At 45.4% G+C, this 576,716-nt stretch overlaps 2 protein-coding genes across 5 annotated transcripts; one reads left to right on the top strand and one right to left on the bottom strand.

Annotated features, from left to right (window-relative positions):
- Positions 1 to 59,590: 59,590 nt before the first annotated feature.
- KLF2 (Kruppel like factor 2) lies at positions 59,591 to 62,469 on the top strand. The gene is made up of 3 exons (XM_030219554.1): positions 59,591 to 60,004; positions 60,343 to 61,252; positions 61,525 to 62,469. Exons 1-3 carry the CDS (start codon positions 59,933 to 59,935, stop codon positions 61,698 to 61,700), a joined length of 1,158 nt encoding a protein of 385 aa, XP_030075414.1. The 5' UTR covers positions 59,591 to 59,932; the 3' UTR covers positions 61,701 to 62,469.
- Positions 62,470 to 149,242: 86,773 nt separating this feature from the next.
- On the bottom strand, positions 149,243 to 574,632 carry EPS15L1 (epidermal growth factor receptor pathway substrate 15 like 1). 4 transcript variants are annotated; one of them, XM_030218157.1, is made up of 26 exons: positions 574,564 to 574,632; positions 515,858 to 515,899; positions 499,929 to 500,018; positions 467,600 to 467,647; positions 466,698 to 466,793; positions 462,838 to 462,897; positions 456,279 to 456,404; positions 454,649 to 454,708; positions 430,925 to 431,161; positions 424,929 to 425,083; positions 407,327 to 407,483; positions 378,026 to 378,088; positions 354,438 to 354,523; positions 353,180 to 353,252; positions 352,295 to 352,456; positions 350,039 to 350,236; positions 348,611 to 348,775; positions 341,793 to 341,916; positions 341,611 to 341,664; positions 337,691 to 337,827; positions 335,999 to 336,059; positions 321,728 to 321,810; positions 283,487 to 283,619; positions 176,755 to 176,960; positions 158,632 to 158,637; positions 149,243 to 150,182 (listed from the first exon to the last, which is right to left on the bottom strand). In XM_030218157.1, exons 1-26 carry the CDS (start codon positions 574,588 to 574,590, stop codon positions 150,042 to 150,044), a joined length of 2,790 nt encoding a protein of 929 aa, XP_030074017.1. In that variant the 5' UTR covers positions 574,591 to 574,632; the 3' UTR covers positions 149,243 to 150,041. The 4 variants fall into 4 exon arrangements, with proteins under 4 accessions (XP_030074017.1, XP_030074016.1, XP_030074018.1 ...); XM_030218156.1 differs by having other exon boundaries at positions 337,691 to 337,839; positions 574,564 to 574,631; XM_030218158.1 differs by lacking the exon at positions 378,026 to 378,088 and having other exon boundaries at positions 337,691 to 337,839; positions 574,564 to 574,631.
- Positions 574,633 to 576,716: the final 2,084 nt, after the last annotated feature.

The following is a 576,716-nucleotide window of genomic DNA, read 5'->3' as shown; positions in this document are numbered from 1 at the left end:
CCTTTCCTAATCCCGAGCTCCCTAGTTTCTAACACTGTGTGAGGCAAATAGTTGGTGAGACCATGACTCCAATGGCTCACTCCATTCTGCTACCTATGGTATAATTTTGCCACTTGCATGCATGGAGATGTAGGGAGTTAATATTCAAAGTAATTTAACTGGGTAAGAAAGATTCCTGCCCAATTAAATCGCACTAGTTGGCCTAGGAGCCAAAACTCAGTGGCACTTAACTGGACAGTGCCCCTGAATATTGGCTTTGACCACTGTGGCACTCACAGGTTAATGCTGGGATGATTCAGGGTTAGGGTCAGGGATTGGGCGTAGAGAGTTGCATGGGGATAGAAATTTCATTATCCATCCCAACCCATCCCCACTGGAATCTCTTCTATCCTCGCTTATCCCCTATGCTAAAATAATCCAACTTAACAGTAGCCCATGTTGATAACTTCCCTGCTCAGTGCTTATGGGGATTTCAATGCTAATCAACTATATCCATTTTTTTAGTGCTATTATAATTGCCACGGCACAAGGAAAGGATAGGTAGGCAGGCCTGGCACTACACTTCTGCGGGAACCCCTCAGGACCTGCATCCATCCTCACAGACCTGGAGGGGATTCCTGCGGCAGTCCCGTGCAGCTCTCTATTGGGGAGGAGACATGAGTTATGTGGAGACCAGAAATATTCAGTGTCAGTGCCTGCATAGCTCTTCAGACAGGATGGCAAGAAAAGTAGTCCTAACTATGACTGGTTAGCTATAAGGATACAGCACTGAATACCAGCCATATTCACATAATTTCTGGGCAATGCTAAAAACCCGGATATTCAGTGCCAATTCCCAGATAGAGACCCGCAGTGAATATCTGGGTCTGACTTAGCCAGTAGTAGTCAGCATTTATAGAAACACTGACCCTTGATGGCTGGTATTGACGAGGTAGTTTTTATGTTTCTAAGAGAAAGCAGGATGATGACTCCATGCATAGCAGTGGGGGTAAGTTCAAAACCTGGGTTGGATCAGTGTCAGCCTCTTCATGTTGATCTGGGTGTGGTGGCAATTTTTGTAGGATTCAAATAGGTTGTTTCCTATTGGGAAATGACCAACAGGCAGATTATCAAAAGCCCCGCACTGTTCCAAACAGCGCTCTAAAATAGCGCTGGAACAGCGCAGATAATGCATGCAAATTTAAGCAGCGCAATTATCTCTGATTATGGGGTAGAAGTGCGGGAGAATTGTGCCTAAGCATGCGCTCAGCACAATCCTCCCGCACTTGTTTGACAGGTCTGGGCTGGAGACCAATGAAACGAGAAGGACGCCCATCTTTAAATCGGAAGATGGATGTCCTCAACTGCCCTGTTGCAGGGACGGCCAAATTTCAAGGGGGTGTCGGAGGTATAGCGACGGGGCAGTTGAGGACGTCCAAAATTTGGACGTTTCTGCAATGGGCAGTTAAGGAAACCCAAAATTGGATGTTTCTATGAGAAAAACGTCTTTGTCATAGAAACATCCAATTTTGGATGTCCTTAACTGCCCATTGCCGAAACATCCAAAAATTGGATGTCCTCAACTGCCCTCGCTAGCAGGTTTGCTGTAGGGGGGAATGGGGGCCTGCCAGCATGCAAATGCTCACCATTTCTCCCCAATGATCTGCAAACCCTAACACCAGCTCGGAGCTGGCGTAGGGTTTGTCGTGGCCAGTGACCCAATCTTTGGCGCGCTGGACGCTGATCATTGGGGATGAATGCGTTAAGCGCTGATTAGCATACATGGAGGGGCATAATTGAATGAAAACGTCTATCTCCATGGGCGTTTATCTCCGAGAACGGGTCCGTGAAGGGGCGGACCGAACCGTATTTTCGAAAAAAATAGACGTCCATGTTTTATTTGACAATTTGTGAGCTGGGCGTTTTTGTTTTTCAGTGATAATGGAAAATGAAAGTGCCCAGCTCAAAAACGAATAAATCCAAGGCATTTGTTCATGGGAGGGGCCAGGATTCGTAGTGCACTGGTCCCCCTCACATGCCAGGACACCAACCGGGCACCCTAGGGGGCACTTTTACAAAAACAAAAAAAAAGGTAAAAGAGCTCCCAGGTGCATAGCACCCTTCCCTTGTGTGTTGAGCCCCCCCAAATCCCCCTCAAAACCCACTGCCCACAAGTCTACACCATTACTATAGCCCTAAGGGGTGAAGGGGGGCACCTACATGTGGGTACAGTGGGTTTGGGGGGGGTTGGACGACTAAGCATTAAGCAGCACAATTGTAACAGGTAGGGGGGGGATGGGCCTGGGTCCACCTGCCTGAAGTCCACTGCACCCCCTAACAACTGCTCCAGGGACCTGCATACTGCTGCCAGGGAGATGGGTATGACATTTGAGGGTGAAAATAAAAAGTTGTGAAACATCATGTTTTGTGGTGGGAGGGGGTTAGTGACCACTGGGGGAGTCAGGGGAGGTCATCCCCGATTCCCTCTGGTGGTAATCTGGTCATTTAGGGCACTTTTTGGGGCCTTATTCGTGAAAAACCAGGGTCCAGGAAAAGTGCCCTAAATTCTAGCTACAAACGCATACTTTTTTTTCCATTATCGGCGAAAGGCGCCCATCTCTCCTTGGCCAATAACCACGCCCCAGTTCCACCTCCGACACGCCCCCGTCAACTTTGTACGCTTTCGCGATGGAGTGCAGTTGAAAACGTCCAAACTCGGCTTTCCATTATACCGATTTATTCGTTTTTGTGAGATAAACGTCTATCTCCCGATTTGGGTCGAAATCTAGGCGTTTTTCTCTTTCAATTATAAGGTGGATAGTAACATAGTAGATGACGGCAGAAAAAGACCTGCATGGTCCATCTAGTCTGCCCAAGATAAACTCATATGTGTATACCTTACCTTGAATTTGTACCTGTCTTTTTCAGGGCACAGACCATATAAGTCTGCCCAGCAGTATTTCCCGCCTCCCAACCACCAGTCCCGCCTCCCATCACCGGCTCTGGTACAGACCGTATAAGTCTGCCCTCCCCTATCCTAGCCTCCCAACCACCAAACCCTCTTCCCCCTCTTCCCCCCACCTGCTACATTTGCAGGCTACTTGCGCTATGAGCCCTGTTTAGCATGCATTTGCATGCTACTTGCGCTAAGAGCCCTCGAGCACGTTGTTTCACGCGCTCAAGAGCTCTGATCATGGGGTGGTAGCAAACGCCGGCGATAGTATGGTGCTAACAGCCTCTAGCGCCGGCGTTTGCTTTTGACCATCTGCCTGCAACTTACCAGCAAGCTTCATTATGTGCAGTAACTGAGACAGAAATCTTATGATGATTGTGTCCAATGATCTCAAGGTAGCAAAACAGTGTGACAAAATGGCGGCTAGAGACAGAAGGGTATGTGTTGGTTGTAATTGAAAGGGAAAATTTTAACAACATTTCCTGCTTTATTTTGAAAAATGAACAGGGTAAGGAATTTGATTCACACCTCTCTGAGTAGTTCAAAGCAAGTTGCATTCAGGTACAGTATTTTCCTGTCCCCAGAGGGCTTACAATTGAGTTTGTACCTGAGGCAATGGAAGGTGAAGTGACTTGGCCAAGATCGTAAGGAGCAGCACTGAGAATTGACCCTGACTTTTGCGGTTCTTAGCCTACTGCTGTATCCATGAGGCTACTCCTCTACTCCAACAGAATTCTTTCTATTTATAATTCATTTTTAAAACAATAGCCAAAAAAAAAACTGCAACGAAGTAGCCTCAGGAGCTATGTCAAGAAATATATTTTCATGGAAAAGGTGGTGGATGTCTGAAATGTCCTCCTGCAGGAGGTGGTAAAGAAATAAAAAAAAAAAAAAAAAGAGTAGGATAACAGAGGAGACCCATATAGAAAGAGGAGGGAAACCAAGCACTGATAACTTCAGTTCAAAATAGAAGTGAAACAGCATTGCACTTGTTAATAAAGCAGTTGGTGGCAGGAGGCAGAAATGACTCTAAATGAAAAGGAGGGGAAGTTAACTACAACTCTAATCACCTTAGTGTGCAGACTGGATGGGTTCAACTTGTCTTTATCTGCCATCATCTACTATAATAAAACTCACCCTCAACGTTCTGAAGACAACGTTCTGAAGTCACTCAATCAGTCCTTGAAGGGTTCGTGGATTCATGGTGGTGAAGCCACTCCACAGACCCGTGCCCCGCCCTCGCGTCAAACGTCATGACGTCGAGGACGGAAAAAAAAATACTAAACAAACGGATCGCACCCACGCAGGGGGAGGAGAAGTAGGGAAATACGCTCCGCGTGTTTCCCTACTCCTCCCCCTGCCGACCCACCCGCGGAAAGGGAAACCACCAGTGGTGTGCTGGAGCCGGCTCGCACCGGCTCGCAAGAGCTGGTTGTTACATTTTGTACCGACTTGCGAGCCGGTTGTTTCCTACTGCGAGCCGGCTCTCCTCCCGCCCGCCCAATAAATCAAATTCTTCGGCGGGGCAGGCACTCTTGCCTGCCCGCTACCAGCGCTGACTCTACCCTGCCGGTTTGCGCTTTAAAAATGGCCACCGAGACTTCCAGAGGCGGCCTCGCGAGACTTCTACTGAAGTCTCAGTGGCCATTTTGAAACGCTAAACGGCAGGGGAGAGTCAGCGCTGTTGAGAATCAGGTGCTCAACATTAAAAGTTGATATTTATTTACGGCATTTTATCGCACATTAAACATGAATTAGATTGGAATCAGAAGGGGTGGAGTCTGGAGTTAGAATCTGTGTCTCACACACACTCTCTCTCTCGCACACACACACACTCTCTCTCACGCTGTGTCTCACATACGCACTTGCACACACTCTTATTCTCACACACACACTCTTTCACAGACACACTCACACCCAGACTCAATCTCTCTCTCTCTCACACACACACACTCACACTTTCACTCTGTCTCTCACACAGTCACTCTCACATACACTCTCCCAAACATACACACTCCGAGGAAAACCTTGCTAGCGCCCGTTTCATTTGTGTCAGAAACGGGCCTTTTTTACTAGTTTACTCATATATTCCTGTAATACAGTAGACCTGGGTGCCTGCAGGGGTGGTGGAAAAGGGATGGTAATTGATCCTATACTCCCCTGAATTTTAATTAATAATTATTTTTGTAATTATTCATATATTGTTCATCTCTATTGGTTATGTTATGCCCCCCCCCCCCCCCAAACAAATAATGTCCTGCAGGCACTCATGAAAGTCTCAGTGAATCTGTCCCTGGAAGTCTTCTGAGAGTCCATAATGTCCTGGAGTGAGACGTGCAGAGCTTTGCGTTAGCCGTTTGTGTCATAACTTGGAAATGTTCTTTAGTCCAAGGTGTGGTGTAGCCCTGGCCCTGTCTCTATACTCAGGTACAGCTTGGGACAGATAAGGTTTCACTCTGCAACTGAGACACAGTCTGCCTCTCTGCTTGCTGTAGGTTTATGTGGCATCAATTATAGATGACTCACATGTTTTAGCACTGTCATTCCAACCAAGTCAAACATTACCAGTGTATTTCCCTTCCCTGACATTACGAATCGATCTTGATTAGCAGCAAATTCTGGAAGAACAACTTTGCCTGGCGCTCTGGTGTAACCCAGCTGGTTTGTTTGGCTTATGTTTGTGTGGTTTCCTTAGATTTTTATATACATACATAGCTTTCCGTCATCACTTGTAAGTTGCCTCCTTTGAAAATAACCTGGAGGATTCCTTCTCTGTGTCAGAAGTCTCAGTAGGGGAATTCCAATGAATATGAAAAATTTAAATAAATAAAAAAAAGTTTCACTTTTTGATTGCTTTACAGCCTGCATTTATCTCCAGGATTAAATCCACCTCACTAGACCACCTGCTGTAGAAACACAAAAGAAGGCCAGAACCCCAAGCCACACTCACTAACAGTGATGTCAGGAGCAATTACAAATGCACCAAAGGGTTCTTTATATGGGCCCTGGTGGATAGGTCGCCCCCATGGGGCACATTATAAGTTAAGGCCCCCTCCCATCTTCTTATCCATTTTTTTTTCCATTCAGTAATAGAAGCCTTAGAAAATTATCAAGTAAGAGCAAATCCTGAATGTGAGTAAAGTTTTACAAATCCATGCAAAGATGAGCAATATTGCAAGATTTGCGTCCTCCAAGGAAGACTCAAGCCAGCAGATGATTATTAAATAGTCATCAGGTGCTGAAAAAATGAACCGTTTCCATAAGTACTGTGTATAAGGTTGTTGTCTGTTCGATGAATTTCATGTAATATTTAACTTAGAATTTGCTTTAAATACACTCTCAGTTCATAGCCTGGTGGTGGTTGGCAGCACTGCCAAGTGGAGGAGGGCCTGGTCCTCTGCTCCCCAGACTACCAGTGGCTGGAGACTGTGCATAGGAGTAGGGGGTGGGACGTGGGAACCTCAGCCATCACTCAACAATATGTACAAATAAGCTGTAGGTGGGACCTTCTTACTGGACTAACTTAACAAACTTAGACCTGATTGGCTTTGAAGAGCTCTGCAACCTTCATTTTGTATGTCCCTAGTAAAGGGAGCAGAGTCTGAATAGCCCATATTGTCTGTGGTATAATACTTTTAGCTTGTTTAAGTTCTGAAAGAAGTGGGCGACGTCAACAGCGGATGGCTGCCTGACTACAGAGCTTCTGGTACACAACTACATAATTGCTGCTCGTCTGCCTCAATTTTTGGAATTTGTGGCAATAGCAGTTTTCACAAGGTGCTGCTTCGTACAGGAGTACAGTTCGAATGCCTGTGAAGAAGCCAAAATATTAAAACTTACTTTTCTTCCTCTCAGCGGGATCTTTGCGAAGACGTGGCTGAATCTAATATGGCGGATCCTGGCAAATTGAAAGCACCTTCATTGGATGATCGTGATACCTCAAGGGAGGATCCCGATCTAACTAGGCTAAGCGATAATCTTACTAAACCTGCGCTACAGTATATGCTTTCGGAATTGCAAATAGATCTGAAACAGGACCTTAAATTAAAACTTCAGGAAAGATGGATTCCAAGATGGCGCTGTGAATAGACGCACCTGTGTTTGCTCCTGGAGGCTGCTGTGTTTGTGAGTTTCTCTCGGTGCCTCTGTAGCCTCGTCAACGATGGGGAAGCGGAGGGGGAAGGTAAAGGAATATCCCTTGGTTCCTGTGACCTCCTCGACGATGAAACAAACAACCCTGCAATTTCCCAGGCAGCAACCGGGTCCTCAGGGAACTTCGACCCCCTCTGCAGCTCTCGGCCCTTCGGAGTCGATCGAGAGTGGAAACGGGGCTTCCTTGAGCCCTGTGGCTGTTCAAACAGAGACAGACGCCGAAGTGGCTCAGCTGGTCTTGTCTGAGGGTGTGACTGCAGCAAGGGAGATAGATTCTCAACTTCGGGAAACATTACTACAACAGGCTTCAAAGGTATTGCCTCATGCTATTGTTTCCAAGTTAGCTCGTGCTGATAGTCTATCTCAATCTCCTCCTGTGGCTAGTGGAGTGATTAGACCAGCAATTGTGACGCTGGAGTCACTATGGGACATGGTTTACAATATCCAAACCTCTAAGCAAACTACTTTAAAGCAGAATTCTTCTGATATTGAAGTTCTTTCTGAGGCTGCCCTGCTTCAAGCACAAGTGTCTGCACAGCAAACCCAGAAATTGGAACATGTGGATATCAAAATTCAAGAAATGGGATCTATAGAAACAGCTTTGGTTAAAGACAATAATTTCCTACATAAACGACTTGAATACCTGGAGAATCAGACTAAAAGACTTAACCTTAGGTTTCTTAATTTTCCCAAATCGCCGTTAATCTCTCCTTTGGAGATGGTTAAAAATATTTGGTGGACATCCTGGGAATGGACAAGGACTCCCTCCCTCCCATTACACGGGCTTATTACATCGGGAGTACTGGAGTGGTGGTAGGAAACCCCCCCGTAATAAGGGAGGGAATGACTCTTACCTCATTCTTAGAAAGCTCATTAGAAATAGTTACTCAGAGGTTAACTTTGCTTGTCACTTTTGCGTTGGAGCCTGATAGGAATGCCGTACTACGGCTTTCGTTGAGACACTTAGAAAATCTGTTCTTGGGCTCAAAGGTCCGTATCTTTCCAGATCTCTCACGGCCTACACAGATGAGACGAAGGGCCTTTTTGGAACTTCGCCCCAGGGTGGTGGCATTGGGAGCAAATTTTGTTTTGCGATTTCCTTGTTTTTGTAATGTGATGCTTGAGGGTAAACATTTTCAGTTTGTAGATCCAAACCAGTTGAAAGAGTTTATTGATGCAAGAGTTGATGTGAATATAGTAAACCTTCCCTAATTAGCAGGCTGGGGTCTGAACTAGAGGAAGCATCTATTGATTATTAATTTTTGTATTTTTTTTTTTTAATTTCCTTAATCTTGGAATCAAATTTCTTTAACTTGTGGACAAATGGGCTGTAAAGATATATACTTATCATTTTTGTTTCCTAATGTTAAATAATGCCGATTGCATATTCACTTTAAGTGGTGATATATTGGAAAACAAATAAATAATTAAAAAAAAAATTAAAACTTCACACCACCATGTCGGAACTCAAAGGCCTGCTTACAGACCTACACTTGGATTTGCAGGTAGTGGGTACTTGAGTGGAGGAGATTGAGAGTTGACTGGATAAACAACAGGGAGACCTTGAAAAGTTAGTGAATCGAATGGATCAGCTTGAGTTGCAGGTGACAACATTTCTGGAGTGTGCTGAGGAGCTGTAAAACAGGTCTCCTGGAACAGGAGGGAGACGAGGATTGCGTACAATTAGTGAAGGCTATATGTGCTTCAGTATTAGCATTTGTCTCAGATGCCGTACAAATAGCTAAATCTAATGACATTGACCGTGCACATCACGCATTGGGACTGCACAAACCTAATGTTCCCTGAGATGTAGCGGAGGAGTAGCCTAGTGGTTAGTGCAGTGGACTTTGAACCTGGGGAACTGAGTTCAATTCCCACTACAGCTCCTTGTGACTCTGGGCAAATCACTTAACCCTCCATTGCCCCTGGTACAAAATAAGTACCTGAATATATGTAAACAGCTTTGAATGTAGTTGCAAAAACCTCAGAAAGGCAGTATATCAAGTCCCATTTCCCTTTCCCTCCCTTTCTCATGTCTGCATTCCTATGCGATTAAGGATCTGGTCATTAGAAAAGCCCCAAAAATGGGCCAAATTAAGTGGAAGGATGTCTCCATTGAGGTTTATAACAACATTTCTTCTGCCACATTACAGAGACATAGAGGGGCATAATCGAAAGGGGCGGAGCTAACCGTATTATCGAAAAAGATGGCCGGCCATCTTTTCCTTCGATAATATGGTTGGCGCTGGCTAAATCTCAACATTTAGGTCATATGTTGAGATCGCTGGGTTTAGAGATGGCCAGCTTCAGTTTTTGGCCATAATGGAAACCAGGTCCAGCCATCTCAAACCCGGCGAAATGCAAGCCTTTTGGTCATGGGAGGAGCCAGTATTTGTAGTGCACTGGACCCCCTGTCATGCCAGGACACCAACTGGGCACCCTAGGGGGCACTGCAGTGGACTTCAAAAATTGGTCCCAGGTGCTGAGCCCTCAAATCCACCCCAAAACCCACTCCCCACAACTCTACACCACTACCATAGCCCTAAGGGGTGAAGGGGGGCACCTACATGTGGGTACAGTGGGTTTTGGGTTTTTTTTGAGGGCTCAATATATACCACCACAAGTGTAACAGGTGGGGGGGGATGGGCCTGGGTCCACCTGCCTGAAGTGCACTGCACCCACTAAAACTGCTCCATGGACCTGCATACTGCTGTCATGGAGCTGGGTATGACATTTGACGCTGGCATAGAGGCTGGCAAAAAAATGTTTTATTTTAATTTTTTTTGGGTGGGAGGGAATTGGTGACCACTGAGGGGAGTAAGGGGAGGTGATCCCTGATTCCCTCCAGTGGTCATCTTGTCAATTAGGGCACTTTTTTTAGACTTGGTCCTAAAAATAAATGGACCAAGTGCAGCCGGCAAAATGCTCATCAGAGCCGGCCATCTTTTCTCCATTATCAGGGGAAGCCGGCCATCTCGTAACCACACCCCTGCCCCGCCCCCTTCCCCCACCCTGCCTTCTGTACCCTGCCTTGAAGTTTGGCCGTCTCCACGACGGAAAGCAGTTGGTGCCAGCAAAATCGGCTTTCGATAATACCGATTTGGCTGGGTTCAGGAGATCGCTGGCCATCCCCGATTTGTGTCGGAAGATGGCCGTCAATCTCTTTCAAAAATGAGCTGGATAGGGAACTTTACCCTATATTGCATACATTACAAAAAGAAGCCATATTGATGACTTTTTCCTTTTGGATTACAATTTACTGTGAGACATGATATCTACAAAGCCAAGACTTAATTTATTCATTAGGTTGTGCTTATTCTATACTGAGACATACATACATTTGAATGTTACTATTTTATTTCCCTGAAGGTATTTACTGAGGAGGCGGAAGAGCTTCTTTTGCTAGAATTTTTGTATAGTTTATGTGGCAACCAAAATCTGTGCCTGGATTTTCTGTTGATGGGTTTACGAGACAATTGTCTTGTTTTTGTATTTTTGGGGTTTCCTTTTTTCTTTTCTTTTAATGGGAAGAGTTGTTATGGCTGGGCTTTGACAGGAGGGAAGGGTGGGATCTGTGAGGGTAGCATTATAACAGTTCTTCCTATTTGCAATAAAACCTGACAAGATTATCGCTTGGAATGTTGGTGGCCTAGGTTCCCCTATACAAAGAAAAATAATCCTCCCTGCTTTAAAGCATTTATATGCTGAGTTCACCCTGCTGCAGGAGATGCCTTTAAATGATATTGAACATAAGAAAAAAAAATCCCCTTCTGTTTTGGGAAGCTGGGAAGGCTATTATGAGGGGAGAGATTATTGCCTATGCCCATGCAAAAACTAAACAGCAGACCCAGGAGATTTTGGCATTGACTAGACTTCTGCATTAGACGCGACTTCAGATGGCAAATGATTTTACCCCTGCTACTCAAGAACAATTTTTAGTGACCCAGAGATTGCTTAATGAATTATTACATAAAAAAGTGCACAGCGAGCCATGTTGTACAGCAGACATAGATATTTTAGATATGGCAATAAGGCGGGCACTTGCTTAGCACAACTGGTGCAGACTTGTCAGAGTCCTCATTTTGTTCCCATTATCAAGGGCCTGGACGCAACTGTATTGAAATCTAATGAGGCTATTAATAAAGCATTTGAGTGATTACTTTAAGCAATTTTATAGTAGTATTCCTAGTAATCAGGCATTGATGCAAACTTTCCTTAGAAATTTAGGATTACCTACTGTGACAGACAGGGCCGCTGAGAGAAATAGACGGGCCTGGGGCAGAACTGGACCACCGCAAGTTGTTCTCCTCACTCATACCACCCTTCCAACTCACACCGCCACTCCTGCCCACCCACCCCCTTACCCTTCTGTGCTTGCCTTCAAGGGAGGGGGGCCCAAACCCAGGCCCAACAAACTGCTTCCTTCTCCCATGGTCTGTCCACTCCTGCTCCTGTCCATGCTGGGAGTCAGGACCCGGATGACTGCGCTAACGCTGCCCCAAAGCTTTCCCTCTCTGCTGCGGCCCATGATCCGCCTCCTCTTATGCAATTTCCTGTTTCTGCCTGGGTGGAACACGGCAGAGAGGGAAAGCTTCGAGACAGTTGGAGGCAGCTTGTGAGGATGACTGCCGCGCTGGGGCCCCTATGAGAAGGGAAATAAAATTTTTAAAGAAGATTGCAAGGTGAGGAGAAGGGAGGGAGACAGATTGTGGTAGGGAGAAGGGGAAGAGATGCCTGGACTGCATAGTAGCAATGCAGGAGGGGAGATCGGTGGAGGGGGATCAGGGGTCCCCTCCTTAATTTCTGCCCTGGGCCCCACTATGTCTAAAACCGGCCCTGAATATCAGCAGATAGCCAAACAGGAGCAATTTAACCAGGCAGGGGTCTCTCCTGCCCAGTTATATCAGTTTGAATACCGACCCCTTAACTGTTAAATTTCATACAGGAAGGGAGGGGGAGGGAAGCAGAAATGTGTGCCCACCTAACCTACCCATTGGTCCACCCAAAAATTGTCTTCTGCCTATGCCACTGCTCCAAACAAGGGCACGAAAGGGTATAACCTGCATGATGCAGCTTGTTGGGAAGACTGGATGGACCATAATGATCTTTATTTGCCATTACTATGTTACCACACGTTAGATTCCAGCACTGGTTCCAACGAGCTGTAAGTCTAAAGGAGCAGATAGAACAGCTGAATATCCAGCATAAAGATAAGCTAAGCAAACAACTCATCTGCTTATTCTCAGGTCATGACCAGACTACTGAATACTGCTCCTGACCTGTTCTCCCTGTAGCTGATATGACAAAGCAGTGAAACATGCACCTGGCAACCTGGAAAGAGAGGAAGAGCTATTTTCACAATTCTATTCATGGAAGAACACTTAACGGGAAAAGTGAACCGGAGGAGTAACCTAATGGTTACAGCATCAGGCTGAAAACCAGGAAAGCCTGGGTTTAAATCCCACTGTGGATCCTTGTGATCTTGGGCCAGTCACCTAACCCTCTATTGCCTTAGGTACAAACTTCGGGCCAAATCTCAAAACCTACTACCGGCGTTAAGGCTAGTTAGCGCTGGAATAGCACGCATATTAAACTGCGCAGAATGCTCAGAAGGCTTTAGCGCAGGAAACGTGCGTGCCAGAGATGGATGCAAATTGTATTTAAATGTAGTCAACATAGGTTAATGAGGTAATTTGTTATGCCCTCCCAATGTTCAGAGAAAAGTGTTCAAACAAACCCTGTTCCTATCGCTGGAAACCTACCACCAGCTTGGAGCTCGCATTGGGGGGTTTCAAGAGAGAATTTCTATTGATTATCAGTTTTGAATCTGACGGTTTAGATTTTTTTTTTGGAAGTGGAAGAAAGCCTGTGCAAGCCTGTAAGCGCTGGTATTGGAGAAAGAAATGTGCATGAGTAAGAGCATACCTGAAAGTGAAAGAACACACTGGCACCTTTTCTGCACTTAAAAATAAGCCTTCCAAGTAAAAAAAAAAAAAAAAATTGAAAAGCTTATATTTAAAGGAGCAGAAGAGTGGCGCCGATATGTGCTTCAGTCTTCTGCGCATGTGCCAAGCACGTTCCCTCCCCCCCCTTGCTTTTGGTTTTATAGCACACATATCTTTCTTTCTTTCTTTACTTGGTATACCGCCCATCAAAACTGTCTGAGCGGTTTACATAATCAAAATAAATCTGCATAATAAATATTGAAAAGAATTCCATTCAGATAGGAAAGATAAGCAAAAGTATAAAGCACTCCACACAGAAACATCCAGAGTAATCTGCCATGCTGACAATCTCATCCCTCCCTCCCCCACCAACTGTAAAAAGAGAGGTAGGTCAAGAAAAAGCAACTTCAAAGAAGAGGGTTTTCACGTCAGTTTTAAGTCTAGTTAGGGAATCCTGTTGACGAATATTTAAAGAGAGAGCATTCCAAAGATTGGAGGCCATTATGGAAAAAATTATTTTCCGAAAATGCCTCATAGCGAATGTGTTTAAATGTAGGTATAGTAAGTAAATGTTGGTGTTGGGACCGAAGAGCACGCAGGGGGGTATATGGAATTCAGTAACTGTGAAAGAAATGCTGGAAGATTAGTCTGAATGATCTTAAATACTAAGAGGGTAATCTTGTAAGAGATACATTGGGATAGAGGGAACCAGTGTGCTTCAGAGAAAAGTGGTGTGACATGGTTATATTTTCAGGCTCCTTTAACAAGTTTAATGTCAACATTCTGAATGATTTATAGGCGATGAATATCAGAGGCCCGAAGGCAATGGTAGAGAGCATTGCAATAATCCATTGTGCTAATGACCAATGCATGAGTCGGCGTCTCCAGCACTGTCAAAGAGAGAAGGTGTCACACTGATCAAATCTGACTAAGTTTGTTAAAACAGTGTTGTATCACAGATGAAAGTTGAGTCTGGAAAGTGAGTTTATCATCAAGTATGACGCCCAGGATTTTCAGTGAGGGTAGCAAAGGAATTGAGACACCTTTAATAAGGAAAGGAGAAACAGGTGTTGAAGAACCGTGTTTAGAAATCAAGAGGCCCTTACATTACTAGTATATAATTTGAATATCATTTCCTTTGAGCATTGCCAAGCTAGTTTTCTGAGCTGTCCTGGTGGTATGGGATGCACGCTATGGCTTTAGTGCGGGAGTTCTGAGCATCGGCCCCTCAGATCGTAAGTCCTCCAAAGAGTGAAAAAGATTTATTTATTTATTTGTTTGTTTGTTACATTTATATCCCACATTTTCCCAACTTATTTGCAGACTCAATGTGGCTTACAAGGTACCTAGAGGCGTTTGCCATTTCGGTTGATAACAAATACAAGATTGTGTTGTGCTCAAATGAGGTAGAAGTGAATCAGGCGTCATGGGGTCGAGGGTAGAGGATAGTAAATTGTCTGGTACAATCATTGATTATGTTGTGTTGCTGGGTGTGGGGATTTATGTTGGATCGGTGGGATAAGCTTTTTTGAAGAGGTGAGTTTTGATCACTAAACTTGTATTGTATAACAACAAATTTGTGAACCTAATCTGTTAAAGAACATTAGCATAACTCAGCAATTAGATGCCACCACTTAGCTTGCTCTATGGTAGGTGTAAATGGGCATGCCTAAATGCTGCAGTTATTTATTTTATTTAACACATTTATAGCCCCATCCAGCCATCTGAGCAGATTACAAAAAAACACTCATAATAACAACAGCACAACACCCCATCCCCTACACAATACAACAAATGACTCCCCTTTACAAAACAACAACATCTTCAATTGTTTCAGTTAGGCCCCTGACAGTAATGTGCGCACTTTGTGGTAGGGCTAATGTGTGGGTAGCACGCACCAAATCAACACTACCAATGTGGAAGAGTGGGCACTCGGCGGTAATTCTAAAATTGGCGTGTGCTGGTTCCCGCGGTAGAAAATAGTTTTATATTTTCTACCACTGGGACTGTTCCCGGCGGTAATCGGCAGTGCGGCCACATTTGCGCACGTTGCATGATAACCACGTGAGTAGCACATTAGCCCTTATCACTAGGTCAATGGCTTGCGGTAAGGGCTCAGATAGTAAATAGAAGCGCGCTACCTTTCATTTTAGCGAGCGGCTATGTATTACCCCATTGAAAAATGCCTTTTTTCCCAGCCGTGCTAAAAAATGGGCCAGTGCGCGCTAAAAACATGCGCCCACACTACTGTAGGCCACTTTTTACTGTGGCTTAGTAAAAGGACCCCTTAATTAGTCAGAATGCCCATGCCCCTCCCATATGAATGCCCCCTTTGCAGCTACGCTCAAGAACATTTAGGTGCCGAGTGGTGGAATTGGATTTTATTTCAAAACTGCTTTTTTTTTTTAATAACTCGTTACACCTTTCAGATAGAATTTGAAAGTGGAAAACTTTGGACTCTTACTTGTCTTCATTAGTTACTTTGACAATGTCTTCTTAGTAGCTGAACTGTACTTTTTGTATTTGTTTTGAAATGTTGTTGTGACTTTATAACTCATGCTTTTCATTATAAAACCTATAAAATATACATTTTAAAAAAAGCATAGGGGGGTCATTTTACTAAGCCGCAGCAAAAAGGTTGCCTGCGGTAGTGTGGTGCGTACCAGGCCAGTTCATACCGCATCTGGGAAAAAGGGCTTTTTCATACGATAAATTTGAAACCAGCATGCGCCTGTTTATGGCCTGAGCCTTTAATGCCACCCATTGATCTAGCAGTAAGGGCTCACGCACTACATGCATGGTGACCCGGTAACGCCAGAAACACCTCATGTGGTAGGAAATAAAAACGTATTTATACCGACGGTATGGGCGCGTGCCAAATCCAAAATTACCACCAGGAGGGTGCATTAGCCTGGCGGTAGTCTTGTTTTGGCACGTGCTGCATGTGCATAGAGCTTACCGCGCCTTTGTAAAAGGGTCCCATAGTATATCCTATATAATAATTCTCACTGCAAACGTTCTGACCTGCCTGGGACCATGGCTCATTCCGAGTTGGTCTGCTAGACTCCATAGATCAGGCTGACATCAATGTAGCCATTATGATGTCAACTTCAGAACCCGGGGGAAAAAAAACATGCCTCACAGCTCCTGATCCATGTCCAGAGGAGGGTCGCTGGACATGGGTGGCTGGAGGGGGGGCAGGGGAGAGAGGAGGGTCGCTGGACATGGGTGGCTGCAGTGGGCACAGGGGGGGAGGAGGGTCGCTGGACATGGGTGGCTGCAAGGGAGCCGAGGAAAACCTTGCTAGCGCCCGTTTCATTTGTGTCAGAAACGGGCCTTTTTTACTAGTGAGTACATAAGTAATCAGTGCTTTTTTTGTGCCGGTACACGCTGGTACAGCGTACCGGCACCTTTTTTGTAGGTCCGACGTAGTGCTGGAGCCAGCTCTCCTCCCTCCCTCCCCCGATCTAGCCTACAGGATCCCTCCGCGTACTCTGTGCTGCCAGACGACCCTTCTGCCACCCGACCCAGCCGGCACCTGACCCAGCATTTACAAAAATCTATGAAGCGGCGGCGCGGTGCCTCGCGTCTGAGAGTAAAAGAAGAAAAATCGCTTCGTCGGCCAGCTTTCCCTCACTGTGTCCCGCCCTCTGATGTAACTTCCGCAAGGGCGGGACACAGTGAGGGAAGGCTGGCCGACGAAGCGATTTTCCTTCTTTTACTCTCAGACGTGAGGCACTGCGCCGCCGCTTCGTAGATTTTTTTAAAATGCTGGGTCAGGTGCCAGCCGGGTCGGGTGGCAGAAGAGGGTCGTCTGGCGGCACGGAGCTGGTAGGCAGGTGGGGACTGGGTCAGGGAGGGGGGGCTCAGATGGATATGGGTGGCTGGAGGGAGGGGGAGCAGGGGAACAAGGCGAGTCGCTGGACATGTGTGGAGGGCAAGGGGATGGTGGGGTTGCTGGACATAAGTGGACGGCAGGGGAGGGCAGGGGGGACAGGAGGGTCACTGGACATGGGTGGATGGAGGGGAGGGCTGTTGCTGGACATGGGTGGACGAAGGGGAGGGCAGAGGAGGGTTGCTGGACATGGATGGATGGAGGGGAGGGCAGGGGACAGAGGAGGGTTGCTGGACATGGGTGGATGGAGGGGAGGGCAGGGGGCAGAGGAGGGTTGCTGGACATGGGTGGATGGAGGGGAGGGCAGAGGAGGGTTGCTGGACATGGATGGATAGAGGAGAGGGCAGGGGGCAGAGGAGGGTTGCTGGACATGGGAGGATGGAGGGGAGGGCTGCTGGACATGTGTGGATGGAGGGAGGGGAGCAGGGGAATGAGGAGAGTCGTTGGACATGGGGGGGAGGGCAGGGGGGACAGGGGGGTTGCTGGACATAGGTGGATGGAGGAGAGGACAGGGGCAGAGGAGAGTTTCTGGACATAGGTGGATGGAGGGGAAGGCAGAGGAGGGTTGCTGGACATGGGTGGATGAAGGGAGGGGGAACAGGGGAACGAGGAGAGTCGCTGGACATGGGTGGAGGGCAGGGGGGACAGGGGGATTGCTGGACACAGGTGGATGGCAGGGGAGAGCAGGGGGCAGAGGAGGGTTGCTGGACATGGGTGGATGGAGGGGAGGGCAGAGGGCAGTGGAGGGTTGCTGGACATAGGTGGATGGAGGAGAGGGCAGGGGGCAGAGGAGGGTTGCTTGCTGGACATGGGTGGGTGGCTGGAGGGGAGGGCAGGAGGGAGAGGAGGGTTGCTTGCTGGACATGGGTGGATGGAGGAGAGGGAAGGGAGAGAGAAGAAATGCTGGACATGGGTGGGTGGATGGAGGGGAGGGCAGGGGAGAGAGGAGGGTTGCTGGACATGGGTGGATGGAGGGGAGGGCAGAGGGCAGTGGAGGGTTGCTGGACATAGGTGGATGGAGGAGAGGGCAGGGGGCAGAGGAGGGTTGCTTGCTGGACATGGGTGGGTGGCTGGAGGGGAGGGCAGGAGGGAGAGGAGGGTTGCTTGCTGGACATGGGTGGATGGAGGAGAGGGAAGGGAGAGAGAAGAAATGCTGGACATGGGTGGGTGGATGGAGGGGAGGGCAGGGGAGAGAGGAGGGTTGCTGGACATGGGTGGATGGAGGGGAGGGTAGGGGAGAGGAGAGCTGCTAGACATGGGTTAATGGAGGAGAGAGAAGAAATGCTGGACATGGATGAAGGCAAGGGAAGAGTGAGGAAGGAGATGAGATGAGGGAAAAGGAAGAGAGGAGAAAAACTGCACATGGATGTAGAAAATAGGCAGAAGCTGGATCCACTGGACAGTCAAGTCTGCGGAGGACCCAGCTTTTACTTACAGATGTAGGGCAAGAAATGAAGAAGAAAGGCGGAAAGTAAAGAAATAAATGGAAAGGAAGCCCTGGAAACGGAGTTAAGAGGACAGATAGCAGCATAATCGGATACTGAGCCAGCATGATCAGAAAAACAAAGTCACCAGACAACAAAGGTAGAAAAAATCCTTTTATTTTCATTTTAGTGTCTGGAATATGGCCAATTTGAGAATTTACATCTGCTGTCTTATTTTGCACTGGGTATACTGGAGCTGTAACAGCTTACAGAAATCTCTATATATAAAAGGCACCACCAATGTTCTAAATGAAGCCTCCAGCCGGAACTGTGAAGGGGGAGAGATATCTGGTTTCCCCATGAGTGTGTGCCCCGCCCTCGCTCTCTCTGTAACACAAACAGTGAAGGAAAACACAGCAAAGCACGAAATCAAATCGCTCTCTCTGTAACAGTGAAGGACTCAGAGGGGGGAGGGGAGAGAGGGCAGAAGCCCTCACTATCTCTGTAACACAAACACAGCACAGCAGGAAACTTAACACTGAAGGACTCGACTCCGAAGGGGGAGGGGACAGAGAGCAGAGGGGACACACAGCACAGGGGAAGGGAAAGAGGGCAGGGACACACACACTCCCACATGCACACAGAAGAAAACCTTGCTAGCCCCCGTTTCATTTGCATCAGAAACGGGGCTTTTTTACTAGTTATTTATAATGAAAAAAATCACATTATTTTTTTCTCTTATACTAGTATAATATTTTCAATGATGTCTGTTTATATACGCTATGGCTGGTATAAGGGGTGTGGCTAATGTGGGTGTCATATGTGGTGACTCCGCCCACAATGAGTACGGGCACCTTTTTTTCTACAAAAAAAGCACTGTAAGTAATGCCACTGTTATGATCGTGGTCAGAACCCCTCTCAAACTTACCTTTTTCCTGATGGTCAGCTTCTTAGCTGGCTTCTGTTTCTTTTGTCTGTCCTTTCTGAGCTGGCTCTCTCTCTCTGTGCTGGCAGCTTCCAGCAGCATGGGACTAATTGTCTCACTTTACTGCAGCTGTGGGTGTTGCCTGAGTTGCTCTGCTCCCTTTCTGGGTGTACTGGCTTCAAGTGCTTCACAGGACTGCATTGGTGTGGGTTGGGTCTCTCTGGATCAGTGTGCTGTTGCCTGGGGCTAGGGAGTGTGACATCATCTGGGAGGGCCTTGATAAGGAAGTGGTGTTCTTTCCTTCAAGGCCTTTGCAATGGTTGTGTTTGCTTTAGGTAGGGTGGTGCAGTGTAGGGTTACCATATGGCTCCAGAAAAAGGAGGACGGATTGAACCAGCTGGGTTTTACTTCCATTGCTTTCCAAGCAATGGAAGTAAAACCCGGCTGGCTCAATTACTTCCATTGAAAGCAATTGCTTTCCATTGAAAGCAATGGAAGTAAAACCCGGCTGGCTCAATCCGTCCTCCTTTTTCTGGAGCCGTATGGTAACCCTAGTGCAGTGTGCACTTCTGACTTTGTGTCTAGTTTCCCTGCTTGCTTTTGCTAAGGTCCAGGTTAGTGTTAGTGCAGTGTGCACTGGTGTCTGTGTGTTTAGCTTTCCTGCTTTTCCCTCTTGGTTTTGGAAGCTTTGCTGTGTGTAGGGCTTTGGAAGCTCTGTTGCTGTTAGAAGTACTCCTGGGTTTGGTGTTGTTAGGAACACTGCAGAGTTTGCTGTTAGAAGTACTTCTGGTGTTTGTGCTATTGGGAGCATTGCATTCTTTGCTGTTTGTGTTTGGTGCTTTAGAAGCACGGTTGGGTCTGGTGCTTTGGAAGCACTTTTGGCTTATGTGTTAGCTTCCCTGCTTTTTCCTTGTGGCTCCCCTGTCTTCCCTTTTAGTGCTAGGAGCTCTTCTGGTTGTTTGGTGCATAGGAGCACCTTAGTTTAGAGTTGTAGAGCACTGCTTGTAGCTTGGTGCTTAGTAGCACCTGTGTTAGCTTTGTGTTTAGTTCCCTGCTCTGTTAGTTTAGGGCTTAGGAAGTTCCTTTGTTGAGCAGGACTTAGGAGCTCCTGTTTAGTATAGGGCTTAGGAAGTTCTTTTGTCAGTTTACTGTTAGGAACACTCCTGCTGGTTTAGGGCTTGGGAGCACTTAGATCAGTTTAGGGTTAGGAGTACTTCTATCTCCAGTCCTGGTCCCTGTGTCATCCGGTATCCGGTAAGTCCTGCCAGCCACTCAAACCCAAGGGCTCAACCCTTGGGGGGGGGTAGTGGTCAAGCGCAGGTGAAGCTGTATGGACCAGTCCAGTGTGCTCCAGTCCAGGGTGTTCCGGTCCGGTGTGTGTTCCAGTCTGGTGCGCTCCAGTCCAGTGTGTTCCGGTCCGGTGTGTGTTCCAGTCCGGGGAATTGCAGTCCAGTGTTCCAGTCCTGTGTCCTCCAGTCCGGGGGATTCCAGTCCATGTGTTCCGGTTCACTGGGCAGTGCCTGCAGTCCCTGCCGGTGTGCTTGCCCAGTGTTGGTTTGTGGGTTTTGCCTGCTGCTGTCGCTCCTCGGCAGCAGCCCAAGGGCTCACGTTTCCTCCAGAGCCCGGCCCTGTGGGCTCTGAACCTGAGAACCTGACAGCCACACTGGGAAAAGACCAAGGGTCCATCAAGCCCAGCATCCTGTCCACGACAGCAGCCAATCCAGGCCAAAGGCACCTGGCAAGCTTCCCAAACGTACAAACATTCTATACATGTTATTCCTGGAATTGTGGATTTTTCCCAAGTCCATTTAGTAGTGGTTTATGGACTTGTCCTTTAGGAAACCGTCTAACCCCTTTTTAAACTCTATAGTACCTAAGGCCCCAATGCTCAAAAGTAAATACGGGTGCTAGAGGCCATTAGCACCGTACTAGATCCTGCATTTACCAGCGCAGAATGTTCACAGGGGTCTAGTGTGGCAAACAATAAGCACGCCAGGCCTTAGTGCAGATAGCATGCAAATGTAGTCAAGCTCGTGCAAAAGAGGTCATTTTGTATTCCTCCCCAATGCTCAGAAAAGCGCATCCAAAACAAAATTGCCTTTCCGCTGTAAAAAATAATGCCAGGTCGGAGCAGGCATTAGGGTGAAGGAAGAGAGGATTTCCCATGATTCTCATGCTTGATTCTTTCTGGAAAATCTGCCGGGTTTTTTTATTGTTTTGAAAGCAGAAGGAACCCTTTGCAAGCCCTTGAGTGTTGATTGCGAGAAAGCACTCATTAGTATCTCTTTCCTAAATCTAAATTTAAAACAGCCATGCTAACAAAAATGCCCATAGCTCACACTGGCGTCTGTTTCCTGTGTCTAAATATACGCGTCCAAGCTTAACAAAATGAAAAGAATTTATATTTAGGCTGCAGAAAACAGAACGCCAGTGTGTTCTTCACGTTCAGGTTTTTACCAGGCGCATGTGCACAGGAGCTGAGCTTACTATGGAACTCTTCTGCACATACATCAAACTCCCTAATGCTAGACATTTTGAACACACCTATATTTGCATCTCATTAGCATTGCGCATTAGGACGTTGTTATTCTGTGCTGTTACTTAACGGCGGTATTTTTATTGCACTATTCGGAACAGCGCTGGAGTTTTGAGCATTAGGGCCTAAGTTTACTTGGGAGCCTAACTGCCATTTCACCCCCATTTTGGTGCTTAACTTCCATTCGAGCGCCTAACTTTTGGTGCACTAAATAGAATTTGGGGTTTATGCACCTGAATGCAACTCACATTGAGCTACAGATGAAAAAGTGCATGAGTTAAAGCCAAAATCCTTTCTCTTAAATAGGCTATAGCTGTCAAGGCATAATGTCAACACACAGAGACAAAGAGATGATCAGACATTTGCCCCAAGGTGGAATTCAGTGGTCAGAGCTCAGTAGACTATAAATAGCTGGCAAGAGGATGATGAGGACAAATACAATTGTGTGATCAACATCAGAATGTGCTTGAATGCTGGAAGGAATGTTGAGATTGCAGGTAAAGGCTTCTTAGATTCCCTGTTCAGAATACCAAGAATACCCTGAACTAGAAAGGCATACTTCACAGAGTACACAAAATTTCCAAAGGTGCTTTCTACATTAAGGTGGCTGCCTTTTCTGACACACATACATGAAAAGTATCAAACACTCAAATATGATATTTCACTCAAACAGGTTCTCAGTCTCAGACAAATGTAAGGTCATCCTCTGCTCATGACAGACATTATGTTTGTTTGATCTTAAACAAAAAAGGCAGAAAAGCTCAAATTAAAAATGAGAAATAGGGGTATGTTTACAAACCATTTATGTACTGTGAGGAACCCCTGAGGGTCAGGGAAGAAGGGATCCTGGAAAGGAGCAAGATGGGTAGGTTTCATACCCGGGATTCCAACTACAAGTCCCAGGATCCAAGGGGCTGGGAAGCCACGCCCCCACAGAGGCATAAGTTTCCCAAGAGCGGGAGAAGGGAGGAGGACTACAGTTCCCAAGAACCCCTGCAAAGCCCTGGGGCAAGCAAAGGGAGCAGCAAGGGAACTACAAGTCCCAGGATCCTAAGGGAGAGGAGGGGGATTGGCTGAGGAGGAATAATCAGGAGGGAGAGAACCAGCTGGGGACCATAAAGGGAGATGAGCCCATGGAATGGGAGGTGGAGAAAGAGGTCGGAAAGGTGATCCAAGCCCAAGATGACTGGGGAAGTGAGCCGATGGAGATTGCTGCTCTAGCTCAGGTACAAGGGAAGAAGAAAGGCTTCATAACAAACCTCAGGGGTGTATCTGCGTGGGGCCACGGGGGCCTGGGCCCCCACAGATTTCACCCTGGACCCCCCTACCGCCGTCAACTTCCCCCGCTGTGGGCTACCTTTGCTGGTGGGGGACCCCAACCCCCGCCAGCCGAGGTCCGCTTCCTCCTGCCACTGCCTTTAAAAATATTCCTTCAGCTGGCAGGGGACCCCAACCCCCGCAAGCCTAGCCAAGGTCTTTTAAGTTCTTCTTCGTCCTCCTCCTCCGTACTGTTCAAAGCTGCTGAATCCAGTTTCGGAGTCTGATGTCGCTGCACGTTGTACGTGCAGGACGTCAGACTCACAGACTCTGTTTCTGTGAGTCTGACGTCCTGCACGTACAACATGCTGCGACATCGGACTCCGAAACTGGATTCAGCAGCTTTTTTGTTTTGAACAGCATGGAGGAGGAGGACGAAGAAGAACTTAAAAGACCTCGGCTCGGCTGGCGGGGGTTGGGGTCCCCCGCCAGCTGAAGGAATATTTTTAAAGGCAGCGGCAGGAGGAAGCGGACCTCGGCTGGCGGGGATTGGGGTCCCCCGCCAGTAAAGGTAGGTGACGGCGGCAGGGGGGGGGGTCGGCAGTGGTGGCCGGGGGGGTCGGCAATGGCGGCGGCGGGGGGGGGGGGCTATAATGTGCCCCCTCACTCTAGCTCTGGCCACCCCTACCGCCGAAGTTCAGATACGCCTCTGACAAACCTTCTTTGAGGCTGGGGAAAGTTGGAGGAAAAGTTAAGCAGCTGTTCCACTCAAGGGGGAGAGAGGTGCCATGCTGTAAAGCAGTGAATGATTTCAGCTGTGGCCAGAAATCAGACCCGGCTGGAGAAACAGGTAGTTACTTAAACTGTGTCCAGGAACCTGGCCATGCTGGGGAAGCAGTGAGTGATTTAAAACTGTGTCTAGAAATCATGCCATGCTGGGGAAGCAGTGAGTGATTTAAAACTGTGTCCAGAAGTCATGCCATGCTGGGGAAGCAGTGAGTGATTTAAAACTGTGTTCAGAAACTGTGGCCGGTGGGGGGAAGGAACAAGGGGTGATATGTGCTGTAACCCAGGACTGTGTCTGGAAGAGGAAGTGTCTTGGCCTTGCTGATGGAATAAAGCGGTTTTAAGCATATTTTTGGACTCTGCTTCTGGGAGTGCTGTGTCCAGGGAAGGGCCCTTCCAGTGTCAGCTGAGTTCATAGCTGCAGGAAGGCCTGAAGGTGTTGGCCTGCTGACAGTACGTTAAAAAAGCTAACGCACCCATAGCGCACCTTAGTAAACATAGGCGATAATGTCAAATATTTGTTAAAATAAAGGAAGCTGTATCCTTTCCTCTACACTCATGTTACCTGGCACCTTTGACCTTTTCAAAGGCTAAATGAAGATATGGTAGAGTGGCGGAGAGGGATCAGCATAGGGTTACCATTCGGCCGGATTTCCCCGGACATGTCCTCTTTTTGAGGGCATGTCCGGGGCGTCCGGCGGATTTTGCCCGCATGCACGTTTGTCCGGATTTCTGGACAAACGTGGGCGCGGGTCGGCGTGCGGGCGTGTATGCGGGCGGGCGATCGGCGCCGTGGGTCTGGTCTCGTCTCCCCTCCCGTTCCCTACCATGTTCCCTGGTGGTCTAGTGACGTCTTCGGGGCAGGAAAGAGCCCCCTCTTTCCTGCCCGGAGCGCTGCCTCCCTTGTCCATCATCCTTCTCGGTCGGCTGGGGATTCAAAATGGCCACCGAGAGTTGAAGTCTCGCGAGGCCGCTTCAACTCTCGGCGGCCATTTTGAATCCTCAGCCGAGACCGAGGAGGATGCAGGCAAGGGCAGGCAGCGCTCTGGGCAGGAAAGAGGGGGCTCTTTCCTGCCCCGAAGACGTCACTAGACCACCAGGGCTAGATAGTAAGTGAGGGGGGGTATGTGATGGGCGGGGCAGGGTATGGGCGTGATGGGGGCGGGGCAGGGGGCGTGACATGTGTCCTCTTTTTCAGAGGACACAAAATGGTAACCCTAGATCAGCAACATCTTTGGACAGAGTGCTATAAGAAAATAACAGAAAAATTGTCCTAGGGAGGTTTTGCCATGTCAGACAGGTGGGAGGATCTTTCCTTCATTACCATTTTTGCCCAGCTGTGCTCCAACAGGCCTACAATGCCCAGCACCTGCAAAACTCACAAAGGCCTGCTATGCTGATCTTGCACATTGTGAGATTAGCAAACAGGCTGGCAAAATTAAAAAAAATACTCCCCGCCCCACTGTGGTGGGCACTGTAGCACAGCTGGAGTTGCCTGCCTGGGATTGCTGACCCCTGATATTAGATCAGTTTTTGGAAATGCCACTGGTCCCTTCTTCAGAATTAAGACTGTTTGGTATCAAAAGTTCACCCAGAAGAATTGTAAAAAAAAGTTATCAAAGATTCAAAGGCCTCAACTACTGCAGTTTTCTCCAGGACTGATACAGCTACTGAAACCTGCATTCACTAGCATACTGTGCTCTGTTCACAGACAGGAATTAACATTCAATTGACAGACCAAAGATATTTTCCTACATGTGTTTCTCTGTATTAAAAAATTATAGAGAAGCTGTTGACACATTTGATTTATTGAAAGGTTGAGCTATTGAGTGTAAGACTCCACTTCATCAGCTGTGTCTATCAAAGTGGATTCCTGTCCTCAAAAGCAGATGCCTCATTAAACTGGAAAGTCTCTGAGGTGCCACCAGATTCTTTTTCATTTTTGTTGCTCCAGACTAACTTGGCTAACCTTCTAGATGTTTTCTGTAAACAGCGTCTCAAAAGTACACCACAAGTAATAATAATCACCCTTTATTATTAGAGTTCTTACTGTTAAATATTTTTAAATTTTACTTTTAAGAGCCCTATCTCCACCCTGCAAACCCCATTTTGGAACCATCATAAATGACTTCATACACTGTTCTGGATCCAACTGGTTCCTGCACTGTGTGATGTCGTATGCGACATCACAACCACTATGGGCCAGTGAGATCCAGTGACTACTGCTGCTAGTCTTTCTTTCAAAAACAATTACTCAGCAGGTGCACTTTTTAAATATGCCAGTAAATCCTGACATTCTTCTGAGGTAAATGAAATAACAGTTGTATACAGTATTGACTCTGCAAAGGTGGTAAGTTGGTTCAATAATCATGGAACACTAGCTTCACACTTTCACGTACACTGGAGTTATATTTAGCAGCAATTATACAAGGAGTACATCCCAACCAAGGTGACACTGGAGGTGTGTTATTCTGCAAACACTTGCACAGTGGCATTCATCTGAGAAATATAACAGCTTCTTGGCACACATACAGTACTGTATCTGACAAGACTATCTTAGCAGCTTATCTGTGTGAATCATTAACCTCTGCATGATAGCCTTTTGCCTACTGCCCAGGCCACAATTTGTGCATAAAATACAGTTCAATATAACATTTCCTTCTGCTAAAATGCAAAAGTGCTCCATTGTGTTTAACACTCCGCACCCTCTGGGGGCAAAGGTAGCCTAAAAAAAAATCAATCTTCTACATCAGCTGCACTTGCTCCTGCTGGTACTCAGTGGCCAGCTGGTCTCCCAACTTTCTTCCACTGCTGTGTCCAGATCACCAACAGTTATAGTAGGTCCCTGATATTCACTCCTAGTCCTCAGCAATGTGTTTTTTTTTTCTAGCAAAAAAGGTGCCGGTACTCAAATGCTAGGCCACCTTTCAGGGGTGGGGTAATCACTGAGGGACCCACCCCACAATAGCCAGGCCCCCTGTAACTAGTCACAGAATCTATGACAAGGTCAAATTTGTGTGTAGAGCCTGAGCGCTTTCATTATAATTTGGGGTCCATGGGTCAATTTTAGCAGACAATGGAAAAGGTGCCAGTACTCAGTACCCCCAAGTACCCCCTCAATAAAAAAGCCCTGCTCAGGGGCTATTAATGGGCCAGGTTTTCCCTAATAAATATGCATGAGAGAGATTTGTATGCCTATTATCTCTATTGTATGCAAATCTTTCTCAGGCATACTTATTACTCTATAAATTTTGAAGATTCTCAATGTAAATTTCAACTATTTATTGCATACAAATATACTAGCATATCAAAATTATATTAAAATTTTTTAAATATAATCATTCTTATCCATCCACACATTATAAAAAAAAACACATTTATCTCAAAAGTCCACTCTCATTAACCGATGGTATTCTGCAGCAGCAACTGCTACTTCATACTTGTACATAACATTCTTCTGACAGTTCAACTGTGTTCTCCAGTACCAGCTTCAGTGATACAAAAAAATTGTTAATCTATATCTGTCATTCAGTCCTTAATGCTGTCAGTAGATATCTTCACATGAAGGTGTCACGTCTCAACACAATTTCACAGGACTCTGCAATCACCCACAGTGTCACAAGCAAGCTTAATGCTAAAGTCTCACAGCTTCATACCAATACGATCCTTCATGCCAGTGCGGTCTCAACATTGGCCGTGTTTCACTTAATACTTCCTCAGGAGACCACTCTGTTTGAAACTCCCACTGTTTCCAATATGGCGTCAGTTTCCTGTCCCTAGAGTTTACAATCTAATGGGCTGATCAGAACTCTAGTGCTGTATGGAACAGCGCTGGGAAATACCACAGGAACAGCTCAGAAAAAAACTTCCCAATGCTCAACACTAATAGTATGCAAATTATATGCACACTGTTAGCGTTGAGCATTAGGAAGGGGGAGGAATATACCTGGCCGGCACATGAGCACAAGAATTTTGTAGTAAATGCAGCTCTTGTGTGCAGGCCTGGAGAGAAGAGCTGCCGATTTCGCATGTGTTTGGAAGTGAGCAGCAGCAGTGCACATTGCTGGACAAGAAATAAATTTCTTCTTGTGAGTAATTTCTCCAGCAAATATCTGGATAGTAATAAAAGTCTGTTTCAAGAGATTCCCAGCACTGCATAAAAGGATGGAGATTTTTACTGCATATTATATCCACTCAGGCAGCGCAGAAAAGAAGACATCTCAACCCCATAACCCCCCCCCCCCCCCCCCAAATCCTCTCATCCCAGGCTGACAGATTTTAAACTGAAAAGCATCAGAAATTCTCTCTTCAAGTTCAACCCCCACAGTGCTACCTGGGAGCTGGCAGTAAGTTTCCAGCATTAGGCCAGGGTCTGTTTTGTGTGCTGTTCTTTGAGCACTGGAGAGAATAGTTATGACCTCATTAACATCCATTCAATTACATATGCATACTATTTGCGGTCATGTCCAGCATTCCTACCCACTGAACATCCTGCACACCCTAACACTGGTGCTAGTTTGGCTAGTGGAGGAGTGGCCTAGTAGTTAGAGCACTGGTCTTGCAATCCAGAGGTGGCCAGTTCAAATCCCACGGGCAGGTCACTTAACCCTCCATTGCCTCAGGTACAACCTTAGATTGTGAGGCCTCCTGGGACAGAGAAATGTCCAAAGTACCTGAATGTAACTCACCTTGAGCTACTACTGAAAAAGGTGTGAGCAAAATATCAAATAAATAAATAATAATCTCTAGCACCAGTATTGAGCATCGGCTTGTAAGCCTGTACCTGAGACAATGGACTTGCAAAGAACTGCAGTGGGATTTGAACCAGATCTTTGAAGAGTATGTGAGCAAGTTTACTGCTGGTGAAGCATTCTAGCGAAACACTGGCTCCTCCTGTTTTCTTGGATTTACCCTTCCTATCAATGCCAGAGAAGATTAGCTCAAGTACTGACAGAAAAGGTAACATTAAAAAAACTGCCATCAGTCATTGGCACCAATTTCCCTCCCTTCCCCATGTTATTTAAAAAAAATTGCCCTCAATAGGCTAGTGGCCCCCTCCCTCACTAAAAATTCCCTGGTACTCTAGTGCCCCTCCCTCTTCCAAAACATTCCCTGGTGTTTAGTAGCACCCACCAACCCACACACCCCCAACCCATCTTAACCTGAAAAAAAACCTCCCTGGAGTCCAGTGCCACTCACCCCCCCCCCCCCCCACCCTGTGACCCTTTGCCCAGGCCTTCCAGACTCCCATACTTTAAATGAGGTAGGACCAAAGCCCACTCAGCCCTGCCTTGGGCACCACCATCTTGAAAATAGTGATGCCCTACATTGTGGCATAGTCGGTCTACCAAATAAAGGGTAAAGGGCCTTTCTGTGATATAACCAAAGTGATTTACATTTATTATATGTGAGTACTTTTCCTTATTTGGTAGACAGGCCCCACTCTGGTGTATCCCAGGATGCACCATGTGGGGCAGGGCACCGCAATTTTTAAGATGATGGCACCCAAGGCAGGGGTAAATGGGCATCACTCCTGCCTCATATATGGTACAGGGGTCTGGGGGGCTTGGGCAAGAGGTCATGTGGTGAGGGCGAGTAGCACTAGACACCAGGGAAGCTTTTTCAGCTAAGTTGGGTTAGATGTGTGGGGGTGCCACTAGACACCAGGGACTTTTTTGGAAGAAGGCAGGGGGGCAACTACACTACCAGGCAAGGTTTTATTTTGTATATAGAGGGAAGGGGGGGTCACTAGATTACCAAGGTACATTTTTTTAATATCAAAGAAAAGGCGAGGTCGGGTTAGGTGGGGCTGTTGTAGAAAGCAATCCAGGGCTGGGTGATCAGGTTGGAGTGAGAAAGGAGATGCCACTAGACAGCCACTTCTCTCAACCAACCCTTCTATACAGCCCCAGACTTCGTGTACAGTTTCCCACCCACAACTTTTTTTTTATTGCATGGCTGTGGAACCTATAATTGCCGCATTATCCATACATTTTAAGGCAATCTACTTTAAATGTTTCCGTACAAGTGCAACACTCACACTGAAACCCTTCCTGAATTGCTGGGCCAGTAAAACCTGCGGTTTAACCAGGTTAATCCCGTGGTAATGTTTTCTGCATCCGCCCCTGAGAGAAGCTTATATCACATAAGAAGATAAGCACTGCCATACTGGGACAGACCAAAGGTCCATCAAGCCCAGTATCCTGTTTCCAAGTGTCCAATCCAGGTCACAAGTACCTGGCAAGATCCCAAAACAGTGCAATACATTTTATGCTAGTTATTCTAGAAATAAGCAGTGGATTTTCCTACGTCCATCTTAATAATGGCTTATGGATTTTTCTTTTAGCAAGATGTCCAAATATTTTTTAAACTCCGCTAAGCTAACTGCTTTTACCTTTAAACCCTGCTAAGCTAACTGGATCACACAACTAGCAAGAGCTGGATCTCTCCACCTCTGTAATTCTTCAGTAAATTGTCTCCCACTATCACTCTGCCAAGCTCTTCAAAGACTTTTGCATTCAAAGGACTGCTGGTATTCTTTTTAACCTGTGTTGTTGCTGACAATTAAGGTTTTCTTTTTTTTATTGACATCTGAAGAATGGACCTCTGTGATCCCAACAACAACATCATCTCTTGATCTCTGTTCTTCCAGTTGAGGTATCACAGCCTAGAAAGATTCCAGTGGTTTCTTTCCCAGCACCAAGACGGCTCCCAGACTTGTTTTTATTGTTAGGCTTTTGTGTTTTGCTAATTTTAAGGGCTAAGTAATCTTTACTAAAGCAGAAAGGGAATATGTGCAGACTGGATGAATCACATGGTCTTTATCTGCCATCACATTCATTGTTCCAATGAAAGCACTCTACTAATGTTACAGACATTCCCCTGGACAGAAACTGTTAATTTTCATCTGAGTCTACAGAGAAGTTGCTGGAATTTCATCACTTCAGAGCAGTAATAATCCTTTGGATGCTGCTTTAGGGTGTAAAGGAATATATTTTATTACGTAAACAATTGCTAACTGGTATCGCTTGAAAGTTTGCAACTAGCATAAGGCACGCCATCAAAATTCTTATGCATACATGTCAAAATAAAAGTGCATGGGATAGACTAAAGAAAATGGAACCCACAAAATATGTAAATTAAACTGAAACCTGCATAATACTATATTCAAATAACCAGTGTGAAATCAAGCAAAACCCTAAAGAGAAACAGAGAGAAAAAGACAAGATAGCAAAACTGATTTTTGAGTGCTGTGCTGAAGCGGGTTCCTTGTTAATTTGTCACAGCACAGAACCTCAGCAGGTGGAGCTTTAACTGGAGAAAGTTCTGAAAACTGGAGTACTGGGTTTTGGACTGCCAGCACTAAGACAAGAGATCTGCATCTATGAGCTGTGCAGGTGCACTGGAACATCTGAGGCAAGAGGCAAGAACATATACTCACTGCGGGGCCAATGCAGAAAACTTTCTGTGTGGTTACTGCAGGTTTAACATTGTTTTACTGCAGGTTAGCAATGCAGAAAGTGTTTCAGCAAAGGTGTTAACTCATGCGGAAACCCTGATCACACACCACATTAAAATGACTGTAAATGCAGTGAATACCCATTCAACAGCCGTGCAAGAAAAAAGATTTGGACGCATGGCTAAGACAGGAAAATTTTCACCATGTCCAAGTAGTCTAGTGGCACCTTCCCCCAAACCCAACCCCCCACCCATATTTCAAAAACCTTTCCCTGGTAGTCTAGTGGCCCCCTTCCCTCCCATAACACAACCCTTCTTTCCCCAACTAAAAAAAAAAAAAAAATCCCTACTGGCACAGTCCCACCACAACCCTTCCCACTGGCCCACCCAAGGTCACCCACTGTACCTTTAAATGAGAGGCAAGATCAATGGCCATTCACTTCTGCCTCCAGCACCATCATCTCCAAATATGGGGGCGACCTGTCTTGCGCAGGTCATCCTAGGAAACCCATTCGGTGCATCCTAGAATACTACCATTTTTAAAGATAGCAACACAGGAGGCAGGAACAAAGTGAGTTGGCCTTGGCCTACCCGTGGCTACACCACTGTCGTAAGGTCCTATGTGAAATTGCCTTTCACATCTATTATCACTGCAGTGCAAACAAGTAAATATCTTGTACAGGTAATGTAATACATAAGAACATAAGAGTAGCCATACTGGGGTCCATCTAGCCCAGTATCTGTTTTCCAAACAGTGACCAAGCCAGGTTACAAGTACCTGGCAGAAATCCAAATCATGGCAACACTCCATACTATAAATCCCAGGGCAAGCAGTTGCTTCCCATGTCTGTTTCAATAGCAGACTATGGACTTTTCCTCCAGGAATTTGTCCAAACCTTTTTTAAACCCAGATACGCTAACGCGCCAGCAAAGAGTTCCAGAGCTTAACTATTCGTTGAGTGAAAAAATATTTCCTCCTATTTGTTTTAAAAGTATTTCCATGTAATTTCCTTGAGTGTTCCCTAGTCTTTGTAATTTTGGAACAAGTACAAAATCGATTTACTTCTACTCATTCTATACCACTCAGGAAAAAAATGTTTACCGCCACATTGAGTGGCTACCATCCCCATTCACAAGCCATGTGCCACCTTGAAAATTACAGAACTTAACAAAAAAGTAATTAAAATCCAAATGCCAGACATAGCCACCATGACACAAATGCATAGCAGATGTTTTTGATGCTTGGGTCTATGTTTGGCTTCAGCATTCAAACATGCATAGGAAAAATATTCTGGAAACTTTGCTACCCACCTCTAAACCTTACCATAATTCTCCTGTAAGACTTTAAGATGCTCTGACGAGTCTAGAAAGGTAACCTCTCACACCCCACCATCCTGAAAACCATTGGTGTAGTCTGTAAAGGAGAGAAAGAAGGGAGTGTCAGCTCCCAAAAGCTAGTCCAGAAGAGGGGTATCTTATCATAGGGCACCCAAATGGCCAGGGCATATAGGTGCATGTGTGGCAGTTTGGATACCCTCCACTCCCAAGGATGACTTGTTGGGGTTGGGTATTGGGAGGGGTTTTAGAAGGGGTTATAGTTGTTTATAGTCACTGTGTCATTTACTGTATCACCATGTTTTATAGAAAAAGTTTTTCCAACAGCTCCTGAACAGTTTCATCAGTACCGAGGCAGCAATAACTTTGTGTGCACCAGTATGAATCAGCACATATGTGCATATTTACAGACATAAGTGCAGATCCAGATTCACTGCCCTGGAACAACTTGTGTATACATTGCATAAAATAGGTACTATGTTTTTTTTCTGAGTGCCTAGTTTTATGCGCATGTACCCTACATTAATTTTATAGATGCCTATCTGAGCATGTAAAACACCATTCTAGGAGGCGACGATGTGTATTTTCAAAGCACTTACACTTACAAAGTTACATAGGGGCTCATTTTCGAAAGAGATAAACATCTACAAAGTGGCATAAATCAGCATTTGGATGTTTTTATCAAAAACACATTCAAATTGGTATTTTCAAAACCTATTTTCCAGACGTTTTTCTATGCTGTTCGTCTGCAGTGCGTCCAAATCACAAAGGGGTGTGTTGTGGGTAGGATTTGCAGGCACAGAAGAGAGGGTTTTGCAGCATACAACAGAAACGTAAAAAAAAGCAACACTGGGCCTTCAAGAAAGAGATAACAGCCATCCTTTATTGTGAGAATAAAGGACAGCTGTTATCTCTTTCTTGAAGGCCCAGTGTTGCTTTTTTCGTGTTTCTGTGAGTAGGATTTGGGCATTCCTAACACTTGGATGTTTTTCAGCCATAATGAAATAAAACAAAACAAAACCATCCAGGACTAAAACTAAGACATTTTGAGCTACACCTGTTCTTATAACAAATAAGGCACAAAAAGGTGCCCTAAATTACCACTGGAGGAAATCAGGGATACCCTCGCGGAAGTTACGTTAGACAAGGGCGGGACACAGGGAGGGAAGGAGGCCCGAAGGGAGGCGATCTGCTGCTGCCTGCAGCGCGTTCACATGGAGGTGAGAGGCACTGTGATTTCAATGCAGGGTGCCCGGCCCAGTGGCAGACGGTCGACGATGAAGGGCGGGTGGGAATGCGGCGCTGGGCCCCCCTTGGAGGCCCAGGCACGGGGAATTTTGTCCCCCCTGTCTCCCCTCTCAGCGGCCCTGCCTGGGATATCTGTGTGGCCAGTCTACTAAGAATGCTGGCACCCCCCTATATCCCAATGACTTGATTATGTGCATTTTTAAATTTGAGTGTTTTTTTTAAATTAATCAAAAAGATAAATGCCAGAGCATAAAATATCTAGCAAACAGCCATTAAAAAAATAAAGATAAACATTTTACTGTTTTGAAAATGGCTATATTCCCCTTGAATTTTGGACGTTTTTAGCAAATGTTGGACTTAGATGTCATATCGAAAATGCCCCTCATAGTAATCTATGCAATTTTTGAAGTCTAATTGCTTTGAAAATGAGCCCCCTATGTTCAAAACTAATGCCAGCATTAAAAAGCAGTTAGTACCAGATTTGTGTGCATGTTATTGTTTGCCAAATACTCAAAGGGCTCGAGCATGGGTGTTAATGTGTGCACTAAAGATGGCCACAAACTGTACTGAAATGTATTTAAATGTATGTTAATGAGATCAGTAAGCATTCCTTCACAATGCTCAGCCAGAAATGTTGCAATGCACAGAAGGACCTGAACATGTATACCCTGGAGGAAAGGAGGAACAGGGGTGATATGATACAGACGTTCAAATATTTGAAAGGTATTAATCCACAAACGAACCTTTTCCAGAGATGGGAAGGCGGTAGAACGAGTGGGCATGAAATGAGATTGAAGGGGGGCAGACTCAAGAAGAATGTCAGGAAGTATTTTTTCATGGAGAGGGTGGTGGATGCTTGGAATGCCCTTCCGCGGGAGGTCGTGGAGATGAAAACGGTAACGGAATTCAAACATGCGTGGGATAAACATAAAGGAATCCTGTGCAGAAGGAAGGGATCCTCAGGAGCTTAGTCAAGATCGGGAGGCGGGGCTGGTGGTTGGGAGGCGGGGATAGTGCTGGGCAGACTTATACGGTCTGTGCCAGAGCCGGTGGTGGGAGGCGGGGTTGGTGGTTGGGAGGCAGGGATAGGGCTGGACAGACTTATATGGTCTGTGCCCTGAAGAGGACAGTACAAATAAAAAAGTAGCACATATGAATTTATCTTCTTGGGCAGACTGGATGGACCGTGCAGGTCTTTTTCTGCCTTCATCTACTATGTCCTATAATGCCAAAATGTTTTTGCCAGGTCAGGGGTAGGGTTACCATATGGCTCCAGAAAAAGGAGGACGCCTAGTCAGGGGCAGCGTTGCAGATTTTCAGGAGAGGATTTCTTGTCAATGTTTCACATTGAAATGTGGGTTTTGTCTTGTACAAGCAGAAAGAAGTTCGTGCAAGTTTTAAGTGCTGATAGTGAGAAACAAATATGTGCGCAAATTTGAGCAAAATCAAAAGTACACATCGGAGACTGTTTTCCTGAGCTTAAATATGAGCCTTTCAAAAATTAAAGTGCAAACAATTTTTGAAAGGCCCATGTATGTTTAAAAGCTTAGAACAGCGCAGATGTGTGCTTACACTTCCGTTTTTTGGGGGGATCCACACGAGAGCCACACTTACTGCAAAACTTTTGTACACATGCACCAGGCATGTTCCTCCCCTTTTGGTTTGTTAGCATAAATTAACCATGCATGTCATTTTCATAAGATTTTTGTTAGAATCACTTCACTTTTTTTCTTTTTGCTTTGCTGTTGCATTATGGGCTTTTGTGCCTGGCTTTGAGCATGGGCCTCTGTGTGCTCAAGTTGCATAAAAAGGTTAAACTGAAATGCATTAAATTAATCCCAGTCTATAGGTATATTATTTGTCTTGTGCTCTGTTATTTTCATGCAGCATCATTGGAGACATAACTCCAGCTCAGTCACCTCCCAAAATACTTCAGTCCCCCGGGGGAGGGGGGTGCTATATCAACTTTACTCGGCTCCTTGTATTTAATCTTGATTTCAAACCCAGACCGTCTCTCAGCAGGCTCAATGTGGGGGGGAAGGGGTCAAGCCCACTTTCTCGGTAATAATAATAAGCATGAGAAGAGCCCGCGTTCCTGGAAGTGCTTTGCACTTAAAACCTGCAATGCAAACTCATTAGCTCCTGTGAAAGAAATGGGCAGCCACCGCTTCGGTTAATGCCTAAAGGGGGGCTTCACTGTAAACAGACCCTTGAAGATCGAGGGCGCGCGGCCTTTCCCGCCTTCGTGGCGCGAGCGGTTATTTGCAACTGAATGGGGCAGGTATTGGCCGCCCAAGAGGCTTTTTTGTGAGGAGTCCAGGTCTGGCGCCTCCTGGCTCCGGAGCTTTGCAGATTGTCGCTGGGAGGGGGAGGAAGGCTGAGGGGAAGAAGCGAGCCTGGGGCAGTGCAAAGGCCTCTCTGTTGTACTAGGCCTTGCTACCTTGTATGTAGGCTCCTTTATGCTCGGTATTCCAGTAAGGACGTTCATACTATTATATTTATTTTTTTGGTACGTTGAGCAGCCTGCACACTGCTGAACGTTTCCTCTGCACCTTTGCTGGAAACGGTACATCATCTGCATTTACCTGCTACTATGGATGGATGGAGGGACAGGCCTTTATAAACTGTTTCCAGCCTGTCTAGCTGTCCAGCCTTTTTATGCAACTGACTGAGGCCCATGCTCAAAGCCAGGCACAAAAGCCCATAATGCAACAGCAAAGCAAAAAGAAAAAAGTGAAGTGATTCTAACAAAAGTCATATCAAAATGACATGCATGGTTAATTTATGCTAACAAACCAAAAGGGGAGGAACATGCCCTGGGCTTCTGCTCTGTCTAATATAGCACAGGTGTACATGTGGTCCAAACATAACTCCCTAGTTGGAATCCTCTTGGACCCCCCCCCCTGGCATAAGCCACAGAATTTGGTGTGAATAGGACACTAAATAGAAGAGTTATTAGAGAACAGGGTAAAAGAGACCTTCACAAAGGCATGGCAGTTTCATAAACCCTCCTCTTACAACCTCCAATATAGATTTGAAAGGTTTCTGAATTATTCAAAAGGGAAGGTTCATAGGAATTAGCCAATAAAAAGTTCATCTTTCTTTTAAAATAATTGATGTATTGCAAAAATAAATGCAAAAATAAATGAGCAAAATAAAAATATTAAAATGTGTCTTTGGGCATCTAGTAGCAAATTACCCAGTGTACCTTCATTTTAAGGGAAGGGAATTTCAGTTTAGCACATGCAGAGCTGCCAGGTTACCCATTTCTGGAGGGAGACTTTTGAGCTGGTCCAGGTTTTAAACTTACATCCCAAAGCAGTGTAGAATTTGTAGTCCGTGATTTGAAATCAGTGTTGCAAGTCCCAGGATGAGGTTTTTAGATTCAGTTGTGCATAACTGAAGGTGAGTTGCATTCAGATACAGTAGGTGTAAAACTGGCCAAGGCCTACAATCTAAAGCTTGTACCTGAAACAAGGCAGTTACCCTGTGGTATCAGCCCCAGCTCTCCCTAAAACATTTTAGTTTTACATTAAGGCTTCATTCGTATTGTGGTCCCAGAGCCAGCTCTAGGTTATCAGCCAGTCCAAGCAAACTCGTTATAGCTGCCTCTTTATGAATTTTTTTGTTTGTTTTTACTTCTGCCTAGGTTAATGCACATAAAATCAATTCTGTGTGTATGAAAAATTTTAAGGCATGTTAATGAACAAATGTGCTCATCTGTGCACATCCTTAGTCTTTATCCTTAGCTACCCCAAGCACATGCGCTGCTTTGCTGGTACCTAGACCCTGTTGCCAGGTCCATGAGTGACTTTATGGCAGTCTTAATACAATGTTTTTGTTTTTTTTAAATATAAACATGTCTTCAATAGCATTGTTTATTTGATTCATGCATTCACTTGTTGCTGTTGCTGCATCATTTATGTTAAACTTCTTAAACAGAAACTGAAATCACAGGCCAATCTTCAGAAGTACAATTTTTTATTTATTTTTGTTACATTTGTACCCCGTGCTTTCCCACTCATGGCAGGCTCAATGTGGTAGGCAACGGAAGGTTAAGTGACTTGCCCAGAGTCACAAGGAGCTGCCTGTGCCGGGAATTGAACTCATTTCCCCAGGACCAAAGTCCACCACCCTAACCACTAGGCCACTCTACTATGTATTAAGAGGTTTTAAATGTTTCTTTTATGATTTTCCCATTGATTTCCACACAATTTGTGCATTTTCTTTATATTTGTCAGAGCCATTCAAATTAGGAAATGTGATGACTAACGTATGGGACAAACCTTTTTAATTTATTGCCCTCGTTCCAAATTGACTTCAGACTTGGAACATGCTTGCTGTAGTTACTCTGCCCTAGTCCTGCTGTTGGTGAAGTGACTTGGACTATAGGAAAGGGATAAAGAGAGGTATGCATATTGTTAGAAGCCTAGTAACATATGACAGCCCAGTAGTTTACCTCAAAGAGTTGACTGTCTTCTATATCCAGATATGCCCTTGATTCAGACTGACTCCTGGTGACCACACAATAAAAGACTCCCTCCCACAGGAGGAAATAATTTTTCATCCAAGGAATAGTTAAACTCTGGAACTCTTTGTCAGAGGATGTAGTAACAGTGGTTAGCGTATTTGGGATTAAAAAAGGTTTGGACAAGTTCCTGGAAGAAAACTCCATAGTCTGCTATTGAGATAGACATGGGGAAGCTACTGCTTACCCCTGCCACTATTTGGATTTCTGTCAGGTACTTGTGACTTGGATTGGCCACTGTTGGAAACAGGATACAGGGTTAGATGGACCTTTGGTTTGACCCATTATGGATCGTTGTATGTTTCCTTGTCATGATACAGGAGTGGTTTGCCATTGCCACCTTCTGCACAGTGTGAGACACCACTATATTGGTGCTACTCATCATAGGGGGCATGACTTGGGCTGGCAATGCTGCCAGAATCTGCCCAGCATTGGCTAAATGACTTGCCCAAGGCTACATAGAGCTGCCCATGGGATTTGAAAGTGACCCAGTTCTAACCATTAGGCCACTCCTCTACATGGCTAACCTAAGAGTCCTGAAAGACCCTTAAGGAAATTAAAAAGTCATGGGATAAGAGATAATGTCCTATTGTGGATTAAAAATTGGTTAAAAGATAGAAAACAGAGTAGAGTTAAATGGTCAGCATTCTCAACAGAGAAGAGTTCATAGTGGGGTTCCCCAGAGGTCTGTGCTGGGACCACTGCTTTTTAATATATTTATAAATGTTCTAGAGATGGGAATAACTAGTGAGCTAATTCAATTTGCTGATGTTACAAAGTTATTCAAAGTTGTTAAATCGCAAGAGGATTGTGAAAAATTGGGAGACTGGGCATCCAAATAGCAAATGACGTTTAATGTGAGCAGGTATAAAGTGATGCATATGGGAAAGAGGAATCCAAACTATATGCAAGGTTCCACATTATGAGTCGCCACCTATGAGAAGGATGTAGGTGCCCTCACTGATGATACATTGAAACCCTCTGCTCAGTGTGCAGCAATGGCTAAGAAAGCAAATAGAATGTTAGGAATTATTAGGAAACAAGTGGAACATTAAAAAATGAAAATGTTATGATGCCATTGCGACTGCAGCTCGAATACTGTGTGCAGTTTTTGTCACCACATCTCAAAACAGATATAGCAGAATTAGAAAAGGTACAGTGAACTGCAATGAAAATGATAAAGGGGATTGGTTGATTTCCTCATGAGGAAAGGCTAAAGAGGCTAGGGGGCTCATTTTCAAAGTACTTAGATTTACAAAGTTCCATAGGTTACTAGAGGTTCATTTTCAAAGCATTTATTTATTTATTTAACACATTTATACCCCACATTGTCCCACTTAATTGCAGGCTCAATGTGGCTTACACAATACCGTAGAGGCAGGCTCCGGTTCGATAAAATACAAATACACAATATAGTATTGGGCATGTAAGGAATATAAATTAAAGCAACAAAGAAATAAAGAGGGGGTGGTGATAAAAGTGCAATACGGTCCATAGTTTTGCTGTGTCGCAGGAAGTAGAAAGTTAATTTGGGTCAGAGGGGTAGGCCTTCTTAAACAAGTTGGTTAGACGTTGTAAGTCTAAATGCTTTGAAAATAGGGCGCCACTTAACTTTGTAAGTCTAAGTGCTTTGAAAATACACTTCTAGGGCTCTTCAGCTTGGAAAAGAGACAGCTGAGGGGAGATATAATAGAGGTCTATAAAATACTGAGGAGTGGAACGGGTAGAGGTGAATCACTTGTTTACACTTTCCAAAAATATTAGGTGTAAGGGGGCACGCAATGAAGCTACTAAATAGTAAATGTAAAACAAACCAGAGAAAATATGTCTTCACTCAATGTGTAATTAAACTCTGGAATTAATTGCCAGAGAATGTGGTAATAGTGGATAGCTTAGCAGGGTTTAAAAAAAGGTTTGGATAATTTCCTAAAAGAAAAGTCCATTAGCCATTGTTAAGATGGACTTGGGAAAATCCACTGCTTATTTCTAGCATAAGCACATAAGTGTTGCCATACTGGGACAGACCGAAGGTCCATCAAGCCCAGTATCCTGTTTCCAACAGTGGCCAGTCCAGGTCACAAGTACCTGGCAAGATCCCAAAGCAGTACAATACATTTTATGCTGCTTATCCTTTAGAGATCTATGTTCCCTTAATACTGCATTGACCTGTAAATGGTGTATAGCTCTCACAGCAGAGGACACCAAAGATGACCCATCTAGTCCACCCAGTAAGGTAATTAGGGTTGTAACTACCATTCTGTGCAAATTACTCCCAAACCTTGGGGCCCTTTTATGAAGCGGCGGTAAGCTCAATACAGGCTTACCGCTTGCTAAAAGGGAAGTACTGCCTTTTACCCACTGTGGTAAAAGCGGGCCTTAGTGCATGTCAAAAACACATGCCGACACCAGCGCAGGCCCCCTTTTGCCACAGCTTCGTAAAAGGACCCCCTTCTGTTTAGTGTTGTAAGTGCTGTTCTTGAAACTTAGTTGGAAATGAATTAAATTTGGCCAAAAAAAAGAAGGGTACTTGATGCATAAGCAAGGACAATGTGTCCAGAACTAGGATGGAATTTAAAAATGCCTGTGACAGACATCAGAAGATGGTGGTAAAGGGCTAGATGGGGAAAGGTATGGCTAACAAAATAAATTAAAGAAGGAATAGTTTTGGAGGGCACTGGTGGGAAAAGAGTTAAGAGTCCAGGTGGGGGACATTGAGTAGAGAGCTGGAGTTGGTTTGGACCAGGGGAAGCAGCAGGAATTAATATGCTCATTCTGGAGGAAAAACAGAGAAAATATCAAATCTGGGCAGACTGAATGAGCCAGTTGTTTTAATCTGCTACCATTTGTTATGTTTGTAAGTGTAAAATAATAAATGTGTGTTAAAGGTGTCACTTATCTTAATGTAACAAGATAAAAGAAACAAAAGATTTAAAAAAGTGAAAAGTGATTACTTGGTTACTGCTAATATTTTTAGCCAGGCAGCCTCTCGGTTAGTGTCCTGGAAACTGCAACTACCTGATTAGTTACCACTGTTTTTGGACAAAATAATAGCCTTTCTCTGCCTCAGTTTATAGCTGACATCAACAGAAGTGGTTGGCCGACTTCCAGCTTTTCCCACACAATGTGGGAAGAAAAGTTTAGTAATAAACTATTCAGAAAAGGCAAGTTGCGTAAAGTTAAGAAGAAGTGGAAAAAATAGACAAGGAATCAGAATATCTTGAAATAGAAGGAAGTACAAATTGCTCATAGTTTTTTTCTGGTCTTGGTTTGGACTTGTCTCACACAGCCTTACTTTTTATCTGATCTGTCTTTGTAGTCACAATAAATTTAGGATAGAACAAAAAAAATATATATATATATATATTGTAAAGAGTATGTAGAAAGGGCTAGGGAACTAAAAGGGAAAAGGAGAGGAAGGAACTACAACTCCCAACATGCCCCAAAGGAACCCTGGGATAGGCAAGAGTACCCCCGTTACCGGCAGGCTTTCCCCAAGAAAGACCTCGAAATGAGAAACTACGACTCCCAGCAGGCCCCAAGGGAACCCGGGGATAGGAGAGAGTACGGGCATTCCGGGGAGTCACCAGAAGAGGGCCGCAGGGGAGTGAGTAAAGTCAATTCTCCAACCTGGGGGGGGGGGGGGGGATGGTGGAACAAGTGGCTGGAGAAAGAAAAGACACCAAAGAATCTTAATGAAGAAAAGGGGCAGCAGCTGGAAAGGGGGCGGGGTGCAGAGAATATGGATTGGGCTCCTGAGGAGGGAGGAGACAGAGAGGGGCCTTGCCCGATGGAGCTGACTGAACCTGAGAACTCCTTGGAAGAGCCGATGGACTGTGCAGCTCTGGCTCAGCGAAGGCCAGGGAAACCGCGGAGCCAAACAGGGTCAGCGGAAGGAGGTCAGGAGAGAGTGTGACTGACCAAGAGGGTGGGACCCTAGGCTTTGAGCCCGCGCAGAGCCATTGTGCGTAGAGAGCGAGAGAGATAGAGAGAGAGAAAAGACTGTTGCTTATTTTTCTCAAGTTAAGGAAAGACTGAACGGTGGACATTGATAACTGTGTTTTTTTCTGTGCACCAACTACTGGGACTAAAAGGAGCTCAGGGGAGTTACTATAACTCGTAGGGCGTCAGGGGTTGGGAACTAACCGGGGAGTCAGGAGCTGGCCCTGACTCTCATTGTTTTTTTTTGTTTTGGGTGATCCCAGAGCTACTTACTTTTGAAGCTTAAAAAGGCAAGAAGTTGGTTGCTGTGGTTTTTTTTTCTCGGCAACGCCCCAGGAGAAAAGAGGGAGAGGGGAAGTAGCTGCTGAAGCCTGGACTGTGTAACTGATCGGCTGGCAAAGAGGGAGAGGGGAAGTAGCTGCGGAAGCCTGGACTGTGTAACTGGCCGGCTTGAGAAGAGGGGAAGGGTGGTATGCCGTAAGAGAAACATACGGGCTGAAAGACGGAGGGTTTAACCTCCTATGCAATAAAAAGCTGTCCTGTGGATTTTTTTTTGTCAAAGTGACCGGCCCCTGAGGTTGGGGTTTTTTTTTGTTTTGGGAGCTGTACCAGATGAGAGAAGGAGGAGCAAACTTACAATTGGTGTCAGAAGTGGGATATGTTGGTGTGCCTGTCGCTCGAGGAGGCCAAGACAAGCAAAAAAAAAACCCCCAACCTCAGGGGCCGGTCACTTTGACAAAAAAAAATCCACAGGACAGCTTTTTATTGCATAGGAGGTTAAACCCTCCGTCTTTCGTATGTTTCTCTTACGGCATACCACCCTTCCCCTCTTCTCAAGCCGGCCAGTTACACAGTCCAGGCTTCCGCAGCTACTTCCCCTCTCCCTCTTTGCCAGCCGATCAGTTACACAGTCCAGGCTTCAGCAGCTACTTCCCCTCTCCCTCTTTTCTCCTGGGGCGTTGCCGAGAAGAAAAAAAACACAGCAACCAACTTCTTGCCTTTTTAAGCTTCAAAAGTAAGTAGCTCTGGGATCACCCAAAACAAAAAAAAACAATGATAGTCAGGGCCAGCTCCTGACTCCCCGGTTAGTTCCCAACCCCTGACGCCCTACGAGTTATAGTAACTCCCCTGAGCTCCTTTTAGTCCCGGTAACGGGGATACTCTTGCCTATCCCAGGGTTCCTTTGGGGCATGTTGGGAGTTGTAGTTCCTTCCTCTCCTTTTCCCTTTTAGTTCCCTAGCCCTTTCTACATACTCTTTACAATATATATATTAAGATTTGCTCTTATGAACACTTAATGCAACCCTTTATTAGCCATAAAGTTGATGTATTTAATGAAACATGAAGCCTACTTTGTTAAGCACTAATGGTTAAAGCAAGGGACTGACTACCAGGGAAGCCCAGTTCAAATCCTCCTCCTGCTCTTGGGCAAGTCACGTAACCCTCCATTGCCTCAGGTACAAACTTAGGGGCCCTTTTACTAAAGTACAAGATGGCCGCCAGGTAGGAGGCTCCGTGTTGAGCTCCGGAGGTCCTAAGATTAGGACTTACCAGCGCTGTTCAGCGCTATCCTGGACCGTCCTAGATCGAACCGGAACGGACCGAGAGGAAGCACTGCGAAGAGCTCCGCTGAGAACCGATCGAAGGGTCGGTTCCCAGTGTCTCGCAATCGCAGCGTGAACCCCAGGACAGTAGCCAAGGAGGGAATCGCTCACGGAGTCAGCGCCTCCTACTGCCTCGTGTCGCTGTACGGATCGGCGTGGCTGTATCAGCGCACAAGCAGGCAGGAGGTCGAGAGCAGCGGTGGCGGGGCAATCGAAGCTGTGCGGCCCAGGACCGCGCGTCCACGTGGCAGCCGTCTCGTTCCGCTGCCTGGCGACCGGCACAGCGTGGGAGTTTGAGGTAGGGTGGTGAGTCGGCGGAGGGCGGCCGGGACCACGCGTCCACGTGGCAGCCGTTCTCCCTAGCCCATCTGAGAGCCAGGAGACCTGGGCAGCTGGCCCTGGTGTTAATCCTGCTGACGTGGGAGCTTGGGGAGCCAGGTGTCCACAGGCAGCTGTTCCCTAGGACCTCATGTTCATGTCCCGTGGCCCTCACTGGCTCTGGTCCTGCCTGTCTGCCGCCTGCCCTCTGTCCTGGCTTGCTCTGGCCCTTCAGCCTGCTCCGACCCGGCTTGCTCCAGCCCGCTGCTCTGCTCCCTCCTGCTTCTGCTTGTCCCAATCTGTCTGTTCCAGCTTACTCGGGCCCTGCTACTCCTACTCCTGCCTGTTCCAGCTTGTTCCAGTCCATCCGTTCCAGCCCATCTGCCTGAGCCTGTTCCAGTCCATCCGCTCCAACTTGATCCAGGCCATCCGTTCCAGCTTGCTTAGTCCGTCTGTTCCGACTTGCTACAGTCCACCTGCACCTGCCTGTCCAAGTCCGGCTGTTCCTACTTGCCCCAGTACATCTGCACCTGCTTGTCCTAGCGTGTTCCAGTCCTGCGGTGCCGCTGTCTTCTGCTCCAACTTGATCCAGCTTATACCAGCCCATCTGGCCTAGCCTGTTCCAGCTTGTTCCAGCCCGTGTGCCAGCTCGTTCCTGCTCTAATGCTCCAGCTTGTTCCAGCCCATTCCAACCTGATCCAGCCCACTCCAGCTTGTTCCAGTCAATCCCTGCTTGCTCCAGTCAATCCGCCCCAACGTGTTCAAGCTTGTTCCAGTCCTCCTGATCCCAGTTTGTTCCAGTTCGCCTGACCCAGCTTCCCCCGCTTGTTCCACTCCATCGGCTCCAGCGTGTTCCAGCCCGCTTGTTCCAGTCCATTGGCTCCAGCGTATTCCAGCCCGCCTGATCCAGCCAGCGTGTTCCAGCTCGTTCCAGTTCTCCTGAGCCCAGCTTGTTCCAGCCCGCCTGATCCTTCCAGTCTATCGGCTCCAGTGTGTTCCAGTCCGCCTGATTCAGCTTCTTCCGGCTTGCCCCTGTCCACCGGATCCAGCGTGTCCAGCTAGTTTCAGCTGCCGATCCAGCCTTCCCCTTGCTGTCCATCGGCTCCAGTGTGTTTCAGCCTGCCTGACCCAGCCTCTCCTTGCTTACTCCAATTCTTCTGCTCCAGCGTGTTCCACCTCGTTCCAGTCTTCCTGATCCCAGCTCGTTCCAGTCTTCCTGATCCCAGCTTGTCCGTCTGCTCATCCTGACACAGTTCATCTGTTCCTGCTTGTTCCAGCTTGTCCATCTGTACCTGCCTGTTCCGGCTTGTTCCTGCTTGCTTCAGCTTGTTCCGGCTTGCTCCAATCCATCTGACTGTTAACACATCGAGTAACCTGCCTGCCTGCTTGCGAGCCTCTCAGCCATTGACTTACCTACCTGCCTGCTAGCTTATCAGCCATTGACTTATCTAATCGCCAACCCAAAACCTAGCTTCAAGCCCTATCTATCTGCTTAACACCTCAGTCATTACATAGTCACCCATTAACACCTGTTAACTGCTTAACACCTCAGTCACTATATTGTCACCTGTTACACCTCAGTCACCACCTATGGCCCCTGTCCATGTTCTCTTCCTTGCCCTGTCCCTTCCTAATCTCCTTTCCCCCCCACTCCCACTGTCTACCATTAGAACTACTCGCTGCCCTCCCACCCTGCCCGCCACCGCAATACCCTATTCACCTCCATCCCTCACCTTACCATCCCTCTTGTCCCCCTCCTTCCTGGCTCTCAACCTTCGGCACTTCCTTCCTGCCATTAACCCATCCCCTTTCCTCCTCAGTACACCCCGTCTTCGTCGCCTTCGTCGCCCAACCTCCCCCACCCTCCTCCGCACTCTCTTGCTCCTCCTCCTGCTATCCGCGGGAGACATTAACCCTAATCCAGGTCCCCCTCACCTGTCCCCGTCCTATCCTTGCGAACGATCCCGGGATGTCTCCAATCTCGTCTCTATTCCCCTCCTTCCCCCCTCCTCCCTCCCCTTCTCATGCGCCTTGTGGAATGCCCACTCAGTCTGCAACAAACTGCCTCTCACCCACGATCTCTTTATCTCTCGCTCCCTTCAACTGCTCGCCCTAACCGAAACCTGGCTCTCCCCGGAAGACTCTGCCTCCGTTGCAGCCCTCTGCCATGGAGGCTATCTCTTCTCCCACACGCCCCGCCCAATTGGCCGCGGCGGAGGCGTTGGGCTACTACTCTCACCCTCCTGTAGTTTCCAACCCCTCCACCTACCGCAGTCTCACTGCTTCTCATCCTTTGAAGCCCATTCCATCCGGCTATTCTACCCGCTACCACTCAGAGTGGCAGTCATTTACCGCCCCCCTGATAAATCCTTCCCTTCCTTCCTTACCGACTTTGATGCTTGGCTCTCTGTCTTTCTTGACCCCTCATCTCCGTCCCTCATTCTCGGAGACTTTAACGTACATGCTGATGACCTATCCGACCCCCATGCTTCTAAGTTCCTCACCCTAACATCCTCCTTCAACCTCCAGCTGTGCTCCACCACCCCTACTCATCGTGACGGCCATTGTCTTGACCTCGTCCTCTCCTCCTCCAGCTCACCCTCCAATTTCCACGTCTCAGCTCTTCCTCTCTCCGACCATCACCTGATCACATTCACACTTCTTCACCCCCCCCCTCCACCCCGTCCAACTTTAACCACCACCTCCAGGAACCTCCAGGCTATTGACCCCTCCACCTTATCATCTACTATCTCTAATCTCCTCCCCTCCATCATGTCCTCCGAAACTGTCGACAAAGCGGTCTCCGCCTACAATACCGCTCTCTCCTCTGCTTTGAACACCCTTGCGCCATCCATCTCCCGTCCCACAAAGCGCACCAATCCCCAGCCCTGGCTGACTCCTTGCATCCGTTACCTTCGCTCCTGCACCCGATCCGCTGAGCGCCTCTGGAGGAAATCTCGTACCCTTCCAGACTTCCTCCACTACAAATTCATGCTATCCTCCCTCCACTCCTCCCTATTCCGTGCAAAACAGGACTATTACACCCAATTGACCAATTCTCTCAGCTCCAACCCTCGTCGTCTCTTCACCACCCTTAACTCCCTCCTAAAAGTGCCCCCCGCTCCTACTCCCCCTTCTCTCTCTCCTCAATCACTGGCCGACTATTTCCGCGACAAAGTGCAAAAGATCAACCTTGAGTTCACGACCAAGCCACCACCTCCTCTTCACCCTTTAACCCTCTCCATCAACCAACCTACCCAGGTCTCTTTCTCCTCTTTTCCTGAGATCACCGAGGATGAAACTTCCCGCCTTCTTTCCTCCTCGAAATGCACCACCTGTTCCTCTGATCCCATCCCCACCAACCTACTCAACACCATCTCCCATACTGTCACCCCCGCCATCTGTCGCATCCTCAACCTCTCTTTCTCCACTGCAACTGTCCCTGACACCTTCAAGCACGCCGTTGTCACACCTCTCCTCAAAAAACCTTCACTTGACCCTACCTGCCCCTCCAACTACCGCCCCATCTCTCTTTTACCCTTCCTTTCCAAAATACTTGAGCGCGCTGTTCACAGCCGCTGCCTTGACTTTCTCTCCTCTCATGCCATCCTCGATCCACTTCAATCCGGCTTTCGCCCTCTGCACTCGACAGAAACAGCACTCTCTAAAGTTTGCAACGACCTGCTCCTGGCCAAATCCAGAGGTCACTACTCCATCCTCATCCTCCTCGATCTTTCCGCCGCGTTTGACACTGTCAACCATGATTTACTTCTTGCCATGCTGTCCTCTTTTGGGTTCCAAGGCCCTGTCCTCTCCTGGTTCTCCTCTTATCTCTCCCACCGCACCTTCAGGGTACACTCCCATGGATCTTCCTCCACTCCCATCCCACTATCTGTTGGAGTTCCCCAGGGATCTGTCCTTGGACCCCTTCTCTTCTCAATCTACACCTCTTCCCTGGGCTCGCTGATCTCGTCTCATGGTTTTCAGTATCATCTTTATGCTGATGACACCCAGCTATACCTCTCCACACCTGACATCACCGTGGAGACCCAGGCCAAGGTATCGGCCTGTTTATCCGACATTGCGGCATGGATGTCCAACCGCCACCTGAAGCTGAACATGTCCAAGACCGAGCTCCTCGTCTTTCCTCCTAAACCCACTTCTCCTCTTCCTCCACTCTCTATCTCTGTTGATAACACCCCTATCCTCCCTGTCCCATCTGCCCGCAACCTCGGAGTCATTTTCGACTCCTCCCTCTCCTTCTCTGCGCATATCCAACAGACTGCCAAAACCTGTCGCTTCTTCCTCTTCAACATCAGCAAAATTCGCCCTTTCCTCTCTGAGCACACCACCAGAACTCTCGTCCACGCTCTCATTACCTCTCGCCTTGATTACTGCAACTTACTCCTCACCGGCCTCCCACTCAGCCATCTATCCCCCCTTCATTCAGTTCAGAACGCTGCTGCACGTCTTATATTCCGCCAAAACCGATATACTCATATCACCCCTCTCCTCAAATCACTTCACTGGCTTCCGATCAGTTATCGCATACAATTCAAGCTCCTCCTCCTTACCTACAAATGCACTCAGTCCGCAGCTCCTCACTACCTCTCCACCCTCATCTCCCCCTATGTTCCCGCCCGTAACCTCCGCTCACAGGACAAAGCCCTTCTCTCAGTACCCTTCTCCACCACTGCCAACTCCAGACTCCGCCCATTCTGCCTTGCCTCACCCCATGCCTGGAACAATCTTCCTTCACCCATACGCCATGCCCCTTCCCTACCCATCTTCAAATCTCTGCTTAAAGCTCACCTCTTCAATGCTGCCTTCGGCGCCTAACCACTCGAGATATATAAAATACCCCAATCTATCCACCCTATCAGACTAACTGTTCACTCGTCCTCTAGATTGTTCACTTGTCTTTAGATTGTTTTCTTGTCTTTTAGATTGTAAGCTCTTTGAGCAGGGACTGTCCTATGTTTAAATTGTACAGCGCTGCGTAACCCTAGTAGCGCTTTAGAAATGCTAGTTAGTAGTAGTAGTAAGATTTGCTCTTATGAACACTTAATGCAACCCTTTATTAGCCATAAAGTTGATGTATTTAATGAAACATGAAGCCTACTTTGTTAAGCACTAATGGTTAAAGCAAGGGACTGACTACCAGGGAAGCCCAGTTCAAATCCTCCTCCTGCTCTTGGGCAAGTCACGTAACCCTCCATTGCCTCAGGTACAAACTTAGGGGCCCTTTTACTAAAGTACAGTAAAATTTGTTCTTAAATCATTTTAATGTAGGACTTAATCACACGCTAAGCCCAGATCTAACATGGCACTTTTTTAGGGCTCTCCCCTTTTTTTTTTAATTTGTAGGTCATGGGCTAAATTTCCCATTAGTGAGTGGTTCCTGCAAAAAGTTAACACAAGAGCATCTACCACCTCCTATTTAGCAGGCACTAAGTGTTTCTGCGTTAATTCTGCATTATCCAGTTAGTGGGTGCTAATCCTAACACACTAGCCGGATAACACTGGAACACCCAATCTCCACCCATGACACGACCCCTCCAAAAATAGTAAAAAAAAAATGCAAAGGTTAGTACATGCATACAGGCTTAATGATGGCCAGGAAGACCATACTGACACACTGGGTTACTGAGAGCCTGGAGCCCCTGCAGCACTGGAATGCAAAGGTGCTTCAGATGGCTCTCTGGGAACAGGAAAAGTCTACTCATAAGCTTATGCGCCAGGCGTATCATTTCTTTTGGCAACTTTATGTTGTACTGTGTCCAGGACCTGTGGGTGATCTGGGAGGTGGGGGGTGGGAGTCTGTAGAGTAATTAAAATTGGGCAAGATGTTCAGACAGTGATCAGCTGGGGATACTGTTCTTGTTCCTGTTATTGTTCATATTTCAATTTGTTCATTTGCTGTGAATTGTGGTTTAGGACCATATCCTTTAATTTCATTGCTTGAATTTTAATATCCTGTACTTCAATAAAGATATTCTCCAATAAAAAAAACTGAAGGGAATCCTGTCATCAGGAGCAAAGCAATATGGAGCGTTCTGTAACTCAGTACAAAAGTTGGCATTACAGCAGCAGTTCTGGAAAAAGGGAATTTTTCAAGATAATTCTGTTTAAATATAGCATCCCCTTATCATTTTGATTTTATCTGTACTTTTAAGGAGGTTATAAAGTTGCACATTTTTTTTTCAACTGATGCTGAAGGACTACGGAGCTTAGCCATTATTCATTCCAAAATAGTGTAAAAAGTCATAAAATATGTCAGGATGAAAAAGAAAGACCTGTGAATAAGAACAAACAGCCATATATAGAATCCATGGGATAATGGGGTAGCAATGGAGGAGGATCCATCAAAAGCTACATTAATGCTGTGAGAGGACAGAACAGAAGAAGCTTGAAAGGATGGAGAGCAGAATCCAAGTGAGGACAGTGTCAGGGAGAAGCTGCTGATTAAGGTGGCAAAAGAAATTGTTAGGGCAAGAAAGAAGAGAATCAAATACAAGCCCCCCCCCCCCCCCCCCCCCACCACCACCACCACCGGCTTCACTAGCACCTCACTTCAACCCAAAATGTGGCATTATAGAATTAGAACATAACATAAGAATAGCCATACTGGGTCAGACCAATGGTCTAACAAGCCCAGTATTCTGTTTCCAACACAGGCCAAACCAGGTCACAAGTACCTCGCAGAAACCCAGTAAGTAGCACTATTCCACGCTACCAATCCCAGGGCAACCAGTGGCTTCCCAATGTCTACCTGTTCAAAAGGGCATATCCTACTGACCCAACATAGATGTCTACATTTTGCAACATGGCAAACCCTACGATTGTATTGGACATTATTTAACCTTCCCTCTCTGACTCCATTGCATCTGATTCAAATGTAATTTCACCTTATATTTTTTTCTCTACCGGTCTTGGCAATCGCCTTACGGTATTATGTAAGCCACACTGAGCCTAGAAATAGGTGGGAAAATGTGGGATAAATAACAGACTATGTACTTTCCCTCCAGGAACTTGTCCAAACCCTTTTTAAAACCAGATACGTTAACCGCCATTACCACATCCTCTGGCAACAAGTTCCAGAGCTTAACTCTTCTTTGAGTGACAAAATATTTCCTCCTGTTTTAAAAGTATTTACATGCAATTTTATTGAGTCCCATGGTGTTTGTACTTTTTGAATGAGTAAAAATTTGATTTACTTCCATCCGCTCCACACCTTTCAGGATTTTGTAGACCTCAATCATATCCCCCCTCAGCCATTTCTTTTTCATTTTGGTTGCTCTTCTTTTAACCTTTTCTAATTCTGATATATATATTTTCTGAGATGCGGCGACCAGAATTGAACACAAATCTCAATGTACAGTCACACCATGGAGTGATACAGAGGCATTATAATATTTTTGGTCTTATTTTGCATCCCTCTCCTAATAATCCTGTTTGTCTTTTTGGCTGCTGCCGCACACTAGGCAGAAAATTTAAGCGTATTGTCTAAAATGATACCTAGGTCTTTTTCTTGCGTGCTGACTTCTAAAGAAGGACCTAGGATCAGATAACTATGATTCAGATTATTTTTCCCAGTGGTGCATCAAGATAGAAGATAAGAACGTAAGAGTAGCCATACTGGGTCAGACCAATGGTCCATCTAGCCCAGTATCCTGTTTTCCAAACAGTGGCCAAGCCAGGTCACAAGCACCTTGCAGAAACCCAATTAACAGCAACATTCCATGCTACCAATCCCACTCAGGATTTTGTAGACCTCAATCATATCTCCCCTTATCCGTCTCTTTTCCAAGCTTAAGAGTCCTAACCTCTTTAGCCTTTCCTCATACAAGAGGAGTTTCATCCCCTTTATCATTTTGGTTTCTCTTCTGTGAACCTTTCTTAATTCCGCTATATCTTTTTGAGATACGGTGACCAGAACTGAACACAATACTCAAGGTGCAGTCGCACCATGTAGTGATACAAAGGCATTATAGTATTTTTCATCTTATCATCTTTTTCCTAATACTGTTTGCTTTTTTGGCCGCTGCCACACACTGAGCAGATTTCAGCGTATTATCTACAACAACACCTAGATCGTTTTCTTGAGCGCTGACCCCCAAGGTGGACCCTAGCATCAGGTAACTATGATTCGGATTATTCTTTCCGATGTGCATCACCTTGCATTTGTCCACATTAAATTTAATCTGCCATTTGGATGCCCAGTCTTTCAATTTCCTAAGTTCTTCCTACAATATTTCACAGTCCACATGTGTTTTAACCACCTTGAATAGTTTTGTATCATCTGCAAATTTAATCACTTCACTCATTCCGATTTCCATGTCATTTATAAATATGTTAAATAGCACTGGTCCCAATACAAATCCCTTTGGCACTCCATTGTTTACCCTTAATTGAAAGAAGTGACCATTTAACCCTAACCTCTGTTTTATGTCCAATAACCAATTCCTAATCCACACCAGAACCTTGCCTCCTATCCTATGACTTTTTAATATTCTCAGGAGTCTCTCATGTGGAACTTTATCAAAAACTTTCTGAAAAATTAAATACACTACATCAACCAACTCACCTTTATCCACATGTTTATTCACGCATTCAAATAAATTAAGCAAATTGGTGAGTCAAAACTTCCCTTGGCTGAACCCATGCTGACTCTGTCCCATTAAACCATGTTTGTCTACATGTTCTGTAATTTTATTATTTATAATAGTTTCCACAATTTTGCACAGCACTGACGTTAGGCTTACCGGTCTGAAATTTTCCGGATCACCCCTGGAACCCTTTTGAAAAATCGGTGTCACATTGGCCACCCTCCAATCTTCAGGTACTATGGACTATTTTAACTACAGGTTACATATTACTAACAGCAGATCAGCAATTTCATGCTTGAGTTCTTTTAGTACCCTTGGATGTATGCCATCTGGTCCAGGTGATATACTACTTAATTGGTCGATTTTGCTCATTAAATCTTCCAGGTTCACTGAGATTTCAGTTCCTCCATATCATCACCTTGAAAACCATTTCTGGTACAGGCAGATCTCTTATATCTTCTTCCGTAAAGACAGAAGCTAAGAATTCATTTAGTTTCTCCGCTATGACCTTGTGCTCCTTGAGCACCCCTTTTGCTCCTTCGTGATCTAACAGTCCCATGGATTCCCTTGCAGGCTTTCTGCTTCTGATGTACCTGAAAAAGTTGTTACTGTGAGTTTTAACCTCTTTGGCAAGTTTCTCTTCATATTCTCTTTTAGCCTTCTTTATTAATGCTTTACATCTGACTCCTTGCAATATTTCATAATCTGCATGCATTTTGACAACTGTGCATAGTTTCATGTCATCTGCAAATTTAATCACCTCACTCATCGTTCTGATTTCCAGATCATTTATAAATATGTTAAATTTATTTATTTATTTATTTATTTATTCGTAGCATTTGTATCCCACCAATTTGCAGGCTCAATGTGGCTTACATTATGCCGTAATGGCGATCGCCATTTCCGGGTACAGAATTACAAATGGTATTGCATTAGGTGCATACATGCATGGTAAAGAAGAATACATTATGGTATTGCATAGAGGTTACTGAGTAATAGAGTGAATTGTAACATAAGTTAGGTCATCGACTATAGAAAGATCATTTTCGTCAGAAATAAAGTGGTAGTAAGTATTGCATAACTTTCATTAATAGCAATGAGGTTAAACGGTCAAGTGATAAGAGTTCGGTATTGTCTAGTTCATGCAGGTTTAAATATTTAGTATTTAGGATGGATCGTTATGGTATGCCTTCTTGAACAGGTCAGTTTTCAGTAGCCTTCGGAAGATTGTTAGGTCGTGCATTGTTTTTATGCCCTTCGGTAGTGCGTTCCATAGTTGCGTGCATATGTAGGAGAAGCTGGATGCATATGTGGATTTATATTTTAGTCCTTTACATCTGGGGTAATGGAGATTGAGGAATGTACGTGCTGATTTTTTTGTGTTCCTAGTAGGCAGGTCTATAAGGTCTGACACATAGGTTGGAGCTTCCCCATGAATGATTTTGTGGACTGGGCTGCAGACTTTGAATGCAATTCATTCTTTTAATGGGAGCCAGTGTAGTGTTTTTCTTAGGGGTTTGGCGCTTTCGTATTTCGTTTTCCCAAATATGAGTCTGGCTGCTGGCTGTGTTTTGCGCAGTTTGGAGCTTCTTAATGATTTGTTCTTTGCATCCGGCATAAATGGCATTGCAGTAATCTAGATGGCTTAACACCATCGATTGTACCAGGCTGCGGCATATTTCCCTTGGGAAGAAAGGTTTGATCCTAGTTTCCACATTGAGTGGAACATTTTCTTTGCTGTATTTTTTGCATGGCTTTCGAGTGTGAGGTTTCAGTCAATTGTGACTCCCAGAATTTTTAGACTGTCTGAGATCGGAAGGGTGTAGTCTGGGGTGTTTATGGTGTTGGGTTTGTTTGTGTTATATTGTGAGGACAGAATGAGATGTGGAGGGGCATAATCGAACACAAACGCCTATCTCCATGGGCGTTTATCTCCGAGAACGGGTTCGTGAAGGGGTGGGCCGAACCGTATTTTTGAAAAAATGGACGTTTTTGAGCTGGGCGTTTGTTTTTTTTAGCGATAATGGAAACTAAAAGCGCCCAGCTCAAAAACGTCCTAATCCGAGCCATTTGGTCGTTGGAGGGGCCAGGATTCGTAGTACAATCGCCCCCCGTGATATGCCAGGACACCAACTGGGCACTCTAGGTCAGTGCGGTGGACTTCAGAAAAAGCTCCCACATGCATAGCTCCCTTACCACGGGTGCTGAGCTCCCAACCCCCCTCCCCCAAAACCCACTACCCACAAATGTAGAACACTACCATAGCTCTTAGGGGTGAAGGGAGCACCTACATGTGGGTACAGTGGGTTTTGGAGGCCTCCCATTTACCAGCACAAGTGTTACAGGTGTGGGGGGGATGGGCCTGGGGCCACCTGGCTGAAGTGCACTGCGGTACCCACTAAAAGTGCTCCAGGGACCTTCATACACGCAGGCCTCTAGGACTTGTTGCTGCTGTATAACATTGGCACAGCAGTTGACACCTGAAGACTAATCTCTCCGAAAACGTCCTTTATTGGAATAACCGCGTTTACTCACAGTTAACTGCAGATCAGAGGTTGTGCCCCACTGGCAACGAGTCTCTCTGGTACTGAGATTAGCAGTAGGTCAGAGCTGGCAGAATGCTGTACAATGCCCTCTTTCAGCCACATTCAAGGTAAGAACTAAGTTCTCTAACGTGGCTAACACAGGAAAGGGAACTAAAACTGGCTTACAAAAATGGCCACTACCGCATGGACTACAACAGGAAACACAACAGGGCACACTCTGACCCAGTAGGCAGGGGGAAAAGCACCATGGGAGAAGAGCCTACCAACTACCAACATCGTGAGACTGTAACACAAGCTAATGAAATCACGGAGCCCAATACCCTACACCCACCACAATGCAATGCTGATGTGACCCTGTACTGCACCCGAGAGCCACATCTGATCCAGGGAAAGACTGTGACAGGATCGAACACATTCTGCTGTCATGGAGGTGGGTACGGCATTTGAGGCTGGCATACAGGCTGGCAAAAAAAGTTTTTAAAGTTCTTTTTTTTTTTGTGGGAGAGGGTTAGTGACCACTGGGGGAGTCAGGGGAGGTCATCCCCGATTCCCTACGGTGGTCATCTGGGCAGTTGGGGCACTTTATAGGGACTTGTTTGTGAAAAAAAGGGTCCAGAAAAAGTGACCCAAATTCTCGCTTCTGGCGCCCTTCTTTTATCCATTATCGGCCGAGCGCGCCCATCTTTCCTCGGCCGATAAACACGTCCCAGTCCCGCCTTCACCATGCCCCCGTCAACTTTGTCCGTTCCTGCGACAGACTGCAGTTGGAGGCGCCCAAAATCGGCTTTCGATTATACCGATTTGGGTGTCCATGAGAGAAAGACGCACATCTCCTGATTTGGGTCGAAATATGGGCGTCTTTCTCTTTCGAAAATAAGCCTGATGGACACTTTGCAGTTGGATTGATGATGATATGGGGCCAATATGCTTATCAAAACTTATAGATAAGCATAGCATATTGAAATCCATCTGCCACAAATTTAATTAATTTTTGAGACTGTATTAAGTTGATTGTTTTGTTTCTTTAAAAATAAATTATCCCATTTGGAGTAGCATTTTGTTTTAAGTTGGATGAGTGGAAATTTTGAAAGAGTTGCATATATGTGGATCCACCAATTCAGATAAGTGGAGCAGGGAGTTTTTCATTCTAAGTACTGGAGGACTTGAAAGGGGGTACTTGAGAGTAAAGACAGCAGAGAGAAGACAGGGGTGATGACATTAAAATATGTTCATGATCTAGAAACATGAACAAAGGAAAAATGATAGCTGAAAACTTGTAAATCGCTATCTTTGTATCAAAGATTGTTGCTATCCTACCCCCCTTCTATTTATCTCCCCCACCCTCCCTCTTCTTACCAAGTTTACCCTCTCCTCTTATATTTTCTATGCTGTCCTTCTGAGTGCATGCTCTCACCTTCCTATCAATTTTTGTAGTTCCTTTAAATGACTGTAAATCACCGAGAGCTGCCAGTTAGTCATGGCAGTATAGCAAATTTTAAATAAACCATAAACCAAAGGTGATGACGTCTGAACAGTGTCCTAACAGTTGGCAGCACCATGTCAATTAGGGAGACCAACTTTTGAATTTCATTTGGAGGGATAATTTAGGATGGGAATGAGGTCATGACAGAAATGTCCTGGATTCCATGAATTGTTTTGCAAAGCAAATCAGACACATATATGATTTTTTTAATCAAAATTATTTTCTTGTCTATCCTACTATAAGATAATTTTTACCTTATACTTATCTTTTTCTTTATCTATTACATATGTTAGCTGTTTAATTTTGTCAGTGTTATAAGTCTTCAGCTTAGACTTACAAAGTTCCATAAGATCCCACGTAATTTTGGAAGTCTAAGTGCTTTGAAAATAGTAGATGACAGCAGATAAAGACCTGTACAGTCCATCCAGTCTGCCCAACAAGATAAACCCATTACATAAAGTATGATACTTCATATGTATACTTGATCTTGATTTGTCCTTGTCATTTTCATGGCACAGATCATAGAAGTCTGCCCGGCACGGTCCTTGTTTTAAAACTTCAGAAGTCATCATTGTAGTCCTTGAAAAGCTCAACTCTAACCCATCCAAATCTATTCAGCCACGATTAGGGCACAGGCCATAGAAGTCTGTCCAGCAGTGGCCTTGTTCTCCAACTTCTGTGGCTGAATCTGTCCAGCCACAATCAGGGCACAGACTGTAGCCACCAAGTTCATACAAAGTTAATTATGTTCAGTGGAAAATAAATCTGTTGGCTCAGGCTGCCTGCTATGTGAATATTCCATTATTATTGCTACCAAGTATTACACATTAAGAGCATTTACTTTAAACTTCGTTTAAATTCATTTTTTTCAGTCCTTACATGCACATGGTTTTGCTTTTTAAATCCAAAGGTGAATCCTAAGGGTGGTTGAACAATTAGGTATAAACTGTGTTTATTCTAAATTAATTAATTGGAACGTCAGTTTTTGGAAAGGCACATCTCTGATGTTTTCCATTTTAGTTGACTTCTTGAGGATTCTAGTTCAGTTCTTTTGCCTTCATATTGATTTCTGTTCCTTTGTGATATATTTGTTGTGTCATGTGTTTTTCATGTATGACCACGGTTTGGTATTCTGCATAGAGATCTTGTGGGTTTTTTTTCATTAGGTAGTGTATTGGTGTTTTAGGGCTCAGTGTAATATTTACACTACTGCCTTTTCACACATGAGACTGTAGCTCTTCCTGTCCTGGCAGTTAGTGCTATTATGGTATGGTAATGTTCTGAGTGTGTCTTTGCCCAGGTTGGTGTATACTGTTAAAGATGTCTTAACAAGGTGTGGTTTGGATTTTAAACATGCAGTAGAGTGCTTTGATGGTGTAGTAATGTCTCATGAATAACGAACGGTGTGCAAGCTAAAGTTTGGGAAATGGAGTTTTGTGTTATCTGTGAATGCAATCTTGGACTATTTCTTTTTTGGTGGTGACAGGCAGAGGGAGAATATTGGGTTGTGTTCAGCACCCAAAATCATTTTCAAACGTTGGCTCCTATGAACACAATTCACCTTTATTACTGGAAAGGTATTAGCCAAAAGAAAAAAAATAATTTAATTGCAGGACATTCTTGGTCTACAAAACAGGTTTTTGCCTTTCCAGCTCCAGTTTGTATGGGCAGATCGTGCCCTTCCTAGCATTTCTTCAGGCAAGCCTTCAGATTGTAAGCTCTTTGAGCAGGGACTGTCTTTTTGTTTATGGTGTACAGCGCTGTGTATGCCTTGTAGCGCTATAGAAATGATAACTAGTAGTAGTAGTAGTAGCAGCAGTGAATGTTCTTATGACTGTAACCATTTTATTCAGTTTCTTTGCTTGGATTCTGCAATTGCCAAGTGTGAAAGAAAAGAGAACAAGTACAAACAACTAAGACTTACACTGTGTTTCATAATTATTCTTTCCTACCTTCTACCTGTCAGAGGGTTTTTGTTTTGTTTGCTTTCCATTATAATTATCATTTCGTTTGTTTTTTTGTTGTTGTTTTTTTTAAGGACAAAATACCTGCAAGAACTATTTGTCTGATAGAGTGCACTATTTCCCAGTAGTGTGCGTGCTTTCTGACAGACGGGCAAAATATAAGAAAAACAAATGCACAAAATATAGAGTGCAAAATCAACCTGGTTTTCTATGCAATAAAGCACTACAAATTGGTACACGCACCAAACCCACGATTGTTTACCAATGTTTTGTAAACAGAACAGTACAGCGTTCTTCTCAGGGGAGCCTCTGTTTGCGTTCACTTTCGTTTTCCGCATAAAAAGAGAGGGAAAGTAAAAAAAAAACAAACCTAAATTTCTTGCTATCGTTGCCCGATGTGGAGAAACATTTGCTGAACCGGGGGAAAAAAAAGCATAAAAAAAAGAGTTGTGAGCTAACGCTGCCAAGTGCAGCGGCAGTAGTAGCAAATGCCAAGTGATGCAACAGCACCCATGCAGCATGCACCATAGTGCACTCGGGTCCCCGGGCTCTCTCCTGCGTCATAGTGACGCGGCGCGCGCTCCCTAGAGGCGTGCTATGTGTTGCCCTTGTTGACTCGGTTACCGGGGCGACGAAGGGCTGGGGGCGGGGCCAGGCCTCTTTTAAGAGATGCCGGGAGAGGAGAGGAAGCCGCGTGCCCCCTCTCTCGTTCCCTTTTCTCAGTTCTCCGCGTGCCCCTTTGCTCGCTCGGCTTTATATACTAGGGCTAAATTTAGGCTGGCGCTCCCGTTCTGCCTCCATCCTGAACGTATTTCCTCTTGCTACTCGCAATTGGCTCCGGCGCCCCCCCCTCTCCACGCCGCCGCGCATCCCCCCGCCCCTGCCTTATAAGCTGAGCCCCCCGGCCGACCAATGGCCAAAGCTCGCGCCTGACTTTGACAGGCCGGCAGAGGAGCTCGTGCCTTGCGCCCTGCCAGCAAACTTTCGCCCGGCGGCTCCCGACAAGAAAAGCCGTTTTTTCGCAATTTGCAACCCGGGAGACTCGGAGATGGCTTTAAGGGAGAGCAGTCTGCCTTCCTTCTCCACTTTTGCAAACCCCCGTGAAAAATGCTTCCAAGAAGTAAGTATTTCTTACTACATAGTGCGGGCTCCATTCAGGAGCGCTGTCTAGCAATATGCATACGTGCAAACACTTAAACTAATTTTATACGCATTCCTAGATATTTCTATTTAAACCTACGCATTTGGAATCAGAGAACGTGCAGTTTGTGTTTAGCAATTGGGAAGTAAATTACACGAAAAAGCAATATGCGACTAACCTTCTGTATACTGAAGTGTAGTTTTTAACATTAGTGATTATTCGTTTGAATTGAATTGCAGAAGTTTCCTTGAAATAATCTTTCAAACGTTAATGTTTGTGGAGGGTATTTTTTTTAACATCTCTATTTTCTTTTTCAGAGGTGGAAATGTGACGCTGAGATAAAGTCATCTCAAAGTAGCTGCGCGATTCCTGACATGATCGCGACCTCCGACAGCATCTCTATTAAGAAAGATGACGAAGATTTGAACAGTGTATTGGATTTTATTCTTTCAATGGGCGGCGATAATCTCAGCCAGAGTTCACCGAACGGAGACTATCCCGCGGAAACCACTGAGCCCAGTCATTACTACCAGATCACACCATCTCCTGACAGCTATAGCTGTTCGGAGCAAGGGAGTCCTCCTCCATACACCTCTAGCCTCATGGCAGAACTAATCAGGGCAGACATGGACTCCAATTACTGCCACCCTAGTAATGTCCAGGGAAGGTTCTTTGTTACTTCAAACTTTGGGAGCCCAAGTTTTGTTGATGGCATCAAACCAGAGCCAAGCATGGACACTTATGGACCTGTCATGGGCATGGTACCCCAGACATGCCCCAAGATCAAACAAGAAGGCAATACAGCCTGCATGATGGCCTATGACCAGCCAAGATTGGCCAACTCTCCTCAGATACCTTGCAGTGAAACACCTCCCCTGAGCCCCGATGATCTGCTGATTAGTGAATGCCAGACACAGATGATTTGCCACCCTTTCCAGCAAAGTTATCACTCTGCCACCAGCTTCCACCACCATCAGAGCCAACTCCAGTATCGGAATGCTTCCCAGTTTAGCATGTTTGAAGAAGGTCTTGCCCTCCAATCTACAGTTTCCAGAGGCATTCTGACCCCTCCTTCATCTCCCTTGGAACTCCTAGATGCCAAACCCAAGAGAGGTCGCAGATCCTGGCCTAGGAAGCGAACTGCAACCCACACCTGCACCTATGCTGGCTGTGGGAAGACCTACACCAAGAGTTCTCATCTGAAGGCACATCTCAGAACCCATACAGGTAATGTAAATACAACACATTAGCTCTTTAAAGCAGAAAAAAAGTGTCCAAAAGTGTTAGAACTACATGGGAAATAGTAATAGGCAATTCCTATATCTATATATTTTAATGATGGATTTAATTTGCAATAGATTATTCTACTGTGAAACTTTTGAACAAATTCTGATTAAGTGGTGGAGCTGCATGGAAATGATACCACAGTGTAATTGGCCATTGCTAGTTTTAATGTGCATGCAATTAAGCCTTGTTTTTGTTTTTTGTTTCTTTTACAGGTGAAAAACCTTACCATTGTAACTGGGAAGGCTGTGGCTGGAAATTTGCTCGGTCAGATGAACTGACCAGACACTATAGGAAGCACACAGGCCACCGGCCCTTTCAATGCCACCTTTGTGACAGGGCATTTTCCAGATCTGACCACCTGGCACTGCACATGAAAAGGCATATGTAGATTTCAAAGACTGGGACTATTAAGAGCAACAAAGAGCATAGATATGGTCCAGACAAGTCAAGTCTTTTGAAGGATACTGCCTGTAGCTGGTTCTACCTGGGAGGGCGGTTGGGGAGGGGAGGAGAGAGACTGATTTGGAAACCCTTGAGCAGAAAGTGCAAAAGGTTTCACTTGACAATGAAGGTTGGACCTACTGAACTCCTAAAAGAAAACTGGAATAGCACACAACTGTATAATCTGATTACCTTCTACAACCAGAAAAAGACAGTGAATGATATATTTGTCTCTCCAGCTTCTGTGATGGCAGAAGCCACTGGCCAGCATTGTATTTTAAGACAATCAACTGTAGAGTTGTATTCTTGACTGTATACTGCCAAATACATTAGCTTCTTATAAGACAATGTTTGTATGGAAACTGCCTAAAGATAGACCCTAGTTGGGATTAAGTGAATGTTTAACTAATTTCATATCTGAAATTTTCATGGCAGAAAGAAACACATCTTTATTTTTCAGATTTTTTTTTTAAACAAATACTATACCAGAGCAAAGCAGCTTTGTCCGTTCCAGCCATGATTTACACTATAAATACAGGGCTAGATGCCTTGTAAAGAATTAACTATTTCATTCCTGAAATGTTTTATATATTTGTATATATACAAATATATGTAAATAATGTTTTGTATTTATGTAAATAGTAAGAGACAACAAATGGCATTTTGCCTTTTTCTGTTTTTTTAAAGTTATTTCTTGGCGCTGAAATAAATATTTTCACTTTTGTAAAAAAGTAAAATGCAAAGTTTTGGCTCGCTGATTTCTTTGAGAGTTGCCACTGTGGCCATCTTCAGCAATGGTGAAATTAAGACTTGGGCACAAAAGGAACTAGAAAAAAAAAACCACACACACCCCACACTCTAAAAATGATCTGGCTGCAAGCTTTAAAAATAGTAAACCTATTTTAATCTGGCACAATGTTATGACAAACATAGCCCTAACATGCTTTATAAATGAAAAGCTTTCTAAGAACAGTTGTTTACGAAATGACTTAGAAAAAAAAAATCCAACCCTCTAATTTCTGGATAAGGTTCTATGGTATACTATTTTGATAGCATCCTTAATGCTTCCCAGCTGTGCTCACTGTTGCCAATAATGTGTGGGCTTTTCCTATAAATTTAAACATTGGATTTCTGTAATTAGGGAGGGTTATTCTAAGACATTCCTCTACATAAGTAACCATTTCTCTCCAGGGCTTCAAGCAAACATCTAAAAGGGAGGTAGCCAAATTAACCCTTTTGTTCTTTTTATGAAATTTGTCTTCAAACTCTTTCCAGGCAGACTCAAAACAGAGAACTAAGGGCTCCTCTTACTAAGCTGTGGTAAAAGAGGGCCTGTGCTAGCATCGGTGTGTGTTTTTCTGACATGCGCTGATGCCCCCTTTTTACCACAGCGGGTAAAAGGCTGTCTGTTCTTTAAAACAAAAAGCCGTGTGGTTACGGCACACCCATTTCAGGGGGAAGCACATACCGCCACCCATTGAGGTAGCAGTAAGGGCTCCTGTGCCAACCTGGCAGTAACTGCACAGCACATGGCACTGCCCAATTACTGCCAGGTAAACACTGGCACTACAAAAATAGAAAATATTTGTTGCAGTGACAGTGGGAACTACCGCTGGGCTGCTGCAGTAGCCTAGTGGTAGTTCCTGTTTGGTGCATGGTAAGCCCCCAGTGGGCTCGCTGCGGCTTGTTAAAGGACCCCTATATAACCCCCTTAGGCATTTTCTGAGATTGAAAGGCTAAGGTGGACTCACAGAGAAATTGAGGGGTCCTTTTTAATAAGCTGCAATAAAAGAGGACCTGCGCTAGCATTTGAGAGTGTTTTTTGAAGCTCGCTGAGGCCCCCTTTTACCACAGTGTGTAAACGTTTTGGGGGTTTTTTTTTTTCTTAAAAATAAATATCTGTGCGATAAGTGACCCACATTTACTGTGCAGCCATTTCAGGGGGAGCACATACTACCACCCATTGAGGTGGCAGTAAGGGCTCCTGTGCTAACCGGGCAGCATTTGGTGCTGCCCGATTACCACCAGGTAGGCATTGGCGCTACACAAATAGAAAAAATATTATTGTAGTGCTGGAAATGGGGCGCACTAGGGGTTGCGGTAGCCCGACAGTAGTTCCGGATTGGCGTGCGGCAAGCCTGTAGCTGCGCACCAACCCTTTAGTAAAAGGGCCCCTGAGTTATAGCAAGGGGCATAAAATCAACGCTCTACATTAAACTGAAGAAAAGGGCTACGTTTACTATTTCCTGTTATTAAAAACGTTATAGGCAGACACAAAGTAACCAAGGACTAATAGCAGTTAATGAGAACCCACATAAAAGCAAGGTTTGTCACCTCAAAAGCATGTTCTGGTTTCTCTTCAGCTCGAAGAAACTGGAGTGTCATTCTTGGCCTCTTTTTTTTGGCTGGGATCCAAGCACAGGGTTGGCGTCAGAAGCTGAGGATGGTCCTTTAGTGGCATTTTGACTGAGATTAAGAATCTAAATAATATAAGGTGTTTTAACACCCTGACACCTGATCCCACTGGGGATACCACCATATAATCACCAGTGCTAAAGTAGCTAGATTTTTTTTTGTCACCTCAATAATATTTTATCCAAGGATATGAGGAAATGAAATTACTCAGTGCAGCCTACAGAACTGAAACCAGTTTTTTTTTAATGCCTAATCAGTTTCTAAGTGAAAGTTCTACCGCTCATGCAATTTTTTTTTTAACTGAGTACAATGGTCAGGAAAACTGATGAGAAATTATTATTTTCGCTTCTTTACAGAATTAAAGAAATTAGTTTGCGTTTAGCTGCCCAAATAGCAACATATAGGAATCAGCAATAAGAGACTGTCATTAATTGTAGTTGTAAGCTATTCAAATGATGTATTGCTCAGACCTTTTTACTTCATCAGTATGCAGAAAAATTGCTGAAATGTGAATAACCCAATTTAACTCTTAACTACCTAACACTTGTTATTATTGCAAAAGAGCATTTTACAAGAAGCATCACTTTTTTTTTTTTGGCACAGCTGTTTCATCCCGCTCCTCTGGGCTTCCAGCTCAGTTGGATCTGGTCTCTACTAGTGCTACAGTGCCAGGAGCCTTTATACATACCTAGCTGGGGGAAGGGAGGAGTGGCCTAGTGGTTAGGGTGGTGGACTTTGGTCTTGAGGAACTGAGTTCAATTCCCACTTCAAGCACAGGCAGCTCCTTGTGACTCTGGGCAAGTCACTTAACCCTCCATTGCCCCATGTAAGCCACATTGAGCCTGCCATGAGTGAGAAAGCACAGGGTACAAATGTAACAAAAAAAAAATTAACCTTCTCCCCTTTACTGTCTGGTCCAGCCTCAACTTGGGGAATCCTATATGCATGAACTCAGAATCTGCCTGCTAGGGGGGGAGGGAGGGTGAGACAGGGTATGTGTCCTCTTTTTTTTCTTAGGGCAAATATGGTAACCCTAGGCACAATGACTGGGATGAGTAGTGATTTTGTAAGAACACATTAAAAAAAAAAAGGAGCCCCCTACCTTCCACTCAGGTCACAGTGCCAAAAGGAGGTGATTTGGTACAGTTTAAAACGGTTCTAGGCCCACAACCTGGTGTGAACTAGCAGAAAATCAGAACTGACTAGATCTTTCTCAACCTTAATCACTCCTCCCCCCATTCTGTGGATAAGGATGGGGGTATTAGTGTGTGTCAGACATAGCTGATCTGCCTTCAGCCTTGTGTCCTGTCACCCCCCCCCCCCCCCCCCCCCTTCAATTGATTTTCAGCCTCTCAAATCCCCAAGCTAAGATTTTGGTTATTAAACTCAAAAACATTATCACACCAGCAGAAGCGGAGCCAGGATGAGCCAGGTTGACGGCAAGGGGGGAGCGAGAGCGGACTTCCGCCGGCGCACATTTTCAGCGCAACATGATGAGAAATAAATAGGCTCCGGCAGAACTCCGTTTGGGGGAGCAGCCGCCTCCCCTGGCGCCCCACCTTGCTACGCCACTGCACACCAGTGCAATCCTGTAAAAATACATAACTGAACATCACAGAAAAATAGATGTAGCTACATTTATTTATTATGGTTATTTTATTTATTATGGTTATTTGATATACCAGTATATGAATCAAACCATCATGGTAGTGTACAAAACCAGAAGTACAAACAGAAAGAACAGATATAGCTGTATATCTATCTATATCTACAAAAACAGATGCAACTTTCTTTAAATCAGTCACCTTACTTTCTAACTCTTCTTCCTCTTTTACCTATCTATATGTTACATCTTTGCTCTTTACCCTTCGCTATCAATTAAAATATTCTATTACATATTGTGTTGACATTGTAAGTAGTATACTATGCCATGCTTTGTATAGATTTTGAGTATTTTTACTGCTGTAATTGCCTATTGCTCATGTTTGATCTATTCTTACTATACACCACTTTGAGTAAATTCCTTCAAAAAGGCGGTAAATAAATCCTAATAAGTAAATAAAAATATACTTGATATCTATCTATATCTCTCTATAGATATACCTAAATCTCCACTACCCAAGCTGCAAAGGACTTAAATACAAATCTACCTATGCATCCAGCTTTTCATACTTAAGCACACAGTTGTGGAACGGACTACCAAACGCCGTGAAAACCACTTAAATTTCCGGAAATCACTAAAAACCAACCTGTTCAAAAAGGCCTACCCTACAGACCCAACCTAATTGCCCGGACTCTGCAACACAATGAACCTAAAGCCCGGACTCTGCAGCACAAGGAACCCAAAGCACGAAATGGACATAATATAACTCTTCCGCTCAATGACGACTTAACTGTGTTTGTTCCACTCCAATCTATAATACCCAACATTACTTTGTATTCTTTTTTTTCTCACCAGATCTATCTTTCTTACCGGACACTACTTTATATTTGTTTTCTTACCGGAATCGACAATCGCCTTTCTGGTTACATGTAAGCCACATTGAGCCTGCAAATAGGTGGGAAAATGTGGGATACAAATGTAATAAATAAATAAATATGAGGGCAATTTTCTAAAAAGTCCTTTATCTGGCCCTGAAAACTGCTGCCGTCCCCTCCCCCCCCCCCCCCCCCGTCCCCCTCCCTGCAGGTAAAAGTTGCACTGAAGGTCCTTTGAGTTTGTGGTTGTCAGGGTCTATTGTTTTGCTTTGACTGTATTGCTCTTTAGTGCCCCCTAGCAGAATCTGCCGTCCTCAGTGACCACTTAGCCTGCCTAATGGTCAAGCCATCTTAGGGACCCTTTGAATAACCTGTGGTAAAAAGTGGCCTGTGCTAGTTTGGACCTGTGACATTGTTACATGCTGGGCCTTTTTTTATCGTGGCAGGTAAAAAGGCCTTTTTTAAATGGGTCAGTAAATGGTCGTGCGCTACTATTAATAGTAGCATTGCTATTTACTGCCTGAGCCCTTACTGCCACCTATTTACTTGGCGATAAAGGCTCATGCGCTATTCATGCAGTAATCAGGCAGCATGTGGCACCGTGGCCCTGCTGCCGATTATCGCCGGGAACAAACCCCCACAGTAGAAAATAGAACATTATTTTCTATCGCGGGAAACAGCGCATGCCAATTTCGGAACTACTGCCAGGCACCTGTGCTACCCCAGCAGTAGGGTAGATTTGGTGCTTGCTACCTGTGCATTAGCCCAACCGTAGCTTACTAAAAGGGCCCCTTAAACCACTGCAAAAAAAAACAGGCTGGAACAACCCACTAAATTGTTCACAGCAGTGGCATAGACACAGGTGGGCCTGGGCGGGCCAGGGCCCACCCACTTAGGGCTCAGGCCCACCCAACAGTAGCACACGTTTAGCAGTAGCTGGTGGGGATCCCAAGCTCCGCCAGCTGAAGACATCCCCCTGAAAGTAATTAAAACGCTGCTCTCCACGATACTGGCACCTGTGCATACTCAGTTTTCAGCGCATGTGCACTGCAGACTGCCAAGGTGGAAAGAAGCATTTTCCCACCAGCTCAGATATTTTTCTGGTGGGGGTTGGGAAGAACACTTGGTGCCCACCCATTTCTTGCCTAGGCCCACCCAAAATCTGTTGTCTGGCTACGCCCCTGGTTCACAGACCCAATTCTTCTATATGTATCTTCTGTTCTTGCTAGACCAAAATTTTTACATAAGCTTATGTAGTGGAAAGAGTACATAAATACATAAGTAATGCCATACTGGGAAAAGACCAAGGGTCCATCGAGCCCAGCATTCTGTCCACGACAGCGGCCAATCCAGGCCAAGGGCACCTGGCAAGCTTCCCAAACGTACAAACATTCTATACATGTTATTCCTAGAATTGTGGATTTTTCCCAAGTCCATTTAGTAGCGGTTTATGGACTTGTCCTTTAGGAAACCGTCCAACCCCTTTTTAAACTCTGCTAAGCTAACCGCCTTCACCACTTTCTCCGGCAACGAATTCCAGAGTTTAATTATACGTTGGGTGAAGAAAAATTTTCTCCGATTTGTTTTAAATTTACTACACTGTAGTTTCATCGCATGCCCCCTAGTCCTAGTATTTTTGGAAAATGTGTTACTGCTTGTCTCTTTTGAACATTCTGGTTGGCTGTATGAACAGGAAAAGGGTAGAGGGTCATGGATTTGATATACTGCCTTTCTGTGGTACAAACAAAGCAGTTTACATTTATCATATGCACACACTTTCTCTGTCCCTAGTGAGCTCAGAAACTAAGGGGGTCTTTTACTAAAGGTTAGCTCGAGTTATTTGCACCCAAAACACACGTCTACACTACCGCAGGCCATTTTTTCAGCGCACCTTAGTAAAAGGACCCCTTAGTTAAAAAGAGTGAAAGCTTATTGGGTCTCAAGTGGGGTCTAGAGCACTAAAAATATTACCTGCTATTTTATTTTATATTGGAGACCCAGAACATCCAAATTTATCTTGTGCAAATTCATTAGGAATATATTGAAATCCCAAGTCACTGTGAGGGTCACCTGAACAGATCTGGAACACTTTTTGACATAGATCTGTGATGTCTTTGTAACTAGCATAAGGCAGCTGGAATAGTTAAAGACAACATAGGATCAGAGCAGATTCTGAAGACCTTTTACAAATACCAGTGTTGAAAATAAAGAAGTTAACTTTAACAGCGTAAAACCCATGCACTGCATCAACGCAATCCTTTGTCACATGTCATTGTTTCTCAGAAAGAGAGGAACTTAAATAAACCCATCTAATTATAGACTTGTTTTTGATCTGAAAGTTGTTTAGTCACCTAAATGACACCAAAGATAAGAGCTGCCTTATTAAAAGTGTGAGAGGACAGAATTTCTTCTGTCTCAGTAAAAGGTGTTTAAATAGTAACAGGTATTTAAATATCTGTTGTTAAGCAGCTAGATTTCTTCAAATGATCAGCTTTCTGTTTCTTGTGGGCTGATGCTCAAAACCTAACACTGGCGCTAGAAGCGATTAGCGCTGGACTAGCACCGGCATTAATGCTCCTACTCTCACCCCTTTTATCTGTCATATCCTCAATCTCTCTCTTTCCACTGTGACTGTTCCTGATGCCTTCAAACATGCTGTGGTCACACCGCTCCTGAAGAAGCCTTCACTTGACCCTACCTGTCCTTCCAACTATCGACCCATCTCCCTCCTCCCCTTCCTTTCCAAGTTACTTGAACGTGCCATTCACCGCCGCTGTCTTGACTTTCTGTCATCTCAAGCTGTTCTTCACCCACTCCAATCTGGCTTTCGCCCTCTTCATTCAACTGAAACTGCACTTACAAAAGTTTCCAATGACCTGTTCCTGGCCAAATCCAAAGGTCTCTATTCTATCTTCATCCTTCTCAACCTATCTGCCACTTTTGACACTGTTGATCACAGCCTACTCCTTGATACGCTGTCTTCATTTGGATTCCAGGGCTTTGTTCTTTCCTCCTACCTCTCGCTTCGCACCTTTAGTGTACACTCTGGTGGATCCTCTTCCACTTCTATCCCTCTACCAATTGGTGTACCTCAGGGTTCTGTTCTCGGTCCTCTCCTGTTCTCCATCTACACTTCTTCCCTTGGCTCTCTGATATTATCCCATGGCTTTCAATACCATCTCTATGCTGATGACTCCCAAATTTACCTCTCTACCCCCGAAATCTCAACCAGCATCCAGACCAATGTTTCAGCCTGCCTATCTGATATCGCTGCCTGGATGTCTCGACCTTTTCTCACATGAGCACGCAGTTTTGGAATACACTGCCGCGCAACTTAAGAACAATCAACGAGCAAGATTCCTTCCGCAGGTTATTGAAGACCCATCTTTTCGAAAAAATTTACGAAAAGAAACAAAACACATAAAGGCCACACTTAATGTTCACTAGTGCATCATACATTCACCCCTGAATTCTCATTCCCGTAATATCACATCTCTCATACCTTTACTCACAGAAAGATATATACCATATGTCCTCATGCCTTTTTATCGCCCTCCTAGCTCCCAGTGCTTCCTTCCAAAGTTTTAATGTTTATGTTCCATTGTTACATTCCCTAACGATACCTCAACTGTTTCGCATAACTCTGCACAATGTAATCCATAACCAATCTGTAACAAAATGTATTTCTAACATTTAACTCTTATTGTAAGCCACACTGAACCCGCAAAAAGGTGGGAAAATGTGGGATACAAATGCAATAAATAAATAAATAAATAAATAAAATAAATAAATAAATAAATGTCATCTGAAACTTAACATGGCCAAAACCGAGCTTCTCATCTTTCCCCCTAAACCTACCTCTCCTCTCCCCCCTTTCTCTATTTCTGTGGATGGCACTCTTATTCTCCCTGTCTCATCTGCTCGTAACCTTGGGGTCATCTTTGATGCCTCTCTCTCCTTCTCTACTCACATTCAGCAGATTGCCAAAACCTGTCGTTTCTTTCTCTATAACATCAGCAAAATCCGTCCCTTCATCTCTGAGCACTCTACCAGAACCTTTATCCATACTCTTATCACCTCTCATCTTGATTATTGTAACCTGCTTCTCACCGGCCTCCCTCTTAGCCATCTCTCTCCTCTTCAATCAGTCCAAAACTCTGCTGCGCGACTCATTTTCCACCAAAATCGTTATGCTCACAGTAGCCCTCTCCTTAAGTCACTTCACTGGCTCCCTATCCGTTTCCGCATTCAATTCAAACTTCTCTTATTGACCTATAAGTGCATTCACTCTGCCGCTCCCCAGTACCTCTCTACTCTTGTCTCTCCCTACGCCCCCCCCCCCCCCTCAGGTACTCCGTTCTGTTGATAAATTTCTCTTATCTGTCCCCTTCGCCTCTACTGTTAATTCCAGACTCCATTCCTTTTATCTTGCAGTACCTCACGCCTGGAATAGACTTCCCGAGCCTGTACGTCTAGCCCCCTCTTTGGCCGTTTTCAAGTCCAAACTTAAAGCCCACCTCTTTACCACTGCTTTTGACTCCTAACCACTGCTCACTTGCCCTGTCCTTTTATCTTCACCTCTTTATTCCCTTACCCTTAATTGTTCTGTCTGTCTACCTGTCTTATCTAGATTGTAAGCTCTTTGAGCAGGGACTGTCTTTTTTGTGTATGGTGTACAGCGCTGCGTATGCCTTGTAGCGCTATAGAAATGATAAGTAGTAGTAGTAGTAGAAGGCTCTAGCTCAGGTAACATCCATGCCAAAGATTTGCACAAATTGCATTTAAATGTAGGCAAACAGATGTAAATGAGGTCATTAGCTATTCCCTCTCTATGCTCAGGACAAATAGCACACAAGAAAACCATGCCCTAATGCTGGAAACCTACTGCCAGCTCCGAGGTAATGTAACGTTAAGGGGTTAGGAGAGAGGATTTCTCAGGATTTTCCTTTGAAAATCTGCCAGTTTTTATTTTATTTGAAGGAGGAAGGAAACCCGTACAAGCCTCTGAGCACTGGTGGGGAGGAACAAATGTGTGCGAGTCTGAGCAAAACCAAAAGTGCCTGTTTTCTGTGCTTAAAAGTACAAGCTTTTTGAAAAGTTTATATTTAAGGAGTAGAACAATGGCGCTGATATGTGTCTGCACTTCTGGGTTTGAATGGGCATATGCACAAGAGCTTTGCATACCGCAAAACTCTTTTGTGCATGCACCAGGCACGTTCCTCCTCCTTGCACAGCACACATATAATTTGCATACTATTAACACTGAGCATTGGAAAGTTATTTTTGTGTGCTGGTTCCACTGTATTTTCCAGTGCTGTTGCCTATGGCACCAGAGTTCTGAGCATTGGCCCATTGGTGTACCTTCTTCTTTGGGTCTTTTTACTACTACTACTTATCATTTCTATAGTGCTATAAGATGTATGCAAGCACTGTACACTTGAACATAAAGAGATAGCCCCTGCTTGACAGAGCTTACAAGCTACTTAGGACAGACAAACAGGACAAATAAGAGATAAGGGAATTACTAAGGTGGGAATGATAAAATATGGGTACTGAACAAGTGAGTAAGGTTTAGGAGTTAAAAGCAGCATCAAAAAGGTGGGCTTTTAGCCTAGATTTGAAGATGGTCAGAGATGGTTGCTAGGTTCTCTCAAATGTTTGTGTGCAAACACATTATATCGCACATATGTATCCTATATAATCAGGGCTTTTTTTGAGGGGGTACTTGGGGGTACTGAGTACCGGCACCTTTTCCATTGTCTGCTAAAATTGACCCATGGACCCCAAGTTTTAATGAAAGAGCTCAGGCTCTACACACCAATTTTGCCTTGTCATGGATTATGTGACTGGTTACAGGGGACCTGGCAATTGTGGAGTAGGTCCATCAGTGATCACCTCACCCCTGAAGAGTGGCCTAGCATTTGAGTACCGGCACCTCTTTTGCTAGTAAAAACACACTGTATATAATAATTCTCACCTCCAACGTTCTGTCTTGCTGCCTGTGTTCGTGGCTGAGTTGGTCTGCTAGGCTCCAAAGCCAGGCTGACGTCACCTTCCCAGTATGATGTCCACGCGGCGAGTCGGCTGCCTTCCCTTCTCTTCGCTCTTAGCTCTGCCTCCGCCCTGTAGTGACCCTCTCAACCCTCCTTCTCGCCGCCAACCCTCCCCCGCCGCTGTTGTGTTCCTGTGCTGGCGGGGGACCCCAACCCCCACCAGCCGAAGTCCTCTTCTCGGCTGTGCAGCGTTGCTTGCTGAATGATCTGATCAAGTTTCTGTGCGTGCATGTCAGACGCCCGCACAGAAACAGATTCAAACTTGATCAGATCATTCGTCGACGCCGTGCAGCCGAGAACTTTGGCTGGCGGAGGTTGGGGTCCCCCGCCAGCACAGGTATGTGATGGTGGCAAGGGAGGGTTGGTGGTGGGAAGGGGGGTCCAGAGAGGGTCGCAGCAGGGGGTCCAGGGGTCAGGAACTTGGAGGGGGGTCTTGAAGTCGGAGGGAGGGAGGCAGGGAGGTGGGGTCTGGAACTCGGAGAGCGAGAGGGAGGGGGGGTCTGGAACTCAGAGGGAGGGAGAGAGAGAGGGGGGGCCTGGAACTCAGAGGAGTGAGAGAGGGGCCTGGAACTCAGAGGAGAGAGGGAGGGAGGGAGGGAGGGGGGCCTGGAACTCGCAGGAGAGGGGGCCTGGAACTCGCTGGAGGGGGGCCTGGAACTCGCAGGAGAGAGGAGGGAGGGGGCCTGGAACTCAGAGGAGAGGGGAGGAGGGGGGGAATGCACCCCCAATCAGGCCCGTAGAGAAGACCTGGAAACTTATGGACAAAGTGGTGAGTTGCAGGGGAGAGGGGAGGGAGGACGGCCTGGAAATCGGAGGGAAGGAAAGGGGGCCGTGGGACTCGGAGGGGAGGGTGGGGGGCGTGGGACTCGGCAGGGACAGAGGGAGAGAGCAAGGGAGGGTGGGGGATAACCTTGCTAGCGCCTGTTTCATTTCATACAGAAACGGGCCTTTTGTACTAGTTTTAACATAATACATGCACCTTTTCCTATGGCACACTTCTGTTTCAAAATCTGTTCTTCACTATGCCTCTCCTCCCCCCCCCCCCCCCTTGGGTGTTCATGCTATATTGATGGTTTAACTGTATCAATATGATGCCTCCATGTAGTTAATGAGAATAATTACACCAGTAAATCTGGATTGAGCTCACATATTTCTCAGTAGCTCAAGGTGAATTACATTTGATATCTTCCTGTCCCTGTAGGGTTTACAATATAAGGGGCCCTTTTACTAAAGGGTGTTAAGCCCTAAAGTGCAATAGCACAGAAGAAAAGGCTTACTGCAAAACGTGTTTAACGTGTTACTTTGCGATAATTTCCATATTTTACAAGATAAACGTGTGTTAGCTATTTTTTAAAAATATCTTTGAGGGTGTGTGTTATGGGCGGAGAGGGGGTGTTCCTGCATAATTCAACTAGCATGGTGCTAACCAGAGAACCTGATTCATTTTTTGTAAGTCTCATGTTCTAATGTAGTGCAGGACCTGAAAAAAAGAAAAAAGCCCTAAAAAGTGATGTGTTAAATCTTAGCTTAGCATGAGTGAAAGTTTCGTGTTAAAATGCCCTGAGCCCAGATTTTACCACACTTTAGTAAAATGACCTCTAAGTTTGTACCTGAGGCAATAGAGGTTTAAACTCCGGATTCTATATATGGCCCCCAAGTTGCGCACCAAAATGTGGGTGTGCATCCAATTTAATTGATTAATGAGCCCTTAATTAGCAATAATTGGGTGCTAACAACCAATTATTGCAGTTAGGAGCCCTTTTACTAAGCTGCGTAGGTGCGTATGCATGTCCTACGTGCATCAATTTTGAACTACCACCCAGCTACTGTGGTAATTTCATTTTGTATGCACGTCCACTAGGTGCGCCGGAAAATTTCTGGCACGTGGCGCTAACCGGGAGCTAATCGGCATTGTACGCATGTAGACCATTACTGCCCAGTTAACATGTGAGACTTTACTGCCAGGTCAATGGCCTCGTTCGATTTTGGCCCACCCCCAAAAGGCCTTTTTTGCAGGTGCCCTAAAAAATGGATCTGCGCGCGTCCAATACACACGTTTACACCAACGCAGGCCATTTTTCGGGGCAGCTTAGTAAAAGGACCCGTTAATTAGCATCAGGATTTGTATGCACAACTCTCTGCGCACTGTTCTATGAGGCTTGGCACCTAACTCTCATAGAGGATCTTTTACTAAGCTGCGGTAAAAGGGGGACTGCGCTAGCATCAGCACCTGTTTTTGACGCGCACTGAGGCCCCCTTTTACCGCAGCGAGTAAAAGGCTGTCTTTTTTTCTCTACAAGAAATGGCTGTGCGGTAAGTAAACCACTTACCGAGCGGCCATTTCAGAGGGAGCACTTACCGCCACCCATTGAGGTGGCAGTAAGGGCTCCTGAGTTAACCCAGTGGTAAGCGGATTACCGCCAGGTAAGCACCAGCGCTACAAAAATTGAAAATATTTTTGTAGAGCAGAAATGGTGCTCACTTGGGGTGGGAACCACCTCCGGGCTCCTGCCAGGTGATAATTCTGGATTAGCGTCTCATGCCAACCCTTTAGTAAAAGAGCCCCACATTGTGTATCTGAAAATGGGGCACGGCCAGAGGTGTTCTGAAAAGTTGCACATGGAATTACAGAATACTGCCTAATCATGACTAATTTGGGTGCTAGCATTTACACCAGGTTTTAACAGGCATAAGTCTGGCGCTGGATTCACACTAAATGCTGTTCTATATAAGGTGCAGGCCCTTTATACAATAGCACTGAATTTTTTTCAGCACCCAAGTTTCAGTGCTGTTTATAGAATTCCCTCCTAAGTGACTTGCCCAAGATCACAAAGAATAGCAGTGGGATTTGAACTCTAGTTTTCCTGACTCTCTCTTTGCTGCTTTAACTATTCAGTTGCTTGTCCACTCCAGGACCTTGGTTTATGTGGAGGGGCATTTTTGATATGATGTCTAAATGTGACTTAGGACGTTTTGCTCAAAACATCCAAAAACTCAAGTGGTGAACATGGCCATTTTTCAAGCTGAAAAATGTCTATCTTCTTGGACCATTTTTGAAAAAAAAAAAAAGTCCAAGTGAAAAACACACAAAATCAAGTCATCGGGATATATGAGGGACTAACATTCTTAGTAGACTGGCCACACAGACATTCCAGCAGAGCAATGGTGCACCCTAGGGGGAACTGCAGTGGAATTCACATAAAAGCTCCCAGGCAGACATCTCACCCTTACCCACTTATATTGTATAGTAGTTCTCCAAAACCCACCAAAAACCTACTATACTCAACTGTGCACCACTACAATAGCACTTAGATGTGGGTACAGTAGGTTTTTGATGGGTTTTGGAGGGTTTTAGGGGGCTGACACTTTCCACTACAAGTGTAACAGAGTGGATTATAGGCCTAGGTCCCCTTCTCTACAGTGCACTGCACCAACCTCTAGGTTACTCTAATAGGACTGGCCATAACATCTGAAGCTGATATAGAGGCTAGTATGTACTGTTTCATTCACATCTTTGAGGGGTGGGAGGATTGTCAGTGACCACTGGGGGAGTAAGAGGGGGGTCATTTCTTTATTCCAGAAGTGGTCATCTAGTCATTTAGGGCACCTTTTTTGTGGCTTAGTCATTATTAAAAACCAACAAACGTGGAGAAACAAGATCCGCTACGTGGATAAAAATGGAAGAACAGCAAAAAAGTAGCGCGATCAACACATCACTTCCAAGACACTGTGGAGGCGAGTAATTGAAATGCTTTATCAAAAGAAAGTTAAAAAGACTCAACACGGAGCAGTGTTTCGGCGAAAAACGCCTGCTTCAGGAGTCTGTTTGTTGTGTAGGCCAATGAATGGAACACCATAAGCAAGGCAGCCAAATCAAGCCTTTAGAAAGGCTAATGACAGGTAAATGTGCCAAAGCATAAGCTTAAAAAGACAATTAAAACTGGTGGAAAAGTCAAACGCAGTGGTGCTAAGCAAGCAAACAGACTCTTGAAGCAGGCGTTTTTCAGTGAAACACGGCTCTGTGTCGAGTCTTTTTAACTTTCTTTTAATAAAGCATTTCAATTACTTGCCTCCACGGTGTCTTGGAAGTGTCGTGCTGATCTTGCTACTTTTTTGCTGGTCTTCCATTTTTAGTCATTATTAAAAAAGACCAACGCGTCCAACTTTTAGTCCTGGATGTTTTTGTTTTGTTCCATTATGGCACATAAATGTCCAAGTGTTAGGAACACCCAAATCCTGCCCTTAACAAGCCCCCAATATGCCCCTTTTGATCTGGACAAACTGCACATGAGTAGCATAGAAGAATGTCTAAAATATGGGTTTTGAAAATAGCAATTTAAATGTGTTTGCAAGAAAAACGTTCATCTTTCAATTTATGCCATTTTTAAAATGTTTTTTCTCTTTCAAAAATTAGCCCCTTGGTGAACTGGATTAGGAAGTGGTTGACGGACAGACACCAGAAGGTGGTGGTGAATAGAATTCGCTCAGAGGAAGGAAAGGTGAGTAGTGGAGTGCCTCAGGGATCGGTGCTGGGGCCGATTCTGTTCAATATATTTGTGAGTGACATTGCCGAAGGGTTAGAAGGTAAAGTTTGCCTATTTGCGGATGATACTAAGATCTGTAGCAGAGTGGACACCCGGGAGGGAGTGGAAAACATGAAAAAGGATCTGAGGAAGCTAGAAGAATGGTCTAAGGTTTGGCAATTAAAATTCAATGCGAAGAAATGCAAAGTGATGCACTTAGGGATTAGAAATCCACGGGAGACGTATGTGTTAGGCGGGGAGAGTCTGATAGGTACGGGCGGAGAGAGGGATCTTGGGGTGATAGTATCTGAGGATTTGAAGGCGACGAAACAGTGTGACAAGGCGGTGGCCGTAGCTAGAAGGTTGTTAGGCTGTATAGAGAGAGGTGTGACCAGCAGAAGAAAGGGGGTGTTGATGCCCCTGTATAAGTCATTGGTGAGGCCCCACCTGGACTATTGTGTTCAGTTTTGGAGGCTGTATCTTGTTAAGGATGTAAAAAGAATTGAAGCGGTGCAAAGAAAAGCTACGAGAATGGTATGGGATTTGCGTTACAAGACGTATGAGAAGAGACTTGCTGAACTAAACATGTATACTCTGGAGGAAAGGAGAAACAGGGGTGATATGATACATACGTTCAAATATTTGAAAGGTATTAATCCGCAAACGAACCTTTTCCGGAGATGGGAAGGTGGTAGAATGAGAGGACATGAAATGAGATTGAAGGGGGGCAGACTCAAGAAAAATGTCAGGAAGTATTTTTTCACGGAGAGAGTAGTGGATGCTTGGAATGCCCTCCCGCGGGAGGTGGTGGAAATGAAAACGGTAACGGAATTCAAACATGCGTGGGATAAGCATAAAGGAATCCTGTGCCGAAGGAATGGATCCTCAGGAGCTTAGTCAAGATCGGGAGGCGGGGCTGGTGGTTGGGAGGCGGGGATAGTGCTGGGCAGACTTACACGGTCTGTGCCAGAGCCGGTGGTGGGCAGCGGGACTGGTGGTTGGGAGGCAGGGATAGTGCTGGACAGACTTGTCCGGTCTGTGCCAGAGTGGTTGGGAGGAAGGGCTGGTGGTTGGGAGGTGAGGATAGTGCTGGGCAGACTTAAACGGTCTGTGCCCTGAAGAGCACAGGTACAAATCCAAGTAGGGTAAACACAAAAAGCAGCAAATATGAGTTATCTTGTTGGGCAGACTAGATGGACCGTGCAGGTCTTTTTCTGCCGTCATCTACTATGTTACTATGTTACTATGTTATATAATTGGTGAAGGCAGTTAAGGAGGTGGAGCTTTCAAAGTAATAGGAACAATAATATCTATTGAAAATTATATATAGATCAGACATAAAATGTAGGTTAAAATGAATACCTTGTAATTTTCAATAGAATAATTATCAAATATTTCTGGTATTGGAGCTTGAAATAAAATGTGGTAAACTAACCATGGCACCTGAAACTGTTTTTAATATTAATGTACTTCTTTTCAAATATTAATCAGTTAGATAATTTTTTTAAAGTTGCCTCACTGAGGATGATACCAAAATCTGCAATAGGGTAGACACCACTGATGGTGTGGATAACATGAGGAAGGATTTAGCAAAGCTTGAGGAATGGTCTAGAATTTGACAGCTTAGATTTAATGCTAAAAAATGCAGGGTCATGCATTTGGGCAGCAAAAACCCAAGGGAATGGTATAGTTTAGGGAGTGAAGAATTTTTGTGCACGAAAGAGGAGCAGCACTTGGATGTGATCATATGTAATGATCTTAAGGTGGCCAAACAGATAGACAAGGCAAAGGCAAAAGCTAGAAGGATGCTTGGGTGCATAGGGAGAGGAATGGCCAGTAGGAAAAAGGAGGTGATGATGCCCATGTATAAGAGACTCTGGTGAGCCCTCATTTAGAATACTTCATTTTATTTATTTATTCATACTTGTATCCCACAATTATCCAAAAATGAGTTTTGGCTCAATGTGGCTTAAATTTAGCAGTTGTTATAGATTAAATTGATTCAATTACATTTACAAGGTTGTATACTATGTTTTACAGAGGTTGGCAAGATAACTATTAGTACATATGGAATAGTCATTGGGTTTCTTGAGAAGATATGTCTTAATTAATGTCTTAAATGAAAAGATGCGTTACAGTTACAGGTTGTGTTGTATATTGTTGTTCCAGAATGATTAGTGTATATTTTACTCATCAAATTTCCTGAAGAGGTAGGTCTTTCCTGAACTGGAGGTAATTTGTGATGCTTCTTATGACTGTGGGAATTCCATTTTCAGCCCAAGTAGCTAAATGCTGCCGTGTAGTTTATTTTTACAGTTGGGCAAGTCAGAAGCGTAGCGAGGCCAGCTGATACCCGGGGCGGTTCGCCGCTGCGCCCCCCGGGTGCAGCGCGAATGCACCCCCCTGGAGCACGCAACCCCCCCCCCCCCGGAGCTCAGTCTTACTAAGGAGGGCGGGCGGGAGGACCGCTCCGCCCCGAGTGCAGTCGCTGGGAGCTGCGTCGGCTCCGTTGGTTCCCCTGCTCTCTCTGCCCCGGAACAGGAAGTAACCTGTTCCGGGGCAGAGAGAGCAGTGAACAAGCAGAGACGACACCCCCCCAGCGGTGTGCACTGGGGCGGACCGCCCCACCGCCCCCCCTTCCTACGCCACAGGGGCAAGTAAAGTAATAGGTAACCTCTGGTTCCTAGGTTTGCATTTCTTGGTGATAGTTTGATCATGCCTAGCATGTAATCTGGTGACATGCCAAACAGTATTTTGAAGATGATTGTGCTGGTTTTGAAAATAGTCTGGCCTTGATCAGGAGCCCATGTAGCATTATGAGTAGTGGGGATCATATGGTTAGGGATCATATTTTGACTTTTTGAATATCAATCTCGCTGCTGTGTTTGGACGATCGGCAACGATCGTAGTAGGTTTGCTTTGCAACCTACATATGCAGCATTACAGTAGTCTAGATGGGACACTATCAGTGTCTGTACTATAAGATGGAATGATTGTCTGGGGAAATAGTCTCTGATTCTTTTCAGTTTCCATAGCATTTTGAAGCTTTTTGATGTGATTGCAACAATTTGATCTTCAAGAGTCAGTTATTTGTCGAGAATGGTTCCTAGTATTTTTATTTGTGTTTCGATTGTGTAAGATTGTTGATCTATTATGAGGTTTTGGTAAGTAGTGGAATTGTGCTGGCTGGATAAAACCAGGAGTTTGGTTTTGTCTCGGTTCAGTTTAAGTTTGACAGTTGTGGCCCAATTTTCCATGAAGTCGAGCCCTTTTTTATCCTTATCCAGTATCTCTGTGATGCTGTTGTTGAAAGGTATGTAGATGGTGACATCATCTGCGTATATGAATGGGTTTAAACCCATTTCTTCCAGTTTCTTGCCAAGTGGAGCCATCAGGACATTGAATAATATTGGTGATATTGTGGAACCCTGAGGGATCCCGCATTCAGGGATCCAGGAGGCTGAAAATTCATTGGACATCTTGACAAGGTAGGATCTAGTTCTTAGAAAACCATTGAACCAGGCTGCTACTGCTCCAGTTATTCCTATGTTGTTGAGTAGGATCATTAGTATTGTGTGATCTACTAGGTCAAAGGCGCTTGATATATCGAATTATAGTAGTAGTATTGACTGGCCTTGGCTTATTATTCTTCTGAATTTTGTGATCAGGTTACAACTGTTTCAGTGCTATAGCATGGTCTGAATCCTGATTGAGAGCTGTGAAGGACTGAGTAGTATGTCACGTAGGTATTCCATTAATTGTTGTGCTACTAGTCCCTCCATTGTTTTTGTCAGCAGTGGTATTGCCACTGGTCTGTAATTAGTGAATTCACTGATCTTTCTGGTGGCGTCTTTAGGGATTGGAGTGAGTATGATGTTGCCCTTGTCAGAAGGGAAATGGCCTTTCAAGAACACATATTCTATGTGTTACATAAGTATAAGTCTAAGGTTTGGCAATTAAAATTCAATGCGAAGAAATGCAAAGTGATGCACTTAGGGAATAGAAATCCTCGGGAGACGTATGTGTTAGGTGGGGAGAATCTGATAGGTACAGATGGGGAGAGGGATCTTGGGGTGATAGTATCTGAGGATCTGAAGGCGACGAAACAGTGTGACAAGGCGGTGGCCGTAGCTAGAAGGTTGTTAGGCTGTATAGAGAGAGGTGTGACCAGCAGAAGAAAGGAGGTGTTGATGCCCCTGTATAAGTCGTTGGTGAGGCCCCACCTGGAGTATTGTGTTCAGTTTTGGAGGCCGTACCTTGCGAAGGATGTAAAAAGAATTGAAGCGGTGCAAAGAAAAGCTACGAGAATGGTAAGGGATTTGCGTTACAAGACGTATGAGCAGAGACTTGATGACCTGAATATGTATACTCTGGAAGAAAGGAGAAACAGGGGTGATATGATACAGACGATCAAATATTTGAAAAGTATTAATCCGCAAACGAACCTTTTCCGGAGGTGCGAAGGCGGTAGAACGAGAGGACATGAAATGACATTGAAGGGGGGCAGACTCAAGAAAAATGTCAGGAAGTATCTTTTCACAGAGAGAGTAGTGGATGCTTGGAATGCCCTCCCGCGGGAGGTGGTGGAAATGAAAACGGTAACAGAATTCAAACACGCGTGGGATAAACATAAAGGAATCCTGTTCAGAAGGAATGGATCCTAAGGAGCTTAGCCGAGATTGGGTGGCAGAGCCGGTGGCGGGAGGCGGGGATAGTGCTGGGCAGACTTATACGATCTGTGCCAGAGCCGGTGGTGGGAGGCGGGGCTGGTGGTTGGGAGGCGGGGATAGTGCTGGGCAGACTTACACGGTCTGTGCCCTGAAAAGGACAGGTACAAATGAAGGTAAGGTATACACAAAAAGTAGCACATATGAGTTTATCTTGTAGGGCAGACTGGATGGACCATGCAGGTCTTTTTCTGCCGTCATTTACTATGTTACTATATATGTGTTGCCATACTGGGACAGACTGAAGGTCCATCAAGCCCAGTATCCTGTTTCCAACAGTGGCCAATCCAGGTCACAAGTACCTGGCAAGTTCCCAAAACAGTACAATACATTTTATGCTGCTTATCCTAGAAATAAGCAGTGGATTTTCCTAAGTTAATTTTAATAATGGCTAACTGCTTTTACTACAATCTCTGGCAAAGAATTCCAGAGTTTAATTACATGTGGAGTGAAGAAATATTTTCTCTGATTCATTTTAAATTTACTACTTTGTAGCTTCATTTGCGTGCCCCCTAGTCTTAGTATTTTTGGAAAGAGTAAACAAGTGATTCACGTCTACCTGTTCTACTCCACTCATTATTTTATATACCTCTATCATATCTCCCCTCAGCCATCTTTTCTCCAAGCCGAAGAGCCCTAGACATTTCAGCCTTTCCTCATAAGGAAGTTGCCCCATCCCCTTTATCATTTTTGTCGCCCTTCTCTGCACCTTTTCTAATTCCACTATATCTTTTTTGAGATGCGGTGACCAGTTAAGTGTTTGATGAACCAATCTGGTGGGTTTCCATCATGAAGTTTGGGCAGCTGTGTAGTAGACAATTGGCGTGTGCATATTTTGTCAATAGGGCTTTAACTGAGCTGGTTGTTGGTATCTTAAAGGAGGACCAGATCCTGTCTGCCTTGATGTGGTCCTCGTTGATTTCACATTCGTGTAGGAAATCTATGTGTGTTGTTTATATTGCAGCTAGGTTTGATCTTATTTTTATTATTTTCTCTTCAAAATATTGTGCGAGCTCACCTGCTGTTGGTGGTTTTTCGTTTGACATTAGCAGAGCTTGTATGTTCAGTATGTTTTTCATTAGTTCATATATATTTTATGTGTTTATCTCTTCTGGGTGCCCTTATGTGCTATAGTATTCCGCTTTGGCTTTTTTTAATGCTATGTTTGTATTTGCTTAGGCTTAGGGCTTTCCTCCATGTTGTTTTGTTCATGTCTGATTTGTTTTTGGCCCATTTTGTTTCCAGTTTCCTGCACAGTTTTTTCATCTCCAATAGTTCCTCGTTGAACCAGGCGCGCGGTTGTCGTTTCCTCTTAGTTTTCATTTTGACTGATGCTATTTCATTTAGTGTGTTTCCACTTAGTTCAAATCAGTTTCTCATGAAGTGAATGTTAATGGGTATTATGTTTGTTTGGTCATTCATTACTGTTGACCAGAATCTATAGTTGTCCACTTTTCCTCTGGTTAGGTCAGTGAGTGGTGTCCTTGGTTCTCTGATTTGGCTGTTCTCTTTCCATTGAAGTGTGAAAGTGAGTTTGTTATGGCCTGACCATGGCATCTCTGCCCAGTTATGATTCTCTATTAAATGGTTGTTATTGGCTAAGAGTCTGTAGTATGTTTAATTGGTGACCTTTCACATGAGATGAGGTGGCTGGTGCCGTTTTGAAGTTTAATTGGTTCAGGAAGTTTGTTAGACGCCTGGTATTGGTGTCATGTTGCTTGTCTAGGTGTAGATTGATATCACCTAGTAGATGGACATTCGAGAAGTTTGTGCATATATTTGATATGAAGTCCATGAAGTCAACTTGGGCATTGGACCATCTTCCAGGCAGGCAGTAGAAAGTATACCTCATAATTGATTAATGTTAAGTCTGTGATTTTGCATGCCATGATTTCAATCGCATGGGATATATGTTCAGTTATGGTTTCTACTGTAAAGAAGGATTTGTATATTAAGGCGACCTCGCCTCTTTTCTTTTTAGTTCTGTTGATGTGTGTTATTGTATATCTCGTCGGGCATAAGTCAAACAGTGCTGGGTCATCTCACATTTGCTGCCACATTTCCGTTATGAATAGTATACCTAATTGCTTGGTTTCAATACAGTCTTTAATTATGGTTGACTTGCTGATCTCGCATTTATGTAACCTATAGGAATGGGTACATATGCAATGTTGATATTGGTGTACTTAACAGTCTGTAAATGTCTGTGCGTTCTTTCTTTTTTCATGTAGTGGCCATTGAGATTATTTATGCTTATCTTTTTGGTATTGGTTAGGGTGTTGATCTCTGGTTTTTATAGTTTGGTCTTTCCAGTTGGTGAGGGGGGGGGTGTCATTTTGCTGTAATAAGTACAGGGATTTGTTTGATTGAGGCAGCTTGTAATTCTGTTATCCATAGTATTATCATGCAGTAGAAAAACCATTATCTAATATTGGCCATAATGGGATATGTTGTGGGACTTGTGGTAGAGTGGTGGTAATTAGGGGTTAATTGCCGGAGCCACCAGTGGTCCACCCAAGTCGCTTAGTAAACGACTTTATTCCACAGTTTTTCTGGCGACCACACCTTCAAAAAGATATAAACAGGATGGCGTCAGTCCAGAGGGCAGCTACTAAAATGGTTAGTGATGTTCGTCATAAAGAGTATGGGGACAAACTTAAATATCTCAATATGTATACTTTGGAAGAAAGATAGGAGAGGAGAGATATGATAGAAACATTTAAATACCTATTCTGTATAAATGTACAGGAGGCAAGTTTCTTTCAATTGAAAGGAAGCTCTGGAACGAGGGGACATAGGATGAAGGTGAAAGGAGATAGACTCAGAAGTAACCTGAGGAGATACGTCTTCATAGCAAGGGTGGTAATGGTCTCCTGGTGGAATTGGTGGAGATGAAGATAGTATCTCAAATTCAAGAGAGCTTGGAACAAGTACACAGGATCTCTAAGAGAGTGATAGGAAAAGTAGATGGCATGGATAGGCAGACTAGATAGGCCATCTTTTTCCATGTTATTGTGCAGTTGGGTGATGCAGAATAGCACATCTTAAGTAAACAGAAATGCTTTTCAAAAGACTACATGACTCTGTAGGGCTGAAGTGATGGTCACTCACTAATCCCTTCCACCTAATCATATTATGCATCCACTTTCTTAATCAGCCCAGGGAAGAGAGAGGGGCCACACAGAAGGATGCACATTAACAAGCAGTTTACACACTTGTTATGGGCTGCATGGTGCAGAAAGGGGTTTAGCAATGAAATTAGCTCACATGGTAGACATCAATGCACACTATGTCAAAATGCAAGGTAAATAGGCTATTAGCTAATCTGTAGCCATGGAGAGGGGGAAAAAAAGTCTGTATGCTGATGCCTGCAGTGCGAGAAATGTACCTCCAGGTCTGAGGCAGCTATAAAGTTTAGGGGAATCCCCCAGCCTGAACACCCTAACTCTGGTAGCTTTCTACATTATTCTTTGGTAGTCTAATGCCACCCCCTCCACCTCTGAACCGATCTGAACCCCTTCTGTCTCTCCCCAATATAACAAAATGCCCTGGTGGTCTAGTAGCCCTCCCCCTCCAACCGTCCATTCCACCAACCCTGTCCTCTGCCTCCCAACATTACACATCCCTGGTAGTCTAATGGTCCCCCTCCCTTCTCTTTTGAGGTACAGGTCTGGGGGGCTTGAAGGAGGCTTGGGGAGGGGTCAGGGTGCTGCTAGACATTAGGGATTTTTTTTTCTAAATGGAGAACAGGGAAGTCAGGCTGGGAGAAGGGAGGAAGGGGCACTATGCCTCTAGGGAAGTATAACGTTGGGGGACAGAGAGGGAGAGAGGGGGCCACTAGACTACTGGGGCTTTTTGTTTAAATTTAGGGGCAGTGATGTTGGGTCAGGAGAGGAGGGAGATTGCAGCTGAGTGCAGACCCACCAGTAATTTTTTTTAATGTCACCCTTCCTTTGAGTGCCTGAGCCAATTACTGCTCAGGCGCTGACAGGAAGGGTAATATTTTGCAATGAGCTACATTTTTAATACAGCAGTAATTTGCATGCTCATTGCATATATCATAGTAGCGGGATTTTTTTTTTTAGTTAATTGTGTGGTAGAACTGGCACACTGAGCCAGCTTGACCGCAGGTCTTTCTTCATGGGCCCCTGAGGAAGCTGTAATGATTGGCCTCATGTTAACACCCGCATGGTTCTGATCTACAGCCACAAAATTCAGTGGTGCTATTTAAATGGTACAAGCCGGCTAATGTATTTTTGTCAGCTTAGCTTAGAATTATTTTTGGGCAGTAACTAGCTTCACAATAATAACTTCATGAGAGACCTCTAGTCGAAGTTCCCCTTCTAATTTTTGTTCTTTGAGGATCTGCTGGATGAAATTAAAGCCTGTATAGCTGTATTCAGAGGCTTATTTTGCAAAACACATGTTAATGTAATAAGAGGTTATTGTTCAATTTGTATCCATAAAGGAGCCAACTGATTTTTAATATTATGCTATTCTTAGGGTTGCTGATTTTGGGTTTAAACTGATAAACTTTGATAAAAACACTAAAGCAAAAAAAAAAAAAACCCCACCAAAAAAACCAAACCAAATAAACACCACCACCAAATAAAAAGCTTACTGGACAAACACCACTTCCCCTATTATTCTCTCAACCCTTTCCTGGCTTGTCTTGTATCTTCAACTCAGATTTTGTGCCTTTTCTGTGCTGGCAATACCTAAATGACATAAACATACATAACTCCACCAAAAAAGTACTCAGCAATAGTACCTGTGATACAAAGACACCAATAAACACTGATACTTGATATCATTAATACCCCCTAAATAACTGGAAAATAAACACCTACATTTACCACCAGAGCGTGCAAGCGGGAAGGTGGGCCGCTTTTCATGCGCATAGGCGCCGTTTTTTTGAGAAATCGATTTAGGAGAGCGACCGCTCCCCCTGCGCCCCACCTAGCTACGCCACTGCTGGTACTCTCACTCAATTCAACGGTCTGGTCACCCAGCCAAAGAAATTATCTGTCTGACAAGATCTACCTCTAGTAAAATGGTGCTATCCTGTATTCCATTTGATTCCAGAAACCTTATTCTCTGTTTTTAGAAAAATTTCCATTAATTTACCCAGCACAGAGGTCAGACTAATTGGCCTGTATTTTTCAACCACTTTTGTGGAGAGGAACCATATCTGCCCTTCTCCAGTCCTCCAGGGACCACTCCAGATTCTAAAGAAGCATTGAAAAGGTCAGAATCACCAGAACTTTCCTAAGTTCCTTCAATAATCTTGGATGTATTACATCTGGACCCATTGTTCTGTCTACCTTTAATCAGTGGCGTAGCCAGAAGGCAATTTGGGCCAACAGGTTGGATGGATGGGCACCTGATATGCCCTGCCCACGCCCTTACTCCTACCACAAACCTACCCCACTCCCAATAACTTACAAATCTGTGAGTGAATAACTACTTCAAATAGGCACAGTTTTCATGCTCTCTTAAAAGTAGCTAAAGCCCCAGGAGAAAAAAAAACCCACCCACACAACACACGATAAGCCAAAATAAGTCACCATAATAAAATACAATGCTGCCTCATTATTCTTCAGTAACAAGTCACTTTTCCTTTGCAGCTGTTTTCAGCAAAAACATAAAGGTAACCATACTGGGTCAGAGTTGCCATCCTGGATGCAGAAAGTATAAAACAAATAAAACACAAACCCCCACCACCAGCAAAACTAAAACAAATCAACTTTTACTTGTAGAAAGGTTTGCTTTTTTCGTTCCTCGGCAGCGCTGCAATTCACACAGGCACTCCACTCCCCTTTGCTGCATCTATATGGCCCTCTCTGATGTACTTCCTGTTTACGCAGGGCCAGATGGACGCAGTGGGGGGAGCGGAGCTGCCTGTGTGAATGGCAGCAGAGCGCTGCTGGCGAAAGGCGAAAAAAACACCCCCTCCTCTGTATGAAAATAATATTTTTAATAATAATCCACGACTCACACAACAAAGGTGTACCTACGAAAACAACCAAAATACAGAAGAACACCTAGGAAAAGGCAGCATCTTAAACGTTGCAGTGAGCACTAGAACATCAAAACACCAATTGTAAAACTACACAAGACATTAGTAAAAATGATCCTGCCAACACAAAACCATGTCCAGATACATCCTCACCAAGTATAGAATAAGTAACCACAAACTAAAAACAGAAATATGTAGGCAAAAGTTAAACTGAACCCCCAATAAGTCAGATTCTGCATACAATGCAACACCACAGAAACAGTGATGCATGTCCCCTAGTACTGTGCAATATAAAGATAGCACATGTAAATGTGAAAAAAACTGACAAATACCAATCACCACTTTACAAATTAACAATCAGAAATAAAACAAAAAAATGGAAAATAAGATGATACCATGTTATTGGACTAATACATTTTTCAATTAGCTTTCAGACAGAGGCCAAAACCTCCTTCCTCAGGTCAGTACAGTGTACTGCTATTATGTTATGTTATCCTGTCCTGACCTGAGGATGGGTTTTTGGTCTCTGAAAGTTGGTCAATAATGTATTAAAGTAGTCTAATAGAAAGATCACCTTCTATTCATTTTCTATTTATCACCACAACTGTAATACTACTTTATCCTAAAGCAAAAAATAAAATATAATAATAATAATAATAATAATACATCTTTTTTCTACCTTTGTTGTCTCTGGTTTCTGCTTTCCTCATCTTCTCTTCACTCTCTCCCTTCTATCCAGAATCTGCTCCCTCGCTTCAATCCAGCATTTGACCGCTTTCTCTGCCCCTTCCACCTAGCGTCTACCCTCTTTCTCGCTCCCTTCCATCCAGCGTCTGCCCTCTTTCTTTCTTTCTTTCTTTCTTTCTTTCTTTCTCCCTTCCATCCAGCATTTGCCTGCTTTCTCTGCCCCGTCCATCCACTGTTGCCCTCTCTTCTATCCTGTGTCTGCCATATCCCCCTTTCCACGTGGTGTCTGCCTGCTTTCTCTGCCCTTCCATCCACTGCCTGCCCTTTCCTTCAGCCTGTGCCCCCTCTCCTTTTTACATGATGCACTCCAGCATCTCCCCCTCTCTCCATCTTTATCTCTCCTCTCCCCATCCCCATCCATCTTCTGCTTTCCAGTATCTCCTGAATATTTTACTTTTCTCCTTCCCCTGTGGTCTGGTATCACTTTCCCTCCTCTTTCCACCCTTATTTCCCCTTCCCCTGAGGTCTGGGATCGCTCTCTGCCTCTCCACTCCCTCTTCCCCTTCGGTCCGGCATTGCTTTTCCTTCTCTCTCCACCCTCCTTTTCCATTCCCCTGAGGTCTGGCATTGCTCTTCCTCTTCTTTCCACCCCTTCTTCCCCTTCAAACTCGCCAGGTGATCTTCCTCCTCTCTTCACTCCCCCGTATCCTTTCCGTGCGGTCAGGTTGACTTGGCATCGCGCTTCTACCTTGGCTCTCTCCACCCCTACCACGCTCTGCAGACCTCCAAGGTTTCCAGGCCCAACGGCAGCATCAGCGATGTAAAAGCTGCCTTTAGCCTGCCCCGGAAGTGTTCTCTGTACAGCTTCCCACGTAGGCTTCCGGGGTTGGCCAAAGGCAGCGCTTGTATTGCTGATGTACACTCCCGGTGGTCTGGAAGTTAAAGGCCTGCAGAGCGAGGAGCGAGAGCAGAGCGGGGCGGGCGGGCGAAGGTGGACCGAAAAGGGAGAGTGATACATCCCACTAGTTGGAGGGAGAGGACGCCCGCCGGAACAGAACCTTCATTGCCGCACCAGCACCGAGGGATGTTGGGTGGGTGGGCCTGGAGGGAAAGTGGGTGGGTCCAGGCCCATCCAGGCCCACCCATGGCTACGCCCCTGCCTTTAATTTACCTTACTCACAAATACAGACTTATGAAAATCATTCAAGGTTTATCACACTTCCATTCCTATTTGTGTTTGTCTTTTGAGGTCCTATTCCTGGTCCTTCATTTCACAGAATATAAATATTTGTTAAGCAATTCTGCTTATCAACTTCTACAAATTCCTCCCCTTCACCCTTGAGTCTCACAATGCCACTTGTACACTTCCTCCTGTCACTAACCACTAACATATCTTTAAAAAAAAAGTATCCCCCCACCCAATTGACTGATTGAATTGTTTTCAGAAGACTGTGTGAGAAGCTAGCTGTTGTTTTTCTCATGCACCAATACATGTCACAACTCAGTCTCCATTCCTGCCCTGTCCTCAGCTTGTTGTCATCTTCCTCAGCTTGTTGTCATCTTCCCCATGCACCAATACATCGTCATGCCTCAGAATCCATTCCTGCCCCGTGCTCAGCTTGCTGCCTGTGGTCTAACACATCTCCATCAGCTGCATCCTGTCCTGTGATAGCTAGCTTCTCACACAGTCTTCTGAAAATCAGTCAATTGTGGGGGGGGGGGAGATATTTTTTAAAGATATGTTAGTGGTTGGTGACAGGAGGAAGTGTACAAGTGGCATTGTGAGACTCAAGGGGTGAAGGGGAGGAATTTGTAGAAGCAAAGGCAGAATTGCTTAACAAACATCTCATGTGCTACTCTTTGCATTCTTTGAGAAAATGAGTTTTCAGTGCAGGGAGCTCCATCTACGTTATTGCACCTGTAGGATAATCAGTCTAGATTTTAGATTAATAGAGTGGGAAGATGCTGTTTTGGGGATGAAGACAAATTGTCTGTTGGTTGTGGCCTTATCTTGTTGCCTTTCTCTAGATTGTCATTAAGGAACAGCCAGAGAGGCAGCTGAGGACAATGGAATATGACTGATACCTCTCCAGAATCTAATCTGCATGAATTGTGTTAATCTTGTATTGCAACTCATCGGCAGTGGAACAACATTTTGCTTTAGACAGTAAAACTCTGCCCCTGCCTCCTCTCCTCCCTGTCTGCTGATGCTGTGTAAGGAGAAATTTTGGTAGGCCTGTGGCCCACTCCATTGTGCTGCCTAAGTTCTAACTTCATGTCACATGGTCAGAATTTTTTTCCCTCATTTTACTTCCATTGCATCTATGGATTTGTTATCCTGCTTTTATTGGAAACAATGGAGAAATAAGGGTCAACAAATAATGTGTCGGTGATACCTTTTTACTGGAGTAACTCAATATATCTGACTAGAGTTTGAGACTCTCCTGTGCTTTATCTTCACTCACCTGATGAAAGGTGCATACTTCTCAAATGCTCATAAGCTAGTCAAGTGAAAAGGTCTCACCTATCAATGCTTGTTGACCCTTATTTCTAAAGATTCAAGTGCACTATCATGGCAAACACAGCATTTTGCTAAAGTTTAAAAGTTGGAGCAGAGAACCAAGGGTGAACCATCTCAGAATGAGACTTTTCAGGTGGTGTATCCAGGGTAAAAATCGAGAAAGATTTAAGTGCAGTATTGCATTGCAAATGAAATAACAAAGTTTCCAAGTTACTCATTTCTAGGAGGCAGACGTTTTGGCCAGTTGTGGTTTTAAACCTACATCCCAGAGGAAAGTGGGATGTGTAGTCCTTAATTCTACCCATTAAAATCAGTACAGCAGGTTCCATAACACATCATAGAAACATGATGGCAGATAAGGGCCGTATGGCCTGCCCAGTCTGCCCATCCTCAGCAACCACTAACTCTTCCTTTCCTAAGAGATCCTACGTGTCTGTCCCACACCTTCTTAACTCTGACTCAGTCTTTGTCTCCACGTCCTCCACTGGGAGGCCATTCCACACTTCCACCACCCTTTCCATGAAAGAGTGTTTCCTCAGATTTGTCCTAAGCCTATTTCATCTTAACTTTATCTTATGCCCTCTCATTCCAGAGGTTTCCTTCATTTGAAAAAGGCTCACCTCCTGTACATTAACGCCACTGAGATTATTGAAACATCTCTATCATATCCCCTCTCTCCCGCCTCTCTTCTAGCATATACATGTTGAGGTTCATGAGCCTGTCCCTATATGTTTTATGACCGAGACCGCTGACCAGTTTTGTAGCTGCCCTCTGAATTGACTCCATCCTGTTTATATCTTTCTGTAAGTGCGGTCTCCAGATTTGCAAACAGTATTCTAAATGGGGCCTCACCAGAGACTCGTACAAGGGCACTATCACCTCTTTGTTCCGCTGGTCATCCCTCTCCTTATGCGCCCGAGCATCCTTCTGGCTTTGAGTGCCGCCTTTTCTACCTGTTTGGCCACATTAATGGTTGTCAGAAACCCAGGACTGACCCAAAAGCTCTTCTTGGAACTCGGTAATTTGTGAGCTCTGTACCAAGCAACATAAAATGATTCTTGTACAAAAGAGCAGTAATGGATGTAGCGTGTGCTAATGATTATTGTGTGCTAAATGCTAAGAAGCCCATTTTATACCTATGGGTTTCTTAGCATTTAACGCACGCCAATGGTTAATGCACGCTAAATCTATTAGCGCACTTTTGTAAAGGGAGCCCAAAGTATCTGCTTTTCTTTGGAGCTTCTGAGAGGATACAGAATGGAGACAACAGAGGTAAATTCTCAGTGGCTAAATGTACACAGGTAACTTTCAGAGCACATAAATGTATTCTAAATCATTTGAAGCATTGCAATGTTTTGTATGCCTCATGTACACAAAACTTTATTTTAAATTACAACTATTGCAGAATACGGCAACCAAACTCATATTAAGTCTGAAAAGATTTCATAGTTCAAAAGCTGCTTTAGCTGCTTTACATTGGCTTCCGATTTGGTTCAGAGTTAGGTTTAAATTGTCATGTTTAATTTTTAAAATGTTTGACGGCTCTGCCCCAGAAGATTTTTTAAAATTTATCTCTTTTCCTTGTGCTCGTGGACTATCAAACGTTAGATCTATTTCACCTTTTATTGCCTTCCTTCACTGGTACCAAATTTAAACAGGTTTTGGAATTGTACTTTTTTCCATTCAGGCATCTCAATTCTGGCTCTCGCTACCGCAGGCTTTACGTAGATCTAGTAGTTATTTTTCTTTTAGTAAACAGTGAAACCTATTTATTTAAACGATTTATGTCTTTTTTTTTTGCTTATTTTTTTCTAGGTCTTTTTTTTCCCTTTGTTAAAACACTTTGAACTTCTATGTTAGAGGGAGTTAGTGGTATACAAGAAAAATATCACATCATATCACAAAAGGATTGAGGCAGGGGAAGGCAGTATGAAGGAAGGTGTGCTCTGATTTCTTCCTTCTGGTGTGGCCACTTGGTTTTTCTTCTCTTAGGCTTGACACTCAAGGGAGCAGTGATCAGGACTGGTACACTGGCACTGAGGCTCTGAGTAAGAGACAGGATTTGGAGTGTGACACACTTCTGATAACTGAGACTTGGCATCTCTCAGCAGGGTAAATCTAGAGGTGGTTAATAAATGAATACAGGAACAGAATTAGGGTTATCCATTAATCGCTTGTAATCTGACTGTAACTTGCCTTGAACTTCTACTGAAAAAGTGTGAGCTAAATCCCTAGAAATGCTGTATGCAGCAGCTTGCCAGCACCTCAGAGAAAGAAAACATTGAATCCTAGCAATCTCATCTGACCTGTTGATTTCAGACAAAGGCCAGCTGAAGATTACAATTAGAATTAGTACTTCTCATTGCTTCTTCATCTACAGAGCTGGAAAGATTGTAATGGAGAACTAACAATGGATGAGAAAGGCACAGATAAGAACTTATCAACATCAGGGGGTTTTCAACCCAGTCCTCAGGGCACACCCAGCCAGTTGGCTGTGCCCCGACTGACTGGGTGTGCACCAAGGACTGGCTTGAAAACCTAAAGGCACTGGCAGAAGATAAGTTGGGCAGGTGAACTTTGGACAGACTATAGTGGAAAAAGACTTAAGTGGTAGGTTTGTGAGAAGCAGTGTCCACTCCAATATAGAGCTGATGTCCAAGGCCTGATTTCTGTCCAGTGGATTCAGAAGGTGCTGGTGTAACCTCCTCTCCATTACCAGATTGTTATGGGCCACTAAAAGGAACTACAGCCTAAAGAAGTTACTTCTTTCTCCAGGACCGACCCTGTGACCAGATCTCTGCAGCATTGACACTGCAAGAGATTCAGAGACGAGACCAGGACTGTACTGAGCTAGAATTGTGCCCTGTGCAACATGCCCCCTAGTATCCGTTGCCACTGTGCTATGGCCAAGAAGAGGAGACATTGGATGGGGAGGAATTTCCCCCCCCCCCTCTTTTGTGACCTGTGCAGCTACATCAGTCACATAGCCCTGCATAAAACAGACAGGCCATGGAAAGAGAAGAGACTTCAGCTGAGGTCATGCATAAAGAATGCTGGAGCAATTAATTATGTTTAAATGATCTTTATTGTTCCATTCCAAACACCAAAACATGTACAAAAGAGCTTCCATTATTGGAACTACCATTGACAGATATAACAACAGATAAACAGTAAGAAAATCACCCCCCCCCCCCCCACCAACCCACACACCCAGTCCCGTGTCCTGCACACACACTGGGCCAACCCTCAGCAGGGAAAATATATAGTTAATGTAGGCTGTTTCAGAGATTCAATAAGCAACTGCGTGCCTGTGTGGGCAACGACAGCAGGAAAGGCTCGCAAGTTCTTTGAACCGCTGTCTGGGGAGGTCCAGAAGCAGAGCCAGGTTGACGGCGCGGGGGGAGTGAAAGCGGCGCAAGAGCAGACTTCCGCCGGCACACATTCTCAATGCAACACGTTGAGAAAAAAGTAGGCACCGGCAGAACTCCATTTGGGGGAGCGTCCGCTCCCCTGGCGCCCCCCCTAGCTACGCCACTGGGGAGGTCATCTAAAATATGGATCCCCTGACGCTCCACCCACATTTGGCTGATTAACAACGAGCGACATCGCTGTAACCTAAGACCCAAGGGTATCATCCAGCATAATAGAATCATCTTGACCCCAACGAGAACTACCTTCTGGAAAAAGAGTTTAAAACCAGTTGGCACAGGGTCAGTGCACACATATTGCCCAAAGAGTAGTTAGGGGGTCATAGGTGACGAAGCAGTCCCAATAAGGCATTCAATAGAGTTCTCCAAAAGTACGTGATGACAGCACATTGCCAAAACATATGCACCAACATCGCAGGGGCCCTCCCACATTTGTAACAAGTGTTTTGCTGAATTAATTAGCTTGAAATGCTTGGTGTAGAGAAATATGTAACCGCAGGGCAAATTTATACAAAAGTTCTCACAGCAGCAGCATAGATTCTGCATTTTATGTATCCCCAAAACAAAACATTGGAACTGCTCTGATGTGAGGTCACAATGGAGATCTTGAGACCACTTCACAGCCAGGGAACTATAGTCCAAATCAGGGGTGGTGTCTTTCAGGTACTGGTGATAAAAGGTGAGAGGCACTGTTTGCTGTGACCCAAAGGTATAAGCCTCAGATATAGTCTCTTGGACATCTTCTGTAAGATCTGTCCACTGCAGTGACAAAATATAATGTTTGAGTTGCAAATAAGCAAAAAAAAGAGAGGCTGGAATCTGATAGTCTCTTTGTAAGTCCTCAAAAGATTTGAGTTTCACCTCCTTGGTGACTACGTGAGCAATATACAAGAGACCCTTTCAGGCCCAACTCGTAATGAGACTGTAGCAGAAAAGTGATGTTTATGACAGACCCATTGCCAGATCTCCCTAGAAGCTTTAAGTAATGGGTACTGCTCGAAGGCACCTGGTGGCAACCTACTGGACTTGTGTAAAATCTGGCTGAAGTGCACTCCAGGAAGCAGATGTGTCTCGAGGGAGGTAACAGAAAATGGTTAGTTCCCCGGTACCAATCACTAATATGTCGCATACCGCTGGCCACTATCAGATATTTGATGCTCAGCATGCCCATACCACCATGGGTCTAGGGAGTCTATACCAGAGCCAGCTGCAAATGAGGTTTCTTCCCCAACCATACAGTGGTGGAAATAAGTATTTGATCCCTTGCTGATTTTGTAAGTTTGCCCACTGACAAAGACATGAGCAGCCCATAATTGAAGGGTAGGTTATTGGTAACAGTGAGAGATAGCACATCACAAATTAAATCCGGAAAATCACATTGTGGAAAGTATATGAATTTATTTGCATTCTGCAGAGGGAAATAAGTATTTAATCCCTCTGGCAAACAAGACCTAATACTTGGTGGCAAAACCCTTGTTGGCAAGCACAGCGGTCAGACGTCTTCTGTAGTTGATGATGAGGTTTGCACACATGTCAGGAGGAATTTTGGTCCACTCCTCTTTGCAGATCATCTCTAAATCATTAAGAGTTCTGGGCTGTCGCTTGGCAACTCGCAGCTTCAGCTCCCTCCATAAGTTTTCAATGGGATTAAGGTCTGGTGACTGGCTAGGCCACTCCATGACCCTAATGTGCTTCTTCCTGAGCCACTCCTTTGTTGCCTTGGCTGTATGTTTTGGGTCATTGTCGTGCTGGAAGACCCAGCCACGACCCATTTTTAAGGCCCTGGCGGAGGGAAGGAGGTTGTCACTCAGAATTGTACGGTACATGGCCCCATCCATTCTCCCATTGATGCGGTGAAGTAGTCCTGTGCCCTTAGCAGAGAACACCCCCAAAACATAACATTTCCACCTCCATGCTTGACAGTGGGGACGGTGTTCTTTGGGTCATAGGCAGCATTTCTCTTCCTCCAAACACGGCGAGTTGAGTTCATGCCAAAGAGCTCAATTTTTGTCTCATCTGACCACAGCACCTTCTCCCAATCACTCTCGGCATCATCCAGGTGTTCACTGGCAAACTTCAGACGGGCCGTCACATGTGCCTTCCGGAGCAGGGGGACCTTGCGGGCACTGCAGGATTGCAATCCGTTATGTCGTAATGTGTTACCAATGGTTTTCGTGGTGACAGTGGTCCCAGCTGCCTTGAGATCATTGACAAGTTCCCCCCTTGTAGTTGTAGGCTGATTTCTAACCTTCCTCATGATCAAGGATACCCCACGAGGTGAGATTTTGCGTGGAGCCCCAGATCTTTGTCGATTGACAGTCATTTTGTACTTCTTCCATTTTCTTACTATGGCACCAACAGTTGTCCTCCTTCTCACCCAGCGTCTTACTGATGGTTTTGTAGCCCATTCCAGCCTTGTGCAGGTGTATGATCTTGTCCCTGACATCCTTAGACAGCTCCTTGCTCTTGGCCATTTTGTAGAGGTTAGAGTCTGACTGATTCACTGAGTCTGTGGACAGGTGTCTTTCATACAGGTGACCATTGCCGACAGCTGTCTGTCATGCAGGTAACGAGTTGATTTGGAGCATCTACCTGGTCTGTAGGGGCCAGATCTCTTACTGGTTGGTGGGGGATCAAATACTTATTTCCCTCTGCAGAATGCAAATAAATTCATATACTTTCCACAATGTGATTTTCCGGATTTAATTTGTGATGTGCTATCTCTCACTGTTACCAATAACCTACCCTTCAATTATGGGCTGCTCATGTCTTTGTCAGTGGGCAAACTTACAAAATCAGCAAGGGATCAAATACTTATTTCCACCACTGTAAGTACTCAGATCCCCAGATAACATGATGTCCCTCAAACCTGCATCCTCCCAGGTAAGGAGGAAAAGCCCCACCCATTGTTGGCAAACTCTGAAAGGTATAGACAATGCCTTAGATTTGGTATAATTGAGTGAAAACCCAGAAAAGCTGCCAAAATGGTCTATCAAGGTTAGTAAGGAAGGGAGGGCTTCTTGAGGACTATTAAAAAAATACCATAATGTCATCCGCATAGGCTAACACTTTAATCTGATGGCCATGCAGATCTAACCCATGTATTTGTGATGTTGTGTTAAGCACTCTAATGAGCAGTTAAAGGGACAATACAAATAGGAGACAAAGGGCATCCTTTCTGAGTACTGTGGCCTATAGAGAAGGGTCTGGTACAGTCCCCATTAATCATCATTTGTGCCTGGGAGGAGTGATACAGTGCATGAATGGCTTGTAAAAACCACCCTCGGAGTCCAACATGTTCCAACATCTGGAAGAGATGTTGCCAATTTACATGACTGAAGGCTTTCACCGCGTCAAGACTCACCAGCATAGCTGGGATATCATATGTCTGACAGTGAGACATGGCTAGGAGGACTTGCCACACATTAAGTACATAGGCCCTAACAAAACCAACCTGAGCTGAACTAATTAAGGTGGAAGGGTAGGCTGCCAGGCATGTTGCCAGCACTTTTGCCAGGAGCTTAACATCTACATTGAGTAATGGGATAGGGCGATAAGAATCTGCTTCCTCACGGGGCTTGCTGGGTTTGGGGATTAACGTAATGATAGCCACATTATTGTGGAGGGGAAAGGTGCCGTTCTCTACCATCGTTTGATGATAAGCTAATAAGAGACCTAAAATTTACTGTTGCAATAATTTATAATATTCTCCCAAGAAAACGTCAGCCCATGGGGCTGGGCAAGGCTTCAACTTTTTAATGGTTTGCTGCAGTTCCTTGGCTTGCAAGGTGCATTCAGGGCTTGACGATCCTCCTCTGAAAACCATGGGAGGCCTGCCTGATCAAGAAAGTCTGTTATAAGTTGGGGGTCTGCTAGAGGCTGCTTTGCATTTAGAGCTTGAAAATGATTGTAAAAATCAGTGAAATTTGGTCATGCTTATTTACTATCGTTCCTGTAGAATCTTTCAACAATGTGATTGCTCAAGTTCCGCTCCCCCCTCCTCAAATGTTAACTATGTAGAATAACATTTTGCCAGTTCTGTTGCCATATTTATGAAAGGGTATTTTTGATAGATCAGGCTCTGATGAGTTTGTTCATGAATAAGTGTATTTAATGCTACCTGAATGGATAGGAATATTTCCTTAGTCTGTGGAGAAGGTATCCTCATATAAGCCTTTTTAGCCCGGTGAAGCTGCACCTCCACATTGCAGATACTCGCTTCTAGCTTTCCACGCTGTGAAAAGCATGTGTGTGCTATGATATCTCCTCACAACACTGCCTTTGTGGTGTTCCAAAAAAAGTTCTGGTTGGTCTAAATGTTGAGATTTATAAACAAGGCCCTAAAAATGCAACAAATATGGAAACTTATGGATTGGTATTTATCTAAGGAGGTCGCCCCTTGACACACGAGAACATTATTTTTGAATGTTAATGTCATTCTTAAATTATTCTTACATTACAGTAAGAAGCTCCCCGCCTATAGCTTTTGTTTACACTTTTCACTAAGTTCATACTGAAGCTGTACATTTGATAAATTAGTTTGTTTTGTTTTTGATTTATTGAAAAGAATAAAATGGTTGAACTAAAAAAACTATGTACAGTGTTAAAAAAGTATTTTAATTGTATGCTTAGATATTCCATCACTATTATGCTTACATCGTATTATATCTCTGTTATTTGAATTTCAGTGCTGTTAAATGTGTATCTTTTTGATCCTGTTTCATGGTAGTCCTGTTGTTAGGTTTTAATTTGCTGTTTTTAAGTTTACTTAATTTATTGTATTTATGTTTATACTTGGTCATTTTGCTATTGTTATGCTGTTAACAAAATTGTAAGTTTTATGTTAAACTGCATCTGCTGTACACCGCTTTGGATGAATCTTTTCATAAGGGCGGTTAATAAATCCCAATAAATAAATCCCAATAAATAAATAAATTAAATAAATAAATAAACTTAATATTAATGACTCCCACTGTGGAACATAAATAAATTGAATAATGAATTCAATTGAATAATGGAGGGAAAAGACCTTGGGGATTAAACCACGGGGATTAAATTCACAGATTGAGTGCACTGCGTTTCTCTAGGCTGCTTTTCAAAATATGTACGTCATTCACACAGATAAAAACACTGGTGAAAGTCAATTTATTTTTAAGGATATGTGAACAATAAGTGATGCTATCTTAGTTCCCGCTTCTGGTTTGTATAAAGCAGTTGGCTTGTGCAGTTGCCCAGCGCCATTTTCAAGATCAGTGCATTGGAGGTGATTACTAAGTGATATATTCCATTGGGGTTTACGTTGAAAGTGTATTCTACCTACAGATCCTAGAAGCACTTAGTCCCCTGATGAAGCTTTACATAGAATGCAACGGAGAGCCCTGTTGGGAAAACACACACTAAGTGATTTATTTCATATATATACATACCTTGTTTCCCCATGAAGTATATGAAGAAACTACGGTGTTGGTTTTCCTAAAATGTAAACATTAGAAGATTTAAGAAAGAATAATAATTTAAAAATAGAATTAAAATAGCAATCACACTATTCGATGAATCAGAACTTCTGGAGGTTTTTTGACCAAAGACTGGAGTCTGTATTGTGCCGGCACTAAGAGATTTACTTACTGCCAAGCCATGACTTTTGAGGTCTTTTTCCTCCATTATTCAACTTATTTATGTTCCACAGTGGGAGTTATTAATATTATCTCAGCTTTGGGTGTTGTTGGCATAAGGGACTTTCACTGAGTGAGTGTCTTAGTGATTTTTTGGTCTAAATGTTGGCCATTATGAGTCAGAAAGGAGTAATATTTAGATACCAAATAAGCTTGAAAGTCCTTACTGCGTGCGAGGTAAGTGGGGGTCAACCCAAGATTACATGAAGTGTGCTTGTGCCTCTAGGTTGATCCACACCACGGAATGATTCAAGACAGCCTCAGGACCCACAACTGCCTCCGTTACAGAACAGATTAACAGAGGTAAATATGTAATCTAGCCGTGAGATAGTGTCATGGGCCCTGGACCGGTGAGTATAATCCAATTCCATTGAGTGGAGCAACCACCAAACATCCACCAGGTCCAGGGTTGTACAAAAGAACTGAAGCACCGGTACCCCTCATACTATGCCCTGCATCCTACTAAGATTTAAAATGGATCCCTCTCTTGTCGGTTCCTGGACCTGTTGCTCCAAGAAGCAGTCATTTATTATGTCTAGGGATTTCACCTCCCTAGCACTCCCTGATGTAACATTTATCTAGTCAATTTGGGGGTAATTGAAATCACCAATTATTATACTGTTGCCCAATTTGCCAGCTTTCCTGATTTCTGCAAACATTTCTTCTTTATCTGTCCGCTTATTCTGTCCTGGCAGACGATAGTACAGCACTACAAGAATACTCCTTACCGTCACACATGGAATTTCTATCCACAAGGATTCCACGCTGCTATCTGTTTCATGTACAATTTGCATTTTGTTTGACTCAATTTCCTCTTTAACACATAGCGCTTTTATTTGAAGGCGTAAATAAACATGTGCCCACCTGGGCAGCAGTGATCATCAAACAAGTTTGGTTTGATATAACAGCTGAAGTGGAGGGCAGCCACTCAAAACTCAAAGTCCTGGATTTCAATCATGCTGACTTTAGTAAAATGGGGAAATACCCGAGGAAGGAGCTGATGAGCTGGGAGGACATAAGAGAAGTGGAAGGGCAGTGGTCCAGGCTGAAAGAAGCTATAAATATGGCCACAAACCTTTATGCAAGGAGAGTAAACAAAAGCAAGAGAAAAAGGAAACCGATATGGTTCTCCAAGCAAGTGGCTAAGAAAATAAAGGTTAAAGAGTTGGCGTTCATGAAATACAGAAAAATTCAAGAAGAGGAACACGGAGAGGAATACCGGATGAAACTGAAAGAAGCCAAGAGAGAGATACGTTTGGCAAAAGCGCAAGCGGAAGAACAAATGGCTAGAAATGAAAAGAGGGGCAACAAAAATGTCTTCAGGTATATTAGTGAAAGGAAGAAGACTAAAAATGGAATTGTGAGACTGAAAGATACTGCGAATTGCTATTTGGATAATGATGAAGAAAAAGCAAATTTGCTAAACAAATACTTTTGTTCTGTTTTCACTGAAGAAAATCCTGGAGAAGGACCAGAATTGACTCGCAAAAGTACATATGAGAATGGAGTGGATATAGCACCGTTCACAGAACAGAGTGTATATGAACAACTTGAAAATCTAACAGTGGACAAAGCCATGGGAACTGACGGGATCCACCCCAGGATATTGAGGGAGCTCAGAAAGGTTCTGGCTGGTCCTCTTAAAAATTTGTTTAATAAATCCTTGGAGATGGGAGAGGTTCCATGGGATTGGAGAACAGCGGATGTGGTCCCTCCTCACAAAAGTGGTGATAGGGAAAAAGCTGGAAACTACAGGCCGGTAAGTCTCTCTTCAGTTATTGGAAAAGTAATGGAAGTGATGCTGAAGAAAAGGATAGTAAATTTCATGGAAGCCAATAAGTTGCAAGATCCAAGACAATATGGTTTTACCAAAGGTAAATCGTGCCAAACGAATCTAATTGAATTCTTTGACTGGGTGACCAGAGAATTGAATCAAGGACGTGCTATAGATGTAATCTACTTAGACTTTAGCAAAGCTTCCGACACGATTCCCCACAGGAGGCTCTTGAATAAACTTGACAGGCTGAAGATAGGACCCAACGTGGTGAACTGGATTAGGAACTGGTTGATGGACAGACGCCAAAGGGTGGTGGTTAATGGAATTCACTTGGATGAGGGAAAGGTGAGTAGTGGAGTGCCTCAGGGATCGGTGCTGGGGCCAATTCTGTTCAATATATTTATGAGTAACATTGCCAAAGGGTTAGAAGGTAAAGTTTGCCTTTTTGCGGATGATACCAAGATTTGTAACAGAATGGACACCCCGGAGGGAGTGGAAAACATGAAAAAGGATCTGCAGAAGCTAAAAGAATGGTCTAATGTTTGGCAATTAAAATTCAATGCGAAGAAATGCAAAGTGATGCACTAAGGGAGTAGAAATCCACGGGAGACATATGTGTTAGGCGGTGAGAGTCTGATATGTACAGGCAGGGAGAGGGACCTTGGGGTGATAGTATCTGAGGATCTGAAGGCGATGAAACAGTGTGACAAGGTGGTGGCCATAGCCAGAAGGTTGCTAGGCTGTATAGAGAGAGGTGTGACCAGCAGAAGAAAGGAGGTATTGATGCCCTTGTACATGTCATTGGTGAGGTCCCACCTGGAGTATCATGTTCAGTTTTGGAGGCCGTATCTTGCTAAGGATGTAAAAAGAATTGAAGCGGTGCAAAGAAAAGCTACAAAAATGGTATGGGATTTGCGTTACAAGACGAATGAGGAAAGGCTTGCTGACCTGAACATGTATACCCTGGAGGAAAGGAGAAACAGGGGTGATATGATACAGACGTTCAAATATTTGAAAGGTATTAATCCGCAAATGAACCTTTTCTGGAGATGGGAAGGCGATAGAACTAGAGGACATGAAATGAGGTTGAAGGGGGGCAGACTCAAGAAAAATACCAGGAAGTATTTTTTCACGGAGAGAGTGGTGGATACTTGGAATGCCCTCCCGCAGGAGGTGGTGGAGATGAAAACGGTAACAGAATTTTAAAAAGTGTGGGATAAACGTAAAGGAATCCTGTTCAGAAGAAATGGATCTTCAGAAGCTTAGCAGAGATTGGGTGGCAGAGCCAGTGGTTAGGAGGCAGGGCTAGTGGTTGGGAGGCGGGGCTAGTGCTGGGCAGACTTTTACGGTCTGTGCCCTGAAAATGGCAGATACAAATCAAGGTCAGGTATACATATAAAGTAGCGCATATGAGTTTACCTTGTTGGGCAGACTGGATGGACAGTACAGATCTTTTTCTGCCGTCATTTACTATGTTACTATGTGGATAAAGGTGAGCTGGTTGATGTAGTGTATCTGGATTTTCAGAAAGCTTTTAACAAATTTCCTCATGAGGGACTCCTGAGAAAATTAAAAAGTCAGGGGATAGGAGGCAATGTCCTTCTGTGGATTAGGAATTGGTTATTGGACAGAAAACAGAGGGTAGGGTTAAATGGATATTTTTCTCAATGGAGGAGGGTGAATAGTGGAATGCCGCAGGGATTTGTACTAGGACTGGTGCAATTTAATATATTTATGTTTAACTCGTTTTTATTAGTATAGAATACAAACGTACAATATAGGTCTTAATGTCTTTTACACAACAGGAAATTCCGTCAACAAATCATAGAGACCCATACATTACCAATTTAAGTCTGTCCTTTTCTTTATCTACCCCCCATATATCCCAACACCCACTTCCCACCCTCTCCCCCCCGGTACCCCCCCCCCCCCCCCAAATCTCCCCTGCCCGTCCTTACTAATGTTTTTCCAACGCCATACATATGTACTTCAACACTGTTCCATTTCTTAATATTATCTATTCAGAAGGCGACTACGCGCCACCGAGGTCAAGGTGTTTAGAAATGAGCTCCAGCATTGCAACCAACTCTCTCCTGTCTTTGATGTAAAGTTTTGGATTCCCATCCGTTCTGTCCGCATCAGGGTAATCATACGTAATCTCCAATCTTGTAAAGTAGGACATCTATTTGTAATCCATTCAGTCATTATACATTGTTTAGCTGTTATAACTGTCTTCTTCAAAAAGGCTTTCAGTCCTTTCATTTTACACATTGGGGTTGAATAATAGTCAAACAACAGCCGAGCATCTAATTGCAATTTAATATATTTATAAATGATCTGGAAATCAGAACGAGTGAGATGATTACATTTGCAGATGACACTACTCTTTAATTTGTCAATTTGGCTCAGTACGTCTTCCAAGTTCACCAGCATCATCATCCTTGAAAACCATTTGTGGTACAGGTAGATCTCTTACATCTTCTTCTGTAAAGACTGAAGCAAAGAATTAATTCAGTCTCTCCGCTATGGCCTTGTCCTCCCTTAGTGCCCCTTTTGCTCTTTCATGATCTAATGGTCCCACGGACAGCTTCTGATGTACCTGAAAAAGTTGTTACTGTGAGTTTTTGCCTCTGTGGCAAGTTTCCCTTCATATTCTTTGCTCACAACTAACTTGCCGGTGCTTATATAGCTTATTTTCTTAATTTGGGTCCTTTTTCTATTCTTTGAAGGATGTTTCTTTGGCTCTAATAGCCTCTTTCACTTCATCTTTTAACCATGCTGTCATTTGCTCTTCTTTCCACTTTTATTAATATACGGTATACATTTGGTCTGGGCTTCCAAAATGCTTAATTTAGAGTCATAACCTTTGAAGCTAAGCCTTCCAGTTTTTTTTAACCATTTTCCTCATTTTATCATAGTTACCCTTTCAAAAATTAAATGCTGCTAAAGTAGATTTCCTTAGTGACTGCACTCCAGTTATTAAGTCAAATTTGATCATATTATGATCACTGTTTCCCAGTGGACATAACACCATTACCTCTTGTGCCAAGTCCTGCATTCTACCAAGAACTAGATCAAAAATAGCTCCCCCTCTTGTCGGTTCCTGAACCAAGTGCTGCAAGAAGCAGGCATTTATTATGTCTAGGAATTTTGCCGCCTTCTTAGTACTCCCCTGATCTGGCATTTAACCAGTCAATCTTGGGATAATTGAAATCACCCATTATTATACTGTTGCCAAATTTGCTATCATTTCTAATTTCTGTTAAAACATATCTTCATCTGTCTGATCACTCTGGCCTGGCGGATGGTACAATAGCCCTACGCATATATTCTTTTCCCTTCAAACATGACATTTCTATCCATAAGGATTCCAAGTTGCTGTCTGTTTTTATGTTTGAATCTGTTTATTAAGATTTTTCCAAATAATTAACATGTACATAACCAAAGGCAACCATAAGACACAGAGAGGCGAGTTGCGTATATCCTCGAACACATCTACAGAACATTGCACCACGGGCCTTGACTCTTATGGCCCCTGGCACACCTACCACACCTCTGCCTTACACACAGTCACCAAGAATTACGAACCCCTCCCAGTGTCTCATGAAATGCCCCGTACAAACTGTACGTGTAAAACTGTTAAGGAAAGATCCTCCTGCCTTAGTAAATGACATGACTTCTTATTTTGCTTGAATTAATCCCCCCTCCAATTTGATCCACCTTACCATTTCAATATAATTTATACCCTGGCAACACAGTGTCCCATTGATTCTCCTCCTTCCACCAGGTCTCTGAGATACCTATTATATCTATCTCTTCATTTAGTGCTATATGCTGCACACCGTTTGCGTGAATTTCTTCAAAAAGGAGTTACATAAATCCTAATAAATAAATAAATATACTCTAACTCTCCCATCTTATTTTTTAGGCTTCTAGCACTTATATAGACATTTCAAAGTGTGTTTTTTTCCTTACATCAACAAGCTGCTTAGAAGTTGACAGGGATAATTTGCAACCTTTGCTCTGTTCTACCCTTAAACACTCCTGGCTTTCTTTCACCTTTGTTGAAATCTCTCTATTGGAATTCCCTAAATGTCCTAATAGTACCTTCAAGGATACATCATTCTGAACCATGCAGAGTAAATGCTTATGCCAGTAGCCTGGTTTCATCCTGGTTAAGATGGAGTCCATCTTTTCTGAACAGGCTCCCCCTTATGTTGCCCTGTTCCTAACAAATCTAAATCAACACGTTGAGACTTTGGGGCTCTGCCTGCCTCTTGAGTCATAAGAACATTAGTGTTGCTATACTGAACAGACCGAAGATCCATCAAGCCCAGCATCCTGTCTCCAACAGTGGCCAATCCAGGTTACAAGCACCAGGCAGGATCCCAAAACAGTATAATACGTTTTATGCTGCTTATCCTATAAATAAGCAGTGGATTTTCCCAAGTTCATCTTAATAATGGCTTATGGACTTTTCTTTCAGGAAGCTATCCAAACCATTTTTAAACCCCGCTAAGCTAACTGCTTTTACTACATTCTCTGGCAACAAATTCTAGAGTTTAATTACACATTGAGTGAAGAAATATTTTCTCTGATTCATTTTAAATTTACTACTTTGTAACTACATTGCGTGTCCCTTAGTCCTAGTATTTTGGAAAGATTAAACAAGCGATTCATATCTACCTGTTCCAGTCCACGCATATTTTTAGACCTCTATCATATCTCTGCTCAGTCATCTTTTCTCCAAGCTGAAGAGCCCTAGCCAGTTTAGCCTTTCCTCATAGGGAAGTCGTCCCATCCTCTTTATCATTTTCATTGCCCTTCTCTATACCTTTTTAAATTCCACTATATCCTTTTGTGATGTGGTGACTAGAACTGCACACAGTATTTGAGGTGCAGTCGTAACACAAAGGCATTATAATGTCCTCATTTTTGTTTTCCATTCCTTTCCTAATAATACAACATTCTATTTGCTTTCTTAGCCACCTCCACACACTGAGTATAGGGTTTCAATATATCATCAACGATGAGAGCTAGATCTCTTTCTTGGTTGGTGACTCCTAATCTAGAACCTTGCATCATGTAACTATATTTCAGATTCCTTTTTCCCACATGCATCACTTTGCACTTGCTCACATTAAATGTCATCTGCCATTTGGATGCCCAGTCTCATAAGGTCCTCTTGTAATTTTTCACAATCCTCTTGCGATTTAACAACTTTTAATAACTTTGTGTCGTCAGCAAATTATTTACCTCACTAGTTACTCCCATCTCTAGATCATTTATAAATATGTTAAAAAGCAGCAGTCCCAGCACAAAACCCCAGGAAATCCCACTATCTACCCTTCTCTATTGAGAATACTGACCATTTAACCCTACTCTCTGTTATCTATCTTTTAACCAGTTTTTAATCCACAATAGAACACTACCTCCTATCCCATGGAATGGGGAGAACTTCTGAAAATGCTACTCTGAAGATCGGGATTTTAGCTTTCTACCTAAGAGCCTAAATTTGGCTTCCAGAACCTCCCTCCATTTTTCTATGTTGTTGGTACCCACATGTACCAAGACATCTGGTTCCTCCCCAGCACTGTCTAAAATCTTATCTAGGTGACGTGTAAAGTCCACCACCTTCGCATCTGGCAGGCAAGTAACCAAGCGATCCTCAGGTTCACCAGACAACCATCTACATGCCTAATGATTGAATCTCCAACTAATTTGCATGCATTGCCTCAAATTTTATGCAAGTCTATCCATGCATATTCATTATGGACATGTGTCCCAAAGACTGGGTTAAGTACTCCTGGCCTAGTGCCAGACTTATATGTACACGTTTATTTATATATTTAGCACATTTGATATACTGCTGAGGTCTTCACATAGGCATAAAATTTTCTATACAGGTACTAGTACTGTCCCTAATGGTAAGTAGTATATATTGTACCTGGGGCAAAACTGGGCTGACTTGCCCAGGGTCACACGGAGCTGCCAAGGGAATTGGGCCTGGTTCCCCAGGATTTCAACCCACTGCCAACCACTAGGCAGCAGTGGGAATTAAATCCAGTTCCCCAGGTCCACAACCCACTGCACTAACAATTAGGCCACATGGTGAAATGCAAAACCCCCCTCATGGCATACCACTCTCTCTAAAAATACTAAAACTCTGCTAATTTTCACAATTTCTGGGCCAGCTCTGTAAGGCTCATGCTGCACAAGGTTAGCAGATTTATTCAGCAAATTCTGAGAATGTAGTGCCAACGTTAGAGTGAGTGGCCCAAGAACAACACACTGGGCGACTGGAAAACAAAAGATTTCAACAGTCCACTTTTCCTTGATGTTGGTATGACAAGACGGGAGTCAACATGTCAACATCTCTTTGAGATGACACCTTGCCAAGTCTGATTTACAATCATGCTACCTAGGGACTGGCAGCACCCTTATACCAACAAAAACAAGAGCACTATAGGGCCTCCAGAACTGGAACAATGGTACAATCTTTATTGAAAGTGACCCGACATGGGCTGTGTTTCGGCGCTCAACAGCCTCAGGGGTCGAGATGAATATTCCTTAAAGATTGTACCATCATTCCAGTTCTGGAGGCCCTTTTGTGCTCTGGTTTTTGTTGCTATATTTTGTGTACTTTTTGGACCCTCTCTTTCTTGCTGTCTAGCACCCTTATACCAAACAGCCTTTAGAAATCATATACTTCAAGGTGTGCAATAGCTGTGTTGTGTTTGCCTCGTTAATCGACTTAGGTGGAAATAAAGGCCAGCAAACTAGTAAAGCGCTTGTCAATGGAATCACTTAACTCCTTCCAGGATAATTTCTATAACAGGGTGTTTAGGCAGAGAAAGCACATGCATGCAGTATCTTGCACCTATTATATAAATGCAGTGGATATGCCTATGCAATGTTAGAAAACAGCCCACCCAAAAGCTCCTGCACAAAGTGACACCTGCTCTTGAATCGTGGAGTAGCCATGGGGGGGGGGGGGGGTCCTCAGGGCCTGGGGCTCTATCCATTATCGGGCAATTTTTTAGGCATTTTGTGATGGGACTTTTTTTTTTCAGTTCGATGTAATTTTGAATATGCCCCTCTTTATTTTCATGCATCCTTTTCATAAAAATCACACGGGTCTGCTTTCCCTGCAAACATCTAATTTCCAACAGTTAGAGCTAAGTATTTGTTTGATGGAGGAGCTTCTATAATTTTAGAGAGGTTGAGCAATCATAGTGTCATCAGGAAACATCTGTTAAGTTCTGATTAGGAACTGGTGGTGGCATAACACTCTTCCAGGAACATGCAAATACTTTTTTTTTTGTTGTTGTTAAGTGAAATTAGTGCTTGTGCAAGGTGTCAGACTGACAGCTGTAGAAAGTTAACATACATAGATATATACATACATTTATTTATTACAAATTCTTGATATACCACATTATGGCAAAAAGTTGTCGATTCCAAAAGCTACACAATCTTAAGTCCCCCACTCTGAGCCCTCCACTTCTGGAGATAACACTCTATGCTATATCCCCTGAGCCCTCAAGTTGTAAAAGTAACAGGCTGTGCCCGTTCCTTTTTATAATCTCCTCTCCCTTGTGCCTGCTATTTTTCTTCCTTCTCTTCATCTCCATCCCATCTATGTAAATTTCAATCTCCTATGCAGGGTCTCTGGATTTAAACCCCTTTTATTCAGTGTCAGTGTGGACTTTGGAGGCAGGGGAGCCAAGTCTGCGCTAGTTTGACTCATGCTTTCCAAGAGGTAAGGCAACACAGTGGAGAAGACAACACAGCAAATCATGGAAACTTAAACATTCTTTATTGCCATTTGAGCTGCTGGAGATTTGCTTTGATTCCTTTGCGGTAGTTATCGAAAGATCAGAACGTTTGCTTTTGGTTTGTTATCTAATTCTGTTTATGCACTGACTGCCTCAATTTGAATTCAGCCTTTGTACTTTTGGACTCCTGATGCAGGCACTTTAGCTGAAACACAGCTGTGTAGAGTCATATCAAATTGTTACCACGATTTGCTATATTGTCTTCTCCACTTTGTTGGCTTGTTTCATATGATTTGTGGCGACAAGGGGCTCATTTTCAAAGCACTTACACTTACAAAGTTCCATAGTTATTGTGAAACTTTGTAAGTCTAAGTGCTTTGAAAATATGCCTCGTTCTGTGTTTTGCTTGGTTGCTTTCCAAGAGGTGACAAAGGCTCTGTTCCAGTGCTATTCCCAAACCAGCAAAGCATCAGCACATCTGTCAAGCAACAGATCTTTTTAAGAAACCATTTTAGAAGTATATGACATTTTTATAGTGAAAATAAAATGTAAGTTGCAATGAATACGTGATGTCCAATACTGAGAGATCCCTCAAACAGGGACACAGGAGTTAGAAGTTTTTGCTCTGGACTATTGGCTTTCCTTAGAATCTCATGACAGGATGTCAACTTTCATAATTCAGACACAAGATGTAAAGGGAAAGATATCACCCTTGCCAATGTTGAAGGTCAATGCAAAGGAAGAAGACTAGCAATGCAATGGATTGATACAATAGCAGCAGCTATGGATGCCCCTCTATGAACACAGTTTAGGACAACTATCGATAGGGTTGTCAGGAGTCAACACCAACTCAATGGCACATAACAGTTGGTAATATTTTTGGTAATATTAACAATATATTAAGGATGTACTGTAGTACCTGTAAATGAATATATTGAATATGGCAACATGTAGATGGTTGAGTTCAACTGATATTTCCTCATCTATTCAGGCAAGAATCTGACGGTGGATTTTGTGCCCTCCTACAGCTCGGAGACAGCAGGAACAACAAAGCAGCTCTGCTCTTCTCTTTGCAGCAGGAACATGTCACTTGAAGAAAGATTTTGACAAATCCCAGAAGGAAGCCAGGAAGGATTTAAGTATAATATTTAGAATCAATGGAGAATGAAGGGTAGCATGCAGTCCTCTCCAACTCTTAGATAAAATGCTCTCTATCAGAATTAGATGCTTTGTTTTAGGAATGTTCTTCCCAGAAGGCATGAGCAGCAAATCTGTCTCTGTACATACCCCTGTGCACACCTCTTGCAGTGGTGGGATAGTCAATGCTTTTGCTCTTGAATGTGTTAGGCCTCACTCTCCAGGTCAGCTCTGAGTTGCAGAAATGGAATAGGGTTGCCAGCTGGTTCCACATTCACCCAACAGGGTTAACCCAGTCCTTGGGTTTACTCCTTTGTATGCAGGGACTTGTGCATTCCCTAAGAAAAGCAGGATCATAAGTTCCTGCATGCAATGGTGTCACCCCAGGACTGGATCAACACAGTCAGGCAGTTGCCAATCCTACAATAGAGGTTTTAACTTCACTTTTCATTTCCCCGTTAGACATTGGCAACTGCTGGTTACTCTTCCAGCAAGCTATGCGCCATTGGTCAACTGTTGCTGGAAATGGTTGATGGTGACAGGCTAAAATAATTAAATTTTCTTTAATGGACCCAAACCAGTGCAGTCACTTGACTAAATAACCCAAGTGAGGCTGGTTGTTAGTGTCCCCTTCATTTTTGGGATCACAGACTAACTCAAAATGACAGCATGGCATCACCCCTAACCCCAACTTAATAGCTGAGGTGGTCACCTTGCTTGCCCACTCCTTGTGACATTTCTGATCGCAATGTTCTAGTTCCTTAGAAAGGGCCATATCAGCACCTTGAAAGGATCCTTTTACAAAATTAATCATCAAAATTTAAAACTATTTTAGACTGATTTTCTGAGTTAATGTAATGCACTCAATGCAGCGTTCAAATTGGAAAAGTACACTTCCAGCAGAACACAATCTTCTTGTGCCTCAGTATTTTTATGGTTTATTAAATAAGCTACAAAAATACTGGATACTGAGTGGGAGGAGCAGCAGAGCGCAAGTTTGAGCAGTACCATATATTGTGAGAGCATGGCCCTTGGTTGAGAGGGAGGGGCCAGCATTGTGACAGCAGCAAGATGGAAGTAGTCTTGAAGGTAAAGGCTCATTTTAGATACATTTCCTGAAAGGGTTGCAATTTGATTTTCCTACTGGTTTTGTTTGTTTTTTTCCTAAAATCAAAATGGGTGCAAATCTGTCAAAGCAGGTCACCGCAGGGAGGCAACTATATGAAACACATCTAAAAATGGGAATTTAAAGTGGGTTCATTTTCTGTCTTTAGCTTCTCATTTTAATCAGAAAGTACCTGCATATAACGTATCTAAACTGCTTTGGAATGTACCACAGAAAAACAGTATATCAAACCCATGACCCTTTACCTTTTAGAGTAGATGCAGCTTATTAAGCTGTCATTTCAGCTCTTATTAAGTGCTGCTTTTCTGTTTTCTCCTTCTTCCCACCATTTTAGGTAGTCAACAAAATGAAAAGGTTTTTACTGATTTTCTAATCTGGATTATCTAACGGTACTATCTAGACTAAGTTATTGATGGCAGGGATTTTGGTAAATGAATTCTAAGAATGATGTGAAATGCCATTATGAATCATTTGGGAAGGTAGGATTAAAAAAAACCCCACTTTACTGCATGTAACTAGAAAACAGTGGGCAACGCCAACAGGAATAGGCCAACACTGCCAGCAGGGGGTGCTCTCTTGCTACTATGTTTTTTTTTCTTGGGCAGCTGCTGTCAAAGGTGCTCTTAGCTAACAGCAAAGGACCAAAGCAGAAAAAAAAAAAGGAAGGAAACAGTAACACATCCTGTCACATCCAGATTTCAGCCTGCATGAAAACTGATTAAAAAAAAAAAGAAAAGAAAAATTAAATAATTACAAAATACCTAATTACAGCTGGGAAATAAATAACCTCTTGCACAGGATGAGATTGTTGATACAAATCAAGGAAATTTGGCAACAGTGTCTTTCCATCAGCAAAGCAGGTGAGGTAAAGCTGGTGTGTAGCATGAGACAGCAAAAGTCAGTTTGTTCTGCAGAAAGAGCTGCTGCTAAAAGCTAAGCAAACTTCTGTGCCAAAGGGCAACTGGCTCTCCTCTGAAGTAATGAAAAAGACAGCAGTTGAAAGGGACTATTGACCAATGTTTTGCTCCGTTATTCTGTCCACAGTGTAAGAATACAGCCTAGCTGTCAGGCACAGTGTGGTCGCATACTAATTCTCTCTCCTTATCCATCAAATTGTTTTTGTCTTCCTCCACTCTATTCCACCATGTTGGGTAGATGAATAAGCACCCCATTTAGCTCATTTCCACACCCATTTTTCTCTTGTCTAACCACAAAGGACTGTAATAATCTAAACAGATGACAATACTAAAATGGATGTTAACTGTCTATACATCCTCCCTAGGTCCTGAATTTAGAAATAGACAGCAGTCCGTCCAGGGCACCAAATATCTGGGTTAAACAGAAGCCAGATTCTGCTTGCATTAGGACTATGCTCTACAATCTCTGGAGGAGGAAGCTCCTCTCCCCATCACTCTCCAGTTCTGTTTCTCCTTGTGATACTGGACAAGTCACTTAACCCTCCATTGCCACAGGTATAAAACTTTGATTCTGAGTCCACTAGGGATAGAGAAAGTACCTGCATATAAGAAATATAATCTGCTTTGGTTGTACCACAAAAAGGCAGTAAATCAAATCCATGACCCTTTACCCCCTTTATGTGAACCCAGCCTAGATCCCCTGAATAACGTAGTAGGTGATGGCAAAAAGACCTGTACGGTCCATCCAGTCAGGGCCGTGCCAACACGGTAAGCGAGGTAAGCATGGCAGGGGGGCGCTTCCCTCTGGGGGGCGCTGCTGCACCATGCTCACCTCGCTCGCCCTCCCCCCAACATCCTTTTTCTTTTTTTTTAAATGTACCTCCGTGGCGGTTCCGGCAGCGCAGCATCAGTGAAGTAGGCGGCGCTCCCGACGTCGCTAGCCTTCCCTTTGCTGTGTTCCGCCTTCTTCTGACGTCGCTAGCCTTCCCTTCGCTGTGTTCCGCCTTCTTCTGATGTCATTTCCTTGACGTCAGAAGAAGACGGAACACAGCAAAGGGAAGGCTAGTGACGTCGGGAGCGCCGCCTCCTTCACTGACGTTGCGCTGCCAGAACCGCCACGGAGGTACATTTAAAAAGAAAAGGGATGTTGGGGGGAGAGAAGAGGGCGGGCAGTTGAACAATGGGAGTGGGAGGGCAGGGGAGAGACGAGAGCATGGATGTGAGGGGGGGGGTCACGGAAGGGAGAGAGGGGAATTGCTGGAAAAGGATGAATGGAGGGGGCAGGGGACAGAGGAGCATGGATGGGCATGGATTGGGAGGGCAGGGCTCAGGGAGAGAGGGGAATTGCTGGATAGGGATGAATGGAGGGGGCAGGGGACAGAGGAGTATGGATGGGCATGGATTGGGAGGGCAGGGCTCAGGGAGAGAGGGGAATTGCTGGAAAGGGATGAATGGAGGGGGCAGGGGACAGAGGAGCATGGATGGGCATGGATTGGGAGGGCAGGGCTCAGGGAGAGAGGGGAATTGCTGGATAGGGATGAATGGAGGGGACAGATGGGCATGGATGGATATGGATTGCAGGGCAGGGCTCAGGGAGAGAGGGGAATTGCTGGATAGGGATGAATGGAGGGGGCAGGTGACAGAGGAGCATGGATGGGCATGGATTGGGAGGGCAGGGCTCAGGGAGAGAGGGGAATTGCTGGAAAGGGATGAATGGAGGGGGCAAGGGACAGAGGAACATGGATGGGCATGGATTGGGAGGGCAGGGCTCAGGGAGAGAGGGGATTTGCTGGAAAGGGATGAATGGAGGGGGCAGGGGACAGAGGAGCATGGATGGGCATGGATTGGGAGGGCAGGGCTCAGGGAGAGAGGGGAATTGCTGGAAAAGGATGAATGGAGGGGGCAGGGGACAGAGGAGCATGGATGGGCATGGATTGGGAGGGCAGGGCTCAGGGAGAGAGGAGAAAATGCTGGACATAGAGGGGAGGGAAGAGAGATGAAGGAGATGAAATGAGGGAAAAGGAAGAGAGGAGAAAAACTTCACATGGGTGAAGAAAATAGGCAGAAGCTGAGGACCAGAAATGAAGAAGAAAGGAGGAAAGGAAAGAAATAAATGGAAAGGAAGCCCTGGAAACGGAGTTAAGAGGACAGATAGCAGCAGAATCAGATACTGGGCCAGCATGATCAGAAAAAGAAAGTCACCAGACAACAAAGGTAGAAAAAAAAATCATTTTATTTTCATTTTAGTGTTTGGAATATGTCCACTTTGAGAATTTACATCTGCTATCTTATTTTGCAATGTATAGCAATTTGTTTCTAAGAATATTGCTGACAATTCCTGTCAATGTGGCAAGTGGTGAGCAATCATTTTCACGGGGGGGGGGGGGGGGGGGGCGGCGCCGCCGCCAACTGATAGTCTGCAGGGGGGCGCCACAGACCCTAGGCACAGCCCTGCATCCAGTCTGTCCAAACAAGATAAACTCATATCATAAGGTATGATGCAACACTACATACGCATATTTGAGGTTGATTTGTCCTTGCCATTTTCAGGGCACAGACCGTAGAAGTCTGCCCGTCACTGGCCTTGTTCTCCAACTACTAAAGTTGTCATCAAAGCCCCACTCCAGCCCAGATCCAAATCTGTCCAGCCATAATCAGGGCACAGACCACAGAAGTCTGCCCAATACTGGCGTTGCTTCTTAATAACTGGAGATAACATCTAAGCACCACTAAGTTTGTTCGGTTCCATTCTCTTTCCATACAGGATTCCTTTATGTAGTCTGCCAGACAGACCCAGATATGGGCGTAACTGTGTTTTGGTAGTTTTCTAGTTATCTCTGTTCCTGAAGCCTGCATGGACTCAGCTACTACAGTAGGTTCTTTCTATATTGATAGCCTGCTCAAAGAGCTATCATTACTAGTGAGGTGACCTGATTTTTCTCTGAATTCTCATGAAAGCTGTAAAAAAAAAAAATTGTACATTTTAGTCAGAGCTGGAATAATGCTGCAAAAGTTCCAGAGCACATCTGAAGTTGATGCATCCTCCATATCTCCCAATCTCCCTCTGTACAGCATACCAAACATATAGAGTTGCCACACACTTTGAGGTGACAGGTTAAAATCAAAGAGAATAAATGAGGATAGTGGCCCTCTAAAAATTGTACAAAACCAAATGGTAAGCACCAGTGCTTTTTTTGTAGAAAAAAAGGTGCCGGTACTCATTATGGGTGGGGTCACCACATGGCTCCACCCCTATGATAGCCACACCCACATTAGCCACCCCCCTTATTCCAGCCATGGCGCATATAAACAGACATCATTGAAAATATTATACTAGTATAGGAGAAAAAGCGAATGATACATACCTGTAGCAGGTGTTCTCCGAGGACAGCAGGCTGATTGTTCTCACGACTGGGTTGACGTCCACGGCAGCCCACACCAACTGGAACAAAACGTTGCGGGCGGTCCCGCACGCAGGGTACGCCCACCGCGCATGCGCGGCCGTCTTCCCGCCCGTGCGCGACCATTCTCGCTCAGTTGAATGACAAGCAAAAATGAGTAAAAACGCAACTCCAAAGGGGAGGAGGGAGGGTAGGTGAGAACAATCAGCCTGCTGTCCTCGGAGAACACCTGCTACAGGTATGTATCATTCGCTTTCTCCGAGGACAAGCAGGCTGCTTGTTCTCACGACTGGGGTATCCCTAGCTCCCAGGCTCACTCAAAACAAGAACCCAGGTCAATTGAACCTCGCAACGGCGAGGGCATAACAGAAATTGACCTACGAAGAACAACTAACTGAGAGTGCAGCCTGACCAGAATAAATTCGGGTCCTGGAGGGTGGAGTTGGATTTAAACCCCAAACAGATTCTGCAGCACCAACTGCCCGAACCGACTGTCGCATCGGGTATCCTGCTGCAGGCAGTAATGTGATGTGAATGTGTGGACAGATGACCACGTCGCAGCCTTGCAAATCTCTTCAATAGTGGCTGACTTCAAGTGGGCCACCGACACTGCCATGGCTCTGACACTATGAGCCGTGACATGACCCTCAACAGCCAGCCCAGCCTGGGCGTAAGTGAAGGAAATGCAATCTGCTAGCCAATTGGAGATGGTGCGTTTCCTGACAGCGACCCCTTTCCTATTGGGGTCGAAAGAAACAAACAATTGGGCGGACTGTCTGTGGGGCTGTGTCCGCTCCAAGTAGAAGGCCAATGCTCTTTTGCAGTCCAATGTGTGCAACTGACGTTCAGCAGGGCGGGTATGCGGTCTGGGAAAGAATGTTGGCAAGACAATTGACTGGTTAAGATGGAACTCTGACACCACCTTTGGCAGGAACTTAGGGTGAGTACGGAGCACTACTCTGTTATGATGAAATTTAGTATACGGAGCATGAGCTACCAGGGCTTGAAGCTCACTGACCCTACGAGCTGAAGTAACTGCCACCAAGAAAATGACCTTCCAGGTCAAGTACTTCAGATGGCAGGAATTCAGTGGCTCAAAAGGAGGTTTCATCAGCTGGGTGAGGACGACGTTGAGATCCCATGACACTGCTGGAGGCTTGACAGGGGGCCTTGACAAAAGCAAGCCTCTCATGAATCGAACGACTAAAGGCTCTCCAGAGATGGCTTTACCCTCCACACGATAATGGTAAGCACTAATCGCACTAAGGTGATTCCTTACTGAGTTGGTCTTGAGGCCAGACTCTGATAAGTGCAAAAGGTATTCAAGCAGGTTCTGTGCAGGACAAGAACGAGGCTCTAGGGCCTTGCTCTCACACCAAACGACAAACCTCCTCCACTTGAAAAAGTAACTCTTTTTAGTGGAATCCTTCCTAGAGGCAAGCAAGACACGGGAGACACCCTCAGACAGACCCAACAAAGCGAAGTCTACGCCCTCAACATCCAGGCCGTGAGAGCCAGAGACTGAAGGTTGGGGTGCAGAAGTGCTCCATCGTTCTTTGAAATGAGAGTCGGAAAACACTCCAATCTCCACGGTTCTTCGGAGGACAACTCCAGAAGAAGAGGGAACCAGATCTGGCGGGGCCAAAAAGGCGCTATCTGAATCATGGTGCCGTGGTCTTGCTTGAGCTTCAGTAAGGTCTTCCCCACCAAAGGTATGGGAGGATAAGCATACAGGAGGCCGGTCCCCCAATGGAGGAGAAAGGCATCCGACGCTAGCCTGCCGTGTGCCTGTAGTCTGGAACAGAACAGAGGCAGCTTGTGGTTGGTCTGAGAGGCGAAAAGGTCCACCGAGGGGGTGCCCCACTCTCGGAAGATCTTGCGTACCACTCTGGAATGGAGCGACCACTCGTGCGGTTGCATGACTCTGCTCAGTCTGTCGGCCAGACTGTTGTTTACACCTGCCAGGTATGTGGCTTGGAGAAGCATGCCGAACTGGCAAGCCCAATGCCACATCCCGACGGCTTCATGACACAGGGGGCGAGATCCGGTGCCCCCCTGCTTGTTGATGTAATACATTGCAACCTGATTGTCTGTCCGAATTTGGATAATTTGAAAGGACAGACGAACTCTGAAAGCCTTCAGTGCGTTCCAGACCGCTCGGAGCTCCAGGAGGTTGATCTGAAGATCTTGTTCCTGGAGGGACCACAATCCCTGGGTGTGAAGCCCATCGACATGAGCTCCCCACCCCAGGAGAGACGCATCCGTCGTTAGCACTTTCGTGGGCTGTGGAATTTGGAATGGGCGTCCCAAGGTCAAATTGGTCCGAATGGTCCACCAGTGCAGTGAAGTGCGGCAACTGGTGGAGAGGCGGACGACATCTTCTAGATACCCGGTGGCTTGGCACCACTGGGAAGCTAGGGTCCATTGAGCAGATCTCATGTGAAGACGAGCCATGGGAGTCACATGAACTGTGGAGGCCATATGACCTAGGAGTCTCAACATCTGCCGAGCTGTGACCTGCTGAGACGCTCTGGTCTGGGAAGCCAGGGACAGGAGATTGTTGGCCCTCGCTTTGGGAAGGAAGGCCTGAGCCGTCTGAGTATTCAGCAGAGCTTCTATGAATTCCAGAGATTTGGCTGGCTGGAGATGGGACTTTGGGTAATTTATCACAAACCCCAGCAGCTCCAGGAGGTGAATAGTGCACTGCATGGACCGGAGAGCTCCTGCCTCCGAGGTGTTCTTGACCAGCCAATCGTCGAGATATGGGAACACGTGCACTCCCAGCTTGCGTAGATACGCCGCGACCACCACAAGGCACTTCGTGAACACCCATGGGGCAGAGGCGAGCCCAAAGGGCAGCACACAATACTGAAAGTGCCGTGTGCCCAGGCGGAATCTGAGATACCGTCTGTGAGCTGGCAGTATCGGGATGTGAGTGTATGCGTCCTTTAAATCCAGGGAACATAGCCAATCATTTTTCTGAATCATTGGCAGAAGGGTGCCCAAGGAAAGCATCCTGAACTTCTCTTTGACCAGGTATTTGTTCAGGCCTCTCAGGTCTAGGATGGGGCGCATCCCCCCTGTTTTCTTTTCCACAAGGAAGTACCTGGAATAGAATCCCTGCCCTTCCTGCCCGGGTGGTACGGGCTCGACCGCATTGGCGCTGAGAAGTGCGGAGAGTTCCTCTGCAAGTACCTGCTTGTGATGGGAGCTGAAGGATTGGGCTCCCGGAGGACAATTTGGTGGAGGGGAGGCCAAATTCAGGGCATATCCGCACCGCACTATTAGGAGAACCCACTGGTCGGAGGTTATAAGAGGCCACCTTTGGTGAAAAAGTTTTAACCTCCCCCCAACTGGCAGATCGTCCGGTACGGACACTTTGATGGCGGCTATGTTCCCATGGATCCAGTCAAAAGCCCGTTCCCGGTTTTTGCTGTGGAGGCGCAGGGGGCTGCTTAGGCGCACGCTGTTGACGGGAACGAGCGCGCTGGGACTGTCCCCGTGCCTGATGAGGCCTTCGGGCCGGCTGGGTGTACCTACGCTTGTTATAGGCGTAGGACGCAGCCTGCCTGGCCCGGGAAAAACGTCCACCTGCTGAGGTGGATGCTGAAGGCGCCCGGTGGGAGAGCTTGTCGAGGGCGGTTTTCCGCTGATGCAGTTGGTCCACCAACTGCTCGACCTTCTCACCAAAAATATTATCCCCCCGGCAAGGGACATCGGCCAGTTTCTGCTGGGTGCGGTTGTCCAGGTCAGAGGCACGCAGCCATGAGAGCCTGCGCATCACTATACCTTGGGCCGCAGCACGAGATGCCACGTCACAGGTGTCATATATACCCCTGGACAGGAACTTTCTGCACGCCTTCAGCTGCCTGACCACCTCCTGAAAAGGCCTGGACTGCTCCGGGGGGAGCTTGTCGACCAGGTCCGCCAGTTGCTTCACATTATTCCGCATGTGTATGCTCGTGTAGAGCTGGTAAGACTGGATGCGGGTCACGAGCATGGAAGATTGGTAGGCCTTCCTCCCAAACGAGTCCAGAGTGCGAGACTCCCGCCCCGGGGGCGCCGAAGTGGTATCCCTCGAACTCCGTGCCCTCTTGAGAGCAGAGTCCATGACTGCCGAGTCATGAGGCAATTGAGGCCGCATTAACTCTGGGTCCGAGTGGATCCTGTATTGGGACTCCGCTTTTTTGGGGATGGTGGGATTAGATAATGGTCTCAACCAGTTCCGAAGCAGTGTCTCTTTGAGGAGATTGTGCAACGGCACCGTGGAGGACTCTCTAGGTGGTGATGGATAGTCGAGGACCTCGAGCATCTCAGCCCTCGGCTCATCCACAGAGACCACGGGGAAGGGAATGCAAATAGACATATCCCTGACGAAGGAGGCAAAGAAGAGGCTCTCAGGTGGCGAGAGCTTTCTCTCTGGTGAAGGAGTGGGGTCGGAGGGAAGGCCCACAGACTCCTCTGAGGAGAAATATCTGGGGTCCTCCTCCTCCCCCCACGAGGCCTCTTCCTCGGTGTCGGACATGAGCTCCTGCAGCTCAGTCCTCAACCGGGCCCGGCTCGACGTCGAGGCACCGAGGCCTCGGTGGCTTCGTTGAGCGGTGGACTCCCGCGCCGGCGGGGATGAAGCTCCCTCCATCGACGTCGACGGGGACTCCACCTGCGTGGCGGTCGAGACCGGCGCCGCAAGCGGCGTCGGCGTCGAAGGCCTCGGCACCGGGTTAGAGCACGCCGGCGCCTCCATCAACGGCGCCGAGGGCGCAAGCACCCCCGGCGCCGGCACAGTCTGGCGCATCAGCCCTTCCAGGATCCCCGGAAGGATGGCTCGGAGGCACTCGTCTAGGCCCGCAGTCGGGAAAGGCGAGGGGGCCAGTAGAGGTGTCGGTGCCGGAAGCTGGTCGGGACCAGGAGACGGCACCGAAGTGCTGGCACTCTGGCGTGACGATACCTCTACCACAGCTTCCTCGGCGTCGAATCATCCCTGGCGCCGGGAGCCAGATGCGCCGTGGGCGACCGATGACGGTGCTTCTTTGCCTTTTTTCGGTGCCTGTCATCGGCGCTTGGTGGAATAGAAGAGGAGGAAGTAGATCCCCCTCGGCCTCGAGGGATTGGGTCCGACAGGGTTCGGTCCCGAGGGCCCTGGGTAGAGGGAGTGACCGGGGCCGATTGCCCATGCGGCCTCTCACCCCTGCCATCTCCGGAAGACCGGCGGGCCGACGGGACCTGTGCTCCTGGGGTCGGTGCCGATTTCGTGGACATCGGTACCGGTACCGAAGATCCAGCCGTCGACACCGATGCCGTCGAAGTCGACGTCGAGGGGCCAGCGCAAGTTCCAAAAAGATGGTCCCGTAGAACTTGCCTCGCTACCTGTGTCCGTTTCTGGAGACCGAGACACAAGGTGCACATCTTGGTATCGTGCTCCGGCCCGAGGCACTGGAGATATGCCGGCCGCACCGACCACACTTTTTAAATCCACTCGGGACCTTCGATGACATCGACGGAAAAATCGCGTCGGCGAAGTCAAAGTCGTCGATGGTGGCGGTAAAATTCACGCCTCGAAAAATAACTCGACCGCGCGGCCACAAGGCCGCAACGAGACGTCCCCTCTAAAAAGACGAGGGAAAACAAAGTTCTCTCTTTTTTTTTTTTATAAACAAAATAAAACAGAAAAAACGAAGAAAATAGAACGAAGAAAAGCTTGCGGCGAACGCGTGATCTGGTTTCCGGGGCTGACAGAGAGAGACGAACGCGGCTCTCTCCAGCGCGGAAAAGAAAAGACTGAGCGGGAACGGTCGCGCACGGGCGGGAAGATGGCCGCGCATGTGCGGTGGGCGTACCCTGCGTGCGGGACCGCCCGTAAAGTTTTGTTCCGGTTGGTGGGGGCTGCCGTGGATGTCAACCCAGTCGTGAGAACAAGCAGCCTGCTTGTCCTCGGAGAAAAATAACGTGATTTTTTTCATTATAAATCACCAGTAAAAAAGCCCCGTTTCTGATGCAAATGAAACGGGGGCTAGCAAGGTTTTCTTCTGTGTGCATGTGGGAGTGTGTGTGTCCCTGCCCTCTGCCCTCTCTCCCTTCCCCTGTGCTGTCTGTCCTCTCTGTCCCCTCCCCCCTCGGAGTTGAGTCCTTCAGTGTTAAGTTTCCTGCTGTGCTGTGTTGTGTTTATGTTACAGAGATAGTGAGGGCTTCTGCCCTCTCTCCCCTCCCCCCTCCGAGTCCTTCACTGTTACAGAGAGAGCGATTTGATTTCATGCTTTGCTGTGTTTTCCTTCACTGTTTGTGTTACAGAGAGAGCGAGGACGGGGCAGACCCTCATGGGGAAACCGGATATCTCTCCCCCTTCACACTTCCGGCTGGTGGCTTCATTTAGAACGTTGGTGGTGTCTTTTATATAGAGAGATTTCTGTAAGCTGTTACAGCTCCAGTATACCCAGTGCAAAATAAGACAGCAGATGTAAATTCTCAAATTGGATATATTTCAAACACTAAAATGAAAATAAAATGATTTTTTCTACCTTTGTTGTCTGGTGACTTTGTTTTTCTATCCATATTGGTCCCAGTCTCTGATTCTGCTGCTCTCTATCTGTTCCCTTAACTCCGTTTCCAGGGCTTCCTTTCCATTTATTTCTTTACTTTCCTCCTTTCTTCTTCATTTCTTGCCATACATCCATAACTAAAAGCTGGGTCCTCCTCCATGGAATTGAATGGAGGAGGTATAACGTGGTTCCAGCTTTTGCCTATTTTCTCCATCCATGTGCAGTTTTTCTCCTCTCTTCTCTTTCCCTCATCTCCATCCATGTGCATCTTCTTCTTTTTTCTTTCCTCCCCTCCATCCATGTCCAGCACTTCTCCTCTCTCCTCCCCTTCATCGATGTCCAGCATTTCTCCTCTCTTCCCTTCCCTGTATCCATATAAAGCAATAATTCTTTCTCCCCTCTCCTCCATCCAAGTCCAGCATTTCTCCTCTCTTCCCGCCAACCCCTCCATCCATCCATGTCCAGCAATTCTCATCTATCTCCTGCTCTCCTCGCCATCCATTTCCAGCATTTCTTCTCTCTTCCCTGCCCTCCCATCCATGTGCATCTCCTTCCTCGCTTTCCTCCCTTCCATCCATGCCCAGCATGTCTCCTCTCTCCCCTGCCCTCTCCTCCCATGTCCAGCGATTCTTCTGTCCCATCCTCCCCTGCCATCCATGTCCAGCGATTCTCCTCTCTCCCTGCCCTCCCCTTCCATCCATGTCCAGCGAATCTCTCTTCCCTGACCTTCTTCCATCCATGTCCAGTATGTCTCCTCCTTCCCCTGCCCTCCCGTCCCATCCATGTAAAGTGATTCTTCTCTGCCCTGTCCTCCCCTCCCATCCATGTCCAGTGATTCTTCTCTGCCCCGTCCTCCCCTGCCATCCATGTCCAGCAATTTTCTCTTCCATGCCCTCCCCTCCCATCCATGTCCAGCAATTCTCTCTTCCCTGCCCTCCCCTCCCATCCATGTCCAGCGATTCTCCTCTCCCCTGCCCTCCCATCGATGTCCAGCAATTCTCCTCTCTCCCCTGCCCCATCAATGTCCAGTGATTCTCCTCTCTCCCCTGCCCTCCTATCTCCCATGTCCAGCGATTCTTCTTCCCCCAGTCCGTCTTCCTTCTCCACTGCCTGCCAGCGAAGCAATAGAAAGGCTGCCAGCGTCAAACTCAGCAGCGTGCAGCAATTGAGAGAGGCTGGCAGTGTCGGAGCTTCCCTCTGCGAGGTCCATCTATGCGGAAACAGGAAGTTGAAACAACATAGGTGGGACTCACAGAGGGAAGCTCTGACGCTGCCAGCCTCTCTCAATCGCTGCCTGCACTGTTCGCGCTGCTGAGTCCGACGTAGTAGTAAGTAGGGGAGTGAGAGGAAGGGTGCAGGACTCGCTGGGGGGGGGGGGGGGGGGGGGAAGGTGCCAGTATGCTGTACCGGTGTGTACCGGCACAAAAAAAGCACTGGTAAACACATAACCCAGAGATGCCAAGTTACCCAGTTCCAGGCTGAAGATTTTGGGATGGTCCACCCCATCCTCGTGCATTATGGGATTTGAAGAACTGATTTCAGAGGGTAAGATCAGGCAGTACAAATTCCACACTGCTTTGGAATGCAAGTTCAAAACTAGCACTGGACAAAATGTCTTCAGCTTGGAACTGGGTAACTTGGCATCTATGCATAAACCTGCACTGAGGAACAGCAGCAGATTTGCACAGGGAACCAGAAAGCGTAACTGGAAGCTCAGATGACTTGCAGGACATTATCATTTTGTCCTCCATTCCCCCAAAACAATTTTGAAGATGTCTTCAAATGGTGCTTTGCCCTATTATTTTCTCAGTGTTCATCATGGCAACATTATTCAATCCAACGAAGCTCCTAAGCTAGGGCTTTCCAAACTTGTCTTGGAGCTCAACCAACCAATCAATACATGCAGATTTACCCCATGCATATTCATAGTGACAATCTTGAAAACTCCCAGGACAGGTTTGAGAAGTCCTATCCTAGACTGTTTCTTCCAAGACAAAGCATATCTGAAGTGGGGCAGAAAGAGTGCACGCATGGAATGAATGGGTAGAATCAGTACTAACTGCAAATGAGACTAAGAGAACTGACACTGGAACCTGAACTCCTCCATCCAATGCTAAAGAGCAAGGTGAGATAGCACTGCTTAAAGGCAGGGATGGATCCCTGCATGGGTCTACTGGGCCCAGGCCTAGAGACCCAAAGGTCAGGGGGTGGGGGCGATTCTCATTATCAAGGCGAGCTTTGTGTAGCAGCCTACCTGTACAGTCCAGTGGTTGTATTTTTCAGGAATGTGATGAACTGAAAATCAATTGTAAGTGAATTGTTAAAAATATATCTTTAAAAAATATTTCATAGTAAAAAATATATTCATATGGAAACAGCCAAAAAGTGCTCAATAATTATGTCACAAAATGTAATGTATTTGTTTTCCTTCTGCACAAATGTGGCACCCAAGAATATGGATTAAATAGCAGAGAGGTGAACTCAAATTTATGTGGTGTATCATGTGCCTTGTGGACAGCAGAACATTCAGCTTTGTCCACCTCTCTTGTGAAGTACCTCTCTGATGTCTCACCCAATATTAAGGATATGTCATATAAAAACAGTCTGAAGGGTTGGCCATAAAACAAATATCTCCTTGTCAAAAAGTTGTACATAACATCGTGTATGAGAAGTGTTCCGTTTCTCATTTTATTTAAAAGTCAATTTCATTTGCAGACCGGAGGTAACCATAAACCAGCATATCGATCTAACACAGATTCTTCACGTCTAACATCAGTCCCCTTGAAGGTGGGCAGCAATTAATTTTATGATGTTTACTGGACATATATAGCACATGACACACCACTTAAATTAAGAAGCAGACTTAAACTTATTATACAACACACAATCCATATTCTTGGGTGCGATATTTATGCAGATCTACTTCCTATAAACTCCAGTTGAGTGCTGCAGAATATCTGCTCCTATTACTACTAATCATTTCTATAGCGCTACTAGACGTACGAACAGTGTAGCTTCCTTCCTAAAAGTTTCATTCTTTTTCTCTTTTCCTCTCATCTCTCTATAATTCTTTTTCCTTGTTCAAATGTGACATTTTTCTTATAACTCTCATAGGGGCCCTTTTACTAAGGTGTGCCGAAAAATGTGCTTTGGGCGCACGCAGATCCATTTTCCAGCGCACCTGTTCCGAAAATGGACATGCAGCAAAATAAAAATTGGAACGCATCCATTTTGGGTCTGAGATCTTACCGCCGGCCATTGACATAGCGATAAGGTCTCATGCGTTAACTGTGCGGTAATCGTCTAGGTATGTAGAATGATGATTACCGCCCGGTTTGTGGCGTGCATAGCGGATGCACATCAAAAATGAAATTACTGCAAGGGCCATGCAGTAGCCGGGCAGTAACTGCAAATTGATGCACATTGGGCACACATAGAGGGGCATTTTCGAAAGGGATGTCCACGTTTCGATTTGGACGTCCTTGCAAAACATCCCGATCCAGGGGCGGGGAAACCCGTATTTTTGAAACAAGATGGACATCCATCTTTCGTTTCGAAAATACCATCAGGGATGTCCAAATCCTTAAATTTGGTTATCCTTAGAGATGGACGTCCCTAGACACGGTCGTTTCTGATTTTCAGCGATTTTCAAAACCAAGGATGTCTATCTCAGAAACGACCAAATGCAAGCCATTTGGTCGTGGAAGGAGCCAGCATTTGTAGTGCACTGGTCCCCCTCATATGCCAGGACACCAACTGGGCACCCTAGGGGGCACTGCAGTGGACTTCATAAATTGCTCCCAGGTACATAGCTCCCTTACCTTGTGTGCTGAGCCCCCCCAAACACCCAACTGTACACCACTACCATAGCCCTTACGGGTGAAGAGGGGCACCTAGATGTGGACAGTGGGTTTGTGTTGGGTTTTGGAGGTCTCGCTGTTTCCTCCACAAACGTAACAGGTGGGGGGGTATGGGCCTGTGTCCGCCTGTCTGGTGCACTCACCTACTAAAACTGCTCCAGGGACCTGCATACTGCTGTCATGGACCTGAATATGACATTTGAGGCTGGCATAGAGGCTGGCAAGAAATATTTTTAAAGCTGTTTTTTGAGGGTGGGAGGGGGTTAGTGACTACTGGGGGAGTAACGGGAGGTGATCCCCGATTCTCTCCAGTGGTCATCTGATCATTTTGGGCACCTTTTTGTGCCTTAGTCGTAAGAAAATCAGGTCCGGGTGAAAACGTCCAAGTGTTCGTCAGGGACATCCTTCTTTTTTTCGATTATGGGTCAAGGACGTCCAAGTGTAAGGCACGCCCAAGTCCCGCCTTTGCTATGCCTCCGACATGCCCCCTTGAACTTTGGCCGTCCCTGTGACGAAGTGCAGTTGGGGACATCCAAAATCGGCTTTCAATTATACCGATTTGGACGCCCCTTGGGGAAGGACGCCCATCTTACGATTTATGTCGAAAGATGGGCGTCCTTCTCTTTCAAAAATGAGCCCAATGAGCACCTACATGACTTAGTAAAAGGGCCCCTCATAGTCTCTCCTTCCTAGTCATCCTTTCTATAATCTCCTCTCCCTTCAGTCTCCTAATTTTTCTTCCTCCACATTTCCATCCCATTCATTCAAATTTTAATTTCTTGTGATGTCTGTATTGCACCTTATAAAGGCACAAAACTATCTCCAAATTTGGAGTTATAAAGCCTAGAGCCCATGCTGTAGTGAAGAAGGAGCTCTGAATTTAAATCTCTTTTATGTCAGTCCTGAAGGCAGGAAAGTAAAGTTTGCAGCCGGTGTGGTTTGTGCATTCTGTGTCCTGATGCATCCTGTCTCTAAGGATAAGGCACTGGTGTTAGATATTCACTGAAGAATTTTCTTTCCAGCTCTTGGTTAGCTGAAAATATTGCCTAGAAAAATAAAAGTAATTTAAAATAACACTTTCAGATCAATATTCAGCCAAGGCAGTTAGCGGGATTTTTAAAATGCTGTCCACAGTATTTAAAAAGCATGCACATTCAGCAGCACTGAATATATGTGTGAACTGCTGACTGCCAGCTGCTCCACATATAAAGGAGATAGTCAGCCACTATATATACAGTTTAAGCAATTTAATTTAGGAAAGTCTTTTTGCTGAACTAAATTAAATCGCTTAGCTTTATTTATTTATTTATTGAAAAATTTATAGCCCGCTCTATCTTAAAAATTCTAGGCTGGGTACAGGAAAAACATACACAATAAAAATAAACAGACAAAATATAAAACATCATCAAATAACATCAACAACACTTCAGTTTAGCTTGCAATTAGTGTTACTGTCATCCATCTAGAAAAGAAAGAATATTAAGGATCTCATTTTCAAAGCACTTAGAGCAAAGTACCATAGAGCAAAGATACTTACCTGTAGCTGGTGTTCTCCGAAGACAGCAGGCCAACTATTCTCACATGTGGGTGACATCATCCCAACAGAGCCCAGTGTGGACACTGACCAGCTTAGAGAGTAGAATTTTCTAGCAGCGTCCCACTGCGCATGCCCTGGTGCTTTCCTGCATGGCACCCGAGAGCGGGTCCTCCAGTCTGGTGAAAAAGCAAAAAAGCCCAAACTAAAGACAACTCCTAGGGAAGGTGGGAGCGTATGTGAGAATAGTTGGCCTGCTGTCCTCAGAGAACTCCAGCTACAGGTAAGTATCTTTGCTTTCTCCAAGGACAAGCAGGCCTTCCTATTCTCAAACGCGGGACTCCCTAGTTGCCAGGCTCACCGAAAACAAGAAAGCTAAGATAATTGAGTATTGAAACGTTGAGACTAAAACTTTAATCAACCTGAAACTACATACCAGTTGTGGAGGTGCAGCCTGGAACAGAATAAAACAGGGTGGGTGAAGTTGGATTCTAGACACCGAACAGATTCTGCAGAACTGTCTGAACCAACTGTCGCATCGGGTATCCTGATTCAGTGGGATGTGAATGTGTGGACTGAAGACCATGTCACAACTCTGCAAAACTCCTGTATGGAGGCTGATCTCAAGTAGGCTACTGATGCTGCCATGGCTCTGACTTTGTGAGCCGTGACATGACCCTCAAGAGTCAGCTCAGCCTGGGTATAAGCAAAGGAGATGCAGTCTACTATTCAATTTGAAAGTGTGCATTTGCCGATGGCTATCTCCAATCTGTTGGGGTCAAAAGAAACAAAAAGCTGGGTGGACTGTCTATGGGCTTTAGTCCGCTCCAGATAGAAGGCTAAGGCTCGCTTGCAATCTAAGGTATGCAGTATATTTTCACCAGGATGGGCATGAGGTCTTGGGAAAAATGTTGAAGAAACAACTGACTGGTTAAAATGGAATTCTGACATTACCTTAGGAAGAAACTTAGGGTGTGTGCAGAGGACTACTCTGTTGTGATGAAACTTAACATATGGTGGATGAGCTACCAGGACCTGGAGCAAACTGACTCTGCGAGCTGAAGTGACCGCCACCAGAAACACAATTTTCCAGGCCAAAAACTTCAGGTGGCAGGTATCCAGAGGCTCAAAAGGAGCTTTTGTCAGTTGGGTGAGGACTATGTTGCGATCCCATGACACACAACAGGAGGTTTGGTAGGGGGTTTTGTCAACAACACACCTCTCATGAATCGAACAACTAAAGGCTTTACAGAGATGGACTTGCCCCCCTACAGGATGATGATAAGCACCAACTGCACTAAGATGAACCCTTACAGAGTTGGTTTTTAACCCAGACTCGGAAAGATGCAGGAGTTTATGTGTAGGGCAAGAAAAGGGATCTAAGGCCTTGACCTCACACCGGATGCAATCCTTCTCCATTTAAAATGGTAATACCTCTTAGTGGAATCTTTCCTGGAAGCCAGAAAAGTATGGGAGACACCCTCAGGCAGTCAGAAGGACCCAAATTCTACAATCTCAACATCCAAGCCATGAGGGCCAGAAATTGGAGGTTGGGATGTAGAAGGGACCCCTCATTCTGCCTGATGAAGGTTGGAAAATAGTCCAATCTCCACTGACTCCAGAAGAAGAGGGAACCAAATCTGACGCAGCCAGTAGGGAGCGATCAGACTCGTGGTACCCCGACCTTGACTGAGTTTCAGTAAAGTCTTTTCTATGAGAGGAATGGGAGGATAGGCATACAGAAGACCCTGCCCCACTGCAGGAGAAAGGCATCTGATGATAGTCTACTGTCCTGCTTATAATCGAAAGAGAAAAACGCCTATATTCCGACCTAAATCGGGACATGGACGTCTTTCTCACGCGGGTGCCCAAATCGGTATAATCGAAAGCCGATTTTGGGCGTTTCCAACTGCACTCTCTTGCGGGAACGAATAAAGTTGATGGGGGCGTGTCAGAGGCTTGGTGAAGGCGGGACTGAGGCGTGGTTATCGGCTGAGCAGAGATGTACGTGCTCGGCTGATAATGGAAAAAAGAAAGGCGTTTTTAGAGAGAATTTAGGTCACTTTTGTTTAGGTCACGAACAGGTCCCAAAAAAGTGCCCTAAATGACCAGATGACCACTGGAGGGAACCGGGAATGACCTCCCGACTCCACCAGTGGTCACTAACCCCCTCCCACCAAAAAAACACCGAAAGTTAAACACTTTTTTTCCAACTTGTAAGCCAGCCTCAAATGTCATCCCCAGCTCCATGACAGCAGTATGCAGGTCCCCGAAGTAATTTTAGTTTAGTTGGTGCTGCACGGGACCCATGCAGAGAGGAAAAATCGGAAGGAAAAAAAAAAAAACAAGCAAGTGCAGTCAGGGACGTCTAAATTACCACGATAGTAAAATGGGGATTTGAACCAGCAACCTTCAGATTACAAGCTCAGTGCTTTAGCCAGTGCACCATATTATTCAGTTGCTTAGACCTCCTTCCCTTTCCATTAAGTCCCTCCAAGTTTCTGTCAGCCAATCACAGCTGTTTCGCTGACACCGATGTCAGCTAAACGAGCTGTGATTGGCTGACACTTGGAGGGACTTAATGGAAAGGGAAGGACATCTAAGCAACTGAATAACATGGTGCACTGGCTAGAGCACTGTGCTTGTAATCAGAAGGTTGCTGGTTCAATTCCCCCTTTTACTATGGGTTTAATTTGGACGTCCCTGACTGCACTTGCTTGCTTGTTTTTTTTTCTTCCGATTTTTCCTCTCTGCATGGGTTCCACGCAGCACCAACTAAACTAAAATTTCTCTGGGGACCTGCATACTGCTGTCATGGAGCTAGGTATGATATTTGAGGCTGGCATAGAGGCATCTTAGGGGGACCAGTGCACTACGAATGCTGGCCTCTCCCACAACCAAATGCCTTGGATTTGGTCGTTTTTGAGCTGGGCCGCTTCGGTTTCGATTATCGCTAAAAAACAAAAACGCCCAGCTCAAAAAACGCCTTAATCCAATGTATTTTCGAAAAAAAAGATGGACGTCCATTTTTTTCGAAAATACATTTCGGCCCGCCCCTTCACAGACCCGTTCTCAGAGATGGACGTTCTTACACATAGGCGTTCGCGTTTGATTATGCCCCTCTGTGTGACCCAAGCCTGGAGCAGAACTGAGGGACCTTATTGTTGATATGAGCGGCGAAAAGATCCATCAAGGGGGTGTCCCACTCTCAGAAGATCTTCCAAGCTATGCCCTTGTTGAGAGACCATTCATGTGGTTGCAATATCCTGCTCAGTCTGTCCACCAGGCAGTTGTTCTTTCCAGGCAGGTAAGTGGCACGGAGGTCCATCCACATAACTACCACTTCCTGACACAAGAGGTAGGATCCCGTACCACCCCCCCCCCCCCCCCCGCTTCAATCTGATTGTCTGTTTGAATTTGAAAAATTTGATTCTGGAGTTGATTTCTGAAAGCTTTTAAAATGTTCCAAATGGCCCTGTGTGCAAGGAGACTGATGTGGAATTGAACCTCCTGAACAAACCACTGGCCTTGAGTGTGAAGCCCATCCACATGAGCTCCCCAACCCCAACATGAGGCAGTGAAATTTGGAATGGAAGTCCCAGAGTCAAACTGAACCTGATTGTCCACCAGAGGAGGGCATGAACCAGCTCTGGTGGAATGTGAATGACATCCATTAGGTTCCCTGTCGCCTGAGACCACTGGGAAGCTGAGGATCACTGGGCTACTCTCAAATGGAGCCATGCTATGGGTGTGACATGCACTGTTGAGGACATGTGGACAATCAATCTCAACATTTGCCAAGCTGAAACCTGCTGGCTGCTGCGGATCTCCGTTACCAAAGCATCCGCTCTTGCTTGAGGAAGGAAGGTGCGAGCCTGCACTGTATATACCAGGGCTCATATGTACTCCAAATGGCGAACTGGTTGAAGATGGGACTTGGGATAATTTATGACAAACTCCAGCAGCTCTAGCAAATGAGTAGTCATCCACATTGACTCTTTTGCTCCTTCCTCAGATGTGCTCTTGACCAACTGTCACGAGCAATTATTTTGGCCCATTGAAATGTGGGTATAGACACCCTTTAAGTCCAGAGAGCACAGCCAATCATTTTCCTGTATTAGAGGGAGTAGGATACCTAGGGAAATCATCTTGAACTTTTCATTTACCAAAAAATTTGTTCAGGGCCCTCAGGTCTAGGATGTGCCAGAATCCCCCATTTTCTTAGTCACAAGAAAATACCTGGAATAGAATCCCTTCCCTTTTTCCCCTGGCAGAATGGGTTCAATTGCTCAGGCCTGTAGAAGGGCAGAGATTTTCTCTATAAGTACCTGCTTGTGCTGAGAGCTGATAAAAGACGCTCTCGGTAGGCAATTTTGAGATCACCGACGCCAATTCAGAGCATACCTGCGACAGACTATTTGAAGAACCTACTGGTCGGAGGTTACAAGGCACCATCTGTGTTGGAAAAAAGTGTGCCTTTCTCTGACTGGTAAGCCATCCGGGATGGATACTCTTTGATCGGCAATGCTCTGCTGGAACAGTCAAAAGCCTGTGCCTTGCTTTGACTGGGGAGTCAGCTAGGGATGGGGCTGGCAAGGCCTAGGATGTTGGCCCTGAGTTACCTAAGCAAACCGAGCAGGAGGCTGGTACCTATGCCTTTCAGCGTAGTAGGGCCGACACCTCCACCCGGTCGATAATCTTCTTGATGATGATGCAGATGGAGGATGCCGAGAAAGAGTGTGGATTGTGTCTGCATGCTTCTTAATGAGATCAGCAACCTCCTTCACTTTCTCTCCAAAAATGTTGTCCCCTCAGCACGGCACGGCCACTAGTCTCTTCTAACAGCCTGTTCAAGGTCTGAGACAAGCATCCAAGAGGATCTGTGCATCCTCAAAACCATTCCAGAGAGCCTGGACGCAACATCAAAAGTATCATAGGTGCCACTGCCCAGGTAATTCCTGCACTCCATCTGCTTGTTTGCCAACTGGCAAAGTTTAGCGGCCTGCTCCAAAGGGACAGAGTCCGCCAGACTAAGTGTACTGTTTGTCAGAGGCTCCAAGTAGAAGCTTGTATAGAGCTGGTAGGACTGGATGTAGGCAACGAGCATTGAAGTCAGAAAAGTCTTCCTCCCAAATGAACCCAAAGTTCTGGCTTCTCACCCTGGGGGCACCGAGGAATGAGATACAGAACTCTTGGCTCATCTGAGAGCAGATTCGACTACCATGGAGTGGTGAGACAGCTGGTTCCTCTCAAATCCGTGATCCTTCTGGATACAATGCTGCGCATCCACCTTCTTGGGCACAACCTGCACTGTGAGGGGAGATTCCCAGTTCTTCAACAGTGCACCCTTAACGATAGGGTGCAATGGCAGAGTGACCCATTCCTTAGGAGGAGACTTATAGTACAGAACAGATAGCATCTCTGCCCTGGGCTCCTCCTCTGTCTTCAACTTAAATGGGATGGCTGTAGTCATCTCCCTTGCAAAACTGGTGAAAGAGAACGCCTCTAAAGGAGATCTTTGTTTCTCTTTAGGTGGTGAGGGTTCAGATTGGATTCCATATGATGACTCCTCTTCTGAGAAGTAATGTGGATCTTCATCTGATGACTCCTCTTCTGAGAAGTAATGTGGATCCTCATCTGATTCCCAAGAGCTGTTCCAATCTGACTCTTCCTCATACTGAGGATGAGGGGATTGATTCTGTACCAGCCTTGACCTAGTGGAATGATGTCCACGCTCCAAAGAACCTCGAGGTGCAGTCCTTCCCTCAGACTCCAGGGAAGCTTGCTCCCCCACTGTAGGAGGGGGAACCGCATACCCAGACCTCAACTCCGACACTTTGCTAGACGTTGTCATGGAGGATCTGGGTGCCAGCATCGATGAGGGCTTGGGGCTGTTCCACTGAGGGCAAGGCGCTCTCAATGCCAAGACAGACATTGGCAAAGGCATGGGAACTGGGGCAGAGACAGTCTGAGAAGGTGACAATGCTGAACCAGTAGTGGGGACCTGGCCACTCGATGAAAGGCATACTGGCACCACTTCCACAGAGGAGAAATGGTCCTCCCAATGCCAACACTTCTTGGGTATAGGACAGTCCGATGCTTCTGTGCTCCTGGTACCATGTGCAGAGGAAGACTGATGCCTATCTTTCTTGTGCTTCCATGTTGCACAGAACTTTGGTCCCCCAGTGCCAATGAGGCTGCCGCCGCCGAATCCAAGTGTCTCCTCAGTATCGAGTCCAATTTTGACCGCTGCCGCCGAATCCAAGTGTCTCCTCAGTATCGAGTCCAATTTTGACCGGTCCCACGGCTCACTATCAGCATCCAGTGTTGAGGAAGGTGGAGACCCACTCAATGCCGGTGCACTCCCAGTTGATAGTGATGTCGGAGCAGCCATGGAGGTCGATGCTGCTGGTGCCAAAGACAATGGTCTGGCCTTTGAAGAGCCAAAAGATACTCCATTTGAGCCAGTTGCATCCTCTGGGTTCTCACCTGCATATGCAAACAGAGGTCACAAACAGAGGGGTCATGATTGGCCCAAGGCACCAATTGTGTAGGTCCGTGACAGAAATCACGTTCACTGGGGGTCTTCTTGGATATCGAAAAAAAGAATCTTGGCTAAATTAAACTTCTCAATCTTGAATCGCAAAAAAAGAAAACGCATTCAAATTGAGGTCGGAGTTGTGGCCTAACTGTGCTTTCATTCATGAAAAATAAAGGAAACTTAAAAATGCTGAAAACGAACTAAAAAATAACAGGAAGGGGAAAAGCATGAAATAAAGAGAAAAAGAATACCCGCATGGGAAGACACTCACTTGAATATGTAGCACAGCACGAGGGAGAAAAAACAGAATGCATCCTCTCAGATCCGTGGAAAAATGAAGACTGGAGGACCCACGCTTGCGTGTCAGACTGGAAGGCACCAGCACATGCGCAGTGGGACGCAGCTAGAAAATTCTACTCTGTAAGCTAGTCAGCACCCGCACTGGGCTCCGTCAGGATTACATCACCCACATGTGAGAATAGGAAGGCCTGCTTGTTCTTGCAGATTTAATTTAGTTTATTGACATTTAAAAGAGCAAAAGCGGAAAGAAAGAGAGGAATTACAGAAAAAGGTAAGAAAAAAAGCTGTGGAGACACCAATGCTATTGCCCAAGGGATGCCTCTGACCAGAGCACCACTTAGCCTACACCACGAAAGTTAACCATAAAAAGCTATGGAAAACAGATGGGTCTTCAGAAATATCATAAAACGTGAATATGATTCTTTGGTGCGAAGTGAAAAAGAAAGAGGATTCCAAAGAAATGTGCCAGGGAAAAAGGAGGCTGAGCGTCAAGTCAGTTGAAGTCTTCTATGTGCAAGAACAAGAATAGTAAGTTGTTGGCTAGCAGAGGAGAGCAAGGTACGAGATGGGGTACCTGTGAAGTACGAGTCTTGTGAATTAGAGAATTTTATATTGTGTCTGAGAAGGGGTGTGATATGATCAAACTGATGGGTCCCAGTGAGGAGACAAATTGCAGTGTTTTGAACAGATTGTAATTTCTTAATAAGAGGAGATGAAAGACCAGCATAAGAAATGTTACAGTAATCTAATTTGGATATAACCAGAGCATGGAGAAGAGTGCCACAAGCATTGGAGTCAAGAAAAGGACAAATAGTACGAATGGAGCAGAGTGAGGAAAAACAAGATCTTACTACAGCAGAAACTTGGGGTGAAAAGGAAAGTTGGGAATATGATACTTAAATATTTAAAGGTTACTATGGTGCTTTGTGTGTCTAAGTGCTTTGAAAATGAGCCCCTAAATATCTTCAAATGCTTGCTGAAATAAGAATGTTTTAACGGATTTCTTAAAAACCTCTAGACTTTTAATTGATTTACTATTAGCAAGTATGGATATGGATAGTGGATAAATATTCTGTCTGAATCTAGGCAGATCACATTTTATACATACACAATTATAAAATACATCACTATAAAAATTACTAAAATAAAATAAGACAAATCTAACATACTAAAATCAATAATAATAATACAAATATAACAGCATCACCAATAACTAAATATAAACCATATCTTTCTAGCCATGCAATAAGTAACAAATTCATGCCTTCTAATAGTGCGCTATTTTAATATTATACATTTAGGAATAGATTCTGTAAATAGTGCCCAAATTTGGGTGCCAAAAAACGTATACCAAGCGCTATTCTATAAATGTAACTCTGAGTTGGGCGCCATTTATAGAATAGTGAGTAGCACCAGGATCCACGATCAACTTTTAGGCATGAGGATTTACACCAACTGAAACCAGGCGTAATTCCTCGCGTGTAAATTAGGCACAGATCTGTGTGTAATACTGTGCTCATCTTTAGTGAAACGCCCCAGACCCACCCCTGCCCCTCCCATGGCCATACCCCCATTTCAGTTACATACTAAAAGATTTGTGCACTCATCTTTATAGAATAGCGCATAGCAAGATATGCGCAAATACAAATTGTTGCCAATTAATGTCAATAGTGGTCAATTACTGGTGCTAATTTGCTTGTTACTCAATTAAATTGTATGCACAAATTGGATGTATGCCCAAGTTTGCACTTGCAATTTTTATATACAGAATCCAGGGGATAGTGGTGGCCGCTAAGCATAAAATTATCTTTGAATAATGACTTATTTGTTTTTAAAGATTACTGTCCATTAAAACTTACCTGGCCTGATAGTGCTGGGCATTTCTTGCTTCTGAGCTGTTCTACTTCTAAAGCTTGGGCATTTTTTCTGAGTTTGTCTACCAAAACTTTTTAAATAAAGTCTGGACTAGGATTTAACAATTTTTAAGATTTTTTTTTTTTTTTAAATCTTGGAAGAATATCAACTTTTTCCTTTTTCCTATGAAGCCACACATAGAATACCTGAGACATGATGCCACCAAGGAGTGGGAGAGATTTCTGCTGCTTGTCCAGGGTTAAGTTTTTATAAAGATGAAGCTGGCACACAACAGTGCACAGACAAACTTCTGTCCAGGATGGGAGAAAGTAGATTTAGAGGAACTCCACAGCACATCAACAAAACATACACCCACACAATACAAGCAAACCACAAAACACCTCATAGTACTCCACAGCTCCAAAAAAAGTAACATTTCTTTTATTATAGTCAAACAATAACATTTCTCTTATATTAAACAATAAACACATAGAATGGGTTAAAATTCAAATTGCTCCCCCACCCTACCATCTGAGTTATACATTTTGAGGATAAATATACCTACAATAATATACACATTTGGGTACAGTAGTGAATTTCACAGAAAACTGCAGTACCCATGCGCTTTCGGTGCCCCTCCACAGTCTGCTACATATCACAAAAGGAACAGCTGTCCTTTTCAGGGACATTTAATAAATTTTTCAGGGACATTTAATAAATACAAAAGAAAAACTCCCACAGAGTAGAACCTGCATTGCTGCTAACTTCCAGGATGACCTGGCATACAGCCTCACCTTTTGCAAATGTTTATGCATATCCAATCCAGATCACACAGCACAGGAATTAATCACCAAAGTCAAACGAGCAGCCCACTGCCAGTTCTGCTCTTAACAAGCTATTCCAAGCTTCCTACCTGGGAGTTATTGCTTTTTGATTACTACCAGGTGCCCCTTCCCCCCTACCAATGGGCATAACGCCCTTCTTCCATATTTTACACATTCATACAATAATAAGGTGACCAAATATTTCCAATCTACACTGGAATACTGTTGTCTGTGATTTATAATTATTCTTGCTAAGTAAATAATTTTCATCCCAAAGCATTCTGGGACTTGTGGTCTTATTACATTCTTACATTGAAAAAAAGACTATAAATCCTAGAATTCTTGTGATGGGTGTTTAAACAGCACTTAAGGAAAACAGTTCAAAAATGTCCAAGTGTCCATGATGCCATCTGGCCATCTCTCTTTAACAGCAATATTGCCACTGGAATGAACACTAAAAAGACACACCAGGTTGGAACAGGCTTGCCTATAATATTTCATAAGGAAAAGAAAAGCAGTTAAAAAAAAGAACCCATAATAAAAAATGTTTCATTAAAATTCCTGTTTTTATGGTTTTAGGCATTTACACTGGCTTATTCAAACAGTTTTCATGCGATGATAGCAAGTCACTATTGAGAGAACACAAATATAGATCAAAGAATCAGAAACAGGACCAGATTTGTTCATCCATTCAAAAAAAATCTGTAGATTTTAAGTTTTTAAAAAAAGTGTATCTAGTGAGATTGGAAAGACTGGGGATAGTGGATTTTAATTCCAAAGCTGGATTACAGTTTCAAGATGTATGGAGCCTATTTCTCAACACGTTGACCCCGACAGCTAGGAGTAGACTTTTGAACTATTAGTGGTACCCTGTAGATTATGCATGAATGGGTAGGGGAGGGGGGAGGGTAAGTGGGAGGAGGGAATAGGGGGAGGGAAAGGGGTTGGTTGGGGGGGATGTTAATACAAAGCAGGTTGTGGTTACTGCGTTTCTGTAACAATGTGTTTCTCTTCTATTGGCAATAAAAATGATTTAACATAAAAAAAGTGTATTTTTTAAAATGTTTTTTTGCTTTCACACATGAGACTGTCAGGACACATTTGGTCATGAGTAGTTTGGTATTTGATGAGAAAAGCTTTTGAGTGCATTATATGGATGTACAGTGCAAGAACTACTGCATGGTTTCTTGAAACACAGAGTCATTCATCTAGGAAAGAGAAGGCCAGTGTGGTCATAGTCCTACAACAGATCAAAAACCAAGAGGACTTTTTAAAATGGCCTCACAATTCATCACAGCTTTTACCAATGCTTTGGTGTTCAAACTTCACTTGCAAATCAAAAGGTAGAATGAGTGGGGAAGCATGACAGGAAAACCCAAAGTAAGAGCCAGAGAAAAATCCTACGTAGATAGCAGAAGTCCAAAACAGGAAAGAAAGTAGGTCTGGACAATGGCAAATCCACAAGGAGTCAAAAGGGAGGTCCAAAACAAGAGGATAAAGCACCACAGCTGAACAGACCCAACAGGAGCCATGTTTAGGTTCATTTGTGATGCTTTATCAATAAACCTCTTGTTCTGGATCTCCCTTTTGGCTCCTTGTGGATTTGCCATTGTCCTGCCCTACTTTCTTTCTTTTTGGAAGCATGGGTGGATGCATCTTTATGGGACTGCCACAGGATGGACATGCTGAGCTGCCTTAGCAGGTGAGATGGAGTGGGATGATTTTGTGGAATGGAAAGGTCAAAGGAGATGAAAAACCAGAGTTATATTGAGGATTTCCAATTATTTTGCTCTTAAATCCAGCTTCTTTGTTTGAATCTAAATATAGAGAGCTTGGGGATTTTGCATTCTGTATTTAACTACCTGCCTTTCACAAGGTGGGTTATATTTCAGTGCAGTATTTCCCTTCTCCAGAGCGCCTACAATCTAACAGCTTCATTTATTAAACCTGCATTAGTGTGTGTTAATGCATATTATTTATATGCATTTACGTGCATATTAAACATAAGCCCCACTATTATCAATGGGGACCTATTTTTTATAACTAAATTTCTGCATGTGAAGCTTGTTTTGCAAACAGAAATAGGATCTTCTAAAACTGCACAGGGGTATTACATGGTTAAAAAGTGCCCCGAAACAGTAGGCCAGATTCAGTAAATGATGCTCAAATTTAGAAAAAATTCACGCTAACCCCCAGGGGTAGCCAACAGTAATTCTCAAAAGCCACAAGTCAATTGGGTTTTCAGGTTATTTCAAATGAACATACATGACATATATTTGCATACGATGAGGCAGAATTTTCATATCTCTCTCATGTGTATAAAGGCCGGGCAGCCTGAAAACTCGACTGGTTTGCAGCCCTGCGCTTTGAGAATTATAGTTTCATACCAGTGTCTTAAAACTCACCTTCTACCAATATTTTCTAAATAGTATAAGCTTTCTATGCGCCCCCAATGAAGCTACAGTATTGTTTTTTACATTCAAACTGTGCTGTGATGTCATTGGCATGCAACATTTTTGCTTCTTTTCTTTGGGGTAGGGGGAAGAGGAATCTAGAGCTTGACAGTGTCATCCATTTTCCCCAAGTTCACATATGTATGGAGCTTTGGATATTTACAAGAAAACCACAACTGTAATGACTACAGAGGAACCTGATGCTTCTGGGAAGACATCTCTGCTCCACCTGATCCAGGAGGGAGTCTGGGAACCAGAAGTAGGAGGAGCATCCCTGTCCATGAAATAGGCTAGAGCACTTTTTAAATACATAAAAGTGATAGACACATCCAACCCAATGAATGTAACAATCTCCCTGGTAAACAGATGTCCTTTTAGTCACCACCATGTATGGATGAGGGACTATGAAGTAATGGACTCTGGGGCTCCATGATCGCAAATGTTAAGAGTTAAAGGGGGAGAGTAGGAGGGGAGGAAAAGGGAATCCTAAGTTCTACAATACAAATCTCAAACACACTAAAGTGCTCATGTTACCTTTTGATAGAAAAGGGTCACACCTTCTTCCTACTGTCTGCCCAACAGGACATAGTATCAAAGAAGATTAGAGGGCCTTTGGAAGAAAATATCTTGGTGCTTCTGCCTCTAAATAGTACTACCACCTGTTATCTAAGCATATGGGCAGGGAAACATTCACAGCTGTTTACCCTGTGGGAAAAACCTCAGAAAAAAACACCTCACTCTCACGGCAGCAAAAAGTAGTACTAATGTCAAAAAAGCGCTGGGGAAGTATTATATATACTTTTAAAAATTAAATATGCAACATTCCACTCTTTTTCAAACCTTCAGTGGAGGATGTACTAATTTTTCTTCTCTTCTACAAGGATTGCAAAATCCATTTCAGGGAAGTAGTTCCAGTAAGATGTACCTGATGCACACAGACACTAAACTGGCTGATGACTGTCTTTACAAGTCTTTTTATACTGCTATGCCAGAAGGAACGACTCTGTTTCAGCGATAGTTATATTGTTGTCTACTGTCAACAGCTAAATTAACACTGCTGACCAGTGGCGTTCCTAGGGGGGCTGGCACCCGGGGCGGATCGCCGATATGCCGCTCCCCTGGGTGCAGCGCCCCCCGATGCAGCGCGGACCCCCCCACTGGGTGCATGCCACCGGAGGGGGGGGGGGGCGCGCGCGCCTGTCCTCCGTTGTTCCATGCTTCTTCTCTGCCCCGGAACAGGAAGTAACCTGTTCCAGGGCAGAGAAGAAGCATGGAACAACGGAGGACAGGCGCGCGCGGCACCCCCCCCCCCCCAGCGGCGTGCACCCGGGGCGGACCGCACCCACCGCCCCCCCTTAGGAACGCCACTGCTGCTGACTGCCTGATGCAAGTCAACATATAAAGGAAGCCATTTGGAGGCTGTCCTGCTGGCTCATGCACAGGACCTGGATTTAATTGCTAACTCAGGTCTTCTGTTCCAAGGTTATGGCCGGGGGTAATGCAGAGGCAGTGCTCACAGCAGTACCTACTAGCTGGATTTAGGGCCCTTAGTTGTTTGCCAAAGGAGGCCTGGTATGTAGCCGACTAGGAATAAAGCTCATAAACAAAGGAACCAGTCAACCAAACTTAAATCCCTCCATACTTGCAGTGTTTATAAATAATTTTCCAATTACATGGACACTCTTGAGACAGCTGCTTGCCCTGGGATTGGTAGCATGGAATGTTGCTAATAATTGGATTTCTGCCAGGTACTTGTGACCTGGTTTGGCCACTGTTTGGAAACAGGATACTGGGCTAGATGGACCATTGGTCTGACCCAGTATGGGTACTCTTATGTTGTTATGCAGGGATAACCAATGAATAACAATACCAATAATCCCAGCAATACTAATCTTAACATAAGCCTTTAATATGTCATTATACAATCATTCTTCTTATTACTTCTTATTCTTATTCATGTTACTTAAACTATTCCAGAACACACCATAAAAAAACTTTTGGACCTTCAGAAACTGGCAGGACTTAAAGCATCTCAGTTTCTTAATGCAATAGCTGCCCAATCGTCATTGGTCTCAATTTTTAGAATTTTTATTCACCAGCTTATTTAAATTCACATACCTCAAAACCTTGTACTTAGCTTTTGTTATTGTTGCTATCCATCGGACCTGCTGCCGACATGGCCAGGTTTCATATTCTTCTTCAGGGTAGCGGTCCGAACACTGCACTTGCAACACTATCAACATGGCTGCTTGTGAAGAATGTTGCAAATGCAATGTTCAGATTACTACCATGAAGAAGAAAACGAAATCTGGCCTTGTTGGCAGCAGTAACACAAGCTAAATACAATGTTTTCAGTTACACAAATTTAAATGAGCTGGTGAAGAAAAATTCTAAAAATTGAGACCGATGATGATTGCGCAGCTAGTGCATTAAGAAACTGAGATGCTTTAAGTCCTGCCAGTTTCTGAAGGTCCAAAGAAATCTTTATTGTGTTCTGAAATAGTTTAAGTTACATAAACAAGTAATAAGAAGAATGATTGCATAGTGACATATTAAAATCTACATATTAAGATTAGTATTGCTGGGGTTATTGGTGTTGTTATAAATAATTTTCTGCATGGAAAGCATGTTTTACATACAGAAAAAGGATCTTCTAAAACTGCACATGGTCACAGTGACTATCTTGACAAACAAACTACTAATAAAATGGCCTGAAGTGCATGGAGTCTATAGAATTTAGTCTTTGGGTGGCCAAATCCCATATCTGGAAGGCATCTTAGTAAATGAAGCGCTTATTTCCAAAACCCTCTAAGTCCAATGTAACTAATATGGTCTTAGAGGGTTTTGGAAATAAACCCTTCAATTACCCCTGGAAAGTGTTCCGGTGCCTTTAGCTTCATGTTATATCTATAGGAAAAGTACAAATCCAATATTTGGAATAAACTTAAAAGTACAACAAACTCAAATAGCACAGAAGGTCTTGCTGCTCAAGTTTATTAAAACTTCTTATACTGCCTATTCCAAGGGCAACAAGGGTCTAGGTGGTGTACAAGAAAACACTAAACACTTAAAACAGAAAAGAAAAAGAATGCCAATGGTACATGGGAGAGAAGACATCACACAAGAGAACATCATACAATATTTACACAGGTTCAGGAAGCTAACTCCAGGCCAACGCACACTCCTCAACCAAATGCCTGTTGGAAGAACTAGGTTTCAAAAGGGACTTGAATTTGATAAATAATTCTTCACTACGAATGTTCTTGGCAGATTGTTCCAAAGTACAAGAGCTAAGTAGAAGAATGTGGAATGACGTGTGGATTCGTAATGGATCTGTCTGGGGAACAGAACTATAAGACAGTTGGCATCCAAAGAGTGAAGGCAACTTGAAGGGGTATAAGGGCTAACTAAGGATAAGTGGGTTCGTTAGTGAAATAGGCTTTGTGGGCAAGTACAAGGATATTGAAAGAGACTTGATATTTTACAGGAAGCCAGTGCAAACGGTAAAACTGTGGTAAGACATGATCAAACTTTTTCATGTGACAAAGGAAGTGGGAAGCACAATTCTGGGTTAAGGAAAGGCCTGCGTAGACAATGTTGCAATAGTCTAGACGGGAGGTAAATAAGACATGAGTGGCGGTATGAAGAGACGCGAAATCCAAAGATTAGTGAACTGGCGAGGTGTGAAGAATAAAGAAACCATGCCTGGAAACTTCAGAAATTTGTTGAAGTCATCTGGTTGTCTTATCATTATTCACTCTAAGTTTGTATTTATTTATTTCAACATTTGTTATACTGTCCTATCACCAAAGACGTCATGGTGTTTACAAGGAAACACATATATATTAAGAGTCACATATATTAAGAGTCATAAACACAATAAAGATGTAAACGGGATAACCAAGAGAGAACAGAAACAAAAGGGTCAGGCAAGAAAGCAGCACAACATTAATTTCCAATAACAACATTGTGATACAGACAGAGAAACACAAGTGTGCCAGAGAAGAAGATCAACTAGTTATCAGAGTACAAGGAGAAGGCTTGCTTGAAGAACCAGGTCTTAAGAGCTGCTCTGAATTTAGGAAAAGGTGATTTCAAATCGGAGATCAGAGGGTAACAAATTCCACAGAGAAAGAACCAAACAGCTGAATTCTATGCTCCTGGAAGAGTCAAGCTGAAGTCTGGAAGCAGAGGAAATTATAAGCAGATTGGAGATGGAAGATCTAAGTGAGTGTGTTGACTGGTAAGGAATCAAGGCAGAGGACAGGTAAACTTGAATACCAGAATAAAAAAGCACAATGAGCAAGAATGATTACTTTAAAATGAACCCTGTAAGAAACAGGAAGCTAGTGTTGTTCAAATAACAGAGAGGTAACATGATCAGATCTTTTGCACTATAGATGTGCTTTACTGCAGTATTTTGGATGAGCTGTAACTGACAAAACTGATAAGAGGGAAGATCAACAAGAAGCAAATTATAATAATCAAGTCAATTTAATATTAATGCATAAAGCAAGGTTTTTAAGGCTCTGATGTCCAGATAGGGTTTCAGCAATCTTATTTTTTCTGATGGAAAAAAAGGACTTTTGCGTTAATTTTGTATTCCCTTTGCCTCAGCAGTTACTGCTTATCATCTCTTCCATTTATAATTTATACTGATTTAAATGGACCACATTTTACAACAGGAGGGTTTCTTTCCCCTCTGGTTAGGTTGCAGAGTTTAGACTAACCGATGCCAGAGCAGGTTATTTTCTACATGGCTTTTGCTGCTTGTGTATTGTCTAAGGCCACAGAAATACAACATCGAAAGGAAATGGGAGATGCAGTAATCGGTAATAATCATCTCAGTTGCCTGACTTTCATTAAACAAAGAAAGAAAAGGTTGCTAAAAGTATTTCAAAAACTCCTCTTACCACTCAGACACATTCTAAAAAAGAAAACCCAAGGAAGTGTCCCAAAATGTCTTCGCTTTTATAATCTGACAGTCCCTCCTCCTAGCAATGTAGCCAAGCTCCATCTGTAAGACAATCAACCAGCACAAAATTTAGTGCTTGACCAAACAGAGTTGAACAGTGGCTAGCTTGGAGGCAATGCTCCAGAATTTATGTAATGTTATCCATCCTAATAACAAATGACCTAGGGTGCTTAACACTATTCAGTATGTCCTTTCCAGAATGAAAAGCAAATACGAAATTATTGAGTGCTATATTGTGGAAGGGGTGTGGATAGAACAAATTATTTCAATGTGCTTCCTGCATCATGGTCATAAAGGGTCAAAATGAATGTGCGTATAAAGCCTGTGTCTACATTTTTTTTTAAAGTGTGCTAAGGTGAAGGGTGCAGGTGTATTTTGGAGATGATGAGATGCTAGACATAAGCAAGGAGCAGAGAAAAAGAGACATTGGAGCCATGGCTCAAGGTTTGAACAGCAGCATCTGGTGATAGAGAATAGCAGAATCCCCGCTGTCCAGTCGGGAACACTGTTAACATCTGCATAGTCACATAATCACTGTTATAAATATATCTAGCCTGAATACAACTAGAAAATAGTATGGTTAGATATTGCCTCCAAGAATGGATTAGAACTCATTTCTGCAGCTGTCAAGAAGCTTTGATGGGGCTGAATTAAAACATTTCAGGGTCTTCACTTCTAAAGCACTGATTCCCAAAACTGAATCATGTTATCCTTCAATAGGTCTGGTATTCACGGTAACCAAAATAGCTGTTTAGCCTAGTTATGAGATCAGATGTGTGCAAACATGGCTCATGGATATTCATCATGGATATCTGTTTAATCAGACTTATTGGGCTCTTGACGACTTGTTCACATTTTCCATTTCTGGACTCATGATAAAATCTACGTGGAGTAGATAAGGATCACTGGGTCCATTGAGTCTGACCAATTTCACTCCTGGTGCAATGCCAAGGAGCCCAGTTGACCTCTGGCTTTTCCCTCACTTCTTGGCAACTAAAGCCTGCAATAAGCTTTCTTGAATCGTTGTACTGTATGGCCTCTCCTGTGAGGCTGTCTTATATGTCCATCACCCTTTCTGTGAAGAAATATTTCTGGAAGCGACTACTTAGTCTGACCTTTGTGAACTTCACATCTTTACAACTTTTTACAGATTTTACCCCTTCCATTGAAACATGCCTGCTTCTTACCTTATGTTTGATAACTCTTACACGTAGAAAAATAACTAGCTACCATAAACTTGTTCTCTACCCAGGCTGCAGACACATATCAGACAGAAGAAACAACCGTATGTAATCAGTCAACATACAATATGATGGCCCTAATATCAGAAAGCAAAAAATAGATGTCACACTATTTAACATTTTATACTGTTGCTGAATGTAGATAGCACCATACCACAATGGCTAAGTATTCAGGTACAATCAATTCCTGCCACAAAGAACTCATACACATGCAAATTATTTTGCAAACCTTCAAATTTGCAAGCATAAAAGGCTCTATGAAAAGGGCTATAAAAGAAGGAACATATGCTCTTGATTTTCCACAAATATCACAGAGTTAAAACTTTAACCATTCTTCCCTCATATCAAGCCCTTCAATTGCCCCCTTCAATCACTAATCTGTCACTTTCCACAGTGACTCGTACTTTCCTACCAGGGCACTCTTTATTTTACAGACTGTGTCATACCTTTTATTAACAGACCTCTCTCTCCTGAATGCCCATGCTATAAATCACTCCCCCTGAATGGCACTTGTTGCTTCTGGAAAAGTTGATTTCTTTAGATTGGCACATGCAAGGAATTAGATGTTGCCATATGAGTTGCAAGAACTTGGTTATAATGGCTTGTTGAGCAATGATGAATGTCTCTGGGTATGCTAACCACTGCCCATGGAAAGACCCACCAACTCCAAAAGGACAGCCTATGTTTTGCTTGCTGGCATGATCATGGCACTATGCTATTTCTGAACAGACCTCTATTAGTTTATTTGTAAATGAAAGAACAAAGAAAATGAAGTGGGATTTTTTTTTCCAAACTCAGGGGTATCCTCTTTTTCCTTTGGGATTCTAACTCAATCAGAACCAGGGCTGTGATCTGGTTCTGAGCGCCTTCATTCACAACTACTCAAGGATTCTTCCCCCCTATTTAAATATCCTCTTCTAAATTACATAGTGCAGTGGTACTTGAACCAAAAGCCATGCACTGGAGCTCCGTCTGGTCATTTGAAATCATGGCCATCAGGTGTGATCATTGCACAATGACCAGGACTCCCTTTTCCACTGCGGGCTGTAAACACTACCTCTGCAGCAAACATCCTCAGCCCCAGATGATCTGGAAAGCAGAAGACTCAAACAAGCACATGAAGTGGCAGGGCTTACTTCTTTGTCAGGGAGGATGGTTTGGGAAGAAAAGTACCAACCACAAAAGATACAGTTAAAGATGAAACAGAGTTGGAGGAAGTGAAGGCAAATAGCTAAAAGGAAGGAAAAGAGTCGACCTCAATACTCTTCCAGTCCCACAGATGTCCTACAATCCTCAGTAATTTACATATATTGTAAGGCTCTCATATCACTGCAAGCAGAGGAGCTAGTTCTAAACTTAGCATAGAACCCTCTCCTATACATCTATGATGCTGGTCCAGATTACAAACATTTGAAAGCAAGTGAAGTTGTTAAAGGAAAAGTGACACTAACCCACAAGGTTGACAGAGGCAGGTGGCACCTTACAGACAATTTATTGAAGCATGAGTTTTCAAGGACATGACTACCCATTTAAAAGGTTTTTTCAACTCAAATGGTGATCATGTGGGCTTGTGGAAAGGCACTAGCATAAGGCCATGCAATTAAACCAAAGATAACTTCCATATCAATACTCTATTGTCATCTTTCAGCACATCATTTAGCCAGCACAAAGACAGATAATTACTTCAGCAGAGATATCAGGGATAACATACACTAGGACCCTCTGAGACAGTGGCATCTCACTCTTCACTCCAGTTCACATTGACTGCTCTGAACTATAATTAGCTGTATATGTGCAGAGAATTTAGGTAAAAATTTGCGGGACCTACTGCTGAAGTGAACTGATGATGTCACCATTTAACAAAATGTCTTCTTCTGTGTTAGCTGATCTGTAGATTAAAAGGTTACATAAAATTCTGAAAATAATAACTTGAGTACACAGTTGTGTTAGAATGTAAGAACTAGGTCAGACCAAATGTCCATCAAGCACAGTATCTTGTTTCCAATAGTAGCCAATCCAGGTCACAAATGCCTGCAAGATCCACGAAAAAGCTAATTATACATTGTAAAAGGATTGTTCTGGGAAGGGAGATGTTAGCGCAATTATGACTGTTGAGTTTAATTTTCAAAATCTCAAAGGGAAGCCTGGGAAATTGAAGTGCTGGTTAGTCTGGTTACTGTTAGAGGGGTATAATAAACAATAAATACAAATAATTGGGAGAAGGGGGATGGAAGGCTGGAAGGTTCACCCAGAGCACAGATCTCCACTGTTATTCAAGTGGGGGCCAGTTTGTCAAAAGAAAGCTCAATATGAGAGCCAAGATAAAGCGGCAGATACCCTGTCAACTAGTGGCGTAGCCACAGGTGGGCTTGGGTGGGCCAGGGCCCACCCACTTAGGGCTCAGGCCCACCCAACAGTAGCATACATTTAGTGGTAGCTGGTGGGGATCCCAAGCTCTGCCAGCTGAAGGCTTCCCCCGATGGTAACAAAAACACTACTCTCCACGATACCGGCACCTGCACATGCTCAGTTTTCAGCGCATGTCTGCTGCAGACTGCCAATGTGGAAAGAAGCGTTTTCTCATCAGCTGAGATATTTTTTTTTGGGGGGGGGGGGGGGGGGGAGAACACTTGGTGCCCACCCAGTTCTTGCCTAGGCCCACCCAAAATCTGTTTTCTGGCTACGCCCCTGCTGTCAACCTTTAGCATCCCTTACATTTTTTTCTGTATACCAGCAAGACATGTTTAAGTGGTTCAGATGCAGCTTAAAGAACTCTCATACCTTGTTTACATCTACTCAAAAATGAAATTGTCTGGTTAGAAAGACTCATTCTCCCATCCACTTCTTTAAACACAGATGTGGAGACTGTGCTTTTTAGCCAAGAACTACTGATGGCTTGGATAAAAATTGCAAGCTTTAAAACTCCCCAAATATTAGTGGCTCAAAATATTGTGCAGGTGCCTGAAAATGTTAATTTCTTATATTAAGTAAAAACAGCCAGGTCAAACAGCATCTTGCAGAAGACCTCTCCTGGTTCTCAGCCCCCCCATTCATTAATATCCAATGATTTGAGATGGAAGTGTGATGAAAACAAGCAATGAATGAGTGCAGGAGAGAAATCCATCCTGGTTATTGAAGTTTTTAAATTGAAAAACAGAAGTCCAATTTATCTACATACATCTTACTTTTGCAGTGTCTCAGAATATGCCAGTGTAGCTGCCAAAAGAAGCCTAATTCACTCACCGGAGCAGGTGATGTAGTACATACATTAAAAAGAAGATTTGTTCTAAGTAATTTAAAATCATGTTAAGATTTCTTACAAATTGGCAAGGTGTAGTACCACACTTTCTTCAACAGTGCATTCTGGTATCTGCAGAGCTTCCCCTGTTTGATACAACCTGGCAGGCCTTGTAATGCTCAAGTTTTATGGGTTGCTATTACTTCACAACATAAAATGAGAATTTTAGTTATTACATAAAAAATAGCTAGATGTCAATATATTAGATTTGTATTACGAGCTGGGCATTTCAGCCTTGCTGAGTGCAATGGCCAGTTCAAGGTCTTCCTGTTCTTGTCTTCGCAACCGAGCTAGCCTCTCCTGTTCTGCTTTTTCACTCTCACGTTTTGCCCACGCCAGCTGCTGTCTCTCATTCCAACTAAAACAATACACACAAGAAAAAGAAAAAAACAAAACAAAACAAAAAAAAATCAAAATAAATTTTTTTTTGTTTGAAGGGCTTACAGGTTACACCTAATGCCAAGAAGACGCGCGTGCAAGAGAAGCTACAATTATAATCACAGAATAGTATCCTTCAAAAATCAACTTAAGCTATAAAACAAAAAGCAAGGTCTTTACAAGTAGTTCCCTTCCATTCAATAATACCCATTTATGTTGCATGAATGAGATTGTTGGCTTGCAAACTTTGGGGCCTTTTTACTAAGCTGAGCTAAAAAGGGGCCTGCGGTAGCCCCAGTGCAGGGTTTTCCCGTGCACTGAGGCCACTTTTGGCACAGCAGTAAAATAGCCCCATTTTCCATATTAATGGCAATGCACTAATTTTCCCATTAGCGCCTGAGCTCTTGCCGACACCTATTTTCTATGTGATAAGGGCTCATGCACGAATCCTATCCTAATCAGTTAGCATGCGGCAATGTAGCTGCACTAACTGATTAGCACAGAACACACCTACTCTCTTGCCCACAGTGCTAAAAAATAAAATCTATTTTTTAGCAGAAGGGAAATGTGCGCCGATCCCGAAACTATTGCAGGATGCCTGAGCACAGCTCACGGTAGTGTTTTTTAACCTGCATTACTCACACATTAGTGCTTACCGCAGCTTAGTAAAGAGTCCCTTTAGCTACTTCAGGAGGCTTATACAGATAAGAATATAAACTACACTATTAAAATGGAAATAGATGGGAGCAATGAAATATGCCTTAGTAGTTGTATATTTGTAACACGTTATTTTGATTTTTTTAATTTCATTTTATATTCTGTATTTGTATTGTGAACCACTAAGAAATATATGACTGGTGGTACAGAAAAGTTCTGAACGAAGCCTAAGCTATTGTCAGTGTAGACAGGGAAAATTGCTTATAAACACATTTCCCTGCACTTTCCACCTGCAACCACTTTGAGGGTTTTGCTGGAAAACTGATGAAACTTTAGCAGATTTAGGAGACCTTTTACTAACGTGCATTAAGCACAGATTCAGTGAATAGTGCCAAAAATTAGGTGCCGAGAAAATCCGTGCTCAGTTTTAATCTGAGAAGTTCTGAGAGAAGAGGACATTTCTCTGGTAAGTGAACATTATTTTGCTTTGTGCTTTGGGAACTTAAAGATTGGGGTTTAAAGGAGGAATTGTAGGTTAGTGATAGGCAAGATAAAAAATATAAAAAAGCAAATTTTATCAACTAATCTCCACAGTCTTTTCCCCTTAGTTTTAAAAACTTGAACTTTATACCACAGCATTAAAGACTCTAGCAGGCACTGCAGGATCTAGTTTAGTATTAAGGGGGAATAAAAAGAGAGAGAGATAGAGAGGGAAAAGCAAGCAGGATCTAGTTTAATATTAAGGGGGGCAATAAAGAGAGAGACAGAAAAGCAAGCGTTATTAACTAGTTGCCTTAGTGTACAACCCTTTTCCTATAGTTTTAAACTGAAAATTTCTCTAGAAATAGGCATTTTCCCATAGTTTTAAACTGAAACCTTTTCTAGCGGTAGAAACTTAGCAAAAAACTCTTGTTCTAAAAGGCAGTTATTTTCTGTTCTTTGGCTGCTGAAGAAGTAGCACGTCCAGCGACCTCAATTAGGTGTTAACTAAGGTGTGGGGAAGTAGAATATTTGCATAGGCTACTGAGTTATTTCAAAGAGCCTGTTTAAAAAAGGCCCCCCTTAGATTCAAAACTATATAAAGAGGAAAGGTCCCACTGAACTTTTTTTCTGAGAAGTTCTAAGAGGACAAAATAAAAATATAAAAGAGCAAATTTTATCAACTAATCTCCATAGTCTTTTCCCCTTAGTTTTATCAATAGAAATCAAACAAAATAAAACATGGAAAAGAAAATAAGATGATACCTTTTTTATTGGACATAACTTAATACATTTCTTGATTAGCTTTCGAAGGTTGCCCTTCTTGAACTTTGTACCACTGCATTAACAGATAGACTCTAGCAGGCACTGCAGGATCTAGTTTAGTCTGCTTAGTACATCTGGCCCAAAATAAGACATGGAATAAAAAAAGTTGGTGTCACCATAAAATCTTTAAAAAGAAAAAAGAATCCAATAGAAAATATCTGTCATAAGCTACCTTCACTGAAATGTACCTGTGTGCTATCCACTCCTTTCCATAAAATAAACTAAAGAGAGTGGGAAGTAGCAGCCTAGTGGCTACAACAGTGAGCTGAAAACCAGAGAAACCACAATTCAACTCCCACTTCTCCTGATCATTCTCCTTGTAACAATAAAGTACTTCTTCACAATAGCTCCAGTGTTGGATTCGTCTTTTGGTCAGCCTCTACTTCTTCTTGCCAGGTCATTTCACCTTCCATTTCCTCATATAAAAACTTAGGCTCTCATTTACTAAGATATGTTAATGTTTTAATGCTTGTTAATTTGAGTTAGGCACACAATAAGTAAATAGGCCTATTGATAATAATTGGGCTTGAGTTATTTGGGGGGGGGGGGGGGTGGTAATTCTATTTGGAGAAGTCTAGTTGTTGGTGGCAAAATGGTGTGTAAATGGTGGTATTCCAGCCACTTGCAAATAGAGTTGAATACCTGTAACGGATGTTCTCTGTAGACAGCTGAATAGTGGCTACGCCACCGGGTGACAGCACCAAACCGGAGAGGATTCGAAGCAGTAAAGTCTCTAGAAATGACAAACATATGCACAGGAATTCCCGCCCAGTGTAACCAGTACTGTACATTCTACTGTACTGCATACTCCTCAGTTACTTTAGCATGGTTCAACTCGGGGTTGGGAGGGAGGGAGCGTGTGGTTGAAATATCCAGTTGTTTATGGCACTGTTCCCTCTAAGCTGAGTGGGTGTCCTCCAACTGCACTGCTGCCAGTGGGTGGTGCTTCAATACTGTATTTTCCATCACTAGGGACAGGCAGGTTCCCTAGAGTCCTGCAGAATTTGCCTATCCCTCACTATTGAAAACGTGATAGTGAAACAGCACCCCCTACTGGCAAGACTGTAGGTGGAGGACTCCCGCTCAGCTTAGCGGGAACAGTGGTCCACAGAGAACACTTCTTACAGGTATGCAACTCTATTTTCTCCATAGACAGCCTGTATATTTCAGCCACACAAGTGGTGACTCCCAAGCTAAAGGTTGCTCTTAATAAATGTGTTAGTAATATGTGAGAAAAAGCATAAAGAGTGACCTGAAAAATTTTGGCAGTGGTGGTGAGTTTGAAGAGTTTACATGGAAGAGTTCACTACCGCCTGTCCTAACACAGAGTTCGAAAAGCTTGGATGTTTCTAACTGTAATGGTTCATTAAAGGAAGTACTGCCGACCATGTAGCTGCCTTGCAAATATGATGAGCAGAAGCACTATGAAGATATGGCTCGCTGCTGCCCTTGATCAAAGGTTGTGAGCTGTAAGTCATAACAGAAGGTGATAGAGTAAGCAATCGACGAGGGCATGGTTTTCTTGGATACTGGAGTTTAATCATTTCTTGAATAATCAAATCTGAAAATTGAGAAAGACACTGCCTGCTTGCTATTCTTTGAAGATATTCTTACAGCACTCTAGTGCAGTCTAGAGTGTGCAACTGTTCCTCTGTTGGAGACTGATGTGGAGGAGGGTAGTAAAGTGGTAATACTAGGACTTGATTCAGATGGAAATGTGAGATCAATTTCGGCAAAAACCTTGCATGTATTCCGAGTAAGAGTTTTGAATCACAAATTAATATACGTGGTGGATAAAAAATTAAGGTCTGACTGATTATTCTGCTTATTTTCGAAAGGAGAAAAACGCCCACTGTTCGGGAGATGGGCTGTCCGTTTCCCGTGGGCGGCCAAATCGGTATAATCAAAAGTCCGATTTTGGTCGTCTTCAACTGCACGTCCGACTCCGCGGGGAACGAATAAAGTTGACGGGTGGGGTGTCGGAGGCGTGAAGGCGGGACTAGGGCGTGGTTATCGGCCGAGCAGAGATGGGCGTGCTCGGCCGATAATGGAAAAAAGGAAATGCGTTTTTAGCGAGAATTTAGGACACTTTTTTTTGGACCCTTTTTCTCACGAAACAGGTCCCTAAAAAAGTGCCCTAAATGACCAGATGACCACCGGAGGGAATCGGGAATCACCTCCCCTGACTCCCCCAGTGGTTACTACCCCCTCCCACCAAAAAAAACCCCCACTTGCAAAAACCTATTTCCCAGCCTCTATGCCACCCTCAAATTCCGTACCCACCTCCATGACAGCGAATGTGTTTGATCCTCTCACAGCCTTTTCTCTGGGTCAGATGTGGCTCTCGGGTGCACTGCAGGGTCACATCGGCATTGCATTGTGGTGGGTGTAGGGTATTGGGCTCCGTGATTTCACTAGCTTGTGTTACAAGTCTCACGATGTGGTAGTTGGTAGGCTCTTCTCCCATGGTGCTTTTCCCTCTGCTTACTGGGTCAGAGTGTGCCCTGTTGTTTCCGGTAGTCCACGAGGTAGTGGCCATTTTTGTAAGTCCGTTTTAGATCCCTTCGTGTGTTAGTCACGTTACAGAACTTAGTTCTTACCTTGAATGTTGCTGAAAGAGGGCATTGTACACCATTCTGCCAGCTCTGACCTAATGCTAATCTTAGTCCAGGGAGACTCGTTGCCAGTGGGGCACAACCTCTGATCTGCAGTTAAACTGTGCGTAAATTGTGGTATTGAATAAAGGACGTTTTCAGCGAGATTAGTCTTACGGTGTGAACTGCTATGCCAAGTTACACAGCAGCAACAAGGTCCTGTCCCTGGAGCAGTTTTAGTGGGTACATGCAGTGCACTTCAGCCAGGCGGACCCAGGCCCTCCTCCCCTACCTGTACCACTTGTGGGTGGTAAATGGGAGCCCTCTAACCCCCCCTCAAACTCAATGTACCCACATGTAGGTGCCCCCCTTCACCATTAAGTGCTATGGTAATGGTGTTGAGTTGTGGGGAGTGGGTTTTGGGGGGGATTTGAGGGTCTCAGCACCCAAGGTAAAGGAGCTATGCACCTGGGAGGTAATTTAATGTGTTTTCCTATTTTTTAAAAAGTGCCCCCTAGGTGCCCCAGTTGGTGTCCTGGCATGTGAGGGGGACCAGTGCACTACGAATCCTGGCCTCTCCCACGACCCAAGCCTTGGATTTGGTCGTTTTTGAGCTGGGACGCTTTGGTTTTGATTATCGCTGAAAAACGAAAACGCCCAGCTCAAATGCCCACATCTCAAAAAACGCCCCATCCAATGCATTTGCCTGGCACAAACCGTATTTCGAAACTAAAGATAAAACATCCATCTTTTTCGAAAATACGATTCGGCCCACCCCTTCACAACCCGTTCTCGGAGATGGACGTTCTTACACTTGGGCGTTTGCATTCGATTATGCCCCTCCACGTGTGCCATGTGATTGTTATCAGAAAAAAAATATTTTGCAAGTAAGGAACTTCCATGGGAGTAGGGGCCAATGGCTCGAATGCAAGTCAGGTAAATTGCTGAAGAAACAAGTTGAAATCCCACGCCGGTGTGGGAGGACATCTCGGTGGGTTCCAGTTCATGAATCCTGTCATGAAACATTTTGTAACTGGATATTTGGATATTTCTGTATTATTTATAAATTTGTGACATACTGCCAGTGCAGCTAAATGTGATCTCATTGAAGAATTGCAAGGCTAGTATTAGAAAGGTAAAGTAAACAGTCTAGTATTGTAGATAGTGAATAATTCTCAAGACATAAATGGTGAGCAGATATATTATTGGAAGAAAGATTTTCTATTTATTGGCATAGACTTTCTCTGTAGAATACATTTTTGGAAGCTGATGAGACATGTAAAACTTCCAGAGAAAAATATCATTATATATTGGGGTCTTAGAAGTAATTAAGTTGTGAGACAAGAGGATGTAAACTCAAGTGGACAAGCAAACTGTTGTCTTGGGTAAATAGGTTTGTGTGCTAGTGAAGTCATACTGGGAGGTGCATGGACATTTCTTGCAGGTAAGGCCAACCAAACTGACTTGGCTAATCTGTAGCTAGGAGGATAAGCTTTGGTTTGTGGATCTGAATCTTTTGCATCATTCTGGATATGAGGGAAATGATGGGAATGGATATAGGAATGTTTAATTCCACAGGATGGGAAATGCGTATGAAAGTAGCCTGGTTGGGGCTGGGATATAGGAGCAAAACAGGGTACACTTTGCATTGAGTAGGGAGGCAAACAGAAGTATGCTCAGGACACCCCAGTTTTAATGAGGAATTGAATGGTGGTGTTCTATAAGGCCCACTGGTGCAGGTGTAGCTGTCAACTCAGGCTTTGTTCCAGATGTGATAGTCTCTTGATGCAGATGTTTGGACCCTGTCCCAACTTGTATGTTTAAATAAAACATTGCCACCTGAATTCAAACAGACAATCTTGAAGCAGATGACTTGAAATTCTGGAAGATGTTTCTGATTGCTCTTAGTTCTAATGAATTTATGTGGCAAAAACTGTTTCCAGGATGTCCACTGCCCCAGGTTTGGTGATCCTTATGTGAACTCCTTGACCATGTCATTGACGCATCTCTAGTCATATTTATAATTGGAATGGTTGGGTGGCAAAACTTCCCTACTGTGAAATTGATGCCATTGAGCCACCAAAGAAGGGGGTTCTTCAGTCTGTGAGATAACTGAATGTGCATTGATTAAGGTTGTGTGTGTTGGTTCTAAAAACCTTTGAAAAAGCATTATAAAGGTCTCACGTATAGATGAGTTGTATGTAGTACTTATAATGTCACGGCCAAACAATATAAAAAAGATGTTTTGGCAGTTGTTATTCTGAGTGATAAGAAAATTGAAACTATGTCCCTAATTGATGATGCTCAGTTTGTTGGAAGGGTGGCAATTGCGACAGCTGTTTGTATTCATCAACTGATTTTTGATAATTGATGAGAAAAGCAAGGTTAGAAATGTTTCATTCAACCATAACCTTCTAATCATAAGACATTGTGTGGCAATAGAGTTAAGATGAGCCAATAGTCGAAGCAGGGAAAGATCAAAAATTTCTTGTTCCCTGAGATGAGCAGTGGAAGTAGACACCCCTGATGCCTACTGACAGTAACCAGCTGTTTTGTGGGATAAGGCTCAAGAATGTTTGGAGACCTGTTGTTTGCAAATATATTGGTTAAGTTGAGGAAGGGCCAAAAAGGGTGTAATTGCCTTGAGTTCTGGGGTAATAAAGTATTTTGAATAAACCCCGGGGTGTTGAATGATTGAAATAATGTCTTCTATGGCCTGAGGCTCATGAAGTATGGTCACCTCCTCCTTTAATGTAGGCAACTGAGATATAGGACTCTGAATGGTAAAAGAGAATTTGAGAGGAGATAGGGGGAGAAAATTGAGGTGGTAGCCATAATAGTAATGGGATTAAAAAAAAATAATATGTTTTCTTGGAGGAAATGTAGAGATGATAAATACAATAATTCACAAGTGCAAAATATTTCAGTTTTCTTTAATAAAGTGTAATATCTGTTTAGCCTTTAGCCTAAAGTATTACCTGTCCATATGCGTTGAAGATGCATCTGAACTGTGCTCCCAGCAACAATAATAATGTTTGGATTTGATTGGGAGCAGGATTTAATAAAACCCTATGTTGAGTGGTCAAATTTCAATGCCTCTACCTTCTATACATGTATAAGATTCTAGACTCTGAGTCAATGGCAGAAGCCATGACTAAAAACGCTGCAAAATCATTAACTTGATTCTACAGGATTTTGAAGACTGTTCTAAAAACATATGTGCAGTTTATGACACGTATGAAACAGGAGTTTGGGGGGGGGGGGTGGCTTGGTTTAAAAGCCTCCACATTGCAAGAGAATATCCGTGAAAAGATTGCAGATGCCATCTGTTTGTGTAAGGCCAAATCAACCTCCATGGCGGTGAGATAGTGGTGAAGCTGTTCTAAACCCACTGATAAATCCACCTTGTATGTCATCCATAGTCTGTTATTGTCCTAGAACTGGGGAAAGTCACTGCTGTCCATGGGATTGGTAGCATGGAATCTTGCTATTTGGGATGCTGCCAAGTACTTGTGATCTGGATTGGTCACTGTTGGAAGCAGGATACTGGGTTGATGGACCATCGGGCTGCCCTACTATGGCTACATGTATATCTAGATGTATAAAGTGTAACCCAACCGTTCTGATATTACTCTACAATGACCTCATGTAAAGGTAGTGCAAAAATTTCTTTTGGTGTATCCAGATACTGGAGTACACCAATATACTTTGCTCTAGGATCAGGATTGGGTTGAGAGGATAAATTTAAATCCTTCACAATCTCTTGCAAGAATTTCAAATATGCTGTATCCTCAGATTGAGAAGTTTTATTTGCTCAGGAGATGTTCTACGGATAGCGAATGAGAGATAAAGGTCTGGTACTTATTGACTCCAAACTGTTTGGTGAGAAGGAAAAATTGGAGTCAGAAAGCACGGCAGCTAGAAGAGCAATCAGAAAATCAGCAGTGCTACCTTCAGTAAAAAGGAGAACTAACTCTCCTTCCAGGCATAGAAAGAACAGTGAAGTTAGACAACTATGTCCCGGTCCTTCACCTCTATCACTCCCTAGCAATAGAAATAGAAGGTTTTTTTTTTTTTTTAAATAATGGAAAAATTATTAAATATGAGCGAACCAAAGAGAGGAGTACCTCTCACAGTTGTAACCATTCCACAGAAAAAAAAGAAACTGAGGAGTATGCAGACGGTACAGTATTCGTTACAGTGGGCGGGAATCTTTTCTAGAGACTTCATTCCGGTTCAGCACCATCACTTGGTGACGTAGCCACAACTTGTATAGCTGAAATATACAGGCTGTCCATGGAGAACATGTAAGTAACCTCTTATAGAATACTGACTAGCAGAAAAGTGTGCACCACGATTTGATGGCACATACAATGCTGGCAGGCATGCATCTGGGAAAGGTTTGGGCATATGTACCAGGGCACACAAGGATATGTGTAAATTATAGAATTCTATTATTTATATGCGTATATGCTAACATCCAGGCGAGGGCATTTACACCAGCCATAGGGCTGCTCTAAGTGATCATGCCTTACTGAATGTGTGTTTTCGACCATTTATTTATTTAATTAATTTAAAACAACTTGTATACCACCTAATTAACTAAGTGGTTTGTGCTAGTATTCTATAAGGAGAAGTAGCACCTACTTTTCTTTACAAAATAAGCTTAAAACGGATGCCATAAGTAGCACCTCTAATGGGCACTCTTAATACATATGTGAAAGGTAATTCTATAACAATCACATTAACACAGTTTAGTAAATGAGGGCCATAAATTGTAAGCCTTCTTGGGTAGGGCCATACCTACTATATCTGTTTATAATTCACCTTCAGTTACGCTTTGGAAAGGCAAGTAATTAAATCCAAATTAACATAGTATTTTCCATCTAACCAGGATGCTGTGTTTTGCTTGCACTGCATTTTTAGAGATATGTGAGGGGATCTGTGGTAACTGCAGATACACATTGGCTTATAAACTGCTTCCAAAAGAAAGAATAAAACTTTTATTATCATTAACCAGCTACAGCAGAGAATAGTCATAGATGTACAGACCAGTTGCCCAATGGAGGTGGCTGAGAGAAGGAGTAATGGAATTCAAGAAAGCATGAGATAGGCAGAGATCATCCTTATTCAAGGAGAGGCAAGGATAAAGATGAAGCTCTAATGCAGTGGTTCCCAAACTGTTCCAAGGGACTCCCAGCCACTCAGGTTTTCAGGATATCCACAATAAATATGCATGACAGAAATCAGCATGCAAGCCTCTCTCGTGAATATTCACTTTGAATATCCTGAAAATCTGACTGGATGAGGGTCCCCCAGGACAGGTTTGGTGACCACTGGTTTAGCAGTATTGTGACAGGGAGGAAAAATGGTGTTGTGGTCTTTATCTGCCCTCAATTTATCTGTTCTACATTACCATGAATAAGCAGAATCACTCTAGATAAGATGACATTTGTCAATGAGAAAAACTTTACGTCAGTGTGGTCTAGCAGTTACAACAGTAGAAGTTACAACAGTACTTGGCTATAACTCAGAACATGAGTTTGAGGCCCCCCCCCCCCCCCCCCCTCCATCCTTTCGCCATTTCTTCTATACAAGTTTGGCAACTCACTCCCTCTGGACTTAATTCATCCTACTGTAACTGGGTAATGACATTGTTCAATAAAGGAAAATGGAAAAGAATGTCTTTCCACACCCCCTCCCCCTTTTAGGATACTGACACGCAGCCGAGACACTAGAAGGCTGCTATCAGGTCATCCACCCCAGCAGTGTCTATGTGTATGCTCCCAAAATGCTAAAACAAATAAAGTATGTTGTAATTCCATTGAGATGAAAAGTGCTAGACAAATCCATGCTGTTATTACCATCTGATTTCTAATGCTCTGGTAATTGGGTGATAGGACAGACTGAGTTATCTCAGCTCAAAACATATTTGACTCTCAAGTCCACCACTTTAGCAGAAGCAGCAGCCAGTTTGACTGTACACAATGCCAGATTAATATTTAATAGCAAAAGAGTAAAGAACAGATATGTTAATAGGTAAGATCCAGTGCAGTGACCTGCTGATTCCTTTCATTTCAAAATGTAATATTCTATAAGCATAAATTAAAACAAATCACATAGGGAAGTATTTCAAATGGTGCTTTTCAGAAAGGGTGTACTGTAATCAATGGGAACCCTCCTGACCAGGGAAGGCCCACAAAGGTAACTAGCTATCCCCCCCCCCCCCCCCCCCCCCCCCCCCCAATATTGAGCATGTGGCTCCCAGTGAATTTAAAAGCACTGAATGCTGCTGGCTGAATCTGACCCGAATAGTCAATGCTAGGCCTAATACGGGCAGTGGCATTGAATATCCGGGTTTTCAACAGCCTCTGGAAATTATCTGGGTGCAGCCAATATTCATATCAGTGCCCAGATAACTGGCCAGATAAAGTTAGGAAAACCTTTCTGCTGTCCTCGGCAGTCAGAGCACATATTAGCGCTATACAAATGTTAATAATAATAATAATAAAATTAGACAGAATTAGCCTATTAGGGGAGACATTATCAATGCTGGCTTCCTTTAAGAAGTGTTATTTTACTATTAACTTCTGTTAACTAGGACTCATTGCATCAATTGGGACCTCTGCTACAATAGTAAGCGTTGGTGGCAAAATAACACAGCTGGCTGGCCCCCAGAGCACATGTTCATCAGCACTTAATGGCACAATTATCAATAAGGGTTAGCGTCAAGATAACAGAATTTAATTGGGTAGCAGCCTTCCTACCTGGTTAAATCATTTTGAATATCTACCCCTTAATATTTGAGTTTAGTAAGTAACTGAGTGCCAAACAACTTAGGTACACATAGTAATAGGTTTCTACCTAAAATTTCCATGTCAATAGCTCTTACACGGAAACACAGAAAATGATGGCAGATAAAGACCATATGGCCTATGAGGTCTGCCCAGCCATACCAACTACTACACCCTTTCCTCTCCCTTTGAGATCCTCTGTGCTTGCACAATGCTTTCTTGTCTCCATCACCTCCGCTGAGGCAGCCATTCCATTCGTCCACCACCCTTTCTATAAAGAAATTTTTCCACAGATTACTGCTAAGTCTATCTGTACCTCTTTTCACCTTCATCCTATGCTCCTTCATTTCAGAGCTTCCTTTCAACTGAAAGAAGCTCACCTCCTGTGCATTTAAGAACAGAGGTATTTAAATGTCTCTATATTTCCCTTCTCCTACCTTTCTTCCAAAGTATACATATTGAGATTTTTAAGTCTGCCCACATATGCTTGTGCCCTTATTTTAGAAGCTCTATTCATGTTCACGACGTCTGAAAACTGGCATTTAGACATTCAAATCCCGATTTCATACAGCCAAGTTATGGACATCTATAACTGCAGTATGTCCTTATGGCAAGGGGGCGTAGTCTGGGCATGTTTGGGGCGGAACTAGGGAGGGGCCAAAATATAGACAACCAATTCTGAATTTCAAAAGAGAAGGAATGTCTGTGTCCAAAAAGATAAACACTGTTACTTGGACCTGATGTTCAGCACATCCAGGTTACAGAAAGGTGCTCTGATTGAGCAGTTCTGCACTGGAGGAATTAAGGAAAGGCACCTTCTTAATCTCCCAGTAAGCTGCTATCTCCCCTCCTCCTCCAAATTTGAAACTGGGCAAGGATACTGGGGTTTGAGGCAGCTTCAGGAACTATTGACATTCATGGTACTAAAATCTTTTTATAATTAACTTCTTAATAGACCTGCATGCTGAGCTGATGAATAGCCTAATGTTCAGTGCAGGGGCTGAGAACTAGGAGACCCTGGTTCAAATTTCACTTTAGCTGTGATTTTTTTTTTTTAATGTTCAGCTCTCCAGGGACATGCTGTACCTGAATGTACACCACTTCAACAGCCTTCAGGCTTGCAGATGGTATATAAGAAGTCTGCAAGTCTGAAAGCTATTGACATGGTATACATTCAGATATAGTAGGTCTTTTTTTGTCCCTGAAGGGTTCACAATTAAAAAAAAAAAATCCACAAATAGCTAAAGTAAGATTTGAACCTTGGTCCCCTGGTTCTTAGCTTGCTGCTCTACTCTACTTCTCTACTCCCCATGGATATCTATGTGGTCATTTTATAACATGGATGTTCCACGTCCCTTGCTTTGCCTTGTTCATAGTATGGACATTTTAGTTTGTAAAATAGATGTCTGTAATGGATGTCACCAGCACATGGATGTTAATTTTTCATGTATTTTAGAACACGCTGTATGTTGGCAGATCCTGTTCTAAAATACTAACACTAACAGCGACATACTGACTTGGATGTCCTTATTCTGAGTTGGATGTGCTTTCTAAAATGTCGTTCCACAGGTCAAAGATTGCTATTTTAGTAGCTGCCTTCTGGACTGACTCCATTCTGTTTATATCTTTTTGAAGATGGGATCTCCAGAACTGCATATAGTGCTCTAAATGAGGTCTCACCAGAGACTTATACAGAGGCACGATCCTTTTTCCTTCTGGCCATTCTTCTCCCTATGCACCTAAGCATCCTTCTGACTTTTGCTGTCAACTTTTCTACCTGTTTAGCCACCTTAGAATTATTGGATCTAATCATCTCCCGGTCTTGCTCTTCTTTCATGTATAGTGGTATTTCACCCCCTATACTGTACTGATCCCTTGGGTTTTTGCATACCAAATGCAAGACTCTGCTTTTTTAACATTGAATCTGAACTGCGAAATTCTAGACCATTCTTCTAGTTTCACTAGATCCCTCCTTGTGTATCCATACTTTCCAGGATGTCTACCATTTGCAGATTTTGGTATTAATCACAAAGGGGCAAACCTTATCTGTCAGCCCTTCTGCAATATTGCTTTTGTAAATAATTATTCACTTATACTTAATCACCACCTGAGGACTGTATGGCTTTGTAGCCTGTAAAGGGCCCAAAAATGGACAGGATAAACTGTGTTAGGTATCTTTCTTGACTCTCTGACAGAGTATATGCAAGCGTAATATAAATGCCTGTCAAGTACAAAGACCAGGGGACACTCAATGAAATTACATGAAAATACTTTTAAAACAAATAGGAGGAAATATTTTTTCACTCAAAGAATAGTTAAGCTCTGGAACTCGCTGCAGGAGGATGTGGTAACAGCAGTTAGTGCATCTGGGTTTAAAAAAGGTTTGGACAAGTTCCTGGAGATAAAGTCCATAGTCTGTTGCTGAGATGGACATGGGGGAAGCCACTGCTTGCCCCAGGATTGGTAGCATGGAATGTTGTTACTAATTGGGTTTCTGCCAGGTATTGTGACGTGGATTGGCCTCTGTTGGCAGCAGGATACTGGGCTAGATGGACCATTGGTCTGACCCAGTATGGCTATTCTTATGTTCTTATGGTGTGTTCAGGGGAGAAGTACTACTTCTACTACTACTACTTAACATTTCTAAAGCGCTACTAGGGTTACGCAGCGCTGTACAATTTAACATAAAGGACAGTCCCTGCTCAAAGAGCTTACAATCTAAAGGACAAGTGAACAGTCAGTCCGATAGGGGCAGTCAAATTGGGACATGCTGTCAGACACTATGGGACAGAATGCATCGGTTTGCTCAGCTTTAGAGCTATATAGTGCACTATTCCTGGTGAACCTATGGCATATCTGGATGTTTTGCTATATGAAATGACTAGACAACTTCAATGTCAGAGGAGGGCAAGGTATGGCAGCAATGAGGGTGGGCCTGTGTTTAAAAGCCCCACACTGGTGCCAAGTTTGTTTTCAACTTTGGCCTGGGTCCGGGAAAGGTAGGGCAGTGGCAAGATACACTGGACATGGGACTGGGGGTTAGGGAAGGGGAGAGAAGAAGCTGAATGGGGGAGAGGGAGTAGAAAGGGGGATGCTGGACACTTGTGGGGGTGGGTAGGGCAGGGAAGAGATGAGATGAGGAGTAGACCAATTAATTTATTAGCATTTAGCTCATACCTGCTTCAGATGTAGCTCAAGACAAGTTACAATCCAGTACAATAGGTATTTTCCTGTCCGTGGAGGGCTCACAAACTAAGTTTGTATCTGAGTAAATGGGTTAAATGACTTTTCAAAGGTCACATGCAGATGCAATGCGATTTGAACCAAGGTTCCCTGGTTCTCAGCCCACTTCTCTAACCATTAGGCTACTTCTCCATTCTGGACTATGGGGGTATTAAGGAAGAAAAGCGGGAGGAGGGGAATGGGAGGAAGGATAGATGCTGGATACGGATGCTCATCCAACTGATACAGGGATCTCTCTTGCTTTTAGTTGATGCTTTCTATGGGCTCTGTAAACTTTAGGATGGAAATGTGAGTGTTTGACATTAGGGGAGCCTCAGGAAGCGGCACTAACAGTGAGAGATCATTTGTCTTCAGTAGGGAGCAGGGGCGTATCTGCGTGGGGCCACAGGGGCCTGGGCCCCCGCAGATTTTGCCCTGGCCCCCCTCCCCGCCGTCAACCCTCCCCCGCTGCTTACTTTTGCTGGCGGGGGGCCCCAACCCCCGCCAGCCTAGGTCCGACCCGCAATCTCCATATTTCGTCTTCCTCCGTGGCCATGTGCTTCAAGGAAGTAACGCCGCAGTGCTGATTCGTTGAATCCAGTTCGGCGTCTGACGTCGCACGTCAGACGCCGAACTGGATTCAACGAATCAGCACTGCGGCGTTACTTCCTTGAAGCACATGGCCACGGAGGAAGACGAAATATGGAGATTGCGGGTCGGACCTCGGCTGGCGGGGGTTGGGGCCCCCCGCCAGCAAAAGTAAGCAGCGGGGGAGGGTTGACGGCGTGGAGGGGGTGGAGAGAGGCGGCGGCGGCGGGGGGGGGGGGGGGAGAGAGGCAAAAATGTGCCCCCCCTCTCTGGCTCTGGCCCCCCCTACCGCCGGATTCCAGATACGCCCCTGGTAGGGAGTAAAAAAAATTAAGATCACATTAAAGCCTTGTATATACAAAATAATCAACCAAATTCTTCTTTTCTTATTTGACTATCAATAGTAAAGTCCAAGCCATAGTTCCTTTCCTTAAAGAAGACACCACTAAGGTGCCGATCAAAAGTAAACGCAGGCGCTAAAGGCCATTAGCGCCGTACTAGCGCCCGCGTTTACCAGCACAGAATGATCAGAGGGATCTAGCACAGCAAACGAGCACACCAGGCCTTAGCGTAGATAGAATGCAAATGTAGTTAAGCTCACTTAAATGAGGTCATTTTGTATTCCTCCACAATGATCAGAAAAGAGCGCCCGAAACAAAGGTGCCTTACCGCTGTAAAAAATAACACCGGGTAATTAATAAAGGTTAAAATGCTAATATAAATAAAATTAAGGATAGTGGACAACCTCACCTAGTGCCATGGGTTTGAGGAAAATAACTGGTTAATGAGTTAATAAAAAGTGAACCCACACACACGCAAAATATAATGCCAAGTCGGAGCAGGCATTAGGGTGTTGGAAGAGAGGATTTCCCATGATTTTCATGCTTCTCTCATGCAAAATCTACTGGTTTTGGTTGCTTTTGGAAGCAGAAGGAAGCCCGTTCTTCCCTTGAGCACTGGTTGTGAGAAACATCAATCCTGAACATGAAGCACACATTGGCGTTCTTATCCTGCTTATAAATTTAAAGCAGCCATGCTTTAAAATAAACCCCAAAGCACACACTGGCGTCTGTTACTTGCATCTAAATATAAACATCCAGAAAAAAAATTTAAAATTCTTATATTTAGGCTGCAGAAAACAAAACATACAAACAAAAAAAAAAAAAAGAAAAAAAGCAACACTGCAGAAAACAGAGACCAATTTGTGCTTCATGTTCAGGTTTTACCAGAAGAGGCACAGAGCTTACTGCTGAACTCTTCTGCGCATGCGCCAATCATAATCCCCTTGCCGAACTCCCTAATGCTCAAAGCTATGAGCACGCCTATATTACAGTTACAGTTATTTCTTATAGTCTGCTAATTCCATTTGCATAGTTCAAAGCGGATTACTAGGATGTAACAAGTATAGAATAACCCAACAGAGCTAACGCCCATTATTTCTCAGTCACATATTCTTTAGAACCTTCTTAATCATATCAAGGGAAGATAAAAACCGTAAATTACTGGATAAAGATTTCCAGAACTTGGATGCCTGATACACAAACAGACATAAAATATCTCTTCAAAATAATAATCACAAGGCTCGGAAAATCAAACGGGAGAGAATTTTGAGTGTTATGCAATTTTCCACCTGACGTATAGTGCGTTGTTCTTCTGCGCTATTCTTACAATATTTTTATAGCGCTATTCAGAATAGTGCTGGAATTATGATCATTGGCACCTGAGTAAGCCACATGCACTCCAAAAACGAGTTTTGCTGTGCTTGTTTGCATACATGCTAATCAGCAAAGCAGAGGGAGCACATGAGAACCACAAAGAATGCTTTTGGAATTTTATATAGTCCAGAAGAATAGAGCTTTCCATATAACACAGAACCCAATCTTACAATACAGAGACTGTCTGAGGGTAAGATAGTGTGCAAGGAGACAAATGTTTTATGTAAAAAGATGCACAAACAGAAAGGCAAAGCGGGGTTCATGCTCTCCACAGCAATCGAACACAACAAGGAAATGGGGTGGAGAGGGCCCAATATCAAGAGATCAGTCACCACATACAAGGGTAAGATGCTCCAAAAAAACCTTTATTGGGACCCAACACGGTCTGTGTTTTGGCTATATCAGCCTTCTTCAGGGGTCAATCGATGAATATATGGTGATATATCGATTGATGGAGCATTTAATAATCATTAATAAGAATCACAGAAACCTTGACAAGCACTTCATGTAACGCACTTACCCTTGTATGTGGTGACTGATCTCTTGATATTGGGCCCTCTCCACCCCATTTCCTTGTTATGTAAAAAGATAAACACACTAGAGATGTGCATTCATTTCAAATGGAGTGGAGGAATGGCCTAGTGGTTAGGGTGGTGGACTTTGGTCCTGAGAAACTGAGTTTGATTCCCACTTCAGGCACAGGCAGCTCCTTGTGACTCTGGGTAAGTCACTTAACCCTCCATTGCCACATTGAGCCTGCCATGAGTGGGAAAGCACAGGGTACAAATGTAACAAAAAAAAAAAAGACATTTTTCATGTCATCTGCAAACAAAAGTGAGTTGAAAAATACAAAATTTCATGTTGTTTTTGTTTGCTGTCAACAGTACGCATGCTCTTTCAAAGGAGCGTGCACTATTTACAAAGAGTGAGTGCTATTCAAGTCCTGATAGTGTGCGCATGTGCAAATGATTGAGTATGTGGGAATAATGGGCCCCTTTTACTAAGCAGTGGTAACCCAACGTGGGCTTATTGCTCTCTAAACAGGAAGTACCGCTGGGCTATCGCAGCAGCCCTAGCGCACTGTCATATCCGGCACTACAAAAAACTAAAAAAATATATTTATTTTTGTAGCGCTGGGATGTACCCGGCAGTAACTGGGCAGTGCTGCAAGCTGGGTTAGTGTGGGAGCCCTTACCGCCACCTCAATGGTTGGCGGTAAGGGCTCCCCAGAAATGGCTGCGCGGCAAGTGCTTTACTTGCCGCACAGCCATTTCATGCAGGAAAGAAAGACCTCCCTTTTACCTGCTATGGTAAAAGGGAGCCTCGGCATGTGTGAAAAACATGCGCCAACGCCAGCGCAGGCCCCCTTTTGCTGCTACAAACTCTTTGTGACTACTGCATACTCTTTCCAAAGAAAGCATGCTCTTAACGATACTACTCTCGTGACAATGTAATGACCCCCCCCCCCCCCTCCAAGAGCAAAACAAACGTTCCTAGAAATGATGTGAAACAAACATTTTGTGGATGCACACCCCTAAAACACACCAGAGAAAGGCTCAACCTTAGAGCATGATCCCTTGTGGGAATAAAAAAACTTTCATTGCACAAGCTCCAGTTCAGTACTGGCTTAATAGGAATGTGCTAAAATGATTTAACTCACACTAACCTATAAATTAAGACACATAAATGGGTCCTTTTACTGAACTGCAGTAAGCACTAGTGCACATTTACAGCAGTTTAAAATCTCAATGTGTGTGCACAAACCACGCACTAAAAAAAATTTCCTAAGTTTTTCTCAGAGGGCCGTATCTGGGGGTGGAGAGCGAGCGTTACATCATGAATCAGTTAGCACAGCCACATTACTGCGCGCTGATTAGCACCGGTTTAGAGCATGAGCACTTACCACCTTCAAAATTCTTGTTAATAGCCGTGCAAGTAACAGCAACCACATAAATGCATTAAAGGGTTGTGCAGTAGTTTTGCTTGTTACCGTGCATCAAACCACACATTACTGCATTATTCTTGGAAAGAATGTGGCATGGATGGAGAGTGGGCATGGAAGCATTAGCCAACTAGCACATTATACTTAGTGTGTGCTAACTGGCTAACACAGAGTTAACACAAGAGCATTTAGCACCTCCCAAATAGTAAGTGATTCCATGATAACTTCCTGCAGGTACTGCATGCTAATGGGAACATTATGAGCCTTCAAATAGGTGGGAAAATGTGGCATACAAATGCAGCAAATAAAATTAATGTATGGCCTGAATAAAAAATACTATAAATGCGGAGGAAGTGATGTCACTCGGCCAGATGGCAGCCTGATTGTTTCGCTCCCCTCCACTCGATATCGCCATCCATCGTTGCGCATCTGAAGTAATTCGGTGGATATTGTGACCAAACGCTTGCTGAGTACAGTCGTGATGAGTAAACCGCAGAATCTTGGGTCTAAGAAAGTAGAGAGGAGCTCCTCTCAGCCCTCGGGAAAAACTGCGCTCTCGGTGGCAGGCTCTGCGGAGGAGCCAGGGGAGACATCTGGAGGTGTTCGGCAGCTGCGTAATTGGCTGGCAGAGATCAAGGAGGAGATTAAGGCCTCCCGCGAGGATATAGTGGAACGCATCGAGACCCTCAGTGCGGATATGAGGGATCTGGGCAACCGGGTCACGGAGCTGGAAGCGAAAGAGCACGAGGAACAGTTTGCGACGACTCAGTCGCGGGTGGCGCAGCTGGGTGAGCAATATCATGAACTTTTGTATAAGATCGATGATTTAGAAAACCGTGGCCGCAGGAAGAATCTGTGGATCCGCGGGGTTCCAGAAGGAGGGGACACGGAGGAGGTCCCAGTAATAGTGCAGGCAGTATGCAGTCAGTTGCTGGCGGAGGGTGGCGAGTATGTGCCTATTCCACTTGAAAGAGCTCATCGAGCCTTGGACAGACCTAAGGAAAACATTCCACGGGACATTGTGGTGCGCTTTGTACGCTTCAAAGAGCGCGTTTTGCTGAGAGCCCGACAAGAGCCAACTGTTATGTACAACGAAGCTCGGATTGCGATTTACCAAGATGTGTCTGCATATACCTTGCAACATCGCAAAGCCATGAAACCGGCTCTAGACATACCCGTCACAGAAAAAATTAAATATAGATGGCTTTTTCCTTTAGCTTCACTGTAGGAGGGAGGATGCATCATGTGCGAGAATTAGCAGAGGCATGGAAAATTCTACATGAGGTAGGACTTGCTCCCATGGCTCTCCCCCCATCGCTAGTGGCTCCTGCCACGAGAGAAAAGTTGCAGCGGTGGAGGAGGGTAGAGAAGGGCCGAACGAAAAAGTGAATTGTTTGTTAAGTGGACTTCCTGATTTTGCCTGCTAAATATGAGATTTTGAGGATGTGTGATGAGAGTGAATAAGGGCTTAGTATGAATGAATGTTATGGTGTTTTGAAGGGTGGATGGTATTTAGCAAATTTGAAGGGAGGGTAATGATTTGAAGAATGTGTGGAGTGGGGGGGGGGGGGGGCGAGGGTTGTGTCTGGCTGGGGGTTATGCCCTCTTTTTGCCCACCAAGTGGCTCTCTCGCTGATTTGGAGAGCTATGGGTTGGTGGAGGTGTCTAGTAAGGGGGATGTGCGTGTGTGTGTGTGTGTGTGTGGGGGGGGGGGGGGGTTCAGGGTATGGAGGGAAAGGGGTAGGGTGGGGGGAGGGTTTGGGGATGAGGATAACCTGGAATTAGGGTGCTGTGTTAATAGGTTGACACTTTATTGGGTCACAAAGTTTGTCACATTGTTGAATGTCGGCACTTAAGTTAATGAGTTATGCCAAAGGTCTAAATTCCTCTTATAAACGTTCTGCTCTTTTTAGGGAACTGTCAAAGGTTCAACCACACATAGTATGTTTATAGGAAACACATTTTACAAAACAGAATGAGAAGTTTTTGAGAAATGCTCGATATCCAAACATCTACTTTGCTTCTGATGTGCATGGAGAGAAGAAGATGGGTGTGACCATATTATTTCATGCCTCTTTATCTGTTCAGTTGATCAGTGTCAAGAGGGATCCTGGTGGTCATTTTCTTTTATTGCATGTCTTGCTTGACCAGATGGCTGTGACTGTTGCCTCCATATATGCTCCTATTTTGTTGAGCTTTGTACAGGGTAGGCTTCTTTTGCTGGGTGACTTTAATGCGACCATGCAACCTGCCCTGGACAAGACGGGTTCTTCATCACCGGTGGACTTGAGGCTGGCAAAGGCTATGCAGGCTATGATTGATTCCTTGGGCCTGTATGATGTCTGGCCCATCAATTATTTCCACTTTTCATTACTGGGACTCAGTTTTTCATGCCCAGAGCTATCCTATCAAAGCATACGCCTATTGTGGACAACCCTAAGTTCCCTCCTGGGGTGGGTGGAAGCGTTTTTTCTAGATGGGTGCGCTTGGGTTTGTGTACATGGGGTCAGCTCTTTGAGGAGGATAAGTGTAAACCCTTTGCATCCTTAGCTACAGAGTTTCAGCTCCCACTCTCTGATCAGTATACTTATATGCAGCTGAAGTATTTCTTGGGTGCTCCGGGTGTTAAAGCATCTATAGTTAGAGATGATACTTATTTGGAGGATTTATGTGAGGATTCGTGGAGCATTAAGGGCCTCATTACCTGTTTATATCAATATCTAAGTACACTAGTTCCAGTGTCCACATTGCATAGGGAGAGTTGGGACAGGGAATTGCAAGTATATATATATTCGCAGGACTGGCTCACTATGGAAAGGGCGGTGTTGAAGTCCACTGTTGCTGTTTCTGTTAAGGAGAATGCAGTTAAGGTGCTGTATCGGCGGTATCTCACCCCAGCTAGGCTTCACTATATGTTCACTGGAGTTTGCCTAACTGCTGACGGGGTTGTATGAAAAAGGGGACTATGGGTCACTTGTGGTGGACCTGCCCTAAGGCCAGGGCGTACTGGAGGGCAATTCAGGCACGTTTGCAAGGCTGGCTGGGTGGGAAGATTCAGTGGCATCCTGCTGTATACTTATTTGTCAAGAGGCCGGTGGGGCTCTCTTGGAACCAGTCAAGTTTGGTATGCTTTGCTTGTCAAGCTGCGCGTTTAAATCTGGCTAGACACTGGAAGACGAAGTCTGTGTCCCCCTTGGTGGGTTGGATTTCTAAATTATGGTACATTTGTAACATGGAGAGACTGACTGCAGTTAGGAGACGAACTCATGTGAGATGGGAAGGTATATGGGCCCCTTTTATACAAGCGTACTCTGTATAATGTATAATGTGTAGAATAACTACCTAATAGTATATTTATAAAAATAAAGGGGGGGAATCGACTCAGGTTGACATGAGACTGTTGGTTGATGGGTATCCTCATCCTAGGGGGTAGGAGGGGGGGCAGGAGGGGGGTGTTGTGTTTGTTTTAAAAAGTTAAGAGGAGTGTCTCATTGTAAGGTGTTTTTATCTCAAACAAAAATATGGAAGAATGGACTTTTGCAATTCAGTTGGTTGGAGTGGTCAAACAGTAAGTTCTGCTTGTGCTAACCATATGTTTAATGTTTTTGCTGAACAAAGATGTACTGACTTCTCAATAAACTTCTACAAATTAAAAAAAATACTATAAATGCCTCCACTGTCATGTTAGATTTGCAGCTAATGCACAGTAAAATCCTGCATTAAAAAGCATTTACTGCAAATCTTAGCACACTGTGGTAAAAGGACCCCTCAGTGATGAGCACTCTTGGTAGACTAACCCAATATTTTAATCTTCCAGTCTCACATACTACCAACATAGACTCCCCAGTGACATCAAAGGCGACCATGCTGTTTCCAGAGAGCCAACAGATCGAGAGGGTGTGTGTGTGTTCATTTTAATAAGAAAAGTAAGGTAAGACTTGAAAACTACAGATCTTCACAAATAAATTGTCCAAAGGTTCACCAAGCCTAGTATCCTGTTTCTAATAGTGGCCAATACATGACATAAAAACCTGGCAGGATTCCATGTTATCTCAGAGGTAAACAGTGGCTTTTTCCAAGTCCAACAATAATGGTGTATGGACTTTTCTTCCAGGAACTCATCCAAACCTTTTTATGCTGGCTACACTAACAGCTTTTACCACATGCTCTAGCAATGAATTCCAGAGCTTATTTATTCATTGAGTAAAATATTTGCTCTGATTTATTTTAAATGTACTATTCACTTAACCCTCCATTGCCCCAGGTACAAATAAAGTACCTGTATATACTATGTAAACTGCTTTGATTGTAACCACAAAAAGGTGGTATAGTAAATCTTGTCCCGTCCCCTTTCCTTTCCCTTTAGTAAATTGATTGTGTATCCCTTAGTCTTTGTACTGTTTGAGAATAAACAATTGATCTGAGGTTTACCATTTCACTCCGCTCCTCATTTTTGAAACCTGTGACATTGCTTTTAGAGAGTTATTTTTAAGGTACTAGTGTGCAAATGTTTAGAAAATGAAAGGCACACATTGTCTTTGAAACCAAAAGTCATTTATTGACAATATTTGCCAAGTTTCAAGAAGGGCTGCTAAGGTAAAGACAATAAAACATAATTTTGTAGTTTATCAGTCCTGTGTTAAATACGTCAATACTACACATGCAAATCTGGTAGAAACTCTGTCAAGATGCCTGTGCATTTTTCTACACACTTCTGTAAAGGAGGACTTTGAATGACTGGCTTAAAAGTCAGCCTGAAATGATTCCCGTGGACATAAAAGTATTAAGATGCAGAGCTACACACCTCCAGAAGCAGAACAAATGATCTCCAGAAAAGTTATTCAGGCTAAATTTCTGGAGCATTCATCTGTCCTTTAAACCTCTCTGTTGCACATGTCAGGAAGACACTGTTGGATCACTCTACTGGCATACATCAGAATACAGAGATGACGAATTTATTCAGAGGGCAACTCCTCCTTCTTTGGCACACAGCATCACATACCTGCAGGCTTACTTCACCCAAGCTGCCATACACCTATTCTTTAAAGCCTCTCTGCCCATTAAATAAATACACCAGGAAGAGCACTGAACTTAAACAAGGAATCAGTTTGCTGTGCACTCTGAGTAGGTGTTTAAGATACCTCTCTGCATATTTACAAAATTGTCATATTCTAAACACTGCACCCATCAATGAGTGGAAACAATGATTCAAGCTTGACAAATCTAGGGTTGAAAAGGCACTTGATTTTTTTTACCCTCTAATCTATATCAGTTCGAGGTATATACTGATAATGTTGTACAATACAGATACAGTAAGCTAACAATGTCATGTAATGCAGATTATCTGTTGATATTAAACAGTAATATATAAATAGTTCCCATATCTAATGTACCGGTATACTGCCATGGGAATGGCATACACACTGATAATACAATATATAACATGGATTTATTACTTCACTTAACATATATTAATAATTCTAATATCAAATGATAGCCCAGTAACGCCTTGCAAAACAAATAGACAATGTCAGTATTTACAGGTTTGTATTTAAAAACATTTCCAAGAAGTTTGAATAATTTTTTCCTCTGGTTTCCAGAGGTTTTTTTTTTCTTTTGAATTCACATAATTAAGACCGAAAAGCTAAAACAGGAAAGGAGGATATTCAAGAAAAGCTATGTTCTCCTGAAAGGAGAAACAACTGAGAACTAATCTAACTGGTAATCTTCAGGAGTGCTATACGGTGGTCTTCATTTTACAAGTCACAAAGGTCAGTGCCTGCATCTTGATTACAAAGTACAGACTGTGACCTCATGTACCACAACTTCTGTGTATTTCCTTCAGAATTCCACTTAAAAAATACAACTAAACAAATCTTCATAATTTTCAAGAAAATTGTTTTCCTCACCAAGGCTGAACTATGTTTTCCTAAAAAATGTTATCAGCATCTTTATTTCCTACCCATTTATCAACAATTTTTATTTAAATCTGAAGTGTTACTTCAGCTCTCCTAAGATGATAACATATTACATGATAGCTATGCTAACAATTCTGTACAATATGATTGTTATACCACTATTGCCATTCAATACTGATGATAATCTGTGCCACTACATCACAGACTATTACACAGATAATGTATAACATGGCTGATGCACCAAACATGCCAGACAATATATGTGAGTAACATACAACTAAAGTTCTATCATCATTACATATCAATAATAATAAAACACTTTGGTTGGTACACTAATTACAATATAAAACATAGATGGCACAATGCAACATATAACAGACCAAATACAAATTCTGTATTGGTGTTTTGGTACTGGCAGAGGAAATGGATGATAACCTAATCTATCAGGCTGCTCACTTTAATGAATGCTATCCATAATCACCTTGAATCCCAGGAGCCTGGAGGTACCCCATTATTTAGAATTTACATTTTCAATCCAATTCAGAGGCAACTGGTGGGTCAAAAAATAAATAGCTGGAATAACAACTGTTGTCATTCTCTCCCTCTATCCAACTCCCCCTCCCGACCCCTAACCTACATCCCTCCACCTCACTGTTTCACACCCTACCTTTTATCTTTCTCCATCTCCTTTCTGTGTTTTTGGTCTTAATTTTAGTGTCTTGATTAACGGCCACACAAATCATCACCAGTGTTATTACTGTAGTTTTACAATTTACACACCACACCATTCAGAACTCAGCCTCAAGAAGATTATGTTCACACACAGTGAATAACTTATAAAACTGATGAATATGGCAAAATTTCTTTGTGAATTCTTCAGTGATGCTTTTGGAATGGCATTAAACAAACCAGCCGTCAAGAAGTTAGCTGCAAATCAGATTTTAGGCAACAAAAACATTATTGAACACTTTTTAAAAAATCTAGACTGCTCATTCTACAGAGCCTCACAGAGGTGGCAGATCATAAGTACATAAGTATTGCCATACTGGGAAAGACCAAAGGTCCATCAAGCCCAGCATCCTGTTTCCAACAGTGGCCAATCCAGGTCACAAATAGCTGGCAAGATCCCCAAAAAGTACAAAACATTTTATACTGCTTATCCCAGAAATAGTGGATTTCCCCAAGTCCATTTAATAATGGTCTATGGACTTTTCCTTTAGGAAGACGTCCAGACCTTTTTTTTAAACCCCGCTAAGCTAACCACCTTTACCACATTCTCTGGCAACGAATTCCAGAGTTTAATTAAACGTTGAGTGAAGAAAAACTTTCTCTGATTCGTTTTAAATTTATTACATTGTAGCTTCATTGCATGCCCCCTAGTCCTAGTATTTTTGGAAAGCCTAAACAGATGCTTCATATCTACCCATTCCACTCCACTCATTATTTTATAGACCTCTATCATATCTCCCCTCAGCTGCCTTTTCTCCAAGCTGAAACTGGTTGAATAACACAGTGGCGTAGCAAGGTGGAGCGCTAAGGAAGCGGCCGCTCCCCCAAATGGAGTTCTGCCGGTGCCTATCATGTTGCATAGAAAATGTGTGCCGGCACCGCCGGAAGTCCACTCTCGCGCCACTTTCTCCCCCCCCCCCCCCCCCTCCCCACACCGTCAACCTGGCTCCGCTTCTGGAATAACATGCAGCTGGTCTTGGTTTATTGAGAGAGAGCAATACACTGTGAAATGCAGCAAAAGGAAAACAAAGAAAGAAAATACAAGCAGAAAGGAGGCTGCATAGAGACAATAAACTCAACTTACAGAGGTGAAGTCTGCAAACCCCGTAGAAGAGTCTTTAGAAGTTTTAGTTGAAGAAGAGGGAGCAAATGGATCTTTGCCACTAAACGGATCACCGAACCCCTTCTTATTTTGGAATGGGTCACTGCCATCTGTTCCAAAAGGTTGGAAAGGATCATGGGACTTGGAAAAATCAGCTGACCCCAGCTGACTTACAGGCGTATTCTTACCTGGAAAATTAGAAAAGAAGGTGTGGGGGGGGGGGGGGGGGGGGGGGGGAAAGAAACAGGTTATGACCAAAGGACAAAGCTAGGGAATTCATGAACTGAACTAAAAATCTGTTTTATTTATATATTTATTGCTTATAAATGAAATAGATGCATGGGGAAGGTGCTGAAGATTCAGGGAGCTGGTGTTTTGCACCTGACTCAAGACCCTGTCTTTGAGCTGATTGTGCTTCTTTCTTGGAGATATAAGGGAGCATTTTGGGAAATCTAATAAAAAGCGCAATTCAGGAGGTTCTGCTCTGTACTGAATTGAATTTCAAAGACTTTTATTGCATCTTAAATTGGCAGTTTCCACAAAGTAACACCCTGATACATTTTTGTTTTGCATGTGGTTTGTAAAATTGTGGCTGGGGGACACGTGTTCCAATGCCACACACATTACATTTCTCAAGACCCCTACAGGCTATCGGAGCACAACAGAATTTTCAGGCTTATAAGCTGGCAAATGATTCCAAAACCTAAGGAAAGGCAATTGCATTAACAGAATTGATTCATAAAACTGCTTTTTGTCAGTGATTATGGATTATTTGAGGACAATTCTGTTGACATAGATCCTCTAACAGATGAAGGGCAGCTACTTAAAGATGCTCAGCAACAATTTAAACATTATTAGGTCAGTATTCAGCCAGTGGCAGTCAGTTTTTTTATGCATTGACCATTGCTGGTTGAATTAGAGCCGGTTATTCAATGTCATGACATACCCAGGCACTGGCACTGAATATCTGGGTCTGATTGGGCCTCAGTTAGTGTCATTATTTATGTGGGTTCTGGCCAATATTCAGCCAGGACCAGAATAAGACACTTATGCCAGTCCGAGCTGATATATCATCAGCCAGGACCCAGAATGCCAGTTGGATGTCTCCAATCTGTCAAATTCATCCCCCTGATCCTCGTAGTATGCACCTGGCTTCTGGTTACCCCTCTCTTTCCAATCTCCATTCAAGTTCCCCCACTGCTCCACTGCAGCAAGCTTCCTGTCTGATCCACCAGATTCCTGAAGCATGCCCTACCTCTGATCCTTGACCTTAGAAGGAAGGTTTATGCACAGCAGCAGTACTGCGAGACTATCGCTAGGGGTCAGTGCTTCCACTTGGACACCCAGAGTTGATGGGCAGAAGCACAAACGAGATTGCTCAAGCCCCATCCAACTATACACCAAGGAACTGTCCAGGGTAAGTTCCAAGGGTGAAGGGAAGGATAGGCTTCCATTTTGGGGTGGTATCAGAGGGGTGTTGGATTAGAGGGGTCAAGATTGGAGTGGGCATGCTTTGGGGGTCGGGGAAGGGGGCAGAAATCAAGTGGGGAGCTTGCTACAGTAGAGCAGTAGGAGATGCTTCTCCTGCTTTAGACTTAGTCCCGCCCACCCTACCCCTCTACCCACCCACCCCTAGAGTGACATGTCTTATATAACCTCCCCATCAACCCACTCATTACTTTTACCTCACCCATTTCTATTCTTCTATCACCTTCTCCCACTACTCCAACCAGAGTTACACCTAATCACACTGACCACCCTTCAACATCTTCAGTCCTTCTGTGACTGTTCTCTTGTGCTTGACTGCTTAAATATTAAATGCTTTACTTTTTGTCTATTTAGATTGTAAGCTCTTTGAGCAGGGACTGTCTTTCTTCTGTGTTTGTACAGCGCTGCGTACACTTTGTAGCGCTCTAGAAATGTTAAATAGTAGTAGTAGTAGATGAGTAGGATGGCATTGAAAAGGGGAGGGTCATCAGAGTAGTGATCTGGAAGTTATGTGGTTGCCAGTTGATATTGTGTCAGCACCTGCATAGCTACGCGCTCAAAGATGGGACAGCCTTTTGCGCAGTCCTGTTGGGGCGCTTAGCTATGCAGGTACCAGCACTGAATATCGTCAGCACCCACATAACTCTTGGATTCTCCTTGACTCTGCCCCCAGACTGTCCAGCACTGGCTGGATTTTGATTCTGCATAGCTGATATTCATTGTCACTGCCCAATTAAGTGCCATTGAATATTGGTGGCTGGCCTGCTGAGCACTATTTAAGTAGGCAGGAGTTTCTCCTGTCCACTTAAATCACTTTGAATATTGGACCCTCTGTTTTAAGTTCAGATTGTGTATTACCACTAACTGGGTAAACTTTGGATGAAATAAGTACCTTGGATCCCAAACTAAATAAACGATAATGTAGAGCATTGTTATTCTGAACACATTTTTTTTTATTCCTTAAACATCTTTTCATTTATTTTGACACTGCAGTTTCCAGTTTTTGTTTTTTTTAACATAGCCCCTCCATCCTAGTCCTCCCACTGTAGGGTCAGTCCTTGCCTAGGGCCACAGACATAACTCTTTGAAACCTGGAAAATATGAACCCAGAATTCAGCCAGCAGATGTTAACACCCAACAATGGGTGACATTACTCTGTAGCATCCCCAATCCTGGCCAACCCAGGATTGGGGATGACCTGGCCCGGCAAATGTCATGGCTGGTAAAATAGGATGGCTAACACAGAACCATGGTGCAAGATGCAGAGATATGTAAATTGAAGTAACAGCAACTCAGCTGCCGTGCATCAGGATAGATCAATATCATTGTTCCACTCTGCATTATCCATACAGTTGATCCATACAGGGCAATGAAAGAAAAACAGAAATATGCACAGAGGCTTAGCTCAGACAGTTAGTCAAATTAAAGTTTTTATGCAGACTGGATTACTTTTGCAAATGTGTTGCATTTTTTTTAATGGATAGCCGGGATCTCTATAACCACACAGGTAGTGACATCATTAAGACACAGCCAGTCGGATTTAACTTCCCAGAGCTCAGAAACTCTAGAAAACTTTTCTGAGTGTGTGTAGCATTCCCACGTTCCCCCTGTTGACAGTCCCCTTCAGTCAGTTTTTAACCGGTCATGGTTAGTCAGGTTATACTCCCATCATTACCTGAGTTGCAACAAGCAAGTTTCACAAGCAAAATTGAGTTAAACTTTTAAGAAGTGGTATTTACAATGCCAGAGGAAAGAACAGGGTTTAAATGTTGCCCAAAGTGTGACCAGAAAATGTCCAAAATGAAGAAGAAATAAAAATGCATCCATAAAAAAAGAATGGAGATGAGCCAAAGGTTTTGAACAATCCTGTATGTGGTCCTCTCATAAAGTACAGGACTACTCTAAATGTGTCTGATAGTTGCCTAGGGCTTGCAAGACAAGATAGATGAAAATAAGAGAATTCTTAGACAAAAAGCAAAAGCACCCAATCATTCAAAACTGGAGAAAGTATCAGAAACAACCAAGCACAAGAAATGATCTTCCACAAGCTCCAGTTCTGTATCACAACACAGAAAAACTGTAGAGGATGAAATCCCTACTTAAATCTTCGTAACTAGGACCAAGTTGGGGGCCTGCAGAAATACTTTAGCAGCTCTGATTAGGCTTAGGAGATTCTCTGTTTTATTGGAGAATTTTCCCTGTTATGTAAAGGGGAAACGGAAAGGTACTTCCAAGACTTACCCTTTGGTCCAGAGAGGGAAATCAGCAATGAAACAGCAGACCCTTGATTCCTTTTAGGGCTGCATTGATTCCTGAAGCTGCTTCAACTTCAGTTGTGCCCGATGGTTTGGGCAGCAGCATGGAAGGGGCGTTGCTTAGCCCCGTGGAAAACCCAATCCCACCTCAACCCAGAAGTGCAGTTTGCTTTGAACTGCTAGTTAGCAAAGGTGGTACAGTAAATGTTAATAAACTATAAACTTTGCATGGAGCAGCAACAAGCCTGGGATGCCATTTTGTTTCGGATACTGACTCTGCTGCAAGAAGGGAAACCTGTGGCCACATCTTGACCGGCGACGGAGACGATAGGAAGCAGGTACCAAGTGGAACTGCAGAATTCGCCTTCTGCTGAGAGTGGAGGTATTGTTCCAACTTTGCAATCCAGTGTGGTAGTGATAATAAAACAAGCAGTAGGACTTTGGACTCTCATTGAGAAGCTATCCAGAATGTAAATGCATATCTTTCAATGCAGGTTAACAAGTTGATGGATGATTGTTCTCTCAAGGGTTGGAAGATCAGGTACAAAAGCTGGAAATGCAAGCTACTAGAATTGACAATAAAAGTCGTGGCCTTACAAGAAGTTAGTCTGCCAAGGTTAAGAACAAAGATTTTTTTTTTTTACATCGTACATTGGACTATGTAGAGGGGCATTTTTGATATGACGTCTAAGTTCAACTTTAGACATTTTGCAAAAAAAATGTCCAAAATCTGAAGAGGAAAGAAGTTCATTTTCAAAAAAGAAAAACATCTATCTTTTGTTTTCAAAAATACTGTTGCTAACAAGGTTTTGTGCTTTGGACATTTGTTTTTTTGGTCCATTAAAAAAAAAAAAGTCCAAGTGAAAAATGTAGAAAATCAATCAATTGGGATGTAGGAAGGGCCAGCATTTTTAATAGACGGGTCTCCCAGACATCCCAGGAGATAAATGGGGCACCCTAGGGTGCACTGCAGTGGACAAAAACATGCTCCCACGTATACATCTCACTACTGCTCACTTAGCTTGTCTGCTAAGCCCCCCCAAAACCCACTGCCCATAACTGTACACCACTACAATAGCCCTTATGGGTGAAGGGGGCACCTATATGTGGGTACAGTGGGTTTCTAGTGAGTTTTGGAGGGCTCACAGTTTCCCCCACAAATGTGACAGGTAGAGGAAGATAGGGACCACAGTCCCCCACTCCATGGTGCACTGCACTGACCACTACACTACTCCAGGGACCCGCATGCTGCTCTAATAGACCTGGCTCTAACATCTGAGGCTGTCATACAGGCTGCTAAATCATATTTTTATTCACATTTGTAGGGGGTGGGGAGTCAGTAACCACTGGGGGGTATTGGGGGGTCATCCCTGATTCCCTCCAGTGGTCATCTGGTCATTTAGGGCACTCTTTTGTGCCTTACTCATTATAAAAACAGGTCTAGCTCAAAACATCTTAGTTTTAGTCCTGGACACTTGTTTTGTTCTATTATGGCTGAAAAATGTCCAAGTGTTAGGAACACCCAGATTCTGCCCTTAACACGCCCGACACGCCCCCTTGTGATTTGAACGCACTTCTGATGGACTTCATAGAAAAACGTCTAAAAATTGGCTTTGAAAATACCAATCTGGATGTTTTGTGAGAAAAACATCCAAATGCAAATTTATGCCACTTTTTGGACGTTTTTCTCTTTTGAAAATGAGCTCCATAGAGAACCAACTAAGAAGGGATAATCTATGTTTCTTGAATTTCCCTAAATCTCCTATTTAGTCATCAATTGATATAGTACATTAATATTTTAAGGAAGTTCTGGGAACGACTGATGAGACTTCCATTCCAAATTCCACCACCTCAGAAGGTGTTGACTACAGTTGCATCCAACATGGGTTGGGGAGCTCGTGTGGATGGGCTTCACACTCAGGGACAGTGGTCTGCTTAGTAGGTTCAGTGAGCTCCAGGCCCTGGTAGGTCATCCATTGAGTATTAAGTTCCATTACAACAGAGTAGTCCTCCGCATTCACCCTGTGTTCCTTCTTAAATTGGTGTCTTAATTCCATCTTAACCAGTCAGTTGTTCTTCCAACATTTTTACTGAGACCTCAGACACCTTCTGAGGTGGTGGAATTTGGAATGGATGTCCCAGAGTCAAATTAGACCAGATTGTCCAACAGAGAACAGTGTGAGCCAGCTCTGGTGGAATGCGAATAACATTTCTTAGGTTCCCTGTTGCCCAAGACCATTGGGAAGCTAGGGTTCACTGGGCTGGTTTCAAATGGAAACATGCCATGGGTGTGATAACTGTGGAGGCCATGTGGCCCATCAATCTCAACATTTGCCGAGGTGACACCTGCTGGCTGTTGTGGATCTGTGAGGCAAGTGTCACCAAGATATCTGATCTCGCCTGAGGAAGGAAGGTCCAAGCCTGAGCTGTATTTAGCAGGGCTCCTAAGTACTCCAATTGGTGAACTGGTTGAAGATGGGACATGGGATAATTTATGACAAACCTCAGTAGCTCTAGTACATGAATAGTCATCTGCATTGACTCCTCTGCTCCCTCCCGAGATGAGCTCTTGACCAACTAATCATTCGGGTAGGGAAATACATACAATCTCAGTCTGCATAGATACATTGCAACTACCGCCAGACACTTGGTGGAAACTGAGTGCAGACCATATGGCAGAACGCGATACTGGTAGTGGTGTTTCCCCACTCAAAATCTGAGATACTTCCTGTGACTTGGACGTAACGGAATGCGGGTATAGGCATCCTTTAAATCCAGAGAGCATAGCCAATCATTTTCCTGAATTGGAGTAGTGTGTCCAGGGAAATCATCCTGAATTTTTCATTTACCAAAAATTTGTTCAGGGCCCTTAGGTCTAGGATGGGCTGGAATCCCCCCATTTTCTTGATCACAAAAAAGTACCTGGTCAAAAATCCATTCCCTTCTTCCCCTGATGCTATGGGTTCGACCACTCGGGCCTGCAGAAGGGCAGAGATTTCCTCTACAAGTACCCGCTTGTGCTGAGAGCTGATGTAAGACGCTCTCAGTGGGCAACTTGGAGGTCATTTATGCCAATTCAGAGCGTATCCACGATGGACTATTTGAAGAACTCACTGGTCAGAGACTATGTGAAGAACCCACTGGTCGGAGGTTAGAAGGGGCTATCTATGCTGGAAAAAAGTAAGCCTCCCTTCGACCAATAAGCCATCCGGAATGGATACTCTTTGAGCAGCTATGTTCTGCTGGAGCCAGTCAAAAGCCAGTGTCCTGCTTTGACTGGGAAGCCGGTTGGAACTTCTGGGGACAGAGCTGGTGAGGCCTGGGACACGGGCCTGAGCTAAGCAAGGAGACTGGTACTTACACCTTGAGAGTAGTAGGACCAATGCCTCTGCCCAGTCGAAACTCTTCTTGTTGAAGAAAATGCAGATGGAGGATGCTGAGAAAGTGTGTGGATTGTGTCTGTATGCTTCTTAATGAGGTCAGCAACCTCCTCCACTTTCTCTCCAAACAAGTTGTCCCCTTGGCACGGCCTCTAGTCTCTTTTGAACAGCCTGTTCTAGGTCAGAGACATGCACCAAGATACACACAGCCAAGAGAGTCTGCGCATCCCCACACCCATAGCAGAGAGCCTGGATGCAACATCAAGGCACCCCTGGCCAGGGAATGCCTGCATTCCATCTGCTTGCTGGCCAACTGGCAGGGGATTGAGGTGTCGTGTCTTAATTTCTCCAATGGACAGTTGCTCAGTCAGAGCACCTTTCTGTAACCTGGACACAAATACCGGTCTAAATAACAGCATCCATTTTTACTTTTTAAAGACATAGATATCCCGTCCCCTTGAGTGATCTGAGCTGGACATCCATATTTTGGGCCTTCCCTAGTCCTGCCCAAAACACTCCCAAATCACACCACACCATACCCCACCCCACCCCCTTGCCATATGGATGTACTGGATATGGATATCTTTGTAAAATTAGGATTTGGATGTCTAAATGCCAGTTTTCAGACATCCAAAACAAAAATAGGGCTTCTAAAATAACCACCATAGTGCCTAGCTGCAAGGGGTGCATACACATGGACAGAGTATGGATAGGCTAAGGCTGTCTCCCAGTTACATGCATAGTTTGTAGAACACTATAAACTGTGTGTGCCACTTGGAACACCTAGGCATGCCAACTTACACCTGCCATCAATAAGGTGTAAGAGAGTGCATCTACACATTATTACACCAATGCCAACCTTATGCTAGTATTCTATAACAGAATCTTGGTGCCAAGATGCCATTATAGAATTGGCACTAAGCGTATGGCAATTGGGTGCCTAGACCGAGTCCCCTATAGAATTGCCCTTTACATGCATACTAGTCTTTTTTCTCAGTATGCCACTGTGTATTTCTGAGTTCAAGACTACCAAAGGTACAGAGGTGCATGTGCAAGCTTACCTTCCATACTTTGTCATGAATGGAGTGCCTATGATCTATGAAGTCTGAATGCATTATAAAAATGCCTCCTGTGACTTAGGTAGCTCTAGCTTTTTGTACACCCTCCAGAGGCCATTCTTATCACTTTTTATATTGTTCTTTAAGAATTAGCCATTGGTGGACACAGCACATTACCTGTCAGTTAATACATTTAGACACCCTTTTATCAAGCTGCGGTACGGCTACCGAAGCAATGGCACACAGCAAATCAGCACTACCACCAGGCTCGCTCAGGAGGCCGGTGGTAATTCTGGCTTCTGCCACACACCATTTCCAGTGCTAGGAACATTTTTTTAAATTTTTCTAGCAACGGGGCCTTACCTGGCAGTAATTGGGAAGTACCACATAAGTACAGGAGCCCTTACTGCCTCCTAAATATCTTTATGTGAAATACGGTCACTCCCTCTCTCCCTCCCTCGGTCTGAACTAGAGCTCTACCAAATAGCATATTTTACTATTCACCAAATACAAATAATGAAAAATATTATTTAGCCTAATACAAATAGGCATCGAGCTTTAACAAAACAAATAATTTATTTGTTACATTTATACCCCACATTTTCCCACCTATTTGCAGGCTCAATGTGGCTTACAAGTAACCGTAAGGCATTTGCCGTTACGATTGGTAACAAATACAAGATTGTGTTGTGGTCAGATGAGGTAGTTGTGATTCAGGCGTCATTGGGTTGAGGGGAATGATGATAGTAGGTTGTGCAGTACGATCCTTGATTATGTTGTGTTGCTGGGTGTGGGGAGTTATGTTGGATCGGAGGGATAGGCTATTTTGGTGAGTTTTTAATGATTTCCTGAAGTTTAGATGGTCATGTATTGTTCTCACACCATGCGGGAGTCCATTCCACAGTTGTGCGCTCATGTAGGAGAAGCTAGATGCAAATGTTGTTTTGTATTTTAGCCCTTTGCAGTTGGGATAGTGTAGGTTTAAGTATGATCGCGCTGATCTGGATCTGTTTCTTGTTGGTAGATTTTTGAGGTCTATCATGTATCCTGGGACTACGCCGTAGATGATTTTATGGACCAAGGTGCAGATTTTGAAGGAGATCCGTTCTTTGATTGGGAGCCAGTGCAGCTTTTCACGGAGGAGTTTAGTGCTTACGAATCGTGTTTTACCATATATCAATCTGGCTGCTGTGTTTTGGGCAGTTTGAAGTTTTTTTGCGAGTTGTTCTTTGCATCCCGCGTAGATTCCGTTGCAGTAATCTGCCTGTCGGCGTACCTCAGGGTTCTGTTCTTGGTCCCCTCCTCTTTTCTATCTACACTTCTTCCCTTGGTTCATTAATCTCATCCCATGGCTTTTCCTACCATCTCTATGCTGATGACTCCCAAATTTACCTTTCTACCCCTGATATCTCACCTTGCATCCAAACCAAAGTTTCAGCGTGCTTATCTGACATTGCTGTCTGGATGTCTCAACGCCACCTGAAATTAAACATGACCAAAACCGAGCTTCTCATTTTCCCCCCCAAACCCACCTCCCTACAACCCCGGTTTTCTATTTCTGTTGATGGCTCTCTCATTCCGTCTCCTCAGCTCGAAACCTTGGGTTCATCTTTGACTCTTCTCTCTCCTTCTCTGCTCATATCCAGCAGATCGCCAAGACCTGTCGTTTCTTTCTTTACAACATCCGTAAAATCCGCCCCTTTCTTTCCGAGCACTCTACCAAAACCTTCATCCACACCCTTGTCACCTCTCGTTTAGACTACTGCAATCTGCTTCTTGCTGGCCTCCCACTTAGTCACCTCTCCCCTCTCCAATCGGTTCAAAACTCTGCTGCCCGTCTTGTCTTCCGCCAGGGTCACTTTACTCATACTACCCCTCTCCTCAAGTCGCTTCACTGGCTCCCTATCCGTTTTCGCATCCTGTTCAAACTTCTACTAACCTATAAATGTACTCACTGCTGCTCCCCAGTATCTCTCCACACTCGTCCTTCCCTACACCCCTTCCCGTGCACTCCGCTCCATGGATAAATCCTTCTTATCTGTTCCCTTCTCCACTACTGCCAACTCCAGACTTCGCGCCTTCTGTCTCGCTGCACCCTACGCCTGGAATAAACTTCCTGAGCCCCTACGTCTTGCCCCATCCTTGGCCACTTTTAAATCTTGACTGAAAGCCCACCTCTTTAACATTGCTTTTGACTCGTAACCACTTGTAACCACTCGCCTCCACCTACCCTCCTCTCCTCCTTCCTGTACACATTAATTGATTTGATTTGCTTACTTTATTTTTTGTCTATTAGATTGTAAGCTCTTTGAGCAGGGACTGTCTTTCTTCTATGTTTGTGCAGCACTGCGTACGCCTTGTAGAGCTATAGAAATGCTAAATAGTAGTAGTAGTAGTAGTAATGGCTTAGGACCATTGATTGTACTAAGTTTCGGAAAATTTCTTTTGGCAATAATAATAAAAGAAGCAACGTGACATCAGAGATCAAATGTTTATTTCAGTAGGATTAAACACAGTAGAGCCCTGCATTATTCATATTTAAATCAATATTCGGGGCCAAATCAAATACGAATATTCGGTACAGCCCTAGTCTAAACAAAGAAGTGGAATGGTCAGGATTATAATCTAAGTACACTCAATAACACTTTGGGATAATTCCTATCACTATTCTTCTATGACTTGTACCAAAAACTTACTAAGAATAGATTTTTTGACTTTTATTATATATTATACAAACACTCTAAAACAACTGAGTAACTAATTAACATATCATTGATCAGATGTCTCTGATCAACCAACAGCCCTTCCCAATCAGTCTCTGTATTGGCAACTGCTATGTTCATCAAAGTCCTTTTAAACGTTCTTCAATAACCGTAAGTTCTCAAAATATGGGGACCCACTGTCCCTGGTGTTATGATGTTATGATATCCATTGTTACAATACCAGCACTCCCAAATCTTCTGTCTCTTCTAGCAATTTTAAATACTGTTTTGTCTTGTGTCTTTCATCCTGCTACAGATAACTCTTCAAACTGCTACAAACAGCTCCACACATAGCTTGTGTTTCGCCACTGGCGTCTTCAGGAGCTAACTCATACTTTCAAATCATTTTGGTTATTCTATCAATTTCAATGAAAACATTATCGTAAGTGACAATACAGAGATCAAACAGACTATACAAATACTAACTTTTTCTCAAACAATTCCTTTCAACATTTACATTTCATCAGTAGTTTCAGTCTCAAAATTATGCCTGGAGTAGCACTTTCGAATTGGAACAAGCGGACCATCCACCACTTCTATTGATGACTATACCATAGGGGAGTCCTTAAATATAAGGATTCCACCTCTACCAGACCTACGTCATTACTAGCTTCCAATGTTTCTTCTAATTAATCCATTACATCAGCGCTGCGTATGCCTTGTAGTGCTATAGAAATGATAAATAGTAGTAGTAGTAGTAGTACATCAGTTCAACCCATTCCACTTCCTTATTAAGGCCATAAGGGTGATAGGTCTACACGTGAATATTATACGTTGCTCTATTCTTAATAGTTGTTGCGAAAAATTGCTCCCCTACCCTTATCCAGTTGTAACAGTATCGAAAATCTTAAATCCTGCTCTGTGTGTTGTATCTCCATCCAATGTGACACCAGGGGGGCTTCTGTACATTGCCTGCGAATATTACTAAGGTGCTCTCCAATTCTTAGTTTCACTTTCCTACTTTGTCCCACATACCATTTCCTAGATGGACACACTATTACATAAATTACTCCCTCCGATAAACAAGGGCGACTAAAATGATAGCGGGGATGGGACGACTTCCCTATGAAGAAAGACTAAGGAGGCTAGGGCTATACAGCTTGGAGAAGAGACGGCTGAGGGGAGACATGATAGAGGTATATAAAATAATGAGTGGAGTGGAACAGGTGGATGTAAAGCGTCTGTTCACGCTTTCCAAAAATACTAGGACTAGGGGGCATGCGATGAAACTACAGTGTAGTAAATTTAAAACAAATTGGAGAAAATTTTTCTTCACCCAACGTGTAATTAAACTCTGGAATTCGTTGCCGGAGAAAGTGGTGAAGGCGGTTAGCTTAGCAGAGTTTAAAAAGGGGTTGGACGGTTTCCTAAAGGACAAGTCCATAAACCGCTACTAAACGGATTTGGAAAACTCCAAAATTCCAGGAATAACATGTATAGAATGTTTGTACGTTTGGGAAGCTTGCCAGGTGCCCTTGGCCTGGATTGGCCGCTGTCGTGGACAGGATGCTGGGCTCGATGGACCCTTGGTCTTTTCCCAGTATGGCATTACTTATGTACTTATGTATGTTGATTGTATACAGAATTTCCTATAATCGCATATTTACAATAACTACAAGTTGAACATGCTGTAAACCCACCCCCCGATTTACAGTTCTATCTAGTGTCTTCCTATCGACTGACGTCAATTCAGCCAAATTTTGACCACTTCTGAATGCTATTTTAGGTTTTTCTTTAAAGGCCATATGTACCTGTAAAATTTCCCAATATTTATATATAGCCTTACGAATTTCCACAGCATGAGAGGGGTACGGTAAAATGCACACCATGGATGATTGTGATTTGGATTTCTGAGTAGTACGAAACAGCCACTCCCGATGCGCATATTTCGCTCTCTTATACGCCCTTCATATTGTCACTTACGATAATGTTTTCATTGAAATTGATAGAATAACCGAAATGATTTGAAGGTATAAGTTAACGGCTCCTGAAGACGCCAGTGGTGAAACACAAGCTATGCGTAGAGCTGTTTGTAGCAGTTTGAAGAGTTATCTGTAGCAAGATGAAAGACACAAGACGAAACAGTATTTAAGACTGCTAGAAGAGACTGAAGATTGGGAGTGCTGGTATTGTAACAATGAACATCATAACACCAGGGACACCAGTGGATCCCCATATTTTGATAACTTACAGTTATTGAAGAAAGTTTAAAAGGACTTTGATGAACATAGCAGTTGCCAATACAGAGACTGATTGGGAAGGGCTGTTGGTTGATCAGAGACATCTGATCAACGATATGTTAATTAGTTACTCAGTTGTTTTAGAGTGTTTGTATAATATATAATAAAACTCAAAAAATCTGTTCTTAGTAAGTTTTTGGTACAGGATTATAATCTGACATATGTATGCATGGTGCTAGTATCATCAATTTAAAATGACGCTCAGCATTCTACTACTACTACTACTACTACTACTACTACTACTACTATTTAACATTTCTAGAGCGCTACAAAGTGTACGCAGCGCTGTACAAACACAGAAGAAAGACAGTCCCTGCTCAAAGAGCTTACAATCTAATAGACAAAAAGTAAAGCATTTAAATTTAAAATATTTAAGCAGTCAAGCACAAGAGAAGTCACAGAAGGACTGAAGATGTTGAAGGGTGGTCAGTGTGATTAGGTGTAACTCTGGTTGGAGTAGTGGGAGAAGGTGATAGAAGAATAGAAATGGGTGAGGTAAAGTAATGAGTGGGTTGATAGGGAGGTTATATAAGACATGTCACTCTAGGGGTGGGTGGGTAGTTGGTGATGCTCCATTTTGAGCTGGGGTAGTGTCGTGCCTGTGAGCCCCTTCTTTTATTTATTTTTGTGTTATTTATTTTTATAATAGGAATTATTTTCATAAGAAATATTTTCACATTTTTTGAGCAGTTTTCAACAGATGTCCCCCTGAAGAAATCGATCAGGTGAAACATGGACCCATGTTGGGGTGTGAAGGCACTGTACCTATCATGCCATTGGAAGAACTAGTGTTGGATATTCACCTGCAATTGAAATTTGTTAATAAAGAGACTGAACATTAGAATATGAATATTATGGGCATGTGACCAGACCACATAATTGGGACTGCAGATACTGCTTTTTGATGATATGGTGAACACTGAATTTGAAAGAAATATCCATAACATAAAAATATAATACTATCACCTATAGTATTATATGCTGATCTTGTGGATGAATTGTGCTTCACCTCCTTCAAGTTTATAGTAGTTTGAAAGAAATATACCATATGCAACTTGGAGCAATATATCAATACATATGTACGATAATAAATATTCAGTGGCTTGAATTTTGATGAATTCAATAGGCACTTTAAATTTCTGAGCACATCCATCACAATTATTAAACCTAATTTTGAGGATTTGATTGTTTGGTGAATTTTGTTGATTATAGATGATCATTATTTTTTTCACTTGGACTAATGTTTGTTATTTGTATATATGGCTAGACTACTGTAATGCCCTATACATTGGCTCTACCAAGAAAGAGTATGTACTAGCTCCAACTAATTCAGAATGCTACAGCACAACTGATAGAGCAGAGGTTCCCAAATCTGGTCCTGGAGGCACCCCAGACAATCAGGTTTTTCAGCATATGATATCCACAATGAATATTCATGAGAAAGATTTGCATGAAGTGGAGGCAGAGCATGCAAATCTTTCTCATGAATAATCATTGTGGATATTCTGAAAACCTGACTGGCTGGGGTGCCTCCAGGACCAGGTTTTGGAACCACTGTGATCGAGGGTTGCAAGCAGTGTGATCACATCACAACCTTACTGGAAAACTACACTGGCTACCAGTATCCCACAGGACCAAAATAAAACTCAATGTTTCATTTTCAATGCCCTTGGAGAAAATTGGCCAGAATACCTTTACAATACGTTAGACCTCTATACATCATTGAGGCCTCTAAGGTCCTCTCAAGGAGCTCAATATCTGTACCCTCATCAAAGGCAACTGTATGATATGAGACCAGGCAGGGGACCTTTTCAAGAGTAGCCCCCCATACATTGGAAACTCCTGCTCAGAGGGACTATGCTGATGTCAACATTACCTCTAATTCAGGAAGCAGGTGAAAGCCTGACTTCTCCCAGACCTTCAATATATATTACAACTGACTATCCACTCAATTGGCATCTGGACTAGTTTGCTGTACACTTGTACCTAAGACCAGTTCCATATAACTTATTCACCCTATGGGTAGGCGGGTATGTATATCTATATAACTATATCTGTAAAATTTGGCTTCAATGTAGATACTCATTTATCCCAATATCTTTATCTTACCAATCTGGTCTGTCTATATGTCTCAACTGCACTTGCCCTCTCAGATGCCCATTACAATGTTCTGTTGAACTATACTGAGGGTTGTGAGCATATCTAGAGTTACTTGAATATTCTAGTATATGCCTACTAAGACTTTTTATTTGTATTGTGATAAAATCATGAATATCATATTAACATTATAAGAATGTACCTCGATGTTGCTTATTTATATTTCACCAATATGTTCTACTATGCTACTTTAACATGTATCTGGGTCAACATTGAAGCAGTGGCAGTGAGTACTTTTTTTTTTCAAATGCTGAAGGCTGCCAGCTAATTTAGACCCAGATATTTAATACCAGGCAGTGGTATTGAAAATCTGGATCAGTAGCAGTACACAGCAGTTATGCAGGTAGGCTCAACATTCAATACTATTGAGCAAAGTTAGGACTATTTAACTGAACCTACTTACCTGGTTAACTGTACAGCCACCAGCACTGAATATTGCCAGTACCTGCATAATTTCTAGGACCACACTCCAGACAATACCAGCAGAGGGGATATTTGGGGGCACTACCTGGTTAAGGGCTGCTAAATATACCCACCTGACCCACTGAATGGGCAAAGTGAAAGGAGCTCTTGTAAGAGCAAAGATGCAAATGGAAGGAAAAATAGCCGATACAGTAAAAGGGGGGACAAGACATTTTTTTAGATATGTTAGTGATAGGAGGAAGTGCAAAAGTGGCATTCTGAGACTCAAAGGTGAAAGGGAAGAATTATGTAGAAGCTGAAAAAGATAAGGCAAAATTGCTTAACAAATATTTTTGTTCTGTGTTCACAGCTGAAGTGGAGGGTGCAAGACCACAGAAGACATAAATAGGAATGAAAGGATAGTAATCTCTAAACGATTTTCAGAGGTCTGTTTTCATGAGGAGCTGGCTAAACTAAAGGTGGACAAAGTGATGGAGCCACATGGCATACATCCAAGGGTACTGAAGGAATTCAGAAATACTAGCAGCTCCGCTGGTTCACCTTTTCAATGCTTCTCTAGAGTAAGGAGTGGGCCCGGAGGACAGAAGAAGATCAGATGTGGTCTCTCTCCACAAAAGCGGACATAAGGAAGAAGTTGAGAACTACAGGCCGATAAGTCTGACTTTGTGGTAAGCAAATTAACAGAAATGCTTTTAAAAGAGAATAGTAAACCTTATGGAATCCAATGGATTACAGGACCCGAGGCAACATGGTTTCACTAGAGACAGATCCTGTCAGGCAAATCTGATTACTTTCTTTAACTGGGTGACCAGAGATTTGGATTGAGGGAGAGCGCTAGATGGGGTGTATTCAGATTTTTGCAAAGCCTTTAACACTATTCCGCATAGACAACTAATAAACTGAGTGCCCTCAGTATGGGCCCTAAAGTGACTGACTGGGTTGGGAGTTAGTTGAGTGGAAGGCGACAGTGGTAAATGGAGCTCATTCTGAGAAAAAGGATGTTACCAATGGCGTGCCGCAAGGTTTGAAACTTGGGCCGGTTCTTTTTAACATTTTTGTAAGCGATATTGTTGAAGTGCTATCTGGTAAGGTTTGCCTCTACACAGATGATACCAAAAGTTGCAATAGCGTAGACACCACTGATGGTGTGGATAACATGAAGAAGGACTTAGTGAAGCTAGAGGAATGGTCTGGAATTTGGCAGCTTAGATTTAATGCTAAAAAAAATGCAGGGTCATGCAGTTGGGCTGCAAAAACTCAAGATAATAATACAGTTTAGGGGGTGAAGAACTTTTGTGCATGAAAGAGGAGCACACTTGGGTGTGATCATATGTGATGATCAAAACAGGCAGAAAAGGCGACAGCAAAAGCTAGAAGGATGCTTGGGTGCATAGTGAGAGGAATGGCCAGTAGGAAAAAGGAGGTGATGATGCTGGTGAGATCTCATTTAGAATACTGTGTACAATTCTGGCAACCACACCTTCAAAAATATATAAACAGGATGGAGTCAGTCCAGAGGGTGGCTATTAAAAAGGTCAGTAGTCTTATCATAAAGCATATGGGGACATACATAAAAGTCTCAATATGTATACTTTGGAATAAAGGCGGGGACATATGATAGAAATATTTAAATACCTATGAAGCATAAATGCACAAGAGGTGAAGCTCTTTCAACTGAAAGGAAGCTCTGGAATGAGGAGGCGTAGGATGAAGATGAAAAGGGCCAGATTTAGAAGTAACCTGAGGAAATACTTCTTCACAGAAAGGGTGGTGAATTCATGGAACAGCCTCCCAGTGGTGGAGACAAAAACAGTATCTGAATTCAAGAGAGTTTGGCACAAGTACATAGGATGTCTAAGAGAGTGATAGGGAGAGTAGATGGCATGGATGGGAAGACTGGATAGGCCATATGGTCTTTATCTGCCTACAATTTTCTATGTTTCTATTATTGAACCAGGCAGGAGCCTCTCCTGCTTGGTTAAATCATTTTGAATATCATAAGAAGAATAGGTTCAGAGAACAAGATGGTGTCTTGAAGAGAACGCTGTAAGGCAGCTCTTCACCTGATTTCCTCCATTATTGAATTTTTTAACCTGTTCCCATGCCAAAGCGGAGGGGCAAGCAGCATGTGAGCCCCGCTACACCTGCGAGATCATTGGGTCCGATGGACCGCTTTTACAGTGCCAGGAAGTTGTTCGGGGCTAGGTGCCTCGCTGCTGGAAGGAGCGGTGGGAGGTGCTTCGCTCCCCCAGCTTGAGGCTGAGATCATGTTCAGCCCCGATGAGTGGAGGCCTCCAACAATGCCGGCGTTGGAGCTGCAACAGGGGCAGGAAACCTCTAGTGTCACTGACCGAGAGCTTCCTGCTGCGGGGACGGTTTGCAGCTTGGATTCGCTGGATATTGTTGCTCAAGAAAAGATAGTGGAGAGAGTCAGTGTTTTGGCAGACTCTAGTGCAGAAGGAGGAAGGCAACCATCTGGGGAAACTATTGCTGAACTAACTTCAATCAGTAAGTCTCTTTTGCCTAAAAAACCAGCAATTATAACCCTAGACTCAATATGGGAGGCTCTTATGGGTTTAGAAAACTCTTTTTCCCAGAAATTGTTACTGGTGACCCAGGCCTCAAAATTACCTTTGGAGAAGATTGCAAATTTGAAAACAAAAACACTTAATATTGAGAAAACAATGCAGCTGAATAATGATAGTAGAAAATCTTTTCAGCAGATACAGTTTAACCTGATTAAGGAAAATGCATTATTACACTTTAAAACTGAAAATTTGGAAAACCAGATAAGAGCTAAAACTCTTAGGTTGATTAATTTTCCAAAAATTACATCAGTGGCTCCTTTAATAACTTTCAAGAAATATTTATCTGAAATTTTGAAGATTCCTGAACAGGCTTACCCACCACCCGCCTCAAAAATATATTATTTACCACCACACAAGAAGAAAAAAAAAGAAAATAATAACCAAACTGAACAAGGAGCAGAAGCTTCATTTGATATATTTAACACAGATAATTCAAGAAGATGAGATGGGGACACCAACAACTTTAATAGTGACTTTTGTATTGGAACCTGATCGAGACTGGATTCTGAAACTCTTTATGAATAGTAAGATTAGAGTATTTCCTGATATTGCAAGAGTAACCCAAAAGAGACATCAATTATTTCTAAAATTACATCCCAGGGTCCTACAGTTGGGCGGTTTATTTTGGCTAAATTTCCCATGTAAATGTGTATTGAAAGTTAATTCAGTTAAATATATTTTTATGATCCAACTCATAGCACCATTATCTACATCTACTCCGTAATTATCGTTGATTTGGCACCTTAAGTTTCTCTTCAAATTTCTTAGTTTAAATTAGTCGAAAATATATTTCATGGAATATTACCTTGTTCTCTTTCACTCTTCTGGACTTGAAATGGAAGAAATTGTATTGCTTATTTCTTTCCATTTTTTTCATATCAAGAGTTTTCTTGACATATTGTTAATACTTACAAAAAAAAAAAAAAGAAGATAAGAATAGCCATACTGGCTCAAACCAACGGTCCATCTAGCACAGTATCCTGCTTCCAGCAGTGGCCAATTCAGGTCACAAGTGCCTAGCAGAAACTTAATCAGTGGCACCATTTCAAGCTACCAATCCCAGGGCAAGCAGTGGCTTCTCTATGCCCCCTTTCTTTCTGATAGTGTATCATGTCATTGCTATTATTAGGATTTAATTTGCCTATCTCCAAGTTTACCTCATTGATTGTATTTTAAGCTTATATTTGGCCACTTTACTATTGTTAACCCATTAAGGGGCTCTTTTATTAAACTGTATTAAGCACTCCGCTAATGCAGAGCCACATTAAGGGACTTTGCGGTAATTGAGCAGTTACTGTACCATAAACACTTAAGGGCTTTTGTTTCAAGGGGCATGGCAACTTTAGCCAGCTAGGACATTACACTTACAGCATGTTAACTGCTTAGGAGAAGCACTTACTGCTTTCCTAAAGAGGCGGTAAGTACTCCAGAATTAATACATGGTGACCTGGCTGCAGTTAACTGCGACTTTAACACAGGACCAGAATTTGAAAATGCTGGTTCCACTCACACTCGTTGCATGTAAAATTTGCAGCTACCACGCAGTATATTCCCAATTTAAGCTGTAGTAACTACAGTGGGGGAAATAAGTATTTGATCCCTTGCTGATTTTGTAAGTTTGCCCACTGACAAAGACATGAGCAGCCCATAATTGAAGGGTAGGTTATTGGTAACAGTGAGAGATAGCACATCACAAATTAAATCCGGAAAATCACATTGTGGAAAGTATATGAATTTATTTGCATTCTGCAGAGGGAAATAAGTATTTGATCCCCCACCAACCAGTAAGAGATCTGGCCCCTACAGACCAGGTAGATGCTCCAAATCAACTCGTTACCTGCATGACAGACAGCTGTCGGCAATGGTCACCTGTATGAAAGACACCTGTCCACAGACTCAGTGAATCAGTCAGACTCTAACCTCTACAAAATGGCCAAGAGCAAGGAGCTGTCTAAGGATGTCAGGGACAAGATCATATACCTGCACAAGGCTGGAATGGGCTACAAAACCATCAGTAAGACGCTGGGCGAGAAGGAGACAACTGTTGGTGCCATAGTAAGAAAATGGAAGAAGTACAAAATGACTGTCAATCGACAAAGATCTGGGGCTCCACGCAAAATCTCACCTCGTGGGGTATCCTTGATCATGAGGAAGGTTAGAAATCAGCCTACAACTACAAGGGGGGAACTTGTCAATGATCTCAAGGCAGCTGGGACCACTGTCACCACGAAAACCATTGGTAACACATTACGACATAACGGATTGCAATCCTGCAGTGCCCGCAAGGTCCCCCTGCTCCGGAAGGCACATGTGATGGCCCGTCTGAAGTTTGCCAGTGAACACCTGGATGATGCCGAGAGTGATTGGGAGAAGGTGCTGTGGTCAGATGAGACAAAAATTGAGCTCTTTGGCATGAACTCAACTCGCCGTGTTTGGAGGAAGAGAAATGCTGCCTATGACCCAAAGAACACCGTCCCCACTGTCAAGCATGGAGGTGGAAATGTTATGTTTTGGGGGTGTTTCTCTGCTAAGGGCATAGGACTACTTCACCGCATCAATGGGAGAATGGATGGGGCCATGTACCGTACAATTCAGAGTGACAACCTCCTTCCCTCCGCCAGGGCCTTAAAAATGGGTCGTGGCTGGGTCTTCCAGCACGACAATGACCCAAAACATACAGCCAAGGCAACAAAGGAGTGGCTCAGGAAGAAGCACATTAGGGTCATGGAGTGGCCTAGCCAGTCACCAGACCTTAATCCCATTGAAAACTTATGGAGGGAGCTGAAGCTGCGAGTTGCCAAGCGACAGCCCAGAACTCTTAATGATTTAGAGATGATCTGCAAAGAGGAGTGGACCAAAATTCCTCCTGACATGTGTGCAAACCTCATCATCAACTACAGAAGACGTCTGACCGCTGTGCTTGCCAACAAGGGTTTTGCCACCAAGTATTAGGTCTTGTTTGCCAGAGGGATTAAATACTTATTTCCCTCTGCAGAATGCAAATAAATTCATATACTTTCCACAATGTGATTTTCCGGATTTAATTTGTGATGTGCTATCTCTCACTGTTACCAATAACCTACCCTTCAATTATGGGCTGCTCATGTCTTTGTCAGTGGGCAAACTTACAAAATCAGCAAGGGATCAAATACTTATTTCCCCCACTGTACATATTTGACCATGCTTTAGTAAAAGGCCTCTAAGTTATTTATGGCAAGCTATACCTGTTATACACCACCTTAAGCAAATCTCTTTATAAAGGCAGTTAATAAATCCCAATAAATAAAATAAATGCTTGTGTAAAATATAAGCACACAGAACAGCAGAATTAACTTTTATATGAGACTAGTAAAAGAGGCCCGTTTCCAACAGACAGATTCCAGGGCCCCCTCCCCACTCCTCCTCCTTCCGACCCCCCCCCCCCATCATCACCCCCCTCCCGACCCCCTCCTCCTCCTCCCCCAGGACCCCCCACCCTCTCTCATCTGAGGACCCCCACCCCCCTCTCGTCTCAGGAACCCCCCTCATCTCAGGACCCCCCTCTCTGAATTCCGCCGCCCAGCACCTCCTTCCCTCTGTCTCTGTGGCCTTCGAGTGCAAGGAGGACGTGTGCGAGTGCCCCAGCCCTTCGTACGTGGCAGCTCAATTCCTGTTTGCGAAGGGCGGGACCATAGGAACAGCGAACCACAGCCTGCTGAAGCAGCATCTGTACTTGGTGGACTTGAGTGTTGCCGGCCGAGCAGGAGGTAAAACTTTTTAAACAGCAGCTGCCATGTACGAAGAGCTGGGGCACTCGCACACATCCTCCTTGCACTCAGAGGCCAGAGACAGAGAGAGGGGGGTGGCATATGGGGGAGGCCGGACTGCTGAACTGGGAGGGGATGGAGATGGTGGTGCGAACTTGTAGCGCCCGTGCTTGAGTAACGTCGCGGTTTCCCAGGCAACACGGTGACGTCACCCGAAGGCTTCAGACATTACGAACCGGGCTTCAACTTCCTGGCAGTCAGCTTCAGAACGTTAGAGGTGCAAATTATTATAGTAGATATGTGCGAGTTTTCCCAGGAGGCACGGTGTGGGCAGAACAGGGGTAGTGCTGTGATATTTATTTTATATCTTTATACTGTATATTGCCTGCAAGCTTGAAGGCTATTGAAATAGTGTACATATGTGGGTACAGTGGGTATTTCTCTGTCCCATGAGGGCTCACAATCTAAGTTTGTATCTGAGGAAATAGAGTATTAAGGGATGTGCCCAGGATCACAAGGAGCAGCAGAGAGATTTGAACTAGGTTCCCCTGCTTAGGAGCTTGTTACATTAACCATTAGACTACTCCTCCATTCCATACATGAATACTTTATAAAACAAAAACATATTTCCACCTGCCTCAGAGCAAGTATAAATTGGGGAGAGCATTCATGCACTACCAGGACATTTGTGATTTTGCTATTTTACAGGTAAGCATCTTTGTTGTGTTACTTTTATAAGACAAAGGATAAAATGGGCATGTTTTTGAACATTTTTCTGGGTGCCCTGTTAAATAAACTACCACCCTCCTAGTGAGTTCAAGAAGCTGAGGCAGAGGCCTGGATTTACATACAGGTCTACTAAGCCTGTGACTAAGGTGGCAAAATGTTAGAGGTAACAAATTTTCTGACCCCCCCCCCCCCCCCCCCCGAATCCTGTAAACACCTTCTGAAACTACTCCTTCCTTGGTTATCCTATTCTAATAATGTGATCCTCAGATTAAGGCAAGAATTTTCCGCCCCCTCCTCTGACCAGCCCTGCTCCAGACTTCTGAAACCATCTCCACCCTGGCTACTCCAGTCTAGTAAGAATCATAAGATTATGGCAGTTGTGGGGAGTAAGTCTTTATTTACAGGTACCACCAAGGTCCTGTGAGTGTAAGCTCGCAAACCGTGCTTGGTGCAATATGAGGAACATGTTGTTAGAGAACAGGTCTGCTGAGGTTTGTTGGAGGGTGGTAATGCATAACACTGGCAATGACTGCATTTTGGGCAGAGTGTTACTGCTAAGACAAAACTTTACCAGTCTATCAGTGTAAGAGTGACTGAAATTCCCAAAGTCTTCTTGACCTGTGTTGTCTTGCTCATACTGTAAACATTATAGGCAAGGATTGTTTTCTATATATACTGGTACAGTGCTGCTTATGTTGAATAGCTCTACAGAAGTGATAAGCAGTTGTGGTTTGTTATTGAGGTTGAAACCTGAGTGACTCAACCTTCCATGAAGTTCTACAATGGCTATCCTATAAGCTACAGTGGATTATTCCTACCACCAATATCATTTTTCATTTTATTCACTTTTAAGCTTTGAGATATCATTGCAATGTAACTTGGAGATTTTACAACTTCAGTACGACATCAGAAAAGCAGTTCCATCAACATCCAGGACCGAAAACAACATGTTTAAAATTATTATTAACCAAACCTATGATGTGACTTTATAATATTCTTTAATTCACTTGCTGTAAACCACTTTAGTGTATATAACAAAAGGCATAATATAAAATAAATAAATATCCTCTACCCAGGCGAAAGAGCGGTCAAGTAAAATTTGGCTGTTATAGCAGGTATTTGCTGAAGATTAACAGCTATTGCATCCGTCTCTTCTGTAAGCATTTTAGGTCCATATGGAAAGAAAAGTATTCAGAAACACTTCAGAGCCTAGGATTTCAGATTTTATTTAACCCTTTGCTGACTGAAGACACTGGTCCCCAGCTTGCATAAATATAAATAGTATGGCTGCAAAACCTTAGGCTTCCAGCACGAAGGTGAACAAACACAGCAAGCCATGACCGATGACACTTGAAGAAAATACTTGTTGAGATTGGATCATACTGTGCTTACTCCTAAAGGAACAGCTCTACCTCCCTTTTACATTCTCCTTCATTTTCTGTTATAGGTCATCTTTTACAGGTGTATCCAGTCTCTGCCCCTGTTATGATCTTCAGAGTCTAACATGCAAATGAGAATTTCTCTATTATCAGGAGAATTTGGGGGCTCTAAATGGCTCCACATTTTCAGTTAGGGTGGATGGTTTTGCAAAGCCATCATTCCAACCTGTGGTGGCAGTCAAAGGCAAAGAGAATGTCAGGAGTGACTAGGCATAGGAGGTGAAAAGAAAATATAAAACACCATTCCGGCATGATATGTCCACATCTTGAATACTGTATACAGTTCTCATAACCTCCATCTTAGAAAGGGTTGAATAGACCTGGAAAAGGTAAAGAGAAGGGTCACAAAGATAATCAAGGTCTTGAAACAGCTTCCATACAAGAACTCTTCAAGAATAGGACTCTTCAGCTTGAAAAAGAGATGAATGAGGAAAGATATAACAGAGGTATTTAAATAATGAACTATTAAGAACCATTTCAGAAAACAAGAATTAAGGGCATTTGAAGAAACTATTTAGAATCAGGTTTAAAACCAAAAGATGACCTTCTTTAACAATAAGCAATTTGTGGAACTCATTGCCACAATGATCTAAAAATAAATTGGGATCTAAAAGGGATTAGAAAACTTTATGAAGGATAGTTTGATCATGGGCTACTCAATACAATAGCTGAAGATGTCATCATGGATGCAGTGCATTTCTAAACCAGGACTTTGGAAACTAGGAGGGTGTGAAAAGGGATGATCACTTTGCACACCTTGTTTCTTAAGCATATTCTCTGAGAATCTATAGCTTGCCACCACTGCAGGATACTAGACTAGACAGAAATTTTCTGACCCAGTGTGGCAGTTTTTATATTCTTCTTACATGCTTTTACTTCAGCCACCTATAGACAAGGAAACTCTAAGGCTAAACGAAACATGGAGTGCATGATTCAAGCCTTAGTCATTCCAGATGTTCCATGACCTCATGTCCTAATCATTTTGCCATGCTCAAAGTTCTGGTTTTGCCAATTTACTGCCTCAGATCACTGATTTAAATTAAGTGTGACTACAGCTAATGGCAAACAACAATGCTTTAACCACCAAACCACTCTTCCTCTATAGGGAACAGTTCAGTAAGAGATTACTTCAAAAGTGTTCTAGTTTCTATCATACACATCAGGGGTGCAGTTCAGCATGAAAGTATGAGCACACCTCTGTAAGCCAGGATGTACAGATTCAAATGCTCTCTTAAACAATTGCCAAGTTACCAAAAACTCAAAAAGTGCATAGTTCATTCACCTGTAAGTCCAGCAGTGCGTTATATCTCAGCCTCACCAAAGATAAATGCCCAGCAAGAAGTATGTAGAAGGGCCTGTTGCAATGGAGTAGACTTCCATCCTTACAAAACCCATCCAACAACCTGAATGATAACAAAACTGTGGAACAGCATATCTTCTAATCCTGCACTCAGTCACCAAATCATTTGCAACTGTCCTTGAAGGTAACTTTAAAAACAATCTGGAAAGACACATAGGCACTAAATATACTCATCTTCTAGGCTGAAAAATATTAGACCCAAACAAACCCTTGGATTCATGATTCATCACAATAGTAGACCATAACATTTTCTCATAGGTGCAGTTTGTCTACATAGTTTGTGGAGAAAAGGGGTAGGGAAGTCATATTGGCAGTGGGGGAAGGAGCCAATTCAGCACCAGTACCTGCAGTATTTGTGGTGGGGAAGCACTACCCCCCATTGTCCTCCAAACTACACCTATATACCTTTCTGCTTACAGTTTTGATGAACCAAAAATCAAACACAACAAATCCCTTATTTCTCTGGTAGACATAAATGTGTTAAACTAGGAACCAGGAAAACATACTGGTACAAAAATCACTCTCAATAAAGCAAGAAGGGCTCCCTCAGAAAAATAAACACCCACATGGTAGTCATGCTAGACCACTAACGGGTGAAACATACTACTTCATTCATTGGAAGGGAAAGGGTATGGGACTTGATATACCGCCTTTCTGTGGTTTTTCCAACTACATTCAAAGCGGTTACATGGTATATACAGGTACTTATTTGTACCTGGAGCAATGGAGGTTTTAAGTGACTTGCCCAGAGTCACAAGGAGCTGCATTGGGAATTGAACCCAGTTCTCCAAGATCAAAGTCTGCTGCACTAACCATTAGGCTACTCCTCCACTCCACTCTCCTTGTGATTTTGTATCAAGGTGCTATTAGTGCTTGTGCTGTTGTGCACTTTATCGTAAACTGAATGCACAGCAATGTCTCATAAACCAGCTTCAAAAACCATCTAAATCCTAATATTCAGGGGAGAGCAATCTTTCAGCACGAGTATGAATATATAGCGACTATCTTCACAGAGCCCTCAGTGTTTGATTATGCTGAGCTCATAAGATATGTGCATAGCTTCTTCATTCCAGCTCATAAATTTTGATTGGTTTTTGAAGCTGGTTTATGTGACAAATTGCTGTGCATTTGGTTTAAGATAGATTAAGGGCACAACAGCACAAGCACTAATAGCACCTTGATACAAAATCACAAGGAGAGTGAGCTACCCAATGTATGAAGTGAAATGTTTCACCCGATAGTGGTCTAGCATGACTATCACATGGGTGTTTATTTTTCTAAGGGAGCTCCTCTTACTTTATTGAAAGTGATTTTCGTACCAGTAAGTGTTCCTGGTTCTTAGTTTATTACAGTTTTGATGAAGCATTCACAATATTTCTAAAATGTTCAAGGATCAAACTTCCTCTAGTTTGTGCTAATCCCTTCACCACTTCACACCAGGGGTGTAGCCAGAAGTTCATTCTTGGGAATTCCCAAAGGAGGACTGAGGGGGCCCAGTATTCTCTCACCCCACCACTACAATAAAATATTACCTTTGCTGAACCGAGCATGTGCAGGAGAGCACCAAGGTGCACCTGCTGAAGTGCTTGCTGCTCGTTCAGCACTGTGCAGGAGACATCTTCAGCTGGCAGGGTTTGGCATCTCTGCCAGCCATGAACTTCCTAAAAGCCCTTTTTATGAGAATTTCTGTCCCACACCACTATTTTATGCTTCCTTCCTTCTTGCAGTGACACAAAGAAAGGATCTCTGTTTTCTACGAAGCCCATGTACATCACCTCTGGATAATTCTCATGCTGGTCCAAAGAAAGCTTTGCACCCTGCAAAGAATCCATTCTTTCTACCACTACTAAAATGGGATTACCCCTGCACTCAGTCATTCAGCTTTGCTGATCTCAAATGGAGACTGCAACCATGTGAACTATTTTGAGCAGAACAAGGACTATAATTTATTTATGCACTACTTTCTTTTTCTTCTTTTTAAATAAATTCACCCAAGGCTGTGTCCAGAAAAAAAAAGGTAGACATGGCCAGACATGGACAACAGACACTTTCAGAGGTACAAATATTTAAATAGAACATAGACTTACATATTTCCACAACTCCAGCTTCCACCTTTCACACACACAAAAGTTATACACAGCAAAACCATGCAATAGCACCATACCTGATCTGACCCAAGAAATGGAGATAAACACCTCAAAATCCTGACAGAAGACAACACTTTACAAAACCAGAACACTGTATTAATGATCTTATGTTAAGAATACTAAAAGGAAATTTTAAGACAATCCAGGAACATAAGACTGTTGAAGTCAAAATTATGAAATATTTTGACACCCAAACAAAACATAAAAATGGAACTCACCAAAAACTCAAATGTTCAAGACTGTGTACAAAAAGTCAAAAGGCTAAAAGGATGTCCATCATTTATTCATCCATAAAGCAAAGATACTTACCTGTAGCGGGTATTCTCCAAGGACAGCAGGCTTCTTATTCTCACAAGTGGGTAGATGCCATCACGTGTCACCCGGTTCAGCAAAATTGCCAGAGGAAAAAATCTAGAGCTTTCAGGAGTCCAAGCCACGCTCTAGTACACATGCGCGAGTGCCTTCCTACCCGCCCTTCAGTTTAATACAAAAGCAAAATAACAATAAAGAAAGATAAAAAGGACAACTCCAAGGGGAAGAAGGCAGGACTGTGAGAATAAGAAGCCTGCTGTCCTTGGAGAATACCTGCTACAGGTAAGTATCTTCGCTTTCTCCGAGGACAAAGTAGATGAGAGTGCAGCCTGGAACAGAATAAAATGGGCCTAGGAGGGTGGAGTTGGATTCTAGATCAAAAACAGATTCTGCAGCACCGACTGCCCAAACCGACTATCACATCGGGTGTCCTGCTCAAGGCAGTAGTGAGATGTGAATGTGTGGACTGAAGACCACGTCGCAGACTTGCAAATCTCTTTAATGGAAGCTGACTTCAAGTGTGCTACCAACGCAGCCATGGCTCTGACATTATGAGCCGTGACATAACCCTCCAAAGTCAGCCCAGCCTGAGCATAAGCGAAGGAAATGCAATCTGCTAGCCAATCGGATATGGTGCGTTTCCCGATGGCGACCCCCATCCTGTTGGGATCAAAAGAAACAAAAAGCTGAGTGGACTGTCTGAAGGGCTTCGTCCGACCACGTAAAAGGCCAATGCTCTCTTGCAGTCCAAGGTGTGCAAGCAACTTTTGCCAGGATGGGCATGAGGTCGGGGAAAGAATGTTGGCAAGACAATCGACTGGTTCAGATGGAACTCCAACACCACCTTCGGCAGGAACTTAGGGTGAGTGCAGAGGACTATGCTGTTGTGATGAAACTTAGTATAAGATGCATCCACTACTAAGGCTTGAAAGCTCACTGACCCTACAAGATGAAGTAACAGCAACCAAGAAAATGACCTTCCAGGTCAAGTACTTCAGATGGCAGGAATTCAGTGGCTTAAAAGGAGCTTTCATCAGCTGGGTGAGAATGATGTTGAGATCCCATGGTGGAGGTTTGACAGGGGGCTTTGACAAAAGCAAACCTCTCATGAAGCGAACTAAAGGCTGTCCAGATATAGGTTTACGTTCTACACGCTGATAAGCACTAATTGCACTAAGGTGAACCCTTGTGTCTTGAGACCAGACTCTGACAAGTGTAGAAGGTATTAAAGCAGGGTCTGTGCAGGACAAAAAAGGGGATCTATGGCCTTGCTGTCACACCAGACAGCAAACCTCCTCCATTTAAAAGAGTAACACCTCTTAGTGGAATCTTTCCTGGAAGTCAGCAAGACCCGTGAGACACCCTCCAAAAGATCTAAGGAAACAAATTCTAGGCTCTCAACATCCAGTCCATGAGAGCCAGAGACTGGAGGCTGGGATATAGAAGCGACCCCTCATTCTGTGTGATGAGGGTCGGAAAACACTCCAATCTCCACGGTTCTGCGGAGGACAATTCCATAAGAAGAGGGAACCATATCTGTCGCAGCCAGTAGGGCACGATCAGAATCATGGTTCCGTGGTCTTGTTTGAGTTTCAATAAAGTCTTTCCCACCAGAGGTATCAGAGAACACGCATACAGAAGGCCTGTCCCCCAATGTAGAAGGAAGGCATCTGACGCTACTCTGTAGTGGGCCTGAAGCCTGGAATAGAACTGAGGAACCTTGTGGTTGATCTGAGTGGCAATTTATCTTCCGACGAAGTGCCCCACGCTCGGAAGATCTTGCAAGCTACGCCCATATTTAGAGACCACTCATGTTGTTGCATTATCCTGCTCAGCCTGTCGGCCAGGTCATTGTTTATGCCTGCCGGATAAGTGGCTTGAAGAAACATGCCATGTTGGCGAGCTTCCTAACACAGAGGGCGAGATCTGGTGCCCCCCTGCTTGTTGGTGTAATACATTGCAACCTGATTGTCTGTTTGGATTAGAATAATTTGATGGGACAGCCGATCTCTGAAAGGCTTTAGAGCGTTCCAGATCGCTCGAAGCTCCAGGAGATTGATCTGAAGACTTGTTTCCTGGGAAGGACCAAGCTCCTTGAGTGTGAAGCCCATCTAAATGAGCACCCCATCCCAGAAGAGATGCATCCGTCGTCAGTACTTTTTGCGGCTGAGGAATTTGGAATGGAAGTCTCAAGGTCAAATTGGGCCAAATTGTCTACCACTGAAGAGAGCATACAAACTCCAGGGCACTCAGATGACACCCTCTAGGTCCCCCGTGGCTTGATATCACGGAGAAGCTAGGACTCATTGAGCAGATCTCATGTGCAGGTGTGCCATGGGTGTAATGTACATTGTGGAAACCATGTGGTCCAACAATCTCAACATCTGCCAAGCTGTGACCTGCTGCAATGCCCAAACCTTGGATGCTAGGGAGACAAGATTGTCTGCCCATGTCTCCGGGAGGTAGGCTCGAACACTCCTCGTGTCTGTCGAGCAGGGCTCCTATGAATTCCAATTGTTGATGGAGATGGGTCTTGGGGTAGTTTATAACGAACCCCAGTAGCTCCAGCCCCTGATTAGTCATTCGCATGGATTCCTGAGCACCATCCTCCAAGGTGCTCTTCACCAACCAATCGTCGAGATAAAGGAACAAATGAACTCCAAGTCTGCTTAGCAACACTGCGACTACCGCTAGACACTTGGTAAAGACTCTGGGAGCTGACATGAGGCCAAAAGGCAACACGTGGTGGTACTGAAATTGATGTGTTCTCAGTCGAAACCGAAGATGTGTGTATATGCATCCTTCAAGTCCAAAGAGCATAGACAATCGTTTTCCTGAATCATGGGAAGAAGGGTGCTCAGGGAAACCATCCTGAACTTTTCTTGGACTAGGAATTTGTTCAGGGCCCTTAGGTCTAGGATGGGACGCATTCTCCCTGTCTTCTTCTGCACAAGGAAGTACCTGGAATAGAATCCCTGCCCTTCTCCCCTGGTGGAACGGATTCAACCACATTGGCCTTGAGAAGGGAGGAGAGTTCCTCTGCAAGTACCTGCTTGTGTTGAAAGAATGGGCTCTCGGTGGACAATTTGGAGGTTTGGAAAGCAAATTGAGGGTGTACTCAAGCCGGACTATTTGAATAGCTCACCAGTCAGACGTTATGAGAGTCCACCTTTGGTGAAAAAACTTTAACCTCCTCCCAACCAGCAAGTCGTTCGGGATGGACACTTGGACTGTGACTATGCTCTACTGGAGCCGGTCAAAAGCTCGCCCCTTACTTTTGCTTGGGAGCAGCAGGGGCCTTGGGTGCACACTGTTGACGTGAACGAGCTTGTTGTAGAGCCTGAGCAGGCTGGCCAGCCACAGGAGTGTACCTACACCTATAGTAGTAATAGGGAGCAATCTGCGACTTGTCAAAATACCTCCTGGTTGAGGAGGCAGATGCAGAAGACGCCCGGCGGGAGAGAGAAGACATAGCATCTGTATGCTTCTTGATTTGGTCAGTGACCTCCTCAACCTTCTCTTCAAAAAGATTATTCCCCCCGGCAAGGGGCATCCGCCAACCTCTGATAAACAAAATGGTCCAGGTCAGAAACTTGCAGCCAGGAGAGTCTGCGCATTGCTATACCTTGGGCAGAGATCCTGGATGCCACATCAAAAGTGTCATAAATGCCCCTGGCCAAGAACTTGTGACACGCATTTTGCTGCTTGACCAACTGGTGAAAAGGCTCAGCCTGCTCCGGAGGGAGTGCATCGACCAAGTCTGACAGCTGCCACACCGAGTTCCGCAAGTACATGCTCGTGAAAAGCTGGTATGACCGGATACAGACGATGAGCAGAGAGTCCTAGCTTCTCTGCCTGGGGGAGCTGAGGCTTAGTCCCTAGTACTTCTGGCTCTCTTGAGAGCGGAGTCCACCACCATGGAGTCGTGGGGTAACTGAGACCTCACCATTCCAGGTTACCCATGGATCCGATACTGGGTGTCCATTTTCTTTGGAACCACAGGGACAGAGGGGATACCCAGTTCCTAACGAGGACCGACGATAGTACCTCCTTAGGCCCTGGGTTCATCCTTCACGTCTACGGGGAATGGAATGACATCAGCCATTTCCCATACAAAAGAGGTGAAAGAGAGGCTCTCAGGTGGACAGTCTCCTCTCAGGTTGTGGGGAGCGATCAGAAGGAATCCCATAGGACTCATCAGAGGAAAAGTACCTGGGATCCTCTTCTGATTCCCATGAGCGCTCCTCCTAGGTGTCGGAGAGCATCTCATTCAGGGATGTCCGAGACTGGGCCCGCCTCAATTCCAACCTCAAATGGATGCCAGGACCTCCTGCAGTAGCAGTCATTTTGGCTGAAGAACCAGTAGGGGCAAGAGTGACTGGGGATCACTCTTGTCTGGAAAAGGACACTAGACCACCAGAATAAGGGTGGGCTTGGGGGGACCCACTCTTTCCAGGAAAGAGGGGTGGCAGCCAGCCTTGGGAGGACTTGCTCTGGCGGTGTGGGGATAGGGGCAGGCAGAGTGGTTATGAGGGGAGTTTTGGTTTCAACCAAAAATGCATTTACATTTTAGGCTGAAAACGAGGTATGACCCAACTAGGATTTGGGATCAGTTTCAGTGCCAAAACAAATTCAGTTGGCCTCTAAAAATAAAGTACCATTTTCCATTAAAAACATGTAAAATGTAATAAATTCAACTGAAAGCTAGGATGTACTGTGACTTTTTATAGTGCTATATTCTGAGATGCGCTTTATACATCTGCAGACATTTACATCTGCTCTAGGATAGGTGTAAATGTGTATGTGCACGCATGTATTTTATAAAATATTCAATCAGCCCAAACTCTGTCCCCAAGAACACCTACACATTGACCACGTTCGATGAGGAATGATGTTGAGACACTTCAGCCTCTACCCAGTGTCCTGCATCAATCTCCCTCAGCACTGATGAAGGGGTTGAATCCTTCCTCTTCTTTGGGTAGGAACTGGACGATGACCACTCCTGGTGGGAATCTATCAATGCTTGATGTCAAGGGTGATCGACACACTTGGTGTCGATGCATCTCATGATGACCAATACTGATGTCAATAGACTGGTCTTATCCCCAAAAAGCTTCTCTCAGTTTTTGTCTACTATGAATCCCTTTTTTTTTTACGTCTGTGAAGAATAAAATGAGATGGATTATGGTTGGGTTCTAGGCATTGTAGGCACCATGAGTGGGTATCCATACTAGATATGATCCTGTAGGTCTGGGAATACCTGTTGAAGCTGCTGGAAGTCTTCTTTTGGGACAATTCTTCAGAAAAATAGCCACAACAAAATCAAATAATTTGATGGTGACAAGAATAGCCCAGCTGGGAGTTCCAGGACAAAAAAAGGGCCTACACTAAACTGACGTAAAAAACAAAACAAAACCAAAAACCTAAAACATTCAGCCAAAAACTTAAGGAACTATTGGGTAGACGTGAAAAACTCTATGACAGCAACAGGACTTAGTTCCTCTAAATTTATTTTTACATAATACCTATGAGGCAACTGCAATAGAAAAACAGATCCCGTGCAATAGTGACAGGTGGTAACGAGTGTGTATGCATAGTGAATCAGCCCAAAAGACTTCTAGAAAAAAGTTGCTCGGGTAGTTTCCCACATTAAGCTCCATCAATGACACCCCCCATGTCTGATGATTCACAGTCCTGCTTGTCCTCAGAGAACAGGCTTTACATTTCGAAAACCCTTTATAAATTACCACCTGTGAGTATAGGTTTAGGAACAATCATGATGGGGAAGGATTTAGATGTTATTTTGTTACCTATTTGTATTATGACTGTATTTATGACGACTTGATTTTAAAATGATATTTTTATGTATTTGTACATCTTTTGCATGTGCATATTTGGATGGCAAAGCTTATATTTTAACTTTTATATAATGCACTATGAGCTTGCACCAAAACAGGATACAAATGGAAAATGAATTTCTTTGGACAAAAATGGAGGACAGGTACAGTGAAGAACTAGGTAAGCTAAGCTAAGTGGGTGATACTACTGCCTTCATGCTTAGCCCAATGCATCTGATACTTTTCTTACTCAAAAGCAAGGCTACAAGTTCCAAGATGCACTGAGATGAGTTAAAGAAACAATCTGACCTAAAATCTCACTTTTAATAGAGATTATCTTTGGCTTCTGGAGCAGGGATTTTTCCACTGGCCAAAATCCAAATCCAGTCACTGACTAGACTTCTGCTTCAATATTTTACAACGCCTTATTACTGTATTTATCTGTAGTTCAAGCCCTTACACTAAATTTTAAATCCTAGTAAGTGAAAGATGCAACTAGAGCAGATACTTGCTGCTTCTTTGTGGCTCAAAGTTGCATACTGTTAGACCGCCAGTGCTGCTTTGCATAGAGCCCCGGTTTCAGAATGTGCTTCTTGCAGAAGCCCAAGAGGCTGCTTGGGAAATATGTTACAGCAGTTTGGGTTTGGTGAAAAGGAAATGTTGCTGTAAATGAGCACAGATTCAAATCTGCCCAAAATTCCTGGTGTTTTAAAATTTTTTAATCAAGTCTGATAAAAAGTCCTCCAGTTTCCAAAAGTGAACAGCTGAGCAATTTTTACCAACACTCAGCAGACTGGTAAGACTTTGTATCCACCCATGATTTTTCCCATTGCCCAACTGTATTAATAGCACCCACACACTGTAGGGTGAAGATTCTGTACACTACGACTGAATTTTCTGATTAGGGACTTGTAATATAGGGACAGAGGTAAAATGGTAAGATGGAGGGGGCATAATCGAACGGTGGTGGCCATCTATATGGCCGGAGCCGCAAACAGCGGCCCCAAACCATATTATCGAAAAAGATGGCCAGCCATCTTTCATTTCGATAATACGGTTGGGGCCGGCCAAATGTCAGAGATGGCCGGGTTTGAGATGGCTGGCATCGGTTTTTGCTGATAATGGAAACCGAGGCCGGCCATCTCAAACACGGCAAAATCCAAGGCATTTGGTCGTGGGAGGGGCCAGCATTTGTAGTGCACTGGTCCCCTGACATGCCAGGACACCAACCGGGCACCCTAGGGGGCACTGCAGTGAACTTCAAAAATTGCTCCCAGTTGCATACCTCCCTTACCTTGGGTGCTGAGCCCCCCCAAATCCCACTCCCCACAACTGTACACCACTACCATAGCTCTTAGGGGTGAAGAGGGGGCACCTACATGTGGGTACAGTGGGTTTTGGGGGGGGTTTGGAGGGCTCAACACTTACCACCACAAGTGTAACAGGTGGGGGGGGGGGGGGGGGGGGATGGACCTGGGTCCACCTGGCTGAAGTCCACTGCACCCACTAAAAACTGCTCCAGGGACCTGCATACTGCTGTCATGGAGCTAGGTATGACATTTCAGGCTGGCATAGAGGCTGGCAAAAAAATGATTTTTAATTTTTTTTGGGGTGGGAGGGGGTTGGTGACCACTGGGGGAGTAAGGGGAGGTCATCCCTGATTCCCTCCGGTGGTCATCTGCTCAGTTGGGGCACTTTTTTGAGACTTGGTCCTAAAAATAAATGGACCAAGTGAAGCCGGCGAAATGCTCCTCAGAGCTGGCCTTCTTTTTTCCATTATCGGCCAAAGCCGGCCATCTCGTAACCATGCCTCTGTCCCGCCTTCCATACCCTGCCGAAACGCCCCCTTGAACTTTGGCCAGCCCTGCGACGGAAAGCAGTTGAAGCCGGCGAAAATCGGATTTCGATTATACCAATTTCGCTGGCTTCAGGAGATGGCCGGCCATCTCCCAATTTGTGTCTGAAGATGGCCGGCCTTCTCGTTCGAAAATAAGAAGGATAGTAAATGACGGCAGAAAAAGACCTGAACAGTCCATCCAGTCTGCCAAACAAGATAAACTCATTTTACATGGTATGAAATACTTTATATGTATGAGAGAAGATCCACCAGCAAGCGGAAAACTCAAGCACCCCACGGTAAAAACAATAATTTGTAAAAAGTGGGAGTATGACCAAGGATACCAGAAACTGGAAGATGTTCTTAAATAAAAAACTTTATTAAAGGTTTGAAGACTCAACACGTCGTGTTTCGGCCGTCAGGCCTGCATCAGGAGTCTGCTGTGCAGCGCTTCTGACGAACATTTTAAATAGTCTTTCTAAAGACTACCACGTTATTTTTGAAGAATCAACCTTATTACCATTTAGCAATTCTCCGTGCAAGAGACTGCTGTAAAATCTTCAGAGGATTTCCATCGTCATTGCTCTGCAGCACTCTGCACAGCAGACTCCTGATGCCGGCCTGACGGCCGAAACACGACGTGTCGAGTCTTCAAACCTTTAATAAAGTTTTTTATTTAAGAACATCTTCCAGTTTCTGGTATCCTTGGTCGTACTCCCACTTTTTACATACTTTATATGTATACCAGAGTTTGATTTGTCCCTGCGTTTCTCAGGGCACAGACCGTAAATCTGCCCAGCACTGTTCCTGTACTAAAAGTTCTGAAGCGAACGTCAAAGCCCCTTAAAATTTACACTCCAGGCCATCCATATCTATTGTCCCAATCAGGGCACAGACTGTAGAAGTCCGCCCTGCACTGGTTTTACTCTCCAAATACCGGCGTCGCCACCCAATCTCCGCTAAGATTCTGTAGATCCATTCCTTCTAAACAAGATTCCTTTGTGTTTACCCCACGCATGTTTGAATTCCATTACCGTTTTTATCTCCACCACCTCCCACAGGAGGTCGTGCCACGTATCTACCACCCTCTCTGTGAAAAAATATTTCCTGACATTACTCCTGAGTCTGCCCCCCCCCCCCCTTCAACCTCAATTCATGTCCTCTAGTTCTACCACCTTCCCGTCTCCGGAAAGGGTTCGTTTGCGGATTAATACCTTTCAAATATTTGAACGTCTATATCATGTCACCCCTGTTTCTCCTTTCCTCTAAAGTATACATGTTCAGGTCAGCAAGTTTCTCCTCGTATGGTTTGCAACGCAAATCCCATACCATTTTCGTAGCTTTTCTTTGCACCGCTTCCAGTCTTTTTACATCTTTAGCAAGATACGGCCTCCAAAACTGAACACAGTAGGATTTTGTAAACCTTTGCATGCTCATATACATGTTTTTTGTTGTTTAGTCAATTTTGGATAATTGTAAATCGCACTGAAGTGTTTTTGAAATTTTATGCATAAACTGAACAACAAATTTATAAAAATCAAAAACACATGGCAGAAAGCAGTAGTTTTATTATATAATTGATATACATGTGGTTGTTGACACATTATAGACAATGAGGAATCCATAATGATGAGCAATTAGAATTTTTCTTATCTAACCAAGCATACGGAAGAAATTTGTGCAGATCAGAATATATGCACTATGATCGTAAACACTCAAATTTACTGCTATGCTAATGCTCACTGCAGTATTGGCATCATGCCAAAGAGAGCTTTAATTTGGAATTCAAAAGATGCAATATGTATACACAATCAATGGGAACTTTGGTCACTGAACCAAAACCAAATTTTCTTTTCCCTGTGAGTTGCAACTAGAATTTTGAGTGTCCAAAATGTTGGTTAATATGTATCATATGACAGGCAACAATACTGACATGCCAAGGATACCAGTTCTCTACTGCTGTACACAACCCTTTGCTTAGTATTCTTTAAAGGTCTCCCACTCAGATGTTCTTTTTATCAATCTTTTTCCTCCTTAATTTCAGAATCAAGTTACAGAAGCTACTGAATTTAGACTAGTGTAGATAAACTCTACAGACTATTTTCCAAATTTAACCACTTTGTGTTGGACAACCAATGTATTTGCTACCAACTTACACATGGGATTCTGAGGAATTTTCAAAAGCTGATAGGTCTCAAAGGGTTAAACTTATATTTCATTCTTGGGATGTTAAATGACCTGCTTATGGTTACTGAGAACTATAGGGCAGAGTTATCAATATCCACAATAAATATGCATAAGGAATATTTACATGCACTGCTTCCATTGTATGCAAATATCTCTCATGCATGTTCATTGTGGGTATCTTGAAAACCTGACTGGCTGCATGTTTCCTGAGGACTGGGTTGAAAACTCCTATAGTACACCATACTTGGTCAGAGACTTAGTAGGTTGTGATATTTATACAATGCTAATAATCAAACTGTATGGGGAGACTGCAGTTCTAATCTGTACCCTACAAGTACATTTTCAGAGGGACAACTCTGAAGCACTTCCCTTTCAAAGAATTAAAAAAAAACCCAAAACATGGCTGATTGGCAGTATGGGTACTTCACTACCCACAGACTTTCTACCTGCTTTACGGCACATGCAAGGTCTATACTGTAATTCCTATTTTAAAACTCACATGCTGTCCATCTGCTCATCCCTTCTGTGTACGGACAGAAGTATCCATGATGTATACATATAAGTAGTAGTATACATGCAGAAGGGAAGAGTAATTATCAGCTTCTGATTTTATCTGAGTAACTAGTTATCCAAGTAAAATGTTTTGAAAACTGCTTTCTCCGTCACCAACAACAGAAACAAAGTTGTTGGAGTACATGAACTTTTGAGACCAGACATATTATCTTGTCTGGCTATTCATCAGTCTGACTGTCTGAAAACTTGGTAAGCAGTCAAAGTATGCTAATTTTCAAATGGGAAAAAACTTTAGGTAAGGGGGGGGGGGGGGGTTATTTTCAGATATCATAGTTCTATAATCTCAGCACTAAAACAATGTCACATGGGAAGGAGTCTCAGCCACCACCTGACAGACACAAGTTTGGCTCAGGAATGCATGTTACTGGGAAGAAGAGTCTGAACTGGGATTAGATCATAGGGGTAAGCATCAAGAAGCGATGAAGAGAAACAGTGTCTTCTCAGCTTTTTATATCTCCAACTAAACATGACAACAAGAAGGGCTGGAGCAGAATTCACCTGAATGGAAAATAAGAGATTCAGGAAGACAGAGAAGAGGAGACTAGGCAAAATTTGTACTCAGCTGTTTTCAAATTTGTTGTGATCCAGCATACGAGATTCTTGCAATGTTCTGTTTTTGTACTAGCTTTGACAGGTTGTTTGTACTGTATTGTACCTGCCTTTGACTCAAAGATATTTTCCAAAAAACCAAAAATCAAATCAAATAAATCTGTTATTCAACATTTTACACAAGAAGCCCACATTTATATGCAAACATTGGGTCACCTTAGCTGCCTGGCATGGGAAGGGGGAAAATACTGAAAACTGAAGAAGATGTTTTAGCCACTGTCAAACTACATTTTACTTTGCAACTGTCTGAAAGTAAAAACAAAACACACATTTTAAAAGAAGAAAAGCAATCAAGCCCTATTTCTGCTTGGAAACCACAGCAGTGGTGTGCCGAAACCACAACGAGGGCTCGTGAGCAAAAAAAAACGATATGAATGCTATCAGCTACCATATGACAATTCACTTGATAAGCTTCTCTGTCATTGCAAGGGTTTGAATGGCTTTTGGGTAATGATGGCAGAGAGACTTGTGCTCAATGTGTGTTCATCTTCCTCAGTATTTCCCAAACTCTGCAAGCCCAAACCACACATACTTTTTCATAAATGCTGTGTAGCACATGGGAAAAAATAATATAGCCAAAAGAAAAAGGTAGGAAGCCACTAAAAGATCCACCGGAGGCTGGAAGGATGCAAACAAAGAAACTGAGAAGGGAGGAGAAGGGGCTGTGCATGATGTTTGTACTGCAAGAAGCAGGGCCTGGTTATCAATGCCCTACATTGGTGATATTCACTAGTTTTCTAGTGGGACCATGCTGGCAAAACAAATTTCAGTGTGAAAGCCAAAATCATCGCTGGACAAAGCAGCCAATACCTGGGCAGAGGAAAGCCTTCTTCTTTCAATGATACAGCTGTCCAGAAGGACTCCCCTCTGACATGGTTGGCCTAAAATAGAATCCACTCCTGCCCCCAACACTCATTTTTTCCTTCCCAAGTCCATCTCCCTCAACACATTCTCTATCCCTGTCTCTCAGCATCTCTCACCAACATATTCTCCTCCAACTCCATTCCAGCAAATCCCAATCTCCATACCCACCATTCAGCCATTACCACCCTATCTCTAATTCCAGCTCCTTCAAGCTGCCCCTCTCCCCCAGTTTTTTAAAATCCTCAGAGATTTGCTCCATAGGTTTGTTGGCAGCCTCACTTCTGAAACAGCTATTCTGTTTTCTTCTGGCACTACACGACTTTCACTAAGTTTGAGCTGCTCAGTGCCAAACATCATGCACTGCTCTTTCAATCCTATGAGAACAGTGTAGTTTAAGTAAACATGTCACTCAAACTTACAGAGCGCAGAATGGTGAAGGTAGAAAACAGAACCGATATGAAGTGCCAGCAGCAAGATTCAAGAAAGGGGGGAAGAGTCCACACGGGTTGCTACTGACCCTTGGGCCTTGCAATGAAGAACACTGCCCTACATGCTGAATGTTTATTTGTGTTCTCTGGAGCTCATGCTGTATATCTAGGAAGCAGAGAGGCATGTTTGGGCCCTTTCAGGTTTTAGATCTACTGCTGGTGTCTCTTGCTGCTGCAAGGTGCTGAAAGCAAAGTCCATGTGCTCATCTACATCTCAGCATCAGCTAGTAACAGTTTTTTTTTCCATGGGAAACATTGATCTACCTGATTAATGAGATACAGAGGTAGGGAGTGCAAAATACTGTTCAATAGATACCAGTTACACTGGTATCAATGCTCTCTGTTTTCTAGGTTACAGATGTACTGTAGAATGGGATCTAAAACTTTTTTTTTAAAAATTAGGCAAGGGCCAATATTTGAAAACACTTGTATGGTCAGCTGAAGCTGGTTTCAAAAGTCTCATCCAGCTCTGAAATCTACTAGGCCTAGAGTACACATTTTGGCCATATAACTCAATATATGTCCAAAATTCACCCATGCACTGGGAAGAAGCAGCAGAAGTAGGGCCTAAAGTAATCAGATGGTGTCAATACTCAGCTTCTGTAACAGATCTGTTCAACTCAGACCACAGAAAATATAGTGCTAACTTACTGTACAAATAAAGTATCTGTTTAAAAGTATGTCAGCATATTCAGTGACCTAACCATCTATCTTTTATGCATAAAGATAGATGGCTAATTTAAATGTATAACTTTATACTTTTCACATCCAATTCAATGTTGCCTTTACAGTTTTTTGGGAAGTGTTCATTCAGCTAAACATATTTTTCTGAATTGTACTTGACCTAAATGAATGAGGAATTTTGTTTAGTGACAGACTGATCCCCAGTTAGGAATCTGAACTCAAACCAGTTTTCTGTGTATCTGTGACAACAATCAAACAAATAAATCTCAAAGTTTGCTTTCATGTGGTTCCACTGAAGTGTTCTTTTAGGACTGCTCTCTCACTGCACACCTGGAGGGTGGTGGTGGTGGTGGGGGATTCTCCTTCACCAGGGGAAATGAAAGCTGTTCACATTGCTGATATGAATAATGAGATAGGCAAGACAAGTGATAGAAGGAAGGGGAAGGTAGGAATAGTAACATGGCTCCACACAGAATGCTGTCCCTGCAGGCATCCCTGTTCCTTACGGTTTAAGAAAACTTACCGTATTTTTCGGACTATAAGACGCACCGGACCATAGGACGCACCTAGGTTTTAGAGGAGGAAAATAGGAAAAAATTTTTTGAAGCAAAACGTGTGGCGGAGATCTGCTGGAGGACCACAGGTTGTGCAACTCTCTTGTATGGGGACAGAAGTTTTGCACAACCTGTGTGGCTCTGCAGTGGAATTTGTCCTCTCCTGCCATCCATGTCCAACGATTCTCCTCTCTCTCCCCTGCCCTCCCCTCCATGTCCACCAATTCTCCTCTCCTCCCCATGCCCAGCAATTCGTTCAAACCCCCACCCACCTGCCTGTCCGCCCTCAGCTCCCCGACTTTCCGTTTGTGCAACCATGCTCCCTGCCTTGAAATCTTTAATTTACATACCCGAAGTCGCGGCGAATCAGCAGTAAGTAAAAGCAGCAGGCAGGCAGGCTCACCTCCTCGTCGCTTCCCTTCCCTCTCAGCGTGTCCCGCCCTCGCGGAAAGGAAGTTACATTAGAGGAAGGCGGGACGCGCTGAGAGGGAAGGGAAGCGACGAGGAGGCGAGCGCCTGCCTGCTGCTTTTACTTACTGCTGGTTCGCCGTGACTTCGGGTAAATTAAAGATTTCAAAACAGGGAGCACGGGTGCACGAACGGAAGGGAGCGGGCAGGTGAGCCAGACCTCACAAAAAAAGCACTGGGTGTAGTTAAGGCGCACCGCGCGGGGCCCCTTTGAGTACAAGGCCCTATGCGGTCGCAACACTCGCCTCGGCCTAAGACCGGCCCTGGCCGCCCCCCTCCCACAGCGAGCAGGTACGCTACATTCAGACTATAAGACGCACCCACATTTTCCTCCCAAATTTGGGGTGAAAAAAAGTGCGTCTTATAGTCCGAAAAATACGGTATTTTCAATTTAAATCATATGTGACTTTTCATAATGTTTAAAATTACCTAACACTTCATCTTAAATAATTTAGTCCTTTCAGCATGCACTTTTTGTTTTTAGCTTTTAAATGTGCATGTCTATAATTTGCTGTGATATGTATATGTTTAAGTTTATTTAAAATGTGATATACTGCTCATCTTTTCCAGAACAAAGCAATTTTGCAATATAAAATCCATTAAGACAAAAAAATAACTCCATAAAAATGATAGGACAGATCTAACGCATACATCCCGATGCAGCATTCACTCTTCCATAATATTAACAGATCTAAAAGAAAGTAGGTCTCTCATATGCACTATTTGGTATGTGTTTTTTCAGGTGGAGAGGGCTTTCACTAGAAAAGGAAAATGCAGTTCCTGGAATTAATATAAAATCAAATGATCACTTGAAATTAAGATCTTGTAGGAAACAGAGGACGCATATCAGGTCGACATTAAACACATGAAGTTAAGATGACAAGTGCCATCCAGTTGGCCAATTCACATCCTCATACAATACCAAAAACACCAACTGATCTTTTGATTACACCATATTTCACACATAGGGGATCTAGTGAATTCACAAATTCTGTTATAATTTTTGCATCATGCGTCCACAGCTTTTTTAGTGAATATTCTTTAATGTTGCTTCCGAGTCTTCCATTCCCTTCTACTGTTAAATAATTGCTTCCTGCAAATTATATCTTTGAGGTTTCTGAATATCTCTTTCATATCCCCTTTCCATATCTCCTCCCTAGGGTATATTTAGGTTCTTCAGGAGCATCTCCTAGAGCTTTTAATATAGAGATTGCATCACTATCGGTTCCACTGTGGACTGCCTCAATTCTGGGCATAAAAATACTTCAGATAAGGAGATTTTGCTAACAACTTGTACACAGAGAGAGATATTTTGGAAGATGTTCTAGGCTAAAATCTTTCATTCTGAGATCATATTGAAGGGCATGCTATGTATGGTATGAAGCAGAGGGAGAAATGTTAATTATTTCCAACTGTATGTTCAAGCTATTAGATAACTCACCAAAAATTAAGGATCACCAGAAAACCCAAGAAGGCCTAATGCTACGTATTTTCTCTATTATTACTTAGAAATTAATGAAAGTACAATAATGGCCTAGTAACTTATGAAATTATTAATTTATTTACACTTGGCATAAAACCACTGCGACTAGACCCTTATAAATCTGACTCACTTAAAGGTGACTCTATAGTTCACTCTTTCTGTATTGTGTTTTGTCAGCGTCTCATCTGCACTGTCAGATTTTAGTGCAGACTTGGGTTTCTGACTCTCTTCCAAGAGCACAGTGGCGCCTCTAAGTCCTGATTCTTTATGGAAAACCCAAACCACAAAGACGAGGGTGGAATGAGAATGAAGTTCGGAAACCAGGGCAGAATTAAAAAAAAAATCTTCTAGCACAGAGTTAGGCTGATGAAGATGATTAGCACAAAAGACGTTGTGCAACCCTAATGAATTCTTGCACTCTACTGTGACCCAGACTCTTTCAAATGAGGATGACTCAACATGTAGTACAACACAAGAACTGATGGCCAGACATGTGAGCAGAAAGGGGGTACTTAGTAAAGTACCTGGACAAAAAAGTTAGAGGAGCCTAAGTTTGTGCTCCAAATTACTATTTCTGTTCACCCATGTTCCCCACAGCAGCCATCTTCCTTTCATATCCATATTTAGTATCCCTGCAATAATCTTAACTAGATATATTAAGTCTTAGCATCCATATCCTTATCCTTGATATACCAGTCTACTTAGAACAAACAATATTGCAGGAGGTAGAAGGTTGAAAGGGCAACACAGTAGGGGAGGTAGAAGGTTGAAAGGGCAACAGAGTGAGAGAGGTTAATTCTTACAATTAGAAACAGGTTGATAATCTTTCACTGTTGTCCTAAGTTTTGGAAAAAGTGGTGTTAGTTCAATTATCCTGGTTTTGGAGGAAAGTAAGTTGTTGCATTGTTGTCAATCAGGTCATAAACAACATCAAGGTAGAGAATCTGTATTGCTTGCTCTCACTGACAGCATTTTAGTTAAAGCAGATCAAGGGTAGGATGCATTATGGATACAGCTTGATTTAACAGCTGAATTCGATACCGTTTCACATTCGTTATTGTTAGATCAATTACACAGGACTGATATTAGAGTTAAGGTGCTTCAATGATTTACTTCACATTTGTGTAACTGAGCCCACAGCATTTTCTGAAATTACCACCTTTCCTCTCCAAAGGTTTACAAAGAAGTGTTACAGACTGTTATTATAACTCTCTATATCAAAAGCTGACTAAAAATTGCCTGAAAAGGCTTCGGCTAATTCAGAACACTGCAGCCAGGTAGGTTGATTACTGGGAAAAAGAAATTTGGTCATGTGATCCCAGTTCTTAAGAGGTTACATTGGTTTCAAATTACTACAGGAATTTCTCTCAAACTGTTATGCCTAGTCTTCAAGGCTCTCTATATGGGTGCCCCTACATATCTTTTGGATAAACTTAGAGTATACACCCTTTAGAAATTTGCGTTCATCATAGAAATCTTTGTTTCAGTTGCCTTCATTGAGTGTGGGGTTTCACTGTGTTCTGTGTGGCTTTTACATTAAGACTTATTTACCAAAATCCTGTCAAAAAATATATATGTTGATCCTGGGATATAACTTGTCATATTGGGGGTCAGAAAGAATTTTTATTCTTCTGCACACTTAGCAACGAACACAGAGTTCTTACCTTTTCCTGACCTTAAAGAGAGAGGTGCTTGGTTAATAGTAGACAAATGGACTTCATGAAGCTGTGGTCTTTGTTGATCATAACCAAATCATTTAACTAGAATAGTTTATATCAGAGCCTTGACGGTCACAGATCAGGTTTTCAGGATCTCTCTAATGAGCACGCATATCACAGTGCATACAATGGAGGTAGTAGGAATGAAAATCTCTCATAAGAATATTCATTAGTGATATCCTGAAAATCTGACCTGCTGGCAGCCTTTGAAGACTGGGAGTGAAGATCAATGTATTAGGGGGTCAGCAATGATTTGGCTATAGTGCCAAAACCCTCTACGACATTTGCTTTCAAGATGTTAGTACAACAGGCAAGGGGGCAGGGAGAGGAAGGGAGTTAGGAGAGAGACTTGGTGGCAAGTGGGTTTGGAGGGACAGAGATATGGCTATCAAGTAAGGGAGGAAGATGGCTTGGGCAAGTGACAAATTTACCATCCAAACAAGAGAAATTCATAACCCATAATTTGCTCTGTCCCACACTAAGCATCCAAAGCTCACTGCCCTTCTTTCTAGAACATCCTATCCCCTTTCCCACAATCTCTAGTGCAAACCCCTCTGTTTTCCAAGCCTCTCCTACTTCTCATAATTCTGAATGATATTTTTACTGTTTCTGGAATGCTACAGCTGCAAACATGCTGCTTAAATTACTCAAACACATGGATTAGTGATGGCATTTCCCTTTAAGCAACACCCATAGATACAGTGGTCTCTCTGTGTACTAAATGGGCCAGCAGCCAACATTTTTGTTATACAAAGGATAGGTTGTGCTGTAGTAGAATCTGACTGCTATATAAGCAGTGCACATAGATTGCTTTGATGGGCAGAATTCAGTTTACTATAAAGAGAAGCCACTCTACCATCCAATAAATTTAACACAGCTATATGCATTCCATATGTATTTTTCTCCAATGGAAAATAGTATCCAAGTTATTGTACATAAGACAGCATTCCATATGCACATTTATAACAGTCTAAATATTCTATAATTCTTGTTGTATATGTAGTTTCTTTGTAAACTACTTAGATCAGTTTTTTGCTGGATATGTGGTCTGTAAGTTTGTACAAAAAAAATTATAAATAAACTGAGTGCCCTTGGTATGGGCCCTAAAGTGACCAAGTGGGTTTGAAATTGTTTAAGTATGAAGCATCAAAGGGTAGTGCTCTGGTTCTTGGTCTAGATCTTTTCAACAATTTTGTAAGCAATATAGCACATTTGGAAAGGTTTGCCTCTTTGTGGGCAATACCAAAATTAGCAACAGGATAGACACCCTGGAAGTGAGCAGGAATCTAGTGATGCATAAGGAATGATCAAGAGTTTAAAATGCAAGACCAAGCACTTGGCTGCAAATACCCAAGGAAGGGTTACAGGACAGGGGGGTGACATAAGAATAGCCATACTGGGTCAGACCAATGGCCCATCTAGCCCAGTATCCTGCTTCCAGCAGTGGCCAATTCAGGTCATAAGAACCTGACAGAATCCCAAATATTAGCAAGATTCATGCTACTGATCCCACAAAAAAGAGCAGGCTATGGGGATGATCATATCTGACAAAGTGACAGCAAAAGACAGGTTACTTGGGTGCCCAGGGAGAGAAATGGCCAGCAGGAAAAAAGGAGGTAATAGTACCTCTGTGTAAGCCTCTGGTGAGACTTCATTTAGAGTACTGTATGTAATTCTGCAGACCACAACTTCAAAGGGATATAAATTGGGTGGAATCTGTCATGAGGTTTGCTAATAAAATGGTCAGTTGTCATCATCACAAAGTATATGGTACCTAACAAAGATACACATATATATACCCTGGAAGAAAGGTGGGATAGGGGTGATATACTACACAAATACCCTCATGGTATAAATGTACAGGAGGTGGGCCTCATAGGATAGACAAGAATAATCTAAGGACTTTTTTCCAGAAAGGATGGTAGATGCATGAACAGCTTCCTAGTGGTGCTGGTGGACACAAGGACAGTATGTGAATTCAAGAAAGCATGGGAAAAGCACAGATGATCTCTGAGGGAAACGAACTGCAAAGATAAACAATTTGGTGCAGAAAGGCAGACTCAATGGACCACATGGTCTTTAAAGACTACAATATTTCACAGAGTGTCTGGTAGTGGAAGGAGTTAGTGTAGTTACTGAGGTAAACAGTCAAAGGCACCTTTTTAAAACAGGAACGTTCCCAACCACCAATGAAACAACACTTCTCCTCCTCATTTATTTGTGACATTTATATCCCACACTATCCCAAAAAGTCTTGAATTCAATATGGTTTACAATATAGGCTGAATGAATATAGAGAATGAAAAATGACATTGGTCATAATTTGTTGGATTGACAAGGAATAACAGAAGTGTTATAATGTACAATATGATAACGCAGAAGATAAGGTTACTGACCAGTTTAATTAGATTTAAAAAACTAAAGGCTCTGTTTACTAAGCGCGCGCTAAAAATTAGCATGTGCTAATGCTAGAGACACCCATTATATTCCTATGGGTGTCTCTAGCATTAGTGTGTGCTAAAAGGTTTGCGCACCTACAGCGCAGGTTAGTAAGCAGGGTCCTTAAACTAGTGTGAAGAAATTTGAAATGAATCTGTAAAGAGATGAGTTTTTAATGTCTTTCAAAATTGCATATAATTAGAATGGAATCTAACGTTTAGTTCTGATGTAGAAGAAACCTGAGTTAAGCACTGATCTGTAGCAGACATTTTTAAAATTTGGCAAGCGGAGTCTGAGAAAATCTCTGGCTCCAAGGCAGGCATTACGTGAAGGTAGTTCAATTAGATGGTGTATATAATCTGAAGCTAGTCCGTATATTATTAATCCCTCATTAAAGGCTTATGTTGGACCATCAGAGGTGTTTCTCAGAGACAGCAAAATTCTACTGAGATCTGTACACTACAATCGTCATAGGTCTCAATCTTAGCACCTTCTTAAATTTTGAATTGTAATTTTTTAAACATTTTTATATTAAATATTTAAAAAGATCTTTTCAATTATGAGAATGTACTCATCTGTTTCATAGAAGTCGGTATGGAAGACTTAATTCTCCCTCTTAAGGAAATAGTGTTGTTTCATTGTTGTTACTGAGGTGACACTAGAATGTAAATACTTTCTGTATGATGAGGTGTAAGGGGAAAATCCTCTTAGTTCTGTTCTGCACCCACTGCTGAATCCTGTAGATGCAAAGTATGCTTACAGAACTAGAGGTGTACAGTTCGTATTCTGTCCCATCTTGTACAGGCCCAAGACTTCCTTATTGTTATCTGGACTTCCTGAGTGTAGGAGGGAGGGGCAAAGACATCAGTGTCAGTTGTTGCTGCCAACCCCTCCATGCCCACAAAAAAGAGCCAATTGTTGTTACCCCCCCAAAAAAGAAGAGGGACCCCCCCCCCCCCAAGAAGAGGGCTGGACAGCCACCCAACCCCTATCCCCTCCACACTCCCACCACCAAATGGCATTCCCCAGGCCTACCTTTGCTTTAAATGGCCTGGTGATCTAGTGGCATATTCCAGGCAACAGCGATTGCTGGTCACTCTTGCCCCCGCAGGTTCCTCAGACAAAATGGCTACTGAGACTGCTGCTGCAGGTCTAGGCATGCCATTTTGGGATTGGAAGCAACATAAGCAGCAGCAATCTCCATATAGTTACAGGGTATTTAGAGAATTTTCAGTGACCCTATCCATATAGTGCTGCTAAAAATCCATGGAAAGGAGACACATATATTTAGTAGTGGCAGCTGAATATGTAAGTCCCTTTGAATATCAGGCCCAATGTCTTCTCCCGTTATAAAAGAAAAAATAAAAAAAGAAAAGAAAGAAAAAAACTGTCCATTAAACTTTACATTTAATTCTGCATCTATTAATGGCGAGGATAGTATTTGTGATGGGGCATATTAATAAAGGAAGGCACACAAGAACAAGGTTAAATTAGAGAAAGACTTCCTACTAACTCATTTATGAGAACTGCTCCAACAGCTCTGCTCTGGAATCTCTGGGCTTGGAATCAAACAGATGCAGGGCTATTTCCTAAGGGGTTCTTTTACTAAGTTGTGGTAAAAAAAAGTGTGTGTGTGTGGGGGGGGGGGGGGGGGGGGGGGCCTGTGCTACCACATGTTTTTAACACGCACTGAGGGTTCCCTTTTACTGCAGTGGGTAAAAGGCTGGCCATTTTGGGGGAAAATGAAACGGCTGTGTGGTAAGTGAACCACTTACCGCAGGGTCATTTCAGTGGGGAGCCCTTACTGCCACCCATTGAGATGGCAGTAAGGGCTCCAGCACTAACCCAGCAGAACTGGGAGCGCACAGCGCTGCCCGATTACCGACAGTTAAGTCCTGGAGCTACAAAACTCTAAAACTTTACTGCAGCGCCGGAATGGTATGCGGTGGGGGTGGTAACTACTGCTGGGCTCCTGTGGTAGCCCGGTGGTAGTTCTGAATTGGCAAGTAGCCAACCCTTTAGTACAACGACCTCTAAGTGTTCAGCTGGAAAATAGGGCTGTAAACAGTAAGCAGAAAACCTTCACATTTTATTACTTTCATAGAAAGCTGAAAACGTAAACAGGATCTGTTCAAGGGTTACAATTTATGATGAGGTTTGTTTTTTTTTTTGTAGTGCTGATGTGCGCATTGCATGTAATTTTTGGTTATGAGGTTGTCCATAGCTTTGGATAGTTTTTAATGAGGTTTAAAAAGTTTGAGATAAATACAGGTACAATAAGGAATGGCATTCCTCTGCCTCATAGAGCATACCATCTGAGCCCAACACTAAGACAGACCTTTAAATAAGTGGCCTGGGAAAATATTCTTTTAACATCTAAAAGCCTTTAGAGGTTGGTAAGTTTAATAGGTCAGAAAATGCATCAGATTGAAAAAGCGTGGGAACATAGCAAAGTCCTATACTTAAAAGTCTGAGGTGTTAACCACTTTACCAGTTCTAGTGCCATGTAATAATATCTTCAGTAGCAAACTGCATCTTCCCATACCAAGATGGGCCAATAATGAGTTACAAGATGCGCTATTTTCAGATCTGCAAATAGATAACAGTTCTGCGGTTTCTGGTATTTACCTAGGTCTTAAGTTCTGTTTCAAAAAGGAGTTTCTTGTATGCCAGGAAATCTTTTAAAGTAATAATTAAAAAAACAAAAAGTGAAAGAGGTCTGTTTGACCCAGTAGTTTCCTCCTGCTCTGGTGGGGCTTGGGGATGGGATCTATGGCGGTATATTTTATAACAAGTTTTCTAAGGAAGAGAGATGGTGGCATCAAGGACAGTATCAGAAAGCACTGGATAGGCACCAATGATCTCAAGAGGGAAAAGAAGGCATTGTACAGCCTAGTCTGTTGGTTTGGACAGGCAGAGTGGATAAGCCATATGGTCTCTTTCTGTTGTAATGTTTTAGGTAGCCTGGTGTTTTTACTTTTCCACTGCATCATTCTCCTGTACATTTGGAATCAGATAATCTGGTTGTGTTATCTACCACTGGAGGCCTTTCCAACATAGGTACTGAAGGAGGAGTGCCATGATAATTTGTTTTCCCATCCAGAAAGAATGATGCCCAGTCCTTATCACCCTTTCCTTATTTACAGAAAGACCGAACAACCCTAGGGATTATGCCAGGGAAGGGATGATATATTTTGCAAGAAATTGAAAACTTATTTTCTGTAGCACAGACTTGAATTTTATTTCAGAATCTGTTTTTATTCAATAATAAGAAAACTGAACAGAACAGTAGCAAATCCACATAAATTGAATTGAATGAAGAATAGACAATGGCAATAATACAAAGATGGGAGGAAAAAAACACAACCCTCCCCCCAACCCATCCGCCCAAACCCAGTACCTAGCCAAGAAAACCCTCCCACCATATCATAGGTTAGAGACTTGGATTCACAGCCCCCAAGGTAACAATCAGATCTAGGAAAAAAACCCAAACCCTTCCCTTATAACTCCCCTCCCTTTTTCGGTATCAAACCCTCCCCTCCTCACCTTGGAAACTGTTCAAAAACATAACTATGATCTCTGTGGGAAATCAAGTTTAAGTAAGGCTCCCAAATAATTTTGTCATTTAAGATGGTACCATGTCCTATATGATTCTCACACCAATAACTCATGACGTTTGTTATACCACCACCAGAAACTTGATGACTGGTCACTAAGCCAATATTTAAGTATGCATTTTTCCCCCATGAATGTAAGCCTTACTCATGAACAATTTTTCTCCCCGCCTCTGGGCCCCTAAAGAGACTGAGTTGTTAAAAATGATCCCCTCAAATGAAAATGGAAGGGAATGACAAATAGAGATTGAATATAATGAATAAGGGATAGACAAAACACTTTAATTTGTTGGCACTGCCACAGCCCATGAGCCAGCTAATGCTGGAATGACATTTGGAATGCTGCACATCCTCTTGGCTGCGGATTCTTCTGAATGCTGCACATCCAGCATAAAATGTCTGCTTCTGGGAAAAGTATGCCCTATGGGATATATGAAATTGACATTACTGCAACTCCACACTATGCACCACTTGGGGTAACCCACTGACTAGCTCCTTGAGGGATGCGACCCTAAGAGGTATTCCAAGCTCTTTGGACCAGGTCTCCAAAAACTGCATGTAAATTTTAGGTTTTTGCTGATTGCTCTATTTCTTATGAAGCCAAGAAATCGAAACTTGACCCAAAGCATCCCCTCCAAGAACACTCTAATCTGCTGCCCAACACTGAGTTTCAATCTTTGGGAGGACCTAGTACGCAAGTAATGAGCCAATTGTAAGTAACTGTAATGATCTGCCACATCAAGTGAAAAATGCTGGCATAACTCATCAAACACCAACAGCGAGCCATCTAATTGAAGTAGATGCTCCACCAAAGTTATCCCGTGAGAAGTGCACCGATGAAAAGCGATACATTATCTAAGCCAGGAAGGAAATCCACGTTACCTGTTATCAGCAGAAGAACTGTACATGTAGGGTCCAAAGTTCAACTGGTAAGCAATTCCCTTCCAAGTAAACCAGAGAGTTTCAATACGATACTGGCCTTAACCACTGCAGGCAAATTACACAGTCTAGCATGGAGAAGGTACTTAAGATGACAAGGATGAAAATAGTCTGTGAACTGACTATAGTCCAAAACCCAATCTCTCAAATGTCTCAAAATCAGTGGCGTAGCAAGGAGGGCTGCCACCCGGGGCGGTTCGCTGTTGCACCCCCCCCCCCCCCCGGATGCAGCACGATGACACCCCCCCCCCTCAGCGCATCAACACCCCCCCCCCGACCCAGTGCCTACCCTCCTCTGCTCCCTACAACCAGCTGAGCACCCTACCTTTAAAGAAATTTTGGAAGCCGTGGAGAGGCGAGGCGCAGCGCCTCCCACCTGCAAGTAAAAGAAGCGAGGATCATCATCGGGCCTTCCCTCAAGCTGTCTGTCCCGCCCTTGCGGAAATAGGAAGTTGCGTCAGCGGAGGGCGGGACAGACAGCGTGAGGGAAGGCCCGATGACGATCCTCGCTTCTTTTACTTGCAGGCGTGCACGGCTTCCGAAATTTCTAAGGTAGGGTGCTCAGCTGGTTGGAGGGAGCTGAGGAGGGTAGGCACTGGGTCGGGGGGGGGGGGAGCTGGCAGGGAGCACCCCCCCCCCCGAGCTGACACCCGAGGCGGACCGCCCCTCCCCCCTTGCTATGCCACTGCTCAAAACACAAGCCTAGTTATACAGTTTAGAGATCTGGCATGCCCAACCCTCTGTGCCTCCAACTACCTAATAGATAATGCTAGCACATTTTAGCTTTCCAATTACCCCAACAGAATTTCCCCAAAAGCTTCCATAGAGACTATAGGTCCTTATGCAACAAACGAATGGAAAGAGTCTGAAGAACCAACCAACACGGGAAAAAAACCATACGGAATAAACAAATTCTACCCATCAGGGTCAACGGGAGAGCACTTAGTATTGTTATTTGAACATTTTTACTGCTGTAATTGCGTATTGTTCATGTTTGATCTATTCTTATTGTACACTGCCTTGAGTGAATTCCTTCAAAAAGGCAGTAAATAAATCCTAGTTATAATAATAAATGAATAAAATGTAAAGTTTCTCCACATTAATTCTGTATATGGAGGTAGTGTCCATGGATAACAGTATATCCAAGTAACCGACAGAACCAGACATCCACTGCAGCAGAAAGGATGCCCTCCATGTAGTCCATAATAAAGCAGGACTTGGCATAGTTCAGCTGGAATCCCCAAAAATCCCTGTATTCCCTAAAGCTGTCAAGAAGGACAGTGAAGGCGGCAATTTTAAAAGTGGAGGAGCCGGTTCTAAAATCTTTACTTTCTGAGTTGGATAAAATGTCCCTTATAAGGGGGTCCAGAGTTAATACGAACAATAAAGGCAAAAGGGGGCATCTGAATCTCAAAAGGTCTGAACACCTCCCATTAGCACACACTTGGGCCTTGAGGTGAAAATACAACACTTCCCCTGCTCTAAGGAAATAATCCCCAAGTCCATACGCCCAAATAGTTCCATATAGGAAACCCCACACCACTCTGTCAAAAGCCTTTTCAGCATCAAAGCTGATGAGTGTTCCCGAACTGAGAAGATTCTAAGGCTGCCAATATTTTCCTCATATTTTTAGAAATAACCTGACAACTTACAAAAAACCAACTTGCGGCTTCGCTATCAAAGAAGGCAACATCAGGACAGATGGTTAGCCAGAATATTAGCCAGTAACTTAGCTTTATAGTAGGGTTCTCGCCTTTCCTGGTCTTTCCCTGGCTTCAAAAGAACAATAATTTGTGCCATGTTAAGCATATCTGGCAAGGAGCCCTGGTTAACAATGGCATTGAAAACAGAAGTCAAGGTGGGCACTATATCGTCTTTTAAAAGTTTATAAAATTCATCATGAAACCCATCGGGGCCCAGGGCCTTCCCCAGGGGACTCTGTCTTATCGTCCCCTTCACCTCCACATGGCTGACATGAGTGTTTAACATCTGAACCTCTGACTCCGATGCCTGGGGCGAATCCATGCTAGACAGATAAATGTCACTATCCATAAGTGGGTCCGCAGGTGCAGAGTACAAAGAGGCATAAATGTAAGCAATCACCTCGCCCCTCAATACTGACTTTGCAGCCTCCCAATAGAGAATAGAAGTAATACTATGTGCCTGGTTGGTTTCTGCATATAGCTTCCACATAGATGACAAAAATGATAAAAATTTTGCATCCTGGTATAATCTAACTGGGAACGTCTACTGTGGATCTAAGACAGGTGAGTTACCAAAACATAACTGCACTTCCACCCAAGCATGGTCAGATATTACTATGGGCCCAATGATGGTGGTAAACACATTAAGAAAGGCCTCTTTCATGAGGAAGAGGTAATCTATTTTAGACATGGTGGAGTGGGCTCGGTACAGATGTGTATAATGTCTCTCCGTGGGATGCAATGTTTTCCACACATCCACCATGTCCAAAGAGTCGCAAAGCAATGAGACACCTCACTGCTGTCTAGACAAGTTCCATCCCTTAGGGTGCGACCTGTCCAGAAACAGGTCAAGATTATCATTGAAATCGCTCTAGACCAGTACAGGCACTTGATCAAACTTAAGCAAATGATTAAGTAATCTATAAAATTTCTTATCAAAGATATTTGGAGCATACATGTTACATAACAGGAGTTTCTGCCCATTCAAAGTTGCTAAGGCCAAGACAAATATTCCCTTATCTGAAATTATTGTACGAGTCACCACATGAATACCTTTCTGAATCAGTATAATCACTCCTGCTTTCTTTCCCACTGTGTCCGAAGCACATGTAGTCCCCACCCACCATCTGCAGAGATTTACATGCTCCTGGGCAGTTAAGTGTGTTTCTTGTAGGAAAGCTGTGGAGGCAGAATTTTCTGTCTCTTAATAGGTGAATGTATACCTCCCATGTTCCATGCTAGTACATTAAGTGACATCTTCAGTGTGCATTGTGAATATCAGCCCAACCGGTGATGCATCCGAGCCTCCATCCCCCCCCCCCGGGCCAACAGAAAGAAAGAACCAGCAATGCAGAAGTCCCATCATTTATCCTGCAAAATAGCAATTGAATACACCCAGGCCTACCTCAACTCTCCCCCAAGCTCCCTACTATCCGCCCACCTACCATCCGCCCCGAGAAAGGACAGGTCACTAACAACGCTGTGCCCTAAAACTGCCATCCCGTACAGCAGAATACATATTTAAAAAAAAAAAAAACATTTTTGTATTGTTCTCTCTTCCTTGGGTGCTTGTCCTCTTCCCTGTCTGTTACCAGTACCAGCAGGACCCCATACACCAAGTCCATTGTCTCTCAGAATGAAAAATAGTGTCCACAGGCAGGAATATTAGGCCCTCAATGCTGATAAATTCCAAAGATCAAACCTCACCTCCTAAAGAAGTCACTATAGCCATCAGAAAACAGAAACCAAAATCAGTGGCACATGGGAAGATTGCCCACTTGTTGGTACAGTGAGGTCTAATTATTGGTTGATCCCACACAGTGAGGTCTAATTGTTGTTTGATTCCAAAGGTTAAATTTCACCTCCAGAGAGTCACCAGCCTCCAGAAGAAGTCACTATATCCATCAAGCAACAGGAACCAGATGCAATGGCACACAGGAAGAATGCCCACTTGCTGGAATGATAAGGTCTAATTGCTGGTTGATCCCAAAGGTTAAGTTTCACCTCCAGAAAGAGTCACCAGCCTCCATCGCAGAAATCGAAGACAGAAAACAGGAAAAACAAAAATTAATTGCTGAAATTCACCCTCTATGTGCTGCTGCACAAACAAGGCCATACAAAAATGACCCAAGCCTACTGTGTAAGAATCAAAAATCAGTCCCACCAGAATACCAACAGGTAGGCAAAAGGAGTTTACATGTGCACCTCAGCACCTGTTGGAGGGGTCTGGACTGAAAGATAAAAGGCCCCGCCAATGTCCGCGCATGCACTCAGTGCTCCCAGTGCCAATCCAGGCCAAGCAACTGCAAAGGTCCACCGCTGTTAATGAGCAAGGCCCGATAAATGGGTGCACCATTCCAAATAAGGCTTAATTATTGCCCTTGGTTCACCAAAATACCTTATGTCACATGAAAAGTCCAAAAGAAAACAAAAACCCACATCCAATGCTGTCAGATGCATCAAAAGAAACAGCACTGGTTCAGACGATCATGTAGTCACTGATTCTCCCGCCAAACTATCCAAGAACTCCTGGGCAGAAGGTACTGTGTCAAAGTTTTAAATGATCATTATGCATGACTCGTAGCCTCTCAAGGCAATATAAGGTGAACTTGATTTGCTTGCTATGAAGAGCCAAGCATACAGGAGCAAAGGCTTTGCACTGAAATTCAAACAATGTTGAATAATCGTAGAAGCACAATATCTTTTCCCCCATTATGGATAAGCTCCTTCCTTGATCTCAGTGACTTCAGTTTAGCCTGCTTGTGTGCATAGTTAAGCACTTTAAATATAATGGCTCATGGGCGATCAACTACACGGCGCCTAGATTCCAATTTGTGGGCTCTCTACCCGAAAGGGCCCCAAGTGCTCACCAAGCTGTAGATACTACTACTATTACTTATCATTTCTATAGTGCTACTAAATATACACAGCGCTAGATATTGTGGTAACCAGATTTCTAGAAAGGTCCGCAGGTCCCTCTCCAGAAAAGACTCAGGAAGGTCCACGAGATGTAGATTATTGTGCCGCAATCTATTATTGAGGTTGATCACCTTCTGTTCTAGTTCAGCTATGTTTTGGCAGCTTGCCTTGGGTCAGGGTAAGTGAGTGAGCCTGGTCTTCCAAGTCTTCTATAGCTGCATGTCTAATTCTAAACGGAACACATCCCAACACTCATGAACTTTTTCTGCTCTGTCGTAAATCTGCTGGAGTTTTTTTTTATCCAAGGCAACTTCAAACACCGCTGTGACTTTGGCTGTGATCTCAGAGGACCAGGCCAAACTGATAGTGGAACTTGGTAGAGAATGCAGAGCTGCCATCTTGCTCTCCTGGAAACACTGCTTGTCCCAATCTTTTTTTTTTTTAAGATTTAGAAGCTATGAGAGATTGGTTCAGCTCTGCTTTAGAAGGCGAGTTGGCACTGTCTAGCTAGCTTTCCTCAACTCAGATAAAATTTTTCTGCCAAGAAAGTGCAGATTAATAGCGAGAGGAAGCAGGGCAGGGAGGAGCCTCACTTTTCAGCTACCGCTCTCTCTCATTGTGTCACGTGACCTCAAGGCCATAGGCTCATCAGGCAAGGGCTGGCAGTAGACACATTGTCAGCAACAGAGTGGGAATTCAGGCAACCACTTTGACACTTTAGTCACTCTTCTCCTACATCTCTCTTTTTAGAAATGCTTAAAGATTAGATGCAATTTTTTATTTTAATAATTTGAATTTTTAAAGCACTGACAGACAAATGATCAAAAACCCCGCACTGTTTCAAACAGTGATGTGAAATTAGCACCAGAATAGCATGGGGCAATAGAGTCCCTATGGCATGCTAATTGCATACAAATTTATGCACACTATTAGCTTCGATCATCAGGGTACTTCTGCTGGAGGACTGTGGCTGGGCATGCGCAGAAGTTGTGTGATAGGTCCTGGCTGTCAAAAAAAAAAAAAAAAAAGGCTGGACCTGTCAAACATACCGGTGCGGAGACCTCCAGACCCCCCCCCCCCCCCCGACAGAGGCCCTGGTTGTCTAGTGCCCCCCCATCAGAGGATCCGACCCCTAACCCCCAACAGAAGAGAGGACCTCCAGCCCCTACCCGATGGTCTAGCATGCCCCCGGTGGTCTAGCCGCCCCAACCCACCCCCCGCACTTCAAGATGACAGAGAAGAGAGTAGCACTCCCTCCTCCTTCCAGTACCACCTCCAATGTGCGCAGAATGCTCAGAAGGCTCTAGCACAGGAAACAACATGCATGCCAAGCATTTAAAGGTAGGCAAATGGATATAAATGAGGCAGTTAGATAATTTCCTCCCAATGCTCAAAGAAATAGTGCAGAAAAAAACGGGCCCTAATATTGGAAGTTTACCACCAGCTCAGAGTCACATTCAGGGGTTAGAAGAGATTTCTCATGATTTTCCTTTTAAAATCTGCCAGTTTTTATTTTATTTGAAAGAGGAAAAGAGCCCGTGCAAGTCTCTAAGTGAGGCACAAATGTGTGATAGTCCAAGCAAAACTGAACATGGAAGCACACCTTGATGTCTGTTTTCTGCGCTTGAATATAATTTGCATGCTGTTAATAGTGAGCACTGGGAAGTAATGTTTATGCACTATTTCTGCAGTATTTTCTGGCGCTGTTTCCTATAGCACTTGAGTTCTGAGCATCAGCCCATTAGATTGTAAGCGCTTAAGGACAGGGATACATTGTACTTGAATAGTTATCAGCAAATGAGAAAATTCCTCCCCCCCCAATGAACTAGACAAAATAGACTTCTGAGGGAAAAGAGGGACAAGTTTAAAACATTTTCTTCATTTCAACATGCCAACACTCTGTTTAAAGGTCTTTCTGGATAACTCATTCTGTAGGGATGCAACAGGGGTTTCATCACTGTCCTCAGTACCTGTTTTGTTTTTGTGCTGCCTAGTCAGGAATTACCATGCTAAGATTTGTTGCCATTGCTAGGTTACCTTTTGATTATGTTCTTTCATAAAGCAGATATGGCATTTGATAGCCAACCCAAAAACATGATTTTTTAAAAGGTTTTTGCGAGACAGATTAATTTTAGTGTCCAATGTTCCCCCAATAAGCCATATGGGAACATATTGATGGGAACATTGGGCACTAAAGGGTTATTAATACATCTGTTGATTACAGAAACACCTGAAGGATTTCTGCTTTATTTATGTATTAAAAAAAAACTTCCTTCACCTTACAGCCTATGTAGAACCTGCTTATGCTACCTCTCAGATATCATCCACAAAGTGGCATACCCACAATAAAGTTCAATCCCTAGCCACCCTGTCCTATAATTAACCATGCTATCTGCAAAAAGGTACAGTGCCTGCTGAGGCAGAACTGCAAATGCATCACAGCAGTACCAATGATGTGCTTTCATCCAAACTGCTAGAAAACAAAACCCTTACAGTTAAAAAAAAAAATACACTAGCTTTATTAAAGTTTTCTTAAATGTCTATAAAAAGTGCTCGTCTTTTAGTCTCTTGAGCTTAGAAAGAAATAAACTGCTAATCACTGTCTGCTGATGTTTCAGAGAAGAAAAAAAGTGGTCAAAGCGCAAAACTAAAAAGTCTGAGCCGCATCTTTTAACCGTCTCTGTATGACTTTGAGTGCATCATTTCACCTTCACTTCCTGTGTTCTCCTCTTTGCCTAAGTATAACTGGCTGCTGTAGGCTATATTCTTCCTTTCTTCTCAGTTCAGGATCTGTAGCTGCATGTGTGCATTATCAACGGAAAACGCAGAGATCTAAATTTTAGTATGTTATCAGTATGAGTGAAATGTGAAACTTGTATTAACGTTCACATTACAATACAACACGCTCAGGATACATTACACTTGATGATCCCACAAGTCAGCTGGGTTTTTAGGCTATCAAACATATAAATGGCAAGAGGCGTACTCACTCGCAAATGCGTAGTAGAGACCCTCTCTGTCCCGCCCCCGCGTCAAAACGTGATGACGGGGGCGTGACCCAGAGGGAACCTGCGCACCTGCGAGTGAGGGAACCGCCGTCGCCACCGCTCCCCCCCCCAGAGTTGCCGCTACCGCTCCCCCCACCCACCAGAGTCGCCGCCGCCACCCACCCTCCACCCGGCCCGGGTACCTGGCTTCACTATTCAAACCGCCGGAATGCAGCACACAGCTCATCTGAGCTGCCGTTGGCCTTCCTTACCTGCCTGTGTCCCGCCCTTGCCGACGTTACGTCACACGAGGGCGGAACACACGCAGAGAAGAAGGAAGGCCAACGGCAGCTCAGATGAGCTATGTGCTGCGTTCCGGCGGTTTGAATAGTGAAGCCAGGTACCCGGCCCGGGTGGAGGGGTGGCAGAGGGGACGGCGACCTATCCGGGGGGGGGGGGGGGCTTTCAACCCCCCCCCCTCCTTTACTAGCCCATTTTTACAGGCTCAACGGCTAGTCCATGATAAATGGTGCATAGATTACATTTGAATACATAGGAGGCCTGATATATACAGATTTACTAAATGCATATTTAATGTAGATAACCCAACAGCCTAACTGCAAAATTACAATAAATTTAGAAAGCCCCATTTAGCTCTTTACAGCACAAGCACTGCAGCTCAGAGGAGGGGAGAGGAAATCATTGTCTGTTCCATAGGTAGGGCTACTTAATTGTATTAGTATTAAGGGAGAATGACCACAACTACAATTATTCTATGACAACTAGGCAGACTAATATAAAAAGATAAAGCACTGAGGCACAGCATTACAGAAAAGCATGGAGTCCTCAAACTCGATGTCAATCGTGTGATTAAGCAGGTTAAATTCATGAATAAAGCTGCAAACATGGAGACAAAGGTTTGACTCCTTAAATCCACCTTGTCCTGATGCTCAGTTTCTCGGTACTCAATATTGAAAGCCCTCCAAAGCATTGTGACAACTGTGAATTAAACTGGAATACCACTGATGGTTATATCACTATTATTGTTATTATAGAAAATGAGCTACAGTTTAGAAGACTTAAGTGGTCCTTCAATTGGTAACCAAGATTTTTTTTTCAAGCATTTGCTCACCAATGCATGCAAAAAAAATGAAATTGATGCTTAGCTAACATGGATGTTTTAGTTATTTATTTAGTGGTACTACATGTGCAGCAAGAGAGCTAAGAAACAGCTGCACCTGCTACCACTGAAATCACCTTCTCAGCTGCTCTTAGTTTGGTATATGCCTTTCAACAGGTCAAGGCTCTTCAAACCATTCAAGGTTAAAAGGTTAGTGCCTTGCACATGGCAGTAAACAACTAGCACACTCAAGGTTATACCTTGGTCAGTGGTATGGGCTCTTCCAATACAAGTTACCCGTTAACAGTGCTGTTGAAACCACAGTGTGGAACGTGTATACTGCATTTAAAGGAAGTGGGTAAGGGTGGGGCAGAATACTGCTAAGTCTCATTATCAGTCTACAAGAGGACTCAACTCAAGTCACAAACCAATCACTGACACCCACACAGTGGCTTCCTGTACTAAAAAAAAATCTGTTTCTCTCTTTTAGTAATCAACAACTTTTACCTAGAAACTAGTTAGTGGTGAACTTTGACTGATTTCAATCTGAAGTTCGTTGCTCAAAACATACTGCTGTTTTAAATACGCAAACAGTAATTGTGCTGAATTTAACGGACAGGTTTCGGTCAAGTAGAGTTGAGAACAGTATACTAAACGAACCATCTGCAGATGTACAGCCTTTTAGCCCTATGCAACATGAAAAGCTCAGTATGTCCTGAATCTTAACAACATTCAGCATTACAATGAATTAGAACATATACCTTATGGCTATACTCTAGAGGTCCACTTTGAATAAGAAAGCCAAGCCTAGCTCAGCATGTCACTTTTGAGATGGAGCTACATGCTCTTCCTGTAGTGGTCAAACCTTTGGCCCCCATGCAGAATTTCAGTTTAAGCAACTTATTTAACGCTTCCTGTGTGACTTTACACCATTACTTCACTTTTCATAACTGAAAATAATAAAAACATTTGGGTGGGGATATTTCAACATGGGCTACTATTAAGACAGGTTATTTTAGCACAGGGTCCTATTTTATACAATGAGACCTGTGCTAGAATAGCAAGACTTGTGGTAAAATAACCCATCTGAACAGTAACTCACATTGATAACTTCCTCCCTTAGATTGCAAATGCACTAAGACTAGTGCATATTACCGCAGTACCAGCTTGGATGGTGGTGGTCATAATGGGAAAAATTACACACAAAGAATTGGCTACAAACCAAACAGCAGTATCAAGACTGCATAAAGGCTTTGAGAAAGCACCAGAGCAGAGATTATGACCCTAACAGCGGTGGTATGGTTGCATTGGGGTAACTTGAATGGAATAACTCATTTATTTCAACCTATGTACCATCTTTCTCAAAACAAACTCAAGATTTACAATACTAAGCAAAACAAAAGTAATTAAAAATACAATTCATACCTCCATTTTCGTACAAGACCTATAACATACCTCTAAACTCAATGGAAATCATTACAAACAAGGCTAACAACCAAGTCTTCAAAGCATGTCCAACATTCAACATATCTGAATTAAGGGAATATCTAACTACTACTACTATTTAGCATTTCTATAGCGCTACAAGGCGTATGCAGCGCTGCACAAACATAGAAGGACAGTCCCTGCTCAAAGAGCTTACAATCTAATATCTTCTGGGAGCTAGCTCTGTAACATGATGAAGGTGTCTGACGAACACTGATGACTGACCATGATTCAAAGCCACACTCAGTGAACATGGGGAAGCCAGATGTCTTCAACAATGCCTTTGCTAGTTTTGTATAGATAACTGAACGAGCCTGTACTGAATATGACTAAAACAGAGGTGTTCATTGAAAGGAGACAGCTAAGAATAAATCAATATGATCCAGTTCATTTTTCAGGAGTGATTTTGCCCATATGGGACCAACTGGTGAGTCTGGGAGTAGTGTTAGATGCACAGTTAACAATGCCATTTCAAATTTCAAAAGTAATTCAAGTTTTGATTTGTTTTTTTTTAATCAACTCAAGGAGTTGAGTAGATTAGTCTATGCTTCCACTGGCAGATTTTAGATCTGTTGTACAAAGTATGGTGTTATCGAAATTGGATTATTGTAATACTTTATATGCAGGTATTACCCTGTCTAGGAGCAAAGCTTTTCAAGTAACTATCATATGGGCCAGCTGCATTCTGCACTACTTGAAAAGACATTTTCTCAGCAACTAAATATGGCTGTCTATAGTGTTTCCTATCCCTTTCCTGGAGACATCTATCCAGTTGGGTATTCAGGATTGCCACAGGGCTCAGCCTTATCAAACTTGCTGCTTAATATTTCTATGATATCATTGGGTGAGGTTTTTTGAGTCTTTAGGGGTTCGTTACCTCATGTATGTGAATGTCTAGTTCATTTTTCCAACAGCATCTTGGAAGGATAGTTCGATTTTCACAGTTGAAATGGGTTAGATTCTATATATCACGCTCAAAAAAAGTTGGCGCCGAAAAAAATATGCCTAGGCATATTCTATAACCTATGCCTAAAGTTAGGCAAGGTTTATTGAATATGCCTAAATCTAGACACAGTTAATAGAATACACCCAGCACCCACTATCTGTGACTATATTTAGTTACAGCCATTTACGCCAATGAAAACCTGGTGTAAATGCCGTTGCCTAAATTGCACGTGGAACAAGCATATTCTATAACACTGCATGTAAATTCAAGGAATGCCCATGACCCTCCCATGGCCACACCCCCTTTTCAGATTAGAATTTACACGCATCACTTTACAGAATATACTTAGACAGTTATGCGTGTAAATTCTAATTAATGCCAATTAGTGTCAATAATTGCTTGTTAAATGCAACTATCAGCGCTGATTGGATTGTTAAGTTGCACACACAAATCCAGAATATGACAGGATTTGTGTACGCAACTTAAATCGCACTATATATAATCTGGAGGAATATGGCTAAGGTTAGTGAGTGGATATTTGAGAATGGGTTTATTTTTAATCTATCCAAAAGTGAAGTTATGATTGTTGGAAGATCTATGGAAAAAGACTGACCGGAATATATTGATGTTAATAATGCACATTTTCCAGTTCAGAAATAGATTAAGTTATTAGGTGTGGTACTTGATTAGAAACTTACCATGAAAGATCAAATTGTTAAGGTTATTCAATCTTCTTTTTCACAGCTCTACCTTTTGCACAAGTTAAAACCTATGTTATCGATGTTTGATTTTCAGAGTGTAGTGCAGAGTATGGTTCTGTCAAAATTAGATTATTGTAATGCGTTATATATAAGAATATCTAATTCCCAGAGTAAGGTGCTTCAAACTGTGCAGAATGCAGCTGCTAGATTAGTTAACAGTTTCAAATTGTACTCATATCACCAGTTTTAAAACAACTTCACTGCTCACCAGTGAATCATAGGTTCAATATAAGGTTTTATTACTTGTACATCAGGCTTTATACTCACCTACGCTGCTATATCTCAAGGCGGCTTTGTGTGTTTATCACCCCAAAAGAATGCTAAGATCAGAAAATATCATGCGGCTATCATTGGATTTAGTGGTAAGGTCACATTATGCTGAAACGAGAGCCTCAACCTTTTCAGTGGCAGAGGTTTTGATGTGGAATGCAGTTCCAGGTCTGATACGTTTGTGTGCTCGTGTGCCACAGTTTAAGTTTTTGAAGACACGGTTTTTTGTAACAGCTTTCTTTAATGTTGAATGTCTGTTTTGATTTGGGAAGACGGAGTAGTACTGATTTACTTTAGATGTGAATGTATAATTGGTTACAATTTTATTGTTTTTATTATGTACATTCAATTAAAAACTGCCTAGAAGGTAGATGGTGTATACATTTTTATAATTAAATAAATAAGCAAGCATGAGATAGATTTGCACACATTGGAGACCCAGTGTATGCAAATTCTGGATATGCTGAAAACTAGATTGATTATATGTACCTCCAGGACAGGGTTAGGAAAGGGTGGCCTAGTGAAAGCTGGTGGTTATTTTTAGTTGCTCTCAACTCTCTTATCTAACTATCTAACTCTGTGGTTAGGCAGCACATTTTTCTGAAAATTATTCTTAATAAGGTTCTCTGTAGACCGCATAAAGACATATGGATTAGATACCCATATACTGGATTTTGAGCCAAGACATTTGTCCATGTCAGACCACTGAATATGCTAGTATAACTTTATACAGATTTTTACAGTGTGTCTTGGGTGGATAATTTACAGGGACAGTTGAATATCACTACTATTTGGGTAATGTCTGGTCCCATCCCTCAAATGCCCTTGTGCCCTTCTCAACACATTTGGATAAATGTTGGCCATTTATCAAATTATACGGCCAAAATTTATCTATATATTGGCCAGCATTTTTCTTTAAATAAAAACAATTATGCTGTGTATAGACTTTTAAATATTGCCCCTAAATATTATAGTACGCATTTGAATGCTTAGATGGTGTTACAATACTGCAATATTCAACACCTTAACTGACAAACTCAAAGTAAATAATTAAATCTGGGATGGGTTGATTTTTGGACCTTGATGATACAACAAAGCACTGCTAGACTCAGATATTGCTGGACATTACTTTTGTAACAAGAAACGGCCCTAATATATTGTCTGCGGAAGTGGTAAGGTAGGGAGGGTCAGTTATCTATTTATTTTTATTGCAAAATAGTATATATAAAAAAAATCTTAGATCACAAAATTAGGGAATATCTATATCACACTCTCCCCCCTTGGATTCCAACTGTCAAAATTATAACTGCTGCTTTTACATGTTTATTTATAGCACACGGTGGATCTCAATATGTTTATAAAATGCTGGAATATACAAGTATGCATGCCATACTCTACTGTGACAGCACAATAAGCTTGATGACACCAGGCCTAAAACTGTAGTTACAGTCTTTAGTATTAGTGTCATCATGTGAAATTCTTTATCATCATCCCATACTAATCTATTTTCCCTCTTCATCTTTTACCAGCAAAGCTACAGGTTTCTCTGGGCACTCTGTCTCTTGCTACCTCTGCTGAAGCTTTGAACTTCAGAACCTTAAATACATCGTTAGCTTTCAATGGCATCTTACAACAGTCAAACTTTGGTCTTATGTCAAAGCAATTAACAGACATTTATACAGTAGCTTAAACCAAACTTCTAACATTAAGCTTGATTCATGATCTACTGCAACTACAGCATAATGGTTCAAACAATTACATTACATGTAAGGCAATGAGTATGTTATTAAACTCATGTAGATTTTCTTATGAAGCTAGCTTGCTTTTGACCGATTGTTTTAAAGCACTGTGCTTTTGAAGACTGTTCATCTCATCTTCATACACAGCATTCCCATTACCTTTCCCAACCCAGAATCCTGAGGCAGGAGCGGTTAGTGCCGAAACACGGATCCGTGTTGAGTCTACTAGGCGTATTCCAGAATAAATCTGAGTATGATAATTTTCTGACTCCCTCATGTTTGGAAATGCCATTTTTTCCACATTACTCTCCAGTTTGCTCCTGATATGCTCTTAGTGTTCTCTGTTCCTATACCCTGGTGGTTGATTCCTACGTGCTATTAAACTAAAACCGTGCTCCACTTTCAAAAAAATGTAGGCTACACTCAAAGAATCCAGTGCTATGGATATGGAGACAGTGTTGTTTTTTTATATCAAAGAAGCCACTCATTAAATCTCCCGTTAACATAAAATCACTGATTTTACTTTTTTTTTTAGTTGTCATAACTGTTTTCAGAACCAAGGAAATATGCACTACATTAAAGTGAACATGAAGCTGCATTTTAACAGACTTATTCCACAGCAAAATTATTGTTTTCACTGGTGACGGCATGAGAAAGCAAAATGATTGTCTTCATTTTATCTGGATTGTTTAATAAAGAGAAACATAATTTTTAAAACTGGAAAATTTTAGTATGATTACATAGATATGTTTTACCGTATTCTACAATGCAAAGAATTATAGCAAATGACAGCTGAAAGATGACATCCGGCCCACTAAATATGACTAATAATTCTGTCCATATCCCAGCTGCCAATCACAGAGCAAATTTCTCCTTATCCAGGACAGTTTTTGTTTTCTTCTTTTGCATATCACCATCTTGGATAAAAGGGAACCCTAGATTTCCACTCAGTTCTCTCTGGTATGCACCTTTCCTATGCCAGCAATACCAGTGTGGCTGCTGCCTAAACATCTGCAAAGACTGCCAGATAAACTAGGTGAGTGGCTGTTTCCACTAGCACTTCTAGTTATTACACAACCTGAAGCCTACCAGGCAGACCCAGCTGCTATTTTAGTTCTGTCATCACAGTATGATCTATATAGCTACCCGTACTAGTGAGCCTTCCAGGTCCCTCCTGTAGCCTGCTAGACAGAGCTTAGTGGGTGGCATCACTCCTTTAACACCTGGTAACATAAAAGAAATCTAAATATAGAAATGCTTCATGAGACAGTGCACACTAGCTGCAATGTAAGAAAGCAAATCTACAGTGTATGTATATTCATAACTGGATCTGAACTTTAATGAACAGCAAACCTCACTGACATCACAAAGTTGTATAATTAATATTATTCTTAGCATGCATACCTCTATATAACTAGTAAGACTGAAAGTTGACCAGACGTTTGCATAGTTTAGCCTAGAGAAAGACACTAAAAGGATTTGACTCTACCTGTAACCACTCTAAAGTTAGTGATCAGCTTTGAAGTACTTTAAGCCTAATCTCATCACACTACTGACCTTTTTTCCCCTACTCACATTTGGAAGCTTGGTGCTATAATCAATACAATTTGTTAGCAGAATCTAAAATTTTACCATATTCCATGAAAAAATCCCTTCTAGTAACATAGTAAAGCATGGCAGATAAAGACCTGAATGGTCCATCCAGTCTGCCCAACAGTCACATTCAGTATCAAGATTTAAATCAACAATGAACGTGATATTATATACTTGATCATGGTCTTTCTTTGGTGTTTCTGAGACCTAGAAGTCCACCCAGCTCTGTCTTCATGTTCCAACTTCAGGAGTTGCCATCAAAGCCCACTCCAGCCTATTCAAATCTGTCTTGTCATTTGCGGGACAAAGACCGTAAAAGTCTGCCCAGCACTGTCTTCACGTTCCAAACCTCTGGAGTTTCTGTCAAAGCTCTCTCCAGTCCACCCTAAACCGGATTGCCATATGTGGAACTCAGACTGTACAAGCCAGCCCAGCACCAGCCTTAATTGATGGAGCTAGAGTCACCATCTAAGCACCACATGACATGCAAACACATATGCATCCTTTTAAGTTTTGCTTTTTATATCATTCATTTTCTAAGCAAAGATCCTGTGTGTCCATCCCACACCTTTTTGAATTCCACCACAGTTTTTATTTTCCACCACCTTCCTCAGGAGGTCATTCTAGGCATCCACCACCCTCTCCATGAAAAAGAATTTTCTGACATTATTCCTAAGTCTACCACCCTGCAACCTCAATTCATGTCCTCTAATTTTATCACTTTCCCTTCTCTGGAAAATATTTGTTTCTATATTAATACCTTTCAAGTATTTAAACATCTTTATCATATCTCCCACGTCTCTCCTCTCCTCTAGGGTATACATATTAAGGTCTTCTAGTCTCTTCTCATATGTCCTTTGCTCCAAGCCCCTTATTCTTGTCGCTTTCTTCTGGACTGCTTCAAATCTTCTTATACCTTTAGCAAGATACAGCCTCCAAAACTGAACAAAATACTTCAGGTGGGGCCTCATCAACAACTTGTACAGGGGCACCAACACCTCCTTTCTTCTGCTGGTTACACCTCTCGCTATACAGCCTAGCATCCTTCTGGCTACAGCCACCGCCTTTTTACACTGTTTCGTCGCCTTCAGATCCTCAGATACTATCATCCCAAGATCCCTTTCTCTGTCTGTGCATATCTGCATCTCACCACCTTGCAATATATGTCTCCCTTAGCATTGGATTTTAATTGCCAAACATTATACCATTCTTCTAACTTCTGCAGATCCTTTTTCATGTTCTCCACTCCCTCTGGAGTGTACACTCTGTTACACATCTATTTAAAATCTATTTTCTGAGAACCCCAGAGGATGTTCAAAATTAGGGCTAGCTCAACCATTAGGCAAGTCTAGGCAATTGTCTACAGTTGCAGCTTCCTTGGGGGGGGGGGGGGGGGGGGGGGCAGGTAGCAAAGAGCAGCTGCAGTCAAAGCAAAACAATGGATCCTGGCAGCCAAACAAGCTCAAAGAATCATCATTCATTACTGTCGCTTGCAGGAAGGTTGGGCAATTTAGTCCATTTACTCAGGCAAATGATTTTTGGAAATGATGTCCACTTAAATATATTGTGAGGTGATCATGATGATGTGCCTGAAATGTAAGTGGGGTGGAGGGGATTAGTTTAAGGCTGAAGGTTTGTCTAAGGTGACCAATACCCTTGCACCAGTCCTGTTGAGAATATAAATATATATACATAAAAAAATAATTCTGTCATGGATGTTGGTAATTATAAAATAAACCTGCTTTTAAAAGGGCTCTATACTTATGCTACTTCAAAGCAGTATTTTTGGGACAGTGAAAACACAATCAGAGAACGATGAAGTCTTTCCAAATTGTGATGCCTTTTACCCCTAAGAATGTCCAAAGGTGAGAGTGAATATAGGCATTTAAGATCAATTTGGTCATTTCTTTAGATGACCTAAGTGGTCTTAAAATCTCTACACCATCATCTCTGAAGAACTCTTACATTTGATCTAATAAGACAAATCACAATCTGCAAAGAATTCCATTTTTTTCCAGGACCATTATGGCTGCATTTGTTCTGTACAAATCAATTAACAATGCCAACTGCAAGGCTGCAGTGTGCTTTCCAAAAGTTAAGAGTGTGTATTCTTACACAGGTTGACTAGACTTCATAGGCAATAATATATACAGACAAAATACTGAGGTGGTGCCCGAGACAACTGGGACTACTGGTTTATTGGCTGTGTACAATCTTTGAGCTTAGTTGTTCTGAACATAGATTGATTTTTTTTTCTTCTTCTTCTTTTTATTAATATTATTTTTTTACCTCTAAACGATCTTCAACACCTTTACTTGTTTTTGCAAGTAAATGAGCCAACGGGCAGGGCATGAAACGGAAGCTACTGGTTTTGTAACTGCTATTTTCTGAACAGGTTTTCCTTTCTGTAGCACCCATTTGCTTCTCTTGCAAAAGCATTGTTTCCCCCCCCCCCCCCCCCCCCCAAAAAGAAAAAAAAAAAACCTACCAAGTCATTTCTCAAGCTTCTGAACAACCACTATCGGTATAAGATAGAAGGCAAGGTATTATTTGTCAGTTTCTTGTAAACACGTTTTTGAACTAGAAATCCATACTTCTGTGGTCAAAATACATGCAAACAGTAGGCCACATGCACCACGGTATCCACTGTTCAACACAAGCATCAACATGTTTTTCAGTTTACTTCTCCTGCATGTACAACCAAGAGACTCTTGGAATGAGACTTAAGAGGGGCAATGAGTAAGTCATAAAGGAAATGATTTTTTCTGTGTGATTTCAGAGGCACAGACTGCCTTGCCTGCCTCTTGAAGTGAATTTTTACACTTTTGGCTACAAAAGTGGTGGTCAATATTTTTTTTGCCAGACTTTCAGGCTTGCTTATTTCTTTATTCGAAAGACTAAGATAGGACTGAATTTATGCGGCCCAATTTATGCAGTTATCTTCTGTGGTTAAGGGCTGATTATCAGCAATTAACCACATAAGTGCCAACTCCACCCCTAGAATGACCAAAAGTTTAGTTTTGGCTCAGGCACTAATCACAAATATTCAGCAGCACTAACCAGTTAAATGTCATTGAGCATTCGCTGTTAGTTAAGGACAAGTGATTTAAATGGCCAGGAGCCTTTCCAGGACCTTTAAATTGCTTTGAAAATCAAACAGATCAAAAGCACCTTCATTTTATAGCACCAACTTACAAGTCTGAAACTTCAGATAGTCTGACATATATTTGTTGTATTTTAAAGCCTATTCTATTTTCCTGCACACTTCAGTTTTAAATCTAAACTGTTTCAATGCTCCAACATTTTTCTACATTACACTGATTGGTGGTTTATGCAACCAAACCTATTATATGCCAATGCTCCTATTTATTAAGGAGTTTCTCCTGCCTCAGAAGAGGCTGAAGGATGAAATAAAACCTTAATCAAGTACAAACTGTGATCCTTATCAAACAATAAACAAAATACATTAGAATCATAAGGTACTGTACATGCAAACAGAATGCATCACAGCGTAGTGCCTCATGCATGCAGCCACCTCCTGACAGCATGTCATGACAATTTTCAAGAAAGAATGTTATTGCTGTCATCAATTTTATCTTCATTCAGCTGTGACTGGGTAAACTGAAGCTGAGGGAAGCACGTTGCATGTTGTAGAGCAGGACTTGAACTTGTCTTCTAGGATTACACATGATTCATAGTTCTACGCTCTAGCCAACAACTCATCATTATCTACCACCTACTGATGAGTTGCAAAACTGGTTTCTGTTACCTCTATGTATCATGAGTTCAAAGCCTTGTTGATATTAAAGTACTACTGATCATCAGCCTGTGGGGGGGGGGGGGGGGGGGGGAGGGCAACATTTCATTTGAACTTGTTCCATTATTCTAACTTTGCATCACAGGGTCCTGCTGCCATAATAAATCCAGGGTGGGCTGCGAGCTGTACAAAATCACTACAGATATGTAGCAGGTCCAAACACTGCCCAGCAGCACATGATCTGTAGTGGGAGAGGGGAACACTCACTCATCTCTAGTTATGATCTCCTCATAAAAGACTGTAAAGCAAAGCAATACAGACACCTGAATTTCTGTCCCTAACATTTTGCAATTCATTATGAAGCATTCAGAATGTGTGCAAATTGGGATTATTGTGTTGTATGTGAAATTTGTGTTAGCTGATTGGGCAAATGAAATACAGAATGTATAACATCCAAAGAACATGTGACGATAACCAATACTGCCGAAAAAGAAAATCACCAGTGTATACCACCTTATATAAAACAAGACTCAAAGTTATTTGAGCACAGAAAAGCAGTAGCCTGCTGAATGTAAAGAGAGATAGACAGGAAAATCAAACCAAGAATGCCAAGCTTGTAGATCTATGCTCTAACCATTAAGCTACATGCATAGCATCCCTTTGCACTACTAGTCCAAATGTTAGTTCTACCTCACTTGGATTACTTTAACATTTTATTTCTTGGTATTGTCAATATCAGAAAAAAAAAACTGCAAATCATACAGAATACAGCTGATAGACTAACACAGATTGGATAGATATGCTAGTGTTTCAACTCATCTTAACAAACTGTACTGGCTTCCCATAGCAGAAAGACTCAGGTTCAAAGCTACTTGTTTAGTTTTTCAAATCTTACAGGGTTTCACCTTTGAACTGCTAAGACCACTTTGCTATGTTTGGTCCAGTCTAACGGACTGAAAGAACTGATCCTAATGTAACCATTTCAAAACACAATTTGAAATCAGAAGATTTTCAGCTCTCTATTCCCTGTACTTGGAGTTAAAATATGGAACTCTCTACCTATTGCCATCAGAACAGAAAAACAGCTACCTTAGCTTCAGGAAGAGGCTAAAAACCTCTCTCTTCCCAAAGACTACTTCATAACAATTCATTGACCTTCTAGTATCATCCATTATCCTTTTCTATAATGTTTTTGATCTCATGCATTACACCAATGGTCTCTAATTGTTCTCATACCTCACACTAACATTATTGGCTTTTGTCTCACCTAGAATGTAAACTGTACTAAACCCTGAAAAGGGGATATTAGCAGTATACAAGAATTGATTTGATAGTGTCTGAGCCAGGATCCTCAGTGCTGCAGTAATTAGTGATTTTGGCATGGCTTTGTCATGCATCACAAAAAGAGAATAACTGTGAGATGACTGTGAACTCCTGGCTGAGCAGTAAATTCCTGTGCAGTGATTCTATTAGAGGACTGAAGTAGGTCACTTTGTTCTTTGGCTTTTGATCAGACGCGTTCATTACGTGCCACATATAGCTGTTCAGCAGACTGCATACATAAATAGATATGGAACCCCCCACCCCCAAACTAAAAATTGTGTTAAATAGATTATGATCTGAAATATTCCCTCTGATATGGGGTTTCTTGTATCACAATATTTATCAATTCAACGGTTTCCTCCAATTCATTTGGCCTGTCACCACAATCTGAATCTGGTGCCATTTGGTCTTCCTCCCCCCTATTTTAAAGTTCTTCTCCTCTCTGCTTCCCCCTTCAAAAAACAAAATGCTTGAAGTCCTATAATTGCAATGAGTCCTCTGCTGAGGGCAACGAACCTGGGTTCCCTCAAGAACCCTATAATGATAGGCCACCAATTCAGCCATCAGATGTTGCCACTGTGCAATGAGCGTGATTCTTTCCTCTCCCCAGGGACTGTTGTGGGAGTTGTTCACATCCTCAAACCTGGCTGACCTGAGGATAAGGCAACTTGAGCTGGGAACTAAACTCAGGTGTCCCCATACAGTAGGGTGCAGGACTGCTACTGAACCACCAGTCAGGCCTTGTATCACAATCTGTGAATGTTAAATCACCATTTTCTTCTAACTTAGCAGATCAACATTTCCAGGCTCAGGAATTACTGTCTGATAAAGCCCCATCTGTGGGGTAAGCCCTAAAATTAGAAATGGGGGCTTGGAAAGAAACGTTTTTGGCTAAATAATCAACTTGAATATTTGAGTTCAAAAAGCGAGGCTACTATAGGAGACAAAACAAAAGAAATCTCCCTATTTAAATGCCAGAATCATTATCAGAGAAAAAAATAATAAACTGCTTGCAATGCAGAGTTCCTCTTCTCTCCAACCCCCCCTCCCCCACACTTTAATCAGCCACACCTATCATGTCAAGCTTGAAAGTTGTGCACACTGGTGCGTAGCACAAGATCACTGAAGAGAAAATAGAATTGTATAAAGATCATAATTTTTTCCTCTAAATTCCATTTTACTGTTTTCCTTCCTTCGGTTCTAGTGCCTCCCTAGCCTCAAATTAGCACCAAAATTCACATTTTGGTTATTCAGAAAACCAGTTCTGCATGGGGCCATCAACCCCTTCCCCAGAATCAGCTTATTATGCAGTGGTGTTTCCAAGATTCCACTGAATACGCATGACACACTCGCATACAATGGTGGTAGTGGAGTAGCAGCCTAATGGGTAGTGACGTGGCCTAAGAACCAGTGGCACCAGGTTCAATTCCCACTGCAGCTCCTTGTGGCTCTGGGCAAGTCACTTAACCCTCCACTGACCCAGGTACAAAATAAATAACTGTATATAATACATAAACCGCTTTGATTATAACCAAAGAAAAGTGGTATATCAAGTCCTTTCCCTCTTCCCTTAGTGCATGCAAACTTCTTATCCATGCTCATGGTGGATATCTTGAAAACCTATATGTCTGGGAATCCCTGAGGACAGGTTTGAGTACCCCTCTCGCTCTCTAGTGATTAGGATCGAAACAGCTCTCTCTAGAGGCAAGTTCAAGAGCTCATATACTACTATCATGCAGCGCCAGAGAGCTATATGTACTGTGACATACCTTACACCCAGGGACATTGCTACAAGTAGGCCTAGGTGGGCCATGAGCCCCCTTCACCTTAGAATTAGGCCTACCTAACCAGCTGCATCAGCACAGAGCAATGAGAGAACTAAAGGCAAAGTCAACACCATTTTGATCTGTGCATCAGAATAGGTGGTATATCAAGTGCAAATAAACTATACCAAAATGTGGGCTCTGTTTACTAAGGTGTGCTAGTGTTTTTAGCGTGCACTAAATTTTAGTCACCCATAAGTTCCTATGGGCAACTACAGCATTTAGCACGCGCTAAAAACGCTAACAAACCCTTAGCACAGCTTAATAAACAGGGTCTCTAGTGTCTCTGTTAACCTGAGGTATGACCAAAAAAAATCAGTCCTGGCTACATCTTGTCTTTAAAAAAGACGGAAGCATTAACAACTAGCATTACACACAAATACAGCATAACAATTTTTCTTTTAAAAAGCAAGCCTTAGACAATATGACAAGTAATATAACTGTCAGGTTGCTTACATGACACATAATATTCTTCTAAACTTACTGATTGCAAAAAATTACCTTCTCTTATATAAAAGGTTTGGTGCATCTTTAAAATGTATTAGATTAGTAGATTTTTTTCAAGAACTAATGCTATTGCTATTGTCCAAAGCGATCAGTTTACAGAAGAACCATTTTGGATTTCCCATTCCATTGATGCTGCTTTTTTTTTCTACCAAAGGGATGCTAAATAAGTCTTTCACCGCCTTCCTCTTCCCCAACCTACTTTTAGGCCTTTGCCCTCCCAAGACAGCATTATCCAGTGACTCAAGTTCTCTCTAGTTTAGGGCTGAAGGTTTCCTCACAAATGGACCACAGTGCCACTCTTGCACTAGTAGGAGTCACCACATCTTTCCTCCCTCTTAAGAGCTTGAGCACATTATCTCCACCCATGGCTTCTGTACCACAGTATGTACTGCAACTCTTTTTCTCTTTATAATACAACTGTATATTTTTGTAGCTTGCAAAGATTCAGGGGGTTGTTTACTAAAGCTTAGCTCGAGTTATCTGCAGCAGGGCCCATAGGAATAAAATGGGCCCTGCTGCAGATAACTCGATCTAAGCTTTAGTAAACAGGGGGGTCAGTTTGCAGATGGATTTAATTTCCTTTTCTGGTGCACAGCAAATTTATTATTTTAACAAATAATTCCTCCATCAGCTATGTAACATAAAGGGCTTCACTGAAAGTGCATTCCTTGAAGCAATATTACTGTTTGAAAAGGTATCTGCTGAAGAAAAACTCTGCACCGTTATTGCATATCAGAAGATCAGAGGACTGACTACATTACAGATAATACCAAAGAAACCTTGATAGCAATTTTTTTTCCATTCTGACAAGCTTTGAAACCGGATGAGTACAGCTTGATCTTTGCAAGATAAAGAGAGAGAGAATTCAGCAAACAGGTTGCAGGTGAGACTTGATTATCAGACTAGCCTCATTGGGCTTGCTTCATCAGATCAGACCTGTTGAGGGGACCACAGCCCACGAGCATTAACCTACACTGGTTTAGACTGGCAAAAACGTTGCAAGTGATTTCTTTGAACTCAACAGGCCACTTCCTTCTGAAAGTCTTCAATTACTGGAAACCTGAGGACTATACCATCATATTGAAAAAAATATATATTACAATTTTAATTGCCAGGTGTGTAATTTGGCTTCCAAATTCCATTAGCAAATTTAATATTGCAGCTTAATCCCAATAGGCAGAAAGGGGAATATCTGACTGTGTTTCTAAGAAACAAAAAACAATAGGTATCTCTTAACCACACAATCCACTTATAAATAACTTTGATTTCTAATAGGACTTCTGATGGATTGATGGAACATTTCATTACTTCCCATTCAAGGGGTAATAGTTTAACCCCACCTATTACTGCTCATTTATTAAGCACTGGATATGGAAAGGGGATAGGGGAGTTGTAGGGGAAAGCTAAGTTACTGACCTGTAACAGATGTTCTCCAAGGAAAGCAGGCATATATTCTCACATGTGGGTGATGTCATCGATGAAGCCCGGTGTGGATTCTGCCATAGTGAAGTCACTTTAAAAATCTGAGGCAGTGCCCCCACCGTGCATGAACAGGTGCCTTCCTGCCCAACACTCATGTGCAGAACCAGCAGTACAATACTAAAGCTAAGAAGACAACTCTAAGGGGAGGCGGGAGAGATGTGAGAATATATGCCTGCTGTCCTCAGAGAACACCAACTACAGGTAAGCAACTTAGCTTTCTTTGAGAACGAGCAAGAATGATATTCTAACATGTGGAACTCACTAGCTGCCTGCTAACAGAGTTGGTATGAACCTGTTCCTCCTTGTTTGGTCAGTAAAATACATTACAACCTGTTTATGTGCAAACGACTACTACCTGGTTAAAAATGCAGTCTTGGAACGTTTGAGGGCGTTCCAGACTGCTTGCAATTCCAGGAGACTGATATGATGTCATTTCTCTCGTGGTGAAATGGAAGACCCTGGGTGAGATTCTGGGATACCATACACCACTGTAGAGTGGCACAGCTGTGAAGTGATTCAAATCCTGTGGCTTGGAACCACTGAGAGGAGAGGATCCACTGAGGAATTCAGAAGTGGAGTTGAGTAAATGGTGTTACATGGTCTTGCATCACAAAGTTGCTTCACTTTTTTGAAGGCATGAATAAACATGTGGATAAAGATGAGCCGGTTGTTGTAGTGTACCTAGATTGTCAGACAGCTTTTGATAAAGTTCCTCATGAGTGACTCCTGAGAAAATTAAAAGAGTCATGGGATAAAAGGAAGGGTTCGCGTGTGGATTAGGAATTGGTTATTGGACAGAAAAGAGAGGTAGGGTTAAATGGTCATTTCTCTCAATGGAGGAGGGTAAACTAAGATCTGTACTATTTAACATATCCTATATAATAAAACGCACCTGCAACATTCTGAAGCTGACTGCATGGCTGAGGCATTCCTGCTCTCTGTATCCATCTCCTGAATTGACATCACGTACTTCCGGGTTCGTCACAAGCAGAAGTGACCAACCACACGAGGTTTCTCGGCTTCAGAATGTTGGAGGTGCATTCTATTAAATAGGATTGGTCAGTTCCTTGAAGCACAGCCAGAGCTCAGCGTCCTGCACAGTAACGCTCAGACACCAGAGAGAGGGGGGGGGGGGGGCCTGACACCAGAGGGGGGGAGGTATCTCTGTCACACACACACTCTCTCTCTTACACACTCTCTCTCTCACAGTCAATGTCTTTCTCTCTCTCACACACTGTCTCTCACACACTCTATGTCTCACACTGTATCACATTCACTCTCTATGTGTCACACAGTCACTCACACACTCTCTTGGTCTCATACACTCAGTCTCACAGAGAGTCTGTGTCTCACACACACTCTCTCTCGCACACATTGTATCTGTGTGAAACACACACTCTCTCTCTCACACACTATGTCTCACATACACACTTGCACACACTCTCATTCTCACACACACACTCTCTCTCTCTCACAGACACACTCGTACCCAGACTCACTCTCTCTCTTTCATACACACACTCGCACATTCACTCTCTCTCTCACACACAGTCACTCTCACATGCACTGTCTCAAACATACACACTCCGAGGAAAACCTTGCTAGCGCCCGTTTCATTTGTGTCAGAAACGGGCCTTTTTTACTAGTTTATAAATGATATGGAAATCGGAACGAGTGAGGTGATCAAATTTGCAGATGATACAAAACTATTCAAGGTTATTAAAACACGTGCAGACTATGAAATGTTGAAGGAAGACCTTAGGAAATAGGAAGACTGGGCTTCCAAATGGCAGATGAAATTTAATGTGGAAAATGCAAGATGATGCACATTGGAAAGAATAATCTGAATCATAGTTATCTGACGCTAGGGTCCAGCTTGGGGGTCAGCACTCAACAAAAAGATCTGGGTGTTGCTGTAGATAATATACTGAAATCTTCTGCTCAGTGTGCGGCGGTGGACAAAAAAGCAAACAGGATGCTAGGAAATATTAGGGATGGTGAATAAGACCAAAAATACTATAATGCCTTTGTATCGCTCCATGGTGCGTCTGCACCTTGAGTATTGTGTTCAGTTCTGATCGCCGTATCTCAAAACAGATATAGCGGAATTAGAAAAGGTTCAAAGAAGAGCAATGAAAATGATAAAGAGGATGAAACTCCTCTCTTATGAGGAAAGGCTAAAGAGGTTAGGGCTCTTCAGCTTGGAAAAGAGATGGATGAGGGGAGATATGATTGAGGGCTACAAAATCCTGAGTGGTGTAGAACGAGAAGAAGTAAATTGATTTTTTACTCATTCCAAAAGTACAAAGACTAGGGGACATTTGAGGAAGTTACATGGAAATACTTTTAAAACAAATAGGAGGAAATATTTTTTCATCAATGAACAGTTAAGCTCTGGAACTCTTTGCCAGAGGATGTGATAACAGCGATTAGAGTATCTGGGTTTAAAAAAAGTTTGGAAAAGTTCATAGTCTGCTATTGAGACAGACATGGGAAGCAACTGCTTGCCCTGGGATTTGTAGTATGACATGTTGCCACAATTTGGGTTTCTGCCAGGTACTTTGTGACCTGGCTTGACCACTGTTTGGAAAACAGAATACTTGGCTAGATGGATCACTGGTCTGACCCAGTACATGGCTACTCATGTTCTTACGGACTGTTGAAGTCATGTGACCGAGTAGGTGGAGCATCTGACAAGCAGTTACCTGGGTGGATTTGTACACCTGAGTGGAGAGATGCAGTATGTTGTTTGCTCAGCCCTGAGTTGTATTGATGACAGCCCCTAATGAACTCTAAGTTCTGTACAGGATGACAATGCGATTTGGGGTAATTAATCACGAACCTGACCAATTCTAGGAGCTGTATTGTGGATAGAATGGAGGCCTGTGCTGACTGCAGGGAAGAAGCTGCCTTGATTAACCAGTCATTGAGGTAGGGGGAGGTGTGTATTCCCCACTTGTGGAGTGCTGCAGCTACTACTATGAGGAACTTCATGAAGACTTGAGGAGCCAAAGCCAAGCCGAACGGTAAGACCTTGTATTGATGTTTAAAATCATCTTTATTGTGTTTCCAAAATACAATTGAACTGAGTAAAACAAATATCTCTAAGAGATTAGTACCACTTCCCAAACAGCAAGATCATAAGTTCAAAAGGTAGCTAGGTGCTCTTGATGGTAAAAACAACCAAAAGGGCACCCACAGTTCTTGAAATTGTCTTCCAGGCCCATCCTCAAGAGTATGACTCTCCAGATATTCCACTCTCATCTGCTGTAATTAACAAAGAATTCCAGCCACCCTGCTCCTCCAGCAAAACAAGCAGAATCGCTTTCACTCCAAACAAGATGGCTTTTCGAAAATAATGCATAAAACTAGCATGTACCGGGCCCTCATAAGTGTATTGTCCAAAAAGCAGTAGAGGATTACAAGATACTGAACAGTCCCAGTAAGATATAATGGCAGACAGTACAGATCTCCAAAATTGCAAAACATGTTGACAATGCCAAAACATATGATCCAAGAATGAAGGACCTTCCACATTTTGGGCATGTGTCCTGATGCACAATTTGTACAAAGAATGCATGATGAGGGAAAATGTGCAGTCGTGGCGCAAACCTTTAGAGTAACTCTCGCAGGGACACTGATTTGCACATTTTATAAATCCCCATTGCGGATACAGTGAAAACTTGACTGGCTGGGGTACCTCCAGGACCAGATTTGGAAATCACTGAACTAGGGAACAGTCTCCATTTACTAAGAGCTGCACCTGGGGAGAGCTACTTAAGGCCCAAGCCGCTTGCAAGAACCATCCTCCAACCCCCGTGTGATCCAACACCTAAAATAGATGCTGTCGGTGCACTTCATCAAAGGATTTTGCTGCATCAAGATTGACCAGCATGGCTGGTATATCTGACATCTGACAATATGACATAGCAAGGAGAACCATTTGCACACTGAGAACAGATTAACGAGCTTTAAAGCCAACTTGCTCTGAGCAAATCAATGTGAGAAGTTGGTCTCCCAACCTAGTTACTAGTACCTGCACCAAAAGCTTCACATCTACATTAATTAACAAGATGAAACGGTACGACTCTGCCTCTTCTCGAGGTACCATAACGTAATTAATGCGATACTACCATGGAGCGGGAAAGTGCCAGAGTCCACCACAGATTGGTGATAGAATAACAATGGGCCCATGTGGCGAAACAGTGGGTTTTCTGTGCCTATGAACCATAATGTCTTGGTGATGGTATATGTATTTCTCCTAGTTGGCCAGCAGATGGTGACTGTTTTCTTTAAAGCTGTACCAGATGTGACAGTTTGTTTTTTTCTTTTTCCCGCCTGTGAAGTAATTCTTCAGTCTCAGTTTGGAAGTAAATACCTCTCTGCTGAGTCCGTGTGATCAGTTATATTCTGTAACTGGTGAGCAGCTATATTTCTTGTACTTTCCAGGTACTATTCAGGTAGTGATAAAATGTTTAGATAGTTTATAATTAATCCTATTTCAGTTACCTGTTATTGTTCCATCTGTTTTATAGTTCACTATTCAATATTTTATCAGAATAAATGTAACTGTTTGTTCGCTCTGCTTGTCTGGACTGACTAAGAATCCTGGTGGTTTGTGGTTTGGGTGTGCTTTCTGGGAACTGTGGGACCCCTGGGAGTGGGGCCTCCAGTAACCAAGAAATCACTGGAAATAATTTAAAAGCAGGAGACCCGTCCAGAGGTGGCTGTGACCCAGTTGGTACAAGGAGGGTGCTAGTGTAGAGCACAAGCGGCAGGTGCAGGTGGACCTGAGGTGTGCAGGGTTAGCCCCAGGCAGGTGACTAGGCATTTCGTGAAAGCCCACACAGTTGTAATAACTTGCAATATTCCCCTGAAAAAACGTCCAGTCCAGGTGCCGAATATGACTTTAGCTTTTCAATGGCCTGCTGCAATTCTTTTCCTTGGAAAGGAGCACAGAACAAGTTCATCTGACAAACAGGGAAGTCCCGCTTTGGTCAAAAAGGTTTCTATTAGTGCAGGATCATGGTAGGCCATTCTGCATATAAGGCGGCAAAATGATCACAAAAGTTGAGTAATTTGATCATGTCAGACCTGTGGGTTCTTGTACCAAGTAGAGCGCTGCCGAGCCCAGTACTCGGACTAGGTTCTGCTTGGTGGCCAGACAACCCCGGATTTCACCTGTGCTGACTGCCGTTCCCCAGAGGTTGAGCCCCTAGGTGCGGGCAGCCTGCAGGGCTTATGAGATGGACCAGGAAGCGGGGTGATGAACGTGACGGCCAGACAAGCAGCAGGCAAGAGAGTGATCCAGGTACTGGCAGAGTCAGTAGGCAGGCAGCAAACACAAGAGAGTAATCCAGGTACAGGCAGAGTCAGTAGGCAGGCAGCAGCAGACACGATAGTAATCCAGATACAGGCAGAGTCAGTAGGCAGGCAGCAGACACAAGAGTAATCCAGGTACAGGCAGAGTCAGTAACGAGGAACAGAGTAGAGGAGAAGCACACTACTGAGCAAGTAACACCTACCAAAGTAGAAGCTGAGGCAAAGGTAAGTTCAGTAGAAATAGTGCTGGCGTCTGACATCAGCAGAAACCAGCAGAGAAGGGAAGCTGCCATAGGACAGGAGATAACAAGGAGACAGACAAGGGCCAATGAGAGAGAGAGCCAAAAGGGAATCCAAGACAGCCAACAGGCTGGGGATCAACAGAGGGAGGAGTCCAGTAGCCCGAATGTCAGGGTTGGCCAATCCTCAGCACAGCACAGGGCGGACCGCAGGGCGAAGCCGAGGACATGGGCAGATTAAAATGGAGGGGAGTCTTGCGCTTCTGGAGGGAACCGCTGCCGCCGAGGTGGGAGAACTTGCGCTACCGAGGGAAGTCGCGCAGCAGGCAAGGGCCGCCGAGGACGTGGTGAGGAGTGTGACAGATTATGACAGTTAACTATTTTCCCCTCACTATCACATAATGCAGCAATCGTTCTAGTGCCCCACCAGGATTTGACAATACAAGCTAACATCTTCTCCGTTTTATTCCCATAAGTATGAAATCAATATTTTTGGTAAAGCATACTACGTTGAGTTTGTTGATGGATTAATGCATTTAAGGCAGTCTGTGCAGAGAGATAATTTTTTTTATTTGTTACATTTATATCTCACATTTTCCCACCTATTTGTAGGCTCAATGTGGCTTACATAGTACCGGAGAGGGGTTACAGACTCCGGTGTAAACAAATACAAAGTGATGTTGTGGTAAGATAGAGTTCATGTGGCACAGCCACACCAGGTATGTCCACTACGTTCTTTAGTTTTGTTGTGTTGCAGAGATCAGGCATTTATGTAGGGTACGCCTTTTTAAACAGGTTAGTGTTCAGTGTTTTCAAGAAGTTAGATGGAGTGGAGTAGCCTAGTGGTTAGAACACCAGTCTTGATATCCAGAGGTGGCCGGTTCAAATCCCACTGCTGCTCCTTGTGATCTTGGGCAAGTCACTTAACCCTCCATTGCCTCCGGTACAAAATTAGATTGTGAGCCCTCCAGTGTACCTGAACATACACTCACCTTGAGAAACTACTGAAAAAGGTGTGAGCAAAATCCAAATAAATAAACCATACACAAGCACGCTTCACTCTCTGAAGCTGAGCCTCCAAATAAGACCTTGTATCACAGCCCCACAGCGGAAGCAGAGGAACCTTTTGTGTGCCTGTAGAATAGGTATGTGCATGTACCCCTCCTTGAGATCTAGAGAGCAAATCCAGTTGTTGAGCTGTATCATGGGAAGAAGTGATCCCAGGTAAACCATGCAAAATGTTTGAGCAGAAACTTAAGTCTCTCATGTCGAGAATTAGTGGAACTCCTGCTGTCTTTTTTTTTTTTTTCACAAACTGTAATCTTTATTAGCACATCAAACAAAACAGTGCAAAAAGTACAAACATAAATCCCAACATCAGGTTTTTAAGCTAGAACATATCTCATGTAAATCCCAGAAAGATGTGACTGCACAAAAGACCCCCCCCCTCCCGATTGCATATAGGATATCCTAAGATCCACTATGTCCAAAGGAGGTACTACAAATTTAGTAAAAGTAACACACATATTGAAAGTTTGATAATCAGAGGTTAAAATTTACATCCTGGAACAGGCATCCATTTGGCTTGAAATTTCTTCTTTTTGCCCTGAAGCTCAGAGTTAGCTTTTTTTCAAACTTTTGAAGTTCCATACAAACAGATAAACCCTCCCTGTGAGACCTTTTTTTTTTTTTATTTGCATGAAGTCTTTATTGAACAGGATAACAGTACAATATTACCTCATACATATCAAGCAAAATAAACTACTACTATTCTTTAAACATACAAGTGTAAGATTCCTAACTCACTCCAGTACGCCATCCATTAACACCATATATTAACCTGTGTAAACTTCAATGTTTTAAAGTACATTTTCTATAACTTTTACATATCAATAAGACCTCCATCCCCACCCTCCTCCCTGTCCCCCCAACTACCCTCCCTCCCTGACCACCCAGACCCTCCCATTCATTACCATTTCTTATTTTTTTTTGTACAGTTCACAGGTTAGACAGTTATGCTTAATCCTTGGAAAAGGTTTCCCAAATGGATTGCCATCTGTTTAATTGATGTTTTCTTTCAGCAAGCAGACGCTCCATCTCACAGATATATTTCAGCTTATTAAGCCATTTTTTAATTGAAGAGACCCCGGTCTGCTTCCAGTGGGATGCTATGACTATCTTTGCCGCCCCTACAGCCTGCCGCACCAAAATCCGCTGATGCAGTTTTAGGCCTACCATCTTTGCAGTAAACAGAAAAAACTCAGGAGACCATGGAACCGCACATCCCACCCAGTTCTGCAGCCTACTATGAACTGATTTCCAAAATGCTCGTGCTTTGACACAGCTCCACCACACGTGTCCCATAGTCCCTCGTTGACCACATCCTCTTCAGCACAAGCCCGATGTGTCTGGGAAAATGCGCTGGATACAATCCGGAGTGAGATACCACCGAAACAATACTTTCACCGCATTCTCCTTGAGGGGCACATGTAGAGACACACCTACCGCCGCTCTTTCTATTCTCTACCACTCGGTCTCCCCCAGGGCCACCCCCGCTCCCTCTCCCAGCTTGTCCTGTGCAAAGTGTAGCAGGCAATCTGCGCAATAATGCTCTTGTATATATGACCTATCAGTCCCCTTGAAGAAACAGATTTAGCACAGATCTCCTCTAACTCTAGTGTTTCCCGCTGAGAGACCTGACTGACCGCTTTTGTTTTAAGGAAATGCTTAAGTTGATGATATGCAAATTCATCTCCTTCCCCGACATTGTATCTAGCCTGCAGCATCGTAAATGACAACAATGAATCTTTCTCTACTAGTTGGCCCCAGGTCTTCAATCCCCTTTTATACCACCGTGTAAAAGGTCCAACTACAGTCCCAGGTATAAACAATGGATTGAATGCTATGGGTGACATCCGTGTTAGGACACATTGCCCCTTAAGAAATAGGCTATCCCAATAGTGGAAGGTGACACATATGGATGGACACGCCCCCTCCCCCATCTCCCGAAACTTCCTAGGCAACCACATAAACGCCCCCAATGGCGTCGATCCCAGTGAATGCTGTTCCATGGACACCCACTGCCTATCAGGGTATTCCTGGTACCATTCAATAGCTGCCTTCCCCTGGGCAGCCCTATAGTACCAAGTAAGATTTGGGACACCCAGTCCCCCTCTTTTCTTATCTTGATAGAGAAGCTTACATACTAAACGTGGACGCCTGCCCAGACGAAACGCATTATAGAGTCCTGTAAGGAAGCAAGGAAACGCCTGGGCATCATCACAGGCAGTGCTTGAAACAAGTATAGCAACCTCGGCAGCACGTTCATCTTAACTATTGCTATCCGCCCAAACCAAGAGAACTCCTGGTCCCTCCATCTTTCCAGATCTGCCTTTATCTTACTAACCAGCCCCTTGTAATTAGCTGCAAATAGCTCAGAAAGATCGGATGGTATATTAACCCCCAGATATTTGATGTGTTTAGATGCCCATCTGAAAGGAGTCGATGCTTTCAAAGAGGCCACTACGTCTATCGGGAGCGTAACATTCAACGCTTCTGACTTGGTCATATTGACTTTAAACCCCGACACAGCGGAGTACTCCTTCATAAGGTGCATTAAGGTAGGGAAGGTAGTCTCCGGGCGAGTAACATACAACAGAATGTCATCCGCAAAAAGGGCCATCTTATGCTTAGTATCCGCTATTCAGGCCCCTGAAATGCCCAGGTCTGCCCGCATTCTTGCTGCAAATGGTTCGATGACCATAGCAAACAGTAGCGGTGAGAGCAGGCACCCCTGTCTTGTCCCTCTGTGCAAAGTAAACAGGGCGGAGTTACTCCCATTCACTCTGACACACGCCCTGGGAGCTACATAGCGCCCTGGGAGCTACATAGAATGCCCGAATCCACCTCCTAAATTGATCACCAAACCCCATAGCCTCCAGAACCTTGTACATAAAAGGCCAGTGGACTCTATCAAAAGCCTTTTCAGCGTCCAGGCTAAGAAGGCACAACGGCTTTTGATTTTTCTTCGCAAAAAACATAAGGTCCAGAGTACGTCTGATGTTATCCATGGCCTTACGGTGAGCCACAAATCCCACTTGGTCTGGGTGAATGAGCGCCGGCATTATAGGTCCAAGTCTATTTGCCAGTACCTTTGCCAAAATTTTGACATCTGCATTCAGAACCGAAATTGGCCGATACGAACCACAGTCCGCAGGATCCTTGTCAGGTTTGGGCAACACCGCGATCCATGCCTCCATCATAGAGGGAGGCAAGGCCCCTCCACCTCCCACCTGATTAAAGAGATCAGCAAGTAATGGTGCCAGGTCAGAGGCGAACTTCTTATAAAATTCATTTGGAAGCCCATCTAGCCCAGGGGATTTATTTGATGGTAGGCCTCTAATGGCCTTCTGTACCTCAAGTGGCGTAACTGCCTCTTCAAGCAGATCCCTATAGCTAACTGCCAAAGGTGAAAGCGTACAATTCTCCAAATATTCCTCAATATCGTCCATGGATGGGTGGATCTCCTGGGCATATAGTGCTGTGTAGAATTCCACAAAACGATTGCGGATCTGTTCAGATGTAAATAACGCTGTGTTGTGCTTGTCACGTATTTGCTTCACCGTTCGATCTACTTTTTGCCTACGCAGTTTTATTGCAAGAAGCCGGCCTGCCTTATTGGAGAATTCGTAAGCTCCTGCCCTGTACCTTGCCCGCATCATACTGAGTTGTTCTGAGTAAATAGAGTCCAACTTCATCCGTTCCCCACTCAGCTGTTGCATAATCTGGGGTGATCGATCTACCTTATGCTGACCCTCTAGTTGATGTATGCACTCCAACCAGCGTGTTATTTGTTGCCTGCGTATCCTTGCACGCTTGCTAGCAATTTGCAAAAAGTAACCCCTAGGAACAGCTTTCAGGGCATCCCAAATGGTAGCAAAAGAGGGCCCTGAATCTATATTGAGCTCTAAGTACTCTTGCAACAGTACTCGGTAACCCGCCTCCACCACTGGCTCATGCAGTAAGCTGGTATTTAAGGTCCATCTCCTATCTTTAGTTTCGGCTCTTATGGTTGGCAATGTGACCCATACTGGAGCATGGTCTGAGATTGTCGCGCTGCCCAGACCCGCTGATGGTCCCCTCTCTACCAGCGCCACATCCACAAATATGTAATCTATGCGCGAGTATGAATCATGAACTCTTGAGTGAAATGTGTAGTCTTTATCTGCCATATGTGTCAACCTCCACAGGTCTAGGGTTCCCAGGGAATGCACCATGGATTCTAAGGCTAGCGCCTCTTTCTTCCCCCCCTCAATTTTAGGAGATCCAGATCGGTCCAGAGCAGGGTTCATAACTGCATTGAAATCACCCCCCATTATTAAAGAACCCCTTACAAACCCTGCCAGGGAGCTCTTCACCTTTGCAAAAAATTCTACCTGCCCAGAGTTAGGGGCATATACCGATGCTATCGTTAAGTCAACTTGCTGAATTTGAACATGCATAAAGATAAAGCGTCCCCCCGGGTCTTTCTTAACTTCCATTACCTGCGCCCCAACAGATGAATGAATCATAATTGCCACACCACAGGTTTTGGAAGCTTCTGTGGAAGCACAATAGACTCCAGAGTAACCCGAGCAGGAGAGAAGCTTTTCGTATCTACGCCGGAGGTGTGTCTCTTGCAAAAGGACCACGTGTGGTTTGAGCTGTTGCATTTCTTTATATACGTTTTGCCATTTTTGAAGCATATTAAGGCCCTTTACATTATAGGATAATACTTTTAAGTCCATATTCATTAGTTAACTCAAGATGAGCACGTTTCTGAAATTTTCAGCTTTAACCGTGCAATCCAAATAACTACATATTTAATCGCTGTTTTCAAAACTGTCTTCTATGTCATATCCCCACTATCCCTATCCCCTGTCAACAACTCATCCCCCTCCCCCCTCCCTGCCCTTCCGCACCACCCTCTTTCCACATCCAAACACACAATGTATACCCAGCCCCCTCCATTCCACCCCCTCCCCCTTCCAGCCACCCACCAGACAATGCCTGCCGGCACTGAATGGGATTGTAGAGAAAGTAATCCACTGGCCCAACTGACCACCCGGCATCCCCCCCCCCCCCCCGCATCAATCATACACCCACATCATCATCTATAGCACATGCTTCCAACTCATTCATCGCCCATCCACCACAGCAATAATAGTTACCACTGGTGCAGTGTCCAAAGTCCAACCTGCTTTACATGTCCCAAGGCTATAGTATTACGCAAGTGTGCAAAATCCATTGCTGCTCAAGCCAAATCAGGTCCCACGCTTTGAAGACTTCTGCCCAACTCGTTTCCACTTCTGGAGCTTTGCTTGTGTAACTGGCGCCAGTCCCGCCGGTGGGGTTGCCATTGCAGTCAACCCAGCTTCATGAAGGCTTTGCCATGCTTCCTGGACTCGGCGAAACCGGAGCTGTTTGCCTCTTAGCTCGAAGCACACCGCGAAGGGAAAGCTCCAACGGTAAGTAATCTTCTCTTTTTGCAAAATCTCAAGAACAGGCTTCATAGCCCTTCTTTGCGCCAGAGTGTAGATCGATAAGTCCTGAAAGACAGTGACCCGCGCCTCATTGTATTCCAACGTGTTATTTTTCCGGGCCTGCTGCCAAACTCACTCCTTAAAAGGGTATGAAGTGAAGCGTACCACTATGTCTCGTGGTCTGTTCCCCGGAGCCTTGCCCAAAGACCGATGTGCTCGCTCGATCTGTAGTTCGCCAGGGGCGATAGTTTCGCCCAAAATCTGCTCGCACAAGGTACGTATAATGGTAGGGACATCTTCTCCGCCTCCGCTCTCCGGTACTCCGCGGAATCTCAGGTTGTGCCGACGACCCAATTTTCGAGGTCGTCTAATTTGTACTGTAGATCCTCTGCTTGTTCCGCTAAGTGGGATACTCGCTCTTCCATCGCCACAGCTGTTTCAGCCTGTTCTTCCACTCGCTCCTCCAGAGCCTCCACGCGTCCGCCCAACTCTCTCAGGTCTAGGCTAATGGCATCCACATGCTCCAAGATCTCCAAACGCGAGGCCTTGATTTCCTCCCTAATAGCCTCCAGGCACTTCGTTAAGTCCTTTAAAGAATTTTTCTTTTTTATAGCAGTACTTCGGTGGTCAGCGTGGGAGGATGCAGTATCGGAGTCAGACGATCTCCGCGTTTCTGGGGACTCGTGGCGGGACAGGCCCTTCGCCAACTGTCGAGTGGAATGTCGCTCCCCCTCTTGCTGCTGCGACCCCGATATTTTGCTCATCTTGTTCAGCAGTGTCTACGCTACCTGCCAGTGAGTCAAACTGCAAATTTTATGTTGGATGGGCCTGGATGGCAGGTCAATGGTGCAGGACAATGCAGGAGCTAGAAATTCAGGCAGCCATCTAGCCCCGTGACGTCACTTCCCTCCTCCTGTCTTTTTTGGTATGAGAAGGTAAACTGGATTAGAACCCTTGAACCCTGTCCGGTGGAGGAACTGGCTCTACCGTATTCTTCTGGAGGAGGGCAGAGAGCTCCTCTCAAAGTAATGTGATCTGGAGAGAGTTGAAAGACTCTCTTGGTGGATGATCGGGAGGTCTTTTTTCCCCCCAACGCAGAGCATAACTGTGCTATATGATACGTAGCACCTAAAGATTAGAGGTAATGAGAGGCCACCTCTATTGAAAGTGGATGAGTCTTCCTCTCAGCGGTAGGTTGCTTGGCATGGACAACTGTATGATGGCAATGCTCTCTAGGAAAGAGTAAAACTGGGTTGCTGTTTAGACCGAGAAGGGGGTCTGAGATTTTTGACCCTGCTGCTGCCTCGGACGTGAACACTGGGCGATCATTTGAGGTGGAGGAGTAGCCGCCTAATGGTTAGTGCAGTGGCCTGAGAACTAGGGGAACTGGGCTCGATTCCCACTGTAGTTCCTTGTGACTCTGGGCAAGTCACTTAACCCTCCATTGCCCCAGGTACAAAGTAAGTACCTGTATATAGTATGTAAACTGCTTTGATTGTAACCACAGAAAGGCAGTATATCAAGTCTCATCCCTACCCCCTGAGGTGAAGGAGGAGTGGAGGGTGTAGCGACACTTAGATATACAGTAACTGGAGCGTCAAAATCCTCCTGCAAATTTTCTAGAAGAGGAGGTAGCAGAAGTCTGTGGCCTGGATAGAGTTTTTATAGTGTCTGTATGTTTTTTTAAATTAGGTCAGACAGAGGAAGTGACGTCACAGCTGGCAATAGCAGCTTAGCTCGATAGCTCCCGCTTCCCACAGCTACAAAAAGCAATAATTAGCAGCCATCAGCAATATTGGACAGCCTGCAACGCGCCCTTGGAGGTGATTTATCGTGTATCGCCATGAGCAAAGCACATACGGGGTGAAATAAAGACCCTGAGAAGTCCGCAGGAGGAGGGCCTAGCAAGACGCCGAAGCGCCACGAGGCAATGGCGCAGGCCTCGCCATCGGACTCTGACTCGGCGCTATCGTTGGCAGAATCACGGAGGCCCCCCGCCAAAAAGGACGTCTCCGGCGAGCTTCAAAAGCTCCTCTACGGTATCCAGGGCGACATTCAAAAATCTAAAGAAGAAATATTGGACCGGATGGAGGTATTGAGCTCGGACCTTCGGGAGTTGGGGGGGGGGGGGGCGAGTGGAAGACGTGGAACTGCGGCTGGAAGAGCATGCGGACTCCCTGAATGCACATGCGGTGCACTTACAGGAGCTGGATCAAAAACCGAGGGTGCTAAATTATAAATTGGACGACCTCGAAAATCGGGGTAGGAGAAACAATCTCCGATTTCGCGGTGTTCCTGAAGGTGGTGAAACGGAGGATGTCAACCAAATTGTGCAAACTCTTTGCACTAACTTACTGGGGACCGAAGTGGCAGCAACAGTGGCAATAGAGCTGGACAGGGCACACAGAGCCTTAGGTCAGCGGCAGGAGAACAGACCGCGCGATGTAATCGTCCGTTTCCACAAGTATGAAGTTAATAATTGCTTGTGCCCGGAAGAAACAGGACCTGGAATTTGGGGGAGCTAAAATAACTGTTTTCCAAGATCTTTCACAGTTCACCCTGCAACAGAGGCGTCAACTGAAACCGGCTCTGGACGTTTTAATAAAAGAGCATATCACCTACAGATGGGGTTTCCCTTTCTCAGTAAACGTCACAATTAAGGGAGCCAAGCACAGAGTTAGCTCACTTGCCGAGGCCTGGGCGTCCCTGCATGCGGCTGGATTAGTGACCTCAAAGGCACCTCCGGGAGCGATGGCACCTGCAACTAAAGCGAAGTTCCAAAAATGGCAGCGGATCCCTGAGTCCACTAAGCGAAGTAACCTGAAGCGGGGAGTAGCGGCAGAGGGAACCTGACCCAGGGCGAAGCAGTCTCGTTGGGGTCTGCAATTTGAGTACAGTGCTTCTGTGGAGATTACTGGGACAACGGACACCTTTGTGATAAACCAGGGATAACAAGTTTAGAGTACTAAAGAATCGCAATGTTGTCAGTTATCCCTGGAATGTTATGTTAGAGGAAGGTTTTTCTCTGAATGTAAAACTGTTTGGAAGAGAGGGGGAATTTGTACGGGGAGATGCTATATGATGTGAGGGTTATGCATGAGAGATGGAGGGAGGGTATAATAGGGGGTACGCGGGAACATGAGGGGAGATGGGGAGTGTTTTTGACCTGTTCCTAGGCTGATTGTGTGAAAAAGGACTTAGGGAATGGTGGTAGTGGGGAGATGGCTGGGGGGGGGGGGGGGGGGCGGGGGAGCTGGGTTGTCAGGAGCACAGTGGGGTACTTTCTCTAATTCCCATCTAGGGGGTTAACCCCCCTCTGGGTGGTGGCTGGATGTGGGGGGATGAAGGACTAGGGGAGGGTAGGGGGAGGGGGAGGGGTGTAGGGATGGAGGGGCGAGACTTGCACATTTGGGGAATAGGGGGTTGCAGACATTTGTAATGGATTGGTATGTAGTGTTCACCTTAGCTTGTATTGTTTTTGTTCTGATCACTTGAAATGAGTACGGACTTGAAGGTCTTATCCTATAATGTAAAAGGACTTAATGTGCCTCAAAAAAGGCAAAAACTCTTTAAGGAGTTTCAGCAGCTGAAACCTCATATAGTAATGTTGCAGGAGACGCACCTTCGCCGGCGGCATGAGAGACTCCTCTCCCAGCCTAACTACCCTAGGGCCTATTCTGCCTCCCCTGCAGATGGCTCTAAGAAGTGCGGGGTGGCAGTGTTGTTCCATAAGATGATATCAGTCCAAATAGTGAAAGTCAAGAGGGACCCAGGTGGGCGTTTTTTGTTTTTACATATCATTATAGATCAAGTTGACATAACAATAGCCTCTATATATGCACCAAACGACCACCAGGGGGCTTTTTACACCAAGGTAAAGAACCTTTTAGCTACATTTGCCCAGGGATCCATCATTTTGGGGGGGGGGGGGGGGGGGGGGGGAGGGAGATTTCAATGGGGTCATGGATCCAAAATTAGATAGATCTGGGTCTGCTCAGCAAGTAGGGAACAAGGATTCTTTGGCTTTAGGTTCTCTGGCTCACTCCTTGGGAACTCTTGATGTTTGGAGGCTGGGTCATGCACATGTGAGAGATTATACATTCTTCTCTGCAGTGCATGCCTCATACTCACGAATCGATTATATCTTTCTTGATGTAGCCCTAGTAGAAAGAGGTCCGAGCGCAGGTATTGGCAGTGTGACGCTATCGGACCATGCGCCGGTCTGGGTTACACTGCCCAATATTAAGGCAGAGCATAAAGATAAGAGATGGACGCTCAATGCGAATGTGCTGCAAGAAAGGGAGGTTGTGGAGGGATGTAGGAAAGTGTTAAAGGAGTATTTGGAGTTGAATATGGAGTCAGGCCCTCCCCTCAGTACAGTGTGGGACGCTATGAAGGCTGTGTCTAGAGGCTACTTTCTGCAATTGGCCAGTCAGCGAGCTAAGGCCCGTAGGCATCAATTGGCTCAATGTTTGGATAGGATTCGGAAACTAGAAGAACGGCACAAGGCGTGTGGCTCTCAGGAAGTCCTGGAGGAGCTGCGCAGCCAGCGAATCCAGCTGCATTCTATCTATTCAGAGCACTTATGCCAGCTCCAATCAAGAACGAAACTTTGTTCCTATGAATTTACTAATAAGGCAGGCCGTCTTTTGGCCATACAGCTGCGAAAACAGGTGGAGAGGGCATTAACTCAGGTCCGGGGTGGTGCGGGAGATATGCTTAACACCTCAGAGGCTATACGAAGGCGTTTTAACAAATTTTACCAGGAGCTATATGATCAGGAGATTAATTCCTCTGCAGAATCCATCACAGACTACTTAGCGCAGAGTGAGCTAGCATCCTTGACAAACCAACAGCTAGCAACTCTAGATGCGCCAGTTACCCCAATTGAAATCCAAAAGGCTATCCAGAATTTACCATCTTGTAAGTCCCCAGGGTTGGATGGGCTCCCTAACGAATTTTATAAGAAATTTATCCCGGAACTAGCTCCACTTTTGGCAGACTTGTTCAATCAAATTGGGAAGGGGGAGTCCTTACCTCCTTCTATGCTTGAGGCCTGTATAGCTGTGCTTCCAAAACCAAATAAAGACCCCCTAGAGTGTGGCTCTTATCGCCCCATATCGGTCTTAAACGCAGACGTTAGCTAAGGTTCTGGCTAACAGACTGGCCCCTCTGCTTCCCACGATCATTCATCCAGATCAAGTGGGCTTTGCTCCACACAGAAAGGCAATGGATAACACAAGGCGAGTTGTAGATATTATAAGATTTAGAAGGCCTCTGTGTTTCCTTAGTCTAGACACCGAAAAGGCTTTTGATAGGGTGCAAGTTCTGGAGACATTTGGGATTGGGCCACAGTTCCAAGGGTGGATTCAAGCATTCTATAGCTCACCAAAAGCATGCATTATAGTGAACGGGGGGAACTCTGATTTGTTTACCTCACATAGAGGTACTAGGCAGGGGTGTCCTCTCTCTCCGCTGTTGTTCGCTATGGTGATGGAACCATTTGCCTCTAGGGTCAGATCAAATCCGGGGATTACTGGCATTACGATAGCGGGGAGGGAGCATAAATTGTCTTTCTTTGCTGATGATGTGCTGCTCTTTGTCCCTCGGCCTCTGACCACATTTCCTGGGCTCTTGCGGGACATTGAGGAGTACTCGGTAGTATCAGGGTTTCGAGTGAATATGTCGAAATCTGAAGCCTTAAACGTGTCGCTTCCTATGGAAACGGTGGAAGAATTAAAGTCCTTGTACGCTTTTCGGTGGGCTAATAAGAGCCTTCGATATTTGGGGGTGAACATAACGGCCAAGCTTTCAGACCTCTTTTCAGCTAACTATAAGGGAATGGCCCGGGCGTTTACAGAGGACATGGAAAGGTGGGGAGACTTGGAACTTTCCTGGTTCGGTCGTGTAGCAGCAGTTAAGATGAATGTTCTGCCGCGTCTGCTATATTTATTTCAGGCCCTCCCAATCGAGATGCCCCGCAAGTTCTTAGCTGCACTACAAGATCGTATTGTGCACTTTATATGGGCAGGCAAGAGGCCGAGATTAGCGCGGGCCTTCTTATATCAGGCAAGGAATCGGAGAGGGCTCGGGGTCCCTAACCTGAATTGATACTATCAGGCAGTGCAGACGCGTGCGGCAGTGGACTGGTTTCAGGGCCATCCCGATAGGCATTGGGTGCATACAGAACAATTTACTGTGGGTGATAGGCCCCTAGGGGTGATTATGTGGCTTCCGAGCTCCCTCAGGTCATTGGGGGAGGGCCTGTGTCCTTCTATATATACCACTCTAGCCAACTGGGATAGTCTTTTTCCACATCGTCGGTGCACACTGTCTCACCTGTCCCCTATTGCGTACAACCCATTGTTTTACCCGGGAACAGAGAGAGGTACGTTTACTAGGTGGTACGAGGGAGGGCTGCGAATGTGGGGACAACTGTTTGAGGGGGAGTCTCTTATGTCATACCCAGAAGCCCGAGAGAAATTCTCAGTAGTGGAGACTGATGAATATGCCTACCTTCAATTGCATCATTTCCTTAAAACACGGGCAGTCCGGGAAGTGATGCTTAGGGAAAGGTCAGTACTAGAGCACCTTTGTGAGGGAACGGAAATGACCAGTGGACTGATATCATGCCTCCACAATGTTATCATACAGCAAGCACCTCGATACACTCTTCATAGGAGAAGTTGGCAGCGGGAGTTGGGCATGGAGGTGGAGGAGGTGGTATGGGAGAGGATGGAGAGGGATGCTGCGAAGGTGTCGTCTCATGTTCCTTTTAAGGAGAATGCCATTAAAGTCCTATTTAGGTGGTTTATGTCACCTGATCGCTTCCAGCGCATTTACCCAGCGTTGTAGGGGTTGTGCTGGAGGAGTTGTGGGGTTAAGGGTTCTATGGGGCATGTTTGGTGGAACTGTAGGAAAATCAGGGCTTTCTGGAAAGCGGTCCGCAGCAGATTGCAGGTGTGGCTGGGAAGCCCTGTTCCATGCCACCCCCCAGTCTTTCTCTTCTCAGCAAAAGTGGTGGGATTTTCTCCCGCTCAATATCACCTTTTACGTTATGCCACATGTGCGGCTAGAATTGTCATAGTGGCATGCTGGAAACACCCTGCAGTCCCACCATTAGCTCAGTGGCTTAAGAAACTGGGGTACGTCTGTGAGATGGAAAAGTTAATAGCTGAGAGGTGTAACCAACTCAGTAGGTGGCACTCAACCTGGGATCCTTTTCTCATAACTACAAAACCTGCAGAATGATACGAGTACTAGTTGTGCAAGTCCAACAGGGAGGGGGGTAAGGGGTGGGTTAGGGGGTTGGGTGTTGTTCTATAATGTAAAAGTTCTATAAAGATTGAAGTGTTGGAGGCTTTGTTTGTACATGTACAGTGGCAAGCCAGTATACGGGTCTGGGCTTACTGGGCTGGCAATGTGGGGTTTGTGTGTTCTGCACTGATTAGTGTGTTGCTTATGCTATGTGGTATGACATTTTATGTAACATATAAGGTCCATTCCTGTTATGTTTTGTTGGACAATTGTTCTTATTTTTTCAATAAAGACTTCATATAAATAAAAAACTTAGGTCAGACAATTCCTCAACTGTGTCACCAAACAAGTTATCAACAACACAGAAGAAACCTGTCTTCGCAAAAAACAATAGTAGTCAAAAACAGCGAAGATGACGTGAAAAAAAGGGGGAATAGGAAAAAGAGAAAAATGAACAGCAAAAACACACAACACTAAAAATGAAAAATAAAAAATAAAACAGAAGACGACACAAGAAAAAATGAAAAGAATGAAAAAAATGCAATGTAGATTTATTGAGGTGATATGACTCGACACAGCTGTGTTTCGGCCCAACTGGCCTGCGTCAGGAGTCTATTTTAAAACAGAAGTGATTTAATTTTAAAACATATCGGTTATAGACCTATCAAATTACAAAAACAAAAAACAAAATATTTTTAATACAGTAAAAGTTAAAAAATAATAACAGACAATAATCTACAATAATCTTGAACTATAAACAAAAAGTTATTTAATATATAATTAACAATAAAGATATGATATTAAGGAAAAAATTTTTTAAAAAATAAAATCTTTATATATAAACTGCAATCATTGGTCTAATGCATTCTTTAAATATAATGTAGAGAAAGATAATTTTTTAAAAAAGCAATATAAAGTAATAAAAAATGACACAATACATATTGTAAATGAACTAAACATATATTCATACAACTTATGTTTTATGAATAAACACAAGTTATATATATTTTTTACATTTTTCATGGACAAACATAAGTTGTATGAATATATGTTTAGTTCATTTACAATATGTATTGTGTCATTTTTTATTACTTTATATTGCTTTTTTAAAAAATTATCTTTCTCTACATTATATTTAAAGAATGCATTAGACCAATGATTGCAGTTTATATATAAAGATTTTATTTTTTAAAAATTTTTTTCCTTAATATCATATCTTTATTGTTAATTATATATTAAATAACTTTTTGTTTATAGTTCAAGATTATTGTAGATTATTGTCTGTTATTATTTTTTAACTTTTACTGTATTAAAAATATTTTGTTTTTTGTTTTTGTAATTTGATAGGTCTATAACCGATATGTTTTAAAATTAAATCACTTCTGTTTTAAAATAGACTCCTGACGCAGGCCAGTTGGGCCGAAACACAGCTGTGTCGAGTCATATCACCTCAATAAATCTACATTGCATTTTTTTCATTCTTTTCATTTTTTCTTGTGTCGTCTTCTGTTTTATTTTTTATTTTTCATTTTTAGTGTTGTGTGTTTTTGCTGTTCATTTTTCTCTTTTTCCTATTCCCCCTTTTTTTCACGTCATCTTCGCTGTTTTTGACTACCAAACAAGTTATCTCCATGACAAGGGACATCTTCTAGAAGCCCCTGGACAGCAAATTTGAGGTCAGAGACCCTGAACCAGGAAAGATATCGCATTGCTACTCATAAAAGGTATCAATGGATTATGACAATCTAGAAGTTTCCTGTGAAGCCTGAGGAACTCACCAGGCTTCTTGGTGGTGGTGGTGGGGGGGGGGGGGGGGGGGGGGAGGAGGAAGTCTGCAAAGGAGAGAGCACTTTGTATTAGAGATTTTAAGTAAATTGTAAGAATAAAATTAATAATCTAATATGTGATTGGTTAGCACCGGTCCTAAAATGCTCTTCTGCTAAGAGTCTAATGTTCTAGCTTGTCTGCCTAGAGGAGAAGCAGCACAAGATCTTACATTGCAAGTCATTTTAAAGCAGATTCCACAACTATGGAATGTGAGGTAACTTTTAATTTTTTTTAAACCCTGTGGCATTCCTGTATCCTGTACATTGTATCAATTTTCATTGGAACAACATGAACTGTAAGTGGATCGTCCCAGCTTTTGATTAGAGTATTTGTCATAATTGCATGAAGTGGAACAGGAGGGGAGTTATAATCTAGAACTTCAAATAGTTCTGAACAAGGTTCCTCTTCTGTCTCGAATTTGAAAGGTATGGCTTGGGAAATCTCACAACGGCAGGGAAGGATATACCTTCTGGAGCAGACTTACGTCTCTCAAGTGGCGGAGAAGGATAGGATGGAATGCCATAGAACTCCTCAGCTGAATGGTCTTGTGGGTTCTGGTCTGTCCCCCAGGAGAGGTCCGTTTCGTCAAAGTACTGGTCTTGATACGTACAAGGAAGAGAGTGCTGAACTACAGCGTCAGCTCTGTGTCAAAGTGCATGAGGCAGATGAGTCTCCAGCCTGGAGAGAGTTCCTCTGCCAGTGTCGACGCATGCATCAGGCGGATTCATGGTGCCCCTGCTAGCTGGCGGCAAGTCAGTGTGCGGAATTTCTCCTGTGACTGTCTCTTCAAGTATCAGGTTGGGCTGAGGCAAACCCTGTTAGCCTGTACAGAGGTGCATGCAGTAGTTCTTGAGAGCTCCTCTTTGAGCATAGCCCTGGATTTCCTCCTGTACAGTAGGCACTCATACTGGTTGAGAAGCCATGTGGATTGCAGCCTGAGTTATAGCCTATGCAGACCTAGGAGATATCGGAGACCTCGATAAAAATGGCTGCCGGGTAGCGGACTCAGGAGCCGTTGGCTCCTGATGCCATTGTCGCTGCAGCCCGTTGGCTGGCTGTGTTTTGACCCGATTTTCTCGGTTGTGCCATTGTTAAGAACTGGGGAGTTTTGCTTGACCTCGGTCGTTTGTTTCCCTTCTTGCTGCTGGCGTCCAGCGGAGATCTGGCGCGATTGCATCGAGGGCGTGGTGGCGGATGCAGATGGGAGCGGACCGGTACCGAATCACCCATCGGGGGCCAACGCGTTACAGAGGGCTCATTTGGCCCACCGACAACGGGCATCTCTCTGTTCCTCCACGCCACTGGCTTCTTCGGCACTGTGGTTCTTTCCCCGTCGCTGGCCTGCCGCTTGGTCAGTTGTTGGCCATTGTAGGTTGTGGCGGCGCCGTTGGGTCATCTTGGAGGGTGCTGCCCTGCCGATCCCAGCTGCGAAGGCGGCCTGATTTGAATGCTCTCGGTTTCCACTTTTCTTTCAGCAGTTTATCGTTGAAGAGGTTGGAGAGTGTGTGTGTCGCTGCGCCAGTTGCCATGGGAGCAGGAGTGGTGGTTAATGGACTCCATTTCCATCAAGCAGGGTCATCTTGGTGTGTCCAGTTGATTTACCTCTCTTCCAACCAGAAGAGGCTCAGCCTACTCCTCGGATTTAACTTATGACCTGCAGTACTTCCTACCAGCATATCTACGGACCATTTTAGACTCATTTACCCTTTCCCTATTAACTACTTTCCCTGTTTCCACTATTCTATCTAATTTGATTGTAACCATATCATCTCTGATCTGGCAATAGCCATTCAGTGCATTGTAAGCCACTTTGAGCCTGCAAAATTGTGGGAAAAACGTGGGGTATAAATGTGCAAAATAAATAAATTAGCTGGAGAGAAGGAGAGCAGTCACTGAGGTATGGACGCTTCCTGTGCATCGAGCACCATCCATGCAGGGAGGTGATGGCAGAGTGCTGATGCTTCTTAGGTTTTTTAAGCTGCAGGTCTCCCAATGCATGTGGCAACACTGGATGGAGAGTCCAATGTTATATTTTGTTGATGTTGTGTTGGTGCATCCGATGTCGATGCAAGTTCTGCATGGGCTCCACCTTAACCAGGGTGGGACCAGGCTGCTGGCGTTGGCATTTAAAAAGGAGATAGAGCAGCTTTTAAACTAGAAATGGGGGGAAGGCCGACAGTCGCTCAAAAGCGCATGGTTCGGAAAAAGGTATCTTGCAAAGATACCTCACAAACAGGGAAGATAGGGTTTCTGGATAGTGAGGTTGCACAACAGACCGTGGAAGACCAGGTGACCTTAAATACAACTAAAGATCAGACAAAAGATGTCAAATCAATAGTGTCAGGTACTAAGCATCATGCAAATAAGAACAACAAACATACTCTGAAATGTCTATATGCAAATGCTAGGAGTCTAAGAAATAAGATGGGAGAGTTGGAATATATTGCACTAAACGAAAAATTGGATATAATAGGCATTACTGAGACCTGGTGGAAGGAGGATAACCAGTGGTACACTGTCATACCGGGGTACAAAGTATATCATAGTGATAGGGTGGACCGGACTGGAGGAGGGGTAGCATTGTATATTAACAAGAGCCTTGACTCAGATAGATTACAAATTCAGCAGGACACAAATCACACCTTTGAATCATAGTGGGTTGAAATTCCATGTATAAAAGGGAAAAAAAACGGTTGATAGGAGTGTACTACCGTCCGCCTCGCCAGGATGAGCAGGTAGACACAGAAATGATAAAAGAAATCAGAGACGCGAACAAAATGGGCAATGTGATAATAATGGGTGACTTCAATTATCCAAATATAGACTGGGTAATGTAACATCGGGACACGCTACAGAGATACAATTCCTTGATGAAATCAAGGACAGCTTTATGAAGCAACTGGTGCAGGAGCCGACGACAGAAGGAAAAATTCTAGACTTGGTCCTTAGTGGAGCGCATGATCTGGTGAGGGACGTTATGGTACTGGGGCCGCTTGATAACAGTGACCATAATATGATCAGTTTTGATATCGACCTTGAAGTAACTGTACACAGAAAGTCAAATACGTTAGCTTTAACTTTAAAAAAGGAGACTATGATAAAATGAGAAGAACGGTAAAAAAAAAACTTAGGGGGGCAACTGAGAGAGTAAAAACTGTACAACAGGCGTGGACGCTGTTCAAAAATACCATCCTGGAGGCCCAGGCCATACATATTCCGCAAATTAGAAAAGAAAGACGGAACTCCAAAAGACAGCCGGCCTGGTTGAAAAGTGAGGTGAAGGAAGCTATTAGGGCTAAAAGAAACGCCTTCAGAAAATGGAAGAAGGAACCGTCTGAAAATAACAAGAAGCAGCATAAGGAGTGTCAAAGCAAATGCAAGGCGCAGATAAAGAAGGCCAAGAGGGATTACGAAAAAAGATAGCATTAGAGGCAAAAAACATAGTAAAATTTTTTTTCGGTATATTAAAGCAGGAAGCCGGCAAAGAATCGGTTGGGCCGCTGGATGACCGAGGGGTAAAAGGGGGTGATCAAGGAAGATAAAGACGTTAGCGGAGAGACCTGAATGAATTCTTTGCTTCGGTCTTCACCGAGGAAGATTTGGGTGGGATACGGTGTCGGAAATGGTATTCAAGCGGACGAGTCGGAGAAAAACTTACTGACTTCACGGTAAACCTGGAGGACGTAATGGGGCAGTTCGGCAAACTGAAGAGTAGCAAATCTCCTGGACCGGATGGTATTCATCCTAGAGTACTGATAGAACTGAAAAATGAGCTTGCGGAGCTACTGCCAGTGATATGCAACTTATCCTTAAAATTGAGCGTGGTACCGGAAGATTGGAGGGTGGCCAATGTAACGCCCATTTTTTAAAAAGGCTCCAGGGGAGATCCGGGAAATTATAGACCGGTGAGTCTGACGTCGGTGCCGGGGAAAATGGTAGAGCCTATTATTAAAACAAAATTACAGAGCACATCCAAGGACATGGATTACTGAGACCGAGTCAGCACGGCTTTTGTGTGGGGAAATCTTGCCTGACCAATTTACTTCAATTCTTTGAAGGAGTAAACAAATATGTGGACAAAGGGGAGCCGGTTGATATTGTGTATCTGGATTTTCAAAAGGCGTTTGACAAGGTACCTCATGAAAGGCTACAGAGGAAATTGGAGGGTCATGGGATAGGAGGAAAAGTCCTATTGTGGATTAAAAACTGGTTGAAGGATAGGAACAGAGAGTGGGGTTAAATGGGCAGTATTCACAATGGAGGAAGGGTAGTTAGTGGGGTTCCTCAGGGGTCTGTGCTAGGATCCGCTGCTTTTTTAATATATTTATAAATGATTTAGAGATGGGAGTAACTAGCGAGGTAATTAAATTTGCTGATGACACAAAGTTATTCAAAGTCGTTAAATCGCGACAGGATTGTGAAAAATTACAAGAGGACCTTACGAGACTGGGAGACTGGGCGGCTAAATGGCAGATGAGTTTAATGTGAGCAAGTGCAAGGTGATGCATGTGGGAAAAAGAACCCGAATTATAGCTACGTCATGCAAGGTTCCACGTTAGGAGTTACGGACCAAGAAAGGGATCTGGGTGTCGTCGTCGATAACACACTGAAACCTTCTGCTCAGTGTGCTGCTGCGGCTAAGAAAGCAAATAGAATGTTGGGTATTATTAGGAAAGGTATGGAAAACAGGTGTGAGGATGTTATAATGCCGTTGTATCGCTCCATGGTGCGACCGCACCTTGAGTATTGTGTTCAATTCTGGTCGCCGCATCTCAAGAAAGATATAGTAGAATTGGAAAAGGTGCAGCGAAGGGCGACTAAAATGATATCGGGGATGGGACGACTTCCCTATGAAGAAAGACTAAGGAGGCTAGGGCTATACAGCTTGGAGAAGAGACGGCTGAGGGGAGACATGATAGAGGTATATAAAATAATGAGTGGAGTGGAACAGGTGGATGTGAAGCGTCTGTTCACGCTTTCCAAAAATTCTAGGACTAGGGGGCATGCGATGAAACTACAGTGTAGTAAATTTAAAACAAATCGGAGAAAATTTTTCTTCACCCAACGTGTAATTAAACTCTGGAATTCGTTGCCGGAGAAAGTGGTGAAGGCGGTTAACTTAGCAGAGTTTAAAAAGGGGTTGGACGGTTTCCTAAAGGACAAGTCCATAAACCGCTATTAAACGGACTTGGAAAAATCCACAATTCCAGGAATAACATGTATAGAATGTTTGTACGTTTGGGAAGCTTGCCAGGTGCCCTTGGCCTGGATTGGCCGCTGTCGTGGACAGGATGCTGGGCTCGATGGACCCTTGGTCTTTTCCCAGTGTGGCATTACTTATGTACTTATGTACTAATTAAATTTGCTGATGACACAAAGTTATTCAAAGTCGTTAACTCGCGACAGGATTGTGAAAAATTACAAGAGGACCTTACGAGACTGGGAGACTGGGCGGCTAAATGGCAGATGACGTTTAATGTGAGCAAGTGCAAGGTGATGCATGTGGGAAAAAAGAACCCGAATTATAGCTACGTCATGCAAGGTCCACGTTAGGAGTTACGGACCAAGAAAGGGATCTGGGTGTCGTCATCGATAACACACTGAAACCTTCTGCTCAGTGTGCTGCTGCTGCGGCTAGGAAAGCGAATAGAATGTTGGGTATTATTAGGAAAGGTATGGAAAACAGGTGTGAGGATGTTATAATCCCGTTGTATCGCTCCATGGTGCGACCGCACCTTGAGTATTGTGTTCAATTCAGGTCGCCGCATCTCAAGAAAGATATAGTAGAATTGGAAAAGGTGCAGCGAAGGGCGACTAAAATGATAGCGGGGATGGGACGACTTCCCTATGAAGAAAGACTAAGGAGGCTAGGGCTATTCAGCTTGGAGAAGAGACGGCTGAGGGAAGACATGATAGAGGTATATAAAATAATGAGTGGAGTGGAACAGGTGGATGTGAAGCGTCTGTTCACGCTTTCCAAAAATACTAGGACTAGGGGGCATGCGATTAAACTACAGTGTAGTAAATTTAAAACAAATCGGAGAAAATTTTTCTTCACCCAACGTGTAATTAAACTCTGGAATTCATTGCCGGAAAATGTGGTGAAGGCGGTTAGCTTAGCAGTGTTTAAAAAGGGGTTGGACGGTTTCCTAAAGGACAAGTCCACAAACCGCTACTAAACGGACTTGGAAAAATCCAAAATCCCAGGAATAACATGTATAGAATGTTTGTACGTTTGGGAAGCTTGCCAGGTGCCCTTGGCCTGGATTGGCCGCTGTCGTGGACAAGATGCTGGGCTCGATAGACCCTTGGTCTTTTCCCAGTATGGCATTACTTATGTACTTATGAGTGCCAGTGCCAAATCTCCTGCCATGCTTGATGTCGAACCAAAAATTTTTCACTCTGGACTATGTGGATTTTAAGTGTCCTCACTCGCATGCGCAGGCAGAGGCCACACTGTATGTCCCGGTGCTACAGACCCAAGCACTGAACACACCAGTTATGGGGGTCTGTGCCTGAAATGGCCCTTATTGCATCGAGTACACTCCTTAAACCCATTCAGCACCCTTGTCGACAAGGAGGGAATAATGGCCAACATTAGCTCAAAAGGCTCAATGGCCAGGGAGCTCAAGACGTTCCATACCCAAAAATGGTTGATGCTTTCTAGGCAAAAAGAAGGACTTAGAGGCCTAAGGAGATGAAAAAGAAAAATAATTTGAAAAAAAAAAAAAAATCAATAAATTGAACAAAAATAACAAGAAAAGGAAGAATTATGAGAACAAATATCCAAAAAAAGGGAAGACACCAAAAAGATAAAGTCTGACATGCTGAGGACAGATCAGAAATCCAATCTCTCTGCTCCATGGAACACGTTAGACTGCTGGTCCCACACACGAGCGTTGGGCAGGAAGGGGGCACTGCCTCAACATTTAAAAGTGACTATGCACTATAACAGTATCCACACTGGGTACAGTGGATGTTGTCACCCCACATGTGAGAATATCATGCCTGTTTTTCCTTGGAGAATTTTTGTGTTCTACTTATAGCTGGCTTTATTGGATCACTGTTCAAGATTTGTGGAAATACATTTGTTTAGCTGAGGCTGTTACGAAAAAAGAACAGACCAGTGTACTATGTTGATTGAACCAATAACATTTTCAAATAAAAGAATAAACCCTACAGACCTGCAAACATGTTTCCTATAAAATTTGAGGCTGCTTTGGTGTCCACCCGGCACTGCAAGCATTTCAGAACCCATGGACACTGCATTTTCTTTACAACAGGTGCAAAGTTGGACCAACATATCACCTGCTACGAATTCAAAATGAAATTTCCCATGCATCACCTGCAGTTTTACCCTCCTCCTGCTCAAATACAAGAATTTTACTGGCTACCTCTCTGGGTAAAATAGTTATGACATTGTTTACCACCTCCTCCCAAACAATAAAACAAGTAACAAGTAGTAGGTTCCCATATCATAAAATTTCTTTTCTCCTATATTCTTTCAGAATAGTTTACAATTTATTAAAACTTGCTATACCGCCAAAGCTGACTCACAGAACTTGACAGTTTACTACCTAAAAAATATAAAAAAATTATTAAAGCTGGAAAGGAACTACAATAATCTGGATAGGAAAGAGATAGTACCCATACAGCGAGTCGATCAAACTGACAACAGACACAGAACATATATTTAAAAGAAACAAAGGGGGAAAGATGGGCAGTCGGAAAAAATTAAGGAAAGAGAGAGAATGGTGAAAATTGATGCAGTCCTCAACCCTCTTGGCTGTGCAGGTGTAACACTTGCCTAAAGAACCAGGACTTTAAGGCAGGTTTAAAGTTTTTAAAGGATAGTTTGGACCGAACAGGGAGAGGGAGGGAGTTCTACATGGAAGAGGCCATGAAAAAGAATGCACGGTGTCAGGTAAATTTGAGTTGGGCACTCTTTGGTGATTGTTTATAGAAAGGAGCAATCTGGCAGCAGAATAGGGCATGGTGTGAGAAGCCAAATAGTCAGGGTTGATGGATTGGTATGCTTTCAAAGTGAGAGTGAGTTGCTAAAAGATAATGCGCTGTTCAATTGGAAGCTAGTGGAATTTCTGAAGTAGATGCAAGACGTGATCATATTTCTGAGCATGACAGATAAGTGTGATAGCTATATTCTGGATCATTTGGAGTTTCTTCATTAGTGACTGGGAACAGCCAAGATACATAATATTGCAATAGTCAAGTCTAGTTGTGAGTAATGAAAGAACAAGAGTGAAACATGTCTTGATCAAAATACCTTCTTAAGGAGTGTAGTTGACAGAGAACCAGAAAATGTGTCTTACTCAACTGGGATACTTGTGGGCAGAAGGTAAACTGAGAATCCAGAATGACTCCTAGATAGCAGAAAGAATCAACGGGTTGAATTGTAGTGCCAAAAAGATTTAGGGGCGTGACTGGGATGTCAGACCACCGGAGAACCAACATGCTACAGTCTTTTGCTTATTTAGTACCTATTTGTGAGTACTAAGCCAGTTGGATACTAGAAAAAGACAATCTTGAAGTGGGCTAATTTGGGGATGGTCTCATAACTACACAACACTCTTATTTAGATAGAACACTAGATTCTCAGACAGAACCCATCAACTTCCAGGCATTCTTCCCTTAGAAACATAACCCTCCATTAATGAACCCAAATGAACAACATCGCTATAAAAAGGATGACAGAAACAACTCTACAAAACAATTTAAAAAGAGAGAATGTACTTACCACTCGGTGGTTTCGGCCGTGGAGGAACATTTCTCTTAGGGGGCAGAGCTGGAGTGTCATGTTTACTTTTGAAAGGATCATCTGAGAATCCTGTTCCACCAAAGGAAGAGGAAAAAGGGTCGGAAATGGAGGCCTGGTGGGGAGAGAAAAGAGAAAACACATAGTATGGTGCAGAAACTGTTAACACCAACAGAGGGTGATCTCTCCACAGGAGAAACGAAAGCCAACACAAACGAACAGTGGATCCAAAAAAAAGTCCTCTCACAGATGGTGTTTCCTAAACAAGGTCTTTATTTCAAATTAATAAGAGTGACCCAACAGAAACTGTTATACATGTAGTGCTAGCACCAATTATGACAGAGATAAGTCTAGGTTAGTTGGAGACAAAACTAGAGTTGGATGCTCATTTTTATACTCCTGACAATAAGAAACTGTGGCTCAGCTAAATATAAATATTTTATATTTAAACAATTTTTATTGATGAATGCACATGTTAAACACTTCTATATCAATCAGTATGAATCTGGTGATGAACAATTCAAACTTATACTAATACATCTTAATTTCTATCATCAAATTTTTTGTTTTCCAAACATTGCCCCCCCTTCCCCCCTCCTTTCTTCTAATATATTTGTTAACATATTCCTGTATATTTAGAGATTCTGTGCATAACAATAGCCAATAAACTTATATGTGAAATTCTAAGAATGTACCAGATTGCAATATATGTATTGTTCAACCAAGATCCAAATAAAATATGAACTGCGGACCAAACTCTGAAGTCGCTGTTTGTTACTGCACTGCTGCACTGAGCTCCATCTCCTCCCCACCCTGTATTATAATTCAACAAGTCAACACTTTATTGGCCGCAGAGCAGGAGAAACACATCACACAATGATAATGCCCCTGTCACTATCCTGCCCCCCTAGCTCCTCCCCTTACTGTACCTACCCCCTCTTACTTCCCTCCCTTTCCCTTCCCCAGCTGAGGTATCCTCCAGAGATTAACCAACATGTAATCTATTCCCACCCCCACCCCCTGGAATCAGAGGGAATTTAGTACCATACTTCTACCCCTTGTATGTAATGACTGAATATATGGGCCCCAAATGTCCAAGAAAGTCTTCCTCATCCTAGAAGAGCCTCGCACCCCCCAGCGTTCAAAAAGCATCAGCTCATGAAATCTATTTCTCCAGTGCCAGAAATCCGGGAGAGAACTGCCCACCCACTGACTGAGAAGTAGTCGTCTACCGACCAAACAGGCCTTACGAACCAAGTGCTTCTTGGATGTGCTCTGCAAGACAAAGATCTCATACTTATCCAGCAGTATTCCTACCGGGGAACATACAATTTTAGAGCCCAGCAACAAAGACAAATAATGCAAGACAGCGGTCCAAAAATGCTGTACCTGATAACACTCCCACAAACAATGGAATAAAGATCCAGGTAACCTCCCACACTTCTCGCACAAAGGGTTTTCCACACCGCCCATCTGAAAAAGTTGAGTTTTTGTATGCTCTGTGGAGAATTCAGTATTGACATTCACGGAGGCCCGCATTACCCGTCATCTCCGGAATCCGAGAAGTCAGTATATCAAAATCCAAGGACAGTCCCGGTCTAGCTAAATCTCGAGTCCAATGCATTCCTATCAACTCTCTGTCCTTCATAAGTGGCAGTTTAAATATAAATATTTTAAATACATTAAATAGGTAAATAAATTAAATAAGCAGCAGATACACAATAACGAATGAACAACACAAACGGATTCCACATACTACCTCACAGAATGGGATAAAAGATGCAGAAGCATACTAGACGAAATAGCACCCTTACGAACAAGAACCTCATGCAGGCATAACTCCATACCATGGTTCAACGATGAACTGAAAACACAATCCAGGAAACTCAAACATGGGAAAAAATAAAAGATAAACACACACTCAATGCATGGAAACAAATACAAAGAAAATACAAATACGCAATAAGACAGACCAAAAGGTCATACTATAAAACTAAAATAGGGCCAGATTACAAAGAACCTATGAACTCATGAACAAACTACTAGACATCACAGTGGTCACTACAACCAATACAGACATCCCATCTGCAGATAAACTGGCTAAATACTTCAATGAAAAAATTGCAAACCTATGCAACACTCTACCTCAGAACAATACCGATATCGAAAACTTCATCAATGGTTTGGACCCAACCCTTGGAGAATACCCAGCTGACCGAACTTGGTCAAACTTCGCTTTCCTCACCACCGAAACAGTTACCCAGGCGATCAAAAGGTTCTCCAACACCCACTGTAAATTGGATACCTGCCCCAGCTACCTATTAATATCCGCCCCTGACCGCTTCATAGCAGACCTCACATCCCACCTAAACTACACGCTTCAACAAGGTCTGTTCCCTAAGGAAAATGGCAACATCCTACTCACCCCAATACCAAAAGATACCAAGAAAAATACAAACAAAATCATCAACTACCGCCCAGTAGCATCTATCCCACTGGTAATCAAATTGATGGAAAGCATGGTAACCAACTTACTGATTATATAAACAAATTCTCAATATTACATGAATCACAATCAGGATTCCGCCCCCTCCACAGCACTGAAACAATACTAATTACTCTCCTAGCCAAATTCAAACAGGAAATAGCAACAGGTAAAAGCATACTTCTCCTCCAATTTGACATGTCTAGTGCATTCGACATGGTAAACCATAATATACTACTAAGACTCCTAGATTACTTCAGGATTGGAGGAATATACTTAGCTGGATCAAGGGTTTACTTACCACTAGAACATATCAAGGGAAATCAAATTCAAACATATCATCACCGTGGAAAGCAGACTGCGGAGTACCTCAGGGATCACCACTATCACCGATCCTTTTCAACCTAATGATGACCCCACTAGCCAAGTCCTTATCCGACCAAGGCCATAACACTTTCATCTATGCAACGATGTCACAATATACATTTCTTACAAACATGATCTGACAGAGATCACCAACGAAATTAAGCTCAGCTTGAACATCATGAACTCATGGGCAAATGAATTTCAACTAAAACTCAATATAGAAAAAAAACACACAGTCTCATCCTCTCATCCCAATACAACGCGAACAACCCCACAAATATAAACACCCCAGATTACACCCTCCCCATCTCAGACAGCCTGAAAATCCTCGGCGTTACAATCGACTTACACTAGAGAGCCATGTGAAATCTACAACAAAGATGATGTTCCACTCAATGTGGAAACTCAAATGCGTGAAACCATTCTTCCAGAGGGAAACATTTCGCAACCAGATACAATCAAAGGTTCTAAGCCATATAGATTACTGCAATGGAATTTATGCGGGATACAAAGAACAACTCATAAAGAAACTTCAGACCGCTCAAAACACGGCAGCCAGGCTTATATTTGGAAAAACGCGATTCGAAAGCACCAAACCCCTCCGAGAAAAATTGCACTGGTTCTCAATCAAAGAACGTATTGCTTTCAAAATCTGGTTCATAAAATTATCTACAGCGAGGCCCCAGGATACATGGCAGACATCATCGACCTACCAATCAGAAACACAACCGGATCAACAAGAACATATCTAAACCTCCACTACCCAAGCTGCAAAAGACTCAAATACAAATCAACTCATGTATTCTCGCTTTTCCTATATAAGCACACAACTATGGAACGCATTACCAAAAGCCATGAAAACAACATATAACCACCTAAACTTCTGGAAATCACTAAAAACTTACCTGTTCAAAAAGGCATACCCTACCGACCCAACTGAAATGCCTGAACCCTGCAACACTATGAAACCAAAGCACGCAATGGACATAACGTAACTCTTCCTCTATACGATTCCTTAATATGTCTGTTCCACATGAACCTCATTCTATCACAACATCATTGTGTAACTGTTTATACCAGAATTGGCGAATGCCTTTACGGTACTATGTAAGCCACATTGAGGCTGCAAATAGGTGGGGAAAATGTGGGATTCAAATGTAACAAATAAATAAATAAAAATACTTCAGTTCAGAATTGATATTTCTTTTTCTAAGTGCCAAGTGTATATCACCTTGGCCATGCTGCAAAAACATGTAAAATATGATGGTGTCCTAAAGGCAGGCTTCAGCACAGTATAGAAAAACAAAATGTACAGAACATACAAACAAAACAGAAAATAAAAAGACAGTTAACCAGCCTTTGACCGCTCTCAAAATGAATGGCATGCTAGAAGGTAAAATTATGTATAATCATACCTGATAATTTTCTTTCCATTAATCATAGCTGATCAATCCATAGACTGGTGGGTTGTGTCCATCTACCAGCAGGTGGAGATAGAGAGCAAACTTTTGCCTCCCTATATGTGGTCATGTGCTGCCGGAAACTCCTCAGTATGTCGATATCAAAGCTCCATCCGCAGGACTCAGCACTTAGAGAATTACACCCACGAAGGGACACTCTGCCCAGCTCACCACCGCCGAAACGGGGGAGGGGAATTAACCCAGCTCATCCCCACACAAGTGGGGGAGGGGAATCCGTCCAGCTCATCCCCGCGGAGCGGGGGAGGGACACCACACCCGCCGATGCAGGGGGATCTGGCTTATCCTGCAACCGCAACCGCGGGAGGAGCTGACTGGCCCTAACACCGCCGAAGCGGGAAGGGTACAAAGCTGCCCTACAGCCGCACGAAGCGGGAGGGAGTGCCGGCAGAATTTTAAGTCTCAATCCAGCCCCGTAAAACGGAGGGGAGAGGAATGCAGCAGCTCACTGTAACACAAACTCGTCTTAACTCTTGAAGAATCCAAGTGAAAAAACTTGAACACGAAGTCTTTCTGAAGTAACTGAAGACTAAACTTGAACCTGAAATGCAACCAGAATAAAAACAGTACAGATATCTGGGAGGGGCTATGGATTGATCAGCTATGATTAATGGAAAGAAAATTATCAGGTATGATTATACATAATTTTACCTTCCATATCATCAAGCTGATCAATCCATAGACTGGTGGGATGTACCGAAGCAGTACTCACCCAGGGCGGGACATTGAAATCCCTGACCTCAACACTGAAGCTCCAAACCGGGCCTCCGCCCGTGCAGCCACAGTCAAACGGTAATGCTTGGAGAATGTATGAGCCGAAGCCCAAGTTGCCGCCTTGCATATCTCTTCCAAGGAGACGGATCCGGCCTCTGCCATCGAGGCCGCCTGAGCTCTTGTGGAGTGAGCCTTCAGCTGGATAGGCGGCACCTTCCCCGCGGCCACATAAGCCGCTGCAATGGCTTCCTTGACCCATCTTGCCACTGTAGGCTTAGCAGCCTGCAGACCCTTACGAGGACCTGCACACAGGACAAACAGATGATCTGACTTCCGGAAATCATTGGTCACTTCCAAGTATTTGATGATGACTCGTCTCACATCCAGATATTTAAGAGCAGAGTACTCCTCTGGGTAGTCCTCCCTACGAAAGGAAGGGAGACAGAGCTGCTGATTCACATGGAAGCGAGAAACAATCTTGGGCAGGAAGGAAGGCATTGTGCGAATAGTCACTCCTGCCTCAGTGAACTGCAGAAAAAGCTCTCGACAAGAGAGCGCCTGGAGCTCGGAAACTCTTCTGGCTGAAGTGATAGCCACCAAAAAGACTGCTTTCAACGTCAGGTCTTTCAGAGATGCCCTCGACAAGGGTTCAAAAGGCGGCTTCTGCAATGCTCTTAGCACCAGGTTGAGATTCCACGCAGGCACCACTGAGTGCAGAGGAGGGCGCAGGTGATTAACTCCCTTGAGAAAGCGCACCACATCTGGCTGCGAAGCCAGGGAAACACCCTTCAGGCGGCCCCTGAAGCAAGCCAGAGCCGCTACCTGGACTTTAAGAGAACTGAGCGACAGGCCTTTCTCTAGACCTTCTTGCAGGAACGCCAACACTGAAGAAATTGGAGCAGTGAAGGGAGAAAGTGAGCCCGCTTCACACCACGCTGTAAAGATACGCCAAACCCTGGCGTAAGCAGTAGAAGTAGAGCGCTTCCTCGCTCTCAGCATAGTGGCGATGACCTTGTCTGAGAAGCCCTTCTTCCTCAGATGCTGCCGCTCAATAGCCAGGCCGTAAGACCAAAGGGAGAGGGATCCTCCATCACCATGGGACCCTGATGTAACAGGCCCTGCTCCACTGGCAGACGCAGAGGATCGTCGACTGAGAGCCTGATCAAGTCCGCATACCAGGGACGTCTGGGCCAATCCGGACCCACCAGGATTACCCTGCCGGGATGCTTTGCCACCCGGTCTAGCACCCTGCCCAACATGGGCCAGGGCGGGAACACATAGAGAAGCTCTTGTGTCGGCCACTGTTGGAGAAGAGCATCTACTCTCAGGGATCGAGGGTCCCGTCCTCTGCTGAAGAAGCGCGGCACTTGGCAATTGGCCGATGACGCCATCAGATCTAGGCTCGGCTGGCCCCAGCGCTTCGTGATGTCCAAGAACGCCTGAGCAGATAGCTGCCACTCTCCGGACTCCAAGGTATGGCGACTGAGAAAGTCCGCCTTGACATTCATGACTCCGGCAATGTGGGCCGCTGAAAGCTGCTCCAGGTTCGCTTCCGCCCACTGGCATAGATTCATAGCCTCCTTGGCTAGAGGGGCGCTCTTGGTACCTCCCTGGCGGTTGACATAGGCCACAGCCGTGGCATTGTCCGACAGGACCCGTACAGGCTTCCACACCAGTACCGGGATGAACTCCAAAAGCGCCAACCGAATGGCTCTGAGTTCCAGGAGGTTGATAGACCACTTTGCCTCTGCAGGAGACCAGAGCCCCTGCGCTGTCCTTCCCAAGCAGTGGGCTCCCCAGCCCGACAAAGAGGCGTCCGTCGTGACGACAATCCACTCTGGGGTCACCAGAGGCATTCCCGCAGACAATTTGTCTGTCTGCATCCACCAGCTCAGCGCCTTGCGCACTGCTGGGTCCAAGGGAAGTCGCACAGCATAATCCTCCGACATCGGAGTCCAGCGCTGCAGCAGAGAGAGTTGAAGTGGTCTCATATGAGCCCTGGCCCAGGGCACTACTTCCATCGTGGCCGTCATAGAGCCCAACAGCTGCACATAGTCCCAAGCCCGAAGAGGAGAGGCTACTAGAAACTGGTTCACCTGAGCCTGAAGCTTGACAATCCGATTGTCTGGCAGGAACACTCTGCCCACTTGGGTGTCGAATCGAACCCCCAGATACTCCAGGGACTGAGTGGGGCGCAGCTGGCTTTTCTCCCAGTTGATGATCCATCCCAGGGAGCTCAAAAGAGCAACCACCCGGTTCACAGCTTTGCCGCACTCTGCATAAGAGGGGGCTCGGATCAACCAGTCGTCCAGATAAGGATGGACTTGTACTCCTTCCTTCCTCAGGAAGGCCGCGATGACCACCATTACTTTGGAGAAGGTCCGCAGAGCAGTAGCCAACCCGAATGGGAGGGCTCTGAACTGGAAGTGTCGGCCCAGTACTGCAAAACGCAGGAAGCGTTGATGAGGAGGCCAGATGGGAATATGCAAGTACGCTTCCTTGATGTCCAAGGATGCCAGGTACTCCCCTACCTTCACTGCCGCTATAACAGAGCGGAGAGTCTCCATGCGAAAGTGCCGAACTTTCAAGGCCCGATTGACCCCCTTGAGGTCGAGGATAGGCCGGACAGAACCTCCTTTCTTTGGTACCACAAAGTAAATGGAGTAACGTCCCTTGCCAAGCTGATTTTCTGGCACCGGAACGACCGCCCCCAGGCGGATGAGATTGTCCAAGGTCTGCTGCACTGCCACAGCTTTGACCGGAGACTTGCAGGGAGAGAGTACAAACCCGTCTCTTAAGGGTCGGCAGAACTCTAGCTTGTAGCCGTCTCTGATGACTTCCAGCACCCAAGCTTCTGAAGTTATTGTGGTCCACTCGCCCAGGAACGAGGACAGCCGTCCTCCAATCTGCACTGGGGCGTGGACCAAGACCCCGTCATTGGGTACGAGACCCTGGGGGAGGACCGGAGGGAGCACCTCCGGGACGGCGGTCTCTGCGAAAGGAACGCTGCTTGGGGGAGAAGGTCCTCTTAAAGGAAGAGGAGGCAGAAGAGCCCGATCTGCCCGGGCGGTACCGACGGGCTTCCTGAAACCGTCCTCTGGAGGTACCGGGGCGAGCACTAGCTCGAGCCCTGACCTCTGGTAACTTCTTGCCCTTAGACGTGCCGAGATCGGTCACGATTTTGTCCAGCTCGACCCCAAAGAGCAGCTTGCCTTTAAAAGGCAATCTAGCCAGGCGGGATTTAGAGGCGTGGTCAGCAGACCAATGCTTCAGCCAAAGCCACCGCCGCGCAGAGATTGTCTGAGCCATGCCTTTAGCTGAGGCTCTCAAGACATCATACAGCAAGTCTGCCAAATAGGCCAAGCCCGATTCCAGGGCCGGCCAATCATCCCTCAAGGAAGAATCCGAGGGGGAAGCCCGCCGCACCATAGTCAGGCACGCCCTGGCCACATAGGAACCGCAAACTGAGGCCTGCAAATTTAAAGCAGTAGCCTCGTAGGACGACCTTAAGGCCGCCTCCAATCTTCTGTCTTGGGCGTCCTTTAGGGCCGTGCCACCTTCCACCGGCAACGCCGTTTTCTTAGTCACCGCAGTGATTAAAGAATCCACGGTAGGCCACAGATAGGCCTCACGTTCACTCACAGCCAAAGGATAGAGGCGGGACATAGCCCTAGCCACTTTAAGGCTCGCTTCTGGGACATCCCATTGAGCCGAAATTAAGGTGTGCATAGCATCATGCACGTGGAAGGTTCTAGGCGGGCGCTTCGTCCCCAGCATAATGGCAGAGCCAACAGGGGCTGAGGGAGAGACGTCCTCCGGAGAGGAAATCTTCAAAGTGTCCATGGCCTTTAGCAACAGGTTGGGCAAATCCTCTGGGCTAAAAAGCCGCGCTGCAGAGGGGTCATCCGCTCCAACCGAGCGGGGATCCGTCTCCTCCAAGGAATCCGCAAAGGACCGTTGGGAGACCTCAGACACGCTGCCCTCATCTACATCGGAGGAGACAAATTCCTCCAAGGCCTGGGAATCAACCCGAGGGCGTTTGCCTCTGGGAACCTCAACCTCTTTACCAGACGAGGGAGCAGGGGCAGCGTTGTGCATGAGGAAGGCCTGATGCAGCAGCAAAACAAACTCGGGGGAGAAACCCCCCAGACTGTGCACTTCCGCAGCCTGGGCAACAGCCCTAGACGCACCCTCAACCGGCGCTCGCAAGAGCGGGGGAGAGACATGCTGCGCATCCAAGAAGGCGTCCGGCGCGACACTCCGCGAAGGAGCCGCGCGGGAAGAACGGCTCTTAACTTTAGCCGCTTTTGTGCCGTCGCCCAAATTAAGGGCGTTCATGGCATTAATGTCTCCAACCTCAAGGGCGGCCCAAGAAGAAGCCGGCCGAGCCGCGTGGCCGGCCAAGATGGCGGAGGCGAGGAGCGGGGGATGGGCGTTTATGGCGGGAAAAACCGCCACGCCGGAGGAAGAACCGGGACATACATCGGTCACGAAACTGTCACCCAACAAGGGCGAATCAGGCTTGAAGACCCCCGCATCCCCTCTAGAAGCGCTCCAGCGATCCGGGGAGCGACCCTTTGCGCCCTCGCCCTCCGACGCCATATGCCACGAGGAGAAGAATCGGGGAACCCCCTGCCCGCTATAAAAAGGTAAAAATTACCTGCTGTCCGCTCCGAGCTGTAATGACCTGGTGTCCCAGTGAGTAGCTGCAATAGACGCTTAAATAAACGTCGAAATAAACGCCTTTAAGGACGTTCAAAATTTTTTTTTTTTTTTAACGGAGCCAGCGGGAGGGGGGAGAAAAGGAGGGACCTGGCACCACCAGGTTTGCACTTGCTCAAAAGAGCCCTCAACCCCAGGCACTCAACAAAACCTAAAAATTAGGCTTGGAGGCCTAGCCAGAGCTGCTGCTGTGTGTGACCACCACCTGCTGAGATAGAGAACATACTGAGGAGTTTCCGGCAGCACATGACCACATATAGGGAGGCAAAAGTTTGCTCTCTATCTCCACCTGCTGGTAGATGGACACAACCCACCAGTCTATGGATTGATCAGCTTGATGATATGGAAGCAGGAACTTTCTCGTGAGAAATACATATCACTTGTCTTTATCAACTTAGAAAGGCAGGACAGCCTGCAGCTCATCCTGTACAGATTGATCTTACCCATCGTTGGAAGAACAAAGCAAGAGGCCTGTGGCTGCTTCAAAGCAGTGGGTTGAAGTTATGACAACAATAAAATTACTATGAGAAGACCTGCTTAGGGCTTCTGTATAGATATGTCACAGCATTCAAAAAAATAGGGGTAGGTATTCAAAAGGATTTATCTAGATAGGAAGGGTCCTACCCAGTTAACCCTCCTGGACTGCCCCACATCCCACATTCAGTGGCACTTAATCAGCTACTGCCACTGAACATGTGCTCTGACTGAAGCAGCACTATCCAGTTATTGCCAGGGCGATGAGAGGGCAATTTTCAGTCTACCAACTAGGTAAATACCCACATAAAGTCAGAACAGCAAAAAAGCTGTCCTAACTTTATTTAGCCAGTTATCTGGACATCAGTCTGAATATTAGCCAGAACCCGGATAACTTCAGGCAGATGCCTATGACTCAGATATTCTATGCTAGTGCCTGGATTAGGCCTGGCATTGAATATGCAGGTCAGATTCAGCCCATTTCAGTCAGCACCTGCGAATTTATTAACTGCTCAATATCAGAGGGTTAGGCACTCGCTGAAGTCAGGTAAAAGCTGTCTGGCACAATTTATGCCATGAGATTAAATTAAATTCACCTTAAGCCTCAGGCCTGGACTTCTATCACATTCAGTGGTAGCAGCCACTCGTTTCCACTGAAGGACAGCTCTCTTTCCATCTAGTCATCACTAATTATTGTTCCAAGGCTTACTCTTATTTTACTGGACCACTTTTTAACGTCCCTTTAATTTACTATTTATATTCTGCATTTTTCCAAGATGGTCTCAAAGTGGCTCATGCACAAAATACAATTATTAAAACTGCTCATCTCATATAAACACCACCTATAAAATCATATACAACCCAACCAACCCTCTAACACCCTTGATACATCACCCCAATCACTCTTATTCCAACCTTTTTCTCTATCATTAGGTCTTGTACAATGCAAATTTTCCTTGCCACTGGTCAAATGAAATGCAGTCACATGCCACTTCCTTACTATATGCATTTTAGATGTTTTTCTAGACTCCATATAGTCCTAGAACCAACATGGCGTGAAGACAAGAACTGTTCTAGACCTAGTTTTCAATGAAATACAGGACTGGTGCAAGGACAGTTGTAGGACTACTTGGCAATAACGAAAATGCTATAGAACCATTTGATTTTAAAAACAAAGACAGTTACAAAAAAACAAAAAGGTAAAATCAATAACGAAAGTTAAAGTTTGCATGAGGGGTAAAGTCTGTTTAAAAATACCATTTTGAAAATGCTGATAATCTCTTTAAATGTATGAAATACATTTTAAGAGAACAACACATCTTTTTAAAAAATGGAAGGTGAGCCAAGTAAGAAAACTAGAAGAGCATAAGCACTAGCAAGTCAGGTGAAAAATTAATAAGACAACCCAAGAAAGCTTTTTTTCCCAAATTCTAATAGAACCTTATCAAAGAACCTTACTGAGACCTGGTGGAATGAGGATAACCAGTGGGACACTGTCATAACGGGGTACAAAGTATATTGTAGTGATAGGGTGGACCGGACTGGTGGATGGGTAGCATTGTATATTAACAAGAGCCTTGACTCAGATAGATTACAAATTCAGCAGGACACAAATCACACCTTTGAATCATTGTGAGTTGAAATTCCACGTATAAAAGGGAAAAGGACGGTGATAGGAGTGTACTACCGTCCGCCAAGCCAGGATGAGCAAGTAGACGCAGAAATGATAAAAGAAATCAGAGACGCAACCAAAATGGGCAATGTGATAATAATGGGTGACTTCAATTATCCAAATATAGACTGGGTAAATGTAACATCGGGACACGCTAGAGAGGTACAATTCCTTGATGAAATCAAGGACAGCTTTATGGCGCAGCTGGTGCAGGAGCAGACGAGAGAAGGAAAAATTCTAGACTTGGTCCTTAGTGGAGCGCATGATCTGGTGAGGGACGTTATGGTACTGGGGCCGCTTGATAACAGTGATCATAATATGATATCAACCTTGAAGTAACTATACACAGGAAGTCAAATATGTTAGCATTTAACTTTAAAAAAGGAGACTATGATAAAATGAGAGCGGTTAAAAAAAAACTTGGGGGGGGGGGGGGGGAACTGAGATGGTAAAAACTGTACAACAGGCATGGACACTGTTCAAAAATACCATCCTGGAGGCCCAGGCCAAACACATTCCGCATATTAGAAAAGAAAGACGGAAGTCCAAAAGACAGCCAGTGTGGTTGAAAAGTGAGGTGAAGGAAGCTATTAGGGTTAAAAGAAACGCCTTCAGAAAATGGAAGAAGGAACCGTCTGAAAATAACAAGCAGCAGCATAAGGAGTGTAAAAGCAAATGCAAGGCGCAGATAAAGAAGGCCAAGAGGGATTACGAAAAAAAGATAGCATTAGAGGCAAAAAAAAACATAGCAAAATTTTTGTTCGGTATATTAAAAGCAGGAAGCTGGCAAAAGAATCGGTTGGGCCGCTGGATGACCGAGGGGTAAAAGGAGCGATCAAGGAAGATAAAGACGTAGCGAAGAGAATGAATGAATTCTTTGCTCCGGTCTTCACCGTGGAAGATTTGGGTGGGATACCGGTGTCGTAACTGGTATTTCAAGTGGACGAGTCGGAGAAACTTACTGACTTCACGGTAAACCTGGAGGACGTAATGGGGCAGTTCAGCAAACTGAAGAGTAGCAAATCTCCTGGACCGGATGGTATTCATCCTAGAGTACTGATAGAACTGAAAAATGAGCTTGCGGAGCTACTGCTAGTGATATGCAATTTATCCTTAAAATCGAGCGTGGTACCGGAAGATTGGAGGGTGGCCAATGTAACGCCCATTTTTAAAAAAGGTTCCAGGGGAGATCCGGGAAATTATAGACCGGTGAGTCTGACATTGGTGCTGGGGAAAATGGTAGAGGCTATTATCAAAAACAAAATTACAGAGCACATCCAAGGACATGGATTACTGAGACCCAGTTAGCACGGCTTTTGTGGGGGGAAATCTTGCATGACCAATTTACTTCAATTCTTTGAAGGAGTAAACAAACATGTGGACAAAGGGGAGCTGGTTGATATTGTGTATCTGGATTTTCAAAAGGCGTTTGACAAGGTACCTCTTGAAAGGCTACAGAGGTAATTGGAGGGTCATGGGATAGGAGGAAATGTCCTATTGTGGATTAAAAACTGGTTGAAGGATAGGAAACTGAGAGTGGGGTTAAATGGGCAGCATTCACAATGGAGAAGGGTAGTTAGTGGGATTCCTCAGGGGTCTGTGCTAGGACCGCTGCTTTTTAATATATTTATAAATGATTTAGAGATGGGAGTAACTAGCGAGGTAATTAAATTTGCTGATGGCACAAAGTTATTCAAAGTCGTTAACTCGCAAGAGGATTGTGACAAATTACAGAAGGACCTTATGAGACTGGGAGACTGGGCGGCTAAATGGCAGATGGCGTTTAATGTGAGCAAGTGCAAGATGATGCATGTGGGGAAAAAAGAACCCGAATTATAGCTATGTCATGCAAGGTTCCACGTTAGGAGTTATGGATCAAGAAAGGGATCTAGGTGTCATTGTCGATAATACACTGAAACCTTCTGCTCAGTGTGCTGCTGCGGCTAGGAAAGCGAATAGAATGTTGGGTATTATTAGGAAAGGTATAGTGTGAGGATGTTATAATGCCGTTGTATCGCTCCATGGTGCGACCGCACCTTGAGTATTGTGTTCAATTCTGGTTGCCGCATCTCAAGAAAGATATAGTAGAATTGGAAAAGGTGCAGCGAAGGGTGACTAAAATGATAGCGGGGATGGGACGACTTCCCTATGAAGAAAGACTGAGGAGGCTAGGGCTTTTCAGCTTGGAGAAGAGACGGCCAAGGGGAGACATGATAGAGGTATATAAAATAATGAGTGGAGTGGAACAGGTGGATGTGAAGCGTCTGTTCACGCTTTCCAAAAATACTAGGACTAGGGGGCATGCGATGAAACTACAGTGTAGTAAATTTAAAACAAATCGGAGACAAAAGTTTCTTCACCCAACGCATAATTAAACTCTGGAATTCGTTGCCGGAGAACGTGGTGAAGGCGGTTAGCTTAGCAGAGTTTAAAAAGGGGTTAGACGGTTTCCTAAAGGACAAGTCCATAAACCACTACTAAATGGACTTGGGAAAAATCCACAATTCCAGGAATAACATGTATAGAATGTTTGTACGTTTGAGAAGCTCGCCAGGTGCCCTTGGCCTGGATTGGCCGCTGTCATGGACAGGATGCTGGGCTAGATGGTCTTTTCCCAGTGTGGCATTACTTATGTACTTAGAAGCAAAAAGCCCATGAGGAAAATTCAACTAGACCACAGGATTTCAAAGGAGGACAAAGCAATAGCAGAAAAAGTACACTAATTCTTTGCTTCTGTCTTTACTGAAAAGAATATGTTGGGGTGATACCCATGCCAGAAATGTTATTTGAAGGTACATAAGAACATAAGAATAGCCATACTAGGTTAGACCAATGATCCATCTAGCCAGTATTCCGTTTCCAACAGTGGCCAATCCAGGTCACAAGTATCTGATGATTCAGAGGAACTGAAGGAAAAGCGAATGCTACATACCTGTAGAAGGTATTCTCCGAGGACAGCAGGCTGATTGTTCTCACTGATGGGTGACGTCCACGGCAGCCCCTCCAATCGGAACACTTTACTAGCAAAGGCCTTTGCTAGTCCTCGCGCGCCCATGCGCACCGCGCATGCGCGGCCGTCTTCCCGCCCAAACCGGCTCGTGTTCGTCAGTCCCATATGTACCAAGACAAAGACAAGGGAAGACACAACTCCAAAGGGGAGGCGGGCGGGTTTGTGAGAACAATCAGCCTGCTGTCCTCGGAGAATACCTTCTACAGGTATATAGCATTCGCTTTCTCCGAGGACAAGCAGGCTGCTTGTTCTCACTGATGGGGTATCCCTAGCCCCCAGGCTCACTCAAAACAACAAACATGGTCAATTTGGCCTCGCAACGGCGAGGACATAACTGAGATTGACCTAACAATTTATCCAACTAACTGAGACTGTAGCCTGGAACAGAATAAACATGGGCCTAGGGGGGTGGAGTTGGATTCTAAACCCCGAACAGATTCTGAAGCACTGACTGCCCGAACCGACTGTCGCGTCGGGTATCCTGCTGCAGGCAGTAATGAGATGTGAATGTGTGGACAGATGACCACGTCGCAGCTTTGCAGATCTCTTCAATAGTGGCTGACTTCAAGTGGGCCACTGACGCTGCCATGGCTCTAACATTGTGAGCCGTGACATGACCCTCAAGAGCCAGCCCAGCCTGGGTGTAAGTGAAGGAAATGCAATCTGCTAGCCAATTGGATATGGTGCGTTTCCCCACAGCCACTCCCCTCCCGTTGGGATCAAAAGAAACAAACATTTGGGCGGACTGTATGTTGGGCTGTGTCTGCTCCAGATAGAAGGCCAATGCTCTTTTGCAGTCCAATGTGTGCAGCTGACGTTCAGCAGGGCAGGAATGAGGACGGGGAAAGAATGTTGGCAAGACAATTGACTGGTTCAGATGGAACTCCGACACTACTGTCGGCAAGAACTTAGGGTGAGTGCGGAGGACTACTCTGTTATGATGAAATTTAGTGTAAGAGGCCTGGGCTATCAGGGCCTGAAGCTCACTGACTCTACGAGCTGAAGTAACTGCCACCAAGAAAATGACCTTCCAGGTCAAGTACTTCAGATGGCAGGAGTTCAGTGGCTCAAAAGGAGGTTTCATCAGCTGGGTGAGAACGACATTGAGAACCCATGACACGGTAGGAGGTTTGACTGGGGGCTTTGACAAAAGCAAACCTCTCATGAAGCGAACAACTAAAGGCTGTCCTGAGATCGGCTTACCTTCCACACGGTAATGGTATGCACTGATTGCGCTAAGGTGAACCCTTACAGAGTTGGTCTTGAGACCAGACTCAGACAAGTGCAGAAGGTATTCAAGCAGGGTCTGTGTAGGACAAGAGCGAGGATCTAGGGCCTTGCTGTCACACCAGACGGCAAACCTCCTCCATAGAAAGAAGTAACTCCTCTTAGTGGAATCTTTCCTGGAAGCAAGCAAGATGCGGGAGACACCCTCTGACAGACCCAAAGAGGCAAAGTCTACGCTCTCAACATCCAGGCCGTGAGAGCCAGAGACTGGAGGCTGGGATGCAGAAGTGCCCCTTCGTCCTGTGTGATGAGGGTCGGAAACCACTCCAATCTCCACGGTTCTTCGGAGGACAACACCAGAAGAAGAGGGAACCAGATCTGACACGGCCAAAACGGAGCAATCAGAATCATGGTGCCTCGGTCTTGCTTGAGTTTCAACAAAGTCTTCCCCACCACAGGTATGGGAGGATAAGCATACAGCAGACCTTCCCCCCAGTCCAGGAGGAAGGCATCCGATGCCAGTCTGCCGTCGGCCTGAAGCCTGGAACAGAACTGAGGGACCTTGTGGTTGGCTCGAGATGCGAAGAGATCTACCAAGGGGGTGCCCCACACCTGGAAGATCTGTCGCACTACTCGGGAGTTGAGCGACCACTTGTGAGGTTGCATAATCCTGCTCAACCTGTCGGCCAGACTGTTGTTTACGCCTGCCAGATATGTGGCTTGGAGCAACATGCCATGACGGCGAGCCCAGAGCCACATGCTGACGGCTTCCTGACACAGGGGGCGAGATCCGGTGCCCCCCTGCTTGTTGATGTAATACATGGCAACCTGGTTGTCTGTCTGAATTTGGATAATTTGGTGGGACAACCGATCTCTGAAAGCCTTCAGAGCGTTCCAGACCGCTCGTAACTCCAGAAGATTGATCTGTAGATCGCGTTCCTGGAGGGACCAGCTTCCCTGGGTGTGAAGCCCTTCGACATGAGCTCCCCACCCCAGGAGAGACGCATCCGTAGTCAGTACTTTTTGTGGCTGAGGAATTTGGAAACGGCGTCCCAGAGTCAAATTGGACCAAATCGTCCACCAATACAGGGATTTGAGAAAACTCGTGGACAGGTGGATCACGTCTTCTAGGTCCCCAGCAGCCTGAAACCACTGGGAAGCTAGGGTCCATTGAGCAGATCGCATATGAAGGCGGGCCATGGGAGTCACATGAACTGTGGAGGCCATGTGGCCCAGCAATCTCAACATCTGCCGAGCTGTGATCTGCTGGGAGATAGGCACGAGCCGTCCGAGAATCCAGCAGAGCTCCTATGAATTCGAGTCTCTGTACTGGGAGAAGATGGGACTTTGGATAATTTATCACAAACCCCAGTAGCTCCAGGAGGCGAATAGTCATCTGCATGGACTGTAGAGCTCCTGCCTCGGATGTGTTCTTCACCAGCCAATCGTCGAGATAGGGGAACACGTGTACTCCCAGCCTGCGAAGCGCTGCTGCTACTACAGCCAAGCACTTCGTGAACACTCTGGGCGCAGAGGCGAGCCCAAAGGGTAGCACACAGTACTGGAAGTGACGTGTGCCCAGCTGAAATCGCAGATACTGTCTGTGAGCTGGCAGTATCGGGATGTACGTGTAGGCGTCCTTCAAGTCCAGAGAGCATAGCCAATCGTTTTCCTGAATCATGGGAAGAAGGGTGCCCAGGGAAAGCATCCTGAACTTTTCCTTGACCAGATATTTGTTCAGGGCCCTTAGGTCTAGGATGGGACGCATCCCCCCTGTTTTCTTTTCCACAAGGAAGTACCTGGAATAGAAGCCCAGCCCTTCTTGCCCGGATGGTACGGGCTCGACCGCATTGGCGCTGAGAAGGGCGGAGAGTTCCTCTGCAAGTACCTGCTTGTGCTGGAAGCTGTAAGACTGAGCTCCCGGTGGGCAATTTGGAGGTTTCGAAGCCAAATTGAGAGTGCATCTTTGCCGGACTATTTGAAGAACCCAACGGTCGGAGGTTATCAGAGGCCACCTTTGGTGAAAAACTTTCAACCTCCCCCCGACCGGCAGGTCGCCCAGCACTGACACGTTGATGTTGGCTATGCTCTGCTGGAGCCAGTCAAAAGCTCGCCCCCTGCTTTTGCTGGGGAGCCGTGGGGCCTTGCTGAGGCACACACTGCTGACGAGAGCGCGCGCGCTGGGGCTTAGCCTGGGCCGCAGGCTGTCGAGAAGGAGGATTGTACCTACGCGTACCAGAAGAGTAGGGAACAGTCTTCCTTCCCCCATAAAAACGTCTACCTGTGGAGGTAGAAGCTGAAGGCTGCCGGCGGGAAAACTTGTCGAAAGCGGTATCCCGCTGGTGGAGCTGCTCTACCACCTGTTCGACCTTCTCTCCAAAAATATTGTCCGCTCGGCAAGGCGAGTCCGCAATCCGCCGCTGGATCCTATTCTCCAGGTCGGAGGCACGCAGCCATGAGAGTCTGCGCATCACCACACCTTGAGCAGCGGCCCTGGACGCAACATCAAAGGTATCATGTACCCTCTGGCCAGGAATTTTCTGCACGCCTTCAGCTGCCTGACCACCTCCTGAAATGGCTTGGCTTGCTCAGGAGGGAGCTTGTCCACCAAGCCCGCCAACTGCCGCACATTGTTCCGCATGTGTATGCTCGTGTAGAGCTGGTAAGACTGGATTTTGGCCACGAGCATAGAAGAATGGTAGGCCTTCCTCCCAAAGGAGTCTAAGGTTCTAGAGTCTTTGCCCGGAGGCGCCGAAGCATGCTCCCTAGAACTCTTAGCCTTCTTTAGGGCCAGATCCACAACACCAGAGTCATGAGGCAACTGAGTGCGCATCAGCTCTGGGTCCCCATGGATCCAGTACTGGGACTCGATCTTCTTGGAAATGTGGGGATTACTTAGAGGCTTGGTCCAGTTCACCAGCAATGTCTTTTTTAGGACATGATGCATGGGTACTGTGGACGCTTCCTTAGGTGGAGAAGGATAGTCCAGGAGCTCAAACATTTCAGCCCTGGGCTCGTCCTCCACAACCACCGGGAAGGGGATAGCTGTAGACATCTCCCGGACAAAGGCCGCAAAAGATAGACTCTCGGGAGGAGAAAGCTGCCTTTCAGGGGAGGGAGTGGGATCAGAAGGAAGGCCATCAGACTCCTCGTCAGAGAAATATCTGATGTCCTCCTCCTCCTCCCACGAGGCCTCACCATCGGTATCAGACACAAGTTCATGAACCTGTGTCTGAAGCCGTGCCCAGCTCGACTCCGTGGAAACACGGCCACGGTGTGAGCGTCGAGAGGTAGACTCCCTCGCCAGCACCGGCGAAGCTCCCTCCGCCGACGTCGTCGGGGAGCCTTCCTGGGAGGCGGCCGCAGTCGGTACCGCAAGCGGCACCGATGTGGGAGACCTCACCCCGGGCAAGGGGCCAGCCGGCGCCTCACTCGACGGTACCGGTGGCGCAAGCACCCCCGGTACCAGAGGGGAAGGGCGCAACAGCTCTCCCAGGATCTCTGGGAGAACGGCCTGGAGACTCTCGTGCAGGGCGGCTGTGGAGAAAGACATAGAAGCCGATGCAGGCATCGAGGTCAGAGTCTGTTCCGGGCGTGGAGGCTGTTCCGGGCTGTCCAAGGTGGAGCGCATCGACACCTGCTGAACAGAGGGTGAGCGGTCCTCCCGGTGCCGATGCCTACTGGGTGCCGACTCCCTCGGCGACCCAGAGCTCTCGGTACCGATGCGGGAAGGAGACTGGTGTCGATGCTTCTTCAACTTTTTCAAACGAAGCATGTCACCGGAACTTCCCGGTACCGACGAGGAGGACGTAGAATCCAACCGTCGCTTCCTCGGGGTCGAAGGCCGAAGAAGATCGGTCTCGGGTGGGGGGGGGGCTGTACCGCAGGAGCCCTCAGGGTAGGGGGAGACCCACCCGAAGGCTCACCGCCACCAGCAGGGGAATGGACAGCCCTCACCTGCACTCCGGTTGAAGCACCACCGTCCGACGACATCAGCACTAGTGGAGGTCCCAGTACCACCGACGACAACGCAGCCTTCCGATGTCTCGGTACCGACGATGCAGAGGGTCGATGCCTCGATGCAGTCGATACAGTCGATGCCGAGGTCGGAGGTCTTGACGCTGTCGATGTCGATGCACTCGATACCCCCGGTGCTGTTGCCGACGAACAGCCCGAGAACAACACGTTCCACTGGGCCAATCTCGCTACCTGAGTCCTTTTCTGTAAAACGGCGCAAAGACTACAGGCCTGCGGGCGGTGCCCAGCCCCCAGACACTGAAGACACAACGCGTGCCTATCAGTGAGCGAGATTACCCGGGCGCACTGGGTGGACTTCTTGAAGCCGCTGGGAGACTTCGATGACATGGGTGGAAAAATCACGCCGGCGAAATCAAAACTCGTAATTGCGGTAAAGGCACCAAAAAGAGGGAGTTAAAAAACTTGAACCGAGGCCTCAAAAGGGTCTACCCCGAAAACGAAAGTAAACTTAGCGGGGCAAAAAACTAGAAGTACGGGAAGGGGAAAAAGACCGAAAAGGTCTCTCTCCAAAATCCCTTTTTTTTTTTTTAAAGCAAAAAGCTCAAAGACGCGCGAGGGTCAACTTAAGGGGCGCGAACGGCGCAAACACGACCGTCCCGAGCGCGGACTAAAGAAGACTGATGAACACGAGCCGGTTCGGTCGGGAAGACGGCCGCGCATGCGCGGTGCGCATCGGTGCGCAAGGACTAGCAAAGGCCTTTGCTAGTAAAGTGTTCCGATTGGAGGGGCTGCCGTGGACGTCACCCATCAGTGAGAACAAGCAGCCTGCTTGTCCTCGGAGAATTACTGTTAAACCAGCAGACATAAGAGTAACCTGAGAAACTAAAGAGTAACAAATCACCAGGACTTGATGGTATTCACCCCAGATTTATAGAAGAACACATGACAAAACTGCAGACTTATTTACTCTTAATCTGTAACCGATCATTAAAATTAGCCACTGTGTCTGAAAATAGGAGAGTGGCCAGTGTAATATTAATTTTTCAAAAAGGTCTTCAAGGGTGATCTGGGAAACTACAGATCAATGAGCCTGACAGGAAAAATGGCAGAAACTATTCTTAAAAAAGAAGCTCTGTCTATCCATATGTCTAGTAATTAAAGGGACATAGACCACATGGGTTTAGCAAAGGGAAGTCTTACCTTACCAATCTGTTAGATGTTTTTTTCTGAAGGTGTTAATAAGCATGTGGATAAGGATGAGTGGCAGGAGTGTAGCTACCACTGAGTGAGCCCAGTAAAAAACTCAGGGCTGCCCAATGGTAAGGATCGCCTGCTGTTGAATTAAGTGCTTGCTAATTCTTTCCTGCTCTGTCCCCCAGCATTTCTCTCCCCCCTCCCCCCACAGGCCTGGCATCTCTCTTTTTAGCTCACTTTCCATAGTTCTCAATTCACAGCAAGTTGCCAGCAGCAAAAAAAAAAAAAAAAACAGGCTGCCTCTGGCCAGCCCTGCCAGATCCTTTTCTCTGCCACATCCTGCCTTCTCTGGTGTAACTTCCTGTGAGTGGAGCTCAGCAGAGAAAAGGCTCTGATGTGGCCTGTCAGAAGTAGCCTGTTTTAATTGCTGCTGCTGGTGACCTGTGATGAAACAGTGGGTTTTCAGGCCTGTGAATAATTTCATGAAAATGTATTTCTTCTAATTGGTCAGCAGATGGCACTTGTTTTCAGTTTTAAAGCTGCTGCAGAAAAGATTACTTTCTCTTTTTCAATTTAGACTTGAGAAAGGGGAACTTGCAGTACCATTGGCCAGATAATTTCAAAGGTTGGTCTTCTGTGCTCTGATTGGTTCTGGACTTCAAATCTAGTCTGGAGGTACTGGATCTTTTTCAATCTCAGTGTGAGGGTACAGAAGAGAAACATCTCTGTCTTGAGATCCTGTTCAAGGCTTGTGAACAGTTAGGGGCCCTTTTACAAAGGTGCATAAGGGCTTATGTGCATCCAGCGCTCGCCAAATCAGCATTACCATCCAACTACTGTGTGTCCCGGACAGTAATTCTGAATTTGTCATGTGCCAAAAAGACGCAGTAGAAAATATTTTCTACCGCGTGGTACTTACCTGTCTGTAAATGGCCGTGGACGTGCGCTGCATGCCTAGTGCCCGAGTAGCAGAAGACCTTTCCGCTAAGTCAATGGGTGGCAGTAAAGTCTGGGGCCGTTTATTACCATGTAAAATGAGTTTATCTTGTTGGGCAGACTGGATGGACCGTACAGGTCTTTATCTGCCGTCATTTACTATGTACGTCCATTTTCTGGCCCCTTAAAAAAAGCCCTTTTTCCAGGACATGGCAAAAACTGGCCCAGCACGTAGCCAAAAGACGTGCTCACACTGCCGAAGGCCACCTTTTGCCGTAGATTAGTAAAAGGGCCCCTTAATTTCCTGAATTCCCCAGGTGCTACCCAGGTAGTAACAAGTGTTAGATAGTTTTAATGTTGATCCTTGTTTTGGTTATCTATTTTATCTGGTTTTTCAAATGTTCACTATTCAAATTTTTCATGATAATAAATCAATTTATTTATTAACCCTGTTTGTTCTGGTTTGTGTTTTTGGGTCGGTGGGTGATTTCTAGAAACTATAGAACCTCTGTAGTCCCAGTGTTCTAGAAATCACCGGGGAATAACATGAGAATGGGAGACTTGCACAGAGGCGAGTGGGACCCAGCTGGTGTGAGAAGGGTGCTATTATAGAGCACAAGCCCAGGTGCAGGCGAGTCTGAGCAGTGCTGGGCAGACCCATCAGGTGGCTGCAGGGCAATCCCAGGCGGGTGCTAGGCGTTTCGTGATATGACCCATCGCGGGTTTGGATGTTTCCTGATGTTTGTATTACCACTCAAGAAAGGAGGCGGCAATTTGTCTGTGCACCAAGCAGTTGATGTACTAGGTGCTACTTTTTCTTACGTTTTCCCTGTAAATGTTTGATCCAGTTTGAGAATAATGGATACATCTTTTTATCCCAAGCAGTTGAAAGCATTTCTAGAGAGTCATCAACTGGTTGTACTGCTCAGAGTTGGGATGGGGATACAGGCTGTTGTCAGACTGGATTATGGTGTAATCAGGAGTGAATGGATAGTTTAATCTATTGTTAATTTGCTTTTGATGTTTTGAAATTGTTGCTTACTTTTTCTATGGGTTTTTCTTCCTTTCTTGTGAACTTATAGGGAACTATTGTCTTATTTCTTCTTTTTATCTAACATTTTGGAGTTATTTCTAATATAGGTGATTGATTTACAGCTTATGCTTCTGAAGTTGAAAAATTTTCAATAAATAAATAAAATTAAATTTAAAAAAAGTGATGAGCATAGGAGGAGAAAATCCTAGACTACTACTTAACAAAATGATCTTGAAGTTCTTGTGGAAAATACACTGGAATCAGTTCAGTAGGGAGGATTAGAGTAGACATACTACATAGTTGTGAACCACATAGGGCAATGGTCTTCACTAGCCCCTTGTGGGGCCATGACACTGTTGAGCAGTATGTGTCAATGACATCCATCCCCACCAGCCCATCTTCAAATTTTCATTGGGGGCATCCTCAATGAGGTAGGTGTTTCCAAATGCATTCCCTTCTTCTACTGAGAAATGCCTCATCCTTCAGGCATGCAGCTATTCCCCCATCTATTTCCCCCTTTCTTTCGTGAGCTTGGTTACAGAGGCAGATAGCAGCACAATTTAAAAAAAACCAAAAAAAACCCCAGAAAAATTATGTGGGCTGCCCCAGAGGTCTCCAGGGCCTGCCACTGGCCCCAGGGCCTTGATCTGAAGAACACCGATATAGAGAGTAAAGGCGATGGTGTGTTACCTATTGTATGAGGATTGAAAATTAACGCATGGGCTCAGAGAAAAATGAAGGTTGATGTTGTCATGTGCATTATAATGCTGACGTAACCAAGCAGAAATAAATATGTTTGCTTTCAATTCAGTTTAGTATGCCACAGCGATAAAAAAAAAAATCAAATATAATTTAAGGAATTGTTTGGAAAGGAACAGAAAACAACATGGAACAGCATGCCTGATTGATCCATGGACTGCATCTTGAGTATTCTGTGTAGTTCCAGTTACCACATGTCAAAAAAGATATTAGCACTTTGAGAAAGTATAGAGAAAACTGACAAAAATGATAAAGCGGATGGAATGGCTCCCTTCTGAGTACAGGTTCAAGAGGTTAAAATTCTTCAGATTAAAAAGACTATCAAGCAAGGATACGACAAAGGTTCACAAAATTGTGTGTGGTGTAGAACATGGTGATAGGGATGGTAATTTATTTTATTTTTAAAAATACAGAGGCTTGTATTCAAAACACCGCTGTGGGAAGCAGACAAACAACTTTGTCAGGTTAAACTATCTAGACATTCAACCTGTATTACGCATAGATAAAGCTGTCCCATTAATTTAAGCCTATTATTTGGCTGACCAGAGTTACACTCAGATAAAACTGGTTCTTCAGCACTGAGAGGCAGATGATCAAAAGCAAACGCCAGCACTAGAGGCTGCTAGCGCCATACTAGCACCAGCGTTTGCTACAGCCCCATGATCAGAGCCCTCGAGTGCGTGAAACAATGCGCTCCAGGGCTCTTTGCGCAAGTAGCATGCTAATGCATGCTAAACAGGGCTTAGCACATTCATCGCCAATTATCAGTGGTCAGCGCGCCAAAATTTGGGTTGCTGGCCACGGCAAACCCTACGCCAGCTCCGAGCTGGCATTATGGTTTGCAGATCATTAGGGAGGAATGGTGAGCCCTGTCCAGCATGGCAGGCCCCCTGACGACCCCCCCCCCCCCAGGTTCAGGGAAAGCTGGAGATCCGGTGTGTCTCCAGCCCCCCCAAACCCCCGAAAAATGGTCCCCAGTGGTCCAGTGGCTGCCGGCCAAACCCCACCCCCCCCAGCGAGCAAATCCCTTATATGGTCTGTAGCCCCGTCCAGTGCATCCCAGGATGCACTGGGAGGGGCTGGGCGCCACCATTTTGCAGCGGCGTCAACCCAAGGAAGAGGAGGGAGGCAGGCTACCTCCCTCCTCCAACAAAGGTAGGGGGGCTGTGAGGGGGTTCTTTTTCACGCTGGACCACCAGGGATTTGACCAACAACGCTGGGGGGGGGGGGGGGGGGGAGCTGGGGTGGGCTGAAGATGCGCCGGATCTCCAGCCCCCCCCCCCCCGATCGCTTGTTGGGAGGGGGGGGGTTGGCCGGCGTCCACTGGACCACCAGGGATTCTGCAGACAACGCTGGGGGGGGGGGGAGTTGGGGTGGGCTGGAAGTCCGCTGGACCTCCAGCCCCCCCCCCCCCCCCCGTCGCTTGCTGGGAGGGGGAGTTTGGCTGGCAGTCACTGGACCACCAGGGACCACTTTTCGGGGGTTTGGGGGGGGCTGGAGACCCACCAGATCGCCAGCTCTCCCTGAACCTGTGGGGGGATCGTCGAAGGGACCGGAAGTCCGCCGGACCTCCAGCCCCCGTTGCTCGGGGCAGGGGTAGTCAGGGCCTGGTGGTCCCATGGACCTCCAGCCCGTGTTTGACAGGTTTGGGCTTTTGACAGCCCAGACCTGTCAAACAAGTGCGGGAGGATTGTGCCGAGCACATGCTCAGGCACAATTCGCCGCACTTCTACCCCATGATCAGAGATAATTGCGCTGCTTAAATTTGCATGCATTATCTCTGATCATAGGTCTAACAGCGCTCCGCGCTGTTCCAGTGCTATTTTTGAGCGCTGTTTGGAACAGCGCAGGGTTTTTGATCATCTGCCTGTGAATATCTGTGTTGAAAGTTCCAAGATATACCAGGACCCAGAAATGCCTCCAGGCCAATCTGTCAGTATCTTAACTAGATACAAAATTTAGCTAGATACTATTTTGTGCATGTTATGACTAGCTTGTACAAAATGGCAACAGAAAGGAGCAGTACAGATGAAGGGTACAACCAATCTTTATTAATAACATGCAAACCAAATTAGAATGCATTAGCGCTTGCTTTATCTATGGGATCCAAAGAGGAATGGAATGGATCTCCTCCTTGGGATCCCACCAGGTACTTCTGGTCACTTTTGGTCTGGCTCAGTATGGCACATCTTATGAGTATACGCTGACCTCCTCCAGGAAATATTCGTATGATCTGTAACCTACATAAAAGGATTGCATGCCAGTGTCCTCCGTTTCTCATATCTGGGACTTGGGCAGTAGTGTATACCACTGTTATCTCCAGGATGGATTCAGGATGGATTATGCAATGCCCTGTTAGAAGGGACCTGCATGCAGCTGCTCTTTTTTTATGATTATTTCAAGATTACACTGCTCTAATTATCTCCATTTCTGGCTTCCTTGAAGGAAATCTGGACAGTTTAGCTTTGAAGGCCTAAAATCTGTACTTTCTGCAAACTGCATTAGACCACTGTAGATCTTTGAATGCAAATCACTGGTTTATGCTGGCAACAGAGAACTAAAAATGATTCATGATATATGGAACCCCTTGATATCCTTTTCATGTTGTCTGAGGTCTGATGAAACGAACCTGCTGGTTGAGGCTATTATTAGACTGGTGCATACAGTTTACAAAGCTTTTTAGGTATGGAGCCCCTCTTGAGCCCCCCAACTCCCCCCCCCCCCCCCCAATAAAACACTATCAGATCATAGGAGCAAGGTTTAGGACCCTTGCATCTGCTTTGCCATATATTGAAAGCTACAGTTGCATCTGACCTATCAGCATATCCCTGAAGTTAAACAATGCACTTCTCTCAGAGAGTTAAATATTATTGCTGAAGACTGCTGCCACCTACAGGTCAAAAGTTTTACAAGCAAATCCAGTCACAAATAATGTCAAGAAGGCAGAATGTTCTAAGGGGCCAATGATTAAATCTCCAGTGCTATTCTAAATAGCATCATAAAAATAGTGCCAGAACAGCGCAGAAGTACAACGCCCTAATGCTCAAAGATAATGAGATGCAAATATAGGCGCGCTCATAGCTTTGAGCATTATAGAGGATTGTGCTTGGCACATGTGCAGATGATTTCAGCGGTAAGCTCAGCTCCTCTGTGCATGCGCTTGGTAAAACCAGAACGCGAAGCACACATTGGCGTCTGTTTTCTGCAGCCTAAATATAAGAGTTTAAAATTTTTTTTCTGGATGCTTATATTAAGATGAAAGTAACAGATGCCAATGTGGACTTTGGTTGTTTTGGGGCTTTTTTTTAAGCATTGACATTTTAAATTTTGACGCAGGACAAGACCACCAATTTGTGCTTCACATTTGGGTCAGCCATTTCTCACAACCAGTGCTCAAGGGCTTGGGATGGGATTCCTTCTGCAATCAAAACTGGTAGATGAGACAGAAAGCATCATGAAAGAAGAATGAGAGTCATAGGAAATCCTATCTTCCAACACCCTAGCACCTGCTCGGACCTGGCGTTATTTTTTACAGCGGTAAGGCACCTTTGTTTCGGGCGCTCTTTTCTGAAAGCAGTTTATTGGTTGGTTGGTTGTGATTTATTTTCCATCTTAAGTTCACAAGGCATCAAAGCCTCAAGGTGGCCAGGATTTCTCTCCCCCACCCCCTCTTTGTTCTTAGGTTAACCTTAAGGAACCAGTTTGTAGATCCTGACCTTAAAGAGCAAAAAAGGAGAATGTTGAGTGCAGGCTTTCAAGCTTAAGAAGTTACATCTGCTCTATGCCTCCTTTTTCACTGGTCTTTTAAAAGTAGAGCGATGTGAAAATTTTTCCCCTCCCTCCTGATTTCCTCTATTATTGCATATACATCACACTGAAATCTTTAAACATGTAATATTTGACAAAGAGATCCTGAGTAAATACATAATCCAATTTTTAATTAGTTAATTTAAGGAACAAATTTATCCAACACCCATATCACCCATGTGAAAAAGTACTGCTCCCTGAATTTAATAACTGGTTGCACCATCTTTAGCAGCAATAATTGCAACCAAACACTTCCTATAATTTGGTAACAATCTATCACATTGATACTGATGAATCTTAGCCCACTCTTCCTTGCAGAACTACTTTAATTCAGACACATTTTAGGTTTTCGTGCATAAACTGCTCATTTCAGGTCCTGCCACAGCATCCCTATTGGGTTAAAGTCAGGCTGGTTGAACCAATCCAAAACTTGACAAAGAAACAGAGAAAATGATGGCAGATACAGACCATATGGCCAATGCAAACTATCTACTATCCCTAAGAAATCCTACATGCTCATCCCACGCTTTCTTGAATTCAGATACAGTCTCTCTCTCCATCACCTTCACCAAGCTTTCCATAAATTTGTAACTCCTTTACTCTCGAGTCTATCCCCTTTTAATTTCATCCTACTATGCCTTCTCATTCCAGAATTTCCTTTCAGTTGAAAGAGGCTCACTTCCTTTGTATTTATGTCATAGAGATATTTAAATGTTCTGGTTGAGTAATGGTGGAGTGAGGATAGAAGTCTGAGAGCTCCAATCTCCCCTACCTTTCTTTGCAATTATCCTCCTTCATAGCTATGCTTTGGTATCGGGGTTCACATCTACTTTATTCTCTACTTTATTGAGTGGAGGAGTAGCCTAGTGGTTAGTGCAGTGGACTTTGATCCTGGGGAACTGAGTTCGAGCCCCACTGCAGCTCCTTGTGACTCTGGGCAAGTCACTTACTACTACTACTACTATTTAGCATTTCTACAGCGCTACAAGGCGTACGTAGCGCTGCACTTAACCCTCCATTGCACCTGGTACAAAATAAGTACCTGAATATATGTAAACTGCTTTGAATGTAGTTGCAAAAACCTCCGAAAGGCGGTATATCAAGTCCCATTTCCCTTTCCCCCTACTGCCCCAGCATCATCTCAGCTTAGTTGGGGGGTTTGGATGGCTGCCCGAATGACTAAAAAACAACAAGAGAAAAAACGGGCACTGGATGCTACAATGGAGGAACAGAGCAAGCCTTCACCGCCAACACCAAGCTCCGAGTGGGCAGCAGAAATAATCGCTGAAGTGAACGCTGCTTTGGAATCGTCCCTGAGTAAACAATTTCAGTGAATATTTGATAAATTAGACAATATGAATCCAGTTTTAAAAGCCTAAGACAAGCAAGTGCTTCAGCAGCGGGTTAGTAACGTTGAGGACATTCTGAGGGCTTTAGATGACCGTCGTCCTGGCGTGGATTCTAAGCTAAAGAGCCTTGAAGATAAACTAGACGAGCTAGAAAATTGTTCACGGAGAAATAACCTTTGCCTAGTTGGATTGCCCGAAAGCTCTTCTGGATTTGGAGCTGTGGACATCTTTAGAAACCTGGCTTTTGAAGTCACTTTCTCTCAGCTGTGACAACGGGGCGTTACGGGCAGAACGGGCACACCGCCTGGGATCGCGCCAGGATTCTTCTAACAAACCACAAGTAATAATCTTTAAATAACTTAATTATACTCACAAGGTGGACACTCAACAGGCGATTCGAGGTGGAAAACAACTGCTTCTAGGACTACTCCACGACTGTCTCTTTAGCGAGAAAAGTTTTTGATCAACCAAAAGATATTCTTTACCTTAGCTCATCCGGCATGACTGCAAATATTTCATAATGATGTGGCCCATCTTATGATTCTGCTTCGGAAGCTTTACACCTTGTGGATCAGCTGTCATCTTCATCAACACACAGACTTTGGCAGCAGCTTCAACGGCATGGCGAGAATGAGTAGTTGGTTTGAACTGAGAACAAGTACCTATTAATTGGAATCCAAATTTTCTACTACAGTGCAGATTGGGCTGTGTGGGATTTTCATTCCTATATTCAGTTACCCGGTGAGCTGATTTGAGGCCTTTGGTACTAGATGCTGTGAAAGATTAGGGGAGCCTGGTTCCCGGATTAGTCAGGATTATTTGGTTTTTGTTTCTTCAACAAGGAAAGCATTTGCTCCTGTGTGAACTCATTTGATCCAGCAGAAGGAATGATTTATCTTAGCTTACCCTGCTAAATTGAGACATTTCCATGATGGTGTCATCCATACATTTGACTTTGCAGTAGAAGCCATGCACTTTATGGATCTTTTGGCGCCTTCTTCTTCACATGGATCTGCCGAGCAGTGTATGCAGGGACTAGTGTTATCAGACACAGATTACCAGAGCTGACTGTATAATACTTCCTCCGCTAAGGACTTGAAAGATCTGGGAAGATCAGGGACACTAGTTTTTGTTATAGTTTGGAGCCATCACTATGCCTCTTTGCTGGTCAAGTGTTCTGTACAGAGGAGACTCTTGAGAACACTTAGTTAGGGTGTTAAAATTAGGGGTGCTTAGCTGGCTGAGAGTAGTAACAGATGGGGGAAGTACATTGTTCTTTCTTTAATTAGATAGGGAGAGGGGGGGCTCTGTGCTATATAGACGCCAGATGGGTAGTCTTGATTTCTAAGGATTGGGGACAAGTGAGGTGGCGCATTGGCATGGGGATAAGGGGTTTACTGGGTGTTAAGGGGAGGTTTTTTTTTTTTTTTCTTTTATCACTTATGTGGGGAGCTCCTCAAACTTCGGATCAGATGGTGAAGGGGATGGCCAGGGCTGGGGGGGGCGGCATTTCCTGTAGGAAACAGTTTCTTATTACCTTCTTATCACAACTCAATATAGCTTTTTGACTAAATGAGTCCTTTAGAAGTTTCTTCCTGGAATGTTGGTGGGGGGGGGGGGGGGGGGGGGGGGGGTAACCTCTTTGGTTAAAAGACAAAAAGATTTTACAATTTTTGAACAGACAGACCATTGATATTGCATTTTTGCAGAAGACCCACCTTTCCTCTGATAAACATCGAAAATTTTAGAGGTGGCGAGTAGGATCCTTACTGGAATCAATCCCCTGCATCGAGGAGGGCTGGGGTGCTTATTCTTTTTAGGAAATCCATACATGTTGAAATACACTCAGTGATTCGGGAACTGGAAGGCCGTTTTATGGTGGCCAATGTCACAATTAATAAAAAGCCCTTAACTTTATGTAATATATATACTCCAAAGTTCTATGACAAAGTTTTTTTTGATGGGTTAGTAATGACGCTTTTATCCTTTGTCACCCGAGATATAATTGTTGATGGGGATTTTAATGTGGTATTAGACCCTGCAACAGATCGCTCCCATCCCCGTGGAGATACATGGGTTCACCAGTCTAGGGGGCTGCCTGTACTCTGCGATGCCCTGAATATGGTGGACACATGGGTGGAAGTGTCGATTGTCACTCCGACAGGCTTTATGCACAGGGGTCCGAGCCCCGTGATCACGTCCCTCCAATCCGGGTGTTCACCGCCCAAACCGAACTCAGCTTTGGAGCATGTAGCTCCCTCAGGTGTATCTACACGGGCCGGGGCCAACCGTCACGTCGCCCATACTCCAGGAAGTCTGGAAGATGATTTTTTTTTAACCCTGGCATTTTACTTTCCTCCTACAGGCACCTTTTAAAGACCTCCCAAAATCACTTCATGGGAGCAATTTTCTACAACCACTGAGAGTGTTATGGAAAAATCTTTCTAAATTGTGGGGTCTACTTCCTTACCCCTCTAGATTACTTCCACTTCAGGGGAACATCCACCTCTCCCCGTGACTCACCAATGCAGTCTTTTGCAAATGGGCAACTTTTGGGATTACTCATTTGAAACATGTACTTCACACTGATGGCCCTTGTTGCCTCTGGAAACCCTGGGGGAAGGCTTTTCGGCTTCTTTGGCAGGTAAGTTTGCTGATCTTCAATTGCGCCATTATGTGGCTTCATTAGATCGTACAGCCCTGGCGGCAGATCATCATGATAAGTTAAATCTGCTTTTTGGTATAGGGCGAGAGAGATTGATTTTCGGTCTCCGCTCTTTATAAAGCTGTCCTTCAATTTTATCCCTCTAAAACGTTTTTGGTGGTGTCAGTAAGGTGGGAAGAATATTTAAATAGATCACCTCCTTTTCTCAATATTGGTAAATTAATTGCTCGTAAACTCCAGCTGTCAATAATAGCAGATTTAAGAGAATGTCAATTTAAACTTTTACGTTGTGTCTATATATCTCAGACTCAATTGTTCCACATTGGGGGGGGGGGGGGGGGGGGGATGTGGCACCCCCCCTTTGCCCAAAATGTTCTACCTGCTCCAATTCCTTTTTCCATGCTTCTTGGGGCTGGTATATTGTCCACAGATTCTGGACTCAGGTGCTCCATTACATGGAGGATTTATTAGGCATGTCTATTCCTTTATTCACTGCGGGTATTTTGTTAGATCAATATGAGGTTTTCCTCTGGGTACAGTGCGGTCCTACTCTGTTTCTTCGTAAGGCAGCTCTTTTGGGTAAGAAGTCGATTATTGTGTGTGGACAGTTTCAAATTTGCCATCTTATTGGGGTTGGAGAAATTTTCTACAAAAAAAAAAAAAAAAAGAAGTGGGCAGTGTTCTTAAACTTAAGCATACGTTTTTGGCATTTTGGGAGTCTTATATTTTTATTCTCTCCTCCAAGGCTAGGAGTTTGGTTCTTAATACTCTTTGAGAAGACCTAATGGCTGGGGCTTTGAGTCTTGGTGGTTCCCTGAGAGGAAGTAATATTTTGTTTTTCTTCTATCTTCTCTATCTTGTGTTAGTTTTGGTTTTATGGGTGTTTTGGGCTGCTGGGAAGAAGAGGGTGGGTTGATCTTTTTCAACAGATCATTGTACTTTGTAGACCTGTGGATCTAATTTTCTTCTTGGGACCTTGTTTGAGAAGAGTCTGCTTAATCAACACTATATCATTATCAAATCCTTTATTTAATAGTATGGCTTTGTTTCATTCATTCCCCAGACATATACCCTTGGAGGGTTGTATGAGTTCAGACCCCCTGTGACACTGATTTTGGTATTATAGGGAAGGTTGATGTCGAAGGGAAGGCTTTTTGGGTTGCTAACACTTTTAGCCCATAGGTTGCTATGGTTGGGTTAGCTTTGGGTTGCTTCGGTCCTTTTTCAATACAATGATTAATTCATTTAATGATTACAACTGATAAATATGGGGGGCGGGGGTAGGTGGCCTCAGAATGACATCCTATAGTATATCTCCTATCAAACTGAGCTCTCTTTTTCATCATGCACTGCCATTTCCTCCCCTCACCCTCCCCACTGACAGTTTGAACTTCGTGGGTGTGGCTTGGATCTCTTTCAGGGAGAGAAAACTAACAACTTATAGCAGCAGCTTCAGAGAGCATTTTCCATCTCACAGATAGGCTGCAGAGAATACCTTCTCCTGCTTTAGACTTAGCCTGGCCTCAGAATGACATCCTATAGTATATCTCCTATCACCTTCTCCCACTACTCCAACCAGAGTTACACCTAATCACACTGACCACCCTTCAACATCTTCTGTCCTTCTGTGACTGTTCTCTTGTGCTTGACTGCTTAAATATTTTAAATTTAAATGCTTTACTTTTTGTCTATTAGATTGTAAGCTCTTTGAGCAGGGACTGTCTTTCTTCTGTGTTTGTACAGCGCTGCGTACACTTTGTAGCGCTCTAGAAATGTTAAATAGTAGTAGTAGTAGGTTTCAGAAATGAGGGTGGGGGGTCTGATTTATAGTCATCCTTGTTAAAATCTTTGACTTTGCTCTGTAAGAATAAATCCTTTGCTGTCTGTTGTGCTCTTACGTTGGTTCAATAAAACAGAGTTAAACTTAAATATCTCAATCATGTCTCCCTTCTCCCACCTTTCTTCCAAACTATACATAATGAAGTCTAAGTCTGTACCCATACATTTTATGATGAAGATCACTGATTATTTCAGTAGCCACCTGCAGTCATTCAGATGTCTCGCTACATAACTGGAGTATGTTTCAGCTTACAGAGTTCAACTTTTGACTCGTCTGTCCTTAGAACATTCTCCAAAAAAGTTTCGAGGTCATTCAGGTGTGTTTCTGCAAATGTGAGACGAACACTGATGGTACTCTTGGATAGCAGTGGTTTCCACCTTGCTACTCTTCCATGAATCCCATTTTTGCCCTGTCGTTTTCTAGCTTTGGCTGAGGCTAGAGAGGCCAGCAGTTCTTTGGATGTTCTTCTGGGATGTTTTGTGACTTACATAGTAACAAAGTAGATGACGGCAGAAAAAGACCTGCATGGTCCATCTAGTCTGCCCAACAAGATAAACTCATATGTGCTACTTCTTGTGTATACCTTACCTTGATTTGTATCTGCCATTTTCAGGACACAGACCGTAGAAGTCTTGCCCAGAACTAGCCCCATTTACAGGACACAGACCGTAGAAGTCTTGCCCAGAACCAGCCCCGCCTCCCAATCTCGGCTAAGCTTCTGAGGATCCATTCCTTCTGCACAGGATTCCTTTATGTTTATCCCACGCATGCTTGAATTCCGTTACCGTTTTCATCTCCACCACCTCCCTCAGGAGGGCATTCCAAGTATCTACCACTCTCTCCGTGAAAAAATACTTCCTGACATTTTTCTTGAGTCTGCCCCCCTTCACTCTCATATCATGTCCTCTCGTTCTACCGCCCTCCCATCTCCAGAAAAGGTTCGTTTGCGGATTAATACCTTTCAAATATTTGAACATCTGTATCATATCACCCCTGTTTCTCCTTTCCTCCAGGGTATACATGTTCAGGTCCGCAAGTCTCTCCTCATTCGTCTTGTAACGCAAATCCCATACCATTCTCGTAGCTTTTCTTTGCACCGCTTCCATTTTTTTTTACATCCATAGCAAGGTACGGCCTCCAGAACTGAACACAATACTCCAGGTGGGGCCTCACCAACGACATATACAGGGGCATCAACACCTCTTTTCTTCTGCTGGTCACACCTCTCTCTATACAGCCTAGCAACTTTCTGGCTACGGCCACCGCCTTGTCACTCTGTTTCGTCGCCTTCAGATCCTCAGATACTATCACCCCAAGATCCCTCTCCCCGTCTGTAACTATCAGACTCTCCCCACCTAACACATACTTCTCCCGTGGATTTCTACTCCCTAAGTGCATCACTTTGCATTTCTTCGCATTGAATTTTAATTGCCAAACCTTAGACCATTCTTCTAGTTTCCGCAGATCCTTTTTCATGTTTTCCACTCCCTCCCCGATGTCCACTCTGTTACAAATCTTAGTATCGTCCGCAAAAAGGCAAACTTTACCTTCTAACCCTTCGGCAATGTCACTCACAAATATATTGAACAGAATCGGTCCCAGCACCGATCCCTGAGGCATTCCACTACTCACCTTCCCCTCCTCCGAGCGAATTCCATTCACCACCACCCTCTGGTTTCTGTCCGTCAACCAGTTCTTAATCCAGTTCATCACTTCAGGTCCTATCTTTAACCTGTCCAGTTTATTCAAGAGCCTCCTGTGGGGAACCGTGTCAAAAGCTTTGCTGAAATCTAAGTAGATTACGTCCATAGCACGTCCTTGATTCAATTCTCCAGTCACCCAGTCAAAGAATTCAATGAGATTCGTTTGACACGATTTCCCTTTGGTAAAAACATGTTGTTTCGGATCTTGCAACTTATTGGCTTATTGACTTGCTGAATGAGTTGTCACTGTGCCCTTGAAGTAACTGAGAAGTGCGTTGTCACTGTGCCCTTGAAGTAACTGAGAACTGCCCACTCCTGAGAAGATTCACTATAGTTCCAAGTCTTCTCCATTTGGACATAATGGCTCTCCACTGTGGTTCGGTAGAGTCCCAGAGCTTTAGAAATGGCTTTCCAGACTCATATTTCAGCAACTCTTTTTCTCATCTCTTCTAGAATTTCCTTTGATTATGAACAGCATTTTTGTAGAAACTTTGTGGTAACTACTTAATCTCAAGATAAGGTTCAATATATATAGTAAGATTTAGGTTCAACAGTGTAGGTGCAATCATGCCTGGATGTTCAGCTGAATCAAATCATTAATTAAATTTGGTCACTGGTTGACTAACTAAGGGGGCAGTTACTTTTTCATATGGGTAATATGGGTATTGGATAATTTTGTTACATCTTGTTTAAAGGTCAGAAACCATTCAGTGCAACATTTATGCAATAGGGGAAATCACAAGGGGGAGAAACCTGTTTCATATCAGTGGTGTAGCTAGGCCTGAATGGGCCCAAGTTGGAAAAGTTAAGATGGGCACCTATAACAATCTCTCTCCCAAGGTAGTGGTGACTGACGAGAGGGAAAAGACCCCTTCAGAGCTCTAGTAACCAAACTCTGCAAAATTCACATTCCAGACCTATCTAGAAAATCTGTCATAATAAAGCAACACTAACATCCATGACTCAAATAAAAAAAACCCTACTTATAAAAGGCAGCACCCTGGACATCACCTCAGGAAGGCCAACATACAAACCCCTCCATTGCAAAACACTATGCACAAACTTATGGTAAGGTTCTGAGTGTGTTTTTGCACACCACAACACTAACTCCCAGTACTCAAAGAGCAACAACATTGTCTGTGAAAATGCAACACTTTAAATATCACACTGTGCCCTAAAACACCAATACATCACCTAGTGTGAAAACAGAATAAACAAGACTGCTGCAAATCTCTACACAAAAACTGCATGCTAAAAAAATACCACACATGCAAAACACAGACCCTCAACACATATGTTACTGTCTGTGGTCCCTTGTTTCAGAGATGCGAAGGCAAAAAAACCAACTGGAAACCTCAAGTAGTCAGACTCTGCATATACAGCAATACTAGAGAAATGGAACCCAACATTTTCTTCTACATTTGTTGGCTGAGCATTTTATTTTTCCATTTGCTTTGATCCCAGTGTCCCTTCTCATTATCTCTGTGTCTCCTGTTTTTGCAAGATCTCCTGTTCACATGGCATTTCTTCACTCGCCATCCCTATCTGTCCTTTCCAGAATTTTCCCTCTCTCTGTCCCTATTCTCCCCCCATACTCAGCATCTCTCCTCTATATCCTTATTTAGCCCTGTATTATATCTCCGTCCAGAATCCCTTTTCTCCCACATCTCCCATCCCAGGGCCAGTCTCCCTCTCTCTCCTCTCTCTCCCCTGCCTGCCCCCCCCCCCCCAATGGTTTAACATCTGTCCCTCTTCTTCTCCCCCACCCCCAATATTTCTCTCTCTCTCTCTTCCCTCCACCTTGTTTGGTATCTCTTCTCCTCTCTTCCCCATTTCCCCTGATACAATTTCTTTCTCCTCACTCTGCAGTTCCAGCATTTCCACCCTCCCCACCTGGGTGGTTTAGCATATCTCCCTTCCCTTATTCCCCACTGGATCTCTGGCATTTCTCCCTCCCCTCATAGTCCTCTAAATTCATGTGGGTCAGCAGCAAATATGAAAACAGGCTGGCTCTACCCACAGCCTTCTCTCTGTTACGTCCCACCTACAGGAAGTTGCATCAGAAAAGGCAGGACGTAACAGAGAGAAGGTCCCATTCACCTGAGACAGCCTGTTTTCATGCCTACCGACAACCCACATGAGTTTGGAGGACTGCGAGGGACTGGAGAGATGACAGACCTGTGGGAGGGGGAGGGAGCTGCCAGATTGTGGAGGTATGGGGTACAGAGCCTGATAGGAAGGCACCGCTTCAATAGTTAAGTGCCAGTCTCACTTAATGGAAGCTACAATCCCTGCACCACAACATATAGAGACTCCAGTTTTATCCAGGACCAATATGACTACTACAATTCCCCTGAACATGAAAGTAACCTCACCAATTCTCTCAAAAATGTTATATTGTGTCCTATAAATTGTCACAGTATTTGGCCAATGGCAAATACCCACATTTTTTTAAGACCCCAAGGACTTGTAAACTGGTAATTATAACCAGTCAGCTCTTTTTTTTTCTTTTTATTTCCTATTATTTCTTACCAGTGTTGGCACTATTCATTTAATTTATGCTCAATGCAACCCACAGGCTGTCCAACAGACAATTTGGCACATGATTGCTAGATATTACAACTCGGCCTCCTCCCCCAAAAAGGTGGTAAACTGCTGCAGTCATCCCACACCTAAGTACAAAGAGCTGCTCCAGGACAGACTCCAGGATCTCCTGTGTGGCAGCAAATGACAAAGTTTCTGGGCCACTTTCATCACCTTCTAAGATGACCACGTCACTGAAAACATAGTGTCACATTTTGTAGTATTTACCTTTGACATCTGGCTAAAATCTGCAAAGCCCTCATTGCTACTGAAGGAGCTGCTACCAAAAGGGTCTGTTGTTCCAAAAGGATCTGAAACAAGTTCAAAATATTAGCAATAAGAGTTAATTCATTTATTTCACAAAAATTAACATTACTGGCAAAACTCAGTTGCTGACCTGTATCAGATTTTCCCTAAAGACAACAGGATATCAGCCACACAAGAGGGTGGCGAGCTCATTTTATAGATAAGCAATTTAGTTTTTGTCCATTAACAAGGAGGGTGATCGGCCACATAAGTGGGAATTCCTAGTTCTGTGTTGCCTTCCAACAAAAAAGAGGAGAGGAACCAAACTACCAATGGGAAGAACATATTTTTCAAAGGGGGGGGGGTGCTTTTTCTGTTTTATTTATATACTTGCTTTCTGGAGAGTGAGAAAATAAAGACAACTCAAAATAATAAAGAAGAACCCCATGGAGAATAGAGTTGGATTCTAACTCTGAGACTGGCCAAACCTACGGTGGTGGTGGGAATCAGTAATAATAATGGGACGCAAATGTGTGAATATAGGCTATGCCACAGTCTTGCAAATCTCCTCAATAGAAGCCAGATGGAGAAATGATACAGCCATGGCTCTGACATTATGAGCCTTGACCTGCCCATCCAGTGCTAGACCCATCTGCTATCCAATGGAAATCAGTTGAAATAATGATAATGAGGTTACAGATATGTGCCCGCTGCACTAAGGTGAACCCTGACTGAGTCAGTCTTTGGGCCAGGCTGAGAAAGATGTAGAAAATAGTCAAGTGGAGTTTTTGTGGAATATGGGAAAGTCTGAGAGATGATTTAGTTACATACTCTGGCTTATTCCCACACAGGAGTGATCCAGTTCCTTCCTATTTGTTCAAGTAAAACAATTGTGTCATTATCTCTCAGGACTAGGTCAATTTTTTTGGCCATCTGATCTCTTAAAGACTTTGCAGTGTTCAGTACTGCCCTGAGTTTCAGGAAACCTGGATAAGAAAAGCTCTTAAACATAAACTACTAGGCCAAGGTTGAGGCATCTACTGTTATGATGTTTTCATATAGGGGCATACGAAATAGTAAGTCTCAAATCAAATTATCATGATCTAGACACTCTACCTGACAACACAGCAGTCTCATTTAAAACCTGTATGACCTGAAGTCACTCAGACATTAGGGTTTGTTTCATAAGGAACTATGTAAAATGTGCAACATGAACTATTGCTGCTATGTAGCCCAACATGCCCCGGGCTGTCTACTGCTAATACATGACCTTGAATTTCAATTCAGCAACTAAAGCTCTTACGAATTCCAATTAAGTGGCACAGTCAAAATTGTCTTCATATAATTTATTTGCATCTGTTAATCACAACAATCTGATTACTTGAAGCAATGTACACCGGTCCATAAAATATATAAAACGAACATGTAAAACAACCAGAAATCAAAACTACAAAAGCAACACATGGCTAATGATTAATCAATACCCATCCAAGTTTATAAAAAAAAATTAATATTGTTGGACAAGCCAAGTTTTAACTCTTTCTAAATGCCAAATAATTATCCAGCAATCTAACACATTTTATTTATTACATTTGTACCCTGCGCTTTCCCCACACATGGCAGGTTCAATGCGACTTACATAGTAACAATAAAAATAACAACAAACTCTAGGGCTTCTTTTGTGCTAGTAATGGCACTTTTTTTTCTTGCCCGCCCATTACCCATATCTCCCACAGCCGCCGCCGCCGCTGCTGCTTCTCCTGATGAGGAAAGCTCCAAGGCCTTGAGCACTACATTCAGACTGTACTCAGGACAAGGGGTCAGACACATGAAACACCTCTGAAAATCAAACCACATCTAGAAAAACCACACAGGAAGCTCATTAAGTATCTGTACTTGCACAGTGCCCTTAAGGAGCAAATCACATCAACTATTTTATTTCTCCATTTCCATCTGCTGGTCGGCAGACAACACCCACAGGTTTTGGACTAGTCTGATATGGGCAATAAGGAAATAAGGTATCTGCCTAAGGCTCTCTCATCTTTCCCTTTTCCTTAGGAAAGTTCTGACACTCTATGATCTGTTTCTGGAGAATTCCATAAGAAAAACCTGAAAGGTTTCCTAATACTTTCCAAAATGGAATCTCATACTGAAGTGTAGTCCTGGACTAGGGATTTAGCAATACTCGATGACAGAAAATAAAGTAGATAGTTCTTCCCTGAAAAAGAGAAGGGCTAATATAGGAGAATCTCTCTCTCTCACTCTACCAGCAGAGTTAGAGAAGCTGCCTTAGGAATAAGAGATGTTACATACTCTGAACAGAAAGGATACCAAAGGTGGTGAATCCTAGTTATCTAGTGTATTCAAACATCTTCGCCTGTATATTGAAATATCTGTAGCTACAATGAGGGCAAAGAAAGAATTTCCCTTTAGATTCACCTGTAGGTGCTATAAGACAAGGACAAATAGTTCAGGAAAAAAATAAACTTCTGCTCACAAGCTTCTCCCAAGCAGCCAGATCTCAAAGGGATTAACCAAGAGATTTGAAGCACACACACACACACACAAAAATAAATAAATAAAAAATACTTGGAAGTCCTACAGAAAAGCCTGCTGGTTAGACTCATCCAATGTACGGCTGAAACAAATGCTTCACGGAAGGCGCACGCCATAATGGCCGTTCCCTCAGCAGATGATGATTGGGAACTGCAGGCCCGACCATCTGGAGCAAAAACCTCTAACTTGTTTAAAACCACTTTCCTGCTCGCTAGAGGGCTTCCCTTCGGTTCGCAGTACAAAAGGTTTCACTGTGGTTAAAGGTGCTGCTTTCAGAAGCATATTGCCTGTCTGCACTCTGGGTGTCACATTCAGCAGGCTCCACTGGGGCCTCCAAATTACTATGACCATGATTCTCTTCAGGTGCACTGGCCACACTAGAAATCAAAGCCGGTGTTGTGGCCTAATGCAGCTGGAAGGCATTACTTTCAAACTTCCCAAAACGAATTCATCTGGTTTCACAAGGTCCATCGGGGCTAGCAAAAGCCAAAAGGACTCACTTCTGAACCTTAGATCTGAACAGTCCATTAATAGCTTACTGCAGGTAACATAATACTCTCCAGTTCTGTCCTCAAAAATTATTTGAAATAATTTTTTATTGTAACATGACAGCAGGAGAACAATTGCACATATTTACAGGTCACAGATACCTTCTGACACCCGCTGTCCATACTGAGAGATTCCAAGAATGACTACAAACATTTTCACCCTTAAACCCACCCCTTCCCTCTCTCCCCCCACTTGTGATGCATGGAAGCCTGACTGCCTTCAATGGAATATCTGATTTCTAGCAGCAGGCTGCAGAATAGAACCAAAGCGCTCCGCTCCCAACAATGGCGAAAACGTTGCCTGAGGACGTGGAGGCCTCTGAAAAATTCTGAGCCTCCATAACCAGCAAAGAAGTCATTTGTGTCTGCAAAAATGAAAAATCAGGGGTCGAGGGCTCCCTCCACTGTTGCAAAACAGTCTTTTTTGCCATCAGCACCAGTCTCTGGAAAACGTCTAAGAGGCCCAGGGGTGTGGGTGTTGGTAATTGATAGTCTTCAAACATAACCTAGGGGCTCTTGTAGAGGGAGCATCCCCACAGTGCCTCAGACTCACGCAACACTTCTGCCCAAAAAGCCCTGTTTTCTGGGACACATCCAGAACATATGGTCCAGTGAAGCCAGGGTATTCAGGCACCGTGGGCACTCTTCCGAGTTCGCAAATCCTGCCTTGTGTGCTCATCGCGGCGAGATGTAGAGCCTCAAAAGAAATTTGTACTGTATTTCCTACAGTTGGGCATTGCAGGTGGTTCTATATATCTGGTGCAAGCAGGTTTGGATGTGCTAGCTGGACAGTTGTGTTGACAAGTCTAAGTTCCAATTCCTAGCCAGCCGTGCATAATCCAACTCTGATGAAGACTCCTGCAGATACTTGTGATGAAAGGCTAAAGGCACCAAGTTCTGAGTTCAGTGTGAGTGCTTCGCTCAGTGTCTCCTGAACATCTTCACACAAGTCTTCCCAAGGCAAACTGTTCACATAATGCTGTAGTTGAAAATGGGCAAAAGAGTCTGTGGGGGGCAGTTGATAACGAGTGCTCTGCACCTCAAAGGGTTGCAGTTTACCATCCTCCGTAAGCAGCTGGAACAGGTACTGAATCTCCAGAGTCTCCCAACGAGCAAACACCAATGAATCAGTTCCTGTAGGAAAGTCTGGGTCTGTCGATTGCCAAAAAAGGAGTTGCCGCTGCCAAGAAGTGGTGGCGTCTGCACAGCCATCTCCAGACTGCTCGTGCTGCGCGAATAAACAGGCTATAACGTAGCTGTGTTGGGGAGCGCTTCGGTACTGTGTGTATCTGCCAGGAGAAATGGGATCTGCAAAAAAGGTTAGGCTGCAGTCCAGATAAAGAAAAGTCATTTACATTTCCTGTACCAGTCATTAATATGTCTCATTGTGCAAGCTACTGTTAGGTGTCTCAAATTTAACAGGCCTAATCCCCCATGTGATTTGGGCTTCTGCAAAATTGATATGGGTAGCCGGGCCCTCTTCCCCTGCTACAGATATCCCTGCAACATTTTGTCAGTGCTTTTTCATCCCTAACCCGCAAGAACAGGACTAACATCTGAAAAACGTACAACAACTTCGGGGCCCAGATAATATTGAAGAGTGATATGCGCCCCAGCAATGAGACCAGGTAGGCTCGCCACAGGTTAAGGGTCTTCTGAAGGGAGCTCACCAAGGGACGAATGTTGCAGGCATATAGCGCGGGCAAATTGTTTGGAATAATAACACCCAGATATTTGATCCAGCCGTTCGCCCAGGAAAACAGGAAGTCCTTGTGTCACGAGCTTTGTATTGTGGGGGAAGAAGGAAGGGCCACAGACTTAGTAAAGTTCAATTTGAACCCCGAAAGAGTGCCATAGTCAGAGATCAATCGGATTAAATGAGGGATGGAGGTTTGGGGGTTTGTGAGAGTTAAAAATAAGTCATCTGCAAAGGCCATAACTTTGATCTCTTTATGTTGTATTGTGACCCCCTCCAGTGCTGCAGTGTTACATAGGGTTCCGAGAAGCGGTTCAAGCATGAGAAGGAACAATAGGGGGGAGTTACGTAGGGTTCCGAGAAGCGGTTCAAGCATGAGAAGGAACAATAGGGGGGGAAAGAGGGCACCCCTGTCTCGTACCACGAAGGATGGGAAACGAGTCAGTGCAGTGCCCATTAACTAGCAAAGCTGCTCTTGGGTCCGCATACAGCGCCGACACTGCCCTAAAGCACCAGCCCGAGACCCCTAAATAAGTGAGGGTGTCAAATAAGAATTGCCAGTGTACCCTATCAAATGCTCGCTCAGCATCCAAACTAGTCACCACCAGAGGAATCTCTTTCCATTGACAGAGGGAGAGGGCAATCAATAACTTGCAAATATTACATACAGACTGATGCCCTTTAACAAGCCAACTTGGTCCGGGTGAGCGTACTCTGGCAGCCTCTCTGCCAACCTGTTAGCCAATATCTTAGATAGCATTTTGACGACTACGTTTATAAGTGAGATTGGGCAATAGCTCCCGGGCACATCCCTGGGACGGTCTGGCTTAGGCAGGAGGCTGATTAATGCCGTGTTTTCATGTCTCAGAAATCCCTGTGTTTCAATCACCTCTTCAAGAGAGTCTACAAGGGGGCCCAGTATTTGAAGTCTGCATCATCTTATAAAACTCTCCTGTGAAACCATCTGGGCCTGGAGCAGAGTTTAATTTTAAGCCTTTAATCACTTTTTCACTTCCTTAGCAGTGAGCGGTGCATTGAGAGCGTTCACAAAGTCTCCTATAAATCTAGCCAACCCTGACCTCTCTAAGTATGCTTGGATGTCGGACAGTGCCACCCCCGTCATCTCAGGACTAGCATACAATTCCTGAAAATGGATTACAAAAGTCTCTGCCATCTCTTTCAAATTGGATATGACCCGCCCGAAGAGGTCTTTATAGCTGGTATGTGCCGGGGGCCCCCAACTCCCTGACCACCTTAGTGAACAGTGCACTCATTTTATTCCCAAATTTAAAGAATTTCCGCTTTGCTCGTAATAGCAACTGTGAGGTGTGTGCATGAATGTGAAAGTTCAAGGCTACCCTAGTGGCCTATAGAGTGTCAAAAGTAGTGACAGAGGGGCGGGCCACGTAGGACCGCTTCGCCGCCCTTAGTTTCCGCTCCGTTACTATATCATGCACTAATCGTTTTTTGCAGGCACTAACATATGCGATGAAATGGCCCCTTAGTACAGCTTTACCCATAGGCCAAAACAATATGGGGTCAGTCATATGCTCTTGATTATGCAGAACATATTCATCTCATTGTCGTTGTATGTAGGTTAGGAAGTCTCTGGAGTGATACAAATACGAGGGAAAACACCACTCCGAGTTTTGTTGCGCAGCTGGGGCCACTTCCACACCCACCCATATCAGGGCATGGTCAGAGATCTCCTCCGGGCCAATCACCACTGACACTACCTGGGGAAACAGGCCGCTACTCACAAAGAATCCAGGCGAGAAAGGGACTGGTGTGCCCGATAGATGTGCATGTAATCACGCTCCTCGGGGTGTAAAAGCCTCCATGGATCTAGCAGGCCTAAAGCCCTGCACAACCCTTGTAATTCACCTTCACCCCACCCCATTCGAGCATGTGGTACCCTAGAACGATCTAGCTCTGGGTCTAATACCATGTTCATGTCCCCCGCAACTATCAGTGGGTGGGTCGTGTATTTAAGGCATTCCTTTAGGAGGAGACTGCAAAAAGATGGTTCCCGAGGGATCGGGCCATACACCCCAACCAGCACCAGTTCCCTACCATGTAAATTTAACATTATCCCGATGTATCGGCTCTTGTCGTCTTGAAACAGTTTAGCTGTGCACTGTAGGGATTTATGTAGTAATATAGCTACACCTCCTCGCCACCCCACAGGGGGGGGAGGGAGGGGAAGAAAACCTGCCCCACCCACTGGCGTTGCAGTTTGGAATGTTCTGCCCTCGACAACCTGGTCTCCTGTAGACACAATATGCCCGCTTTATGGCATTTTAGGCCCCCAGGATTTTAGCTCTCTTTACCGGGGAAGTAATGCCCCCCACATTCCAAGATATATATCTAACGTGTCTCGTTTTCTGGGTGGCCGTCATCTAGGGGTCACAAGTCTCGACAATTTACAAAGTCCCCGTTCAACATACATCACCAGGCGCCCAGCCTCACCCAGTGGTGTCCCCGCATCCCCCACACATACACCATATATGTATCTACATTCCAATTCTACAAGATCTAGCCATAGTCCCCTCCGCTCCCATGCAGCACCCCAGTCTCCCCGTAACTCCCAATCTCCCTTACCTGTCCCACCACCCTCCTCCCTCCCATCCCCCTGTATTCCCAAAACAATTCCCACCACACGCATGTGATAAAAATAGGAGATTCACTCCGATGTTACAGGGCCCCGCACCCCAATCTGGTATAACAACAGCCTGCCAACAGTAATCTGTACATTTAGTAACTATACTTATCAGTCCAGATCCTGCCCAGATGCTCAAGTAGTGAGGGTTGCAGTCTCCCGAAAATCATTTAAACATTGTTACCTAGATTGTAAGCTTTTTGAGCAGGGACTGTCTCTCTATGTCAAATGTTCAGCGCTGCGTGCGTCTGGTAGCGCTATATAAATGCTATTAGTAGTAGTAGTTGTACTGCCTTAGGTGAATCAAATGCCTTCCACTGTCCCTGATGGAATATCTTTAACAATGCTGGGTAAAGAAGCATAAAGCGGGCTTTGAGCTCGCGTAGTTCCGTGCAAAGGAGGGGGAGAAATGGCATCTTTTCTCCTGCAACGCTACTGAGTAATCTTGATAAATCTGTACTGAAGCTCCATCATATTGGAGAGTATCTCGTTTTTGCCGAAAGCCTCGTAGGATCTCCTGTGTATACAGTTGTGCACTTTCACCACCACTGCCCGAGGCCTGTTCCCTCTTTCACGCATACGGCCCACCCGGTGCACTCTTCCCAGGCAGAGAAGGCCCATACTATCCGACAATGCAAATTCTGTGCGGAGCCACCACTCCAACAGCTCTGGAAAATTCCGGTCCGGTAGGGATTCAGATAAGCCAATCAAGCGCAAATTACTTATCCATGACCGATTCTCTAAATCGTCTATTTGAGCTTCCAAGGTTTTAACTTGTTTCTCTAGTTGCTCCACTTTTTGTCATCTCTGTCCCCGCATCTTCCGCTGCCGAAACTCTCTCCTCTAGCTCTGTGGTTCTTTTATTTGTGTCCACCAACATCGATTCTACTTTAATGAGCTGGTCAGAAAGCTTGTTCAAGCGCGGTTCTAGAGTGTGACCTACTGCTTCTGTGATTTAATGTAGCTGCGTTGTTGAGAAGGCCAAGGCCTTGGAGTGCTCAGCCGGCGCCATCTTCACAGGCCCACATTTTTCACACTCAGGCTTTTGGTTTCTCGCAGGCATTTTGCTCACAGGCGTCACCAGAAATCTGTCCATCCACTGCCTTGGGGTTTCAGCATGAAATTCTCACTGAAGACTTCTGAAGCGGCTTCTAAAAAGGATGATCGGGGTGCGGGAGCCCCAGAGAGGAATGAGCACTCGTCCGCTCCTCTCAGCACATCACGTGGACCTTGGCCTCAAAAATTATAAAAGCTTCTATCTTTTCTCTTCTTTTAAATTAAACAGAGAAAAAAAGGAAAGCAGAGATGGGAAGGGGGAGAAAGTTCAGACTCCTCTGAGCTATTCTCTATGCTCACTAGTGTATTAATTTTTTTTTTTAATATATAGGAGCTCAAGTCTCAAATCAGGCAACCCCCTGATCAACTATCAGTTCTCCAATTGGCCTAGGAGCTTATACCACTGACTAGTTCAGGAGCTGCACAGTCTGCCCATCAACATCTGCTGGAGACAGAGAAATATTGAATATCTGAGGTTGCAGGGTGCCTTTATAGGGCAGAACCCACAAGTTTTAATCTGCCTCTATCTGCTGGATGATAAGCATAACCCACAAGTTCTGGACTGGTGTGGCAAGGACACTAAGGAATTTCTGATAGAGGGTAATTAGTAGAATGCATGGCAATATGTCATTAATTTAAGTATCATGTACAGTGGTTAAAAACTGTGGGGTCAATATTCAGGTCGCAGAAGAAAGCCCAGCTAACTCCCATAGTTGAAGGACAGCCCGAATATTCAATGTCAGGCCGTTTCCGGTGACCGGCATTAAATATCCAGTTTATTTTTAGCCGTTTTAAAGTTAACCGGTTAAGCTGATATTCAAAGATAGCCAGTTAACTTTAAACCGGCTAAAGACATACTAATTATTTAAGTGGTCCAATGTGGCCGCTTACAAGAGCCGGATATGAATTGAATATTAGGGGATAGATGGCTACTTCATGGGATACAGCTGGATACTGCCTTGGATGAATCTTTCCATAAAAGCAGTTAGCAAAGCTTAGTAAATAAATTACAGGATAAGTCATCTTTACTGCTTGCCAAAAACTCTCAATGTTAACAAGCCCCCTGATATTCAAAATCATTTAACCAGCCAGGAAGGGCACCTGGTACAAATGCAATCAGATTCATCTTCTCAGAGTGTGTGCAGACAGACTTTGTAGTTACTGTAGGTGATGAAAAGCTGAGTTTATAGATTGCTTGAACTTGCAGAATCGAAGTAAGCAATGAGTCTAGCAGTATGCCAAGGTTCCTTACCTATGATTTAGCAGGGCTTTATAGTTCCAAAACGGATTCTGTCAGGTGCAAGGCTGCTTGTGTTAGGAACCAAGAGAATCTCTGTTTTACTTAAGTACATAAGTATTGCCACACTGGGACAGACCAAAGGTCGATCAAGTCCAGCATCCTGTTTCCAACAGTGGCCAATCTAGGTCACAAATACCTGGCAAGATCCCAAAAAAGCTCAATACATTTTATGCTGCTTATCCCAGAAACATTTTTAAGTCCCTTAAGCAAAATACAAATCACAACCAGGGTCTATTCACCGCTAGATAAACAATTGAAAATGTAAACAGACACTGTTAGTCCAAACACTTCTCAATTGGGGGGGGGGGAAGCCTCATAATTTCACACAGGGTTATAGTTAAGTCAACAGCAGAATGACTACCCTTTTGTGTTATTTGTAATCATAGGCAAAAAAAAAAACCCTCCTCCAAATAAATATTTTCATTAATTTTTATTTATTTATTTAGAGGAGGGGTTTTTTTTGCCTATGATTACGATTAACAAAAAAGGGTAGTCATCCCGCTGTTGACTTAACTATAACTCTGTGTGAAATTATGAGGCTCCCCCTCCCTCAACTGAGACGTGTTTCGACTAACGATGTCTATTTACATTTTCAATTGTTTATCCCAGAAATAAGCAGTGGATTGTCCCCAAATCAATTTAATAATGGTCTATGGACTTTTCCTTTAGGAAACCATCCAGACCCTTTTTAAACCCTGCTAAGCTAACCGCCTTTACCACATTCTCTGGCAACGAATTCCAGAGTTTAATTACACGTTGAGTGAAGAAACATTTTCTCTGATTCGTATTGAATTTACTACTTTGCAGCTTCATCGCATGCTCCCTAGTCCTAGTACTTTTGGAAAGAGTAAACAAATGATTCACGTCTACCCAAACCACTCCACTCATTATTTTATAGACCTCTATCATATCTCCCCCTCAGCCGTCTCTTCTCCAAGCTGAAGAGCCCTAGCTGCTTCAGCCTTTCCTCATAGGGAAGTTGTCCCATCCCTTATCATTTTTGTCGCTCTTCTCTGTACCTTTTCTAATTCCACTATATTTTTTTTGAGATGCAGCGACCAGAATTGAACACAATATTCGAGGTGCGGTTGCACCATGGAGTGATACAAAGGCATTATAACATCCTCACTTTTGTTTTCTATTCCTTTCCTAATAATACCTAACATTCTGCAGAACACTGAGCAGAGGGTTTCAATGTATCATTAACGACGACGCCGAGATCCCTTTCTTGGTTAGTGACTCCTAACATGGAACCTTGAATTACGTAGCTATAGTTTGTGTTCCTCTTTCCCACATACATCACCTTGCACTTGCTCACATTAAATGTCATCTGCCATTTAGAGGCCCAGTCTCCCAGTCTCGTAAGGTCCTCTTGTAATTTTTCACAACCCTTTTGCGATTTAATAACTTTGTGTCATCAGCAAATTTAATTACCTCACTACTTACTCCCATCTCTAGATCATTTATAAGTATGTTAAAAGCAGCGGTCCCAGCACAGACCCCTGAGGAATACCACTATCTACTCTTCTCCATTGAGAATACTGACCATTTAACCCTAATCACTGTTTTCTATCTTTTAATCAGTTTTAATCCACAATACGACACTACCTCCTAGCCCATGACTTTCCAATTTCTTCTGGAGTCTTTCATGAGGTACTTTGTCAAACGCCTTTTGAAAATCCAGATACACTATCAACTGGCTCACCTATATCCACGTTTGTTCATCCCTTTAAAGAAATGTAATAGATTAGTGAGGCAAAATTTCCCTGCACTAAATCCATTAATCCATGTTTTTGAATGTGCTCTGTAATTTTGTTCTTTATAATAGTCTCTACCATTTTGCCCGGCACCGACATCATGCTCACCGGTCTATAATTTCCTGGATCCCCTCTGGAACCTTTTTTAAATATCGGCATTACATGGGCTACCCTCCAACCTGCCGGTAACACGCTCAATTTTAAAGATAAATTACATATTACTAACAATAGTTACGCCAGTTCATTTTTCAATTCTATCAGTAGTCTGGGATGAATGCCATCTGGTCCAGGAGACTTGCTACTCTTCAATTTGTCAAATTGCCCCATTACATCCTCCAGGTTTAAAGAGATTTCATTCAGTTTCGCCGACTCGTCAGCTTTGAATACCATTTCTGGCACCGGTATCTCTCCCAAATCTTCCTCAGTGAAGACCGAAGCAAAGAAATCATTTAATCTCTCCGCTAAGGCTTTGTCCTCCCTGATTGCCCCTTTTTCCCCTTGGTCATCTAGCAGTCCAACTGATTCTTTTGCCAGCTTCTTGCTTTTAATATACCTAAAAAAAATGTTTACTATGTGTTTTTGCCTCCAACGCAATCTTTTTTTCAAAGTCCCTCTTTGCGACTTGACATTCCTTATTATTTTCAGTCGGTTCCTTCTTCCATTTTCTGAGGGACTTTCTTTTAGCTCTAATAGCTTCCTTCACCTCACTATTTAACCATGTCGGCTGTCATTTGGTCTTCCTTTCTCCTTTTTTAATACGCTGAATATATTTGGCCTTGGCTTCCAGGATGGTATTTTTGAACAGCATCCACACCTGATGTAAATTTTTGACCCTCGCAGATGCTCCTCTAAGCTTTTTTTTTCACCATTCTTCTCATTTTATCATAGTCTCCTTTTTGGAAGTTAAACGCTAACGTATTGGATTTCCTGATTATACTTGAGCTATCTGTTGTTTTTTGCCTACTTTATTTGAAAAATGGTTAGATATCACTGAACTTGCCTTTTTCTCTCTATTTTATTTTGGTGGGTTAATTTTAAAAAGGCACATTGCTTAATGTTATTTTTATAAAACTGGAGCAATATATAATCTATGTGCCTTTTAGTAGATAGACAAGAGGACATAAACCAGACTACAGGGTACAAATCTGGCTCACACAGACTATTGATCAATGCATGCTATGATCTTACTAGGATGCAGCTTTTTAATACTAACACATTCCAGCATGCTTGCCCTGATGTCTCAAGGATTTATAGTGACCTTTGCCAAATCCAACGGTCACTATTCCATCCTCCTCGACCTATCTGCCGCCTTTGACACCGTCAATCATAATTTACTTCTTGACACACTGTCCTCAATCGGGTTCCAGGGCTCCGTCCTCTCCTGGTTCTCTTCGTATCTTTCCCATCGCACCTTGAGAGTATATTCTAATGGCTCTTCTTCCACCCCCATCCCGCTCTCTGTTGGGGTTCCTCAAGGTTCTGTCCTTGGACCGCTTCTTTTCTCAATCTACACCTCTTTCCTGGGCTCGCTGATCTCATCTCATGGTTTCCAGTACCATCTCTATGCTGATGACACCCAGCTTTATCTCTCCACTCCCGACATCACGGTCGAAACCCAGGCCAAAGTTTCGGCCTGCCTTTCAGACATCGCTGCCTGGATGTCCAACCAGCATCTGAAACTGAACATGGCAAAGACTGAGCTCCTTGTCTTTCCACCCAAACCCTCTTCTCCTCTTCCTCCACTTTCCGTCTCTGTTGACAACGCCCTCATCCTCCCCGTCACTTCAGCCCGCAATCTCGGAGTCATCTTCGACTCCTCCCTCTCCTTCTCTGCCCATATCCAGCAGACAGCTAAGACCTGTCGCTTCTTCCTCTATAATACTAGCAAAATTCGCCCATTCCTCTCTGAACAGACCACCCGAACCCTCGTCCACTCGCTCGTCACCTCTCGTCTTGACTATTGCAACCTTCTTCTCACTGGCCTCCCGCTTAACCATCTATCCCCCCCCCCCCCCCCTTTCAATCAGTCCAAAACTCTGCCGCACGTCTTATCTACTGCGTGAACCGATACTCTCATATCACCCCTCTCCTCAAGTCACTTCACTGGCTCCCGATCCGCTACCGTATACAGTTCAAGCTTCTCCTTTTAACCTTCAAATGCACTCAACCTGCAGCCCCCCCATTACCTCTCTACCCTCCTCTCCCCGTATGTTCCCACCCGCAACCTCCGCGCCCAGGACAAATCACTCCTATCTGTACCCTTCTCCACCACCGCTAACTCCAGACTCCGCCCCTTCTGCCTCGCATCACCATATGCCTGGAACAGCCTCCCCGAGCCCATACGTCATGCGCCCTCCCTGCCCATCTTCAAGTCCTTACTCAAAGCCCATCTCTTCTCCCTTGCTTTTGGCGCATAACCACCTTCCCCACTCATGATACCTACACTGACTACATAGTTTGTAACCTTTAGATTGTAAGCTCTTTTGAGCAGGGACGGTCCTTCCCCATGTTAAACTTGTACAGCGCTGCGTAACCCTGGCAGCGCTATAGAAATGCTACCTAGTAGTAGTAGTAGTATTCTGTATCCTATTGCTATCCTGTTTCTAACCCACCTCTAGGCCTCAAAGCTTTCTGAGAGTCCAAATAAGAGAAAGGACTTTAAAAAAAATTCAGCTTCTCACCTGTTCCTTTTGATGTAATATTTGAGCTTGAAAAAGGATCGTTGCTCTCAAAGGGATCGGACTATATCAGAATCAATGGAAACAAAGAAGTTACTGCTTAGGCCATAACAAAAAACAACACACACAAAATATATATATATAATTTTTGTTTTTCAAACTAGTAGATAAAAGGGACAGATTATGAATATCTCCTTTCTGCCCTAACACTGAGCAGCAAATGAGCATATCTAATAATGTAAGTTCAAATTCAAAGAATCCAAGCAAAGATTTCAGAAGTTCCTAGAGCACAGGTTGCATCAGGAATTCACTGAACCTCTTTTTTACTTTGGCTCAGAGTTGTATATGTCTCTGTAAATCTGATGTTTTCAGATTGTGCTTCTCAACCACTGAATCAGGCTCAAGTATGCGCATTTTATACCACATTCACATCATATGCTAAGTGCAGGTCCTGTATATCTCAGTGAGGGAGGGGAAGACATCATGAAGTGGAACTTTGAGTGTAAAATGTTGTAATAATACTATTGGATTTTTGATTCAAAAACAATTTGATAATGAATATGACTTTTGGGCAGACTGGATGGACCATGCAGGTCTTTATCTGCTGTCATTTACTATGTTACTGTAAACCAGCTTGATGTTTTCTGAATTCTAAACAAAAATAAGAATTTGAGAAGTGTTTAGGAAAAGAGGTGCCCCTCTTCAATATACAGAGGTGCTTATACCCCCATCCTGTCCCTCCCCCCCCTCCCCCCCCCAAAAAAGTGGTCCCATCCAATCATTCCTATCCTCTCTCCAAGGGCCCTCTACTGAGATCCCTCCCTCCTTCCTACTCTCCCTTCATAGCCCATTTCTGGGTCTTCCCTCTACCTCATCTCATTTGGCTAGTACCAAGACAATTAGCAGACCTCCAGACAGAAGCAATAGTAACAGAAAAAAAAGTCTGAGACCTGTGAATCAGCTCATTCTCATGGACTCTACTGAGATTCCATCCCTCACATTGGAATTTCTTGCTAACAGGAAACCCATGTAAATGGAGAAGAGGGGCCTTGCAGAGCTTGGAAGCATGCAGTGGCTCGCAGACCCTGTGCCAGATTTCCTCAAACCACCAATAGACTGCAAACAGCCCTGATCAGCTGTTCTGGGTGGCAGGCCACTAAACTACAAATTCTCTCTTTTGGTACTACATGCTGCTAGGGAACTACGCACTGCAAGTGATGCTTAGGTGGAATTTAAGCCCTCAAAGTAGATTATAAACAAAATCTACTAAATTGAGGAAGTCAGGGAGTGGCCTGTCCACTGCTACTGGTGATGTGGTCTCTAAAAGAAAATTCATGGAGAATAGAGAAAAATAAAAAAGACAAGATTCATCCTGTACAGTAGCACACAATTTTTAACTATCCTAGAAATAAGGAAAACAGTTCTTCTACAGGAGATGTGTTAATGGCTGAGCAAGAGGCTTTCCTCCTCTTCTGTTAAAGCCAAACCAATACCCCAGTGTGTTACACAACACCACAATGACATGCCATATTTTGGGTGAAACCCAAAACTATGCCACTTTGAACACATCGGAGAAATTAGTGCCAGATCAAAGCTGAACAGGTTGTATATGGATGGATGCATTACAAATCTGAAAGGACGACTCTGAACATGTGCATGAACATTGGCACTTGCATGTATAAGTAAATCACCTACCTTTAAGGACAACGTTAATGACAGAGTAGGGTTTTTTGTAAATGGATCTGATGTAAATGGATCACCCTTTGTTTGCTTCTTAAAAAAGTCTTCGGTTGCAGAGCCTTGGAATGGGTCACTTTCTTTAAATGGGTCATCTTCAAATGGATCTAAGAACACAGTGAAGGAGACTGAACTTTATGTAGCACTGAAACCACTACAGTGTAACCAACACAGTCATTTTCAATACAGTAAATAAAAAAAGAATACAAAGGTAAGTGGCATGCACAATTTATTCCTCTTAGAGTCACCTTGCAGCCATTTGAATCCCAAGCACAATGAACTGTGATTATCAATTAAAATGTAGATTTTAGTAGCCTTGTAAATGGATGGCCTGAATTTGATCCCCAGGATGAGGGTGCTGAGGCTGCAGTGTTCATAGACCCTGTGGGGGTGAAGGAGGAAACCTCAATCATTGCTCAACAGTCAGATCTCTCACCCACTGAGGGCACCTATGTGAAAGTAAGAGGCACCTATATGAAAGTAACTAAAAGGTGCCTGATATATAACAGCAACAATAAAATTACTCTCAGTAACAGGATAATGCACAAATGCCACTGGAAAATATTATACATGTTTCTCTGCATACTGGACTATTACATAACACCAACACAGGCACCTATGTACCTTTATAAAATAAAGACTAAGATCCAGCACAAATTTACACCTGCTCCAGAGGTATAATGTGTGCATGTACTTGGTTTACATACTTATTTCTGCAAAACATGCACATACATCAGAACTCCACCCCATTCTGTCCAACTACGTCACAGGAAATGACTAGGAGAAATGTTTTCAGCACATACACTTATATGTACATAAGCAGCTATGTAGTTACATAAAAACAGGATTTGCATGTAGATTTTTTTTTTTTTAATAAAACTACTCTCTTGGTGTTCATATTAGCCATATTCTACAGCAACATTTCCAAAACTGTGGGTCATGATCCCAAATAGGGGGTCAAGAAACTCTTATTTGGGGTTGCGACCTGGGAGGGCCAAAAACACAATCATTGCCTGCAATTCCTGTCGAACTCGTGCTATAATTAGGCCTGCACAGGATACAAAGAAGGTAAGGGGATGAGAGCAGCATCAGCTGCAATGCTGCAGGAAGTCCAGAATAGCAGCATGGAGGACAAGGTAAACCTCTGGGGTCATGTGCTTTTTGTGCCCACAATAACGGGGTTACAGTCACAAAGTTTGGTAAGTGCTGTTCTAGAGGAAGCTGTGGTTTGTGGCCACTAGCTGAGGACTGTTGCTATAGTGAATTGATGGCTGTGAATGAAAGTCTATGGCACTGTAGCCCTAAAGAGGTTGGTTCTCATTGAACTGGAAGCCCAAAGGAGCAGGAAGAAACTAACTGGTACAAACACATCCAACCAGCTATTACATACTGGCCCCACTCTGTTGTGTGCTGTTTATTCATCGAATATACTACACTTATGTAGCCAAAGGATGGAGGATCTGCAAATCAACTGTATCTGAAGAAAAATAAAAACATTTGAGGAACGTCTCCCTATGTGCAAGTTCAAACCTACAAAGCAGCTTCACAGTGTACTTTATGTTAGCAGAAACACCAATCGGGCCAAACAGATCAGGCGCTCCAAAATTTCCAGCCTTACAAAGTGATTTTCAATTAACTATGTATTTAATTATTTTATTTGACTTTCTAAGCTTAGAACCTGAAAACAAAATCTTGATACAGAAACAAGGTAAATCCAAAATAATATGTTAAAGATATAAACTACAGAAGTAATCAAAAATTCCAAATCAGCCATTACCAGTCCACAATTCCAAGACACAATATCAAGAAATACAAAATTATTTAAACAAAGTAAAGCAAACACAGTAATGACAGGGCAGATCTACACCTGTAGAGAATGTAGAGGTGACGTGGGCGGCCTCAGAGGGTCCTAAAGACCACCAAACCTAGAAGTCAGAAATGCTTGTGAGCTAGCTCATACAAAATATATCATTGAGATTCCAATTTGATAAAACATTTACAGGGGAAATTTAATCAAAACAAGCCCCATTATTGCTGAATTTGAGCCCTCATCTCCAAAAACTGTTTTCTTCTCTTTTGAGTCACCTGAACTACATCCGGATAAATGAATCAAACAATCGAAAAACTTATCCTATTATGAAAAGTAATAACAAAACCCAGTCTGTTTGGTTTAAGAACAAACTTCACAACTAACGTTGCTGGAACAGTATCTTGATCATCTCCAGATATAATCTGGCCCAGAAGTTAACAGATTGATCTGTAGCTTTTTTAACCGTAGGTAGCAAATAGTATTCCTTTAGTATGAAAAAGCAAGATTTTTATTTTTTGATATCGTAAAAATACAAGAACAAAGTGTTTTAAGGGTCAATATAGGAGCCACAGAATGTACTTTGAAGAATTCACAAAACACAGGTCCTCTGATGTAAAGAAATTTTCAAGACGCCAGTCCTATGATGTATAGAGACATTGGGCTCAATATTCAGATGGCAGTGATTAGCATTTTGCTGACCACCGCCAGCATTATACCCAGAAATTCAATGCCGGGCCATGTCAAGCAAGCTCCAGCATTGAATATCCGGGTATATGGAGCCAGCAAAAACATAGCCAGTTAAGTGCGATATTCGGCACATAACCGGCTATGAACAAACACAAAGAAACCGTGCTTTATGTGGCCCTATTTATGCTATTATCTTAGCCAGTTACATGCTGGAAATAGGCAATTAAACAACTAAGTGACAACTTCACCACCGGAACACCCCCAAAATAGCTGGTTTCGGCTTGGACAATAGCCAAGCATTTTCAGCAGCACTATCCAGTTAAGTGCTGCTGAAAATGCCCGATTAGCCCCAGACAGCCGATTTAAATGGCCAGTGCCTGTCCTGGCCGTTTAATCATTTTGAATATCAGGCTCATTATTTTTAATTAAGGCAAACTGCTGATCAGGTACTTCTTTAACTTCAGTTCTTACTGTCTTCATATTTCTTTTCCAGCAAATCCACTTTCTTTTGAGATGATGTTAAAGACAAACTGAGAGGACAATAATTCAAATTTCTGAGATATAACTGGTCCAGATTAGCCAGGGCATCCCATATAATTTAAGAATACCATGCAATTTCATTCGAACTCAATGATTGCATGCTTGACTAAGAACACCAGGAAGACCAAGATGATGACACCAAGGGTACTGGCTGAATGAACATAAAACTGCCATGCAGGAATCCTAACATGATATTGAGGGATACCATAAATTTGTCTTCTAATGCTTCCAAATTAGGAACATTTTGTGTACAGGATATCAGCTCTACAGCCTATCCTTGAGCAACATTTACTGCAGAAAAAACTGACTTGGCCAAGAGAAAAGAAGAAGAATCCATGCAATAATAATACATTTTTGCTAAGCCAATTTCTGGAACCAAAGTATTCTCTTGGACCAAAACTTACCCACCACTAACCAGATGTCACAATTTTCCCAACCAGTAGAACATTCTATGCCAAAATTATTCCCCCAGTAGAGTCTCAGGTCAAACATACTCCAAGTCAAAAGCACCTCAAAAGATCCCTGCAGGATCTGAGAAAGTTTCTTTTTTTTCTTTAAGCATCATCCCATAAACCTAGCACAATATTTGGAGGTACTGAAGGAATATGCTTGATCTAGAATATGGGATTTTATTATTTCCCAGCTGTAATAGAATAACATTATCCCAAGTATAATGCATTACAAAACCCTGAATTCATAGTGCAGGGTCGTTTATTCTGGATGTCCTTGCTTTGCATGATAGGTGTTCCCACTATAGCTTCTGTCATGCTATATATTAAATAAATCAAAAACCTGTACTATCAGGCTACTAAATGCACATAAAGAAACTAAAACCTTCTACCTGATGAAGAGGTCTGCTGCTGTTCTGCAAAAGGATCATTATGGAATGGATCACCTGGTAGGAAAATGAAAATCTTGTTTTATAAAACTACTTTGAGAATCTGCTTGCTTTGTGTTGTTTTCAACAATGACCTTCAGCATTTTCAATTTCCCAATAAGAATGCAAAGATGTTGGTCACTCACTGCCTTTGAAAGGATCTGCGCCTTTAAAGGGATCTGATTTGAAAAGATCTTCTGCCTGGAATGGGTCTGCGTGCAATTCCTGGGTATCCTTGCTAAAAACTGCCTTATTCTTGAATGGATCATCCTACAAAGAAGCCAAAAGAAAAGGAACCAACATAGTCAATTGTTAAATAGCTGAAGTTGGTGGCTGGATGGCCCTATATACTGGTATGGGAAAGTGAATGCTACATACCTGTAGAAGGTATTCTCCGAGGACAGCAGGCTGATTGTTCTCACTGATGAGGTGACGTCCACGGCAGCCCCCTCCAATCGGAATCTTCACTAGCAAAGGCCTTTGCTAGCCCTCAGGCGCCGATGCGCACCGCGCATGCGCGGCCGTCTTCCCGCCCGAACCGGCTCGTGTTCGTCAGTCCCGTATGTAGCAAGACAAAGACAAGGGAAGACACAACTCCAAAGGGGAGGCGGGCGGGTTTGTGAGAACAATCAGCCTGCTGTCCTCGGAGAATACCTTCTACAGGTATGTAGCATTCGCTTTCTCCGAGGACAAGCAGGCTGCTTGTTCTCACTGATGGGGTATCCCTAGCCCCCAGGCTCACTCAAAACAACAAACATGGTCAATTGGGCCTCGCAACAGCGAGGACATAACTGAGATTGACCTAACAACTTATCCAACTAACTGAGAGTGTAGCCTGGAACAGAATAAAACATGGGCCTAGGGGGGTGGAGTTGGATTCTAAACCCCGAACAGATTCTGAAGCACTGACTGCCCGAACAGACTGTCGCGTCGGGTATCCTGCTGCAGGCAGTAATGAGATGTGAATGTGTGGACAGATGACCACGTCGCAGCTTTGCAGATCTCTTCAATAGTGGCTGACTTCAAGTGGGCCACTAACGCTGCCATGGCTCTAACATTGTGAGCCGTGACATGACCCTCAAGAGCCAGCCCAGCCTGGGTGTAAGTGAAGGAAATGCAATCTGCTAGCCAATTGGATATGGTGCGTTTCCCCACAGCCACTCCCCTCCCGTTGGGATCAAAAGAAACAAACATTTGGGCGGACTGTCTGTTGGGCTGTGTCTGCTCCAGATAGAAGGCCAATGCTCTTTTGCAGTCCAATGTGTGCAGCTGACGTTCAGCAGGGCAGGAATGAGGACGGGGGAAAAATATTGGCAAGACAATTGATTGGTTCAGATGGAACTCCGACACTACCTTCGACAAGAACTTAGGGTGAGTGCGGAGGACTACTCTATTGTGATGAAACTTGGTATAAGGAGCATGAGCTACCAGGGCCTGAAGCTCACTGACTCTACGAGCTGAAGTAACTGCCACAAGAAAATGACCTTCCAGGTCAAGTACTTCAGATGGCAGGAGTTCAGTGGCTCAAAAGGAGGTTTCATCAGCTGGGTGAGAACGACATTGAGATCCCATGACACTGTAGGAGGCTTGACGGGGGGCTTTGACAAAAGCAAACCTCTCATGAAGCGAACAACTAAAGGCTGTCCTGAGATCGGCTTACCTTCCACACGGTAATGGTATGCACTGATTGCGCTAAGGTGAACCCTTACAGAGTTGGTCTTGAGACCAGACTCAGACAAGTGCAGAAGGTATTCAAGCAGGGTCTGTGTAGGACAAGAGCGAGGATCTAGGGCCTTGCTGTCACACCAGACTGCAAACCTCCTCCATAAAAAGAAGTAACTCCTCTTAGTGGAATCTTTTCTGGAAGCAAGCAAGACACGGGAGACACCCTCCGACAGACCCAAAGAGGCAAAGTCTACGCTCTCAACTTCCAGGCCGTGAGAGCCAGAGACTGGAGGTTGGGATGCAGAAGCGCCCCTTCGTTCTGGGTGATGAGGGTCGGAAAACACTCCAATCTCCACGGTTCTTCGGAGGACAACTCCAGAAGAAGAGGGAACCAGATCTGACGCGGCCAAAACGGAGCAATCAGAATCATGGTGCCTCGGTCTTGCTTGAGTTTCAACAAAGTCTTCCCCACCAGAGGTATGGGAGGATAAGCATACAGCAGGCCTTCCCCCCAATCCAGGAGGAAGGCATCCGATGCCAGTCGGCCGTGGGCCTGAAGTCTGGAACAAAACTGAGGGACCTTGTGGTTGGCTCAAGATGCAAAGAGATCTACCAAGGGGGTGCCCCATACCTGGAAGATCCGGCGCACTACTCTGGAGTTGAGCGACCATTCGTGAGGTTGCATAATCCTGCTCAACCTGTCGGCCAGACTGTTGTTTACGCCTGCCAGATATGTGGCTTGGAGCAGCAAGCCGTAACGGCGAGCCCACAGCCACATGCTGACGGCTTCCTGACACAGGGGGCAAGATCCGGTGCCCCCCTGCTTGTTGATGTGATACATGGCAACCTGGTTGTCTGTCTGAATTTGGATAATTTGGTGGGACAGCCGATCTCTGAAAGCCTTCAGAGCGTTCCAGACCGCTCGCAACTCCAGGAGATTGATCTGTAGACCTTGTTCCTGGAGGGACCAGCTTCCCTGGGTGTGAAGCCCATCGACATGAGCTCCCCACCCCCGCAGAGACGCATCCGTAGTCAGCACTTTTTGTGGCTGAGGAATTTGGAAAGGGCGTCCCAAAGTCAAATTGGACCAAATCGTCCACCACTGCAGGGATTTGAGAAAACTCGTGGACAGGTGGATCACGTCCTCTAGATCCCCAGCAGCCTGAAACCACTGGGAAGCTAGGGTCCATTGAGCAGATCGCATGTGAAGACGGGCCATGGGAGTCACATGAACTGTGGAGGCCATGTGGCCCAGCAATCTCAACATCTGCCGAGCTGTGATCTGCTGGGACGCTCGCACCCGAGAGACGAGGGACAACAAGTTGTTGGCTCTCGTCTCTGGGAGATAGGCACGAGCCGTCCGAAAATCCAGCAGAGCTCCTATGAATTTGAGTCTTTGTACTGGGAGACGGTGGAACTTTGGATAATTTATCACAAACCCCAGTAGCTCCAGAAGGCGAATAGTCATCTGCATGGACTGTAGAGCTCCTGCCTCGGATGTGTTCTTCACCAGCCAATCGTCGAGATAGGGGAACACGTGCACTCCCAGCCTGCGAAGCGCCGCTGCTACTACAGCCAGGCACTTCGTGAACACTCTGGGCACAGAGGCGAGCCCAAAGGGTAGCACACAGTACTGGAAGTGACGTGTGCCCAGCTGAAATCACAGATACTGTCTGTGAGCTGGCAGTATCGGGGCGTGTAGGCGTCCTTCAAGTCCAGAGAGCATAGCCAATCGTTTTCCTGAATCATGGGAATAAGGGTGCCCAGGGAAAGCATCCTGAACTTTTCCTTGACCAGATATTTGTTCAGGGCCCTTAGGTCTAGGATGGGACGCATCCTCCCTGTTTTCTTTTCCACAAGGAAGTACCTGGAATAGAATCCCAGCCCTTCTTGCCCGGATGGCACGGGCTCGACCGCATTGGCGCTGAGAAAGGCGGAGAGTTCCTCTGCAAGTACCTGATTGTGCTGGAAGCTGTAGGACTGAGCTCCCGGTGGGCAATTTGGAGGCTTCGAGGCCAAACTGACGGTGTATCCGTGCCGGACTATTTGAAGAACCCACCGGTCGGAGGTTATAAGAGGCCACCTTTGGTGAAAAACTTTCAACCTCCCCCCGACCGGCAGATCGCCCGGCACGGACACGTTGATGTCGGCTATGCTCTGCTGGAGCCAGTCAAAAGCTCGTTCCCTGCTTTTGCTGGGGAGCTGTGGGGCCTTGCTGAGGCGCACGCTGCTGACGAGAGCGAGCGCGCTGGGGCTTAGCCTGGGCCGCAGGCTGTCGAGAGGGAGGATTGTACCTACGCTTACCAGAAGAGTAGGGAACAGCCCTCCTTCCCCCATAAAAACGTCTACCTGAAGAGGTAGATGCTGAAGGCTGCCGGCGGGAGAACTTGTCGAAAGCGGTATCCCGCTGGTGGAGCTGTTCTACCACCTGTTCGACTTTTTCTCCAAAAATGTTGTCCGCTCGGCAAGGAGAGTCCGTAATCCGCTGCTGGATCCTATTCTCCAGGTCGGAGGCACGCAGCCATGAGAGTCTGCGCATCACCACACCTTGAGCAGCGGCCCTGGACGCAACATCAAAAGGTATCATATACCCCTCTGGCCAGGAATTTTCTGCACGCCTTCAGCTGCCTGACCACCTCCTGAAACGGCTTGGCTTGCTCAGGAGGGAGCTTGTCCACCAAGGCCGCCAACTGCCGCACATTGTTCCGCATATGGATGCTCGTGTAGAGCTGGTAAGACTGGATTTTGGCCACGAGCATAGAGGAATGATAGGCCTTCCTCCCAAAGGAGTCTAAGGTTCTGAAGTCCTTGCCCGGGGGCGCCGAAGCATGCTCTCTAGAACTCTTAGCCTTCTTTAGGACCAGATCCACCACACCAGATTCGTGAGGCAACTGAGTGCGCATCAGCTCTGGGTCCCCATGGATCCGATACTGGGATTCGATCTTCTTGGGAATGTGGGGATTAGTTAGAGGCTTGGTCCAGTTCGCCAGCAATGTCTTTTTTAGGACATGATGCATGGGTACTGTGGACGCTTCCTTAGGTGGAGAAGGATAGTCCAAGAGCTCAAACATTTCAACCCTGGGCTCATCCTCCACAACCACCGGGAAGGGGATGGCCATAGACATCTCCCGGACAAAGGCCGCAAAAGACAGACTCTCGGGAGGAGAAAGCTGCCTTTCAGGGGAGGGAGTGGGATCAGAAGGAAGGCCATCAGACTCCTCGTCAGAGAAATAGCTGATGTCCTCCGCATCCTCCCACGAGGCCTCACCATCGGTATCAGACACAAGTTCATGAACCTGTGTCTGAAGCCGTGCCCGACTCGACTCCGTGGAAACACGGCCACGGTGGGAGCATCGAGAGGTAGACTCCCTCGCCAGCACCGGCGAAGCTCCCTCCGCCGACGTCGTAGGGTAGTCCGCCTGGGAGGCGGCCGTAGCCGGTACCACAAGCGGTACCGGTACCGGGGACCTCACCTCGGGCAAGGGGCCCACCGTCACCTCACTCGACGGTACCGGGGGCGCAAGCACCCCCGGTACCAGAGAAGGGCGCAACAGCTCTCCCAGAATCTCTGGAAGAACGGCCCGGAGACTCTCGTTCAGAGCGGCTGTGGAGAAAGGCTGGGAAGCCAATGCAGGTGTCGAGGTCAGAGTCTGTTCCGGGCGTGGAGGCGGTTCCGGGCTGTCCAAGGGGGAGCGCATCGACACCTCCTGAACAGAGGGTGAGCGGTCCTCCCGGTGCTGATGCCTACTGGGTGCCGACTGCCTCGGCGACCCAAAGCTCTCGGTACCGAGATGGGAAGGAGACCGGTGACGATGCTTCTTTGATTTCTTCAAGCGAAGCATGTCACCGGAGCTTCCCGGTACCGACAAGGAGGACGTAGAATCCAACCGTCGCTTCCTCGGGGCCGAGGTCGAAGAAGGTCGATCTCAGGGGGGCTATACCGCAGGAGCCCTCAGGGTAGGGGGAGACCCACCCAAAGGCTCACCGCCACCAGCAGGGGAATGGACAGCCCTCACCTGCACTCCAGACGAAGCACCACCGTCCGACGACATCAGCAACAGCGGAAGCCTCAGTACCACCGACGTCGACGCAGCCTTTCAATGCCTCGGTACCGACGATGCAGGAGGTCGGATCCTCGATGCAGTCGATGTCGAGGTCGATGACTTCGATGCTGTCGACGCCGATGCGCTCGGTGCGTCCTGTGCTGTTGTCGTCGAAGAGCCCAAGAACAATCCGTTCCACTGGGCCAATCTCGCTACCTGAGTCCGCTTTTTCAAAAGAGCGCAAAGACTACAGGCCTGCGGGCGGTGCCCAGCCCCGAGACACTGAAGACACGACGCGTGCCTATCAGTGAGCGAGATTACCCGGGCGTACTGGGTGCACTTCTTGAAGCTGCTGGAAGACTTCGATGACATGGGTGGAAAAATCACGTCGCGAAATCAAAATTCTCGATGATGATGGAAGGCACCAAAACGAAGGGAGAAAAAACCCGTACTGAGGCCAAAAAAGCCGGTCCTGAAAGCGAAAGGAAACTTACGCGGGGCAAAAGCTGGAAGCACGGGAAAGGGGTAAAGACCGTAAAGGTCCTTCTTTTTTTTTTTTTTTTAAGCGAAAATCGCAAAGACGCGCGAGGTCAACTTGAGGGGCACGAAACGGCGCAGAACACGACTGTCCCGAGCGCGGACAAAAGAAGGCTGACGAACATGAGCCGGTTCGGGCGGGAAGACGGCCGCGCATCGGCGCGCGAGGGCTAGCAAAGGCCTTTCCTAGTGAAGATTCCGATTGGAGGGGGCTGCCGTGGACGTCACCCCATCAGTGAGAACAAGCAGCCTGCTTGTCCTCGGAGAAAGGACTGAGGATGCTGTGCAGGCAGTGCCCACAGTCCTGGTGAGAAGGGGTTGTAGAAGGAAGTCCCAGGCATTTCATGAGCACACATCTAGTGGCCAGGTACAGGGTGAACCTGTATCAAGTTCCAAAAAGGAGCTGTAAACTGTGGCCAAGGGGATGTTACTGTAATGGTTAGGATACAGCAGGCAGGTGTTCTAAAATAAAGGCATGAGGGCATACACCAGTACACAAGGAAAAAAAAAAAGAAGACAAAACATTCCCAAAACACACACACAAAAAAAAGCCAGCCCTCAGAATCACTGCCACAATATATCAAAATTGTTGGGTGCAGTGAATATTAAAATTCAGAGCAATTTATTCTAAACAACCACCCCCCCCCCCCCCCCGAAACACAAAACCCCCCAAATCTAAGAACATGGAAATGCAGTTACTATTTTAATTCATCCCTTACTATTGATTCAGAATTGCCTTTTTGTTTCTGTGGAGCTCCATCATTCATGTCTGCCAAGTTTGTCATACTTCCACTATGAATCCCATTTAGGGTGCTGTTGTATTGTTCAATATTTTTACTGACTTCCTGCTGACTCTCTTGAAGCTGAGACAACTTGCTTCTTGCCTAAATACAGAGACAGTAACAAAAATTAACAAAACTGGAAACAGGCTCAAGAAATTAAACCAAAACAGCATAAAGGAGAATTCTCTTCTGAAGATCTAAAACTTTCCCATAGCTTTGCTTTTTCTTTCCCTTTGTCTACCCTGAGTCCATGCAGTGCTGCTTGCCTGGTACCCCCACTCATGGTGAAGCCAGGCTACCCTAACAGTTCAAGAATTTGTTACCTAGGGATACAAAGGCCCAGAAACAAAACAGATAACCTCTTTTCCTCTTTTCTCAATACAAATTTATTTTGAAGGTGGAGAAAGAGAAAGTTCAAAATGTTTTTGTATCCTATTTTTTTAGGGGGGGAGGGGGTGACAAATTGCAAAGTTTTTGCCCATCCATGCAAATCTGTAGCATTCCCTAAGTCGGCCAAACAAAACCAACATTTACTCATCTCATGTCCATTAAAGAGACACCATTATCCCCTGCCAATGTGTAACAAGAACCACCCTTCCCAATAAAAACTTTATTTTACGCCAGCATTAAGACCAGCCTCACCCCAGTGGGATTTTGCTTTGCACTGTCTAGCACATTATAGACGTTGGAGTACGTGCGATACTGCTCAGAAGGAGCTGTCCATGTGGGCAGTAAAACAGTATGCCAAGTACATAGGTTATTTAAAAGTGGTCTTGAGAATGGGTGGCTCTGGTAGAGAGACGAACATTCACGAGACTCTCCCTAGTAGGCATGACGTTGTATTCTTGTAGTTTGATATAGTTTTTCTCTTGAAGATCTCTATTTAGAGGGCAGTTGGTGATGTGTGTTATTAATGGATTCTAGGTTGTTTTATCTACACAACTTCAATGAACATTTGTACATTTGGATAGGAGTGGAGATTGGGGCGTTGGGAGTAGGGGGGAAAGCTGATAAAACGCTGATGGTGGAATTGTCATATTGCTTTTGCTTTGTTAGTTATGAGACAAATGGTTGTATACCGAATTTGCTGATTGTTCTGTATGTTGGCTTTACTACATCATCAATAAAATTGTTTAAACATAAAAGTGGTCTTGATGCTGTGCCAGGAGATGGTGATCTTGGATAAATGCTTCATTAGCAGGCATTGTAGCCTTTTAAGACTTAACCTCAAAACAGAGCTCACGTTTACTATTAGGATTTCCAGGACATACTACAGAGGTTTTCAGTATGGGACACACTTCAGTCAAGTTGATACATAAAAAATTAAAATAATAACCACCCACAATACTGAAAATTATATTGCACCTGATTAATTTCTTCTTGTGTTGATTTTAAAGATTTAATTATTGTTTCTAGTTGTACTTTTCCTGCCTGGATGCTCTGTTCTAACTGAGTTTCTTCCTGCTGTAGCCTGTTTAGTTCCAGCTTTGCTCTGTTCAGTTCATCTTCCTGAGCTTTCACATCCGATTCCTGAGACTGGATCTCTGTTTTCAATGATGAAATCTATACAAAAAAACCAAAACAAATAAAACCCACTTTCTTGTCACTGTTTTATTTATTGGGATTTATTATGAAGGAATTCACCCAAGGCGGTGTACAGCAGGTACAGTTTATCATATAACTTACAATTTTATTAACAGCATAACAATAGTAGAATAACTAAGAATAAACATAAATACAATACTACTACTACTTATCATTTCTATAGTGCTACAATAAATGAGGTAAACTTGAAAACAACAAATTGAAACCTTAACAGCATTGGAATTCAAATAGAGATATAATACAATGTTAGCATAATACTAACGATACACCTAATAAGCATGTATTAGAACATTCAACTAACATAGATAGGATGCTAAAGATTTTCTGGTAAGGGAACCGCAGGTGCGGAGGACTCTGATCCACTACGTGTAGAGGAGCAAAACAGAGTAGTAATGAGACCAGCAAGAAACCTTCAGGAAGAACAGGACGACTGAGTTATGAAAGAAAAAACTTTTATTGATAGTGCCAGACACGGCACTGTGTTTCAGCCAGATGCCTGCTTCAGGGGTCTTTGTGTTCGAAATGTATCAACTGTAAATGAATGATACACTATGTATCCTGTTCAGCAGTGATCGCAGAATACCAGTGTTTCATCCTTGCCAAATACTGAGCGTCTTTTTCAAGACACCAGTGGTTTATACAACCAAGTTGTAGTCTGGTGATTTTATTATTCCAATCATCTTGTTCCCAATCTTTGGTTCTGCTTTCTTGTCTGTACTCTTAACTTTGTTTCCAGGGCCTCCTTTCCATTTGCAATTTCTTTTCTAACTTCCTGCCCTATGTCTGTTTGGTTCTTATCTTACACATTCAGCTGTCTTCAATTTCTCTGCCTCCTTCTCAAAACTATATTGTTTTCCCTCTCTCTTCCCTTCTACATATGTGCAGCCTGTCTCCCCTTTTCCTTTCCCTCCCACACATGTGCAGCCTGTCTCCCCTTTTCCTTTCCCTCCCACACATGTGCAGCCTGTCTTCCCTCCTACAAATGCAGCCTGTCTCCCCTCTTCTCTTACACATATGTGCAGCCTGTTTCTTATCTTCCCTTCCCTCCCACATGTGCAGCCTGTCTCCCCTTTTCCCTTCCCTCCCACACATGCAGCTGTCTCCCCTCTTCCCTTACACATATGTGCAGCCTGTTTCTCATCTTCCCTTCCCTCCACATGTGCAGCCTGTCTCCCCTTTTCCCTGCCCTCCCACGTGCAGCCTCTCCTTTTCCCTTCCCTCCCACGTGCAGCCTCTCCTTTTCCCTTCCCTCCCCCACATGCAGCTTGTCTCCCCTTTTCCCTTCAACACATGTGCAGCCTGTCTCCCTTTTTCCCTTCCCTCCCACACGTGCAACCTGTCTCCCCTTTTCCCTTCCCTCCCACACGTGCAGCTCGTCTCCCCTTTTCCCTTCCACATATATGCAGCCTGTCTCTCCTTTTCCCTTCCACATATATGCAGCCTGTCTCCCCCTTTCCCTTCCACATATGTGCAACCTGTCTACTCTTTTCCCTTCCCTCCCACATATGTGCAGCCTGGCTCCCCTTTTCCCTTCCCTCCCACATGTGCAGACTGTCTCCCTTCCCTCCCACATATCTGTAGCCTGTCTCCTCTCTGTTTCGGGTCTAATCTCCTCTCCTACCTTCCTCCACCCACTCCTCAGGCCTCTCTCTCCTCTCTGCTCTGATTCTATCAAACTTTATGTTGCCAGCAGCTTAGAACATGCCTTCCTCTGGCCATCCTGAGGCATTCCCTCTGCCTTATCCCTCCTGTACAGCAAAACGGAAGTCTCGTTAGAAGAAAGGACCCCGGGGCTGGCCAGAGGAAGGCCTGTTCTAATTCCTGACAGTAACCACAAAGTTTGAAGATTGCGACAGTGGGAGGGGAAGGAGGAAGAGATCATAGGCGTCATGCGATTTGCCTGGATATCTGGAGGGGATTCCCAGACTCCCCCGCAGCACACTTAGGGAGCAGTCGCAGCACACCGGTTGAAAAATGCTGCAACAGTGGAAATGGTCCTACACATAATGCTCTCACCATCTGGGTTTCCTCCTGGCACTTCTGCCGCACATCATTCAGCATGTCTTTGAGCTTGGCCTTCTGTTGGTCCATTTCATCAAGACGATCCTGAGCATCTTGTTTCTGGGCTTCTAGTTCTTGTAAACTGTTTGTTTCCCTGTCTAGATCATTTTGCAGTTCCTAGAAAGAAAGGCCAATGCATTATTAAGTTTGAGGGCTATTTCCAAAACTACTAATACTACTACTAATCATTTCTATAGTGCTACTAGATGTACGCAGCACTGTACACATTATATGCAGGAACTTTCTCTGTACCTAGAGGGCTCACAATTGAAGTTTTTGTACCTGGGGCAATGGAGGGTAAGTGACTTGCCCAAGGTCACAAGGAGCTACAGTGGGAATCGAACTCAGATTGCCAGGATCAATGCCCGCTGCACTAACCATTAGAGTACTCCTCAAAAACCAATTTAGGCACAAGGAAGAATTTCTTGTGCAAAATTAATCACAATTGAACAAGGGCGGTGCAACTGTATTAGGTATCCAAGCCAAACCTTCAACCTTGTACCCTCTTCTCCCAATTAAGTTTTAGGTCCCTTGCCCCCCCCCCCCCCCCCAATCAAAATGATCATCCCAACACCTCAGTTCCGAGAATAATAAAGGTAAATGGGCAATTTGAAACTGCCCACTCTTCCAGCTGTTGAGCTTGTGTGATGCTAATGTTTTGCTTTGACTACAGCTGCTCTTCGACGCTCTCCAGAAACTGCTGTCCTAGGCAAGCACCTAGTCCTGCCTAATGGTTGGGCAGGCCCTGAAGCTGAGCAGCTCATGCTAGTGATGGACAAAACAATAAATAAAACTCCATCACATTCTGACATAATGGGCAGCAGTTAGAGAGACTCTTACCTGCACTTCATTGGTTTTCTGTCTAATAGATTCTTCTTTCTCTCTGATGTCCTGTTCCAGTATATACTTTTCTCTGTAAAAGAACAGTAGTATGTAGCTGTTCTCTCAGGACATTACAGTTAAGGGAAAGGAGCAATATTCAAGTTCAAAACAGTATAAAGACATCAGAAATCAAAGGAACATAGCAAATGATAGCAGACAAAAACCACTATGGCCCATCCAGTCCCAGAAAGGTGGATAGGGTTGTATCTGCTGTTTTCTGCTTACCCCCTCTCCTCTTTGATTTTAGGGTTATAAGTGCCTCAATGGGCAGGTTTCACCCCCCCCCCCCCCCCAAATGCCTTAAATGGATTTTATATGCCTAATTCTAAACAAATGTGCTTTCTGAACTGCAAGCTACTAACCTGTATTAATATATTAAGGCATGTTATTTAGCATCCATGCCATTATTCTCAGTGGGGTCTATTAACTAAGCACATAACTTGCGTTAACACAGGTCAGTAAATGAAGCCCTATTACTCCCGTAATCAGACCAGACTTGGCTCACTAAGTTTTCCCTTTGGTTGATTGCTATCCATGCCCATAGCTAGCAGGATTCTCTGTGTTGTGCTTCTATGTGCTATATGAAGACAAAGTTTAAATATTACGTTATATGTTGTGTGTGTTTTGTTTAATATTTATGTTTTATGTATATTTTATTTAGGCTTTTATTGGAATCCACCTAGATGCAGGTAGACTAGAAATGCGCTAAATGGTTGATCAGGAGTCCATCGCCTAGCTCTGGGGTTTTTTGAAATGCCAGCCCACGACATTTAGATCCCTGGCATGCTCATCCTTGCATTTTGCAATTTAAAGGTGTTTCTAGAATAGTGTGCAGGTCTCTCTCTGAAGTACCTGTATCTTGAGCAACAATTCTAAATGCCCTTACGTTGTTTATGGTTTATTGTATGAGAATCCCTGTAATCCAAATGAATCTTAACATTAGCACACATCAACTAGAAATGTCAAAAATCATTCTGACTTTCTAGACATATGATATCATTATAGTACAAAGCAATATATTTATGTGGCATTACTCTTCCTGGCATACACAAAGTTCTTATGCCATTCTTTATAAAGTAATTTCAAAAATGTAACAATGTATTAATATAATATTGTCTTCATACTGGGATAACTGTCCATATAAAGCAACTCAAACTGCACAGTACAACCAAATGTGGTTATTATGATTTACTATTAATTAGGTATTCAAACTTACCTCTGCAATTGTGCAATTTCTTGGCTAATATCATCAAGTTCTTTCACCCCTGTAAATTCCCCTGACCCCACAGAACTTGAGCTATCCTATAGAAAGTAGAAATTTTTTTTATTAGAAGTCAGCATAAATAATGAAAATTAAAGTGCAATAAAAGAAATACTCTATGAAAAGATCAGACAGGCAAAAATGTGAAAGCCAAGCGAAGCCAAGCTGCTCTACTTGCAAATGAAAAAACAAAGAATATTTATTGATTATAGTTCTAGCCTGGGTTCAACTGCATACAAATATATACAGTGGGGGAAATAAGTATTTGATCCCTTGCTGATTTTGTAAGTTTGCCCACTGACAAAGACATGAGCAGCCCATAATTGAAGGGTAGGTTATTGGTAACAGTGAGAGATAGCACATCACAAATTAAATCCGGAAAATCACATTGTGGAAAGTATATGAATTTATTTGCATTCTGCAGAGGGAAATAAGTATTTGATCCCCCACCAACCAGTAAGAGATCTGGCCCCTACAGACCAGGTAGATGCTCCAAATCAACTCGTTACCTGCATGACAGACAGCTGTCGGCAATGGTCACCTGTATGAAAGACACCTGTCCACAGACTCAGTGAATCAGTCAGACTCTAACCTCTACAAAATGGCCAAGAGCAAGGAGCTGTCTAAGGATGTCAGGGACAAGATCATACACCTGCACAAGGCTGGAATGGGCTACAAAACCATCAGTAAGACGCTGGGCGAGAAGGAGACAACTGTTGGTGCCATAGTAAGAAAATGGAAGAAGTACAAAATGACTGTCAATCGACAAAGATCTGGGGCTCCACGCAAAATCTCACCTCGTGGGGTATCCTTGATCATGAGGAAGGTTAGAAATCAGCCTACAACTACAAGGGGGGAACTTGTCAATGATCTCAAGGCAGCTGGGACCACTGTCACCACGAAAACCATTGGTAACACATTACGACATAACGGATTGCAATCCTGCAGTGCCCGCAAGGTCCCCCTGCTCTGGAAGGCACATGTGACGGCCCGTCTGAAGTTTGCCAGTGAACACCTGGATGATGCCGAGAGTGATTGGGAGAAGGTGCTGTGGTCAGATGAGACAAAAATTGAGCTCTTTGGCATGAACTCAACTCGCCGTGTTTGGAGGAAGAGAAATGCTGCCTATGACCCAAAGAACACGGTCCCCACTGTCAAGCATGGAGGTGGAAATGTTATGTTTTGGGGGTGTTTCTCTGCTAAGGGCACAGGACTACTTCACCGCATCAATGGGAGAATGGATGGGGCCATGTACCGTACAATTCTGAGTGACAACCTCCTTCCCTCCGCCAGGGCCTTAAAAATGGGTCGTGGCTGGGTCTTCCAGCACGACAATGACCCAAAACATACAGCCAAGGCAACAAAGGAGTGGCTCAGGAAGAAGCACATTAGGGTCATGGAGTGGCCTAGCCAGTCACCAGACCTTAATCCCATTGAAAACTTATGGAGGGAGCTGAAGCTGCGAGTTGCCAAGCGACAGCCCAGAACTCTTAATGATTTAGAGATGATCTGCAAAGAGGAGTGGACCAAAATTCCTCCTGACATGTGTGCAAACCTCATCATCAACTACAGAAGACGTCTGACCGCTGTGCTTGCCAACAAGGGTTTTGCCACCAAGTATTAGGTCTTGTTTGCCAGAGGGATTAAATACTTATTTCCCTCTGCAGAATGCAAATAAATTCATATACTTTCCACAATGTGATTTTCCGGATTTAATTTGTGATGTGCTATCTCTCACTGTTACCAATAACCTACCCTTCAATTATGGGCTGCTCATGTCTTTGTCAGTGGGCAAACTTACAAAATCAGCAAGGGATCAAATACTTATTTCCCCCACTGTATCATGCATATTGTAAGGAAAATGAGGGGGGTAGGGGGGAAGACAGGGCTAGAGAAAGGAGTAGATCCTATTCCCTGGAGAAGTGGAGAAAGGAAAGAGACTATAACTCCCAGCAGTCCCCGAGATGAGCATGGCCTAGAATGCGGGACCACGTTTCCCAGCAGTCCCTGATTGAGGCATACCATCGCAGCAGGGACTTCCATTCCCACCAGCCCCCGGAGGATGTTGAGAGAAGGACAAGGGCGGGAAATTGGAAAAACCTGACACAGAGAACTAGCAGAGAACTAGGCTAAGGGAAGAGGTCCTGAATCTGCCCAAGCAAGGAAAGGAGGGGCAGCTGGGAGAAGGGTGTGGGGAGGAACCCATGGACTGACAAGGGCAGAAAAGGGATAGGAAAGAGAACAGGAGGGGCCGATGGATATCTCAACTCTGGCTAAACTCAAAGGTGAGATAAAGCAGCAGCTGGGGGCTTGGTATACAGGCTGGGTGAAAAAAGGTCAAGGGTGGTTATCTCCAAAGGAGACCTGAGAAGCAGGTTTTCCCTGGCGGATCAAAGGGAGAGTGGTGGCTGGGGGATAGTGCTGGCCAAGTTGGGTGGGATTTTGAACCCTTTTTGGGGAACTGCTTTACATGAACTGTTGGGATTTTGAACCCTTTTTGGGGTACATGAAATGTTGGGATTTTGAACCCTTTTTGAGGGATCTGCTTTACAGGAACTGTTGGGGTTTGAGAAATGTTTGGGATGAACTGCTTTACAGAAACTGCTAGAAGTCTGAACCTTGTTTTGCCTTGTTGAACTACTGGGGTTGCAGATTGGCTGGGGGGTACATAAACTGATATATGGACCCTGACTGAGTTGCTGAGTCATTATTTTGAGCTTGGAGGGGGTTGCTCAAGGGATCTGAAGGGGGGGGGGGTCCGTGGTTGGGTCAGCTAGGCCCAGCATGGTGGAGCTTTCTCCCTGAGACCCTTGGCATGAAGGACCCACAACTCCTATCAGTGCGGAGAGGGTCCTAGGAGAGTGGAGCAGTGAATGAGCTTCAGCTGGATTTCCTGAAGCAGTCCCTTGACCTCAGTGGGGGAGGAGGTGTTCCCTAGGCGATCCAGAGGGAGGAGCCTTTACAATATCCATTGCAAAGATCCTGAAAACCAGACTAGCCAGGTAATCCCAGAGAATGGTTTGAAATTTAAGTGAAAGCTGAACCAAGCTGCCATAAGAAGGGTTACAACAATGAAATGCAGAAGACTAAACTACACAGTAGTATGAGCCACTACAAGTGCAATATAAAATGGTGGTTCCACTAAATCAATATTCAGTTACCCATGGACCCCATCTCTGTTCAATGTGGATCTCTTGCAGGATACGAAAACGCAACTAGACCAATGGAGTTCTTTGCCTTTATCGTTGCTAGGGAAGATAAAACGTGTATCATATGGTGCTTTTCCCACATTGGTTATATGTTCTCCAGTCTTTGCCTCTTCTACTCCTACATCGTGATCTCTATGACCTATGCAAACATTTGGTGGTCTTTCTGAGGAGGGAGAAAGCCCAAACTTCAGTAGCGTTCTCTTTTAGGCTCTTGGGGCCAGGGAGGACTAGGGGTGCAGGATCTTACAGAAATACAAACTTGTCCTTTACATCATTTCCGGGACTGGCTTTTGAGTTTGTCTACCGATTTGGCTTTGGAGAGAGCATATTTTCACCCATGGCGTCTAAATTATCTTCTCCATGCTAACTTGGAACAGATTTCAGTTCAGTTTCACAGAAGAGTGCTATTGAGGCCGCTCTGGCACTTGTGGAGAGAATTCTCTCTGTGGCAGCAGGAGCCTTCTTGTAGCATCTTCCGCCCTATACGTGGCAATGCAGAGTTTTCCCCTGGGATGACTAATGGAGCTTTCCAGCATTGGGAGCTCAAGGGTATTTTCTTATTGGAGCATCTAGTTAAAGAGGATGGGTCCTTTTGTACTTTTCAGGATCTGCGGCAGCATTACAGTCTTGACCCGTCTGATACTTTGCCTATCTTCAAAATTTCTCATTATTTGTCTTCTTTGTCTAAACTTCATTTGGCATTGAGCTTTGGTGTTCACCTTCGATTTGGGCGAGGTGGCCGGACAGTGTAAGATCTGGGTAGGCCTGTTAGGGTTGTGAGTTTATTGGCAACCAGTTGCATGATTCCTCAGCTGGTCCATAGTACAGAACTGCAGGAAATTCATTTTCAGACTGTATGTAGAGTCTATTTTTCTCAAAAACAGGCTTTGCTTGTGGGTATTGTGGATACCCCCAACTGCCCACAATGTAACCGAGCAGAGAATTCCTTTTTTCATGGTCTATGGCGATGTCAGCTGATTAAGGTCCTTCGGGATGCTATTTTCTCTTTTATCCAAACTGTTCTGGACAGCCCTGTCTGGGTCACCCTGGCTCTGTCTAGTTCAGTCAAGACTCGGGGCACGAGATCATTCAGGGAAGAGATTTTTGTGGGTAAGTCCTGTATTCTAGGGAAGAAGTGTATTCTCAGCCACCGGTTGTAGTCCTTTCCACTGTCCATCTGGTATTGGAGTAATAGGCTACATAAACTTATATTTTGGGAATCTCAAGGGGACCATTTTTCACCCAAGCGACAAAAGAGGTTTCTTGAGGTGTGGGGAGCATATCTCCAACGGCTATCTTCTAGAGCTTGTAGCCAAGTCTTAAATAAGTTTTCCATGATTTAATAGGTGGTTCCTGTGCTTTGAGGACCTCGGGCAGGGGTGGGTGGTTCAGCTGGGGGCGGGTGAGAGCATAGTTTGGTGTGGGCTTGGCGTTCTAAGGACTAAGGTTCTGGACTCAGTTCCAGCAATGTATTGACCAAATTATGGGTTTGTTTGTAGGACTGGGGAGCGGGATTGCTAAGATTGACTACTGTATGCTTACTGTTGTATTGTTATTAAGCCTCAATAAAAAGATTTCAACATAAAATGGTGGCACCGTGGCATGAAGACACAAAAGGATGTCCAAGGATCTCTAAAAATGAAACTCAAATAAGTGTTTAAAGCAGCAGTGTCTTCTACTCAAACACGTAAGTTTTATTTAAGGGAATGGAGTTAGGAGATGGGGCCCAACAATTCCTTCCTGCTCTTTTGGATTTCCAGTTCAATCAGAACTAGGGTTAGGAACTAGCACCATAAGCTTTCCTGCTTCCATAAACTTGAAGAATTTTCAATTGTAGTGACTTGGCAATAAAACTTTCTAATTAATGAAAAGGGAGCATTTATATTTGGAATAATATTTGAGACGTGCATACAGCATATACAGAGGGTACAGCTTTCTATTTGAAACTCCTGCTTAACAGGGGCAGTTTTGTCAGCGAAGTCCAAACTAAAAGGAAGTGAACATACTTTGGGGGCAGTCCACTCCTTGCTTCCTTCAGCCAAGAAATCACAATTTTTGCCAGCATCTTATATACCCATGCTATATCCACACATAAACTTTGGGACATACTTACTAAAACACGGATATTTGCATTATGATAGCACATTTAGCTTGTTATTCAGAGTAGTCAATACACCTTCTAGTGAATGGCACAGTAGAGTACTACAGTGCTAACCCTTTTAACTACACGCTTCTGGAAGTGTAGCAATGTTTCATATCATTAGTGGCATTGACAGATGGTTTAACAGAACGAAAACCACATTACATGAAAATTAGCTGATTAATATAATTTTGAGGTTGAATCAGCTTATTTAAAATACAATGTAAAATTCCATATTATTGGAAAAAAACAAAAACCCCTTTATCAGTTACATAAAAACACGTGAATTTTGCCTTAATGCAAGCTCAGCACTAAATACAGGTATTTGGTAAATAAACCCCTTAATAGCTTTTGCTATATAAACACCGCAGTGAACTTGCAAAACTCAAACTTTCTTTCTGAAGCATATAAGCACATGCATGAGACTACAATGGTACAGGGCAATCATAACAGAAGTACTAACAACCACGGTGAGGAATGCTGTTCAGCACAGAGTAATTTTATGTGAACAGATGTTTGAGAGGTTCAAGTCGGGTAAAAAAAAATCGCTGCTTGAAGTCGCTTAAGTTCAGTTAAATGTTATTCTTGAATGCTAAATTTTGAAATGAATTTGAAAGACGATTAGTAAGGAGAACATAGAAAAGTTTGAAAAAAAATTGGAAAAAATGTTACAATACATGAGATATATGGGTAGATCAACGACGATGTGAACAGCACCATGATAACATTGAGATGGTATTCCCGGATGGAGTATGTTTCAAAAACTCTGAAGATCCCTGTTTATAAACAGATTAATGTGTTGCCAATGATATAATATTACTGCTTCACTGTGGGAGTAATTACTATCTATGAATGAAATAAATTTGATAGTGTTTGGGATACTACAAAAGTTTATATAAAGGGAATCCCCACACTAAGAATTAGTTATTGTTTATTTTGTACTTGATATACATTATACTGCAAGCTGTAACCTGCCTTATTGCAATACATTTCCCATAAACAGGAACAACTAACTGTGAGACAGCCACATGGCTGCAAACTGTTTCACTTAAATTTGTTTTAATCTGCGAGATCTTCAGCACTTTGTGATGTCATAAAGCACTGTTAAAGCTGCCTTATGATTTGGTTAGTCCAGTACTGAGATGCATGAACCTTTTAGCCACACACGAGGGTGAGGTCACACATTAATAGAGCCAGCCAATGTGGATTTCTTAGCATAGAAACCTCTAGAAAGATGTTTGCGCCTGTGGAGGTATTCCTACTTACTATACCTCACCAACTGTAATAAATCCCATCAGTTACATTTTTTCCACAATTTGAAGCAAGACTATGCAGTGCATTCCCTTCGTCAGTTCAATTTTTGAGAGAAAATTAGTCATCTTCCCTCGCTGAATTTGACTTTATTAATATCTGTTTTGCCATGTCGGGCAAATATATTCATTATATGCGAGCTTCTCATGAAGTGGAGGAGTGGCCTAGTGGTTAGGGTGGTAGACTTTGGTCCTGGGGAACTGAGTTCGATTCCCACTTCAGGCACAGGCAGCTCCTTGTGACTCTGGGCAAGTCACTTAACCCTCCATTGCCCCATGTAAGCCGCATTGAGCCTGCCATGAGTGGGAAAGCGCGGAGTACAAATGTAAAAAAAAAAGAAAAAAAAATGAAGTGAGCAATTGCCCAGTTTGTGCCAGGTATCACCTCAGGTGAAAACAGAATTAAAACTCAAGAGATTTCTTCTTTAAAAAAAAAAAAAAAGATAAACTGCCTAAGAAAACTAAGACAAAATAAAATCAAAGCAACTGTGAATTGCAAGACAGATGTCAGTGATCAAACATAAGTAAATAAGCATTGCCATACTGGGATAGACCGAGACCCGTCAAGCCCAATATCCCATTTTGAACGTTGGTCGATTCAGGTCACAAGTACCTAGGAAGTTCTCAAAAGAGTAAAAAACAGATTTCATACTGCTTATCTCAGGAACAAGCAGTGGATTTTCCCAAGTCTACTTTAATAATGGTTTACGGAATCCAAACCTTTTTAAACACTGCTATGCTAACTGTTTTTACCAGTCTCTGGCACCAAATTCCAGAGTTTACACATTGAGTGAAGAAATATTTTCTCCGATTTGCCCTTAATGTTCTACATAGTAGCTTCATTGCGTGCCCCCTAGCACTTGTAATTTTAGTAAATAAGAGATTCACATCTACCCTTTCTACTCCACTCAGGATTTTATAGACCTCTATCATATCTCCCTTCAGCCTTCACTTCTCCAAGCTGAAGAGCCCTAGCCTCTTTAGCTTTTCCTCAAAGGGAAGACATCCTATCCTCTATCATTTTCGCTGACCTTCTCTGTGCCTTTTCTAATACCAGTATATCTTTTTTGAGATGAGGTAACCAGAATTGTGCACAGTATTTGAGATGCGGTTACATGGAGTGGTACAGATACAACATGGAGTGATACAGATCTCCATTCCTTTCTTAATTCCTAACAGCTGCTGCTGCACATTGAGCAGAAGGTTTCAACATATCGATGATGAAACCTAAATTCTTTTTCTGAGCAATTACATCAAACATATGAATACATTAAAATGAAGCAAATACCTACAGAAGGTGATCTCTCCACAGAAGAAATGAGAGTCAAATAAACGAACAGTGGATCTAAAAAAGAAGTCCTCTCACAAATGGTGTTTCCTAAACAAGGTCTTTATTCACATCAAATTGTTTTTATTGATTTGATGTGAATAAAGACCTTGTTTAGGAAACACCATTTGTGAGAGGAATTCTTTTTTGGACCCACTGTTCGTACATTAAAATGAAAGCATATAAAAAGTGGTGGGTTGCCAAAAAGTCCAAGTGTGCCACCACATACATTGTCCATCACACCACATATACACAACATGTTTCAGCACACTTGCTTGCTTCAGGGGCTTATTTTCAAAACTTTGGTGTAACAATGGCATCAGGGCAAAGCACCAATATCTACAGGACCAACCAAAGACACAGATGCCATGCATAACACAGTCCCCAGCACAGCCTAATATAACTAAGAATAAATCAAAATCCAGGGGAAAAAACAGCATGAAGACCAAGAAAACTGACAGAGACAGCGCAACTAATAAGTTGCTTCCTCCTGTGAATCCATCTGATGACCTGGTGCCTGTGAACCCAGTCTCTCCTCTCTCTGCCTCATTGATGCATCAACCCAATGAGCATTATGGGCAGTGCACATCATCAGTGCAGACTCACACTAAGCCACCTAAGTACTAAAGTCTGGATTATCACAGCACTAACAGTCCCTCTTGCATGATATCAGTGGTACCATAGGCCAATTGAATTTCGGTTATGGAGCTGAAACGGGCCCAAAATCCTTTTTCTGCCTGGTTTCAGTTTCAGCCAAAAGGCTACAGCCACGGTTTCAGTTCAGTGGAAGCCAAAAATTTGTGCTTTGTCCTGTTTATCTCTCCCTCTCACCTCCCATCTGAAGAGGAGTTGCCTTTCCCCCCTGCCCACCAGTAGGGGCCTACCTCAGTCTTATCTTACAATCTCTGGCATTCCATGGGTGTAGTCAGGGCAGAAGCGTTCTCCCGTCGCTGCTGCCTATGCTGGCTCTGCTCTCAAAACGGCTGTCATTACCTCTAGTGGCAATCTTGGACACTGCCGCAAGAGGTTACAGCAGCCATTTTGAGAGTAGAGCTGACATGGGTAAGAGCGACTGGGGATAATTCCTGCCCTGACTACACCACTAGACCACCAGGGATTGTAAGGTAGTCTGGTGGGGGAGGCTACTCTTTGCATTCTTTGTTTTGTGTGCGTGTAATGCAATTGTAAGTAAAGCAGTTATGATCTTGCATAGCAGTTTTATGGTAAATAGTGTGCTCCAAAATAAATGCTTTTGATACAAACGTTTAGCAGAAACTTAAGCCTGTAAATTTGGATAAACTCCTTATGAATTAGCCTCTCTGTGGAGACATGACATCAGCTGTCACTCCACCTTTTTCTTTTCCTGATTTGGATACTATTTGGCTGATCCTAAAGAATTTCCAGGCTCTGTTGGGTATGATGAAGATGCAGCATTTTAATGAAACTTGTGGCGTGCAGAAGCTAGATTCTATGAGAGAGGAATTTGTAGTGATTGTTTTCAAACACAAGTACTGGTTAGCTTATAGTGTTAGCAGGGACATGATATTACAATGAAATTATGTTTATATATTTTAAGAAATGTATTGCTCTTTATTGTAGATTTTCAGAGCATATAGTCCTCACATTCAATAATATCAATGTGCTTTTTAATTCTGGATTGTGCATCAGGCTGGTATCATGGCCGTAGTGTTTAGACCAGTGTCTGGGCTCCTTTACTGTATTTTAGTAAGAATTTATTTATTTGTTGCATTTGTATCCCACATTTTCCCACCCATTTACAGGCTCAATGTGGCTTACAATAATCCATCATGGCGAGAGCCATTCAAGAGTAAAGAAACAATTGGGTTTCTACATCATGCTTGTTCTTTAATTAAATACAAAATGGGAAACATTGCAATGCTACTTTTTCTTGTTACTGCCAGTAGTCATGATTTTTATTTATTTTTTTTACACATTCTCACAAAGGTCCTGCCTCAGAGGATATTTAACTACATCTGCACTAACTTGGGAACCTAAACATGCCAGACTTGTTGAGAAGTACCATAGTCTTACCGTGACTCTGCCGACCCGCGTTGGCAGTGCCAGCACAGTGCTGATTTCTGGAGTCAGGTCACGCTGCTGTGACAGGAGGAACTCGTTGCAAGCTCGGGGCTGCCTGACCCTCCAGCACCCTCGACATCATTTGTTCCTCCGGGACAGGAGATTTAATTCCACCAGACTTTCTCCTAGACGCTCTTACCTGCTGTGTGCGGGTCCTGAGACGCCTTTCCTGCTGCTTAAGAGAAAGGGTTCCTGCCTTGCCCTTGCATCGTTTGCAAGTGGGTTCCCGCGCAGCCGTCTGCTGCTCGTGTGAGTGGGTTCCTGCGAAGCCGTCTGCTGCTCGTGTGAGAGGGTTCCTGCGCAGCTGTTTGCTGCTTGTGTGAGTAGGTTCCCGTGCAGCTGTCTGCTGCTTGTGTGAGTTCCAGCGCAGCCGTCTGCTGCTTGTTTTGAGTGGGTTTCCCTTTTTTTTTTTTGCTTTGCCTTGTGTGAGTAGGTTCCAGTATTTGCCTTATTGCTTGTGTGAATGGGTTTCAGCCTTGTTTGCTTTGCCTCGTGTGCGTGGGTTCCTGTGCAGTTGTCCGCTGCTTGTGTGAGTTCCTGTGCAGTTGTCCGCTGCTTGAGTGAGTTCCTGTGCAGTTGTCCGCTGCTTGTGTAAGTGGGCTCCAGCCTTGTTTTGCCTTGCTTGTATGTTTGGATTTCTGTGCCGCTGTCCGCTGCTTGTGTGAGTAGGTTTCAGCCTTGTTTCACCTTGCTATTGTCTGTGTAGCTTCCAGGGCAGGATCTTGCTGCTCATGTGTGCGGGTTCCAGTACTTAGCCTTGCTTCCTATGTGCACGGGTTCCAGTTCGGCCTTTCGGCCCATCTGAGCGGGCTCCCGTTCTGTTTGATTTTCTATGTGCATGGGTTCCAGACCAGTTCGGCCTTGTGGCCCATGCATGTGGGCTTCTGTTCTGTTTGACTTTCTATGTGCATGGGTTCCAGCTTGGCTTTGTGGCCCATGTTCTGTTTGACTTCCTTGTGTCCTCGTGTTCCAGTTCCAGTGTTGCTACCTGTGGGATTAGATCCTATTGCCCTCTGGGCTTTGTCTTTGCCTGGCTGCCTGCAGCCGCCTCTTGTCTGCCTGTGAGGATTCAGTCTTTCATAGGCCTGCCTTACGTACTAAGGGCTTACTACCCAGAAAAATAGCAGAAATCTTTGATAAAACGACTCTCCCAGTCGTCAGCCTGTGCTTGCAGTTCCTGGGACTGGAGGCCTCCTGTGGGTTTAGCAGAGAGCTACCAACTGCAAGCTCTGACAATCCCCAGTGGGCCTTATCAGTTCACATTCACACAACCAAACTTTAGTTTCAGTTTCGGTCGAAACCAGGTAAGTTTCGGCAGCAGTTTCAGCAGAAAGTGGTTAGACAGTTTCGGCTGAAACAGTTTTGGTTGGCCTCTAAACAGGGGAAGCCCACAGAGTTTATCTGTACATTTAGTTCTAGTTATGACACCCAATATCTTCAGACTAGACTAAAATTTAAAATATGGAAAACTAAGTTTTAATATATTATCATTCCAGATATCACTTGGCTAGCCCAATAGCAAAAATTTTGTCTTTTCTCTGTTCAGTTTTAAAGAGTGATCTTAGATCCAATTTTCTAGAAGACTTAGACAATTTGTAATCCTAGTGGAAGTTTCATCTGGAGTTGACAATACAGGAAGAAACACTGCAATATCTGCCTAAATAAAGGTCTTATAACCTGCATTAGTTAATTTGTCACCCAGAGAATGCATCAGTAAATTGATCAGCGTGGGTGAAAGAGGTGAGCCCCAAGGCACCTCTCAGCCAGGACACCACTGGGAGGAGTGGCCTAGTGGTTAGGGTGGTGGACTTTGGTCCTGGGGAACTGAGGAACTGAGTTCGATTCCCACTTCAGGCACAGGCAGCTCCTTGTGACTCTGGTCAAGTCACTTAACCCTCCATTGCCCCATGTAAGCCGCATTGAGCCTGCCATGAGTGGGAAAGCGCGGGGTACAAATGTAACAAAAAAAAATACTCCATGAAACTTCACCTTATATGATCTTAAAGTCAAAAAAATCCACAGAGCCAGTCTGAGACCCTTCCTGAGAGCCCAATCTCACTCAGTTGAGTCTTCCATCTGCACTATCTGAACTGCTCAACATCTTCTTAAGAATACCATCTTCCAAGTGAGAATTTTCAATCACCCTTCTGCCCAGAGATCCAGGGCCCTACTATCCTCCATACACACAGATTCTGAATAAGGATTTACTTTGCACTCATCCAAAATTCTCACCCAAAGTAGTACTTGACTTTCACATAAATCAGCCTATAATCCTACCAGCTTTCTACCCTACCCTGCATGTTAACAAGGGTGACCACTGTATGCTTAACCTGGACTGCAAAAGGATATTCCAGTGTTATCTAGAGAGACCAGCTTCTACCAACAGGCTGTCTCAGTGCACTCCGCTCCATGGATAAATTCTTCTTATCTGTTCCCTTCTCCACTACTGCCAACTCCAGACTTCGCGCCTTCTGTCTCGCTGCACCCTACGCCTGGAATAAACTTCCTGAGCCCCTACGTCTTGCCCCATCCTTGGCCACCTTTAAATCTAGACTGAAAGCCCACCTCTTTAACATTGCTTTTGACTCGTAATCACTTGTAACCACTCGCCTCCACCTACCCTCCTCTCCTCCTTCCTGTACACATTAATTGATTTGATTACTTTATTTTTTGTCTATTAGATTGTAAGCTCTTTGAGCAGGGACTGTCTTTCTTCTATGTTTGTGCAGCGCTGCGTACGCCTTGTAGCGCTATAGAAATGCTAAATAGTAGTAGTAGTACAACACGAATCATCATCATCAAGCTCCAGTCACAAAACAAACTTTATCTACTTGGATTTCAGACTGCATAACCTGCTGCTATAAAGAAGCAAGCCTTTAGCCAGATAAAATTACAGCACACGGTCTTTGTTCAATGGCTACAACAAAAGCTCATTTGCAGCAAGCCTCAACACAAGACACATGTAAAGCAGCGACCTGGTCCACAATTCATACATTTGTCAAACATTACTGTCTGGATCTGCCAAGTAATTCAGATGCAATTTTTGCACAAGTGGTGTTAACCTCCTTTCCTTGAGATGCTTCAACTCTCCACCATCAATACTTTGAACTAAAAGACTAACTATATGTGATAAGTCCAGTTAAAGATATTTTATGCAACCAGAGCTTTGGAGTCTCCACTGTTGCGGAAATTTTGCAAAATGACAACTTCTTATTTAAATCAAAATACTTTACCCCCTAGTCCATCAGCAGACACTTTAGCTACTTATTTATTTTTTAGAAAAAATTGAGAGAAATACTATTTCACCTGAGCTCAATTCTACTGTTGATTTTCAAAATCAATCTAATATTGCTGTACGTCCTGCTGACAGATTTTTGGACTGACATTGCCCCTCTTACATCTCATAAAGGTAAAGGAGAAATTAGGACTTACCTTATAATTTTCTTTCCATTAGTTCTTCACACTATTCCAGGATGAGTGGTAGTTATGTCCATCGACCAGCAGGTGGAGATAAAAAATACAGAACTGAACACCACTGCACAGCTCCCTGCTAGCAGCTCAGCTCCTCAGTATCAGTCCTCAAGCAAGGAAGAAGAACCCCCAATCAGGAGCATAGTCAGCAACCAACACATCCAGCCCCAAGAAGCATTCAAAGACAAGGCCCCTGGAAAACAGGATACAAGACAGTGCATAGAGCCACCAATGAGGGTGTCCAACCATGGGAGGGCTCATGGAACAGTGTGAAGAACTAATGGAAAGAAAATTATCAGGTAAGTCCTAATTTTTCCTTCCATTACGTTCAATCCCACTATTCAAGAACGTGTGGGATGTTCAAAAGCTATCCCCACGAGGGTGGGAAGCTGAACCTGCCACACACAGAACCAACGTCCCAAATGCACCCGATGCCTGCGTGGCCCCCGCTATACCATCATGCTTACTGAAGGCAAGCAGAGAAGCCCACGCCTCTGCCCTACAAAAATCCATCGGAGAAGACAACGAAGCCTCTGCCCAAGATAGACACACGCCCAGGATTGTGTGCCTTCCAACCCGAGAATAGCCTCCCAGAATACAGGCCGAGACCACGGCCACCTTCACCCACCAGGCAAAGGAAGTCTTGGATGCCAAGAGACCCAACTGCTGTTTACCAAACTGCCCAAAAGGTCTACACGAAAGGCAGAAGATATCGAGAGCCTCGAAAAATGCAAGAGAGCCCTGCGAGAGGTATATAGCCGACTACATAAAAACCAACAAGCACTCGGGCAAGAAGGACAAAACTGCCCAAAACAAGACCCCCGCCTCAAGCACCCCAATAGCACCGAGTTCTACGCGAGATCTGTCAGGATCATCTAACATAAAATTCCATTCGGAAAAGGCATTTGAAGGGCAGCGTAAGCGACCCACACCTCTCTGAAAACTAATCACAACCATATGAGCCGCTAAAGCTCTGCCAACAACCCTGTAAGCAAGCCAGGGCTGCCACTGAAACCCACAAGGATCCCAGCGCTAGCCCTCGATACTCCCTCCTGCAAAAATACCAGGAAATGGCCCAGGGAGGAAGCAAATAACTGGCCGGCGCCAAGGAAGAAGAGCCTGCAGCAGAGAAGCCACGACTGAATCTACTAATCCTTCCTCAGCAGAGCCCTCTCAAGGGCCAGGCCGAAAGACCAAAGGGAGAAGAATCCTCCATGACCACCAGGCCCTGACAGAAGAAACCTTGAAACTGAGGTAATCGCAGTAGCTCCACAACTAGGAGCTTCATGAGATCTGCATAACACTGGAGCCATGTACAGGCTGGAGAACAGGGGAACTGTATCCCATAGGACTACCACTCTCCCCCACTCCCGGCCTAACTTCGGCAGGGGGGAAAGCGTATGGGAGTCCCTCGCTCAGACACAAACACAGCAGGGCATCTAGACCCATCTTCCCTGCGATGGCTGAAGAACCGAGGAACCGTGACATAGGAATAGGCCAAGAGAACTAAGCCCCATCAACAAATCACAAGCTGTAACGGCTGACCAACAGCTCCCACTTGCTGGAAGTCGGAGCGTGCCTGCTAAGAAGGTCGGTCCCCATGTGAGGAATCCCTCAAACAGTTGAAAGGCACAACAGGCGTCTTTGCCACGGCCAAAAACCAACTGGGCTCCCATGCCAGCCAAGTGCTAGGAGTCCCCCCCCCCTAACTAGTAGAAGAGGCCAGAGCCATAGCAATGTCCAAAAAGGCCCACACCAAAGCATTCCCAACAATGGGGCAAAAGCCTCCAGAGCTTAGAACACCACTCACAGCTCCAGAGGAAAGAGGCCAATGTGCCTCTACTGGAGACCAAGAGTCTTGTGCCAGGGGACCCCAGCCCAAGAAACTGTCCTCCATAAACCCCACTTCCCAAGGCAGGAGCGGGGACGGCCTCCCTAGGGCCAAGGACTGGGGAAGCCGCAACCACCTCAGCTCTGTCTGACCGCCAGGGGCAAGGAAGCTGAAAGCTGTAACCCTCTGAAACTGGAGACCAGTGGCTGAACAGGGCCCTATGAATTTGCCGCATCAGAGTGTAAGGTACCACTTCCAGGGCCGCTGACACAGAACTGAGGACCTGCACGAAATCCCAGGCTGGAAGCTGGGAACGAAGCAGGAGCAAAGAGTCCCATGCGGTAAGAAAGTGCCGCCCTCGTAAGAAACACTCAAGCTTACAGGGAAACCAAAAGACCACCTAAACCAGAAAGGAAAACAAAACAGGAGGCGAACCATTGTTGAAGGGGCCTCCACACAGGCTTGACAAGAGGGGGCCCGGACTAGCCAGCTGTGCAAGAGGACCCAGACTAGCCAGCTATCCAAATGCAAGAGGAAACGAAACCTCCATCTCAACAGAAAAACTGCTATGCGCACGACCTAGGAAAAAGGTTCCCGGGCCCGAGGGGAGGACAAAAGGCCGGGACCGGAACTGAAAAAGGACTGCAGAAGCAGCTTGCAGAGGGGAAGGTAATTACACCTTCCTGGTCTCAAGAGCAGAGAGAACTCTCGCTCTGAACGGATGGGAGCACACCTTGGGGTCACCATCCGAAAACAAACACCGGTGGGCCCCTTGAGATCCAGATTGGATTGCACTGCTCCCGTCTTCCTGGGAACTCCAAAATAGGAGGGGAACCGACCAGACCGCACTCAGCGGGAGGGACGGGAACAATGGCCCGAAGTGCCAGAAGCACCTCAACCGAGCTTCTGCCCTGAGCTGCCAGAACCCCCCCCCCCCCCCCCCCCCCACCACCACCACCCGACAATGAGACTGTAAGAAGACAGGAGCTACCAGCTGGGAGAACTCCAACTGGAAGCCATCACCCAGAATAACCAGCGCCAGAGCTGCAGAAAAGGTAGACCACAAGTCCCGAAAGGCCTGAAGCGGCCCCCTGTAGGGCCGGATGGACCAGCAGGCCTGGCTACATTGGGATTGCCGGGAAACAGCAGCCATGCACTCTGAGTGCCCTGCCAACTCTCCGTCCCCGGCAGAAAGATTGCCGAGCCCGAGACTGAGCCCTCTGGTCAAAGCTCTGACGATCAGACCTACACAGGGAGTCGTAATGAAACAGGGTACCTGCCGAGTCCGCAAGGCGAGCAGAGGGACAAGGAGCGTCTTCTGGAAGATGCTGGGGCCCGTTCACCCAGCTCCTGAACCAAATTGCTGGGGCCATTCCCAAAGAGAAATGTGCCTCAAAGGGGTAACCCAACCACGTAGGCCTTGGAAGTGGCAACTGCCACCCACGCCCGAAGCCAGAACTGATGCCTCGCGGAGAGCATCAATGACATGCCTGTGGCTGAACCACTAAGAATGACATACACAGTGGTCATCAGACAGGCTAAGCCCGCCTCCATCCAGGACTGAACATCTGAACTTAGCTTAGCACATGGTTTCAAGTTAAATAAGTATAAAACTAAAGTCTTATGGTTCAACCATTTAGATTCCCTTGTTGCAACCGATTTGATTCTAGCAAATAATTTGACACTGAAAGTAGACAAAGTTCCAAGAGTTATCGGGGTGCTTTTATCGGGGTCGTTCAGACCACTTTTTTCTAAGCTGCATCAATTTAGAAATACTCACTTTGTTTGTGGAAAAGCATTTTTCTATTTTAGCTCAGTCTGTAGTTCTATCTTACCTAGATTATTGCAATGGATTAAAAAAAAGATCGGATCACGACACATCTTGCTTGTTGAGCCTGCATTGGCTGCCAGTTAAGGCTTGTATTTCTTATAAATTAGCCTGCTGGGTCTATAAACCTTTTAAAGGATGCTGCCCAGAATATATAACTAAATTATTTCCATTTCCTGCTTCACCTTTGTTTTCTTGCTTCACCTTCTTCATTTTCCTTCTCGGTTAAGAATGAAATATAGAAAATTCTTTACAGTTCTCTTTTATATATCAGGTGATCAAGAACTGGAATTCATTGCCCTTAGGGATTAAAACTACGCCCACTTATTTGACTTTTCAAAAAAAGCTAAAAACTTACCTTTTTTCTGAGTTTTATCGATTTTCTTTCTAATACTGAGATTGTTTCTTTTTCTATTGTTTGTAATCCACTTTGAACCAATTTCATTAGGAGATGGTGGACTATAAATACCATGTCGTCATCATCATCGTTATATTATGAACTGATGGGATTTGTTACATTTGGTGAGGACCAGTAAGAGGGAATACATGTGCTTATTGAGAAATCTTTCTAGAGGTTTCTGTGCTAAGGGATCCACTCCAGTTGGATCCGTCAACATGTGATGCCACCCACTCACATGGCTGAAAGATCCTGTTGTCCACAGAGAACACCTATTACAGGTATGCAACTCTTGTTTTCCTAGCTTTTATGTGTAACTAGGATAACCCAGAACAAAAAGAACCAATGGGCTTCAAGATTTTCTGAGCACATTTTATGATTAAAATTTGGAATTTTCTGTGGGTAAATGGGTGTCTACTTGCAAAGAATGATTCTTTAAAAACATAGGGGGAAGGGAAGAAGGGTTGAAAATGTCCTCCCTATTTTCAAAATATTGAGCTAGTCTTGTTAAACACTGAACTATTTCTTAATATTAATATTGTATGTTAATATTGCCTTAATTGTATTTTAAAATGACAAAAAAATTTCAAGAAAAAAGTTAAAATGAAAACAACCCCCCTCCCATTGTACTATTTTAATGAGGACAGTATTCTAAGCAGCTGTACAGGTCCTAAATGGAAACTAGAGTCTCTGCAGATTGTGATGCCACTGAGGCAGTGGTGTGCTGGAGCCGGCTTGCACCGGCTCGCAAGAGCCAGTTGTTAAATTTTTTAAGATCTTGCAAGCCGGTTGTTCTGCAGGACGAGCCGGCTCCAGTAAACGAGGTAAGCATGGCAGGAGGGCGCCACAAGCCATGCTTACCCCGTTTACCTCACCTCCCACCACTGCCCTCGTTTGCCTGCACCGCCCTGGGGGGGGGGGGGGGGGCTTGAAATCGTTTTTATTACCTCCGTCGAAGCGGCCATGTCATTAAAAGCCCTGCCCGTCTCTAGCCTTCCCTTCGTGAGTTCATTCCCTCAGAGTCCCACCTTCTGACATAATTTCCTCTTTCCGTGAGGGCGGGACTCTGAGGGAACGAACTCATGAAGGGAAGGCTAGAGATGGGCTGGGCTTTCAATGACGCGGCCGCTTCGACGGAGGTAATAAAAAAAGATTTAAACCAACTGTGGCAGGAAGAAAAAGGGGGATGTTGGGGGGAGAAGAGGGCGGGTAGGTGGATATGAATGGGAGGGGAGGATGGGGGCAAAGGAGAATCGCTGGAAATGGATGGGAGCGGGAGGGGAGGGCGGGGAGAGAAGAGAATCGCTGGGTATGGATGGCTGGAGGGGGGGCAGGGGAGAGAAGAGAACTCGCTGGGTATGGATGGCTGGAGGGGGGGCAGTGGAGAGAAGAGAACTCGCTGAGTATGGATGGCTGGAGGGGGGCAGGGGAGAGAAGAGAACTCGCTGGGTATGGATGGCTGGGGGGGGGGCAGTGGAGAGAAGAGAACTCGCTGAGTATGGATGGCTGGAGGGGGGCAGGGGAGAGAAGACGCTGGGTATGGATGGCTGGGGGGGCAGGGGGGAGAAGAGAACTCGCTGGGTATGGATGGCTAGAGGGGGGGGCAGGGGGGAGAAGAGAACTTGCTGGGTATGGATGGCTGGAGGGGAGGGCAGGGGAGAGAAAAGAACTCACTGGGTAAGGATGGCTGGAGGGGGGCAGGGGAGAGAAGAGAATCAGTGGGTATGGATGGCTGGAGGGGGGCAGGGGAGAGAAGAGAATCGCTGGGTATGGATGGCTGGAGGGGGGGCAGGGGAGAGAAGAGAATCGCTGGGTATGGATGGAGGGGGGCAGGGGAGAGGAGAGTTGCTGGACATAGGTAGATGGGGACGAGGGGGCAGGAGAGTTGCTGGACATAGGTGGATGGAGGGGAGGGGGCAGGAGAGTTGCTGGACATGGGTGGATGGAGGGGAGGGAGCAGGAGAGTTGCTGGACATGGGTGGATGGAGGGGAGGGCAGGGAGTGGATGGGGGGAGGTTTGCTGGACATGGATGGATGGAGGAGGGGAGAGGAGGGTTGCTGGACATGGATGGAGGAGAGGGAAGGGAGAGAGAAGAAATGCTGGACATGGATGGAGGGGAGGGAAGAGTGAGGAAGGAGATGAGATGAGGGAAAAGGGAGAAAAACTGCACATGGATGAAGAAAACAGGCAGATGCTGCATCCACTGGACAGTCAAGTCTGCGGAGAACCCAGCTTTTACTTACGGATGTAGGGCAAGAAATTAAGAAGAAAGGCGGAAAGCAAAGAAATAAATGGAAAGGAAGCCCTGGAAATGGAGTTAAGAGGTCAGATAGCAGCAGAATCGGATACTGGGCCAGCATGATCACAAAAACAAAGTCACCAGACAACAAAGATAGAAAAAATCATTTTATTTTCATTATAGTGTTTGGAATATGTCCACTTTGAGAATCAGGTGCTCAACATTAAAAGTTTATATTTATTTATGGCATTTTATTGCACATTAAACATGAATTAGATTGGAACCTGGGATCATTTAAATTTTTTTTTCCTGGCCAGAGTAATGCATTGACCCCCCAAGGCTCTCTCCCCCTGCTATAGCCAGCTCTGCAATTTTGAGGGGGCACAGAGGTGGACGGGGGGAGGGCGCAGAGGTGGACGTGGGGGGGGGGGGGGACGCAGAGGTGGACCGGGGAGAGAGCCAGTTAAACATTTACCAGCACACCACTGCGACTGAGGCATGAGACAGCTCTTCTTGGACCTTTTGAAAGAGAACAGATCAGCTGCTAAAAATACTGAGCATTTCCTTTTCCTTCACACTTTTACGCCATTCTATCCAATCAGAAAGCAAGACTACAGGAGCCAGAGCCCCAATTCTGGACTAGCTCTCCACTTAGCTCTTTGCTTCTTTTCTAAATAAAATCATTGATCATTATGAACCACAAAGCACAGAAAGGAACTGTGATCTCCAATGCAAATTGTGATAATTATTAGAAACCACAGACCAACCCATTTATTGTGTCAAAGCAAAAAGTACAGTAGCCCTCACTCCTTTAGCTAGCTGCAAAGATGAGGCAAAAGCTAACTACTCAGCTCCTACGGTAGGGTAAAGAAAACAAGAAATTGTTACACCAGGGTTTGATTACTGCACCAACTGTTCACCAGTTTCTATAACTAACTGAAAAAATTACAAGAATACACCTTACACCAGGCAGTGTTTCCAAAATTCATGTGCAATACAAAATCCTTACTGTATGTACAAAACAAACAGCAACACACCCCAGAGAACAGCTGTTTGGAGCAAGGAGGGGAGTCACAAATGGAGAGGCATGTGTGATTCAGTGGATGAATCAGGAATAGAAACACACACACAACCTGATTTACAAACTTTTTCTCCCATTTTATGTGCTTGAAGAAAGCTTAGAGAGTAATTTTATAACCAACCACCTAATTTGTACAGGTATGTGCATAACTTATACTAATTTTCAAAGGGAAAGTATTTGTATACTTTCCTTTTGAAAACTACCCTACAAACACATACTTGCTAATTACTATGCACAAATATTTCAGAAAAATTAATGTGCACACTTTTAAAAATCTAAAAGTATTTATAAATCCAAATTCTGTCCCAACTCTGCTTTATAAGGGTATAAGTATACGTGACATGGCTATTACGCACACATTTCTTGAACCTGCATAGAACATAAGCCATTTCTAGGCATAAACCGTTTATGCTGTAATAACCTTTAAAATTGTCCTCCTAGTAAATCAGGACCATAGGATTAGGAGGTTTTGATACCTTTTAAAAACCCAAAAATCAAGATGTTGTAGCATGAGTTTGAAACCACATAGGTTCCCTTGTTCAGACATGGAAACAGAGAGAGAAGAGAAGATGGAAAAGGAGAGAGAAGGATGAAGGGGAGCTGGACGTGATCAGGAGTATGTTTTTCATTCATTTCTGACACCCCACGTAAGCACAGCTGTTCCACAGGAAGAATTACAGTGGGGGAAATAAGTATTTGATCCCTTGCTGATTTTGTAAGTTTGCCCACTGACAAAGACATGAGCAGCCCATAATTGAAGGGTAGGTTATTGGTAACAGTGAGAGATAGCACATCACAAATTAAATCCGGAAAATCACATTGTGAAAAGTATATGAATTTATTTGCATTCTGCAGAGGGAAATAAGTATTTGATCCCCCACCAACCAGTAAGAGATCTGGCCCCTACAGACCAGGTAGATGCTCCAAATCAACTCGTTACCTGCATGACAGACAGCTGTCGGCAATGGTCACCTGTATGAAAGACACCTGTCCACAGACTCAGTGAATCAGTCAGACTCTAACCTCTACAAAATGGCCAAGAGCAAGGAGCTGTCTAAGGATGTCAGGGACAAGATCATACACCTGCACAAGGCTGGAATGGGCTACAAAACCATCAGTAAGACGCTGGGCGAGAAGGAGACAACTGTTGGTGCCATAGTAAGAAAATGGAAGAAGTACAAAATGACTGTCAATCGACAAAGATCTGGGGCTCCACGCAAAATCTCACCTCGTGGGGTATCCTTGATCATGAGGAAGGTTAGAAATCAGCCTACAACTACAAGGGGGGAACTTGTCAATGATCTCAAGGCAGCTGGGACCACTGTCACCACGAAAACCATTGGTAACACATTACGACATAACGGATTGCAATCCTGCAATGCCCGCAAGGTCCCCCTGCTCCGGAAGGCACATGTGACGGCCCGTCTGAAGTTTGCCAGTGAACACCTGGATGATGCCGAGAGTGATTGGGAGAAGGTGCTGTGGTCAGATGAGACAAAAATTGAGCTCTTTGGCATGAACTCAACTCGCCGTGTTTGGAGGAAGAGAAATGCTGCCTATGACCCAAAGAACACCGTCCCCACTGTCAAGCATGGAGGTGGAAATGTTATGTTTTGGGGGTGTTTCTCTGCTAAGGGCACAGGACTACTTCACCGCATCAATGGGAGAATGGATGGGGCCATGTACCGTACAATTCTGAGTGACAACCTCCTTCCCTCCGCCAGGGCCTTAAAAATGGGTCGTGGCTGGGTCTTCCAGCACGACAATGACCCAAAACATACAGCCAAGGCAACAAAGGAGTGGCTCAGGAAGAAGCACATTAGGGTCATGGAGTGGCCTAGCCAGTCACCAGACCTTAATCCCATTGAAAACTTATGGAGGGAGCTGAAGCTGCGAGTTGCCAAGCGACAGCCCAGAACTCTTAATGATTTAGAGATGATCTGCAAAGAGGAGTGGACCAAAATTCCTCCTGACATGTGTGCAAACCTCATCATCAACTACAGAAGACGTCTGACCGCTGTGCTTGCCAACAAGGGTTTTGCCAAGAAGTATTAGGTCTTGTTTGCCAGAGGGATTAAATACTTATTTCCCTCTGCAGAATGCAAATAAATTCATATACTTTCCACAATGTGATTTTCCGGATTTAATTTGTTATGTGCTATCTCTCACTGTTACCAATAACCTACCCTTCAATTATGGGCTGCTCATGTCTTTGTCAGTGGGCAAACTTACAAAATCAGCAAGGGATCAAATACTTATTTCCCCCACTGTAAATAGTTGTAAGAAATTAACTTAATTTTTCCATTGGATGAATGATTAAGTACTATTAAATGATTTGCAAATATCTTAAAAACAGTGCATAGTATATGCTGGATAAAAATGTGGAACATTTTCCCCCGCAAGCATATAAGCTATGAAGTGAACAGCCAGAACTAGAACACTTGCAGTGATGAGATTTTGTCATTACGGTAGGCAAAAGCTACAACCCTGATGTTTGAAAAATAAAGACAAGATGCATACACAAATTTGCAAAAATTCTTGTTACACTAAATGCTGCTTTATTGCATAAAAATACCCATTAGCATTCCTGGGGAAAACTGATTACTCACACGCCGCCTTTCTGTTAGTGCTGTAATTTCACTTCCTACAGATGTTAAGTAACCCGACAGAGTCTAAGGAAACCAAAGGCAGAGCAGATAAGAGAGACTCACAATACAGAAATCCTGTAAAATCAGTTGTTTAAAAAAGTACATTCTTAAAAGGAAGCAACATGCTAGCTTTGCAGTCCTGGAGAATACTGTTTAACCACTGACTTCAAGTAAGGGTTTCTTCCATAAAATTCTAGCAAGTTGTGAAGCTGACTTTAAAAGATTTTGAACATTTTGTCCCAGTGGTGTGACGTTTGATCTGTGCATGATGTTGCTATAAATGTCAGGGGCAGATCCTTTTGATTCTTCTTTTTGTTAACATATTGTAGTGTTCACCAGAAACATCACTTTTCAAATTAAACATTGTAGATGATTGGATAGCCATATGGGCAATATTGGGGATGCAATTCCTGTAAATGCTTGAGAAAGAAGTGAGTGATTGGCAGTTGAGTAACAGATACTGTCAGTCAGGGGATTTAGCTGTTGTCCTGCAATGTCTATTAAGGAGGGATGACACACTTAGGTTTGTGGTCCACTCTTACCACAGAACACAGACTACAAAATCTTTTCTGTGGTTTTTGCAACTACATTCAATGCAGTTTATATATTATATACAGGTACTTATTTGTACCTGGGGCAATAGAGGGTTAAGTGACTTGCCCAGCCAGAGTCACAAGGAGCTGCAGTGGGAATTAAACCCAGTTCCCTACTATCAAAGTCTGCTGCACTAACCACTAAGCTACTCCTCTACTTCAAACAGGAAGACGAGCACAAAGGATGTCAAAATCAGACAAGCTACATGAACAAGAATCCCAAGCATCTGACCTTTATAGTGAATACTTTAAGACAATGATAGAGTATGATTAACATCAGTCAGTTGGAAATATGCATCATATTATGCAATACCTTTAAAATTTCCCTCAGGCTCAGAATTTGAGGCCTCCCAAGAAGCTGCAGGAACAGGGCAAAAAAGAGAAGCCACCTCCAAAGATGTGACTATCAGCTCTTCCTTCAGGAAACCCTCTCCCTTCTTAGATCTATCCCTTCTTAAAGGCACGCAGCTTGCTTCAGCGAGAAGACACCCCTAGATACATAGTCTGCCTACAGGTAAATCTGGCCCTGAATACATTATACTAGATGTCTGCCTAAAGGTAAATCCGGCCCTGTATATATTATGATACTAGATACCTTTTAATGTGTGTAAAACCTATTTTTATTGTTAATTTGTCGGGCACTGCCTGTGAAACTGGGTTTGATTCCCACTGCAGCTCCTTGTGACTGGGCAAGTCACTTAACCCTCCATTGCCCCTTGAGTACAAATAAGTATCTGTATATAATATGTAAAGTGATTTGACTGTAGTTGCAAAAAAACACAGAAAGGGGTATATCAAGTCCCATTCCCTTTCTGCATGCAGAAGACAGTGTGCAAGCTGCTCCTACAGGCAGGTTGTGAGAGGGTACCTGAAGCCAGTCGTCTGGCACAGATAATGGATGTGAGAAACATGCTGCACAGCTTCTGGCTGGATGTGGCACAGGAGGCAATTGTAATGACAAACTCAGCTTTCCAAAAGCCATTCACAACTGTAGACACTACATTCAGCATTAGAAATAGAGAAACCCCAGAGCCTGCAAAAGCACAGAGGATTTCAGCACTAGTGACTAATTCTAAACCTAAGATCTAAATTCAAATTTTATCAGACAACTTCCTTCTAGGGAACACACGGTGAGGACTGTTATATTTAAGGCTTTTGTTGAGTTTATACGCTTATGGAATTAAAGGAAGGAAGGTGGTTATGAAGACATTTACATGCAAATATGATGTGTCTAGAATTTATATATTTTGAGATGTTTTCATAAATGGACCTTGTATTTTATTTGAAAGTTGAATGTTTGTCTTTTTGTGTTTCAGGTCTATAACTATTGCAATTCAACTTGAATCCAAGGCATTTGGAAAAAGGCAGCATGCATTCCAAATTAAATTATAAAGTTTCAAATTTCAGAAGATGGTAGGCACAAGCCACAGATTCTATAAAGTTGTGTACCCAAATTTCTGACAAGCATGTAAATTTGGTCACACAAGTTATAGAATAGTACTAGTTGTGCACCTAAACTTAATTGTTAAATTAAACATCAATTAGCCTTAATCACCAACAGCCCTTAAGTGGGGTTAATTGGTGCTAATTGGAACTAATTTGTAGCTCTGCATCTAACTACACTTAAGCACTACTCTACAAACTTAGAGGCAGATGCAGCAACCAAACGTAAAAAAATCTAAATCGTTAAAGTCCCTAACGATTTTAAAATAACGAAAAATGCACCAAAAAAAAAAGGCACACATGCTGAGATCGGTATTGAAACGTACAATGTATCAAAGAATCACAATACACATCGTTAATCGGCCCCCAAATCATGCGCAGAGCAGCCAAGCGTTATGTTAGCTGCTCTGCGCATGCCACAAACAGTCAAAACACAAGCACATGGCTCCCAAATCAAAATAAAAATAGGATCGGGAGGGGGCAAGGGCGCTCATCAGGAGCGTCCTGTACGGACGGCCTTGCCCCCCCCCCCCCCCCCGCTGCTCCCCCCACCCCGAAAAAGCAAAATTCAAGCAGCCACTGCCCCCCTCCCTTCCTCACTACTCTCTCACCTCAGCTCCGCCTCCCGACATCCTCCGTCCGTGCCCCGCCCCCTTTTGGGGTCGTCGCCGCCATTCCCCTCCTCCATCGGGCCCCCCTCCCTCTTACCGGGCCCGTGCAGCGCCTCTCTCCTCTGTCCGAAGGCGCTGCACGGGCAAGAAGAAAGCCTGATGCCTGCCTTTGCCCAGCTTCGATGGCGCGTCTTTCTCCTGCTGGGCCCGCCCCTTTCTGACGTCGGTAACCTACGTAGGTTACTGACGTCAGACAGGGGCGGGCGCAGCAGGAGAAAGACGCGCCATCGCGAAGGCAGGCATCAGCTGATTCAGCTTTCTTCTTGCCCGTGCAGCGCCTTCGGACAGAGGAGAGAGGCGCTGCACGGGCCCGGTAAGAGGAAGGGGGGCCCGATGGAGGAGGGGAATGGCGGCGACGACCCCAAAAGGGGGCGGGGCACGGACGGAGGATGTCGGGAGGCGGAGCTGAGGTGAGAGAGTAGTGAGGAAGGGAGGGGGCAGGGGCTTCTAGAAGTTTGCTTTTTCGGGGTGGGGGGAGCGGCGGAAAGTGGGGAGCAGCGGGGGGGGGGGGGGCCGTCCGTACAGGACGCTCCTGATGAGCGCCCTTGCCCCCTCCCAATCCTTTTTTTATTTTATTTTTTTATGTGTTTTCTGAGGTCCTTTGGACCAATCACAGCGCTTTTAGCTCTGCTAATGCGCTGGGATTGGCTCAAAGTTTGTTTATTTTTTCACTTAACACTTTTTCCTGCCTTTTTCCTGCGTAAAGGCAATCGGAAAAGGTTAGTGCATGTCGTTTCAATGGGGTTTTCACACTAATTGCTCATCTCCATTCCGTTTTCGTTAGCTGCTACTGTCGTCGGAAAATAGGCTTAAGTGCATGGAAAGGATAGGAAATTCTTCCCTGAGGGCTCATTTAACGATGAAAAACGTTTAGTGCATCTACCTCTTAGTGCCTAAATGCTATAGCACACAACTACACAGGGGGAATGTACATGGGTAGATCAGGGACATGTTTTGCAGTAGCATACATAAATTATAGAATATCATCACTTATGCACACAACTTCCAACTTTAGTCATGACCATTTACACCAGTTTTTTACATGGCATACTTGATTGCGCCTAAAGTTAGGGATGTGCATGCCAACACAGGCAGATGGAGGCTGAGAACAAGAGACTGTGATCCTTGCCTACAAGGGTACTCTGCAGTTTTCAACTGATGGCTGCAGTCATACTCTACAGCTTCTGTGGTGCACTGGTGACAAGGGGCTCCTGGCACAGTTGGAGAGCAGTTAGACAGTGGAGCAGAGGACTCTCATTCATTTTGTCTTGAGAGCATGCCTTCACTGGGTTCAGCAAAACCATGGTCTTGTGGGAGAAGATTGGTCACAGTCTCTCGTTGACGCAGGGTGTTTAGAAGCAGGACCTGCATATGCATCAGATGCCTTATGATGAGACCTTATTAGGGTTTCAGCAAGAAATAAAGCAGTAGTTTTCCTGTGAGACATCTTCTATGGTTAAGAAATTGGTCAGCAAATTCCACCTCTAAACCTCAGATGGGCAGGCTACTCTCTCAGGAAAAACTGCTTTTCAGAGAAGATTCAGAGAAGTTAGTTAAAGACTTGTGAAATTCTAAATCTCAAAGATTGCCTGAAGACAGATACTGAGATGCTAGGTGATTTTAACCAGGTCACTCAGGCTCCTTTTAATGCTTATGTTTTCAAAGTCATCAGGCCTCCTTTTCTGGTTGACAGGAAAGGAGGTAGCCTGGAAGCTGGGGCCTCAGCTGCTTCTTTTGTTCTACCCAATGAGAGCCTGTAGTTCCACTCTTCTTCCCTTTGGATAGGCAGCTGTCTCTCCAGTTGTTTTGAGGAGTGGACCCGAATCATGTTAGACTAATGGCTCTTGGACATCATTAACAGAGGATACAAGGACCTCCTTAGAAGTGGTGCAAAAGAGACATTTATCTTCACTCTTAATAAAGCTTTGATGCTGAGAAGGCCTTTGATCATGTGTACTAGACATATCTTTTCAAAGTTCTACAGGCCTATGGTATTGGAGTTTTGTGTTTTGTTTTTGGATATGGTGCATATTCTTTACTCAAATCCTAAGGCAATTGAGTTAATGGGATATTTTCACAGCTGTTCGTGGTCTGCCAGGGTACACATCAGGGTTGCCTTTTATCTCCTCTACATTTTGTTTTGGTGTTGGACTGCCTTATTAGGGATATTTTTGTCAAATTCTGATATAAAGGGAGTAGTTGACATCAGAATTTAAAATCTCTGCATTTGCAGATGACCTCTTAGTTCATCTTTCTAACCCCAACAATCGCTTGAGGCACTTATGAAAATTTGGAGGGAATATGGTGGCCTCTTCTGGATTCTGCGTGAATCCACGGAAGTCCTTAGTGCTGGCCTCCTTGGAGCATGTTTGACGAGATTGGGTGGGTCATTTTCCATTGAGGTGGGCCGATTAGATCTTTTCGTTACTTGGGTGTTCGGTTATCCATGAAAACTCGTTCTATCATCTTAATATTTCTCATTTATTGGATGCTACCATGGAACATCTATCGAGCTGGAAACGTTCGCCTCTTGGGCTCCATGGAAGGATTCACCTATTTAAGATGGTGGAGTTTCCTAGATGGCTTTACACTCTGCAAATGCTTCCCCTGAAAGATTCTGAAAAAGGATATGCGCAAATTTCACAGACATATTTCCTATTTTTGTTGGGGTGGTAAAAAGCCAAGTCCCTATCTGAATGCATCTGGGTGACTGGCAGGCTGGGGGGTTTGGTCAGGCATTAGCAGATTGGTTTCTAAAAGAGAAGACTATACCCCCATTTGCATGGAGGTGGAGTTGTATGCTCCATAGCAATTTAAATTTTTGTTGCAGGTGCCCGGGGGAGGCGGGGGCCCTGCACTCTGGCCCAAGTGGCAGCATTTTACTGAATCCTTTAAGACAATTGTGGTGTGATCTCATGGGCCTTTGGGGAGTCTCACCCCACACTTCTGCACTACTGCCTATTCAATGGAATGGAAAATTTCTCTCAGGAAATGAGAATGGGAGCTTTTGATGTAGGAAAAGTTTGGAAATTTTGCGTTTGGCGCATGTTCTGCATCTGACTGGCAATTTGCTACGTCTTTCAGTACTGGGGGATGGATCTTTAGCTCAAATGGCCAACACCTCTGCTTAGCAACAACTGCAACATTATATTTTTACTCTTGATGTCGTGGCTCTGTCAGCGTGTCATAGTTCTAAGTTTATTCTCTCTTTTTGATCTACAAGGCAAGGACCACCTTTCAGTTTCAGGAATACATAAGACAATCTTGAAGTATTCTCCCTTGAAAACTACACCACACCTGGCTGATAGATTTTATTTTTTTTTTTGGTGGGGGGGGGGGGACCTACATAGGTCACTAACTACACTGGATATTACCAAGTTGAATGCCCAGATTCCAACCTTGACCATAGCAGCAGATTTAAGGGAATGCCAATTTCGGATACTGCATCGCACATATATTACTCAGCTATTTAGCATATGGAAGGGGGGGGGGGGTACTAATGTTTGCCAGAAGTGCACTCTCCACCATAACTCCTTTTTTCATGCTTTATGGGAATGTTCTAAGGTTTGACAATTTTGGACCCAGATTGTTCATTATTTGGAACATATTCTGGGGTCACCCATACCACTTCCACCACTGGCTTGTTGCTGGATAAATAGGCAGCATTGTTAGGTAAGAAATCAATCCTGAATGTCTGGACTACTCAGATTCTCCTTCTTTTTGAAGTTGGAAGAGTTTGTTATATCACACTATGTTGATGGAGAGACAAATGGTTGGGCTGCCTCATAAGAGACAAAAATTTCTTTTCAATTTGGGACCCCTATATTTCTTCCCTTCCTTTTAGGCTTGGAGTTTCATTAAACACGTAACTCCATGTTGGGTTTAGATGACTGCATTCTTCTGTTGCAAATGAATCCCCCCTGTGTGCGCTTTTTGGGGGGAGGGGGAGGAGAGTGGGAGTAAGGCTTATGTTAAGAGGCATTTTTGACTGGGGGAGAACTATAAGAGTGAAGGTCCCTCATTCTTCTCTTTGCCTTGTTGGGATGTTTCATGTCTTCTATTATATTGTTTTCTTGTCATATGCTTGGTACTTTATCTTCAAGAAAATTAATAAACAAAAATATTAAATAAACAGAAGCTACAAACTAGAATTTTATTTGTTACATTTGTATCCCACATTTTCCCACCTATTTGTAGGCTCAATGTGGCTTACATAGTACCGGAGAGGCCTTTGCAGGCTCCGGTGTGAACAAATACAGGGTGATGTTGTTGTAAGATCAAGTTCATGTGGCACAGCTACATTAGGGAATCAGAGAACGGAAAAGTTGTGTTATGTCCATTACGTGCTTTAGTTTGGTTGTGTTGCAGAGATTAGGCATTTAAGTTGGATTGGTAGGGTATGCCTTTTTAAACAGGTTGGTTTTTAGTGATTCCGGAAGTTTAGGTGGTCGTACGTCGTTTTCAAGGCTTTTGGTAATGTGTTCCACAGTTGTGTGCTTATGTATCCCATCCATTCTTAAATGCATTTAAGCAGTCTCTTTCTCAGGCCCAAGCCAAAGTAACTATAGTAAGCTCAACTTTCCAGAATCTTTTGGAGTTAGTAGATATGGCACCTGTTCTCGAGTCAACATAGGAAGGGGCAGATATTCCATTTACTTTGTGACTGCCAAAAAGGAAAGGATTTTTAGCCTATCTGGACCTCAGTGAGGTCAACAAGGCACTTAAAGTACGGGCGGGCAACAACTAAAAATTTCAATCGCGCAATTAAAAAAAGGCATGCATACTTTTCAATTTTCAAACGTTCACCCACATACCCTTTTTGAACAGATGTTCTGCATTTCTGACTAAAATCCTACTTTCTAATCTTCACATGTTAACCCAGACATCCTTTTTGAACAGATGCTCAGCATCGGTGATTAAAATCCTGCACATACTTTCAAGTTTCTAACGCTGACCCAGACATCCTTTTGGAAGGTGAACATATACTCAGCATGGCCAAGATTACCCAGCCTTGAATTTTTAAGGTTGACTGCACAGTTTTTAAAACCTTCATCACCATCATTCTCTGGTCTAGAAAGTTTAATATCTGATGGATGGGAGGATGGGGGCTGGAGCTGTACTGGGAGAGAGAGGGGTATGGCTGGCGCTGTGCTGGGGGGGGGGGTGGGGGGGTGGACAAAGCGCCAGGACCTTCAGGGAAAGGTTTTTTGGTTCTAATACACCACTTATGACTGTTCATGAGGTGTACTGTAACCAAAAAGTCTTTCCCTGAAGGGCCTGGTACTTCTCAAACCCCTCCCGGCACAGCTCCAGCTATACCCCTCTCCCTCCCCTTCCCTCACAGTAGCACATATCTACATCTCTTTCAATCAAAGTTTCAAAGAATGGGCAAACACATATGCTCAGCTTTCAGCCTTGTTCCCTGTCAGCTTTTGTTCTGAAATTGCAGCATCACCCCCCCCCCCCCCCCCCCAATATAATGAAGACCAGAGGTCCCTCGAGGTTACTGGCAAGAGAGAGTTGTGTATTAAATGAATATATTTTTTAGGAATTTATGGCTAGAAGTGAAGTTGATCACAATTATCTGACAAACTTTAATCATCGTCTGCCATCGATGCACAGTCTATCTCTGGGCAAATTAATATGGTCTTACATACTGCCTGAACCAAAGCATTTTGACCACACCAAGATGTGCCCCGAGAACAGAATGCAACAGTTTTGTACCTGAATTCCCATACTAGAATAGCTTGTTCTGCATTAGTAGATAGATGCTGAGCAGTGCATGGTAAATCCCCTTAATCCCTTCCCTCCTCCTAGCTGTTACCAAGTTCAAACCATACTGGTTGAAAAATTAAAGCACTCAAAATCAAACTTTGTAAGGGGGAGATGAAAAAGATTTAAAAGGCCTAATGGAACAAGCTAAGCATCTGCTCTACATGCTTTACAGTCCAGAGAACGGGCACAGCGTCTGCACACTTCCTCTCTTCTGTCAAGCTCTGCTGATGACCCAGAAGCCTTATTGGCATACAGAAGAAGTTGCATCGGGGGGAGGGAGCGAGATGAGGCAGAGGCATGTCTTCCAATTGGCAGCATGGTGATCAATGCCACTGCTCGAGAATGGAGATTAGGTAAATGCCAGCCAGTGTTAAAAAATTGTTCTGCATTAAAATTTTAAAGCGTTAATCGCCCACCCCTAACTCAAAGTGTTGCATTTCAGAATGGAAACCTTGCATTCAATAATTGCAACTGCATCGAGAGGGGAATTCTTAACTTCCTTGGACCTCAAGAAGGCAGGCCCATCTGCATATTCCTATTTGGCATCCTCATCAAAGATTCTTGAGATTTGCAATTCTGGGTCAACATTATGAATTTTATGTGATGCCTTTCAGACTTGTTACAGCTCCCAGGAATTTTTCCAACACATTGACAGGAGTGGCAGTCTTTCTGCGGAGAGAAACCATCAGAGTCAATCCGTATTTAGACAATTGATTGATTCAAATCGGTACAAGATTCTACAGTCTCTACAGACTGCTTCAGTCTCTAATACGACTAAAAATCATAGTAACCTAGTAAATGACGGCAGATAAAGACCTGTACAGTCCATTCAGTCTGCCCAACAAGATAAACTCATTTTACATGGTATGTGATATCTTAAACCAGAGTTTGATTTGTTCTTGCCATTTTCAGGGCACAGACCGTAGAAGTCTACCCAGCACTGTTCTTGTACTAAGTTCTGAAACTAACGTCGAAACCCCTTAAAATTTACACTCTTGCCCATCCATATCTATTCAGTCACGATCAGGGCATAGACCGTAGAAGTCTACCCAGCACCGGTTTTTCTTCACAATTACCGGCATTGCCACCAAATCTCTGCTAAGATTCCGTGGATCAACACCAAAAAGGGCAGAGTCTCTCTTTCACATCACAGGATGCTCAAATTGCAAACACGTGTTGTCTCCTGGAGTTGGGAGGGTCTTTGACTAAATGGCTACAACCACAGTAGTTTCTTGTGCTTGGGCGCATATTTGTCTACTCCAGAAGTTTCTGCTTACTTGGAGGTCCACACTAAGCCAGAGCTATGGTATTGCCTTCCTCGACTTGGAAAGCAAGAAAGTCTTGAGGTGGGGCTTCAGTCAATCAACACACTCAAAGCCGTGTCCCTGGAACCTCCAGATTAGGTGGTGATAATGAATGCCAGATTTTTCAGTTGGGATGCCCACTGACAATCTCAGGTGGCTCAGGGGACGTGATCCCCAACAAAGACATCATGGTTCATCAATCATTTATTTATTTCACATGCTTGATGTACCGCATGGGGCCTAATAAAGGCTTCAATGCAGTGTACAAAAAACAATTAAAAAAAAAAAAAGAAATGACAGAAGAAGAAGAAAAGAGAAAGAAGGCACACCACAGAGTGAGGAGGGGGAACAAGGGGAGTCAAAAAAAAAAGAGAAAGGCAGAAAGTCACAATAGCAGGGCAGATGGGAACAGTTATAATGCAAGGATGCTAATCTGAAAGAGGCAAAAGTGGGTTGATCTTGAACCTAACATGGGAGCTCATTCCAGAGTTTAGGGTCTAAATAGCTAAAGGCAGAATCTTGAGTGCTAGTGAGACAGATAAGAGATGGTGGTAGTAAGGACAGAAGATTATTATCAGCCAATCTAAGGCAACACAAGGAAGAGTAAGGAATAAGAACCCTGTTAAGATAAAGAGGGCAAAAGGGGACAGATTTATAAACCAACAATAGAATCCTGAACTTTATACGAGATGAAATAGGAAACCAGCATTCAGTTATCAGAAGAGGATTGACATGGTCAAAACGATGTGCACTATGAAGTAGTTTAACTGCTGTTGATTGAATGAGTTGCAAACACTTTATACTCTGTAAAGTTAGACCTGCAAAAAGAGAGTTATAATAGTCCAAACGTGATATAACCAGAGCCAGGGCCGGTCTTAGCAAGTGCAGGGCCCTATGCTGACCAATTTGATGGGGCCCCACCCTAGCCCTGCCCCCATCCTAACTCCACCCCCACCTAGCTCCACGGCCGGCCGGCCACCACTCCCCTCCGAGCTCCCGGGCCACTCCCTCCGAGCTCCAAGGCCCCCAGCTCCAGGGCTTCCCCCCCTAAGGCTCCCAGCTCCAAGGCCCCCCCTCCCTCCCGGTCATTTTTTTTAACACCACCCTCCAAAATCCAGTACTAGATTACAAAACACTCAGGACCTATAGAGCAATTCTACCATACCATAAGCAGTCATTTCTACGAATCACACATAGAAAAGGTAAACATCTTAAAACACTACACCACAGTGAGCACTAGAACATCAATTCACCTATTGTAAAATGAAACCAGACAGAATAGTACAGATCGTCGATCCTGCACAGTCAATGCCAACTGAAAGCCATATCTTTTTCACAAACACAGATACACCCTAATCCACTATAGAATAAGTAGTAATATTTAAACTTTCTATTTAGACAAAAATTAAACTGAACCCCCAAGATGCCAGACTCTGCATACAATGCAACACCACAGAAACAGAAAATGTCTCCTAGTACTGTGCAAAATATAAAGACAGCAGATGTAAATTTGAAAAAAAAAACCTAACAAATACCAATCACCACTTTACAAATTAACAAATAGAAATAAAACAAATATAGAACATAAAATAATACCATTTTATTGGACTAATACATTTAGCTTTCAGAGGCCAAAACATCCTTTCTCAGGTCAATATAGTATAGGACTGTTACAGTATCCTATCCTGACCTGAGGAAGGGGGTTTTGTTCTCCGAAAGTTAGCCAAAATGTATTAAAATTAGTCCAATAAAAAGATTACCTTGTTTACATGTTCTATTATAAACATTTATTAACACATCTACAATACTACTTTATCCTAGAGCAAAAAAATAAAAATATATATTTTATTTACAGTTTGTTGTCTCTGGTTTCTGCTTTCCTCATCTTCTTTTCACTGTCTTCCTTCCATCCAGCATCTGTCTTCGGTCTCTCTCTGCCATCCAGTGTCTGCCCTCTCTGCTGTCCCCTCCATCCAATGTCTGCCCTCTCTCCCTATTCCTTCCATCCACATCTGCCCTCTATCTCTGCCCCTTCCATGATCCATCCACCATCTGCCCCTGTCTGCCCTCTCTCTCTCCCCCATCCATTCACTGTCTGCCTGCCCTTTCTCTCTGCCCCTTCAATCCACAATTTGCCCTCCCTCTCCCATCCATCCAGGGTTTGCCCTCCCTCTCGCTCCCCCATCCAGGATCCGCCCCTCTCTCCGCCCCTTTTTTTCAGCCCCCAGTTCCAGCCCCTACTATCCCACCAGTCCCCCATTTCAGCCCCATCCCTTTTCTCCCACCAGTCCCGAGCTTCAGCCCCCCTGCCAACTTCTCCCTGTCCCCTTTTTAGCCCCTGCCCCTTTTCAGCCTCCAGTCCCAATACTAGCCCCCTTATCCCACCTACCCTCCCCTTTTCAGCCCCCAGTTCCAGCCCCCTTCATCCACATGCCTTGTATTAGGGCCCCCCTTTGCAAAACCATTCTCCCACCTGACCCACGCATGCCCCACTTTCCCACCAGCCCCAGGCATGGCCCCCATTTTCCAACCAGCCCCAGGCATGGCCCCCATTTTCCCACATGGCCCCTTCTTAGACCCCAGTGCCAGTCCCCTTCTCCCATCCGAGAACCCCCTCCCCAGTCCCCTTCTCCCATCCAAGAACCCCAGTCCCCTCCAACAATCCAAGAGCCCCCTCTCCACCCCCTTCTCCCATCCGTGAACCCCCTTCCCCACCTCAGTCCCCTTCTCCCATCCAAGAACCCTAGTCCCCTCCCCACCCGTCCCCTTCAACCATCCAACCAAGAACCCCCTCCCCACCCCCTTCTCCCATCCGTGAACCCCCTCCCTACCTGTCTCCTTCCCATTTGAGAACCCCCTCCCCTCCCCACCCCACCCCAGTCCCCTTCTCCCATCCAAGAACCCTAGTCCCCAACCGTCCCCTTCAACCATCCAACCAAGAACCCCCTCCCCTCCCCCTTCTTCCATCCGTGAACCCCCCCATCCTCACCTCAGTATCCTTCCCATTTGAGAACCCCCTCCCCACCCCACCCCCACCTGAGAACCCCCACCCCACACACCCTTCTCCCATCTGAGTCCCTCCCCCCCCCGACCCACCTACCAGCTCCGTTCTCCTGCCGCCCACCACCCTCAATGCCTTTAAAAAAACAATTTGGAAGCGCCAGAGGGACAGGCAGCGCCTCGCATCTGCCCTGCTACTAAAAATCTCTTCGACGTCGTGACATTGGGCCTTCCCACATTGAGTCTCGCCCTCCTCTGAGGTAACTTCCAATTACCGCGATGGCGGGCGGGACTCAATGTGGGAAGGCTCAACGTCGCGACGTCAAAGAGATTTTTAGTAGCAGGGCAGACGCGAGGCGCTGCCTGTCCCTCCAGCGCTTCCAAATTGTTTTTTTAAAGGCAGGACAGGGTGGGAGCAGCGGGAGTGGAGCACCCCCCACCCGCTGACATCCGGGGCGGACCGCCCCCACCACACTGCCGTCGCGCACGCGCACCGTTCGGAGGGAGGGAGGACTGGAGCTCGGGCGGTCGGGGCGGGGCAACCTCAGGCGCGCCGCGTGGGGACCCCCTGAGCGTGAGGCCCTATGCAGCCGCCTCGGTCGCCTCAAGACCGGCCCTGACCAGAGCATGTATAAGTGGATGTAAAAGTATGGCAGGAAGAATGGAGCAAACAGACCGAAGATGAAGAGCAAAAAGAAAGCACAAAGAAGCGAATATATGTGAGGTTTAAAGGTTGGAGCCGAGTCAAATGTAATGCCCAGAATCTTGACTGTATCCTTGAAAGGTAAGGTAATGCCATCTAGAGAAGGGGCTGGTGAGGTGGTGAAAAAAGAATGGTTTCATACTTAGAAGTATTCAGAAACAAAAGATTGGATTTCAGCCATGAGGAAACCTTGGAGAGAGAGTTATTAAGGATTGTGACAGGAAAAGTGTCTGTATAACAAAATGGAGTGCAAGAACAGTTCTGAATGACAGTGAGCAGTGGGGCTAGAAAAATATTAACAAGAGTTGGTGACAATATATAGCCTAAGGAACTCTACAGAGAAGAGGAAGAGAATCTGTGGATTCATTGTGAAAAGAGAGATGGTAAGAATGATTGGAAAGATAACTATTAAACCAGGAAAAGACAATATCAGGCTTATTTTCGAAAGAGAAGGGTGCCCATCTTTCGACACAAATCGGAAGATGGGCATCCTTCTCCCAGGGTCGCCCAAATCGGCATAATCCAAAGCCGATTTTGGACGTCCTCAACTGCTTTCCGTTGCAGGGGCGACCAAAGTTCATGGAGGCGTGTCAGAAGCATAGTGAAGGTGGGACTGGGGCATGCTTAACACATGGGCGTCCTCGAAAATAATGGATAAAAGAAGGGCATCCCTGATGAGCACTTGGACGACTTTACTTCGTCCATTTTTTCTTACGACCAAGCCTCAAAAAGGTGCCCGAACTGACCAGATGACATAAGTACATAAGTAATGCCACACTGGGAAAAGACCAAGGGTCCATCGAGTCCAGCATCCTATCCATGACAGCGGCCAATCCAGGCCAAGGGCACCTGGCCAGCTTCCCAAACGTATGAACATTCTATACATGTTATTCCTGGAATTGTGTATTTTTCCCAAGTCCATTTAGTAGCGGTTTATGGACTTGTCCTTTAGGAAACCGTCTAACCCCTTTGTAAACTCTGCCAAGCTAATCGCCTTCACCACGTTGGGTGAAGAAAACATTTTCTCCAATTTGTTTTAAATTTACTATACTGTAGTTTCATTGCATGCCCCCTAGTCCTAGTATTTTTGGAAAGCGTGAACAGACGCTTCACATCCACCTGTTCCACTCCACTCATTATTTTATATACCTCTATCATGTCTCCCCTCAGCCGTCTCTTCTCCAAGCTGAAAAGCCCTAGCCTCCTTAGTCTTTCTTCATAGGGAAGTCGTCCCATCCCCGCTATCATTTTAGTCGCCCTTTGCTGCACCTTTTCCAGTTCTACTATATCTTTCTTGAGATGCGGCGACCAGAATTGAACACAATACTCAAGGTGCGGTCGCACCATGGAGCGATATAATGGCATAATAACATCCTCACACCTGTTTTCCATACCTTTCCTAATAATACCCAACATTCTATTCGCTTTCTGAGCCGCAGTAGCACACTGAGCAGAAGGTTTCAGTGTATTATCGATGACGACACCCAGATCCCTTTCTTGGTCCGTAACTCCCAATGTGGAACCTTGCATGACATAGCTATAATTCGGGTTCTTTTTTCCCACATGCATCATCTTGCACTTGCTCACATTAAACGCCATCTGCCATTTAGCCGCCCAGTCTCCCAGTCTCATAAGGTCCTTCTGTAATTTGTCACAATCCTCTTGCGAGTTAACGACTTTGAATAACTTTGTGCCATCAGCAAATTTAATTACCTCGCTAGTTACTCCCATCTGTAAATCATTTATAAATATATTAAAAAGCAGCGGTCCTAGCACAGACCCCTGAGGAATCCCACTAACTACCCTTCTCCATTGTGAATGCTGCCCATTTAACCCCACTCTCAGTTTCCTATCCTTCAACCAGTTTTTAATCCACAATAGGACATTTCCTCCTATCCCATGACCCTCCAATTTCCTCTGTAGCCTTTCATGAGTTACCTTGTCAAACGCCTTTTGAAAATCCAGATACACAATATCAACCGGCTCCCCTTTGTCCACATATTTGTTTACTCCTTCAAAGAATTGAAGTAAATTGGTCAGGCACCGGAGGGAATCAGGGATGACCTCCCCTTACTCCCCCAGTGGTCACTAACTCCCTCCCACCCTAAAAAAAAAAAACTTTTTAAATATCTTTTGCCAGCCTCAAATGTCATACCCAGCTCCATCACAGCAGTATGCAGGTCCCTGGAGCAGTTTTAGTGGGTGCAGTGCACTTCAGGCAGGCGGACCCAGGCCCCCCCCCCAAACCTGTTAACATTTGTGGTGGTAAATGTGAGCCCTCCAAAACCCACCACAAACCCACTGTACCCACATGTAGGTGCCCCCCTTCACCCCTTAGGGCTATGGTAGTGTTGTACAGTTGTGGGGAGTGTTTTTTTTTTGGGGGGGGGCGGGGTTGGGGGGCTCAGCACACAAGGTAAGGGAGCTATGCACCTGGGAGCAATTTATGTAGTCCACTGCAGTGCCCTCTAGGGTGCCCTGGCATGTCAGGGGAACCAGTGCACTACGAATGCTGGCTCCTCCCACAACCAAATGGCTTGGATTTGGTCGTTTCTGAGATGGTCATCCTCGGTTTCCATTATCCCCGAAAATCGGGGATGACCATCTCTAAGGACGACCTAAATTTCAAGATTTGGGCGTCCCCGACCGTATTATCAAAACGAAAGATGGACGCCCATCTTGTTTTCATAATATGGGTTTCCCCGCCCCTTCGCTGAGACATCCTGCGAGGACGTCCTCAGGAAAACTTGGGCGCCCCTTTCGATTATGCCTCTCTAGGTGATATACCAATGGATTGCAGTCACTGAAGGAAGAGAGTGTGATAAGGTCAAAAGCTGAGAAAACATCTAAGGAAACTAATTACTGAGTGATGTTGATCTAACGAAGTACGAATAAGATCACACAAAGACAGTAGAAGGGTTTTTGTACTATGATTTGGTCTAAAGCCTGCTTGAAATGAATGAAGAATATTGCTAGATTCAATGTTGAATAAGTTGGTTGTGGACCACTTTCTCAAGTATCTCTGTAAAGAAAGGTAAATTAGAAATGGAGTGGAAACTTGATGGGATGGAAGAGTCAAGATGCAGTTTCTTGAGTAATGGACGGACAGCTGCATATTTCCATAAAGGTGGGTCAGTACCTAAAATGAGAGATGAAGAAATTAAAGGGAGAAGAAGGGGGATAATTACCAGGCCAAGACATTTGACTAGTCCTGCTGGCCATGGGTCTGCTAGGGAAGAAGATTTTAAGGAACCAAGAATACGTGCGAGAGAAAGGAGGCTGCAACTCAGAGTAGTGAGGAAGGCAATATTGGTGTCTGTGGAGCTGATAAAGAACAAAGCAGTTGGACTGTTTTCCAACAGCTGAACAATAGTAATATATATCAACAGACAAGGGAGTACAAAGACTGCAATGGCAATTCAGAAAGTTTGTCTTCTTTGATGGACAGTGATATTTTCTAGATCTCTCAGAGGGGCATAATCGAAAGGGACGCCCAAGTTTTGCTGAGGACGTCCTCGCAAAACATCCTGGTGGAAGGGAGGGGAAACCCGTATTATCCATCTTTCGTTTCAGTAATACAGTCGGGGACGCCCAAATCTTGGCATTTAGGTCGTCCCTAGACTTGGTCGTTTCTGATTTTCGGCGATAATGGAAACCAAGGACGCCCATCTCAGAAATGACCAAATGCAAGACCTTTGGTCATGGGAGGAGCCAGCATTCGTAGTGCACTGGTCCCCCTCACATGCCAGGACACCAACCGGGCACCCTAGGGGGCACTGCAGTGGACTTCACAAATTGCTCCCAGGTACATAGCTCCCTTACCTTGTGTGCTGAGCCCCCCCCCCCCCCAAACCCACTACCCACAACTGTACACCACTACCATAGCCCTTACGGGTGAAGGGGGGCACCTAGATGTGGGTACAGTGGGTTTCTGGTGGGTTTTGGAGAGCTTACATTTACCACCACAAATGTAACAGGTGGGGGGGGAGGGGGGGGGAATGGGCCTGGGTCCGCCTGCCTGAAGTGCACTGCACCCACTAAAACTGCTCCAGGTACCTGCATACTGCTGTGATGGACCTGAAGCTGGCACGACATATTTTTAAAGATGTTTTTTGAGGGTGGGAGGGGGTTAGTGACCACTGGGGGAGTAAGGGGAGGTCATCTGGTCAGTTTGGATACCTTTTTGTGCCTTGGTCATAAGAAAAACAGGACCAGGTAAAGTCATCCAAATGCTCGTGAGGGACGCCCTTTTTTTTCCATTATGGGTTGAAGACGCCCATGTGTTAGGCACGCCCAAGTCCCGCCTTCGCTACACCTCCAACACGATCCCGTGACGGAAAGCAGTTGGGAATGTCCAAAATTGGCTTTCAATTATGCCGATTTGGGCAACCCTGTGAGAAGGACACCCATCTTCCGATTTGTGTCGAAACATGGGCGTCCTTCTCTTTTGAAAATGAGCCTGTCAGTAGCTCATATCACCAGGATTCAGAATGCTGAAGTAGATTTAAGCAGAGACTCCTAGATACAGGGAAGTGGGAATTATCTGAGTTAAGCTTCACTCATTCTAAATCAGTGGGCGGCATCCCCTCATGGCCCAGATGGAGACATGGTCCAATGAAATGTTTTTTTCAATTGTCGGGAAGAGCAGGATTCAGAAGGTCTGAACACTTTAGTTCATCTCTGCCTGCAAACTGACCTCCTCTTTCACCCTCAGCCAATTCTGGGTCAGGTTTTTCAAAGGATTGCAGCTCATCTAAGTCAAGTGAACCTAGTGGTTCTGAACTGGCTCAGAAGACTGAGGTATGCAGATCTGATTAAACTCTAAGTAGGTCCTTCCCCATGAGAAGGTACTTCTAAATTCAGAAGCCAGTAGTAATTGAAGATCCTGCTCCCTTTGGTCTTACAGCTTGGCTGCTGCTGTAGTGCCAAAAATACCCAAAAGAATATTAAGGGGAGGTAAACTAAGAGTTCACACTAAAGAAAAATCCGCCCTATAAAAATACAGGATGAACATATTCTACATATTTATTTATTTGTTGCATTTGTATCCCACATTTTCCCACCTATTTGCAGGCTCAATGTGGCTTACAATGTTCCGTTATGGCATTCGCCATACCAGAGTAAAAGATATAGTTAGTGTTACATAAAGAATAGTATGACATAGTAGAAATTTAGCAGACAGGCAAATAAAGCGCTAGACAGAGTGTAAGGTATCGAGGTGATGTGTTACATTTGTACTTGTTAATCGTTGTGGTATGCTTTGTTGAAGAGATAGGTCTTCAGAGATTTACAAAAGTTGATTAGGTCAAAAATTGTTTTTAAGTTATGTGGTAATGCATTCCACAACTGCTTGTCCATGTAGGAGAAGCTGGACGCATGTGTTAGTCAGTATTTTAGTCCTTTGCAGTTGGGGAAGTATAGATTAAGGAATGTGCGGGCTGATCTTTTAGCATTCCTGGGTGGCAAGTCAACAAGGTCTAACATGTAGGCCGGGGCGTCTCCGTGAATGATTTTATGAACTAGAGTGCAAATCTTCAACTATATATAGTATGTGAGAAAAAGGAGGGGCTTCAGTAAGGATTCACCCAAGTCCAAGAACCACTAGCAACAGATGCTCAGTATTTCAAATGATAAAACAATCTGTTTTCCAGTTTGCTTAAGTTGTTATATCAATACTCATAACATATTGCTAGTTTAAATTTAAAAAAAAAACTTTGAAAAGTTTAAACTGTTAGAAAAAGCTGAATGATGAACCTGGAGACAGACTGATCCTATATATAATAAAAAGCACCTCCAACGTTCTGAAGCTGGCAGCGTGGACAAAAACATTGAAGCATTCGTGCTTCTGTATCCATCTGCTAACATGATGACGTCTCCCACTTCCAGCAGCGTCAGCAGCAAAAGTGCCCAATCAAACCATACTAGTCCAAGCAAACTCCAACACAGTAAAAAAAAAAAAAAAACACCCCACCAAAGGCTCAAAAACTTCTTCAAACAAGGAAAGGAAAGGGCCATCAACAATGCCGGTAACCACGGATTAACCCACACACACGCGAGACAACCCCCCCCCCCCCCACGCGTAAAATCCATCGCACATCCAAAGTCGCCAGAGGACCACATCAACTGGCCACAACCACCCTCACCCACCCTCCTCCCCAAAACGCACCCGCAAACCTACCTCTCTTCTCCGACCTCGGAACACCGCCCTCCACCTCCTCCCTCCCTCTCTTCAACAACTTGGGAACACTGCCCTCCACCACCTCCTCGAACGACTACCACCCGAGTCCCCATTAAAAACCACCAAAATCTCCCCCTGCCCCATCCCGTCAAGAAAAGCCTCTGCACCTAGAGGACAACACCCCTTTCCACAACAATTCAAACGTCGTCCTATATCCGTTCATCGCTACATCACTTCAAGATCCGCTCCCACCAAAACCAACAAGAACTGAAAAAACATTGCAGGCTCTGCCCTTCTGTCTCTACCTCTGCTTTGATCACGCCCTTGCTGAAAAACAACATCAGAGAGAAAAGGGCAGATGAAGCACACTTAGCTGCACTGATGCTGCAAACCGTAGCTCCCCTCCACCACACACGCAAACCCCACTCCAAACACACTACCACACACTATCAGTTAAACACCACCCTCAACTCCACCCACCACTTCATCCAAATTTGCAAGCAAGGGACATTCCCTGAACCCCCCCCCCCCCCCAACTGAAAAAAAAAACCCTAATAAAAAAAAAACACTCCAGCAACACACTACGGACAAAACCCACACAAAATATCAAACAACCACAATGACACATCCACCAACAAACACCCCGTGCGCCCAACACTCTCACCTACAGACACTCACACTATCACACACAAACAATAACAATGTGACAGACATGATCTTACACTCACTCACTCACAGACACACAACCACCACACCCCTCAACACCAAAACCAAACAAAAAAACACTCACACTCACTCTCTCTCTGTATATATATCACCCCTACAACAATAAACACCCTAACCCCCCCCCCCCCAAAAAAAAAATTTCCTGCAACTTAGCCAGCAAAAAACATCCACAAACCCCCCTCCTCACCCTCTTTAAAAAAAAAAAAAGCACATTACACAAAAAAGTCAAATATTCATTACCAACACGACACAAATATAATAAAAAACACTTTCAAAGCATTCACTGCAGAAAACAAATACCTTGCTAGCGCCCGTTTCATTCGTCTCAGAAACGGGCTTTTTTACTAGTTGTTGATAAAGAGTGAAAAAAGCAATATTTACATATAAAGTGGTTTAATAATTGGAAATATATTAAGGAGAGCCTCTAGACGGGTCTGGTGGGATTAAAGGAAACAAAATGGCAGGTAAGGCTTAATTTCTCCTTCCTCTGCATTACTAGAGTAGTCCAGAACCTGTAGGATGTATCAAAACAGTTCCCAAGATAGGTGGGACTCCTAAATAAATTCAATCCCAAACACAGTATTATAGCCACGTTTATACCTATGTTTTGTGAACGTAAGAAGGAATGACTTATTACCGGTTGCAACTGTGAATTGGAACATCACTTTCAATTTTGCTCATGAGGTCGAAACGCTTCTGGTAGAAAGTTTTCAAACCTTAGAGGAGGTTCCTTCCTTTGAAATTAAATGCAAATTTCTTCGAAACATTACCTCAGCTATCAGGCAATAATAGTTTTAGAAGCTGGTTCACTTTACCTGAATTCCAACACCAGATACACTGCTAATTTGCTAGATAATCTAATTACACCTGTAGCAGAGATTTTTTTGCAAATGAGGGAAAAAGTCTCAACTACTACGGCTATTTTTACACATTAGTGTTCATTGTATAGCACGTAGAAAAAGTCATCACTGACTCAAAAAACCCTCCATTATTTGTTTTTTTCTTTTTTTGTTTCAATTTTTAATTACAATGTCCTTAATATTCAATCATGTGAGTGTCTTAAGACTTATTTGAAATCTATTTTATTGACGATCATAGTAATACAGCCAATACGAAGACACATATACATTATCATCATAAACCCATAACATTCTTTAACTAGTTCCACAACGTCAATACCTTTTACTTTTCTCCCCCCCTCTCCGAGTATTCACAATTCCCTTCCTCTTGCCCCATTGAAAATGACACTCATATATAATTAATACATATACATCAACACTTCCATATGAGGCCTGCCTCACCCATACAAATTGCCACCTTATACAAATCGTTAACTTGGAGTACTCTTCCCCCCTCCCATTCCTTATAGGTCTCCCCCACAGAATGATCTTATACCCCGTCCCCCCCTTCCCCAATCCCCAGACTACAACGTGAGAGTATTCATCAGTAAACTACGAGCTCTGCTAGACAGGGCCTGCACATATGGTTCCCATATCTCCCAGAATCGTTGCCTACTTGTAGGACCCCGACTCGCTCTATATGCCTCCATCATCACCAGTGAGTGAAACATATTCCTCCACAGCCAGTAAGATGGCCCTGTTTCCAAAGTCCAATATTGCAATATACATTGTTTCCCAATGATTAAAGCCTTATATATTAATAGACGCTCCCCTTGCCGAGTAGCTAGCCCACTCTCATCCAGTCCCAGCACCATATTCTTGGGTGGCAGACTTATCTTCTTTTTTAACAATAGTTCACAATATTCCATGATTTTACCCCAAAACTGCCTAATTACAGGGCATTCCCATAGCATGTGAAATATAGACGCTCTCTGAAAATTGCATTTACTACAGTTTGGCTCCTGAATTCTTCCAGCATAATAGGCCTGCACCGGGGAAAAATATGCTCTCAATATGATTCTAAATTGTATCTCTCGATGTCGAACACTGGTTACTTTATGTGTTATCTCCTTCAGGTATTTAACTATGTCCCCACTTCTTATCTCCACACGCATGTCAGTAGACCATTTCTGAGCCACTACCTCATAACTTCGGGGTGGAGCAATCATTCTTAGCTGTTTATAAAGTATTGATACCGAAGTCTGTTCCCTACCTTGTGGTAGAAATAAGTTCACCAATAAATCATAGATTCCTCTATAACACTTACTTCTAATTAATTGCATAATGTAGCTATGTAGCTGATGATACTCATACCATGTCACATTCTTTGCGCCCACCATACCCTCCAGAGCCTCTCTTGCTATAACCTTCCCCGAGTCCTGCATAACATCCGCCACCAGGATCACCCCCTCCTGTGCCCAATTAGCAACCCTCTTTTGCATGTTCCCCGGGCCAAAATCTGCATTCCCCACTAATGGCAGCTGGTCGGTACAATGTGGATTCTTATTCAATTGCTTTAATATGTGTTGCCACATACTACGCATCGGATGCAATAAAATATGTTGCCTCCAACTCTTAGGCAGGTTTTTACCCTTAAGATGTAACAAATAATATGGATGGTAGGGACTGAATATTTCATACTCAGTCTTCCAATCCGTATACTCTTCCGTTTCCAATATCCAATCTGCTAAGTGTCTTGTCAAACAGGCCCAATTATATTGTTTTATATCAGGCTTCCCTAATCCTCCCTCCTCCCCTCTTCCATACATAAATTCCAGTTTAAGTTTTGCCTTCTTCCCACCCCAACAAAACCTGGACAACATTCCATTAAGTTTCTTAAGATCTGTAGTCTGTATCAGGATCGGCAACTGTCTTAGCACATAAAGCCATCTAGGGAAAAGTACCATTGCGAAGAGACCTACTCTCCCACTCACCGTCAAGGGCAATCCCTCCCATCTAGCCAATTGATATCTCGTATGCTGAAGGAGCTCATCTACATTTCGTCTATATAAACTACTCAAGTCCCTAGTTAACACAATGCCGAGATATCTAAACTCCCTTGCCGACCATCTCAATGGAAACTCACCCTTCCACTGCTCCCTTACTTTATCAGTCATAGGCAATCCCTCAGATTTTTGCATATTCAATTTAAACCCCGAGAATGTACCGTATTCTGCAAATACCTCCATCAGTACTGGTAACGACCTCTCTGGTCTATCCAGATGAACCAGGAGATCATCCGCAAAGGCTGAGATTTTAAATTCTCTGGTTCCCAATTTTATCCCTTCAATCTCGGGGTTCCCCAGTATGTCACGCACTAAAGGGTCCAATGTTAAGGCAAAGAGCAGCGGAGACAAAGGGCACCCCTGCCTAGTACCCCGATTTACCGGGAAGCTTTCAGAGAACGATCCATTAACCAGCACTCTGGCCGCTGGGTTTTTGTATAATATAGATATTGCTTGTGTAAAGTACCCCTCAAACCCATATGCCCGCAGCGTTGCAAAAAGAAATTCCCACTCAACCCTATCGAACGCCTTCTGGGCGTCGAAACTGATCAATAGCGAGTCTCCTCCTTCCCTTCGCACTCGATCCATCGTAGCTAATATCATCCTAATATTCTTCACACTCTGCCTCCCTTGAATAAACCCAACTTGAGGAGAGGCCACTATCCCAGGCAACACCCCAGCCAATCTCACTGCTAATATCTTAGCCAGCAGCTTTGCCTCGAAGCTGATGAGTGATATCAGCCTATAAGAATCTGGTATAGTCGGATGCTTCTCAGGATTCAAGCAGACCATTATATCTGCCAATCTCAAAGATGGCGGAAGTTCCCCCAAAGCCACCGAATCATTAAATGCATTGACTAATGTGTCACCAATGTCCTGTACTAAGATTTTATATAGTTCAGCCCGGAATCCATCCGGACCCGCTGCTTTATGCAGTGCACTATCTCTGATTCCTCTATGGACCTCTTCTATTTCTATCGGCTTGTTGAGCTCCTGCCGCTGATGTTCTGATATCTTAGGTAGTGCAACATTCTCAAGATACATATCTGGATCTAAATCATCTGAGTCATTCTTGGCATACAACCTGGCATAATAATCTTGGAACACCGCCTGTATCCCTGCATCCGTATGTGCCAAACCCCCTGATGACTCCCGCACTGCCAGTACTCTTCTCTGGCCTCTCGCTCTTCTCACTAATCCCGCCATCATTTTCCCTGGTTTATTGCCATACTGAAATAATCGGTATCTATAATGTTCAGCTGATTTACTTGCTCGTTGGTGCAATAACTCATTAAGTGAGACTTGTGCGGCCAACAGTTGCTCCCTAGCATGACTTGTGGAATGTTGTCCATAAGACCTCCTGAGGCGTACTAGTAGTTCCCCCATTCTAATGATCGCTTGATCTCTCCGTTTCTTCTTCCTGGCACTATACGCTAATATCTCTCCCCGCAAGACAGCCTTTCCTGCTTCCCAATATAATATCGGGGTATGTACATGTGGTGTGTTATGCATAGTATATTCTTTCCATTTCTCTCTAATATATGTCCTGAATTCTTGATCATAATATAAGTCCATGGGAAAGGCCCATCTAAATTGTCTACTTTGTACAGTCTGATCCCTCATTTTTATATATATAGCCGCATGATCTGATATGATCGTAGGATCAATATCTGCCTCGATAATACCAGAGAAACTCTCTTTTTAAGACTTAAAAAAGCTATTCAACATATCAAAAAAACATAGAACTGATTCACTTATCTTGCCAAATATTGCCAAATATTTTTTTCTCAATGCTGTGCCAATTTCCTCTTAGTAATGCGCTAGATCCAATTTCTGCTAGGTAATGCACTTGCTTGCTTCCAAGAAAGATTCCACTAAGAGGAGTTACTTCTTTCTATGGAGGAGGTTTGCCATCTGGTGTGACAGCAAGGCCCTAGATCCTCGCTCTTGTCCTACACAGACCCTGCTTGAATACCTTCTGCACTTGTCTGAGTCTGGTCTCAAGACCAACTCTGTAAGGGTTCACCTTAGTGCAATCAGTGCATACCATTACCGTGTGGAAGGTAAGCCGATCTCGGGACAGCCTTTAGTTGTTCGCTTCATGAGAGGTTTGCTTTTGTCAAAGCCCCCTGTCAAGCCTCCTACAGTGTCATGGGATCTCAATGTCGTTCTCACCCAGCTGATGAAACCTCCTTTTGAGCCACTGAATTCCTGCCATCTGAAGTACTTGACCTGGAAGGTCATTTTCTTGGTGGCAGTTACTTCAGCTCGTAGAGTCAGTGAGCTTCAGGCCCTGGTAGCCCAGGCCCCTTACACCAAATTTCATCATAACAGAGTAGTCCTCCGCACTCACCCTAAGTTCTTGCCAAAGGTCGTGTCGGAGTTCCATCTGAACCAGTCAATTGTCTTGCCAACATTCTTTCCCCGTCCTCATTCCTGCCCTGCTGAACGTCAGCTGCACACATTGGACTGCAAGAGAGCATTGGCCTTCTATCTGGAGCGGACACAGCCCAACAGACAGTCCGCCCAATTGTTTGTTTCTTTTGATCCCAATAGGAGGGGAGTGGCTGTGGGGAAACGCACCATATCCAATTAGCTAGCAGATTGCATTTCCTTCACTTACGCCCAGGCGGGGCTGGCTCTTGAGGGTCATGTCACGGCTCATAATGTTAGAGCTATGGCTGCGTCGGTAGCCCACTTGAAGTCAGCCTCTATTGAAGAAATTTGCAAAGCTGCGACGTGGTCATCTGTCCACACATTCACATCTCATTACTGCCTGCAGCAGGATACCCGACGCGACAGTCGGTTCGGGCAGTCAGTTCTTCAGAACCTGTTTGGGCTTTAGGATCCAACTCCACCCCCCGAGGGCCCTGTTTGTTCTGTTCCAGGCTCCACTCTCAGTTAGTTGGTAAATTTTTTAGGTCAATCTCAGTTATGTCCTCGCCGTTGCGAGGCCCAATTGACCATGGTTATTGTTTTGAGTGAGCCTGGGGGCTAGGGATACCCCATCAGTGAGAACAAGCAGCCTGCTTGTCCTCGGAGAAAGCGAATGCTACATACCTGTAGAAGGTGTTCTCCGAGGACAGCAGGCTGATTGTTCTCACAAACCCGCCCACCTCCCCTTTGGAGTTGTGTCTTCCCTTGTCTTTGTCTTGCTACATATGAGACTGGCCGGCTCGAGCCGGTTTCGGGCGGGAAGACGGCCGCGCATGCGCGGTGCGCGGTGCGCGCGAGGACTAGCAAAGGACTTTGCTAGTGAAGATTCCGATTGGAGGTGCTGCCGTGGACGTCACCCATCAGTGAGAACAATCAGCCTGCTGTCCTCGGAGAATACCTTCTACAGGTATGTAGCATTCGCTCCATAAGAAAACTGTGGTGGAATGAGAGAAACACACAGATACATGACTCGCTGGAGCACCCAACCTAACAAGAAACTATATAGCACATCCTGACACTTATTAATCTACTAATTCCTCAAATCTTCTAAGAGTGCTGTGCCCGGGACCTACTGGATCCAGCATGTGCAAGCATCAGAACATAAGAATATCCATACTAGGTCAGAACAATGGTCCATCTAGCCCAGTATCCTGTTTCCAACAGTGACCAACCAGGTCACAAGCACCTGGCAGAAACCCAAATGGTGGCAACATTCCATGCTACCAATCCCAGGGCAAGCAGTAGCATCCCCATGTCTATTTCATTCCGTTCTCCAACTGAATCAGAAGCTACTTCATTAATCAGTCCAGGAGCCGCATAGTCCTCCCATCACTACCTACTGGAGACAGAAAAGTACTGAGCATCTAAGGCTGAATGGTGCTTTTATGGGGTGAAGCACAAAGACTTTTTTTCTGTCTCTGTCTGCTGGTCAACAGGTACAAACTGCATGTTCTAGACTGGTCTGCTGACAATGCTAAGAAGTGATGGTACTTTCTGCTTATATTTTAAAAGGTAACCCAATCTCTTAAGGTTTGACAGCGTATTCTATGAGGGGTATGGCTACCTCATAGGCGGAAATGCATGCAGTATCATCAAAAGATATTTGTAGAATCCCTCCATACCTTTGATACACATTACAGAACTGATATGGCTGCTAGAGCTGATTCAGCTTTTTGGGGCCAAGTGTTAAGGGCAAGGGTTGCTGGATCCCACCTATCTTGAGTACTACTTTACTACATCCCACAGGTTCTGGACTGGTCTGGTGAGGATAAGGAACAAGAAATTAGGTCTTACCTGCTAATTTTCTTTCTATGAATCCCATCAGACAAGTCCGGCATCTCTCCCTTTCCTTTATCAGCTTAAGATAATTTTCTGTGTTTTCTATTTTCTTGCTGTTGCTGTTTAAAAATAAATTCTTGAATCCCAACTGATTGAAAAAATATTTTCATCTTCTAAGGAAGGAGTAGTTCATATGAGTTATTAAATGGCTCATCCTTGCCATTGTTTTGCTATCAAAATACCATGCAACTTAGGCTGCAGGGTGCCCTTAGAGGGCAAGGATCAGTCTTTTTGTTCACTGCCTCCATCTGCTGGTCGACAGTCATAATCCACAGGTGCTAGACTGGACTGGTCTGGTGGGACTCAATGAAAGAAAATTAGCAGGTATGACCTAATTTCTCCACTGCCTGTATTGTTAATACAGGTTCACTGTACCTGAAGTTAGTTATATTTTATTAATTACTAGTAAAACAGGCCCGTTTCTGACACAAATGAAACGGGCACTAGCAAGGTTGTCCTCGGAGTGTGTATGTTTGAGAGTGTGTGTGAAACTGACTGTGTGAGAGAGAGAGTGAATGTACGAGTGTGTGTGTGTGTGTGAGAGAGAGAGAGAGTGAGACTGGGTGCGAGTGTGTCTGTGAGAGTGTGTGTGTGAGAATGAGAGAGTCCAGGGTCGTCCCCTCCCTCCTTCCGAGTTCCAGGGTCATCCCCTCCCTCCCTCTGAGTTCCAGGGTCGTCCCCCTACCTCCCTCCGAGTTGCAGAGTCACCCCCCCTTCCCTCCAAGTTGCAGGGTCGCCCCCCTCCCTCCATCCGAATTGCAGGGTCGCCCCCTCCCTCCATCCGAATTGCAGGGTCGCCCCCCTCCCTCCATCTGAATTGCAGGGTCGCCCCCCCCTTCCTCCCTCTGAGTTCCAGGGTCGCCCTCCCTCCCTCCGAGTTCCAGGGTCTCGTCCCTCCCTCCCTCCGAGTTCCAGGGTCGCCCGCCCCTCCCCGCTCCCTCCCTCCGAGTTTCAGGGTCCCACTCCCTCCAAGTTCTAGGGTCGTCGTCCCTCCCTTCCTCCTTCCCTCCCAGTTCCAGCCGCACTCGCTCCAAGTTTTAAAAATAATCTTCACAGGAAAGCAGCGTTTAAAGACGTGCAGCCTCGGTCCTTCTCTCTGTGTTAGCTCTGGTCCCGCCCTCACTGCGGAAAAAGGAAATGAGGGCGGGACCACAGCTAACAGAGAGAGAAGGGCCGAGCCTGCGACCTGGGGGGGGGGGGCGTGGTGTTGCGGCGAGAGTGGGGCCTCATGTGATTGGTCAGTGCTGGGGCTGACGTTCCCGGAACTACGTGACATTCAGTAGCCTTACAGCAGAGCAGCGCACGAATGCCTCAGCCAGACAGCCACGCAGTCAGCTTCAGAACGTTGGAGGTGCGTTTTATTAGATAGGATATCAAATGATTGTCTAAAGCACGCATGACACTTTATTCAATTAAAAATATTTTCCATGGCCACAAAATGGGAAAAAGCTCTTTCTGACTAAGGCCTTCAGTGTGTTATACAATGGTTTACATGTGAGAATAATGCTAAAGCAGAGGATGACCACAAGTACTATATGAATAATTTGCAAACTGACAAAAACAACCTATTTGTGTTAACATTCTTGTCATGCACAACAAAGGTCAAAGAGCAAATAAACTGAACAAATACTGAATCGGTTAGTACAGAACATACAGGTATAATACTTTTTGTTTTAACCAAAAACTCACTTGTACAGGTGTGCTCCTTTCTCCCGGTGGGATCATCTCTGGAGATAATACCTGAGGAGGATCAATCCCTTTACTGACCTTCTGTTGAATGAGGTACATGGCTAAAGCAAACTGCTCTTTGTTCAGCTTTCCCATCTGTTTTGTGTCTGCCAAAGCCCTGGTGGAAAACGGTGAGAGTTTATTGGCTACTGATACTGCAAATCAGAATCAGACAATACATCCGCTACCTACAATATAGCACTATAGTAATCACAATACACAAGGTAGTATAAATACAAGCAATCACAAGGTGGCATAAATGCAAAATGTACAGAAACCTTTTTTCAGAAAACTTAAAATATGTATTCAAAAAATTGACAACCAAAACATCCAGAGACCCAAGAGCAGTGCGTTACTATGTATAAAAAAAACACAAAAAAGAAAAAAAAAATCACATTGTCCAACCCAATATCAACCTCCCTGGTCCCCAACAACCCCCCCTCCAACAGGGACTAACCCAAGTTTTCCAAATTGAATTATAGGAATAAGAAAAACTATTAGCAAACTGGGAACTGAATTAAGACCTATCAAACCTCACCCCCCCCCCCCCCCCCCCCCCCACCAAATGATTTATTGTACTTTTAAAATAAACTTTATTTGGGAAAATACTTTTTTAATTGCATTTATACACTTAAAGTTGCTGAACACAGATCTCTATATGACCATATAAAACGGCAAATCTTGCTATCTTGCAATTTATTGCTGCTTGATCCTAACACTCAAATTACAAATTCTGTTCAACAAATTAAACAACACACTTAGCTGAATATTCCACCTTGCAAAATACATTTTGAATTCACTATCTAAAATCTGATTTTCTTTTTTTTTTTTTTAAATGATCACACCGAGTACATAACTTTCATTTTAGACAAAAGATAAGTTTCATTTTCTTTTCCAGACCTGTCCAGAATGCATGGGTTATGCCCATCAGCCAGCATATGGAGACAGACTCAAGAGCTGTGAGCTCCACCTACAAGAGGTATCATACTGCTACAGTTTACCAATATTCTCTGTCTCCAGCAGATGGTGACGAGCATTCTGTACAGCTCTTGACCCCAGTAGGAAAACTGATCACCCAGTTGAGCTTAGGTAGACAAAAAAGAAGCCAGTGCATCTGTACCTCACAGGAAACCTAGAGGATTCCTTATAGTGCCAGCTAGCCAGTTGATTAGATCCCCCCCTTCTTTCTTAAAAAGAAGAAACTATTTTTGATTAATTACATATGTGTCAGATTGGGTGGGGGCCACCTGACTCTGGCTCCACCAAAACATTTCTCTCATACGTTTGCTCCCTACCCATGGTCTGGCATCTCACTCTCCCTCACCCGTCTGGAATCTTTCACCTTCCCTTGCAGCCCTCCAAACGTGCCTTTAGCCGGCAGCACTAGCGCTGAAGATGCTGTCTCCAGCCCACCTGGCGGTTTCTCTCTGCTATGTCATTCTACCAAGGGGATGGCAGCGTCTTGGCAGAGTCACAGTCAATACCCCCAGAGAAGATTTGTAGTCACTAACTGATCTTCCTTGCATTCCTTTACCAAATTTTGCAGATTAGATGTATAAGCAGCAAAAGCAGCTGCCTTAGAAGCCAAGGGTTTGGTGGCTGGAGAGTTGCCTTACCACCAAGATAAGGTAAAATTATGTATCATACCTGATAATTTTCTTTCCATTAATCATAGCTGATCAATCCATAGACTGGTGGGTTGTGTCCATCTACCAGCAGGTGGAGATAGAGAGCAATCCTTTTGCCTCCCTATATGTGGTCATGTGCTGCCGGAAACTCCTCAGTATGTCGATATCCAAGCTCCAACCGCAGGACTCAGCACTTAGAGAATTACACCCACAAAGGGACACTCTGCCCAGCTCACCACCGCCGAAACGGGGGAGGAGAATTAACCCAGCTCATCCCCACACAAGTGGGGGAGGGGAATCCGTCCAGCTCATCCCCGCGGAGCGGGGGAGGGACACCACCCCGCCGATGCGGGGGGATCTGGCTTATCCTGCAACCGCGGGAGGAGCTGACTGACCCTAACACCGCCGAAGCGGGAGGGGTACAAAGCTGCCCTACAGCCGCACGAAGCGGGAGGGAGCGCCGGCAGAATTTGTGTCTCAATCCAGCCCCGTAAACGGAGGGGAGAGGAATGCAGCAGCTCACTGTAACACAAACTCGTCTCAACTCTTGAAGAATCCAATTGAAAAAACTTGAACACGAAGTCCTCCTGAACAGGAACTGAAGACTAAACTTGAACCTGAAATGCAACCCGAATATAAACAGTACAGATATCTGGGAGGGGCTATGGATTGATCAGCTATGATTAATGGAAAGAAAATTATCAGGTATACATAATTTTACCTTCCATATCATCATGCTGATCAATCCATAGACTGGTGGGATGTACCGAAGCAGTACTCACCCAGGGCGGGACATTGAAATCCCTGACCGCAACACTTAAGCTCCAAACCGGGCCTCCGCCCGAGCAGCCACAGTCAAGCGGTAATGCCTGGAGAAGGTATGGGCCGATGCCCAAGTTGCCGCCTTGCATATCTCTTCCAAGGAGACGGACCCAGCCTCTGCCATCGAGGCCGCCTGAGCTCTAGTGGAGTGAGCCTTCAGCTGAATAGGCAGCACCTTCCCCGCAGCCACATAAGCCGCTGCAATGGCTTCCTTGACCCATCTTGCCACTGTAGGCTTAGCAGCCTGCAGACCCTTACGAGGACCTGCAAACAGGACAAACAGATGATCCGATTTCCGGAAATCATTGGTCACTTCCAAGTATCTGATGATGACTCGTCTCACATCCAGATATTTGAGAGCAGAGTATTCCTCTGGGTAGTCCTCCCTACGAAAGGAAGGGAGACAGAGCTGCTGATTCACATGGAAGCGAGAAACAATCTTGGGTAGGAAGGAAGGCACTGTGCGAATAGTCACTCCTGCCTCAGTGAACTGCAGAATAGGCTCTCGACATGAGAGTGCCTGGAGCTCGGAAACTCTTCTGGCTGAAGTGATAGCCACCAAAAAGACTGCTTTCAACGTCAGGTCTTTCAGAGATGCCCTCGACAAGGGTTCAAAAGGCGGCTTCTGCAAGGCTCTTAGCACCAGGTTGAGATTCCACGCAGGCACCACTGAGTGCAGAGGAGGGCACAGGTGATTAACTCCCTTGAGAAAACGTACCACATCTGGCTGCGAAGCCATGGAAGCACCCTTCAGGCGGCCCCTGAAGCAAGCCAGAGCCGCTACCTGGACTTTAAGGGAACTGAGCGACAGGCCTTTCTCCAGACCTTCTTGCAGGAACGCCAGCACTGAAGAAATTGGAGCAGTGAAGGGAGAAAGAGAGCCTGCTTCACACCACGATGCAAAGGTACGCCAAACCCCGGCGTAAGCAGTAGAAGTAGAGCGCTTCCTCGCTCTCAGCATAGTGGCGATGACCTTGTCTGAGAAGCCCTTCTTCCTCAGACGCTGCCGCTCAATAGCCAGGCCGTAAGACCAAAGGGGGAGGGATCCTCCATCACCACGGGACCCTTATGTAACAGGCCCTGCTCCACTGGCAGCCGCAGAGGGTCGTCCACTGAGAGCCTGATCAAGTCTGCATACCAGGGACGTCTGGGCCAGTCCGGACCCACCAGGATTATCCGGCCCGGATGCTTTGCCACCCGGTCTAGTACCCTGCCCAACATGGGCCAGGGCGGGAACACATAGAGAAGCTCCTGTGTCGGCCACTGTTGGAGAAGAGCATCTACTCCCAGAGATCGAGGGTCCCGTCCTCTGCTGAAAAAGCGCGGCACTTGGCAATTGGCCGATGACGCCATCAGATCTAGGCTTGGCTGGCCCCAGCGCTTCGTGATGTCCAAGAACGCCTGAGCCGATAACTGCCACTCTCCAGGATCCAAGGTATGGCGACTGAGAAAGTCCGCCTTCACACTCATGACTCCGGCAATGTGGGCCGCTGACAGCTGTTCCAGGTTCGATTCCGCCCACTGGCATAGATTCATGGCTTCCTTGGCTAGAGGGGCGCTCTTGGTACCTCCCTGGCGGTTGACATAGGCCACAGCCGTGGCATTGTCCAACAGGACCCGTACTGGCTTCAACGCCAGTACCGGGAGGAACTCCAAAAGCGCCAACCGAATGGCTCTGAGTTCCAGGAGGTTGATAGACCACTTTGCCTCTGCAGGAGACCAGAGCCCCTGCGCTGTCCTTCCCAAGCAGTGGGCTCCCCAGCCCATCAAAGAGGCGTCCGTCATGACGACAATCCACTCCGGGGTCACAAGAGGCATCCCTGCAGACAACCTGTCTGTCTTCAGCCACCAGCTCAGCGCCTTGCGCACTGCTGGGTCCAAGGGAAGGCGCACAGCATAATCCTCCGACACTGGAGTCCAGCGCTGCAGCAGAGAGTGTTGTAGTGGTCTCATATGAGCCCTGGCCCAGGGCACTACTTCCATCATGGCCGTCATAGAGCCCAACAGCTGCACTTAGTCCCAAGCCCGAAGCGGAGAGGCTACTAGGAACTGGTCCACCTGAGCCTGAAGTTTGACAATCCGATTGTCCGGCAGGAACACTCTGCCCACTTGGGTGTCGAATCGAACTCCCAGATACTCCAGGGACTGAGTTGGGCACAGCTGGCTTTTCTCCCAGTTGATGATCCACCCCAGGGAGCTCAAAAGAGCAATCACCTGGTCCACAGCTTTGCCGCACTCTGCATAAGAGGGGGCTCGGATCAACCAGTCGTCCAGATAAGGATGGACTTGTACTCCTTCCTTTCGCAGGAAGGCCGCGATGACCACCATTACTTTGGAGAAGGTCCGCGGAGCAGTAGCCAACCCGAACGGGAGGGCTCTGAACTGGAAGTGTCGGCCCAGGACTGCAAAACGCAGAAAGTGTTGATGAGGAGGCCAGATGGGAATATGCAAGTACGCTTCTTTGATGTCCAAGGATGCTAGGAACTCCCCTGCCTTCACTGCCGCTATAAAGCGAATGCTACATACCTGTAGAAGGTATTCTCCGAGGACAGCAGGCTGATTGTTCTCACTGATGGGTGACGTCCACGGCAGCCCCTCCAATCGGAAACTTCTCTAGCAAAGTCCTTTGCTAGTCCTCGCGCGCCCGCGCGGCCGTCTTCCCGCCCGAAACCGGCTCGAGCCGGCCAGTCCAGTATGTAGCAAGACAATACACTTCAAGGGAAGACACAACTCCAAAGGGGAGGCAGGCGGGTTTGTGAGAACAATCAGCCTCCTGTCCTCGGAGAATACCTTCTACAGGTATGTAGCATTCGCTTTCTCCGAGGACAAGCAGGCTGCTTGTTCTCACTGATGGGGTATCCCTAGCCCCCAGGCTCACTCAAAACAACAACCATGGTCAATTGGGCCTCGCAACGGCGAGGACATAACTGAGATTGACCTAAAAAATTTACCAACTAACTGAGAGTGCAGCCTGGAACAGAACAAACAGGGCCCTCGGGGGGGGTGGAGTTGGATCCTAAAGCCCAAACAGGTTCTGAAGAACTGACTGCCCGAACCGACTGTCGCGTCGGGTATCCTGCTGCAGGCAGTAATGAGATGTGAATGTGTGGACAGATGACCACGTCGCAGCTTTGCAAATTTCTTCAATGGAGGCTGACTTCAAGTGGGCTACCGACGCAGCCATGGCTCTAACATTATGAGCCGTGACATGACCCTCAAGAGCCAGCCCCGCCTGGGCGTAAGTGAAGGAAATGCAATCTGCTAGCCAATTAGATATGGTGCGTTTCCCTACAGCCGCTCCCCTCCTATTGGGATCAAAAGAAACAAACAATTGGGCGGACTGTCTGTGGGGCTGTGTCCGCTCCAGGTAGAAGGCCAATGCTCTCTTGCAGTCCAATGTGTGCAGCTGACGTTCAGCAGGGCAGGAATGAGGACGGGGAAAGAATGTTGGCAAGACAATTGACTGGTTCAGATGGAACTCCGACATGACCTTCAGCAAGAACTTAGGGTGAGTGCGGAGGACTACTCTGTTATGATGAAATTTGGTGTAAGGGGCCTGGGCTACCAGGGCCTGAAGCTCACTGACTCTACGAGCTGAAGTAACTGCCACCAAGAAAATGACCTTCCAGGTCAAGTACTTCAGATGGCAGGAATTCAGTGGCTCAAAAGGAGGTTTCATCAGCTGGGTGAGAACGACATTGAGATCCCATGACACTGTAGGAGGCTTGACAGGGGGCTTTGACAAAAGCAAACCTCTCATGAAGCGAACAACTAAAGGCTGTCCTGAGATCGGCTTACCTTCCACATGGTAATGGTATGCACTGATTGCGCTAAGGTGAACTCTTACAGAGTTGGTCTTGAGACCAGACTCAGACAAGTGCAGAAGGTATTCAAGCAGGGTCTGTGTAGGACAAGAGCGAGGAGCTAGGGCCTTGCTGTCAATCCAGACGGCAAACCTCCTCCACAGAAAGAAGTAACTCCTCTTAGTGGAATCTTTCCTGGAAGCAAGCAAGACGCGGGAGACACCCTCTGACAGACCCAAAGAGGCAAAGTCTACGCTCTCAACATCCAGGCCGTGAGAGCCAGGGACCGGAGGCTGGGATGCAGAAGAGCCCCTTCGTCCTGCGTGATGAGGGTCGGAAAACACTCCAATCTCCACGGTTCTTCGGAGGATAACTCCAGAAGAAGAGGGAACCAGATCTGACGCGGCCAAAAAGGAGCAATCAGAATCATGGTGCCTCGGTCTTGTTTGAGTTTCAACAAAGTCTTCCCCACCAGAGGAATGGGAGGATAAGCATACAGCAGGCCCTCCCCCCAATCCAGGAGGAAGGCATCCGATGCCAGTCTGCCGGGGGCCTGAAGCCTGGAACAGAACTGAGGGACTTTGTGATTCACTCGAGATGCGAAGAGATCTACCAAGGGGGCGCCCCACGCTTGGAAGATCTGGCGCACCACTCGGGAGTTGAGCGACCACTCGTGAGGTTGCATAATCCTGCTCAACCTGTCGGCCAGACTGTTGTTTACGCCTGCCAGATATGTGGCTTGGAGGCCCATGCCGTGACGGCGAGCCCAGAGCCACATGCTGACGGCTTCCTGACACAGGGGGCGAGATCCGGTGCACCCCTGCTTGTTGACATAGTACATGGCAACCTGGTTGTCTGTCTGAATTTGGATAATTTGGTGGGACAGCCGATCTCTGAAAGCCTTCAGAGCGTTCCAGATCGCTCGCAACTCCAGGAGATTGATCTGTAGATCGCGTTCCTGGAGGGACCAGCTTCCTTGGGTGTGAAGCCCATCGACATGAGCTCCCCATCCCAGGAGAGACGCATCCGTGGTCAGCACTTTTTGTGGCTGAGGAATTTGGAAAAAACGTCCCAGAGTCAAATTGGGCCAAATCGTCCACCAATACAGGGATTCGAGAAAACTCGTGGACAGGTGGATTACGTCCTCTAGATCCCCAGCAGCCTGGAACCACTGGGAAGCTAGGGTCCATTGAGCAGATCTCATGTGAAGGCGGGCCATGGGAGTCACATGAACTGTGGAGGCCATGTGGCCCAGCAATCTCAACATCTGCCGAGCTGTGATCTGCTGGGACGCTCGCACCCGCGAGACGAGGGACAGCAAGTTGTTGGCTCTCGTCTCTGGGAGATAGGCGCGAGCCGTCCGAGAATCCAGCAGAGCTCCTATGAATTCGAGTCTCTGCACTGGGAGAAGATGGGACTTTGGGTAATTTATGACAAACCCCAGTAGCTCCAGGAGGCGAATAGTCATCTGCATGGACTGCAGGGCTCCTGCCTCGGATGTGTTCTTCACCAGCCAATCGTCGAGATATGGGAACACGTGCACCCCCAGCCTGCGAAGTGCCGCTGCTACTACAGCCAGGCACTTTGTGAACACCCTGGGCGCAGAGGCGAGCCCAAAGGGCAGCACACAGTACTGGAAGTGACGTGTGCCCAGTTGAAATCGCAGATACTGTCTGTGAGCTGGCAGTATCGGGATGTGTGTGTAGGCATCCTTCAAGTCCAGAGAGCATAGCCAATCGTTTTGCTGAATCATGGGGAGAAGGGTGCCCAGGGAAAGCATCCTGAACTTTTCTTTTACGAGATATTTGTTCAGGGCCCTTAGGTCTAGGATGGGACGCATCCCCCCTGTTTTCTTTTCCACAAGGAAGTACCTGGAATAGAATCCCAGCCCTTCTTGCCCGGATGGCACGGGCTCGACCGCATTGGCGCTGAGAAGGGCGGAGAGTTCCTCTGCAAGTACCTGCTTGTGCTGGAAGCTGTAAGACTGAGCTCCCGGTGGACAATTTGGAGGTTTTGAGGCCAAATTGAGGGTGTATCCTTGCCGGACTATTTGCAGAACCCACTGATCGGAGGTTATGAGAGGCCACCTTTGGTGAAAAGCTTTCAACCTCCCCCCGACCGGCAGGTCGCCCGGCACTGACACTTGGATGTCGGCTATGCTCTGCTGGAGCCAGTCAAAAGCTCGCCCCTTGCTTTTGCTGGGGAGCCGAGGGGCCTTGCTGAGGCGCACGCTGCTGACGAGAGCGAGCGCGCTGGGGCTTAGCCTGTGCCGCAGGCTGTCGAGAAGGAGGATTGTACCTACGCTTACCAGAAGAGTAGGGAACAGTCCTCCTTCCCCCAAAAAATCTTCTACCTGTAGAGGTAGAGGCTGAAGGCTGCCGGCGGGAGAACTTGTCGAATGCGGTGTCCCGCTGGTGGAGATGCTCTACCACCTGCTCGACCTTCTCTCCAAAAATATTGTCCGCACGGCAAGGCGAGTCCGCAATCCGCTGCTGGAGTCTATTCTCCAGGTCGGAGGCACGCAGCCATGAGAGCCTGCGCATCACCACACCTTGAGCAGCGGCCCTGGACGCAACATCAAAGGTGTCATACACCCCTCTGGCCAGGAATTTTCTGCACGCCTTCAGCTGCCTGACCACCTCCTGAAAAGGCTTGGCTTGCTCAGGGGGAAGAGCATCAACCAAGCCCGCCAACTGCCGCACATTGTTCCGCATGTGTATGCTCGTGTAGAGCTGGTAAGACTGGATTTTGGCCACGAGCATAGAAGAATGGTAGGCCTTCCTCCCAAAGGAGTCTAAGGTTCTAGAGTCTTTGCCCGGGGGCGCTGAAGCATGCTCCCTAGAACTCTTAGCCTTCTTTAGGGCCAAATCCACAACAGAGTCATGAGGCAACTGGGTGCGCATCAGCTCTGGGTCCCCATGGATCCGGTACTGGGACTCGATCTTCTTGGGAATGTGGGGATTACTTAGTGGCTTGGTCCAGTTCGCAAGCAATGTCTTTTTTAGGACATGGTGCAAGGGAACAGTGGACGCTTCCTTAGGTGGAGAAGGATAGTCCAGGAGCTCAAACATTTCAGCCATGGGCTCGTCCTCCACAACCACCGGGAAGGGGATGGCCGTAGACATCTCCCGGACAAAGGAAGCGAAAGACAGACTCTCAGGAGGAGAAAGCTGTCTTTCAGGAGAGGGAGTGGGATCAGAAGGAAGACCCTCAGACTCCTCGTCAGAGAAATATCTGGGGTCTTCCTCTTCCTCCCACGAGGCCTCACCCTCGGTGTCAGACACAAGTTCACGAACCTGTGTCTGCAACCTCGCCCGGCTCGACTCCGTGGAGCCACGTCCACGATGGGGGCGTCGAGAGGTAGACTCCCTCGCCTGCATCGGCGAAGCTCCCTCCGCCGACGTAGTCGGGGAGCCCTCCTGGGAGGTGGCCGCAGTCGGCACCGCACGCGGTACCGACGTCGGGGACCTCACCCCGGGCGATGGGCCAGCCGGCGCCACGCTCGACGGTACCGGAGGCGCAAGCACCGCCGGTACCGGAGGGGTAGGGCGCAACAGCTCTCCCAGAATCTCTGGGAGAACGGCCCGGAGGCTCTCGTTCAGAGCGGCTGCAGAGAAAGGCAGGGAGGTCGATGCAGGCGTCGACGTCAGAACCTGTTCCGGGCGAGGAGGCTGTTCCGGGCTGTCCAGAGTGGAGCGCATCGACACCTCCTGAACAGAGGGTGAGCGGTCCTCTCGGTGCCGATGCCTGCTGGGTGCCGACTCCCTCGGCAACCCAGAGCTCTCGGTACCGACACGGGAAGGGGACCGGTGACGATGCTTCTTCGACTTCTTGGAACGAAGCATGTCACCGGAGCTTCCCGGTACTGACGAGGAGGACGTTGAATCCAGCCGTCGCTTCCTCGGGGCCGAGGCCGAAGGAGGTCGGTCTCGGGGGGGCTGTACCGCAGGAGCCCTCAGGGTAGGAGGAGACCCACCCGAAGGCTCACCGCCACCAGCAGGGGAATGGACAGCCCTCACCTGCACTCCTGACGATGCACCACCGTCCGACGACATCAGCAGACGAGGTCCCGGTACCACCGACGTCGATGCAGTCGCCCGATACCTTGGCGCCGATGCAGAGGCCCGATGCCTCGATGCACTCGATGCAGGGGCGGCCGAGGAAGATGGTCTGGACGCTGACGACGTCGATGCACTCGAAGATCCCGGTGCCGATGCCGACGAAGAGCCTGAGAACAACACGTTCCACTGGGCTAATCTCGCTACCTGAGTCCGCCTTTGAAGCAGGGAACACAGACTACAGTTCTGAGGGCGGTGCTCGGCCCCCAGACACTGAAGACACGACGAGTGTCGATCAGTGAGCGAGATAACCCGGGCGCACTGGGTGCACTTCTGGGTGCACTGGAAGGCTTCGATGTCATGGGCGGAAAAATCACGCCGGCGAAATCAAAATCCGAAATGACGGAAAAAGAGCACCAAAAACTTTTAAAGGAGAAAATCTCGACCGAGGCCGAAAAGAGGCCTACCCCGACGACGAAAGAAAACTTATCGGGGCAAAAAGCTGGAAGTACGGGAAGGGGTTAACACGAACCCCGGGGGGGGTTTCCGGAGCACTTCCCGACACTTTTAAAGACTTTTACTAAGAAAAACACGTCAAAAACAAATTTGGACGCGCGAGGTCGACTTTCCGGGGCTCGACACGGCGAAAACACGACCGTACCGAGTGCGGACAAAAGAAGACTGGCCGGCTCGAGCCGGTTTCGGGCGGGAAGACGGCCGCGCATGCGCGGTGCGCGCGGGCGCGCGAGGACTAGCAAAGGACTTTGCTAGAGAAGTTTCCGATTGGAGGGGCTGCCGTGGACGTCACCCATCAGTGAGAACAAGCAGCCTGCTTGTCCTCGGAGAACAGAGCGGAGAGTCTCCATGCAAAAGTGCCGAACTTTCAAGGCCCGATTGACCCCTTTGAGGTCGAGGATAGGCCGTACAGAACCTCCTTTCTTTGGTACCACAAAGTAAATGGAGTAACGTCCCTTGCCAAGCTGATTTTCTGGCACCGGAACGACCGCACCCAGGCGGATCAGATTGTCCAAGGTCTGCTGCACTGCCACAGCTTTGACCGGAGACTTGCAGGGAGAGTGCACAAACCCGTCTCTTAAGGGTCGGCAGAACTCTAGCTTGTAGCCATCTCTGATGACTTCCAGCACCCAAGCATCTGAAGTTACCCTGGTCCACTCGCCCAGAAACGAGGACAGGCGTCCTCCAATCTGCACTGGGCCATGGACCAGGACCCCGTCATTGTGTATGAGACCCTGGGGGAGGACCGGAGGGCGCACCTCCGGGACGGCGGTCTCTGCGAAAGGAATGCTGCTTGGGGGAGAAGTTCCTCTTGAAGGAAGAGGGGGCAGAGGAGCCCGACTTGCCCGGGCGGTACCGACGGGCTTCCTGAAACCGTCCTCTGGAGTTACCGGGGCGAGCACTGGCTCGAGCCCTGACCTCTGGTAACCTCTTGCCCTTAGACGTGCCGAGATCGGTCACAATTTTGTCCAGCTCGACCACAAAGAGCAGCTTGCCTTTAAAAGGCAACTTAGACAGGCGGGACTTAGAGGCGTGGTCAGCAGACCAATGTTTCAGCCAACGCCACAGCCGCACAGAGACTGTCTGAGCCATACCTTTAGCCGAGGCTCTCAAGACATCATACAGTAAGTCTGCCAAATAAGCCAAGCCCGATTCCAGGGCCCGCCCTCAAGGAAGGATCCGAGGGGGAAGCCCGCTGCACAATCGTCAGGCACGCCCTGGCCACATAGGAGCCGCAAACTGAGGCCTGCAAACTTAAGGCAGCCGCCTCGAAGGACGACCTTAAGGCCGCCTCCAATCTTCTGTCTTGGGCGTCCTTTAGGGCCGTGCCACCTTCCACCAGCAACGCCGTTTTCTTAGTCACCGCAGTGATTAAAGAATCCACGGTAGGCCAAAGAAAGGCCTCCCGTTCACTTTCAGGCAAAGGATAGAGGCGGGACATAGCCCTAGCCACTTTGAGGCTCGCTTCCGGGACATCCCATTGAGCCGAAATTAAGGTGTGCATGGCATCATGCACGTGGAAGGTTCTAGGCGGGCGCTTCGTCCCCAGCATAATGGCAGAGCCAGCAGAGGCTGAGGGAGAGACGTCCTCCGGAGAGGAAATCTTCAAAATGCTCATGGCCTGCACTAACAGGTTGGGCAAATCCTCTGAGCGAAAGATCCGCGCTGCAGAGGGGTCATCCGCTCCATCCGAGCGGGAATCCGTCTCCTCCAAGGAATCCCCAAAGGACCGTTGGGAGAACTCAGATACGCTGCCCTCATCTACATCAGAGGGAATCCCCAAAGGACCGTTGGGAGAACTCAGATACGCTGCCCTCATCTACATCAGAGGAGACAGAGTCCTCTAAGGCCTGGGAATCCACCCGAGGGAGTTTACTTCCGGGGGCCTCAACCCCTTTATCGGACAAGGGAGAAGGGGCAGCGTTTTGCATAAGGAAGGCCTGATGCAGCAGCAAAATAAACTCGGGGGAGAAACCCCCCAGACTGTGCACTTCAGCTGCCTGGGCCTCAGCCCTAGACGCACCCTCAACCGGCGCTCGCAAGAGCGGGGGAGAAACATGCTGCGCATCCAAGATGGCGTCCGGCGCGACACTCCGCAAAGGAGCCGCACGGGAAGAACGGCGCTTAACTTTAGCCGCTTTTTTGCCGTCGCCCAAATCAAGGGTGGCCATGGCATTAACGTCTCCCAGCTCAAGGGCGGCCCAAGAAGAAGCCGTCCGAGCAGAGTGGCCGGCCAAGATGGCGGAGGCGAGCAGCGGGGGATGGGCATTTATGGCGGGAAAAACCGCCGCACCGGAGGAAGACCCGGGACACTGACCGGCCTCCAAACTGACACCCAACAAGGGCGAATCAGACTTTAAGACCCCCGCATCCCCGCTAGAAGCGCACACGCGGTCTGGGGAGCGATTCTTCGCGCCCTCGCCCTCCGACGCCATAGGCCACGTGGAGATCAATCGGGGAACCCCCTGCCCGCTATAAAAAGGTAAAAATTACCTGCTTCTCGCTCCAAGCTGTAACGAACTGGTGTCCCAGTGAGTAGCTGCAATAAACGTTTAAATAAACGTTGAAATAAACGCCCTTAAGGACGTCCAAATTTTTTTTTTTTTTTTTAACGGAGCCAGCGGGAGGGGGGAGAAAAGGAGGGACCTGGCGCCACCAGGTTTGCACTTGCTCAAGAAGAGCCCTCAACCCCAGGTACTCAACAAAACCTAAAAATTAGGCTTGGAGACCTAGCCAGAGCTGCTGCTGTGTGTGACCACCACCTGCTGAGATAGAGAACATACTGAGGAGTTTCCGGCAGCACATGACCACATATAGGGAGGCAAAAGGATTCCTCTCTATCTCCACCTGCTGGTAGATGGACACAACCCACCAGTCTATGGATTGATCAGCATGATGATATGGAAAGATTGCTTTCCTACATCCTATGCATTCTGGACTAACCTGGTTAGGATGAAAAGGAAGGAAAAATCTGATCTTACCTGCTAATTTTTTTCCCTTGAGTCTAACCAAACCAGTCCAGGGACCCTCCCTATAGCTGGAAAAGGGGATCCTTTTTGCTCAGTATGGTTTAGTTTATGTTCACACTAATTTGTGATGAGGAGTAAGCAGCTCTTTCAACTTTTCCCATGGTACCATTTTACTAGTCTAGATCCCTGAATTCTCTCCTTAGATCTTTAGGGAATATTTAATTTGGATAAAACAAACTAGCTTTGTTACATGAACATTGGTAAACTGCAGCTGCATGGTGCCTCTTGTAGGTGGGGCTCACATCTCTTCGGACTCTGTTTCTAGCTGCTGGCTGATAGGCATAACCCATGTGTTACAGACTGGTCTCAAGGAAAGAAAATTAGCAGAAAAGATCAAATTTTTTCTTTGCAGTTGTGTTTATTTCTGCAACACCACCACCAAAATAAAACCTTGCCAAATCTTTTAAAAGAAAAAGTATAGTATTGCATGCTTTTCAGTTTACTTAAGGACATATTTGAACTTGAGCATCTGCTCATATCCTAGAGTGTGCAAAAAGATTATAAAAGGACACCATATTTATAGAATTCATGTTTCAGTTCCTTGTATACCACTCAGGTTTAATTGTTCCAATTCATTGAAGCATGGGAGAGATTCACCAGCACTCAACAGCTGAGAACAAAGGCAAGATGCTTCATTTTCAATTTTACTTCCTCTGAAAAGCAGAAGTTAAAGAGAGGGTTTTGCTTGACCAAGTTCTTAATCTAACAGAAGCTATTATACAACTTGTGTGCTAGGAAAATTACTTAGAACCTGTTTTAGACTGCACACCTTACAGAGGATGCCTGAGGTGCCAGGGAGTTGGGATTCTTCTTCCTTCTGCCCACATACACCTAACCTATTTTTAACTCAGGCTCCATAGCAACACATTTTTTTATTTTTAAAGTGCAATTCCTTCAGATATTGTACAAGTGGACCCTTGAGCTAGTCAGCAAACAGTATTGTCAAGCTTTGTCTGAGACTCCCTTTCAGGATTATAGCATAGATGCCAACACTGTGGGTATGTGTTTCAGGAACCCCCATACTCAGCAAAATCTTGTCTAGAGATGGATAATTTGTGGCAGGGTTTAGTATCCACAACCATTTTGGTTCCTATGAACTATGGAAGCCACAATTACAGTCTTCTAGTCGTGCATAACCCAATAAGTGGAGTTCAAATCAAGAAGTGCATTCAGATCACTCACACAACAAAAGTACAACTGAACTACTAGAGTTACCCAAGGATACTGCTGATATATATAGATTAAAAAAATTAAAGAGATCCTGGTCGTTGTCTGCTCAATAATGCTCCACAGATCACAAGAAGTAGTCAGCATCACACTTACACCTGGAGGTACAAACTATCCCAGTCTCTTTTTTTTGGCCCACATCCAAGTTTGATGGAAGACCTTGGAGCTCTCTAATATTCACAGACCTCCTAGTACCCTAATATTTACAGACATTTTGGGGTCACCTTCCTAAATTTAAGAGTTAGGTGGTTATAACAGCCCCACTAATAAATGAGAATTAAATTTAGCTACTATATGAAATCTGGCATTCTTTTCATTATACATTTTGTAATTACCTTGTAAACCACCATGATCCATTTAGGCCTGGAATTATTAGGGAAGAGATAGTAACATAGTAGATGACGGCAGAGAAAGACCCACACGGTCCATCCAATCTGCCCAACAAGATAAACTCATATGTGCTACTTTATTTGTATACCTGACCTTGATTTGTATCTGTCATTTTCAGGGCACAGACCGTAGAAGTTTGCCCAGCACTAGTCCCGCCTCCCACCACCAGCTCTGCCACCCAATCTCCGCTAAGCTTCTAAGGATCCCTTCCTTCTGAACAGGATTCCTTTATGTTTATCCCACACATTTTTGAATTCCGTTACCGTTTTCATCTCCACCACCTTCCACGGGAGGGCATTCCAAGTATCCACCACTCTCTCCGTGAAAAAATACTTCCTGACATTTTTCTTGAGTCTGCTCCCCTTCAATCTCATTTCATGCCCTCTAGTTCTACCGCCTTCGCATCTACGGAAAAGGTTTGTTTGCGGATTAATACCTTTCAAATATTTGAACGTCTGTATCTTATCACCCATTTCTCCTTTCCTCCAGGGTATACATATGTTCAGGTCAGCAAGTCTCTCCCCATACGTCTTGTAACGCAAATCCCATACCATTCTTGTAGCTTTTCTTTGCACCGCTTCAATTCTTTTTACATCCTTAGCAAGATACGACCTCCAAAACTGAACACAATCTCCACATGGGGCCTCACCAACGACTTATACAGGGGCATCAACACCTCCTTTCTTCTGCTGGTCACACCTCTCTCTATACAGCCTAGCAACCTTCTTGTTACGGTCACCACCTTGCCACTGTGTCGTCGCCTTCAGATCCTCAGATACTATCACTCCAAGATCCCTCTCCTCATCTGTATATATCAGACTCTCACTACCTAACACATACGTCTCCCGTGGATTTCTACTCCCTAAGTGCATCACTTTGCATTTCTTTGCATTGAATTTTAATTGCCAAACCTTAGAGATGGTAAATAAGACCGATAATACTATAATGCCTCTGTATCGCTCCATGGTGCAACCTCACCTTAAGTACTGCGTTCAGTTCTGGTCACCGTATCTCAAAAAAGATATAGCGGAATAAGAAAAGGTTCAAAGAAGAGCGACCAAAATGATAAAGGGAAAGAAATTCCTCTCATATGAGGAAAGGCTAAAAAGGTTAGGGGTCTTCATTTTGTAAAAGAGATAGATGAAGGGAGATATGATTGAGGTCTACAAAATCCTGAGTGGTGTAGAACGACTAGAAGTGAATCAAATTTTTTTTTACTCATTCTAGGAGTGCAGAGACTGGGGGACACTTGGAGAGGTTGCATGGAAATGCTTTTACAGCAAATGGGGGAGATATTTGTTTCGCTTGGCGAATGAATGGCTGGGCTCTGAAGTTTGCTGCCGGAGAGTGTGGTAACAGCGGTTAGTGTATCTGGGGTTGGGAGGAATTTTCACAGGTTTCAGGGGAAGGGTCCATGGTCTGCTGTTGGGATAGACATGGGGGAAGCCACTGCTTGCCTTGGGGTTGGTGATATGGAGTGATGCCAAAATTTGGGTTTCTAATGGGTGCTTGTGGCCTGGCTTGGTCACTGTTGGAGGCGGGATTCTGGGCTGGATGAACCATTGGTCTGACCCACTATGGCTATTCTTACATCAAAAAGGGGAGACCTTGGTCGCATGGCTAGGTTGGCATCTGAAGTTGGCAAGAAGTGCTGATTTTCAGTATTAGACATTCAAATCTAGACCCTGCCATCTGCCTAGCTTTTCAACCACAAACCTAGTCACTTAGGTATGGCTGAAAATTGGCCCTTTATGAATCAGGACTAAGCAAATTCCAGCATCAAACAGAAACAAGAAATACACGTGACATAGGAAGATGATACCGTAGCTCTCAAGTGAACAAGTTCTCTACTTTTCTATAACATGTAATCTCAACTAATCTAGACATTGACATTGATATCGCCTATGTACAGAATAATGAGTCCACTGTAACAAAATCTGTGCAACACACAGTTTTCGGACTTTTTTTTTTTGTTAGCTCAAGGGTACAACACAGTATATGATATAATGTTTCTTCAATGCATTTACAACATTACAACAACATCTTAACCAGTATGTCCCCAAGTTTTCTTAAATAAATTAAATCCTTACCATATATGTGCTAAGATATTCTGAGAAAGGCATGACTGTATAAAGATGTCTTTCACTTCTTGTCCACTGACATAACCGTCCATATCCAGATCTGTCTTTAGGAAAATGTCATCATACCGTAGCTTGTCAGACATGGGAACCACCCAATTCACAGTCTGCTGAAAAAGAGCCCCATAAAATGCATAGAAGGAAAAAGAATCTAATGTTTTTCATTTATGAAACTCTAGATTAGCAAATTATCTTCTACAGTGGCTCCCAAACCTGGTCCTGGAGGCACCCCACTTAGTCAGATTTTCAGGATATCCACAATGAATATTCATATTTTATCACCAAGTAACCACTATACTATTTTAAATTGCTTACAAAAATATTTATTTTCAAGTTCTTACAAACCCTTTGTTCATCTTTATTATACATCAGTTATTACCATGAAAATCTAAACCTATTTTCTTCAATTCCTTCATATATTCAATCATTCATTCATCCCTTAATCCAATTAGTTTAGTCAAATGACTCTCAAAATACAACAAACCTAAGCTTATACACAAGTCCAAGAATAAGACATAACACAAGGCATGAATATTCATGAGATTTAGATGCAGTTGAGGCAGTGCATGCAAATCTCTCTCATGAATATTCATTGTGGATATCCTGAAAACCTGACTGACTGGGGTGCCTCCAAGACCTGGTTTGGGAACCACTGTTCTAGATCAATAACATCAATTATGCTGCATTTTCTTTGGTTGAATCATTCATAAAAATCAATGTAAGAGACCATATCAAACTGCTTGTGCATCTGATTTTTGACAGTAGAGAAGGGTCACAAATCCTACCTATCCATCCAATTTAGTTCTTCGAATGCTTTATGCACTGGTTGATCTCCTGCTTTCACTTCACTTCTTACCAAGGACCCAATGCATTTAAGAACATATGCAGAGAATTGCTTTGGTGGGACAGATCAGTGATCCAACAAGACAAGCACTGTGTCTCCAACCAGTCAATCCAGATCTCTTGGAAGTATCCCAGGCTTTCCTGAATACTGTTACTATTTTTGCTTCTACCATTTTCACATGGAAGCTGTTCCATGATTCTACCACCCATTCTGTGAAACATATTGTCTGACATCATTCTTGATTCATGCTCCAGCTTGACTAACTTGATATTTTCTGGAAAACAATGCTAATTGGTTTGACTGTGCAAAGGTTTTGCTTGAGACACAGAACAGACCTACAGAATAGACACTATTATCCACTGACCTGGTGTCGGACATCACAAAGCAGGTCTTGCTGACCGTATTTAGTGAAGACAGAGCTTAGAACTTCAAAACCTGAGACTGCTCGGGTCCCCAGGTCCAAATCCTATCTCCACCACTTCTACTGTGCAAGGTGGACCAATGCTGTACTCAGCCTAAGTCCCTCAATCCTCCTTTACCTTTCCTCACTTAGAGCCTTGTTCACTGTGGGTATTTTTCATGGGCAGGGTCCTGATTGCTCAGACCTCTAGACCAAGTCAAAGGGGCCAATATTCAGACGGAGGGAGTTAGCTGAGAACTCCTGCTGTCACCACTAAACCCGGATATTCAATGCCAGGCCATTTCCGGCAACCGGAATTGAATATCCGGTTTATTTTTGGCCGGTTAGAAAATAACCGAAAATGCTGACCTACAGACTTAGCCAGTTATCTTCTAACCGGACAAAGATACCCCACATAATCACGTACCTAAATATTGAGGAAAGAAAACATGCAGGGCTGCCACAGGTTCCTAGACTAGATAGAGCCTGTCAAACTGTGGGTCGGAAGCCCAAATGGAGTCACAAAACCTGTGTTTGGGGTTATGACCTGGGTGAGCACCTCATAGGATATCATGTCCTGCATCACCCAGGAGTCACCTGCTTTCCATGGCCATACGATTTGGGATGAGCACTATCCTAGACAGAAATTACATCCTAGTAGAATAACTCACCTCAGTCACACATGCAAAACACAGGCAGATACTCATCAAATAATGAACAAGGGACCACAGATTAGAAATATGACATCGAAAACTTCTTCAATGACCTAGACCTAATCCCCGGCGGATACCCAGCTGACCGTATCTGGTCTACATTCAATCTACTCACCATTGAATCAGTTACACAAGCAACTCATAGATTCGCCAACACCCACTGCAAACTGGACATATGTCCTAGTCACCTACTCAAATCCGCCCCCAGCCGATTCATAGAAGACCTCACATCCCACCTAAACTTCACACTATAACAAAGTATCTTCCCCGAAGACTATGGTAACATCCTACTTACCCCAATATCAAAAGACACTAAGAAAAAAAAAACAAACAACCTTCTCAACTACCGCCCAGTTGCATCCATCCCTCTAGTAGTAAAACTGATGGAGAGCCTGGTGACCAAACAGCTTACGGAATACCTGGACAAGCACTCAATACTACACAACTCACAATCAGGATTCCGTTCCCACTATAGTACCAAAACTGTCCTAGTCACTCTCCTGACCAAATTCAAACAGTAAATAGCCATAGGTAAAAGCATACTTCTCCTTCAATTCGACATGTCGAGCGCATTTGACATGGTAAACCATAATATACTACTAAGACTCCTTGGCCACTTCGGGATTGTTGGAAATGTACTCAACTGGATCAAGGGCTTTCTAACCACCAGAACATACCAAGTAAAATCAAATTCAAACATATCATCACCGTGGAAAGCAGACTGCGGAGTACCTCAAGGATCACCAATACTCTTCAACATGATGATGATCCCACTGGCAAAGTCCTTATCCAACCGAGGCCTTAACCCATTCATCTATGCAGATGATGTTACAATCTACATTCCCTTCAGACATGCCTTGACTGAAATAACTAATGAAATCAATGATGGCCTGAACATCATGGAAACTTGGGCAAACTCATTCCAACTGAAACTGAACACTGAAAAAACACATTGCCTTATCCTTTCATCTCAACATAACAACAACAAATCTGCAATCATAAACACCCCAGTACACACACTCCCTATCTCAGACAGCCTAAAAATACTCGGTGTCACAATCGACCACAACCTCACTCTCGAGAGCCAAGTAAAAACCGTAATAAAGAAAATGTTCTACACTATGTGGAAACTCAAACAAATAAAACCTTTCCTCCCGAGGGATGCCTTTCATAAAATAATACAATCAATTGTCCTAAGCCATGTAGATTATTGCAACGGAATCTATGCGGGATGTAAAGAACAACTCACAAAAAAACTCCAGACCGCCCAAAATACAGCAGCCAGACTGATATATGGTAAAACACGATTCGAAAGCACGAAACCCCTTCGAGAAAAGCTGCATTGGCTCCCAATCAATGAACGGATCATCTTCAAAATCTGCATATTGGTCCACAAAAATCATCTACGGCGTAGTCCCAAAATACATGAAAGACCTCATAGATCTGCCAACTAGAAACAGATTCGGATCAGCACGATCATACCTAAACCTACACTCCCAAACTGCAAAAGGCTAAAATACAAAACAACTTATGCATCTAGCTTCTCCTATATAAGCGTACAACTGTGGAATGGACTCCCGTATGCAATGAAAACAATACATGACCACCTAAACTTCAGGAAATCACTAAAAACCCACCTCTTCAAAAAAGCTTATCCCACCAATCTAACATAAATCCCCACACCCAGCTACAAAACATAATCAATGATCGTACTGGACAATTTACTATCCTCTTTCCCCTCGACCCATGACGCCTGATTCACTTCTACCTCATTTGACCATAACACAATCTTGTATTTGTTAGCAACCAAAATGGCAAACGCCTTTACGGTACTTTGTAAGCCACACTGAGCCTGCAAATAGGTGGGAAAATGTGGGACATAAATGTAACAAATAACAAATAAATACAATAGCCCTTATGGGTCAAGGGGACACCAGGGTTTGGGTGAGTTCTGGAGGGCTCACAGTTTCCACCACAAGTATAACAGGTAGGGGGAGGTATGGGCCTGGGTCCACCTGTCTGCAGTAAAACCATTACTACTCTAGGGACCTGCATACTTCTCTAATGGACCCGAGTATTACATCCAAGGCAGGCACAGAGGCTGGTAATGTTTTTAATCACATTTTTTGGGGGTGGGAGGGGGTCACTGGAGGAGTAAGGGGAGGTCATCCCTTATTCCCTCCAGTGGTCATCTGGTCATTTAGGGCACCTTTTTGTGCTTTGTTATAAAAACAGGTCTAGCTCAAAACGTCTTAGTTTTAGTCCTGGAAGGTTTTGTTTTGATCCATTATTGCTGAAAAACACTGAAGTGTTAGGAACACCAAGATCCTACCCTTTACACGCCCCCTTGTGATTTGAACACACTTCTGATAAACTTCATAGAAAAACATCTAAAAATTGGTTTCAAAAATACCAATTTGGATATTTTTGTGAGATAAACGTCCAAATGCAGATATATGCCACTTTTTGGATGTTTTTCTCTTTTTAAAATGAGCCCCATTGCATACTGGTTTACCAGCAAAACACAATGATTTAAACTGAAATGACATTACAACTACATTTACAAATTTATAATAAAAGGTACAACAGTGACAACAATGTTGATTACTCTGATATACAAACTAAGGAGCCCCTTTTACTAAGTTATGTTAGGTGCTAACACATACCTAATGCACCAAAAATGGCATAAAGCATTTGATGTTAAATTTGTCATCTGTGAGCGCTAAGTGCACAGTATTTACTTTTCTAGAAAAAGTTTTTGGGAGGGGATGTGTCAGAGGTGGAGAATGGCTGTGGCAGTATTAACCAGCCAGCACACTAACGTTACCATGTGCTAACTGGTTAACAATTACTTAACATGCAAGCCCTTACTGCCTCCTAAATAAAAGGTGGTAAGGGCTCCTGTGCTAATCTTTTTTAAATGGCCACGTGCTAATGGTAATATTAGCACGGTATCAGGCGAGTTCTCACCCGGACAGTTCCCACCCTCCAATTTCCCCTGAGACAATTCCCACCAAGGACTTCCCCCCCTCCATAGCCTGTAGCTTCTTTTTTGTATCTAGTCCCATAAATCCTGGCGGGGCTTTTTTTTTCTTTTATAGCATCTGAAACAATTCGGTTAGAGCAGCATATGGATGAACACAGAGGACATATAATAACGGAATAACTTTTCATAGGTAGAGTAGTAATTTGTCATAAATCGTAATCAGGGCGTCATTTTGAAGGGCTGAATTAGGTTGAAACCAAGTTTGGGGTGTGTGAGGGGGGCATTCCTCCCCCCCCCCCCCCCCCCCCACATGAACTGCACTTTGTATTTATTTATTTATGAAATTTATATCCCAGATTAAACATGAATTAGGCTGAAATCTAGTCTGGGGGTTATGGGGGATCATCGCTCCCCCACATGAATTGCATGTCTGGAAGGGGAAAGTGACGTATAAAATAATGTTGTGGGGGGGGGGGGGGTGAGGGCCCCCTAAATGATGTGGAAGAGAAAAGGGAGGGAGATTATTTATCCTATTGAGTTTTTTGGGTTGTGGTTGGGAATTTTCTTCCCTGGTGTAGTGGGAATTGGTTCAGTTGGAATTGTCCTAGGTGGGAATTGTCCAGATAGGAATTGGTGGGTTGGAACTGTCCAGTGGGAGCTGACCTAGGAACCATTAGAACACAGCCAGAAATAAACATTTTTTTTTTTTTTAAAAGGCTATTAAACGGCCCTGCTAGAAAATGCGTTTAGCACTCCAGAAAGACCCACATAAGAGCATGCCAAGCCCATTTACTACTGCAGCTTAGTAAAAGGGCCCTAAGGCTTTTATTTTAAGATTTGCAAAACATTACAGGTCAGAGTAAACCTGAACACCTGCTGGGCTAGCTTTATTTATTTTTGACATATAAGATAACACACCATAGGTCAAATAATCTAAATATAACATTTACGCATTTCAAAACCTTTGCAGGATAGAGGCAATTATAGATACAGAAAATACTGCACCTGTAGTGATTTTACCGAATGCTTGGGTGATAAGCTTCCTGTGCTGTTCAGGCTATTTACACTCCCATGGGATGGAGTGGAACGAAGGCTATCTTTAGGTGGAGGGCTTGCTGGGAGTACTTGAACTGCGCCTGGAAAAGCTGATGTTTTCTTTCTCTTAGAAGGTGGTATAAGTGATGGGGGTAATACTGACGGAACAGGTTCTTTCTCAAGAGCTCTGTACACTAAATGCATTGCCTGCAAACAGAAATTGAGCAAATCTATAGAGACAGGAGTTAAGAGTCTGAAGAACATAACAAAAGAAACCTAACAGAATGAAGGTAAGAAATAGCAAACATATCAATGCAGTCATAAGGATCCTTAGACTTTCAAGAGTTGATGGCATAATATTAATTTATCTGATGGGATGTATATGATTAGAGTGTGGAAGGGGTACAGTTTTTCAGAGTGATGATTACCTGGAATATGTGGTATAGGAAAATAAAGAAGCTAAAAACATGCACCTGACACAAAAGGCTACATAGCCATAGTATTCACCCAATGTCTTACTTACAATAGTGTACCAATTGTATGTAACCAACAAGATTATACTCCCACAATGTCCTATTTATAATATTGTACCAACTTCTGCCCCACTGATGATGTAAACCACACTGAACCCTGAGAAGGGGATATTAGCGGTATGTAAGACCTGAATTGAATTATGATTCCATGTAGGAGAGGATCAGATACTTATATCATGGATGATTTTATTCAAGTTTAAGGTAAAATTATGTATCATACCTGATAATTTTCTTTCCATTAACCATAGCTGATCAATCCATAGACTGGTGGGTTGTGTCCATCTACCAGCAGGTGGAGATAGAGAGCAATCCTTTTGCCGCCCTATATGTGGTCATGTGCTGCCAGAAACTCCCCAGTATGTCGATATCAAAGTTCCATCCACAGGACTCAGCACTTAGAGAATTACACCCACAAAGGGACACTCTGCCCAGCTCACCACCGTCGAAACGGGGAAGGGGAGTCAACCCAGCTCATCCCCACACAAGTGGGGGAGGGGAATCCGTCCAGCTCATCCCCGCGGAGCGGGGGAGGGACACCACACCCGCCGATGCGGGGGGATCTGGCTTATCTTGCGACCGCAACCGCGGGAGGAGCTGGCTGACCCTAACACCGCCGAAGCGGGAGGGATATAAGTCTGCCCTACTGCCGTACGAAGCAGGAGGGAGCGCCGGCAGAATTTAGGTCTCAATCCAGCCCCGTAAAACGGAGGGGAGAGGAATGCAGCAGCTCACTGTAACACAAAATCGTCTCAACTCCAGAAGAATTCAATCGAAAAAACTTGAACACGAAGTCCTCCTGAACAGGAACTGAAGACTAAACTTGAACCTGAAATGCAACCAGAATATAAACAGTACAGATATCTGGGAGGGGCTATGGATTGATCAGCTATGATTAATGGAAAGAAAATTATCAGGTATGATACATAATTTTACCTTCCATATCATCATGCTGATCAATCCATAGACTGGTGGGATGTACCGAAGCAGTACTCACCCAGGGCGGGACATAGAAATCCCTGACCGCAACACTGAAGCTCCAAACCGGGCCTCCGCCCGAGCAGCCACATTCAAGCGGTAATGACTGGAGAAGGTATGAGCCGATGCCCAAGTTGCCGCCTTACAAATCTCTTCCAAGGAGACAGACCCGGCCTCTGCCATCGAGGCTGCCTGTGCTCTAGTGGAGTGAGCCTTCAGCCGGATAGGCGGCACCTTCCCCGCGCCCACATAAGCCGCTGCAATGGTTTCCTTGACCCATCGTGCCACTGTAGGCTTGGATGCCTGCAGACCCTTACGAGGACCTGCGAACAGCACAAACAGATGATCCGACTTCCGGAAATCATTGGTCACTTCCAAGTATCTGATGATGACTCGTCTCACATCTAGATATTTGAGAGCAGAGTACTCCTCTGGGTAGTCCTCCCTACGAAAGGAGGGTAGACAGAGCTGCTGATTCACATGGAAACGAGAAACAATCTTGGGCAGGAAAGAAGGCACCGTGCGAATAGACACTCCTGCCTCAGTGAACTGCAGGAAGGGCTCTCGACATGATAGCGCCTGGAGCTCGGAAACTCGTCTGGCTGAAGTGATAGTCACCAAAAAGACTGCTTTCAACGTCAGGTCTTTCAGAGATGCCCTCGACAAGGGTTCAAAAGGCGACTTCGGCAAGGCTCTTAGCACTAGATTGAGATTCCACGCAGGCACCACTGAGTGCAGAGGAGGGCGTAGGTGATTAACTCCCTTGAGAAAGCGCACCACATCTGGCTGCGAGGCCAGGGAAGCACCCTTCAGGCGACCCCTGAAGCAAGCCAGAGCCGCTACCTGGACTTTAAGGGAACTGAGCGAAAGGCCTTTCTCCAGACCTTCTTGCAGGAACGCCAACACTGAAGAAATTGGAGCAGTGAAGGGAGAAAGAGAGCCTGCCTCACACCACGATGCAAAGGTACGCCAAACCCTGGCGTAAGCAGGAGAAGTAGAGCGCTTCCTTGCTCTCAGCATAGTGGCGATAACCTTGTCTGAGAAGCCCTTCTTCCTCAGACGCTGCCGCTCAATAGCCAGGCCGTAAGACCAAAGGGGGAGGGATCCTCCATCACCACGGGACCCTGATGCAACAGGCTCCGCTCCGCTGGCAGCCGCAGAGGGCCGTCCACTGAGAGCCTGATCAAGTCAGCATACCAGGGACGTCTGGGCCAGTCCGGACCCACCAGGATTATCCGGCCCGGATGCCTTGCCACCCGGTCTAGCACCCTGCCCAACATGGGCCAGGGCGGGAACACATAGAGAAGCTCCTGTGTCGGCCACTGTTGGAGAAGAGCATCTACTCCCAGAGATCGAGGGTCCCGTCCTCTGCTGAAAAAGCGCAGCACTTGGCAATTGGCCGATTACGCCATCAGATCTAGGCTCGGCTGGCCCCAGCACTTCGTGATGTCCAAGAACGCCTGAGCCGATAGCTGCCACTCTCCGGGATCCAAGGTATGGCGACTGAGAAAGTCCGCCTTGACATTCATGACTCCCGCAATGTGGGCCGCCGACAGCTGTTCCAGGTTCGCTTCCGCCCACTGGCATAAATTCATGGCCTCCTTGGCTAGAGGGGCGCTCTTGGTACCTCCCTGGCGATTGACATAGGCCACAGCCGTGGCATTGTCCAACAGGACCCGTACTGGCTTCACCGCCAGTACCGGGAGAAACTCCAAAAGCGCCAACCGAATGGCTCTGAGTTCCAGGAGGTTGATAGACCACTTTGCCTCTGCAGGAGACCAGAGCCCCTGCGCTGTCCTTCCCAAGCAGTGGGCTCCCCAGCCCGTCAAAGAGGCGTCCGTCGTGACGACAACCCACTCCGGGGTCAAAAGAGGCATTCCTGCGGACAGCTTGTCTGGCCTCAGTCACCAGCTCAGCGCCTTGCGCACCGCTGGATCCAAGGGAAGGCGCACAGCGTAATCCTCCGACACTGGAGTCCATCGCTGCAGCAGAGAGTGCTGTAGAGGTCTCATAAGGGCCCTGGCCCAGGGCACTACTTCCATCGTGGCCGTCATAGAGACCAACAGCTGCACATAGTCCCAAGCCTGAAGAGGAGAGGCTACTAGGAACTGGTCCACCTGAGCCTGAAGCTTGACAATCCGATTGTCTGGCAGGAACATTCTGCCCACTTGGGTGTCAAAACGAACTCCCAGATACTCCAGGGACTGAGTCGGGCGCAGCTGGCTTTTCTCCCAGTTGATGATCCACCCCAGGGAGCTCAAAAGAGCAATCACCCGGTCTGAAGCTCTGCCGCACTCTGCATAAGAGGGGGCTCGGATCAACCAGTCGTCCAGATAAGGATGGACTTGTACTCCTTCCTTGCGCAGGAAGGCCGCGATGACCACCATTACTTTGGAGAAGGTCCGCGGAGCAGTAGCCAACCCGAACGGGAGGGCTCTGAACTGGAAGTGTCGGCCCAGGACCGCAAAACGCAGAAAGCGTTGATGAGGAGGCCAGATGGGAATATGCAAGTAAGCTTCCTTGATGTCCAAGGATGCCAGGAACTCCCCTGCCTTCACTGCCGCTATAACAGAGCGGAGAGTCTCCATTCGGAAGTGTCGAACTTTCAAGGCCCGATTGACCCCTTTAAGGTTGAGGATAGGCCGTACAGAACCTCCTTTCTTTGGTACCACAAAGTAAATGGAGTAACGACCCTTGCCAAGCTGATCTTCTGGCACCGGAACGACCGCACCCAGGCGGATCAGATTGTCCAAAGTCTGCTGCACTGCCACAGCTTTGACCGGAGACTTGCAGGGAGAGTGCACAAACCCGTCTCTTAAGGGTCGGCAGAACTCTAGCTTGTAGCCGTCTCTGATGACTTTCAGCACCCAAGCGTCTGAAGTTACCCTGGTCCACTCGCCCAGAAACAAGGATAGGCGTCCTCCAATCTGCTCTGGGCCATGGACCAGGGCCCCGTCATTGGGTACGAGACCCTGGGGGAGGACCGGAGGGCGCACCTCCGGGACGGCGGTCTCTGCGAAAGGAATGCTGCTTGGGGGAGAAGTTTCTTTTGAAGGAAGAGGGGGCAGAGGAGCCCGACTTGCCCGGGTGATACCGACGGGCTTCCTGAAACCGTCCTTTGGAGGAACCGGGGCGGGCACCACTGGCCCAAGCCCTGACCTCCGGTAACCTCTTGCCCTTAGACGTGCCGAGATCGGTCACAATCTTGTCCAGCTCGACCCCAAAGAGCAGCTTGCCTTTAAAAGGCAACTTAGCCAGGCGAGACTTAGAGGCGTGGTCAGCAGACCAATGCTTCAGCCAAAGCCAACGCCGTGCAGAGACTGTCTGGGCCATACCTTTAGCCGAGGCTCTCAAGACATTATACAGCAAGTCTGCCAAGTAGGCCAAGCCCGATTCCAGGGCCAGCCAATCAGCCCTCAAGGAAGGATCCGAGGGGGAAGCCCGCTGCACAATCGTCAGGCACGCCCTGGCCACATAGGAGCCGCAAACTGAGGCCTGCAAACTTAAAGCAGCCACCTCGAAGGACGACTTTAAAGCTGCCTCCAATCTTCTGGCTTGGGCGTCCTTTAGGGCCGTGCCACCTTCCACCGGCAACGCCATTTTCTTAGTCACCGCAGTGATTAAAGAATCCACGGTAGGCCAAAGAAAGGCCTCCCGTTCACTTTCAGGCAGAGGATAGAGGCGGGACATAGCCCTAGCCACTTTAAGGCTCGCTTCTGGGAAATCCCATTGAGCCGAAATCAAGGTGTGCATGGCTTCATGCACGTGGAAGGTTCTAGGCGGGCGCTTCGTCCCCAGCATAATGGCAGAGCCAGCAGAGGCTGAGGGAGAGACGTCCTCCGGAGAGGAAATCTTCAAAATGCTAATGGCCTGCACTAACAGGTTGGGCAAATCCTCTGAGCGAAAGATCCGCGCTGCAGAGGGGTAATCCGCTCCATCCGAGCGGGAATCCATCTCATCCAAGGAATCCCCAAAGGACCGTTGGGAGAACTCAGATACGCTGCCCTCATCTACATCAGAGGAGACAGAGTCCTCTAGGGCCTGGAAATCCACCCGAGGGCGTTTGCTTCCAGAGGCCTCAACCCCTTTATCAGACAGGGGAGCAGGGGCAGCGTTTTGCATAAGAAAAGCCTGATGCAGCAGCAAAATGAACTCAGGGGAGAAACCTCCCAGACTGTGTACTTCTGCAGCCTGGGCCACGGCCCTAGACGCACCCTCAACCGGCTTTCGCAAGAGCGGGGGAGAAACATGCTGCGCATCCAAAATGGTGTCCGGCGCAAAACTCCGAGAAGGAGCTGCGCGGGAAGAACGGCGCTTAACTTTTGCCGCTTTCCTGCCGTCGCCCGAATCAAGGGCGACCATAGCATTCACGTCTCCCACCTCGAGGGCAGCCCAAGAAGAAGCCGTCCGAGCAGAGTGGCCGGCCAAAATGGGAGGGGGGGGGGGGGGGACAGCGTGGGATGGGCGCTTATGGCGGGAAAAACCGCCGCACCGGAGAAAGAACCGGGACACTGACCGGACTCCAAACTGACTCCCAAAAAAGGCGATTCAGGCTTTGAAACCCCCGCATCCCCGCTAGACGCGCACACGCGGTCTGGGGAGCGATTCTTCGCGCCCTCGCCCTCCGACCCCATAAGCCACGTGGAGACCGAACGGGGAACCTCCTGCCCGCTACAAAAGGTAAAAATTACCTGCTTCTCGCTCCGAGCTGTAACGAACTGGTGTCCCAGTGAGCAGCTGCAATAAATGATGATATAAACGTTGAAATAAACGCCCTTAAAGGACATCCAAAATTTTTTTTTTTTTTTAACGGAGCCAGCGGGAGGGGGGAGAAAAGGAGGGACCTGGCACCACCAGGTTTGCACTTGCTCAAGAAGAGCCCTCAACCCCAGGTACTCAACAAAACCTAAGAATTAGACTTGGAGACCTAGCCAGAGCTGCTGCTGTGTGTGACCACCACCTGCTGAGATAGAGAACATACTGGGGAGTTTCCGGCAGCACATGACCACATATAGGGAGGCAAAAGGATTGCTCTCTATCTCCACCTGCTGGTAGATGGACACAACCCACCAGTCTATGGATTGATCAGCATGATGATATGGAAACAGAGGATGCATCTCCACACAGTGGCAGACTACAAATCTGGCATAAAAAAAAAAAAGACTTGATAAAAGTCCAGTACACTTTGAAAAGTCCAAAAAGAAAATGTTATTGCACAAGTCCTAGCATGGCCACGTTTTGCCAAATAGGCTGCATCAGGGGTACGTTTAATATACTAACAGAAATAAAAACATATTAGAATTGAAAACGAAACTAAAATAAAAACAACCATATGTTAATAATTGCAATTAAGAACATATAAAGATATAAAACATGTTCTTTATTCATATATAACAGAACATAAAATTTAAAAACCTTAATGTAAAAACAACTCTCAAAATGTACTAGACTTAAATATTGCAAAATATTAACATACATAATACCCTTTAAAGTGTGGCATACAGTGGTGGAAATAAGTATTTGATCCCTTGCTGATTTTGTAAGTTTGCCCACTGACAAAGACATGAGCAGCCCATAATTGAAGGGTAGGTTATTGGTAACAGTGAGAGATAGCACATCACAAATTAAATCCGGAAAATCACATTGTGGAAAGTATATGAATTTATTTGCATTCTGCAGAGGGAAATAAGTATTTAATCCCTCTGGCAAACAAGACCTAATACTTGGTGGCAAAACCCTTGTTGGCAAGCACAGCGGTCAGACTTCTTCTGTAGTTGATGATGAGGTTTGCACACATGTCAGGAGGAATTTTGGTCCACTCCTCTTTGCAGATCATCTCTAAATCATTAAGAGTTCTGGGCTGTCGCTTGGCAACTCGCAGCTTCAGCTTCCTCCATAAGTTTTCAATGGGATTAAGGTCTGGTGACTGGCTAGGCCACTCCATGACCCTAATGTGCTTCTTCCTGAGCCACTCCTTTGTTGCCTTGGCTGTATGTTTTGGGTCATTGTCGTGCTGGAAGACCCAGCCACGACCCATTTTTAAGGCCCTGGCGGAGGGAAGGAGGTTGTCACTCAGAATTGTACGGTACATGGCCCCATCCATTCTCCCATTGATGCGGTGAAGTAGTCCTGTGCCCTTAGCAGAGAAACACCCCCAAAACATAACATTTCCACCTCCATGCTTGACAGTGGGGACGGTGTTCTTTGGGTCATAGGCAGCATTTCTCTTCCTCCAAACACGGCGAGTTGAGTTCATGCCAAAGAGCTCAATTTTTGTCTCATCTGACCACAGCACCTTCTCCCAATCACTCTCGGCATCATCCAGGTGTTCACTGGCAAACTTCAGACGGGCCGTCACATGTGCCTTCCGGAGCAGGGGGACCTTGCGGGCACTGCAGGATTGCAATCCGTTATGTCGTAATGTGTTACCAATGGTTTTCGTGGTGACAGTGGTCCCAGCTGCCTTGAGATCATTGACAAGTTCCCCCCTTGTAGTTGTAGGCTGATTTCTAACCTTCCTCATGATCAAGGATACCCCACGAGGTGAGATTTTGCGTGGAGCTCCAGATCTTTGTCGATTGACAGTCATTTTGTACTTCTTCCATTTTCTTACTATGGCACCAACAGTTGTCTCCTTCTCGCCCAGCGTCTTACTGATGGTTTTGTAGCCCATTCCAGCCTTGTGCAGGTGTATGATCTTGTCCCTGACATCCTTAGACAGCTCCTTGCTCTTGGCCATTTTGTAGAGGTTAGAGTCTGACTGATTCACTGAGTCTGTGGACAGGTGTCTTTCATACAGGTGACCATTGCCGACAGCTGTCTGTCATGCAGGTAACGAGTTGATTTGGAGCATCTACCTGGTCTGTAGGGGCCAGATCTCTTACTGGTTGGTGGGGGATCAAATACTTATTTCCCTCTGCAGAATGCAAATAAATTCATATACTTTCCACAATGTGATTTTCCGGATTTAATTTGTGATGTGCTATCTCTCACTGTTACCAATAACCTACCCTTCAATTATGGGCTGCTCATGTCTTTGTCAGTGGGCAAACTTACAAAATCAGCAAGGGATCAAATACTTATTTCCACCACTGTATATATTCTTCATACTTCTACAAATCACAAGCTTAGAAGTGTGACTTTTGACCAAACTAAACAAAAAACAACATGTGCATAAGTCTAGAGAATTAAATAAACTTCAAGAGCTCTTAAAACAAACAACTAAAAAATAGTGAAAGACATATGTTTAAAAAAAGCCCTACTGATAAAAGTGTAGTTTCCATCCTAGAAATACTACAATCCACAAACTTGTGAGAAAGACTTCTAACCATACTATGCAAAAAACATGTCCACCAGTGTAAAGAAACACCTACCACACCAGCTCAAATCCAGGCTGCAAGCTCTTCATGGGCCAATTCAACATAACTAAACTGGCCCTTCAAGCATTTGCTAGAGGTGCCAGAATGTCAGTGATTCACATAAAAAGGACTATCTAATTTCACTAATTAGTGCAGGGATAATATTTGCTATCCACATTTCAAAATCAGTCCCAGGCACACACACACACTTCATCACTGTAGTATACATGTAAAGCGAATGCTACATACCTGTAGAAGGTATTCTCCGAGGACAGCAGGCTGATTGTTCTCACTGATGGGTGACGTCCACGGCAGCCCCTCCAATCGGAATCTTCCTAGCAAAGTCCTTTGCTAGCCCGCGCGCACCGCGCATGCGCGGCTGTCTTCCCGCCCGAAACCGGCTCGAGCCGGCCAGTCTCGTATTGTAGCAAAAGAGAAACAAGGGAAGACTCAACTCCAAAGGGGAGGCGGGCGGGTTTGTGAGAACAATCAGCCTGCTGTCCTCGGAGAATACCTTCTACAGGTATGTAGCATTCGCTTTCTCCGAGGACAAGCAGGCTGCTTGTTTTCACTGATGGGGTATCCCTAGCCCCCAGGCTCACTCAAAACAACAACATTGGTCAATTGGGCCTCGCAACGGCGAGGACATAACTGAGATTGACCTAAAAAATTTACCAACTAACTGAGAGTGCAGCCTGGAACAGAACAAACAGGGCCCTCGGGGGGTGGAGTTGGATCCTAAAGCCCAAACAGGTTCTGAAGAACTGACTGCCCGAACCGACTGTCGCGTCGGGTATCCTGCTGCAGGCAGTAATGAGATGTGAATGTGTGGACAGATGACCACGTCGCAGCTTTGCAAATTTCTTCAATGGAGGCTGACTTCAAGTGGGCTACCGACGCAGCCATGACCCTAACATTATGAGCCGTGACATGACCCTCAAGAGCCAGCCCCGCCTGGGCGTAAGTGAAGGAAATGCAATCTGCTAGCCAATTGGATATGGTGCGTTTCCCTACAGCCGCTCCCCTCCTATTGGGATCAAAAGAAACAAACAATTGGGCGGACTGTCTGTGGGGCTGTGTCCGCTCCAAGTAGAAGGCCAATGCTCTCTTGCAGTCCAATGTGTGCAGCTGACGTTCAGCAGGGCAGGAATGAGGACGGGGAAAGAATGTTGGCAAGACAATTGACTGGTTCAGATGGAACTCCGACACGACCTTTGGCAAGAACTTAGGGTGAGTGCGGAGGACTACTCTGTTATGATGAAATTTGGTGTAAGGGGCCTGGGCTACCAGGGCCTGAAGCTCACTGACTCTACGAGCTGAAGTAACTGCCACCAAGAAAATGACCTTCCAGGTCAAGTACTTCAGATGGCAGGAATTCAGTGGCTCAAAAGGAGGTTTCATCAGCTGGGTGAGAACGACATTGAGATCCCATGACACTGTAGGAGGTTTGATAGGGGGCTTTGACAAAAGCGAACAACTAAAGGCTGTCCTGAGATCGGCTTACCTTCCACAAGGTAATGGTATGCACTGATTGCGCTAAGATGAACTCTTACAGAGTTGGTCTTGAGACCAGACTCAGACAAGTGCAGAAGGTATTCAAGCAGGGTCTGTGTAGGACAAGAGCGAGGAGCTAGGGCCTTGCTGTCACACCAGACGGCAAACCTCCTCCACAGAAAGGGTATGATACATACCTGTAGCAGTTGTTCTCCGAGGACAGCAGGCTGATTGTTCTCACGACTGGGGTTGACGTCCGCGGCAGCCCCCACCAACCGGAAGAAGCTTCGCGGGACGGTCGGCACGCAGGCCACGCCCACCGCGCATGCGCGGCCGCCTTCCCGCCCGTGCGCGACCGCTCCCGCCAGTTGAATGACAAGCAATAAAATATGAAACACACAACTCCAAAGGGGAGGAGGGAGGGTAGGTGAGAACAATCAGCCTGCTGTCCTCGGAGAACAACTGCTACAGGTATGTATCATACCCTTTCTCCGAGGACAAGCAGGCTGCTTGTTCTCACGACTGGGGTATCCCTAGCTCTCAGGCTCACTCAAAACAATAACCCAGGTCAATTGAACCTCGCAACGGCGAGGGTACAACAGAAATTGACCTACGAAGAACAACTAACTGAGAGTGCAGCCTGACCAGAATAAATTCGGGTCCTAGAGGGTGGAGTTGGATTTACACCCCAAACAGATTCTGCAACACCGACTGCCCGAACCGACTGTCGCGTCGGGTATCCTGCTGGAGGCAGTAATGAGATGTGAATGTGTGGACAGATGACCACGTCGCAGCCTTGCAGATCTCTTCAATAGTGGCTGACTTCAAGTGGGCCACCGACGCTGCCATGGCTCTGACACTATGAGCCGTGACATGACCCTCAAGAGCCAGCCCAGCCTGGGCGTAAGTGAAGGAAATGCAATCTGCTAGCCAATTGGAGATGGTGCGTTTCCCGACAGCGACCCCTAGCCTGTTAGGGTCGAAAGAAATAAACAATTGGGCGGACTGTCTGTTGGGCTGTGTCCGCTCCAAGTAGAAGGCCAATGCTCTCTTGCAGTCCAATGTGTGCAACTGACGTTCAGCAGGGCGGGTATGCGGCCTGGGGAAGAATGTTGGCAAGACAATTGACTGGTTAAGATGGAACTCCGACACCACCTTCGGCAGGAACTTTGGGTGAGTGCGGAGCACTACTCTGTTGTGATGAAATTTTGTATATGGAGCATGAGCTACTAGGGCTTGAAGCTCACTGACCCTACGAGCTGAAGTAACTGCCACCAAGAAAATGACCTTCCAGGTCAAGTACTTCAGATGGCAGGTATTCAGTGGCTCAAAAGGAGGTTTCATCAGCTGGGTGAGGACGACGTTGAGATCCCATGACACAGTAGGAGGCTTGATAGGGGGCTTTGACAAAAGCAAGCCTCTCATGAATCGAACGACTAAAGGCTCTCCAGAGATGGCTTTACCTTCCACACGATAATGGTAAGCACTAATCGCACTAAGGTTTCCTTACTGAGTTGGTCTTGAGGCCAGACTCTGATAAGTGCAGAAGGTATTCAAGCAGGTTCTGTGCAGGGCAAGAACGAGGTTCTAGGGCCTTGCTCTCACACCAAACGACAAACCTCCTCCACTTGAAAAAGTAACTCTTTTTAGTGGAATCCTTCCTAGAGGCAAGCAAGACCCGGGAGACACCCTCAGACAGACCCAACGCAGCGAAGTCTACGCCCTCAACATCCAGGCCGTGAGAGCCAGGGATTGAAGGTTGGGGTGCAGCAACGCTCCGTCGTTCTGCGAAATGAGAGTCGGAAAACACTCCAATCTCCACGGTTCTTCGGAGGACAACTCCAGAAGAAGAGGGAACCAGATCTGACGGGGCCAAAAGGGCGCTATCAGAATCATGGTGCCGCGGTCTTGCTTGAGCTTCAGTAAGGTCTTCCCCACCAAAGGTATGGGAGGATAAGCATACAGGAGGCCGGTCCCCCAATGAAGGAGAAAGGCATCTGACGCTAGCCTGCCGTGTGTCTGAAGTCTGGAACAGAACAGAGGCAGCTTGTGGTTGGTCTGAGAGGCGAAAAGATCCACCGAGGGGGTGCCCCACTCTCGGAAGATCTTGCGTACCACTCTGGAATGGAGCGACCACTCGTGCGGTTGCATGACTCTGCTCAGTCTGTCGGCCAGACTGTTGTTTACGCCTGCCAGGTACGTGGCTTGGAGAAGCATGCCGAACCGACACGCCCAACGCCACATACCGACGGCTTCCCGACACAGGGGGCGAGATCCGGTGCCCCCCTGCTTGTTGACGTAATACATTGCAACCTGATTGTCTGTCCGAATTTGGATAATTTGGCAGGACAGCCGACCTCTGAAAGCCTTCAGTGCGTTCCAGATCGCTCGGAGCTCCAGGAGGTTGATCTGCAGATCCTTTTCCTGGAGGGACCACAGACCCTGGGTGTGAAGCCCATCGACATGGGCTCCCCACCCCAGGCGAGATGCATCCGTCGTCAGCACTTTCGTGGGCTGCGGAATTTGGAATGGACGTCCCAGGGTCAAATTGGTCCGTATGGTCCACCAGAGCAGTGAAGTGCGGCAACTGGTGGAGAGGCGGATGACATCCTCTAGATTCCCGGTGGCTTGGAACCACTGGGAAGCTAGGGTCCATTGAGCAGATCTCATGTGAAGACGAGCCATGGGAGTCACATGAACTGTGGAGGCCATATGACCCAGAAGTCTCAACATCTGCCGAGCTGTGATCTGCTGAGACGCTCTGGTCTGCGAAGCCAGGGCCAAGAGATTGGTGGCCCTCGCTTCGGGAAGGTAGGCCTGAGCCGTCTGGGAATTCAGCAGCGCTCCTATGAATTCCAGAGACTGAGTTGGCTGGAGATGGGACTTTGGGTAATTTATCACAAACCCCAGCAGCTCCAGAAGCTGAATAGTGCACTGCATGGACCGGAGGGCTCCTGCCTCCGAGGTGTTCTTGACCAGCCAATCGTCGAGATATGGGAACACGTGCACTCCCAGCTTGCGTAGGTAGGCCGCTACCACCACGAGGCACTTTGTAAACACTCGTGGGGCAGAGGCGAGCCCAAAGGGCAGCACACAATACTGAAAGTGCCGTGCGCCCAGGCGGAATCTGAGATACTGTCTGTGAGCTGGCAGTATCGGGATGTGAGTGTATGCGTCCTTTAAATCCAGGGAACATAGCCAATCGTTTTTCTGAATCATTGGCAGAAGGGTGCCCAAGGAAAGCATCCTGAACTTTTCTTTGACCAGGAATTTGTTCAGGCCTCTCAGGTCTAGGATGGGACGCATCCCCCCTGTTTTCTTTTCCACAAGGAAGTACCTGGAATAGAATCCCTGCCCTTCCTGCCCGGGTGGTACGGGCTCGACCGCATTGGCGCTGAGAAGGGCGGAGAGTTCCTCTGCAAGTACCTGCTTGTGATGGGAGCTGAAAGACTGAGCTCCCGGAGGACAATTTGGAGGCAGGGAGGCCAAATTCAGGGCGTATCCGCACCGCACTATTTGGAGAACCCACTGGTCGGAGGTTATGAGAGGCCACCTTTGGTGAAAAAATTTTAACCTCCCTCCGACCGGCAGATCGTCCGGTACGGACACTTGTAGGGCGGCTATGTTCCCGTGGATCCAGTCAAAAGCCCGTCCCCGGCTTTTGCTGTGGAGGCGCAGGGGGCTGCTTAGGCGCACGCTGTTGACGAGAACGAGCGCGCTGGGGCTGTCCCTGTGCCTGACGAGGCCTTCGGGCCGGCTGGTTGTACCTACGCTTCGCAAAAGAATAGGGTGCAGCCTGCCGAGCCCGGGAAAAAACGCCCGCCCGCGGGGGCGGCTGCTGAAGGCGCCCGGTGGGAGAGCTTGTCGAGAGCGGTTTCCCGCTGATGCAGTTGGTCAACCATCTGCTCGACCTTCTCGCCAAAAATATTATCCCCCCGGCAAGGGACGTCAGCCAGTCTCTGCTGGGTGCGGTTGTCCAGGTCAGAGGCACGCAGCCATGAGAGCCTGCGCATCACTATACCTTGGGCCGCAGCACGAGATGCCACGTCACAGGTGTCAAAAATCCCCCTGGACAGGAACTTTCTGCACGCCTTCAGCTGCCTGACCACCTCCTGATAAGGCCTGGACTGCTCCGGCGGGAGCTTATCGACCAGGTCCGCCAGCTGTTGCACATTGGTCCGCATGTGGATGCTCATATAGAGCAGGTAAGATTGGATGCGGGTCACGAGCATGGAGGATTGGTAGGCCTTCCTCCCAAATGAGTCCAGAGTGCGAGACTCCCGCCCCGGGGGCGCCGAGGCGGTATCCCTCGAACTCCGTGCCCTCTTGAGAGCAGAATCCACGACCGCTGAGTCATGGGGCAACTGGGGCCGCATGAGCTCTGGGTCAGAGTGGATCCTGTACTGGGACTCTGCTTTCTTGGGAATGGTGGGGTTAGTTAGTGGTCGCACCCAGTTCCGAAGCAGCGTCTCCTTCAGGACATTGTGCAGCGGTACCGTGGAGGACTCTCTAGGTGGTGATGGATAGTCAAGGACCTCGAGCATCTCGGCCCTCGGCTCTTCCACAGAGACCACGGGAAAGGGAATGCTTATAGACATATCCCGCACAAAGGAGGCAAAGGAGAGACTCTCAGGAGGTGAGAGCTTCCTCTCCGGTGACGGCGTGGGGTCCGAGGGAAGGCCCGTAGACTCCTCTGAGGAGAAATATCTCGGGTCCTCCTCTTCCCCCCACGAGTCCTCATCCTCGGTATCGGACATTAGCTCATGTAGCTGAGTCCGGTACCGGGCCCGGCTCGACGTCGAGGCACCAAGGTCTCGGTGTCGTCGAGCGGTGGACTCCCGCGCCGGCGGGGACGGAGCTCCCTCCATCGACGTCGACAGGGACTCCACCTGCGTGGCGGTCGAGACCGGCACCGCAAGCGGCGGCGGTGTCGACAGCCCCGGCGCCGGGCTAGAGCTCGCCGGCGCCACAGTCATCGGCGCCGGGGGCGCAAGCACCCCCGACGCCGGCACAGCCTGGCGCATCAGCCCTTCCAGGATCCCCGGAAGGATGGCTCTGAGGCACTCGTCCAGGCCCGCTGCCGGGAAAGGCGGTGGGGCCGGTAAGGGTGTCGGTGCCAGAAGCTGCTGGGGGCCAGGAGACGGCACCGAGGTGCCGGAACCCCGACGCGTCGGTACCTCCACCACCGACGGAGATCTCTCCTTTCTGCGATGACGCTTCGGCGTCGACTCCTCTTCAGGGTGCACCGAGGGCTCCCGGTGACGGCGCTTCTTATCTTTTTTCCGGTGCACGTCACCGGTGCCGGAGGGCATGGAGGAGGAGGAGGTCGATCCCCCTCGGTCTCGAGGTACCGGGTCCGACAGGGTTCGGTCCCGTGGCTCACGAGTTGAGGGAGTGACCGGGGCCGACTGCCCACGCGGCCTCTCAACCCCACTCTCACCGGCGGACCGGCGGGCCAACGGGACCTGTTCTCCTGGGGTCGCTGCCATCGGTGCCGATGTCTCGGGCATCGATACCGGTACCGAAGGACCGGCCTTCGATACCGATGCTGTCGAGGTCGACGTCGAGGGTCCGGCGCAAGTTCCAAAAAGACGGTCCCGCAGAACTTGCCTCGCAACCTGAGTCCGTTTCCGGAGACCGAGACACAAAGCGCACGACTTGAGATTGTGCTCCGGCCCGAGGCACTGGAGGCACCAAGCGTGGGTGTCGGTCTGCGAGATCGGCCGGCCGCAGCGACCACACTTTTTAAATCCACTCGGGACCTTCGAGGACATCGACGGAAAAATCGCGTCGGCGAAGTCAAAGTCGGCAATGGTGGCTAAAATCACACCACGAAAAAATCAACCGACCGAGCGGCCACTAGGCTAGAAAGCGAGGGAAAAAGGGGGAGCGCGTGCTCCACACGCGCAAAAAGAAATTTCTTTTTTTTTTTTTTTTTTTTTTTTTTAAACAATACAAACAAAAAACAGAGGGAACCGAACGGTCCAAGCGACGATCCGCGTAAACGCGGTCGAAAATCCGGCGGCTGAACAGAGAGAGAGGCAAACGCACCACTCTCTCAGTCGCGGGAAAAAAGTAACTGGCGGGAGCGGTCGCGCACGGGCGGGAAGGCGGCCGCGCATGCGCGGTGGGCGTGGCCTGCGTGCCGACCGTCCCGCGAAGCTTCTTCCGGTTGGTGGGGGCTGCCGCGGACGTCAACCCCAGTCGTGAGAACAAGCAGCCTGCTTGTCCTCGGAGAAAGAAGTAACTCCTCTTAGTGGAATCTTTCCTGGAAGCAAGCAAGATGCGGGAGACACCCTCTGACAGACCCAAAGAGGCAAAGTCTACGCTCTCAACATCCAGGCCGTGAGAGCCAGGGACCGGAGGCTGGGATGCAGAAGAGCCCCTTCGTCCTGTGTGATGAGGGTCGGAAAACACTCCAATCTCCACGGTTCTTCGGAGGATAACTCCAGAAGAAGAGGGAACCAGATCTGACGCGGCCAAAAAGGAGCAATCAGAATCATGGTGCCTCGATCTTGCTTGAGTTTCAACAAAGTCTTCCCCACCAGAGGAATGGGAGGATAAGCATACAGCAGGCCCTCCTCCCAATCCAGGAGGAAGGCATCCGATGCCAGTCTGCCGGGGGCCTGAAGCCTGGAACAGAACTGAGGGACTTTGTGGTTCACTCGAGATGCGAAGAGATCTACCAAGGGGGTGCCCCACGCTTGGAAGATCTGGCGCACCACTCTGGAGTTGAGCGACCACTCGTGAGGTTGCATAATCCGGCTCAGTCTGTCGGCCAGACTGTTGTTTACGCCTGCCAGATATGTGGCTTGGAGCACCATGCCGAGACGGCGAGCCCAGAGCCACATGCTGACGGCTTCCTGACACAGGGGGCGAGATCCGGTGCCCCCCTGCTTGTTGACATAATACATGGCAACCTGGTTGTCTGTCTGAATTTGGATAATTTGATGGGACAGCCGATCTCTGAAAGCCTTCAGAGCGTTCCAGATCGCTCGCAACTCCAGGAGATTGATCTGTAGACCACGTTCCTGGAGGGACCAGCTTCCTTGGGTGTGAAGCCCATCGACATGAGCTCCCCATCCCAGGAGAGACGCATCCGTTGTCAGCACTTTTTGTGGCTGAGGAATTTGGAAAGGACGTCCCAGAGTCAAATTGGACCAGATTGTCCACCAATACAGGGATTCGAGAAAACTCGTGGACAGGTGGATCACGTCTTCTAGACCCCCAGCAGCCTGATACCACTGGGAGGCTAGGGTCCATTGAGCAGATCTCATGTGAAGACGGGCCATGGGAGTCACATGAACTGTGGAGGCCATGTGGCCCAGCAATCTCAACATCTGCCGAGCTGTGATCTGCTGGGACGCTCGCACCCGCGAGACGAGGGACAACAAGTTGTTGGCCCTCGTCTCTGGGAGATAGGTGCGAGCCGTCCGAGAATCCAGCAGAGCTCCTATGAATTCGAGTTTCTGCACTGGGAGAAGATGGGACTTTGGATAATTTATCACAAACCCCAGTAGCTCCAGGAGGCGAATAGTCATCTGCATGGACTGCAGGGCTCCTGCCTCGGATGTGTTCTTCACCAGCCAATCGTCGAGATATGGGAACACGTGCACCCCCAGCCTGCGAAGTGCCGCTGCTACCACAGCTAGGCACTTTGTGAACACCCTGGGTGCAGAGGCGAGCCCAAAGGGTAGCACACAGTACTGGAAGTGGCGTGTGCCCAACTGAAATCGCAGATACTGTCTGTGAGCTGGCAGTATCGGGATGTGTGTGTAGGCATCCTTCAAGTCCAGAGAGCATAGCCAATCGTTTTGCTGAATCATGGGGAGAAGGGTGCCCAGGGAAAGCATCCTGAACTTTTCTTTTACGAGATATTTGTTCAGGGCCCTTAGGTCTAGGATGGGACGCATCCCCCCTGTTTTCTTTTCCACAAGGAAGTACCTGGAACAGAATCCCAGCCCTTCTTGCCCGGATGGCACGGGCTCGACCGCATTGGCGCTGAGAAGGGCGGAGAGTTCCTCTGCAAGTACCTGCTTGTGCTGGAAGCTGTAGAATTGAGCTCCCGGTGGACAATTTGGAGGTTTTGAGGCCAAATTGAGGGTGTATCCTTGCCGGACTATTTGCAGAACCCACTGATCGGAGGTTATGAGAGGCCACCTTTGGTGAAAAGCTTTCAACCTCCCCTCGACCGGCAGGTCGCCCGGCACTGACACTTGGATGTCGGCTATGCTCTGCTGGAGCCAGTCAAAAGCTCGCCCCTTGCTTTTGCTGGGGAGCCGAGGGGCCTTGCTGAGGCGCACACTGCTGACGAGAGCGAGCGCGCTGGGGCTTAGCCTGGGCCGCAGGCTGTCGAGAAGGAGGGTTGTACCTACGCTTGCCAGAAGAGTAGGGAACAGTCCTCCTTCCCCCAAAAAATCTTCTACCTGTAGAGGTAGATGCTGAAGGCTGCCAGCGGGAGAACTTGTCGAATGCGGTATCCCGCTGGTGGAGATGCTCTACCACCTGCTCGAATTTCTCTCCAAAAATATTGTCCGCACGGCAAGGCGAGTCCGCAATCCGCTGCTGGAGTCTATTTTCCAGGTCGGAGGCACGCAGCCATGAGAGCCTGCGCATCACCACACCTTGAGCAGCGGCCCTGGACGCAACATCAAAGGTGTCATACACCCCTCTGGCCAGGAATTTTCTGCACGCCTTCAGCTGCCTGACCACCTCCTGAAAAGGCTTGGCTTGCTCAGGGGGGAGAGCATCAACCAAGCCCGCCAACTGCCGCACATTGTTCCGCATGTGTATGCTCGTGTAGAGCTGGTAAGACTGGATTTTGGCCACGAGCATAGAGGAATGGTAGGCCTTCCTCCCAAAGGAGTCTAAGGTTCTAGAGTCTTTGCCCGGGGGCGCCGAAGCATGCTCCCTAGAACTCTTAGCCTTCTTTAGGGCCAGATCCACAACTCCAGAGTCGTGAGGCAACTGAGTGCGCATCAGCTCTGGGTCCCCATGGATCCGGTACTGGGACTCGATCTTCTTGGGAATGTGGGGATTACTTAATGGCTTGGTCCAGTTCGCAAGCAATGTCTTTTTGAGGACATGGTGCAAGGGAACAGTGGACGCTTCCTTAGGTGGAGAAGGATAGTCCAGGAGCTCAAACATTTCAGCCCTGGGCTCGTCCTCCACAACCACCGGGAAGGGGATGGCCGTAGACATCTCCCGGACAAAGGAAGCAAAAGACAGACTCTCGGGAGGAGAAAGCTGTCTTTCAGGAGAGGGAGTGGGATCGGAAGGAAGGATATTTCTCGTCAGAGAAATATCTGGGGTCTTCTTCTTCTTCCCACGAGGCCTCACCCTCGGTGTCAGACACAAGTTCACGGACCTGTGTCTGCAACCTCGCCCGGCTCGACTCCGTGGAGCCACGTCCACGATGGGGGCGTCGAGAGGTAGACTCCCTTGCCCGCATCGGCGAAGCTCCCTCCGCCGACGTAGTCGGGGAGCCCTCCTGGGAGGTGGCCGCAGTCGGCACCGCACGCGGTACCGACGTCGGGGACCTCACCCCGGGCGATGGGCCAGCCGGCGCCACGCTCGACGGTACCGGAGGCGCAAGCACCGCCGGTACCGGAGGGGTAGGGCGCAACAGCTCTCCCAGAATCTCTGGGAGAACGGCCCGGAGGCTCTCGTTCAGAGCGGCTGCAGAGAAAGGCAGGGAGGTCGATGCAGGCGTCGACGTCAGAACCTGTTCCGGGCGTGGAGGCTGGTCCGGGCTGTCCAGAGTGGAGCGCATCGACACCTCCTGAACAGAGGGTGAGCGGTCCTCTCGGTGCCGATGCCTGCTGGGTGCCGACTCCCTCGGCGACCCAGAGCTCTCGGTGCCGACGCGGGGAGGAGACCGGTGTCGATGCTTCTTCGACTTCTTCCGAAGCATGTCACCGGAGCTCCCCGGCACCGACGAGGAGGACGTAGAATCCATCCGTCGCTTCCTCAGGGCCGAGGTCGAAGCAGGTCGATCCCGGGGGGGCTGTACCGCAGGAGCCCTCAGGGTAGGGGGAGACCCACCCGAAGGCTCACCGCCACCAGCAGGGGAATGGACAGCCCTCACCTGCACTCCACCCGATGCACCACCGTCCGACAACATCAGGAGACGAGGTCCCGGTACCACCGACGTCGATGCAGCTATCCGATGTCTCGGCGCCGATGCAGAGGGCCGATGCCTCGATGCACTGGCGGCCAAGGATGAAGGTCTGGACGCTGATGACGTCGATGCACACGATGACCCCGGTGCCGATGCCGACGAAGAGCCCGAGAACAAAACGTTCCACTGGGCCAATCTCGCTACCTGAGTCCGCCTTTGTAACAGGGAACACAGACTACAGTTCTGAGGACGGTGCTCGGCCCCCAGACACTGAAGACACGAAGAGTGCCTATCAGTGAGCGAGATTACCCGGGCGCACTGGGTGCACTTCTTGAAGCCGCTGGAAGGCTTCGATGTCATGGGCAGAAAAATCACGCCGGCGAAATCAAAATCCGAAATGACGAATTTGGAGCACCAAAACTTTAAGGGAGAAAAATCTCGACCGAGGCCGAAAAGAGGCCTACCCCGACGACGAAAGAAAACTTACCGGGGCAAAAACTGGAAACACGGGAAGGGGCAAACGAAACCCAAGGGGGTTTCCGGAGAACTTCCCGAACAAATTAGAACTTTTCCGAAGAAAAAACACGTCTATTTTAAAACGGACGCGCGAGGTCGACTCTCCGGGGCTCGACACGACAAAAAACACAGCCGTACCGAGTGCGGACGAAAGAAGACTGGCCGGCTCGAGCCGGTTTCGGGCGGGAAGACGGCCGCGCGGGCGCGCGAGGGCTAGCAAAGGACTTTGCTAGGAAGATTCCGATTGGAGGGGCTGCCGTGGACGTCACCCATCAGTGAGAACAAGCAGCCTGCTTGTCCTCGGAGAACATTTACTAATTATGTGATATCCTAGGATCTTCAGAGTTAACTGCATCTGTACTGCTTAGCAAACTTCCACCTGGCAGTAAAGTGCAAATCGTCACTGATACATTGATTCACTATGGGCTTTACTTGTCACCAATGCTCAACCTTCATATACTTGCACATAAGTAAGACATTTTTGAACACTGAACAAGAGTTATGTGCAAGAATGTGAAGATTGGGAATTATGGGGGAATATAAGGAAACATTGGGGGCGGAAGGATGAAGTATCATCAGTGGCCTTCCTCAGGTGGGAACCTAAGTTTAGGGTGGGCAGGAAAAATGCTACCTTTGTAAGATGGGAGCAGAAGGGAATGGTGACATTTCTGGATGTGCTTCTTGGGAGCGGGATGAGGAGTTTTGAGGAGGTGTGTACCAGGCATGGGATTCCTGTGAGCGAGGGATTCACGTACATGCAAGTAAAACACTTTATAGACAAAGAGGGGTGGAGGAGAGGATACCCACGGGAAGAGGAAAGTTTAGAAAATCTGTGGATATTATTGGGGAGAGTCCCAAAACCCAGATCGGTGGTATATCGGTTCTTTCAGGGGGACGAGGACAAAAAATACTCATTTCAGGAAGCATGGGAAAGGGATTTGCAATGCCAATTCACAGAGCGGGAATGGGAAGATATATGTGGGGAAGTACAGAAAGCCTCGGTTTGCATGTTAATACAGGAAAATGCGTATAAAGTGCTAACACAGTGGTATTACACACCAGAGAGGTTACAGAAAATGTATTCAGGAGCATCAGATGTGTGCTGGAGATGTAAAAAACAGAAAAGCACATTTCTTCATGTGTGGTGGATATGCCCAGGGGTGGTAGCATTTTGGCAGGCAGTGATGAAAGCACTGGCCCAAACCATGGTAGTTTCACTGGTGTGTGGTCCATGGGAGTGTTTATTGGGAATGTATAATGAGTGAGAGGTGTGGGAGGAGAGTAAGCTGATGCGATGGGGTTTAGCATCGGCTAAGTGCCTTATAGCGCGCTGTTGGAAATTAGTGGATTCCCCAAAATTAGGGGATTGGAAGGTTAAAGTGAGACTTCTGTGGCATATGGAGCGTTTAACGGTATATAGGAGGGAGGGAGAGCTCCGACGTAAAAGGGGATGGACAAGACTTCAACAAATGATTGAGAGACTTTAGAGGGATTGAGGACACATTCCAGGGAGGGGGGATAGGTGGGGGGGGAGGGGAGGGAGGTAACAAGGGAATAGGGGTTTAGGTGGAGTGGAGGGGGGGGGGGGAAGAGGAGGTATAGGGAGCAAGGTTGATTCCACCACTTGTGTTAGACAAACGAGTAGCTAAGCTGGGGAGAACATGAGGAGAACATGGTTGGAGGGCACTGTTTTAAGGGAACAGTTTGAAATTAACAAGTTGTGTGGTTGTTTTGTAATACAAGTTAGGTGGAAAGTCAGTATGTTGAGACGTTATTTAGATTGTAAGCTCCTTTGAGCAGGGACCGTCCTTCTTTGTTTATTTTGTACAGCGCTGCGTAACCCTAGTAGCGCTCTAGAAATGTTAAGTAGTAGTAGTAGTAGTAATGCAAAGAAATGGGAGCAAAGCATGTTGTATACTGAATGGTTTGATTGTCCCAAATGTTTAAAAATATTTAAAAATATTCAATAAAAATCTAAAGTAAAAAAAAAAAAAAAAAAAAAAGACGGTGAAGATTGAGCATTGGTGACAAGTAAAGCCCATAGTGAATCAATGGATCAATGACAAATTGAACTTCACTACCGGATGGAAGTTTGCTAAGCAGTACAGCATATGCCATGGTTTTTCAGTTTTGAAAAAATATTTCAACAATTTGAGCTGCAGACTAAAAATACCATGTCATGCTGAGGCCAAGACTGCTAACAAATGCAAATAAATAAAACATTCTGCTGTTCTCTGGCCAAGACTAAGGCACAACTACGGTCTCCTCAGCAAATAATTAAAAATGCAAATGGTAGCAAACCATCCAGGGGAAGAGATGTATTAGAGATGTGTTTTTCTTCACATTCAAATACAGCAATTCTCATTTTGTAGCAAAACAGGATGAGAAGTAACCAACATATTTGCTACAGAAGACTGACTGTACCATATTTACATTGTAGAACAGCCTTCAGATTATTTTTATAACATTAGTTTGCCAGTCACCGTATTTCCTAACAAAATATAGCAAAAAATGTGAAAGCTAGGCCATTTAAAAAGAAACATACTTGGTAGAAAGGGACACTAAGAATGGCACACTCACAATTGTCTTGCACGTTGCTAGCTCTAAAACATAATTATGAAATATAACTAACGATCAAGATTTGTGACTGTGCATTTCCATTATCAAACGACGGGAAAATTAAATGCCTTCAACTTACTACAGCAAATTCATCTCTGTCCAGATGTCCATCCTTGTCAATATCACTCAGATCCCAAACCTAATTTGTAGACAGAATATCATCAGGTTACAAAGAACTACTCCTCAGAAATCACTTTGTCAATTAAGAGTCAAAAGCTCAACTCTCAGAACCGGTTTCTGCTCTTTGGGTAACTGGGAGCTAGAAAGGCTACAGCGGTAGCACTAGATTATTCACACCATCAATTCACTTACTTCCTGACTCTCTTGCTTATATAGGTTGGCCCCATGCAGAAGTGTAGCCATTGAGCAAGCCTGGCAAAAAGTCCAGGGCTGCCCGCTGTTGAACTGCTTGCTCTCTGCCCCCCCCCCCCCCTTCCCTCACAGTCCTCCAATCTTGCACCAACAATGGCAACAATGAAAACAGGCTGCCTATGATCAGCTGAGCCATGGCCTTTTCCCTGCTATGTTCTGCCTCCTCTGATATAACTTTCTGTGGGCAGGATTTGACTGAAGAAAGGTTCTGGCTGGGTAGCTGGAAGCTACCTGCTTTCATCACCATTGCTGCCAATATGAGTTTGGAGAACTCAAGGTGGGGGGGAGAAACAGATGCTGAATCAATGGAGGAAGGGAGGGCGGGAGAGGCATGAAGGAGCACAGGAGGAGGAGGGGCAGTCAGGTTGAGAGGCTAGATATAGGGAAGGACAGGGACAGAGAAGAGATGCAGGACAGAGTAAGATAGGGACACAAAGGGGAGATGCTAAATAGGAGAGATAAGGGACACAGAGGGAAGATGAATGGTAGACAAAAAAACAGAAGAAAAGTCAAAAAGTACAGGAGATCCTGTAGAAAAGCAGAAGAGGAGCAATGGAACCAAAGTAATGCTCAGACAGCAGAAGCAGAAAAAATATTTTTCTGAATTTGTTAACTCTAATATGTCACCTTTGGGAAATGTGCATCTCTCATATCTTGCATTTCAGTTTCTATTTCTATTACTATGACCAGCTTTCTATATAGGTCTGGAGCACTTGCTTTTTGCTGGGTTTGTTTACTAGAGCTCTGGCGTTCTCCCCCACCCCCCTAGTCCTCTCTACCTTGGGAGAGATGGTATTATAGGGTGCCCATCTTAAGTTTTAAACTGACCCCAGAGTACTTGACAGATTGGGTGGAACTTTATACTTCCCCATCTGTTCTGTATTTGGGGGAGGGGGAGGACAGAGGAGGTTAAACTAAATGTGATGCCACCTCGGACTTATAATTTGGAATCCACCCTCTTATGGGGCATAGCTCCTGGCTTGTGGAACAAGCCACCCATGGAATTGAGGGCTGCCCCTACATGTGGGCATTGTTTCACTGGTGTTTGAAGACATGGCTGTTACATACATTTTATTGTAATTAAGTGATAAACTGTATGCTATTTTATGCTCACTGTTTTGTATATGGTAGACAGTATTGCTATGTATCTTTTTTTTTTTTTTATCGTGATCCATCATTAACTCTTTCTGGTTTGGTGGAATGCAAGTTGTTAAATTGACACTCTCTATGTGCTTATTTCCTGACATCTTTTGTCCCCTTTTTTTTTTTGCCTCTATAATTAAATGAATCAGATTCCACTGTAAGTGTGCATAAGCATAATCTTGTAGCATACTTACTCTTCCTAGTACATCCAGAGGCAGTTTTGAGTTCATCAATACCGGCTTTACTTTATCTCCCGATAGTAAACCATTTATAGGCAAGAGGCTTTCAAAAATGCCATCAAATTTAGATTTTTCTTCCACCTAGTTGGTAAGAAATAGCCTGAATAAGTAAAAAAGTGCGCCTGTGTGAGTGGCGAAAATGGTATTGTGAAAGAAATTAAACGACTGGTCAATGATCTACCTTTAATATTAGTTTCCCATACAATAAAATTAATGGTATGAAGCATAGGTGGTCTACTAGTTACAATAAAGGACTTGGAACCAGGACAGCTGTTCCCAGATCCTATCCCTGCTGCTTAAACTTATAACAAACTGACTTGTCAATGATAACCTTTTTACCTCAGGTACCAACTTGTAAGTTCACTGGAGAAAGGACCCATAATGTCTATTTTAAAGCATTCTGGTTTAGGGTACTATACAAATGACAAGTCATAATAGCCTGTAAAATGGTCTTTAGGAACTAACTTAGAAACAGCAAAGCTATTAAACACTGTCTGGATTTGGGATTTTCTAGTAAGAACACCCAGTGCTGTGCTTCAAAATAATTAAGGGGGGAAAGAAATTGATATTCAGTTATACATAGGGGCTTTAAGAATTGGAAAGGTTTGTCTAGGTCAGACTACACAACTTTAACACTTTGATGATAATCAGCTGCATGCCAGCTCAAATTAAGCCCAAATACCTCCATTATGAATAATTCCAGAGTGGCATACATGACCACATGCCACGGTCTGTGGCAATTCTCATCACACCAAAGACAAGATATTTGGGATAACTTCATGTATGCATGCTTGGAGAAGGGATGGTCAAGGCAGGACTAAATTAGAGGATCTACTCTGTAGAATGTTCCATCCAGTGTGTATATGTGTGTGTACTTACTTATTTAAACTTACAAAATAGAAGCCCCAATACAGAAGTGTACACACTCATGTGGAGTGTACCTGCTGATGGGTAAATTAGACCCTTACCTGCTAATTTGCTTTCCTTTAGTCCCTCCAGACCGGCCCAGATGGGTTGTGTACGCCTTCCAGCAGGTGGAGACTGAGAAAAAAAGTTGTGACTCTAGCCAGCCAATGCCAGCTAGAGAAAGATCCAGTAATAAAGTACCAAAGCAGAAGTAAAGCCATAAAAGGAATACAGAACCTGTGCATCCAAAAACCTGAGCAGCCACCGGCACATTGCCAACAACGGGTGAGTGCCTTTAAACATATCATGGTCCTTCAAACCGGACATTTCAGTAAAATTCTTTACTGTGTTTTCTTTTTTTTTTTACTATATAAATCAACAAACTAACAACACAGGTCCAAACAAACACAGATATCTGAAGGGAGGGATCTGGGCCGGTCCGGAGGGACTAAAGAAAAGCAAATTATCAGGTAAAGTCTAATTTACCCTTCCTTAGCATCCCTCCGGACCGGCCCAGAATGTGACTGATGGGAAGTAACAAAGCAGTGAAAATATGGGAGGGACCCTAGCAGCCCCGCCGACAAAACGCGCGTTTCAAAATCAACCTCAACAGTAACAACATCAGAAGAAACCTCATGTGAGTCCCAGCCTAGAGCACCGCCTAGCTTGCTATCGCCATGGTCCCAAAACCTGTAGAAAATCTCTTGCCGACGGTCTCGAAATCTGGCCAAAGCGACGAAATTTAGTCTGGGACTTGAGGACTCGAGTCAACGGTAAAACACGCGTTCCTGCCTTGTGTCGAACCTAACTCCCAGATACTCCATCGACTGAGAAGGTAGAAGACGGCTCCTCTGCACATACACTACCTAAGGTAGGGACTGCTAGAATTCTACCACCCGAGCTGCCACCTGAAGACTCTCGTGGTAAGACGTTGCCCAAATCAAGCAAACGTCCAAATAAAGATGCAATAAAATGCCCTCCGCTGTAAGAGCCATCGCTACAACTACCATGACCTTGGTAAACGAAGGAAACAAAGATGTGCAGGACAAATAGAAATGTGGAAGTAGGCTTCAGTAGGAACGATTCCCCTGACCGCACTACAATTACGGGCCGCAAAATCGCCATTCGAAGAGGGCACCCTAGAGGCCTTGAGTGACCGCCCTGAGATCTAAAATCCGACGGAAAGAACTCTCTTTCTGGGGAACCTGAAAGAAAATGGAGCAATGACCTCAACACTGGACCGCCCAAGGGAGAAGGGAAATTGGTCAAAGGTCCAGAAGTCTACGGAGAGTATGTCTGACGACTCCAGCTTTGATGCGAGAACGACAAGGAGATTCTAAAAAAAAAACCAAAATATCTGACAAAGCGTGAACGAACTCCAATGCGTACCCTTCTCGAATAATCTCCAATACCCTCTAATCCGAATTCATCTAGGGCGACCTTTCTTGAAATGGCACCAAGCGAGCGCCTACAGGGAGTAGAGGCTGTGCACGCACATCTGTATTGCTGAGAGCAGGAGAACTAATTGTTATGCGTCTGATGCAGTAAGACACTGAAGTGCAGACTAATGCTAGAATACTAAAATAGCTATAACAAATGTAATTGCCTCATTCCGGCACCTAAACTTTAGGTGACCTGTTGAGAATAACCCCCATAGGGATCAGTATGCAAAGTGACTGAATCGGAAAGCGCTGCAGAAAATTAGCACTAACTGCCTAAACCGAAACCAGGTATTCAGTTGGTAATCTGGGAGCAGATGTGAGTACTGTAGGAGACAGGACGCTGACCCTGAAGGACCTACGGTGTGTCCTAGAGCGACAATGTTTATGCTCTTAGGTTCTCAATCAGCCTTGATTGGAGGAGTTTGAGAAGCCACATAAGACTAGAAGCCCTACCATTGGTTGGCTAGTTAGGGCTGAGCACTGGCACTGAACCAGGTAGGTGTCAGCTGTGCACACATCCCCAGATGCTGGTATCTGGACATGGCCCAGCATTGGGCTAAAGATATAAGAAAACTGCATTAAAAAAAAAAACTTGCTATTGCAGACATCTGCACCCCATTGTAAGGTGGAAAAGAAAGGGGGGGGGGGAGGAAAGGAAAGATGAGCTTAAAACAGCCTTATTTTATATAATATATATATATATATATATATATATATATATATATATATATATATATATATATATATATATATATGTATTTATGTATTTATTTATTGCATTTGTATCCCACATTTTCCCACCTATTTGCAGGCTCAATGTGGCTTACAGAGTCCTGTTATGGCTTCGTCATTCCAGGATGTCAGATACAATTAGTGATGTGAAAATATTAAATAAGGGAAGGAAGAGAAGATTTAGGCGGATAGGTATAGAAAGTAGACTTTCATAACTGGGTGGATTTAGTAAGGTTGTTGGTTTTCTTTGTAGGCCTTGTTGAAGAGATGTGTCTTCAGGGATTTACAAAAGTTGGTTATTTCGTCTATAGTTTTCAAGGTAGTAGGTAATGCTCTCCACAAAAGAAACCTTTTCAGCCTGTAAGGCAACTGGCCATCTGCAAAGCTGGAAGACCATACAGACCCCAGCAAAATAAAAATAACATACCAACAGCCTAGAAATGGCAATACAGATGGAAACGTGGCTGTGAACGGAGAAAAACCTTTTTTTTTTTTTTTAAACTAAGGATGCCATACTAAGCACGCTCCAGAGCAACCCCTGCTTGACATAGCAAAGATCAAAAGGGTACCCAAATTTTTTTGGTTAAGAAGCTAGAGACAATAGTTTTGCCTGTTTCACTGATTCGTTCCTCTTGCTGTTTTGTCAAGAGAGGGGGAAAAAAGAAAAGCTGTTGCAGAGCGTGCTAAGCCTAGTGCTGCATGACATACTAGGTCCTGACCCCTTAGCTCAACTGGTCATATACTACTACTATTTATCATTTCTATAGCGCTACAAGGCATACACAGCGCTGTACACCATACACAAAAGAGACACATATGCCTCATAATGACCCAATATAAGAGGCTAAGACTAAAGCCCCCCCTCCCAGCCGCTAGCTCATGGCTGATATAGCTAGCACCAGGTTCTCTACACCAGGATACTAACCTGTCTCTCTCTCACTGAATTCTGTACTGCTCTTCCCTCCTACATTAATAAAATCAAAATGGCGGCGTTTCCCGCCAAAAATCGGCACTGGAGAACGAGGAAGATGCAACCGGTGGCAAAAGAACGGAAACCGGACCCCCCTCCAACGGCACCAACGAGATTTCGGAACCAGCACCCTGGACGTCCTAATTCAAAGCTGCGCAGTACCAGCACACATACACATCCAACTGTAAATCCCGCCGCTGCAAGTCCAAACAGCGGCTGAGTTCACCTACATCGCGAAAAAAATAAAATAAACAAAAAAACAGCTGATCAGCAAACCGCTGATCGCTCCAGAGCTGCCCTGCTCGTTGTTACTGGCCACAAACGGCTCTGCCAGGACAGCAGACCGGGAGGCCCTTTTTTTTTTTTTTTTTAATATCAGTAGCTGCCTCTCCCTCCTCTAAAGCTTCCTTCCTTAAGGAGCTTCAGGTAAACTTTATATTGCTTTCAAAAGCAAAAAAGGCTAGCCGAGACACATTTGCCAGCTCCAGGGAGGATAGGGGGGAAGGGACTCGGCCTTCCAAGTGTGGCACCCCCGAGGCGAGAGACCCCCACAGGCCTCAGCCTCCAACAAGCAGGGGGTTTTTTTGTTTTGTTTTTGTAAAATGCACAGGGAGACAAGAAAAAACTACAACACCAAAGAAAGCTTTATGCACAGAGCTACAAGAGAAAATTACAATACCAAAGAAAGCTTAATGTAAAAAGAGAAAAGAATAGAAAAGTCTGAGACTGAAGGGCTCACCACCTGCTGGAGACTGAGATTACTGGATCTTTCTCTAGCTGGCAAGGGCTCTTATTGGCTGGCTAGAGTCACAACTTTTTTTCTCAGTCTCCACCTGCTGGAAGGCGTACACAACCCATCAGTCACATTCTGGGCCGGTCCGGAGGGACGCTAAGGAATGTGTAACCAAAGATTGTTTACAGAATGTGGAAAAACAGCACAGAAAGTGGAAATCTACTAGTTGCTCTGAAGAGGGAGAAACTGGGCGCTTCTGCCATAAGCATTTTGCTTACCTGTAAGCCTGTCTTGTTTTTTGCACATTGCCAGTACTTTTCTTACAGGCTTTTTGCCCAGGATGTTCAAAGAAAATCAAAAGGGTATATTCATTTTGAACTGCCTGTAACTCTCAGACCTCAATGACAAGTGTCTTTTCCTGATTCTCTACGCTTTATGCTCGCCTCCAGGAGGGAGCTCGAGCTGAAAGAATAAAGTGTTTCAGCGCTACTGAAACAAGACTCAGAGTTAGTACATAAGTAATGCCACACTGGGAAAAGACCAAGGGTCCATCGAGCCCAGCATCCTATCCACGACAGCGGCCAATCCAGGCCAAGGGCTCCTGGCAAATCCAGGCCAAGGATTTTTATTCCAGATTCCTGGAATAAAAGGTTGGACGGCTGTTATAATTCTTTTAGCACTGGAGATAGTTAGGAGTGTTCTTATTGCTCTGTAAAACATGAGGTCAGATCAAGTTGGTACTAGTTATGGTTAGTTCTGTTTACCTAAGACAATTATTAGTGATTAGATTTGTAACAGAAAGACTGCTAGAAACTTATAGCTACAAATAAACTGTCACATTTATAGAATCTTGCAGGTGTAGTCCTTATTGTGAGCATATAAGGAGCCCAAGGTACACACACAGGTACCCCTCTGTTGCTCTTACAGAGTGAATGATCAATCTATTCATGGAGTGCAAAAAATTAAAAAGAAAAAGAAAAAATCATGCCCTTAACTAATTTTTATTTCACATTTGGACATATACATTGTTGAAGGGAGGACCTAACACAGAAAAATATTTTGCACTTATCCTTTGAATAAATACATAAAAGAAATACCCGCTGACCTGGATTTCTGCCCTCCCTCACAAAATGTATTAGAAAAAGGTTACACTTAATTATTATGTCACAGTAACATAACCTACTGATATAGAGGGCAGATAAGAACAAAACTAACCAAACCACTGTTTTGTATGTGGGATTTACAATTTTTCTTTTTTCAAATCTGAGCTCCAGAAAAGTTACAAGCAGGTATATAAGCTATTTCTCATCCAAGAGGAAATACACTTACTTTTAAGTTGTACCTGTGGCAACTAAGGGAAAAGTGACTTGACCAAGGTCAGAAGGAGAATCAGCAAGAAAAACTGGATTTGAACCCTGATTTTCCTGGCTCTAACTACAAGGCTACTTTTTCACTCCACGTCTTTGCCTAGATTCTCTCTGGTACACTACCTACCCACTATAAGGCAAATGGACATACATATTAATAATATTGAATGAGCTTATTTTTCACCAGTTCATTAACACACCTCTAAGTATGAAACTTTATAAAACATAATGGCTACCCCTTTGTCCTCCTGTCTCCCAGAACAACCATACTTTTTAATTTATTTATTTTTGGTACATGTTAACAGTTAAAATGTAAAGAAAGAAAACAAGAGTTCTTCCCTTTTGCCCACTACAGCAAACTTACCCGTACTGCCCAATGTGGTTCTGTAGGAGGAGTGATTACTAATGGATTGGCAGTGTCATGCTGAAAGGAAAAAAATATATATATAAAATCCATCTGAATACATAAAAGAATACTCTGCAGCATATGCCCACATGAATCACAGACATTGTATTTTAAGTCAAATCTTAATGTGGAGCATTTTGTTAAGTACAATACATATAAGCCCATGGGAAACACATGTATTTTTTCAGCACATACAGTGGAAAAAGACATTTTTACAAAATAGCACACATTCAGCAGGGCTTTGTATGTGTTATATGCCTGAATTTACATATGTAAGCATCAGATTTTGATACTTACCTGTGTTAACTACCAATTTTTGCAAAACTGCACATCCAAGGAGTCAATTTTGCAGCAATGCACATCAAACAACTCAATGAAGAAACAGGGCTGAAAAAATTAAAATTTTTTTGCTTTTTCAAGGTTGTTTTTTTTTTATCACCAGAGGGAAAGCACAAACCTCACTCAATCGCTCCTCTAAATCTCAGTTTCAAACAAGCAGGTAGCTCATTATAGAGTGACTCAGAAAGGTGTAAATGATGACATTTAAACATGTTTGAAATATACATGTATTTCTATTGCAAACAGCGAATGCATGTACACTTCTAACATCTACCCAAACCACAACCAGACCCAGAACATGACCTCTTCAATCCCCACATTCCAAAAGGATACACAAGTAGCAGCTTTTACAAAAATGTTACAAGTTTACGGCCAAAATAAGGAGGGAAAAAAATGCTATCGGTTACTAAAGTAGCCAAAAAAAAAGTCAGGCGAAAAAGGTTAGTGTTCATAAAACTACAAGAAATCACAGAAAGAGGAAGACAACAATACAGAGACTCCAGTTAACTGGGGCACATCAGGACTCCTATACCATGTCTCAATTAAGCGGCTGCCCCAAATAAACAAATTTGTCAGGGTATTGTGAAAAATGAGTACAGTACAAGCACAAGATAAAAGTAAAATTTTTCATTTATTCAGGAACACAACTCCGCAACTCTTTCGGCTTGCTTTTTAACATTGGTCCACTCACACAAACATCTCGCCCAGTTACAATTAAGAACCACTGATTGAGGGCCTCTTTAACATCTGGGGATCCTTACCATCACGCTTTTTTTGGGAAACTCACTATTGCCTGTCACGTAATGCCCATTCATTTCTTAATTTCTCTTGTTGTATGTGTGCTATTGCAGATTTTGGCATTCCAGTAATCTCTGCCAGGTGGGTTTGGCAGTTGGCTTTTTTTTTCAATTGTTCAAGCAAGCCAATTTTGTCAGGAGTGTTAGATTTTTCCTAGTGTGATGAGAAAGGGGGTAGGTTCAGAAGGGAAACTGAGCTGGTTCAGAAGGGATTGGGACCTATTCTGCTCCAGGACAGACACAGAGTCAATAGGACAGGGGAAAACCCAGCACGTCCTTAGGAGAGGAGCCAGCCCATATCTGCAGCACCCTCCTGGAAAAGGAGTCAGTCCTTGGGGGTGGGCCAGGACTTAGACCAAGCCCAATATCCCTGATTGACTAAACAGTATGAGATGGAACCAAACTGGCTAGGAAAGTGGTGAGGCCGGGTTTGGCTTTCAGGGAAGAAGTTGACACGGGGAGCAAGCTGATACAGATGGAGTTTATGGAGAAAGGAGAGTAGCTTCCAGTTGAGGAGATGGAAATTCCCCACACACACACCCCCACACACACCTCCATGAGTGAAAACAGACCTGCAACTAGCATCTGAGACTCATGACTATTCCTAAAAAACACACACAGCTTAAGATGCTTTGTTGGATATGTTTATTTTTAAAAAAAATGTTCAATAAAAATATATATATTTTTTTTAAAACACACACAGCCCATGATTGGTATCAGGTCAGTAAAACATCTTATTTATTTGTTACATTTGTATCCCACATTTTCCCACCTATTTGTAGGCTCAATGTGGCTTACATAGTACTGGAAAGGCCTGCAGGCTCCAGTGTGAACAAATACAGGGTGATGTTGTGGTAAGATCAAGTTCATGTGGCACAGCCACATTAGGGAATTGGAGAACGGAAGAGTTCTGTTATGTCCATTACGTGCTTTAGTTTGGTTGTCTTGCAGAGATTAGGCATTTAAATTGGATTGGTAGCCACCTTTAATCTGTCTTCCTCCTACCACCAGGTCATTCAGAATAGCTACTTTTATTATGGTCATGCTCTCCTGGATCTATTCAAAAGCTCATCCCTTGCTTTGACTAGGGAGCCAGTTGGAATTTTTTAGTCCTCTGCTGCCTGGACAAGAGCAAGAACTCTGGGAAGTCTGGCATGGATGAAAGGGTGGAGGTAACCTATACATAATAAGTGGGAGATGAGTCTGAGGGTTCAGCTTTAGAAGCTGAATCCTATAAAACAGTGCATTTTGGATTACAAGAATTGCATGAACTGATATGAACTTCAAAGAGAGACACATTATGGAATGGGATTTCTAAACCCTTCTTTTTTCTTTTTTTTTTTTACTTTATATGGCCATTGGTGCTGGATAATTGTGCTGTTGGGCTGTGTGGAATTGTAGTAAGCAGATGTGAATTTTTGACACCTGCTCAGAGTTTCTGCTCAGAGCACTATGACTTTGTAAAGATGCCGGAAGGTTTTTCTTCTTCTTTTCCCCTCCTAAATTGAACTGCACCAGACTTGGTGAGGGAGGAGAGAAGTGCTGTGAGAAGGGGAGATGTGTTTCTGACAGCACTACCTAAAGTTTATGCAAGAAAATAAAATTACTGAAGGTATCTTTCGGCTCTGGAAGACAATGAGCTGATTGTGTCTTGACCTTTGAGGATTTTGAGTTTATTGACTGGATAGTTGAAAACACCAGATTGGAGTGAGCTCCAGATTATTATTATTTTTTTCTTTTTACCTTCTCCCTTCGGAAATTAGGGAGCAACCAAACCAGTTGACTCAAAGGGCACCACACCCTTGTGCTACACGACAATAGGCATTTTAAATGCACACACCACAAGTGGAAGGGGACACACCCCACAGTAGCATGTTATAAAAACGCAGCTGCCCATTTATACGTCATGGGAAAGTGACTAATCAATGAAGTTCTGTGGATGCTACTGGCCCAATTAAACGGCACAGTTTCCCAAATAAGCAAAACTTTTCCTTCTTATAATTGTGCTTTGTTTTTGTTCTCCCAGGTTTGGACCAAATAAATGGCTGCCAAATGCACATGCCACAGGTGGAACGTGACACACCCCACAGTAGCACGTTATGCAAACGCTGCTGCCCATTTATACTTCATGGGAAAGTGAGGCATCAATGACATTCTGTAGACGCTACTGGCCCAATTAAACAGCACGGTGGCCCAAAGAAGCAAAACTTTTTCCTGCTTATAATTGTGCTTTGTTTTTGTTCTCCCGGGTTTGGAACAAATAAATGGCTGCCCCAATTAACCGGTGTCCTAAATTATCCAGAACCTACTGTACTAGAAAATGAAAATTTCTAACTGCTGTACTGCACAGGAAGGGAAGAATATGATGCAAGGCTCTATGCCTCAACCTTCTTTGCAGAGTCCAACCCTGGGGAAGGTGAACCGGTATTCATCAGTCTTTGTGCACATTCAAGTCTTTGCTCTACTTGTGGCAACTGCCCATTAGAATACCTTTTAGCATCAATTCTAATATGATGTCAGCACTGTTGGTATCTCTTTTCTGGAGACCCCACTGAGAACTCCAGCTTATCTCATAATAAGTCACTATTGGCCAACAGTTCAAGTAGTGAAAGCTTTGTGTGTTTACCTTTTCAAAAGGGAACATGTTTAACCATAGCTATCTGCTTGAACTAAAGTACTTACAAATTTGGGTGGTGGTACAGTCAAGCTTAGGCTGCTCAAGCTCACATCATGTCCACTCTGGGCACATGCTACAAGTCGCAAGGCCACATAAAACCCCTAAGAAATCAAACCACAAGATATTAAAACATACCAATAAGCAATGCAGCAATATATAGATGATATGAGTTATCCTATTTAAAAAGAAAAAGAAACAGTGATGAAGAACATGAGATTAGGATACATATACAGCTACCTTCTCATCCCAGACCTGTTTAGCCTTAGCAGATCAAATTTGCAAGAGCAAGCAAAATTTTCAATTGCGCAACCTCTGATTCCAGATGTATGCACCTACATCTCAAAATGATTCCTTGTGATAGCCTGTTTGGGAGGGATCTGAGCACTGATGTGTACAGTTACGTCATCTGAAAATGTGAGAAATATTTCTAATACAATAGAAAGTAAACAGCATCAATTACTCAACAAAAACACAAAAAGGAAAATGAGATTAAATCTTGGGGGGAGGGGGCTCTCTCTGCTTGGAATAGGGAAATGTATTCTATCTTACCCCTCCTCCCATTTTTCTTCTCTAGTTACTTTATGAAGGTCATCCTTCTTATAAAAAGGCAAAAAATAAAGGTGCTTTCAGGAACTCTTTTTCTTTATATTTCAAACAAAATAGAGCAGCTTTAAATTTTCAGGTTTTCTCTTTAGTGTGGCTGAAAGGAGTCCTTTCTCCACACTTCAGAACCATCTGGTGGAAAAGGGAGCTCTCTCTCTCACACACAGAGGTAAATAGAGTAGTTACATTATTATTTAAGCTATGGTGATTTCTTTTGCTCTTTCTTTCCCCTTTTTGATTATACGTGAACATTGGAGAAAAATGCAATCTACTTTTTTCTGATAACAAGTTTAGATATATATACCTGTTTGTCTAGGTACCCTCTTCCTTCTGGATCTGCCAAATCCCATATCTGCAAGAAACAGAAACAATACTGAAGTCTAATGATGAATAAAGATATCTTAAAATACTCTAAAGGAAAAATGTTTCACATTACTTTAAAGTGATTCAGTTTATCAGATATAATCTTTTGTTTCCTCAGGATATTGGCTATGATGTTGTGGTCCCATATATCAAGTTGATTAATTGCTTAGCACATATATCAAATTCAGCAAGTTTAAAAAAAAAAATTACTCTACAAAATGGACTCTGCAAGACGACTGTCCATCCCAGCCAAATGGTCTCAGTTTCTAAATGGGGAAGGAAAAAAAAACCCCAAAACTCATCTGTGGCGTGAGTAGCAGCAGCAGCTGGCATAGTCGCCATGATTGGATCACAAGAGCTTCTTTTTTAATTGACTGATTTATTTTTAGGGCTACCATTTTTGTCCTTTAAGTGTTTCCAGACTGAAGTTACTTACCAGGGATGTCTCTATAATATTTAAGTAAAAACAACATGGTTTTGAAGTTTGAAGTATATAACCAATTTGGATTGCTTCACTGAAGTAGGTTGTGAAAACTAAGGCTGTTTTAGATTCTTTAAACTTGTAATTTTTTCAATTTGCATTTTGTGTTTCTTATCTTTTAATTACTTTTTATTCTGTCAGTTTTTTAGGGCTGCATTTCAATTAAAATTTGTCATGATTCATCTTGCGATTAAAGGTATGTTCCCTCCAACCCGCAACTCCTTGCGACTCTGGGAAATGGAGGGTTAAGCGACTTGCCTAGAGTCACAAGGAGCTGAAGGGAGGAAAAACAAACATACCTTTGATCGTGTGATTAATCACAATTAAATTTTTAATCAAAATGCAGCCTTATTACAAATATAATAAGGAAACGATGATAAAATCTTTATATACACATATTAAGGCCAATATTCAGCCAGTGCTTAATTTAGTACAAATATTCAGCACCGTTATTTGTACAGATAGCAGTACTGAATATACAGATGTAGCAGTATTAAATATACACAGCAGTCAATATACCAGCATTACATCTTTACGTTCAGCAAGTCTAAATACATAACTTATCTAGCGAGATGTTGAATATTATGCTTATTAAAACTTTGTATAATGCTTAACTTTTACCGAAAACGGTTTACAATTTATGAATACAATAACAATTAAAAAAAAAAAAAAGGGGGACTCCATTGATAGGAAAGCCTAAAAAACATCCAAAGAGCCACTCATACCATATAAACTTATCATTCCTCCTAGATCTTGTGTCCTATAGAAGGCCAGTATGTCCTGCTAATATTACATTAATATATTCTAATTCAATATCAAAAGCCTGTTTAAAAATAAATGTTTTAAACAAAGCCTTAAACTTATTAAAATTTTCTTCAGCTCATGCAAAATGTGGGAGATTATTCCACAAAGAAGGTGCTACATAAAAAAGGCCTTAGACTGCATAGATGCCCATCTAGCTCTTTTCAGATTTGGTATAGTCATTCTATTAATTTGCAAAGATCGTAGGCTTCTGACTGGCGTATAAAAAAGAGTCATGGCATGCAGACACCCTGGACACTGTCCGTAATACACTTTATGGGCCAGGGTCAACAATTTAAAATGTACTCTATATGATATGAGTAACCAATGGTACTTCAGAAAGTACAGAGCGATATGATCATACTTTCTGCCATTACCTAACAATCTTAGCACTGCATTTTTCAATGTTTGCAGACGCCTAAGGTTTGAATTTGAGGTGCCAGCATACAGTACATTAGCATAATCTATTCTAGACACAAATAGAGCATGCAATAGAGTATATAATTTTTATCAAAATCTCTCAACCTGCCTCTTTTTATATGTACAGTACAGGGCCATTTGGCAATTTAAATAGCGCAATACCTATCTGTTAAATATTGTGGTTTTCATCCACTAATTTATGCCAACTATATAACAATGTTTATCCCATTTGCAGAGATAGATTAGATATAGTTCCTAACATAAAATTGGGGCTGGATACTTTAGAAACATAATCTCTATAAACACTGTATGGTACCTGGATTGCAATTTTGAAAAATCTCTTATTTTTCTCAACATTAATACTGAAATATTTAAATATTTAGGAGGAAAAGACCTCATTAAAACCTTAAACCACACTTTTGGAACTTACTGTTTCCTGTATATTAGGTTGGTCAAACAAGTCATCACTGGACTAAAAAAACCTCCTGTTCACCGTTGTTGAACAAAAAAATGTTTTATACTTTAATTCACTGTCACTTTCATCCAACAACTGCATATATAAAAATTGTTACTTAGCTTAGGGAAGCCCAACTCGTAGATGGCTTCAAGTGATCATCAATTAATTATTGAAAAACACTGTCAAATCTTAGGTAGAGGTCCCTACAGGGACCCGTTTCACTGTGGCTTCTTCCGGAGACCCCACCCCTTTCATGACAATCTCTTATGCTTATGTTCTTTACATAATCTTACAGCATAAGAGAAGTGAAAGCCATGTCATTTGCACAAGTTCCATACAGAATGAGGAGTCTCCTTTCCAGGGCACGTGTATATACAAACAGAAAGAAATACCCTGGTCAGGATCCCCTAGGGTCTGTAAGAATAAAGGAGCTGTTTGGACCTCCAGTGTCTGCTTTCTGTTTTTCTTGCGTCGCTGCTAGACACTCAGCGCCTCTTTGCTATTCCAACCCCCTAGGACCTGTGACATGTTTTGAAACTCTAGTGTGTACAAAACATTAAATACACAGAGAGCTATGGTGATTTTATGAGGCTATCAAGGGTCCTATGGGAGATCTTAAGATCATCATCATCTCTGGACAACTCATGAAAACAAGCTCATGAAAACATAGTAGCATAGTAAATGATGGCAGATAAAGACCTGAACAGTCCATCCAGTCTGTCCAACAAGATAAACTCATTATACATGGTATGCGATACTTTGTATGTATATCTGAGTTTGATTTGTCCTTGCCATTTTCAGGGCAAAGACCGTAGAAGCCTGCCCAGCACTGTTTTTAAACTAAAATTTCTAAAGTTAACGTCAAAGCCCCTTAAAATTTACACTCGGGGGGGGGGGGGGGGGGGGGTCACGTGATGCACTGAGAGAGTAGGACACGTGTCTCTTGCTCTCCGAGGCCCTTCGCTCAAAATCGCTCATAAACCTCCAAAAATCAGCTCCCAAGTAAAAGATTAGAGCGGATAGTCCATCTAAGGCAGCTATGGACAAGTATGTGGAGACAGCAACCAAGATTCTGCCGGCGCGGAGCGTAAAAAAAGAGAAAGAAAAATCACGGGCGGCGGAACCCAGCAAACCGAAGGCCCTACCACAGAGCGGACAAAGTTTCTCGTCGGAGCAGCTGGCACAACTCACAGCGGCAGTGGCCCAGGCGCTGGAGCCGCGACTAGAAAAACTATTGACCCAGGCACTCGAACCGCACTTCGAAAAATTATCCGCACAGTTCGCTGGGTTTGAAACCACGCTAGCAGAGACAATACAGAGGACTGGAGACCTCGAGCGGAGAGTCTCTGAATTCAAAGATGTGCAACCGCCACTACACTCGCAGATGGAAAGTTTGCAGAAAATGGTGGGCAATCTTACAGATAAAGTTGACGAGCTCGAAAACAGAGCGCACCGCAGTAATCTCCGCCTCGTTGGCATACCATAAACAGTTGGAGATTCGGTGTTGGCCACGGTGGTTGAAAAATGGCTGATTTCAGAGTTCGCCCTATTAGACCATGCTGGGGCACTGTATTTGGAGCGTGTCCACCGCCTGGGCCGCATACAAGATGGCCGTCAGACCCCGAGACCCATAATAGTGAAGATACACAACTACATCCACAAGATGGAAATTCTACGGGGCTATCGACTCAAACGAGACGATACAAAATATGATGGCAAGCTTGTCCGCATCTTTCAGGATTTTTCAGCTTCTTTACAAGAGCGTCGAAAGAAATTCACCCCGCTGTACAATTTGCAGGTACAATTTATGCTCGTCTACCCAGCTGTGCTAAAAATCCGCCAAAATGGAAAATGGCAGAACTATGACACGGTGGCTGCAGCACAGGAACACATCGCTAGTCTGGAGCAGAAAAGACAAGAGCACATTGGTAGCCAGCACGCAGAGTGAGAGCTGCTTTTCATGGACATTAATTCCAAGGTATTGAGTATCATTAAGAATGGACTTGGGGAGGTTAATTTACATCTAGAAAGGGACAGGGCGGCGGGCCTCGAGCATGGCAGTGGCTCTCATAGAATTTCTAGGCATGTATGGGGATATGGGTTTAGAAGAGAGTTTGCAGATGGGGCAGGGGAGTGGGGAGGGAATGAGAGGGATGGCTAGGGGTAGGGTGGGACACTATTGACATTGGACAGTAGCAGGGAGTTCAGTGGGCACGGATCTAGGAAAACAAAAAGGCAAACATTCGAAGGCTGCATGTGACCAGGTGTTGTGTTGGGGGAGAGGACTCCTGTGGTGCATCTGGGGTGTGGCTGGGAGCCCAAGGTGCATCTATAACGTAGATCACCTGCGCAGACAACCAAGGCGGATAGGCTCTGAGCGGTAAAACGCGTTTGGTTTCCTGGAATGTGTGTAGCATTACGTCTCCCATTAAGCACACAAACATTTTGGCTGCTCTCAAGCGCCACAGAGTTGGAATTGCCTGCCTACAGGAAACCAGACTATCAGGAGAGGAGCATGAGAAGTTAAAGCGAGGTTGGGTGGGGCAGGTGTTTTACTCACCATATACTGGAAGGCAAGGGGGGGACAGCAATCCTAATACATAAAGCTTTAATGTGCACGGCTAAACTAGCATTTAAAGATGGTATGGGCAAATTCATAGGAATCCAACTTAACTTACAAGGGACCGAGATCCTCCTGGTGTCGGTATATGGTCCCCATACGGCTGCAGATAGTTTTTACTCTCAACTGCTAGTACATTGTCAAAATTACACACACCTGCCCATGGCGATAGCAGGAGATATGAATCAAGTGATAGACCCGATGTTAGATAGGTCCACTCAGCCACACACACGTCCCATAGGAGCCCCATCACTTTTAGATTCTTTTTACAGAAGTTGGGATTGCTTGACCCATGGAGACTGCTGCACGGGGAGGAAAAAGATTATACACACACCTCGAGAGTGCACCGCTCACAGTCCCGGTTGGATTACATTTTCACTTCCCCGGACTTGTTCCAAAGAGTGGTCGAGGCCACGATAGACCCGGAGGAGATCTCTGACCACTCGGTGGTGTGGTTGGAATTAGAAACTAGGGCTTATTTTAACCAGCCCCCCAGTTGGAGGTTCCCATCATATCTGTATCACTCAAAAGAGTTCCAACAGCATTTACAGAAGAGCTGGGAGGAGTATTGCGCACACAACCAGGAGCATAAGGAGGACCCACTCTTATTTTGGGCCGCAGCAAAAGCAGTACTAAGAGGTGGGATGATAGCCTTTGTTAGCAAACGTAACCGGAAAATAACACAGGGCATTACAGATCTAGAGCGAAAACTCCGCACAGTAAAACAGCAGTACAGCAGGCGGCCCACACAAGCACATTATGAAATTCTCCTGTCCACGAAAACGGCACTTAACAGCTTAATACATGAACGCACGACTCGCTCCCTTCTCTATAAGAAATACCAGCTATATAAATTTGGAGATCGAGCTGGAGGGATGCTGGCCCGTTTAATAAAAGGGACGCGCAAGAGTAACTACATAGCCGCTATACGTAAACACATGGGGGATATAGTCACTAAGCCAGAAGAGGTAGCGCGGGTATTCCATAGACATTTTGCTGCCTTATACGAGGGAACATCGGAACCGGCGGACGCGCGAGTAGCAATTCAAGCATACTTAGATAAAGTGCAAATGGGGAAACTCTCAGCGGAACAAGTGTTATCCCTACACAAACCGAAAGAGGCTAAAGAGTTACATAGAGCTATAGCTGCGCTGAAGCTGCATTCGGCGCCAGGGCCAGATGGCCTATCGGGAGAGTTCTACAAGATGATGAAGCCCCAGATAACAGGACCTTTACTAGATTATTTTCATACAGTGATTGAAGTAGGGCACTTCCCACACCACGTAAATACGGCACTAATAAGCTTGATACACAAAAAAGGTAGAGACCCTCTACAGTCTAGCTCTTACAGGCCCATATCGTTAATAAACGTGGAGGCCAAACTGCTGACCAGAATGTTGGCTGACAGGCTGGCACCGTTGCTGCCTCAGCTAGTCCAAGAGGAGCAGGCCGGGTTTGTGAGAGGGCGCCACTCGGTAATAAATGTGCGGAAACTGCTGCTGACTATTATCATGACCTCAGAGGCGACATCTCCAGGGTTGATGGTGAGTTTAGACGCAGAGCGCACGTTTGATCGCGTGCTATGGCCTTTCCTATTCGAAACCTTGAAGTGGATAAGGTTGGGGGGTTGGTTCTTACAGGCCATATCGACTCTATACACCGGGGTACAGGCCATGGTGCTTGCGAACGGGGTCAGAACGGAGGAATTTGATATACGAAAAGGGACGCGTTAGGGGTGCCCAATGTCACCATTATTATTTTTACTAACTCTGGAACCTCTGCTAAGCGAGCTGTGTACACATAAACACATACAGGGGATTCGCTTACAAGGACACGAATTAAAAGTGCTAGCATATGCAGATGATCTGATGCTGCTGTTGAGTCGTCCTCAGACCTCCTTGGGCCAGCTCCTCTGCTCCATTGCAAATTATGGTGAACTATCTGGTTTCTGATTAAATCTCACCAAATCACTGGCCAGAGGCAGAACTGGAGGGGGCCGTTTCCTTTACAGTGGGCGGAGGAGCAGGTCCAATACCTGGGAGTGACTATTCCATCTGATGTGGGGATGTTATATGACAGGAATGTACTTCCTCTGTTGGCACAGACGAAACGCACGTTACAGCTTTGGGGAGCATGCCCGCTGTCCCTTTTGGGGCGTATTGGTTTATTCAATATGATGATAGCCCCCAAATGGCTTTATCTGTTCAAGATACTGCCACTACACTTGAGACAGAGGGAAGAAAGGATACTGAATAAGTTGACACAGGGGTTCCTATGGCGAGGGAAGAAACCCAGACTCCCACTTCACATTATCCAAAAACCTAGGGCACATGGAGGGATGGGATTGCTAAATGTAAGATACCTACCAGCGGCGTGCTCAATGAGACATATTAGAGATTGGTTGACTGGGCAGAGAGATTTCTCTAACACGCAACTGGAGATGTCCCTCTTCCCCACTACACACCTGGGTTGGCTGCTACAGGCGTCCGGAAAGGGGATAGTGGCTAGAGTGGAAAACAATCCATTGATAACATCAGCAAGAGAGACATGGCGATGGCTCTACAGGAGGCACCATTTTGATTGGAGGGTGACTCCATTCTTGCCCTTATACCATAATCCAGATTTTCCAGAGGGATCCTCCTCAGTGATCTTCAAGCAATGGAGAGACAAAGGAATACAATACCTGTACCAACTTTTGACTGACGAGGGGACCATACGACCCTTTGGAGAGCTTAAACGAGACTATCAGTTAGCTCAGACAGACCAATTTGCTTACCTGCAATTCAACCTTACCTGAGGGCACTGGGTTGGATCAACCTCAGCAAAGATGTGCAGGATGTACTAAACACAGCTCTGACTCTTGGAGCCCAGAACTCTGTGCCCCTCCGATATCATCATAGGTTTCTTCAGGACACCACAGAGGACATTGACTATGTCAGTAGAGCACAGGCCTGGGCCAAGGATTTGGCGACTGAGGTGACAGCGGAGATATTCAGTGATCATCTCCGTCAGGCCCAGAGTCATGCAGTTTACACGCGTTATTGTAAACTTCAGTACAAATTTGCAATGCAGCTTTATGTTTCTCCAGTAAGAGCGTTGAAAACAGGGTTTGGCGATTCAGGAGCGTGCCCTCGATGTGGACAGTCACTTGCGACGCTGGGCCATATGTTCTGGCTATGCCCTCATGTGGCGAACTTTTGGTCTCGGGTGCTGATTGAAATTAAGACTTACTGGGGCCACACCATTCGGAGTCATCCGCTGTTGCTCTTTGGGATCTATAAAAGTGTGAAACCTACAATCCCAGGTTTTATATCCTTTGTAAGACGATCGGTGTTAATTGGAAAAAAGACTATACTGCTGAGTTGGCGAGAAACTAGGGCCCCGTCAATAGGCGTCTGGAGGACGCAAATGATTGAGCTACTGAAATTGGAAAGATGTGGAGTAACAGATTTCTCCTCTGAGGAGGGCAAGAACCTGGAAAAAACATGGGCAAACTTTTGGGACACATTGCAGTCACCAGCGAGAAGCAGAATCCTAAATTAACTTCATTGTTGGACTTCACCTGTGTGACTCGGAACTCCTTGCAATCAACAAAAGGGTATTAGTTTTTTGGGGGGGAGGAACGAGGGGGGGGAGGAAGAGGGGGAGAAGGGGGGACGCAGAGACTGGGAGAGGAGAGGAGTAGCATTGTTAATGTTTATAGCACCTGTAAATGAAAACCTCTTGGTAGACTGTTTATTTTAAATATGTTCTGTTGTTTTTGGAAACCCAATAAAAATGAGTTAAACATAAAATTTACACTCCAGCCCATCCATATCTATTCAGTCACGATCAGGGCACAGACTGTAGAAGTTTGCCCAGCACTGGTTTTGTTTCCCCAATTACCGATGTTGCCACCCAATCTCCACTAAGATTCCGTGGATCCATTCCTTCTAAACAGGATTCCTTTGTGTTTATCCCTCGAATGTTTGAATTCCATTACCATTTTCATCTCCATCACCTCCCGCGGGAGGGCATTCCATGTATCCACCACCCTCTCCGTGAAAAAATACTTCCTGCCATTACTCTTGTCTGCCCCCCCCCCCCCCCACTTCAACCTCAATTCATGTCCTCTAGTTCTACCGCATTCCCGTTTCCAAAAAGGTTTGTTTGCTGATTAATACCTTTCAAATATATGAATGTCTGTATCATGTCACCCCGTTTCTCCTTTCCTCCAAGGTATACATATGTTCAGGTCAGCAAGTCTCTCCTCGTACGGTTTGCAACGCAAATCCCATACCATTTTTGTTGCTCTTCATTGCACCGCTTGCAGTCATCTTTAGCAAGATACATCCTCCAAAACTGAACACAATACTCCAAGTGGGGCCTCACCAGCAACTTGAGAGGGGCATCACACCTCCTTTCTTCTGCTGAATATACCCCTATCTATACAGCCTAGCATTCTTCTGGCCACGGCCGCCGCCTTGTCTCACCTTCAGATTTTTGGACACCATCACCCCAAGTCTCTCTCCTGAGTCGAGCTTACTAATCTCTCCCCTCCTATCCAGTTATCACTCTTTTGGGTTTCTGCACCCCAGGTGCATTACTCTGAATTTCTTGGCATTACATTTTAACTGCTCTGGGGGACCGTACCAAAGGCGTTGCTGAAATCCAAGTAGGTTACATCTAGCGCATGTCCTTCATACAGTCAAAGAAGTCAATAAGACTCGTTTGTCAGGATTTCACAGGCAAGGTACAGCCCAATAAAATCCACTTCAGAAGGGCAGATGACGTCACAAGCCAAGATGGCTGGCTGAGCTATAAGCTACGCATGCCCCATAGCAAAAACATTGGCTATCCCCAGCACCTTACCACCTCTGGAACAGAAAACTGTGAATGTAATAAGAATTGAAAAGGAAGAGTTTGATATTGTTATGATGCAGCCACAGCATACAATTTCAGAGACTTTGCTTACCAACCGCAAGTCTCCGCTTCAGAAGCAGCAAAGATGGTGTTATCAGGTGGTTCCTCCTTTGCTAAAACCCAATCTAGAGAACAGGTAGGGCGATGGACTCCTGCGGGGGATTCTCTGGAATCCCTTTCGGAATTTCGGGAGATACTTCATGAGATTAAATCAGATATTAAGGCGGTCCCGGAGGCACTCTCCACCTTAGCCGCTGACGTCTGGGGAGAGATTATAGCTTTGGGACGGAGAGTGGAAGACTCAGAAACACAGCTGGAAGAGCAACAAGAGGCCATTACTGTGTTGGAGGGCTCCATGACTAATCATCAAACTGATCAGCTCTACTTGATATATAAAATAGATTTGGGATTCAGGGGCTACCTGAAAACGCTGATTATAATAACTGTGAAGCAATGGTAGAAAAGATCTCTAGTATGCTCCTATCGGAAGGTGACCAGATAATTTCCCCAAATCAAATAAAACTCGATAGGGCACATCAAGTTAACAGCAGACTGAAAGCAAACCTTCTTCGAGATATTATTGCTTGTTTCTCAGATTACAAAACCAAAGAAGCTGTACTGGCGAAGGCCAGATCTCGAGCTCCTATAACCTGGGAAACATACCTTATTGACTCTATGTCACAGGAATGAACTTAAACCCTTCACTAAATACCTGCAGGAAAGGGATTTAAAATACCATTGACAGCACCCATTTGTTCTTGCATTTTAAATGGAGGGGAAGTTACATGTGCTAAAGACATTGAAGGAAGCGCAACAAATGTTTCCTGATATTGCATCACAATTGCTGTGCAGCCGAGCACTGCAGGGCCCCGACATATCCGCCCTAAATAGCAGAGAATCACCTCATCTGTCAAGAGTCGGGGATGCAGCTCCCACATGAGAAGAGAACTTGAAGATGTGCAGCGGATCTAACTTTTGACCTTCTCCTTATTGCCTTTTCATGGCTGCTCATGTGCTCCTGTTGCCTTTTCTCCATCACTATCATAGCATATGGTGATACGGAACTGTAAACTTTATCATGGGGATGTGCGCAGTGTTCATTCTATCTCACATTGACATGCCAAGTTTGGCATGTTTTTCTGCCTTAATTGGTGGGTTTGGAGGGATGGGGAGGGGGGTGGGTGGGTGCACCCCATCTTCGTCGCCTTCGTCGCCCGTCCTCCCCCTCCCTCCTCCGCTCTCTCTTGCTCCTCCTCCTACTATCCGCCGGAGACATTAACCCTAATCCAGGTCCCCCTCATCTGTCCCCGTCCTAACCACGCGGACGATCCCGGGACGTCTCTAATCTCGTCTCTATTCCCCTCCTCCCCCCTTCTTCCTCCCCTTCTCTTGCGCCTTGTGGAATGCCCACTCAGTCTGCAACAAACTGCCCTTCACCCACGATCTCTTCATCTCCCACTCCCTTCAACTGCTCGCCCTAACCGAAACCTGGATCTCCCCGGATGACTCTGCCTCAGTCGCAGCCCTTTGCCATGATGGTCACCTCTTCTCACACACTCCCCGCCCAGTTGGCCACGGTGGAGGTGTTGGGTTACTACTCTCGCCCTCCTGTAGTTTCCAACCCCTCCTCCTACCGCAGTCTCACTGTTTCTCATCCTTTGAAGCCCACTCCATCCGATTATTCAACCCGCTACCACTCAAAGTAGCAGTCATCTACCGCCCCCCTGATAAATCCTTCTCTTCCTTCCTTACCGACTTCGATGCCTGGCTCTCTGTCTTTCTTGAACCCTCATCTCCATCTCTCATTCTCGGAGACTTCAATATACATGTTGATGACCCATCCGACCCTCACGCTTCTAAGTTCCTCACCCTAACTTCCTCCTTCAACCTCCAGCTGTGCTCTACCACCCCCACTCACCGTGATGGCCATTGTCTTGACCTCGTCCTTTCCTCATCCGGCTCACCCTCCAACTTCCAAGCTTCAGTTCTTCCTCTCTCCGATCACCTGATCACATTCACACTTCTTCACCCCCCCCTGCCCCGCCCAACCTTAACCACCACCTCCAGGAATCTCCAGGCCATTGACCCCCTCACCTTATCCGCTAGTACCTCTAATCTCCTCCCATCCATCATGTCCTCCGAGACTGTCGACAAAGCGGTCTCCACTTACAATGCCGCTCTCTCCTCTGCTCTGGACACCCTCGCACCATCCATCTCCCGTCCCACAAAGCGTACCAATCCCCAACCCTGGCTGACCCCTTGCATCCGTTACCTTCGCTCCTGCGCACGATCTGCCAAACGCCTCTGGAGGAAATCTCGTACTCATTCAGACTTCCTTCACTATAAATTCATGCTATCCTCCCTTCCACTCCTCCCTATCCCTTGCAAAACAGGACTATTACACCCAATTGACCAATTCTCTCAGCTCCAACCCTCGTCGTCTCTTCGCCACCCTTAACTCTCTCCTCAAGGTGCCCCCCGCTCCCACTCCCCCCTCACTCTCTCCTCAATCACTGGCTGATTACTTCCAGGACAAAGTGCAAAAGATCAACCTTGAATTCACTACCAAGCCATCACCCCCCACCCCCCCTCTTCACCCATTAACCCTCTCCCTCAACCAACCAACCCAGGCCTCCTTCTCCTCCTTTCCTGAGATCACCGAGGATGAAACCTCCCGCCTTCTTTCCTCCTCGAAATGCACCACCTGTTCCTCTGATCCCAACCCCACCAACCTACTTAACACCATCGCCCGTACTGTCAACCCCTCCATCTGTCGCATCCTTAACCTCTCTCTCTCCACTGCAACTGTCCCTGACACCTTCAAGCACGCCGTAGTCACATCTCTCCTCAAAAAACCATTACTCGACCCTACCTGCCCCTCCAACTATCGCCCCATCTCTCTCCTACCCTTCCTCTCCAAAATACTTGAGCGCGCCGTTCACAGCCGCTGTCTTGATTTTCTCTCCTCTCATGCCATCCTCGACCCACTCCAATCCGGTTTCCGCCTTCTCCACTCGACAGAAACAGCACTCTCAAGTCTGCAATGACCTGCTCCTGGCCAAATCCAGAGGCCACTACTCCATCCTCATCCTCCTCGATCTTTCTGCCGCTTTTGACACTGTCAATCACGATTTACTTCTCGCCACACTGGCCTCTTTTGGGTTCCAGGGCTCTGTGCTCTCCTGGTTCTCCTCCTATATCTCCTACTGCACATTCAGAGTGCACTCTCATGGATCTTCCTCCACTCCCATCCCACTATCTGTTGGAGTTCCCCAGGGATCTGTTCTTGGACCCCTTCTCTTCTCTATCTACACCTCTTCCCTAGGCTCACTAATCTCATCTCATGGCTTCCAGTATCATCTTTACGCTGATGACACCCAGCTCTATCTCTCCACACCAGACATCACCGCAGAGACCCAGGCCAAGGTATCGGCCTGCCTATCCGACATTGCTGCCTGGATGTCAAACCGCCACCTGAAGCTGAACATGTCCAAGACCGAGCTCCTCGTCTTTCCACCTAAGCCCACTTCTCCTCTTCCCCCACTCTCTATCTCAGTTGATGGCACCCTCATCCTCCCCGTCTCATCTGCCCGCAACCTCGGGGTCATCTTTGACTCCTCCCTCTCCTTCTCTACACATATCCAGCAGACTGCCAAAACCTGTCGTTTCTTCCTTTTCAACATCAACAAAATTCGCCCTTTCCACTCTGAGCACACCACCCGAACTCTCGTCCACGCTCTCATTACCTCTAGTCTCGACTACTGCAACTTGCTCCTCACTGGCCTCCCACTCAGCCATCTATCCCCCCTTCAATCCATTCAGAACTCTGCCACACGTCTCATATTCCGCCAGAACCGATATACTCATATCACCCCTCTCCTCAAGTCGCTTCACTGGCTTCCGATCAGATACCACATCCAATTCAAGCTTCTCCTCCTTACTTACAAATGCACTCACTCTGCTGCTCCACCCTACCTCTCTACCCTCATCTCCCCCTACGTTCCTGCCCGTAACCTCCGCTCACATGACAAATCCCTCCTCTCAGTACCCTTCTCCACCATTGCCAATTCCAGGCTCCGCTCATTTTCCCTTGCCTCACCCTATGCCTGGAACAGTCTTCCTGAATCCCTTAGCCAAGCCCCCTCCCTACCCATCTTCAAATCCTTGCTTAAAGCTCACCTCTTCAATGCTGCATTCGGAACCTAACCTTTCGAACATATAGGTTGCCCCAATCTGTCTGACTTATATGATTAACTGTACATTTGTCTTTTTAGATTGTAAGCTCTTCGAGCAGGGACCGTCCTTCCATGTTATACTGTACAGCGCTGCGTAACCCTAGTAGCGCTTTAGTAATGTTAAGTAGTAGTAGTAGTAGTAAGTAGTAGTAGGACAGGAAAGTGTGCCTGGTAATTGGTCATGGGATCTTCTTAGAAGTTTTCTTAGCTGTTATATCTGTTAGCTCGGTTGTGAGGTGCTATGTATATAATAGAATAGTTCCTAATGGTTGAATTGACATGTATGTCCCTTAATGTTAACAGTTTAAATATGCAGTACGCTTGAGAACAGATAGCGAATGCTACATACCTGTAGAAAGTATTCTCCGAGGACAGCAGGCTGATTGTTCTCACTGATGGGTGACGTCCACGGCAGCCCCTCCAATCGGAATCTTCACTAGCAAAGGCCTTTGCTAGCCCTCGCGCGCCGATGCGCATGCGCGGCCGTCTTCCCGCCCGAAACCGGCTTGTGCCGGCCAGTCTCATATGTAGCAAGACAAAGACAAGGGAAGACACAACTCCAAAGGGGAGGCGGGCGGGTTTGTGAGAACAATCAGCCTGCTGTCCTCGGAGAATACCTTCTACAGGTATGTAGCATTCGCTTTCTCCGAGGACAAGCAGGCTGCTTGTTCTCACTGATGGGGTATCCCTAGCCCCCAGGCTCACTCAAAACAACAACCATGGTCAATTGGGCCTCGCAACGGCGAGGACATAACTGAGATTGACCTAAAAAATTTACCAACTAACTGAGAGTGGAGCCTGGAACAGAACAAACAGGGCCCTCGGGGGGTGGAGTTGGATCCTAAAGCCCAAACAGGTTCTGAAGAACAGACTGCCCGAACCGACTGTCGCGTCGGGTATCCTGCTGCAGGCAGTAATGTGAATGTGTGGACAGATGACCACGTCGCAGCTTTGCAAATTTCTTCAATAGAGGCTGACTTCAAGTGGGCTACCGACGCTGCCATGGCTCTAACATTATGAGCCGTGACATGACCCTCAAGAGTCAGCCCAGCCTGGGCGTAAGTGAAGGAAATGCAATCTGCTAGCCAATTGGATATGGTGCGTTTCCCCACAGCCACTCCCCTCCTATTGGGATCAAAAGAAACAAACAATTGGGCGGACTGTCTGTTGGGCTGTGTCTGCTCCAGGTAGAAGGCCAATGCTCTCTTGCAGTCCAATGTGTGCAGCTGACGTTCAGCAGGGCAGGAATGAGGACAGGGAAAGAATGTTGGCAAGACAATTGACTGGTTCAGATGGAACTCCGACACAACCTTTGGCAAGAACTTAGGGTGAGTGCGGAGGACTACTCTGTTATGATGAAATTTAGTGTAAGGGGCCTGGGCTACCAGGGCCTGAAGCTCACTGACTCTACGAGCTGAAGTAACTGCCACCAAGAAAATGACCTTCCAGGTCAAGTACTTCAGATGGCAGGAATCCAGTGGCTCAAAAGGAGGTTTCATCAGCTGGGTGAGAACGACATTGAGATCCCATGACACTGTAGGAGGCTTGACAGGGGGCTTTGACAAAAGCAAACCTCTCATGAATCGAACAACTAAAGGCTGTCCTGAGATCGGCTTACCTTCCACACGGTAATGGTATGCACTGATTGCACTAAGGTGAACCCTTACAGAGTTGGTCTTGAGACCCGAATCAGACAAGTGCAGAAGGTATTCAAGCAGGGTCTGTGTAGGACAAGAGCGAGGATCTAAGGCCTTGCTGTCACACCAGACGGCAAACCTCCTCCATAGAAAGAAGTAACTCCTCTTAGTGGAATCTTTCCTGGAAGCAAGCAAGACGCGGGAGACACCCTCTGACAGACCCAAAGAGGCAAAGTCTACGCTCTCAACATCCAGGCCGTGAGAGCCAGGGACCGGAGGCTGGGATGCAGAAGCGCCCCTTCGTCCTGTGTGATGAGGGTCGGAAAACACTCCAATCTCCACGGTTCTTCGGAGGACAACTCCAGAAGAAGAGGGAACCAGATCTGACGCGGCCAAAAAGGAGCAATCAGAATCATGGTGCCTCGGTCTTGCTTGAGTTTCAACAAAGTCTTCCCCACCAGAGGTATGGGAGGATAAGCATACAGCAGACCCTCCCCCCAATCCAGGAGGAAGGCATCCGATGCCAGTCTGCCGTGGGCCTGAAGCCTGGAACAGAACTGAGGGACTTTGTGGTTGGCTCGAGATGCGAAGAGATCCACCAAGGGGGTGCCCCATGCTTGGAAGGTCTGGCGCACCACTCGGGAGTTGAGCGACCACTCGTGAGGTTGCATAATCCTGCTCAGTCTGTCGGCCAGACTGTTGTTTACGCCTGCCAGATATGTGGCTTGGAGCACCATGCCGTGACGGCGAGCCCAGAGCCACATGCTGACGGCTTCCTGACACAGGGGGCGAGATCCAGTGCCCCCCTGCTTGTTGACGTAATACATGGCAACCTGGTTGTCTGTCTGAATTTGGATAATTTGGTGGGACAGCCGATCTCTGAAAGCCTTCAGAGCGTTCCAGATCGCTCGTAACTCCAGAAGATTGATCTGTAGATCGCGTTCCTGGAGGGACCAGCTTCCTTGGGTGTGAAGCCCATCGACATGAGCTCCCCATCCCAGGAGAGACGCATACGTGGTCAGCACTTTTTGTGGCTGAGGAATTTGGAAAGGACGTCCCAGAGTCAAATTGGACCAAATCGTCCACCAATACAGGGATTCGAGAAAACTCGTGGACAGGTGGATCACGTCTTCTAGATCCCCAGCAGCCTGAAACCACTGGGAAGCTAGGGTCCATTGAGCAGATCTCATGTGAAGGCGGGCCATGGGAGTCACATGAACTGTGGAGGCCATGTGGCCCAGCAATCTCAACATCTGCCGAGCTGTGATCTGCTGGGACGCTCGCACCCGCGAGACGAGGGACAACAAGTTGTTGGCTCTCGTCTCTGGGAGATAGGCGCGAGCCGTCCGAGAATCCAGCAGAGCTCCTATGAATTCGAGTCTCTGCACTGGGAGAAGATGGGGCTTTGGGTAATTTATCACAAACCCCAGTAGCTCCAGGAGGCGACTAGTCATCTGCATGGACTGCAGGGCTCCTGCCTCGGATGTGTTCTTCACCAGCCAATCGTCGAGATATGGGAACACGTGCACCCCCAGCCTGCGAAGTGCTGCTGCTACTACAGCCAAGCACTTTGTGAACACCCTGGGCGCAGAGGCGAGCCCAAAGGGTAGCACACAGTACTGGAAGTGACGTGCGCCCAGCTGAAATCGCAGATACTGTCTGTGAGCTGGCAGTATCGGGATGTGTGTGTAGGCATCCTTCAAGTCCAGAGAGCATAGCCAATCGTTTTCCTGAATCATGGGAAGAAGGGTGCCCAGGGAAAGCATCCTGAACTTTTCTTTGACCAGATATTTGTTCAGGGCCCTTAGGTCTAGGATGGGACGCATCCCCCCTGTTTTCTTTTCCACAAGAAAGTACCTGGAATAGAATCCCAGCCCTTCTTGCCCGGATGGCACGGGCTCGACCGCATTGGCGCTGAGAAGGGCGGAGAGTTCCTCTGCAAGTACCTGCTTGTGCTGGAAGCTGTAAGACCGAGCTCCCGGTGGACAATTTGGAGGTTTTGAGGTCAAATTGAGGGTGTATCCTTGCCGGACTATTTGGAGAACCCACTGATCGGAGGTTATGAGAGGCCACCTTTGGTGAAAAGCTTTCAACCTCCCTCCGACTGGCAGGTCGCCCGGCACTGACACTTGGATGTCGGCTATGCTCTGCTGGAGCCAGTCAAAAGCTCGTCCCTTGCTTTTGCTGGGGAGCCGAGGGGCCTTGCTGAGGCGCACGCTGCTGACGAGAGCGAGCGCGCTGGGGCTTAGCCTGGGCCGCAGGCTGTCGAGAAGGAGGATTGTAACTACGCTTGCCAGAAGAGTAGGGAACAGTCTTCCTTCCCCCCAAAAATCTTCTACCTGTAGAGGTAGAGGCTGAAGGCTGCCGGCGGGAGAACTTGTCGAATGCGGTGTCCCGCTGGTGGAGCTGCTCTACCACCTGTTCGACTTTCTCTCCAAAAATGTTATCCGCACGGCAAGGCGAGTCCGCAATCCGCTGCTGGATTCTATTCTCCAGGTCGGAGGCACGCAGCCATGAGAGCCTGCGCATCACCACACCTTGAGCAGCGGCCCTGGACGCAACATCAAAGGTGTCATACACCCCTCTGGCCAGGAATTTTCTGCACGCCTTCAGCTGCCTGACCACCTCCTGAAAAGGCTTGGCTTGCTCAGGGGGGAGCGCATCAACCAAGCCCGCCAACTGCCGCACATTGTTCCGCATGTGTATGCTCGTGTAGAGCTGGGTAAGACTGAATTTTGGCCACGAGCATAGAAGAATGGTAGGTCTTCCTCCCAAAGGAGTCTAAGGTTCTAGAGTCCTTGCCCGGGGGCGCCGAAGCATGCTCCCTAGAACTCTTAGCCTTCTTTAGGGCCAGATCCACAACTCCAAAATCATGAGGCAACTGAGTGCGCATCAGATCTGGGTCCCCATGGATCCGGTACTGGGACTCGATCTTCTTGGGGATGTGGGGATTAGTTAAAGGCTTGGTCCAGTTCGCCAGCAATGTCTTTTTTAGGACATGGTGCATGGGTACAGTGGATGCTTCCTTAGGTGGAGAAGGATAGTCCAGGAGCTCAAACATTTCAGCCATGGGCTCGTCCTCCACAACCACCGGGAAGGGGATGGCCGTAGACATCTCCCGGACAAAGGAAGCAAAAGACAGACTCTCAGGAGGAGAAAGCTGTCTTTCAGGAGAGGGAGTGGGATCGGAAGGAAGACCCTCAGACTCCTCGTCAGAGAAATATCTGGGGTCTTCTTCCTCTTCCCACGAGGCCTCACCCTCGGTGTCAGACACAAGCTCACGGACCTGTGTCTGCAACCGTGCCCGACTCGACTCCGTGGAGCCACGTCCACGATGGGGGCGTCGAGAGGTAGACTCCCTCGCCCGCATCGGCGAAGCTCCCTCCGCCGACGTAGTCGGGGAGCCTTCCTGGGAGGCGACGGCAGCCGGCACCGCACGCGGCACCGATGCCGGAGACCTCACCTCGGGCGATGGGCCAGCCGGCGCCACGCTCGACGGTACCGGTGGCGCAAGCACCGCCGGTACCGGAGGGGTAGGGCGCAACAGCTCTCCCAGAATCTCTGGGAGAACGGCCCGGAGGCTCTCGTTCAGAGCGGCTGCAGAGAAAGGCATGGAGGTCGATGCAGGCGTCGACGTCAGAACCTGTTCCGGGCGTGGAGGCTGTTCCGGGCTGTCCAGAGTGGAGCGCATCGACACCCCCTGAACAGAGGGTGAGCGGTCCTCTCGGCGCCGATGCCTGCTGGGTGCCGACTCCTTCGGCGACCCAGAGCTCTCGGTACCGACATGGGAAGGGGACCGGTGACGATGCTTCTTCGACTTCTTGGGACGAAGCATGTCACCGGAGCTTCCCGGCACCAACGAGGAGGACGTAGAATCCAGCCGTCGCTTCCTCGGGGCCGAGACCAAAGAAGGTCGGTCTCGGGGGGGCTGTACCGCAGGAGCCCTCAGGGTAGGGGGAGACCCACCCGAAGGCTCACCGCCACCAGCAGGGGAATGGACAGCCCTCACCTGCACTCCAGACGAAGCACCACCGTCCGACGACATCAGCAGACGAGGTCCCGGTACCACCGACGTCGATGCAGCTGTCCGATGTCTCGGCGCCGATGCAGAGGGCCGATGCACTCGATGCCGAGGATGAAGGTCTGGACGCTGAAGACGTCGATGCACTCGATACCCCCGGTGCCGATGCCAACGAAGAGCCCGAGAACAAAATGTTCCACTGGGCTAACCTCGCTACCTGAGTCCGCCTTTGCAAAAGGGAACACAGACTACAGGCCTGAGGTCGGTGCCCAGCCCCCAGACACTGAAGACACGACGCGTGCCTGTCAGTGAGCGAGATTACCCGGGCGCACTGGGTGCACTTCTTGAAGCCGCTGGAAGGCTTCGATGTCATGGGCGGAAAAATCACGCCGGCGAAATCGAAAGACGAAATGGCGAAATTTGGCACAGAAAAAAGGAAATTTCGACCAGGGCCTAAGTAAGGCCTACCCCGACGACGAAAGAAAACTTAACGGGGCGAAAAAACTCGAAGTAGAGGAAGGAAAAAACCAAAAGAGGTTAATCCAAACAATTTTTGGAGTTTCTCACAGAAACGAGTCGAAAACGACGCACGAGGTCGACTTTTCGGGGCACGAACGGTAAAACACAACCGTACCGAGCGCGGAGAAAAGAAGACTGGCCGGCACAAGCCGGTTTCGGGCGGGAAGACGGCCGCATCGGCGCGCGAGGGCTAGCAAAGGCCTTTGCTAGTGAAGATTCCGATTGGAGGGGCTGCCGTGGACGTCACCCATCAGTGAGAACAAGCAGCCTGCTTGTCCTCGGAGAAATACTGTTTATCCAAGAAATACACCTTTTGGTAAAGCATGAATATCTACTCTCGCGTAAAACAAAGTATGCAGAAGTGCATTTGGCCTCCAGTCACACCCAAACTGCGGGGTGGGCATTCTTCTTGGTAAGGCCTACCAGTGGAATGTCCGAAGGATCTTGGATAAGGAGGAGGGTAGGTTTATCTTGTTAGTAGTGGAGGTGGCTGGGAATGTTTTCACCCTCCTAAATCTATATGCACCTAACCAAAATCAAAGTGATTTCTTTGATCATACATCGAAGCTTCTGACCAAACATAAGAGTACCCTACTAAAAGGGGGGGGGGGGGGGAACATCAATATCACAATTAACCCTACTTTGGATAACTCTGCTGCAATGATAACATGCAAAAAAGGACCAAATTCAATTGTGATCTTTCATCGCTCAATGAAGCCTCTGTGACCTGTGGAAAGAGGCACATGGGGACAAGAGAGACTATACATTTTACTCCTCTGCCCATGATACCTACTAGAAACTGGATATGTGGCTTGGAGATTCTATGGTTCATAAATATACTTGTGCAATTGAAATACAACCAAGAACATGGTCTGGTCATGCTGCTATCACGGTGCATATAGTAACAGAACAAAAAAGAAAATGATCTATTCCTTGGCATCTGAATGATGCTGTATTAGGCGACACTCGTAATTTGCAGAGATTAGAAAAAGATTTGTTAGAATTCTTGCAATTTAATGCCAGATATGCACACTCACACTCCCCCCTCGCTATATGGGAATGTCTGAAAGTAGTACTGCGAGGGAAGCTTATATGCCTATAGGCCCATATTCATAAAGACACTCAACAGAAAGAGAATGCATTAAGAGTGGAAATGGACTTGGGAAAAATCCACTGCTTATTTCTAGGATAAGCAGTATAAATGTATTGTACTTTTTGGGGATCTTTCCAAGTACCTGTGCCCTGGATTGGCCACTGTAGGAAACAGGATGCCGGGCTTGAGGGATCTTCGGTCTGTCCCAGTATGGCAATACTTATGAAATTCAGTCGCTGGAGCAATTATGTAAAGGAGGACGGGGCTCCCCTGGCCACTATATGGCCCTCCACAGGGATAGACTGGGTCTATATGAACTGGAAGTCCATACCATCAATGAACAAATTGCAGCACTCTAAACAGGAATACTTTGAGTTTAATAAGAATATTAATTCCGGTATTTACATACTGCTTATACCTAAGCAGTTTACAGTTTCATTTTACAGCTGTCCAAACCCCGACAAGGGCTACTTGTTTCACGAACCCGCTGCTTCAGGAGATAGAACTAGAACTTTAGCGGATTCATGAAACAAATGGCCCTTTTTGGGGTTTGGACAGCTGGAATTTTTTCATGCATTGCAGTACTTGGACAGCCATTTTATGCACTGGAATAGTAGCAATTTGATGATCTGGTATTATGAAAGGATGCCTCGCCAGTTAAGCTAAGTACTTGTGTGACTTTATTTTGATATAAGTCATGAACTACCAGCAGTGTTTGGTGGAATTTTGGGGATTTTACATGGACATCGGTGTGTGGGTTTTTTTTGATGACTAAAACAGACTCTGTGGGTTTTGGCTATTTTCTCCATTTTTTTTTTTTTGGGGGGGGGGGGGGGGAATGCAACTCTTTTCTCCATTTTTGGAGTTTATTTTGTTGCTCTTTCAGGAAAAAAAGACATAAGAATCGCCACACTGGGACAGACCAAAGGTCCATCTAGCCCAGCACCCTGTCTCCGACAGTGGCCCATCCAGGTCACAATCACCCCACAAGATCCAAGGAGCAAAGCATTTTGTACTGCTTGTCCCAGGAATAGTGGATTTTTCCCTACGTCCATTTAATAATATTCTATGGCCTTTTCCTTCAGGAAGCCGTCCAAACCTTTCTTAAACTCTGCTAAGCTAACCGCCTTAACCACATTCTCCGGCAACGAATTCCAGTCGAATTACGCGCTGAGCAAGGAGAAATTAGACCTTACCTGCTAATTTGCTTTCCTTTAATCCCTCCGGTCCAGGATTGGACTGATGGGTTGTGCACGCCTACCAGCAGGTTGGAGACTGAGAAAAAAACTCTGACTCTAGCGAGCCAATAGGAGCCCTGTTCATGTGACCCTAGCCTCAGTATTTGAATAACAAAGCAGAAGGAAAAAACAGTCTGTGCCCCAAGGAATTCAAGCAGCCAGAGAGCACTAGTAAGGACATGCTCTAACAAAGGCTCACCGACAACTCTTCCCAGAGAAACGGTATGGCCTTATTATAATGGCTCACCGAGTACCCTAACCAGAGCATCGGTATGGCCAGATTATCCTGGCTCACCATGTACTCTAACCAGAGCAGCGGTATGGCCTTATCACAATGGCTCACCGAAAACCCTAACCAGAGAATCGGTATGGCCTTATCACAGTGGCTCACCGAACACCCTAACCAGAGCATCGGTATGGCCCAACTATTGTGGCTCACCACGTACTCTAACCAGAGCAGCGGTATGGCCTGAATAGAAAATCCATTATTTTTTTTTTTTTTAACTTGCAAACAAAACAGCTCTGCAACCAACAATTGAACATAGAAACTTAGACAGAAAGATAGAACACGGGAGAGACCTGGGCCGGTCCGGAGGGATGAAAGGAAAACAAATTAGCAGGTAAGGTCTAATTTCTCCTTCCTTAGCATCCCTCCGGACCGGCCCAGGATTGGACTGATGGGACGTAACAAAGCAGTAGTCCTACGGGAGGGACCCCAGCAGACCCGCTGAAATTACTCACGACACAAAAATCGCCTCCTGCCGACACTGCACATCAAGCCTGTAGTGTTTAGAAAACGAATGGAGAGAGGACCAAGTCGCTGCCTTACAAATCTCCGCTGGTGGAACCAATGAACACTCGGCCCAGGACGCAGCTTGCCCTCTAATTGAATGAGCTTTAACAGAGTCCGGGACAGCTTTACCTGCCAAAAGGTAGGCTGACCCTATCATCTCTTTGATCCACCTAGACAATGTGGGCTTAGAAGCCGCCATCCCCTTACGGTGACCGGCCAACAGTAGAAAAAGATGGTCCGTGCGCCGAAAATCCTCAGTAACTGCGAGATACCGTTTAAGCACTCTTAACATCCAGAGTATGTAACTGTTGCTGCTCCTGCGTCCCTGAGGCCGATCCCAGAACAGGAAGAAAAACTGACTGGGACAGATGAAAACGAGATACCACCTTAGGCAAAAAGGAGGGAACCGGACGAATAACCACTCGCTCCTTGGAAAACTGCAGAAATGGAGATCTACATGAAAAAGCTTGCAACTCCGAGACTCTCCGAGCCGACGCAATAGCCACCAAAAACACTGTCTTAAGCGTCAGATCCTTCAAAGAACATGCTTGCAAAGGCTCAAAAGGTGGTTTCGTGAGAGTCGAAAGAACCAGAATAAGATCCCAATATGGAAAGACTGATCTTACCGGAGGACAAAGAAGGCTGACTCCCTTCAAAAAATGGGCCACCTCAGGAAGACTAGAGAAAGATTTACCCCGAATCCGACCTCTAAAGCAGGAAAGAGCTGCCGCTTGCACCTTAAGAGAAGAAAGAGACAGCCCTTTATCCAACCCTCGCTGTAGAAAACCCAACATCTGAGGCACAGATGCCCGAAACGGAAGAATGTCAGCCTCTGCACACCAGGCCTCAAAAATTCTCCAAGTGCGAATATAGTTTAGCGAAGTGGAACGCCGAGACCTAAGCATGGTGGAAATCACCGGTCCTGAAAAACCCTGTTTAGCTAAACGGGCTCGTTCAAGAGCCAAGCCGTAAGACAAAATCGACCCGGATCTGGATGTGGAACTGGCCCTTGAACCAGCAAAGTCCTGTGAACTGGTAGCTGAAGAGGAGGCGCCACCAATAGGTGATGTAGATCCGCGTACCAAGGACGCCGCGGCCAATCTGGTGCCACCAAAATTACCGGTCTTCCATGATCCTCGATCATCTGTAGGAGACGGCCTATTAGCGGCCACGGAGGGAACGCGTAAAGAAGGTCGGAGGGCCACTGTTGCAAGAGAGCGTCTACCCCAGCCGCTCTTACATCCTTTCGACGACTGAAGAATCGAGGGACTTTCGTGTTGAGACTGGAGGCAAACAGATCTAGAACTGGAGTGCCCCAGCGCTCCACTATCAACCGAAACGCCTGATCGCTGAGAGACCATTCCCCAGGATCGAGAGTGTGGCGACTGAGAAAGTCGGCTTGAACGTTTTCCACTCCGGCCACATGCGATGCTGAAATGGCCGAGAGGTGAATCTCCGCCCAGGCAAGGAGACTCTCTGCCTCCCGACACAAGAGACGACATTTCGTTCCCCCCTGACGGTTGACATAGGCCACTGCCGAGGCATTGTCCGAAAGAACTCTGACCGCTTTGCCTATTAGTAGAGCACTGAAGTGCTGCAGAGCTAACCGGATCGCTCTGGTCTCCAATAAATTGATTGATTGAACTGCTTCCATTTGAGACCAAAGACCCTGGGCCCACTGCCCCAGGCAATAGGCTCCCCAGCCTCGGAGACTGGCATCTGTCGTTAACAGTATCCAGCGAGGAGATTCCAAAGGCATGCCTACTGTGAGATTCTTCATCCGCAGCCACCAAAACAGCGAGCTGCGCTCTCTGTTGCGGAGAGGCAGACGCCTCCATAGTGAATCCCCCTGAGCAGGCCAACAAGATAGAAGAGACCACTGAAGAGGCCTCATATGGAGTCTAGCCCAGGGTACTACTTCTATGGTGGCTGCCATGGATCCGAGAATCTGAAGATAATCTCGAGCACACGGACGCTGCTGTTGAAGAAAGGCACGAATCTGAGACTGGAGTTTTAGAATCCTGGCCTGCGGTAGAAAGACTCGGCCTCGTGTCGTGTCGAACGTGACGCCCAAATACTCCAGAGATTGAGAAGGAACCAACCGACTCTTGGATACATTTACTACCTAACCTAGAGACTGCAAGAACTGCATCACTCGTTCTGTGACGCGACAACTCTCTTGATTTGTCTTTGCTCTGATTAACCAGTCGTCCAGATATGGATGAACAAGGATCCCTTCTTTCCTGAGGGCCACAGCCACCACGACCATAACTTTGGTGAAAGTGCGGGGAGCCATCGCAAGACCGAAGGGCAGAGCGCGAAATTGGTAATGCCGACCTAGAATTGCAAAGCGCAAGAACTTGTGGTGAGCCGGACGAATGGGAATATGCAAATAAGCCTCTGTGAGATCCAAGGCTGTCAAATACTCTCCCTGGCGCACTGCGACTATGACTGATCGCAGGGTCTCCATACGAAAACTTGTGACTCAGTGCGCGATTGACAGGCTTGAGGTCCAAAATAGGGCGAAAAGAGTCTTCCTTCTTGGGAACTACAAAATAAATGGAACACCGGCCTTGCCTGTACTCGGAGGGAGGGACTGGACAGATAGCTTGAAGATCTAACAGCCTCTGTAGAGTATCCCGAACCGCCCTCGCCTTGAGAGGAGAGCGACAGGGAGATTCCAGAAAGGTGTCTGCAATAGGCCTTGCGAACTCTAAGGCATAACCGTCTCGTATAACTTCCAAGACCCACTGATCTGAAGTTATGTGGGCCCACCTCTGATAGAACTGAGAAAGACAAGCTCCGACAGGCACCAGAGGAGAGGCCCTTGCCCCTTCATTGGGAAGGACGGGTCTGGGATCTAAAACCTGGAGTGGAGAAACTCGCTCCTCTGCGAGCACCCCGAAAGGACTGAGTCCTATTGTAGAACCAAGATTTGTGAGGTTGAAAACCCCGACCAGCCTGAAACCTACGGAAACCTCTACCTCAACCTCTACCAGAGAAGGAACCTCGACCGGACAGGCGAGGTCTATCTTGCGGCAAACGAGGAACTTTAGCATCTCCTAAGGAATTAACCAACTTATCCAACTCTTCCCCAAACAAAAAGGAACCTTTAAATGGAAACTTGCTCAATTTGGATTTGGAGGCCGCATCCGCCGACCAACCTTTCAACCACAGCGATCGGCGAGCAGCGACTCCCAAAGCCAAAGACTTAGAAGATGCTCGCAACAAATCATACAAGGCATCAGCCAGAAACGCCGCCCCCGTTTCAATCCTAGCCACCTCTAGATCAATAGCTTGAAGATCATCCGAAGTCCTGTCCAGAACTCTCTCTGCCCACCTAAAACAGGCCCTAGCCACTAAGGAACCACAAATGGCAGCCTGCACTGCCAAGGAAGAAACATCAAAACTATTCTTGAGCAGAGAATCCAGACGTCTGTCCTGAACATTCCGAAGAGCTGTTCCGCCATCTACGGGGACCGTATTACGCTTAGTCACCGCCGACACCATGGCATCCATGACCGGCACCTTAAGCAAAGACTTATCCGCTTCAGGAACCGGATAGAGACGAGACATAGATCTGGTCTGCCGGAAAGTCGCATCTGGGGACTCCCATTGAGCTTTAATAACATCCCAAATATCCTGGTGCATAGGAAAAGTCTTGAAAGCAGACCTAGAGCCTTTAATCAAGAAATCGACCTTACGGACTTCCGAAGCTGGCTGTAAATCTTCAAAGTTCAAAGTAGAAGACACCATAGAAATTAGCTCCTGCAAATCATCCTTATGGAAAACTCTGGCTACAGAAGGATCTTCTCCTTGAGCAAAAGAACTAGCCTCAGGATCTGGATAAGAAGAATCCTCCCAGATATGTTCTGCCAGATCTTCCTCTTCTTCTAAGAAGGGCATTTCCTGATCATGAACTGACTCCAAATGCTCCCGCCAATCTCCCTCCCTAGATCTCTTAGGGGGAGGGGGAGCAGACATACTCAAAGGACCTGGCTCAGCTGAAGAATCCCCCTTCTGCAGCAAAAAAGCCTGATACATCTGGAGCACAAACTCAGGAGGAAAACCCCCTGCCTGAGTAGGCCCAGCCTGCATCAGTGCTCCTGAAGAAAAACATCCGAAGTAGGTACAGAAAGACCTGCAGGCTGCGACGGAGATTGGGAGGACAAATTCAAAATGGCCGCCATTCGCACCAAAACCGCCGTTCCGGAGTCCGGGGGCGCACCTGACCCTTCAGCAACTACGGGATCGGAGCGCGCTGGTGAAGAGACCGAACCAGCTGACTGAACCACTGCAGGCAAAACCGGGCCCGAAGCTCCCGCTAGCGCTGTACAATACTTACAAGCGCCTGAAGATGAAACACCCCGACGCTGACAAACGGAGCAGTGCTTAAGTTTTTCCGACATCGCTGACGCGCGCGTACCCAATTCGCGCCAAAACTCTTTTTTCTTTTTTTTTTTTTTTTTAAATAGCGCTAAAATTAAACAGACAAATCACCCGAAAACAAATAGTGATGGGAGCCAGACCAGGTAATAAAAACTGTACTTTTTATGTTTCCCTGCTGATGGAAACGCTAACCAGCCACACCACACACACTTGACAGTAACAGAGCTGCCTGCTCGTTTAATCAATGGGGACTTAAGAGGTCTGTGGCATTAAAGCAAATTTAGTTTCTTTTCACATCTGGCTGCCTCTCCCAAAGGTAAAATCCCCTTGCTATTCAAAGGGCAACCCTTCCCTTAGAAATTGAATTAAATAATAAGGGAGGTGGGGAGGAAAAAGGGGAGAGGGACCCGGGGCACCCGAGTTTGCACCCCTGAGGCTGAAAGCCAACCAAGCTGAAAACAAATCCTAACAAGCCTCAAAGAATTCCTGTGGCACAGAATAAAAGCAGAATAAAGCCAACAATAAAGAAAAAGCTGAAAGACAATAAAGAGAGACTAATGGGCTCACTCCTACCTGCTGGGAGACTGAAAAAATACTGAGGCTAGGGTCACATGACCAGGGCTCCTATTGGCTCGCTAGAGTCAGAGTTTTTTTCTCAGTCTCCAACCTGCTGGTAGGCGTGCACAACCCATCAGTCCAATCCTGGGCCGGTCCGGAGGGATGCCAAGGAAAGAAATATTTTCTCTTATTTGTTTTAAACTTACTGCACTCCAGCTTCATCGCACGCCCCCTTGTCTTAGTACTTTTGGAAAGCGTAAACAGATGTTCCATATCTATCTTGTCCACTCCACTAATTATTTTATATACCTCTATCATATCACCACTCAGCTGCCTTTTCTCCAAGCTGAAGAGCCCCAGGAGCTTTAGCCTTTCCTCATAGGAAAGTCGTCCCATCCCCTTAATCATCTTTGTCGCCCTTCTCTGCACCTTTTCTAATTCCACTATATCTTTTTTGAGGTGCTGCAACCAGAATTGAACACAATACTCTAGGTGTGGTCACACCATGGACCGATACAGTGGCATTATAATATCCTCATTTTTGTTTTCCGTCCTTTTCCTAATAATATTTATCTTTCTATTTGCTTTCTTAGCCGCAGCAGAACACTGAGCAGAAGATTTCAACGTATCATCAATGATGACTCCCAGGTCCCTTTCTCATTCCGTGACTCCTAATGCTGAACCTTGCATAACGTAGCTATAGTTTGGGTTCCTCTTTCCCACATGCATCACTTTGCACTTGTTCAGATAGATAATTTAATGAGGCCAATGATAATACCTGGGAATCCCTTTGGGAAAGACTGACATGTTTGGTCACACCAATGCTATTTAAGCTTTGAGGCCTTGTTTATTTAGAGATGTTGAGATTTTTTATAGAGCCCCCACATCTTGTTAGCAAACTGCATGTTTCATGTTTTTAGGGGGATATATTGAAAGTTTGCTAGCTCTTATATATGTTTTCTTTTATACTTATTCTTAGCCATACCAGTATCCATTCTGAAATCCTTTTTCTCTACACTAACAAAAAACGTATTTGCTTATATTTGGAGAAAGAAACCCCCACAGTAAACAGACCCTGTATCAACTAAAATCACACAAGAGGATGGGGGTGCCCCATTTTGAACTATATCAGAAGGCAGAGTTGTTGCAAATCGTGGTTATCTGGCAACAAGAGGCTAATACACCTTGGTCATGAATTAAACAGCAATGTCTGGGAGAGGTCCCATTATGGACCGTACCTTGGCTTCCTCTGGAGCACCTAAAACCCCTTATGCCATGTCTTAATTTTGTAATGCAAGCTCCACTGGCAACATGGGTTAAAATTAGATCCTAGGTGTTTCCATAATAGTGTTACCATCTTTCTATATCAATTTTATATGCAACTCGCTTTACTCCTGGGGCGACTGATAGTACATATGTTAAATGGGCTACAAATTTCCTGACTGAGGGAGAACTTCTTTCATTTCAAGAACTACAAGAGGCATATGGGCTGGTGGACAGGGAGGCCTTTCATTATAGACAACTAAGATTTCATATTTTGTCGAGCTAAAGAGGAATTATGTTTAGCAGCAACCAACTTAGAATTAGCATTAAATTCAGGCACTGGTGGTGGTGGTGGGGTGAGGGTGTCTTGATTATACAAGACTTTATTGAAGGATGAAGTCCTTATAGCGAAATATATCACTATTATTATTCTTTATTAATTTCAAATTATACACCAAGTATTACACTGGTAAAGAAAAGGTACATTTGTCCATAATTTTTAAAAGAAATATTCAAAGAAATAATGAATCCTAAGTACACACTAGTCCTCAAAATTAGATCCAAGATTTACAATAACCGGAGAATATAGTAACAATTTTAAAGAAAACAAAAACCGGTCTGGGTTTTTTTTCCTTTTTCTATTCAAGCATGTTCTTTTCACTTCAAAGATCTTTTAGCAGTTATAAATTCACTAAGTTGTACAGATTCAGAAAAAACATATTTGACCGATCGATAACAGACAATGCACTTACAAGGGTAACGTAAGAAAAATGTTGCACCTAGCTGGAGAACTCCTGGTTTCAATAATAAAAACTGTCTGCGTCTTTTTTGAGTCTCCTTAGAGACATCAGGAAATATACATATCTTAAAGCCCATAAATTCTTTTTCTCTATTTTTAAATTATTTCTTCATTACCATAATTTTATCAATAGGAATAGCTAAGGTAACTAACAATGTAGCCGGAGCTACTAAGTCCTCTGTTGGTGTCTCCAAAATCACTGATACGTCAAGTGGTTCCTCTTGTTGTTGTATAGAGGGCCCAGATTTCGATTGTGGTAAATAATTAACTTGACTCATAGGTGGAAAATTTTCATCTGTGAATCCTAAAATTTCTTTCATATATCTGGCTAACATTTCTCTTGGAGGAATAGTTACAGCTCTCGGAAAATTCAAAAGTCTTAAATTGTTTACTCTGAGAGTTTTCCAGATTTTCGATTTTTTTTCCTCATATTAGTAAAGTCTCTTATCATATTAATTTGTACCTCCTGCGTTTTTTCCACTTGTACCGAGGTCTTAGATTTTCCCATTAACTCTTTATTCTCTCTTTCTATTGATTCAACATTTTTTTCTAAGTTTTTTTTACTCGTGACTCCAAGTCCAATATTTGTGGGCACAGTACTTTCCATAAATTAGCAATCAAGCCCCATAAACTTTCCAGGGTAATCTCCGCTGGTTTATCTTGAAAGAAAATCAAAGTACCTTGTCTTTGTGTCTCCTCGGCCAATGTCTTCTCTGCTTCTGTATTAGTAAAACCCCCAATCTTCCTCCTGCAAGCTGAACACTATTTTCCAGGCTTGAACGAGGGCTCTCAAATCCTTCCGCCCCTCGACTCTCCGTTGATAGATCATTTCCCCCCAGAAGCTCCGCCGTTAGCCCAATTCCTGGGTACTTCGGAGACGACGCCGAGACCGGAGAGAGAACAGCCTGGGGTTGCGGAGGGGGTGCTCGTTGGTCGGGGCTAAGGGTGACATCATGCACAGACGGCGTCTCAGTTCCTCCGTTTGTCCCGGACGCTGCCAGCGTGCTGCCCTCCAACCTTCCAAAAACCTCCAGTCTCCGCAAATATGCATCAAGAGGGCCGATCTGTGAGGAGGTAAGTCGACCTGGGGGAACAGTGGCTGTTGACCTGCCTCTGCGCTTCGGCATTTCGCAAGAAAAAAATCAGAGCGTGGAGACCTACGACCAGTTCAGGCAGCCATCTTGGATCACGAAATATATCACTAAATGGGTAACACTGCTGGCATGTACTTATGAACCCTGACAACAGGAGAGAATGTTTCAATATCTGTTCAAGGTTTCGAATGCCACTCATATTATTGTAAATGGGTATAAGATATATATATATATATATATTACCATTGGTATTATACACCTGAGCAACTGTTTAAGAAATATAGAACAGGTACAACATTATATTGGCGCAGTTATGGGGAGCGAGGCTCCTTTTTTCACATCTGGTGGACATGTCTGGCAGTGCAAACCTTCTGGAAGGCATTACTTCATGAACTAAATACATTACTGCCCATTACCTATTTACTAAGGGCTGACTGCTGTTTATTACATTAGAAGCCCGTGGGCATGTTTTTACAGCAGCTAAAACTATCTTAGCTCAACTTTGGAGACAGTCTGCTCTGCCACCACTTGAGACTGTTTTAAAAAAAAAAAGTGGACTATTATTGCCTGATGTCCCAATTGACAGCTTCAAAGTATGGCAGAATTACATCCTTTTGTAAGATATGGGATATTTACACTACCTGTAGAAAAGCTACCCAAACTGAGTTTGTTAACTTGTTTAACAGGAATAGCCAATCATGACCTGTCCAGTTTCTTTGATGACTATATATGGTGATGGAGGGGAAGGAGGAATCAAGTTTCAAAATGCAGCAAGCTGTTGGATATATTATGATTTCAGATTGGTTACCTGTTAATATTGCTGCTTTCCTGCTTGTAATATTGATGCTTACTGTTGGATAAACAAACATTTTAAAAAATCCAGTTCATTTCAGAACGGATGTGGCTACTAGACTCATCATAATATAAAACCAAGTACAAAAGAAAGGTACCTTTCCAAGGACAATATCTGAGAGACCTGATTTTTTAAGAAACAATGCAGCTTCAGTAGGCCCCACTCTTCCAGCATGGGCAGGATCTACCTGCAAATAAAAAGAAAACCATTCATGAAGCATTCCGATGCTTAAAGAGAACAGTTTATCAACATATTAATTTGGGTCAGTGTCAAAAGTTACTTGAACAAAGAGCTTTTACCAACAGGACTGCATTTTTTCACTAATGCAGTATTTATCAATCTTTGTTATCCTGCACTACACCTGTCACTGGGTTCACTTTGTCATGGCTTATCACCCTCCCATTCCCCCAACATAACCACTTTCCCTTCTCTCGTCCCTAACCCATTGGTAAGAAATTCTGCTCACTGACACCACCTGTTGACCATAGACAACTGAGCATAGACTGGGAGAAAGAAAGATTAAGGGGCCCTTTTACTAAGCAATGGTAAAAAGTGGCCTGCGCTAGTTTTGGCACGTGAAATTGGCATGAGCTAGGCCATTTTTTACTGTGGTGGGAAATAGGCTTTTTAAAAAATGGGGCAATAATATTAAAATTAGCACACAGCTATTTATTGCCTGAGCCCTTACCACCACCTATTTAGAAGGCAGAAAGGGCTCACGTGCTACCTGTGTGGTAATCGGGCAGTATGTGGCAATGTGGCTAAGCTGCAGATTACTGCCAGGAATGTCCCCCGTGGTAGAAAATAAGGAGAAATTAGACCTTACCTGCTAATTTGCTTTCCTTTAGTCCCTCCAGACCAGCCTAGCGACTGACTGATAGATTGTGCACGCCTTCCAGCACATGGAGACTGAGAATTCTGACTCATCCGAGAGAGCCAATAAGAGCCCTTGCTAGATAGACGAATCCAGCATACAGTGCCAAAGCAGAAAGATAAAAAGCCAGAATCTGTGCACCCAGGAACCTGAGCAGCCAAGGACACAAGACTAATAACAAGCCTTTGTGACATACATAATAACAAGTCTGTGTGACATACCTAAAGTGCCTTTTTTTTTTTGGTCAACAAAAGAGAACCATAAACCAACAACATAGCTCCCCTCGAAAAAACAAACATTCCTTGAAAAAACTAACATACAGATGCCTACGCATATATATACACATATAGATACACAGCTGAACGGGAGGGATCTGGGCCAGTCTGGATGGACTAAAGGAAAGCAAATTAGCAGGTAAGGTCTAATTTCTCCTTCCTTAGTGTCCTTCCGGACCGGCCCAGCGATTGACTGATGGGAAGTACAGAGCAATGAAGTCATGGGCGGGACCCCAGTAACCCCACTGTGAAAACTTGCACCCTAAACACTGTATCTTGATGACCCAGCACATCCAACCTGTAATGCTTGGAAAAAGAATGCAACAAGGACCAAGTCACCGCTCTGCAGATTTCCAACGGAGGGACTAAACACCGCTTGGCCCAAAAAGCTGCCGGACCCCTAGTAGAGTGGGCCTTTACTCCTGTAGGAACTGGCTTGCCTGCCAAAGTATACACAGAAACAATCATCTCCTTGAGCCAACGACAAATAGTGGGCTTAGGAGCCGCCTGCCCCTTTCATACTCCTCTGATATGAACAAGCAAGCAATCTGTCTGCCGAAACTCATCCGTGAGCTTCAAATAGCATTTGAGCACCCTTCTGACATCAAGACACTTGAGGCAGCGCTGTTCTTCCGAAACTGTGGAAGACCCCAGGATGGGCAAAACCATCGACTGAGAAACATGCAAACACGACAAGACCTTGGGAATAAAGGAGGGAATCAGCCGCAAAACCACACAGTCCTTCGCAAACTCCAGGAACAGCGACCAACAAGAAAGAGCCTGCAACTCCAAACTTCTCCTAGCTGAAGCTATAGTCACCAGAAAAAAACACCTTGAGAGTCAAGTCCTTCAAAGTACAGGACATCAGAGGTTCAAAGGGAGGACGAGACAAGGCCAAGAGAAACAAATTAAGGTCCAACAAGGGAAATATAACCCGTGTGGGAGGCCGTACAAGACCCGCTCCCCTTAAAAAACAAACTACATCTTGATGGAAGGCTATGGATTTACCCTGAACTCGACCCCTGAAGCAAGATAAGGCTGCAATCTGAACTTTAAGAGAGGAAAGCGCCAAACCTTTTTCGAGTTCCCGTTGTAAAAAAAACCAGAACCTGTGCTACGGAGGCCCAAAAAGGAGAAATACTTGACTCGTCACACCATACCTCAAAAACTCTCCAAGTCGTGATATAATTAAGAGAAGTGGAATGATGTCGAGACTTCAGCATGGTGGCAACTACCCTCGCCGAGTAACCTCTCTTAGCCAACCTCGCCCGCTCAAGAGCCAAGCCGTAAGACAAAATCAGCCGGAGTCTAGATGAAGTACTGGTCTCTGAACCAATAGCCCTGGGCGTTCTGAAAACCTACCAGACTCCGGAGGTCGGTGTACCAGGGCCTGTGAGGCCAGTCCGGGGCTATCAGAATCACCCGACCCCTTTGAGCTTCTATTTTTTGGATCAGGTGACCTAAGAGAGGCCACAAAGGAAAGCATACAGCAGGCCCCTCTGGCCATGGCTGAAGCAGCGCATCGATTCCCTGAGCCTTCAAATCCCTCTGGCGATTGAAGTACATTGGCACTTTCGCATTGACTGCTGAAGCAAACAAATCCATGTCCGGAAGTCCCCAGCGACACACCAGTTCCTGAAACATGTCGTCACTGAGAGCCCACTCCCCGAGATCCAGAGTGGTGCGACTGAGAAAATCTGCCTGTACATTTTCTATGCCTGCCACGTGAACCGCTGAAAGAGGTAAAAGATGAATCTCCGCCCAGCTCATTAACTTAGCAACTTCTTGCTCTAACTGAAGACTTTTTGTCCCTCCTTGGCGACTGACAAATGCTACCGCTGTAGCATAGTCGGACATGATGCGAACAGGCCAGCCTTTCAGGAATGGACAGAATGCTTAAAGCCTGTCCAGAGTAACCCCAACGACAGCCAACTTGGAGCGAGATCAGCAAGGAGACTCCAGAAAGGCGTCTCACAAGGGATGCGCAAACTCTAAGGCATACCCTTCTCAAATAACCTCCAAGACCCACTGGTCAGTGGTAATCTGGGCCCACCTCTGGACTAACTGCACCAAACGTGCTCCAACAAGAACCAGAGGCTGGGCCCCAACACCTTCATTGAGGGGGACAAGTGGGAGACTGGAAAGAGGTTCACAAGTCTTTACCTCCTCTGCGAGCACCACAAAAGGACTGAGTCCTTTGGAAGAAACGTGACTGCTGTGCCTGAGCCGACCTGCCCCGTATGACACACTGAAAATCACACCCTCAACTGCAACTCGAAAATAGGCCATGACCTGAAGACTTAGGCCGGTCTTCCAGAAGTCTCAGAACCTTAAGTTTCCCCTAGGCTGCATACCAACTTTTCTAAATCCTCACCAAATAACAGGGAGCCTCAGAAAGCAAACTTGCTGAGCTTAGACTTAGAAGCTGCATCCGCTGACCTCTCAGCCACTCCCAACACCATAGACTTAGCCAATGCTCGCAACAGGTCATACAAGGCATCTTCTAAAAAAGCTGAACCCATCTCCAGCTTAGGTACTTCTGCATCTATAGAGGTCAAATCATCAAGAGGTCCTATCAAGCACCATCTCGGACCACCGGAAGCTCTAGCCACCAAGGAGCCACAAATGGCTGCCTGCACTGCTAGGCCGAAACATCAAAACTACTTTCGAGTAACACCTCCAGCCAACAATCTTCCACATCCTTAAGCACCGTACCCCCATCTACAGGCACTGTACTGCGATTCGTGACTGCCAAGACTACTGCATCTACCACCGGGGGCTTCAAAAGAACCTTGCCAGCTTCTGGGACCAGATAAAGGCAGACCATGAACTTGGCAGATCTGAACACCGAGTCTGGGGCACCCCAATGAGCTTGAATGACATCTCTGATATCTTGATGCATGGGAAAAGTCTTACCTGACTTGCGGACTCCCTTTATCATAAGGTCTACCTTGCAGGGCTCAGAAGCCGGAGGTTCCTCCTCCTCAAAATGTAAAGTGTAAGATACCAAGGAAATTAATTCCTGAAGATCTTCCTTGTGAAAAATTCTAAGCACCAATAGATTCTCCCCCTGAGAGAATCCATCTCGGCCCCTAAGTGATCAGAGACTTCATCTAAGGGATCCCCTTGAGAAAATTCCTGGTCTGCAAGACAGGGAAAGTCTTGATCTGAGTCTGACTCTAAATCTTCCTCCCAATCCCAGGACCTCCTAGGCCTTTTAGCTGCCACCACCTGACCCTTCCCCAGATTACCTGGACGAGAGGAAAGAGGAGATGACTTTTGCAATAAAAAAGCCTTGTACATTTGCATAACAAACTCCGGGGGAAATCCTCCCACAGGTCTGGCAGAAAGAATAGAAAAACCACTAGACTGCGGATGTACAGGAGGAGGAAATCAGGGAACCAGCTGCTCTGCCGAGGAAGACAAAATGGCAGCGGTTCCAAACCGCAGGAACGTCTGAGTGGATCGCCGAGTCAGCTCCCCCCGAGATCAGCAAAGCCAAGGTAGAGGGACCCGGGTCCAAGGCTCCTTCTATGGTGGTGCAAAATTTACAATGGCCATTCCCGCCAACACCGCGGCGCTGACAGACCACGCAGTGCCAAAGCTTCTCTGCCATGCCAGCAAAAAATCTGCGACACACCTCGAACTCCCCGCTGCTCTCGAAGCGTTTTTTTTTTTTTCAACACGCTGCCAGCAGAGGGGAGAGCTTAGAGGCACTATAAGAAACGGGAAAGAGGAGAGCCACCTTGCCTGCTCACTGTCCGTTCCTGCAAGGCCCTTTTTCTTTTTAACAAGATTAAACAAGGCTGCCTCTCCCAGACTCAGAATCTCTTCCCCTAAACAGTCTGAGACGCTAAGGACCCACACAGTGAGCCAACAAGACGCAGGGAGGACTAGTGAGGAGGGACCCGGCCTCCGAGGTGTAACACCTTCGAGGCAACAAGAGGCCCCCTCGGACCACTGCCTCCAAACAAGGTTCCCAGCAGATAGGTGCACAGATAAGAAGTGGGGTTTTTTTTTCCTTTTTTTTTTTTTTTAGTAAATACAGAGAAAAAAAATGAAAAAGAAGAGAGAGACTGACAGGGCTCACCACCTTCCACCTGCTGGAGACTGAGAATACTGGATTCTTCTATCTAGCAAGGGCTCTTATTGGCTCTCTCGAATGAGTCAGAATTCTCCACCTGCTGCAAGGCGTGCACAACCAATCAGTCAGTTGCTGGGCCAGTCCAGAGGGATGCTAAGGAAAAAATGATTTTCTACCATGGGAAACTGTGTGCATCAACTTTGGAACTACTGCCTGGCGCCCGCACTACCCACAGCATTAGGACCGGATTTGGTGCACGCGCAGTAGCCCTACCTTGGCTTAGTAAAAGTTCCCTGTGGTGAAACAGGGGACTTTCTTGCATGTGATCTGTAATGGATCCAGCACCAAGTATAAGCGAATCATGGACCCGGAAAGACGAAAAGGAGCATTCAGAACGTCCCACTGTGCTTGAATGATGTCCCTTATATCTTGGTGCATTGAACAGTTTTACCAGCCTTCCTAATTTGAGAAACAGATCCACCTTACGCTCCCTAATTACCTCAGAATCCTCATCAAAGTTTAATGTAGAAGTGACCAAAACTATAAGATCCTGTAAATCCTCCTCAAGAAAAATCCTTACAACAGAAGGATTTTCACCAAGCATGAAATAATCTGTTACTGGGTCTGCAGGGGCAGCTTCCTCAGAAAAAATCTGTCTCTTCTATTGCAAGAAAGCATCTCAGGATCAAACTCCATATCAGTTTCTTCATCTACAGCCCAAAGAAACCCTAAGACATTCGAGAGAAGATCTGAGACCCCCTGACCCCTCAGGAGGGAGAGCTGATCAGATTTGTGCATCAAAAACGCTATATACATTTGCAAAACAAATGCTGGAGGAAAACCTCCTTGAAAGTCTATCCCGAGATGTCCCCTGTACCAAAGACACGTCTAAGAGCTAAAGAAGAGAAGTCTGAAGCTGAGAAATGTGGCTGTGAAATGGTGGCACTTCCTGCCAAAACTAGAGCTGGAGACTGAACAGCTGTTTGTACCAGAGGAGAAAATGTGGCTCCCGATACTCCAACTCTGAAAAAGTAGTCAGAACCTTCTTAGAAGTAAAAAACTTGCAAACGCCAGATGCCATAAGCCCCATGCGCTGGCATACTACACAACACCGCAACTTCTCCACTATTATATTAGAGCGCGTCCTTTTTTTCTAAACACAAGAAAACAAACAAAAAAAGAGCTCCAAAAGAGCACAACTACTAATTATTGCTGCAATACAAGATGCAGCAAGCCAGAAACTGAGCTGCTTTTCTCTTTTGGCGCTTTTGAATTTTTTTTTTTTTTTTTTACCACAGTGAAGCAATGCGGCTGTCTCCCCCTGTCCTCAGAATACCCTTCCCTCAAAGGGGCTGAGGTTAGTGCTGAATAGATAACAAATTTTTAGCAAATTGCAGTAAGTATAGAAGTCGGGAAGTAGTTGTGGGGGAAGGGACCCTGCCACTCGAGTGTAACACCCCCAAGGCTTCAAGAGATCCCCTGCGGGCCTCAGCCTCTGTTATCAATCAAGCTTGCCTCTCTTTTCTTAACTGTTGAACAGAAGAACATAGAGCTGAAATAATATAAATATATGGAGAAATTAGGACTTAACTGATAATTTTCTTTCCATTAGTTCTTCACAGTATTCCAGGACGAGTGGGTAGTTATGTCCATCGACCAGCAGGTGGAGATAGAAAATACAGAACTGAACACCCTGCTAGCAGCTCAGCTCCTCAGTATCAGTCCTCAAGCAAGGAAGAAAGAACGCCCAATCAGGAGCATGGTCAGCAACAAACACATCCAGCCCCAAGAACTATCCGAAGACAAGGTCCCTGGAAAACAGGATACAAAGACTGTGCATAGAGCCACCAATCAGGGCGTGGAACCATGGAAGGGCTCCTGGAATAGTGTGAAGAACTAATGGAAAGAAAGTCCTAATTTCTCCTTCCATTACGTTCATTCCCACTATTCCAGGACGAGTGGGATGTTCAAAAGCTATCCCTATGAGGGTGGGAAGCCGAACCTGCCACAAGCAGAACTGACACCCCAAATGTAGCCGCTGCCTGCGTGGCCCCCGCTATACCATCATGCTACTGAAGGAAAGCAGAGAAGCCTTTGCCCGAGACGTAGTCACACGACCAGGAGAGCGTGCCTTCCAACTTTAGGAGGAGAAGAGCCTCCCAGAATACAGGCCGAGACCATGGCCACCTTCGCCCACCGGGCAAAGGAAAACTTGGATGCCATGAGACCCAACTGCTGTTTACCAAACTGCACAAAAGGTCTAAGCAAAAGGCAGAAGACATCGGGAACCTCAAAAAAACACAGGAGAGCCCTGTGAAAGTCCAGAAGCCTGCAAGAGGCATATAGACGACTAAATAAAAAGAAACCTCCCCTCCGAAGGGACACCACCTTGTAGTGGTGGAGGGGCTTCTGTGTTTCAATGACAGAGGGCTATGTTGAAGGGTTACCCATATCAGACAGGCCTCTGAGGAGAAACCAGACAAAGAGAGTCCCAAACTAGGGAGAGTAGAAAGATGGTGACCTGAAGCTCGTACGCTCAACGGCCCAGCTGTCCTCTGAAGTTTTGTCTTTGTTTACTTGAAATTTCCTCTCTGCAATTGCAGTTACCTTAACTGAGAGGAAGGGGACAATGCGGTGTCAGCCACCGATGGCCAGTGTTTTGTCCCCTGTGCAGCAAGTGTGGGACCGGTGCGCGATGAGCTGCCCACAGATGACTGGGTTGATGAGTCCATTGATTAGTGCCGGTGAAGGAGCGTCGATGCTCTTGGACCTGGAAACAACTTAATCGCTCTCAAATCATTTAACCACCATGTCCAAAGGAGTAGAGGAGTAAGTTAGGAGTGTATGCTGAAACAGAAGTCGTTTACAGCTGAACCTGTGTCGGCGATGCCACTCCTAAACCCGTAAGAGCTATCAGCTTGGAGTTTTTGGCTCCTGTGGAGGTTACATTGAATATCATCTGGAAGGTGTGCCAGGACCTAACGGTGGTAGTAAATAATTTTGCTTCAGATATAATCTTATTAGTGAGCCACATGGATAATCTAATCAAATCTTATGAGAATGAAAAATTGATACAGCAAATGAAGTTCTACAGGAATAGGAAACGGTTAAGATTTTGAAAATGTTAATGGACCAGAAAAATTTGAGTAAAATGAATATTGTTACAGATGATTAATATCGAAATTGTTGTTTTCCCAGAGTTCCAGGTATGACTCCTAAAGTTTTTGTTCCCTCTGAAATGATTCCTCTTAGTATATTAATTCAAAAGGAGTGAAGCCTGTGAAACTGGGATTACCTTAATCAGTGGGAATTAGATCAGAGATTTAAGAGTTTTTATTGTTAAATAATTTCTGGTTTTAAAAGGGGAAAAAATGAAATCAGGTGTATTGTTTCCAATAATATTGGACAATAAGTATGTTTCCAACGAAATTAATTGACTATACACCGTTTTGGGTTTGAGGAGGCCAACCAGATGATCAATGTGGAATAATGATTCAGATAAATAATAACTGGGGATAATCAGGTTAATACCACGTTTTCTTGGTTTACTGTTTAATTGATCTCGTCTTGTTTCACACTCCCTATTTATTTTGTGGTCTAAGAAAGAGAAAGATTGTATATAATTCATTTGTCTAGTTGAGATTGTTTTCTTCTAATATTGTATTAATGTACAGTCATCTCTGTATTACTGTTTGCAAGTGACCCTTGTAAAATGAAAAATTATAAATAAATGATTGAAAAAAAAAAACCCAACAAGCACTCGGTCAAGAAGGATGGTACTGCCCGAAACGAGACCCCTGCCACCAAAACAAAGACGGAGAAAGGGCCTAAGGAGGAGCCTGATGTTGCAAGAAGCAACAGGCCAACGGAAGCGCCCCAATAACACAGAGTTCTATGTGAGAACTATCAGGATCACCTAGCGACGGGGCACAAATGGAGAGTGCTGCAGCACCCGAAAGACCAGCATAAAATCCCATTCGGAAAAGGCACGCAAAGGGCAACATAAGCAACCCACACCTCTCTGAAAACGAATCACAACCAGAAGAGCCGCTAAAGAAGAGGTCTGCCAACGACCCTGAAAGCAAGACATGGCTGCCACTGGAATGCACAAGGAACCCAGCGCTAGCCCTTGATACTCCCCTCCTGCAAAAATGCCAGGAAATGGCCCAAGGAGGAAGCCAAGTACTGTCAGGCGCCAAGGAAGAAGAGCACTTCCTAGCCTGCAGCAGGAAAGCCAGGACTGAATCCAATAATCCTTCTTCCTCAGCCGAGCCCTCTCAAGGGCCAGGCCGGAAGACCAAAGGGAGAAGAATCCTCCATGACCACCAGGCCCTAACAGAAGAACCTCGAACCTGAGGGAATCGCAGTAGCTCTCCAACTAGGAGCTTCACGAGATCTGCATAGCACAGGAGCCGTGTCCAGGCTGGAAAGCAGGAGCACTGTATCCCGAAGGTCTGCCACTCTCCCCCACTCCCGGCCTAACCAGCACAGGGGAAGGCCTACAGGAGTCCCTCACTCAGACACAAATGCAGCAGGGTGTCCAGACCCAGAGAGTCCTCTTCCCTGCGACGGCTGAAGAACCGAGGAACGTGACATAGGAATAGGCCAAGAGAACTAAGCACCATCGACACATCAGCAGCTGTAACGGCTCGACCGACTGCTCCCAATCGTTGGAAGTCCGAGCGTGCCGCTAAGAATGTCGGTCTCCACGAAAGGGACCCCTCAAAACAGCTGAAATTCACAACAGGTGTCTTTCTGCCCCGGTCATTAACCAGCTGGGCTCCAGAGCCAGCAGACTGCTAGGAGCCCCCCCCCCCCCCCCCCACCTTTAACTAGAAGAGGCCAGTGCCATATCAATGTCCGAAAAGGCCCAAACCAAAGCATTCCCAACAGCGGGGCAAAAGCCTCCAGAGCTTAGCGCAGCACTCACAGCTCCAGAGGATAGAGGGCCAATGCGCCTCTACTGGAAACCAAGAGCCATGCCAGGGGACCCCCGCAAAAGGCCCCCCCAGCCCAAGAAACTGTCAACTGTAGACCCCACTTCCCAAGGCAGGAGCGGGGAGGGCCTCCCTAGGGTCAACGACTGGTGAAGCCGCAACCACCTCAGGTCTGTCTGACCGCCAGCGGCAAAGAAGCCAGAGGCTGTAACCCTCTGAAATCGGAGACCAGGAGCTGAACAGAGCCCTATAAATTGGCTGCATCAGAGGGTAGGGTACCACTTCCAGGTCCGCTGTCACAGAACCAAGGAGCTGCACAAAAATCCCAGGCTGGAAACTGGGAACGAAGCAGAAGCGAATCCAGTGCGCTAAGTTAAAGCGCCGTCCCTCTTTGAGAAACACTCAAGCTCACAGGGAATAAAAAAAGAACACCTAGATGCTCCAAGTTGGTGTGCTGGCACCAGCCAACCCCACTGAAATTGAACATCTAAACCAGAAAAGAAAAACCAGGAGGCGAACCATTGTAGAAGGAGCCTCTATACAGGCTTGGGAAAAAGGAGGCTCTGATTAGCCAGCTGTTCAAGTGCAGGAGGAAAAGAATCCTACATCCCCGCAGAAAGACCGCTACATGCACGACCTAGGAAAAAGGTCCCCGGGCCCGTGAGGAGACCAAATGGTCGGGACCAGAATTGGAAAAGAACTGAGGAAGCAGCTCGCAGAGGGGAAGGTAATTATGCCTCCGTGGTCTCAAGAGCAGAGACAACTCTCTCTGAACATAAGGGGAGCACAGACCTCAGTGTCACCATCCGAAAACGGACACCGGTGGACCCCTACAGACCCCGATTGGGTTGCACTGCTCCCATCTTCCTGGGAACCCCAAAATAGGAGAAGAACTGACCAGACCATGCTCGGTGGGAGGGATGGGAACAATGGCCCAAAGGGCCAGCAGCACCTCAACTGAGCTTCTGCTCTGAGCTGCCAGAGGCCCCCCCCAACAAGGAGACTGTAAGAAGAGAGGAGCTACCGGAGGGGAAAACTCCAACTGGAAGCCATCACCCAGAATAACCAGCGCCAGAGCTGAGGAAAATGTACACCATATGTCCCAAAAGGCCTGAAGCGGCCCCCTGTAGGCCCAGAGGGACCATCCGGCCTGGCTACATTGGGATTGCCAGGAGACAGCAGCCACTCACTCTCAGTGCCCTGCCGGCTCTCCGTTCTCTGGAAGGAAGATAGCCGGGTCCGAAACTGAGCCCTCTGGCCAAAGGTCTGATGACCAGAACTACACATGGAGCTGTCATGACCAGGGTACCTGCTGAGCCCACAAGGGCCGGTCTTGACGAATGGAATTTCCTTCTGATCTTACAGACATCTATGGAACACTGTGATGTTTCAGATTCGATCCCGGGCAGAAAACTTTGTGCTATAAAGGAACCATTTTGACCCCAATTGCTCGTAGTCATATTCTCAATTTATAAATAGATCCGGGGTGGCATGGTGGTCTACAGGCGTGATGTGGGTGACTATATTTAAAAAGTTTTGTTTTGGGGGAGGGAAGGGGGGGTTTCATATTTTGGAGGTTCTATTGTATTCTTAATGCTTGATATGCAAATATTATTGTACACCTTTTGCTATGTATAATAAAAATATACTTTCAAAAAAAGAAAAACAAAATCAAGAGTTGATAGAGAATAGGAGAAAACAATGACAGGGACCAACACAATTAGAAAAATAAAATGATCAAACAAAGGTAAAAAAAAAAAAGGAATTTTATTTTTTATCAATCAGAATGTCAGTTTTTGGAATGTATATCTACCAGAACTGGTTTTAGACATGGCTGGGGCCAGCAAGAAAAACCTCACTCACTAGGCTTCATTCTCCAGGATAGTGATGGTAAATTTCCAGCTTTGGGATGAGACACCCTCTGCCATCTTCATCTTCTCTTTGCCAGTGGTACCAATTTCATGACACATTCAACATAATGTGCAACAACAGATGGATGCTATGAATATTTCAGAGTCTTTCAGGTATGGACAAAGTTTTCAGCTTGTACATGGCATTTTATATGAGGTAAGGCTACATGTCTACATAAGATACTTAGTACTAAATTAAATGCCCCCAACTCTGTGACAATCAGCATTCCTCTAATTCTATTTTTGGCAAATAATTCCTCGTTTAGGAGAGAGTGAGAAGCAGAAAATTCCTAGATCTTAACACCTGTACTGCCATGGACTGTATGTGACTTTTATAAATTACACTCTCTCCATATCTCAGCATACAGATGCAGAGCATCACTACTTCAAATTCATGCTTTTGATCAGTTTTCCCCTCCACCTCTGTTAAGACCTAAGTTTACCCACCAACACTGCCCTTTAGTACATTCTAAAAATCCTAATTTGAAACCACATACAGGTCAATGTCCAATAGGTCCTCTTCCTATTCTTTCCTAAAACTTGATGTTGTGTGGTTTTGTATAGAGCTTACAAAAGAAGCACAAGGGTGTACACATGCAAGAAGTACGTGCATGCAGATATTATTGAGGGCAGAGTTTGGACAGATATGTAATGTACACTCATATTTTAAAAGACATGTGCACAAATTTACACCATTAGAGGCGGTCTAAATTTGTGTGAGAACATATGCACCTAGAAGCCTATGCTGCCTTTATTAAATAACTAGTAAAAAAGGCCCGTTTCTGTGAGAAATGAAACGGGCGCTAGCAAGGTTTTCCTGGGAGTGTATGTTTGAGAAAGTGTGCGAGAGATGGAGTGTGTGTGTCAGAGAGAGAATGAGAGAGAGAGAAAAAGTGTGTGTTAGTGTGTGAGAGAGAGTGTGTGTGATGAAACAGGTGGTAGCAAGTGTGTGTTTGTGAGAGAGAGAGAGTGTGTGGGAATGAGAGTGTGTGCCAGGGTGCCCCCCTCCCCCAAGGTGGCCCCCTTCCCTCCCTCTTCCCTGCCTGCCAGATGCAAGTGTGTGTTTGTGACAGACAGAGTGAGTGTGTGCGAGCGTGTTTGTGAGAGAGTGGGTGTGTGCGTGTGGGAATGAGAGTGTGTGCCAGTGCCTGCGTGTCTGGCAGCCTGCCTGCCAAGGGGCTTCCATCCCTCTGCCTCTCTCCCCACCTTGTACTCCTCCTGCAGCCTTCCCTGCCACTTGATCAGCGTTATTCAATACTCCTCTCCCTGCCTGGTAGCACTGAGATGTTGTCCTGCGTGCCTGCCTGCCTGGCTGCCAAGGGGCCCTCCCCCCCTCGTACTGGTCCTGCACCCCTCCATGCCACTTCATCAGCGTTATTCACGACTTCTCCCCCTGCCTGCTAGCAGTGACCTGTTTTACCTCCTGCTCATCCGGCCTTCTGTTGGTTGTTTTTGGAGGGTGTGAGCATGGAATCGCGGCAGTGTCGTCAGCTGTTTTGTTTGGACGGCAGGGTCGGGAGGGCGCAGGACCGCAGCGTGGGTCGTCAGCTGTTTTGACGGCAGGGTCAGGAGGGCACAGGACGCCAGCGTCAGGAGGGCGCAGGTGGCGCGTACATTTTTTGAGGCCAGCAGCGTGGGGATCGCAGCGGATCAGCTGGTCTGATGGCACTCCTCCCCGTGTAGGTCGGTGTTTGCCGCTGTACGTCGGGGGGGTGGAGGGTCTGCGTAGGTCGCTGTTTGTCGGTGTGCGTCGGGCGCGGGGGGGGGTGAAGCGTTGGACGGCGGTGGAACTGGGGATTAGTTGAGTGTCATAGCCCCGCCCTCAACGTCATCACGTTCAGACGTGAGGGCGGGACAGACAGTCATGGTGAAAATTTTGGTCTCTGCCACCTCAAAAACGGAAGTGGCAGCTTCATTTAGAACGTTGGGGTTGCGAATTATGTGCGGAAGGGGCGTGGCTGAGGGGCATGGCTGAGGGCGGGTCTATGAGTGAGAGTGAGTGGTGCATGAGTGAGAGTGAGTGTCCCTGCCACAGTGAGCTTCAGAGCTTCAGAATGTTTCAGGTGAGATTTATTTATATAGATAGGTGCCTTTTTTCCAACTTTTGACATAGGTACCCCCAACAAAAAATTAGCCTTCACAATACTTCAGAACCAAACTAGGGAAGTTAAGTTTCACCTAGTACTACCACAGATCTCCCAAAGGCTTCAAGTGCATCAGCAGCACTGTCATAGTATAAAGGCAGATTTAACATTTCATTGCACACACCCTGCCAGATGTTACCACTTAGTACTCTGTTTTTCCACATGTCACTAGAAAGTGCCAAAAACTGCATTAAGTTTTCTGAGATTTCTCTAGAAGACGTGGATAGGCATCTCTCTCTCTCTCTCGCTCCCAGATCACTGCAAAGTAACAGAGCAGCCCATGTACTGTATCTTCAAGGCTGGCTTCATGACATTACACCCTACTAACCACAAATAAATGGGGCCTGCAGATATTAGCAAAATGAACAATTGTATTATCAATGAATGTCTCCCCATCCTTTAAACAAATTCTCATGCTGATTTCCTTTCACTGCATTTCTAACTACAGTACCTTAGTTGTAAACCTTTTTTTTTTTTTTTTTTAATTAAAATACAGGGTGGGAGCTGCCGAATGACTCAGCAGAACATTTTCCCCTACTCTGTACAAGACCCAGATTTGTTTCCCAAATCTGGCTCTTCTGTCTCCTGACAGCTGGAACTGAGGGATACCACAACCTTGCCTCTCAGAAGGAACCCCAATCTTTGTTCAATTGAACACTTTTCTTTGTGAGAGGTCAAAAATAGAATGGAAAACTGTTGTATTTGTTGGAACTCACATTTTACTTTGCAAAACATTTCTTTAATTAAAAACAAAAATGACTAGGTCTTCCCCTGCCCCATATGTAATCCAGTATCTCTCCCTCTCAAGTTCCCCCTTCCCCCCACCACTCCTGGTCTATCAAACTTGTCTTTACTCCTAGAGGTCACTAGTACCAGCAGCAATTTACATACACTGCCTGCAGCCAGTGCCAGAGTCTTCCCTCTACCATGTGCAGCCCTGAAACAGAAAACTATGTCAGAGGAAGTGAGATACAGAGAAGGGAAGACTCCAGGCAGGCTGCAGGATGCCTGTGTGAATCGCTGCCTAGCAACTTCTAGGAGTAAAGACAAATTTTAAGGTAGATTTTTTTTTTGGGGGGGGGGAGTAGGGAGCTGGACACATGAACGGAACATGCACAAGAAGTGCTGGTGGGGGGGAAGGTTCAGGCCACGGAGCATGCTTGCTTGGGTAACCCCACCAGCAAAGGTAAAATTTTTAATGGGGGCATGGAGGGAGGAGAGAGGAATGGGTGCCGCCCCCCCCCCCCCAAAAAAAAAAAAAAGAAAAAAAGAAAAGGGGCTGCTGGCTACGCCCCTAGTCCAAATTGTTATACTCTAAGCCAAAGTGGAAGGGTGGAGAAGTTTTTATGCTGCTTATATGCTTTTCTGCAAAAAGCAGATGATCAGATGTTAGCAATAAATAATAAAATTAAACTGATGCCCAGGTGAGATGAATTCCAATTAAGGAAGAAGCCCAAAAAACTGAAGGAAGCTTAAGTCAAAAAGAAAACTACACCTCAGCACCCAGGGAAGAAGTGCCTGCTGTATGATGCTATCACATTGCTTAATTGTGGGAAAATGTGGGATACAAATGTAAAATTAATTAATTCAGTGAAGAAACAGAAAGTTCCGAGTGACCAGCTATGCAGCAGTTTGCTCCCTTTAATACGCACCCCACAAATGCATTGAAATTGGTACACTTAAAAAAACTCACCTAGGCCAAAATAGCTTACCTTACTTCTAAAAAGGGGTGAACTCTACAATAATTAGTGCCTCTCCTTCCACCAGTCATGGTAATTGAAGCACACATTGTTAAAACATACCTGTTTGTAATAGGACTCATATACTGGGTTTCCACTGGAAAGCTAAAAAAGGAAAAAAAGAAAAAAAAATTCAGATCTCGGTGAACACTTGTACTGTAACATACAGAAGACATATTTCTACACAGAATGCCAACAATTACTCAATTCATAAGACCCAGAAATTCTCCTGACTTGTGCCTCTAGGCTCTGCCTAACACATTATTTCCCTCATCTGATGTGTTTACGAAGAATTGCTGGACTATTTCCCATAACTATTCTATCCACAGAGGAGCAAGGTTTGAAAGCGCTGACTCTGTCACTGTACATAAACCAGTTCTACCAGCAAAAAAACATGCTGTTCCAGCCAATACTGCGTCTTTTTCCTAGTATCATCTCCTACCTTTGTCATTGTGTATTAAAAAAAAAAAAAAAAAAAAATTAAGGGAGAGGCAGTAACGAGTTTGCTACCTTTTTATTATTCTTTAAATGTTTCTTTGATAAAATGGGGCTTGGATCTTTAGTGATCAAGGACCAACTAAAGCATTATATTTCAATTTATGTGAAAGCGCCTTACAGTATATTGCTCTGGGAAACACAATATAAAACTTTGATGAGACTGTATGTGTCTCCTCACAGGGCATATAAAGCAACACTTATGGCCAGATGATAAATGTTTAAAATGCTTGCAGTCAGCAGTGACTTTAGGACACATGTTCTGGCATATGTCCAGTTGTACAGCGCTTTTGGACATCACACTGTGCTCATGTTTTTGCAATGTAGGTTTGTTGGACGCAGAGGCCCTTAATGCTATTTGATTCTTTCGCAGCAGCCCACATGCCTAAAGGACTTTTTTATTGCTTCCTCAGACTATTATATCTTTGCCCAAATTGAATTCTTCTTCTACTAATTTGAGTTCAAGTTCTGAACCTCCCATTTCCTCTCATGATATGCAGTTTTCTAAATAGCATATTCTGACAGCTTCATGGTCTGCCTTTTCTAAAATGGTATTACCTTTTCTAAAATTCTCTCATGCATTAATCCTTCTACTTCTTCACTTGACCCCCTTCCATCTAAACTTCTGAAGAATTCACTCCATGAGCTTATCTTATGCTTTTGATGGTAAATTCATGTTTAGGCTTTGGAATAATGCCCTTCCTTGTCTTGGAAACCAGATCTTATTTGGCCAATTCTCAAAAAGGCAATATAGATCCATCCTTACCTGAAAGTTACAGGTCAATATCTAATATCCCCTTTGTGGCTAAGACCTCATTAAAAATGTAGATTTTTTTTTCAACTAAAAAGATTTTGTTAAGAAAAATCTTTGCATCCGTGACCATCCAGTTTCTATCTATCATCAACATAGCACTAGAACAGTTATTACATCTATCCTTAGAGAGGTTCATAAGATTCTGGATAACGTTAAATATGCACTCATTTCTTTGACTAACAGGACTCTGAGAACTGTAGAAAAGGGTCCCGACAGGAAAGCATCTGAAGCTCAGATACACGTCTAGCCGATATCATGGCCACCAAAAAGACTGAGAGTCACATCCTTCTCAGAAGCTTGCTTAAGTGGCTCGAAAGGCGAACGCTGAAGAGCCTTCAACACCAGCCCCAGGTTCAAGGCCTGACACGGCGACCGCACGGGAGGACGGAGCCGAAGCGCTCCTCTGAGAAATCGGGCTGAGCAGCAAGGGATAAGCCAGAGACTTTCCCCCGGAAGCATGCCAACGCTGCCACTTGAACCCGAAGGGAATTGTAAGCCATGCCTTTTTGTAAACCGTCCTGCAAAAAGTCCAGAACCTGCGCAACTGTAGCCCACATTGGTGTGATCGCTTTTGAAACACACCACGCCTCAAACTTGCACCAGATCCGAGCATAAGCTGCGGAGGTAGACCGCTTGCAGGCCCGCAAGAGAGTGGAAATGACCTTGTTAGAGTAGCCCTTGTCTCTCAATTGCGCCCTCTCAAGAGCCAGGCCATTAAGACCAAATCGGCAGGGATCCTCCATAGACACCAGACCCTGAACCAGTAGGTTCGGCAAAAGCAACAAAGAGAGTCCAAAATCTCCCGCAAAAAACACAAGAGAACAACAAAACAAGCGGAAGATATCCAGAAGGACCAGACTGAAGCCACAGATGTTGGAAACCAAAATAATTTATTACGACCCAACACAGTCCGTGTTTCGGCCGAAAGGGCCTTTTTCAGGGGTCTTCAGATTGGCATATACAGGTATTCCTCCAAAGAATCCGAATAGACTTGCTGGTATGCAAAGCTACTGCCGGTGTTTTGCATACCAGCAAGTCTATTCGGACAGCTAGCGATCGTCTCATTTTTGTGAGATTCTTTGGAGGAATACCTGTATATGCCAATCTGAAGACCCCTGAAGAAGGCCTTTTCGGCCGAAACACGGCCTGCTATGTGAGCTGCGGACAGCAGAGGCAGGTGGAGCTCGGCCCAGAGGAAAATCTGAGCAGCCTCAGTGGACTGCGTGCCACCCCGACAATTGATGTAGGCCACCGCTGTCGTGTTGTCTGAGAGAACTCGGACAGGAAGTCCCTTCAGAGTCTTGTGGAAGGCCAGAAGAGCCTGGAATATCGCTCTCAGTTCCAAGTGATTGATGGACCACCCCACTTCCACAGGCGTCCACTGACCCTGAGCATAGCTGCCCTGGCAATGAGCTCCCCAGCCCGAAAGGCTGGCATCCGTTATCACCAGGCACCAAGAGGGGAGCGCGAGCAGCATTCCCTGTCGCAGCATCCTATCGGAGAGCCACCAATCCATACTGTACCGGGCCGCAGGGAGCCACATTAGTCTGCATTGGTATTCCTGGGAGATTGGAGACCATTGTTGCAGCAGAGCACTCTGCAGAGGTCTCATGTGAGCTCTCGCCCAGGGAACCACCTCCATGGTGGCCGTCATCGAACCCAGGAGCTGAACAAAGTCCCAAGCTCGAGGGCGAGGCATCCGCAGGAGCAGACAGACCTGATTCTGAAGCTTGCATCGCCTGTGATGAACCCTGAGGCCGTGTCGAATTGGACCCCCAAATCCTCGAGAGATTGAAAGGGGGTCAGGTGACTTTTGAGCGAATTGATCACCCAGCCCAGCGTCTGAAGAACCATTCTAACTCTGGTCGTGGCGAGTCGGCTCTCGTCTGCCGAATCCGCCCTGACGAGCCAGTCGTCTAGATACGGATGAACTCTGATACCCTCTCGCCTGAGAAAGGCAGCTACCACCACCATCACCTTGGAAAAGGCATGGGGAGCTGTGGCTAGGCCGAAAGGCAAGGCCCGAAACTGGAAATGTTAGCCCAACACCGCAAACCAGAGAAACTGCTGATGCGGGGGCCAAATAGGAATGTGCAAGTAAGCTTCCTTGAGGTCCAGAGACGTGAGAAACTCTCCTGGCTGTACTGCCGCAATGACGGAGCGCAGGGTTTCCATGTGAAAGTGTCGCACTCTTAGGGCCTCGTTGACTCTTCGTAAGTCGAGGATCAGTCGGAAAGACCCGCCTTTTTGAGGGACCACAAAGTAAATAGAGTAGCGACTGCAGCCGCGTTCAGCGGAAGGCACTGGAACCACCGCTCTGAGTTGCAGCAAGACTTGCAAGGTCTCCTCTACCGCCGCCCGTTTGACGGCAGTGCCGCATCGGGACTCCATAAAAGCAACTCTTACCGGGGCACCGAATTCCAATCGGTAGCCTTCTCTGATCAAGTCTAGGACCCACTGATCCGAAGAAATCTTGGTCCACTCCTCGAGGAAGAGGGGAAGACGATCCCTACTGCAGGAATCTACAAGTGGACCGGCGTCCCGAAATTGTGGAGAACGCCCCTGCGCTCCTGGCTGTTGGCCGGCTGCTGCGGAACGTTTGTCCAAGCGAAAGTAGTTCCTCTGCTGAAAACGGGAACATTGAGAAAACCCAGCAGAGCGTCACGGGCGAAACCTGCGAGCTTCGCGGAAACGTGGCCTGGAAGAGGAGGGAAAAACAGGAGTTTTGGAAGAAGGCCACGGCCTATCCTGAGGTAACCGTTGGGATTTAGAGTCCCCCAGGTCTTTAACAATCTTCTCCAATTCATCTCCAAATAACAGAAGGCCCCGAAAGGGTAACCTCATCAGCTTTTGCTTAGAGGCCATGTCAGCCGCCCAATGCTGCAGCCAAAGAAGACAGCGGGCAGAAATCCCACAGCCATCTGCTTAGCCAAAGCTCTGACCAGATCATAAAGGGCATCAGCCAAAAAGGACAAGGCAGACTCCATTCACGGGCCAATCTTAGAGAGGGCACCCACACCATCCTCGGGCTGATCAACCGCCTGATGTAACCAGGACAGGCAGGCTCGGGCTGCATAGGAACTGCAAATAGCCGCCCTTGAGGAAAGGCCCGAGATTTCAAAGGACCGCTTCAGCGTGGATTCTAGCTGTCGGTCCTGCATATCTTTCAAAGCGACCCCTCCCTCCACCGGGAGAGTGGCCTTCTTAGTCACGGCCATGACCAACGCATCCCACTTTAGGCATCCCAAAAGGGACCAAGTGATCTTCACTCAGAGGGTAAAGCTGACCCACAGCCCTGGCTACCTTCAAAAGCCCATCAGGGTCAGACCATTGAGCTGAAATAAGCTCTTGGATGGAGTCATGCACAGGAAAAGCCCTAGACGGCTTCTTAGTACTAGCCATCCCAGGATTAACAGAGGAGGCCTCACCCTCAGCAGGATCTTCAATAGAAAGGGCCTGCAAGACGTCAGAAATGAGAGCTGGCAGCTCATCGCGGTGAAAAATCCGTACCACTTTAGGGTCATCCAAGTCCTGTGGCAAACAGATACCCTCATCTGGATCATCCATCCATGAGGGCCTGCCAAACCCGTCAGACTCCCCACATCCTGACCACAGGGGAGATGCGCCACTCTCAGACGGAGAATTTACCCATCTATGTTTAGCGTCAGTCCAACGCTCGGGGGAAGAAGTAAGCTCCTCAGCCACCACAGTGCTATCCAAACATGGAGGTAATCCAGTCCGCATCGTAGTGTCAGACGCCTCCAGCATAGCTCTGTTTAACATAAAGGCCTTATGCATCAACAGCACAAACTCAGTGGAGAAAAACTCACCCTGCCCTCCGCCCCCAAATTAGGAGAAGCGAGAGAAGGAGCTCCCCTAGCAGCCTCGTAATGAGGCGCCCCCTTGCACTCAGACTCCTCCACAACAGCGAGGGTTGAGCCACGCGGCATTTCCAAAATGGCGCCCGCTGCCAGCTCCATCGAGCGGGAAGAATCACTGCGCTCGCCATGCCCGTACTAGCACGAGCGTCCAAGGAGCATGTACTGCAAAGCCCCGCTGCTGACCTGCGTTTACCACAGCAGGAGCAGCGCTTAACTGTTTCAGCAGCCATCGCCCGACCGGACGGAAATATAGAAATAAAATGGCGGCCTCTCGCCAACTGACCCCACACAGGACGCTGTCCGTGGGAAACTCCCCGGAGGAGCTGGGCACCACTCTCACCTCGGAAGACCGAGTCAACGAGCTCCGGTCAGGCTGCACAACACCAGAATCTCTGCAAAAAGCCTCAGAACAGCAACGCTGAATAAGCACGCACTTTTTTTTTTTTTTTACACTGTGAGGAAAGTTGGAGGCAGGCAGCAAATGAGGGACTCCGGGAGGAGGGGGGATGGGGTAAGGCAGGGACAGGGAACAAAACCAAGTATGCCTTCAAAGTGGGCACCACCAGCCACAACACCCCCGCTCTACTGGCAAAGCACAGGAGCCACCCCAGGCAGGGATCCAGGAGCTGATCAAGCGACGCCCACACCTGCTGGGAGATAGAGATATACTGGAGGCAGGAGGAGCTAGACGTCCAGGGTCACTGTGGCTTTTCAGTGTTCTCTATCTCCACCTGCTGGTAGGCGGATACAGCCCATCAGTTAATGGATTCATCTGCTGCTGATGACAAGGAATCAGTCGTTTTCTCAGTCCATTGGCTATTTTAATTCAATCTTTTGGAAACAGTGCCCATCTTTTCACAGACAATATGCAATGTATTTCCATAGCTGATCTTCAATATCCTAATTCACTCAAAGTTAATCATTGTCTAAAGTAATGCAGATTACAGGTTGGTCCTTAGCACCATCACCTATTCTTTTGGGACATACACTTTTGGTTGAGCCTACTTTGAAAATCTTGGGCCTTACCTGGGAATCAACCAGCTTTTGACCATCAAGTTTCCCAAAATTCTTGTCTCATTTTTTTTTTTTTAGCTTTTAGGTCAATTACATCTTGTCATTTCCCGATTAAAGGAGCTCTTCTTGCTCTAGATTTTGCTTTAGTTATTAGCAAGCTTGATTATTGGAACTCTGTTATAATGGACTTTCATCTGTACTTCTACGTTGTTTACAATTTGTTCCTGACATGGAAATTAAGCTTGTTGCTGGTGCACCCAAATATTACTGCATTACCCCTTTACTTAGGGAAATATACTGGTTGCCAGTTACTTACCAAATTAGGGGCCCTGTTTACTAAGCCTCGCTGTAGGCGCGCACACTTTTTAGCGCGCACTAACGATAGAGACACCCATTATATTCCTATATGGGCGAGTGGTCTCAAAGGGGCACATATGGTTTTCATTTTTTCTTTCTGAAATCTCACTGTCAATTAACCGCCTTCCCTCCCTTTTCCTCGTCTATTTATTTTATTTATTGTAAACTGTTCTGATTGGATTTCAAAGGACAGTATAGTAAATGATGTAATAAACATTTTCTGAAGTGGGTGTGAGAATACCTTTAGTATCACTATAACTCCCACACTGCAACCAGTAAGGAGAAATTAGATCTTATCTGCTAATTTTTTTTCCTTTGGTCCTCACCAAACCAAACCCTGAGAGACTAGTTACATGAATTGCCAGAGGAAGGCTTAGGTTTACCTTCTGGAAGCCTCCAAGGCGTAACCTCCTCCAAATCCTTCACTAATTTCTCTAGGTATTGTCAAACAATGATTTACCCCAGGAAGGGAGCTTGCTGAGATGAGATTTAGATGCTGAGTCTGCAGCCAAATTCCTTAGCCATAAGAAGAATCTGGAAAATACTGAGAGTGCCATTCCTCTTGCCAGAGCACTAGTTAAATCATAAAAGATTATCAGCTATATAACTCAAAGCAGCCTCAAGCCGAACTCTCCAATCGACACCCAATGGAAAAAAGGCTCTGGCCACACAGGAACTACAGATCGAAGCTTGGAAGCTACTTCCACCTTGCAGTCCTGGAGGTCCTTAAGAGTCGCCATGAATTCAACTGAGATAATTTTCCTTGTTACTGCTGTCACTAAGGCATCCACTCTGGGTTCCCTGAACTTCTCCTTTTCCTCAGACACTAACAGATACAATTTAAACATGGGTGGTTCTAATATGGCTTAGATTTTTTTTTTTTAATTGGGGTAGCTGTCTCCTTGGCTAAATAGTACAAAATCTTTTTTCATTTAATAGGGGAATGTATTTATTTTTAGCACTTGATATACTGCAAGTGATCCCTGAGGCAACTATGCGGTTTACAATTTATTTTATAGGTACTTTGCACTGTCCCTAATGGGCTCACAATCTTAAGTTATATATTGTACCTGGGGCAATAGAGAGCTAAGTGACTTGCGCAGGGTCACCTGGAGATGCAGAGTGAATTGAACCTGTTTCCCCAGGATCTCAATCCATTGCCGACCATCAGGCAGCAGCAGGAATCAAAACCCAGTTCCTCAGGTCTGCAATCCACTGCACTAACCATTAGGCCACTCTTCCACTCTCAAGATTTTGAATCTTGGGTTGGCAAAACAAGTGGCCCATGTAGGGCAGCTGTAATATGTTTATGTATCATAGCACTGGAAGAAAGCTCTCTTATGCACTGGAGCAGTAGTAGTTTTGATGATCCAGTATAGGGACAGGATGCCCCTTCAGTCAAGCTAAGTAGCATTGGAACTGTATTTTGATATAATTTGTGAATTACCAGCGGTATTTATTGGGACTGGGGGTTTAGATGTGGACATTTTTGGGTTTTTTGATGACTAAACAGACTGGCAACTTTTTTCTCCATTTCTGGAAAATTTTTGGTTGCTCTCTTTTTTCTGGAGTTTGATGATTTATTGAGGCCAAGGATAATATCTGGGAATTCCTTTGGGAAAACTGACACATTTGGTCAGATCGATGCACTCAGAGCTTTGAGACCTTATTTAAATTTTGAGATATCTAAAAACTTGGAATATGTACCATATAGTTGGATTTATCATCAATAAAAAATGTTAAACCTTAAATTTTGAGATATCTGTAGCCCCCCATAGTCTATGTTAGCCATTTTGTTAGCAAACTGCATGTTTCATGTTTTTTGAGGTATTTTGAAAGTTTGCTAATCCTTGTGTATATTTTCTGTTCAGTTTTGAATGCCATATGTCGCTAAGGACAGAAAGACTTGAAACAGTTCAGAAGAAAGCAACAAGAATGGTATGGGGTTTGCGCAAAGAGACTTGATGACCTGAATATATACATTCTAGAAGAAAAGAGGGATGGGGAGATATCATATAGGCATTTCAATACTTGAAAGGTATTTAATTAATATACAAACAAATCTTTTCCAGAGACAGGGAAGGCACGAGCCGAGACTACAGGTGGTAGGAATATCATCAGGCAGTACTTTTTTATGTAGAGAGTAGGGAATGCCTGGGATGGCCTCTTGGTGGAGAGTAGTGGAGACAAAAACAGTGAAAATTCAAAACCGTTTGGACAAAGGTAAAATTATGTCTTACCTGATAATTTTCTTTCCATTAGTCCCTCAGATCAATCCAGAGACTTGTGGGTTATGTCCCTCCACTAGCAGGTTAGATAGAGAGAACACCGAAGTTCGCCCACAAGAGGGCATGTGCAGCCAGCCTCACTTCAGTATACGATACCAAAGCAGTAAGAAACCATTTGAATCATAGTTCACTCTCCTGCCTCTCAAAAAGAGCAAATAATCTGAAGGAAAACCCTCCAGCTGCTTCACAGTAACAACTGTTTTCCAAGAACTTGTTGAATCCAAACTTCCAGACCAACAGAAGAACGCAAACCTAAACCACATGAACTATACCAAACTCTGCCATATATACATCATACAGAATCAGGTAATGCGCACCCCAGGGAGGGCCTCTGGATTGATCTGAGGGACTAATGGAAAGAAAATTATCAGGTAAGACATAATTTTACCTTCCATAGCGTCCCCAGATCAATCCAGAGACTTGTGGGATATACCAAAGCAGTCCTCAAGAAGGGTGGGACCGCATACTCCCTGAAGACAGCACCGAAGCGCTGAAAAACGCATCCTGACACGCCGCGACATCAAGTCCATAATGTCTAGCAAAAGTGTGTACCAACGCCCAAGTAGCCGCTCTAGAAATCTTGTCCAACGGCACCAGCGGGTACTCCGCAACGGACGTGGCCTGAGCTCTAGTGGAATGCGCACGAATCTGAAGAGGAATCGGCTTCCCCGTGGAAGATACGCAGAGCCGATCACTTCCCGTACCCATCGAGCGATCATAGCCTTAGAAGCTATCTGTCCCTTTTGTGTATCCCGCAAACAGGACAAAGAGCTGAACTGACTTCCGGAAGGAATTAGTAACCTCTAAATATGTGAGAAGAGCCCTCTGACATCCAAACAACGCAACTGGCGAAAATCCTCCAGGTAATCTTCCCGCTTGAAGGTTGGTAAATGCACTTCCTGATTAAAGGTGAAAACGCGAAATCACCTTCGGCAGAAATGACGGAACCGTAGGGACCAAGACTCCAGCTTCCGAAAAACGCAGAAAGGGATCCCTGCACGACAGAGTCTGCAGCTCCGAAACCCTTCTGGCCGAAGCCATGGCCACCAAAACCACCATCTTCAACATGAGATCCTTCAAAGACGTCTTACTCAGAGGCTCAAATGGGGCCCACTGTAACGCCCTCAGTACTAGGTTCAAACTCCATTCCGGTACCACTGGCATCTGAGGGGGTCGAACATGACTAACGCCCCGGAGAAAACGAACCACATCCGGATGAGCGGCCAACGATCAACCACCTAACTGGCCTCGGAAACAGGCCAATGCTGCCACCTGTACCTTAGGAGAGCTCAGAGAGAGAGGGCCTTCTCAAGCCCCTCTTGCAAGAAGGCTAAGATGGACGCGAGAGGAGCCGACTCCGGCGAAATGGCTCAGGACGAGCACCAAGCAACAAAAGTTCGCCAAACTCTAGCGTACGCTGAAGTAGATCGCTTGCGCGCTTGCAGCATCATCACAATCACTGACTCCAAAATCCCTCTGCGTCTGAGCTGCGACCACTCAATAGCCAAGCCATAAGACCAAACGGAATGGAATCCTGCATGATCACTGACCCCTAAATCAGAAGATCGGGAACGTCCGATAGCCGCAACGGGTCGTCTATCAACAGACGCACCAAATCCGCATACCAAGGACGCCTGGGCCAATCCGGAGCCACCAGAATGACCACTCCTGAATGCTGTGCGATCCTGCCGATCACCCGACCGAGCATGGGCCATGGAGGAAAGACATACAGGAGATCCTGCAGCCACCTTTGCAATATCGCAACTATTCCTTCGGACACGAATTCCCTGCCCCTGCTGAAAAAGCGAGGCACTTTGGCATTGGAATAACAGGCCATTACATCCAGTACTGGCATCCCCCAATGAGATGTTATACGGTCGAACACTACTGGAGAGAGCTCCCACTTCCCCACATTCAACTGGTTCCAGTTGAGGAAATCCGCCTGCACATGCAGGACTCCCGTGATGAGAGCCGCTGACAAAATAAATCGCCGCGTTTCTGCCCAGCGGCAAAAGGCAAGCGCCTCCGTTGACAACTGAGCGGTCCGAGTGCCCCCTTGACGACTGACATAAGCTACCGCTGTCACTTTGTCGCAAAGGGCTCGTACCGACTGGTTCAGCACCAAAGTCTCAAAGGCTTGTAGTGCCAGCTGAATCGCCTGCAATTCCAGAAGACTGATTGACAACCGAGCCTCCGATGGACTCTGATGAAGCAGGTTGGAACTACAAAACAAAGGGAACAAATTCCCATTCCCCAATTGCAACTGGGGACAGACTCGACTGTGCCTAAAGGAAGAAACGTTGGTAAGGTGGCAAGAACTGCCTGACAGCGTTTGAGCTTGCATGTAGACTCCAAGAAAAAATCTGTAGTGAAGTCCAGGTTGTAACTGTACAATAGAAAAACTAAGACACATCTGAGCTGAGGTAATCTTGGTCCACTCCTCCTGAAACCAGCACAGGAGTCCTGCCTGAGGAGTGAACTGAGACTCCAGCATTGGAAGATGCAGCAGGCATAGGCTGACCTGGAGTTGAAACAGAGCTCATTCTACCAGCAGCCAGGTGGCTTGTCGTAGTGGAAGTGGAAACCCTGAAAGTGGTTTTCCTGGCCCCACAAAACCTACAACAAAACCAAGTGGATTAAAAAATCAGCCTTAAACTCATCCCCTGGCAATCTCCGAGACTTGGAAGTCCCTCAGGTCTTTACCCAACTGCCCTAGATCTTCTCCTGTCCCAAGATTACTTCCAAAAGGCAGGTTGCCAAATGTGACTTGGAAGCCACATCAGTGATCTGATGCCTAAGCCAGCGCTACTTCTTACAGATAGAGACAAGAATTGGCTGGTGTGACTGTGCCCTATAACTGCTGTGCATTGGAGCTAACAAGTACGGCTGAGAACCAGAGACAGATGATGTAGCAGAATATGGCTGTTGTGAAATACCTAATCCAGGAAAGGGTACTTATTATTATGAAAAAGAAATAAGCAGTTTGTGTAGAGACTTCAACTATTGTTGTGTGTAAATAAATGTGATCCGTTTGAGAGCATATACAGATAAATAGAAACAAAATATAGATATTATATGGGCATAACACTGTTTGTTGTTATTGTGTAGACAGACAAAAAGCATTATAACTCAAAAAGCTTTAGGTAGAATAGAAGGCCTCATATAAATAGAGCACAAGAGGATAGCAGATACATTACCACATTCAAACTTTTCAAAATTCCTCTGGACCTTCTACGACTTTTCTCTGCACCCACTCGACTTGCGAAAATCTTTCTTAAGGGTCTGTCATGTGAATGTCTACTTATATGCACTTATAGAAAGCACATCCAATGATACATGAACAGCTAGACTATTTTACATTGCAAACATTTCTGAAACCTATCATATTTGAAAATATCATTTCCTTATAACCTTTATAATTATCCCAAAAATGAATGGGATTCGCACATCCATTTACCTTCCTCCGCAACTTAATCAAAACTATACTGGAAATTTGTATCATGATAGCCGCCATGGTGGCTAAAAAGAAGGAAAAAAAACAATTTTGCAAAGTCAGAAAAACAATTTGTAGGCAGACGAATCTGCGCTTGCTAAGATTAAGACAGTTCACAAATCTTCTTCACACACAGTGACGTCGGAGAGAAAATGGAAGGGAAAGAATTTCCTTTAAAGTTCTCCGGTAGCAGAAAATACAAATATAAATCAAAAGAGAGTTGAACAGAAAGCAGTAAACGGTGGGAATTTATTAAAAATCAAAAGTGAGAAATAATGAGTTTTATCTTGTCAGCGGCATTGCTTATCTTTAAAAGTTTAAAGAAAACTGTTCAGTGCTACAGACAAGTATTATAGCCAAGTAGCAGAAGAAAATACAGCTGTTAATCAAAAGAAAGTTAGTCAGAAGACAGTGAACAGTGAGACTTCATTATTCAGATGTTTGAAATAAAGGAAAAAATAAACAGAGGATCACATTTTTTTTTCCCTTTTTGTTTCCAGTCTATGAATAACAAGGTAAGGAAAAAAGTAACAGAATAGATAACTATCTGTAAACCACTAGTTTGCGGGAGTTCATAGTGAATGTTTAAAGAAGCAGGCTAGGGCTTCCGGTGGCTTTAGGGGGAAGCGCCGTAGAATTCTGTCTTAATCAGGCAATAACTAAATCATTACCATGCTACAAGCAGGGTGTGAGAAAAAGAAAACACAAAAGTAAGAAATAATGAGTTTATCCTGTTACACAAAAGTTTTAGAAATAGCGGCACCTCTCTGCCAGGGGAGGGGAGGGGGAAAGAGTACTCAGCATGACCTTGAAGTACAGAAAAATGAAACTGTCAGGCTTTCCCAGTATGAGCGTTTACACAGAGAAAAGCAGAGATGCAGCTTTAAGCATGAAGCACAAAAGAATGCATTTGTAGGTCTGAGTAACTCGGGCTCAAACCAGATGGACACAAGACCATTCTGTTTTGTTTTGTTTTTTTAAGAATGAGGTGCACAATATATTTAAAAAGTTAGCTAAAAACAAATCTATTACAGGGGATTCTGGAGTTGAAAAGCCTGATGAACTGGGACAGTCCCTGCTCAAAGAGCTTACAATCTAATATACAAAAAATAAATAAAGTAAGCAAATCAAATCAAATCAATTAATATGAACGGGAAGGAAGAGAGGAGGGTAGGTGGAGGCGAGTGGTTACAAGTGGTTACGAGTCAAAAGCAATGTTAAAGAGGTGGGCTTTCAGTCTAGATTTAAAGGTGGCCAAGGATGGGGCAAGACGTAGTGGTTGAGAAGAGGGATGAAACACTGGTGGAGAGAGTGCAAGAGTCAATAGCGTGAAGATTCCTAAATGTATTGGCGGAGATTGGATGGGACTTCGGGGAGGATATGCTCAGATACTGCTCCTACTGTATTAATAAAAGATTCTGACTGCTTGTCAAATAGGATTTGTTTTGAATGTTAATTGGCCTCTCCATATGATGATCACCATGATGCATCCAACTCAAAAAGAGTAAGATTTTCCACTGCGCTGTTTTGCATGTCCTGAATTGTTTAAACTAAAGTGACCACTTAGCAAAAAATAATATAAAATAGACCTCAGAAAACTCAGAACACCCATCATATAGTCAATAAATATGGTTGTTCAAATATGGTAGCGCTTATTTAAATCACTGAAACCTATGTGCTCAAAATAATATAATGTTTCCAGTCATAGCCAGAGTTCATATATACTGCAAAATGTTATGGTCTGAGTGGTCACTTGCAATATACATAACAAACCGGAGCCTCCAATTAACCCCCCCCCCCCCCCCCCCCCCCCCCACTTATCTTAGATTTGAATTTCAAATGCCATTTCTTCTCCCTCTAAGCAATGCCATCGCTGCTTTCAACTCAAGACCCTGAAGCAGGAATTTCGAAACCTGTATGGAGTTGGGCGTTAGAGGGAGAATGAATAAACAACATTTGAAATTCAAATGAACATTTAAGATGTGTGTTTTTGATTGGAGGCTCCTGTTTCATATTTTCAGCACATAGAGGTTTCTAGTAATTGAAATAATAGCCACCATATTTGAACAGCCATATTTATTGGCTATATAATGGGTATGCAAATTTTCTGAGGTCCTTCTATTTATATTTAATTTTTTTGCTAAGTTTAGTTTAAACAATTTTGGCCAATTATTAATTGATTATGGTATCTGATATGAGTATATATTTAGTGTTTGGGATTTTTCTGTTGAATTGGTTTGTACTATAGTAGGGCATTAAAGCACTACAAAAATGCAAGATTTTAATTGAGTGTTTAAATGTTGTATTGTTGGGGATTTTGTTGTAAATTGCTTGGGATTTGGTTAGTAAGGCAATTAATAAATTGAAGTAAAAAGTGTAGAAGTAGTTGGGGGGAGGTATATAAGAGGGGAGGTGAAGGGGTGCAAGGATTAATAGCTAAAAAAGAAAACGGTGACAGTATGAGTTTGTTATATAATTGTACATTCTGTTTTTGTTTAATCTTGATGGGTGACATTTACAGTTTGTAATTTCTTTGCCAATAAAATAGTTTAAAAGTAAATTGAAGTAAATAAAGGGGCCTTTTACAGAGTTGTGGTAAGCCCAATGCGGGCTTATTGCTCACTCTTCTGAGACTACCACCAATCCAGTGCAGCCGCCGGCGGTAGTCCTGCCCCGAGTGCGTGCCATTTCTGGGAGAAAAAGAAAACTACTACTACTACTACTACTATTTAACATTTCTAGAGCGCTACAAAGTGTACGCAGCGCTGTACAAACACAGAAGAAAGACAGTCCCTGCTCAAAGAGCTTACAATCTAATAGACAAAAAGTAAAGCATTTAAATTTAAAATATTTAAGCAGTCAAGCACAAGAGAACAGTCACAGAAGGACAGAAGATGTTGAAGGGTGGTCAGTGTGATTAGGTGTAACTCTGGTTGGAGTAGTGGGAGAAGGTGATAGGAGATATACTATAGGATGTCATTCTGAGGCCAGGCTAAGTCTAAAGCAGGAGAAGGTATTCTCTGCAGCCTATCTGTGAGATGGAAAATGCTCTCTGAAGCTGCTGCTATAAGTTGTTAGTTTTCTCTCCCTGAAAGAGATCCAAGCCACACCCACGAAGTTCAAACTGTCAGTGGGGAGGGTGAGGGGAGGAAATGGCAGTGCTTGATGAAAAAGAGAGCTCAGTTTGATAGGAGATATACTATAGGATGTCATTCTGAGGCCAGGCTAAGTCTAAAGCAGGAGAAGGTATTCTCTGCAGCCTATCTGTGAGATGGAAAATGCTCTCTGAAGCTGCTGCTATAAGTTGTTAGTTTTCTCTCCCTGAAAAAACCCCTGGAAATGGCTTGTGCGGCAGTAACCCGGTGGTAATTGAGTATCACCGTATGCTGCCCGGTTTGCATGGAAGCCCTTATCGCCACTTCAGTGGGTGGTGGTAAGGGCCTCCGTTGCATGTCCATGCGGTAAGAGTTCTCTTACCGCATAGGGGTAAAAAGAGCCCTGGCGCTGAAGGAGTGGAACGCCGGTACTACCTGAATACTACTGAGCAACAGGACAACCTCATGTTTTGTGCCTACTGATGGACTTTTACTTATGCACTCTACCTCTGCTTTTGGCTGTTTGGCCACACCTTATTACTGCACTGGACATTTGTGCCTTATCCAGTTTTACTGTTTACTAACAAGACAAGTTTGCTGTTTACTAATGTACAGACAGAATGCAGGGCTATTAGATATATAGCTTGTAACAGTAGTTTGCAAGGCCTATACAAGACCAGCTTGCACGTAGCAACGCCATCTGAATAGGCGACCTTGGAGGGTGCTGACACCCCCCTGCATTCCTGAGCCGCACCTTATCTCCTGTGCTAGAAAGGAGCATTGTGTGTGTACAGAATAAGCTGCTAAGTTTAGTTTTTCTTGCCAGTATCATTTCAGTGTTATGACGTGTGTACGTACTGGGACTACAATTTTGTACTGTAAGAACTACAAATGTTTACTGCGCATGACAGGTATGACGTGTAAGGGGCCAAATGCGCAGGCCCAGTAGGGAAGTATAAATGTAAGCGTCAGATGATTTATGACACACAGTGTCCCGAGGCTACTCGGTGCTGTTCACTTGCTAGCAATAAAGTTGCCTTGTTTGGAACCAAAATTTGCCTTTCGTCTCCTGATTTCCCACCTGTTTCATTGGCGACCCAGATGGGACAGAAGTAGAAAGGGGAATCGGATTATATTCTTCCCCTCCCCCACTGCGGTCGGATCGGGTCATCGACCCCCACCTGAGAAGGTGGTGAGTGGCCACCGCTGATTTCAGCGTCCATCTCCCGGAGGAGGGCCGATCCACTCCGCCTGACTGTAGAGGGGGCTGTGTGGTTCCGACAAGGCACCTTTTTCCATTTCAGAGAGAAGCGTACGACGGCGCAGCCTGCGACCCCGGCGGACAGGCGAGTATACTCTACGTAGTGACCGGCCCAGTAAGGACCGAAGAAGAGGCGTGATCACCCTCTTTTAGCCAGTGACTAATACGGACTATTGGTATCCGACTAGGTCCCGAAACTCACTAGGCTCCGACGACGAAACCGAGCGGCGAACGGGAGGGTTTCTTGTGGCGTATGAAAGTGTGTGAATGGGCTTGCAGTTCCAGGCCGGGCGACCGCGTCCTGGTCAGGCCGAGTGTTGACCCTTCTGTGTCTGGTGGAACGAGACCCCTTACTCCTCCACCTCCCCTTTCCCCCTTTTGTCCGTCACCTGTCCTTTGGCACTCAGGTTAGGATGGGCGGGGGTGGGTCCTCACCGTTAGATTTAATGACGGAACACTTTAGCGAAGTGTTCGACCTAGATAAATGTAGCAGGGCCGGGATGATACAGAGATGTCAATTTATGTGGCCAGGGCTAGGAATTGCTGGATGGCCCCCGGAAGGGTCATTCGAGTATGAAAAAGTGGCGGCGGTCATGAATATTGTTATAATTGAGGGAAACCCAGGCTGTCCCGAGGACATTCCATACATAGAAGCGTGGTTGGATGTAGTCCGGGATCCGCCGGCTTGGGCCCAACGGAAGGTAGAAAAGGCCGCCCTTATGTTGGTAAAGCAGAGAAAAGGCCGGAAAACCAAACTTAGAACCCTGCCGACCCATGCCTTCGCTCTCCAAAGCTCGGCAACCGCTGCCGTCCCGAAGGCCGCAGGGACCGCCCCCATACGGCCTACCGCCCCTAGCACTGAAGCCACTGAGACCACGCCCCCTGCTACCAGAGTCAAGGCAGGAACTACGCCCAGTACCACCAACACACTTTCTAGGAAAAAACCCCCAAAGAAAACCGCAGGGAAAGTTCAGGGTTCGGCCGAGAAGAAGCCTCCAAAAGCCCCGATACTTGCTACGGCGGAGGCATACGAAGACGACATTGCGCCGCCGCCCTATGCTCCTATGTACCCTGACCTTACGGGCCTAGCAGAAGGCCCCGCTGACGCCGAGACTTCCGGGTCAGAGTCGGATGCCGGGGGGGACGTCCCGCCCAGCCTCACCTGAGTCACCTGGCCTCGCAACCACACGGAAGAGTAAACGGGTTGTGAAGAACATTACTCGGTTCCCCCAATCGAGTCCGCAACAGGCCCAGGCCCTTCCGTCCAACCGAAAAGGGGGAACCTCCCACTTATTCCCAGTTCGACAGTCCACCACCTATACCCCTAACCCGGCGGAAGGGGGGGGCCAGCCCATCGAATCAACAGTTTATAGCCACGTTCCCTTCTCAAGTGCCGATTTGTATAACTGGAAATTCCATGGGCCGTCCTACGACCAGAAACCCGAGCAGCTGATAGAGCTGGTGGAAGGCATTATATACAGCTATAATCCAACTTGGGCAGACCTTAGGCAGTTGAGCGCCCACATCCTGACCTCTGAAGAACGCCGCCTTTTACAACAAAATATGGAGCAAGCCATCCGGGATGCGAATCCGGCCCATGCCAATTTACAGAACCTAATAGAAACGGAGGCGCCCATCGCTGCCCCTACGTGGGACTACCGAACCGCCGAAGGCCAAACCTTTATCCGCCGATACCAGCAGGCGTACCTGGCCGCCTTAAAGAAGGGGAAGCAGAAGGTTACCAACATGGGAAAAATCCACAGTGTAGTCCAACAAAAGGACGAGAGTCCAGGGGACTTCCTTGAACGACTTATGGAAGCATTCAGAAGGCACAGCCCGATAAATCCCGAAGACCCTAAGAACCTCCCAACCGTGGTTATGAGTTTTGTTAGCCAGTCAGCACCGGATATACGAAGAAAGCTACAGAGAACGGAGGGGTTCGAAGGGATGAGCCTAAGCCAACTGAAAGCTATAGCTGATCGCGTATTCGGATATCGCGACCAGGAGGAGAAGGTGGAGGCCCGGAAGGAATCGACCAGACGGATGCGGGAGAAGGCAGATGTGTTGGCCACGGTGCTGGAAGAACGAATGAGGTCTAGACCAAAGGGGAGGGGCAGGAGAACAAGAGGAACGCGGTCCCCCATAGGGCGTAACCAGTGTGCAAATTGCCGACAAGAAGGACACTGGTGGGCTGATTGTCCAGAGGAGATACGGGACAACCCGAGAGAAGAGGAATCATGGGACCGGCAGAGAGAGGAGGAGACCGGCGACCGCACGGGGGCCCCTAGGCGAGGCCGTGGAAGGGGCCGAAGAGAGAGAGGACGGGATGACCGGAGGGAATGGCAGATGGCTGTGGACGCTACCCGAGACAGCACAGCATGAAGAAACCGGGAGGGCAGAGTCCCCACTGACCCTCTGGTGGAAATTCGGGTGGGGACAGAATCTATGAAGGCCTTACTAGACACGGGGGCCCAGCGATCTGTTATCACCACTGCCATAGCCCCAGCCACGAAAGAAACTATACCAATTGTGGGAGCCTCCGGGAAATCCCTTGCGGCCCCCCTCCTCAAAGAGCGCCAAGTCCAGATCGGAGGGACGATGGTGTCCCATCAGTTCATACACATCCCTGGATGCCCGGTCCCCTTGATTGGTCGAGACCTACTCTGTAAGCTCCAGGCCACCTTGAAGTTCAAGACTACGGGTGAAGTGGAAGCTCGCTTTGAAGATCGGCCAGTGACACTTATCTGTCCAGTAAGAGAAGAATGGAGACTACACGTTCCCCCAACTGTAGGACCCGGCGACTGCCGTTACGACCAGAACACCCCTTTCGCCCAGCAGAGGCGAGCCATAATGGATGAAGTGCCTGATGTATGGGCAGAATTGAACCCCGGCGGACTGGCCGTTAACGCTATCCCCATCTGGATTGAGCTCAAACCAAATGCTCAAGTTGTCAACCAAGGACAATACCACATCCCCTATGCAGCCCGGCATAGTATGCATACACATCTACAGAAACTCCTTCAACAGGGAGTCCTTAAACCAATCAGATCCGCATGGAACACCCCATTGTTGCCCGTTAAGAAACCAGGAACATCCGAGTACAGACCCCGTCCAGGACCTGAGGAAAGTCAACAACCAGGTAGCCGACATAGTTGCCCTCGTACCAAATCCATACTCCATCCTAGCCCAAGTGCCATCTCAGACCAAGTGGTACAGTGTCATTGATTTGAAGGACGCCTTCTTCTCCATCCCTCTTGCTGTCGACAGCCAAAAGTTGTTTGCCTTCACGTGGGAAGACTTGCAGACGGGAACCAAGCAGCAATATACATGGACCCGTCTTCCCCAGGGGTTCAAGAACTCGCCTACCCTCTTCGGCGACCAACTCGCCCAGGACCTGAAGACGTATCAGGACGAGTATGGGCCGGTCGTCCAATACGTGGATGACCTGTTGGTGGCCCGTGAAACGTACACCGAATGTGCTGAAGCTACACTCTACCTCTTGAAGACCCTGGAAGCCCAGGGGTACCGGGCCAGTCGCAAGAAGGCGCAGATATGCGAGATCGAAGTCGAGTATCTGGGGTTTCGCCTCCGAGAAGGAACCCGAAGGCTCGGTATCCCCCGAACCCAAGCTATTCGCAACCAACCCACTCCTGCAAACAAGAAGGAATTACGGGCACTCCTCGGAGCCGCTGGATATTGCCGCATTTGGATCATCAATTTTGCTATCCTGACCCACAGTTTGTATGCCAAGCTAAAGGGGCCTGAACTCGAGGGCCAGGATCTCCAGTGGGAGAAAAGCGAACTGAAAGCCCTTCAGGACCTTAAGGATGCCCTTGCGGCTCCACCAGCGCTCGGACTGCCAGATGTGACTAAGCCGTTCCACTTGTTCATCGACGAAAAGAAGGGATTGGCACTTGGAGTCCTCACCCAACTGGTCGGTACCTGGCAACGCCCTGTAGCATACCTCTCCAAGAGCATGGACAACGTGGCACGAGGATGGCCGGGCTGCCTACGAAGCATTGCGGCTGCTTGTCTCCTGATACACGAGGCCAATAAACTCACATTCGGCCAAACACTTTTTGTGACCACACCCCACACCATCCGCGGCCTACTCGAGAGCCACGGACCCAGATGGATGACCAACTCCCGATTGGTCAAATACCAAGCCCTCCTGTGCGAAAATCCGGAGGTGCGGATCCTGGACACGACCAACCTCAATCCTGCCACCCTCCTTCCGGCCCCTGAACCACCACTCCACGACTGTGAAGAGGTAATGGCCACTGTGCACTCGAGCAGACCTGACCTGAAGGATCAACCCTGGCAAGGGGGCATCACCCTTTTTACCGATGGAAGCAGCCAGGTGATAGAGGGAATTCGAAGAGCTGGCTATGCGGTGGTATCTGAGGACCATGTGATCGAGGCTATGGCTCTGACACCCGGAACATCAGCCCAGAAAGCGGAGCTAATCGCCCTCACCAGAGCCCTCCTGTGGGCTGAAGGAAAAGTTGTCAACATTTACACCGACTCCAAATACGCTTTCCTCACCCTCCAGGTGCACGGAGCCTTGTACAAGGAGAGGGGATTTCTGACAGCTGAAGGGAAAGGACTTGCAAATGCCGCTGAGATCTGCCAATTACTCGAGTCGGTATGGAAGCCGAAGAAGGTGGCTGTGATGCACTGCAGGGCCCACACTGGAAGAACGGACCCTATCGCCCGGGGAAATCAGCGGGCAGACGACGCTGCAAAAAGGGCAAGTCAGCTCCCCTACTCCTCTCACCCTCCTGACCCCGTACTCGTCGTCCAGCTCCCTACGGAGACCCCTATTTACACCCCCCAAGAAACGGAATGGGCCCAACAAGAGGGTCTACAGTCACGCAATGGCTGGTGGATACTACAGGATGGGCGCATATGGATACCCGAAGCCTTGGCCTGGACGGTGGCCAAGGAGGCTCACGACCGCACCCACCTGGGAAGGGACGCCCTGGGGCGCTTACTTGAGAAGACCTACTACATCAACAAACTATCCCTGTGGACCAAAAACGCTTCCAGCCGATGCGCGACTTGTGCCCGGAACAACCCTCGAACGGGGCCCGGCCCTATGCCAGGACATGTTCTCCGAGGCACCAGCCCTTTCCACGTGTGCCAGATTGACTTCACACACATGCCCCCGGCGCGCGGCTACAAAGCTATCCTCGTCGCCGTGTGTACCTACACCGGATGGATTGAAGCCCAGCCTACTAGAACGGAAATGGCTAAAGAAGTTACCTCCCTACTGCTTCATCAAATCCTACCCAGATACGGCCTCCCCAAGCAAATAAACTCTGACAACGGCCCCGCCTTCGCTAGTGAAGTAACACAACAACTCAGTACAAGGCTGGGTCTCGATTGGAAGTTGCATTGTGCCTGGAGACCCCAAAGCAGTGGAGTAGTGGAGAGGGCTAACCGATCCCTGAAGAACCAGCTAGCCCAGCTATGCCAAGAAGCAAAAGCCAAGTGGCCCGACCTGCTTCCACTGGCCTTGCTGCATCTTAGGTGTACCCCCAAGGCTACCGGCCTTACTCCCTACGAGATGATGTATGCTAGGCCACCACCACTACCCTCCTTTCCCGACTCCTTGCAGATACAGGGTGAGAGTTCCTTAGTGAAACAGATGAGAGCCTTACACCAGGTAGTGCAAGACATCCAGCAGTACACTGAAAGAGTAGCTCCCTTGGTCCTCACCATCCTACGCACAGGTTCAGGGTGGGAGACGAGGTCTGGGTAAAAGAGTGGGATGAATCTGACTGCCTAAAGCCAAAATGGAAGGGGCCCTCCCTTGTTCTCCTAACGACCTCCACCGCTGTTAAAATTGCAGGAAGCCCAGTGTGGATACATTGGACCCGATTGAAGCCTGCTGCTCCCACTAGCAGCACCCTGAAGCGTTGGACTGCGCACCAACATCCTGACGCTCCATTACGGCTGACTCTAAGAAAGACGTGAACCACCAGATTCATGCCTGCCCAGCAACAGGAACTCAGTTTCTGGACCCACTGCGTTTTTGGCTCTCTCTTTATCGCAGCCTTCATCGTGGGCCTCATTATCTTCTTGCTGCAAAAGCTCGGATACCTCCCACCACATATATAATGCTGACCATCTTCCTTCTCCTGTGTGCAGTTCCGAGCTATCATCCTGCCACCCTGAGCCTGAATTGCACTGAATGTTTGCGCCTCGTGCGCCACCGTATAGAGGGAGGATATCACCTAGTCACTACCCTCATTCACCAGACGCAGCCCCCGGAAGGCGATTGCCAGTTTCTCCCGACTTGTGCCCTCATCACTCCGAATGGCCTCCAACAGTTCCACAGATGCCTCCAAGGAAATCTCACTATCTGCCACAGCCCTACCAAACCAAGATACTACAATGTCACCCTCAGCGTAGGACTCCCTGCGTATGTGGCCGGACCTCCGGGAGTCGAGGGAGATGGCATTCTGTATTACATTAATTCTACTCGTATCCTTGTCGGTGGCATCCAAACTGTAGCAACCCTCACCTTCGACGTCTGTGCCGCCATGGACAAGCACCCTTGGTCTCGCAAGTGTGGTAGCCAGAGTTGGCGAGAGGCATACGTTAAGGACCACAAGTATGTCTGCCCCTTCAGTCCAGACATGAGATGCTGCTCCCCGTGGGTGTGGCTCCCATGCGCCGGCGACACTCGAGCCTCGGGCTGGGACCGAGTATGTGCTTATACGGGAGGAGGATATGCCGGATGCGCCGGCCTGGGCGAATTTCGTCGAGGTTCTGGTAACTATGTGTCCCTAGACTGGCCCATCCGAGGACACGACATGCCCTGGAGAGGAACGTGGGGCCTCGGCATTGACGGCGGAGGAATGGATCCGTTGACATATATTACCATATATCAGAGTCTCGAAACGAAGCCTCCTACGCACTACCAGACTACTGTTGTCGGCTACCAAGACGTATTTGATGAAATTGCTCATGCTGAGCAGACCGAGACTAAATTCCCCATTTCCCCAGAAGCCCGAAATATGTTCCTCAATTTGGCTGAAAACATCGCCCTCTCCCTCGGAATTGCCAACTGTTTCGTCTGTGGAGGCACCGACATGGGTGAACAATGGCCCTGGGAAGCGAGAGAGATCCGACAACACACATGGGATGCACTCAACACCACTAACATTACCTTTCCCCAACGGCCGAAGCCGTACGAATGGGCCCTGAGAACAAATATCATAGGTACCCTCTGCGCTAGTCGAGCGCCATCGAAGCGTTACTCTGTACCAGTGGGAGACTCTGCTTGTACGGGGGTTCTTCAGTATAATGGCAGCCGGACGACCTGGTGGCAAACGGACAACCTGCCCGCCCCGGAGCCTATCTGGACAGAACCCACCTTGAACACGACATGGACATACGGAGGGAACGCCTCCCTCAAGTGGGTAGCCCCGGCGGGCTACTACTATATCTGCGGACGCAGGGCCTATGAACAACTCCCGACCCGCTGGTACGGTACCTGCCTCTTGGGCACGGTCCGACCTAGTTTTTTCCTTCTGCCCATACAAGTCGGCGAAACTTTGGGAATCCCCCTATACGTGGAAAAGGGGCCTGATAACCCTACCCGACGAAAACGGTCTTTCCCAATCATCAAGCCCAAAGTCCAGATTGGAGACTGGAAGGACAACGAGTGGCCGCCTGAACGAATCATTCACTACTATGGACCGGCCACATGGGCTGAAGATGGTACATACGGGTACCGCACCCCTATCTACATGCTGAATCGCATTATTCGCCTACAGGCCGTACTCGAAATCCTTACTAACGATTCTGCCCTGGCCCTCAATATCCTAGCTCGACAGAACACTAAGCTCATTACCGCCGTCTACCAAAATCGCTTGGCTCTTGACTACCTCTTAGCCCAGGAGGGCGGGGTGTGTGGCAAGTTTAACCTCAGTAATTGCTGCTTACAGATTGATGACCAGAGCCATGTCATCAGGGAGATAACTGACCGGATGGTCAAACTAGCCCACGTCCCCGTCCAGACCTGGAACAGTGCGTGGGATTGGACTTCCTCCCTCACCAGCTGGCTCCCAACCTCCGGGAGCCTGCAAGGCCTCCTCGTCATGGGTGGCCTGTTCTTGCTGTCTTGCCTAATAATACCTTTGTCTCTCCCCTTAGTTTTCAGGTGTCTCCGCTCCACCATGGAAAGCATCGCTGACCGCCGTGCTGCTGCCCAACTTATGGCTCTCCAGATGTACTCCCCCATTCCCCAGTCTGATGAAGCTGACGATGAAGCACCTTGTGGCTGATGTGCACTTTGAACCCCCTGAGTCACTCAATGGGCCATCACCCTTGTGCCAGCAAAAGACCGGCTACAAAGGGGGGGGGGATTCCACTAGGGGCCCTCCGTCTCAACCCCGGCGAAGCAACCAACGGCTGCGCAAGGGCTTAGGGCTCGCTTGTTGCCTCCCTCGCTAACTATCCTTGTCCTTTCTTCCTTTTCAGGGTTCATGGAGGTGATACTCTCCACCAGAATGGATGTTCAAGTATCAAAAGGGGGGAATGAAGGAGTGGAACGCCGGTACTACCTGAATACTACTGAGCAACAGGACAACCTCATGTTTTGTGCCTACTGATGGACTTTTACTTATGCACTCTACCTCTGCTTTTGGCTGTTTGGCCACACCTTATTACTGCACTGGACATTTGTGCCTTATCCAGTTTTACTGTTTACTAACAAGACAAGTTTGCTGTTTACTAATGTACAGACAGAATGCAGGGCTATTAGATATATAGCTTGTAACAGTAGTTTGCAAGGCCTATACAAGACCAGCTTGCACGTAGCAACGCCATCTGAATAGGCGACCTTGGAGGGTGCTGACACCCCCCTGCATTCCTGAGCCGCACCTTATCTCCTGTGCTAGAAAGGAGCATTGTGTGTGTACAGAATAAGCTGCTAAGTTTCGTTTTTCTTGCCAGTATCATTTCAGTGTTATGACGTGTGTACGTACTGGGACTACAATTTTGTACTGTAAGAACTACAAATGTTTACTGCGCATGACAGGTATGACGTGTAAGGGGCCAAATGCGCAGGCCCAGTAGGGAAGTATAAATGTAAGCGTCAGATGATTTATGACACACAGTGTCCCGAGGCTACTCGGTGCTGTTCACTTGCTAGCAATAAAGTTGCCTTGTTTGGAACCAAAATTTGCCTTTCGTCTCCTGATTTCCCACCTGTTTCAGCGCAAGGGAAAAACAGCCCCTACTGCTAGCGTAGGGCCCTTTTTCCCGCAGCTTGGTAAAAGGACTCCTAAAAGATGTAGTTGGTGTGCATTAACAGCGGTGGTCAAACATCAGTGGGATTTGGACCCTGACTTTGCTGGTTGTCAGGTCACCGCTGTAACCACTACGTATAATTTTGCATATCGCCTCATTTAAATTTGCATGCAAAATCAGCATTATTGCCAAAAAATTCATTACCATTACTACCATTTAGTAACTAGGTCCTCAGGTGTCCATCATATCATATGTCTTCAGTTGTATTAGCACATTTACCCCCCTGTTTACTAAGCCGCATGCTAATGCCGACCCAGCCCATTCAGAGTGAATGGGCTGTGTTGTATTAGCACACCGGCAGCTGCTAGTGTGGCTTAGTAAACAGGGTGTTGCTTTCAAATATACAGGTGAAAGGCAGGGTCGTGAGTTCAATCACACCTAACATTCAGAAAAGTTTTAAAGTGAACCAAGAAGAAAAAGATAAGCTCTCCAAGACATGTAATTTGTGTGTGTGGAGGGAGGGAGGGGGGCGGGCAGGCTTATTCCTCAAGAAATAAGTATGAAAATTGAATTGTTTTGAATTCTTCCTTGGACCAAACAGGAGAAGAGCAGGCAGGCTCAGCTTCCTGCGGTGTAGCTAGATCGTTTTCTCAAGCTTAACTCCTGACCACTGCATAATCTGTAGGTTCTGTATTCCTTGCTAATGGTTCCTTATTTAGGTCTTGCGTTGGTCTGTACTGAGGGGTAAGAAATTACATGAAAATGGAGAAGGGGAAACTGAACATGGCAAAGACTGAGCTCCTTGTCTTCCCACCCAAACCCTCCTCTCCTCTTCCCCCACTCTCTGTCTCTGTTGACAACGCCCTCATCCTCCCCGTCTCGTCAGCCCGCAATCTCGGAGTCATTTTCGACTCCTCCCTCTCCTTCTCTGCCCATATCCAGCAGACAGCTAAGACCTGTCGCTTCTTCCTCTATAATATTAGCAAAATCCACCCATTCCTCTCTGAACAGACCACCCGAACCCTCGTCCACTCACTCGTTACCTCTTGTCTTGACTATTGCAACCTTCTCCTTGCTGGTCTCCCGCTTAGCCACCTATCCCCCCTTCAATCTGTCCAAAATTCCGCTGCACGTCTTATCTACCGCGTGAACCGATACTCTCATATCACCCCTCTCCTCAAGTCGCTTCACTGGCTCCCGATTCACTACCGTATTCAGTTCAAGCTTCTCCTAATTACCTTCAAATGCACTCAATCTGCAGCCCCCCATTACCTCTCTACCCTCCTCTCCCCCTATGTCCCCACCCGTAACCTCCGCTCTCAGGACAAATCACTCCTATCTGTACCCTTCTCCACCACTGCTAACTCCAGACTCCGTCCCTTCTGCCTCGCATCACCTTATGCCTGGAACAGACTCCCCGAGCCCATACGCCATGCGCCCTCCCTGCCCATCTTTAAGTCCTTACTCAAAACCCATCTCTTCTCCCTTGCTTTTGGCGCCTAACCACCTTCCCCATTCATGATACACTGACTACATAGTTTGTTACCTTTAGATTGTAAGCTCTCTTGAGCAGGGACTGTCCTTCCCCATGTTTTAACTTGTACAGCGCTGCGTAACCCTAGTAGCGCTATAGAAATGCTAAGTAGTAGTAGTAAGATAAATGAACATTTTGTGATGCCTAATTTCCTCTTTTGATACAGAAATTTGTACATGGGTATGATAGTATATAATGAATCATTTAAGAACATAAGTAGGGCTAAATATAGTGTAACATATAGTAACGTAAATAATGTCGGATAAAGAACTGCATGGTCCATCCAAGGTGGCAAGAGCTACACCTGCCAATCTTCAGGTTACACTCCTTCATGATTAAAGATCGGCATCACAGGGTATTTGCCACAATGTCAGCCACAGAAGTTATATATGTCTTCTTGGAAGAGTAGTTTTGTGTTTTGTCCACAGCATAGGCACTTTCACTGTCAATTCACGGTTAAACCAACAATCCAACAATGTTGCTAACTATCGACATTTTATTTGCTAAGTTTAAAATAAAGATGTCATCAGCTCCTCCATTGAGATCTATAACACATGCACTCATAGTATATGATATGAATGTGATATAAAATATGCATACTTGTTCTGGATTCGTCATTGCCATTTTAAGGACGCAGACTGTAGAAGTCTGCCCAGCACTGGCCTTACTCTCCAGCTACTGGAATTACCATCAAAGCCCACTCCAGACCATCCAGATCTGTCTTGCCATATTTGGGACGGAGTCCGTAGAAGTCTGCCTCGCACTGCCTTACTTCCCTACAACCGGAGTTGCCGTCTAAGAACCGCTCAGTTTTGTTTTTATTCCATCTTCTTTCTAGAAAAATTCTCTTCCATAGCGTCCCCAGATCAATCCAGAGACTTGTGGGTTATGTCCCTCCACTAGCTGGTTATATACAATAGAGAGAACACTGAAGTTCGCCCTCAAGAGGGCATGTGCAGCCAGCCTCACTTCAGTATTCTCTCTATCTAGCAGGTGAAGAGACATGCTGTGCAGCTCTGAAGTGATTTGGCTCCTATCCCGTTCCCTCAGGGGTTGTTGAGCTTGATTTGGGGTTGAGGTGCTTTGCGCACGTTAGGGTTACACCTGGTGGTGCCAGGTCCCTACTCGTCTCCCCCCACTAGCAGCAAATTTGGGGTTGAGTTGCTTTGCGCACGTTGGAGTTACACCTGGTGGTGCCAGGTCCCTACCCATCTCCCCCCACCAGCCTACTGCTGCTTAGTTCAAATATGGTGGCTATTATTTCAATTACTAGAAACCTCTATGTGCTGAAAATATGAAACAGGAGCCTCCAATCAAAAACACACATCTTAAATGTTCATTTGAATTTCAAATGTTGTTTATTCATTCTCCCTCTAACGCCCAACTCCATACAGGTTTCGAAATTCCTGCTTCAGGGTCTTGAGTTGAAAGCAGCGATGGCATTGCTTAGAGGGAGAAGAAATGGCATTTGAAATTCAAATCTAAGATAAGTGGGGGGGGGGGGGGGGGTTAATTGGAGGCTCCGGTTTGTTATGTATATTGCAAGTGACCACTCAGACCATAACATTTTGCAGTATATATGAACTCTGGCTATGACTGGAAACATTATATTATTTTGAGCACATAGGTTTCAGTGATTTAAATAAGCGCTACCATATTTGAACAACCATATTTATTGACTATATGATGGGTGTTCTGAGTTTTCTGAGGTCTATTTTATATTATTTTTTGCTAAGTGGTCACTTTAGTTTAAACAATTTTGACCAATTAATTGCTGATTGTTTATGGCATCTCTCTTCATTAAAGAGCATAAAGTGTTTTAATGCAATTTAATAAACAGACCCAAAGGTTAGTTATAGAGGCTTGATGCATTGACGTCATCTTAACTCACATTCATCAATTCTGAACTGTAAAAACAATGATTACACACAAGAGTAAATTCTTCACAAACAGAGGCCTTCAGCAGGCCAAAATATATTTTCTTCAGCATAAGAAAAACACAAGTAAAAGTATTCACTAAGCTTCATACCTGGCCTTTGTACTCAATTTATTCTGTACTTTTCCTAATCTTTGACCTCCATGATCAGAAACCCTATCTTTATTTCTAGGTCTCATGTGTTTAAGATCTCTCAATAGTAAGGCTTCTCACCAAGGCCCTCCCATCAGCAGAATATGGAAGTATGCCTAAAGAAAGAAAGCATGATGAATAAAAATGAAGAAGTCTTGCATGAATGTTTGGCTATAGTACTCCATCAGTACGTAACACAAAGCAAGCAATTAGAAAACTAGACACGGTGAATTTCTGGCTTTCTTTTAGCCTAACTAGTTACACGATGACACGGGACTAACAGAAAGAAACACTCAGGAAACAGTGAGGATGATGCTTAGAGAACCATGTCAAAAGGTGAGCTCACAGCACTTCCACAAATTATAACCCTAAAATGGAAATGCATGTAGTTCTGGTTTATACTTGTCCTGAACTTTGCTAACAAGCATCTTACATGTCCAGTTCCTTACACTAATGAACTGCTGTATTTCACAAGTTGCACAAGTGCCAGATTTGTCTTCCAAGAACAGTCAAAAACAGTGCAAGAAGTAAACAGTCACATAGGGAAACAAGAACAGCTGTTATTTGGCAAAGGTTAATGCCCCGATACTTTATCCATAAGTGAGTGCATGACAGGGAGAGCTGCCAGCAACCAAGGGCAGAACCTATAGCACGCCCCTCTCTCCGCCAAGGCTGAACTTGGAGGTCCCACACAACACTTCTCTCCACCTCATTCCCAACAGACTCCAAGCGAGTGCCTCCCCCAGGCATCTGTTTGGCTAAAACTCAGTCAGTGTTTCTTTTGCTTTCTGGCACATAAGGCCTAAATAACACTAGTCCTTCCTCAGCAAACTAATACACAACTTACAAGGTTCAGTCTGACTCTGGCCTCACTCTGCTGATGTACAACTGAAACAACCCCTCTCCCCCCCCCCCCCCGCCTTCCCTCCACATCTTCCTGAAATCCATATGCACAGACCCCCCCCCCCCCCCCCCACACACACACACATTAAAACTATTGGGCTCAGAGATCTGTCTACCTCTAAGGACAACCTTGATGGCAGAAGTCAAAATCTGAAAGGCTAATGGGATGGATATTGATTACAAGTCCAATAGGACAGAGTTTGAAAGCTATTATCTAATTCTACCCACCTAAAAGACAGGCTAAAAGGTATAAGATGTCGAACGGCTGAACTTTAAAATGACCATTTCTATAGAGTAACAGAATCTGAACGACTCTGCAAGGAGAAGATTTAGCAGAAAGAATCAGTAGTTTAATGACTCCTGACCTACTGCTGAAGCTATTGTGCCTGCAGAACCAGCCACAAACAAGCTCTGCAAGCCAAATGACTTTTGGTAAAATAGGTCATCGGGGTGTGGAAACACCTCATAATTTGGCACACTTGGCAGTTTCTGCTCAACTAGGCTCGTCTCCACAACTTCTCCCAAAGAAGATCAAGGTTAATAACATCAGGGCTGTGTAAAAGAACTGACAAGAGGCTCCCAAGAGTTATCAGGCCTGTATGTGACCAGAAACATTAGCTCCTTATACTGCAAGTTGCCGACTGGTCCTTCAACAACATATTTTTCTTCATTAATGCAAATAAACCACACATAGGATAAACAATATAAACCAATATTTTTGTTTTGTTATTAATGCTGCTTACGAGACCTCATAAGTTTTCCTTCCCATAACTATGGGCTGACAGAGAGCTAAAACAGTGTTATCTCCAAGTCTCCACCTTGCAGTGCTCTGTTTTGCTAACAGGGTTGAGGTCACTCTCCCAACCAGAGATCCTAAGTCACAATATCAATAATTCTCTAACACTATTCGAGAACTGGAGAATAAGGAGGCAATGTTCACAGTCCCTGCAGAAGTTATGGTCCTTGCTCATGAACGACACCTAGCGACTGAGGGTATGTGGCCCTTAGCCTAAGACCATCACTGCAATACCTAGTCTGGTTATAGCAGCGGACTTAGGCTGAGGGCCACATACCAAGGCAAAGCGGGGAGAAAATGCCAAGGTAATTCTGAATTAAAGCTCACAGTACCAGATCCCAACTCTGGCTCTTACCAAGATAGATGTATAAAGAAATAAGAAAAACAAATCTCAACTCTACTCTGAATATTCAGCACACTCATTCACAACCCAGAATCAAACTATAATTTAAAAGAATAACTGACACCTCAAACCTCTGTCAATTCAGAATGCTCATAACAATGCAAAAGCAACTACAACCAGATGAACGCCAAGTGATTCTTCATTTGGCTTTGATTCTGCAAGGTGAATTAATATCTGCAACTACTTCTTGTTCAAGGTTGCACATAACTGATCCTAAGTTATAAAATCAGTGGGTGTGCTTACACTATCATCTCTGACGCCGACTATGGAAGTGAAGTAGTTTGCATTATAGACTGCAGACCCTATTAGCGCTAATGTTGGGGTCCAAGATATTTGACCATGTTACAAGCAAATCCACAACGTATCAGGTAAACAGTGTAATACGTACTTTTTATAAAGCCCAATTCACATCGAGCTGCATTATATAAGGTCTACATTAGCTGTGTCAATGCGGTTTGCTGGGAAGTTCTGCGCAGTACATATCATAACATCTTACATTCTAAATTTAACATTTGGATAATTACATAATGTTTATTTGGCTCCTAAGCACTGTAACAGGGAGAATAGGGAGGAAAAATTATTTTAGTGCAGCCCATCGATAAATGCATAGCTGCGATAACACGTTTGTCATTAGTCATGTGTTGGACATACCTAGTAAGTTGTTGACTGTCTTACAGAATGACCATGGACACCAGCAAATGAAACAAAAATATCAAGGATCCCAGTACACTCTGTATTCACACGAGACTAGCCATAGAGACACCATGTCTGACTCTTTCCTAACCACAAGCCAACTGTTACTCTACTACAGTGTCTGCAAAAGAACTGCAGGAAAACCATGCAGAACTGAAAAACATAACGTGGAAAAATAAAACAGGTCCACAAAAGGACAAATATACTGACAAATTGCTGCAAAAGAACTATACAAGGACAAGATTAGAAAAAGCTTTGAGCAAAGAAGAAATTGCTATATGTCAGAACAGCAGTACGCAAAAATGATTTTGAAAGCTGGGTTTCTATTCCTTAAGGTGCATATTATCAAAACATCTTTTCTGATGTGTTTAATATATAGGAAACCAAAGCACTTTGGACCAGATGTTCTAAGTATTTTGCCAATAAAAAAGAAAATGAGACATATATAAAAGGCTCTCTCATTATCAGACAACAGTACAATGACAAGGAAAGTCTGGCTATTAGTTTTGGTGCCTGCTCGATTAATACCAAAAGAGAAGCTAGGATAATATTCTTACAATAACATGTAAGTAAACTTTAGCTTCATGTGGTAATGATCTGCCTATGTCACACAATGTCAGTAGAATGCTGGATTTGAATCCAGGAGTCCCAGGTTTATCCAATGGGCCAAGCCGAATCGTGTATTCTGCTGTTAACACATTTCCTGATTATACAACGCATACCATTACTCTCAGCCATGGCCTTTCATTTCCCATCCTACCCAAACTAAATGACTCTCTGGGGCTTTCACATGCAAAACAGCGCAGTGGAAAATCTTACTCTTTTTGAGTTGGATGCATCATGGTGATCATCATATGGAGAGGCCAATTAACATTCAAAACAAATCCTATTTGACAAGCAGTCAGAATCTTTTATTAATACAGTAGGAGCAGTATCTGAGCATATCCTCCCCGAAGTCCCATCCAATCTCCGCCAATACATTTAGGAATCTTCACGCTATTGACTCTTGCACGCTCTCCACCAGTGTTTCATCCCTCTTCTCAACCACTACGTCTTGCCCCATCCTTGGCCACCTTTAAATCTAGACTGAAAGCCCACCTCTTTAACATTGCTTTTGACTCGTAACCACTTGTAACCACTCGCCTCCACCTACCCTCCTCTCTTCCTTCCCGTTCATATTAATTGATTTGATTTGCTTACTTTATTTATTTTTTGTCTATTAGATTGTAAGCTCTTTGAGCAGGGACTGTCTTTCTTCTATGTTTGTGCAGCGCTGCGTATGCCTTGTAGCGCTATAGAAATGCTAAATAGTAGTAGTAGTAGTTATCCAAGTCTGTCAATGAGACTGTCTTTTCCTATACTATTATTCTCTCCTCAGCTCTGGATACTCTCGCTCCTCCTATTCCTGGTTCTTAAGGCATACCAAACACCAGAGTGGGCTGACCTCTAGAATCTATTACCTATGTCCCTGTGCCTCAACTGCTAAAAGCCTTTGGCTGAAATACCATGCCCATGCTGACTTCATACATTTCAAATTCTTGCTGACCTCCTTCCAGCCTGTTCTTTCACTTGCCAAACAGGACTACTACATCCAACTAACACTCTCTCTTGGCACAAACATCCGACGTCTCTGCCACACTGAACTCAAAGTGCCTTCACCTCCAACCTCTCTTTCACTTTCTCCCCAGACTATGGCTGAGTACTTTCATGACAAGGTTCACAAGATTAACCTTGAGTTCTCAACCAAGTCATCTCCACCTCTCCTTCCCCCAATCCATTCATCAACCCCCTTTCAACCCCTGCCTCCTTTTCTGATATCACTGACTACTTGTTCCTCTGATTCTATTCCCACCCACCTACTCTGTGCTATTGCTCCTACTGTCATCCCTTCTGTCATATCCTCAATCTTTCACTTTCCACTGAAACTGTTCCTGATGCCTTCAAAACATGCCATAATTACACCACTCCTCAAAAAAATCATTGGACCCTTCTTGTCATTCAGACTATCCCCCTCCACCCTTTCTTATCCAACCTACTTGGATGTGCTAATCATTGCCATTGTCTTGACTTTCTTTCTTCTCAAGGTATTCTTGATCCACTTCAATCTGGCTTTCACCTCTGAAACAGCCCTTGTTAAAAGTCTCCAATGACCTGTTCCACGCCAGATCCAGATCCACTTCCTTCTCAATCTATCTGCTGCTTTTTGACACTGTTGATCACCACCTACTCCTTGATACGCTTTCCTCACTTGGATTTTGGGGCTCTGTTCTTTCTTCCACTTCTATCCCACTATCAGTTGCTGTACCTCAGAGCTCCGTCTTGGGACCTCTTCTTTTCTCCATCTATACTTCTTCCCTTAGTGCTCTGATCTTCTCCCATGGTTTTCAGTATCACCTTTATGCTGAAGACTCCCATATCTACCTCTCCACACCAGAAATTTCAGCAGGAATCCAAGCCCAAGCCTCAATCTGCCTGTCTGACAATGCTGCCTGGATGTCTCACAGCCATCTGAAACTGAACATGACCAAGACTGAACTTCTTTTCTTTCCCCCTAAACCCACCTCTCCTCTTCTCCCATTCTCTCTCTGCATAACACTCTCATTCTCCCTGTCTCAATAGCTTGTAACCTTAGGGTCATCTTTGAACATACCAGACTACTAAAACCTGTCATTTCTTTCTCTATAGTATCACCAAACTTCATCCCTTCCCTTCTGAGCACACTACCAAACCCATTATCCACACTCTTATCACCTCTCATTTAGACTACTGAAACTTGCTTCTCACAGGTCTCCCACTAAGCCATCTCTCTCCCCTTCAATCTATTCAAAATTCTACTGCACGACATATATTCTGCCAGTGTCGCTATGCTCATATTAGCCCTCTCAAGTCACTTAACTGGCTCCCTATCCATTTCTGCATACAGTTCAAACTCATCTTATTAACCTATAAGCGCATTCACTCTGCAGCTCCTCAGTCCCTCTCCACTCTTATCTCTCACTACACTCCTTCTTGGGAACTCCATTCATCGGATAAATCTCTCTTACCTGTACCCTTCTCCTCCACTGCCATCTCCAGACACTGTTCCTTTCATCTTGCTGCACCATACACCTGGAATAGACTTCCTGAGTCAGTACGTCAAGCTCTAGCTCTTTCTTTTCAAATCTAGGATAAAAGTCCTCCTTTTTGAGGCTGCTTTTAACTCCTATTTATTTAGTGCATTTTTACCCCACCTTTTCCCACAGGATGCGAGCTCAAAGTGGCTTACAGTAGACTGGAATGGCGATTGCCAGACCAGTGGAATACAAATACAATAATAAAACAAATAAGTAATCAAATAAGTAGACAGAGAGAAGAAAGCAAAAAGAATAGAAAGTATGGAGTCCAAAATTGTTCGGTCTATTTCATTCCCACCTTAAGTAATTCCGTTATTTGTCCTGTTTGTCTGGCTTGATTAGATTGTAAGCTCTGTCGAGCAGGTACTATCCCTTACATGTTTAGTGTAGCACTGTGTACGTCTAATAGCGCTATAGAAAATGATAAGTAGTGGTAGTAGTCAAAAATGCCAAACCTGGACAGCCTGAGGCCTATATATATATATATATATATATATATATATATACATACATACATACAGTGCACTCCATTTAAGTGCACGTCAGATAAGAGCATGCTTTGTTTACCTGCATGCTGTACTTCGGTCCTGTTTTTGGCACCATCAATTTCTATGGGGACAAACTTCGTTTTAGCGCACCACTAATAAGTGCAAGATTCGCTTATATGCATGGTTCAAGACCGCTCTTCTGCAGGAAAGACTCCGCATAAGCGTGCGCATGTAATATGGAAGCCGATTGGCACACGACAACCAGCGAGATTTCAAATTTACTGCCTCTAACTTCCACAGGCAGAATAAGCGAAAGAATGTTGTTAGTACGTACACCGGGGTCGTCGTCGCGGCGGAACTGTAAGACTTTAACACTAGCTGAACGAATAGAAATTCTTAAAAAATTAGAAAACAAACGAAGTCAAGCATCTATTGCTAAAGAATATGGTGTCAATCCCAGTCACATTTCACATGTCTTGAAGCAGAAAGACCAGCTTCTGGAAGACTGGCAGAACAATACAAATCCACACCAGAAACGAAAACGAGCGGGAAAAGCTGAGGATGTAGAAGATGCTCTTCTTCGGTGGTTTTCTCGAGTCAGGAGCAGACAGCTTCCTGTCAGTGGTCCACTGCTTATGGAGAAAGCTAACCAGCTAGCTGAAAGTCTTGGACTAACTGAATTCAAAGCCATTGTTGGATGGCTGGAAAGATGGAAGGAGATGAACAGCATAAAATTCAAGAAACAACATGGTGAGAAACAAGACGCTGATGACTTTGGTGCTGAAAATTGGGTTGCTTCAGTTCTTCCTACCATCTTGAATGAGATTGCACCTCATGACATTTTCAATGCTGACGAAAACGGTCTCTACTGGCGAGCGATTCCTGATGGACCACTTGCATTCAAACATGCCAAAACTACTGGAGGTAAAACGTTGAAGGACCGACTGACGATCCTCCTTTGCTGCAATATAGATGGGAGTGAGAAGTTGGAACCCCTCGTCATTGGAAAGAGCAAACAGCCCCATTGCTTCAAGAAAGTTAAGCGACTTCCTGTGTCATACAAGGCTAACGCAAATTCATGGATGACTGGGGAAATTTGGAATCAGTGACTAAAGAAGTTAGACACTAGAATGCGGGCACAAAAGCATCAGATTTTGTTGCTTTGTGATAATTGTGCTGCATACGGTAAAATTATGTATAATCATACCTGATAATTTTCTTTCCATTAATCATAGCTGATCAATCCATAGACTGGTGGGTTGTGTCCATCTACCAGCAGGTGGAGATAGAGAGCAAACTTTTGCCTCCCTATATGTGGTCATGTGCTGCCGGAAACTCCTCAGTATGTCGATATCAAAGCTCCATCCGCAGGACTCAGCACTTAGAGAATTACACCCACGAAGGGACACTCTGCCCAGCTCACCACCGCCGAAACGGGGGAGGGGAAATAACCCAGCTCATCCCCACACAAGTGGGGGAGGGGAATCCGTCCAGCTCATCCCCGCGGAGCGGGGGAGGGACACCACACCCGCCGATGCGGGGGATCTGGCTTATCCTGCAACCGCAACCGCGGGAGGAGCTGACTGACCCTAACACCGCCGAAGCGGGAAGGGTACAAAGCTGCCCTACAGCCGCACGAAGCGGGAGGGAGTGCCGGCAGAATTTATGTCTCAATCCAGCCCCGTAAAACGGGGGGGAGAGGAATGCAGCAGCTCACTGTAACACAAACTCGTCTCAACTCTTGAAGAATCCAAGTGAAAAAACTTGAACACGAAGTCTTTCTGAAGTAACTGAAGACTAAACTTGCACCTGAAATGCAATCAGAATAAAAACAGTACAGATATCTGGGAGGGGCTATGGATTGATCAGCTATGATTAATGGAAAGAAAATTATCAGGTATGATTATACATAATTTTACCTTCCATATCATCAAGCTGATCAATCCATAGACTGGTGGGATGTACCGAAGCAGTACTCACCCAGGGCGGGACATTGAAATCCCTGACCTCAACACTGAAGCTCCAAACCGGGCCTCCGCCCGTGCAGCCACCGTCAAACGGTAATGCTTGGAGAAAGTATGAGCCGAAGCCCAAGTTGCCGCCTTGCATATCTCTTCCAAGGAGACGGATCCGACCTCTGCCATCGAGGCCGCCTGAGCTCTCGCGGAGTGAGCCTTCAGCTGGCTAGGCGGCACCTTCCCTGCGGCCACATAAGCCGCTGCAATGGCTTCCTTGACCCATCTTGCCACTGTAGGCTTAGCAGCCTGCAGACCCTTACGAGGACCTGCAAACAGGACAAACAGATGATCCGATTTCCGGAAATCATTGGTCACTTCCAAGTATCTGATGATGACTCGCCTCACATCCAGATATTTAAGAGCAGAGTACTCCTCTGGGTAGTCCTCCCTACGAAAGGAAGGGAGACAGAGCTGCTGATTCACATGGAAGCGAGAAACAATCTTGGGCAGGAAGGAAGGCACTGTGCGAATAGTCACTGCTGCCTCAGTGACCTGCAGAAAAGGCTCTCGACATGAGAGCGCCTGGAGCTCGGAAACTCTTCTGGCTGAAGTGATAGCCACCAAAAAGACTGCTTTCAACGTCAGGTCTTTCAGAGATGCCCTTGACAAGGGTTCAAAAGGCGGCTTCTGCAATGCTCTTAGCACCAGGTTGAGATTCCACGCAGGCACCACTGAGTGCAGAGGAGGGCGCAGGTGATTAACTCCCTTGAGAAAGCGCACCACATCTGGCTGCGAAGCCAGGGAAGCACCCTTCAGGCGGCCCCTGAAGCAAGCCAGAGCCGCTACCTGGACTTTAAGGGAACTGAGCGACAGGCCTTTCTCCAGACCTTCTTGCAGGAACGCCAACACTGAAGAAATTGGAGCAGTGAAGGGAGAAAGTGAGCCTGCTTCACACCACGCTGCAAAGATACGCCAAACCCTGGCGTAAGCAGTAGAAGTAGAGCGCTTCCTCGCTCTTAGCATAGTGGCGATGACCTTGTCTGAGAAGCCCTTCTTCCTCAGACGCTGCCGCTCAATAGCCAGGCCGTAAGACCAAAGGGAGAGGGATCCTCCCTCACCACGGGACCCTGATGTAACAGGCCCTGCTCCACTGACAGCCGCAGAGGATCGTCGACTGAGAGCCTGAACAAGTCCGCATACCAGGGACGTCTGGGCCAATCCGGACCCACCAGGATTACCCTGCCGGGATGCTTTGCCACCCGGTCTAGCACCCTGCCCAACATGGGCCAGGGCGGGAACACATAGAGGAGCTCTTGTGTCGGCCACTGTTGGAGAAGAGCATCTACTCCCAGGGATCGAGGGTCCCGTCCTCTGCTGAAAAAGCGCGGCACTTGGCCATTGGCCGATGACGCCATCAGATCTAGGCTCGGCTGGCCCCAGCGCTTCGTGATGTCCAAGAACGCCTGAGCAGATAGTCGCCACTCTCCGGGCTCCAAGGTATGGCGACTGAGAAAGTCCGCCTTGACATTCATGACTCCGGCAATGTGGGCCGCTGAAAGCTGCTCCAGGTTCGCTTCCGCCCACTGGCAAAGACTCATAGCCTCCTTGGCTAGAGGGGCGCTCTGGTACCTCCCTGGCGGTTGATATAGGCCACAGCCGTGGCATTGTCCGACAGGACCCGTACAGGCTTCAACACGAGTACCGGGATGAACTCCAATAACACCAAGCGAATGGCTCTGAGTTCCAGGAGGTTGATAGACCACTTGCCTCTGCAGGAGACTAGAGCCCCTGCGCTGTCCTTCCCAAGCAGTGGGCTCCCCAGCCCATCAAAGAGGCGTCTGTCGTGACGACAATCCACTCCGGGGTCACCAGAGGCAATCCTGCAGACAACTTGTCTGTCTGCGTCCACCAGCTCAGCGCCTTGCGCACTGCTGGGTCCACGGGAAGGCGCACAGCATAATCCTCCGACATCGGAGTCCAGCGCAGCAGCAGAGATAGCTGTAGTGGTCTCATATGAGCCCTGGCCCAGGGCACTACTTCCATCGTGGCCGTCATAGAGCCCAACAGCTGCACGTAGTCCCAAGCCCGAATAGGAGAGGCTACTAGGAACTAGTCCACCTGAGCCTGAAGCTTGACAATCCGATTGTCTGGCAGGAACACTCTGCCCACTTGGGTGTCGAATCGAACTCCCAGATACACCAGGGACTGAGTCAGGCGCAGCTGGCTCTTCTTCCAGTTGATGATCCATCCCAGGGAGCTCAAAAGAGCAACTACCCGGTCCATAGCTTTGCCGCACTCTGCATAAGAGGGGGCTCGGATCAACCAGTCGTCCAGATAAGGATGGACTTGTACTCCTTCCTTTAGCAGGAAGGCCGCTATGACCCCCATTACTTTGGAAAAGGTCCGCGGAGCAGTAGCCAACCCGAAAGGGAGGGCTCTGAACTGGAAGTGTCGTCTCAGGACTGTAAAACGCAGAAAGCGTTGGAGAGGAGGCCAGATGGGAATATGCAGGTACGCTTCCTTGATGTCCAAGGAAGCCAAGAACTCTCCTGCCTTCACTGCCGCTATAACAGAGCGGAGAGTCTCCATGCGAAAGTGCCTCACTTTCCAGGCCCGATTGACCCCTTTGAGGTCGAGGATAGGCCGGACAGAACCTCCTTTCTTTGGAACCACAAAGTAAATGGAGTAACGTCCCTTGCCAATCTGATTTTTTGGCACCGGAACGACCGCACCCAGGCGGATCAGGTTGTCCAAGGTCTGCTGCACTACCACAGCTTGACCGGAGACTTGCAGGGAGAGAGTACAAACCCGTCTCTTAAGGGTTGGCAGAACTCTAGCTTGTAGCCGTCTCTGATGACTTCCAGCACCCACGCGTCTGAAGTTATAGTGGTCCACTCGCCCAGAAACGAGGACAGCCGTCCTCCAATCTGCACTGGGGCGTGGACCAAGGCCCCGTCATTGGGTACGAGACCCTGGGGGAGGACCGGAGGGAGCACCTCCGGGACGGCGGTCTCTGCGAAAGGAATGCTGCTTGGGGGAGAAATTCCTCTTGAAGGAAGAGGGGGCAGAGGAACCCGACTTGCCCGGGCGGTATGGAGGTATCGGGACGAGTACTAACCCGAGCCCTGACCTCTGGTAATTTCTTGCCCTTAGACGTGCCGAGATCGGTCACGATTTTGTCCAGCTCGACCCCAAAGAGCAGCTTGCCTTTAAAAGGCAATCTAGCCAGGCGGGATTTAGAGGCGTGGTCAGCAGACCAATGTTTCAGCCAAAGCCACTGCCGCGCAGAGACTGTCTGAGCCATGCCTTTAGCTGAGGCTCTCCAGACATCATACAGCAAGTCTGCCAAATAGGCTAAGCCCGATTCCAGGGCCGGCCAATCAGCCCTCAAGGAATGATCCGAGGGGGAAGCCCGCTGCACCATAGTCCGGCACGCCCTGGCCACATAGGAGCCGCAAACTGAGGCCTGCAAACTTAAAGCAGCTGCCTCCAAGAACGACCTTAAGGCCGCCTCCAATCTTCTGTCTTGGGCGTCCTTTAGGGCCGTGCCACCTTCCACCGGCAACGCCGTTTTCTTAGTCACCGCAGTGATTAAAGAATCCACGGTAGGCCACAGATAGGCCTCACGTTCACTCACAGCCAAAGGATAGAGGCGGGACATAGCCCTAGCCACTTTAAGGCTCGTTTCCGGGACATCCCATTGAGCCGCAATTAAGGTGTGCATGGCATCATGCACGTGGAAGGTTCTAGGCGGGCGCTTCGTCCCCAGCATAATGGCAGAGCCAACAGGGGCTGAGGGAGAGACGTCCTCCGGAGAGGAAATCTTCAAAGTGTCCACGGCCTGTAACAACAGGTTGGGCAAATCCTCTGGGCTAAAAAGCCGCGCTGCAGAGGGGTCATCCGCTCCATCCGAGCGGGGATCTATCTCCTCCAAGGAATCCGCAAAGGATCGTTGGGAGACCTCAGACACGCTGCCCTCATCTACATCGGAGGAGACAAAAGTCTTCCAAGGCCTGGAAATCAACCCGAGGGCGTTTACCTCTGGGAACCTCAACCTCTTTATCAGAAGAGGGAGCAGGGGCAGCGTTTTGCATGAGGAAAGCCTGATGCAGCAGCAAAACAAACTCTGGGGAGAAACCCCCCAGACTGTGCACTTCCGCAGCCTGGGCAACAGCCCTAGACGCACTCTCAACCGGCGCTCGCAATAGCGGGGGAGAGACATGCTGCGCATCCAAAATGGCGTCCGGCGCGAAACTCCGTGAAGGAGCCGCGCGGGAAGAACGGCGCTTAACTTTAGCCGCTTTTGTGCCGTCGCCCAAATTAAGGGCGTTCATGGCATTAATGTCTCCAACCTCAAGGGCGGCCCCGAAGAAGCCGTCCGAGCCGCGTGGCCGGCCAAGATGGCGGAGGCGAGGAGCGGGGGATGGGCGTTTATGGCGGGAAAAAACCGCCACGCCGGAGGAACGACCGGGACATTCATCGGTCACTAAACTATCACCCATCAAGGGCGAATCAGGTTGTAAAACCCCCGCATCCCCTCTAGAAGCGCTCCAGCGATCCGGGGAGCGACCCTTTGCGCCCTCGCCCTCCGACGCCATTGCCACGAGGAGAAGAATCGGGGAACCCCCTGCCCGCTATAAAAAGGTAAAATTACCTGCTTGCCGCTCCGAGCTGTAACGAACTGGTGTCCCAGTGAGTAGCTGCAATGAACGTTTAAAGAAACGTCGAATTAAACGCCTTTAAAGACGTTTAAAAATATATATATATATTTTTTTTTAAACGGAGCCAGCGGGAGGGGGGAGAAAAGGAGGGACCTGGCACCACCAGGTTTGCACTTGCTCAAAAGAGCCCTCAACCCCAGGCACTCAACAAAACCTAAAAATTAGGCTTGGAGGCCTAGCCAGAGCTGCTGCTGTGTGTGACCACCACCTGCTGAGATAGAGAACATACTGGGGAGTTTCCGGCAGCACATGACCACATATAGGGAGGCAAAAGTTTGCTCTCTATCTCCACCTGCTGGTAGATGGACACAACCCACCAGTCTATGGATTGATCAGCTTGATGATATGGAAAGTGATGTTTGTCTAATGTCAAGGTGGTCTTCCTGCCACCAAACACTACCTCTCTTGTTATCCGTCGTCTGATGAGCGTTATGGATGACCAGACTGCCAAGGATTAACGTGCTGTTGAACTGGCTCGTAATCTATCACTGTTGGATTCCCTGCAAATGCAGAAAGAAGCCTGGAGTCATGTTACACAGGCAACCATTGTGAACTGCTACAAGCGGGCAAGCTTTGTTAAGGATGTGGAGAGGGATGAAACAGATGCAGCTGTTGCAAACGCATCAGATGAAGAGGTTATTGACATCCCAGCCAGTGTTACTGAAGAGGAGTTTCATCGCTACGTAGCTTTGATTACGATCTACAAACAGCTGACGACAGTACTGATGTTGAGATATGCGCCTACACGCAGGCAACAACGGCTGATGATGAAACAGATGATGAAATGAGCAGCGAGGCACATGCTGACGAAATTCAACAACCTCCTCCTGTCACTTTTGCAAGAGTGCTGGAGTGCTGGAGAGTTTCAACACCGTGCGGGCCTATCTAGAGGCCACTGGATGTCAGTGCTATGACAGTTTTTACCATCTGGCAGACATAGTCTATGTAACTCACAGACAATAGTGTACAGAGGACTATAACTGATTACTTCAAGTAAGCCTAACATCAGTTAACGGAGACTGTATGTATAATAATAAACAGTACTGTACATAAGTTTATCAGATGTCAAGCTTCTTTGGGTCACAACGGTTAAGTGTATTCTCCGTTTAATTGCATGCATTTCTTTGGTCCCAGACCCTTGCAGTTAAGTGGATTGCACTGTGTGTGTGTGTGTGTGTGTGTGTGTGTGTGTGTGTGTGTGTGTGTGTGTATATATATATATATATATATATATATTCATTCAGTGCTGTGTCGAACACAAGTGTTTTTTCTTTCTAATTTTCAGCTTTATTACACCTAGGTTTTAGACATGTATAACCATCTAAGTTTTGATTTTACAAAGTAGGAATACACATCTCTAAAACTGAAAAATGTACAAATCACAAGAGGGCATGGTATAGGTAGAACTAAGATGGGCCTACAAAATGAACATTTATTCACCATTTCAGAAGGTGCATGAATGTCTATGTCCTAACAGATCAACATCAGGATTTATTTACCTGCTACCTAGGTTATTTTGATTTCAGACATGTGCTCCAATTGAGCAGCATTCCACTACAGGGATTAGGGAAGGTCCCTCCTCCCTCCATCTCGAAAGTCAAACTAGCAAGAAAAACTAGGCCTTGTGACAGCTCCAAGAAAAAAAGAAAAGCTTATGTTTCTTTGACCAAATGATCTTTTAGATTTTTTCCCTAAAAAAAATGAATGCTCTCGACACAAGTAACCAGCACATAAACATCCATTTCTCCGTGTATTTTAGCTCTAGGTCAGCAGATTCTATTCTAAGGTATTAGCGGAATTTAAGACGTCCACTACCTGTACAGTATTAAACGCTAAGAGAAATAGGCAGAAAATGTACATTCCAGGGGAGGTGCCTACTATGTGCATACTCTATATGCATAAAGAGAAATTAATCTTATCTGATAATTGGCTTTCCGTTACTCCTTCCCGCTATTCCAGAACCTGTGGGATAGTTGTGTCCATCAACCACCAGCTGGAGATAGAGAACTGAAAACAGAGGAGACATATCTCTCTTGGCATCCAGTCCAGATCCTCGGTATTGACAAGAAGTATGGAGAAACTCAGAATAAACACAGCCTTAAAACAACTTGCTAACCTAAAACTGACCAGATGAGCAAAGGTGTGGATCTTTCTCATCTCTAGACAACTTGTAGAGAACAAGAGATATGTAGGAAGTACCATGAAGGGTAACAGTGTTATTTGACCCATTACTTCGCACCTACTAAACATCTCAAACAGAAACCTCAAGCGGGCCTCTGGAATAGTGGGAAAGACTAAGAGGAATAAAATTAATCAGGCAAGACCTAATTTCTCCTTCCATAACATAACTTCCCACTACTCCAGAACCTCTTGGATGTTCAAACGCAATCCCTAGAGTGGATGGGATCCTGGTGCTGCCACCCTGAGGGCCACAGCCCCAAAACTGGCTTCCGAGCATACCACAACGTTCACCCTGTAGTGCTAGGCAAAGGTAGGCAGTATTTTTTTTTCAAGTTTATTTATAATTTTAACATAACAATAATACAATCCAATGATCATTATCACCCATATGTATGTAACATTACATTTCTCTTCCATCTGCTAGTTTAACATGTAGTTATATAGATACAATACTAAACAGCCTCTTATGAAACCATCCCCCCCTCTTCCCCTACCCCCCTGTATGTAGCAGTCTTACTATAACTCATTTCGTACAGTTTCATATGGTTGCCAAATCTTCTGGTATATATGGAGTTGACCCTTTCGTACGGCTGTCAACTTCGACATCAAGTGCAGGTAGTCAACTCTGGTTAACACCTCTTTAGCAGTGGGCGCTGCCACTGCCCTCCAGGCCCTCGCCAGCGCCATCTTTGCCGCCACAAAAAATTGGATCGCCAACCTATGTCCATATTTCCGGCTTCCCGGGGGCCTGGAGTGCAGCAAGCACACCTCCATCCGCTGAGGGTATACCCCTTGCACCACCCTATTCACCAGCTCAAGTATCTGAGTCCAGTAAATCTGGACTTTGGGGCACTCCCACCATATATGTATGAAAGTTCCATTCCCGCCTGCAATTTGCCGAGGTCTGTGGGTACATTTTATGCACCAGTATAGGTTTTTATATCCACTCTCTATTGTGGTTTGAGCGATGGAAGGTTTGAGCAGGTATCGAAAGCTACCTGTCCACCAGTTGGGCGTAGGGCTATTCTGTAGAGTCTCCTCCCATCTCCTTATATAATATTCCTGTGGCGTTGAGAGGTATAAGAGTGCTCTGTATAGCCGGGTGATACTACCCCGCCCTCCCCCTTTCCCATTGCCTGCTCCAGTCTCGTTGCTGCAAGTTCCAATTCTTCTTTCGCCCTTCGGAGGATGTAATTTCTTAAGCAATGATAGTAAACTAGATCCCGCTCTTCTAACCCATATTCATCTTGTAGTTCCTCGAAATTCTTTATTTTCCCATCAACCCATAATTGGTCCAGTTTATATAGCCCCTTATCTGCCCATTGTTGGTAAATATATTCTGAACCCCCCAGTGGAAAACCCGGCTCGCCCCTAATTGCCATCTGCAAAAAGTATCTCCTCTCAGGGAACACCCTTCTACGCACACACAACCATGTGTTTAGCAAATGACTCATTCCTAATGGTAATCTGCGTAAGGTAGGCAGTATTGACCACATCACCACCTTGAAAATATTTGCTGAAGAAAATATGATAGTCTCCACCCAGGATGTCACTGTATGCCTCATAGAATGAGCCCGCAAAGCCTGAGCTCCCCTGTAAGTAAATAAGCTGATGTGACAGTCTCATTCTGCCGTCTAGCAACTGTGAGCTTGGAAGCCATGAGGCCAAGCCTCTGTTTATTAAAAAGCACAGTCTGTCCAATTTGTGAAACTCATTCATGACTTCCAGGTAACTGAAGACTCTGCACACATTGAGAAGCTTCTAGGAAAAATACTGAACCTCTTTGTCCTCTCTGTGAACGGATGGAAGCTCTAGAGATTGGTTAAGAGGAAATACTGATACCACTTTCAGAAGAAAGGAAGGAACCGTGTGCAGGGAGATCCCCATGTCTGAAAAGTGAAGAAAAGGATTTCAGACAAGAAAGCATGACGCTCCAAAACCCTATGTGCTGACGCAAGAGCCACCAAGAATGCGGTCTTTAGAATAAGATCTTTCAAGGAGGCCTTGTGGAGTGGCTTAAAAGGAGGCTTCTGAAGAGCCCAAAAGTCTAAATGAAGGCTCCACTCTGGACACAGCATATGAAAGGGAGGACACAAGCGGCCCACTCCCCACAAGAGCCAAACAATATCCGGGTGAGCCGCAAAGGACATCTTCTGTACTCAGACCCTGAAACACTTTTAGAAAACCCAATGCCAATCCTTTGTGAAGTCCTGCTTGGAGAAATATAAGGATGTGCGCAATATGAGCGGAGAAGGGAGAAAGTCTGCACTCAGAACACCAGCTCTCAAATGTCCTGCACACCCTCGCATACACCACGGATGTAGAGTGTTTCCGAGCCTGAAGCAAGATACAAATGACTGGATCAGAATAACCTTTTCAACTCAACCAAACCCTTTCAATGGCCAAGCCGTAAGACCAAAGGGGCACGGATCCTCCATGAGCACCAAATCTTGCATCAGTAGGTCATGTACCTACAGAAGACTGAGAGGACCCCCCCATCCAGCAGTCAAATCAGGTCCGCATACCACAGCCTTCACGGTTAATCAGTGGGCTACAACAATTATTTGACGCTGGTGCAGTGCGATCCTTTTCAACACGCAGCCTACCATGGGCCAAGAAGGGAAGACATACACACTAGATGTATCTCCTGCGAGGGCTGCAGTAGGACATTGATCCCCCTCGAGCCTGGGTCTTTCCAAAGGCTAAAGAACTTGGGCACTTTGGCATTCCTTTTTGTTGCCATCAAGTCCAGAAGCGGAAAACCCCATCCATCCACTATCAGCTGAAAACCCTGGCTGGATAGTTCCCATTCTCCTAGGTTCAAGGAGCGCCTGCTGAGAAAGTCTGCCTCCACAGTCAAGGAACCTGCAATGTGAGCTGCTCACAAGCAGAGATTTTTCTCCACCCAAAACTCATGAGGGAGGTCACCTCCACCACCATCAGAAAGCTGTGGGTCCCGCCTTGTTTTTTATAAGCCACCACCATTGATTTGTCAGAGAGAACTTGGACTGGGGCCCCCATCAGAAAGGGAGCAGAACTGCATAAGTCATTCTGCACTGCGCTGAGCTCCAAGCAATTTATCGATCATTGAAACTCCTGTTCCAACCAGATAACCTGCGCTACATGAAACCTGTAATGAGCTCCCTAAACCAACTTGTGGCATTCGTTGTCACCACCTCCCATTGTGTTATCAGAAAGGGAGCTCTGATGGTCAAATTCCTGGGTGACAACCACCACTGCATACTCTTGTCTGGCAACCAGCATTGAAGGAAGACGAAGGTTGTACTTCTGTGAAACTTCCAGCAGCTGAGAAGAGATTCCTGTAATGGCCATATACGAGTCCTTGCCCATGGCGCCACTTCCATCGCCGCTGTCATTAACCCCCAGAACCTGGACATAGTCCCAGACCCTGGGTCTGCCTTGACTGAGAAGACAACCAACTTCGACCTCCCGCGCTCCATGAGGAAAATCCTCTCCCATGCTGTGTCAAAGAGAACACCCAGGCATCTGCAATGAAGTTAGTCTGCTATTCTCAAAATTTCCGAATAGGATGCCTCTCAAGGATCCTTACTCAAGTACTGGTTTCACAGTCCTACAGTTCAACTCCATTTCATTCTGTGCTGTTTGGAACCTTAAGCATGTTACGGGCTCTGAAAAGTCACACATTTGTGCTGAATACTACAAAAACTCAAAACCAACAATGACCTTTTTTCAACAATAGAATGGCTCTACCACTATTCAAGTAAATATTAAATATCCGCACATGGTTCTAAAATAAACATTTCCTGAACAAATTTCTACAATGGAGACCTAATAATAGTATGTATACAGTGCTGAACACAAGAAATCACATGGTTGCATGGTACTAAATAGCATACAACCTAATAGAGAGCACAGAGGATCTGCTCACGGTCAAGTTCTGAAGCACTGTGCTCTACAAACTAAATAACTCTACCAATCAAATTACCATTGCATACCATTTGCTGTACCCTCTTATAAGCCTTCAGGTATTTTCCAAATTAAAAAAAAATCAAAAGCTTGACTATTCAAGATGAAATGCAAGCATGCCCAACTACAGACTTTATAATGTTGTGATCAGGACTGCTAAGAAATCTGGACTACCAAACCCCCTGGACCATTACAGCATAGTGCAAGAACCCAAATAAGCTTGTACCTGCTTCTCTACAGTAAGATTTCTATTGTGGCTGTTAGGTTACTAGGATAAAGAGAAAACGAAAATCAATAAAAAAAACTATATAAATATATATATAAAATATGGGGGTAAGTGCTTAATGCCCTTTAGTAGATTGCAAGCCCTCCTGGGACGGGGAAATACGTAGTGTACCTCACCTTGAGCAACTACTGAAAAAGGGGATGAGCTTAATACAACTAAATATTGTCCATCTTAAGATTTGGAAGTCACATATGACGCAGCTCAGGGCCCTCTGTTTGTGACTCGCAAACTTTCCAAGCAGTAAAAAATTACTGCTCTACCAGCAGGTGGAGATAGAGAGCAATCTTTTGCCTCCCTATATGTGGTCATGTGCTGCCGGAAACTCCTCAGTATGTCAATATCAAAGCTCCATCCGCAGGACTCAGCACTTAGAGAATTACACCCACATGGGACACTCTGCCCAGCTCACCACCGTCGAAGCAGGGGAGGGGAATCCGTACAGCTCATCCCCGCGAAGCGGGGGAGGGACACCACACCCGTCGATGTGGGGGATCTGGCTTATCCTGCTACCGCAACCGCGGGAGGAGCTGGCTTACCCAAACACCGCCGAAGCGGGAGGGATACAAAGCTACCCTACTGCAGCGCGAAGCGGGAGGGAGCGCCGGCATAATTTAGTTATCAATCCAGCCACTGCCGAAACGGGGGGAGAGGAAGCAGCAGCTCACTGTAACACAAAATCGTTTCAACTCAAGGAAAATCCAATTGGAAGAACTTGAACACGAAGTCCTCCTGAACAGGAACTGAAGATTAAACTTGAACCTGAAATATAACCAGAACAAAAACAATACAGATGTCTGGGCAGGGCTATGGATTGATCTGCTATGATTAATGGAAAGAAAATTATCAGATATGATACATAATTTTACCTTCCATTTCATCAAGCAGATCAATCCACAGACTGGTGGGATGTAACGAAGCAGTACTCACCCAGGGCGGGACATGGAAATCCCTGAACGCAACACTGAAGCTCCAAACTGGGCCACGGCCCGAGCAGCCACATCCAAGCGGTAATGTCGTGAGAAGGTATGAGTCAACTCCCAAGTTGCCACTCTACAAATCTCTTCCAAGGAAACGGATCTGGACTCTGCCATCGATGTCGCCTATGCTCTAGTAGAGTGCGCCTTCAGCTGAATAGGCGGAAGCTTCCCTGCAGCCACATAAGCTGCCGCAATCGTCTCCTTGACCCAACGTGCCACAGTAGGCTTAGATGCCTGCAGACCCTTACGAGGGCCTGCGAACAGCACGAACAGGTGATCCGACTTCCAGAAGTCATTGGTCACTTCCAAGTATCTAATGATGACTCGTCTCACATCCAGACATTTGAGAGCAGGGTACTCCTCTGGGTAATCCTCCCTATGAAAGGAGGGTAGACAAAGCTGCTGATTCACATGGAAGTGAGAAACAATCTTGGGCCGAAAGGAAGGCACTGGGCAAATCGACACTCCTGCCTCAGTGAACCGCAGGAACGGCTCTTGACACGAGAGTGCCTGGAGCTCGGAAATTCTTCTGGCTGATGTGATAGCCACCAGGAAGACCGCTTTCAACGTCAGGTCCTTCAGCGATGCCCTCGACAAGGGCTCAAAGGGCAGCTTCTGCAAGGCCCATAACACCAGATTGAGATTCCACGTAGGCACCACTGAGTGCAGAGGAGGGCGCAGGTGATTAACTCCTTTGAGGAAGCGCACCACGTCTGGCTGTGAAGCCAGGGAAGCACCCTTCAAACGGCTCCTGAAGCAAGCTAGAGCAGCCACCTGGACTTTCAGTGAACTGAGCGACAGGCCTTTCTCCAGGCCCTCTTGCAGGAATGCCAACACTGAAGATATTGGAGCAGTGAAGGGCGATAGAGAGCCTGCCTCGCACCACAATGCAAAGGTATGCCAAACTTTGGCGTAAGTAGTAGAAGTAGAGCGCTTCCTCACTCTCAGCATAGTGGCGATGACCTTGTCTGAGAAGCCCTTCTTCCTCAGCCGCTTCAGCTCAAGAGCCAGGCCGTAAGACCAAAGGGGGAGGGATCCTCCATCACCACGGGACCCTGAAGCAAAAGCCCCCGCTCCGCTGGCAGCCTCAGAGGGCCGTCCACATTCATGACTCCCGCAATGTGGGCCGCCGACAGCTGTTCCAGATTCGCTTCCACTCACAGGCATAGCTTCATGGCCTCCTTGGCTAGAGGGACGCTCCTGGTACCTCCCTGGCGACTGACAAAGGCCACAGCCGTGGCACTGTCCGACAGGACCCGTACTGGCCTCAGCACCAGGACCGGGACAAAATCTAGAAGCGCCAACCGAATGGCTCGGAGTTCCAGGAGGTTGATAGACCACTTCGCCTCCGCAGGAGACCAGAGCCCCTGCACTGTCCTTCCCAGGCAGTGGGCTCCCCAGACCGTCAAACAGGCGTCCGTCGTGACAACAACCCACTCCGGGGTCGTGAGAGGCATTCCTGCGGACAGCTTGTCTGGCCTCAGCCACCAACTCAGCGCCTTGCACACCGCTGGATCAAAGGGAAGGCGTACAGCGTAATCCTCCGAAACTGGACTCCACCGCCACAGAAGAGAGTGCTGTAGTGGTCTCATATGGGCCCTGGCCCAGGGCACTACCTCCATCGTGGCCGTCATGGAGCCCAACAGCTGCACATAGTCCCAAGCCTGAAGTGTATAGGATGCTAGGAACTGGTCCACCTGGGTCCGAAGCTTGACGCTCCGGTTGTCTGGCAGGAACACTCTGCCCACTTGGGTGTCGAATCGAACTCCCAGATACTCCAGGGACTGAGTCGGGCGCAACTGACTTTTCTCCCAGTTGACGATCCATCCCAGGGCGCTCAGAAGAGCAATAACCCTGTCCGTAGCTCTCCCACACTCTGCATAAGAGGAGGCCCGGATCAGCCAGTCATCCAGATAGGGATGGACCTGCACTCCTTCCTCGCAGAGGTAAGCCGCGATGACCACCATTACTTTGGGGAAGGTCCGCGGAGCAGTAGCCAACCCGAACAGGAGGGCTCTGAACTGGAAGTGGCGGCCCAGGACTGCAAAGTGCAGGAAGCGCTGATGAGGCAGCCAGATGGGAATATGTAAGTAAGCTTCCTTGATGTCCAAGGATTCCAGGAATTCTCCTTTTTTCACCGCAGCTATTACGGAGCGGAGAGTCTCCATCCAGAAGTGCCGTATTTTCAAGGCCCGATTGACTCCCTTGAGGTCAAGAATAGGCCGAACAGAACCTCCCTTCTTTGGCACCACAAAGTAAATGGAGTAACGTCCCTTGCCAAGTTGATCTACTGGCACTGGGACCACCGTGCCCAGGCGGATCAGGTTGTCCAAAGTCTGCTGCACTGACGCTGCTTTGACTGGAGACTTGCAAGGAGAGTTCACAAACCCGTCTCTCAAGGGCCGGCAGAACTCCAACTTGTAGCCGTCTCTGATGACTTCCAGAACCCAAGCGTCTGAAGTTACCCTGGTCAACTCTCCCAGAAACGAGGATAGCCGTCCTCCTATCTGCTCTGGGCCATGGCCCCGTCATTGGGTACGAGACCCTGGGGGAGGGCCGGAGGACGAACCTCCAGGACAGCGGTCCTTGCAAAAGGAATGCTGCTTGGGGGAGAAGTTCCGCTTGAAGGAAGAGGAGGTCGACTTGCCTGGGCGATACCAACAGGCTTCCTGAAATCGGCCCTTGGAGGAACCAGGGCGAGCACTGCCGGCCCATGCCCTGACCTCCGGCAACCTCTTGCCCTTAGATGTGCCGAGCTCTGTCACAATCTTGTCCAGTTCGTCCCCAAAGAGCAGCTTGCCTTTAAAAGGCAACTTGGCTAGGCGAGATTTTGAGGCATGGTCAGCCGGCCAGTGCTTAAGCCAGAGCCACCGCCGGGCAGAGACTGTCTGAGCCATACCTTTAGCCGAGGCTCTCAAGACATCATACAGCAAGTATGCCAAGTAGGCCAAGCCCGACTCCAGGGCCGGCCAGTCCGCCCTCAAGGAATAATCCAAGGGGGAAGCCCGCAGCAAAACAGTCAGGCACGCCCTGGCCACATAGGAGCCGCAAACTGAGGCTTGCAAACTCAGAGCGGCCGCCTCAAAGGCCAACTTTAAGGCCGCCTCCAATCTCCTGTCCTGAGTGTCCTTCAGGGCAGTGCCACCTTCCATCGGCAGAGCCGTTTTCTTAGTCACCGCAATGATTAAAGAATCCACTGTAGGCCAGAGAAAGGCTTCCCATTCCCCCTCAGACAGAGGATACAGACGAGACATAGCCCTGGCTACTTTAAGGCTCGCCTCAGGGGAATCCCATTGAGCCGAAATTAAAGTCTGCATGGCTTCATGAACGTGGAAGGTTCTAGGCGGGTGCTTAGTTCCCAGCATAATGGCTGAGCCAGCTGAGGCTGAGAGAGAGCCTTCCTCCAGAGAGGAAATTTTCAAAATGCTCATGGCCTGCACTAACAGGTTGGGCAAATCCTCTGAGCGAAAAAGCCGCGCTGCAGAGGGGTCATCCGCTCCATCCAAGCGAAGATCAGTCTCCTCCAAAGAATCCCCTAAGGACCTTTGGGAGAACTCAGATATGCTGCCCTCATCCACATCAGAGGAGACAGAGTCCCCTAGGGCCTGGAGATCCACCCAAGGGTGCTTGATCATGGAGGCCTCATCACCCTTATCAGACAGGGGAGCAGGGGCAGCTTTTTTTCATAAGAAAAGCCTGATGCAGCAGCAAAATGAACTCAGGGGAGAAATCCCAGTCTGTGCACTTCTGCAGCCTGGGCCACAGCCCTAGAGGCACTCTCAACCTGCTCTCCCAAGAGCGGGGGAGAGGTGCGCTGCGCATCCAAAATGGCGTCCACTGTGACACTCCGCGAAGGAGCTGTGCGGGAAGAATGGCGCTTTAATTTCACCGACTTTTTACTGTCGCCCAAGTCAAGGGCGACCATATTATTAACGTCTCCCACCTCAAGGGCGGCCCAAGAAGAAGCCGTCCGAGCAGTGTGGCTGGCCACAACCGGGAGGGCGGTCAGCGGGGGATGGGCGCCTAAGGCGGGAAAAACCGCCGCACCGGAGGAAAACCCGGGTAACTCTCCCAACTCCGAAAAGGCGCCCAAAAAAGGCGTCTCTGCCTTTGAACCCCCCGCTTCCCCACTAGACGCGTGCACGCGGTCCGGGAAGCGTCGTTTCGCACCCTTGCCATCCGACGCCATAGCCACATGGAGACCATTCGGGGAACCCCCCTGCCCGCTAGTAAAAGGTAAAAGTACCTGCTTCTCGCTCTGAGCTGCAACGATTTGGAGTCCCAGTGAGCAGCTGCAACCAAAGACGTTTTTCTCTCAAAGACGTCTATTTTTCTGTTGGTTTTTTTTAAACAGAGCCAGCGGGAGGGGGGAGAAGAGGGACCTGGAACCACCAGGTTTCACTTGCTCAAGAAGAGCCCTCAACCCCACGTACTCAACAAAACCTAAACAATTAGGCTTGGAGACCTAGCCAGAGCTACTGCTGTGTGACCACACACCTGCTGAGATAGAGAACATACTGGGGAGTATCCGGCAGCACATGACCACATATAGGGAGGCAAAAGATTGCTCTCTATCTCCACCTGCTGGTAGATGGACACAACCCACCAGTCTATGGATTGATCTGCTTGATGAAATGGAATAACACTTACACAGGATTAAGTATTAATAAATTATTATCTTGATATTCTTTCAAATGTTTCTCAGCAACTCCCTTGAACTTTTTGTTAGTTTGGCCACTTCCAAAGTCACAAATTACCTCACATTCACTGGATTCTATTAGATTGTAAGCTCTTTGAGCAGGGACTGTCTCTCTTTGTTAAATTGTACAGCGCTGCGTAACCCTAGTAGCGCTCTAGAAATGTTAAGTAGTAGTATTTAATAAGCCTATACTAGGTATGATTGATAGTCTAGATATTGCAAAAAAAAGTATATAAACTTTCAACTCCATAAGACACTATTCCAAACTCTGATCTCAGGGGAATATGCTTTACAATTAAATTAGTGATCAATATTAGCTGAATATTACCAGCAGCCCTAAGTACAATGTGCTTCATTTCTTTGAAGGCTTGAATAAACATGTGGATAAAGGTGAGCCAGTTGATGTAGCGTATCTAGATTTTCAGAAAGCTTTTGATAAAGTTCCTCGTAAGAGACTCCTGAGAAAATGAAAGAGTCATGGGATAGGAGGCAAAGTTCTGGTGTGGATTAAGAATTGGTTATTGGACAGAAAACAGAAGGTAGGGTTAAATTGTCATTCCTTTCAATGGAGGAGGGTGAACAATGGAGTGCTGTAGGATCTGTACTATTTAACATATTTATAAATTATAGACAAGCAAAGTGATCAAATTTGCAGATGATACAAAAATATTCATGGTTAACACACGTGCGGACTGCGAAATATTGCAGGAAGACCTTAGGAAATTACAAGATTGGGCATCCAAATGGCAGATTAAATTTAATGTGGGCAAATGCAAGGTGTTGCACATCGGAAAGAATAATCCGAATCATAGTTACCTGATGCTAGGGTCCACCTTGGGGGTCAGCGCTCAACAAAAAGATCTGGGCGTCATTGTAGATAACACGCTGAAATCTTCTGCTCAGTGTGCAGCAGTGGCCAAAAAAGCAAATAGGATGCCAGGAATTATTAGGAAACGGTTGGTGAATAAGACCAAAAACACTATAATGCCTTCGTATCCCTCCATGGTGCATCATACTTTTGAGTACTGCGTTCAGTTCTGGTCACCGCATCTCAAAAAAGATATAGCGGAATTAGAAAAGGTTCAAAGAAGAGCGACCTAATGAAACTCCTCGTATGAGGAAAGGCTAAAGAGGTTAGGGCTCTTCAGCTTGGAAAAGCGACAAATGAGGGGAGATATGATTGAGGTCTACAAAATCCTAAGTGGTGTAGAAGTAAATCGATTTTTTACTTGTTCCAAAAGTAGAAAGACTGGGGGACCCTCAAGGAAGTTACATGGAAATACGTTTAAAACAAATAGGAGGAAATATTTTTTTACTCAATTAATAGTTAAGATCTGGAACTCTTTGCCGGAGGAAGTGGTAACAGCAGTTAGCGTATCTGGGTTTTAAAAAGGTTTGGACAAATTCCTGGAGGAAAAGTTCATAGTCTGCTATTGAGGCAGACATGGGAAGCAACTTCTTGCCCTGGGATTTGTAGTATGGAGTGTTGCCACAATTTGGGTTTCTGCTAGGTACTTGTGATCTGGCTTGGCCACTGTTTGGAAAATAGGATACTGGGCTAGATAGACCATTGGTCTGACCCAGTATGACAGTGTGACTATATTCTTGTGTTCTTATACAACTGCACTTTTTGAAGTTAGTGACAGTACCAAAATGAACATGACTATTACTCTGGGTCTCTGACAAAATGTTATGACCCTCTAATGCAGCATTTGTACAACATGTCTTAACAAATATGTATATTACTAGATTACAGAGAGAAAATGACCTGCAGCAACAGGATTGATTGATTGATTGATTGATTTACTAGTAAAAAAAGGCCTGTTTCTGACACAAATGAAACGGGCGCTAGCAAGGTTTTCCTCGGAGTGTGTATGTTTGAGAGTGACTGTGTGAGAGAGAGAGAGAGAGAGAGAGAGAGAGAGAGTAATGTGCAAGTGTGTGTGACAGAGAGAGTTTGAGACTGGGTGCGAGTGTGTGTGTGATTATCCTCTCTCCCCTGCCCCCCCCCCCCTCCAGCCACCCAGCGATTCTCCTCTTTCCTCTGCCCCCACTCCAGCTATCCTCCTCTCCCCTGCTCCCCCTCCAGCCACCCAGCGATTCTCCTCTCTCCCCTGCCCCCCCCCCCTCCAGCGATTCTCCTCGCTCCCCTGATTACCTCCGTCGAAGCGGCCGCATTATTAAAAGCCCTGCCCGTCTCTAGCCTTCCCTTTGAGTTTGTTCCCTCAGAGTCCCGCCCTTGCAGAAAGAGGAAATGACGTCAGAAGGCGGGACTCTGAGGGAACGAACTCGAAGGGAAGGCTGGAGGCGAGCAGGGCTTTCAATGACGTAGCTGCTTCAACAGAGGTAATCAGGGGAGCGAGGAGAATCGCTGGGTGACTGGAGGGGGGGCAGGGGAGAGAGGAGAATCGCTGGGTGGCTCGGGAGAGACCTATGAAGTGACGCATGTGCAGAACAGCTGCGTTGTTGTGCGCATGTGCGGCACGTCGGTCACAGCTCATTTATATAGTAGGATTGGGTTTTATGAATAGACTCATTATCAGCCTGCCTGGCCTCTTTGAGAATTCCTTCTTGTCAAAACAAATAATTGTGTTTACAAAAAGAAGTAGACTTGGAAAATCTAATGGGTAGATTACATCAAGGACACAGTGAACAAACGTCAGACTGACACTGAAGCAGCAATATCAAGAGCTTGCACTCATTCTTATTATCCACAATTTGTCCCTCATATTACTCAGAGAAGGCTTTACCACTAAGCAGGCTATCTGTCTCTAAAGTGACAGGCTTGAAAGGATGGCATAGCTGGCAAAGACAATGGCAGAGGAGCCCATTCAAACTGTTATTTTGATTGTAAAACGCCCAGATCTGCGAGTCAGCGTGGGCAGTAAAAAGTACGTTTTAATAAACTATAAACTATCTACGCAGGCCTTTGCATATCTGCTTGTACTCTAATGTTCAAAGCCCTGTTATTGTGCTCTATTTTTTTTTTCACATATCAAGGGCAGGCAACCTTGGCCCTTGAGGGCTACAACCCAGTTGGGTTTTTCAGGATTTCCCCAATGAATATGCACGAGATCTATCTGCAAACAATGCCTCCACTGTATGCAAATAGATCTCATGCATATTTATTGAGAAAAGCCTGACTGGGTTGCGACCCTCAGGGCCAAGGTTGTCTACCCTGACTTGTATGCAGGCTCAACTCCCACAAAGGCAGGAAGGTAGTGAGACAGCAGCACTGATAGCAGGGAAATGGATGGGATGCAATGCCAGATACCTGGGGGAGAGATGCTGGACTAGACCTATTCGTTTAAGGCAACGGCCCCGATTGCCTTTACCCTATAAACTCGATGGGCAGAAAAGGATGGTAGAAATTCACTCTGCGCACAACTGTAAAACAATTGCCGTTAGCATCAAAGTTGGATCAATAAACCGACCACTGAAAGAAAGACCAGACAGGACAGCACAGGAAATAATTACTTCACCTTGCACAGCTACTATCAGAAACTCTCCTGAGCTACCAATTCTTTGGAAGCTGCGCATACACCTTTTCCCTTTCATTCCTTTTCATTTCCTAAAAAAAAGGCACCATAGACGCAAAGACAAATAACACGCAAGCGACTTAAGAGTTCACCAGCAGCAACAAGCCTGCCGGCTCTTTCTGGATTTAGGCAAAATCTCTCTAGCCCCTTGATTTACAGACAGGAGCAGCTCTCCCCTTCCATGGCTAAGGGTGATAAACGGAGGCCAGCCCGTACAGCCCTGGCAGGTAAGGGCTAAGCACACCTGAGTGGGAGAGGCACCACCGCCCCTTCCTCGGGCCTAAACCCGGTCTCACACCCTCCTCAGCCCTTCCTGCAACACCCATACACAGCCGTACCCGGCCCGATATCCGCACCCACCGGCTGCGGTTCCGGCCACTACAGTATTGTTCTCCAAGCTGCCCTCGCGAACGGGCAGAAAAGGCCCTGTTCTCACCCCCTGTTCCCTCACTTCCCCTATCGTTACCGCTTCTATTCGCCCCTCTGGAATATTTCGTTACCTGGGTGAGAGAGATGAGCGCTGCCATCTTTCCCAGGGACAGGACGCCCAGAGCGCGCGCGCCCGCCTGCAACGGCAGCAGCGGCACATGCGCATAGGCACCTACGCATCAGGGTACCTCGCGCGTGCGTTTGTCTACGCCCCCTCCCTCCCGCGCGCGACTCGGTACTTGTCCCTGCTCTTTCTTGGGGTAGTTTGGTTGCAGATCATTTTTTCCCGGAGTCATAGAATCTCCAATGGAGAGAAGACCCCCCCCCCCAAAAAAAAAAAAAAAGTACTTTTTTTTTATTATTATTCTGCGTGTACAGTACAGCCTATTGTTATAGATGTAGAAAACAACTTTTATAACATTTACTCCAATACGGGCATGAAAAGTACTACTACTACTACTACTATTTAACATTTCTAGAGCGCTACAAAGTGTACGCAGCGCTGTACAAACACAGAAGAAAGACAGTCCCTGCTCAAAGAGCTTACAATCTAATAGACAAAAAGTAAAGCATTTAAATTTAAATTTAAAAGTACACACGTGGAAGGGGAATTAACACTTTTACACGAGCTGAATCTAGGCATTCCTGGAAATTTAGTTTAAACAATGGACGTGAAATTGCAATGTACATGCATACTTATAACATATCCAGAGAGTATGGTTAAATGGTCAGTTTTCTAAGTGAAGGAAGCAGGTGAATAGAGGAGTGCCGCTACCGCTAGGATCTGTACTGGAACCAGTGCTTTCAACCACATTTAAAGGTAGAAATAACGAAAATAAATTACACCTTTTTACTGGAGGACTAGCATTGACTTTGCTTCCTTCTTGAGAAATGAGCAAAGGATGGCGAACATATAGCGAAAGCTACGTACCTGTAGAGGGTATTTTCCAAGGACAGCAGGCTGATTGTTCTCACGAATGGGTGACGTCCACGGCAGCCCCTCCGATCAGAGATCTTCACTATCAACAGAGTTTGCTAGCCCTCGTGTGCGCATGCGTGACCGTCTTCCCGCCCGAACGCGCTCGTGTTCGTCAGTCTAGTACATAGCAAATACATAGACAAGGGAAGACACAACTCCAAAGGGGAGGCGGGCGGGTTGGTGAGAACAATCAGCCTGCTGTCCTCGGAGAATACCCTCTACAGGTATGTAGCTTTCACTTTCTCCAAGGACAAGCAGGCTGCTTGTTCTCACGAATGGGGTATCCCTAGCCCCCAGGCTCACTCAAAACAACAAACAGGGTCAATTGGGCCTCACAACGGCGAGGACATAACTGAGATTGACCTAAACTTATCCAACTAACTGAGAGTGCAGCCTGGAACAGAATAAAAATGGGCCTAGGGGGGTGGAGTTGGATTCTCCCCTCTTCCATTGCCCCATGTAAGCCGCATTGAGCCTGCCATGAGTCGGAAAGCGCGGGATACAAATGTAATAAATAAAATAAATAAAAATGGGCCTAGGGGGGTGGAGTTGGATTCTAAACCCCAAACAGATTCTGCAGCACGGACTGCCCAAACCGACTGTCGCGTCGGGTATCCTGCTGCAGGCAGTAATGAGATGTGAATGTGTGGACAGATGACCACGTCGCAGCCTTGCAAATCTCTTCAATAGTGGCTGACTTCAAGTGTGCCATTGACGCTGCCATGGCTCTAACACTATGAGCCGTGACATGACCCTCAAGAGTCAGCCCAGACTGGGCATAAGCGAAGGAAATGCAATTTGTTAGCCAATTGGATATGGTGCGTTTCCCGACAGCCACTCCCCTTCTGTTGGGATCAAAAGAAACAAACAATTGGGCGGACTGTCTGTGGGGCTGTGTCCGCTCCAGATAGAAGGCCAGTGCTCGCTTACAGTCCAATGTGTGCAGCTGGCGTTCAGCAGGGCGGGTATGAGGACGGGGAAAGAATGTTGGCAAAACAATTGACTGGTTCAGATGGAACTCCAACACCACCTTCGGCAAGAACCTAGGGTGAGTACGGAGGACTACTCTGTTATGATGAAATTTGGTATAAGGAGCATGAGCTACCAAGGCTTGAAGCTCACTGACTCTGCAAGCTGAAGTAACTGCCACCAAGAAAATGACCTTAAGTACTTCAGATGGCATGAATTCAGTGGCTCGAAAGGAGGTTTCATCAGCTAGGTGAGAATGACATTGAGATCCCATGA

Source organism: Microcaecilia unicolor, chromosome 11 (genome assembly GCF_901765095.1).
Source record: "Microcaecilia unicolor chromosome 11, aMicUni1.1, whole genome shotgun sequence".
NCBI classification, from domain to species: Eukaryota; Metazoa; Chordata; class Amphibia; order Gymnophiona; family Siphonopidae; genus Microcaecilia; species Microcaecilia unicolor.
Note: the sequence above shows the minus strand (reverse complement) of the source record. Positions and strands in the feature narration are given on the sequence as shown.

Bases quoted from the DNA above. Each gene is read 5' to 3' on its own strand.
- EPS15L1 (XM_030218156.1), bottom strand. From the start codon at position 574,590: ATGGCAGCGCTCATCTCTCTCACCCAG. The intron at 515,900-574,563 runs GTAACGAAATAT...TTCCTTTTTTAG, and splicing joins CGCTCATCTCTCTCACCCAG to CTTTCCAGTGGAAACCCAGT. The intron at 354,524-378,025 runs GTGAGTAATCAG...TACTTTCTATAG, and splicing joins CACTAACAGAAAGGCGGCGT to GATAGCTCAAGTTCTGTGGG.
- KLF2 (XM_030219554.1), top strand. From the start codon at position 59,933: ATGGCTTTAAGGGAGAGCAGTCTGCCTTCCTTCTCCACTTTTGCAAAC. The intron at 60,005-60,342 runs GTAAGTATTTCT...TTTCTTTTTCAG, and splicing joins GTGAAAAATGCTTCCAAGAA to AGGTGGAAATGTGACGCTGA. The intron at 61,253-61,524 runs GTAATGTAAATA...TTTCTTTTACAG, and splicing joins ACATCTCAGAACCCATACAG to GTGAAAAACCTTACCATTGT.